Source organism: Mya arenaria, chromosome 4 (genome assembly GCF_026914265.1).
Source record: "Mya arenaria isolate MELC-2E11 chromosome 4, ASM2691426v1".
Classification (NCBI taxonomy): domain Eukaryota; kingdom Metazoa; phylum Mollusca; class Bivalvia; order Myida; family Myidae; genus Mya; species Mya arenaria.
This window is the reverse complement of record NC_069125.1, coordinates 73,549,840-74,126,555: the sequence shown is the minus strand read 5'-3', so window position 1 is coordinate 74,126,555 and position 576,716 is coordinate 73,549,840. Positions and strand designations below refer to the sequence as shown.

The 576,716-nt window shown below is 37.1% G+C and overlaps 26 protein-coding genes and 2 long non-coding RNA genes across 49 annotated transcripts; 17 read left to right on the top strand and 11 right to left on the bottom strand.

Moving 5' to 3' along the window:
- Positions 1–2,681: 2,681 nt before the first annotated feature.
- On the bottom strand, positions 2,682–10,371 carry LOC128232847 (60S acidic ribosomal protein P2-like). The gene is made up of 4 exons (XM_052946612.1): positions 10,255–10,371; positions 5,070–5,242; positions 4,759–4,854; positions 2,682–2,820 (listed from the first exon to the last, which is right to left on the bottom strand). Exons 2-4 carry the CDS (start codon positions 5,239–5,241, stop codon positions 2,750–2,752), a joined length of 339 nt encoding a protein of 112 aa, XP_052802572.1. The 5' UTR covers position 5,242; positions 10,255–10,371; the 3' UTR covers positions 2,682–2,749.
- Positions 10,372–15,296: 4,925 nt separating this feature from the next.
- Positions 15,297–30,223, top strand: LOC128230541 (E3 ubiquitin-protein ligase RNF34-like). 2 transcript variants are annotated; one of them, XM_052942895.1, is made up of 6 exons: positions 15,297–15,424; positions 19,224–19,382; positions 19,509–19,793; positions 20,065–20,217; positions 23,389–23,593; positions 24,869–30,223. In XM_052942895.1, the coding sequence occupies exons 2-6, from the start codon at positions 19,233–19,235 to the stop codon at positions 25,054–25,056; spliced, it is 981 nt and encodes a 326-aa protein (XP_052798855.1). In that variant the 5' UTR covers positions 15,297–15,424; positions 19,224–19,232; the 3' UTR covers positions 25,057–30,223. The 2 variants fall into 2 exon arrangements, with proteins under 2 accessions (XP_052798855.1, XP_052798854.1); XM_052942894.1 differs by having other exon boundaries at positions 15,301–15,617.
- Positions 30,224–34,706: 4,483 nt separating this feature from the next.
- LOC128230540 (anaphase-promoting complex subunit 7-like) lies at positions 34,707–50,439 on the top strand. The gene is made up of 16 exons (XM_052942893.1): positions 34,707–34,819; positions 37,209–37,337; positions 37,812–37,895; positions 38,221–38,304; positions 38,570–38,685; positions 39,172–39,285; positions 39,774–39,954; positions 40,449–40,537; positions 40,734–40,848; positions 41,255–41,396; positions 45,381–45,475; positions 46,680–46,724; positions 47,133–47,245; positions 48,248–48,364; positions 49,609–49,717; positions 50,018–50,439. Exons 1-16 carry the CDS (start codon positions 34,754–34,756, stop codon positions 50,069–50,071), a joined length of 1,653 nt encoding a protein of 550 aa, XP_052798853.1. The 5' UTR covers positions 34,707–34,753; the 3' UTR covers positions 50,072–50,439.
- Positions 50,440–51,900: 1,461 nt separating this feature from the next.
- LOC128230539 (mitochondrial fission process protein 1-like) lies at positions 51,901–57,614 on the top strand. Its single transcript, XM_052942892.1, has 3 exons — positions 51,901–51,980; positions 53,632–53,759; positions 54,236–57,614. The coding sequence occupies exons 1-3, from the start codon at positions 51,905–51,907 to the stop codon at positions 54,557–54,559; spliced, it is 528 nt and encodes a 175-aa protein (XP_052798852.1). The 5' UTR covers positions 51,901–51,904; the 3' UTR covers positions 54,560–57,614.
- A 3,005-nt stretch (positions 57,615–60,619) lies between these two features.
- LOC128230127 (thioredoxin-related transmembrane protein 2 homolog) lies at positions 60,620–67,620 on the bottom strand. The gene is made up of 8 exons (XM_052942155.1): positions 67,436–67,620; positions 65,037–65,097; positions 64,682–64,795; positions 63,892–63,968; positions 63,210–63,316; positions 62,754–62,819; positions 62,126–62,255; positions 60,620–61,851 (listed from the first exon to the last, which is right to left on the bottom strand). Exons 1-8 carry the CDS (start codon positions 67,610–67,612, stop codon positions 61,744–61,746), a joined length of 840 nt encoding a protein of 279 aa, XP_052798115.1. The 5' UTR covers positions 67,613–67,620; the 3' UTR covers positions 60,620–61,743.
- A 1,805-nt stretch (positions 67,621–69,425) lies between these two features.
- On the bottom strand, positions 69,426–79,046 carry LOC128231972 (cilia- and flagella-associated protein 119-like). Of its 2 annotated transcripts, XM_052945279.1 has the most exons (10): positions 78,911–79,046; positions 77,285–77,316; positions 76,910–76,975; positions 76,515–76,684; positions 75,448–75,518; positions 74,708–74,824; positions 74,269–74,329; positions 72,426–72,569; positions 70,109–70,192; positions 69,426–69,843 (listed from the first exon to the last, which is right to left on the bottom strand). In XM_052945279.1, the coding sequence occupies exons 1-10, from the start codon at positions 78,959–78,961 to the stop codon at positions 69,647–69,649; spliced, it is 993 nt and encodes a 330-aa protein (XP_052801239.1). In that variant the 5' UTR covers positions 78,962–79,046; the 3' UTR covers positions 69,426–69,646. The 2 variants fall into 2 exon arrangements, with proteins under 2 accessions (XP_052801239.1, XP_052801240.1); XM_052945280.1 differs by lacking the exon at positions 72,426–72,569.
- Positions 79,047–80,802: 1,756 nt separating this feature from the next.
- On the bottom strand, positions 80,803–99,810 carry LOC128232366 (TBC1 domain family member 10A-like). Its single transcript, XM_052945877.1, has 9 exons — positions 99,203–99,810; positions 91,025–91,124; positions 87,440–87,547; positions 85,820–85,926; positions 85,230–85,410; positions 84,884–84,958; positions 84,436–84,550; positions 84,060–84,211; positions 80,803–83,117 (listed from the first exon to the last, which is right to left on the bottom strand). The coding sequence occupies exons 1-9, from the start codon at positions 99,484–99,486 to the stop codon at positions 82,995–82,997; spliced, it is 1,245 nt and encodes a 414-aa protein (XP_052801837.1). The 5' UTR covers positions 99,487–99,810; the 3' UTR covers positions 80,803–82,994.
- Positions 99,811–102,625: 2,815 nt separating this feature from the next.
- LOC128231531 (ataxin-2-like protein) lies at positions 102,626–137,103 on the top strand. Of its 7 annotated transcripts, none has more exons than XM_052944511.1 (22): positions 102,627–102,929; positions 105,308–105,359; positions 106,628–106,681; positions 107,217–107,288; positions 110,120–110,273; positions 111,662–111,792; positions 112,023–112,111; positions 112,312–112,527; positions 114,437–114,573; positions 115,348–115,488; positions 117,744–117,793; positions 117,985–118,364; positions 119,076–119,130; positions 122,741–122,933; positions 123,181–123,308; positions 124,062–124,197; positions 124,372–124,601; positions 126,938–127,153; positions 130,135–130,279; positions 130,717–130,833; positions 132,797–132,882; positions 135,921–137,103. In XM_052944511.1, the coding sequence occupies exons 1-21, from the start codon at positions 102,841–102,843 to the stop codon at positions 132,844–132,846; spliced, it is 2,835 nt and encodes a 944-aa protein (XP_052800471.1). In that variant the 5' UTR covers positions 102,627–102,840; the 3' UTR covers positions 132,847–132,882; positions 135,921–137,103. The 7 variants fall into 7 exon arrangements, with proteins under 7 accessions (XP_052800468.1, XP_052800471.1, XP_052800470.1 ...); XM_052944510.1 differs by having other exon boundaries at positions 130,135–130,291; XM_052944508.1 differs by lacking the exon at positions 132,797–132,882 and having other exon boundaries at positions 102,626–102,929; positions 130,135–130,291.
- Positions 137,104–138,385: 1,282 nt separating this feature from the next.
- On the bottom strand, positions 138,386–153,621 carry LOC128231990 (asparagine-rich protein-like). The gene is made up of 10 exons (XM_052945307.1): positions 153,470–153,621; positions 144,372–144,439; positions 141,233–141,382; positions 140,477–140,626; positions 140,139–140,285; positions 139,656–139,885; positions 139,380–139,520; positions 139,099–139,189; positions 138,901–138,977; positions 138,386–138,757 (listed from the first exon to the last, which is right to left on the bottom strand). Exons 2-10 carry the CDS (start codon positions 144,430–144,432, stop codon positions 138,662–138,664), a joined length of 1,143 nt encoding a protein of 380 aa, XP_052801267.1. The 5' UTR covers positions 144,433–144,439; positions 153,470–153,621; the 3' UTR covers positions 138,386–138,661.
- A 1,066-nt stretch (positions 153,622–154,687) lies between these two features.
- LOC128231535 (ADP-ribosylation factor-like protein 6-interacting protein 4) lies at positions 154,688–165,953 on the bottom strand. Of its 2 annotated transcripts, none has more exons than XM_052944524.1 (5): positions 165,849–165,953; positions 158,616–158,887; positions 157,278–157,398; positions 156,526–156,595; positions 154,688–156,177 (listed from the first exon to the last, which is right to left on the bottom strand). In XM_052944524.1, exons 2-5 carry the CDS (start codon positions 158,707–158,709, stop codon positions 156,118–156,120), a joined length of 345 nt encoding a protein of 114 aa, XP_052800484.1. In that variant the 5' UTR covers positions 158,710–158,887; positions 165,849–165,953; the 3' UTR covers positions 154,688–156,117. The 2 variants fall into 2 exon arrangements, with proteins under 2 accessions (XP_052800484.1, XP_052800483.1); XM_052944523.1 differs by lacking the exon at positions 165,849–165,953 and adding an exon at positions 160,636–160,870.
- Positions 161,075–177,857, top strand: LOC128231534 (leucine-rich repeat-containing protein 43-like). 7 transcript variants are annotated; one of them, XM_052944515.1, is made up of 22 exons: positions 161,075–161,266; positions 162,867–162,948; positions 163,187–163,380; positions 164,271–164,381; positions 164,499–164,629; positions 164,907–165,027; positions 165,883–166,000; positions 166,276–166,352; positions 166,479–166,664; positions 166,998–167,076; positions 167,205–167,284; positions 167,741–167,881; positions 168,197–168,253; positions 169,752–169,766; positions 170,009–170,074; positions 171,021–171,110; positions 171,834–172,058; positions 172,301–172,354; positions 173,400–173,453; positions 176,016–176,100; positions 176,295–176,422; positions 176,655–177,857. In XM_052944515.1, the coding sequence occupies exons 1-22, from the start codon at positions 161,168–161,170 to the stop codon at positions 176,757–176,759; spliced, it is 2,298 nt and encodes a 765-aa protein (XP_052800475.1). In that variant the 5' UTR covers positions 161,075–161,167; the 3' UTR covers positions 176,760–177,857. The 7 variants fall into 7 exon arrangements, with proteins under 7 accessions (XP_052800475.1, XP_052800476.1, XP_052800477.1 ...); XM_052944516.1 differs by lacking the exon at positions 169,752–169,766; XM_052944517.1 differs by lacking the exon at positions 173,400–173,453.
- A 1,906-nt stretch (positions 177,858–179,763) lies between these two features.
- On the bottom strand, positions 179,764–185,087 carry LOC128231970 (protein ABHD11-like). Its single transcript, XM_052945277.1, has 7 exons — positions 185,030–185,087; positions 184,117–184,222; positions 183,151–183,304; positions 182,267–182,440; positions 181,919–182,113; positions 181,164–181,348; positions 179,764–180,987 (listed from the first exon to the last, which is right to left on the bottom strand). The coding sequence occupies exons 2-7, from the start codon at positions 184,194–184,196 to the stop codon at positions 180,843–180,845; spliced, it is 933 nt and encodes a 310-aa protein (XP_052801237.1). The 5' UTR covers positions 184,197–184,222; positions 185,030–185,087; the 3' UTR covers positions 179,764–180,842.
- A 1,917-nt stretch (positions 185,088–187,004) lies between these two features.
- LOC128229837 (uncharacterized) lies at positions 187,005–189,161 on the top strand. The gene is made up of 5 exons (XM_052941666.1): positions 187,005–187,159; positions 187,407–187,491; positions 187,740–187,976; positions 188,116–188,412; positions 188,594–189,161. Exons 1-5 carry the CDS (start codon positions 187,088–187,090, stop codon positions 188,941–188,943), a joined length of 1,041 nt encoding a protein of 346 aa, XP_052797626.1. The 5' UTR covers positions 187,005–187,087; the 3' UTR covers positions 188,944–189,161.
- Positions 189,162–190,937: 1,776 nt separating this feature from the next.
- Positions 190,938–218,366, top strand: LOC128230208 (BICD family-like cargo adapter 1). Its single transcript, XM_052942284.1, has 11 exons — positions 190,938–192,460; positions 195,483–195,668; positions 196,106–196,246; positions 197,972–198,118; positions 200,483–200,668; positions 200,933–201,088; positions 201,513–201,710; positions 201,910–202,080; positions 203,885–204,036; positions 204,199–204,319; positions 217,319–218,366. Exons 1-11 carry the CDS (start codon positions 192,236–192,238, stop codon positions 217,430–217,432), a joined length of 1,797 nt encoding a protein of 598 aa, XP_052798244.1. The 5' UTR covers positions 190,938–192,235; the 3' UTR covers positions 217,433–218,366.
- A 1,606-nt stretch (positions 218,367–219,972) lies between these two features.
- On the bottom strand, positions 219,973–222,024 carry LOC128230132 (uncharacterized). Its single transcript, XM_052942167.1, has 2 exons — positions 221,735–222,024; positions 219,973–220,812 (listed from the first exon to the last, which is right to left on the bottom strand). The coding sequence occupies exons 1-2, from the start codon at positions 221,870–221,872 to the stop codon at positions 220,429–220,431; spliced, it is 522 nt and encodes a 173-aa protein (XP_052798127.1). The 5' UTR covers positions 221,873–222,024; the 3' UTR covers positions 219,973–220,428.
- A 1,398-nt stretch (positions 222,025–223,422) lies between these two features.
- Positions 223,423–224,969, top strand: LOC128230075 (uncharacterized). The gene is made up of 3 exons (XR_008260157.1): positions 223,423–223,502; positions 224,380–224,516; positions 224,833–224,969. It is a non-coding gene; the product is annotated as an uncharacterized LOC128230075 (long non-coding RNA).
- A 14,839-nt stretch (positions 224,970–239,808) lies between these two features.
- LOC128229985 (mucin-5AC-like) lies at positions 239,809–265,542 on the top strand. 3 transcript variants are annotated; one of them, XM_052941947.1, is made up of 8 exons: positions 239,809–240,199; positions 240,327–240,410; positions 251,069–254,863; positions 255,316–255,508; positions 255,695–255,904; positions 256,605–256,685; positions 264,855–265,046; positions 265,492–265,542. In XM_052941947.1, the coding sequence occupies exons 2-4, from the start codon at positions 240,347–240,349 to the stop codon at positions 255,456–255,458; spliced, it is 4,002 nt and encodes a 1,333-aa protein (XP_052797907.1). In that variant the 5' UTR covers positions 239,809–240,199; positions 240,327–240,346; the 3' UTR covers positions 255,459–255,508; positions 255,695–255,904; positions 256,605–256,685; positions 264,855–265,046; positions 265,492–265,542. The 3 variants fall into 3 exon arrangements, with proteins under 3 accessions (XP_052797907.1, XP_052797906.1, XP_052797908.1); XM_052941946.1 differs by lacking the exons at positions 256,605–256,685; positions 265,492–265,542 and adding an exon at positions 256,162–256,308 and having other exon boundaries at positions 264,855–264,903; XM_052941948.1 differs by lacking the exons at positions 256,605–256,685; positions 265,492–265,542 and having other exon boundaries at positions 264,855–264,905.
- Positions 255,766–272,082, top strand: LOC128231066 (uncharacterized). Its single transcript, XM_052943487.1, has 6 exons — positions 255,766–255,904; positions 256,162–256,286; positions 265,492–265,668; positions 269,746–269,836; positions 271,266–271,345; positions 271,879–272,082. The coding sequence occupies exons 1-6, from the start codon at positions 255,766–255,768 to the stop codon at positions 271,942–271,944; spliced, it is 678 nt and encodes a 225-aa protein (XP_052799447.1). The 3' UTR covers positions 271,945–272,082.
- Positions 272,083–286,891: 14,809 nt separating this feature from the next.
- Positions 286,892–290,864, top strand: LOC128230378 (uncharacterized). Its single transcript, XR_008260206.1, has 4 exons — positions 286,892–287,006; positions 288,336–288,414; positions 288,731–288,771; positions 289,162–290,864. It is a non-coding gene; the product is annotated as an uncharacterized LOC128230378 (long non-coding RNA).
- Positions 290,865–304,107: 13,243 nt separating this feature from the next.
- On the top strand, positions 304,108–371,487 carry LOC128231065 (fibrillin-2-like). Its single transcript, XM_052943486.1, has 77 exons — positions 304,108–304,120; positions 304,297–304,434; positions 307,623–307,748; positions 317,383–317,520; positions 318,417–318,563; positions 318,730–318,861; positions 319,416–319,544; positions 319,640–319,786; positions 319,953–320,084; positions 320,639–320,767; positions 320,863–321,009; positions 321,176–321,307; positions 321,862–321,990; positions 322,086–322,232; positions 322,399–322,530; positions 323,085–323,213; positions 323,309–323,370; positions 323,623–323,755; positions 324,310–324,438; positions 324,534–324,595; positions 324,847–324,979; positions 325,532–325,660; positions 325,756–325,902; positions 326,069–326,200; positions 326,755–326,883; positions 326,979–327,125; positions 327,292–327,423; positions 327,976–328,104; positions 328,200–328,346; positions 328,512–328,643; positions 329,197–329,325; positions 329,421–329,567; positions 329,731–329,862; positions 330,415–330,543; positions 330,639–330,785; positions 330,952–331,083; positions 331,638–331,766; positions 331,862–332,008; positions 332,176–332,307; positions 332,863–332,991; positions 333,087–333,148; positions 333,400–333,532; positions 334,087–334,215; positions 334,624–334,755; positions 335,310–335,438; positions 335,534–335,680; positions 335,847–335,978; positions 336,533–336,661; positions 337,070–337,201; positions 337,758–337,886; positions 337,982–338,128; positions 338,295–338,426; positions 338,981–339,109; positions 339,518–339,649; positions 340,204–340,332; positions 340,428–340,574; positions 340,741–340,872; positions 341,427–341,555; positions 341,964–342,095; positions 342,352–342,354; positions 342,650–342,778; positions 343,187–343,318; positions 343,873–344,001; positions 344,410–344,541; positions 345,096–345,224; positions 345,633–345,764; positions 346,319–346,447; positions 346,856–346,987; positions 347,542–347,670; positions 348,079–348,210; positions 353,877–354,008; positions 356,031–356,156; positions 357,859–357,984; positions 359,378–359,554; positions 362,706–362,852; positions 370,173–370,325; positions 370,623–371,487. The coding sequence occupies exons 1-77, from the start codon at positions 304,108–304,110 to the stop codon at positions 370,799–370,801; spliced, it is 9,954 nt and encodes a 3,317-aa protein (XP_052799446.1). The 3' UTR covers positions 370,802–371,487.
- A 15,525-nt stretch (positions 371,488–387,012) lies between these two features.
- Positions 387,013–398,410, top strand: LOC128232565 (uncharacterized protein CXorf65 homolog). The gene is made up of 5 exons (XM_052946207.1): positions 387,013–387,381; positions 390,739–390,825; positions 392,443–392,559; positions 393,384–393,458; positions 397,978–398,410. Exons 1-5 carry the CDS (start codon positions 387,333–387,335, stop codon positions 398,118–398,120), a joined length of 471 nt encoding a protein of 156 aa, XP_052802167.1. The 5' UTR covers positions 387,013–387,332; the 3' UTR covers positions 398,121–398,410.
- Positions 398,411–404,142: 5,732 nt separating this feature from the next.
- On the top strand, positions 404,143–406,426 carry LOC128232651 (uncharacterized). Its single transcript, XM_052946338.1, has 4 exons — positions 404,143–404,293; positions 404,701–404,890; positions 405,038–405,199; positions 405,328–406,426. Exons 1-4 carry the CDS (start codon positions 404,288–404,290, stop codon positions 405,507–405,509), a joined length of 540 nt encoding a protein of 179 aa, XP_052802298.1. The 5' UTR covers positions 404,143–404,287; the 3' UTR covers positions 405,510–406,426.
- Positions 406,427–435,827: 29,401 nt separating this feature from the next.
- Positions 435,828–456,635, bottom strand: LOC128231609 (carbonic anhydrase 2-like). Its single transcript, XM_052944638.1, has 8 exons — positions 456,148–456,635; positions 442,298–442,327; positions 441,939–442,112; positions 440,312–440,460; positions 440,078–440,170; positions 439,698–439,761; positions 437,702–437,859; positions 435,828–437,487 (listed from the first exon to the last, which is right to left on the bottom strand). The coding sequence occupies exons 1-8, from the start codon at positions 456,212–456,214 to the stop codon at positions 437,239–437,241; spliced, it is 984 nt and encodes a 327-aa protein (XP_052800598.1). The 5' UTR covers positions 456,215–456,635; the 3' UTR covers positions 435,828–437,238.
- A 2,732-nt stretch (positions 456,636–459,367) lies between these two features.
- On the top strand, positions 459,368–483,299 carry LOC128230021 (kelch-like protein 12). The gene is made up of 8 exons (XM_052941999.1): positions 459,368–459,439; positions 465,224–465,439; positions 467,288–468,087; positions 468,289–468,479; positions 469,655–469,847; positions 478,785–478,979; positions 479,207–479,307; positions 482,485–483,299. The coding sequence occupies exons 2-8, from the start codon at positions 465,296–465,298 to the stop codon at positions 482,817–482,819; spliced, it is 1,959 nt and encodes a 652-aa protein (XP_052797959.1). The 5' UTR covers positions 459,368–459,439; positions 465,224–465,295; the 3' UTR covers positions 482,820–483,299.
- A 3,473-nt stretch (positions 483,300–486,772) lies between these two features.
- On the top strand, positions 486,773–487,633 carry LOC128231064 (uncharacterized). The gene has a single exon (XM_052943485.1). It carries the CDS (start codon positions 486,773–486,775, stop codon positions 487,631–487,633), a length of 861 nt encoding a protein of 286 aa, XP_052799445.1.
- Positions 487,634–491,674: 4,041 nt separating this feature from the next.
- Positions 491,675–509,490, bottom strand: LOC128229741 (uncharacterized). Of its 4 annotated transcripts, none has more exons than XM_052941554.1 (4): positions 509,448–509,490; positions 500,012–500,107; positions 494,428–495,113; positions 491,675–494,143 (listed from the first exon to the last, which is right to left on the bottom strand). In XM_052941554.1, exons 2-4 carry the CDS (start codon positions 500,097–500,099, stop codon positions 493,772–493,774), a joined length of 1,146 nt encoding a protein of 381 aa, XP_052797514.1. In that variant the 5' UTR covers positions 500,100–500,107; positions 509,448–509,490; the 3' UTR covers positions 491,675–493,771. The 4 variants fall into 4 exon arrangements, with proteins under 4 accessions (XP_052797514.1, XP_052797513.1, XP_052797512.1 ...); XM_052941553.1 differs by having other exon boundaries at positions 509,138–509,462; XM_052941552.1 differs by lacking the exon at positions 509,448–509,490 and adding an exon at positions 503,064–503,301.
- A 4,487-nt stretch (positions 509,491–513,977) lies between these two features.
- Positions 513,978–560,064, bottom strand: LOC128231339 (GPI ethanolamine phosphate transferase 1-like). 2 transcript variants are annotated; one of them, XM_052944015.1, is made up of 27 exons: positions 559,239–560,064; positions 555,664–555,785; positions 555,258–555,356; positions 553,063–553,166; positions 551,942–552,066; positions 550,982–551,112; positions 549,368–549,481; positions 549,066–549,166; positions 541,832–541,924; positions 541,525–541,602; positions 541,084–541,140; positions 540,587–540,666; positions 537,188–537,363; positions 536,912–536,984; positions 532,829–532,922; positions 532,161–532,253; positions 531,801–531,892; positions 531,184–531,234; positions 530,755–530,809; positions 528,952–529,060; positions 528,610–528,711; positions 527,724–527,881; positions 526,980–527,078; positions 526,709–526,764; positions 525,912–525,987; positions 522,370–522,486; positions 513,978–519,594 (listed from the first exon to the last, which is right to left on the bottom strand). In XM_052944015.1, exons 1-27 carry the CDS (start codon positions 559,463–559,465, stop codon positions 519,415–519,417), a joined length of 2,862 nt encoding a protein of 953 aa, XP_052799975.1. In that variant the 5' UTR covers positions 559,466–560,064; the 3' UTR covers positions 513,978–519,414. The 2 variants fall into 2 exon arrangements, with proteins under 2 accessions (XP_052799975.1, XP_052799974.1); XM_052944014.1 differs by lacking the exon at positions 525,912–525,987 and adding an exon at positions 523,086–523,161.
- A 2,825-nt stretch (positions 560,065–562,889) lies between these two features.
- LOC128232464 (putative nuclease HARBI1) lies at positions 562,890–570,010 on the top strand. Its single transcript, XM_052946030.1, has 2 exons — positions 562,890–563,444; positions 568,630–570,010. The coding sequence occupies exons 1-2, from the start codon at positions 563,244–563,246 to the stop codon at positions 569,098–569,100; spliced, it is 672 nt and encodes a 223-aa protein (XP_052801990.1). The 5' UTR covers positions 562,890–563,243; the 3' UTR covers positions 569,101–570,010.
- The last annotated feature ends 6,706 nt before the right edge of the window (positions 570,011–576,716 follow it).

The window sequence follows — 576,716 nt, the reverse complement described above, 5'->3', positions numbered from 1 at the left end:
GTATTAATAAATATCCCAACCTACCCTAAATCTTTAACCGAAGTTCCAAAGTCAAACAGGGGCCATAATTTGTATAAAGGATAATATGGAGTTATCCAACCTGATTTTGTGATGGCCCTGAACAACTATGTGAAGTATTGAGTGAATTGGATGAAGGGTATTGGATTTATAAGGGAAAATTTTAACTTGCCCTAAAACTTTAACCCAAGTTCCTAAGTCAATCAGGGGCCATAACTTGTATTAAGGATAATATGGAGTTATGTAACCAATTGTGTGATGGTCCTGGACAGCTGTGTGAAGTATTAAGTGAGTTGAATGAAGGGTTTTGGACTTTTAATAGAAAATCCTAACTTGCCCTAAAACTTGAACCAAAGTTCCTAAGTCAATCAGGGGCCATAACTTGTATTAAGGGTATGAGAGTTATGTAACCTCATTGTGTGATGATCCTGTACAACCTTGTGAAGTATTAAGTCAATTGAATGAAGGGTATAGAAGTTATTAATAAATATCCCAACCTACCCTAAAACTTTAACCGAAGTTTCATAGGCAATCAGGGGCCATAATGTGTATTAAGGATAATATGGGGTTATCTAACCTCATTATGTGATGGCCCTAAATAACTGTGTTAAGTATTAAGCGAATTGAATGAAGGGTATTGGACCTTTAAGTGAAAATCCCAACTTGCCCTAAAACTTGAACCGGACACAGACGCTGGGTTAAGTAGTATAGCCCTCCTTATTCTTCGAATAGTCGAGCTTAAAACCACTGCATCATTCCTCCTGATGATTTCACCCAGTAAACATCACTGTTTTTGCAAAAGATAAACCATTGTTAGACTAGTCATGCCTTGAAGAGGACTCCGTTCAGACAGAAGATGGCTGTGTAACAAGATGTTGAGTCAACGTCCCCTGCACCAACACCACCTTTGAATAACAGAGCCGGAGGGGGGAAGATCCAGAAGTGGAGCCAGGAAGAGTGCAGCACCATCTGTATTTATACCCAGTCTGCCATGTGTCGTCCTTTCTCGTAGCTAACTCTTAATAACTCGTCATATTGAGCGCATATCAGCAAAACTTGTAGAAATCTCTGTGGTTGTAGAAAGAATGTGGTACACAGATCGTACCTATGTGGCTTACACTCGAGTTTAACAGAAGAATCTTGCACTAATCTCGTTTTCACATGGAAGAGAACTTGAGCAGGTGTCCAACTGATGTACTGGGACATGCTGTCTTCTCATTTTGAACATTTGTGCAGTCATGTTTTAAATCATTCAATGCATGGCAAATTGCAGCCTTACGCTGATCAATAAGCTGAATGAAATCACTGAGGTATGTCTAAGGATAAGATCAACAAGAGATGTTTGTCAACCATTAAGCCTCCCTGAGCGCCATGTGGTCAGGATTACTTGGACAATTTAATGAAATATGCATGGATCAAAATGACAGCGGATTTATCATTGACATTGGATGCCTTTAAGGTAGTTTTAAGATTATGACCATTCAAATTTTGAGGATAGTAGGTACAGTTTTTAATCATGTTCAGATGATGACTGATATTTGCCAATATAAATGTATCCTCTTAGCAGCAGAAAATAAGTAAATATGACAAAATATTAATGATGAATATGAGTTATGACCATGACCTTTGACTATATGACCTCAAATCCATAGGGGTCATCAACAGGTCACCTCCACCCCCAAGTCAAGTTTGAGGGCCATGGGTGCCCTTGACTCGATGACGCCTAAATACTTTACGGGTCATTTACTGGTCAGGCCCAGCCTCCCTGTCAGATTTGATGATCATAGGTCCAGACTTTGTTGACCTTTGACCTAATGACACCCAAAAACAATAGGGGTCATCTTCTGGTCAGGCCCAACCTTGATGTAAAGTTTGATGACCATAGGTCCAGGAATTGTTGTTTGCCTTCAAGGTCACTGTGACCTTGACCCATAAAATCAATGGGAATCATCTACTGGTCAGGCTTAACCTCTGAGTCAAGTTTGAGGGCCATGAGTGCAGGCATAGTTGAGTCATCACTCGGACAAACTTTAATCATTCAAGGTCAATTTGAACTTGACCAGATGACCCCCAATCAATAGGAGTTATCTACTGGTCAAGCCCAACCTCCCAAGTCAAGTTTGAGGGCCATGGGTACAGGCATTGTCGAGTTATCACTCGGACAACCTTTTATCATTGGCCCTAAAAATAAATAGGGGTCATCTACTGGTCAGACCAAATCTCCAGGTCAAGTTTGAGGGCCATGGGTGCAGGCATTGTCGAATGATCACCCTAACAACCTTTAATCATTGAAGGTCAATGTGACCTTGACCTTTAGCCCGACTGGTCGACCCTACCTTCAGGTCAAGTTTGATGACCAAACGTCCAGGAATTGTCGAGATATCACTTGGTCTTGGTCTAGTGACGGACCAACCGACATGTGCAAAGCCTTTGAAGGGAGACAGAATAATGAACTGGACCAGACAAAATTCTAGAACGTGTTACCTCATGACCTACAGACCATCTTGCACAAAACCCTAGTGGGGTTGGAATCCATTGTGTAGACAGTACAGAGGGATAAAGAAGGACCACAATCGCTCACAGTGAGCTTAAACTTGAGCTTTCTATTGGTTTCTGTTTATGAAGGAGCATCGACTTGACCTACTGATATGAGATGAACAACATTTCTTTCATGGTATTTAATCTCTAACAATAACACATTATTGTGAAATGTTCAATCAGCTGTAGAGATTTAGTCGAACAGCCCGAAGCCCATGTCGTCATCCGATTCCTCGGACTCCTCTTTCTTCTCTTCCTTCTTCTCTGTAAACAAAGAAAAACATTTTCAGTCAAGCTTCTTTTCCTGAAACAATCTTTTCAGCTGCTTAGGGCGTAAAACAGATGGTTCCAACAACTCTGCCTGCATAAGCCTTAAGTGTCCAGCTTTGTGTGTTTTTTTTCATTGCAATATAGCTTTTCTGGCCCCTGATGTACACAATTCAGTTTCCAATATAGTTGATTTGGTAGTTTCTTTCTCAACTTTGATGGGTTTTTTTGTCTGACAAGTTTTAAATTCAAACCTCAACACTACACATATGTTTAATTTGAAAGAGGGGGATATGAGGTCACTCATGAGGAATGTGATAATAAAATTCAAATTTGGTTCAACTGTACAGAACGGCATCATACCTACTAGCAAAGCTAGGTTTTATTCATTGTACACTTTTGTACTCCCATAAGAGGTGTCAAAATTAGTAATCATGTGCCATTTTCAATACTTCTAAGTGCTATGCTATAATTTTCATTTTATTCTTAATACACAAAATAATTCTATTCATATGTTGAATTATAACATGCATAAGGCTGAGCCATATTGAGGCCACCTTTTAATGTCATCTGGCTGGTTAAGTTTTAGACCTTCATAACAAAAAAAGTTTAAAAAATAAAAAAAATAGCAAAGATAACTGCATCCATAAATGAGATATAAAAAAATAGTTTTTAATCAAGTTTAGAAGTAAATGATTAACAATAAAGAAAACATTAACTTATAAAAAATTTATCAGCCAGGAAGTACAAGTTGTTATTTAAATTTGTTATTGCCAGATAACTTTCTGGCACCTGATGTCCACACTCAAAGAAGTCCAATGAAGGTTAATCTGGTGGTTTTCATTGTCATCAACCACAGTACTTTTATCCGTTACACTTCATACGTACCGTGGGACAATTGACTGACAAAATCTCTTTTTTAATGAATATGCATGAAGCAGGAGAGTCAACTCTTCTTCCAATGAATTTGCATGTTACACTCAGATATTGTTCAATAACTATAAAGTCTCAGTAGCCTCTGTGGCCGTGTGGTCTTGACTACTGTCAAATATTTTTGTAGTGAGAAGGCAGACCCAGTTCAACACGGCATTTGCCAGAATATTTTTCAACCGTAAAGCATCTGGTACTTTGCGGAACCAATGAAACTGCCTCATTAATTATTCATGATTTCGAGATTTTCCTAGCCAAACTGCCCACGGTTCACAACAAAGCATAGCGTAGTGTGTATCAGGGGTATCTGACAAAGGGTGGTTTCACGCTCAACATCAATTTGTTTTCCTGGTAAGCAAGTTTTGGAATTGAAACTTCAACACTTAACATAATACCAATTTGAAAAAGCTCAATATATAGTCCAACTCATGGGGTATGTGATGATATCAACATTCAAGTTTGGTTCGACTGTGCAAAACGGCATCATACCTACTAGCAAAGCTAGGTTTTATTCATTGTACACTTTTGTACTCCCATAAGAGGTGTCAAAATTAGTAATCATGTGCCATTATACTATTATTACATAACTTATTTTCCTTAAGTTAATTATACTCAACTAAACTGAATCATTGCTAAGTGGTACAACTTTGTGCAATATCTCCAGCCATCATTCAGTGGGAAGTGAACATGTTTCATCAAAGGTTTTAAAACTAGAATGAATGAGATTTTTCTCCTTGTGCATAAAATTTACCTTATTCATGATCACAAGATAAATTTAGATCTTTATTCATGCAAAATGTAACAAAATGCACTTACTAACCCGTGTCTAAACTTTACAATGGAACTAACTTGCTGGAAGAACTACAAGTGGCTGACATACCTAATCCACTCCACACCTAATGTATATAGTATCACATAGACCAAGTGGCAATATAAAATTCACTCCATAAGTTACAGTATCATAGTATGAAAAATGTGTACTGTATTTAACAGTGGTAAACTTGCCTTCCTTGGCTGCTTCTTTACCAGCTGCAGGTGCACCGCCAGCAGCTGCCGGGGCTCCTCCACCACCAGCAGGAACCGAGGCTAGTTTCTTGGAGCCTGCAAAGGAAAAACCTCATACTATGCTTCAGTGTACTTAACATAGTCCAGTCTCTTTATTATTTGTTTAGTAAATAACCTTTCAATATTCATATTTAGTAAAATTAATAATTTATGCAATACATCTGTGATATTTTTTAATAGTTTTCATATAAACAGAATGATGTTTCACCTCAAAAGTTACCAACATTCCCAGTTAATTCCCAGTAAATTACCTTCCTCAATGACCTCTGAGAGCTTCTTTCCTTTGAGCTCAGCGATGATCTTCTTCACTTTATCAGCTTCAGCTTCAATGCCAACACTTCCCAAGATCTTCTCAATGTCGGCAGCTGATGGGGAGCCTTTTCCACCAAGAGCAGCAAGCAGGTAGGCGGCAACGTAACGCATTCTGAAATGAAAAAGATTTTAACATTCAATGTCTGTGTTTGTGAAACCGGTCTTACCTAGACTCCAGTTTTGTAAAATTTTATATGTTGCAGAAAATTAGAAATTGTAGAACAAGAGGCCAAAGAGGGCCTATACTCTACTGGCATGGCTCTTGTGGTCATTTTCAATCCAGAGAATGTATGTATGAGTAACAGGCAACAAATATATAGTTTACTTATTGTGTTTGGGTTAGCTGAAAACGCTGCACATTCAACATCTGAGGACAGAAAGTGATGTAAGCAGATTAGTTGCATGAACTATTTTAATGTGTGCCAAGTAAAGGTAATCTGAGGGTAAAAAATATTTGCTTTCAAAACTGTACTCACAAGTCGAAATGGGTGGGGCCAGCTTTTGCCCAAGGGGCATAATTTGAAATGTTTTGCTAGAGGTCATCATATGATGCTCCACAACAAATATCAGAGGTATGGGCCTTGTGGTTTGAAACAAGAAGATTTTAAAAATATTTCTTAAATAAGTCTCTAGGAAACTTGTGACCCCCGGGGCAGTGCCAGTTTTGACCCAAGGGGAATAATTTGGTGGTGGACCACTAAATTAAGCCTTGTTCAAAATAGCAAGGATCTGCATAGCTGTTTCAGACAAAAAGGTTTTTAATATTTCCCAAATTTAAGTATACCAAAGCTGTGAACCCAGGGGTGTGGCCAGTAATGACCCGAGGGGCATGATTTGAACAAACATTTACAAGCAATTGTGACTTTACATGTAAACTTGGCCAAAAAACACCCATAATCTAGGCATGCATGGGCGGATCTGGCTGGTTTTCAAAAATAACCAAGCTTTAATGGATATCTAAATGTTGTACAAGTTTCATCGAGATACAATCAAAACTGAAGACTGTATCGTGTTCACAAGCAATTGTTTACAGACACATGGATTTTTTTTGATACTTTCAAGGCCCTGAATCTAGGCATGCATGGGCGGAGTTAAAGCATTTTGGCGAGTTATAAAATAATGCTATAAATTTATATTGCATAACACTAATTTCAAAGTGCCCTTGACCCAGAGATGAAATAAATTTTACAAACTCTTTTAAAGTTCAAAACTTAGTTATTTAACAAAACCTCCCATAATTGTCTTGGTGATTCCCACTTTTGAATTCTGCACATTAATAAATTGATCCCGCACCTGTCACAAGTTTTTGTTAAATCTGTTGGCACTTGTGAAGTCATACTCCCAGAATACTAAGAATGTATGTTGACAAATCATGTAGATTTTTAGACGGTGGCGACTTCGCTATTTCAATGATTAAATCAAGTCAGATTTGCCAAAAATTACGATGATCATAGAGTGATATGCTCTGCCATTTAGAGCTGCAAGCCATGTGATGAATGCTTGTTTAATCAATTAATGTTTGTTTATTTAATTAGTATTCTATACTCTATATGAAGAGTATTCAACGCCCGAAGTGACAAGTGATTATCGTTCTGGTTCTGACCAGTATCTGTGTTCATTAGCAGCAGTCAAACTCAATGACGTAAATAGCTCCGCCCATTATGCAAATTAACGGATACCGCTTACTAGGATGGCTTCGAAAACAAAAATGCAAAATAATCAAAATTGATATTTTATTAATTTTGTTCAAATATGTTTTATTTATCAGCTAAAATTAAAAGATGCATCTTTTAAGTTTATATTTGTAACAGAAAAATATACATTTGTCACGCGCCATCTTAAAATCGCAGGAGACAGGTGCCCGTTTACTTCCTTTCAATTGTAATGAAAGTGAACGTAGAACTGTTGGACAAAATAATATCACTGTCAGTGTAAAGAACAGTCATGTTCTAATCTATATGTTTTTATTGCTTAGTCATTTATTTAAAGGCTGGGGTGCCTGACACCAAATATCCTACTGGATAGCAATTAAGCCTATAAGGCAGAGGAGGCATGGTTAATCGGGTTTATGAGGTCTGCTCTGGTCAGCAGTTTGATTGTAAACATTCACATGTCTTGTGGTATTATATCATTCAGGAGAGAGTGGTACATAAGAATTCGTCCATTGGTTTCTCACTTGAGATTAGATAAATAACGTTTCGTATACCATGACCAATACTTCTATGAATGGTGTTATGATAAGCCATTTGGTAGTATATATCAACCCAGATAATGGATGTTTTCCACCATATGGCAGTTACAACCTCATACTATGATAGTTAACCTGTAGTAAACAGGAATTGGTAGTGAAATTCAGTTGGCTGTTAGAGGGTCATGAACTTTCAAGATCTGTCGATCAACATTGCTGGGAAATTTGAATTTGACAGTTATAAAAAATATATTTGAAAGTAGTATTTATAAATGTTTGAGTATTGAAATTCACAAAATATGTTTTTGATACATTTAATGAACCATCTTGCAAATTTTAGCTTTTTTTGTTTGTTAATTATTTGTATATTTGAAAATATGTACTGGCAGTCTGTACTAGCAGACAGCTCTGTTAGGTCAAGTAAAGTGGCCATTTTTCTGACTGTCTGCCTTTTATACTATTACCCCGGCCTTTAAACATGATTATTGACCATGCAGTATACAGTTTTAAACTGAGTTTTACTGTTATTGAATTTAAGTGTTTATTAAAGCTCGCAGTATGATGTGTTATAATGGTCTCTTGCCATCTTAAATATCCATAAATAAACACAACCTCAATCACATGAGATTTAATTTTAACTAGTTTAAATCAAAACAATATATAAAGCCATGCGACTTAATTTTTTTTTTTAAAAGCAAGTAGTTTTGACAATTTAGCAAGTATGTTTTAGGTCGCTTGCTTTTTTTAGCAAGTGGCAAAAAAAAGTTGATTTTGAACCCTGTGTTCAGTGGCGTAGCTAGGCCTGGGTCTACAACTTTTTTGAAAAATGACAAAATATAAATAACCTCAAAATGCAATAAAAACTAGGAAACTCAGAAGTTGTATATAACATTATTATAACAAACCAGTCTCGTGTTTATATAAACTATGTGCTGAGTTTATTGCTTGATTTTATTGTAATCATTGCAAATATATTTAAGTTTGTGTAATGTGCATATAAAATGGATGTTATTTTGCCTTTTGTTTTTCTCCTGGAATGCTCCCAAATTGCACTATTTTGCTTCTAATTTAGAAAGAAACCTTTGGGGTGGGTATCCCCGAACTCACCCAGAACCATCGGGCCTACAAGTTGTTTTAGGCCTAGCAACACCCCTGATTTTTACATGTAAAACATAACTCATGTATTAGTTTGTTATTTATATTAATGCTGGCATATGTTAAAAACGAAATCTAGTAAATATTTACGGTCACATGCTGTTGTGCCTAGTTCAGATAAATACTACCATGCTCTTTATCACGGACCTATAAACCATGGACTGGCAACTGCCCGATATCGGTGAAACGATAAGAAATAAAAATTTACCAACAATCCTTGGCGCGCGCACGGTAAATATCGGATAATTCGCCGAATCTCCGATCGGTGATTAACAGCAATCTTTGGTTATTTCCGCCACCTCTGCTAATAATGCCTTGTTCGTTATAGATTTAATTTTAATTAATAACTGTGATTTTAATCAGATTCCATTGGACTATTATCAACTCAAATGAAAGTACCGCGCATTTGAGTCAATTTTAATGTTTTCCTACATGTATATATTCGGCCGATTTCGGACGTCTCGAAAATGACCACAAGGTAAGATTATGGAATGAAATCCCGCTGCAAGCGAGAGTTTGAGATTATGGCATTAACACAAATGAGAGTTGCCAATCCATGGTTTGTAGGTCCATGCCTTTATTAATCTTAAAAATGTACTAATGGCACCTGCTAGATAGTTAAAAAATGGCAATGCTTTGTTGACAGATCAATATGAATTTGTCTTTCATGAAACACTGAGGTGTATCAAGAACAAAGTACTGGATAAAAATAATCTATGTGTAACTTTTGTTTTTTTAATTAACAATGCAGTGTTAAATATTGTTGAGTTACAATAGAAAAATATATTTTACATTCGTATGAATCAGTCGACATGTGGCATTTAGGGAACAAAATGAAAATCAAAAGGTTGAAAAAAAGTTCCCTATAGGCTATATGCGCAAAATAGTGGCTACGTTCAGACTAGTCCAAATAATTATACGTTGACGGATTTTTTTTTAGATTTTTGATATGGCAAATCTTTCACGTACAAATTGTTTAGTATCAAAAGTGGGTAGTTGTTCCGATCAGGATTCGGGGTTAAAGCATATAGCGTCTATACAATATCATAAAAACAAGAAATAGTACCAGATAATGCTATTTTATACAATATCATAAAAACAAGAAATAGTACCAGATAATGCTATTTTATATTAGTTCCAAACACAAAAAATAATCTTATAATTATGAGTTTGATGGCTTTGCTTCATTTCATTCTGTCAAAACATAACGATACATACATGAAGGGCACCTGCAAGGCTTCAGGGCACAGTTTTAAATCGCTCGGAACATTTCGGCCATGGCCGAGTTGTTACGATTGTATAATGAGGTCTATCTAGAATCTTTGTCGGAGGAGGCCGAGTAATTACGATTGTATTGAGTTTTTCCCCTTCGTATAATTGTTGTCTGTCAGTCAACTTTCGTTTTATTGGAAAGGTAAACAACTTGATTTAATGCATTAAATGCTTGTTTAGTGCAAAATAACATTTCACTTACATGATAAAATATGAATATAACTCTTTATGATCAATTTCAACCATAAAATACTTCACTAAAAACAATTTCAATATTTTTAAAACACCCCGTTTTTTTGCACATTCCCGTTTAGACGTTAGGGATTGGAAGAATCCCGTATAACACGTCTATTATTTTAGACTACGTTCAGACTAGTTACTTAATAACAGTTTTTTCTTTCCAGCAAGTCCATGAATTATGTACATACACAATATTCAAAAATATTAATTTGTTCATTTATAACATAAAATATAGCTTTTAGACTGTAAGAAATAATAAATTGCTTTACTTTAAGTCTTTGGACACGAAACGTAGTCACACCAGTTCGCGATAAATTTCGGAAAGGAAGCACGTGGGGCGTACTCTCTATTATTTGTACGAAACGAAATAGTACCGGTGACAACATACTCCGGATGTACAGCTATATATGCTTTATTGTGAATTAAAATATTATTTTTGTATCCTAATTTTAAAAATGATCTTAATAGTGTTTACTTTAAAAAAATCTTTGTTTAGAGATGTTAAAGGTCAATGTGCAGGAAATATAAAATGCATTGTCTACGCAGTGACTTCCCCTTGCAACACAGGGGTTTATTTAAACTCTAGGATGAATTTTAGGGGAGATCATTTATATATGAAGGCTGAGCATAAAATGTTGGATTTTTTTTATTTACATGCATTATTATACCATTAAGACAAATTCCTATTTATTTACTTATGATGTTCTTTTAAGATAATATTTTACATTAACCATTTAACAGTATTTATTGTGTAGTGTTTGACATACTCTATAGTCCAAAGCACACACGATATGATCAATGATGCAAAACATTTTTAATTGTTAACAGTTATTGTATATCGTAACGTATTCTCCGAATGGGTATTACCCGATTGCGAGGGTAAATTTTAAAGCTTACCCCTCCTTTAAGTCAAATAAACTTCTACCCACGGAACTACCAGGGACAAGGACATACATATATTGTCTGCATGCGTATGAAAGCGGGTTGGCTTTTATGAGGCCAGCCTTTCCATATTTACAAAAGGTTGGCTCTGTGGGACCATCCAGATGTCATAGATCGCGGCTTCCACAGCATTATGGATACCATGTCCAATGACCACCTCGTCAAAACGCCCTATATTGCTCAAATATTCCCCACACTTTAGGCTCCACGGCTAAAAGATGGTCAAAACACTAAAATTATTAGTTGCAATTCAAAAACAAATTCTTAACACGTGTTTGTCATTACAAACTGTTCATTTAATTAAAACAATTTTTAAAAATAACTTCTCAAAAAAGCGGCTACGTTGAAAATTAGATAACTGTTGAACATGTTTCATTTACTAATTTAAAAGTATTTCGACTTTAATTCTTTTATTTTATATTCTGTAATTAAATAGCTTGAGGTAATGTCAATGCATATACGTCTGCATTAAATTATACCAAATGATGTTGAAAAAACCCAGCAGACATAAAAATGGAAGCGTTTTACTGGGACTTTTTGGCCCAATTTCAAAATGGGATTAGCGGAATTTTAACTAAAACATTTTAGCTATTCGATTAGGGAGTGCATCTTTGTTTCAAAATCACTTGTATGGCGTTGACCCAAGTTTCCTTGGGAGTAATTTTCCGTCTTTGGCATCAAATTCAACTTGTGTTTATTGATAACAAATCCGTTCAAGAACAATCAATTGATACGTTGAATGCGTGGCAACTCAGCCTTCGATGTAAGGCAGGGTATACAGGTATAACCTTCTCTGAACTTTTCTAATTTCCCTTGACTTTAGTGTTTGTGAATTACAGTCACTTCTTATATAGGTAATTTATGACATTAAATACACGTTAAAGCTGTACTCTCACAGATTGAAAGTTATGACAACTTTTTCTATTTTTTTTTGTCTTGGAACGAGCCAATTTTTGCGAAAAACCATGGAAACCAGTTAAATGAAACTGCTGACAAAAAATTAGATCTCAGATTTTTATATTCAAGTTAAAAAAATGATGCTTTATGCATTTTTCTTAAACCGTTACTAACGGTTTAAGCCATAAAACATAAATTTTCGAACGGAACTATAAAAATCTACGTTCTGATTTTTTTGTCAGCAATCTTATATCATTGATTTGCAGATATTTACGCAAAAAATGCTCTTTCCAAGACAAAAACTATAAAAAAAAGTTGTAAAATGGTAAATCTGTGAGAGTGCAGCTTTAATTAAGTTGTGATGGCACGTTATGGTTGTAGTCTAAAATAATAGACGTGTTATACGGGATTCTTCCAATCCCTAACGTCTAAACGGGAATGTGCAAAAAACGGGGGTGTTTTAAAAATATTGAAATTGTTTTAAGTGAAGTATTTTATGGTTGAAATTGATCATAAAGAGTTATATTCATATTTTACCATGTAAGTGAAATGTTATTTTGCACTAAACAAGCATTTAGTGCATTAAAACAAGTTGTTTACCTTTCCAATAAAACGAAAGCTGACTGACACAGACAACAATTATGCGAAGGGGAACAACTCGATACAATCGTAATAGCTCGGCCTTCTCCGACAAAGCTTCGAGATAGACCTCGTTATACAATCGTAACAACTCGGCCATGGCCGAAATGTTCCGAGCGATTTAAAACTGTGCCCTAAAAAGCCTTGCAGGTGCCCTTCATGTATATATATCGTTATGTTTTGACAGAATGAAATGAAAAAAAGCCGTCAAACTCATAATTATAAGTTGGATATTTATTTTTTTGCGTACGGGACTAATATAAAATAACATTATCTGGTAATATTTCTTGTTGTTATGATATTTTATAGACGCTATATGCTTTAACCCGGAATCCTGATCGGAACAACTACCCACTTTTGATACTAAACAATTTGTACGTGAAGGATTTGCCATATCAAAAATCTAAAAAAAAATCCGTCAACGTACAATTATTTGGACTAACTGGAGCGACAGCTCGCCAATTACCAACTTATGTCATTTCCAGTTGCTTTGCACTGTACTCGTTACTGCGAGAACTACCTGTAAACCGGATTTTATTCATTGTGATAGATATGTCCCAGATATTGATGCGGAAATTTACGAGCTAGATAATCCGTTGTAAAGACTTTCATTGAGGAAGGGAAGTAACTCTCATGGAAATATGTTATTAGACATGTGTAAGGCTACCTCTCTTAGCATTGTAAACGGTCGCTTTTAGGCTCGGATTTTGAGATAGGGAACTTTTAATACAAACGGAGTTAACTTAATCGACTGATTATTATTACAAGAGCTAGTTTTCTCCTTAATTTAGAGCTTTAAAATCCATGCGTTTAGCGAGTAAAGTGAATATGCAATGTTATCTTTTAATGTCAAGAGTAATACGAATGTTATGAGACCCAAATATTGAATATAATCATGGGAAAATATCTTGGAACGTTAGATGAAGAGGAACAATATAGATCGGATTTTATAGAGAAACTCCCCGGATTAAATAATTTATTATTTACATTAAATTAATCATGTTGTTAACACCTTTTTCTCAATTATACGAGATGTTGCTGATCCATTGTTCGTTAAGAAAATGAGTGCAAACAAGGGGTTTGAGAAATGTAACATAGATAGCAGCACTAAGTGGTTTGATGAAGTAAAATTCAAAGATGTTGTAAAGAAATGCCTTACATCAAATGCTCTGTCTAGGTTAAGAATATCAAGTCATATGTTAAGCATCAAAACTGGTAGATGGCATAAGCCAATGGCAAAACCTTCTGATAAACTTTTAAACTGAAATATAATTATACATACAAGAGTAGTGTAACGAAGAAGAGAATGCAGTTCAAATATAAGCGTTGTAGATACTTTAAAAAGTTGAAATCAAAGAAACAGCGTGATTTTGGGCGGTATTTTAAGAGAAATGATAGCTAATTTTTTTTATTATATTTCCTATCTGTTTTTTAAATCGCATTTTGAGACAATGTTTTCTGAGAAGATTTTTTAACCACAGCTTCACATGCACTACACATTCATTCATTTATCTGTCGGGAAGGTGAGCTTAGGCTTCACCGGTTGTCTAACACACCGACTACGATTACACATTTATTCGATAATTCGTTCGCTCTCTCGTCCGTTCGTTTGTTCGTTCGTTCGTTCGTTTTTCCGTCCGTCCGTACGTCTGTTCCATCCGTCCGCCCGTCCGTTCATTCGTCGTCCGCTCATTCGTTCGTTCGTTAGTTCGTTTATTCATTCATCCACTCATTGATTCGTCTCTCTCAGCAAGCTCCATCCCTTCCATAAAGCCCACCAACGTAACAGTACCAGGTGTGCAGACATTCCACCGCAACCTAAAACTCAACAAAGCAGGAGAGCCTGGCAAAATTCCCGCGCCTCCTAAAACTAACAGCAGAAGAATTGTCTCCTGGCCTTAGAGCATTCTTAACATAGGGCAAATTACTACCGAATGGAAGTCAGCCATCATATCACCACTATTGAAGATGGGAATTCGCTCAACACCATCCAACTAATGTCCAATTTCCCTCACTTCTATAGCTTGCAAAGTCCTTTAACGCATCGTCTTCAATAACGTTATGTCACATTTTCTTTAGAAAAACCTTCGATAGAGTACTAAATCAACGACTACTACAGAAGCTCGGCCAATACGGTGTCCGTGGCCCAACACATAACTGCATGGCTTATTAGTTACCCGATACCCCGGCCGTACTCAGCGTGTCGTCCTGGACGGCTCTTCAGCGGCCTCATCCCCAGTTACGACTAGGGTGTTCCCAGGGCAGCGTCCTGGGTCCGCTCCTTTTCCTCGCATACGTTAATCATATGCCCAACCGAGTGAAGTCAACTATCCGACTCAACTACAAGAGCATATTGGCAGCCTTTAAGCTTGGGAGCGTGACTGGAAGATGTCGTTCCAACCGGAAAGTGTGAAGACATCTACGTCATTACTATACGCAACATAATTCAAACACAGCATACGATCCATGAAAAAACTCTATCAACAACAAATTCAGCCAAATACAATGTCCTTTATCAGAAAAAAAAACATCGCGTTATGTCCACCCAAAGCAAAGGTAAACGCATACCGCGCATATGTACGTCCAACCTTAGAGTATGCGTCACCCGTCTGGTCCCCACATTCAGAATGCCTCATTAATCAACTTCATATGGTTCAATATAGGGCAGCTCGTTTTGTCACGAACCAGTAGTGATGTTGTCAGACCTAGAGTAGGAACCCCATCAAAGCCGCAGAAACGCTGCCCGGGTGACTATGCCCTATGCCTAAATATTGTGTGTTTTCCGTTTTTTTTCGGTAATTCGACGACCCACTGTATACAATACGGTGGAGGTTTTATCAACACGGAAGTGAAAAATGGCGTAGTTAGAAACGGAAAGTCGTTCGTGTTATTAGCGATTTATATTTCAGTGGGGTCTAACTTACATTGAGGGCTTTCTTAATTAAACATATCATACAAAAGGTATATCTATGATTTAATTTTGAAATGTTTTTCTAACAAACTGGTTCTTGATTTAAATATTGACAAATCATTCCACTTCTTAAAAGTTCTTGGAATTTCTTGAGAGAATTCCATGGGAAAAGCACAGAGTAAAAGCAGTCGAGGAAGAAAACCACTATACAGAAAAGACAAAGACTGTCTGAATATACCAAAGGTAAATATTTTGCAACTAGGGTTGGATACCATTACCCGATACTATAGTCTATATCGAACATTGGGCCGGACATTTACTCCAAAAAGTAGCGGTATATATACACGTACTGCTTTGAAAAAAATGGTCCCAACGTCAATATTTCCATAAAAATATATACATATTCAGTTCAAATTCATATGCAAAATATTGTTGTGAGTGAGAGTGTAATGTCGGTGATAGTCCAAATAATTGTACGTTGATGGATTTTTCTTTTCGATTTTTGATATGGCAAATCCTTCACGTACAAATTGTTTTGTACCAAAAGTGGGTAGTTATTCCGAACGGGATTCCGGGTTAACCCTTTAGCGCATGTATACGAGATAGGCCGACATAGCTCATTAGCAGATGTATACGCATCTGGCCGACCGTATCCATTACTGGATATAAACGCATGGCCCGCATATTTCGCCGTAAAATAGGTCATGTGCAAGCGTTTTGTTTGATCTAGATCTTTTTATTCATACCGGAAAATTATTTATCGGCTTTTTTTGTAAACAATTTTATGAGAGGGTAATAAAGTTAAACAGACACCCAGGACTGGATCTCTCAGCTGGATGACACCGGATATTTCTGACATATTTCTGTGTATTATACACAAGAACATAAATTGTCAGCTTTTTAATCCAGATGGGTCTTTTTTATGATAGGGGTAATAAAATTTAGATCGATCCCAGCATTTTATTACCCTTTAATTTAATGCATTATGACATTTTAAAGAAATGTTACAATTCCATCTTGGAAATATTTTCACAGATGCAATAAAATAATTTAATATTTCATCATTGACACCATTTATTAGATAATTTAATTATCTATAAAAAATGTATTCACATAAAAAAGATTTGGACACAATTATTTGGAGTAACATTGATTTTAAGGTCATACTGCTGTATTCATTTTCTCATTTTCAAATATCCTGAAAAGTACCTATACAGATAAGGACTGCTTATCAGTAAGTTGGCTATTGACTGGGAGGTGTAATCTGGCCACTTGTCTATGTGCTAAAGGGTTAAAGCAAATTGCGTCTTTGAAATATCATAAAAACAAGAAATGTTACCAGATACAGGGTTCCCGCTGATGATCGCCATTGTCGCCATTTGCGACAAAATCGCAAAATGGCGACAACTTTTCAAATTTGGCGAATTTATGGAAACAACGATTTTTTTGAAAATAGTTATTTTCTTAAAATGATGTAAGCAGTGCCCATGCGGCTTGCATGATAATCAATTCTGTCTCTGTCATAAATCAAGCGCATCTGCTGGTGTGACAACAAATCCGATAATTAGGGCAAGCAGTCACGGTCCAATCAACACCTCGCTAATTATTGCGGAATATTATTGCTTTCACGGATTAACAATGACATCCTTTAACTAGTATGTCTCTTATTAGCAAACAATTTTAAGATTTAGCTCAACAGCTTTGTTGTTGCGTAATAAACGTGTTAGTTTTAAAAATCATAGAATTTTAGGTTGTCGGAAAGACACAAGATATGCAAATTTCGTAATGACGTTTACGCACTAAAAATAGATTTGCTTTCGATTTTGTCACAATTTGTAATTGCTATAAATGCTATTGCTATAATTTTAGGGGGTTAAAAAGTGTCAAAAAGATTAACAGAAGTCATTGGGTATGCTTACAAATAAATAGAACTACATCCCATTTGATAAGGCTTTCAATAAGTTGGCTTGAGTAAATAGTAGACACTATTTTATTGAACAGGATGGCCTTAGTTTGACAATGTATATTTCTTTGAGTTTCCATTTATTTTAAATTTATCCCATAATTTCATAATTGTATTCTTTAATTCCATGACACTATTGTATGCAGGCATTAGACTGAAATCAACATATTGATGTATATGTCGCATTTTTGGCAATATTTCCACTATTTTTTTATTTATAATTGTCCATATATTTTGTCAATAGAATAACAATTTGCTAATATCTTGTGCTTCATGTACAACAATATTATATTATGTTCTGCACGACAATGTGCTAATTAAATGCAATTTAAGGCTCTCAAAATGCTTAAACCCCATGAGCTTTAAGGGCGCTGCCCTGGACCCGTAAGGGGGCCTTTCGCAGCCCCCCCACCCCCCCGAAAAGTGTGGCGACAACTTTTTAGAGCCAAGGGGGAACCCTGCAGATAATGTTATTTTATATTAGTTCTGTACACAAAAAAATAAATATCCACCAAATAATTATGAGTTTGATGGGTTTTCTTCATTTCATTCTGTCAAAACATAACGATACATACATGAAGGGCACCTGCAAGGCTACAGTTCACAGTTTTACAACAATCAGAATGCTTCGGCCACGGCAGAGTTGTTACGATTATATTTACGAGGTCTATCTCGAATCTTGTTCAGATGTGGCTGAGTTATTACGATTGGGTCGAGTTGTACCGCTTGGCATAATTGTTGTCTGTGTCAGTCAAGTTTCGTTTTATTGGAAAGGTAAATCATGTGTTTTAATGCATTTAATGCTTGTTTTGTGTAAAATAGCTTTGCACTTACATGGTAAAATATGAATATAAACCTTTATTATCCATTTCAAACATAAAATACTTCACTAAATACAATTTCAATATTTTTATCAAACTCCCCGGTTTTTTAACAAACCCGTTTAGACTTAAGGGATTGGAAGAATCCCGTATAACATGTCTATTATTTTAGACTACCAGGGTGACAATTAATACCGACACCGTCAGCGCACAAATAGTGAGAAACCTGGGAGGAAAAGTGCGTCTGGTGTGGGCTCCAACTTCAATATTTAAGAGTTATGGCCCTTTGAAACATTTTAAAGAAATACATATTTTTCATGTTTTTATAATCCCATTTACAAAATGGTACAATACATATTATAGAATCACTGCGGAGTACGGGCTAGAGGCGTTCAGTATGTTGCCCGATTAATATGTATTAAAACCCTTTGATACCCATTTGAGACCACTTCTCAATAATTTCTTATCCAATCTTGACCAAACCAATGATAGCCATGTTTATTGGCATAAATTAAATAATTATAGCCATATTTTAACATTCACTTTGGAGTGAATTCACCATGTCTGCATTGTAACTCTTCGACCATTGATTTGATCAATAAGATTTGAAATAACTTGACATAAACATCCGCCACATGAGGAGAAGAGGTTTACCGGGGCATGTTTTAACCTTCATTGTTAAAGCCACGCTTTGGGGTCATGTAGACACTGCATTGTTTGCCCAATGGCTATACCTGACCAGGATTCATTTACAATATTTGTCCGTTTTACTCTATGACAAAGCGTGCATGTCAGTTATAATTTCAATTTATTCTTTCCTTTCTGTATAGCCTTAGGGGAAAATACAGGTTTATTATCTCCAATGATAGACTTATCGTCAGTTGAATCACTTCCTGCGACTTTGGGCATTTGGACATGATTATCAAAAATTTATGCAAAAATCATTAATAAAAATGATCAATATGTTCAAGACTAGAGTATCTGTTGTTGTTTTTTCATGTAGTTCATGTTGTGTTGGTCAAATGAGTTTAAGTTCAGATGGGATTCATTTTACTGAAATTACAGGAGGGTCAAATGGGAGCAGGTGTTGTGAAGCTGGAGCAGGATGGCACACAGACCCGTTTCCACATAAACCCAGGCCGGGCTAACCAACACATGGCAACCAGTTCTGCAGGGGGGCAGTGCCAGGGATGTGATGCAGTTCTACCACAAATTGTCAAAAAGGTTGCTCTAATAAATCTTCCAATTGAAATATGCTCTACAGTTACTTTGTTTTTATAGTTCATGTTTTAAGTGTCTTAACTGTTTTATCTGTCACCTACATTGATATTTTTTATTTGCTGGTTTCAGATGGTATGTAAGGATTGTGGTCGGACATTCTGTAACAACTGTTCTTTACAACATGGACATGAGCACCAGTGCAAAAAATGCAACATTCTGCTTTGTGGACATTTTACCCGCTCTCAACTATTACAGTGGAAAGTCAAAGACTTGAAATGTTTGCTGACAAAACAAAGTGTAAATACATCAAAATGTAAAGAAAAGTCAGATCTCATTGACTTAATTTTTTCATACTTTGGGAATACATCGGATGGATATCAAAGTGATGAAAACAACACTTCCAGAAACACAGTGGTAAGGGCCATGGCTTTAACTTTTTATCTGTTTAAGAGTTCAACTTATTTAGATATCCACAAATATGGAATTCATTGTGTATCTTTATTGAATGCATTCATGTACCGGGTACATGTATTGAGGCAATAAACTGAGAATCAATATCATCTTTTGTTCTTGAAGATCTGCTGGTTTTACCATATAGCTTTTATACTGATTTTTTTCATTAGGCAAAAATAAGGTACCACTTGCTTATATTGTGTGTCATAGATCTTATTGAACTCTCCTGCAGCCTGATGTAGATGGGGGAACGTTGCCCCGTTCGACATCTTTCCCAGAGACCTCCAGCTCTGAAGTTGGGGATGGAACTTCGGTCGACACTGAAACTCCGAGACCCACCCACCAACCAGAACCAGCATCTGCAGTAAATACACCAACCACACAGGTCAGGCTATACATACACTTTGCCCATCTACTGTAAAAGATAATGGTCTTTTTAATGCGTTTCGGTAGTTTATGAATTTAATCAGCTAGATATAATCGGTTTCTAACGATTTGATACAATGAAATTACGTTTTAAGCTTGACTATTCGAAGAATAAGGAGGGCTATACAGATTGCCCCTGCATCGGTGTCAACGTAGGAGTTTGGTTAAAGTTTTAGGTCAAGTTGGGATTTTCACTTATAACTTCATTCAATTCACTTAATACCTCACACAGATGTTCAGGGCCATCACATATTGAGATTAGATAACTCAATATTATCCTTAATACAAGCTATGGCCCCTGATTGACGTAGGAACATTGGTTAAAGTTAAGGGCAGATTAAAGTTTTAGAGCAAGTTGGGATTTTCACTTATAACTCCAATACCCTTCATTCAATTCACTTAATACTTCACACAGTTGTTCAGGGCCATCACATAATGAGGTTAGATAACTCAATATCATCCTTTATAAAATTTATGGCCCCTCATCAAATAAGGAACATAGGTTTAAGTTTTAGGGCAGGTTAAAGTTTAAGGACAAGATGGGATTTTAATAAAAAAAACTTCTATACACTTCATTCATTTGACTTAATGCTTTGCACAATTAATGACAACCATCTTACAATAAGGTTACATAACTCCATTTTAACCCTTAATACAAATTATGGCCCTTGATTGACTTTGTTTTTTGACAGGCACATTTTTATATTTTTAACCAGGTTTTCAAAAGGGGAAAACAAATTATTAGAATGACTTGCGTCATTGTTTGGGCAGGCTGGTGGGAGGGCAGCGTCAAAGTCACCTCAGTATCGTTAGTAGGTTTGACATACATAGTGACCAAACTTGGTATATATGAAAAATTTATAGAGACCTTTGATAAGATTGTGTTTTGGGCCTCGACTAGGTCAAGGTCACTGTTGCTAAAAATAGAAATATGGCTACTGAATAACTTAAGTGAAGGTTGACATAGTGTGACCAAACTTGGTTTACAGGACAAGTTTATGGAGAACTTTCATTCATTTGGGCCCCCAAGAGTCAAGGTCACTGTTACTAAAAATAGATTACTGTTTGGTACTAGATAACTTTAGTTATGGTTGACATAAACTTAATATGTAGGAAGAGTTTATGGAGGACTTCCATGGGATTGTCTCGGGGCCCCTAGGATCAAGGTAACTGTTACAAAAAATAGAAGAAAGTAGTTGAAACTGAATTTTTTCTGCCAATCATTACAAACCCGGTTTTGTCACATCGCCATTCTTGTTTACTTTTTAATGTTTAATTAAGTGTACTTTTGCAATTTTATACCAGTAAACATCATTTTGAATAAGTTTTAAGCATTAAATAAATAAAATGATTGTTTTGGTGAGATATCAATTTTATTTAATTGCATGAACACTGAAACCTCACATTTTCTGGTGCTCACTCTTTCATCAATGAAATTGATATATAAATTGATATATCGTTAAAGCAAACAATTATCATCACAATATCGTGCATTTAATGGTACAAAGCCGTTGTTGTTGTTTTTTGAGTGATACTAACATTTTTAGTAGTTGACTGTTTGAAGATTATGAAGAGCTATGCTACTCATTCTAGCATCGACATGGATGTCACACCTTGGTTAATGTTTTGCATACATGTGAGCACCTTCAAGTCATTATCTCAGCAAATACATCATGTATTTCATTGAAACTTTAGACATGTGCTCCCAACTACCAAGCCTACTTACTTAAGTAAGTTAGACGACAGTATTGTAATTTGAAAATAATGCAATGATGAGTCTTTATTATAAGTCCCCTACCGGTTTCACCGGAGGGGAATTGAGGTTTACCTTATGTCCATCTTTTCATCCGACCGTCCGTCCACAAAATTTTTGGTTCAGCGATAACTTGAAAAGTATCAAAGCTAGGTTAATGAAACTTAGTATGTGGAAAGAGGGCAACATGGAGATTATGCACGCTAGTTTATTTTTTCGTCAGACAAAGTTATGCAGAGTAATGGTCCTTTACATATTAAAAAAAATAGCCAATTTGGTCCTGTGACAACTCAAAAAGTATCAAATCTAGGTTCATGAAACACAGTATGTGGATGGAGGGTAAAATGGAAATTATGCATGTTAGTGTATTTTATTTGGTCAGACAAAGTTATGCAGAGTTATGGCCCTTGACTGATTAAAAATATAGCTGTTGACGGGAAAAAAATCTCGGTCCTGGGAAAACTAAAAAAGTATCCAAGCTAGGTTAATGAAACTAAGTATGCGGAAAGAAGACAATATATGGAGATTATGCACGTTAGTTTATTATTTTCGTCAGACTAAGTTATGCAGAGTGACGGCCCTTCACTTATTAAAAATATAGCTGTTGGCTGAAAAAAAAACTCGGTCCTGGGAAAACTTAAAAGGTATCCAAGCTAGTTAATGAAACTTAGTATGTGGAAAGAGGGCAAGATGGAAATTATGCACGTTAGTTTATTTTTTTCGTCAGACAAGGTAATGCAGAGTTATTGCCCTTGACATTAAAAATATAGCCAATTTGGTCTTGTGATAAATCAAAAAGTATCAAAGCTGGTTCATGAAACTCAGTATGTGGATAGAGGGCAATACGTCAAAAGTAGACATGGGTGATCTGGTAGGTTTACGGCTAATACTGTTGCATTTTGATGGATAAAGTTTACTGTAAATGCCATTAGCTCACTATCACATGGGCTGGGGTGACTGAAACAACTTTGATTTATTGGTAGGATTTTTTCACTAAGAAATTCTGGTTAAGGTTTTGCATGTTAGCACACATAGTTTTTTATTTCACCAACTACTTGTTAAAGTGCATTGAGACTTTATACAATTGTCCTCAGTCATTCAACCTACTTAAATAACCACGTTTGATTACTCTATTTTGCATAAAATGCAAATTACATGGATGGCCATTTATTTATATTATTTGACATAGAAATTCTGGTTAAGGTTTTGCATGTATCGTTAACCATATTAAAGTCAATATCTCAGCAAATACATCATGTATGGCAGTGAAGTTTTATACAAGGGCTCCCAACCCAATCAAGTATATCAACACTATCTTGCATATAATGCAAAGAATTACAAAGAAACAAATAAATTGTGTTGTCTTATTTATTTCAGAGCAAAGACAACATCATAGATGACAATCCTAATATAAAGTTAGATCAGATACAGTCAGAGGAGGAAATTGACAGTCTAAATAACAGGGCCTTGAAACGGCTTCTAGTTAATAACTTTGTAGACTTTAAGGGCTGTCGAGAACGCTCAGAACTATTACAACGAGTAAAACGCCTTTGGAATGAGAATCAGGTCAACAAAAAGAAAGGTATGAGCTAGTACATGTTTGTCTATATCTGTTAATGCACATAAGGGTATGTTATTGAGACCTTGTCATATTCATTTATCATTGGTCTGGGTTGTCAATAAGAACCGGCCACCGACCGAAATGGATGGTTCAAATGGAGTTTGGGCCAGTTCAAATTTGGAAAAAAAAAAAATGATCGCGAGTTTTTTTGGTAATAAATGTTCCTTACCGCTAAAATCGGCCCTTTTCGCCTATAACATCTCTTTTCGCTATTTAGAGCATCGCCTTGACTGGTTTAAAAATTTCCGATAATCTCAATCATTATCTTACGATTCGGCGTATTTGTAGACGCAGTAGACGATTTTTTGTTTATCCAACATTGCCAACATTTTGACACCATGACCTGTGACGTTAGGCGCATTATAACTTGCAGCATTGTGTAAATTTCCACGAGGAAAACGAGACAGGAATGCCTACAAACCTGCGCTGTCAACGTATTACGCAGCTTTGATACCAATGACCTTATTTCGCATTTTTCCAAAATTCTTAAAATAGTTACTTAGTGTTGTTTTTTTGAGTGCTTTGTATTCATTGATGTTTATACTTCATGAAAATGAATTTATAGCAAATAAACAAGCAACAGATATGAAAATAAATGACCCTACATTACAAGTACGTAGAATTACGTATCTATGAAGCTATCGATAAAGTGTGGATCTCTGTATCTATGAAGCTATGGATAGATAAGTAAAATTGCGTATCTATGAAGTAAATGGTTTGAAATACTCCCAAAATGCCCCAGAATGCAGGAAATGAGGCGCTGAATTTTAAAATTTGGGGGGGGGGCATGCCCACGGACCCCCCCTAGCTGGCCGCCTCCTTTTCTGTTTCAGTCGGTTCAACAAAAACTTATTGACAACCCTGATTAGAATAGCATTTATATTTTCATGTACAATGTTGGTTCTTAAAATACTTTTAAATGCTATGTTTTTCAAGGTTAGGAAATTGTTTTAATCAAATGTTGTTAGCCTAGTTATGTATGCTTTGAACTTTACCAGGTTTTCAAAATAAAACAAAAACAGTCAATTAAAAGCAGGTTCTGCACTCCCAATAAAAATGTGAAAACATAAATAATGTAAAAACGTAAGCCCTCTGTCATGTCTTATTAATTCATCTGTACATACAGAAGTGTATACCTTCATATGAATCATGCAGTTTAAAAAGATCGAATATAATTCCTTACTGGACGTACATTTTTATTCATGATTACATATAGAAGTGCACAACTGTTTTCAGCTGATGGTGAGAGAGGTGGCGTGGACAATGAGTATGAAATCTGTAAGATCTGCATGGATGCAGCTATCGACTGTGTGTTATTGGAGTGTGGTCACATGGTCTCTTGCACTAAATGTGGCAAGCAGCTCTCCGAGTGCCCCATCTGCAGGCAGTTTGTTGTTAGGGCCGTCCACACATTCAGGGCTTGAAGAGAAGCTCAAATGCTGTGTAGTGTGTACAGTATTAGCAAGTATACTTACATAACTGTGCTTTCAAGCATCTTTGTTCTGGATGATATTGGAGTATGATAGCTCATGTTATCTTTTTATAAAATTATGTCATTTTTGTAACAAATCAGTACAACGTATTGACCAAGTATTGGGCTGCATTTCAAACAAAAAGTCAAACAAAAACACAAATTGTATACATGTACATACCTTGTGGTCATGCTTCAACCATGTACACCAAATCAAAACATTTACAATCATGTTCTTTTTTCACTTGTACATCATGTTAGCATTTTTTAGATCACCTGAGAACGAAGTGCTCAAGGTGAGCTATTGTGATCACCCTGTGTCCGTCGTCGTTGCCCGTCGTCAATAATTTGACTGTTAACACTCTAGAGGTCACAATTTGGGCACTATCTTAATGAAACTTGGTCAGAATGTTCCCCTGAATAAAATCTTGGATGAGTTCGATATTGGGTCATCTGGGGTTAAAAACAAGGTCACCAGGTCAAATTAAAGGAAAAGCTTGTTAACACTATAGAGGTCACATTTATGACTGTATCTTCAGGAAACTTGATCAGAATGTTAATATTAATACTCTCTAGGTCAAATTCGATTCTGGGTCATGTGCAGTCAAAAATTAGGTCACCAGGTCAAATTGAAGGAAAATCTTATTAACACTCTAGAGGTCTCATTTATGACTGTATTTTCATGAAAGTTGGTCAGAATGTTTACATTAATAATCTTAAAGTCAAGTTTAAATCTGGGTCATGTGCTGTCAAAACCTAGGTCACCAGGTCAAATCATAGGAAAAGCTTGTTAGCACTCTAGAGGTCACATTTATGACTGTATGTTCATGAAACTTAGTCAGAATGTTTCTATTAATTAGCTCTAGGCCAAGTTCGAATCTGGGTCATGTGTGGTCAAAAACTAGGTCACTAGGTCAAATTAAAGGAAAAGCTTGTTAACACTCTAGAGGTCACATTTATAAAGGTTTCTTCATGAAAGTTGGTCAGAATGTTAACATTAATTATCTCAAAGTCAAGTTAAAAACTGGGTCATATGCGGTTCAAAACTAGGTCATAAGGTCAAATCATTGGAAAAGCTTGTTAGCACTCTAGAGGTCACATTTATGACTGTATTATCGGGAATCTTGGTCAGAATGTTTATATTGATTATCTCTAGGCCAAGTTCGAATCTGGGTCATGTGCAGTCAAAAACTTGGTCACCAGGTCAAAATTAAGAAAAAGCTGGTTAACACCCCAGAGGTCACATTTATAACTGTATCTTAATGGCAGTTGGTCAGAATGTTTATATTAATAATCTCTAAGTCAAGTTTAAATCTGGGTCATGTGTGGTCAAAATCTAGGTCATTAGGTCAAATCATAGGAAAAGCTTGTAAGCACTCTAGAGGTCACGTTTATGACTGTTTGAAACTTAGTCAGAATGTTTATATTGATTAGCTCTAGGCCAAGTTTGAATATGGGTCATGTGCGGTCAAAAACTAGGTCACCAGGTCAAATAATAGGAAAAGTATTTTAACACTCTAGAGGCCACATTTACGACCATATGTTCATGGAACTTGATCAGAATGTTATTGTTGATGATCTTTATTGGAACAGGTGAGCGATTCAGGGCCTTCAGGGCCCTCTAGGCTCTTATTTGTATTTATAATCAAATTCAAATCAAAAGAGTAAACAATCACTAGGTAAAATCCTCTGGTTGAGCATTGTGAAATTTCTCGAAAAATGGATACTTATGGTGTATGCCCTGCACATACATGTAGAAATCAAATGCATATGCATAAACATTGATTTCCAACCAAAAGTTCCTCAATCACTCATGTAAGTTCCCATACTACAGTACATATCTATATTACATGTGCAACATTGTACTCATCATTCAGGTATAGTCTATTAACTCTTGGCAAAACAGTTCCATTATTTTTCATTGCTTTTCAGCGCATTTTAAATCTATGAATTTAAAAATGAAAACTTGTGCTTAACATTGTTTATTTCCAAAGCTATATGTAGTAATTATTCAGTACAATACAAGTTATCCAGTTGGAATTGGTATTCCATTGCATCCAGGCTGTACGCCTCTGAATGAATATCTGCATAGTGTACAGCACACCATGCAATGACCTGCTATTATTGTGCTTTTTGTTTTGTTCTTTAAGTTCATACAAACATGATGATTTGGTAAAATAAACTGATTAAGATATTTCATTCATCATTTGAATTGCATTGAGCTTTGTTTTTATAAACAGTGATGTTAAATTTTGATGCCTTTATGTATTGATGCTATCACTGGAAAGCGTTTTGGGTTGGTGATTTAGAGTATATGAGTTAAATATCAACAATTCTTCAATCAAATTTTGCTTTAAATGATATTGCTTACCCTATATAATTGAAGTCTAAGGAGAAATAGCCAATTTTATATTGATGCAGAGCCAAAAATTGCAGTTGTGTTTTTTGTCCTTTGCGACTTACTTTTCTGCACACATAAAGTGTTGTTTATTTAGCTCACTTGAGCATGAAGTACTCAAGGTGAGCTATTAGGATCAGTCTTTGTCAGGAGTCTGTACATTCACCATCAACAATTGCTTGAAACAATCTTCCCCAAAACCATCAGGCCAATGAAACTTCACAGGAAGCTTCCTAGGGTTAAATTCTACCAAAATAAAAGAAGACGTTGCAAGATACCATTGACAACAAAATGGCCGACTTCCAGTTTTGCTATAATAAACATCTCCTCTGGATTATGAATTTACAGAAGGCTTCCGTGGGTATCAATCTACAAAAGTACAACAAGTGGTCTTGATTGTCATTTACATTAAAAAAAAATCTATCTGAAATAACCTTTGTCAATCCATATTGTTAAAATCTTAAAGTTAACCACCTGTTCAATACAAGCATGTGAAGCAAACCTTGCTGCATTGTGTAGTTCATTATTAAGAACATTATCGGTAAATTATGCAATATCAGAAATTCAATTCAATTTCAGACTGGTTACACTCATCATAGAAATATAATTTAAGAGATATTACAAAAATCATTCGCCTCTCACGACTAATTTATGTCAGACCGCTGTCAATCTTTTGCAATGATTGTACTGGTTGCATTATAATATAAGTCACTAGCAATCCTTTATAGACTGATTCATGAACACAAAGACAACACCTGTAAATCACTACATGTCAATTGGGCGTACTACCCAGGCATGTGGTTTTCTTCACATATCTCTGGTGAGCAATTCAGGGCCATCAAGGCCAGCCATCAAGGCCCTCTTATTTTTTAAATGCTATCAACAATATAATATGGATGTTAATGTCTTACAGGACATTGTGATATTGGATGGAGTATCTCAATAGAAAGAGGAGATACAATCCTGACAATGTTATGGTTACAAAAGGCAATCCAATATATTGTGCTGTCAGTGGTGTTAAGGTACTTTTATTTCATCTTTTGTCATGTTTTTATTTTTGTTGTTTTGATTGCCGTTCACAATGTGCTTGGCACATGGAATTTTGTTCTATCTTATAGATGGCAAGAATATGTAAACTTTATATACAAGTAATCATAAGGACTTTCTCATCAATGACCATATAAACTTAAGATAAACAAATTGTACTTGATTAATTATTTTGTGTCAGACAGTTTAATGAATAACAATCAAGGTTCTACATGCGTATTAAATAAATCTATGACTGATTGAATTTGATAAAATGATTGGATTTAAAATAAGTGTTACGTAAGCCTCTTTTCAAAAATGGAAAAGATCTAACCGATATTAAGCAATCTCACATTACTAATTATTGTAAGGTTGTTGATAAGACTAGCTTTTCAAATTATCAGTATATCTGCTGAGTAATTAAACAATATTGCAAATCAAGTGATTTGCTCATCGATTTTATTTTTAAAAGACAGAACCCATCCATCATGTATGTAATAATTTGTATGTATAAATGATAGATACAACTCCTGAATACTCGAGTTGAATTCCCAACATGAAGATGACATGTGTTGTAAGATAACATATATGTTAGCTATTACTTTTGTACCTGAACTATTATTCTCTTACTGCTGAAAAGATTTATAAATGACACACAGTTGAAGATCGTCACACAAAGCTGAAGATTGCCAAACAAAGCTGAAGATCGCCACACAAAGCTGAAGATCTCCATACAAAGTTTAAAATTGCCACACAAAGCTGAAGATAGCCACAGATCTTAAATAAACTTGGCACAAATTTTTAAAACACATAAAGATGTCAACACCATACGGACAAAGCATGTTTATGCCATGTTTGTTACTTCAAGGTCACTATTCGGGACTGGATTGGCATCATTCGTGTCTGTTCCATAACCCTTCAGCTGAAAAGACTTTGAAATGAAGTTGGCGTCACTGGTCACTTTTAAGTGTTGAGACAAAAATTTATGTCCCTATCATTGACATGTTTATCTCATAGAGTATGTTGGGTGGTCATAGTGTTTCCCCTGTGTACAGTAGTTGACAAAACATAAGTATAAACTTGTAAGCATCAAAGAATGAAATTGAAAGTTATTCAATGGAAAGTTAAGAAAAATATACTGTGTATTTTTCACTTTTTATCTTTTTGATATAAATGTAACAATAGATATGGTCTGTTTTCAGGATCACGCACCTGGGGGCCGGTTCGATTAAGATCTTAGTTGAGTTGATTTTAGTTGTAAATTGAAAAAAAGCGATTCTATCATATTTTTGTTATATTGCGGAAATATATGTGAATTAACTTAACCAGTATTGAAAATGAACACAAAGTTGAGGAAATATTTTTTTTTAGAGTGTGTTGCTATTTGTGAAGTTTATACAGATTTCAGATTATTGAGGTCACAACTTAAGACCCTTTCTGAAATGCCCCCTGATTATATGGATGATTTCTTTGGAGATCATTAAAAAAAACTTGATTTGAAATGTGCTATGTGAACATTCATCATGTTTTGATGGTGATGTATGAATGCTACATGCACACAACATTGAGCTCAAACATGACCAAAACCCATACTTAACTCAGCTGATTATTTGTTTGTGTTTTACATGCAAAAAGATTTATTTTGTGAAAGTTTGTTGAAGTTATTTTTATTGTGAAAATAAAAAATGAAATTATATGGGGTATCAATGTTTCAATTTGACTTACCAGGTGAACAACATATTGCCCTATACAACACAATGTTTCTACATTTTTGCAGTCATCTTCTAAATTAGACTAAAAAGACTCAATTAAATTGCCCACATGTACCCTGAGTAAAGCTTGTCTATTGATAAGATGATGTCACATATTTGGGATGACACATTGACAGGAAAAGGTTCAAGGATCATTGATAGACCTGTTTAATATTTGGATGCAAAAAAAATCCATACAATGCATTCAAATTTTTAAAATCATAAATCTATTGGTGCTTTGTCCTTGAACAGAAGATCAACTCTAAATTCTTGTGGTCATTTCGTTATAAGCTATGAACTCTAGCTGTAACACGAAAGTTCTTGAACTGGCAAGTAGGTCCCAATTTTTATACTGATGATTCTCACAACAACCTGCGCTCAAAAAGTATATTATAGCGTGATGTAAAAATAGATTCCTGTCACATGACTATTCCATTTTTGGGCCAAACACTCCATGATAACATTTACTACATTTTTTTCTAGTTTGTATGGGATAAGGTAAATAATAGTTAACTTTAGGACCCTGTTTCAACAAAGGATCTTAGTCGTAACGTGTACAATCTTAAAACTGTAGGGAAAATAGATAGATAGATGTAAGATGACCACAATTTGATTCCCCTCATTACATTGACTTTGTTTTCAGTTTGAAATAGAAACGCTGCCAGGTTTTTAATATGGGCAATCAGAAATTATAGCCAATAAATTTCTTGTATGAGTTTGGAAAAAGAAGCAGCCTTAAGTAAGTTGGCGAAACCACTTTTCTATTTTTAATTCAAGTAAACCTTGACCCCACCAAAAAACAATCCCAACCAGCTCAATCCTCACATAACCTACCTTCACAGAAACTTTTATCACTATCCATCACTTCTAACAAGTTGTTGGACAGGAACGATTTTTCTATTTTTAGTAACAGTGATACCAACTTTCATCACTAAATCCATTAATTCTTACTAAAGTTATTGGGCGGAAACCTTTTTCTATTTTTAGTAATAGTGGCCTTGCCCCCCCCCCCCCCCCCCCCAGAAATCCCAAGCGCTAGCTCTTCTTATAACTACATACAAACCAACTTTTATCACTATCCACCAAGTATAGCTTAAGTTATTGGGCGGAAGCAAATGTTTCCGCCATTTTTCTATTTTTAGTAAAAGGAACCTGACCTTGCACCCCCGTTAAAGAAATCCCATGCTCCATGCTAGTTCTTTACATAAGCGACCTACAAACTTCCATCACTTCCATCACTATCCATCATTTCTTACTTAAGTTATTGAACGGAAACCATTTTACAAATTTTAGTAACAGTGACCGTGACCTTGACCCCACCCCCACTCAAGAGCAATCCCAAGCTAGCTCTCCACATACGCTACCTTCACACCAACTTTCGTTACTATCTATCAATGCTAGCTTAAAGACCGTCACCATTCTAAAAACCAGGTTTTTTTATTGGAAATCTGGTTAAACATGGTAAAGTTAAATTCACATTAATAATTGTCAAAAAAAGAAAATATGGCACGAAGATGATTTCACTTTATGACTAAGATCTTTATTGAAGCGGGCCGTTGGCCACTTGATAGGAAATCTGCATAACATTTTGAGATAGGTTTATATAAAAGAGTAAGGTCACGGTCATCATTTTTTTTAAACCTATAACAAGGTGATTTAAAAATCGATTTGCAGTCCGAAAGTCATGAAAAAAATGGATAAAAACTAATAAATGGTAGCATAATATTTATATTCCTGAAACTAAACAGGTTGTAACTGACCAGCACGTGACGCCTACTGATAAAGAAATCAGTACATTGGTATCTGGTAAATGTCAAGTTTATAATGTCTGCGCGCGCACATTCGCTCTATTGTGGTTTGAATTCACCCCATCCCCCGTGCATTGCTGTACCAACCGCATCTTCTGTGCCCTGTTAAAGAAGAATTTAATTAGAAGCCAAAATGGCGGGGGACTTTCAGTCAGAGTTGAACGGCCAAACTAAGAATAACAAGAGCGGTCGCAGACAGCTATATCCCCCGCCTCATGGGGGCATTTTTTTGTAACCAAAGCCAATCAATGGTAAGGTTAGTTTCTAAGGAACATAAGAAATGCGTAAAATTAAGAAAGGGCAATAACTCTTTCAAAAAAGGTCAATTGCAAAAGCCTGACTATATGCGCTGCGTCACTATATAGACATCAATCTGTGAAAGTTTGGTAGAAATTGCATGAAAAACGTAAGAGGAGTTGCGAAGAAACCAAGTTTAAATGTAAAAAAAGGGCAATTACTCTTTCAAAAATGGCCGAATCGCGAAAGCCTGACAATATGCGCTGCGTCACTATATAGTCATCAATCTGTGAAAGTTTGGTAGAAATCGCATGAAAAACGTAAGAGGAGTTGCGAAGAAACCAGTTTTAAATGTAAAATAAACAAAGGGCTATAACTCTTTCAAAAATGGTTGAATCGCAAAAGCCCGACAATATGCGCTGCTTCATTTTATGATCATCAATCTGTGAAAGTTTGGTAGAAATCGCATGAGAAATGTAAGAGGAGATGCAAAGAAATTAATGTGGGACGGACGGACGCACACACGCACGCACACACGCACGGAATCGCACCTACCATTACTATATATATATATATATATATATATATATATATATATATATATATATATATATATATATATATATCCCCTCGCCTTTTCAAGGCGGGGGATAATTAAGACCAAAAACAGTGGTTATGTTGACATTTCAAAGGCTATACAACCGAGAAAAAAAAAGTATTAAAGAGGGGCCAGTCCTGAATAAATGGAGGGCGCCGAGGCTCTGTGCTTGTCCCCTTAGCTCGGGTAACATCGTCCAACGAATCATACCCCAAGGGAGGAGCTCGTAGCTCTCAGCCTCTGGAGTATTGAGTGCATGTCATTACTAAGGGTAAATTGGCATGTAAATATTACCAACTAAATCACTAAAACTCCATCCATTTTTGCTGTTTAAATTATAACCTACATTTCTAGTCAATGAGATCGCCCACTGGCCTTCATTAAGTGATCCCGCTCAATCAATATGAAATGCAGTTCAACATCTTAACAGACATGCCATCATAAGTAAACCTTATTATCTAAGTCAGAAAATATGATATAAAATCTTTATGACTAAGAAAAGTTTAATCGCTTCACTCGCTTCACCCTTAATGGTTAAAATTTAACACATGTTCTAACTATTACCTATAGTTCAACCGACCCCTTCCTGGTGCTTCTTATTCAAAAAGCAACTCAAGATTTACAAAATGATAGCTGATTTATCCATATTTCTTAACATTTTGCCTGGGACCAATTACCATCATACAAAATGTACTCCCAGATTTTGCAGAAGATATGAGAGACTCCGCCTACTAAAATGTGGCAAATGGGACATTATGATATTGAAAATGCAAAACATTTCTTCAAAAATGACATACGGCAGCACGACCAAATTGAGTTGACACTATAATATATAATTGCAAGTTGTAACATGAGTATTAGTGAGCTTACAAGTGCATTTTTTATAGTAAAAAATCGCAAAACGCCTTTAGAACCTCACCTGATGCTATACGTAAAAGTACAGGCCATATTTCACACCACCTCTTATATAACCTGACACGAATACACCTGGTTTCAACTCCATACATCTAGTGTATATATAATATAAAAAAATCGGGGAAATAGGCTAGTGTCGCAGAAATAGGCCATTTTTAAAAACATCTTTCAAACTCACTAAAAAGGAAAAACAATCATCCTAAAATCATTTTTCTATAATGTTCCGTTAAAATAAAATTAAATATATAAATAAATCTCTGGTTTATTCAATATAGTGATATATATAGCAGGCTATTTTCATAGTCCAATGCTATTTTCGCGAAAACAGGCTAATGTCGCAGAAATAGGCTATTTTTTAAAAAAACAAAAAAAAACTTTCAAACTAACTAAAAAAAGAAATAAAAAATCATCATAAAATCATTTTTCTATACTGTACTGTAATGTTCCGGGCTATTTTCGTAGACAAATGCTATTTTCGCATGTGTGTCCTACTCTTTCCAATTAGTTTGACACTCATTGTATGCCTTTGAACTAATCCAAACAAAAACTAACCCAAAACCTTCTGTCTATAGTCCTAGAAAAAGGGTACCACCATCCAAGACCTTTTACTGCAATATAAGTTAAAAAAGGTTATATATTACGCTCAGAATGCAGTATTTCGGACTAGAAATTGTTAGAATTATCACCCCCCCCCCCCCCTCCCCCCCTTGCCAACTTAAAGCATAAATAATAAATCTCGCTTCAAAAGCTCTCACTCGCCCAGGCTACACTGATCGATTTCCCCCCTCATAAGGAAATCGGGGCGCCCAAGAAATCGAGCGTTGGCACAGTTGGGCCGGAGGCGTACGGGTTTTACTGCAATGCACCACAAAGCGCTTTAGTGATACAGAGGTTCAAAACAGAAAAATAATCTGAAAATGCAGTATTTCGACTATATTAAACAACTTCATGATCTTGAACTGTATCAGGATCTAAAACAGTTGGTTTGTAAATTTGTATAAGTTTAATTCAACGATGCAAGTTTGTTAAGCTACATGTAATCTGAATTGACATACATTTTCGCGACCTCACTAGAACATACTAACACTGACACAGAATTCATTCTAAATGCCGTCCAGGCTTTTTTTTAATGATTAAACTCATCTAAGTTTCCTTTTATGTCAATATAATCAGAGTATTAAGAGTCACCAGAAATTAAGTAAAAAAAACACACTAAATAACTTACAATATACACACTGATGATTTCCAACTAAAATGAGCTACAAATTTGCAACCACGAGTTCTACCCCTCTGAATTTCCAAATTCGAGGTTTGCCCCTGCACACCGACAACCTCATGGACATCAGTTGCTTCTACTATTAAGTATAAGATCTAGCACCATTTAAAATTTTATGAAAAAGTTTACTGTAACATACACTGAACCACTGGCTTAAGTAATGTTCTGTTTACTTAAGGCCATGATTTCTATCAGTTAACTTTCAGACAAATATTTTTGGTTCAAACTTCTTAAAGCTGCACTCTCACAGAATGAATGTATTGACAACTATTCTTATTTAATGTCTTGGAACAAGCAAATTGTGTCCAAAATCCCTAGAAATCAGATCACAGATTTTTATATTTAAATTAAAAAATTATGTTTAATGCATTTTTCTTAAACTGTTAACCCTAAGTAACGGTTTAAGCCATAAAACCATAAATTTTCGAACGGAATTTTTTAACGGCAATCTTATATCATTGGTTTGCAGATATATTTATGCAAAAATTTGCTCTTTCAAGTTTCCAAGATTAAAAAAGAGTAGTAAAAATGGTATCTATGTGAGAGTGCAGCTTTAAAACACACACTATAAATTTATCTAGCTACTAAAAAGTGATATTATTGTAGAAAGTTGAGTTTTCTACAAATATTTTAACACAAGAATGTAGAATTGTTTACCAGAACGTTATTTACTGTACAATATACAGTGCACTAGACTTTGAGACAGCCCCCAACATGTGACCCGGAATTCCCGCAATAACCCACTTTCATTTTCAATGTAAAATCAATATTTAATGTCAATATATTTTTGTGGGGTGCTAGCATCCTTTCAAGTAAATATCCATTTTTTGTTAAACCCCAAAATAACAAGTATTTACCACTTATTTACCTATTTATTTGACGTTGTTTCATCCAAAGCGCTTTTCCATTACCGGTGCGTCAGTAAAATTGTTCCATGTGCGATATTTGTAAACATGTACACAAAGGCAGTTTTGATGTGTACAAGTTCTAAAATTGTTGTAAGCATTAACAAAGCGTCAAACACAATATATATGTAAAAAAATCTTCATATGCAGATCATTCCCAGATATTTTCCCTGTGAATTTAAACGACTGATTCGGACCTACCCCTGATTCGGAATCCCTTATTAAACTGTACTAATCCACAGGGGTTTCTCTCTCGAAAAAAAAAATCTTATATATATTATATAATATATATAAGAAATTTTTTTTTCGAGAGAAACCCCTGTGTACTAATCCACCTAAATGGCTGTCAATGAGTCTTTTGACGATTTTTTTTTACTATGCCAGACTCATTACACCATCCCAGCAAAACATAGCAACAGTCCTTGCGCAGAGAATCCTCGCGGCCACAATTTTGAAATTATCTCCGTTATAAATTTCAATTTCTTCAAAAATATTATTTCCTACTATTAAACACATATTTATTTATATCATTATGCCAAAATAACTTGTTCAGATATCATAAAACACTTACATGTGTCGATTATTTATCAAGTATCCCGATAACTGTAAATCTGGGACAAATCTGACAGGTTGTGTACATGTACATGTATAAAACAGTATTAATTAGTGACCCAGAATATATTTCTGTGAAAATAACGACTGTAATGGCAAATTAAATCCAGTTTAGATCACTGTCGGGTACATATTGAACATTTGGTCATTATAATTCAACATCGATGCATAATATTACTATATATTCTTTCGCCCTGTGTTAAATGGTAGAGAGTTGTAGCGTTACAGGGATACATAAGAAATGTCATAATAATAAAAAAAAGAATCCCCAACGCTCATTTTGTTGCTGAAGATACAGCTGCCTGTGCTACAGGGTCAATGTAGTAGCTTATGGTCTAACATGGGCCTGACCAGAAATCTGAAAACAATGACAACATGTTCAATGTTTAGGATTCAGAGGCATTTAGCATCAAATAAATACGTCAATATTAATGTTATTAAGACTTTGTTTTACCCAGCATTATCTCTTTCTTCTAATACAGATCTTTTGCAAAGTTTTTTACGTTTCTTATCTGGAGCTCTGCATTTTAGTTTGCGTACATGTTTAAAATGACTGTCATAATTGTTGTTTTATTTCAGGCCTGTATTGTGATGACATTGTGTGATAGTTCTGCAGAAACTGAGGTTTTAAACTTCACACAAAAATACCAGTGTTTTGTTTACAATGCAAATGCTTTGTTTCATCTTGGAGAGTATACCAGGGCAGAGGTAGGGATAAGATATTAAAGTATTTTAAAGATGTAAATAACTATTGATTTGAATGTTGCTTAAGGGACTGTGGTATTAGAAATGGTGTTTATAATATTTTAATGGAGAGGATTTTAGAACCCAGAAAATTTTATGGGTCTTTTTTGGCGCCATCATTTCAGCGCAAATCCCCTTCTTAATGGATCTTCTTCACAATCGGGTAAAAATTACCCTTCTTGAAAACATTTGCCTCCAGAAAAAATGAATTTTATAGAGTCAATTATAAGTTCAATTGTGCTTCAATCAGGCTACACCTGGTATAATAATTGATATAACTGCAGGGCCTTTTTACCAGTTATGAGGAAGACACACTAGCCCTTTTTATGATGAAAAACATGCTGTTGTTTTTCAGTTTTTTTTTGTGGGGGGGGGGGAATCTCAGAATACTTTTTCCAACAATTTAGTTTATTATATTATTTATTTTCAATCTTTCAGGAAACCTACAAGAGAGCTTTGTTGCTAAAAAAAGTTATCAACAAGACCAAGGGAAAAACAGCTGCTCCTCCCTCTACCACAAATGTTCGTTTCATTCTTTGATACAGGGGCAGTTCTTTCAAATGAAAGTTTGATGTAAAATTGCTTCAGTATTTTTATTTATGAGCTTTGCCTAAAACAAAGTACACTTAAATTCAGTCCTATATCTAGTAGTCTAAAAAAAAACAGATGGGCATTTGTGATTGCGGACAGCGCACTTTTAGAGAAAGCCCTGTTTTGTAGTGTCAGTTGTCATGGCAATACACATTATATACATGTAGAAAATATATTATAATAAACATTGAAAAGAAAATGCTTGATATTAAAAATTAGTTAATTATTATATAAAACTTGCCAGTCCTGTTTTCAGGATTTGACATCAGATGTTGAGGTGAAGTACAAGATCTACGAGTGTTTGCTTTACTCCAAGCAGTACAAAGAGGCCATGTCTGTGGTACGATGCTTTGGAAATTTTCTCCAGTCTTCTTATTATAAATTTATTTTCCAAAAAATACCCACCACTCTTCTAAAGTTGAAGGTTACACCATTGTTATGTTCAGTTTTATAGCAGGAGGGTATACCGTTGTTATGCTCATTGTTCAATGTATTCCACTATTTCATAGCTAGAGAGTTTACTGGTATGATATACAATGTATTGAACTAATCTATAGCTCAAGGGTATACAAGTGCTATGCACAATGTATTCCACTAATTTATAGCTGGAGGGTATCAGCACCAAGCAGCGAACAGCGAAAGTGAACCTTGCTCTTGCCAAGCTCTACATTCGCTCTGGAATGGACCGCTCCGCCATCACCAGCTATAAGGAAGTCCTGAGGTAGTGGCCAATGGTGTTCTGATAAATGAATAAACCTGAATATGTTTATTTTGACTGTTTAAATATTGCTTTATTAAAGGGACAATGTAAACCATCTGACAGTGCTTGACATATTAATCATGTTCTTTTTTTGTTTTTTTGTTTTGCATGGTGCCTACAAGGCGTTATCTTTATGTATGATCTCTTTTATGGGTGTGTCTAAATACTAGTAAATGTCTTCAAGGCATCATAGTGTTTTGTTTCCTTACAGTTACACCTGTTGAGACTTAACTGTCTTATTACATTAACAATATTTAGGTAGTGTCTAAACATGTGACATTCAGCATTTTGAGACAAACCAAAATGTCTTAGGCTTGATATCTTTTTATCAATTGCCTCATTACATTAAACCTTGTCATGTTACATCTTTGAAGGGAGTTTCTTGTTTTCTGATGTTAGTGTAGTTGTGACATATGTATACTGATTGCCCAATTATCACACATTCAGAGAATGTCCGCTGGCACTGGAGGCGATCAATGGGTTGTTGAGTCTAGGGCAGAAGGGAACAGACGTCCACTCACTTATCATCAGCTCTCTACCACAGGGATTCTGCCGGGAATGGTAGGAAGGGACTTGGATTGGGTTGTGTTTGTTTTTTTGCAAAATCTGTGAATCAATATATATACAACAGATATTTTAACCCATCTGTTTTTTCAAAGAAAAAGTCTAAGTTTTGTGATTGCATTAGCATTGTCGTCATCACATTTACATAAACAAGTTAACATTAGCCATAATTCTAACTCTAAAATCTTCAGTGTATTCACACGAAACTTGATAAATGTTTTGCCATTATGAACATGTGTAGCAAGGCCCATAACTCTGCTTTTAATAATTGTTGAGTTTTGCCAGTGGCAAAAACAGAACAAAATACAGATGAGCATTAGCATTATGTGCTCTTGTTATCTAAAAATAACTAATTTTGAAAAAAAGACTTGTAGTTTGTATCAACCTCTACTTGTAGTATATGGTGCACTGAAATCTAGCATTCTTGATCATCACTTTGCATTTTTTGTACATTATCTAGTAATTCATCTGTTGATGGTGTACAGGTTGTCACAGTGGATACGGGGCCATGCCCAGGTATCAAGCAACGACTATGTGAACGCGGTGAGAACGTTCAGGCTGGATCTGACCGACTGTCTCAAGGACAATGTGTACATGGTGACCAGCATCGCCCGCGCACTCTTCCTCGATGGACACTACAAACAGGCTCTAACTGCATTTCAAAGGGTAGGAATCACACATAAACAAACCAGAACGCCTAAGGCTGAAAAACTTTAAAGTAGAAAAAGAAAATATTTATCCAAGATGGCACTCCTTCTATGAATACTGTATCTTCAGACATGTGGCGTTGGCATCCAGGTTTCTATCATACATGTGGCATTGTATGGTTCCAGGTTTCCATCCATTTCACACCAAACAAACACTTCCTCTCTAACTTTAATGTTTTAATGTTTTGTTAGAGAAATTTGAATATATTGTTTCAAACCAGTGATTGTTGCTGTAGAATAGTAGTACAGATGGCCTATTAGAATAGAACTTCACTCGTATGTGTGGCATATTTGCACAGAGGAACCTGAGCCTATAAATATTCTGAGGTACTCCTCATTTCTCTGCCAATGTAAGCACATGTTGAGCCTGAGGTATCTGTCCTGAACACCAAATCAAGTGTAAATTGAACATTTATGAAAGTAATAAAGTTTTGCTGTTTCGGTTACTTTCAGGCCCATGCTATAGACCCCCTCCATCTTGCCAACATGGACATATATGCGTACCTCTTGTATAAGGAGAGAAGAGGGCTCGTGTTACAGAGGTACTCAAATTATCTTATTTATTGTAGGTATTGTTTGACAATAAATGAATTATTGATAGATGCGAACTGAATAAAACCCAACATTTCTGAGAACTATTAAAAATATAACACCATGTGGGTTAGAACATGTAAAGAAATCTCAGTGCTTTTACATCCATGAGATGGACTATTTCTACATGATCTCCTCCTTCTGTAGACTTGCAAACCAGCTGATGTCTGCCACGGAGACCTCCCCTGAGCCCTGGGTTGCCATGGGATACCTGGCCCTTTACACCAAAAAGAATTCAAGAGCGGTCTATTATGCTCAGAAGGTTTGTTTATTGACATGTTCTGTATGCATCTTGTTAAAAAAGCAAGTGAGTTGAAACAAAACAACACTACATGCTTATATCAGTATCATTGTCCATAGGAATGATTTCCTGTTTTAGTTAATATGTATTTCACTTTTGTCACATCAGTGTTATTTTAATGTAAGAGAACAGAACTCTTATATGACATGGACCAACAAAGTACAAAATCATACCATTTAAACATATTTACATATAAAATTCAAAATGTCTCATAATAAGAAACAGATGTATGTTGTATATAAATGGAAATAAATAAGTTGTTGTGAAGGAATTAATATAATTGCGCAATAAACAATGTATATATGGTAGTTATACACAGCCTGACAAATTTGAGTTTTTGTTCGAGAGTTATTGTTTTTCCTTAAAGGCAAATACATTAGATGGTATGAATGTTGAGGGCCTGTTGTTGAAGGCGACGGCATTCCTCGAGGTAAAGCAGGTGAATGAGGCCACACTGCACTTCCAGGCTGCAATCCGCCGGGCACCACTCAGATTCGAGGCATATGCTGGTATGATTCAATCATTAGATTACAACCTGCATTTATAGCCAGTGAAATCGCCAATCAGCCCAAAATAAGCGCCATGCTTAATGTTAAGACTAGCAGTTTTACAGCTCAACAGATATAACATCATAATTTGGCTCCCCCTTCCAGGAAACATGTTATAATCTAAATAAGTTAGATTATACTGTTATATATCTTGATTCTTGATGCAAATGAATTGAAGGGTTCGCTACATTTGCTCGCTCCATACTGTATAATTGTTTTTAAAGATTTTATACAAAATGTTCTAACTATTAGTTCGAATAACTTTATTTCATTAAAGTTCCATTCAATGTGACAATTAAATATTATTTCCTATGCATTCCTATTTATATTAAATATTGAAAAATAATGTTGATACAAATAAAATGAAATCAAGTTTAACATGTACATGGGTGCTTTTCAAAATAATGAGGCAAAAGTGTGACATAGGGGTTGAAAATTCAAACCCAGTTTTCATGATTGTCACCTATTTTAAATGAAAGTAAATACTTCAAATTACACGGAAATAACTTTGGGAAAGTATCAGGAAATACAATTAAAAAAATATTTTGACCTTAAATCCAAATATTGCGAACATTTTTAACAATATGGGTGATTTATAAAAGTGTCTTATGACAAGAACCTAGCATAAATCGGATGCTTTTTCTGAATTTTATAATCAGTAATTGGTACCTGTGTGTAGTCATATGCACAATAACTCAGTTGTTTAAGAAAAATAAAAAAAATCAACACATTTTGTCTAAATTTGAAACCAAAAATAAATTGTTACCTCACAAAGTTTTTGCTGTAATTAAATAAGAATCAAATAAGGGAAAAATCTACATATACCTCACCTTATGCATCTTTATAGACCACATACCAAATTTCAAGAATGTATTGTAACTTACAATTGCCAAATTTTTCATTTCAAAATTGAGCTATTTTTCGGTGCACAGGGGACACATATTGGAAGCCAATATAATATGCATTTATATTCCCTTTTATGTTAATAAAAAATTATTTGTGATCAACTTAAGACATTTCTGTGTATATGATAGAGTGTATTCCTCAAAATTTCTTCAGTATGACATTTTTCACCACAATTTTCTCAAAATTCAACAGCATGTAATGATGCAAATGGAAAATAATGGCTAAGAGAACAACTTACAGCAAACAGTCACATATATTAAGTCCAAATATATGAAAATATCATCAATGGTAATATAAAGTACTAGAATTCATACATGTTTAGTACTTTGTTATGTAATGAAAAAGGTGCACAGGGGACAAATCATAATGCAAGTAATATTTTTAATTATGTAATTATTTTTATAACTTAACTTTTCTTGGTAAACATTTTTACAATAAGAGGAACTGTACTTTCAGTAAAGCTTGAAACAATACTGTAAATGTTTGAAAGATTACATTAGAGTCTACAAAACTAAATACCTAAACAATGGAATGAAATATGTCCACAGAGTGGAATAAAGTTTTTGGTCTCAATGCACCTGTTACCATTAAACACTTTTGTGAACATGTGATGTCTAAATTAAAAGATGTCTCTTTGCCTTTGGCATCCTACTCAATAGAATAGTATCTGTTTTATTAGGCATTATTCAAGAAATAAATTCAAGAAACTTTTGGTTTCCACAAGGGTTTAATTTCACCTGGCTTTGACATGGTTTTACTTTGGTCCATTTTTAGGCGCTCAAATTGCCAAAGACTTTTCTTGCAACTTTACATATTCTTAGCATTGCTTGTGTATACTAGCTGCCTTTTTAATTTTTTCCTGATTTAGTTGGTGTGCCTACTTTTTTTATGACTCTGACTGACAGACCTCACCAATTGTGTAATTTTCTACAACATGACTTATTTTAAGACCTTCACTTCGGTATGGCATTCTTTACCAGACGGTTAATTGTGGAGGCCCATGCCATGGAATCCCTCTGAAGGGGTTGTTTTGCATGTTGTGCCTTTTCTGAACTGATGCTGCTTAAACTGTGTGTGTTCATACCTTCTCATTTTAACCTTTCTTCTTTTATTCTGTCTGTCATTTTCTGGACTTTTATTGTTTCTTCATTTTGCTTCATTTTATTTCTTCTCTGCCTCTGCTTCTTTAGTTTCTCCTTTTCTTTTATTTGTAAATCATATAGGATCTATTTGTCCTCTTTCTTAGGGTTTGAGCAATACCTGGAAAATCCTGCTCTTTTTCTCTGAGTATCTTGATCTCGGTCATACATTTTCTGCAACTTATGATCTTTCCTAAGTCATTCTCTGCGCTTCATAGACTTCATTTTGTTAATGTTTTCAACAGTCTTTTCTTCATTTGTTTTCATATTTTCTATGTGATCTCTTTGGAAAAGGAAGCTTAACTACAAGCTTTTCCACTAGGGTACTTGTTTCCTGTACAGAATTATAATCTGGTATATGTGCTATCCATAAAAAAAAATGTCCCCTGTGCACTGAATTGAAGCATATAATACCTTGCACATATAAAAGCATTACATGAATAATTTCAATTTGATTCAATGTTTTTTAATTGTTATGATTAAATCAAAATAGAATATTTAAACAAAATATGTTATCTTATGTGCCTCAATATCGAAACTGAATTTGAATTAATTTAATAAACCTTGAAAAGTAAACATTTCATGGCTTTATAATTAAATAATAAAAAAAGTATTCATAACACACTTACCATCAAGATGCTAAACTATCAAGTGATGCCTAAATATAACATACACACTTCTCATAATGTTGAATTAGCACCATATTGGTCAATTATGACATTTTATTGAAATCTGCTAAAACAGGGTGCACAGGGGACATTGCTTTAAACCATGCAGATGCTTCAAATCTCTGTATGTGAGAGGCTGAAAACTGTTTTTGCATTTGTTGTAACTTTCTTTTCTGGGAAATACAGCAGAATATCATTTTATTGAAGAAATTATAGAAATCTGACAACTAAAAACCGAAAAGGTGCACAGGGGACATTTTGGAGTAATAAGACATGCATCTGAGTTACAGACAAAATAATGTATGAAATAATAAAACTATGTTATTTATATAAAGCTGACAGGTTAAAGTTATTAAAATAACATAGTAATTCAATATAAATAGTGCCTAAATGGAATGGTAGTGTTCTCAATGTGAATTGAATATTCTTTACTAAATGAATGGGGGTCCGTCATATGACATTAAAATTTGGTTAAGTTAATACATATTTTTTTATTTGAAGTATGTTTTTTTTTAAATGAGAAAGGGTTCAGTTGCATAAAAAACAATACCAAAATACTATATCATTCAGTTTCTAAAAATAAAACACATTTGAATAAAGGTCTTCATGTAAAATGTCACACTTTTTTGGGTGCACAGGGGTCAAATTTAGCAACATATTCTTACACAAATATTTTGCTGATTGAGCCATCCATTTGAAACTCAACAATTTTCTTAACAACATTGATTGGCCCATAATGTGCCTGAAAACACTTTCCAAAAGTGAAAGGAATAAAAGTTAGGAGAGATAAAAGAAAAAGCCTCATTATTTTGAAAAGCATCCACATAGGTACTTGCTGCATGATTCATAAACATTTGTATTAAAAGTTATATTGACTATGCAAGATTTGTCTCTTTGACAATTTTGATAAAACCTAAAAGATAATGGGAAGGGGTGACCCTAATTTAAATCTACCTTGATTTTGATTTATAACAGAATATTACTTTTATTTGTTTTTTAAAGGTGTTTATTTATATAGTCTAAATTGTCTTATAGGTAATATCAAAGTGAATGTGATTTTACATAGTTTGTCTTCACCATTACTATTTTAGCACCTTAGAATAAGCTGAACCAAATTGTTTGTGAAATTGTCTTTGATATATAATTTTTTGAAAGTTATAGAATAGTGAGTATAAGACTGATGTGAAGTCCATGTGTCTGCCTACTTGCTTGATTGTGTATGTGCTTTGAAGGTTTGACAGAGTGCTACTCAGGCAGAGTAAGGGAGGCCATCGGCTGGGCAGGCAGGGCCTTGAAAACCATCGGAGCAAATGTCAGAACACTCTGGGTATGTCTGAATGGAGATTATGTAGTGTTGGAGGGAGATTATGTAGTGTTCACTAAACCTCTGTAACATCAACAATACAATCCCCAGGGTGCAGCATTTTCCTGAAATTGAAAGAGTGCTTCCTGCATAATCTTTTGACAGAAAACAAATGTGGAACATACATGGACATGTATTTGTAGTTACTTATTTATTATTCAGGCTTGGAACCATAGTAATGAATTATAAAATATGCCCTTCTTTGGAATTCAATTACAATAATTGGTTTATGCTGATTTATTAAGGGTGTGTCTAAATACTAGGGGCTGGAGTGGTCCACCTCTCACCAAAGAGGTTGTGGGTTCGTGCCCCACCTGAGTACTTTCTCATGGCCTTTCAAAATGGACACAGTGCTGGTTTCTGCCCAGGAAACAGACTAGAGAGTGGACACAGTGCTGGTTTCTGCCCAGGAAACAGACTAGAGAGTGGACACAGTGCTGGTTTCTGCCCAGGAAACAGACTAGAGAGTGGACACAGTGCTGGTTTCTGCCCAGGAAACAGACTAGAGAGTGGACACAGGGCTGGTTTCTGCCCAGGAAACAGACTAGAGAGTGGACACAGGGCTGGTTTCTGCCCAGGAAACAGACTAGAGAGTGGACACAGTGCTGGTTTCTGCCCAGGAAACAGACTAGAGAGTGGACACAGTGCTGGTTTCTGCCCAGGAAACAGACTAGAGAGTGGACACAGGGCTGGTTTCTGCCCAGGAAACAGACTAGAGAGTGGACACAGTGCTGGTTTCTGCCCAGGAAACAGACTAGAGAGTGGACACAGTGCTGGTTTCTGCCCAGGAAACAGACTAGAGAGAGGACATAGTGCTGGTTTCTGCCCAGGAAACAGACTAGAGAGTGGACACAGTGCTGGTTTCTGCCCAGGAAACAGACTAGAGAGTGGACATAGTGCTGGTTTCTGCCCAGGAAAAGGACTACAGAGAGTACATAGTGCTGGTTTCTGCCCAGGAAACTGACTAGAGAGTGATTCAAATCAGCTTTCATCCTTCCTTACAATCGAGCTAAAAATAAATTTGTATAAACCAATTACAATATTTAATATTTTATTTGTCAATTGTACTGAAGACATGGATTTGAAGTATTCAAATCAAGCAAAAAATAATAGCCACCTCATTGTTCATATTTGAGACTGAATGTTGATACATGTACTATAATTTCAGCTATATGGAGCTATGATTGCAAAGGAACCCACTGCTGTTGCAAAGGTATGTCTCTATTTCAATGTTCACTGTTAAAATTAAGTATTATACGCTGGTTCGTATATGGCATAAGTATTGGAAAGAGTAATTTGACTTAGCATCAGCATATTTGAAAATAGATGATGCAAAGAAAAATAGGTTTGGTGTCCTGATTTGCTGTTTAAAAGGTGGGAGTTTAAGGTACCTGTATGACAGTCAAATCAAATTATGTTATGATTTTTCAGTAAGAAGTGTTTACATGTTGATTATCTTTCTAAGAATAAAAACAATCAAACATGTTTTAGTGAGTGACTGGCACTAAAGTGAAACTGCCAAATGGTAAACAAATTGGTTACACACATATGTTTGGAAGTACCTATGTATTCCTTTAACTATATACATGTATGCAGTGTATGATACATAAAGTGTTTGCAGGCAAAGCCATACCTGGAGAAGGCAATGAAGCTAGACCCGAGCAACCTGCTGCCGGTGTATGTGATGGCTGACATCCTCAAACAGGAGAAGAAGTTTGACAACGGAGTGGACCTGTGAGTAATAGTGTCACATTATTTTGTTTACATATTATATATATAAATAGTTACAGATAGCTGATAAGAGGTGAACAAAGTTTATCAGAGGTAGGCAAAATAATGGTACAGTTGACAAAAAAAGAGAACAGCCATCTGAATGTAGTTGAATTATTAAGTCATTGTACTTGGATCATTTATATATATATTTCATATCATTGGAATGGTCTAAAAAATGATACTTTGAATATATGAAAAAGTTTCTTTTTTGTCTGATGTTTGAAGAATTGTTTTTTTTCTTTTCTAAGTCAAAAGTTTGAAAAATAGAGCATTTTACTGATATGAACATTTTTAGAATCTGTTGACAAATGTGAAAGGTCAGACCAAAGTAGAACATTCTGCCGCTATGTATGTCTATCAGCAATGGTTACCTTTTGTCTCCAATAGAATGGCGATATTATCAGGAACAAACGCTTGTGACATTGCCAATCAATGTGAAACTGTCAAATGGTAAACAAATTGGTAACACACATCTGACATCAGACAGAGGACTTGTCTATGTATTCCTTTAACTATTTATGTAGTGTATGATACATGTTGACGTTGTCTGTGCATTGTAGCCATGAATGAAAAATTAACTTATGTTGTTCATAGGGTAAATTATATTATATTGTGTTCTTACACGAAACATTTCATTATGCCTTATGCGTCATGACATTTAAAAGAATGCTATCAGATAAACAAGCCAATCAGTATGTGCATGTTACCTGATTATAGCAATAACGTTACAGATATTGTGTCCCAGCCCTGTGCGGGCTGATGTTGATTTTGGTAGCAGAACAGGCTATAACTTAAGTACAGTGAAAAATATCAAATACATATTTTCCCTGTTTGAAACAATGAAAATATCAAGTTATATATCAAAGATAAATCTCTACAATTCACCAGAAAGCATTTAATAATACTTTACAGATACTGTATAAAGTAATTCTGATTATGTTTTAATGCTGTTTATTGTGACAGAGTGCGGAGTTACTTAGTTAACCAGAGTACATGCAAGCTGCACCTGCTGCTGGCTGACTTCCTGCGTCTGACCGGGGACCACCAGGAGGCCCTTGACCAGTACAGCAAGGCACTCGGGTATGTATGGGGGACATATAAACCTTTTATGGGAATGCGTTTGAGGCCCCTAGGATCAAGGTCAAGGTTACTATTAAGGCCAAAAAAAAATAATTGTTTGTTTAGGGCAACCTTCCCAAAATTTCTAGGAAAGTTAGGTAGGGATTTTTTTTGATTTTTTTATTTTTTTTTTTCAAAATCTGTCGTAAGTTCAGAGTGTTTTTTTGCACATGGCAGTCTTTCCTACATTACTGTCATTGCCTGACTTTGTTTTATCATATAAACAATAATTCTGATTAAAATATGCATTTATCTGCCCTTCGTAACTCTCTATTCGCTAACAAATATTTTTTTGGCTCAGAAACGGAAAAAAATAGTTAGGGTCGGCGCATTATTATAGGTAGGGTCGGGTTACCCGAAACAGACATATTTTTTGTTTAGGCCTAATAGAAAAAGGGTTTGGTATTAAATAACTTAAGTAAGGGTTTACATATTTTGACCAAACTTGGTATATAGGAAGAGTTTATAGAGACCTTTCCTAAGATTGTGTTTTGGGCCCCTAGAGTTATGGTCTCGGTCAAGGTCACTCTTGCTAAAAATAGAAATATGCTTAATACTGAATAACTCAAGTAAGGGTTGATATAGTGGGACCAAACTTGGTATATAGGACAAGTTTATGCAGAGCTTTCATGGATTGCCTTTCGGTCCCCTAGGGTCAAAGTCACTGTTACTAAAAATAAATTGCTGTTTCAGTTATGGTTGACATACTGTGACCAAATTTGATATGTAGGGAGAGTTTATGGAGGACTTCCATGGGATTGTGTTTGGGGCCCATGGAATTAAGGTCACTGTTACTAAAAATAAAAGAAAGCAGTTGAAACTGAATCTCTTCTGCAATCATTAAAAACCTGGTTTTGTCACATCGTGATTCTTGTTCACTTTTTGATTTGATTTTTTTATTGCTTTTGACAGACACATATTACATAGTTATTGTATTCACTTCTAAGTCAAAGCGGCGTGGTCGAGCGCGCTGTCTTACGACAGCTCTTGTTTATTTATATGGCAACAATTGTAACATTCTTTTTATCACATGACATGAATGTTGCACAAGTGTAATATATAAGAAATGCAAAGGGGTTTTATTACACTCAGAACAAGCAAAATCATGTAATCAATTTTTAAAGCAACGCAAACTTTTGGGTTAAAGAATTTTAAAGAAACATACACAAACTTTCAGTATGAACTCTATTTGTCCTCTGTTGTAGCCTTGATCCTACAAATGAGCTCGCAAGACAAGGGATTGAGCAAGTGGAGAATGGGGAGTCTGGGGCAGAGAACACATTTGATGTTGAGATGGAACACAGTGTGTCTGAGGTAAGCTACAGGCCTGGATTGTCTTTGAATAAGCATATAAGTAGATTTAGCTGATACACATTATTGTTTATATTTTGCTCATGTGTAGCAATGTATCAGTTTATACCCTTTAATGTAATACATCACACTGTGATGCTTGACTGACATGTAACCCTAATTAATTTTACAGGATCTTAGTCTTTAAAAGAACTGATAAATGAATTGAGCTTAGGGTTTGGAAACAAATATTGAATCAATTTTAATGATGTGAAGTTTTTAATCTGTTTTGGACCCATATCATTCCATTGTTGTAAATTACAGGCTGACTTTGATGGAAGTGATGTGGAAAGTACATGGTCAGATGATCTGGGATAGCTAACAAACTGGAAACAGTGTTGGCAAGAAAATATGTCATTTAGTTGAAAGACAGCTACTGTGCAATACAGGAAAAATGGTTGCTGCTATACAGATATTTTCCTGCAAGAGTGTGAGATCACTCCTATCAATTGATCTTCAGCCAAGTTCAGGACTGTTCTCAGACAGCACTAACTGTATTTATTTAATCATACCATGAGTTGTGTTGGAAATGCTTGTGATAAAACGTGTAATTATATATATGTGCTGTTTTCTTCGATATTTATACCTGTATTGATCTTATATTTTAAATGGTTCTGTCACATACTGACAGCATTCATAGATACATATTGTACAATAATATGTCTGTATAAATTTCAATAAAACTGTTTCACTTTTTTTTCGTTTTAATGCAAAGTATTTATGACTGTGATATTTGTCTGTTACTGATATCAATAATTGAGATTGTTGATCCAGCATTGAAAAGCAAGTGTTATTAGGTATTCCAATAGTTAATACATCTATGGGCATTTTGCTTTAATAGCTAGGCCAATAGTGAGATGGTATAAGTGCTGTTATACATATGAAATGACCAGTTACATTAACGTCCAGACACTGATATCTGGAAAAAAAATAGAGAATCAACTCAAACATTTTACATTGGCAACTTTTTTTAGAATTGATATTTAGATAATTTACTTACTTTAATGAACACACAGCAACTTGTTAATCCAAGTCTAAAACAAGTCTGTTATCAATAGTGCTATTAACACTTTTTGGCAAAATGGAGCATTTTATGTCACATTTTAAAACAAAAATTCAAACATTATTCATTTACAAATCAAATTTTATTTTCAGTCAGTATGACATAACAGAGAAACCATTAGCTATGAATAGTTAACCGACTAAATTTATTTGAAGTTCATACATGCCAAAAGAAAACAAGTGATCAATTAATTAGAAGAAATAATCAAAGGCAAAGAAATATAATTATTTTGGAGAAGGTAGAAATTAATAAAATTCATTCCATTCTCTTATTGTCTGAACGTCATCATAGCTGATAGTATTAAGCATAATTTTTTTAAAAGACTTTGGAGGAAGTTAAATTTAATGTACAGTATTACAGCATGACATGACAGTGTATCATAAGAATATGATAAATCATGACATAAAATAATTCTTTATAATGAAAAAGTTGAGAGGTTTTCATAGCGAAATAAAATTATGTGAATTCATTTTTTCGTACTTTTGCATCTAAATATACTTTGAAATTTCACAAATTTAAACCTGCTAAAAAATCCACCTGAATACCACCAAAATCCCCCTGAATTTTCAGCCTTCTGAACAAATCCCCCTGAATGGTCTCCAGAAAATATGGCATGTATGGAAGTTATTCTTTTAATCTTTTGATGTGATTCATGAGATTGGCATATGGTATGTGGTATTCAAAATGCGTTTAAGGTAAAAAGAAAATGTTGATAACATCATGATCGAGCAATGAAAAAGAAAACTTGAAATTAGTATTCAGTATTCAAGTGTAGGGATGTGGTATGCAGAAACTCTAAAATTTAAGAACTTTTTGTTATTTATAATTCTGATATTTCGAAACATCTTCATTTATTAATAATCAATATTATAACATGTTTCTTGTCACAAAAACTATAAGACATATACCTGGGACCAATCTTACTCCCAGCATATACGTTATAAATGAATGTACACCCTCCACCCCCTTTCCAGATATGGACTATAATTATAAATGAAGATGTTTCGATCGAACTTTCCCAGACTGATTGTCCTTATATTCAAAGTTTTGATTATCAACAAAAACTGTTGTCTGCTACCTGAGCTGATATGTCAAACCAGGGGCATGATGAAAGTGGGGAAAAACAAAAAGATCCTCTCAGAGATCCGCCTATAAGATACCTAGGCAAGTTAGAAATACAATACTCATAGCATACATAAAATATAGTAATTAAAGCAAGACGACTATTGGTCATACAAAGGTTAGTCTAATTGTATTCTCTTTCGGATAGAAAATATATTCGGACATGATTTGAAAATTGCCTCATCGCCTTGTAACTTTTCTGAATTGTGATTCATCGCCTTGTAACTTTTCTGACTTGTGATTTAAACGAGTTGTCATTTAAACTGAAAAACTTTCATGATCAATAAGATGAATGCAAGTAATACTGTATTAACAAATCATCTTTCTAGAGAGTTTGGGAAAGAACAAAACTGCCAGGTTAGCTCAGAAGAGCACCATGCTTGTTTGCAGGCTGTTGTGGTTTCAAGTATTGCACTGGTTGCAATTTTCCTCCCAGGTTGCTTAAGTATTTTAGGTCTATTCATAAGCTCAGCAATTCATACACTAGTGCTTTGCATCACAGGAATTTGACTCAGTGTTTGGTCAAAAATGATATATTAAGTCATTATATGACCAAAAACTGACAAAAAAACAACAATTTCCGACAAAAACCTGGTCACTTATACTATCAATACCCAGGTTTTTGTCCGAAATTGTTGTTTTTTGTCAGTTCTTGGTCATATAATAACTCAATATATCATTTTTGACCAAACACTGAGTCAAATTCCTGTGCTTTGCATCAAAAGCTTCAACAAGTCCTGCAATCCAGAATTTGAGCAATTTTGAAAATGACAGTGGCGGTTTGTGTAACCACAATAATAATTTTATGAATGTTCAGGGATACTTCTTACTTTTATCATGTTATTGTTATGTACCCCTGTATGTCTTCAGTCTGTCAAGTCCAAGAATCATTAAATGACTTTCATCTACATTGTAGGTGAACTTCATTTTTGTGCTAATTTCAACAACTGCTGTTCACTTGCGTGTTACACATTTTACAAATTAAAATATTAACAAATAATGTCAAATAAATATATATAAGTTTAATATATTTTACAATTTTGTGCAATAATGGTATTTAAAAGCACTTTTTAAAATGTAACATATGCTAATTATGAAAAACATAATAACAAACAAATTACAGTGCAAGGCAGAGTTTTAGTTAAAACCATTAAAATCTGATTAAGTGTTAGAAATTTTTTGTGGAAAGTTGAGCCCTAAAGGTGAAACAATGGGTCGGTTATGGATTCCAGTCCCTGATGGTTCACTGGAAGAATGGCTGTTTCTGGTATTATTTGTATGTTCGTATTATAGGATCATAGTAATGTGTTAGATGGACGAACTGTGCCTTGAGATTCTTGTTGGGGAGAGGAGATATTTCGTTAGTTTATAGATACCTTGTCATTTGTTCTTTGTTCATCATTTTTCTCTTCACAATTGTTATAGTGTCTTCATTACATATATCTTTCAACAGATCAAAACACATAAACTATCTGTTTTTTGGAAAGACTAGGGAAGAATCACTATGCAGACTCTTCAAATTGTAAAATATCTTTTGTTACACAAGATTTAAGGAAAGAAAATGGAGTATACAGTTCTCCAAAGGGAGGGTGTAACACCCTCGTACAGTTGCTGCACAAAGGTCAGGAACCAAGACTGCTTCATGGAATTACCAAATTGACAATCAAATTTGTGTTTGTGTCCACTTTTACAGGTTATGCTAATGAAGTTGGTGAGGCGTTCAGGTCACAGGTTCATGTGAATATTGTAAGAAGTAGCTATGGGGTGGCCAGTGTTTATGTTGTGGCAGATGCTATACACAAGGGGAGGGAGGCAGGAATGGTAAGGGTTTGCATTCAAGACACTGGTATATATATAAAAAAAACCTATATATATATATATATATATATATATATATATATATATATATATATATATATATATATATATATATATATATATATGAAAGGTGAGGTGTTCATTATACAAATGATTTAGTAATAGTAATTTACATAAAACAAGTATTTGTTACAGTAATAGAGAAGGTAAGTCAACTGGTGCTAGTTTAATTGAGAGGGGTGACAAGTAAAGTCAAACCAACAGAAAGTGGTAGCACTACAAAGTTGTATTACCTTTTAGGGGGATGTCACTGCATATGTAATTGTTACATGGTTAAACATCAATTAATAGCAAGATAACCTTGCCCATAATTTTAGTATGTATTGTAGCTTAAAGGTTGCTATATAGCCCGAGTCTAAAAATATGATTTTTTGATTTTCAACAGTATTATTGTGTAAGCACAGTTGTTTATATTTTAGAAAACTTGGCCATCTGAGGACATCAAGAGAATCAAGGTTGGCTGGGCAGTGGCTGACACGCTACTTTGGCAGGGTCTGGCTTCAGTGATCATTCCTGGATTTACCATCAACAGGATCTGTGCTCTCTCTACCTATCTCCTTGGAAGATCCAGGAAAATGTCACCTTCCTTTCTCAAATGGACTGTTACAGGAATAGGGCTAGCATGCATTCCATTTATAATTGAACCAATTGACAGATCTGTAGATTATATCATGGAGTCAACATTCCGAAAATTTGAAGGACCAATTATTAAAAAAATAGTTAAACATCATCGCAATGACTGATGTTTATTTTAAAATCATAATATTATAAAAATTGCAAGCAACATAATATGCAATTTCAAAAAATGTGCTTCTAGTATCTGTAATATGAAGCAGAAACATTCCTTCTTTACAACAGAGTCTTTGGATAAAGCAGCAATGCTCCAGCCAGGATTTTAAAAGGCCAGGGTGCTAGGTCAGAAAGGGCAAATTGAATAAGTCTTAATGGGGAACTTGCAAGGGCCAATGTTCAATTCTAGTTGTGTATGTGTTGTAACTGTTTTCAAAACCAATAGTTTGAAAGTCCTCTACTGGTTCCACCAGAGGGGATTTAAGGTTTACCCTTCGTCCGTCCTCCTGTCTACAAAAAAATCTCGGTCCTGCGATTACTCTAAAGGCAATATGGAAATTATGCACGTTAGTGTTTTTTTTTTGTCAGACAAAGTAATGCAGAGTTATGGCCCTTGTCTTATTAAAAATATAGCTTATTTGGTCCTGTGATAACTCAAAAAGTATCAAAGCTAGGTTTATGAAACTCAGTATGTGGATGGAGGGTAATATCGAGATTATGCACGTTAGTTTTGATTTTGTCATGCAGTTATGGCCCTTTACTTACCGGGTATTAAAAATATAGCCAATTTGGTCCTGTGATTACTCAAAAAGTATCAAAGTAAGGTTCATGAAACTCTGTATGTGGATAGAGGGTAAAATGGAGATTTTGCACATTAATGTATTTTTTTTAGGGATGGAAACCGGATACCAAATCGGTATCCGGATATTCGTATCAAGTATTCGAATACTATCCGGATACTCGTATAAAATTGTTTTCATAATAAGTAAATTTCCTATTATATGTCATCCACCTTCTCTTATTTGACATAATCGTCCACTTGATTTATAATTCGTCATATGGCAATTTCACTTTTTCATTCATTCTTTCTCAGTCTTAATAATTTATAATGTTATAATCAAAGCTAAACAACTCATTTTACGTCATAAAACTCATGATGAATACCACATAAACACCTCGCGAATTTGATAGTCACTTCGGCCGAGGTGGTAGCTTGGTTACTGCCATGTGCTTTTGAGTTTGTTATTTATCAGCAGGTTTCATGTTAAATGACGCTTTGATTATTTAATAGTCGATTGTAATTTTATTTCATTACATTGTTTGATTTAATGCCATACCTACAATTTCTGCGGTGCTTTGTAATGAAGGATATAATTGCGGAAAAGATAAGAAGACAAAAAGACGATCTGATTTTTCTTTATTTACATGCGTGTACTTTTTTATTTATCAATAAACCAAACATGTTTACATATCGTATGTTCAGATAGCAATAATTTCTTCATGCATATTCATCAAAAATACGATTGGTCATTAATAGCTTTGATTGCACGACCCTTATCTTGTGATTGGACGATCAATTCCTACGGATTAATGATCAATCCGTTTAAAATCAACTAGAGCCAATTAGTGTCAATTAAGCACATCTGAGATCATAAAACAAGACTTGTCATTGTAAACAAGGTCATAGAACTAAACAGGGTGCTTTACAAGGACACAATATCACGCCTTGTGCAAACACCCAATTAGCAGACGATTTGTATCACATACCCGCTTTGTGACAGACACTGTTGATCACCTGAAATATTTCATCTGAAAAGTTTTATGACAATTGCTATGTCTCTGCTAAGCTATTTCATTGAAATTTTAATTCTTAACGAATATTCGAATACCCATTTTGGTATCCGAATACTTGCGTGATATCCGGATATCCGGATACTCAGATATTCGCTTCCATCCCTAATTTTTTTTTCGTCAGACAAAGTTATGCAAGGTTATTGCCCTTGACTTCTTAAAAATATAGCTGTTGACTGAAAAAAAATCTTGGTCCTGGGAAAACTAAAAAAGTATCCAAGCTAGGTTAATGAAACTTGGAAAGAGGGCAAGACAAGGTAATGCAGAGTTATTGCCCTTGACATTAAAAATATAGCCAATTTGGTCCTGTGATAAATCAAAAAGTATCAAAGCTAGGTTCATGAAACTCAGTATGTGGATAGAGGGCAATACGTTCGAGGTAGACATGGGTGATCTGGAAGGTTTTGCGGCTTAACCTGTTGCATTTTGATGGATAAAGTTTACTGTAAAGGCCATTAGGATTTGTTTAAGTCACACACACGCTCATCCTTTTCACAAGGCTTTAAACTGGTAGGGGACACTTGGCGCACAATTCGCGTCATTCTTGTTATGAATACCTTATCTATTATCTTTACTTTAGTGTCATAATTACGAATATTTTATATTTTCATACTTTATTCTGAAAATGGACTCTAGTCAAACAAGAGGGCACAGCAGGGTGTAGTTAAAAGGCAGCAGGGTACTGGAAAAGGGCAGTGGGATTGCCAACCCTCCTATTTAGGCCTAGCTGGAGCAAAAGGCTTTAGGTTTTAAAGTTAAGTAATGAATTAATCTTTTCTTTCAATAACATTTGGTCATTCTAAAACATTATTAATTAAAATATTTACTTATAAGGGGAAAAAAATGATGCCAATGATAGTCTACCAATGTTTAACAATTAACAGGGCTGGAAATTATTACATTACATCTAGGGTCCATCAAGCGCATGTTGCAAATGTATTTTTTAGGACATTGAAGGTAAGCTCTTTACAAAAGGATGCCATTTTGTTTCTTCTACCTCATCAACAGAATATTATCAGGTACAGATGTTCACCATTTTACTGTTTTATCAGTTGTATAGGAATATGCCATGTCATATTGTGTTGTAGACTTTGTCCAAATACTGCCATTCAGACTGTGTGAGACGTCGAGTGACACTGCTTCAATAATAATGAAATGGTATATGCGTGTACCGAGTTTCTATAAAAAATATATTGTCATGGCTATATACTCAGCTATATACTCAGCCAAGTGGTTTGATACTTACCTCGATTGATACCGTATAAGATGTTATGGAGTTTATGTGTTTTTAAAGTGTACATATAGTTGCTTTAACACTTTTCAATTTATTTTTGTGTGTTTAGTGCAATACTGGGTGAAATAAATTTTTAATACTCATGATTTGTTCATGTCCCATTCATCCATTCCCCAGTCAGTACAAGAACTGACAATTACAACTTGAACTATCACCAGATGTGATTTATACTCCCACTTTACCACATTCTTGTAATAAGTATCACCGGGAGTGATGTATGCTCATTGAATGCCCTATGTCGGTGAGAAGGCATCCATTAAGTTTATGGTACTTCTATATAGAAATAAGGACATAACAGCTGGGAAATAAGGCATGAATTTTTATTTTTTAAAAGCAATGCAGCCTTGAATATAGTTGACCAAACACAAAAATACCGGTAATGTTTCTTTTATACAGTTGAAGTCAATACCCCCAAAAAAGACAGCTGAATTAAGATCAGTATTAACTATGCCTTTAACTTTGTATTTAATACAACAAAAGATTGCAATTATAAAAATGGGCAATAACTTAAACAAGAGGGCCCTGAAGGCCCTGTATCGCTCACCTGATCCAATTCAATAATCATGAGGTATGGAATCAAAACTTTATACCTGCTGGAATTAAAAAATATATTACTTAGATCCTTCCTAGTGACCAAGTTTTTTTTAAATATCACGGATGATTTTTTTAATATCACGGATGACCCAGTTGCAAACCTTACCTTGCTGTAATAAGTACATTCTGACCAGGTTTCATATAGATAAAGTAGAAAATATGGCCTAAACAGTGTTTTAACAATGTTTTCTATGATTTGCCTTCGTGACCTATTTTTTGAACCCAGGTTACCCAGTTTCAAACTTGACATAGACTTCATAAACACAAACATTCTGACATAGTTTCATGGTGATCAAAGAGAGTATGTAACCTCTACAGTGTTTACAAAGATTTTCTATGATTTGACCTAGTGGCCTGGTGTTTGACCTCTGATTACCCAGTTTCGAACTCTACCTAAAGATCATCAAGAATAAGATTCTGATCAAGTTCCATGAACATACGATCATAAATGTGGCCTCTGGAGTGCTAACAAGCTTTTCCTATGATTTAACCCAATGACCTAGTTTTTGCTCGCACATGACCCAAATTTAAACTTGACCTAGAGATTATTAATATTAACATTCTGACCAAGTTTCCTGAAGATACAGTCATAAATGTGACCTCTGAAGTGTTAACAAGCTTTTCCTTTAATTTGAAGGGGTGACCTAGTTTTTAACCCCAGATGACCCAATATCGAACTCGTCCAAGATTTTATTGAGGGTAACATACTGACCAAGTTTCATTAAGATTGTAACCTCTAGAGTGTTAACAGTCAAATTATTGACTACGGACACAGGGCGATCACAATAGCTCACCTCGAGCACTTCATGCTCAGGTGAGCTAAAAATACTGCATCCAGAGATATGGTTATTGTGCACTGCATATCTCCTCAATGAAATATGTTAGAATATGAAGTCAATACCTCAGACTTTTTAAGTCGTGCTCCAGACAAAATATTAGTGTGAAAATTAACCAAGGGCAATAACTCAGAAAAATATTGCAGCCAAAGTTATGGATCTTAAATAGTGCACTTCTCCTTAATGAGCTTAATCTGTTTTTAAAGTTTGAAGTAAAGACCACAAAGACTTAAGTAATGCTCCAGAAAAAAATAAGTATGAAAATTGACTTCAAAGTAATGGTTCCTGTGCACTGCACTTTAAGTTCTATCTGTATATGAAGTTTGAAGTCAAAACCTGAATACTTCTGGACAAAAAAGAGAGGTGGAGAGAAGAAAAAAAAAAGTATAAAAATAATCAAAGGGCAATAACTGTGAAAGAAACCCACAAAATTTCTTTTGCTCAGCACTTCTCAACACAGTACACTTTATTGAATATCTTGTCCGACTTCATGTGCCAAATTGAGCAATGCATATACATAAAAAAGTATACGTATAGTGTCCTTCAATTAAATATGTGAAATGGCAATGCTAATAAAGTATAAATCACAAATACATAACAATACCTGGGAATGCTCTTGAGTTCCATAAGTAAGTCTCTCCCTTGAACACATTACCCATCCCTATCAAGTGTTACTTCAAAATTTGCTTATTGGAGCAAATAAATTAAGAAAAAAATAATAAACTTTCTAACCTGATGTCAAATAAGGCGACAGTACACCATATCACATGACCAATAGCACCCACAGTCAATATTTGCGTAACGTTTGAAGTCAATATCTCAAAAACATATGGAGTAATGGAGAGGAGCACACCTTGTCCTGATGTCCCAGAAACAGAATGACAGAGATTCCTATTTACCCCCCACCACTACATGGTGAGGGTTGAATGACCGACACTGGAGTTGGTAACCTTTGTTTGGTCGAGCCTGTCGAAACCTTATACAATTTTCAAATGTGATGTGTTATGCTTAACCATTGATTATGATTGACAATTTTTTTTTCAAGAAAACCGTATGTGTTAATATCTAGTTCATCAAATCAGTGGCATAGTGGTAAAACACCCATCTACTAGTCAGAATCACTCTGCGCACAACATTTTATGATATTGTTCATGTAGTGATTCAAACTTCCAGGACTTATTGCTCAGCATCTATATATAATACAAAACATACTTTTAACCTTAATAATCAAGGTTCTTTTTGGAATATGTTGCGTTAATCAGACTACGTTAATCATGTTGAGGCCGAGCATATGTAAGACTCGAACCTCGAACTTATGCTTTGTGAACAACTTCTTCACATGGCTTCGGTATCCAATTCAACTTTGATTAATGTATGCTTCATTAACTAATGTACTGTATCACATTTAAGCCGAAACACAAAGCGATAATTGACTAATATTTAGGAGTGCCAGGTCAATACTCAGAAATAAGGTCTTCGTAGCAAATGTTTACAAGTTTCATGTAAATATTTGTTACAATTTCCGTACAGTGAATGGTCAGTGGTGAATAAAACTCCTAACTTAACTCCTAACTTAACGACAACTTTGATGATGCCAAAGAGTACGCGGTAGTATCGTGACTCTGAAAAACATACAAGAAAACAACACTTCCATTACAAAATGTTTATATTTTATTCCGGGTTGATCAATGAGATTCCATGTACATGTGTCTTACATTTCCAAAACATGCATGCATACTTGATAAAGTTGATTGCACCAAAAAGGCATATTATTTATACAGTTTATTTTCCTTTGACAAACTGAGCAAAACACATACTATTCTGTTACAAACGTATAAAAAAACATACATATAACATAGCCCCTTATAAACATGAAGTCAAAATACAGACCACAATTTACTGGTTTACATGTAGTTTATACCGTACATATTTATGTGAGCAAGATAGTGACAAAAGCTAGAAAATATATATACAGCTCAAGTCTGCTTCTTTAGGAGACAGTACTCGGCCTTTGTTAATCACAATCATCCTTATACAATTTTTCCATTTAGGTTGTAAAATCTGTGTGTTCACAACAATGTTGACTTTCAGTGGGCAGGCTTAAACTTCCTTGCTCTCTTTCCAATAGCAATTATCATGTTATTTTTAACTGGATAACTTGGATAAGGTTATTTTCTATTCAGGTGATTGCTCAATGAAACTAAAAGTTGCACAGCATTATTAGATAGGGTTTATTTAAGAGTGAGTTTGGATTAAGCAGCTGGCCACAGTTGTTCAAATGAGTATATATGTGCATACTTTTAAAGTGAACATGATCATGTATCAAGATGCATATTGCGCAGACAACATTGCTATGACAATAGTTCTAGCAGAACATCAACCTTTTTTTAATGCAAACTGGGAACACATAAATGATTACATGTATGTTTTTATATTGGACTAGAATAACCATTAGCTCACAATAGTATATCAAAATAAAATAAGAAATTCAGCCATAATTTCAGATTACAATTTCCAAAATATTATAACATTGATCCTGTTGCTATAAGTTTACAGTATAATTGATGGAATACATGCAATATCTTCCATATACAAACTTGCAGAAAAATTTAATGATAAATACTTTGAAGAAAGACCTTAAAAGACTATCATGACCACACTGTTCTTTTTATCAGTGATCCATCATAACCGAATTCAATATGCCCATTGTGAACTTTCATGCCAATTCTGTGTTTTATTTCGCTTATCATGGCACGAGTTCACACGCCTTACCCCTCCAGTATTATTGCTCTTTCTTCTCTGCTTCTGATGTTGTCTTCTTTTGTTTTGGTAAGGACTTCCTGCACTGGTTGTAAATCTCATTAATTTCAAAGTCTTTGATTATGTTTTGCTGAAATGGGAACATATACAATCCTTTTATTTCTGCCTTAGATACTTGATTCAATTAATAAGAGTATGTCATAAGAGCATGCCAAACACATATGTAGATCATGAAACAACCATTTCAAATGGTGCAAGTTTCTTCTCTCTATAACAGAGGTCATCAAAAGTGACTGGCTCTAACAGAAAGCTTGAGCTGCTTCCACAAGCCAGAGAAATCACCCAGCTTGCTTATTTTCAACTTTTGTTTGAGTTTTGACACAACAAAGTGGGTAGTCACTGACCTTGGTAAAAGAATATTTGACGACCGTTCCCTTGGCGCTTATGGCAGGTCTGCGCGTCTTCTCCTTGCCCTCCTGGAAAACCACAACGGTAGGAAGCTGCTTCGAGAATGATGATGTGCTGATACGATACCTACAGAAATACCAAACAATATACTGTACATACTCATTGTCAGATCACAAACACATTGTCATGAAGACATTTAATTAGAACATCCTTAATTCACAGCAATGTGAAAAATACTGTCAGGATTAAATGATAGCGCATAGCCATAGAACATTTCATGACCCTGCAATTAGTAAGGGTGTTCCGACTGTAACAATAAATTTCTTCAGTTAAAAACTGTTGGCATTAATATGAGATGCATGGAAACAGGGCATGACAGACTGCCATTGGATGGGATAACATAATCATTATGTTTGTGTACACATCGTTTCATGTATTTTGTTGGACAGAGAAAACTAACAAAATATCAAAATAAGAGTTCAAGTAAGCTAAAAAACTTTCAATGGTGAGGATTTTTAAGTGTTAAGCATATTGTGTCATAAACTTTGATAACATTTTCGACTTGTAAATAAGCTATTATAAATTTCCCATTGTTACTCTACAGTACTACAGTCGTATACTTACTCCTCCGCAACTTCTGGAAATTTGCTTATATCAATTTTCCCAAACTGCAGGTTTTCTAAATGATATCTGAAAAAGTGTAATCAATCAGATACAACAATCATCAATATTTATATATGAACTCTTACTCTTAATGGCATACATGTCACAAGAGTTGTTTTTTTCCCAAAACAAGTAATCCTTTAAATAAAAGAAAAAGACTCGTGAATATTGAAAATAAAAATAATTTGTGCTGGTATGTGACCTTAAGCTGTATATTATATATGGTTACCTGTAATAGTGCTTAATAAAAAGGAAAATAGGCCTAAGGGGGTTAGATGTTAACCAGCAGATATTAACACTCCAGTGAAAAAGGTCTACCTAACAGATACACAATGGATTAAATTGGTTTTGTGTCATGTAGCAATGTAGTCAATTCTCAAAAGAACCAAAAAGCTTCAAAATGAAATGAAGTCTTACTCTGCTGAAATTTCTGAAAACACAGGTGCCAGGGTCACACATGGAGGAGACCAGGCAGCATAAAAACAGATCACCCACGTCACACGCTTGTCACGTGCAATTTCGTTCTGAAAAAAAAAAAATGATGAATGATTTCAATTCTTTTGTTCACAAAAAAGATGCCTCACAGATGCCTCGAAATGCTACACTGAGCCTCATGGCAATGAAAAGTGATGTATAAAGCGACAGCAACAATAAAAATGAAACCTACATCTACATACCTATAATATAAATACAACATGATGACCTCCTGGTCGAGGCAAAATATGCTACATTGTCCTTTAATATATAGTTAGACAGGTATTATTGCTTGGACTGGGAACAATATTTACCTGGTCATCACAATACAAACTGATCTGGAGATCATCAATTCAAAATCGGTACTCCGTGTACTCAATAAGAACCGGCTGCCGGCCAAAATGGACGGTTCAAATGGCAATTGGGCCAGTTAAAATTTGGAAAAATAAATGGATTTTAAGTAGAATAAGTAGAAGTTGGTTGGTTACTTTACTATTTGAGACGGTTCAACCGAAACTTATTGAGAATCCTGGGTACTTAGTAACACTTTTTGACACGACCTTCAGATTTTTTTGTACAATTTAGTTGAAAGCTTCATAAAATTATAATCACTATCGTTATAAACCTTCAAGTGTGGACCTCGAAAGTATGTCACAAACTCTGGCCCTTTGTAGACAGGTCTCGGCAAAAATACAAAATGCACTGAAACAAAAAGAAAACTGTATGAGGAAACAAAAGTGTATGAAGATGTTAATTTAGTGCCCTCAAAGCAGAAATGTCGCCTGCTGAGAGCGCCCATCATAGTAAAACAATTGTTACCGTATGTGGCGAAAAAACACAATTTACTTTTTAATTACTTTTGAACACCTTTAAACAATTCTTTATTCAATTTTACTTTTCTGACACTAACAACACTAATAGATAAGCACATGTCATGAAATCCTCGTGCCTTTCCCGCTTCAGCTTACAGTATATTACTTACTCCGGTAGACCACTCGGAAAATTAGCAAGTGCTATCAGAAAACCATATTCTCCGGTATTGTTCTCTCAAGGTTAATCGCAACACTTCATGTTTATGCTCCGGTTGTTTTTTTCTTAAAATGTCATTTTTCTAAAACATTTTTTTTTTCAATAATTTTCTAAAACGCCTTTAATACAATGTCTGTTTGTATACGTTATATATACTATATTCGCAGTTATGCGACACCGTATATCAATTTTAATGTAAAAGCAGCAAAACTTTGCAGAAGAAGAAAACTTTATCTGAATATCATACCATTTAATCATAAGTAACCCAGCAGTAAAGGGGCATAATTATGGTTTTACTCAGTCACAAATGAACTTGACCATGACATCTTAAACACAACCATATCAAAAAAGGTATGCTTCATTCCAACAACTGAGGGCATACTTACACAAGCACATCATTGCGTAGACAAAAGCATATGGCACACTGTTCTGGTAGAACATGATGAGGTTGAGAGCTTTGGCAAACATGCACGCCACAGACACATACTCCGCCGATGACGCTGAAATATCAGCAAAAAATCCCTAAGATCTTCATGTAACAAACTGAATGTCTCATATTACTGCTGATTTGACATGATTTTCAACTGTTAAATTGATTGAAATCAAGTCAGAAAATTTGTTTCAATATAAAATATTATAAATTTACGTCATGACATAACATCATAGTATTTCTTTTAATTACAATTATTACAATAATTATTCCTGATGTCAACCAGGTTGTGTGACTACATAAATACATACCCTGCTTTCGGTTTTTCAGAACAATCACACAACCCAGAAATGTTAACCACTCCCATTGTTGCTGAAATAGATAAAAAATGTAGTTTAATAACATTTAAAAGTATATAATTATTGAATTTGTATATGTTCATAGTGGTTAAAACAAATCAGGACCAACTATAAAACTCTGAGCTCACAGCCTAATATTTTATTTACTTACAAAATATTTTTTTTGCAAGGCATAATAATACGTACATTCATTTTTTATTATTTTCAAATGTATGTGTGCAGAATACCATTTTGTAGTGCACATTTTAATAATTTCAAAGTTAATAGAAATCACTAGATACATATTAACTAATTAATAAACAGTGACTTCTGTAACTTAGAATACAGCATTTTATACAATAGGCTGCTGATTTTTAATAGTTTCTATTTTATGCCGAATGTTAACCAAACTTTATTGCAAAAGATTACTTCTTTTTCAAAATGGGTATACATCATGTCCATTAGTTTGAGAACTGCATCCAGATCTCACATTATTTCACCAGACACAATGATTAATACATTTTACCTGCAGTTGACAGTCTGTCAAAGTGATAAGATCAAGTGTTTGAAATGTTTGTGCATGACATGTACAAACAGCAAGTGTCAAAGTGCCTTTGTTTTTTAATGTTATAGAGTCACTACTGGGGTGATAACAACCCAAAAATCAAAATGCTTAATTTAAGTTTGAGCATGATGGATTCAGGCAAAGATTTAGGAACAGAGGCAACTATTCATAACATATTTCAACTGTTCTCTGTCATTTAAATAAATCTAAAAGTACTTTGTACTATTCAAGTAAAAAAAACAAACAAGTGAATTTTGTCCAACATAATGCCCCCTGGGTGACACATTGACAGAAACATGTGGAAGATTTATTAAAGGAGTTTAAAAGAAAAAGTGCATTGATTATTGGTGGTTTGTCTTTTTCGTACAACTGTTGAACTAGACCTTAAGTTAACCTTCTACACCCAAAAGAAAAGGGTCATCTGCTGGTAAAGTGCAACCCACCACTGATGTTCGTTATTCCTAGGTAAAAACCCTTCTCCAGTAAAGGTGTGAAAAGTTACGGTTAAGTTATCATATAACTGTTGACCAAAACTAGTCATGACTTGAATGTAAATCATACAAAGAAACTGACATATGGAACACTAAATTTCCATACCCCTTTAAACTCAAATATTTGAAGAGCTTTTCAAATCAATTGAAGACCTCTTGAACTGTTTTAAAGAGGTCTCTAAATATGAGCTGCTATCACTATATATTCTCTTACAAATTGAATAATAGAGCTCTTAAAATCAACAGCAATGAGCCCTAATTTAATTAATGAGGATAAAAAATGATCTTTAGAAGGCTCCAATACAAACAAATCCGTACTTATCAATAATTGATTAGAAGACAGCTCTTTTTCTATTATGGAGCTGTTCAATTTTGTTGAGAGTATTAATTCAACTTAATTGGAAACAAAACTGTGTAAAATAATGAATTGGAGATATCTCTAATTGATGATATCATAAACTTGATTGAAGACCTCTTTAATTGATTGAAAGATGTCCAAAATTATTTGAAAAGCTTTTCAACTATTTGAGTTAACATCACATTCATCGAGTTAGACCCACTTTCCATTTTCCTCAGCAGAATTTTGCTATTGCAGCCAAAACAATAACTTTTTGACTGTCCATGTTCCATGGAATTCAGATTTTTAGCCTGCGGCAGCTGATCAGCCCACCAAAGATTTACAATCCAGGATTCCCTTGGAGGTGATAAGAATCTCTGTTAAAATTAATGTTGTTTAAATGACTTAAGCTATCACAGAGAAAACACACTTGACTATAATGGCGTTGTTAAGTTAAAGGATTGCAAATTTGGTGAAACATGCATGGATCAATGTAAAGCTACATAACATAAAAAATCTTTGCCAGAATTTCTAAGTCATTAAATTAAGGTGTCAGAATTGCATAAATATGCAATAAATACTTAATAGTCATCATTATTTGATTGTATGAAGTTTCAAAGTCATACTGCACATCAAGTAATGTCAATTGATTATGATATCTGCAGTAAAAAGTGTTTTGTCTCTGCCATTTTAAATTATTTTACAGATCCACTTCTGAGAAAATTGTTGGTTATCTTTAAAACGTTTTGCACTAAGTAAGCTTACTCAAGAATAATGCAGTTGTATTTGCACATGAGCTTGATGTTTGTTCCGGTCTGACCAGACTTACCAACCATGCTTAAACATACTTGAAACAAATGGATTTTCTTGTCATTGTATAAGAAAAGTATGATACTTATATCAAGGATAGTCCAGAAACTTCTAACAAAACTTTCATCATGTTATTGTAACTTAAACTGTGAGATATTTACGGACTTACCAATGCTAGGGAGCAATCTGTAAACAGAATGTCGCAGAAAGGCGATACAGTCTTCAAAAGGAAGTAGGAAACAGAAAGAATGATATTTACATAAATATGTGGTATAAGATAGGTTTTTGATACTTCTTTTATGTATTTAACATTAAATAAAGGTCGAAATAAGCCTACGACGTCCATCTTGAAGTTGACACATATGAACCCAAAGAAAATTTAAAAGTCTGTTGCAGACAACTCTTTTCTAGTTTGTGCGCATTCGGAACTCCTCGGCCATTTTTTCAAAAACAACCTCGGATGTATATGGACGGTTTACATACTTAAAAAGTGGTACGTTTAAGTCCGCTGCAAATAGATCGCGTAGTAATCTTATTTAGTAGTTAAAATTTATGACTTAACTCATGGGAATCGTAATTATGTTTGCAATAATACACTTCACTGGCAATCAATTTAAACTGAGAGCAATGAATACAACTCTTAAACACTACATTTAATTAATGCTTTTATTCAAAAAAATACGGACTACTTCAACAGATGTACCGGCATACATCCGAGGTTGTTTTTGAAAAAATGGCCAAGGAGTTCCGAATGGTTTGTGCGCTTATATATCATGCAGCATTTACTTCCCTTGTGTTAACTAAATCATACACATGTATTGAAAATATCATGCTTAGAAATATACTTGATTCTGGATTTCCTTCTCTACCTTATCTAGACCTAAATCATATTTGATAATGTTTCCTGTTTTGAAATATCATACTGAATGGCCAATGTCAAGCGTTATGATACATGTATAATATGAAGCTCTAATAGAGACCATCAATTGGACTTGATAAAAAAACAAGATTTTTACAATTTTTCGAATAATCGATATCCTGTTTACTTTTCACAAATTCGATGCATTTGAATGCGTAATAGAACACCAGAACTCAATAGTATCTAATACAATAACGCTACTGTGTTGGCAATATTGAGCAAACCATTTTTGATTGAAGGTCACAACCACCATGACCTAATTGCCGTTCAAACTGATATGGTAATCTACTGGTTTTGATCGGTATATGGGTGTAGGATCTATTGCACAAAAATGTGTCATCTCAACTCTTAACCTTATTGTTTCTAAACATATGCATATCCTATCAAAATACATAGATATGTTGTATATGTTGAGAATTTAAAACTGTACTGATGTATATATATCTATGTGAAAAATAAATGAGAAAAAACAACAACTCTGAACTTTGACCTATTGCCCTCAACATACAAACTTATACTGGTCATGATCTAAATTGCTACATAGTTTCAAAACTGTAATTTAAAGCAATTTAGATAAATCTATATTGAGAAGAAACATTATTTTAGTAATGGTCAATCAGAACTTGGCCTAAAAAAACATTATATTTTTTTAAGTCATTGTACGTACAAATTATGTCAAGTACAACAGCCTTGCTTCAAACAAAGGTTCTGCACAATTTGCCTGGGCGAGAACATGAGACCGAAGTTTCATTAGAGTAATTTGATTTCTGTAGAATGTATGCTCACTTTAAGATTTAAGGCCTGAACCTTTTAACCTGAGGGAACTTGACATTTATCTGGAGCAGTATCAGATGTATTGGGTCTGGTCTGCATTTGTGTAAGAATACTTTTCAAATATATATCCTTCTACAGATTTAACTTCTATAAGCTTTAAGAACCATTGGATTATGCACGAGGAGTTGTCACTCAGCACACAAGAGCTCTGTGATACAGCCATCATATAACTGAAACCACATTTTAGGCATTTAAAAAAACACCACAAGTGGCAACATGACTCAATCTCACAGTTCAGTCTAGTTAACCTCTCTGCCATAAAAGCTACTAAGTCTATAAAATCAAATTTGCAGAAAATCTTAATGGAATCACTATTAGAATGTTTATATTTAAGTTTTACATCTAAGTACAGTGTCTGTGGAAACTGATATATATGAAACAAGCACTGTAAATGTAGTATATAATTTTATTGACAACAATTCATTATGAGTGTTCAACTCTTTTATGTCACTTTGGTATCTTCCATAATTCAAATACAATGTTGTCTAGACAAACATTTGATTGTAATTAACAATATAAAGCAAAACAAAACCTATTTGTAAAAGTAACTGTTCAATTTTGAAACAAAACTATCTTACAACAAAAGCGTTATCACAGACTACAAAAAAGTGTAGTTTCTTTTTTTCATCACTTTTTCTTCCCTCCTTTGGCAGAGTTCCTTCCACTTTTCTTGCCTCCACCCCCCTCAGCCACATCCAGTTTTTTATTCAACACTTCCTCTGTTGATCGCAGCTGGTCGTCAACAGAAGTCTTCATCTTCTTGATTTCCTCAGCAAGGAAGGTCTGTATCATGCCTCGTAACTCCTTTCTGGCCTCAGACTCATCTTAAACAAACAAAAATATTAATACTTTGGTAATAGTTATTATACTGACAACATGTGTTACCTGAGGAGCAAAATCGTTTAGCTGGAATGAGCCTGGATTCTACTGATTACAATCAAATAGATTTGACAGTTCAAAAATAAAAATGTCCTGATATACAACTGAAGTATACAACTTTAATCTAGGAGCGTTTCTCAAAAATCAAGCAAACAGCTCTAAGCTGTTCCCTGTATTTTGGCTAGTGTGGATGTCAATGCCTGTAGTTACCTGGTTGTGGAGACTGCGCAGGTGGCTCAGGTTCAGGCTCAGTTTCAACAGGTATCTCCTCCCCGGCTGCCTCACCCTCATCAGCTGAAACACACGCCCAATCACTTAATCAACAAACCAGTAAAGTCAGGCAAACTATTAGGTGAATTTCTACCTACAACTACATTTTGCTGAATATGTATAAAAATTATCATACGGTAATATATATGATCAATCAAAGTGTTATAGAACTCACTGTCTATAACAAAAATTAACCAAAGAAATAATATTCAATAAATTATAATTATTTAAATTTTTCCTCAAAATGCTGCAAACAAACACAATCACCATGTGAGGAGTGCTAAACCTTCCCAATTCATAAATCAATGATACATTATAAAGGAGATCTGAACTTCATGAAGAAGAAAAACTTTTGTGATAACATTATCAGATAAAATTTCCTCCCTTTTCAAAAACAATGTGTTTCTAAAACATAATGTCCTTTTTTTGTCAGATAAATGTGCCAGATTACGTAAGTGTTAAAAGGAATTATTCATATTGATTATTGTCACCAAGTGCAGTCCAGGGTCACTATGGCTACGGCTTGGAATTTGAAATATTCCTGGTCACTACAATCTAGACTTTCGAGCTACTGACCACAAATAAAATAGGATTCATCTTCTTGTCATAATAAACGAGAGCTGTCACAGAGACAGCGCGCTCGACTATTCCGCCGCTGTTCAGTGTAAGGATTGAAAAGTTTTGGCAAAACATGCATGGATCACTGTAATTTATAAGTCCAATAATAAAGGGCCAATATTTGCAAAATACAGTTATCTAACTTCGTTATTCAAGTAGGTTGGGTGGTTGAGAACAATTGTATTAAGTCTCAATGCAATACATCAAGTAGTTGCTGAGATATTATCCTATGTGTGCTAACATGCAAAACCTTAACCAGAATTTCTAAGTCACTTAATAAAGGGGCAAAAATGATATAATATGCAAGATAGAGTTATCTTACTTGATTAATTAAGAAGGTTGAATGGTTGGGAGCCTATGTATAAAGTTTCAATGCAATACATGATGTATTCGCTGAGGTATTAACTTAAAAGAGGTTACGGTACATGCAAAACCTTTACCAGAATTTCTAAGTCAAATAATAAAGGCCCATAATTTGCATCATATTCAAAAAAGTGTTATCTAACTTCATTAATTTAGTAGGTTAGATAGTTGGGAACACATATCTAAGTTTTAATGCAATACATAATGTATTTGCCAAGATATTGACTTAAATGTGGTTACATGCAAAACATTAACCAGAATTTTTAAGTCGAATAATAAAGGCCCATTATTTGCATTATATTCAAATAAGTGTTATCTGACTTCATTAATTTAGTAGGTTATATAGTTGGGAATCCATATCCAGAGTTTCAATGCAATAAATGAAGCATTTACTGAGATAATGACTTAAAGGTGCTTACATGTAAAACCTTAACCAAGGTGTGATGCCGAAACCAGCGTGAGTAGTATAGCTCTCCTTATTCTTCGAATAGTCGAGCTAAAAAATTATACTAAATCTGAGAAACATAAAATCAAGAGTCTTAGATTTTTTGAGAAAAAAGGTAATTTAATAAAGGTCACAACCCAGCAATAAGTTTTGATGTACTGACCTCAAAATCAAAAGTGGTCTTCTACTGGTCGTGAACCTATGTTAAACCAGTTCAATTATTGTTGGTACAAATGTTTCCAAAAGACGTTGGCCTTGACCTTATTCTTTGTTCCTACTAACCTCATAAACAATAGGGGTCATATACAGGTCAAAGGCAGTCCATGGATGGAGTTTTATGGTTCCAGTCTTCAAATGTTCTTGAGTTTTTGTGCCAAAATAAGTTTGCCATGACCTTTGACCTGTTGACTGCCAAAACAATGTTCCTGTTCCTTCTTATATATTATTATTACATTATAAAGAAATTACGCAAATAATTAAAAAAAACTAGCTGTGAACATTTAATCTTTCTGATCACCTAAACAATATGGGTCATGTACAAGTCAATGGCATATCCTACAACAGCAGTTTCATGGTAAAACATCCCTTAGAACAACATCCTGATATGTGCAAACTATATGCCCTATCTTCTTTAAACGGCGCATCACAAAGACAAGCAAATGAGGAAAATTTCTAAAAAATACACATTTACATAAGAAATATATGGACATTTTGTTTAGGTGTGCATAATCCTACCACTTGCAACCATGCTAATTTCAGCCCAATATAAAGCAACAGAAACATCCCTACACATGCACTGTTTCACGCCAATGCACACGGTGCGGGGATTACCAACATCCCAGAGGTCAACCGCAGAGTGTGGGCGGGGCGTGCTATCCAGGACCACGGGAGAGAACCGCAACTGGCTGTCTCCCTGCTCCAGTGACAGACCACCCTGTCCCACACATCCATCCTCTACATGTCCACCTTTCAAATCTAACAGTAAACATCGGTATGTTACTTTAGCTTGTTTATACTCAAAAACAAACTACATTTAACAGATCTAACTTTTCAAAGTTTTCCATACAATCGGCATTTTACCTTCTTTATTTCAAAATGCCAATACAAAAAAAACTATTAATTTTGTAAATTATTGTTGGCCATTACAGGATGTGACAAGGGCCCCATATAGTAGCATATATTTGGCAAAGGGAGCAATTTGAAGGCATATGATAAGTCAATCAGGATAGGCCACCAAGTAACATGTTGCTCGTACATCATAAACACTTTATACGAGATATATTGTGTTAAACAAGAGGCCCAAAAGGGCCTATGCTCCACTGGCATTGCTTTTGTGGTCATCTCAATCCAGAGCATGTATGTATGGTAAAAGGCAACAGACATATAGTTTATGTTTTGTGTTTAGGTTACCTGAAAACGTAGCACGTTCAACATCTGAGCCAAGAAAGTATTGTAAGCAGATTAGTTGCATGAACTATTTTAATATGTGCCAAGTAAAAGTCATCTGACAAAAAAAAAATGCTTTCAAAACTGTACTTTAATAGTAAAAGTTTCTGTAGTTTTAAAAGTTAAAAAAAGTTGGTCAAAAGGTCAAAGTCAAGGGCATCCTAGGACAACATTGATCAATTTGAACAAACATTCACAATCAACTGTGCTGAGATGGATGCACGAACACACAAAAAGATTTTCAAACCTTTCCAAATTTATGTTTACCAAACCTGTGAACCCTGGGTGTGGCCAGTAATGACACCAGGTGCATAACTTAAACATTCACAACCAATTTTGTTAAGATGAATGCACAAACTACAGAACTTAAAGCTAAAAAATGGCCTTTGGGCTTTCAACAAGAACAAGGCAGAGTTATTCACAAAATCAACTGCAGAAGCAAAAAGCAAATTGTCTCTCAAAATCCTAGACTTGCAAATTGTCTCCCTTAACTCTAGACTTGAATTTACATGTACATGTAAACTTGCCTAAAAATAGAATTCGCTCATGCAGACCTGGCTAAAAATTGAAAGCATTTCTTTAAAACTTACGGACGAACATACTACGTACACATTACCATCGCATAAGCTCTTCCGGCCTTTGGCCAGTAGAGCTAAAAATCAGTAAACTTTCCATGCGCAAAGATTGATCAAGGGAATTTGATTATAAATGAACTCATGTTCTTTGTATTTGTTTTTAAATTGGTCAAAAAATAATTATTATACATTTAAAGTTATTTCATTGTGCACACGTTCACATTGCCATCTTGTCCAAGCAAAACTAATATGTAGTTTTTCTTAAATAAAATAAATATAAATGGAGTTAACTTTGAGAACATACATATACTTTCAGCATACATATCAAGTTTGTAGTTGATATCTTAAATGCCTTTAAAGTCATAAAGAAAAAAACTTTAAAAAAAAAATAAACAGATAAAAGACGGACAGAATGTGTGATTACTATATAATTTCAGCATCATATAAAAAGGTTCTATTCCTAGTTTGACTACAAATTTATATATAGGACATCTATTTAAGTGTAAGAATACCAGTATAATGTTCACTGTAAAATAATCTTGCTACATGGTATATAACGGAATTAATGTGTGAAATTTCAAGAAAAACAACATAATTTCTCCAAAAACCTTGGTTCTTCAGTACATGAATGCTAAACACACAATAAGTTGTACCTTCTGTGGGTGGTGGAGTAGGTGGCATCCCGACATAATTGATGGAGAGGTCAAGTCTTACCTGAAATTAAGTGCCCATAATCAACTAAACATAGAAAGTTATCACTCACAAAATAAGTTTTTGCAGAGACACTTAATCATGTTCAATTTTTAAGTTTTACAAAAAGTAGTATTTTCAATTTAAGATTTATCTAGATAAGATGTTAACATGATCACCAGACAATCGTAAGTAGAAGTATTTAGATAAACACAAAAATTTCATTGTTTAAAAATAATTGGTCTTGACTTCTTTAAAAAACTTGAAAAGGAAAAATCTGGGACAACTCAGCAACACATTTTGTTTTTAAAATTATTACTTAAAACAAACTTGAAAACAATAAACTTACAATAATTATAAGACGTTCAAAATGTTGCTTATTGATTATGTAGACGCACTTACAAGTGGAGTGAAGGCGTACTTGTACATCTTGAAGTGACGGAAGTATGTGTTGACCGTGTACTCTGTCACAAGCCGAACCTGGTCAGCCGAGAAAAGCTCAATGCTGTGGGGAGGACGCTAGAAGGAGGGAAAAAGCATGTAAATTATAAACCACTTGTATGTGTTTTTATCAATTCTTAAAGGTGCTTGCTCATGTTTTTGTAAAGTGCACTTTTTTGTATGACGAAATAAAGTGTGACAAATCATTAGGAGTGTTAAAGCTATGATACCAAAAGCTAGAACCCTTCAGAAATTGTTGATATTTGCTCAAATATTGTCTTTGAAGACCACACTTTTAATTAGCGTTAACAACCATAATAATCACTTGATTACAGCTTTGTTGTTGCATGATTGGTTGATTGACATTATTATGTGATGTTATCAATGTATTGTTAAGACATAAAAATAACAAAAACTTTTGCTAAAGTCTTGTTGGCCTTGTGGTTAAGGCATCGGTTTTCTTATTCTTTCTTGACTCGTGCTCCACTAAAACCAAAATATTTTTTTATGCTAATACTGTATTTTTTCATGCAATATCGATATCATAGAGTAAAATAACATGAGAGAGTACCTTTAAGCAATCATTTTTTAAATACATACCGTAATGATGCATTTAAGATTTATATAAATGTACAGTAAACAATGTTATTCTATTGCTACTATAAATTCCAAGATAAAGTTATCTACATTCTAGGACATACATTCACTGCATGACACAGGACCATTTCTTTAAAGTAGGAGAAGGTCTGATCTAGATTGCCGAACGGGGTCTCTGCAAATAAGAGTTACATGTATAAAAGATTCAGTGTTACAAATACAAATTTATAAAAGAGGGAATGTATGTAAGTATAATGTAATGTAAATAAAGTGAATAAACTGATGTATAATGAGCACAGAATATAGATGGCAAGAATGACCTTGACCTTGATGATAGTGTCCCAAATTCAATCCCCACTCATGTCTTCTTTCAGTTTGAAAACTTCATGCCAAGTTTTAAAAAACATGCATAAGTAACACAAATTGAATTTGAGCATGGACCAGATTGAGTGTTTTGTCACTCTCAACTCCGATTCAGGAGGGACCTCCATGATCCCAATTTTGAGTATGTCTGAGATATACTTTCGACACCAGCTCAATCTTTACAGTGAATGCTTATAATATAATATGACATACCTTATGCATTTTTTTCTCTTCCCAAAACCTAGGTTAGCCTTAGTTGTGAACTTTTACAAGTTGTAATAAAACTGCGACCTTTTTGCTTATTTTAAACTGAGAGCAGAAATTCATACAAGTTTTTTTTCTTGTATTCTTACATATTGAGTTCTATTTGTGTCTGAATTGTGTTTTTTTACCCTTTAAGTTTATTTGAATACACTGCATAAATTTCTTTGTTGTACATTTTTCGCATAAAAAATGTAAGTAAATGCATGTTTTGTAACTTTGTAGTTAACCCTCATCCTTAAACCAAATTTTCATTTTTTTATTAAAAAATGCCAAATTTTCTATGTTTAAATGGCACCCCATTTTGAGAGCAAAATATTTACTTTTTTACAGTGCCGTAGCTCCGTCAACATCTGAGTAAGGTTTTTAAAAAGAGGACAAATGCCTGCATTTTACAGCATTGAAGGCTTTCCCTGCTAGATTTGAGGAGAGGAAAATGCCCATGTTTTATTACATTATGAGTGCACAAAAAATATAAAATGTTCAATTTTATTGAGAACTGAATCCCATGGTGAGGTAAGATATTAACAAACCAACACTTACTTACCAATACAAACTTCATGTGTTTTTTTGACAATGGAGAAGAAAGCAGATGTTTGCTCTTTGGAGAATTTATTGTCCCTGGCAAACTGCAGTGTGTAATAGTACAAGTCCATAATGATCCCTGTTTTCAGGCTGGTCTTGTGGTCATCCAGGTGGAATACATCTGCCAACACCCTGCAATCAAATACACCACCTAGTTACCAACCAGACATGCACAAAACATTGTGTACAAGGAGAGTCAACAGCCTTAAACAACAAAACAGTATTTCATTTCTTTAAGTTATTAAATCAAAGTAGAAACACACTAAGAGATGTCGAAGAATTTAACAACCAACAGTACTTAGATTCAGATATCAAGAAAATGATGCACATGCACTTCTTTGTTGGAACTGAACTTACATTTTAATGTGGTCAGCATTGAGGGACTCATTGATTCTGTCCAAGTCATCCACAGTCAAGTCAGCCCTGCAATCATAAATCTCAAATATTGTATTGAATAATATTATCATTAAAAATCTTCCTCTCTTAATAAAGACCGTAAAGTTGTATCATTTTAAATACTTTTTTAAAAATATAACAATAATAAAGTAAATGGTATTTTCTCTCTAAAAATGACATATATGACAGTTTAGGCTTGCCAAAATTAATAATAATTTGGACTTCATACTTGAGACAAATTTAAGCTTTTAAAGTAATAAATCTGAGGGAAAACCTAAATGCCAAAATCAGTCAATGATTAGTAATAAATTATTAATGTTTTAGAAATATACATACCAAACACTGACTTTTGCCTTGTGGTTTCTGGGCTGAAGTAAGAAAATGCAAGGCCATGAACTGTAGTGGCACAATATGCTTATCATAATTCAACATCAGTTTTTTAGTAAACAACTATTTATGTTTGTCATATAAATATCTCTTTTATGAACGATAAAATATTGCTTAAACCTCTGTGGAAGAGTTGGCCAATTTTAATGGCCTTCAGTTCTGTTCACGACAATGAAGTGGCCTTTATAGAAGCAGTCTCATCAAACTGGCTAAACAAAAATATGTGTGTAAAATAAAAATCTAATTTAATATCACCATTTAATTAATCATTGGTGTAGATCTTTATAAATCTAAACCTAGTCCAAATAATTGTATGTTTACGGATTTTTTAACAATTTTTGATATGGCAAATCCTTCACGTACAAATTGTTTAGTATCAAAAGTGGGTAGTTATTCCGATCGGGATTCTGGGTTAAAGCATTTAGGATCTAAAGAATATCATAAAAAACAAGAAATATTACCAGATTACGTTATTTTATATCAGTTCTATACATAAAAATTTCATATCCTATGAATAAATATGAGTTTGACATGTTTTTTTCATTTCTTGCTGTCAAAACATATCAATATATACATGACGGGCACCTGCAAGGCTTCAGGGTACAGTTTTAAAACAATCGGAATATTTCGGCCATGGCCGAGTTGTTACGTTTATTTACGAGGTCTATCTCGAAAGTTGTTTGAGGTGGCTGAGTTATTACGATTGAGTCAAGTTGTTCCGCTTGGCATAATTGTTGTCTGTGTCAGTCAACTTTCGTTTTATTGGAAAGGTAAATAATGTGTTTTAATGCATTAAATGCTTGTTTTGTGCAAAATAACTTTTCACTTACATGGTAAAATATGAATATAAACCTTAAAACCATAAAATACTTCACTTAATACAATTTCAATATTTTTCAAAACACCCCTGGTTTTTGCACATACCCGTTTAGACGTTAGGGATTGGAAGAATCCCGTATAACAAGTCTAATATTTTAGACTAATCTAAACCAAGTAAAAAAGAAGTGTTAGCCGCCTTTTCAATTTATTCTCTTACTGTCATATCTTCAATAATATAGCAATATTTTTCACACCAATGCTGGTAAAAATAACATGTGTGCTAAGTTTATTTTTAATGTGATGCTTTTGACTTACAGTGCTCCAGCCAGGATTTGAAAAGGGCAGGGTTAAAAAGGGCACTTTCAATGAGCCTTGATCGGGCACTTGCAAGGGCCAATGTTGAATTGTGTTTTTGTTGTAATTACTTTCAATCCTAATAGTTAGTTATGAATACTTTACTCCTTATCTGTTTTCTTTAATTTAGTGTCAAAACTAATTCTATTTATTATTTTCATACTTATTTCTGAAAATTGACTCTGTCAAACAAAAGGGCACAGCAGGGTGTAGTTAAGGGCAGCAGGGTGCTGGAAAAGGGCAGCAGGGTGCCCCCACCCTGCTATTTAGGCCTAGCTGGAGCACTGACTTAAATAACGATACACGTTACTTTCTTTATTAAAAGTTTGTGGGTTTTTTAAATTGAAACAAGTATTTTTATGTAAAAACAAATATTTGCAACATCGGGTATAAATGGTATACCTGAATTATCTTAGGTATTTCTTGAATCTGCGGTTCATCTGGAAGGATCATCGTTAAAATTAACAATAAAATCCTGTTAATTGAAAATTTGGCGTCAAATTGTTGTCATAGGCGCAGGAACTTCCGGTTTTATTTTGGTCACACGACAGTAACTTTTCAAAGGGTTACACACAACTATTCGAACGTTAATCTCACAAGCAGTGATCGACTTACTAACTCTACGCCTTTATATCTGAAATAACACGCGCCAATGTATGACAATATCGTCTTAAAATGTAAACAGTTGTATGACAAAAACTTTTAAATAAAATTCATCGATGTATGGTTCATATGGAACATATTTGTTTTATAGTTATTGATACATTTAAGCAGGAATGGCATGGTTCATTATCTAATAGCTCTGTTCTTGATATGTATAAGGTATCTAAAAATGCATTCCAGTATGAAGAATATCTGAATATATTACCAAGGAAATACCGCCTTATATTTGTAAATTACGATTATCTGTACATCCATTAAGGATACAAACTGAACGATTTGCCAAAAATAATATTCCGCGTAATGAACGCTACTATATGTGTTGTAACCATCTTGATATTGAAGATGAATACCATTTTGTATGTTTATGCCCATGTTATTTAGTTATTAGAAAAAAACAACATAATTATTATGTTCGCCACTCCGTGTCTAAATATCATCAACTTTTAAACTATGTTAATAGATTTGAGCTTATTAACCTCTGTAAATACGTGAGGAATCATTATGTATCCGTAACTGGATTCTTATCAATGATACATAATTTTGTTCATCCTCTTTTACAACCTGTTTATTAAGCTGTTACACTACTGCGTTTACACATTATACCTTGTAGTAGTTAATTATAATTGCATAACGCTCCTGGAACACAAATATTTGTTCAACTTTAAAACTTACCTTGTACAAACACATGACATATTTAAGTGAATTAGTATATGTGATTAGACGATGTACGTTAGTATTTGTAAGTCTTAATAAAATGTCTGTTCTGTTCTGTCTGTTCACTATGTACCTAACTGATAGATCAAATCATAGTGTTTCCGGACCATGAGCAGGCTCAATTAGCACATAATTACATTAATTAAACCTGCACAGTGTTAAAAAAACAAACACTGAGTGATCGGTAGGGTACAAAATGACCGACAGTAGGTAACAAATTGACCGAACGAAGCCGACTGGGTACAAAAGACTAGATACTGATTAATAAAACAAAAATAAAATATTTTATTATAGAAAAAATAACTAGAGATGTGATAAATACCGCTTTGTAAAAAAATAGTTAAATGCGACACAATATTTTCAAGAGCATTTTACTAAGTCAAGAGCCATAACTCTTGTTAGACTGAGTGAAATACGACGGAAGTGTGATCTCTTGGAGGAGGAAAACATTCCATGGTGACCAAAAATACCTTTGACATTTCATGACATGTGTCGGTGTTATTCTTTACGAGTTACAAGCTACACAAGATTGTGACTGGACGTGACGTGACGAACACAACTCTACTCCTATATAGTCCCCTGATGTATCCATCTGGTGGTATAATAAAAATAATTGTTGTAAAACTAATATCAACATTAAATTTTGTATGCATAAAGTCAGAGTTAATTTATTGTACCACTGGAAACATAAGCGAATATATATTTATTATATATATCTTTTGCGAATGGAACTTCAACTCGTAGTGGATATAATAATCATAAAAGTGTAGCATAACTATATTATAACAGTTGTACTATCAGCACAATCGGTAGTAAACATCTTGGTAAAAGGATTCATTAATTACATACTTTGATAGGCAGCCTAGATGTGTAGATATGGAAGTTTTATGGAAGTAACTAAGACAACAACACGTTGCTTAGTCTTCTACTCTTTAATGTGTTTTATCACAAATCATTATAAATTTACAAACTGAACACAGATAAAACAAATGAACATAATACAGGTAATAGGATTGATTTTAAATCACACTAAGGATATGAAATAATAGCAATAAAACATTTACATTTATATTGGCAAAAGAAAATGTTTGAGTAATTGAACATCTTTTATTACATATTCCTGCCATTGTAAATCCACCTTTTGCGGGGAGTGTATGATCATTTCAATGACACCTACAATACTGTTTACAAGAGCCACATAATAAATCCTCACCTTAAGGCAAGAACTCAATAACTTCTTCTATTTCTATATGCCTTTATTAAGTTATTGCACTAAGGTGATGAGATTGTGTTTTCTTGCACATATTTGAATATTTTGTTCCAAGCTATAAGAAAAAAAAATGCATTTCATACAAATTCTATATAAATAAATAATAAAAGCACTTACTTAACCATAGCTACCTCACAAAGAAGTCATTAAAGTTTGTTAATAGCTTTGTCCCTGTATAACATTTCAGCATTATGTTCCATTAAACATTAACATGAATATATATAAGCACACCATGTGTATTAAACATTGATAGATAATGTCTTGAACAGTGGTCTCAACTCCATGGATGGCAAGCAGACAAAATATCTTCAACTACTAATACACTTTTTTACCAGAAACACTACTTTTGAGATCAAAGATCAAATAAAACAATAACAGCTTTCTGTCCATAGTGTGGTCAATTTAATAAAAAATATAAATTAATTCCAACTAATGTCTTTAAATTGATTCACATTTATTATTATTATTCCTCATAGGACTTTGCTGTTGTAAGAATAGAACATATAGCCAACCCATTATAACCTTTAAAAGTTCTTATACATGAGCATGCTAATGCCTCGGTTCATATGATCTTTCTTGCCTTGCCAATATATGCTAACATCCTCATTGGGATCTAATATTTAGGTAATAAAGCCTTTTTGTACATATATATTTTTAACAAATATCGAGAAGAATCATGCCAAAGAGTTTTTCTGGGTCCATGACACTTTAAAATGAACCACCTTATCTTATGTTTTAAGTGTATGGTGCATCAACTGCAGCTGATTTCTATATACACATATAATCACATTTTTGTGCTTCCTAACTATTGGTCCACTGCTGCTCGGGGGCATGTTTCATAATTAAATGAAACACTTCTAAATGGAATCTAAATTGAATTTGCTTTCTAAATGTAAAGAACCATCGTACAAAACATTGATTACATGTTCTCAACAATATTACCGGTACATAGTATGATAACATTAAGGTCACAGATACATTCATTTCTTGCATTTTCTATGCACTACTTCTGATGTTTAGTAAAAAAATGACTTTAATCTGTAGTATTTTCTCTTACTATAGGTGAGAAATGAAAATGTTTTATGTAGGACTATATTGGCAAGCATAAAACTTGGTTATGGATTATAATTCAAGTGCTGTGCTGAACAGTGTCTTTATATACTGAGCCGTGTCAACTTGTGTTGAATTTTGCATATACTATCACTTCTAGCTTTTAGACACCTTATTCTGTTATGTACATTTGCACCATACTATTTCAGATTTGGTCCGTCCGTCTATGATTATAGTGATGAGACATGACTGGACAGACAGATTAATACAATCTTTTATAATTCACTCAACTGCATTTTAATTAATAATGGAATTGGAAACATTCATTTAATGTAAAAAAGAGAGTATTAAACATTAAATGCATATTTACATTGCAGTACCAATGTAATTACCCAGAGACGAGTCGAACAAGAATGGTTTGAACAGCAAATTATAAATGTATAATTTCCTGCCAACATAAAAATTCTTCTTAAAACATCTTCAACAACCAACTTGAAATAAAAAGCATATGAAAAAATATAATAAAAAATAAAAAGGACGATGACAAACACATTTTGTTCATTTGTTTACAAGCGGTCTGCATACAACGGTAGTCTGATGATATGAACAGTATACAAGTGAATATAGCATGAATATTTGGCTACCCTATCCCTAGTTGGTTTATAAACTTACATAGGAAATGTTTGACACGTTACAAGGCATCAAGATTTGATAGTAAGATGGGTGAATATTGACCAGCTAGTGTGTATGTACCACAAATGGAAACGAATACTAGAGAGTTTGCATGTTCTAAGACTTTTTCTTGCTTTTCCCTGAGTCCTTGCGAGGCTTTTCTTTTGCTAATTTTCTTCGCTGTATTTGTTTTTGGTGTTCCCGCTCCATGTCCCTCTCTGATATGTTCAATCGAAGTGACTGAAAATATTAGAACATTTACATCCAGCAGCCAAAATGAGTAAGAAATATTTAGAAATATATATGAATTTTACGATGATCTAAATTCACAGTTTCCAACACAATTGCATGTGGGCATAAATTATGCTTGTAGGCTGAATAAGCTCTTACATGATGCCTTAGAGGGGCAAATTGGGAGGCAACATCAAGCACTTAATGCTCAGGTAGATTTTAATGTAATAACACGAGTGCCTCAAAGAGGAGCAATATATGAATGTCAAGGTACATCAGATGGAAATCAAGTTAGACAGGCAAAAAGGTATGTCTCAACTGGTATGTATCAGGGATCCCGATGGGACACCTCCAGTTTAAATCAAGCATGCCTTCATATTGGCGTTTATATGCCTGTTTTACAAAGACTTTCATGTGAAAAGGGCATTTAAACTGTACAGTTTAGCTTTTTAAGGTTATTAATATACCGGGTATATATCAAACTGCTTTAAGTATTAATAAAATATCAAAATGCTTAGAAGCCTAATATATTTCCAAAATCATTCTGCATGTATTTAGGGTTTCTATCTAACTTTGTGCCAAAACCTTATTGTGTCCTATCGGGCAACTGACTTGGAGGTTCTATTGTCCCTCCATGACATTTGGTGTCGTCAAGACCAAGTTTATAGCAAAAATACATAGTAAGTATACAACTGTTACATACAAGTGAAGTTTCCAAGTCAAAAAATGTACAAGTGTACAGGCTGGTTAATAAACTTGTTCGAGATATGGAAACCCAAAAATGTAATTGAAACCCAAGTTTGGATAGGATCATATAAAAAATGGTTATGTTACAGAGGGGAGAACTTCAGTGGACACTGCCTGCCGCTGTGATCACATAATAAATGCAGTTAATTAAAAAGCCTTAACCCTCTTAACATCACCATAAGTGTGGCTCTTTTAGCAAAGTACCTCTCTGACAATGAAGCTCTCATCAATGTCAGCGGGAAGATGTCGTATTTTCTCCAGCGTTTCATACATGCCGGGGGAGGAGGTGAGGTGTTCCTGGGAACCAAGGGAGAGGCGAACCAGCACCATGCCCACCCGGAATACCACCTTCACACCTGAAACACAGCAATACAACACAATCATTCATGTATTAAAATATGTATGTAAAATTACATCTAAGAGAGTTATATTTTCTAATACCCAACTTAATTTTAAGGATAAGATAAGGCTTAAAAGTTTCAATTATTAAATGTATTGCTTTGAGCCAATTTAAAATGACTTAATCACATTTCATTCATGCTTTTCGGTGGTTTATTGGAAAGTATGCTAGAATACCAACCTTCACATAAAAACATGTCCCACACTCGTAACACACTGGCCCATGGTAATGTTCGACTATACACACACATAAACCACTCAGTCATATACAGAATAGGTTCCACTTTATGCTTTTTCTGAAATAGAATAACGCACAGGGTTACCTTCTACATGTACATAATAGTAGAAGAAAGATACGCAGTTTTGGCATTTAAATCTTTATAGGTATTCTTTGCCCTTCATGCAAATATACTTCATGAAAATTACATTTAGATATCTAATTATTTTATAGTTAGAACATTATTATTACGTTAAATCTTTATAGTATTTAATCTTCTTGGTACTTATTGTAAGGTGAAAGGCAATTCAATAGAACTGCTAGAAATGTAGGCTATATTCTAACTAGTGGTACAGTCTGGCGTCAGAGGTTCATGAAAGTATTTATGTTTTTTATAAGTTTGTTGACTTACTAAATGTTTGTAAATAGGTGGATTGCTCCTTTTTAACAACCCAAACAATACATCCCCATCAACTTGAACAGCTTCCTGAAATAACGAAATACAGTTGGTTTCAAAGTTCATATTAGAAACAAAGACATCAGTATTCCAGCTTATGATGAATATCTACACGAATTGGACTAAAGTAATTTGTCAACCTAGGAAAAGTGTAATTTAACATTTCTCTACAGTTATCAAGTATTAAACTAACAGTGTCATGAACTCATTCAGTTAAAATCATTGGAATGTTTGCACATGCCGTTAAACATTGTTATTTTATAATGATGCTGTATAAAATACATGTATACTGATTACCAACCAGACCAGGGCTGTAGTATCCAGGCAGGTATTTCTCACAGATGGAGACAAAGCACCAGAACGCCTCCTCTGCAGGCATGTGCATGAGCAGGACTGCCGCTATCGGGGCCTGGGCCTGGCAGTACCCGTCAGCAGGGTTGTGCACTGTGTATGCCTTTAGTAACCGGAACAGATCCTCCTGACTATCAAGCACAAACAAGTTGGGGATTACATCTACTACATTTATATTTCAAATGAACAACAAACTTCTGTTACATTGTAGCACATTTGATTGACCTAAATCCATGCACATGTACTTTAGTACCCATAGTTTTTTGTGCATTACAACATTGTCATCTACCGGTACATTATTTTTACAATTTCAGACTCCAAAAGCCACATGTTAAAAAATGCACATCTGGAGTAGCATCATGAAGGTTTGCCTGAGTATACTGTGTACAAGTATTCAGTAATATAGATAACGGCTCTCTTCAAAAATCATGTGTACTGTGGTACTTAATGATTGATTTATAAAACAAATACATGGTCAGCAAATCAACACCAACTTTAAAGACATTTAGTAGGTATTGTGAAAATAAGATTTCGATGTACCCATATCCACCCCGTGCCATGAACATCTCGTGCAGGGGAAACTGGCGATGTAGGTCCTTCTTGATATCATCAATACACTTGTGGTCACCAGGGGCCTGCAAGTACTCCTGAAAAAAACACCACACTACTATTTAATACACTCTTCACATTTTTAACAAAGGCAGAATACAATTTCCTGAATGAACAACCACAAAAGCACAATTGCACTAACTAGTGTGTGTTTCATATACTGTATAACAACAAACAAGAACTGTCACAAATGTGTTAATGTTTTTTTTATAGTTTAGGAGTTATAGTTTTTATTGTTGCCATTAAAACATAAAAATGCATCCACTTGACAGAAGAAAATTAGTTAAATGGATAAAAGTTAAAAAGTTTGAGGCTTAAGGTCCAAGCACACAGTTACACTCTAGCTATCAACCAGACAAACTTTTTGTGTTCAAGGTCACCACAACTGCTACCTTTGACTCATTGACCTCAAAATCAATAGGGGTAATCTCATGACCAACCACTCTATCAAGTTTGAGGACTAAATGCCAGACAATACCCAAGTTATCAATTAGACATGAATTTTGGCTACCCTCAAAATCAATATGGGTCACCTGCAGGCCATGTCCATCATATATACCATGAACTAAGCCCACTTTGTGTTCCAGGACATCTGTAGTGTGTCCTTTGACCTACTGACCACAAAATCAATATGGGTCATCTGCAGGTCATAACCAAGCTCCCTATCAAGGTTGAGGACATTAGATCAAAGAACTGTCTAGTTATCAGTTGGACAATGTTTGGTCTTGACATGTTGGGGCATTTGAAGGGTGGCTTAATAATGGAAATATTAAGTGATATCATAAAAATTATGACTAAACAAAGAGAGTGCAACATACTGAAAATGCGAATGATGTTTGTGCCTATCACAAAACATTTTACAGTTAAGTTGTAATTGCATTATGGTTACTTTTATAGCCTAGTCATTTTATAAAAAGAATTTTTTTTTTAAGTTGACTTAAGTTCTTAATTTTAAAAGGGAAAAGCTTGATCAAAATACCATTCTCACTTAAAAATCATGAGTAAAAAATCATCATCTTAATTCAGTTTGATTTAAAAATACATGAGTATTTCCTCAAAATTGCATTACATAATATAATGATTTAGGAGATATTCTGAAAAACCTTGGCCCTACAGTAAGTGAATCACACAATAGAGTAGACCAAGTACTTCAATAACATGCACCATCAATAACAAAACTATTTTGAATAAGGGAATAAAATTAAATCTAAGTGCTCATATACTTCTTAATGGGCTACTTATGATGTATTTGCGTTCTAAGGCAACTTAATTCTAACAACTGTGTAACAAACTAAAAAACACCTTTTGGAGAACTTTAAAAATGAGAAGGGTGATTCAGGGGTCTACCTTGAGTCATTTTTATAACTCAAATGGTTCATTTCTGTATTATATCTAAATTAAAATTACATATTATATATATAACAAGATTGGAACTATTTATTTATGGAATACAGGAGCTCACTAGTGACATAATAGGCCATCTGCATCATGAAGAAACAACTTATTGAATTTGAAATATAGAACCGATATAGTAACTGTTGAACTACTCACATCAAACTTGCCAGGGTTGTGCTCCATGAGATACTTGCTTCCACACAGGTACTGCCATGCACGGCTCCGTATCGATGGGGGAATGCCCTTCCGACAACGCTCTTTCACCTGAAAAAAAAAGGAAAATTGTGATGGCACAATGATCAAATATTATGAAATCATTGAAGATTATCGATTATTTTCATCAAACTTCAAACATTTTACATAATAACCAAAATATACAGGCCTGAATACAGTCATGTAATATCATTTGTTGATTCCTAGGCTACCATCATATATCAAAATTGAATACATAAACAATGGTTGTATTTTAAAGAAAAGATCATTCAATATGTTTAAAGCTAGTTTTGAAATATACTAGACATAGTGGTTGTTTAAATAAATATTAATGTTATATTCATACCATTTTCATATAAATGTAGTATATACACTGTCTGTTTTTCTGCTTATGGGTGCCCAATTCAATTTTAATTGTCAATTATAAAATTTGTGCGATTATCCAAAACTAGTTATCAGTATTTTGCATACAAAGATAACACCATCAAAGAAGGAATGAACACTGGCAACAGAGTAACAAATGGTAAAAAAAATGTTACAAAAAAATAAGAAAATATTTAAAAAGAAATGAAAAAAAAATACAACATCCAAAATTTCAAAAGTTATCAAAAATATTTAGTTTTATAAATATGCCTCTGGTATTGTCCATATATATTCTCATGTCAAAGCAGTAACAGCAGTGATTAATTTTACAATGCATCCTGAGAACTTTTCCACCAGTCTACAGTGCATCCCGAGTCCTATGCCACTCTACAGTGCATCCGAAGTCTAATGCCATTCGATCGTGCATCCCAAGTCTTATGCCATTTTACAGGGCATCCCAAGTCCTATGCCATTATACAGTGCATCCCAAGTCCTATGCCATTTTACAGTGCATCCAAAGTCCTATGACATTTTACAGGGCATCCCAAGTCCTATGCCATTATACAGTGCATCCCAAGTCCTATGACATTATTCAGTGCATCCAAAGTCCTATGACATTTTACAGTGCATCCCAAGTCCTATGCCATTATACAGTGCATCCCAAGTCCTATGCCATTCTACAGTGCATTCCAAGTCCTATGCCATTCTACAGTGCATTCCAAGTCCTATGACATTTTACAGTGCATCCAAAAGCCAATGACATTTTACAGTGCATCCTGAGTCCTATGCCATTTTACAGTGCATGCCAAGTCCTATGCCATTTTACAGTGCATCCCAAGTCCTATGACATTTTACAGTGAATTCCAAGTCCTATGCCATTTTTCAGTGCATCCCGAGTCCTATGACATTTTACAGTGCATCCAAAAGCCTATGGCATTTTACAGTGCATCCCAAGTCCTATGCCATTTTATAGTGCATTCCAAGTCCTATGCCATTCTACAGTGCATTCCAAGTCCTATGACATTATCCAGTGCATTCCAAGTCCTATGCCATTCTACAGTGCATTCCAAGTCCTATGCCATTCTATAGTGCATTCCAAGTCCTATGCCATTCTACAGTGCATTCCAAGTCCTATGCCATTCTACAGTGCATTCCAAGTCCTATGCCATTCTACAGTGCATTCCAAGTCCTATGCCATTTTACAGTGCATCCAAAGTCCTGTGACATTCTCTAGTGCATTCCAAGTCCTATGCCATTCTACAGCGCATTCCAAGTTTTATGCCATTTTACAGTGCATCCTGAGTCCTATGCCATTCTACAGTGCATTCCAAGCACTATGCCATTCTACAGCGCATTCCAAGTCTTATGCCATTTTACAGTGCATTCCAAGCCCTATGCCATTCTACAGCGCATCCTGAGTCTTATGCCATTTTACAGTGCATCTTGAGTCCTATGCCATTTTACAGTGCATCCTGAGTCCTATGCCATTTTACAGTGCATTCAGTGTTCTATGACATTTTACAGTGCATTCAGAGTTCTATGCCATTTTACAGTGCATCCCAAGTCCTATGACATTTTACAGTGCATTCAGAGTCCTATGCCACTCTACAGTGCATCCCAAGTCCTATGACATTTTACAGTGCATTCCAAGTCCTATGCCATTCTACAGTGCATTCCAAGTCCTATGCCATTCTTCAGTGCATTCCAAGTCCTATGCCATTTTACAGTGCATCCAAAGTCCTGTGACATTCTCTAGTGCATTCCAAGTCCTATGCCATTCTACAGCGCATTCCAAGTCTTATGCCATTTTACAGTGCATCCTGAGTCCTATGCCATTCTACAGTGCATTCCAAGCACTATGCCATTCTACAGCGCATTCCAAGTCTTATGCCATTTTACAGTGCATTCCAAGCCCTATGCCATTCTACAGCGCATCCTGAGTCTTATGCCATTTTACAGTGCATCTTGAGTCCTATGCCATTTTACAGTGCATCCTGAGTCCTATGCCATTTTACAGTGCATTCAGTGTTCTATGACATTTTACAGCGCATTCATAGTTCTATGCCATTTTACAGTGCATCCCAAGTCCTATGCCATTTTACAGTGCATTCAGAGTCCTATGCCACTCTACAGTGCATCCCAAGTCCTATGACATTTTACAGTGCATTCCGAGTCCTGTGCCACTCACAGTGCATCCCAAGTCCTATGACATTTTACAGTGCATTCAGAGTTCTATGCCATTTTACAGTGCATCCCAAGTCCTATGCCATTTTACAGTGCATTCCGAGTCCTATGCCATTCTACAGTGCATCCCAAGTCCTATGACATTTTACAGTGCATTCCGAGTCCTGTGCCATTCTACAGAGCATCCCAAGTCCTATGACATTTTACAGTGCATTCAGAGTTCTATGCCATTTTACAGTGCATCCCAAGTCCTATGCCATTTTACAGTGCATTCCGAGTCCTATGCCATTATACAGTGCATCCCAAGTCCTATGACATTTTACAGTGCATTCTGAGTCCTGTGCCATTCTACAGTGCATCCCAAGGCCTATGACATTTTACAGTGCATTCAGAGTTCTACGCATTCTACAGTGCATCCCAATTCCTATGCCATTCTACATTGCATTCCAAGTCCTGTACCATTTTACAGTGCATCCTGAATCATATGCCATTATTTTACTTGGGACCCATTATTCCTAAATTTGTGCAACCTGGGAATACACTCCTTTTAAGTAATATGTGCACAGGTTAAGTTAAAAGTAAAAAGTTAATGCAAGGAGGCTCTCAGAGTTTTGCTCTTTGCATGTTCATGTATAAATGTCTTATATAAGGGCTAAAAAAACTGCTTTCTTTTTTCCTTTATATATGTTTTTTTTATAATATATTACTATAGGAAATTTTTGTATTTATTTAATCCGAAAGCATCTATAACAATTATTTTTACACAAAGTTTTGTAAAAAGTAATATGACATACGTTTTCCCGCCAAACGACATTGTGTCGTTCTTGACTTAACGTCCGTTGTAGTTGTTATTATAACCCTGAAGAAGGCGCTTGGCGCCGAAACGTTTGTTTATAATTAAAAGTAAAGTATACGTGTTATTGTTTGTGTTACTCTGTTAATTATATAAGGGCTGAAACATGTATCAGTGGAATATGGTACCTTTTTAAATCTCTTGCTCATCCATTTCTCCCAGTTCTGGAACATATCCAGCCACTTCAACTCTCGTTTTCTCAGTACTTCTATGGGAAGTCTTCTTTCCCTGTAAGATTAACAAACAATGTCTACATTAGTTTAATTCCATTGATGAATATCAACTAATGACATCTTTTATTATTATAAGTCAACATCAATGATTGAATGGTATATATATATTGAGCAAATTAATTTCAAAATTCTAGGAAAAAGATTTTTGTTACATGTTTTCTTTAATCAATGCAATAATACAATAAAAGGGAAGCACAAATACACAAACACAGGTCAATGGCTTAGTTGACAGTATTAATTATGTTAATAATATATTGTTACATTGTATGAGACTTTCACCAATTATCAGCCAGATGCTAGAGGGTATATGGAAGAAAGAGATAGTACAACCCATAACTGATAAAACAACACTTTCTCTGAACACTTGCTGCTCCTGTCACTCACACATTAGAGCTACAATTGTGTAGCTCCACTTGTAGCATTGTAGCCCGGCCTAAACTTTGTTTTCAGAACATGTTCTTTTTTATTCTTTATTTGCCAGAAAATCCTTGTGGCTCCAGCTCTTTTATGAGCTGTGTTTAAAAAAGAGCCAATGACACTTCCGAGCTAGAGCAAAAGTACAGGTCTATGCCCCTTTCTTAGCAGCATTATGTTAACAAAGCGGTCAGTGCACTCTAAATTGCTATTTAATTGATTAACAGTAAGAGAGAAACTGTTACAAAATTTATAAGAGGGCCATATTTTGACAATTACTAATTTATTTTAATACCTACTTAATATGAGAGTAATTATTGTAGAGCAAATTGTCAATGTAAAATATGAACAGAACAGAACATAAGTTTATTTCGACTTATGCAACACAGCATCTCGTCAAACAAATATATACAATTAAACAAAATATTCATGCGTGTGATCATCGTTACAAGGTAGCCAATATCAATAACAATTCAAGATAGCTCAAGAAATATGGAGAATGTTCACATATAACAATATTGATAATAATAGATATAAGAAGCTGTTTATCTAGTTATTTAGATACATTATAGAAATGCAGATGATTAGTGGTCACGATAGTGATTGTACGATTACGACTTAAACAATATCATTGATTAATAAGTTTTTTCTATTTTTTGCCTGTACCAAAAATTTACATAAATTTACAATAGTTGTTTTGTTATTACTACTAACTAGTTGAGTAAATTTAAACATGCTGGGTTTTACATAAAAATACTTCTTAATAATTTTTTTACGTAGGTCATCGAAACAGTTACATTTTATAACAAAATGAAATTCATCCTCAATTTCCTGTGTATGGCATAATAAACATAATCTTTCATTTCTTGGCAGTCTGTTTTGTCCGTACCTGCCAGTTTCAATACGTAACCTCTGAGCTGATACACGTAATTGAGTGAGGTATTTTCTATTAGTTTTGTTATATAGTAAATTAAGATATTCAGCCATACCAAACGTACTGTGCAGATGCAAGTATAGAATATTAAGTTTCGCACTGTTTTCAATATCAGCACGCCACTTATGTAGAAAACTATCGATTAAACGTTGTTTAAAGACTTGAGCAAAGAGTTTGACATTATAATTCCCCGGATTAATCCAGATATCTAAAAACCCATTCTCCTGAAGTAAACATTTAACGTTAGATGCCCAAGTTGTAAGGCCTTCCTCCCTTAAATCAACTGATTTACGGTATAACAAATTTAATAAAATATTATTGGACTGTTGTACTTTGAACCAATATTTAATAATTAGTACTTTGCTTAACTCCTAGAAGCGATTTGCAAAATTTAAGGTGGATCCTTTCAATATTTTTCGATTTTGAAAACCCCTAGACAGAACTCGCATAGTTAAGGATCGAACCTACAAATGAGTCAAACAATCGAAGTGCAATTTTCGGAGGTACGTCATACTTGTTAATATTTTTGTTTAATACGTTTAAAACGAAAGTGCCCGTGTAGTTAAATACTGTGCCTAGATAGTTAAAGTTGTCAACTACTTCAAGTGGTACGCCACTATATACCCAAGTTTCATTAGCCCTAACCGGTCCTTATTACAACCTTAGTTTTGGCTATATTAACTTCTAAGCCCCACATTTGGCAATACTTGTAAAGATGGTCTACTAAACTTCTCTGTAAGTCTTCTACTGAGTTTCCAATTATTACCATATCGTCTGCAAAAAGTATTATCATAATACATAAATCGTATAGGCTAATACCACAGTCAACGTTCTGTTGTAGAAACAGTTCTAGATCTTCTAAGAATAATGCAAACAAAACCGGCGAATTATTTTGTCCTTGGCGTAAACCAATAGAAATATCAAAGAAATCGGAGACTGAATTGCAATTGACACACGATTTTACCACAGAATACATTGCTCTAAATATTTTAAGTAGTTTCCCATCCAACCCCATTTTAAAGAGTTTGTACCACAGAGCATTCCTATAAACAGAGTCAAATGCCTTTTTTAGGTCAACAAATGCGCATGGTAACCGTAACTTATTAAAAATGGCATTTTCGATAACATTATGTAAAACAAATATTGCATCTTCTGTGCTAGATCCCTTTCGAAAACCAAACTGGGCATCCGACAGCAAGTTATTTCCATCGAACCAATTTTCGACTCTTTTAGTGAGCACACGTGTAAATATTTCTCCTAGATTACTAACTAAGGTAATGCCTCTATAATTGTTTGGGTCATTAACGTCACCCTTCTTATGTATCAATACGACGAAACCGTATGACCAAGACAAAGGGAAATAACCTCCGTCGAGAATGATGTTAAACAAGTCCGTTAAATGACCGACTAAAATATCTATAGTATCGATAAAAAACTCATTTAGTAAATTATCAATCGGACATGAGGATTTATTACATTTAATACCTTTTACAGCAAGACGAATTTCCTCAGGAGTTATGGCAGCGTTAAGTGCAAATGTGGGATCATCGATATTAAAATCAGTATCGTTGATAAAATTATCTATTTCGTCTATTTGTGTAGAGCGTATATCATTGAACAGACCGGCATAGTATTCCTTAAATGTTTCGGTGTCAATATTGTCTGAAAAACTGGGTTTCTTAGATTTAAAGTGGTTCCAGAATTCTTTTGGTTTTTTACTTCGCAACTCGTACAATTCTTTAGCTTTACGCGTTCTATACGCTCTCTTTTTCTTTTTAACAAGCGTTTTAAATGCACACTTTTTTATCACACAAAACTGATCTATTTAATTCAGATTTATATAAGTTAAAGTTATTTAGTGCCTCTAAATACGCCTTTTTGACCGTAAAACATTCGTGGTCAAACCAGGCATTTGAGGATTTATTTATGTAACTATTACTATTGCTTTGCAATAAATACGTTTTCTTAAAATACGGGTCTGCACTTTTAAGCACGACAGACGAAAATTCTTCGACCAATTTATCAATGTCGCATGGCCGTGAAGAGTGCAAATCGTTGAATATAGTATTCATAGTATTTAGATTCGCTATCAAATCTCTTCTAAATAGGGGTTTATTGTTTTCACACCACTTATAATATGTATGACTTGTCTCAATATTAGGCCGCGGGGTAGTATCAAAATATGATCTGGCCTATCCTACTCTACAATTCCAGTCTCCGACTAGCAATACTTTCCCTTGATTTTCAAAATGATACATATCATCACTTACAATATCGAACAAATCTACATCATATACAGAGTTAATTGGTGAATCGTCTGCCCATAAATACAGACAACATAAATATATATCATCATCCAATAAAAAGTATTTTTTATCAAGTTTCAACCATACAATAGTGGCAAAATGATTCCTAACAATTGATATTCCTTTACTTATTTCATATTTTACATAAATAACTATGCCGCCACTATGTCTTTTTGCCTTTTTATGTTTATATTTTCTAAAAAATTTATAACACTTAAACCCTTCAACATTTAAACTAGAGCAAGAATTAGTCCATGATTCAGATAAAATTACAACATTATGTTTTGTAAATATCTTAAGAAAATCTTCGTCAGACAGTTTATTTTCCGTTAGACCATTACAATTCCAGACAAGTATTTTTAGTTCATTCTCCGATGTATCCTAATCAGATGTTACCGGGCTCCCATTAACGTATAGCGTGTCATACACTAGCCAGGCCCGTTTTCCGGCTTGCTTGGCCGCCTTTAGTTTAGGTAGAAGCCTCCGTCGTGCTTCCATGATTTCAGCAGGGAACTGCTCACTTATGAAGAAGGTTGTGCCTTTCAGCTGCCGACCTTGCTTTCGGGCCGTTTCAAGATCCTTGAATTCGGTGAATTTGCACACAATGTTGCGAGGACGTGGATTACCCCCATTCTGGTTATGAGCACCAATATGATGAGCATGTTCAATCTTCATTGCAGTAACCAGTTCCTGTGCCAGATTTAGTTTAGATTTTAGAAATTCACGAACCTTGACCTCTGTGTCAGCTTGTTTCTCCTCCGGACCCTCTTCTATTCCACCAAAGATCAGATTGTTTCTCATGCTTTGAGATTTTATATAAACCAACTCGTTTTTCATCATTAAATTTTGTTGTTCTAAAGCTTCTACGTTTGACTGTATTTTAGATTGCCGAAAGTCCAGATGCTCAACCTTTTCATCAATGGTATTGATTTTCTCATCAAAACGTTTATTTGAATCATGAACCAAGGTCCATAGGTTCTTCAAATCTCTATCAAAATTGTCAGCCTTTTTCTCCAAAGTATTTAGCGTTTCTAGTCTGGCTTCTACATTGTTAATTTGACCCTGAATCTTCTCCAGAACGTTCAAAATTGTCGAGATGTCCGCTTTAGAAATATCCGAAGGCGCGTTACTGGCCATCGTAGCAGTTGGGTTATTTATGATTTTATCTGAAGCGTTTGAACTTTCACAATTACTTTTGTTAAATACAGCAGAGTCATCAAAAAGTACAGAGTTTGTTTGATTCAAAATTTCACTTACTGCGATTTGACCCTCTTTATTATCTACCGGGCCTCCGATTTTGAACACTTTACCTATGTTTAACAATTCTTCATCCGTACTGCTACCCTTTTTACGTTTAGACACTTTATTCCTGCTAGATTTTCCCATAGCTCACTAAACACAGCTCCCACAAACACATATTCCCAAAATAGTTCACCTTTTTTCACTGAATAATTGCAAAAATCCATAAAACTACGCTAAAAGTCCAGAGCAAAATTTAGACGTGGCCATCTTATCACGTGATCACACTTTTTATTAATATGAATAAAACAAGCAAATTCGTTGAATTGATATTGTTGATGAAATATATATATATGAGTTTGATTGCAACTGTTTGAAATATAAAAAAAATATTGTATATAATGTAACATTTAGAATTGACCAAGAAACCTAGTTTATGACTCCATGTTACCCAGTTCCAAACTAATCTAAGATTTCATCAAGGCATACATTCTGATTAAGTTTCATGAAGATTGGTCCAGATATATTGCAAACAATACAGCCTCTAGAGTGCCCACAAGTTTGTTTTAAGATTTGACTAAGTGACCTTATTTTTGACCCCACATGACCAACTAGTTTCAAACTATTCCAAGATTTCATTGAGGCATTTTGATTAAGTTTCATGGAATTTAGAGCAGATGTATTGCCTCTAGAGTGTTCCCAAGATTTCTTTAAGATTTGACCTAGTGACCTAGTTTTTGACCCATATGACCCACTTTTAAAACGCAGTCGAAATTTAACCCAAGAAAACATTCTGACCATGTTTGAACTTCATCAGACCAATCACCACCATAAAATAGTTTCGGACAAGATTTTTTAAAGATTTGACCTAGTGACCTAATTTCTTATCACATGTGACCCAGTTTAAAATATGTCGAAGACTTCATCAAGGAAAACATTCTGATCAAGTTTAATGAATATAAGACCATACATATTGCCTCTAATGTGTTTCAAAGATTTACTATGATTTGACCTAGTGACCTAAATTTTGACCTGATGTACCCCACTTTTTTAAGTAGTCCATATTTCTTCAAGGGGTACATCATGACTAATTATGAACATAACTTGACTAATCATTACCATGATATGGTTCTGGACAAGATTTTTCTAAGATTTGACCTAGTGACCTAATTTTAGATCATATGTGACCCAGTTTATTTACGACCAAGAGTTCAACAAGGAAAACCATCTGATAAAATTTCATGAATATTTGACCATGTATAATGCCTCTAGTATGTTCAAAAGATTTTTCTAAGATGTGACCTAGTTTTTGACCCCATGTGACCCACTTTTAAAATAGGTCGAGATATGATCAAGGGGAACATTCTGACCAAGTCTGAACATTTTCTGATCAATGCCTACCAAGATATTATGGTACCAGACGGACGGACGGACGGAATGATGGACGGACAACGTCAAAACAATATCCCCCTCCCGAAATCTTTGATTCGGTGGGGGATAATAAAATGTGACTTTAAAGCTGCACTCTCACAGACTGATTGTTTTAACAATTGTTTTTATTTTTTGTTTTGGAACGAGCCAATTTTTGCGAAAATGCATCGAAACCAGTTAAAGAAGACTGCTGACAAAAAAAATAGATCGCAGATATTTAGAGTAAGTTCAAAAAATGAAGTTTATTGCATTTTTCTTAAACCGTGGTTACAATTGACTGGTGCATAAGAGTAGCATTAACACACGTTTTTTTATATTTTAACCCTTTAGCGCATGTATACAAGATAGGCCGACATAGCTCATTAGCAGATGTAAACGCATCTGGCCGACCCTATCCACTACTGGATGTATACGCATCTCCCGCATATTTCAATAGGGTCATTTCAATACTTCAATTTTGCATCTTTCTATTTGTAAACAATATCCCGGATGTTTATAAAGCTGAAGCTTAACCTTTTGTGTATTGATTTTCCCTCGATAATGTCGTCTGCTAAAACTTGAAGGTTATTATTTATACTGCCAATCATAGATGTGAGATCCCACTGTGACGTAATAAAACCTCGAGGAATGTCAGTACTGTACAGTATGGAATTTCCCCCAAAACATTGATGCGTAAATCATTGAATATATTATGTCAGTTTAATTTACCATTAAAATCAATAAAGATTATAATTATTTGTAGATAATAGTTTGTGTTACAAACAATAGAGACAATAAGTAGCTGAGAAAATGATGAGTAAATTTTCTGCTGAGCTAATCGATGGCCAGCATGGTTCCGGTTGTAAAATAGGTCTAGTAAACAACATTTGTGCAAGCGTTTGATGATTAAGATCTTTTTATTCATTACTTGGAAAACATTTATCGGCTTTCTTTTTGTAAAGAATTTTATTTGGTTTTTTTTTTCTATGTTTTATACACAAGAACATCAATTGTCGGCTTTTTAATCCAGATGGGTCTTTTTTTATGATAGGGGTAATAAAATTTAGATCGATCCCAGCGTTTTATTACCCTTTGATTTAATGCAATTATGACATTTCAAAGAAATGTTACAATTCCATCTTGGAAATGCATTCACAGATGAAATAGAATAATTTAATATTTCATCATTGACACCATTTATTAGATAATTTAATTATCTATAAAAAATGTATTCACATAAAAAAGATTTGGAAACAATTATTTGGAGTAATATTGATTTTAAGGTCATACTGCTGTATTCATTTGCTTATTTTCAAATATCCTGAAAAGTACCTATACAGATAAGGACTGCTTATCAGTAAGATGGCTATTGACTGGGAGGTGTAATCTGGCCACTTGTCTATGTGCTAAAGGGTTAAAGACAAATTCTACCACTTTGGAAAATTTCTCCAAAATTATGGATGTTTATGTACTTCAGAAGAATAATTTTAGAAGTTTAAGCCCATTTCAAAGGAGAAATATATTTTCAACCTTCCTTGAATGGAAGCCCTGGACTCATGTGGTCCTTGCTACAATGATAGTGTACTAATATGATAAATAGATCTTATAATTTAACATTCTGCCAGATCAGCTTCCAACTGGATTTCCTCTTAATTCTACTTTTTATGTACTTACACGAGTTAGACGCATTAAAGTACAGGCATATTAAGAGAAAAAAAGGTCATTTTTTACAACATTAAGGAAGAATTAAATACACTGAGAAAAACTTACTCATCAGGATTGGTAAATTCTTTTCCACCAATAAATCCATATCGATCAACTTTTGCTACAGCAGAACCATTTTGAACATTTTCAACAACATTGTCTACAGATTTCACTCCAACAGGACTGCTCTTCTTATGATTGTCTTTTTTTTGGTTATGCTCACTGTAAGCAGGACCATTCAGTTTGGAATGTGAAATGTTAATGTCATCTTCACTGTCATCACTTTTATCCGCATACAAGTCTGATTCATGCTCACTTTCACCAGGTCTAGATGATATTGCTTTGGCCATGGTAATAGTTCTTTTTAAAACAATTCACAATATTTCGTTCATTATTTCCACCCATGTAGAAGTTTGTGATGCTTGCAATTCAAATAAGACATAGCCGGATAACCGATTGAACTTAAAAATGTGTCTATGGTCTTTGCTTTTGTTATGTCAGTTTATAACTACCAGGGTGAACTGCCTACGTTTACATTCAAGTTAATAATTTCAACATTTTTATTTGTAGAATATCTGCCGTTTGATTTCACAAAAATGGTACAATACTATTACGGAGAGTAATTTGTTAAAAAACTTCACAGTAGGTGGAACAAATCTGTCAAATACCCGGAAGTAAACAAACGGAAATATCGGATGCGCAAGCGCGTAATATATTTACTCATTGTCGAATGTACTTTTAATTGTGTTATCGATCAGACATTATCACGTGAAAATCATTAAACTCTTTGCTGTACTTGTATAAAAGGACACTTCGTGTTTTTTGTGTCTTTTATTTTTATCAATAAACATCATCTTTCTACATTAAGATGTCTGGATGTAAAACCATAGAAAAAGTATTTAGTTTTAGATCGATACAAAATATCTACCATAATCAAAAGTTACTAAGTTATGCTATACTGCGTGTATAATTTCACATTTATAGGAAGATAAAACAAAGTTCACGACAGTCGAATTGCAAATTCTGGAAAGGATTTGAAAGAGCTTCAGCTGCGGAGGAGTCATTTCGTTAGATTAAAACAATCGAGGTCCCAGGTATAACAAAATTATTCCTGTGCTCATAATATAATATAATATAAATACACAATGCATGATAATACTTGTAAGCAGGTATCTTACGCCATTTAAGAGGTACCATTATGAATTATTCAGCATTGCTCCCTACATGTCATTTTATTGAAACACCAAAAAAAAAGCGAATGTACTTTCTGAGGCCCAAAATCGTGCCGTTGAGGCTCTTGTCGTCGTAGGAACAAGTACCCTGGTACAGCAGTATAGTAACATGGTGTCAGAAGCTTTCAGAATTGACGTTTTAAATTAAGAAAAAAATATGTTTACTTTGTGACGCTCTTTCTTACAAAACGTCAAGTGTTTACAATAAGCAAGTTCTACATTAGATATGAACGTGGACAACATGCGGGGGCGGACCATGGATTCGACGTTAGAAGTGGCGTAACTTTGGGTCATAACCTTTTGACTTCCGCCTCTCTCTCTCTCTCTCAGAACCAGTATATATTTGGTTTAAAATGGTGGCATGGGGATTTGTGGGTTCCCCCGCATAACATTTTAACAATTTATAGTCCGAAATGGTGCATTTTATTACTTTTTTTCTCCGATATTAACATAACAAGTAAACTTGGACGATTTTAACGGGATGCGCACCGGGTTCGCCCCAAACCATTGGAACCGCTAGTGACATGGGCCATTCGGAACTCCTCGGCCATTTTATCGAAATCAACCTCGGATGTATTTGGATGGTTTACACACTCAAAAAGTGGTACGTTTAAGTCCGCTGCAAGTAGATCGCGTAGTAATTTTATTTAGCAGTTAAACTTTGTGACTTAACTCTTGGGATTCTTCATTATGTTTGCTTTAATACAATTCAATGACAATAAATTTAAACTTAGATCAATAAATACAGCTCTAAAACACTACATTTAACTAATGATATAATTCAAAATTTTACGAACTACTTCAACAGATGTACCGTCATACATCCGAGGTTGTTTTCGATAAAATGGCCGAGGAGCTCCGAATGTGACATGGGCTTGTCATAGACATTCAATGATAAAATGATACAATCGGTCTGAAAATAACGATCACCTTGTTAAAATGCCCCAGGTTCAAATTCCAACAGACACTCAACAAAAAATCGCACAACGCAACAAGACACATCGAAAATAAACATAACATTGTTATCAATTGGTGAACAATCTTAGTACACATAGAAAAACTATACCACTAGTAGTAGTCTACAACGGTACCAGGTACACGATAGTTCCCAAATAAACATTTCAAAACACTCTGAAACAATCACGCTACACCAACCACCAACACAAACAAATACGTCCGGTTTCTATAGCAGCACCATAGCCAGGCGACAATTATTAAATAACGCCGCTCCGCCCCATCCGAATCATTTGTTATTTTATAGAATCATCTTCAATCAGAGATCAGACAGAGGCTTTTTATCGGCCAATATTTATTAAGATCTTTTATTTATCTTAAAAATCACGTGTTTTCGAGTTCGTTTTAATCTTTCGTTCTTAAGAAATAAGGTGCATAAGTGTACCAAACTTCTATTCAAAGCTAGGCAACAATTATTCAATATCCCCACCCCGCCCCTCCCGAACCGTTTGTATCGGCCAATCCTTTTTACAGTGCTACTCTGATTAATCTCATACCTCTTTTGTATTTTAGTTTGATTTAATCTTCCATCTTCAGAAATAAGATGCATAGCGTAGCGAACATTCAACTTTATTGTTCTCTTCTAAACAATATAAACTGCGAGGCAAATCAAGATTGTTAAATAGCTTCCAAATGCAGGACACATTTTTTTGCTTGAACTCATTGGATGGAAATTCTTTACTACTCTAGCAAGAAAAAATACTTATACCTAATAGAGGAAAATTGGTACCACGTATAGTATGTGTTTGTGCCAGACCTTCTTTTGTAGTTTATGCAACGGCAGCGAGTACTTCACGAATATGACAACGAATAATACGCTACGGCGTACGGGTTTTAAATATATCTACTGGATATCATCGAATCCTGTGGTAAAATAATTCGATAATTTTAAATAGCAAACCTGGAAATAAAGGTTGCCCATTTTTGCGTATTGCATTTTTTTTTTCAAATGGAGTGCTGTTATGAGATTATCATTAATTATTCCAAGGCCCTTGCATAATTTTAAAATCCACTGAAATTAAGTTTCGGCTATGATTTTTCCTTAAAAAGAAGACCCCGGAAATAGCCGATTTTCAGCCCAACAAAAACAAGTAGTTCCAAAAACTTAAAGTAGCGCTGCATTTATTTGTCGAAAGATCGTTTATAAAATTGCTGTGTCTTATTCATTCTGATTAATTTGCGTACAATGGCAGCAACATTTTGTTTAATGCATATGTATTTCAACAACCAGGCCGAATGAAATCATCGTATATATTACTACGCCCACAAGTCTACATGTCTTTTGACTGATCTGGGAATATACTTGTTTTGAAGAATTTATGTGTTAATCCTGTATTAAACAGGTGTTTTTTACTGAATGATTTTATCATAAGACTTTATTCAGAGAGGTGCACTTAACTGCATGCACTATGCTTCTGTGAAATACTTATTGACACTTGTATCAACCACTTGTCTGCCATGATGAACAGCAAAGCAAGAAACCGTGGGGGTCGGTTAAATCAAGGAGGACGATCTGACAAACGACAGATGAATTATACACAGGACAGGTAGCGATAATCGAAATTAGCATAAAAAAATACAGCATATTTTGTAGTGATTATATTGATATTGTAGGTATTTCGGTCTTATGCTAAATAACATGTCAAATGTGGCTAAAAAAAGGGCAGAAAAGTAAACATGGGTGGAAAAGTTCGTCCCTGTGGGGCTCAAACCCACAAAACCTGGAACACTGACATTGGGGCTCTAACCAATTGAGCCGACATGGCGTCTGGTTCTTAACCGACACGCGCTACACTCCACCCCAACGTTTCCTCCCAAGTTTACTTGACTGGTTCCAGGTTTGGGTTCAAATGAGTGAGTCTGTTTGAGATGATTTTGTTGGAAAATAGCTCATTGAGCTAATGTTTCTTGTGATCATATACCCAACTGTAAATAAAGAATTTCAGTGCTCTTAACTAGCCTGTTGTTTTTTTAAGGGCGGTCTGCCCGTGCCCCTTTTCTTACTGCCCTGCCCCCTTTTTGGGTAGTGCCTTTTTCACAAATGCTCTATTAGCACCATCTAACTTGTAAGTGCCCGTTTTACTATTGAAATCATCACAAAAGAGCAGCGGCTCTTTATCCGTTGTCATAATACAGACTAATTACAATATATGATAATATACTTATGAAAATAGTGTTCTCACTTGGTGTCACCATGCTGCCTCATTCATGATTGACTGCTTAAAATATGCTGTGCTGCCCTTTCATCTTCCCATGTGCCTTGTTGGTGTCATATGACAGCATATTATGTAATGAGCAGAGGACCTGTGTATTCATAATCGATCATCTTCTAATCCAATAATTAGGAAGAGCCAAATAGTAAAACATGGCACTGAATTTTGTATCTTGAATTCTGACCAAAGTAAAGAATAAAATTGGGGGGTGGGAGTGCTCCCAGTGTGGGACTTCAACCCATGACAGCTGGAACACTAGCATGACTGTCATAACTATGAGCCGACTGTCATGTTTAACAAGCATACTCTGACCAATGCAAAGAACAACCATGACATTCAGGAATACAATCTGCGCTACTATTTGTCCATTTAATCCCTAAGTGAATGTATACTAGCATTATACAGTAATACTGCAGTTGTTTGAAAACCGGCCGTCAGTCGAGAGCATGGCCTAGTCCGGACCATAATTCCTTTCTTTTCCATATAAAATCGCCAGTCCCAAATACACAAATCATACACAAAACCGTATGATTACCTTGAGGTCATAATTTCACATATTTTTTGGAAAGCATGTTCCAAATAAAGGAACAATTTGCAGGTGTTAACATTATTGCAAGTTGTAAAAATTACAATGACTAAACAGGAATTTGAAAATGTGAAAAAACATTATCACCATTTACGCATGATTGCTTATGCTTATTCTTATGTTGTTTGTTTAGAAAATGTGAAAACATAAACCTTACTATTTATTCATTTATTGGTTTTTCTTTTATATTTAATATTTAGTATAAGACAGAAAAAATTGAACATATGGGCGATTTCCACAACACAATACATAATTGGTGTCAAGGTTAACTGACGATTCTGATTTTGAAAAAAATAACATTGTAAGACATTTTATAACAGACTAAAATTGAAAATTGGCTTGTTCGAAAAATTAGATCACTCAAGGTTTTAGCTTGGGCCACCGGCATCCTCGAGCGATCACAGTTTACTGTAGGTCTTTCAAGTCCATCAATTCATACCTCCACTCTTTAAGTACAAGTGCACAGCACATTGGTGAGCCCAAATGTCACAGTGTTTGGAAAGAAGAGGGCAATTTCAGGGAGTTCTTCCAGTACACCTTGATAGACTGAGGTTCTACCAACCAAGCTAAATGGCTTGAGTTTTCAAATACTATTTCCTGTTGCAAATTACTTCTTATATGAAACAAACAAAATCTTCTTTATATCTGGGAGTATGAGTCCCAGCTTAAGATAAATTAAGATTGATAAAATGATTGAATATGATGTTAGTCTATAAATGAAAACTTCTGTGCTTATGATTTTTTTTTTCGAATCCAAGCTTTCAATTTGCAATAAATTTTGAAGATGACATATCCAACTGGTAAAGGAATAAATTTACCTCTTTACCGAAAGTTGATGTTTTTCATTTTTAATGCGTCTTCATTTTCAATGCCAGTCAATGTTTTTTTCATTACTGTCTTCATAGGTAAAGCTAACACTTTAATAACAAACTGTTATAATGAGTTTGTCATAATTGCTTCACATCAATTATCATTTAAACAATATAGAAACATAACATAACATTGAAAATTGTGTTTATTTAAAAAATTTAGGCAACATTGCATTCATGTTGACAGTAATTTGAAAGATATATAAATAAAGTGAAAACATTAAACAGTGTCTGCAGGATATTTATTTACTTTTCAGACCAATGCGAAGCAACAACCCCAGAGGTCCTGTTGGTGACAGGAACATCAGTGTAAGTTAATAATAAGTAGATATGATAATAGTATCTTGATTATAGTTCTATAAGTTTGAGAGCATGGAAAGCTTTCATACTATTAAGATCTGACTTTCATTTTCAGTTTGAGCAGTGTAGTCTTATGTGGAAGTGTATCTATTAAATGGGATACTATTATAGGAACAAGAAGTTTTGTATTTGTCCTCTTTTTTCAAAACTTGAAAGCAAGACTGTATCCAAACCATTAGAGGTGCAATGATTCGCTCGGATGCATCGAAAAACCGGTTTTAAACTCGCAGATTTGATACAGAACCCCCAAAATTTGATACGCATATTAAACATGCATGACAAAAAATGACCCGTTTTATCCGTATTCTAAACATGTCGACTTTTGTTTAGCTGCGTGCAATTGGTAAATAGTTAATCTGGCATCCAATCAATAATAGAGGTTCCTTCTTACTAGCCTAGCCTAGGTGGCGGATCCGTGGTCTAGTGGTAATACACTTGAGTATCAATCCAGGGGTTGCAGGTTTGATTCCCCGTCTCATTACTAAAAAAATACTAATTGTTTACCTGGAGGGACGTTAAATGGGGTCCCGTGTGATAGTTCCATACACTGGTGCACGTAAAAGAACCAGGGTAGCTCTAACCATGGTTACATTCTATCTGTGCACTATGCTCCAAAAAAAACCAAACATAGAATTTATCATCCAAAGTACAGCAGCCCGACTTATCTCTTGATGCAGCTTTTGAAAACGAAACACTCCATCGATGTTTTTCAAAATTTAAGTCCGTCAAATCGTAAAATTTGACATGTACAGAAAAACACCCCACATTTATAACAATAATTATCTGTGGACAAACACATGTCATGTTTTGTTATTCATTTATATATTATCAACTCCTTCTTTCTGTTAGAAGTAAGTGATATTTTTTGTCATAGTTTTTCATAATTGGAATGATTTAATAACCTTTAAATAAACTACTTAATATTTAATAGCATCAATAAGTAAAACATGAATCAAATCAAAAATAATCAAATTAATATGTTTAATATCGGAATCAAATTGAGCTTTAAGTGAATCGTTGCAGCTCTACAAACCATGTTGATAATCTTGGACCATCATAACCAACTACCTAGAATAAACAAATTAAAACATAGATAATATAAGTCTTGGCACTAAATACATGTACACTATTTATTTCTGAAAAAACTGCAGGCATAATAACAGTGATGCAAAATGATAAAAATGTATAAACAATTGACTCCTGATTATCTTATTCAGATTGATGGTGTATATAAGAACCAGAGATACACCCATGTTGTATTCTCCTTAGTGGTAAGTCATTCTGCATTTGGTTTCATGCAAAGCTGTTGGGATACATTTGTTCTTAAATTTTACACTGGAATAATTAAGGACATAATCATTTCTGCAAAAGACTGTGATATAAAAGAGGATATGATATAAAAGAGGAAAGAAAAAAACATTTCCAAATGAAATATTCATAATCATATATATGCCATGATTTTGTTGTAATAGTACCCTTTAAACTGTTAAATGATCTACCTTTTCACAGCTTAATCTGCTTGCAACTGTTTTATTTGCAGAAATACAGTTAAGCTATTTTCAGACCCTTGGTGTAATTTTCGGTCATTCATTGTTTAAGATATTCAACAAATTGCGAGAGACAATGCCCATGTGTACAGCAATACCCATAACTCTGGCTTTGATAATGGTTAAGTAATGACTCTTCTTTGACTGAATGAAAACAAAAAAAAACCTGGCATTCATTCTGCAGGGCTTTTGTTATTTCATCATGTATCTTCACAGCTATATTGTAACTTATTAAATGACTTATCCTTGATTGTTTCAGGGTTTTAATGTTCAGGTTCAAGTGAAAAATGGCAAAGTGTATGAAGGTGTCCTGAAAACCGTCTCACCAAAGGTAGGTGTAGTTTACATTTGTAATTGTCTGCCCCTAAATTTGGGGGAGTTGGGCATAGGCTAACTTAAGTTGACATTTAGCAGACTTTGTATCATGTATAGTTTTGCTGCAGCACAACCCAGTTTAATCAACCAAAGTCTTGAGTTTCCAAATGACAAATAGTCTCATTTTTCTACTAAGTTATCTCTCTTGATAATTAAAAAAGCAGACCAAATCTATTAAAAGTTTTTGTTTTGCTGTCACTCTGCTAGTCTAAAAGCGATCAGATTTTACTTTTGTAGAAAACTAGATGAAGATTTGCTCAATGAGTATATCTATATAGATGCACTGCTCATGTTGCTCAATACAGTGGCCTGAGAGACTTGACTTGGCTGCAAGTATCAATGAATGAAAAAATGCAACTTTGTGAATAGTGTGTCTTGTAACCAAGGCTTTATCCAATATTCATTTTACTTATATCCAACAAAATTAGTTTATTTCTTTCTTTCGTACCTCCCCATTGTCATCTGATACAGAAATATAACTAAGCGCCTAAACTGCAGAGGCAAAACAGTAGAAGGTTAACCCCATATCACATTGTACTATGATGTAAATGGGTATCAGTGCGGAATCACAGTGAAAATTGTTGACCACTGAAGTAAACTATATATTGTGTAAGAAATAAAAGGAGTGAGGTATTGTAAAAACAAATAGCAAATACATTTTGGGTGATTGAAAATGACTGGCCTAGTAAGAATTTCAGCCAGCTATTCCCAATGGGCTTGTTGTCTAAATAAATAAAGATGAAGACTGTCAAGAACGTAGTTATTGTTTAAAATGTGAGCAGCTAGGTAAAATAATCATAGATTGTAGTTCAATAAAAACTTTTTAAAAAGTCCTCTATTTGACCCCTTTCACCTTGTAGTAGAGCGAGAGTTAGAACCGTCCGACAGTCCTATGCCCATTGTATTTAAGTGTTGTGAAGTACGGTATTTGAATAGGGTGAGAGTAGTTTGGTGGTTTAGGTGTCTGCCTCTCACGCATGAGGTCTTGGGTTCGAGCTCCACTAGAGGTCCTTTCTCATAAGCTCTCATAATGGGACACTAGTACTGGGTTCTACCCAGGAAATTGACTTGAGAGTGTTCCTATGAGCTATCGTCTATCATCACAATCAAGCTTAAAGATATTGGTATAGACTTCAAACTTTGCTTACTGGGTTTTACTTGACAAGCCAGAGTAATGCCCCTTAGCAATTCTGGAAAAAAGACCTTTTAACTTGTGACCCTTGAACTTCTTTACTTTTGATATATTTGGAAGATTAACAACTTAGTGGTTGACGAAAACAATTTATAAAGTCAGTTTTAACTCGTTGTTTGAATGGGACTTATAGTTTGCCTGGGGTGGGCGTGTTGTCTCGTCAATAACTTTACAAACCAATCATCACTTTATCAGAATGTGTATGGGCAAGTATCTCACACAAGTTTGAGAACCAGCCATATTGCTCTAGTTTCTCAAGTGTTTTCACCTTTTAATTGTAGAATTTACCTTAAATCGGTCTTGTCTGATTGTCAAATCATCACCAAATTAGATAAGAATGTCTATGGGTATAATATCTAAGACAAGTTCTATAACCAGCTGTATTGCTTGAGTCACTTGAGAGTTAAAATCTGTCTTGTCTGATCAATAACTTTGGAAACCTTTGTACAAAAAGGTTTGATAATCAGCTATGTGACCTGCGCCACTCCAAAGTTATGACCCTTGAATTTGCAAAATCTGTATTAACAGTGTCTGCTCTCTAAACTTAAAACCACTCATCACCAAACTTGGTGTCCCAAGAAGAGTATGGGCTTATTTTGTGATAGTTGGCCATCTTGTTTTTAATAGTGGGACATCCATGAATGTCCTATGAAGTATGGACACTGTTTCATTTTATAGAGTCCTGGCTACAAGTTTGTAATATCTTGTGAGAAACTTTTATGTGTCTGTTATCCTTAGATCAATGACCTCTAAGCTTTTAATGAGATTGATGATCTTGACTAGTAACAGTCTGATGTCACTGACATATACTTATATGCAAATGATTTCGGTTACTGACCATTGTAATTACCATTTTTATGTTTAGTCATTCTGAGTAAGTTATCTATTTTTAAACCTCAATGGTTCTGAAGTCTTGTTTATTCCTTTATTCTTTGTTATATAAAATCCTTTAACTTCCTGGTTTAAATCATAGATTCCCAAATACCCAAATAGAAAGTGCACATTTGCCTTGATTACTTACAATCGATGGGAATTTTATTGACTAGATATACACTCATGAAACCTCTGTGTTTGTTGTGGAATTCAGTGTATTACGAAACACAAACCTCTCATAAGGCTGTTAAAGTGTGATTGGATATTATTAGATTAGAAACAGGATGTTGGGGAAAAACAGGCTACAGGGTATATATCAAATCCATATGGCTAGTGTCCAAATTTTAAGCCTGAAGTAAAACAATTTGATGTATTAAAGAGAACTTGTTGAAGCAATGGTTTATACTGTGGTCAGTAAATTTGTCATTCTCATAAAAAAAATCAAAAGAGGTATGCCAAGTCTTTTCACTGAAACTAATAAGGACAAATTGTTTCTTTTCGAAATCTTTTCGACCATTATCAATGGTACAAAATATGAACATTAATGCCTGAATTATGGTTCTTTGATTAAACAATGTGTTTTGTATATTTTAATTGTATTGGTGTTGGTTAAAAAAGTTAGTTATGTTTCTTTTCTTTTTTCTAAAATCCAGTTGTTATTTCCAGTTCTTATTTGAAAGTTGCCTGTTTGTGTCATTCCACTGAATGTGTTGTTCATGTAGGGTGACATAGTGTTAGAGGTGGCGCATGTTCTGGGTGAGGGAGAGGGATTAGCCACACCCAGCAAGGACCAGGTGATCCCAAAACTTATTGTAAAGCAACAGGACGTCATCATGGTTACTGCATCTAGTGTAGACCTCGACCACGCAGTGAAAGGTAGGGAGATTTAAGATACATTTAGCCTGCTACTTCTTAACTTAAGAAGAACATTTTGCTAAGCAGATGATATAGATGCCCATATGGTGTAATATATTTGATTAAAATGAGATAAAAAACTTTAATGTTTCTTAGAATTTAAGAGTGTATTTGATCTCTTTTTAAAAAGAAGAAAGTAATGTTAGCATGGAATTGTTGATGAATATTAGACAGCCAAACTTAGCAATATTGTTTCACTGGTGGCATGTAAATTCATATACAATGATGAACGGTGATGAAAGTTGGTGTTTAGGAAGCTTATGTGAAGAGTTAGCTCAAGATTATTTTTGAGGGGGTCGGGTTAAAGGTCACAGTTTCCGCCCAATAACATAAGTTAGAATTGATGGATAGTAATGACAAGTGGGGTGTAGGTAGCTTATAAATGTGAAGAGCAAGCTTGGGATTTCTGTTGTGGGGTTGGAGTCAAGGTCATTGTTGTAGTGATGAAAATCATTTGTATGTAGATTATGTTCAGAGCTAGCTTGGGAATGCTTTTGAGGGGGATGAGGTCAAGGTCACTGTTACTTAAATGTAACCGGGTATACGATGTATATAGCGAGACAGTATAAGTGCCGCTGTATACATCGTATACCCGGTTACACATGTAAATTACATAAAATTAAAAAAAAAAATGGTTTCCGTGACTAATGTTAGAATGAGGGATAGTGATGAAAGTTGGTGTGTAGGTAATTCTTGTAAAGAGCTAACTTTTGATTGCTTTTGAATAGTCAGGGTCAAGGTCAAAAATCACTGTTACTAATAAAAATAGAAAAATGGTTTCCACCTAATAACTTAAGTAAGAATTGATTGGTAGTAGTAAAAGTTGGTGTGTTGGTAGCTTTTGTGAAGAGCTAGCTTGGGATTGCTTTTGAAGGGGTTGGGGCTATGTCACTGTCACTGTTACTGAAAATGTTTTCCGCCCAACAACTTTAGTAAGAATTGATGGAAACTTAACACATATGATACTTGACTTTAGTAATTTTCGGTGTGTCATTTTTTATAAAAGTAAAGATTAAGGCTGGTACTTTTTCCTAACTCATACTAGAAATTAATTGGCTATAATTTCTGATTGCCCATATTAAAAACCTGACTGCATTTTTGCGCATCTAGTTTTTAGATTTATTATGAAAAGGAGTGGCTCAGTAATGAAAATAATGAAATCATATTTTTGTGTCATTTCTGAAAAACAAGTGCGATAAATGGTACAAATGAAACACTTGGTATTGCCTATGTATTCAAACCATTTTGTCATGTTAAAATCAATGAAAAGGTTATGTTTGTTTTTCAAAGAGGTTGTACCAATCAAATTGAACCATGGTCGATGTAGCCAGGACATGTGACTGTTTCAGATACGTTCACAGACACGGGCATCAGCAAATTTAATGGGGAGATGATGGAAAAGGATTTGCGTGAGCTGCAGCCTTGGGAATGTGAAGGGTCCGATGAGATATCGCTGGAGGGAGACGGGGACAGGTCGTCTGTGCGTACATACACAAACCAAATACATACAATGCATCTATATTATGTCACTATATATGTGCATGACATGATATAAAACTATCTGGATGTTAATTTGAACTAACTTCCTTCTTTGATACAAGACAAACCAGGATCTTGTGTGACAGCATAGAGAATTTTGTCTTTAAGTAAATCATGATGTCAGCTAATGATAAACATTAACTCAGTATTTCACTTTGTTGTCTATTTCAGAATGGCTGGGATGTCAATGATATGTTCCATACAAATGCTACACAGTTCAATGTTAAGACCTCGTATGATGAATCTATGGAGCAGTACACGTAAGCACTTTGTCTCTTGTCGTGACACAATAAGAATTAGAAATATGCACAAAAGTATTATAGTTCTAGTTGAATCTGTTCTGTTTACATTTTCTATAAAACTTTTAACAATTAAGATTGATTAGACAATCAAACCATCTCTCTATTTTCCAAAATGTTTGTTTAAAATGGCTATGTTATGTTGTTCATAATGTTGCCAGTACAAAGTTGGAGCGTGAGAATACAGAAGAGTATCGCCAGCGAGAGGAGCATGCAAGGAAAATAGCCGAGGATATCGAGCGCAACCCAAATTACCGTAAACGCCAAGAGCTCGAAAACATTAATGGAGATGACGAGGAGTCTCGTTTCAGTTCGGTTGTTCGCCCAGGAGAGGGGGAGGCCCCCACCTCTCATCCGGGCACTGGCGGGTCGGGGAAGTATGTTAAACCAAAAAACTTGCATTACCCTTGCCTAATGGTCACAGGTTCTCGAACTCTATTGTTTTGAAGGGATCAAAATGTTATTTAAGTGTTTTTTCCTAATACTGTATTCACAAAGCTTTTCTTTTGATTACAAGTAGATTAACTAATACCTCATAAAGTGAATACTCTCTAAATGTGTGAGCACTTATCAAAGTAAAATTGATGATAATAAGAAGCTTAGTCTTAAACTTATCATTATTAACCAGGTTTTCACCGAGTGAAACCTGGTTATTAGAATGGCGAATGTCGTTGTTCGGGCGGGCGGCCGGGCGGCTTCAAACTCACCTATGAAACTGAATAACATTAGTAAGGGTTGACATATCTTGACCAAACTTGGTCTATAGAAAGAGTTTATGGGTACCTTTCATGGGATTGCGTTTGGGGTCCCTAGGGTCAAGGTCAAGGTCGCTGTTACTTAAATTAGAAAAACAGTTGAAACTGAATAACTTTAGTTAGGGATGACATATCTTGACTAATCTTGGTCTATATGAAGAGTTTATGGAGACCTTTCATGGGATTGCGTTTGGGGTCCCTAGGGTCAAGGTCAATGTCTCTGTTACTAAAAATAGAAAAACGTTTGAAGCTGAATAACTTTAGTTAGGATTGACATATCTTGACCAAACTTGGTCAATAGGAAGAGTTTATGGATGCCTTTCATGGGATTGCGTTTGGGGTCCCTAGGGTCAAGGTCACTGTTACTAAACATAGAAAAACAGTTGAAACTGAATAACTTTAGTTAGGGATGACATATCTTGACTAAACTTGGTCTATAGGAAGAGTTTATGGAGACCTTTCATGGGATTGCGTTTGGGGTCCCTAGGTTCAAGGTCAAGGTGACTGTTACTAAAAATAGAAAAATGGTTGAAACTGAATAACTTTAGTAAGGGTTGGCATATTTGACCAAACTTGGTCTATAGAAAGAGTTTATGGGTACCTTTCATGGGATTGCGATTGGGGTCCCTAGGTTCAAGGTCAAGGTCACTGCTACTAAAAATAGAAAAACGGTTGAAACTAAATAACTTTAGTTCGGGATGACATATCTTGACTAAACTTGGTGTACAGGAAGAGTTTATAGATACCTTTCATGGGATTGCGTTTGGGGTCCCTAGGGTCAAGGTCAAGGTGACTGTTACTAAAAATAGAAAAACGTTTGAAACTGAATAACTTTAGTTAGGGTTGACATATCTTGACCAAACTTGGTCTGTAGGAAAAGCTTATGGATACCTTTCATGGGATTGCATTTGGGGTCCCTAGGGTCAAGGTCACTGTTACTAAAAATAGAAAAATGGTTCAAACTGAATATCTTTAGTTAGGGTTGACATTTCTTGACCAAATTTGGTCTAAAGGAAGAGTTTATGGATACTTTCATGGGATTGCGTTTTGGGGTCCCTAGATTCAAGGTCAAGTCACTGTTACTAAAAATAGAAAAAAAAACAGTTGAAACTGAATAATTTTAGTCAGGGTCTACATATCGTCCAAACCAATTATAAAGGAAGAGTTTATGGATACCTTTCATTGGATTGGGTTTGGGGTCTCTAGATTCAAGGTCAAGGTCACTGTTACTAAAAATAGAAAAATGGTTGAAACTGAATAACTTAAGTTAGGGTTGACATATCCTGACACAACTTAGTTTAAAGGAAGAGTTTATGGATACCTTTAAATGGATTGCATTTGGGGTCCCTAGGTTCAAGGTCACTGTTACTAAAAATAGAAAAACAGACACAGGCTGAAGTTCTTCTGTCAATCATTAAAAACCTGGTTTTGTCGCATTGCGGCATTTCTTGTTTAATATTAAAAGCTATTTTTGCCAATATATTTCGTACCAGAATATGTATATATTGTATAAATAAATCCTATATTGCAGGTATGTGCCTCCATACAAGCGTCAGGTATCAGGAGGCAGGCCAAATTCATCAAGGGGTGGATACAACTCGCAGGCCCCAGGTCGCCCCTCCCAGCAGACTCCACAGCTCTCTACAGAATCTGTTAATGGTACCAGTGGTGAGTGCTCTTAGTCAAGACTTCTGTCTATTAATCAGTTGTATTTACATCCTGAATCACTATATTTTTATGTATTTATATAACTAATGTGATAACTTTTGATGTGATGTCATAAATTTATAGGGTTGTAAATTGTATGCACGGCTACCATATCACAACATTTTATGTCTAAAAAGCTGTGTTTCCAAAGTAGAATAAGGTGACAAATAAATTATTACATGTTTGCAATTTTACTAAAATTGCAAAGGTTTGTTTTAATCAATATCAGGAAACTTGATCAAGCTCATTTAATTTCCTCTAGTATGGTTTAAGCTGGAGAGTTATAGATGGGTGCTGCATCCCTGTCCTTTATTGTTAGCACCCTTCTGTCCTCATGCCGATCGGCATCTGCACCCTTCTGCATTCATAGAGCGAGATGCTTAACTTAATCAAACTTTTATTATTATTATTATTTATTTTTAATTAAAACTTCTATAAATGTGATTAGAAATGCATGCACACCTTTCATCTTTGGCCTGCTGTAACTACAATTTAATAAACACAATTCCAAATGTTTTCTGTCAAATTCATAATGTTCCAAATTCTATTTAGCCAGATAAAATGTTACTTTATTGCTGTGGTACCCTGTCCCTTGGAAAACCTGGATAAAACCGTACCTCTAGTCTGTTGTTATTATGCTGATATACAACTGTAGAATGGGTACTACAATGGGTAACTGGGAAGTGTGATATCATAATGAACATGAGCAGTAATTAGGTGTATGTCTTGTTACAGAAGTGCCTGGTCGTCCGCCAGTACCTGCTTCCACAGCGGGTCCCACAGTGAAAACTAGTCAGGTGCCTAATGAGCACAGCCAATCAGCAGACAAGCAAGAACACCCCTCTCCCTCCCAAGCCAAGACCGGTGGCAGATTTAGTAAGTATACCAAAGATTGAACGTAAACTCATGTAGTGCAGGGAATACTTTGAATGTACACTCATGTAGTGTTGGGAATACCTTGAATGTACACTCATGTAGTGCTGGGAATACTTTGCCCTGCCTTGAATGTACACTCATCTAGTGCTGGGAATACCTTGCCCTGCCTTGAATGTACACTCATGTAGTGTTGGGAATACCTTGCCCTGCCTTGAATGTACACTCATGTAGTGCTGGGAATACCTTGCCCTGCCTTGAATGTACACTCATCTAGTGCTGGGAATACCTTGCCCTGCCTTGAATGTACACTCATGTAATGTTGGGAATACCTTGAATGTACACTCATCTAGTGCTGGGAATACCTTGCCCTGCCTTGAATGTACACTCATGTAGTGTTGGGAATACCTTGCCCTGCCTTGAATGTAGACTCATCTAGTGCTGGGAATACCTTGCCCTGCCTTGAATGTACACTCATGTAGTGTTGGGAATACCTTGAATGTACACTCATGTAGTTCTGGGAATACCTTGCCCTGCCTTGAATGTACACTCATCTAGTGCTGGGAATACCTTGCCCTGCCTTGAATGTACACTCATGTAGTGTTGGGAATACCTTGAATGTACACTCATCTAGTGCTGGGAATACCTTGTGTAACCGGGTATACGATGCATATAGCGGCACTTATACTGTCTGGCTATAGAGCTAGCTTTCATAGCGACGCGGTAGAGTGTCCGCCTGCAGAACGAGAGGTCGTGGGTTCGAACCCCGACAGGAGCACATAGCAATTTGTGCAGTCTGTTACATTTGGCGCCCAACAAGGGACCCGTGTTATACGATATGCCTCAAGGTCATTGCGAATTGACCTTTGACTCCGAAATTCGAGGACGAATTTCAAAATGGAGGGGGAATGTGTAACCGGGTATACGATGCATATAGCGGCACTTATACTGTCTGGCTATAGAGCTAGCTTTCATAGCGACGCGGTAGAGTGTCCGCCTGCAGAACGAGAGGTCGTGGGTTCGAACCCCGACAGGAGCACATAGCAATTTGTGCAGTCTGTTACACTTGCCCTGCCTTGAATGTACACTCATGTAGTGTTGGGAATACCTTGAATGTACACTCATCTAGTGCTGGGAATACCTTGCCCTGCCTTGAATGTACACTCATGTAGTGTTGGGAATACCTTGCCCTGCCTTGAATGTACACTCATCTAGTGCTGGGAATACCTTGAATGTACACTCATGTAGTGTTGGGAATACCTTGCCCTGCCTTGAATGTACACTCATGTAGTGTTGGGAATACCTTGAATGTACACTCATGTAGTGTTGGGAATACCTTGCCCTGCCTTGAATGTACACTCACGTAGAGCTGGGGATACCTTGCCCTGCCTTGAATGTACACTCATGTTGTGCTGGGAATACCTTGCCCTGCCTTGAATGTTCACTCATCTAGTGCTGGGAATACCTTGCCCTGCCTTGAATGTACACTCATGTAGTGTTGGGAATACCTTGAATGTACACTCATGTAGTGCTGGGAATACCTTCTTGCCCTGCCTTGAATGTACACTCATGTAGTGTTGGGAATACCTTGCCCTGCCTTGAATGTACACTCATGTAGTGTTGGGAATACCTTGCCCTGCCTTGAATGTACTCTCATCTAGTGCTGGGAATACCTTGAATGTACACTCATGTAGTGTTGGGAATACCTTGCCCTGCCTTGAATGTACTCTCATGTAGTGCAGTGAATACCTTGAATGTACACTCATGTAGTGTTGGGAATACCTGGAATGTACACTCATGTAGTGTTGGGAATACCTTGCCCTGCCTTGAATGTACACTCATCTAGTGCTGGGAATACCTTGAATGTACACTCATGTAGTGTTGGGAATACCTTGCCCTGCCTTGAATGTACACTCATGTAGTGCAGGGAATACCTTGCCCTGCCTTAAATGTACACTCATGTAGTACTGGGAATACCTTGAATGTACACTTTAGTAATGCAGGGAATACCTAACACCCATGAGATCAAATATTTGTTGTAAACACGCAAGTGGAAATATGTTTGAAGGATTATTAACTTAAAGGGTGGCTTTTTCAAGTTTTGTTTCATTAATGTCAATTTCATCAAATAATGAGCATTGTAATAAGGTAATGCAATTGTTAAGCATGAATCAAAATATTAAAGTAATATAATGGCACTCTGGAACCTTCCTTGTATTGATTCATCATGTGCTATTTAAAACATACTTGTGTTTTAGAGAGGGACAAACAGATTGAAGAGTTGAAACGGTTCAGCTCCGATTTCAAGGTGTGTACAGTTTTTACACAAGCGAAAATGTTGTTTGTTTGTTTATTTAATTTAAAATAATTTTAAAACAAATAAGCTTACATTTTGAAATAATTAAACAGTTACTTAAAAGTTTTTGTCTGGCATAGTTAATGGTGACTGATCAACAATACATAAAACATGATGAAATTAGGATCTCTGCTATGTTTAAGCTGGATGATACAAAAGATTCAATGAGGGAACGTGAGAAAGATAAGGACTCCAATGTGATAAAGGAGTCAGTGTCAGAAACAAAAGATACCAGTGTTGTCAGCACCGCCAGCCCCTGTACAACCACCAGTGTAACAGTAGTTAGTGAAGCAGACAGTTCTAACAATAGAGGCTCTAACAGAGTGTCTAGTGCAGACTCAGGCAGTAAAACTGCCGTGTCAGCCAGTAAACAGGAAGTGTCATCATCAGTCTCAACCTCATCAGCATCTCAGTCAGCTGAACAAAGAGCCGAGGGGGACAGCTCTAGTTTTAGTGTTAGTGAGACCAAGTCTACTGTGAAGGAGCCTCAAGCCATGGACACTGCCCTCTCTCAGGCAGAAAAGTAAGCTAACAGTCAATATGTAATGGAAAAGTAAGCAGACACAAACATATTGATGTTTAGAGATTTTTAGAGATTAACATTTCGAGCAATATATATTCAAAAGTAAATGCATAAGTTTCGCAAATGTTTATACGGAAAGGTGTTCAGAAGAATTGAATTGAATCAATAGCAATAAATCAGTCTAATGAGAAAGTTCAATTCAAAAAATTACTGACATTCACCGATTATTCTTTTTTTTAGGGTTTATTATTCTTCTATTTTCAAATGAAAGGGAGGTAATTTAACAATAAAGTAATTTGAATAAAATTTGATGCCGTTTTAGTTCAAATTGCTCTGGTGTTTTGACAAATTATTTTCTCAAGACAGAGATACTTCACTACATAAATGTAGCAAATACTTCACAGTTTAGAGCAAACCTTTTTATAATTGAATCTAGTACAGAGGGTTATGCTAAATATGATGTTTTTGTCAGCTCAATAGCATTAGACCAGCTTGACTTAAAACCATGATCGATCCCTGGTAGAGGGAACATGATCATATTATTTTCATTGTTTAAAAACAAGGTCATGGTTATTGTCAATGCTATTTCTTGAAACACCTGATTAAGTGCATCAAACAAATGTTTCTGACAAAGGAGCAATCGGGAGCCATAATATTTTTATTATCAAATTTCTCTTGTTTATATACATCTATCTTGTTTTTTTCTTCCAGAAAGTCTATGTTAAATGCAAACGCCAAGGAATTTGTCCCGAAGTTTTCCCTAGCAGTAAGTTAGTTTAAAATTATTCATACAATTACACTTAATAGTTAGTATGCTTAGCATGACAGACGTATAGATAGGGATCATTTTGTTTGTCTGTGGCATCACATACTCTCCAAACTTGCATGTTTTTACCAGGTTTTCACATAGTGTAACCTGGTTATTAGAATGACGAATGTTCCGGCAGGCGGCCAGGGGTCCCTAGAGTCAAGGTCAAGGTCACTGTTACTAAAAATAGAAAAATGGTTGAAACTGAATAACTTTAGTTAGGGTTGACATATCTTGACCCAACTTGGTATAAAGGAAGAGTTTATGGATACCTTTCATGGGATTGCGTTTGGGGCCCCTAGGGTCAAGGTCACTGTTACTAAAATAGAAAAACAGTTGAAACTGAATAACTTTAGTCAGGGTTCACATATCTTGACCAAACTTGGTATAAAGGAAGAGTTTATAGAGACCTTTCATAAAAATTTGTTTGCAGTCCCTAGGGTCAAGGTCACTGTGACTAAAAATGGAAAATAGACACAGGCTGAAGTTCTTCTGTCAATTATTGAAAACCTTGGTTCGCTGCATTGCGGCGTTTCTTGTTTCATAATATTTTTTTGAAGTTCCATCAGCCAAAGTTATGGCACTGATATGAAACACACTATATTCACCTTGTCAGCTCCCTTACAGACTAGGTGACAATGAATCTAGGCATACCATCTGGAGTCCTTGACAACTACCAATGAACACCCATATTGCATGATTCATCTTAAGGTTAAATTATCAAAATTTTATCAAATTCAAATTCGCTTACTTGAACATTTCTTATCCATCTTTATCAAACATGGTGCCAATGTTTATGGGTTAACATCTCATTTGCAATTGATAGAATGTCAGTTTGCTTTATTTATTCCAAGATATTGGCCTTGAAATTGTTAAAATTTGACCAAATTTACCTTGATTATGCTCTTTTTTCTGACTGAGGATTTCATATCCAATCTTTTACCAATCTTTTCCCAGCTCTGTAGCAAACGTACACCTAGACATAAGTTTCATCTACATCAGTTGATTTTCGTAGAGCTATAACTATGGTAATGAACTAAAGTTAATAAAACATAGTATGAATTGGCGCAGTTGTGTCATGGCAGGTTCCATGGATTGGGTTAGAGTTATTCCCCTTGAATTAATTGAAATGGCTTAAATTTGTTTTTGCGTGTAGGTTTCGCTTATATCAGTACAGTTACACCAGAGTTGCTGCCCATTTGTTAATTATGAAAGCTTCACAGGGCTTTTTCACCTTCTTTGCTTGGGGCCGAAATTAGGCTACTTCACAATTGGGAAAAATGGCATATTTACCCAATTTCCAGATATTTTTTCACAATTCCCAGATAATTTTCCTATAAAGGAAGATCTTACTTCAAAAATTTCCCATTTTGAGATGTTAACGCATTTAAATTTCCCAATTTACAGAATTTCACGCGTTTAAATTTCCCAAAATGAAAAGGCTAGGCCTCTTCACATTTTTTGGTGAAAAAGCCCTGCTTCAATTTGTTTGTTTTGAGTCGTTACTTATAAATAATACTATGTAACTAATATACAGAAATTGATGAAACTTGTATGAAGTGTATCTAAATGACTGCAAACCAATGATAAAAGATTGCTGACGAAAGATCAGATCGCAGATTTTTATATTTCTGTTTGAAAATTAATGTTTAATGACTTAAATCGTTACTAACTATCTAATTTTTTGTCAGCAGTCTTATATGACTGGTTTCCAAGTTTTTTTTGTGCAAAAACTGGCTCGTTCGAGACAAAAAATAAAAGAGTTGTCAAAACGTTCAATCTGTGAGAGTGCAGCTTTAATAAATGACAAAAAATTTGTTATGATACCTCTTTATCAAAACAACATTATACATTTAAAACAAAATGACGGCACATGTATGCATTCGGAAGAAAGCTATAAAAAGCATGATATAATAGCGCTGAAATTACACATATACCCAGTATCGTTTGGTTCATTTTTAGCTCTACTGGCCAAAGGTCAGAAGAGCTTATGTGATGGTAATGTTTACGTTGTATGTGTGTTCGTGAGTCCGTGGGTCTGTAAAAAAATTCTTGATAACGCGATACAGTCTTAAGTTTTGATTGTATCTTGATGAAACTTGTAAAGTATTTAGATATCAATTAGAGCTCGGTTCCTTTCGAAAACCAGCCATATCTGCTCATGCATGCCTAGATTATGGGCCTTGAATGTTTTAAAGAAATGCTGTTTTTAGCTAACCTAGTTTTAGCCAGGTCTGTATGAGTGAATTCTATTTTTAGCCAAGTTTACATGTAAAGTCAAGTCTAGGATTAAGGGAGACAATTTACTTTTTGGTTCTGCAGTTGATTTTGTGAATTTCTCTGCCTTGTTCTTGTTGAAAGCCCAAAGGCCATTTTTTAGCTCTTAGAGACTGTAGTTCAAGCATTCATCTTAACAAAATTGGTTGTGAATGTTTGCTCAAATTATGCACCTGGGGTCATTACTGGCCATGCCCAGGGTTCACAGGTTTGGTAAACTTAAATTGGGAAAGGTTTGAAAATCTTTTTGTGTGTTCGCGCATCCATCTCAGCACAATTGCTTGTAAATGTTTGTTCAAATTATGCCCCTGGGGTCATTACTGGCCATCCCCCGGGGCTCACATGTTTGGTATACTTAAATTGGGAATGTTTGAAAATCTTTTTGTCGGAACCAGCTTTGCAGACACTTGCTATTTTGAATAAGGCACCACAAGGCTAAAAATATGCCCCTGGGGCCAAAGCTGGCCCCACCCCTTTTGACCTACTTTTTTATTCTTAAAGCTTCAGCAATGATATTTAGACCATGTCTACAGTTTTGCAAATGAGCATTAATGTTGTCCTCAGATGCCCTTGACTTTGATCTTTTGACCAACTTTTTTTGTTTTTAAAACTACAGAAATTTTGACCATGAGTAGAGTTTTGAAAGCATTTTTTTTTTGTCAGATGACTTTTACTTGGCACATATTAAAATAGTTCATGCAACTAATCTGCTTACAATACTTTCTTTCCTCAGATGTTCAACGTTTTCAGGTAACCCAAACACAAAAGGTGAACTATATGTCTGTTGCCTTTTACCCATACATACATGCTCTGGATTAAAAATGACCACAAGAGCCATGCTAGTAGAGCATAGGCCCAAGGGCCTCTTGTTTAAAGAATATTATGATTTTTCGCTGCACTCTGTTGATTCTGTCAAATGATATTCAGGTTGTGTTAACCAGTAATTATATACACACTACATCATGCCAATGAATCGCTCATTTTCTGACATCTATGTTTGTAACATATGCTTGCTCAATGTCATTTTTTAACAAGGGCAAATTGTGCTCCATAGTCACCTGAAGCTGATGCCGGAGTGCATTGGCAGTAGGGTGTGAAAAAAATATGAGAATTTGCTTGTTGATAATAGTTCCAGCTTTTTCCATCAGAAAAAAACCCAGAGTCCTACAAGCAGATGACAAATTCTAGTTTAAATGTAACTAAGACTTACCTATGTCCTCTATGCATCAACTTGTCTCTTGTGAAACTCTTTCTAATGCATAAGCTCTCATTAATTACCATGTGTCCACAGTCCAGTCAGCAGATCCCTACACCACCACGGCCCCAAACTCAAAGCCCGATTGTTCATGTGGGCCCTAATGTGATGAACCCTGGGATGTACCAGCCTCAACTGTTCATGAACCCTGCTAACATCGTCATGAACTCTCAACAACCGCAGCAGCAACAGGCAATGATCGGCTTGAAAAATCATCCACCAAAAAGAGGTGTGTTTGAGTCTCTATCTACTAATACTGTGTGTAGTATTTGTTGCAAATATAGAAAGCTAAAAGGAGGAAAATCTATAAGCAGTTCTTGTTCAATAATATCATTATTAGAATGCACCTTTGGCTAGGCACTGCTTTAAGGAGATTCCTTTATTGTTCTAAAAAACTGCAAATTAATCACGGAAAGGCTTACTTTATTAAGACTTGATTGAACTAGAGTGTGATTGTGTTTTTGTTTAATCTCCAGCCGTAGTGTCAGTGAAGCCTGATTACACACAGTCGGCAGTGCAAGCAGCGACGGGTCAGCCCCTCTTGGCCAACTCCCAGCCATACATGTACATGCTCCCCCCACAGCCCACAGGCTTCCTGGGACAGGTAAAATACATGATACACCACAGATGGCTTCATAATTATAATTTCACACATATTCTAAGGGATTTGATACAGAAAAATGTTCAGATGTGTGACTGGTTATGTGCACCTATCTGACTACAGGACTGCTCATTGGCCATATTTTGGTGATAGAAAGATAAACAAAATTATCAAATGGTTATAAAAATAAAACACTAAACACATGTGCATCTCTTTCCATATTGTATTTAGAGCCGCAAGGAAAAGGTAAATCTGTGCAGTTATGTTATGGCAGAAGGCATTCCATAAAAACATGCATGATTTGGTGCTGTGCACTTATTATTTGAAAAAATACTTTTTGTGTTTACTTTTTGTGCAGAGTGCTTCTTAATGGTATTTAATGATCTATATCAATCTATCTCATGTAGTATAGAATATTATGATTTAAAAAGTCATAAGAACTGAATTTTAGGGCTCACTCAAAGATATATTTTAAGTATTCTTGTTCTTCAATATTGCTATGTTTGAACTTCGCTTCACTCAATGGTGCATATGGTAAGTGAATGTATCCAGTTTGACAATATCATTGAAGATTGAGACATAGCAATTAAATGGTAAAAAAATCAGTGTTTGGCTCATAGTTGAATTGTCATTTGTTCTGAAATGTTATTTAGGTTTAAAATCAATATACTCTCTAGTATATAAATGAATATTACCATTTTTCTCAGTTAATATACTGCTTTGTCCACATGTACACTATGAAACTATTTATGTCAGGTCATGCCAATGCCAGCTGCCCAACCATCAGGCCAGAGATTCATGACACCAACGTCTGTACAAGGGATGGTGCCCAACTCCATGCATGGGTCTGTGGACCAGGGTCCCCAAACAATGCAGTCTTTCAACATGTATGGTATGTACATGCAGCTACTTATCGAGCAAAAACTTAAAATACATGAAGGAAAATATAAAATACATGAAGGAAAATATAAACCCTTTTTTCCGCTGCAATCATTTGTATTCAATCACTTGTGTACAGCTATGCTGTCGTATGTTAGTTAATGTGACGTAAACTCCATGTGAGCAGTGAGCCAGCCTGGTCCGATGCCAGCCCACATGGCACCACATCCACAGCACCTGCCCCACGTCATCCCCAACTCCCAGCAAGGCCAGCAGATGAACCCCAGCCTGCCCTCTGGGGGTGGGCCCCACCACCAGCATCCAGCCCCCAGCCCCGTACACACCAACCCCAGTCAGCCTGGTGCCGTCAACCCCGGACAACATCCACCCTCATCTGGCACCCCACAGCCACCACAGGTAACTACATCATACATATGATAACATATTTTTAAGACTTGAGGATCTTGACAAGTTACCTAGTTACCAGCAAAAATAATTAACTTTGATAGTTATGTCTCCCCCTCTCTGGGGGAGACATATTGTTTTTGCCCTGTCCGGTAGTCCGTCAGTCCGTCCGTACGTCACACTTCGTTTCCGATCGATAACTGGAAAACCGCATGACCTAGGATCACCAAACTTGGTAGGGAGGTTGGTCGTGAGGTGTAGAGGATCCCTATTGTTTTTGGGGTCAAAGGTCAAGGTCGCGGCGACCCCCAATATAAAAACATTTCTGCTCAAAATCTTGAGAACGGTTTGACCTAGGTTCACCAAACTTGGTAGGGAGGTTGGTCATGAGGTGTAGAAGATCCCTATTGTTTTTGGGGTCACTAGGTCAAAGGTCAAGGTCGCGGCGACCCCCAATGTAAAAAACATTTCCGCTCAATATCTTGAGAATGGTTTGACCTAGGTTCACCAAACTTGGTAGGGAGGTTGATCATGAGGTTTAGAAAACTCCTATATTTTGGGGGGTCACAAGGTCAAAGGTCAACGTCGCTGTGACCTCTAATGTAAAAAAATATTTCCGTGCAATATCAGGAGAATGCTTTGATCTAGGTTCACCAAACTTTGAAGTGAGGTTGGTCATGATGTCTAGATGATCCCAATTGTTTTGGGGGTAACAAGGTCAATAGTCAAGGTCGTGGTGACCTTCCATGTAAAAATCATTTGCGTGTAATATCTTTATGTCTCCCCCATTCATGGGGAGACATATTGTTTTTGCCCTGTCCGTCAGTCAGTCCATCAGTCTGTCAGTCAGTCAGTCAGTACGTCACACTTCGTTTCCGCCCAATAACTATAGAACTCTTAGACCCAGGAACTTCATACTTGGTATGCTAGTTGGTCATGACTAGTAGATGACCCCTATTGAATTTGGGGTCACTAGGTCAAAGATCAGGGTCAACGTGACCTTGAGGTGAAGAAACGGTTTCCACTCAATAAGTAAAGATCCTTTGGGTCCAGGAACTTCATACTTGGTATGCTAGTTGTTCATGACTATTAGATGACTCCTATTGATTTTCAGATCAAAAGGTCAAAGGTCAAGGTTACCTTCAGGTAAAAAATGTTATGTTGGCAGTGACCTTAAGCTTAAAAATGGTTTCTGCTCAATAACTAAAGAAAGCTTGTACCCAGGAACTTCATAGTTGTTCATGACTAGTAGATGACTCCTATTGATTTTGAGATCAGTAGGTCAATGGTCAAGGTCACCGTGACCTTGAGGTGAAGAAACTGTTTCCGCTCAATAACTAGAGAACGCTTGCAACCAGGAATTTCATACTTGGTATGCTAGTTGGTCATGACTAGAAGATGACCCATATTGATTTTGAGATCACTAGGTCAAAGGTCAAGGTTGCCATGACCTTGAAGTGAAGAAAAAGTTTCCGCTCAATAACTAAAGATCCTTTGGTTTCAGGAACTTCATACTTGGTAAGCTAGTTGTTCATGACTAGAAGATGACCCCTATTGATTTTCAGATCAAAAGGTCAAAGGTCAAGGTTACCTTCAGGTAAAAAATGATACGTTGGCAGTGACCTTAAGCTTAAAAATGGTTTCTGCTCAATAACTTAAGAACGCTTGTACCCAGGAACTTCATTCTTGGTACGCTAGTCGGTCATGACTAGTAGATGACCCCTATTGATTTTGAGATCAGTAGGTCAAAGGTCAAGGTTGCCATGACCTTGAGTTGAAGAAATGGTTACCGCTCAGTAACTAAAGAACACTTGCACCCAAGAACTTAATACTTGGTATGCAAGTTGGTTATGTAGATGATCCCTATTGATGTTGTGATCAGTAGGTAAAAGGTCATGGTCACGATGACTGTGAGCTGAAAAATGGTTTCCGATCAATAATTGAATAACGCTTGCGCCCAGGAACTTCATACAATGCAAACTTCGTTTACATTTTCCATGATTAATCAACAACACTTTCTTCTCTTCACTATTTAATATAATCGAATAAACCAAACTTCACTGTTGGTTTGTCTCCAGTCCAAAGTTACAAATTTCATGTCCATCATTTATTTTTTCTCAGCTACGACCACACAATAGGGGAGACAAGCGCTTTTTCAAAAAAGCAATCTCTAGTTGTTGGAATAAGTTATACCATTGATTCTTGTATAAGCAGTATTTTATGTCTTTTATCGTTTTGAAAACAGTGCAAAATCAATCTGATTGACTGGTAACCATATGTTGTATGCCGTTTCCAATTTTAAAGTTTATTATTACTTGTGTGCAACTGGATTGCCATGTCTTTTTCAGGGCTACCCTGGGAATCTGCAGAATCATCCTCCCCTGCAGCCAAGCCCCCACAACCAGACATCTCCCCAGAACATGCAGAACATGCCTTACCCATTCACCTCCCACGGGGGGCACCAGATGCAGATGCAGGGCCATGGTGCTGGGGGCGGCCAAAACTTCTCCGCTCCCCAGCAGCAGCAGCCTGGTGTGCCAACCTCTACCACGTACAGTGTGCAGGTAAACTGCCTTCACTAACATTAATTATAAAGAACTACACATTGGTTTGATAAGCTGTTATAGTTATGTAAAGGGGTATATTGAGTTACCATACTGTCAGTTGGTTGTTTGATCTGTTGGCAAACATATTTGTAGTGAAATACAGCCACAGTTTGAGGTATCATGATGCTGGTACAATTTATCACCATTATGGCTAGCAGTGCCTTTCTTTAATTTTTCTTTAATTTCTGTAATTTTCTTTACCCATGGTTCATGTTGCTTTCATTGACCCAGGCCTGTGCTTTTTTGTGTAAGTGCCCTTAAACATTAGTTGAACACTTTGGCTATATATTTTTTTTAATTTATCTTGTTACCTTTGTATAACCATAAAAATCTAACATAATTGTGATTTTTAGCTCTACTGACCAAAGACCAGAAGAGCTTATGTGATGGTAATGTGTACGTAGTATGTGCAGCCGTGCGTCTGTAAACAATTGCTTGTGAACACGATACAGTCTTTAGTTTTGATTGTATCTCGATGAAACTTGTACAGTATCTAGATATCCATTAGAGCTCGGTTCCTTTCGAAAACCAGCCAGATCCGCCCATGAGTGCCTAGATTATTGGCCATGAAAGTTTTAAAGAAATGCTTTCTATTTTTAGCCAGGTCTGCATGAGCGAATTCTATTTTTAGCCAAGTTTACATGTACATGTAAATTCAAGTCTAGAGTTAAGGGAGACAATTTGCAAGTCTTGGATTTTGAGAGACAATTTGCTTTTTGCTTCTGCAGTTGATTTTGTGAATTACTCTGCCTTGTTCTTGTTGAAACCCCAAAGGCCATTTTTATGCCCCCGAAGGTGGGCATACTAAAATTGCACCATCCGTCCGTCCGTATGTCCGACTCAGTAACTCGTGTCCGGGCTGTAACTTTCCCTTGTATGGACAGATTTTAAAATAACTTGCCACATGTGCTCCACATACCAAGACGACGTGTCGCGTGCAAGACCTGTGCCCCTACCTCAAAGGTCAAGGTCACACTTAGTGTTTATTCACAATGCTGCATATAGGGACATAGAGTATAGGTTGTCGTGTCCAGGCTGTAACTTTCCCATGTATGGACAGATTTTAAAATAACTTGCCACATGTGTTCCACATACCAAGACAACGTGTCGCGTGAATGACCCGTGTCTCTACCTCTAAGGTCAAGGTCACACTTAGTGTTTATTCACAATGGAGTGCTGCATATAAGGACATAGAGTATAGGTTGTCGTGTCCGGGCTGTAATTTTCTCTTGTATGGACAGATTTTAAAATAACTTGCCACATGTGTTCCACATACCAAGACGACGTGTGGCGTGCAAGGCCCGTGTCCCTACCTCAAAGGTCAAGGTCACACTAAGTGTTTATTCACAATGGAGTGCTGCATATAAGGACATAGAGTATAGGTTGTCGTGTCAGGGCTGTAACTTTCCCTTTTATGGACAGATTTTAAAATCACTTGCCACATGTGTTCCACATACCAAGACGACGTGTCGTGTGCAAGACCCATGTCCCTACCTCTAAGATGAAAGATACACTAAGTGTTTATTCACAAGGGAATTCTGAATATAAGGACATAACAGTGTAGGTTGTCAAGTATGGGTGGTATTTTTTTATGTTCAGAGGCAATTTAAAATAACTTGCCATATGTATTTGACAGGTAAAGGCAAGATCAACTTTTCATGTACTGACCTTGTTCGTAGGTCAATGTCACATTCAGGGGGCATTCGTCACATACTGTGACAGCTCTTGTTTAACTTTTAAAACTGCAGAAATTTTTACTATGAGTACAGTTTTGAAAGCATTTTTTTTTTGTCAGATGACTTTTACTTGGCACATATTAAAATTGTTCATGCAACTAATCTGCTTACAATACTTTCTGGGCTCAGATGTTGAACGTGCTACGTTTTCAGGTAACCCAAACACAAAACATAAACTATATGTCTGTTGCCTTTTACCCATACATACATGCTCTGGATTGATATGACCACAAAAGCCATGCCAGTAGAGCATAGGCCCTTTTGGGCCTCTTGTTTCCCGATAATCTTGTGTTTAGGTGGCATGCATTTGTAGTTATCACTTCTGTGAAAGCTCAAATTATTATTGAACATTTGAAAATTAAGGAGGGCTATACTTCTCGCACAGGCGTTAGTGTTGCCATACAGTTAAAGTTTAAGGGCATTTTTACTCCAAAATTCTTCATTCAATTCCTTCCATACTTCTCACAGCTATTCAGGACCATCACTTGATAAGGTTTTATCGTGGCACCTGATTGACTTTAGGAGCTCAAGCACATTGTGTCTTGTTCAGGTTTTAGGGCAAGTTTTGATTTTCACTAATGACTTCTATTCACTTCATTCAATTGACTCGATTCTTCATACAATTCTTTATGGGCATCAAACAATTATGACCCCTGATTGACTTGGGAACTTTGATTTAAGTTTTAGTTCACATTGTCTTCGGTTTAAGTTTTAGGTTAAGTTGGGATTCTCACTAAAACTTCTATGAGTATCTTCATTCAATTGACTTTATATTTCACACTTTAATAGTTCTAACAACCATCATGAAATTTGATAGCATAACTCCAAGTTGTCCTAAGTTCAAAAGGCCATTGATCAACTTAAAAAGTGTTAGGGCAACTTGCGGTTTTATCTCATTTCTCAAATACCATACATTCAATGGACTTCATACTTCACACAGTTGTTCACGGCCATAACACATTTAGGTTACTGGTACATAAGATGATATTGACCCTATGTACAAATTATGGCACTAGATTGACTTTTTTGTTTTTACTCTTTTACTGTTACGGTAATTGATATGACAGGAAATATTACATCATTATTGCATTGATCTTAAGGACAGAGTGATGTGCAGTCTTACAGCAGTTCTTTTTTATTGTAATATTTATGTCTAGTAAATATGTGTATTATATCTTGCTAAGAGTGTTGACTATTGTACAGGGTCACCAGCACCACCACTCGAACCCCCATATGCAAGGCCAGCCCCAATTTGTGATGATGCCATCTAACCAGCACCACCCGCCATCAGGTCAGATGAACCACCATCATCCACACCTCACACAGTTCCAGGGACACCACATGTCAGGTAACTACCAACGTAAGCATGAAACTCATTGTGTAAATCAGATCTTACACTAGAGTATATTCTATTAACTCTTACCCTCTGCAATGAAATTTGGTGAAACAATACATAACAGTATATTCAGTCACAAAGAAAACAATGAGAGTAGAAATGGTGATCTTTTTGTATAACTGGTGACAACACGTATATCATACAAGAAAAAAGGATTAAGTGCTGTAATTATAAAACCTCACATGCAATCAGTTCCATAATAAATGTTACCTTCCATTTACATCATTATATCTTGTATGATTAATATACAGTTGAACACCGCTATTCCGAACACCGTTTATCCGAAAATTATTTCGAAATAAATTTTTGGAACACCGTTGGTTTCAGAATAGCGGTGTTCAACTGTAATTGAAAAATTGTATTTATATTAGTCCAACTGTTTACTGCAGGTGGTGGGAACATGCAGCCCCATCTGATGTCCCAGTCTGGTGTTCAGGGGATTCCTCAAAACCCTGGGGCACAGGGCCCCCTCGCCCAACACCAGATGCAGCATTTTATGTCCAGTGGTGAGTGAGCACCTTGTGGCCACACTTTGGCCGCTGGGAGCATGAAGGCAACACGTTCCTCATGTTTTTCAACTGCTTCCACATCCATGTATTGCTTCAGCATAGCATTAGGAAAACATTTCCCTTAGATCATATGCCAATGGGCTTACTACACAGGGCAGTGATTTATCTTGCAAAACTTCCTGTGTGTTCTGGATTTGGAAAATAAGATCATGTCAGACAAAAGATATGATTTCCAAAATGCATTTATCCCATTTGTAGATTATTGTCATACCGAAGGATCATATTATATAGATAAATTGGCAGTAAGGAACGAAATGAATCTAGGATATTTGGTGGGAAATTAAATCTCTTCTGCTGGTAGGAATGGCCTGTACTGGTAAATGGTACTAAATCTCACACACAAAAATAACATTACAGTGGTAAAGTGCCAGACGCCCAACATATTCTCTCTATGTATTACAAAATTGCATTAATGAGTAGCTTATGTTTGTTTTCATATTGTTTAATGAAGCGAATGGTTTTTGTTGGTCACTGAGTGTTTCTTTTGTACATGCATTTGATATAAAACACCAAATATTTCAAAATCCTTTTGCAAGTATTTGATACATTCTGTTGTTAGGATGTTATAACAAATTTCTTTCAACTGAAGGGAGACATATTGTTTATGGCATGGTTGTCTGTCTGTTAGGAGATATGGGCCTTTTGAAGATGAACATCTGGGGTTCTTTGTGTGGTGAAGCTCAAATATGGCAGAGTTATGTGCCTTGAGTTTATCAAAATTATTATAAAGAGGTGTGAATTGTGTGTTTTGCGCTGGTGAAATCATATTTAAATTTGTGCTTGAATAGGATATGCAGTTCCAATCTCAGCATGCATATGAGGACTTAAGCCACATGGTTATTTTATTATACAATAGTTCTGCAAACAACGGGATAATGTTAGGGGAGACATGTTTTGGTATCGAAAAACCAACATCTAGTTGTTAATGTTATTTAGTAGACAATATGAATTTAAATCTGTCCAGTAACAAAAGTATGTCCATTATCATCGAAAACATAACTGTTACCACGGATACCGCTTGGGGCATGATCCTGTCTGTCATGTTTCACCTGATCAGTTATCTCCTTACAATCAAATCTAATCCCCCTATTTAACAGCCTGCATGTAAACTCTATCCACAGCTTTGAGATAATTCTACCTGCATTAACCTTTTAGTATTGTCTTATTTTTTTATTCTGACTTGATTTATTTGAAATAACAGTATTTATGGGGTCAGTTACTACATAAATAAGTAATCAAAAATATTCATGTAATATTTTAGACAGTTATGATTCATGACAGCTGTGTAACACCATATTTTGGTAGCTGTGAGTGTTGGTTGTGATTACCGAAAAAAAACATCCAAATTAAAAAAAAGTTGGACAAAGGGTGGATGTAATGAAATATCCTCATCATTCTCAGCAAGAGAAGCAGGAGCAGTAGATTCAGTAGCGCTATCATTAATTTCATGGCAGCTAACATGTTCATTATGGATTGTAATTACGTCAATCAAGATGAAGGTAATTATGTTGATGGAGATAAACTTTACCAAACTACTTTCCATTGCACACTCCAAGCTTGTCATATACCCTTCCAATGATATCACTGCTGTCACTACCTAAACATACTGCTACCAAAATATGTTCTAACTTATGCTGTTCATTGCTTCTATTTGATAGTTAAGAAATATTAAAATATACCACAGTATGCAGGAAAGCTGACATATTACAAGCAACTGTATAATAAGGCTGCTTTTTTGCTTTTACGGTATGTGGCAGTTAAAGTCAAAATGCTGTTTTAAGTTTGCTTCCATGAAGACTGTGCATTGTGTTACACGTTTGCCTGCCTACTGAAGATATTTGTTTGTTTTCCCATGATTAACAAGAGCGGCATGCATGAGTTTGTTTATTTCTTTTGGCAGTCCAGCAATCCGGAGGTCAGCACATGGCGAGCTATCAGCCCTCCCAGTAAATCACGCCCCCAACTCTTAACATACGCTCTCATCATGTAAGTAGCGGGTCCATAAACAACAACCAATCTCTACACTGTCACATGCCAGCCTCCAATAGTTTACTGCTATGGAGATGTTACTATTTTCTTTGGCTTTCAGTGGCTATGTTAAACTAACATATTTGTGTTATATTGTATACAAAGCAGCTTTAAATCTTTTAGTTTGCATTATATTTTATTTGATCATCCATGTAGCATGGAAGAAAAGGCTGGCAGGTAACTGAGTAGAGCATACTGCAGTATTGTTGGATCACCATATTGAATGTTGGAGCACTTCATATTGAATATATTGACTGAAGTTCACTGTGGGGGAGGGAACGCAGATTGTTCCAGTGTGTGTACATGTACCCCGGGTGTCCCTAAATACGGAAGAGAATCACTTGTACCAAATAAGGATATTTGAAATTCAGAGACAAAGCTTTATCTTTGAAACTGCCAGATGTAGATTTCATGAAATGTGCTTGTCAGTCAGTTAACCAAAGCATATTCACATGATGGCTAGGACATCTACTACCTTTTCAGTGTATAACCATTGGGGTAACATTTGTAGTTTACACAGCCTAGAGGGGTCTACTACCTTAACGGTGTATTTCATTTGGGCAACATTTCTAGTGTACACAGCCTAGTGGGTAACATTTGTGGTGTACACAGCCTAGTAGGTAACATTTCTAGTGTACACAGCCTAGTGGGTAACATTTCTAGTGTACACAGCCTAGTGGGTAACATTTCTAGTGTACACAGCCTAGTGGGTAACATTTGTGGTGTACACAGCCTAGTGGGTATATTTCTAGTGTACACAGCCTAGTGGGTAACACTTCTAGTGTACACAGCCTAGTGGGTAACACTTCTAGTGTACACAGCCTAGTGGGTAACATTTGTGGTGTACACAGCCTAGTGGGTAACATTTGTAGTGTACACAGCCTAGTGGGTAACATTTCTAGTGTGCACAGCCTAGTGGGTAACATTTCTAGTGTACACAGCCTAGTGGGTAACATTTCTAGTGTACACAGCCTAGTGGGTAACATTTCTAGTGTACACAGCCTAGTGGGTAACATTTCTAGTGTACACAGCCTAGTGGGTAACATTTCTAGTGTACACAGCCTAGTGGGTAACATTTGTAGTGTACACAAGCTAGAGGGGTCTACTACCTTAACAGTGTATTCCATTGGGGTAACATTTGTAGTTTACACAGCGTAGAGGGGTCTACTACCTTAACGGTGTATTCCATTGGGGTAACATTTGTAGTTTACACAGCGTAGAGGGGTCTACTACCTTAATGGTGTATTTTATTGGGGTAACATTTGTAGTGTACACAAACTAGAGGGGTTGTTGCTCTTCATTTTTAAGCTCACTGTGGAACAGTCAACGTTCCATAGTTGTCATTGTCAGTGTTTAATATCTCATCTGCCTGTTAATTATTTTCCTTGGCTTTCTAATGATCCATTTTTTCATATACCTGTCTTGTCTATCCATCCATCCATCCATCTGAAAGTGAGTGTAATATTGATTCCTTTTAGTAGTATAAAGAATTAATGCCCAAACTTCATTTAGCATCAGTCTTCAGTATTGCAAGGTGGCCTGACATCGTTTTAAGCTCTTCTGTTTTTCTGGAAAAAAGTCTAGGTATTGTCATAGTGTTGTTTGCAAAAAATTAAATAACCTTTTCAAAACTTACAGACTGTTCAAATACAAATAATTGCAAGATGCTTTTGTGTGTTTCAAGACCCATTACTCTGGCTTTAATTAGCGATGAGTTATGCCCCTTATTTGACTGATAAAAATACAACAAAATGACAAGTGTGCAGGATAATTGTTTATTTCTCTGTTAGATCATAATATATTTCATTGAGTGAGCTCCAAAAAGCTATATTTCAGGACTGGGTAGCCATGCCTGAAATATTTACTTTGGTTTTCACGAGATGAAATATATTGCGGTCTTATACTGAAACTAAAAGTAACAGTAAACTGTATTTGATCGTAATGTCATTTTGGAAACACTGTGAACTGTGCCCTGTAAACACTGTTGTTTGATTGAGAGCGGGCTTAAATTTGAACAGTGAAAAACATCAAAATGTTCTTTCACTGCTTGAAACAGTGAAATGTATTTTTATTTTTTTAGTTTACTGATAAAACTCAATAAACCATAGAAAGTTTATGATAAATGTCAATATTTAAAAAGCAAACTTGTTTAAGTAAGAGTAAATAAGCGTGGTCCTCTAGGCCTCAAAAATATTACGGTAAGGAAGTATCTACAATGATACACTGCCTGTTTTTCTACTCAAAATGTGTTCCAGTACGTTTTATTGCTGTTTGACAGAAACAAGTTGAGTAATAGTATTTTGCTAAGATATGCTGGGACTTCCGTACACATGGTTTTTGTCGGTAATTGAGGAGTTATGATTTATTTATTTTTCCAATATCATTTATTGTACATTGACTGATGCATTTTGCATGAAATATCTGTGGAAAAAAAAACGAAAAAGATTTTTATATTTACAATTAAAAAAAGAAGCTGAATTATACATGTATTGGGAAATTCGCTACGAAAACAGATCTATTAGCAAACTTTTAAAACCTTTACATATAACCTCAAACTGTTTGCCATATGAAGTAATAATTCAGCATATTTTGATAACATTTAAACTGAAATCAAAATAATTAACCCCAAAAACCTTGGTTCCACAGTATCACTGTATGTGAAACAGCAATAAAACAAACGGTTTGCCCTAAGTAGAAAGGTTTTAGCTATAAAATAGCATATGTACAGTGTGAAGAAATCAATATGTTGTGTATTTATTAACTAAGATACTAAAGGCATGCATATTTGGGAATTTGTAGCATGTCTTTAATTTTGTTGGATATGCATGTCACACACACTGTCATTATAACAAGGCTGACATATATGACCAAATACTTCTATGTTATCTGCATTGACTGAAATAATGTAACATTTGTGACATAACTTTTGTACTGCTGATATCAATAGGCCAACTGTGATAAGAGTGGTTGTAACTGAGAGCATTGTCTGATTGCAGGTCTGGCAGCGGCTGCATTGTCAAGCGCCATCCACACGCGGCCGGAACACTTCATCGTTCAGCACATCAGAAAGTGAATGAAGCGTGCTGCACACCGTGCCTACCCTTCCCTTCTCTCATCTTCTTTGTGTCTGTCTAAAGCTCCACATTGTAACATTAATAAAACAACTCAACTCATGAGGCTGTCAAGTGGCAAACCTAGTGAAGTTTGTCATTGAATAAACTTATTTATGAATGAGAAAATGTGTAATAGAATACCTGTTAATGATGGTGTGAATTGGTCTTAATGGCATTTTGGTTCTTTAAGATGACACCCTTGAATTGATTGTTTAACTTGTTTAAAAATTGTTTTCTTTTTTATTGTTGCACAGAACCAAGCCCAACAGTAAAGGAGACGTAATCATATTATCATTTTTTGCATAATTCTTTTTCACAATTGCCATAAAGAGCATGAAGGTTTGTGTTACAGGTTGTTATAAGTACATTAAATTGAACCAGATGACTTTAATTGAAGTGCTTACATTTAGATTTGAAGGTAAAAGATAACTTTCAAAATTCTGTGAAATGTTTCCTATTATTATGTTAAAGGTCACGCCATGTCATATCCGGTTGTAATGATGGGCCGTTGTCTGAAATAGAAATGGCCATATTTCTGTATCCATGGAAAATCAACCATGTCCTATATTTTATTTTGTGTTATGTCATGAAAGGACAGAAGTCGCTACTTTGTCCATTGCCATTTAAAGTTACAACCATTTGTGATTTGTTATGTTTAAATGCAGAGTTTAAATCTGTGTGAATGCCTGTGCTTTGGAGTTCCACATTGCCTAATGAAGATGGGAGCTAGATGATGCAATACGTACATGTTTCTTGAGTTTTTATACTGAAATCATTGGGAATTAGCAGTATACTGTTGAAGAGTACTTGTTTGAATTTTAAACATGCACAATTTGTCTATGATTATGTTGGAAATGCTATTGGACAGTGATGGAGTTTTGTTACAGTAATCATGTGGTTGTCAGTGGCCTAGTACTCAAATCATGCTTAGAAAATGGCCACGTTCCCCTCGCAATCATTGAGTTTGAGAAATAAAGATTACTAAAAAATGTCTTATTCAAAATCGAAGAGAATGTAAAGAAGTTGTAGAGTCCATGCCCTGAAGAAAAATAAAAGAAAATTTGGATTGTTTTCTTGTTACTTTCTCCCAACTCCCAATAGTTATACCAAATTGGTATGGGTTTTAGGCAGTAGGCATTTGCATTTGGAGATGAACAATGAGCCATGCACTTCTGCCCGGTATACAGCAATGTTCAATGCCCATGCATTTGGAGATGAACAATGCGTCATGGACTTCTGCCCCGTATACAACAATCTTCACTGGCCATGCATTTGGAGATGAACAATGCGTCATGGACTTCTGCCCCGTATACAGCAATCTTCACTGCCCATCCATTTGGAGATGAACAATGAGTCATGGACTTCTGCCCGTATACAGCAATCTTCACTGCCCATGCATTTGGAGATGAACAATGCGTCATGGACTCCTGCCCCGTATACAGCAATTTTCACTGCTTATCCATTTGGAGATGAACAATGAGTCATGGACTTCTGCCCCGTATACAGCAATCTTCACTGCCCATGCATTTGGAGATGAACAATGCGTCATGGACTTCAGCCCCGTATACAGCAATCTTCACTGCCCATGCATTGGAGATGAACAATGCGTCATGGACTTCTGCCCCGTATACAGCAATCTTCACTGCCCATGCATTTGGAGATGAACAATGCGTCATGGACTTCTGCCCCGTATACAGCAATCTTCACTGCCCATGCATTTGGAGATGAACAATGCGTCATGGACTTCTGCCCCGTATACAGCAATCTTCACTGCCCATGCATTTGGAGATGAACAATGCGTCATGGACTTCTGCCCCGTATACAGCAATCTTCACTGCCCATGCATTTGGAGATGAACAATGCGTCATGGACTTCTGCCCCGTATACAGCAATCTTCACTGCCCATGCATTTGGAGATGAACAATGCGTCATGGACTTCAGCCCCGTATACAGCAATCTTCACTGCCCATGCATTTGGAGATGAACAATGCGTCATGGACTTCAGCCCCGTATACAGCAATCTTCACTGCCCATGCATTTGGAGATGAACAATGCGTCATGGACTTCTGCCCCGTATACAGCAATCTTCACTGCCCATGCATTTGGAGATGAACAATGCGTCATGGACTTCTGCCCCGTATACAGCAATCTTCACTGCCCATGCATTTGCAATACAATACAGATTTGCACCTGTGGGTGGGGTATGATACTCTGAACGCTAGTGAATATAGGTCCATGTTATAGAAGGTGAATATAGGTCCATGTTATAGAAGAGATTGCATCGATGGACAGTATTGCTGGTCTGTGATATGTGAACAGGAGTTTCCTCGTGTACCAACAACGCAACGTTATGTAAATATTTACTTCTAAATATGACAATAAATATATATCGCATGGCAATGAAAGTCATTAAAATGATAATGAACAATACGAACTATCAAAGACTGCATTTGGTATGTACATATACATATATTTAATCCGCACAGTCAAGTGGAGCAAGTGCGTTTGTGTAAAGTTGCACTTGTAGTGATGATGACTGACTGCAAACTGAATTAACGCGCCTCTCTTTTGCTGCCATTGATCCGCCTGTGATGTGTGACCCAGCCGGAAAGGTGCACGGGCGGCTAGGGCATGTTCATCATGCCACCGGCGTTCATTCCAGTGGCGGGGAAGCCTGCCTGGAACTGGTCGCCGTTCATGAGGCAGCGGTACACGCGCAACTGTAAGGAGAAACGCGGTAAAATACATGATCAATGTACAGAATTGTGTAATCATTACCTCTGATAAAAAAAAACGTAGTCATAAATAACACGATTTATTGCACAGCATCCGTGATTAATCCAGGTAGAGTTATGTAACTTACATCGTCAATATATCCAACAAATCCTCGGCCGTTGCAGCTTCCGATGAGCAGACCGTTGTATCTGGTGCTAACGCGACCTGCAATATCGCGCTATATTACTGCATAAACATAAACTAAGAGTTTCCGAAATTAACAATAACAGAAGTGTTTAAAAAAACAATCAACATTTCGATGGAGAGTGTGTGCGCAGACGGTTACCTTTGAGCGGCTGTGACTTGATCTCCTCGTCCACCTGTCCCGTCACCTGGTTCCCATCATACGTCAACGTCACATTCTTCCACGCCTTCTCCTGCAAAAATATTGACATCTAGAAATACCTTGTATCAACTGTAGGTGTGCAATCTATTTGCGTTTAGTACGCTGTGATTGGAATACGAACTAGTAAAAGCATTACTCGTCTTTATAACATTAATGAGCAGTTTCCAGTTCTATTCATATACAGTTTGGACCAAAGATCCCGCGCGGTCCAACCTACTTACTCTGTACGGGATGGATATCTCGACACCCTCGGGGTAGCGCCCGACCCTGGCCTCTACACGGAAGATGACCACCTTCATCTGCTGGTTAAGAGAGATCTCCACGGAACCCAGCTGCCGTCCGTAACAGTTTGATAGCAGCACCTGAATACCAAGGAGAGAAACTATACAATGATTGATTCACTGAAATTCTAGGTAGAAACAGAACATGAGTAAAGAAAACGCGTAAACCAATATACACAATATGAGAAATTGGTGTTTATTTAAGGCATATGGTACCTGCTCGTCGGAGACTCCGCCCGGAAATTCGTAGAACCTGAGGTTGACGGTGAGCTGGGTGCCCAGGTCTTGGTTGGCATACTGCCACACCGTCAGCGTGCCCGTTCCGTCGAAGCGGCCCGCATTGCTCACGTTCTTCACGTTTCCGTTATTACCCACCGATATCTGATAGCCCGCTGAATCCTCGATCTCCTGGCCGTTAAAATTGATCCACAACTCCGGCTGGCAGACTTGAATTAAATGAAATTACTCGGAAATGCAACTTAGAACCACTTGCGTCAAATAAACTGCAACTTTTATTAAATCTTTTGCGATGCGTCGGACTTAAGCCTTTTTTGTAACAGAATGGATGTTTATCCACTGCATGCGTTGGTCGAAAAGTTCAGCAAAGTAAATATAGAGTCCAACGGTGTAGCCATGAAATGCCCCCACATAAATGTAAAATTATAAAATAATATACAAATACGATACAACTGTACTTACTGTATCTCTGGTCGGGATCAAGGTCGTGGCAGGCGCAGTGCTCGGGGTTGTAAAGGGTCCCCATTGGGCACTTCCGGATCATCCAGTCAAACCCGAGAATGAACTCCTCGTACATGTGTCTGTCCACGTGTGGCCGCAACGTGCATGCTGCCACAAAAGGTAAAAGAATGATAAAGGGAAAACGGTTATGTACTTACGGCAATAATAAATCGTTTATATGAACGGCAGTATATTATTTATATATAAAGAAAAACGCTTTTATTTGTATAAAATGAAACCTTAATTTCACCTTAAAATATCACCCAGATACATGCGTGTATTGATAGATATGAACTTACGGGGTCTGGTTGTGGAGACAGGGGCGGTGAGAGGTTCCATGGCACGCGGATCCCCGGCGCCCATGGCATTCATGTCAGTTAAGCCCATTCCCATGCCCATGTCCACGCCATTCAAGGGACGCATCGCCTGCCGGGCCAGCTCGTCCGGTGCTGCAAGCGATGACAATACATATATACTTACACTCAAAATACAGCTTAATGGTGTGATATTTTAACTAAATTTAGCCATACTATTGTTTTATTTGTAACGTAGGGGAGAAATAATGGTCGGGCAACTTTTGACGCGAGGTATTTAGGAGAACTGTCATATGACAATGGTGTAATGGATGTATATTTTACAGTTGCATCAGACATGGATTCCATTTATTTCTTATATATAACTTAAAGCTTAAATCAAATATTATATAAATGCAATTCTTTAAAGGGGCTAGACACCAGATGGTCCCAGCATCGGCAAATACAGTATTTCCTCAAAACAAAGTTAAAATTGTCAATGCGAGCAAGTATAGGAGGCCGATGATACGTTAGTTTACATGGCTAGAATATTGCACACAACGACGTCAAGTTTATGTATGTTTTTGACAATTTTCTTTTTTTTCTTGCAATCGTATCAGCTGGTGTCTAGCCCCTTTGAGCAGAGCCGAAATGGTTGTCATGCAGAATCAAAATTATAAACGGTTTTATGAAGCGTGGCAATTTTAGCAAAAGTGGCATATATGTCTTTTCGGTGAGTGGTAGGCCACTGGTGTATTTTACATTTATTGATGGGGTTCTCAACCCAACCACAGCCGCACTGATTCGCGTTGAAGAGGGTGTTTTCCGGGCAGGGGAATTCCCGCTGGAACATCCCCGCCTTCACTGCGAACATCCGGGGATTTCCTTCCACAGCGCGCAGCAGGCAACCAGCTGAAATATAAAATATCGTAGCCACAATAATGTGGTCGTATCGCATTTGTTTTAAATCATAGAGACTTGTAAATAAAAGATAAAAATATTAGTTTAAATCGCTTTTTTAAATCTTTAAATGTCTGATACGATCAGGTATTGTTCTTTATTTTACATATACACCGGTGTCTTATGCATTTTTCTGGACAGGATGAAAACTTTTTGTCAGCGAAAACGAAGTGTAATATACACAATCAATAATGATGCTCCGATTTATTAATAATCAATACCAATGCAATTGTTTTTTCTAAATCGAGTAGGGGATAGGTTGTACGTGACATTAACAAAAAAAGGCAGGCTATTGTAAGTTTAGGGGGTACCAAACCCACGTCATACCGCTATTCCGAATGTCCTAAATGTCTATGGCTCAAGACCACAGTTATCTGCCCCCGTTGACTGGCTCAAGACCACAGTTATCTGCCTCCCGCTGACCTATCTGCCCCCCGTTGACATCCCCCGTTGACCGACATCCTCCGTTGACCCCTTCCCCCCCCCCCCCCCGGTTGACCAAGATCCGGATGTGAATACAGAAAAAAGAGTGCTTGTGTTCAAGTATCAATATTTTATTAAAGCTGAATGAAAGAGAAGAAACAGGTGGCCTTTTTGTATAGAGCTTAACATAATTTGACACTGTAGTGCAAAAACTGATAGTTTTCAGTGTAAAAATTGGAAAAATCATTGCCTGTGGAACTATGTAAATTGGTTGTTTGTAGCCTTATTCCGTCTTGACCTCAGGGTCATTCAATTTTGTGAGACAACGCATTGGTCAACCCTTTGGTGTTTTTTGTAATTAAATTTTGTGTCTTAGATTGTTCTACAGCAGCCAGTTACTGTGGTCTCAGGCCATATAAAGAGCCGTGTTTTCGCCTCGTTATAGGAACCGGTCGTTGATGCACGGAGCCGTTTTACCCGATCACCATGGTCATACTGCTATAGCACTTTGACGTCATCAATTGGATTTCAAATTGGGGACAAAAAAAATAATAAAAAAAATATGCATGTGCATTGATAATCGATTAACTTACCACATCAATTAAACTTGGCATACCTATACATACGTCGTACAAGAGTGACACAGGAGAAGCGATTGGAACTTCCTGGTGATCTCGAATTCGCGTAGTCAAGTTCAAAACAAACAATGTGGTTGTATTTATTTCGAAAACTAGTTACCATGTTGGGAAATGACCCTACTGATGTGGTCGGTGACCTGGAGGTTGTCAAGTATAACAGCATCAAGCGATTCAGAGATTTATCTTTATTTTAATACAACAATCATAACTAAAAGCCATAAAAGTCAGACCTATGACATGTGAACGTGCATTGTTTTAACCGGCTGGGTGTGTCTTATAACGCCTCGGTGTTTGGCTTGAATGAATATAGTCAACAGCGAGAAGACCCGACCTTAAATATTTCCTAATCTACAAATGACGGACTCCCAAGCAGCGTGTATAGCGCGCCTTAACGGGTATAAAACGCTGTATTTTTTGTCGACATCATTAATTACATTTTTTTTCTCATTTTACCAAAGCACCTCTTGAATACTCCACAAGACGAAGTACAAGGAAAAGATATTTCGCATTTACATTGTCATTTTTTCCTTCATTATCATGTTTTTCCGGCCCGGATAGATTAATTCAATCCGAGGGCCGGTAAACCGGTTTAGTTTAATCATATTGTATTGTTCCTTTCTTTAAACAGTATAAATTGCATACAATTTACATATACACCAACAATCAAATAAAACATAAAGCCGGTAACTGTAACGCGGCTTTTCGAGTTACCGGCCACGCAGCGTGTCCGGGGGCATTCGGAACACTTCGATCATTTTCCATCAAAAAATTCCTCGGACGTATATGGACGGTTAACAATGTCAGAAATCTTTACATTTAGGTAAGTACTCTCCAAATAGATCGCGCAGTCATTTCAATTTAGCAGATAAATTTAATGACATTACTCTAAGGATTGTTATTCTTTATGCAATGATACACTTCAATGGCAATCATTTTAAACTTAAATATACAAAATACTAGTGTTGGGAATCGGTTGCAATTTTACTATCGATGATCGGTTCCACTCAAGTAACCGATTATCGATAGTATAATCGTTCTTTTTAAAATACTAGATAGTACCTGAGTTGTAGTTTTATTCATGTACAGTATCAAACTCTTAATTATTATATGCATATACCTTTATGTCTATGATTGAAGTTATTACGTGTTGTTGTATAAAAAATAGTTCATTTTCTTGCTCATTGTGGCTTTCATCAGCCATTTTGTTAAATATAACATCTGAACACTTACTAATATATATAAAAAAATTTCGATAATCGATTTTAATTAAATACTATCGATTGTCGCCGATTTCAGGCCCAACCAATCGATTTTCGATTATAATCGATCATCGGAACAAATACACATTAAAACACTACAATTTATGAATACTATTATTTAAAATCTTACGAACTACTTCTACTGATGTATGGTTTAGAATCTAAGAAATCTTTACATTTAACTTCGCAGCAAGTAGATCGCGTAGTAATTTCAATTTAGCAGGTAAATTTAATGACTTTACTCTTGGAAATCGTATCATCAATGCAATAATACACTTCACTTGCAATCCTTTCAAACTTAGATTTACAAAATACACGTTTAAACACGACAATTTATTCATACTAGCATTTCAAACTTTACGAACTACTTATACTGATGTTAAACGGCCGAGGAGCTCCGAGTAGTCCGAGGGTCCTTTTTTACATAAAATAAACAGTGAGCGTCATTGCGAGTGACGCATCTGCAATATGATGTGCCAGATATAATTAACTAGCACGGCTTAATTCACCGGAAATGCCTATCCGGTGTTCAAAATTTCTAAAATTTTAATATCATGATATTTAAAAAGTTGATTTGCAATAAAATGGTCAAAACAGCTATGAGTAATAATGGGTACTTACGGCTGCCCTGCTGCGCGGCGATATGGGATACACAGGCGAGCACCGTCACAAGCCGTAACATTGCGCACCTACAACAATCATGAAACTCATCGTTTGGACAATGAAAACATACACATGACAAGCTTAACTGTCCATGAGACGACATTGTCACTTTACTAGGCATAAAGTGGTGGTGAATAACTTAACTGCCTATAAGACGGTCACCCTACTAGGCATTAAGCTATGGTGATTAGCTAAACTGTCCATGAGGCGGCTATGCATGGTCACTCTACTAGGCATTAAGCTATGGTGATTAGCTTAATTGTCCATGAGACGACTATGCAAGGTCACTTTACTAGGCATTAAGCTATGGTGATTAGCTAAACTGTCCATGAGACATCTATGCAAGGTCACTTTACTAGGCATTACACTATGGTGATTAGCTAAACTGTCCATGAGACGACTATTCAAGGTCTCTTTACTAGGCATTAAGCTATGGTGATTAGCTAAACTGTCCATGAGACGACTATTCAAGGTCACTTTACTAGGCATTACGCTATGGTTATTAGCTAAACTGTCCATGAGACGACTATTCAAGGTCACTTTACTAGGCATTATGCTATGGTTATTAGCTAAACTGTCCATGAGACGACTATGCAATGTCACTCTACTAGGCATTATGCTATGGTGATTAGCTAAACTGTCCATGAGACGACTATGCAATGTCACTCTACTAGGCATTAAGCTATGGTGATTAGCTAAACTGTCCATGAGACGACTATTCAAGGTCACTCTACTAGGCATTATGCTATGGTTATTAGCTAAACTGTCCATGAGACGACTATGCAAAGTCACTCTACTAGGCATTAAGCTATGGTGATTAGCTAAACTGTCCATGAGGCGGCTATGCAATGGTCACTCTACTAGGCATTAAGCTATGGTTATTAGCTAAACTGTCCATGAGACGACTATGCAATGTCACTCTACTAGGCATTAAGCTATGGTGATTAGCTAAACTGTCCATGAGACGACTATGCAATGTCACTCTACTAGGCATTAAGCTATGGTGATTAGCTAAACTGTCCATGAGGCGGCTATGCAATGGTCACTCTACTAGGCATTATGCTATGGTTATTAGCTAAACTGTCCATGAGACGACTATGCAATGTCACTCTACTAGGCATTAAGCTATGGTGATTAGCTAAACTGTCCATGAGACGACTATGCAATGTCACTCTACTAGGCATTAAGCTATGGTGATTAGCTAAACTGTCCATGAGGCGGCTATGCATGGTCACTCTACTAGGCATTAAGCTATGGTTATTAGCTAAACTGTACATGAGATAAGTATGAAAAAGTCACTCTACAAGCAATTGTAGGAAATGTTTTAATTGAAAATTACTAAGACCTTAAAAAGTGAGTATTTAAGCAATTCTGGACCGCTAGACATTTTTGAAACTAACAATTATTATCTATGACGAAGGGATTTTCCACACGGTTATGAACACATTATACTGAACTAATTCCCAAACCACAATCAATTTTAAATATAGCATGTTAAAACACATTTATGTTAAACAAATGTTGTTATATATGGTATACAAATTAAAAGGGACATAACAAAAATGAATACACAGGGTTGTGATTTGAACATTGACACAGCATTGAATTATCAACTATTAACAAACTTGATTTCGACGTTGAATCAACGTTGTGTGCCTGCTGAGATAGTGGGGACTTGTCACTCTATGTTTGACCAAGGCACAATCACAAGTTTACTAGGGCATCTAGTCTTGGTGACTATAGTGGGGACTAGTCACTCTATGTTTACCAAGGCACAATCTCAAGTTTACTAGGCGATCTTGTCTTGGTGACTTTAGTGGGGACTTGCCACTCCATGTTTGACGAGGCACAATCACAAGTTTACTATGGCATCTAGTCTTGGTGACTATAGTGGGGACTAGTCACTCTATGTTTACCAAGGCACAATCTCAAGTTTACTAGGCGATCTTGTCTTGGTGACTTTAGTGGGGACTTACCACTCTATGTTTACCAAGGCACAATCACAAGTTTACTAGGGCATCTAGTCTTGGTGACTATAGTGGGGACTAGTCACTCTATGTTTACCAAGGCACAATCTCAAGTTTACTAGGGCATCTAGTCTTGGTGACTATAGTGGGGTCTAGTCACTCTATGTTTACCAAGGCACAATCACTAGTTTACTAGGGCATCTAGTCTTGGTGACTATAGTGGGGTCTAGTCACTCTATGTTTACCAAGGCACAATCACAAGTTTACTAGGGCATCTAGTCTTGGTGACTATAGTGGGGACTTGTCACTCTATGTTTACCAAGGCGCAATCACAAGTTTACTAGGGCATCTAGTCTTGGTGACTATAGTGGGGACTAGTCACTCTATGTTTACCAAGGCACAATCACCAGTTTACTAGGGGATCTAGTCTTGGTGACTATAGTGGAGACTAGTCACTCTATGTTTATAAGGGCACAATCACAAGTTTACTAGGGCATCTAGTCTTGGTGACTATAGTGGGGACTTGTCACTCTATGTTTACCAAGGCACAATCACAAGTTTACTAGGGCATCTAGTCTTGGTGACTATAGTGGGGTCTAGTCCCTCTATGTTTACCAAGGCACAATCACAAGTTTACTAGGGCATCTAGTCTTGGTGACTATAGTGGAGACTAGTCACTCTATGTTTACCAAGGCACAATCTCAAGTTTACTAGGGGATCTAGTCTTGGTGACTATAGTGGGGACTTACCACTCTATGTTTACCAAGGCACAATCTCAAGTTTACTAGGGGATCTAGTCTTGGTGACTATAGTGGGGACTTACCACTCTATGTTTACCAAGGCACAATCTCAAGTTTACTAGGGGATCTAGTCTTGGTGACTATAGTAGGGACTTGTCGCTCTATGTTTACCAAGGCACAATCTCAAGTTTACTAGGGCATCTAGTCTTGGTGACTATAGTAGGGGCTTGTCGCTCTATGTTTACCAAGGCACAATCTCAAGTTTACTAGGGCATCTAGTCTTGGTGACTATAGTGGGGACTAGTCACTCTTTGTTTACCAAGGCACAATCACAAGTGTACTAGGGGATCTAGTCTTGGTGACTATAGTGGGGACTTGTCACTCTATGTTTGACGAGGCACAATCACAAGTTTACTAGGGCATCTAGTCTTAGTGACTATAGTGGCGACTAGTCACTCTATGTTCGACAAGGCACAATCACAAGTTTACTAGGGCATCTTGTCTTGGTGACTATAGTGGGGACTTGTCGCTCTATGTTTACCAAGGCACAATCACAAGTTTACTAGGGCATGTAGTCTTGGTGACTTTAGTGAGGACTTACCACTCTATGTTTACCAAGGCACAATCTCAAGTTTACTAGGGCATCTAGTCTTGGTGACTATAGTGGGGACTTGTCGCTCTATGTTTACCAAGGCACAATCACAAGTTTACTAGGGCATCTAGTCTTGGTGACTTTAGTGGGGACTTACCACTCTATGTTTACCAAGGCACAATCTCAAGTTTACTAGGGCATCTAGTCTTGGTGACTATAGTGGGGACTAGTCACTCTATGTTTACCAAGGCACATTCTCAAGTTTACTAGGGCATCTAGTCTTGGTGACTATAGTGGGGACTTGTCGCTCTATGTTTACCAAGGCACAATCACAAGTTTACTAGGGGATCTAGTCTTGGTGACTATAGTGGGGACTTGTCGCTCTATGTTTACCAAGGCACAATCACAAGTTTACTAGGGCATCTAGTCTTGGTGACTTTAGTGGGGACTTACCACTCTATGTTTACCAAGGCACAATCTCAAGTTTACTAGGGCATCTAGTCTTGGTGACTATAGTGGGGATTGTCGCTCTATGTTTACCAAGGCACAATCACAAGTTTACTAGGGGATCTAGCCTTGGTGACTATAGTGGGGACTTGTCGCTCTATGTTTACCAAGGCACAATCACAAGTTTACTAGGGCATCTAGTCTTCGTGACTTAAGTGGGGACTTACCACTCTATGTTTACCAAGGCACAATCTCAAGTTTACTAGGGCATCTAGTCTTGGTGACTATAGTGGGGACTAGTCACTCTATGTTTACCAAGGCACAATCACAAGTTTACTAGGGCATCTACTCTTAGTGACTATAGTGGGGACTAGTCACTCTATGTTTACCAAGGCACAATCTCAAGTTTACTAGGGGATCTAGTCTTGGTGACTATAGTGGGGACTTACCACTCTATGTTTACCAAGGCACAATCTCAAGTTTACTAGGGCATCTAGTCTTGGTGACTATAGTGGGGTCTAGTCACTCTATGTTTACCAAGGCACAATCTCAAGTTTACTAGGGCATCTAGTCTTGGTGACTATAGTGGGGACTAGTCACTCTATGTTTACCAAGGCACAATCTCAAGTTTACTAGGGCATCTAGTCTTGGTGACTATAGTGGGGACTTGTCACTCTATGTTTACCAAGGCACAATCACCAGTTTACTAGGCGATCTTGTCTTGGTGACTAAAGTGGGGACTAGTCACTCTATGTTGACCAAGGCACAATCACAAGTTTACTAGGCGATCTTGTCTTGGTGACTAAAGTGGGGACTAGTCACTCTATGTTGACCAAGGCACAATCACAAGTTTACTAGGCGATCTTGTCTTGGTGACTAAAGTGGGGACTAGTCACTCTATGTTGACCAAGGCACAATCACAAGATTACTAGGCGATCTTGTCTTGGTGACTATAGTGGGGACTAGTCACTCTATGTTTATAAGGGCACAATCTCAAGTTTACTAGGCGATCTTGTCTTGGTGACTTTAGTTGGGACTTGTCACTCTATGTTTACCAAGGCACAATCACAAGTTAACTAGGGCATCTAGTCTTGGTGACTAAAGTGGGGACTAGTCACTCTATGTTTATAAGGGCACAATCTCAAGTTTACTAGGCGATCTTGTCTTGGTGACTTTAGTTGGGACTTGTCACTCTATGTTTACCAAGGCACAATCACAAGTTTACTAGGGCATCTTGTCTTGGTGACTAAAGTGGGGACTAGTCACTCTATGTTTATAAGGGCACAATCTCAAGTTTACTAGGGCATCTAGTCTTGGTGACTTTAGTTGGGACTTGTCACTCTATGTTTACCAAGGCACAATCACAAGTTTACTAGGGCATCTAGTCTTGGTGACTAAAGTGGGGACTAGTCACTCTATGTTTATAAGGGCACAATCTCAAGTTTACTAGGGCATTGGTGATTATAGTGAGGACTAGTCACTTTATGTTTACCAAGACACAATCGGCATCTAGTCAGCTTGACGCCTAGGGACTAGCCATTCTATTTTTGACTAGGCAGAACCTTTTTTGCAACCTTTTATAAGGGAGAAGGATAATCATATACTTGATATAATTATATGAATATACAGGTAACAAAGCCAGGAGATAATAAATAAGACTTAAGACTGCCTGTCTGCATCAGGATTCGAAACGCACGACCTCTTGATCTGTGGTAGTTAACAACTGGTCACGGAGATGGCTTTTAAAAACCTCATATAAAAACAAATCGCATGATAACAGCGGAATTCGCCTACATTACAAAGAAAGTTGTCAACATTTGGATGTCTATGTTAGGTTTTTTGGGATATTTTTGTATGAACCATTTTTCTTGATTTTTGTTCTGTTACCAAAAAGTATAGGTTTTATGCTTCAGATCACCATGCACTAAGTATTAGCAGCGCTGGTGTTGTTAAAAGCTGAAAATGCTTCTAAGATTAAATCCAACAAATGAAGAAAACAATCTCAAAGCAATAACAACGTCTAGGGTGGGGGTGGGGGGGAGTGGGGGTGGGGTCGGGTCTAAGGGTTGGTCGGGAAACCGGAAACAAACCGTGATTTTACGCCTTATGGGATATGAAAGTTGATAACATTTAGCCGACAGTTGGTGTTGGGCAAAATTTTAGGCTACCACAAACATGCCTTAATTAACATGATTTTTGTGTTTTAATTTGTGAACTGTACTGGCGGCAAGCAATGTCAAAATCCAACATCAAAAATAGTTCCTATCCACGATTTCCCTGCCCTTTCAAAGTTATCTCACTGACAGTTCTCATCTCTAACTGGTTATTCTACGAAAACATGTTTTGCTTTAATTTTCTCCGAAATCTAATTTATCACAAAACTCGCAATTTATAATGTTATGAATAAATCATACAGGCTACCACGGAGACAACACTGACTAAATGGAAGACAACAGTGTCATCGTTAAACCAGCGAGCTGTTACAAGTGCAATGCGTCGCGTAATTTGTTTACTTTCTGGCACGTCGGATGACCAAGAGAATAGAAATGTGACAGGGACGTGTCAAAATGAAGATTTAGACGTCATTTGCGGTAATTTGCATTTTCGTGTTCAGGTTTTTGGTTGTTTTTTTTAAATAAATCACAATTTTCTGTACTTATTAATATTGTGTTATTGTGGTGGAAATTGAAGTGAGAACAACCGCAGTCATGCTGTGTCTGGAAAGACTTTTACTACTACTGAGGTTTAAAGGCTGTAATTCAAGGGATGAATGCGAAAAGGTTCTAAGTGACATTAAATAAAGAAGAAGATAGAGCCTTTTCGCTTTCACCCTCGATATGTGCACTATGTATGTGAACTGTAAGGCGTTGTGACATTTTTGAAAGGCATCAAGTGTCATTTACTGTCGATACTTGTTATACTAGTCAATTGCCGTGATTTAGATTCTTTTCTAATCATTGTTTGGCCCCAAAATAATTTCCCCGGTATTGCATCTGAAAACACTTATTTTACGATTATTTTACTCTTTGAAACCGAACTTACTGAAAAAAAATACAATTAAAGTAAAAAACCAGCAGCAACAACCTTGTTTTAGTGGGGCGAAACGTTATCCACTCGCCCACGGGCACTCATACAAAGCTGACGGAAATTAAAACCTTTATTATAAACATTCTAGCACCACATGATAATGTCAATAAACCAAATCCAAAATTGCGCACTTCAAAGACAATTTACGAATATTTATCAGCATTTGTTGAAGACTTCCAGTCGTCAGTATCTTAGTTTTAACAATTATGATTTGTAACACTTTATTTCATGATATTTTTCCCATAGAATGTGTTTTTACAAACCATGGACGAGTCCTTTTAATAGTAATTAGACTTCGTGGAAGTAGTGGGCTTTCAACGCAGTCATGTAAAGTTTTAATTGTTTTTCTTTTTATCACACCAACTGCAATGGGCATATGTATAGTGACAGTCTATAACCCATTTTAAATTGTTATTCGTCTTTAGAAACAATTTATCAGTTGTATTAAAGGCCTGTTTTAGAAAACTAAAAAAAATCTAAATGCAACGTTTGTTAAGTACTTTTAATAAAACACATTACAGAACATGCTGCATTGAAAGTAAATAATGAATATGTATAATTGTAATATGAGCGCAAATATTGCCCAAGACTATTATTCAATCAGATGGCTGGATAAACAACAAGTAAAATGTTAAATGACATGTGAATGTTAGAATTACGTGTATCGTTTTCTAACAACAGGGCCGCGAAATCGAATTTGACATAAATTTTATCGAGGCAAACAATCTGGCCAAATTTCATGTCGCCTCCTGAGTTTTAACATGATATTTTTCGAATATCGGACCTATTATATAAAGAAATGCATTACGACCAAGGTCCATAAGAGGGGTTGAAAATAAAACCTCAATAGTATCCACAGTATGTTTGTACAACATATGACCTAGTCACCTATATAAAGGTAGGCATTTCCCAAAGAATCACGACAGCTTTGAAAACTACTTTTAATGTTTAATGGTAAACCGTCAGGACATCTTTAATGAACTATAAAAAGTGAGCATTTCATGGTCAAAAATAGTTTGTAACATATGTTATTGCCATGTTCAACAAGAGTTATAATTACGGTTACAGAAGCAGATTCGCCGTGACAGATTCCGAACTTGACATCAGAAGTTTCAGGTTCTTTAGTAAAATAATATGAATAAATGAGTTGATACGTCTGGATGTACATTCATTAGCATTATATGTTTTTTAACTACCACTGTGAACAAACGACAATTCTTTTTTGAAACAACAAAACTGTTACAATGTGTCATGTTCGTTGAATTTTATGACTTGAATGTTTCCATAGTCACGCGTTTTATTACTGATAAAATAAATCCTACATATTAAATATATTTTTCTCGTAATCTACGGGTTATTCCCATATGACAGGTATAATTAGAAATTATTTTGCCCATGTCAGCCCGCGAGTGACATATATGGCCGAATTGACAACGGCGGTGCAGACTGTCATATTTCATTCAGACAAAACAGTTCAAGTTGCTTTGGATTGTGAGCAAATATGAAATATCACTGAAAACGCGTAAAACTTCCCCTTCTTTTATTAGCTATGTTGTATGATATATGATGTCCTGGTGTTATTTTAATGCTGATTGACCATTTATGTTGTAATAGTACACACACACACACACACACACACACACACACACGGACACACGCACACACACACATTTCTGAAATACCGTTTCTGTACGATGGTGTACATGCTTAACTCCAAGAAAGCCCGTAGAAAGCCAATTAAGGACGAAACAGTTTCGTGTAATTACAGAAACGTTACAGCAAACTTAAAAGCAGTTACTTTAATTACTGAAGGCAGTTGCTATAATTAACTTAAAAGCAGTTACTTAAATTACTGAAGGCAGTAACTTTAATTACCGAAAACAGTTAAGTGCAATTTTAATTCATTTTAACATGAAGAAAAGTAAATCGTGTTTGCTCTGCAGCCATTTTTTGCGAAGGACCTTGTCAAGAGTTTACAAAAATGTACACGGTCTAGTTCAAGCGATATCACACATCGTAAGGATTACATTTTGGTTCAAATAAAGCTTACCGTAGTGTATTTTACGATTTATATGCAGTTTTATCTATTTTCAATTTTCCTTGCTGGCCTCTATCTCGACAGCGTTTAAGCCAACCAGAACAACATGCAGGCGTGTATTCTATCACTATTCTATCACAAGTGTTTTAGCATCGATTTCTGAATATGATACCAAGTGTACTTACTTTTGGTTCAAGTTCTGCTAGAATCCAACAAACTAACGTATCAAGTATGTACGCTACGGTTGTAACGTTACCACGGTCGCTGTTCTTGTACGCGCCCTAACTTTCAACACGAAGTCCCGTTACGCTTGTCACTTAGTAAATCACAAAAAGGAATAAGTGTGACTTTGTGGTCATATTGTTTATGTATACGGACTATAAATATTGTAATAAGTAAGGCGTAGAATACAACAGGGGCCTTTACGTACAGTCCCACATTAACATGCGCACGGAATATTGTTTTCACGTGCGAACAGTTTGCGCTGTTGTGCAACGATTTTCATAATTTATAGTACCTTAATTTTTCATCTTACGTTTTAAATGAAATACTTTCTAAACTCATACAAGTAATGTGTACATATGAAAAGAAGTTTGCATGGACCGTTAAGTTAAAAGACTTCAATGAAGCTACCATTTCTGTTTTCGTCCGTTTATAGATAGGTCCATACGTCTAACATGGCAAATGTAAGAGTTAAATAAGGTAAATAGCAGAACTTACTCCAGACAAACACTTTGACACGTTTGGTGGATATCGTTAATGGCACATGTATATGCCAAATTCTACATAACTAGGCCTAGGCTCTCTGGCCTGGAACTGTCAAAACAAAGCCATAATGCATATCAGGGAAACGGATCCCTGTCTTGACTTTTGTAGAGTCACCTTAGAAACATTTCTGTGAAAAAATATTTTACCGTCCGGGACGATTTTTAAGTTTTCATACAGTAACCCAGAACCGACCAAAACGGCCACGCTTTTGTCGAATAGAGATCGGATGAACATCTTTGATACAGAGTCACCTTCAGGAACATTCTGGCCCTAAGCGTGAACATGACATTGAAGTTACATTGCTGGAACGTGCAGTTTGAACGTCTTCTCGAGTTGGTGAACACTTGTACCAAACAATGTTTGAATTAGCGGACACGAAGTGGGTACGGACGGACGAACACACGGACAAAGACAGCTATCTTATCGCCCATCCAGGAGCACATCAATGACTTTATAACCTTAAAGCCTGCAGTGTGACATTAGTCCTGAACATGTGTGAGGTTACATCACTACCGTTCAAAAACGATGCTCTGTGTTAAACTTGGCCATGTCGGGGAGTATATGCTTGACGACCGCACATCCATAGATTGAACTCCATAGTGGTTATGTAGTCATATATTCATTCAGATGAGAGGCTTTCTGAACACATATATTTTGCAAAACTTTAACAGTACAAGGTAATAATTAACTGAAGAATGAGGCATTAAAAGTAAAATATATGTCAATGAATTAATAATGCATTTGCATAAAAGTGTCTGCCACCACAAGTGTCAATTCTGATCACTTCCTGACAGCTTCAAGTGATTAACATCAGCAAAATTGGACCAAACAATAAATATCAATGTTAAAAAGGTTAGAGAAAATTAATAAAGACAAAGTTCATTCAGTTATGAAACTTTTAGTTCAAACTAGCACACTTCATCTGAGTAAAACATTGATGTAAATCTTTGCTTTGTAAAACAAGTAAACTTTCAAACAAAAATGTTTTAATATATGTAAAAATATTTTATCTCTGACAATAAAAGTATAGATATGGGTAGTTAATGTGTAAGGCTGCTTCAGAGTCGAATAACATATATTTATTCTTCAAGTTACTTGTAAATATGAATTTCAAAATCGTTTGTATATTTTATTAAAACAAGAGCGCCAACTATCACAAAATACTCCAGTCCTCTTTTAAGGACACCAAGTTTGATAATACATGTTTTAACGTTAAACCAAATTAGAGATCAGAGACTTTTAATAGTTTTTGCAATTTCAATGGTCATAACTCTGGAGTGACGTAGGCTGCATGGCAAAACCTGACAAAGACTTTTAAGCCTCTACACATTCTGACAAAATGTGGTGATTATGTTATGCCAATAAATATTCTGACGAAATTTGATGACGATTGGACATATGCTTCTAAAATTATTAATCGGACAAGACTGGTTTAGGTAATTTCTATAATTAAAGGGCAATAACTCTTGAGTGTCTTAAGCGATATGGTTGGTTTTCAAACAAGTTCGAGATATTATACCCATACACATTCTGCCAGAATTTGGTGATAATTGGACAAAGGCTTTTTAAGAAACTGATCGGACAACATACTGGACCCTGCCCTAACGCCTGCCTTATCCACCCACCCACCCGTAAGCCGCAGGTAAAACTATAAAATGTCCATTCTAACAGGCGTATTAAAATAATCCTTAAATATCTAATTGTTATGCATAAACTATCACTATAATATATATATATACAATATCTTGTGATTACAAAACTCGAGGAAGACTGCCTAACATACCGGTATGTGAAATAGGAACAGTCAAAAAATTACTTTGCATTTTTTCTTAATTGAGCCTAGCATAAGTGGCATGTGATAAAAGCATTTTCATCATAAGAAATCATATAATAATTTAGGTACATGTGCATAAGATTGTCAATGAACGCAAATATTTGTGAATGCTCACATTTATAGGTAAGACAACTGTTACTGCAATAAATATCTGAATCTTGTAAACAGAGCACTCATCACAAACAAGATTTAAAAGACAATGAATGCACTGTTTCTGTTTTGGTCATTGGTTCACTTGTCCAGGATTCCCATTTTCATTGCATAGAAAGTTCCATCACCGTGGGTAGCTTGCTGAAACCAATACATGACATTGAAGCATTGATAACACATTTATAAACACAGAACATGAGAACAAGATATGTCATGGCTGTATATCAATGTACCTACAAGGACTATTCTTTCAACCATTTATCTAATTAATACTAATGACAATAAAGAAAGCCTATCTTAACTAGATGATTTTGATGTCCAATACAGAACTAACAATCTGGTACATGCACAGGAAATGTAAAGCAACAGAAGTACAGAATGGTAGTTTCTTCATGTGGTGTTAAAAGCTAAACAGATAGACATGTGTGCATGGCTACCAGATATATGATACCTGTTATATAGTAGGATAATAACAAACAAAGCTGTCACCTTGTTGATGTCCCTGTGTCTGTCCTTGCTAACAATCTCCTCCAGGATTTCTCCATCACCACGCACAAGCCTGAAATAAATATGTTAGATTGTACTTAGAAACGTGTACCTGAAAATTAACACACGTGGACAGGTTTTTTTTCAAGGGCTAAGATCTACATTTGTATTTATGATTGTTTCAAGTTTATATATCATTAACATCTAACAAACACATACAACTACTAAGTTTTCAAGTTATGCTCTAGACAAGAAAAAGTGACAAAGGGCAATAACTCTTTAATAGCTAAAATATGGTAATGGTCCCATTGACCAACCACAGGGCCACTCCAATATACCCCTGCAAACTTTGTTTGACAGAGGTATAATTAAGTATCTCCTCTTTTAAAGCAATACTTTCCAAAGATTTATTCTAACAAGCTGAATTAATCATAACATTTTTACAAAATACACATCACTTTACCATGCTGTAATTCCCATATACATAATACTACTTACAATTTTGCTGTTTAAATTTATACAATCATCCTTAATTTATACTCTTGAAAGAACTAACCATTTTACACTAGTATGTCAACTAGAAGCTGTATGTTTGTTATTTATGTCGATAAATAGCTCACTGAGCTTATGTTTCTCGTTATCATATACCTGACTTATTCTTGTATCTTGTATCTAAAAAATATTTTGAAGCCATTTACTACATCTTAAGCTGGCTGACCAAAAGGCACATAGCGTTAAAATATTCTTCAGCATACCTGTTTCTACCTGTCTCCGGGTCGTACATGTGCCGGATAGTGCTCTGCTTTTTCTCCCACTCCTCCTTGGTCATTGGCCTCATCGCCTTCGCCCTAGCCTTGTTTCCCTCCCCTGGTAAGTCTGGAAAAAATCATTGGCTTACATCAGATAATTATAATTTTATTCCGTAACTACTGTTCATTAGTACAAACATGCATTCTACTGTGCGGCAGGGTTGCCTGCATTATTTTGCCTCATTTTGCATAGTGAAACATTTCTTGCAGATTTTGTTCTTAGATTGATACAACTTGATAGTCTGAACCATCAACAACCTGGAATGTTGCATAAAGGCATGGTCAAGTATAGCCCATTCAGGCATCAACTACAGTAAGATTAAAACACAAGAGGGTTTTAAAAGAAATAAAAATGGGAAAGAGGGATATAAGAAAGTGATTAAGAGTGCCAACTGTCACAAAATAGGTCCGTCCGAATTTAAGAACACCAAGTGGTTGCACGTTCTCCCAAAATTAGAGAGCAAGCACTATGAACACAGTTTTGCCAATTCAAAGGTCATAACTCTGGAGAGACTGAGGCTATATGACTGATTATCAAACCTGACCTGACCTAATTTGTTGATGACTGGACAGAGGCTTCTGAAGTTATTGATTGTACCAGACAAAGTTTATGTAATTTGTATAATTAAAGGGAATAACTCTTGAATGACTCAAATGATACAGGTGGTTATTGAAATTTGCCAAAATATATTTAGATACACATTCTGACCAAATTTGTAGATGACTGGACAAAGGTTTCTAAAATCATAGATCGCACAAGACTGATTTTAGGTAATTTTTATAGTAAGGGGGCAATAATTATCAAATGGCTCAATGTTGCTGGCTATCAAATTTGTCTGATTTGGTGATGATTGAACAAAGGCTTCTGAAGTTATAAATCGGGCAAGACTAGTTTTAGGTAATTGCTATAATTTAAGGGTGACAACACTCATATGACTAAAGCTATATGGCTGGTTATGTAGTCCAATATCTTATGCCCATACACATTCTGACTAAATTATGCCCATACACGTTCTGACTAAATTATGCCCATACACATTCTGACCAAATTAGGCCCACACACATTCTGACCAAATTAGGTGATGATTGATTAGGCTTATGATGTTATTGACCAGCCAAAAACTAGACACCGCCTACCCGCCCGTATGCTGCAGGTTTTACTATAATATGTGCCGTTATATGAACCGGTGTATTAAAAGGTCATAACCATAACACAAGAGATCTCAAAATTAATCTCAATGAATACAATACACTTAATAACCAACTACAAATGATACCTATTACCGTCTGCCTTTGGTGTTTGTGTTGAGGTTGTTGGAAGCACTGGTCCGATGTCTGACTCAGAAATCTGGATCTTCTTGTTTCTCTTCTCATTCATCTTTATTTTCTTTTTCCGCCTTTCTTTCAGTTTTTGTTTTTTCTTTCTTTTAGATTTTCTTTTTCTTTCTTCTGAAGATGATGATGATGATGATGATGATGATGACGATGATGATGATGAGGAGGAGGATGAAGATGATGAGCTGCTTGAAGATGAGGAAGAGGTTGAAGATGATCTCCTGAAAAAAACTTGCAGTGTTATAAATGTGTTATGTTTTAGTGTATTATCATGTGTTATAAAGTGATTTTTGACAGTTTTATTCAGAATATTGTGCAACTACCAATGTGACTTTGAATATATTCCTGCCACATTTCTGTGTTATACACAAGAACATCAATTGTCGGCTTTTTAATCCAGATGTGTCTTTTTTATAATAGGGGTAATACAATTTAGATCGATCCCAGCATATTATTACCCTTTGATTTAATGCAATTATGACATTTCAAAGAAATGTTACAATACCATCTTGGAAATGCATTCACAGATGAAATAAAAGAATTTTATATTTCACCATTGACACCATTTATTAGATAAATTAATTACCTATAAAAAATGTATTCACATAAAAAAGATTTGGAAACAATTATTTGGAGTAATATTGATTTTAAAGTCATACTGCTGTATTCATTTGCTCATTTTCAAATATCCTGAAAAGTACCTATACAGATAAGGACTGCTTATCAGTAAGATGGCTATTGACTGGGAGGTGTAATCTGGCCACTTGTCTATGTGCTAAAGAGATAGTATACGAATACAGATTAATTAGTCTATCTATTAGAGTAAAGTCTACAGGTTGTATAAAGAAAAAAAAAGTTGAATTTGAAAATTATACATACAGCATACAAATTTTAAAAATGTGATTTAATTTAGAACAAGAAATAATAAATTGCCAGTTGAAATTGGAAGCTGGACTTATGTTGAGTATAATAATAATAGCAAATGAGAATTTCATCATCTGTTAGTATGTAAGGAATTTTATGATATATACGAAACGCAGTATAAATAGTAAATACAGAGTAGTCTTGTTCTCAATATTGTGTAATATATATTATATCAAAACTCTTCTTGTCAACTGAAGTGTGACATGAGATTTATTTAATAAAATTGAAACTTGATAATAAATACTATTAATAAACAAATAACACGTCTATTATATTAGATGTATAGTCTAAAATAATAGACGTGTTATACGGGATTCTTTCAATCCCTAACGTATCAACAGGTTTGTGCAAAAACTGGGTGGGTTTGAAAAATATTGAAATTGTATTGAGTGAAGTGTTTTATGTTTGAAATGGATAATAAAGGTTTATATTCATATTTTACCATGTAAGTACAAAGCTATTTTGCACAAAACAAGCATTAAACACATGATCTACCTTTCCAATAAAACGAAACTTGACTGACACAGACAACAATTATGCCAAGCGGAACGACTGGACCCAATCGTAATAGCTTGGCCACCTCCGACAAGCTTCGTGATAGAACTCGTAAATACAATCGTAACAACTCGGCCATGACTGAAGTACTCGGATTGTTGTTAAACTGTGAACATCAGCCTTGCGTTATGTTTTGACAGAATGAAGTAAAGAAAACCCCATCAAACTCATAATTATTCGTTGGATATTTATTTTTTTGTGTACGGAACTAATATAAAATAACATTATCTAGTATTATTTCTTGTTTTTATGATATTTTTTTAAACGCAATATGCTTTAACCCGGAATCCCGGTCCGAACAACTACCCACTTTTGGTACATGACATTTTGTACGTGAAGGATTTGCCATATCAAAAATCGTAAAAAATATCTGGCAACGTACAATTAATTTGGACTAGATGTGTTGCTAATTCATGCCAATTTCACAGAAATTAAAGCTTCAAAATTTTAGAGGGCCAGTTCATCTTATTTAAGATTCAGTCTGTAAAACCTTCTTTTTTGATCCTTTCTATGCTTTCTCTTTTTCTTGGTACTCTCATGGCTGAAATAAGTTGATTTTTTCGATTTTCTGGAATGAGACCGATGCCTTTCTTTCGATCTGGAAGTTAGTCCAAGTGGAGACCGGGACGTACTTCGCTTGCGTTTTTTCATTGCTAAGCAAGTGAAAAAAATAACGAAGCGAAAGCAAAATAAAATATTGCTTCACTTGGGCGCCGCCATTTTGTTTGTTTACGTTTAAACCAAATTATTAAACGAATAATTATTTTTATCAAAACTTCACTTTTATAAATATGTGAAGCATAACTTTATTTTTTTTAAATAGAAAACATATTTACAACTGGCCTATTAATGATTGGTAAATTAGGCCTACTATTTTTTTTACCTTTTTCTTTTAACGTTTTTCGTTCGAAATTGCTTGGATGCAAAAGCGTCAAAATGGCGGCATAGGTTGGCAACACTAGAAAAACTAAAAGCTTCTGATGTCTCTTTCTCAATAATGAAAATTAAGGAAGTATTTCAATATGGCTGCTGATACCCAAACAACACTTGCTTTTAATGCCTTTCAAACACAGTTAAAAACTCTTTGTTTGAAAGAATTTCCTTGTGGTCCCGGAAAATGGGTGAGTTTTTTTATTTTATTTTATTTTTGACAGAGGTGAAAGCATAACGCTTTAAGCGTGACCTAATATGGCCAAGCCAATATGTGTGGTTAAAATAAAAATATAAGCATATATTTTTTATTTCATTGATAACAGTTAACTTGTTATGACAAAGTTAATTGTTTGAACCTTCAGAAATACAGGTCTTGTCTTTGAGTTAACATGAAATTCTTTGTGATAACGAAAATTGGATAAAATTAGACATGGATTCACCAATTACCATTCAAAGGCAGGTTTTTAACCACAACAGTAAAGTATTTATTTAGAATTGAAATATTGGAATTTCTTTGTATCAATTTATTACAAACATGTATTTTTATAAATTTATATACGCATAAATATTTACCAGGTTAACTCTTTCTGAGACCAATTTTGGATCATGACAGAGTCTTTAACATCTCCATATTTAAACATAAGGAAAAAATTGCTCAGACCAGTAATGGTGGGCCAATTTAAGTGATTGCGGGCTGACCGCTGACGTCTAAGTGTCAACGATTTGTGACAATTTTTTACTAGTATCGATTAATCAAATAATTGGTTACGTTAACTCAAAGGCTGATTCCACGTTGTATATCTTGCAATTTATGTTATTTTCTCTTTCTGCACAAATAACATAACAATTTATAGCGCCAAGTACAGGTGCAGGTACTTATCAAATTTAAGTAAAATCATTTCAGCAAGCATGTCAAATGTTTCACTTCTTTATTTTATATATTACGTTATGCAATAAGTGTGAATTCATTTACCAGTAACTACTAACTAGATGCTAAATGACACAAAATGTATTTCTTTTAAATTTTCTGATCATTATCGATTAATGAATTTAATCTGATTTATTAGTCAGTCTTAATATGTCTGATTAAGCAATAACGAAAATCTGCCCGATTGCCCATTACTTCTGATCAGACAATTGTTTGAGCAACATTTATCTGTTCTCATTTTTTTTTTAAATTATCTTTTACCAATCGTCAACCAAATCATAACAGTTTGTTGTTTTTGTCATGTACACATCATTTTAGCAAGATAATATAGTTGCAAACTGTACAAAAAGTTACGCACTTTCCCAGACTGTGCAAAAAAAGAGTAGTGTTTAAAAAAAAATATTTTAGGATAAACCAGTGCGGGAAATATGATGAATGAAAATACATGTTTCAATTTGGCCTTATATAGTCGAACCTTGATGAAGTTGCTTCAATAGCTTGTGACTGTTTTTGGAAGAAAAATATAAAATACAATATAGTTTAGTTTATAATTACAAATTACATTTTTCTTGATTGTGACGAAAGCTGATATCTTGTAGAGTCATGCTTGAGTCTGTTTACTGGTTAAAAACCATTACTTCTGTCCGTTTTGAGAGGCCATGAGAAAGTACTGTACCATAAAACCCTTGTTGGGGATTGTGAGTGGCAGACAGTTTTGTTGTCGTATTTTGAATCAAATTAACTTTTTGAATCAAATTAACTTTGGTAATAAATTAGAGGATCATTGTATATATGAACATGTGTTAGTATTTATTTCATTAATATGATCATTACCATTTTGATTTGTTTCTGGTCAATAGAGGGAGTCAACTACGAAAGCAGCAAAGCCAAAGAAGAAGTCTGTCAGCAAAATTGAAAGCCAATTTTCTGTCACATTAAAAGGTTGGCATAACTCTTTTTCACCGTAACTAAAAAGTTCATGTCAGAATGATATAACATAACATCACCACTCATTTTTGCATCTGCACATGAATTGATGAACGTCTGCATTTGTAAATACTATTACTCAATAATGTATGAACATTTACCTTGATATTTGTACACCTGCACAGGTAGTTAATACATATTACTCATTTTAATTATTGGATCGAAATATAATTTGTTTTTGATTCTAATTTAGACTTTGGTGCACAGCATGAAAAAACAGAGACCCTCCAGGAGTATGTTGGGTCAGCACGGTCACCATGGAGCTTGGATTATAGCTGGTCCCAGGAAGCCAAGAAGTTAAGAGAGTTGGCAGTTAAATCCCCATGGCTCATAGATGACAGCTTTGTCTTTAACTACTTTAAAACTTTGAGAATCGTGAATAAGAATGTAAGTTTTCAAAATATAAAAATATAACCATTTTTTTTCCTCATATCAAAAAGAATCATGTAGTGTTGTATTATAATGGGGTATAAACAAATGTTTATGCACAAATGTAGCTAGGTTCTAATGTCTTACATGAACTTACATATTTTTGCAGAATTGGTCAGTATTAATAGCTTGAAGTCCATACTCTCAGAATATGTTAGAACCAAGGTTTTTTTAAAATTTCACTAGTAATACAGCTGGCTGTATGACTTGACCATGCATTATAGGATTTTCAAAAAAACTTGCCATGAAGGTTTACCATGATCAGGTAGTGTGTCGCGCACAAGACTTAAGTCTGTACCTTATCACAATTAGAGGTCAAATGTTGGAATGAGCCTTGTCTGGGCTGTATCTTGACCATGCAATACAGGATTTTCAAAGAACTTGCCATGAAGGTTTACCATGAAAATGGGATGTGTCACACACAAAACTAAGGTCTAGACCTTAAAGACAAAGGTCACATTTAGAGGATAAATGTTAAAATGAGTACTTTTGGTAGAACTTGTTTGGACTAAGCCTTATCCGGGCTGTATCTTTAGCATGCATTTTATGATTTTCAAAAACTTGCCAAGGGGTTCACCATGCTGAGGCATAGTTTCACAGGTACACATATTGGTTATTTTGTGTTGAAATTGTATAGAAGAGCTTTATGTCTTATGTCTGTGACAAAGGCTCTTTCAATAGGCTCGCCATTTAGCGTAAGGTTTGTTGAAATTGTGATTGTAATGCAAGGCATTCCTTGATGGAAGGAAATATTTTCTACTGGTATTTTATTTTTAATGTTAATATTTATAGTTATTCATGTTGGTTTCTGCATGTACATTGTACATATATTTGTTGTAACCTGTCAGGTGACAGAGATAGATGCAAACCTACTGCGCTTCCACAACCTGGAGGAGCTGACTGTGAGCTGTAACCTCATCTCCTCCATCAACGCCAACAACCTACCAGCTAACCTCAAGGTCAGACATGCCTTCACTGAACTCATTTAATATATATTATGCAATGTGTTTGAGATTATCAAATCATCATAATTCACACTTTTTTGAGAAAAGTCAAGAAAACATGTTATTTTACAGGTGCTGGAAGTGTGTGCCAATGAGGTGAGTGACTTGTCATCCCTGTGTGAAAAGCCCCCACGCCTCATACACCTTGGCCTTGGCTACAACCGCATCTCTGTCATTGGAGACTATCTCACAGGACTTTACTGGTATGATGGTAAATTTCAATAGAGATTTAATGTCTTTATTTAAATGTTGATACATGTTTAGAAGATTCATTATGGATATATTTATATATTTGACCTGCAGATTAGAACTCTAAACTTAGTGTAAGAATTGATGATAAGATGAATATAGTTTGCTTAGTTATCATTAAAACTGTTAAAAGATATAAAACTTTTGTTTTTAGATGCCTTTAACGAAACTTTTGCGTAATATAAGAACTCGTGCTTGCATCAGTAACCATAATATGACATGTATGTTTAGGCCGGAGCTACTGTCACTGGATTTGAGTAACAACAACCTGAGTGACCTGCTGGACATTGTGCAGAAACTGGGCTCGCTGCCAAAACTGCGCAACCTCATCCTCCAGGGAAACCCCCTAGCTGTATGTAAATGTATTTATGGCTCATTATAATTGACTTTAACATATATGTCAGGGCCATTTCACCAGTTTTGGGGAAGATGTCCTAGCCCTTTTTTGTGGGGAAAAAGCATTTTTATGTTCATTTTTGGGGAAAATGTCAAACATTTTGGAAACAAATGGGGTAAATTATCAATAAGCAGTAAGTAAATGATTTAGAAGCATCATTTAATGAATCTAGAGAGGGAGGCTGCAAGGTATTGCAGAATATTGAAAAACAAATAGCCCTCTCTGTGAGTATTGATGAATGTCCTACGGAGATAAACGACCATCCGTTTGCACATAAGGTCATTCAATCAGGAATTTACAATCTTTGCCGATCTCTATTTTTGCTTTGTTTAGGAAAATTGAAGTAATTCGATTTTGTTTTAGGTTTGTTAAAATATATTGCTTTTTATTGCGGATTTTGTCTGAGAATCGGGAATTTTAGAGGCTATTTTGGGGGAAAAACAGTGTCCGTGACTTGATGAAGTAGCCAGCAACTGGCTAGACCAAAGAAGGGTAAAAAGGCCCTGTATGTCACTAACAATATTTGAATTGTTAGTGTGAAAAGATAAATAAACATGAAAATGACCACATCAACTATACAAATAATCTTATTGTAATTTCAATCAAGTAATCATTATTGATTATAATGGATAACAATACATACAAATAATCAGATGTTATGGAATTGACTACACATAAAGAATAAGTCATAATTATCAAATGCATTTTGATTCCTTTTGATAACATTGAACTGTCCATATAAAATAATAAGATTTAAGAATAGTAAACATACTCACTGGCTTAATGCAAGATGGTATTCCTTTTTGACAGCTAATCCCTGGTTACCGTGGCTACACAGTAGACAGCTTACGGAAGCTAAATGTCCTAGATGACATCATGATATCGGCAGACGAGAGGCATTACTTCAAGGGTCTAGCCAGGAGAAGAGGTTGGTTCCTCTTCCATATGTGCGGATAGAAAACAGTTTACATTACCCTTTTACATTGTTTGCATACAAAAATGATGTAATACACAGGGTTTTGTTACATAACAAGAGATAAGATCCATATAAATTATAATGTAAAAGAATGACACATGTGGCATTACACATTTCTTCATTACTGCTTCAATGAATACCATAATAATACTAATAAAAAAACGGTTTGCTGCAAAGAAATGTTTACTGTTTTTACAACACTTAACACGACAGCTGTTCTCTTATAGAGCACATCCTGGATGAGGCCAAGCTTCTGTTCTCAGTTTCGTACATCAAGGGGATACCTATGCCAGATGAGATTAAGGTAACATCGAGTGAATTGTTGTATTTAGTTTATGTGTAGTCTTGAGATGTTTTGGTATAATTTGTGCATTACCTTTTATATGTATCTTGCGGTACAAGTGTAGACTTTGTCAACTGTGTTTTATAGAGCCCGGAGGATCAGCCTGAGTTCCCGGTTGTAGAGAGGAAGTACTTTGTGCAGTTCATGTTCTTGGCTGACACTTCTGTGAGACCAGAGCCCGATCAGACTGCCGGCGAAGATGAACTGGCTGACATTGCAGAGCTGTCCGCCCTACAGTCAGACAGGACAGTACCTACATCAGAGCGAGAACAGGTCCACTCACTTTTCTATTTTCTAAATAGCATGCTGTTAAGGTGTATTGTACAGTACTTCTGTGAGTTTCTCTCTGAGTGTCTCTAGATCTTATTGTTTTAAAAGCAGGCACTTTGCTTACAGTAGTTGAGACAAGAAGGTTTATTGGGAGATTACACTAAAACAGTGAGATTGTTTTATCTGTAAATGAATTATTTTTTAATAAGGGTTAATAACATTTAATTAATCTCATTTATTGTACAACAATCATCAATCAAAATATTTCATTAAAAGCTCATTTATCAGTAATGGTGATTTCAATATATGTGAAATAGCCTATGAAATGTATTGCAGATGGATGCCGTGGAGCCAGTGGAGAAGAACGTGTACTTTACTGAGGCCCCTGACATCCTCCACACCATTGATCATGCTGGTATAACCACCTTCTTTCTAATTATTCTCCTAAACATAACACACAACCAAAATCTTGGTGCAGTGAAAACTAAACTGCAATGTTTCCCCAGAGGAGAGAATGATTGTGATGGCTGTTGTGTATTTCAGCTGTGAGAGAGCCGACCCCGGAGCTGCAGGAGAAACAGAAGGCTGAGGGCGATGAGGAGGAGCAGGCCAGCACAATTAAGGTCAGCATCAAAACACTGTTGTTAATGTATGAGTGCAAATACCTAATCTTAGCCATTATTCAAAAATCCTTCAAGATATTGAACTGTAACATGGTATATACATGTTGCCTGTGAAAATAAGCACATTAAAAGCAATATCCATAACTCTAAAATTAATTATTGTTGAGCGGTGCCCCTTGTTCAACTGAAAAAAAACCCACAACAGATGAGCATTAGTTTTCACTCAATGGCGCTCTTATTTAATACTTGCATACAAATACTGAAGTTTAATACAGAATAATTGCCAATCAACGGTTTGGCTGTAAATTTTTGGTAACCGTAACGTCATTTGCTATTAGCTTATACTGTTTGTCTGACACCTGATATATCTTGCCAGCTTACACTGTTGTTTGACTTAAAGTTATGTTTTCTGTACAATATTATAACAATGTTTGTAAAACTGATGGTTTGTTGCAGCTGTCGGCGGTTGATTCTGTGAAGCTGCCGTGGTCTGAGGAGGTAGAGTGTAACTGGATGTCAGCAGTTGTCAGGGATGACCTCATCGCCCTGCGAGACTTTCTAAAACAGGGCATGCAGGTCTCTGTGCTTGAGGAACTGGTATGACACCTTACAGTCTTGCATTGAACATTATGTTGCCTTTTTGCTTTACATGTAGTAGCAAAGAAGTAAGGTAAATTTATTACTTTTGATAAACTGTTGAATATTTGAATCATATTGTGCACAAAAAGATTTTTCAGATAATAGATTAATTAAATTATAAAAAAAATATTTTGCAGATAGTTAATCTATTAAACTTTATTTTTACCTGGAATTAAAGAAATGTATTGTTTACTATGTATAATAATCATTTTCTTCATTATTTATGCAACCACATATGTATTTCTAACGCATTAGTGACTGTGATGTTTTCAGACATTAGCCTATCCTATAATCCCGGAGGAGACAGCAGAGGTGGCCCAAGTGCCCAAGGTTTGCCGCTGTGCATTGTTGTTCTCACTACCAGATCTTTATCTGTAACAGGATGTTCTCATTTCATAACACACAGATTCTGGGAATCAGCAGTCTATGTCTATTTACAAAAATAGTCTTAGTTCTATAAAACTTTATAATTTTTACTACCGGTATATTAAATGATATTCAAATTTAATTTAATAAATACCTTGCTGTCTGTTCCTAGTCTTTGTTTATAACACAGTTATAACAGTTGTTAATATTAATTTAACTAATTAAACCTATTAACATGAAATACAATACATTTCTTCTGGTCTAAGGTTATCTTTCTATGAACTGTAGAAAACCTCTTTAGAAATCCAGTTGAATACCAACCCTTCGACTTTTATCCGTGCTTCTTTTACACTCAGTAGAAATTTGTGGATTTTTAGCTCACCTAACCATGAAGTGGTCAAAGGTTATTAGCTTTTGTGATCACCATTTGTCTGTCGTCCATCCACTACTGGTTTGTTTACTATCTAAATGCCACAATTTCAGACCAATGTGTCTAAAAGTTGGTCAGAATGAGTTTACTGATGAAATCTCCGACAAGTATAACTTCGACAAGTATAACTTTGGGCATTTTGGGTTAAAAAGACATTGTTTATGCAATAGAGGCTGCAATTTTCATCTTATCTATTTGAAAAGTGATAAAAATGTTTGTCTTCATGACATTTCAATCAAGTTCAAATACTGGTCCTCTACAATTAAACACTTGGTCATTGGATCAAATCTTGGTTTACACAAAAGAGGAGATATAAGCTTGCTCAGAATGATTGGCTTTAGGAAATCTAGGTCCAGTTAGAATAATGGTCATGTGGGTAGTAAACTAGATCTTCAATGCTTAGATCAATTTTGTTTACTCAATATAAGGTTTAATTTTCATGGTAGCATCAGATATGATAATGTTTATCAAATCTAGGTCAAGATTGGATATAGGTTTTGTCTGGTGAAAAAGTAGGACACTTGTGCAAATCATAAAAGTATCTATGAATGCAATAGAATGCCATGCCCTGAGAACCATATATCAGGTGAGCGAACCAGGACCCAGGGCTTTATTGTTTTTCTTTTCATTTAAAGAACATTCAAAGCTTATTTTGGAAGGAATTGATAATTAATCCAAAATATGTCATTATTTTGCAATTATGAATTAAGATAAAACAAAACCCTAGTTAATGTCACCGTATCACATATCATTTTTACAATCATATAAATTGATACTTTATTTTTGGTGAAATTCTGCAAAAAAATTTACAAGTATTAGTACAATTTACTCAAAATTTATTGTGCAATGGAAGTTGGAAATAAAATTATGAAAAAAACATGAACAAATCAAGAAAAATGGTTGAAAAAAAATACATTAATATGTATAATAGTTTCTATATAATTGAATTTTTTTATAGAACAATCAAACTTCAGCACAAACATGTCCAACAACTCCTGTTTCAGTTATTTCAGTTTTCCTGTTTTATTTTAGAGTGGGAGTGCGCAGGTACTGGGTGGCTAGATACAGTATATCTATCTATTGTGTGTGATGATAGCTTCTTAGTTTATTAAGTTATAATTCCGAATTACAGAACTACAGTTGCTATCAGTTGCTATGGATGTCTAACAATTTTCTGCAGAGAGCAATAGTCAAAATAAGATAAATTGATAATTCACATAACAAAATATAAAGAACACTCATAGTAAAAAATCATAAAAATTGTAAATATAAACAATTGCTTGTTTTAGTCTAGGCAGTCAAGTCGTATGAGCCGAGCTTCCAGGAAGTCAAAATCGTCAATGAAGAGTCAGGCGGTATGGTTGGGAACACTGGGTGCAGTGCATAGATTGGCTACACATTAAATGCTCTTGTTGCAGGAATATCTTGTTTTGAACATAACAATAATCAATATTGTATGCATTCATTGGAAAACAGAGTATACAAGATGCACACTCGCAATGGTACCACTGGATATTTGCACTGTAACTTCCGCTTAAGCATATCTTATTGTGAGGTTTTGTAAACATCAAGACAAATGGATTGGGCTACACAACATTACCTTCAGTTCATCTCAGCATTGTAAATGGTTGATGACTTGGTGCAAATACTGTTTGATTATTTTTTTCTTGGCTTTGATTAAAAAATGATTATATAAAACAAATGCACTATAGATTTCTGCAACTTCTGCACATTAGGTAATTGGTTGTTGGCGCGCCAGATGATCCACTATAGCAGGGACAAACATTGAACAAGAGATGGAACCTGCAATTCACAAAACTGGTTTTTCCCATGACTCTACAATTAAAACACCATATTTCGGCTAATGAAATTTATGTAACAGATCAAGATTCTATTGTTTTTATAGGAACATGTGTCTGTTTAAACAGTACAATGTTGGGGGAAACCAGACAGTTTATAATTCCAGGCTTCTATTATAAAATGCTTATGTTAGTGATTGTGTTTTTATTATTTTGAGAGTTTCAGTTGCAAATTGAATACATTTTTTTCTTCTCTTTTTATATTTTACTCAGAGAGTGACTAACAAGCCTAGCTATGACCTCTTACGGTTTTCAGTATAATGCTCAAGATTGCAAACATGCATGGCCAGTGTTCTGCAGTATTGTCATCTTAAGGTAGCTTGCTAGGTGACCAGAGTAGCAATCAGCATCAACATATCATGCAGGGGGAGCCTCTGATGGCTTAGCAAGAAACCTGTGACCATATATAATGTCCTTCATGTGGGTTGTGGTGACATTGTAGGTGGAGGGATTCCCCCTTGATGCCTCCACTCCGGTTGCTGGAGCCAAACCTGCAAAGAAAGATAAAAAAGAAAAAGATGAGAAGACAAAAGTAAGCTGTTAGATGTCATAGTCACAAGTTGGTAGACATTTCCAAAAACCTTTCTTTGACAATTGTTCTTAGGATTATGTCTTTAATTTTTCTGTGTCTTTGTCTGTAAAATTTTCAGCTGGAAATAGTGTCTGCATGGACAATACATCTTTCTCTTGAAAGCTTGTCTACTGTTGATCTGTCTTTACACTTTCAAAATTCTTTAGGCTATAATAGATTTCAGGTAAGGTTTATCATAGCTAAGGTTTGTGTCTTTTCCTTTATGATCTGTTTTATTTTGTAGCAGTGCTAGTTTCTATATACCGTTATTGTTAATGCTGTTCAGTTGTGTTAACATTATTTAGAAAACGGCCAGGTTAAATGTTTGTGTTGTTTTTAACAATAATCAGCTAATTTCCCCAATATGGTTGTTTTTAAAAAAGAATTAACAGTCCTTGCTGTGTAATCTTTTGATGGTGCGGATAGAGCTAACACCAACTACTAGTTGTCTTTAATGATGTAATTTTATGGAATAAATAAGAATTAAACTATAAGTTATACATAAATGTACAATCATGTGAATAAAAGTTAATGTTAGTATTGGTTCTGTAAAGTATTTGAATTATTGATGAATTAGAAATCATATCTACCAGTTAATTCATAAAATGTTCAAAACCAATTTTGTATGTGCATTTCATTGTTCAGCTTAGTTATAGGTTACAATGCATGTTTGTGTGTGTGCAGAGTGGCGGCAAGGACGGCAAGGACAAGGGGGACAAGAAGAAGAAAAAGGGTGAGCCTGAGCAGGAATTGAAGCGTAACCCCCCAACGTACACCACCCTCGCCTCCTGGCATGTGCCTCTAGCGGAGTTCCTGGAGGGGGAGTTTACGTACCAGGGTGTGTTTTCCCAGGGACACGTAGAGATAGCTTCTACCGTCAAGAGTCTTGACTTTGAAAACAGCAGAAAGGTATGGCACACTAAATGGCTGACAGTTTGGCTCATCACCTTATATTCATACTACAAGTATGTCAAAACAGGACTTTCCTGAGGTGTCTAACATATTAATTAACCTATTAAGCTGAAGAAGCTCTAAACTTAAAAAGATGAGGGTTTTTTTCACATTTAGTATTAAAAAGTATTACTGGTACTTGGCATATGATAGAAAAAGCTGATATCTTTTAAAGCCATTACCGTTTAAATAAAATGTAGAACTCCAAATCCCGTACATCCGGAAGAGGGTCTAGCAGAAATTCTAGAAAAGATGTGAGTAAAGTAGTCACGAGTTAATGCATGTAGACATCGAGTGTTACATTTATTACCGAATGAACAACAACCAGTTGTAAACAATATAATTAGTATTGTGTTTCTGCACAAGTAGGGTTTAGAAGAGTGACTCTCTTTCTAGAATGCTGCACCACACTCCTGCAAATATTTTGTACCTATCATTAGTTTTCATCTAAAAAAATTGAATTCAGTGCTACTTTTCCTTAGCCACTGTATGCACAAGTTCATGATTAGTTTTTATTTCTAGCTTTCAGTGCTAGGCCGTTTGAAAAGCTTTAGCAAGTCCTCAATGACAGGGAATTTAAAATGTCAAAGTAGAACTTCTACACAGTCATCAGCTGTAAGAAAACCGTTGTTCTTGGTTGCTCTGTCAATTTTTCCCTGATATTGTGTTGATTAGTTTTCTGAGTGAGTTATGTTATCCCTCTCCTGGTAATTTTTACATCAGTTATTTTTTGTCATAGTTTACTTTTCCATTAAAGTTTGTTTACGCACTAAAAAATGCAAATTATGTAAGTTCAGCTATTCTTATGTATGGTAATACATGTACAATCATGTAGTGTTGTGGAATTGTTTTACATAACAAACAAATCATTCGATCACATCTTGACCTTTGTGTCAATCACTAATTTGGATAGATCTGTTATTATTTCATCTCTATCTGAAAGCAGAATTTGGCATATAAATGAGTACCCGTAGCATGTGACATGAAATTACCAGCATCTTATTTAGGGTGAGTGGCATGTAGTTTGCTGTGATAGAAACATGGCTTTTACCAAGTTGCTTCATGCATGCTTTATTGTGTTAATAGTTTTACAATTTCCATATACCGTACTAGTAACTAACTAGTAACTACATATAGATTATAAGCGATATCATCATTATAACACCATTATGTTCCATTGATATGGTAGTTTAGCCTGAGATCGGAAATTAATGCCACAATTTTCATCTAGCCACTAACATCTTGTACGCTCTGTTTGTCTGCTCTGTGATATGCTTGCTTTCTGGTTTGCACATACAGGGTGCTAGTTCATCTCGTCGACCATCTCGCTCATCTCGCACGGGTCTCCTTGATGTAAGTATGCACATCCTACATCCACACCCACACTACAATGACCACTAACACATGATTATCTAATATAGGCATTTAATTGTGCCACAATTTGAAGTCTGCTTTCAAAAGCCATCTTTTTTACAAACATTCGCCCCTTGCTTGAGTGCGGTGATGTGATCTGAGTCAATTCGTCAGAGTAGCTCAATGCTCACATTTAGGCGGTACAACTCAAGGCCGCAAGAATCATAACTGGTGCCACAAAATACTGTAATATATCTAAACTCTGAAATGATTTAAACTTTGAACCTTTAATCAAGTTTCTGTTTTGTATAAAATTGAAACATATTTGTATCACAACATATTTATCGCTCTGGCTTCCTGACCAGCCCAATCATAGATACACTTTCAGAAATAACAATTCCATCCCACCTCTCGCTTGCAAATCTCAACTCTACCAAACATCATTCTTTCCTTCTGCCATTCATGAATGGAATCTTCTTCCTCCAACTGTTATCTCATAACCGTCCCTTGTAGCTTTCAAATCAGCTTCGAATCCTGTTCCACGTTTCAAATCTAACCTTTTCAATGTTGGACTGAGAAAAAATCAAATGCTTCATGCCTGGCTTCGCCTTTCCTGTAGCTCACTAAAACACGACCTCCATCGGTGTGCTCTGATCGACTCATCTGTTTGCTCATCTGGCCAATCAGAAACCGTAGCCCATTTCCTTATGTACTGTAGACACTTTGAGCAATTGCGTCTTTTTTTCTAACCTTTGATGCCACCCTCCCATCCCTTAATAACCTCCTATATGGCGAAAATCACTGAACCCATGAATCAAACAAAGATGTCATCTTAAAAGTTCACCTGTTCATCGCAAGGACACTTCATTTCTGAAAGTAACTGACCGACTCAAATAAGTGGAGGCCTCGAGTCCCCTTACGTTTTGTTTCCATACCTATTAATTATTAACGACATTAACTTCTTTCCGTCTTTATACTTTTTTTAATACTTGATTTCTTACCATTACATTTCCCCTTAATTCACTTTTTTTTTTTACTACACATTTTTTTTCCAAAATATACTTGTTTACACTTGCTTTTAATATATATAATTATTCTTTTTATTCTCACTATAACTAGAATAATATTTTTTGCATTCTAAGTTGTACCATACTTACGTAGCAATAAACTCCCTATGATTTGTTATAACAGTTATGGAGATTGTTTGAACCTTTTGTAGATGAAGAGAAAGGTAATTGTTCACAACTGGTGTTGGGATTGTGTGAAATGAACAAAAGGTAGCATGTTCAGGTGTGAGGATATGGGTCTGGGATTATGAACTGTGTGAAACATGGCACACATTGCATGTTCAGGTGTGAGGATATGGGTCTGGGATTATGAACTGTGTGAAACATGGCACACATTGCATGTTCAGGTGTGAGGATATGAGTCTGGGATTATGAACTGTGTGAAACATGGCACACATTTCATGTTCAGGTGTGAGGATATGGGTCTGGGATCATGAGCTGTGTGAAACATGGCACACATTGCATGTTCAGGTGTGAGGATATGGGTCTGGGATTATGAACTGTGTGAAACATGGCACACATTGCATGAACAGGCGTGAGTATATGGGTCTTGGATCATGAACTGTGTGAAACATGGCACACATTGCATGTTTAAGTGTGAGGATATGGGTCTGGGATTATGAACTGTGTGAAACATGGCACACATTGCATGTTCAGGTGTGTGGATATGGGTCTGGGATTTTGAATTGTGTGAAATGTGGCACACATTGCATGTTTAAGTCTGAGGATATGGGTCTTTGATCATGAACTGTGTGAAACATGGCACACATTGCATGTTGAAGTGTGAGGATATGGGTCTGGAATTATGAACTGTGTGAAACATGGCATACATTGCATGTTCTGATGTGGAGATATAGGTCTGGGATTATGAACTGTGTGAAACATGGCACACATTGCATGTTCTGATGTGGGGAATATAGGTCTGGGATTATGAACTGTGTGAAACATGGCACACATTGCATGGTCCAGTGTGGGTGTATGGGTCTGGGTTCATGAACTGTGTGAAACATAGCACACATGCTAGGATCGCTAACAGTGTTAAACATGGCTTGCATTAAATGAGAAGTTATCATAATAATCCATGCTAATGACGCTAAAAAGCCATGATTTTTTACCTGCATTTTCTGGGGTTTTGAAAGCTAGGCAAATGAAAGTTGTTAAACATTTTTCCAAGGTGACCTCACTGTTACTTTGTTTTTTTAAGAGTGTTTGCAGCAAAAAAACCCTTAAACTTCAGATCTGGTTTATTTGTGGAATTTTGTGAACTGTCGTATACACTACGATAAAGTTTTCAGATATTTAAAAACATGTATTGCTTCTTTGATTTTCTTTACTCCAGGCCATAGCTAGGAAACTTCATGATATCCGCATATAACTTCACAATTTAAACCTTATCTATGCATGGACATCCAATGATTGCAATTGCAAGCAGATCTCCTGTTCTTGTATGACATCCCTTTATTAATTATCAATATTAGCATTTACCTTTTTACAGGACAAGAAAGCAGACCCAAAAGATAAAGGCAAAAAACCAACTTCAGCTGGCAAAAAGAAAGAAGACCCAAAAGACAAGAGTAAAGGTAATCTGCTATAATACAATTTCAAGAGTATTGGTAAGCTCCTAAGGTATAATTCAAAACATTTTTATTGCTCTCAAATAAAGTAAATGTTGTAAGTTTTAAATCCAATGCACATAGGTTTGAATTATGTATAGTATTTGAAAATAAATAACATGCTATTTTACTCACTTTGAATTTTGATTGTTCTTATGTAGAGCGTAAAGGCAGTGCAGCCAAGGGTGGTAAAGCTGATACCAAGGGGGACAAGAGTGGGAAGGGCGTTAAAGGGGGAGTCGCTGCCCCTGAAGAAGAGGAGGATGCTGGACCACCACCGCCACTCGAGGTCAGACAAACATAACACTGAAAGCCAATATATTGCTGGCTTCACATTATTTAATTCAATGTAATTTTTTGTTTTGGGAAAATTTTCCCAATATAAATGTACTGGTAATGCAAGACACACTTACAGAAATGCATAAAGACCATACATTTCAACTCAAATTTGATATACAAGTCATTATTTTTACAGTAGTTCTGTTTACATATTTAGTACAACAGCCAAAGTTGACTTTCAGATCCATGTGGAAGTAAACCTGCACCACTGGAAGACAGCCATGGACCTGCTGAAGGATGAGGAGGAGAGGAACAAACCTCCAACTGAAGAGCAACAGGAAGTCTGAGGAACTTTGGGTACAAAAACCCACATTTCTGACTGAGTAGTGACTGGCATGGACTAAAGTCCTTACACAAAAATATTTTAAATTAAAACAAAACATATTTTTGTTCCTATACTAAGTTTAATTTATCAATATAATAACTGTTGAGTGTTTATTTTGATTATAAATTAACTTTTTTTGTATTGTATACTGTTACTATTTTAGATGTTTGTAAAATCTAAGTCCTTGTTTGTTTCTGGAAAGTAGGGTCATAACAAATTATAAATTTAATGGTAGCATAATGGACTTTTACAACATTGCCAAACTAGATTGGATAGTAACTTATTTAACAGCTTCAGCAAAAGACATACAAGATGAAAAGTGCTGACACTATTGAAAAGCAAAGTATATGCAGAATTATTGTGTTTCACATATTGTAAAACCAAGGTTTTTCTAATTTTTTTCAATGAAATTTGGAGTAAATGTGTTTTTGGGGATTCTGCAACAGACACTGTAAGATTTTGCTTATAAATCAAAGAAAAAAAAATTAAGGAAAAAATGGTTACTATTAAAAGATTTGTTCCATGTGAAGTCAAACATTGAAGAAAATTTTAAAAATTATTTCTTTTTGATCAAATGCATTGCCTTATTTCAGAATATCCAAACAAATACATACTTAGTTTTCAAACGTTGGGTTTGTCCATTTTGAGGAAAATTGGATTTTTAACTCAACTATTCAAAATGAAATGACCCAAACCTTTTATGGATATGTCAGATCAGATTTAACACATTTCAACCAATTTTGATTTTGAATGAAAAACAAATGTTTATCACCATAATCTTGGTTCTTGAGTAAGTAAAACTCACAATAATTGTATTACCTTGTAATATGTATAAATCATTACAATTACAAGTCGTAGAAGCCAGGAGGTTTCTGTTTTAGTTTTAACAATGTGATTATGGACACATTTACACAGGTGTTGCCTCCAGTTGTGTGATGTTTAATTGTCTGTGATATAAACTTTATCAAAATGAAATGTTTTATGTAACTTTTTTAATCATAACATTTTATACTTTGTTGCAATGAAATTTTAATGACATAAAACAGATTGTTTAAACTGGTGGTGAGCTTCTTTATTCGCAACCTTTGAACATTTATTTGTGAACCAATGTTGATCTTATACGCTACCTTAGAAATGAAATTGTGAACCGATGTTGATCTTAGACTCAACTTTAGAAATGAACTTAAGAACCAATGTTGATCTTATACGCAACCTTAGAAATATACTTGTGAACTGATGTTGAAGGATTGATCACATTTTTTCTTGAGTTTATGCTATATGAGCGCAGTAGGGCACAAAATAAACACTTACATTTACATATGAAATAAATATTCATGTTGACTATAAGCAGTATCTTCTGCAATTGAGTATTTGTTCTTAATGAAGTGTAACCGACAACATGTTTGTATAAAAGGATAGCTGATATTTGTAACGTAGTGTATTATTGGTAAAATGGTGTTGCGCTAATCCAATCAGAGTGCAAAATTGAAACAAGAGGCCCAAAAGGGCCTATGCACTACTGGCATGGCTTTTGTGGTCATATCAATCCAGAGCATGTATGAATGGGTAAAAGGCAACAGACATATAGTTTATGTTTTGTGTTTGGGTTACCTGACAACGTAGCACGTTCAACATCTGAGCCCAGAAAGTATTGTAAGCAGATTAGTTGCATGAACTATTTTAATATGTGCCAAGTAAAAGTCATCTGACAAAAAAAAAATGCTTTCAAAACTGTACTCATAGTAAAAATTTCTGTAGTTTTAAAAGTTAAAAAAAGTTGGTCAAAAGGTCAAAGTCAAGGGCATCCTAGGACAACATTGATCAATTTGAACAAACATTCACAATCAATTGTGCTGAGATGGATGCACGAACACACAAAAAGATTTTCAAACCTTTCCAGATTTATGTTTACCAAACCTGTGAACCCTGGGTGTGGCCAGTAATGACACCAGGTGCATAACTTAAACATTCACAACCAATTTTGTTAAGATGAATGCGCAAACTACAGAACTTAAAGCTAAAAAATGGCCTTTGGGCTTTCAACAAGAACAAGGCAGAGTAATTCACAAAATCAACTGCAGAAGCAAAAAGCAAATTGTCTCTCAAAATCCTAGACTTGCAAATTGTCTCCCTTAACTCTAGACTTGAATTTACATGTACATGTAAACTTGGCTAAATATAGAATTCGCTCATGCAGACCTGGCTAAAAATAGAAAGCATTTCTTTAAAACTTTCATGGCCCATAATCTAGGCATTCATGGGCGGATCTGGCTGGTTTTCGAAAGGAACCCAGCTCTAATGGATATCTAGATACAGTCCAAGTTTCATCGAGATACAATCAAAACTGAAGACTGTTTCCTGTTCACAAGCAATTGTTTACAGACGCACGAACGCACGGATGCACATACTACGTACACATTACCATCGCATAAGCTCTTCTGGCCTTTGGCCAGTAGAGCTAAAAAACAATGATGTCAATACTCCTTGCATGTTATACGATATGAACTTCATGTGTTATCTATACAAAGGACTAGGCGAATGTAAATATTGATCTATATGCCACTTTAGGAATGTACTTGTGAACTGGTGTTGATCATCTTTATACGCCACCTTCGAAATGTACTTGTGTTGTTGGTATTGCAGACCATGTCCATTGCATCCGTCCAATGGTATTTAAGGATGGAATAAAAGGGCAAAAATGGGTTTCTTCCTAAATGTTGAATTTAACCTTGAATCCGGACTAGAAAATTTGTCATATTGCACCTACATGTAAATAAGCATAACGGGAATAAAAAAAACATTTTCAGGATTAATTGGATCGTGAACAGAATGCATTTGGAAGGTGTATATCATCATACATGTACCTGACAACAATTTTTGTTTTAAGTTCCTGAATATTTTATCAGAATCCTTTCCCAACAGCATATTTTGGCTTGTCATAACTTGGGTGGATAATTTAGACAAAATGAAAATGGTAAAGTTTATTCAAATCATCTTAACGTAACAAATAAATATAAGAAGCAATTTGTCACACAGAAAAAACATTCAACATTCATTATTCCAACTCAAAAATGGGTAAATACAACTCACATTATATTGATTTTCTCGCTATGATAAATTGTAAAATAGATTGTAAATCAAATACATGTAAGCAGCCATTACAATCTGATTCAAATCCTATCCTTATAATACTAGGATCTGAAGGTGAGACATTGAAGGTCACCTTCACACAAGGTTTCTGTCAGTCAATCAGAGGCCTTATTCCACTCTGTTGAAAGTGGGCGAGACATTTAAATTCACCAATTTTTAGCTGGATTCCAAAATTGTTCCAGATATAATATGTAATATGTTTAACTCTTATGCAAACATTTTGATTCTATTAAGTGTAATAATCATAATGTCATAAAAAGAGTCTCACTAAATCCTTGATATCTCAATATTCTTTTAAAAAGTGTTGTGTGGATGCTAAATGTCTTCCTTTTTGATAGATATTTCTTTGTTATCATAATGCATGCTATACTTTACAGTGCTAAAAATATTTTTTTCAAAACATATCAATATGTGATCTTCGTGTAAGCAAGATCGAGTCCTTGAGTCAGATAAGCAGCCAAAGCAAATTGCAGTTATATATAACAAGAGTGCTGCAGAGCAAACTCTCGTCTGTTTTTTCGGTCAAAGGGGTTTAACTCAGCAACCATCAAAGCCAGAGATAGGATCCTTGCTAAAAAAATCCAATTTTCTCTCAATATGTGTACCAAGTTTCATATAAATATCTTCAACGTTTTTTTAAGTTTTGGCCAAAATTTAGGTTTTTGAATGACACTGTCCACAGACACTATGACAATACCTCTAGAGACATTTTCTTTATAACACAAATGAGCTTATAAATCAAGGGCAATTATATGACAATATAATCATGTGGAGTTTGTTTGCTTATCATGATGCTGGTTAATGTCAACAAGGTAACACATGTAGATGTAGATCTTTGACAGATCTAGGACAAGGTAACCCTACACACTTGGTCTATCCTAAAGCCAAGCCTTCATCAGACGCCAGCCTGTAGCAGGAAGTTGTTGACGGTGGAGATGAAGAGGTGTGGTTTGTCAGAGTGCACCCAGTGACCCGCCCCCTCAATATACTTTACCTCTGCTAGGGGAAACAACTCCTTGATACGAGGGACGTTCTCCTCACTGGAAACAAATGGGAAGTGCAACTGTTTAAAAATATTGCCAATTCATTAGAAAATGGTCTCGACAATAAAATTGTTTATCACATCCATTGGCAGTCTGTGAAACACATAAATGTGTTTTTGATCCTCTTTAAAAGATTAAATCATATGCAATATATGAAATAAGTAAAAACTTACGTGAGGTAATTAGAATTTGAGCCACCAATAAACAGCGTGCCACCATAATACTGCTCTTCTTCAAACTTTGGGAATGAGGCAATGTCATGGAAGTTGTTGATTATGGAGTCAAGGTTGCACTTCCAGCCAAACTTGTTATCCCGGATCACAAGGTTGGAGGCCAGGAAGTGACGCATGGCTTCATCCTGAAAAACAATAGATAATATTAAGGTAGATGATAGCAAAGTTTTCCAAAGACTCTTGACTGTGACCTTGACTTACTGACCTCAAGAACAATACGGGTCATCACGTCACTCATCTACTGATCAAGGGCAAATTGCCGGTCCAAAGTCAAACTGTTCTCCAGTTCTCAATATATTGTGCCGACCAGAATCTCCTAAGACTGTAAATTGTGACCTTAGACCAACTGATCTTATACACAAAAGGGGTCATCTACTGGTCAAGAATAACCTTCGTCTGAATTTTCATGGTTTTATGTCAAATCGTCCTTTAATTATTGTTGTGGATGTTCTCTTAAGTTTGACTTTTAACCTACTGACATCAAAAAACAATAGGGGTCAACTACTGGTCAAGGGCAACCTACTGCTGATGTGTTATTGTCCTATTTCAACTTTTCTTGTGTTATTGTGCAGACAAGACCTTGTCTATTGTTCGACCAAACTACATGCAAACCAACATGCTCCACAAGTCTTCCAATCACCATTTATATTGAGCTGAGAAAATAAACACAGTGTGCCAACATTTCTGAACATTACCTGAATGGTTTTTGCAAGCTCCGTGAACACGTGTCTGCGTACGGTGGAGATGGGTGTGTTCTCTGTGTCGCCGGTATTGGCCAGTGTTAGGAGTGGGATGCGCAGCATCGCCTCAAGGTATGATGGGTGCTTCTCAATGTTCGGGCTCACACTGGGTGCTACATCAACCACAATAAGTCCAGCTACCCGCCCTCCCTGCAAGGGTTAGAATGTAGCTGATGCAGGTAAAGATTAAAACCATCTTACTTATCTTACTTTGACCATCAAAGGCAATTCCAATTTGTTATTAAAGAAATTCCTGTTTAATTCAAGTTAACATACAAGACAGAACGAAGAGTGTAAACTTACATGTGTGAGAGCGGTGACCATGGCAGTCTTGCCCCCCATGCTGTGCCCAAGAAGTACAGCTTGCTCAATGTTCTGTGAGTCGAGGAAACGCACAACGTCCTCGCAGAACAAAGCATAGTTCATGTCTTCCACGTGAACACTGCCGCCATGGTTACGGGCATCAAGTGCCAACACCTGAAACAAGGGTCATAAATCTGGATAAGTTATCTAGCTAATATCCAACTGCCCAGAAACATTCTTATCATGTTGTGATTATAGGCTATGGTCAAGGGCTAAGGACAAGGTCAATTTAGTAGGGTCAAAGATTATAACTTTAGACTGAGCGACCAACTAAAGATAAATGAATGGAAATAAAAATTATTCAACCATACTTTATCACACCAATTAATTGTGTAAAGATTGAATAAGAACTGATAAAGTAGGAGATCAGCTAGATCAGACAACCTTTTGGACATGCATTTGTTAAAGCTGCACTCTCACAGATATACCATTTAACTTTTTTATTTTTTGTTTAGGAAAGTGCAAATTTTGCATAAATATCTGCAAACCAATGATAAAAGATTGCTGACAAAATAACAGATCGCAGATTTTCATATTTCCGTTTGAAAATTAATGTTTTATGGCTTAATCTGTTACTACTGGTTTAAGAAATATGCATATAAAACATCATATTTTTAACTTAAATATAAAAATCTGCGATCTAGTATTTTGTCAGCAGTCTTATATAACTGGTTTCCATGCATTTTCGCAAAAATTGGCTCGTTCCAAGACAAAAAATAAAAAAAGTTGTCAAAACATTCAATCTGTGAGAGTGCAGCTTTAAATAATTATATGAAAGATGTAAAACACTCAAGAAATATGAAGAAAAAATATTAACAGTAGACCTTTCTACCAGTACTGCCAAAGACCTTGGCAAGGCTTTGCCAGTTTTGTTTAGATCCCATAAGGCCGTGCATGAGGATGAGGGGCAGCTGCTGGGCATGGACCGACTCCTGGGGTTGCTTCTCGTACGCATAGTATGACAGGTCAACTGCATGACTGAAAACAACAACAGACATGGTTTTGGTATCATGGATAGCAAATATGACACAGAATTTGAATTTGGTTCAGGACAATTACTTTTTGTATTTACTGCGTTACCACTCTGTTTTGACTGTAATTAAGCATTTTTTTTAATTAATGCCACCAAACTTTTTTATGTATTCAATGTAAACACTTTCAGTTCAGAAAACCGAACAATGTGAAGTTGGGAACCATAAGTGTTTCTATGCAGTTAGGCTGTTCTGTGTATTGACTTATTGATGTTATACAGTTTTCAAATTTGACATTATAATCAGAAAAAAAGACTACTATTAATTAACTGTTTTTTTCATTTGCTTTTCTACTGTATTTAGTGTAACGCATGTATCAGGGCTTCAAGGGTCGGAAGGGTCACAGCAGCTGCTCTAATTATAATTTGACAAAATAACAACATTAAACTCTACCCAGTCCCAACGCAAAGAAAAAACCAGTGCTAGCAGTGCTTTGATTTACTTTTGTTTTCTTTCTCTTTTATAAATCAATAACTGTGATGTTTTTGTTTATAGCCTATTAACATGATGTGCGGTATTTGAAATAATGCTTATATAATAATAATAATATTAATTTATCATAATAATAATTAATAATAATTATAAACATTCTAGATGTCTTGAATCACATTAAAACACCAAATATATATTTAACTACGAGTGAAGCTTGGCAATAGGGGTGCCCATCCCTTCTTATTACTCATTTTTCCGATTAAGAATTATTACTTGAAATATATGATTTAAACTCGTACAAACCATGAAAAAGGCCTTCACAATTACCTGCTGGTGGCTGAGCATAGCTGTCTTCGCACACAGTAGGAGCAGGACTGAAAAAGTCTCCCTTGTAGTAACAGTTTCATTGATTCCACATTGAAGTTCGAAAGAACTGAAAAAAAAGGTAATGAAATGTATACACATTTACATTGACCTAAAGCATGCCAAATATTTATGCTTTACCTGGTACAGCAATGCTCTTTTGTATCAATTGAGCATAAAGAAACAAACATTTGGTTTTGGTTATCGGACCGTACCTCTCCAACAACTCTCAACCACGACATACAACCCACTTAAACACAATGCAGTAGAAAAACCTGACGGATTTAACCACCATGCATATTCTATATTGTATGTATACTTATGAAAATGAAAGGGTTCCCGGGTTTTAGCCCCCCCCCCCCCCCCCAACCCCCTACCCTAACTTCCCACCCCTCTCAAACCACCAACAACTACGGCATACAAGCCACAAACACAATAAAGTATTAAATACGGGCATAACAACCACCGCGCATACTCTATTGTATGTACTTCTGAAAATAAAAGGGGTTCCCGGGTTTTAGCCACCACCATCCCCTCCCCCTACTTTCCCACCCCCAGCAACCAACAACTACGAAGTATTTAATCCGTGCCTACAAAACAACTCGCATACTCTATTATGTATACTTATGAAAATGAAAGGGGTTTTCGGATTTTCCCAGGTTTTCGGTAATTCCACCGACCGGTTATTTTATAACACCCAGTATCCGAACTGATAACATCCGAAAAATGTTGACGTAGTAATAACTTGTTGCATAAGTTATGAGTTCAGAAAAGGCATATTTAGACATACTTATAAATCAAATAATACAAATAAAACATGCTATACTTGTTAAGACGTAGTATTTCATAAAACTATTTATCAATAAACTCATTTTACCTTGTCAGTATAGAGGATAAAAGTAGTAGCAGCAGACAACAATTTGGATTAGTGCAATAGTTAACAGTTGTTTTGTATCATTCGGCCTGTTGACCTGTACTTACGAACGTACAGAACTATACCTATAATAATATTGGTTTACATTCATATGAACTAGGTCTTCGGGGCGGGGGCTGCACGTGTTGCATCTTAAATTCGTCTATGTTAGCGTATATGACAGTATGGTAGGAGAAATACAATTCCATGTACTGTATGTGCATGTATTTATGTATGTGTACCGGCAATTAAGCACCGTCTTCGTAACGAATCTTAAAAGAACTTTAATGTAAAAAAAACACACACAAAAAAAACCCTAAAATTTAGAAATAGTTTTTTTTTTTTTTTTAGTTTAAAGATAATGTTTTCACACATTTTTTTTTAAAAAATAAGCAAGGAAATGGTCATATAATTAAATGCCTGATAAGTGATGAATTTTTTTTTATAATCATATGTATATAATTATGTATTTCAACAACTTTAAGACCGTAATATTCTATCATTTAAGTCAATTTAAACATCGTTCTGTTCATTAGCCCAATCCTAAAACTGTTATTTAGTTTCTGACTCCGAATATATTTATCACTTTGTTTTTGAGATGATGATATTACGATAAAATTGCTTGTTATCTTATCAAAATATTTACGAAACAAACCATTTAAATTCATGTATCTTTCGAACGTTTCATTAAATTAAATAACTGATTGATATTTTATAAATTGGTTGATTGCATATAGGTTATATATAGATTATGCAATCTTTAGAAATTTGCTTACCACTTGATAAGCTCCAAGTTACAGGACATTTAATCAGTTATTACATTGTATGTTACCTCTTAAAGAGTCGCACACATTAGATACAGTATATCGTATATGAATTATAAATTAATGGAAGAAATAAGTTTTGCCTGTCAGACCAATCGCAATTCTTTTTGTCTTCTATGTTTAATAACATTACTTGGGAAGCAACTTATTATATTCAAGTCAAGTCAAGTCAAGTCAATATTTATTTATTGTCGGGTACTATCATCAACAGTTTAACATAAGCTATGAATAGCTTTTGACCGACATTATAAATAAATAGCATAATTTATGTAACTAATATATCACACACATCAGTTCATGCAAATAATAATATTCAGTATGTACTCTTGAAACAAATAAATAATTCTTATAGTAAAATCACATAAACATATTTGGCAGTTGAAAGACATTAGACTATATATAGAATGTAGGTAGATTAGCATAATTTATAGCATAAGTTAATCGAAAATACGAATCACAAGGTAATACGACAATGCATTTAGCATGGGAAATAAAACAAAAGAAGTCACAATTAATTAACATGATTTAAATCAAAGACACATTGAAAGAGACCAGCTGCCTAAGCAGTCTAAGCTCGCGAGGTCCCATCCAACATATCTTTGATTAAGACATTTTACAGCATGTTATATGACAGCATTCTTATATGCAAAATGAGCATTTGCAGTTATCTCCGCTCCATGCCCGGACTAAACTCTTGAAATGATTAAAATTAGTTTCTTCCCTAAAATGTTGTGGAAGGGAGTTCCAGAGTTTAGGGGCACCGGAGCGGAAAGAATTGCACCCATATGTTGTAGTTCTTACAGTTGGGATAGCAGCCATCATCTTATATCTAAAGTTAAAGGAATGTTCTTTTATTACCACTAAGTCATGTAGATACATTGGGCCCTGCTTGTGGATAATGTTATGGGTTTCTAAAAAAGTTGTTACATGTCGGCATTAAGTAATATAAAGAAAATTAAAAAAACCCGTTACACTTTAGATATCGTATACTCTCCCTCTAACTTGTGAAACACAGTGGGTTTCCACAGGGTTTTCACGCCAGTAAAGTTTAGTAATAGAACGATTTTTCCACCAAATATTCCAATGATTCAGGTAATGTTTGGGGTAATTCCAGGCCTAGCGCAATATATACAGAATAAATGTCACTTTATACGCAGTACTCAAGTTAAATTACAAAAGGAAACGAATTTTCAGCAGAATGCCAGGGAAGACTTTGCAAATATTTGTAAAAGGGGATCAAAACGAAACGAGAACTATTCGAATTGACGAGGTAAATGTTCTTTTTTATTATTTCGATCATTTCATATTGCATGTGATTACTTCAAATTAGACAATGTTTTGACACGTGGAGATTCTAAAAATGAGATGAATTTCTTTCATGTATTTATTCTTTAAAACATCTTTTGTCTTTTTACGTGAAATGTTACCGCATGGTCAAGTATTTCTTCTGTAAATAAGACTCCAAAAATCTGACTAGACGCAGCTACTATATTAACGACTCGTGTATACATGAATAGGAAGCCAGTATCGGACAGCTCAAGGGCCTCATCCTGGAGACATTCGGGCTGGACCTAGACGATGATGTCAGGCTGCTCTACACAAGTAAGGGATACTCGGCTGTTGTATGTATATATGCATGTAGAACACATTGGATTATTACGGAGTTTTTATTTTTTATTACGTTTTTTAAATACATGCAGTAAACGTACTCTTAATAGATGATATAGGGTACAGCGCGATATATTCAAACTGTGGTCTGAATGCAACTTTTAACAGTTTATGATAAACTTGTTAAGTAAAAAAAAATACACTACTAGTATATATGTCACATAATATCAGTATTGTATTAGCCAAAGACCTGCGTGTGAAGGACCCGGACGGGAAGACGACCTACCTGAAGGACTACAATATCCACGATGAGGCGAACATCTTCCTGGTGTACCGGTTGCGCGGCGGCTCCGAGCAGACGTCCGTTCCGCCGAAGCTGTATGACGAGGAGGTGCAACTGACGGACAAACCTGATATGTTTACACTCGACGACAGCGAGGACGGACAGAGGGCCGAGATGCCCTGTGGACACGCTATAAGTAGGTATCGCTGAAACTACTCAGCAAGATATATCACTTCTCGCTAAGTGAAGATACATACAGTAACACTGTAACACTATTAAACAGCAAATAATGAAATCCCAGAACAGAATTTGATCGTTTAGTTGCGTGCTTACAGGCCCGGAGTCGCTGACGGCCTTCTGTCGCAGCCTCCTGACAGCCGGTCGATACGAGTTCCGGTGTCCCTACAAAGCGTCCGCGAGCGATCCACATTGTAATGCCGAGTGGGAGTATTTCACCGTGAAGCGCCTGGCCGTCCTCACGCCGGAAGAGCGAAAGGAGTTCGAGACGAAGATGGCCGAAAACTACCTTCGAAAGGCGGTCGGAATACAGGACTGTCCGAAATGCCTGTCCTTCTGTGAGCGCCGGAACAAGGCAGATCAGAGGGTTATATGTCCCGTCTGTACACGGAAAAGTAAGAGAAGCAATCAGTTATGCCTTATCGTTTTAATGTATAATGTATCGAATTAAATAAACACTTAACTGGATAGTATAAAGTAATTATTTATTGCTAAAGACATTACAAGCATAAATGTTCAAAACCGTGTGTACATGTGTACTATATCACCATAAAAAGCCTTGTTTTGAAATTACAGATGGAAAGCGGTACGAGTTCTGCTGGTTTTGTTTGAAGACCTGGTTGACGCAAAATTCGCACGACTGTGGTAATTACGGGTGTAATGGTGAAGACCCTCGCCTCCGCCTGATTAAAAACAGTCCCCGGAAGCAGGTGGTTGGCGTCCAGTGTCCGGCTATCCGAGCCTGTCCGACATGCGGCCTCCTGATCGAGCATAAGTCTGACTGCAAGCAAATGATTTGTCCCTGCGGTCAGCGGTTCTGCTTCATATGTCTGAAGAAAGCGGACGGCCGCGGCCGCTACCAGTGCGGCGCATGGAACTTAAAGTGCGAGGCAGCTCCCGTCCAGACTGAAATGCCCGGAAACTAATCTGACCTGCCTTGATGGCCAAGCCATTCAGCGTTTGGTTGACCTCGCATGCTTGATTGACAGTGAGAACCCTTATATCGATCTCCATGTTGAATTATTATTATGTGACCTCGTGTTATGCATATATATGCTTACATTGTATCTGAAGTTTGATAATTCTATGTTTGTAACCATCTGCTTGTGCTTCTCTTTGGTAAATACAAATGTAAAAAAACGTACATTATTGTATTTTCATCTGATAGAAACAGCACAGATGCTTTATATTAGGGTGAAAATGGAATTATTCACTGACTTGACCTGATCACAGACTCATTGTTTCTGACTGTAATGTGATATTAGATCATTTTGATAACATTAATAGCGAATATAAAAGTTCAACCGAGAACATGTAACATATGAACTGCAACAAATAGCTTCGAACCGCAAGGTAGAATTCATATATATATATATATATGATAAACATTACGACTGTTATGGATACTTGTTTCTCCCCTTCGGAAAAGATGAGAAGAAAATGCTAAACATGATGAAAGTAAGTTATTATTTTTAATTGAAGTGAATTCTACCTTGCGGTTCGAAGCTATTTGTTGCAGTTCATATGTTACATGTTCTCGGTTGAACTTTTATACTCGCTATTAATGTTATCAAAATGATATATATATGGCGCCATATATATATATATGGCGTTTAGAGGCCGTGTACATACAGTAAGTCAGTTATGTCAGCTAAACACGCTAAGAAGACATTATAATACATAGTCAATGTGAATGTGAATTTCCGCGTCTCAAAAGACCTTCTTTTATAGGATCCTTAGATGTTATGGACTACCGCAATTAACAACGCATTTTTTCGCACTTTTCGTACTTTATACATGAACTTATGCAGATAAATGGAATCAGTTATTAATCCCTATTTTCAACTTGTAACTTCTCAGCCTACCTAGCTAATGTCCATATACAGTTTAATGCTGCCTTTAATTTTTGTGTAACTGAACTTTCGTTTTCGATTTAGTATCAATATCTTAAAACTGCACTCTCAGATGGACCGTTTCGACATTTTATTTTATTTTTTGTCTTATAATGAGCCAATTGTCTGAGAACCAGTGATATAAGACTGCTGACAGAGAATCAGATCGCAGCTATTCATATTTTCGTTTGATAATTAATGTTTTATGCCGAAAAAAAATCATTTTTCGTAAAGCGTTAGTCACGCTTTTCAAAACTGCGATCTGATATTTTGTCACCAGTCTTTAATCAATAGGTTCCAGACATTTACGCAAAAAAATGGCTCATTCAAAGACGAAACAAATAAAAAAAGTTGTCAAAATGATCAATCTGTGAGAGTGCATCTTTAAAGGCAATATACATATGCATACAACCTCTAAATTGTATATATGATCCAGTTTTTGCATGTTTATATATGTATATCTGTATTTGTTCAATATGTCACTGAAAAGGGGAAATAAACAATATTAAGAGTGACAAAAGTATTGTCCACTAAACACAAGGGAACTATTTAGTTATGCATAATATGTCTGGTAAAGTACACTAAAAGGCCTAACATAGTTTCACTGACACACATCAGAACGTGTCCTTGGATATAATTAATCGCTGTAGTTTTGTTTGCAGCATGATAACATTAGTCATATCATTCCACGAGTCACATCCGTATACATGTACTATGATTTTTGGAAGAGTGTAATCATTAGCATTTAAATTACTTACACTGATTTAAACTTTCCAATCACACTTTCTGTAGACAATATCAATTAAATCAAAGGTATTTTATCAGCACACAGTTCAGCTGTTTGGACAGGTACCGTGCAGCATGGCATGTTTTGGTCGTTAAGTCTAATTGAAATACGAGAATGACACAGTTCCCTTCTGTGAAAAAATAGAAGAATTGTGCTGTCAATGTTTCGTGAAGTCCCTCATAAAGCAATATACAAACCTTCACCAAATGATCGGCATGGTGATTGGACCAGTGCAGGACGAATGGCCGAGAACATCGCCCAATTATTATTCAGATAAAAAGCATTGCTCAAGATGGCAATTTACAAGAGCTTTCCGCAACATTTGTGTTTCTGGTCAGAAAACAGAGACAACAGAAATTCGATACAAATAATATCTCGTACTGTACAGGTAAGATATGTCAGTAATTACAAAACGCTGCTAAAGGTAAAGGAAAACGGATCAATACAGGAAAGGCAAGGGATCGGGATAAAACGTAAAAGCATAACATTAGCGTCGACCAAGGCTTGAGAGGAGGAAGGATTATTGGAAAATACTGGAATACCTGAAATCTGTCATGGCGTAGATACTCGCCAGAGCATATTGTGATTCACTACGCACCTCGTTCCTTCAATTATCATAACATTAAATTCAAATGTCTACATTCTGTTCAGTGTGTTATGATTCGATGACAGCGTATTGTGTTCTTCCAAACCAGCATTGATGACCGCGATGACCACTCTGGACGGTGAAAGTGAAGCGCTTGTGGCAATGTGCGCTAATTATGACTGATGTCATACTAGTAAATATAGTAACCACTTCAAGGTGGTTGACAGTTTTACCGATAGATAATCGATATATTCAACTTTAATTAATTACTGTTTATTTTTGTGTGAGTTTACCAGTGTTTTGGTGTTGTAAAACAGACTAGAGATAAAAAAAATAATCGGATCATTATGGATATAACTTTCATAAGACACACATGTGTTCAGCGAGATTGTGAAATGGATTAAAATGTGTGTAGAAGAGAAAACTGCGGAAAGGAATCGATATCTGATAACACTAATGGAGAGTTTGTTCAATAATGAACAAACGTGTGCACTTATAGCAGCGTGAATTATGTAACTTGACTTCCATATAGAATTATGTAAATATTTGTAAGATATTTGTAGTATTTTGGGGTATTACTTTTCCTTCACTTTATTCCTGACTTGCTGTGTAAGATTTCTTTAGTTCATAGTGTATCAATTATAAAGTCACCCCAATAATACGTCGTATCCAGTAGGGCTTTTGTGTAAATGCATGTATAAAGAAGTATTGTACAGAACAGTAATTGCTCTTTGAAGAAGAACGATATTTTATTCCAAAATCAAATTAATGTATAATACTTCCAACATATATAGCAGATAAGTAAAGTCACAAATATACCCGAATGTCCATCGCCAACAAACACCTCTCCAATTTGTCTGGTACATCTGTGTAGTAAATAAATACAGAACAAAGTTACAACTGTACGTAATAAGAGCGTTCACAACGAGATTAGTAAACTTGATTGGTTAATCATGTCTGAGAGCATGTATTCGTACACGAGCGTCCCTGTGGGTGGGGACGGGGAGGCAGAAGACCCGCCTGCAGCAGATGACACGGAGGAGATGCGCGCGCAACTCGAGCAGAAAGACAAAGACCTGATGCTGGCGGCGGAGCTGGGCAAGGCGCTGCTTGAGAAAAACTCGGAACTTGAGCGGAAACTGGAACAGTCCACGGAGGAATACAACCAGCGAATCGAGGTAATCAAAGGTCCATTCAAATAATCAGTGGTCAATTCTAATGATTCACGTCGCTTCATTATATCTGATTGTTTCCCTTCTACAGAACAATTTAGAGCTGAAATTTGACACCATATGGGTGAAAACACTTTCTATGTTGTTAACTAATTGTCAGTAGGATATAATACTTATAAGCCCTAACGAGCCTTCGTTCTTTTTTCAAGCAGTCGTCACGATAATAAATTTTCAAATTCAACGAAGGCGGACCAACGAATAGTTCAGAATTACGCGACGACGTGATATGTTTGATTAACAGTTCAGGAGACTGTTTTCATCTAGCGCTGCCTTAATGTCTGGACGGAACTTTGTTTGTCACACAGCCACTACAGGCCATCCATACATGGATGCCATTTACTAGCATGGATGGCTGTTGATAGTAAAATAAATACTTTAAATCTGACATGACTGTACACAGTACTGTATTCATTTAGTATGTAAACTGATATTATCAATTTAAAATAAGTTTGCACTGTTATTATCGGCTTATGATAATGTTATTTTAGCTATGAGTAAGTAAGCGATGTGGTTATGTCGGATTTAAGCAACGTTTTGCCATATAAAAGACGGCGTTGTAATCGTCCATAATCCCAAAATAATTCCATAATTAGATCATATTGTAAAGTCTTGACTGACGGTTCCTAATCCTCACACAACTAGACGTCAGTAATCCTCTTGTCTGCGTTGGTTAATGCTGCAGGTATAATCGTATACCGATTAATTACCTTAAGCAACCAAACATCGGTCATAAGTGCATGGACCTGTTCTTTGGTTGTCACAATTCAATAATCCCGTAGCCAGTACACGGTAAATGTTGGCTGAATATCGTACAATCTGCCAAATGAGACCCTAACGTCGGTAAACAGTTAATGTTCACTGAAATACCCTGCAGTCTGTCGTATAAGGCACTAACGTTAGTAAACGGTTAATGTTCGCTGAAACACCCTTCATTCTGCCATATAAGGCTCTAACGTCAGTAAACGGTTAATGTTCACTGAAATACCTACAATCCGCCGTATAAGGCACTAACGTCAGTAAACAGTTAATATTCACTGAAATACCCTACAATCTGCCGTATAATGCACTAAGGTCAGTAAACGGTTAATGTTCGCTGAAACACTCTACAATCTGCCATATAAGGCTCTAACGTCTGTAAACGGTTATAATTCACTGAAACACCCTTCAATCTGCCATATAAGGCTCTAACGTCGGTTAACGGTTAATATTCACTGAAATACCCTAGAATCTGCCGTATAAGGCACTAAGGTCAGTAAACGGTTAATGTTGGCTGAAACACCCTACAATCTGCGGTATAAGGCACTGACGTCAGTAAACGGTTAATATTCACTGAAATACCCTACAATCTACCGTATTGGACACTAAGTCAGTTAACGGTTAATGTTCACAGAAATACCCTACAATCTGCCATATAAGGCACTGACGTCAGTAAAAGGTTAATAATCACTGAAATACCCTACAATCTTCCGTATAAGGCACTGACGTCAGTGAATGGTTAATATTCACTGAAATACCCTGCAATCTGGCATATAAGGCACTGACGTCAGTTAAACGGTTAATATTCACTGAAATACCCTACAATCTGCCGTATTAGGCACTAACGTCAGTTAAACGGTTAATATTCACTGAAATACCCTACAATCTGCCGTATAAGGCACTAACGTCGGTTAACGGTTAATATTCACTGAAATACCCTAGAATCTGCCGTATAAGGCACTAAGGTCAGTAAACGGTTAATGTTGGCTGAAACACCCTACAATCTGCCGTATAAGGCACTGACGTCAGTAAACGTTTGATATTCACTGAAATACCCTACAATCTACCGTACTGGACACTAACGTCGGTTAACGGTTAATGTTCACTGAAATACCCTACAATCTGCCATATAAGGCACTGACGTCAGTAAAAGGTTAATATTCACTGAAATACCCTACAATCTGCCGCATAAGGCATTGACGTCAGTAAACGGTTAATATTCACTTAAATACCCTACAATCTGCCGTATAATGCACTAAGGTCAGTAAACGGTTAATGTTCGCTGAAACACCCTTCAATCTGCCATATAAGGCTCTAACGTCAGTAAACGGTTAATGTTCACTGAAATACCCTACAATCTGCCGTATAATGCACTAACGTCAGTAAACGGTTAATATTCACTGAAATACCCTACAATCTGCCGCATAATGCACTAAGGTCAGTAAACGGTTAATGTTCGCTGAAACACCCTTCAATCTGCCATATAAGGCTCTAACGTCAGTAAACGGTTAATGTTCACTGAAATACCCTACAATCTGCCGTATAAGACACTAACGTCAGTAAACGGTTAATATTCACTGAAATACCCTACAGTCTGCCGTATAATGCACTAAGGTCAGTAAACGGTTAATGTTCGCTGAAACACCCTTCAATCTGCCATATAAGGCTCTAACGTCAGTAAACGGTTAATGTTCACTGAAATACCCTACAATCTGCCGTATAAGGCACTAACGTCAGTAAACGGTTAATATTCACTGAAATACCCTACAATCTGCCGTATAATGCACTAAGGTCAGTAAACGGTTAATGTTCGCTGAAACACCCTACAATCTGCCATATAAGGCTCTAACGTCTGTAAACGGTTATAATTCACTGAAATACCCTACACTCTGCCATATAAAGCAGTTACGTCTGTTAACGGTTAATAATCACTGAAATACCCTACAATCTGCCGTATAAGGCACTAACGTCGGTTAACGGTTAATATTCACTGAAATACCCTACAATCTGCCGTATAAGGCACTGACGTCAGTTAACGGTTATTGTTCGCTGAAATACCCTACAATCTGACATATAAGGCACTAACGTCAGTAAGGCTTTAATGTTCACTGAAATACTCTTCAATCTACTATTTATAATGCTTTTTCGTACAGGAGCGAGACTCCCTCGCTATCCTCACCTATACTTATATTAGGCATGATTTTCTATGCAGGAGCTGAAGCAGGAGCGGTACGGGCTGCACCTGCGGCTTGAGAACGTACAGGGCGAGTATGAAGCCGCCGTCAAGGAGCTTCAATATGACGTTACACAACTCTCTGAACAGCTGGAGCGCGCCCGCCGCCACAATAGCACGGACGAACGTGCCTCCAGTCGGAAATTGCAGACTGTTACACAGCAGGTACGTTTATCATGTAAGGCAGAAAAAGGACTTTAGAGAAACGTTGAAGCTTAAATAATAATTGAACTAAAATGGTGCAGTAGCCTACGGACAATGAAGTTATGGTTGACAGTATAATATTAAACATTGTACACATAAAAGTGTGAACGTATAAAGAAAATGTTTTATCACTTTTTGCCATTAGCTGAACTTGACTTCAGACAGAAGCAGTCTTCGACGAGGAAGAATTAAGCATTTCTTTTCCCTTTTACTTCCTTTTTATAAATATATAATTATATATCAATAGACCTGTTATCGTGGAATTATATTGTTATATGTGGTTAAATCAGGATTTTGCTTATTATTATGGTATACATTCCTTTTTACTTGAAACAACTCCAAAACGTGTTGTATTATACGTCCAATACGTGATTCAACACATGCTTGTCATGGTTTAGAGCGAGAGACTGATCGAGGAGCTGGCGGCGGCCCGGGCGCGGGAACAGGAATTGACGGCCACCGTGCATAGCCTCCGGGAGTCCACTCAGCCTGCACTCGCAGCCCGCCACGCCGCGCAGGTCGACATACTCCAGGACAAGGTAACTTAGCCCACACACTGATAAAACAATACTGTAAGCTCATTTTATATTTAAAAACAGCAAAAACAATAACTTCAGCGTTATATGTTTAAAGTGTATGCACTCTTACTCCCAAATAAGAACTACCAAAATTAAAAGAATTATTTTAATTCACCGAAAAGGATGAATATATAGCGAAAACAATGGTTCTTGTGAAAGATACCGTGTTTAATTTGAAAGAAAGGTGCAGAAAAAGCATGGTAGTTCTACCTTATGAGACGATAGTTGATTATTTAACCTTTTAGGACCCACCAGTCATTAAATAGTTGTGCATTTTCTGCTATTATATACACGGTTACACTCGTGTTATAAATTAGTAATTAATATTATCCATAAATGCACTATTTAGTAAGTAGTTAAAGGTTTATCAATCAAAATTTATGTTTGTTATACATGTGTATGTATTGATTTTTAAATATGAGTGTCACCTTAAATTTTAAGTTAACAAAGTTTATATATTGGCGTTACAGGTTTAATACGTAATGACAATTTAACGTAGTACCAGTTTATTACATTTGTATAACGGGATGCTCTTTACTCTCTTCTTTCATCATTATTTCACATTGGCAAACATAGCAGCAGTAAATACAGAAACAGTTCTATCAACTCTTACCATCAGGAAATTTAACGATGCTTAAATAAATAATTGATAGGACGGCAGTGTTGTTATGAGGATTTGAATGGCGGTTTACAGGACCAGCGACAATGAAGCCCTTTATCATATCAGCAGTGATCGTCTGATAGTACTAATCTGATCAGCTGAGTCGCGAACGTTGCCGCTGACCGTCGGTGCTTTTGGTTGATCGGCAACTGTAATGGAAGCTATAGTGTTCTGCTATGCGTTATCATGTAGTCGTCGAGGTTTCCATCTCTCATCCATGAGGTCGTTGGACCTAATCCACACACAGAAACGTCCCCTCAAAATGAGTCTAAATATCTAATTTTATGGCTTAAACAATGCTATATATATATATATATACGTTACGAAGGCATACTGGTGAATGCATACTGGTGAATGTCTACACAGCTACATGTTACGATTCCGGGGAATCTTTACTGAGGTTGATATTCTGGGAAATAATTCATTCAAAGACATCAATAACGTCTGGCCTTTGTGAATGATTCTTTTTGTAGCGGTATCTGAGTGCAGTCTGTGCGATGGTGGCATTAAAATCCATATATATATATATATATATATATATATATATATATATATATATATATATATATATATATATATATATATAAAACTGTATATACATATGTACAAGACAAGACGAAGGTTCTTCAAACACTTGTGGTGTATGGTAAAAAAACCCATACAATCCCCAAAGGATACACGAAATCGTTTCGTTGATACCCAACAAAATATGCTCAAAGGACACAAAAACAGATTTGTACTCCTACTGCTCAATGTCTGAAAACGTCAGAGTGGTCTTACCTTGGTATATGTTATTAAAGGCACTGCCTGTGATTAAAGGCACTGAGTGAACCCCGTTAAAGGTTGTGATGAAACCAATAAAGACATTTTAATATCCATTATACAATATGCAATTGAAGAAAATATGATTTTTCAAATTTTCAAAGCTACATCATATATATGATCAATCTTCCAAGTCAAACGTCAACAGACACTTTCAATGCAATACTTGTTATCTCCAGAATTTTTCGGTTATCCCACTACAGGTGTTTTCACTGACAGAGGGACGGCGGACGGCTGAGCGTCAGTTGGAGCGTGTGACGGAGGAGCGGGAGGCGGCGGTGAGCGCCCTAGAGGAGACACAGGACCGCGTCCGTGTGCTGGAAAGGCGGCGCCAGGAGTTGGAGGAGCAGGTGGGTGTCTTGCGTCTTCTTTTCCGGCAAGATTCTCGTTCCTGCTGAATAGGACGATTACTGCTAAATGTGGCGGTAATTGTGTCATAAACGATCATTGTACAGCAGTTTTTCGTACCTTTCTAAGTGCATTAAGTTGAAGGGATAAAAACGGTCATGTTGAATAAACAGCTAGTTTACAATTTCTGTTTTAAATTTTGATGTGTGAAAGAGGCCAGCCATCCCTGTTAAACACTAAACATGAATATGATGACGCCGATGAGCTGTACATCATTAAGTTAAATGCATGCTTTGTTCTGTTCTGTTCTGTTACTTTTTTCTGTTCGGATAATAGCAAAACAGTTGTTATTATTGTTAAAATGTGTGTAACTAAGTACCTAAGGTATCAAGTCTACGGCGCTAATTAATCTAGTCCAAAGAACTAAGGTATCCAGTACACATAACTAAGGATATCAAGTTAACGCAACTAAGGAATCTAGTCCACGTAACTAAGGTATCCAGTCAACATAACTAATGTATCAAGTCCACATAACTAATGCATCCAGTCCACATAATTAATGTATCCAGTTCACGCAAATTAGATATCTAGTACACGAAACTAAGATATCGGGTCCACGTAGCAAAGATAGCCAGCCCACGTTACTAAGGTATCTAGTACACGTTACGAAGGTACCTCCGCCTTACTAAGGTTTCTAGTAGACGTTAAGAAGGTAGCCCGTCCACGTTACTTAGGTATGGAGTACACGTTATGAATGTAGCCAGTCCGCGTCACTAAGGTATCTAGTACACGTTACGAAGGTAGCCAGTCCGCGTTACTAAGGTATCAAGTACACGTAACGAAGGTAGCCAGTCCGCGTTAATAAGGTATCTAGTACACGTTACGATGGTAGCCAGTCCACGTTACTAAGGTATCTAGTACACGTTACGAAGGTAACCAGTCCGCGTTAATAAGATATCTAGTACACGTTACGAAGGTAGCCAATCTACGTTACTAAGGTATCTAGTACATGTTACGAAGGTAGCCAGTCCACGTTACTTAAATAACTAGTACACGTTACGAAGGTAGCCAGTCCGCGTTACTAAGGTATCTTGTACACTTTACAAAGGTATCAAGTACACGTTACGAAGGTAGCCAGTCCACTTTACTAAGCTTAAGGTATCAAGTACACGTTACAAAGGAAGCCAGTATACATTACTTAGAAAACTAGTACACGTTACGAAAGAAGCCATTCCGCGTTACTAAGGTATCTAGTACACGTTACGAAGGTAGCCAGTCTACGTTACTAAGGTAACAAGTACACGTTACAAAGGAAGCCAGTACACGTTACGAAGGTAACCAGTCCGCGTTACTAAGTTATCTAGTACACGTTATGAAGGTAGCCAATCCACGTTACTAAGGTATCAAGTACACGTTACGAAGGTAGCCAGTCCACGTTACTAAGGTATCTAGTACATGTACGAAGGTAGCCAGTCCACGTAACTAAGGTATCTAGTACACGTTACGAAGGTGGCCAGTCCACGTTACTAAGGTATCTAGTACACGTTAAGAAGGTGGCCAGTCCACGTTACTAAGGTATCTAGTACACGTTACGAAGGTGGCCAGTCCACGTTACTAAGGTATCTAGTACATGTTACGAAGGTAGCCAATCCACGTTACTAAGGTATCAAGTACACGTTACGAAGGTAGCCAGTCCACGTTACTAAGGTATCAAGTACACGTTACGAAGGTGGCCAGTCCACGTTACTAAGGTATCTAGTACATGTTACGAAGGTAGCCAATCCACGTTACTAAGGTATCTAGTACAACTACCTAAGGTTTCTACTACACGTCACTCAGGTATCAAGTATACGTAACTAAGGTATCCAGATCACTTAACTAATTAGACAATACACGTTAGTTAGGTAATCAGTCCATGTAACTAAGGTATCTAGTTAACGTAGCTAAGGTATCCGCAGCATGTCATTTGCTAATTGTTTATTTCAATGACCATACTACTCGTGTGTGTTTGATTTTTTACTATTTTTTTATTAAACTCTGAAACTTGCTGAAAGGAAGTTTTGACAACCTAAACAATCCATTAACACCTCTAGCTTTAGTAATTTAATTATCTTAATTATCTTTTTGTGGTAACTCATGCATACAATCATAAATGTGTTGGCAGAGATTTCCAAGATTCATCCGCTATCCTCGATATACATGCTGAGAGTTATAAATTTTACTTCCATATTCAGACTAAAACTAATGAAAATAAGATCACCAACTTTGAGGTAAAAGATACATACTGCAGATCATTTTCTTTTACTTTAGAACTTTATAAAATACTACAAGACACTTTACTTAACACTGCTGTCTGTTGTTGTCAGTTGGAGCGGAAGGACGCGGAGGTGCGCGAGTTGACGGAGCGGAACGAGCACCTGCTGGGTCAGGTGGACTCCCTGACTGAGAAGGCATCCAACAGCAGCGGCCACTCCATGACGCTCTTCACGGAACTCGCACAGCTCTCGGGAAATAACGAAGTCGCCATGGCAACAGACTCGCCCATAAACCAAGTAAGCGTGTATTATGGAAGGGATGCCTTTATGATATACAGTGCAAGTTTTGAAATGAAATTATTACCATGAACAAAACGAAATAAAAAAAGAATGCGTTATAATATTTGCCCATACTCAGTGTATTTATGCTAACAAGTACCCGCACTTCTAAATCTATACTGACCATGAGGTACATTTTCAAGGGTGTTGTAATTCAAGTTGTACAAGTTTCGCCATCTGAGATGACGTCATCTTTTTACACTCTGTCTTGGGTAAATTTAGTACCCTCCAAGCATGTTCGGAGAAGACGACGTTGAATGTGACGACGACGACGTCGACTTTGTGATGACGTCACACTCACCTACACAGCACGTTGACCGGAGTTTCGGAGAAGACGCCAGGCAGCGTTATCGACCGAACCGACAGAAGGACGCAGATGTAAGTGAACAATCAGTCAACCATTGTTTGTGATAGCCCAGTAATTGCTTGTTTATTACCGAGCATAAATATTTAAAGGTTTTAAGACATTTACTGATTATTGTGGACGACTTTTATACAGCTGCGAAAGCTCCTGTGGCCAGTTGATGTCATCAAGCGCAGAATTGACGTTTAATCATAAACGGAAAGGATACTTTCAACAGACAGCAAAACCTACAACTAGGCATATTTATATTGACAACTTGTGTCCGTATTATGTACCCGACCCAGTGCTACCTGAGTGCATGAAATACCGGGACGTTATTTCGTCTATTGTCTGTTTATGTATTTTATAATGCCATGATTTTGTAGTCGTATCAAATAAAATAAAGTATGATTTTACCGAGTAACGTTTTCTATGCCCGATGTGATCATGTGAATTTAGATGGAGGCGGAGATCCTGCAGGCATACCACAAGTTGCGACATATCTGCCGGGAGATACGGCAACAGATGGGTGAGCGGTGCGGGGAGTCAGGGGAGGAGGAGGAGGTGTCCACTGGATCCGCGGACACGGACAGCTTGAATGACGTGGTGGAGGAGCTGCAGGTGACCGTCCGCGGCGCCATAGAGCGAGCCAACCAGGTATATGACTTGCCATCCATAACATGCCATTTAAAAAAGCAGGCCATTTTATAATAGTATTTGGCTGAAGAATGCTCATAATTTAAGATACTGAAAATATATTAAACCACGGCCTCTTAATGTTTCTACATCATAGTTTTAGGATGAAATTAAAATCCATATCAGATTCATAATTGTATTACCGGTATGTATTCTTCAGACGCAGGCGGGCCAGTTGGAGGAGATGGGACGGCTGCAGGGGCGCGTGGAGCAGCTCGAGGCGGACCTGACTTCCTGCCGTGCCAGTCTCGACAACATCCGCCACCAGATGGACGCCCGCGACATCCACCTGCAACAAAAAAACTTTAAAATAACCGAACTGTCTCATCAGGTAAAACTCACCTCCTCTCTTGTTTACTGCATATATACATATTCCTGGTACTCAAGTTTCGGCGTTCGAGCGGAGATGCTGTTCAAGTATATATATAATATACAGCCTTAGTAAATCACATACACGGGTTAAGATGTTGGACTTCTAAACCTGATTTAGTTTGCAGGTTTGAGCCTTACATGCGATCGATATTTTCCTTTTGTGAGATTCTTAAGAAATGGTGTTCGCAAACAAACATATACTCAGCGGTATTTTAGATCATAAAATGATGAAATGAAATCGTAAAGGATCAATGCATGTGCTCTAAAATCGGAGACTAATGTGAAGAACATTAGTAAAAGTAATTCTATATGTTCGAACCACCGAAATCCTGTAATCAGGAGGACAATATAGTACATCACCATTAGAAGTCAATACTTACGCATGCCAATGCAAACCACGGCATTATTTTATTTTGAAATAAAGTCAAAAAGGTTAACCCGGTTTACTGTTTAGAAAATCATACATTTACAAACAATGCAATGAATTGAATTGATATACTTCATATATTTTCGTCTTTTGTATATTCATGTATAACCACACAACATTCGGTGGTTATATTTAAAGAACGAAAATATTGTACTGTATTCGAAAACAATCGTGTTTTTTTTCACTCGCGTATAAATCATTTATACTTTTTATAGTTATATTGTGTTTATGGCAAAAACCTATTTTACACTTGGAAACAAAAATGGTATCAGACGTCACAAGTCGCAGTTGTCTTCAATGTTTGTATAATATTAAAATAATACTGCAAAATACAGGGAGGCAATCCAAACAGACACAATTTAGTAGGGATGCAAACGAATGGCAAAATTGATATTCGAATATTCGATAATTCTTTCGATCGAATATTCGAATATTCGATTACCAAAATGAATATTTCAGAAGTTTTAGTAAACTATAAACATTCGCTACACTTATAGCTGGCACAAGCGACGGACGCTGATTTTTCCAAAAAATATCCTCTGAAATCCCCCTTTACCGAAAATAAATCCAACAAAATATTCTGAACAAACAAAATCCAAAATTTATTTCAATTCAAAACCATTCATATTTGTAAACAATGCCATAATCGTAACTTCCCTGTTGAATGTCGTGATGCACCAACGGAAGGTCGTTCTGTAGGACGCGCATAACTATGGAAAATCCAAACCTACTCGGGAATTAGTTCCATAATAACACTAAAATAACCCTGAATTTTAACTCATATAAAACATGGACGAGAATCCATTGTACAACAATGTCATAAAACGCTATTCTATACAGTTACATTTCAAAGCACGAAAATTATAATGAAAGATGGAAAACAGTTTAGAGCACATACCTAGCACATGTAATTCATATCATTATGGCGATTTGAGCTTAATTGGCAGCCATGACACCACTTTGGTAGCTGATTCTATATATCCTTTATTTGTATGGTCATTAAAATTTACTGAATTGAAACTTATTGAAACTTGTTTGATGTTACTTGTCTAATAGCCAGTTTTTGTAAAATTACGGGTACTGCTTATAGTCCCTGACGATGTGTCCCTTATATGACGCGTGTATGTAGTCATCACGTTCACACCTCTGGCAATAGGGATCAATCGTTGTAAAAACAAGACAAGCGATTAAATACAACAACACAGGTGAAGGCAAAAACGGTTTATTTTTTTATAAAAAAACCCATCGAATATTCGAATACCGATTTTGACATTCGAATATCAAACGTTCGATCGAATATTCGTTTGCATCCCTACAATTTAGTGAATGTTTGCAGGTTACCTCCCAGCACGAGGATATCCGAGTGTTGTCGAGCCAGCGGGATCGGCTGCAGGAACTAATGGCACCGGACGCCGCTAAGCCGCAAGCGTACAGCGCCATGGCTCTCCTCCGACACGCGCGCCGCGAGAGGGACGCTGCCATTGAGAGGTGAGCTCTGCAAATGCCGTCTTATACGTAGTACTTTTGTATATACTAACTGCTTATGCCGTAATATGCATCTAAAAAACCCGGTCCTGATATATTTAGATACATTTCAGTCCACGTATTCAAAGAACTGTTTCACCTTAAACATATTTTGTTTGTGCACAGAAAGTACAGCCTAGAGAAGGAGTTACAGGCAGCTCGGTACGAGACGATTGTGCTCAACCATCAGCTGTTGGAGGCCGTCCACCAAAAGAATAAGGTATCTCAGCTCCTCGACCAGTGGCAGGTAATCACTCACCCAGTAGTGTAGTAATATAGGCGTCCACTTCTCACATTGAAGGACGTGGGTTTGGGTCCGACCTGGGGCACTTTCTAATTGCTTTTCAAAATGGTGTCTACAGACTCGTTACTAGCAAACAGGCGACCCATCCCTGACTTACACACCTGCCAAACCCTTCCAACTTCTGCACGCACACGCTTATCCAACATCCTACACTCTGCACTCGTGCAAGGCCATCCACCAAAACAGCCAACACACACGTGCACACCAATAAACAACAAAACACACATTACACACGTGCACGTCAATCCACAGCAACGGCCAATACACACGTGCATGCTAATTACCCACAACACCCAGCACACACGTGCACATCCGTCCCCCCACAACACCCAGCACACACGTGCACACCCGTCCCCCCACAACACCCAGCACACACGTGCACTCCCGCACACACACGTGCACACCCGTCCCCCCACAACAACCAGCACACACGTGCACGTCCATCCCCATTAACAACCGACACACAGGTGTAAGTCCATTCCCAACAACACCCAACACACATTTTCATGCCCATTCCCTACAACACCCAACACACGTGCACACGCATTCCCCACAATATGCAAAACACACACGTCCATCCCCCACACCACCAAACACACACTAACAGACCCATTCCCCACAACACCCAGCACACACGTGCATGCCCACCAACCATAACACCAAACACACATGCACATCCCCCAACTCAGACGTACATTCCCAGCCCATCATCACCGATACACTCGTGCTTGCCCCCCCCCCACATCATCCAACACACGTGCACATCCCCAAATACACACGTACATGCCCACACCCTGATCACCCGACACTTATGAATGCCTACCCCCTACAACACCAAACACATTCGTTCGTGCCATACCCTTGCATACCCATCCCACACACGTACACGGGCAGTTTCCTCTCAAGCGACACTCCAACATTCACGTACATTGCCATACCACATACTTACACGGGCAGTTTCCTCTCAAGCGACACTCCAACATTCACGTACATGTCCATCCCACACATGCCAGTACAGGGGCAGTTTCCTCTCAAGCGACATTCCAACATTCACGTACATGGCCATTCCACACATGCCAGTACACGGGCAGTTTCCTCTCAAGCGACATTCCAACATTCACGTACATGGCCATCCCACACACGCCAGTACACGGGCAGTTTTCTCTCAAGCGACACTCCAACATTCACGTACATGGCCATCCCACATACTTACACGGGCAGTTTCCTCTCACACGACACTCCAACATTCACGTACATGGCCATCCCACATACTTACACGGGCAGTTTCCTCTCAAGCGACACTCCAACATTCACGTACATGGCCATCCCACACACGTACACGGGCAGTTTTCTCTCAAGCGACACTCCAACATTCACGTACATGGCCATCCCACACACGTACACGGGCAGTTTCCTCTCAAGCGACACGTACATGGCAATACCACATACTTACACGGGCAGTTCCTCTCAAACGACACTCCAACATTCACGTACATGTCCATCCCACATACTTACACGGGCAGTTTCCTCTCACACGACACTCCAACATTCACGTACATGTCCATTCCACACACATCAGTACACGGGCAGTTTCCTCTCAAGCGACACTCCAACATTCACGTACATGTCCATCCCACATACTTACACGGGCAGTTTCCTCTCAAGCGACACTCCAACATTCACGTACATGACCATCCCACATACTTACACGGGCAGTTTCCTCTCAATCGATACTCCAACATTCACGTACATGTCCATCCCACATACTTATACGGGCAGTTCCCTCTCAATCGACACTCCAACATCCACGTGCATGTCCATCCCACACACGTAGACGGGCAGTTCCCTCTCAAGCGACACTCCAACATTCACGTACATGTCCATCCCACACACGCCAGTACACGGGCAGTTTTCTCTCAAGCGACACTCCAACATTCACGTACATGGCCATCCCACACACGCCAGTACACGGGCAGTTTCCTCTCAAACGACACTCCAACATTCACGTACATGTCCATCCCACATACGCCAGTACACGGGCAGTTTTCTCTCAAACGATACTCCAACATTCACGTACATGGCCATCCCACACACGCCAGTACACGGGCAGTTTTCTCTCAAGCGACACTCCAACATTCACGTACATGGCCATCCCACACACGCCAGTACACGGGCAGTTTCCTCTCAAACGACACTCCAACATTCACGTACATGTCCATCCCACATACTTAAACGGGCAGTTTCCTCTCACACGACACTCCAACATTCACGTACATGGCCATCCCACATACGCCAGTACACGGGCAGTTTTCTCTCAAGCGACACTCCAACATTCACGTACATGGCCATCCCACACACGCCAGTACACGGGCAGTTTTCTCTCAAGCGACACTCCAACATTCACGTACATGGCCATCCCACACACGCCAGTACACGGGCAGTTTTCTCTCAAGCGACACTCCAACATTCACGTACATGGCCATCCCACACACGCCAGTACACGGGCAGTTTTCTCTCAAGCGTCACTCCAACATTCACGTACATGGCCATCCCACATACGCCAGTACACGGGCAGTTTTCTCTCAAGCGACACTCCAACATTCACGTACATGGCCATCCCACACACGCCAGTACACGGGCAGTTTTCTCTCAAGCGACACTCCAACATTCACGTACATGGCCATCCCACACACGCCAGTACACGGGCAGTTTCCTCTCAAACGATACTCCAACATTCACGTACATGTCCATCCCACATACTTACACGGGCAGTTTCCTCTCAAGCGACACTCCAACATTCACGTACATGTCCATCCCACATAATTACACGGGCAGTTTCCTCTCACACGACACTCCAACATCCACGTACTAGTCCATCCCACACACGCCAGTACACGGGCAGTTTTCTCTCAAGCGACACTCCAACATTCACGTACATGGCCATCCCACACACGCCAGTACACGGGCAGTTTCCTCTCACACGACACTCCAACATTCACGTACATGTCCATCCCACACACGCCAGTACACGGGCAGTTTCCTCTCAAACGACACTCCAACATTCACGTACATGGCCATCCCACACACGCCAGTACACGGGCAGTTTTCTCTCAAGCGACACTCCAACATTCACGTACATGTCCATCCCACATACTTACACGGGCAGTTTCCTCTCACACGACACTCCAACATTCACGTACATGTCCATCCCACACACGCCAGTACACGGGCAGTTTCCTCTTACACGACACTCCAACATCCACGTACATGTCCATCCCACACACGCCAGTACACGGGCAGTTTCCTCTCACACGACACTCCAACATCCACGTACATGTCCATCCCACATACACCAGTACACGGGCAGTTTTCTCTCAAGCGACACTCCAACATTCACGTACATGGCTATCCCACACACGCCAGTACACGGGCAGTTTCCTCTCAAACGACACTCCAACATTCACGTACATGTCCATCCCACACACGCCAGTACACGTGCAGTTTCCTCTCACACGACAATCCAACATTCACGTACATGTCCATCCCACATACACCAGTACACGGGCAGTTTCCTCTCAAGCGACACTCCAACATTCACGTACATGTCCATCCCACATACTTACACGGGCAGTTTCCTCTCACACGACAATCCAACATTCACGTACATGGCCATCCCACACACGTAGACGGGCAGTTCGCTCTCAAGCGACACTCCAACATTCACGTACATGTCCATCCCACACACACCAGTACACGGGCAGTTTCCTCTCAAGCGACACTCCAACATTCACGTACATGTCCATCCCACATACTTACACGGGCAGTTTCCTCTCACACGACAATCCAACATTCACGTACATGGCCATCCCACACACGTAGACGGGCAGTTCGCTCTCAAGCGACACTCCAACATTCACGTACATGGCCATCCCACACACGTAGACGGGCAGTTCCCTCTCAAGCGACACTCCAACATTCACGTACATGGCCATCCCACACACGCCAGTACACGGGCAGTTTTCTCTCAAGCGACACTCCAACATTCACGTACATGTCCATACCACACACGCCATTACACGGGCAGTTTCCTCTCAAGCGACACTCCAACATTCACGTACATGGCCATCCCACACACGTACACGGGCAGTTTCCTCTCAAGCGACACTTCAACATTGACGTACATGTCCATCCCACATACTTACACGGGCAGTTCCCTCTCAATCGACACTCCAACATCCACGTGCATGTCCATCCCACACACGCCAGTACACGGGCAGTTTCCTCTCAAACGACACTCCAACATTCACGTACATGGCCATCCCACACACGTAGACGGGCAGTTCCCTCTCAAGCGACACTCCAACATTCACGTACATGGCCATCCCACACACGTAGACGGGCAGTTCCCTCTCAAGCGACACTCCAACATTCACGTACATGGCCATCCCACACACGCCAGTACACGGGCAGTTTTTTCTCAAGCGACACTCCAACATTCACGTACATGTCCATACCATACACGCCAGTACACGGGCAGTTTCCTCTCAAGCGACACTCCAACATTCACCTACATGGCCATCCCACACACGTACACGGGCAGTTTCCTCTCAAGCGACACTTCAACATTCACGTACATGTCCATCCCACACACGTACACGGGCAGTTTCCTCTCAAGCGACACGTACATGGCAATACCACATACTTACACGGGCAGCTCCCTCTCACACGACACTCCAACATTCACGTACATGTCCATCCCACATACTTACACGGGCAGTTTACTCTCAAACGACATTCCAACATTCACGTACATGTCCATCCCACATACTTACACGGGCAGCTCCCTCTCACACGACACTCCAACATTCACGTACATGTCCATCCCACATACTTACACGGGCAGTTTCCTCTCAATCGATACTCCAACATTCACGTACATGTCCATCCCACATAATTACACGGGCAGTTCCCTCTCAATCGACACTCCAACATCCACGTGCATGTCCATCCCACACACGCCAGTACACGGGCAGTTTCCTCTCAAACGACACTCCAACATTCACGTACATGGCCATCCCATACACGCCAGTACACGGGCAGTTTCCTCTCAAGCGTCACTCCAACATTCACGTACATGTCCATCCCACACACGCCAGTACACGGGCAGTTTCCTCTCAAGCGACACTCCAACATTCACGTACATGGCCATCCCACACACGCCAGTACACGGGCAGTTTCCTCTCAAACGACACTCCAACATTCACGTACATGGCCATCCCACACACGCCAGTACACGGGCAGTTTCCTCTCAAGCGTCACTCCAACATTCACGTACATGTCCATCCCACAAACTAACACGGGCAGTTTCCTCTCAAGCGACACTCCAACATTCACGTACATGGCCATCCCACACACACCAGTACACGGGCAATTTCCTCTCAAACGACACTCCAACATCCACGTACATGTCCATCCCACATACTTACACGGGCAGTTTCCTCTCAAGCGACACTCCAACATTCACGTACATGTCCATCCCACACACGTACACGGGCATCTTCCTCTCAAACGACACTCCAACATTCACGTACATGGCCATTCAACACACGCCAGTACACGGGCAGTTTCCTCTCAAGCGACACTCCAACATTCACGTACATGTCCATCCCACACACGCCAGTACACGGGCAGTTTCCTCTCAAGTGTCACTCCAACATTCACGTACATGTCCATCCCACAAACTAACACGGGCAGTTTCCTCTCAAGCGACACTCCAACATTCACGTACATGGCCATCCCACACACGCCAGTACACGGGCAGTTTCATCTCAAGTGTCACTCCAACATTCACGTACATGTCCATCCCACAAACTAACACGGGCAGTTTCCTCTCAAGCGACACTCCAACATTCACGTACATGGCCATCCCACACACGCCAGTACACGGGCAGTTTCCTCTCAAGTGTCACTCCAACATTCACGTACATGTCCATCCCACAAACTAACACGGGCAGTTTCCTCTCAAGCGACACTCCAACATTCACGTACATGGCCATCCCACACACGCCAGTACACGGGCAGTTTCCTCTCAATCGACACTCCAACATTCACGTACATGTCCATCCCACATACTTACACGGGCAGTTTCCTCTCAAACGACACTCCAACATCCACGTACATGTCCATCCCACATACTTACACGGGCAGTTTCCTCTCAAGCGACACTCCAACATTCACATACATGTCCATCCCACATACTTACACGGGCAGTTTCCTCTCAAGCGACACTCCAACATTCACGTACATGGCCATTCCACACATGCCAGTACACGGGCAGTTTTCTCTCAAGCGACACTCCAACATTCACGTACATGGCCATCCCACACACGCCAGTACACGGGCAGTTTCCTCTCACACGAGACTCAAACATTCACGTACATGGCCATCCCACACACGTTGACGGGCAGTTTCCTCTCAAACGACACTCCAACATTCACGTACATGTCCATCCCACATACTTATACGGGCAGTTTCCTCTCACACGACACTCCAACATCCACGTACATGTCCATCCCACATACTTACACGGGCAGTTTCCTCTCAAGCGACACTCCAACATTCACGTACATGTCCATCCCACACACGTGGACGGGCAGTTTTCTCTCAAGCGTCACTCCAACATTCACGTACATGGCCATCCCACACACGCCAGTACACGGGCAGTTTCCTCTCAAACGACACTCCAACATTCACGTACATGGCCATCCCACATACTTACACGGACAGTTCCCTCTGAATCGACACTCCAACATCCACGAACATGTCCATCCCACACACGCCAGTAAACGGGCAGTTTCCTCTCAAGCGACACTCCAACATTCACGTACATGGCCATCCCACACACGCCAGTACACGGGCAGTTTCCTCTCAAGTGTCACTCCAACATTCACGTACATGTCCATCCCACAAACTAACACGGGCAGTTTCCTCTCAAGCGACACTCCAACATTCACGTACATGGCCATCCCACACACGCCAGTACACGGGCAGTTTCCTCTCAATCGACACTCCAACATTCACGTACATGTCCATCCCACATACTTACACGGGCAGTTTCCTCTCAAACGACACTCCAACATCCACGTACATTTCCATCCCATATACTTACACGGGCAGTTTCCTCTCAAGCGACACTCCAACATTCACATACATGTCCATCCCACATACTTACACGGGCAGTTTCCTCTCAAGCGACACTCCAACATTCACGTACATGGCCATCCCACACACGCCAGTACACGGGCAGTTTCCTCTCACACGAGACTCAAACATTCACGTACATGGCCATCCCACACACGTTGACGGGCAGTTTCCTCTCAAACGACACTCCAACATTCACGTACATGTCCATCCCACATACTTATACGGGCAGTTTCCTCTCACACGACACTCCAACATCCACGTACATGTCCATCCCACATACTTAACACGGGCAGTTTCCTCTCAAGCGACACTCCAACATTCACGTACATGTCCATCCCACACACGTGGACGGGCAGTTTTCTCTCAAGCGTCACTCCAACATTCACGTACATGGCCATCCCACACACGCCAGTACACGGGCAGTTTCCTCTCAAACGACACTCCAACATTCACGTACATGGCCATCCCACATACTTACACGGACAGTTCCCTCTGAATCGACACTCCAACATCCACGTACATGTCCATCCCACACACGCCAGTAAACGGGCAGTTTCCTCTCAAGCGACACTCCAACATTCACGTACATTGCCATACCACATACTTTCATGGGCAGTTTCCTCTCAAACGACACTCCAACATCCACGTACATTGCCATACCACATACTTTCATGGGCAGTTTCCTCTCAAACGACACTCCAACATTCACGTACATGGCCATCCCACGCACGCCAGTACACGGGCAGTTTCCTCTCAAACGACACTCCAAAATTCACGTACATGGCCATCCCACTCACACCAGTACACGGGCAGTTTCCTCTCAAGCGACACTCCAACATTCACGTACATGAACATCCCACACACGTACACGGGCAGCTTCCTCTCAAACGACACTCCAACATTCACGTACATGGCCATCCCACACACACCAGTACACGGGCAATTTCCTCTCAAGCGACACTCCAACATTCACGTACATGGCCATCCCACGCACGCCAGTACACGGGCAGTTTCTTCTCAAACGACACTCCAAAATTCACGTACATGGCCATCCCACACACGCCAGTACACGGGCAGTTTTCTCTCACTCGACATTCCAACATTCACGTACATGAGCATCCCACAGACGCCAGTACACGGGCAGTTTCCTCTCAATCGACACTCCAACATTCACGTACATGGCCATCCCACACACGCCAGTACACGGGCAGTTTCCTCTCAAACGACACTCCAACATTCACGTACATGGCCATCCCACACACGCCAGTACACGGGCAGTTTCCTCTCAATCGACACTCCAACATTCACGTACATGGCCATCCCACACACGCCAGTACACGGGCAGTTTCCTCTCAAACGACACTCCAAAATTCACGTACTTGGCCATCCCACACACACCGGTACATGGACAGTTTCCTCTCAAACGACACTCCAACAGTCACGTACATGGCCATCCCACACACGCCAGTACACGGGCAGTTTTCTCTCACTCGACATTCCAACATTCACGTACATGAGCATCCCACAGACGCCAGTACACGGGCAGTTTCCTCTCAATCGACACTCCAACATTCACGTACATGGCCATCCCACACACGCCAGTACACGGGCAGTTTCCTCTCAAACGACACTCCAACATTCACGTACATGGCCATCCCACACACGCCAGTACACGGGCAGTTTCCTCTCAATCGACACTCCAACATTCACGTACATGGCCATCCCACACACGCCAGTACACGGGCAGTTTCCTCTCAAACGACACTCCAAAATTCACGTACTTGGCCATCCCACACACACCGGTACATGGACAGTTTCCTCTCAAACGACACTCCAACATTCACGTACATGGCCATCCCACACACACCGGTACATGGACAGTTTCCTCTCAAACGACACTCCAACATTCACGTACATGGCCATCCCACACACACCGGTACATGGACAGTTTCCTCTCAAACGACACTCCAACATCCACGTACATGGCCATCCCACACACACCGGTACATGGACAGTTTCCTCTCAAACGACACTCCAACATTCACGTACATGGCCATCCCACACACGCCAGTACACGGGCAGTTTCCTCTCAAGTGTCACTCCAACATTCACGTACATGTCCATCCCACAAACTAACACGGGCAGTTTCCTCTCAAGCGACACTCCAACATTCACGTACATGGCCATCCCACACACGCCAGTACACGGGCAGTTTCCTCTCAATCGACACTCCAACATTCACGTACATGTCCATCCCACATACTTACACGGGCAGTTTCCTCTCAAACGACACTCCAACATCCACGTACATTTCCATCCCATATACTTACACGGGCAGTTTCCTCTCAAGCGACACTCCAACATTCACATACATGTCCATCCCACATACTTACACGGGCAGTTTCCTCTCAAGCGACACTCCAACATTCACGTACATGGCCATCCCACACACGCCAGTACACGGGCAGTTTCCTCTCACACGAGACTCAAACATTCACGTACATGGCCATCCCACACACGTTGACGGGCAGTTTCCTCTCAAACGACACTCCAACATTCACGTACATGTCCATCCCACATACTTATACGGGCAGTTTCCTCTCACACGACACTCCAACATCCACGTACATGTCCATCCCACATACTTAACACGGGCAGTTTCCTCTCAAGCGACACTCCAACATTCACGTACATGTCCATCCCACACACGTGGACGGGCAGTTTTCTCTCAAGCGTCACTCCAACATTCACGTACATGGCCATCCCACACACGCCAGTACACGGGCAGTTTCCTCTCAAACGACACTCCAACATTCACGTACATGGCCATCCCACATACTTACACGGACAGTTCCCTCTGAATCGACACTCCAACATCCACGTACATGTCCATCCCACACACGCCAGTAAACGGGCAGTTTCCTCTCAAGCGACACTCCAACATTCACGTACATTGCCATACCACATACTTTCATGGGCAGTTTCCTCTCAAACGACACTCCAACATCCACGTACATTGCCATACCACATACTTTCATGGGCAGTTTCCTCTCAAACGACACTCCAACATTCACGTACATGGCCATCCCACGCACGCCAGTACACGGGCAGTTTCCTCTCAAACGACACTCCAAAATTCACGTACATGGCCATCCCACTCACACCAGTACACGGGCAGTTTCCTCTCAAGCGACACTCCAACATTCACGTACATGAACATCCCACACACGTACACGGGCAGCTTCCTCTCAAACGACACTCCAACATTCACGTACATGGCCATCCCACACACACCAGTACACGGGCAATTTCCTCTCAAGCGACACTCCAACATTCACGTACATGGCCATCCCACGCACGCCAGTACACGGGCAGTTTCTTCTCAAACGACACTCCAAAATTCACGTACATGGCCATCCCACACACGCCAGTACACGGGCAGTTTTCTCTCACTCGACATTCCAACATTCACGTACATGAGCATCCCACAGACGCCAGTACACGGGCAGTTTCCTCTCAATCGACACTCCAACATTCACGTACATGGCCATCCCACACACGCCAGTACACGGGCAGTTTCCTCTCAAACGACACTCCAACATTCACGTACATGGCCATCCCACACACGCCAGTACACGGGCAGTTTCCTCTCAATCGACACTCCAACATTCACGTACATGGCCATCCCACACACGCCAGTACACGGGCAGTTTCCTCTCAAACGACACTCCAAAATTCACGTACTTGGCCATCCCACACACACCGGTACATGGACAGTTTCCTCTCAAACGACACTCCAACAGTCACGTACATGGCCATCCCACACACGCCAGTACACGGGCAGTTTTCTCTCACTCGACATTCCAACATTCACGTACATGAGCATCCCACAGACGCCAGTACACGGGCAGTTTCCTCTCAATCGACACTCCAACATTCACGTACATGGCCATCCCACACACGCCAGTACACGGGCAGTTTCCTCTCAAACGACACTCCAACATTCACGTACATGGCCATCCCACACACGCCAGTACACGGGCAGTTTCCTCTCAATCGACACTCCAACATTCACGTACATGGCCATCCCACACACGCCAGTACACGGGCAGTTTCCTCTCAAACGACACTCCAAAATTCACGTACTTGGCCATCCCACACACACCGGTACATGGACAGTTTCCTCTCAAACGACACTCCAACATTCACGTACATGGCCATCCCACACACACCGGTACATGGACAGTTTCCTCTCAAACGACACTCCAACATTCACGTACATGGCCATCCCACACACACCGGTACATGGACAGTTTCCTCTCAAACGACACTCCAACATCCACGTACATGGCCATCCCACACACACCGGTACATGGACAGTTTCCTCTCAAACGACACTCCAACATTCACGTACATGGCCATCCCACACACACCGGTACATGGACAGTTTCCTCTCAAACGACACTCCAACATTCACGTACATGGCCATCCCACACACGCCAGTACACGGGCAGTTTCCTCTCAAACGACACTCCAACATCCACGTACATGGCCATCCCACACACGCCAGTACACGGGCAGTTTCCTCTCAAACGACACTCCAACATTCACGTACATGGCCATCCCACACACGCCAGTACACGGGCAGTTTCCTCTCAAACGACACTCCAACATTCACGTACATGGCCATCCCACACACACCGGTACACGGGCAGTTTCCTCTCAAACGACACTCCAACATTCACGTACATGGCCATCCCACACACGCCAGTACACGGGCAGTTTCCTCTCAAACGACACTCCAACATCCACGTACATGTCCATTCCACATACTTACACGGGCAGTTTCCTCTCAATCGACACTCCAACATTCACGTACATGGCCATCCCACACACACCGGTACATGGGCAGTTTCCTCTCAAACGACACTCCAACATTCACGTACATGGCCATCCCACACACGCCAGTACACGGGCAGTTTCCTTTCACACGACACTCCAACATTCACGTACATGGCCATCCCACACACGCCAGTACACGGGCAGTTTCCTTTCACACGACACTCCAACATTCACGTACATGTCCATCCTACACACACCGGTACATGGGCAGTTTCCTCTCAAACGACACTCCAACATTCACGTACTTGACAATCCCACACACACGCCATTACACGGGCAGTTTCCTCTCACTCGACATTCCAACATTCACGTACATGAGCATCCCACACACGCCAGTACACGGGCAGTTTCCTCTCAATCGACACTCCAACATTCACGTACTTGGCCATCCCACACACGCCAGTACACGGGCAGTTTCCTTTCACACGACATTCCAACATTCACGTACATGGCCATCCCACACACGCCAGTACACGTGCAGTTTCCTCTCAAACGACACTCCATCATTCACGTACATGACCATCCCACACACGCCAGTACACGGGCAGTTTCCTCTCAAACGACACTCCAACAGTCACGTACATGGCCAACCCATGCGCACACAGGCAATAACTATGCGACCAAAATTGCGTCCGAAATGAACATTTTGCGTTTTCCGCATCACTTGTCATATTAGAAATGGTGAAAAAACTTACTTTTTAGTTGTATTCAGTTGTAATTGTTTAACAGAACCGTTGTAACAGAGTTTATGGTTGAATTTAAATGATTTCCTTAACTAATTTATGCCATTTTTAATTGTTGAACTATAACTGTGTATAAAGTTTTGTTTTGTTTCAGTCTGATATGGCGAATCTTTTGGGAGTTAAAATGGAACTTGGGGCGCACTCCAAAGCGTTATCAGAGATAGGACTAGCCAAAAAACAAAAGGAAAAGGATGAGAACAACACCTAGACATTCTCTGTATTTGGACACCACCACAAAATGTGCTCTATCTAAATATTGTGTCACTTTGCTTTATTTTGCTGTATGTTGCAATCGTGCTCACACCACAGGCGGAAGACAAATCCGCGAGCCGCCCTGTTGTCCCGCAGTTTGATCAAGCCTCGATTGACAAACTCACCAGCCGATATGGCCATGCTGTGACTGTGTGGCTGTCGACGTCACAACAATGTGGAGATTCCAAAATACAAGCACGCATCAAACACATGACTTTCAAGACCCCCCCCCCCCAATAATCGGTCTACGACTATATAATATGATACAATTAGAAAATGTTCATCTACCGGAGTTATTCCTTCTAAAGAACTTCACTAAACCACACGTTTTAGTTTTAATGTAAACATGTTGTTGTTATCCATGTCTTGCCTTTTAGTATGTTTTGAGTTTAGGATGTGACGTTTGTCATGCTACCAGTATGATATGATACTCATGTTTTCGTAATTTCGCATGAGTACTGCGCGGATCAAAGAACTATAACACTCCTTATTTACATATCATTTTATTTAGTTGCTCAATTGTGCTGCACGCACAATCTTTTAGTCAATGAACTACAACCGGCGAAGTCTTTCAGCTATGTTTATTAGTTTATGTACGAAAAAGAAACATTGTTGGATAATGTTGGTGTTAGATCATCCAATATTTTAAGAAATAATCCGTTCAGCACTGCAGTCCAAAGCAAGGGAAGATGAACTACTCGTGTTCACGACGCGACCCGCACAAGGCAGGACAACGTTCGGTGAAAACAACGTAATCATCAAAGACCCCGGTGCTTCCTGTTAACTGGCTTATTGTTATAAGAAGTTAAATGGGATAATGATTAAAGTGTTTCTTCTTGATATTGTGTTTTTGCATGGAAATGCATGCTGCAATAAATAGATAAAACAGATCGCTTTTCAAAACTTATGGTTTGCAGTTGATAACTTAACAAAAATAATACGGTCGGAAATCAATAATAATAAAAACGTGTTTTCATTCTGTTTTGAACTGGGATGATAAGGATATGTAGAGATATTCCTGTCTGCACCGGTGAGGTACTGGAGCGGTATCCCTTGTTAGACTGCTGAGGTTAAGGAGCGGTATCCCGTGCTCGAATGATGAGGTTATGGCGAAGTATTCCTAGCTGGAATGATGAGGTTATAGAGCGGTATTCCTTGCTGGAATAAGGTTAGGTAGAGCTATTCCTTGCTGGAATTATGAGGTTATTTAGCGGTATTCTTTTCTGGACTGCTGAGGTTATTGAGCGGTATTCCAAGATGGAATGATGAATTTATTGAGCGGTATTTATTGCTGGAATGATGAGGTTATTGAGCAGTATTTATTGCTGGAATGATGAGGTTATTGAGCGATATTCCTTGCTGGAATGATGAGGTTATTGAGCGGTATTCCTTGCTGGAATGATGAGGTTATTGAGCGGTATTCCTTGCTGGAATGATGAGGTTATTGAGCGATATTTATTGCTGGAATGATGAGATTATTGAGCGGTATTCCTTGCTGGAATGATGAAGTTAATGAGCGGTATTTATCGCTGGAATGATGAGGTTAATGAGCGATATGTATTGCTGGAATGATGAGGTTCTTGAGCCGAATTCCTTGCTGGAATAAGGTTAGGTAGAGCTATTCCTTGCTGGAATTATGAGGTTATTTAGCGGTATTCTTTTCTGGACTGCTGAGGTTATTGAGCGGTATTCCAAGATGGAATGATGAATTTATTGAGCGGTATTTATTGCTGGAATGATGAGGTTATTGAGCGGTATTTATTGCTGGAATGATGAGGTTATTGAGCGGTATTCCTTGCTGGAATGATGAGGTTATTGAGCGGTATTCCTTGCTGGAATGATGAGGTTATTGAGCGGTATTCCTTGCTGGAATGATGAGGTTATTGAGCGATATTTATTGCTGGAATGATGAGATTATTGAGCGGTATTCCTTGCTGGAATGATGAGGTTAATGAGCGGTATTTATCGCTGGAATGATGAGGTTAATGAGCGATATTTATTGCTGGAATGATGAGGTTATTGAGCGGAATTCCTTGCTGGAATGATGAGGTTATTGAGCGGTATTCCTTCCTGGATTGATGAGGTTATTGAGCGGTATTCCTTCCTGGATTGATGAGGTTATTGAGCGGTATTCTTTTCTGGATTGATGAGGTTATTGAGCGGTATTCTTTTCTGGAATTATGATGTAATAGAGTGGTTACCATTTTCATATCCAGGTCACGCCAGTACCGTTAGGTTTAAGTGGTTCACTGCAGGAGAGTTCAACTGTACTTGGCATAGTTACATCCTACCAGGAGCGGTGGAGGCGCAATGCCAACAGTGGCAGAACTAATACATGATTTTTGGTTTGACTTTATCACACAGTTTTTTGCCTGATCGCGTTTTCCAAAGACAAACCTTAGAATCAAAACATTCTTTATCAAGTCCTTAACTTATGTTTGACATGGCCAAAAATTGGCTTACCGAAACAAAACTGAAGGAAAACTAAACAATCCATAAAAGTGACAATTTATTGTAAACTGTCTCATATGAAACAAATCATGTCTAACACATAATGTTAAAATATATATATATGCATATAATACTGATTTATTTGAAGGTATTTATGGCATAGAATAACAACGAAATCATGTAAAAATATTTTTCAACAAATACATTACAATAACAGGTTTAAACCTAAATCTAATGGAAGCTTAGTTTAACGAAAGAGTTCTTGCATAATATCTCTGTCTGCATCATATTGCAATTCTAAGTTGATCACTCTTGCAACAAGAATCAATGCCCTTTCTATTGTGTAAACTATTGTAGACGAGATGGTCCTCCCAGGGTTCTGTCTAGGGACCCCTATCACACGTTGCTAGTAAAAGCAGTTGTCTCGTGGTTATTTTCTTATTGCATCATTTACGTTGTAAGATTGTTCTACTTCTAAACCATCTAATATACATACATTGGTCAAACTCCTGTTTCTTTTCTATTTGTTTCAAAAAGAGCTAAGCCACGTTCGTGGTTGTATCTTGTAAACACGGAGCTATAACCAAGTTTTTTTATTTGCATGTTTAGAAAGTATCGAAACACGTCCTCGCATATATTGTTGAACTGAATCAGATTTGATGAATTGTATTCGCCTTTTTCAGTCAAGTGTTTCACATAAAATTTGATGAAAGGTTTGTGTAACTGCACGGGCAAGTCCTCGAGATTCACGTGCAGTCTGTTCCGCGTGGTCATTTTATACACGTGATAGGCACCAGGTTCATTCCGCGGGGCCTGGTCATACACTACGTATCTCTCGACGATTTTCTTGTTCACCTCGGGTCGCCCATTGCCTCCATCTTCCAGCTGAAACGAGATCGTGAAATGATCATCAGCAAGTTGTAATACAAAAAATCAACACTACAAGTGTCAAGCATCGAGTCGGCGCAAAAAACTGGAGTAAAAAACACACAAAAAAATCATCTTGATCGCTTATAAAACGTTTTTGGGTACTTTAATGATGAGTATACATGTATTTCAGACATTATTCTGCAATAAATGAATGGGAAAAATGGTTTACGTTATGAGCAAACAATCTTAAACCCTTTTTTGAAAGCCAGTGCAAAACAAACAATTAAGCATAAGGTAAGATTTTAAAAACGTCCTTTCGTTCTGCCTGCGTATGAGATTTAGAAACATTATACCATTTAATCTTTAGCGTTTCAGGGAAAAGTTGGTATTTAAAATCAATATTATCATAAAAACAATATACAGGTCCTTCAGATTTTAGATATCGTCATCAATCAAATTATACAATTTAAAACAAACCGTCCATCACATGTTTTAGTGCAAATTTGAAAGTATGAACAGCATATATCTTCTGCAATTTATGAACTGGTCCATAAGTGACTTATTTTTTGGACGATATCAAATATATTTGGGCTCCCGGGGCGCCGACTATTAATTTGAATATTTACCACTGTATCGTGACATTAGATTATGCCTTAAGATATTCAGATTATGTTCGATTTAATTCAGCACTAAACATTTTAAAGTAAGAATGATATCAATACATATCGAAAGATCAAGATGGAATTTACTGAATATCATATTAGTGACAACCTGTTTACATGAGCGTTTTGGTGTGAATGCAATGTATATCCTGATTGGTGCAACACTATACACGATTGTATGTCTGCACGACCTGTCATCGTTTCAATACGGTTGTGAAATTCTCTGTTAACAATTACGCCTTATTTGACTGAAAAGGGAGTTGTCAGAGACGTACCTCAATCTGTGGTCTGGTTGCCGTCGCGGTCCTCAAAAATCGGTCAACTTCTTTCTCCAGTCCGACATTAAACGACCCTCTCATGGTTATGTCAGTCCGACCGCTCACACAAGCTAGTCGGGAAAACACTCGCTTCATTCTATTTAATATCCGTGTATATCTTTTCAATACGTATATTGTAATATGTTTATAGTATGGCAGTCAGTACAAGCTTTGGTAAATATATCCGCATGTGTTTGGTTTCCTAATATCCTTTACATTGAATGTGTTTAAGCTAAGGTCCTGCTTTTATACAGTAGTTCGAAGATTCTGGAAAATCCATTATTGGTTACGTCAGTCTTCGTTGATTTGTTGACTTCGGTGAACTAGAACGTGGAAAATAACTCCGATAATGAAATCTGTTTACCCGATATTTGCGGTTAAGAACGTCATTCTAATTTGTGTATATAAAGTACTTAAATCCACCATTGTTCGCCGCGCCCAAAGTGTCCCAGGATTTGCTCCCACGCGTGCAGCTTTGCATGTCATATGATGCAACACAAAACATGCACGTATACTATTACTACTAATATTAATGTTAATAATTACAATAATAATGATAATAATAATAATAATAATAATAATAATAATAATAATAATAATAATAATTATTATTATTATTATTATTAATAATAATAATAATAATAATAATAATAATAATAATAATAATAATATTAAAAATAATAATAAAATAAGAATAAGAATAATAATAATAAGACATCCAGACAGACAGACAGACAGACAGACAGACAGACAGACAGACAAAAAAAAAACAGCCAGCCAGCTAGACAGGTAGACAGACAGACAGACAGACTGTTTTTTCGTAACCATGTATAAAACAGTTTTTTGACAAAACATAGTATATATGTATCAGAACATATTATATATTTATTTATATTATATATCATTGTCACAGTGATACATTAAGGAACAAGTAATATAACATCAAATCTGAAAACGGACTCAATGCAATATACATCTTATTTACAATGTAGCCGTCTATATAAAACACACAACATAAATAAAGCCTCATGAATCATTCAATGAAATCAATTCATATATACTGGAATTTGAACAATAACAAAAACATGTGTATAGTTACTGATGATATTCGGTGCCGCATGTTCAGTTAAATTTGTATATAAGTGAGTGGCAGTCATGTCAGTATCAATTCAACACACAAGCAATCGTAGGCACAATATTCTCATGATGCATATTTTGGGCAATATCCTTTTCACAAAATAATTTTTAAAAGTAAGTTTCATTATTCGAGAAAGTAACCAGATATCTTGCTTATTTACTGTTTTACCGTTTGGTATTTGCCATCCATTACAGTCGTTCAAATATTTCCGTGAGTTCTGCATAATTTCTTTTCCAGCATTAACAAAGAATTTTATCGGGTTGATGTTTTGATTTCATTAGTTTTAAGTCCGTCAGTGTTATCGGACACAACTCTCCGACTCCCTACAGTAAATAACTTGTTGAGACTACATTGGACGTGATATCGGGTTTGTTTTGCAGCGCGGGAAACCAGTCGTGTAAATTTGATAAAAAACTATTACAACCGAACATTCGAACTGTGCTTAAAATAGGACAGTTCAGCTAAGTACTTCTTTATATGTATAACATAACTCGCTAGTCTTTAAGTCCTCACATCCTCACGGTGGAGAACCCACGTGACTTATTTGGTTAAGTGCACGGCGACAAATGTCAACAAGTCTCGATTCAGGTAAGGTTTTTAAAGATAACTTTCTTAATATTTGGAGAATTTTTGTGAAATAAAGACCATAAACCCCGCATTTAAGAGCTCTATCCACAGTTATAAAGAACTTTCTCTAATATTCTAAAGTTTTCCTGAAAATCTTGACCAACTGATTTCTCAGAATTGAAATCTAAGGCAAAGTACACGGCTTTCGACAAATCTATCGCTTTACTTCATGTTAGCCGTAAATAATTCATACACAAATCTTATTTTAAGCAATTTTATGTATTTTAAAGTTTTCAGCGTGTATTGTTGAACTTCTTATAGTTATTTCAAAGGCGAAAATGAACTAAAACCAAATTGATAAAGTACACGGACATTTTAGGTTTGATAAAGTACACGGTCATTTACAACCTTCAGTGTATATACTCATTATTTCACTGACTGGTGCTAAAACGAGTTATTATAGATTTATTTATTATTTCTATTCTTCAAATTCATTATTGAACATTGCTCCATGTTTGAAAAAACGCATTGTAATGGAGTGACAATGGAAGAATGAACGCGTTTTAACAGTTAGACCGACGGAATGATGGGCTCATTTTCATGAATCATGGAAACATGTGTTATCACACTAAAAATCAGTCCCGTATTTTAACAATATATTCCAAATTGACATATAAAGGGCTTGAAGTTTTTGTAAAGGGTGTTCCACTTCTTTTTCGTATCGTATATGTAAAACGTGTTTGTATTCATTGTACATGGTAAACAGTAACACATTTACTGCTTAATAACTTTTCATTTTGTCAATTTTGAGAAAGAAAAGTGTTCTTGTACTTTTAATGTCTTCGATTGCTAGCTGCTTTGATAGACTTATGATTTTGTGACATTTGTTTCATTTCAGAATATGAAGACTCCGACTTTATGCAAAGAATGCGGAATGGCATTTCAAAAAAAAAAAAAAACACCTAGTAGACCACGATAGAAGGCATTCTGGTCAATTGCCATCGTTTTTGTGGGAAAGTGTTTACACAGACACAGGTTAGTTTTTAGCATTCTTTTTTCGCAGAGAAATAAGAATATACTAAAGTTATACTTTTATTATGACTCCCCTCGTGTAGAGGTTAAGATTTGCCGTCGTCTGACTGTGTTTTCAACGTTTTTTAGGAGTTACGTTATTCACATAATAATGTGGTCCGTGTTTCAGTGGACAGGGTCGTTTAGTTTTATGATGCTGATTACACGATCAAACACTCATTGCGTGGCAGTAATATAGTGTTTTTTTATAAATTATATTCAATTACTGACATTGCCAGCATTTCTCGCTAACTTGTGACAGTACATGTCTTTTTTATAGGTGCAGCAATCACGGCGAGACAAAGTTGCACGTTTGCAAATATTGTGGCAAAACTGCTCTTGCAAGACTTGAAAATACACGAAAGACGCGAAAGCGGCCAATTGAAGCTAACCTGTGATGTGTGTGGGTTCAAATTGGGTGACACGACCAATCTCAGTGACCAGATTTCTACTAGACACAGGGGAATGACACGTCACAAATGTCTACAGTGTCGCTCAGCATTCAAGTTCAAATCTGGACTCAGCAGGCACGTTAAGGCGAAACACACCTAATCAGGACACATTGAAAGATCACAATGGTCTAATTAGAAGTGCATTCCAGTATGTTGCCGAGTTAAAATAACGTTTTGATGAGTTTAACATTTTATTAAGATAAATAGCAAAACGTACTGTTACCAAATGGTGCTCTTTCAAAATGTTCGTTTGTCTTACAGTACTGAAAAAAATGGTGTGTAAAATTAGTATGAAAACGGATTGAGCATAAAACATTTTCACAAGGTTTAGAGATGCATTGTTGTCATTTCCCCATTGATGTCCTATAAACTCTTAACTGCACGTATCTTATATAATTCAACAAGCTTTGAAACACAATTATTTTGTAATCACATTTCACCCATTAGTCTAGAACATTCTAATGTTCCATGCTCAGCTCTTATCTAGATGTTCAAGTCTTAGTCCTAGCCTGTAAGTTGGTATATAGTGTGCTCTCATTCCTCCTTGCTGTTTCACATCTAACTCCGAGCCGCCATCTTTACAATGAGTTCCTGTCTGTATTGTTCGAACGACCGCAGTTTTACTGATGTAGATCAGATAATATGTGTTCAGACTGAACCAAATAAAAGATTCAGCGTTACCTGAAAGGTATGAACAATATGATTTAAATGTGGAAATATGTATAAACTAATTGTGATGTGCCTATTTTATTGTTTTATATTACATCAAAATAGGAACATTCATGAAATTTATAATCACCACAAACGGGCCGCTTACTACAGAGATGTTTTATTCGCCGTCAGTCCAGATTATAATTTATAAGTAAAACTATCTGATTTTTGAAGAAATGTATGTATGATTCTGTATTGATCTGCATATTTAAAAGTAATCGAACTTATAATGCAGACTTTCTCTTAAATTATCACATAGACTATCTTTCAACACCTCATTAAACATGATTGCTAAATATTTAGTTATTTAGGTGTGCGTTATATAATGCAAAATTTATTGATATAACTTAAATAAAAACTAAACACTATACATTCTGACTTCACGAATAGAAAATGCTTATATAACTATTAATTTGTAAACCGCACTCTACTTTCAAACATAAACTAAAATGACCGTGTACTTTATCATCCTAAAATGTCCGTGTACTTTATCAATTTGGTTTTAGTTCATTTTTACCTTTGAAATAACTAGAAGTTTTACAATACACGCTGAAAACTATAAAATGCATAAAATTTGCTTAAAATAAGATTTGTGTATGAATTATTTACGGCTAACATGAAGTAAAGCGATAGATTTGTCAAAAGCCGTGTACTTTGCCTTAGATTTCAACTCTGAGAAATCAGTTGGTCAAGATTTTCAGGAAAACTTTAGGATATTAGAGAAAGTTCTTTATTACCGTGGATAGAGCTCTTAAATGCGGGGTTTATGGTCTTTATTTCACAAAAATTCTCCAAATATTAAGAAAGTTATTTTTAAAAACCTTACCTGAATCGAGACTTGTTGACATTTGTCGCCGTGCACTTTACCAAATAAGTCACGTGGGTTCTCCACCGTGATCCTGCTTTCAGTATATTATTACGTATTTGTTTGATAGGGTTTTCCAGGATTTTTAAGCTCTGCTTTCGTTTTATCCGTTTCAATATATCAACCGAACAAGTTGTATAAAAACTTGGTAGTAATGGAATGTATATGCTGATAAAATATGTTTTAATTAACAAGAATTAATTCTGCCGGAATTTGCAGCGCAGTTGCACAGTAATTAATCATGCCAGAATTGGCAGCGCAGTTGCACAGTAATTAATCATGCCGGAATTGGCAGCGCAGTTTCACAGTAATTAATCCTGCCGGGATTTGCAGCGCAGTTGCCCAGTAATTTATTCTGCCGAGATTTGCAGCGCAGTTGCCCAGTAATTTATCCTGCCGAGATTTGCAGCGCAGTTGCCCAGTAATTTATCCTGCCGAGATTTACAGCGCAGTTTCACAGTAATTAATCCTGCCGGGATTTGCAGCGCAGTTTCACAGTAATTTATCCTGCCGGGATTGGCAGCGCAGTTTCACAGTAATTTATACTGCCGGAATTGGCAGCGCAGTTGAACAGTAATATATCCTGCCGGAATTTGCATCGCAGTTGCACAGTTATTAATCCTGCCGGAATTGGCAGCGCAGTTGTACAATAATGGAATGAGCTTTCATTGTATACATGACTGGGCGTTCAAATTACTATTATTGAAATCAATTTATACTACGAGATACTTTATGAAACACACGCATGCAAGCACGCTCGCACGCTCGTTTGCTCGCTCGCGCGCACGCACGCACACACGCACGCACGCGCACACAAACACACGAATAAATTTAGTAAGTATAAGTTCTACAATATATCAAAAACATAGTTGGGCAGCAGTGCAATAGTACTCAGTTGTTTTGTTCATATTTTTTTTTCTTCAGCTTGTGCGTGACCTACAGAGCTAAAGTACAAGTTAAGCACTCTGATCGAATTCCAAGATGATAAGTCGGCAGGCTAATCTACGTTAGCAATTCTCTTGAGTGGAACTATGTGTCTGATATGAAAAAAGAAGTTAACATAATTATGTCAAGTCTAAGAAAGTGGTTCTAGAAGGTAGTTTATACTCTGATAAAAGATGTAAATATATACATATTTCATAGACGTAAAATTATTAAGAAATCCTTTGAGAGAGGGGTGTTTCTTGTGTGCCCTAAAACAAAAAGCTTAAGAAATTAAATTCAAATCTCATGAAATCATTATACTTTAATTTGATTTAGTTATAAAATAATACATTTAGTTGACTGAAACTGTACGTCACACACGGCTGCTTAACGCCAGCTTAACGCCAGCTCCACCACTTATCGGTGGCGTAAAAATGTGCTGTCGACACTTCCGTGGTGCATCAGTGCCTTGTGTTTACTTCTACACACGTGATTTATATTTAATTTGATAATTGTATGAAACATTTCGAAAATCGGAGAATGTGGTACCGTGTAAGAACTCATCTACTACAGGTTGGTTACGATTCCGTTTCAATATTGTTCGAACTATGGTGACAGGAGCTAATCTCCCGAATCGGACTAGTGCACACTTCGTTACTATTAAAACACACACCGTAAGAACATTCTGGTGCAAAAAAAGGAACATGCACATAGTTATTAAAGTGGTGGAGCTGTTGCTCTTGTGATGGCCCTGTCGAGTAGTGGTGGCGCTGTCTAGTAGTGATGGTGCCTAACAATTTAGCCATAACCGTCATTATGTGAGTTGTTAGAAGGCTGCACGTGCGCACGGGCTTTTATAGAGACACTCGTTAAGCTTTGCGCGCTGAACAGTAAGAGAGTTAACATATGTTTTTCGTATTCAAAACGATAAGTCGATACCGGGCTGCGCCCTCTTGCCGACTTTATTGTTATGTAGATCAATTATAGTAAACACATAGCGGGTCTTTCGCATTGTTATATATTTCTTCGGTTTGCGAAAATAAACAAATAATCTAGCAAGGACAGAGAGTGCATATTAAAGTAAAATCAATGGAAAAATACTCATACTCAGCAAATTGTGTTCTGAAAAACCTCAGTACAGGTGAGTAAGGCACACTGACCGATTTCCCAAATAATTGCTTGGGTCGTCGACTTTACAGTACCACATTCACTTCGCCCCCCGCCACCACCACCACCACCACCACCACCACCACCACCATCATCATAATCATCATCATCATCATCATCATCATCATCATCATCATCATCGTGTCTAGACCTGAGCAACATTAACTATAGCATTCCATCTATTAATTACCATTCACAAAAAAATACGATACGCAGTTTGAAGCACATATTAAGCACATTAACTGATGCACATTAACCGAATTTTCAGTGGAATTTCGGTAAATACCTAAATACATATTAACACTTAAGGTCTACGTAGGTGTTTTAGCACGAAGCAATGCGTACTTGGCATTTTTTCTTCATATGAAGAGTGTACAAATATAACTGAAGGTGTATTTTTTGACGTTTTTGTTCTGAGCTGACAATGGTATGTCTAAACTAACAATCTCAACGCTATTTACCATTTTTTTCTCACTATATTTACATTACAAAACATGATTACAGTATTTATGGGGTCAATAACAAGTTTCATCAATCCACAATGAAAAATTATGAATCGAAAGTTATGTTATATTTGTCGTATCGATTATAAAATGCAGGAACGAATCGCTTAAACTGCTTCTGAGTTTAGACTCCATTTCAAAATTTGAGCAAATTCACATAACCCACATGTACTTATTTAAATCAACTCCTTACCTTACTAGATTTCATATATAATAATAGGTTGGGTAAATAACTCTTGCGATATCGGTCCCTGGCCGAAATTTGACCAAATTAGAGTTGCCTATTCTTGACCATTATAAAGCCAGTGCCATCTTGCTAACCATCCCCTGCAGAACAATTACTTTTTAGTCCCCTACCGGTTTCACTAGAGAGGAATTAAGGTTAACCCTCTGTCCGTCTGTCCGTCCGTCTTTCCTTCCGTCCACAAAAATCTCTGTCCAGAGATAACTCAAAAAGTATCAAAGCTAGATTAATGAAAAATAGTATGTGGAAAGAAGGCAATATGGAGATTGTGCATGTTAGTTTCTTTTCTTCGTCAGACAAAGTAATACAGATTTATGGCCCTTGACTTACTAGAAATATAGTCAAATTGGTCTAGGTTTATGAAACTCAGTATGTGGATAGAGGGTAAAATGGAGATTATGAACATTAGTTATTTTTTTCGTCAGGCAAAGTTATGCAGTGTTTTGGCCCTTGAGTTATTAAAAATACAGCTGTTGACAGAAAAAATCGGTCCTGGGATAACTCAAAAAGTATCAAAGACAGGTTAATGAAAATTAGTATGTGGAAAAAGGGCAATATGGAGATTATGCCTATCAGTTTATTTTTTTCGTCAGGCAAAGTTATGCAGAGTTATGGCCATTGACTAATTAAAAATACAGCTGTTGACTGAAAAAATATCGGCCCTGGGATAACTCAAAAAGTATCAAAGCTAGGTTCATGAAACTCAGTATGTGGATAGAGGGCAATACGTCAAAAGTAGACATGGGTGATCTGGTAGGTTTTACGGCTAAAACTGTTGCATTTTGAAGGATAAAGTTTATTGTAAATGCCATTAGTTCACTATCACATGAGCTGGGGTGACTGAAACAACTTTGATTTATGGGTAAGATTCGTTTAAGTTTTCATGGAGATTCTCTTGAGACATGCTCATCCTTTTTTACAAGGCTTTAAACCGGTAAGGGACACTTTGCGCCCACTGCGCGGCGCTCTTGTTTATACTGTCCTCTGAACAAATGTAAAAGTCATGATGTGGAAATAAAATTATTCAATGACAACAATTGACTGTTTCGTTTAGGCTTGTTTTCAGAGATTTATATATATATAGTGTCCCCATTTCATACTCCCCCCCCCCTTCAAGCCAATTGATCGCCGCTTACGTAGTCTGTCATTCATACGCCGCCTTTTTAAGAAGTTTACTATTGACTCGTGTTTAGGTTACAAAGTCAGACAGTTTAAATGAGTTTTGTAAGAATATTTATATGAAAAACTACAGTAACCAGTACAGAAGTCGAAAGTTTAAATATAAGCCCCCTTTAATGAAACAGGGTCAACGCTAAATACAAAGGTCACTAACAAGAAACATGGAACAACAACACAAAACTTCACAAAGAACACACTAAAAAATAAAGCCAATGTTTTCAAGAGCATTCAGCTATAAAAGAACGTTTGAAAAATAGAACCACCATTTCAAAGGTGAGGTACTCAGATTTGTTCAGAGGGAAATAACTACGATTGAAGGTCTTCTTAAACGTTGATATTTTTACTTATTAGTTTGCAGAAGCGAAAGGTTTTATAGCGATAAAATCAAAGTTAGCAAGTAGCCTTGAAACAATTTCAAACGCGGTTCTAAAAATACCGATCATCGCAGTTCTGCAAAAACTATTTCAGTTGATATGTGACACACGTGTTGTGCCAAATGATTGGAGAAAAACAAACATACTTTTAACCCTAAAGAGTCCTAGTTCTGAAAAAAGACGCCGTTAAATTACCGCGGGATCAGCCTTCTCTCTTGCATTAGCAAGGTATACAGCGCACTGTTGAGTAAAATACTTACTTGTTACTTTAAATAAAATAACATTCTCGCCGACGATCAAATTGGTTTAGAAAAGACCGCTCGTGTGAGGACCACGTTTCCACCCTTAACAGTTAGAATAACATCAATGTGTTTACCGCTTTTATCGACCTTATAAAGGCCTTTGATTTGTGGAAAGGGACTTGATGCTCTACAAACTATTACTTCTAAGTGTCGACGGTAACATATAAAACAGCAATGAGTCAATTTATAATCGAACGGCATCCACCATTAAAATTAACAACAAGTTGACAGAATGGCTTGTCTGCAAGTCTGGAGTAGCTCAAGGAAATAATTTGTCGCCGATATGTTTTGCCGTATTTGAAAATGACCTTGTCACTGAACACAATAACCTTGGCAATGGTGTGCAAGTTGGTGATCATTTGGTGTCCATATTACTCTATGCTGATGATATACATGTAGTGCTAACTGCCAAATCAAAAAGAAACTTACACACTATGCCCAATACTATTCACGTTTGGTGAGAGAAATGGCGAGTCCTCAAGACCACTGGTAAATCTAAATGTATGGATTTCTGGCGTCCACGAATGAGACAAACAGACGTTCGTTTCCAGATCGGTGACAACGTGCTCGAAACCGTTTCCAAATACAGATATCTTAAAATAGTCATCCTCACAGACAATTGTTACTTTTTATCTCCCGCCGAAACGCTTAGCCGAGGAGAAGGAAGAGCCATAGGTAGCCTTATTCTCAAACTATATAGCCTTAAATATTTCGGCTTTAAATCATATAAAAAGTTATACAATAGTTGTATTGTATCAATACTGGATTAACTATCAAGTATAAGGGAATTTAAACATTACCAAGCCAGTGATAATGTTCAACACAGAGCAATACGTTACTTCTTGAGTGTTTCGCTCCTACTGCTGCCATTTCCGGTGACATCTGATGGCTCCCAGCACGGTCGCGTAGACAGTTAATCATGCTCCGTTTTGGAATAGGCTCATGATAATGGATAGCAGAAGAATTGCAGAACGGGTGTTTGAAACTGAATATGATAGCCCGCACACAAACAATTGGTGCAGTGAGATAAAATCGATCATGAAAGACCTTCAGTTATCGAATCACTACAACTCCAAATCTACAGTCGACTTGATAAGCAAGGATACAATTATCTAACGCCCGAAACGCACACTGGGCCCAATCCATACAGTCGTCGCCAAAATTGCGGACAAACAGGTTCTTTAAAGACACATAAGAAGCTGAGACACTAAATATCTCAAACATGTACGCTTTACCATGGCGCAATTCCAATGCGGAATCCTCCCTTTGCGGATGGAGACTGGTCGTTACGTCAACGGGTCCGTGGGTGAAAGGAGATGCACCACGTGCGACACCGGACAAATCGAGTCAGAGATTCCCTTTCTCCTCGTCTGCCAACTTTATAATGAACTAAGACGAGAGGCTTACGGCAACTTACTATATGAAAATATGTATAGTACAACATCAACAAACGAACAATTATAACACCTTCTGAGTGAGGGCACTGGAGCACTGCAAACATTCTTAGTAGAAGCGCTTGCTATTAGGAGGAGTAGGAGATATATAGACAAAACACATGTCACGGTAATAAACGATTTACTTACTTTACTTACTTACCATTGGTATGTAACACAACCTAGGATTGGATCCCCCCTTAACACTGTTGAATAAATACAGCCTAACCGTGCAATTTCTTCTTGGTGTACAATAGTTTTGCTTATTAACTGATGAAATATGGTTTAAAAATTCATCAAATCGACATAATTATGTAAGCATATTTAATAAGGTCTACAAATTGTCACTGATGACATATTTTATATTCGATTTACTTTATAAACACAGAATTCGCATTGTTGCTGTCATATATGGACATTAAAATAATCCTCGCACAAAATTTATTCAGGGCAGGTGACACGCCTTGTCTCTTACACATGTGTTTTATTTTATCAGTTTGGGTACTTAATGTCGATAATATATTTAAGAAAAGAAGCCATTTATTTCAATTTTTTATCTATTATCTTTAGAAAACTTTGGTCCATTTAACCATATTTGGAACCTCCTACATATGTCCGTTTTTGTAATGTAAACGGCGCAGCCCCAAGCAAACTTAGACTGTAAGCGCCCTCAACCTGACTTTTATCGCTAGTGTCTGCAAGCAAAAATTTGAGGAAAATATTCTATCTGCATGGAATAGGTGTATGCGAATAATGGAACTGCTTGAATTAAGTGTGTTTTTTTAATGGAATTTCCGAGGTAAAGCAGTATGTAAACATATATGATTGCCAAAGTTGAAACTCGCCAGTAGTCACTTATAACAATAACAATATTGGCACATAGTTAATTGCAGGAGACATTCGATGGAGTATAAGTATCGAAACGTTTACAATTACTCAACCATTTTTTGTTCTAGATGTAGTTTTTTTAAACTATCGATCATAGGTTTTAATCAACATACTCTATGTGAAAAAAAATCTTTTTAAAAAGTGTAAAACCATTAACGCTTTTGTTTCTTTTGATGTTATGTGGTATAACCAGTAGGTAATCAGAATTGACTTAAGGATCTTTGTTATATTAGGGCCAATGGTAACTTTTCAGCGGATGGCGGATCAATTTTAAGCGTGAAAATTGACACCATCCGCCATGTTATGACCCTTCGTCGCATTAAAGTTGATCCTCGCTGAAAACTAATTAAGGGTGACATTCAATACAAACACAGTCATCCTATGGTCATTCTTAGTTTAGTTTGAACTGATTTATTTTACAACGATTGTGAAACAAGTTATTACAACATTGTATTAATTATCCTCGTTGGTACGATGTTACGCGAGAGTGTGGTCATGTGTTATGGGGAAACCGGAGTACCCGGAGGAAACCCACTTGTTCGGCTTGGTGACCACAAACCAAACTCACATGCACACAGGCCGGGAATCGAAGCCGTCTTGGGGAATAGCGAGTGTGCTAACATTGCGCTAACCGGACAACGTCATGGTCATTTAAGGAATATTTACACCTCAACTTCCATTCCTGAAATGAACTGCCTTTCGGCAATTGCGTTCATCAATCGATGAACGCAACATCTTCGGATATGTTCGGATCGTCATTCATTGCATAACAATATACATGAAAGCTATTGATCTTGTTATTGGTCGTATTGTGTCTGCAGGTCCCGTGAAATATAGATCAACATTTTTAAAAGTGTCAGTTTATTATATTTTAAATATATTGGTACCAGAAGTGTTTCAATTTTACGTTTTCAAGTGATTTCAAGTGGTTGATCTTTTCCCGCGTTATTGTGACGTCATTTGAAAAAAAATGTTTCCGGTTATAGTCGGGTCATTCTATTTACCGAATGGGTAAGAACGGGTTACTGTATGTATATGTTCGAACACGGTCTCAGAATTCGTGTAAAGAAGCTAGCCAGTTAGACTGCGGAAGTCAATGGACAGCCGGTATCTGGCGTTAATTTTTTGTCAGTGTTTGTGTTCCATTAAAACTAGTGTCATTGACCGTTCCGATGATTCCTTCAATTATTGATAAAGCTGTCCTAATACATTTGTCTTTTTTGTGGCGTTTGTACGTTTTTTTTGCATTTTGTTCATTGTCTTTCGGGCCCCGAAACAGGTTGTTTACTTGACGTTTAAACAAGAAGACAAAATTTATTTTTTAATGGCAATGTCGGCAATACAAAAGCCTTTGACAGTTACATAAATACGTATTAAATGAGATGTACATAAAACACAAATGTTTTAACAATGCACACAACGATTTAATATGCCCTACAACACAAATATACTTGTAGGTTTTAAACTAAGAAGAAACTGCATCAACGGAGACAAAACGCCTTAACATAGCATTGTATATGAATTTAGCCAAACATCTTACAGTGATGTTATTATTTGATGGCATTATCTTTACAATTTCATTCAGTGTTTTCAATGATCTTGAACTATTATATTGTAAATGTATGTCGGAGCAAACCGAACAGCATTTTTTAGATTCTTCCATACTTAATTTGAATATACGCTTTGTACGTAGTATACTATTATAACTTCCAACCCCGATTCCAGAGAGTATGAACACAGTAATTATCTGGATAATGCAATTCTGTATTTATCATTCACATTAATTTCGAGATATAACTCGAATTTAACATCTTTCTTGGAAAGACCAGGAAACCCTATTTGGTGGGTTGGCACCCTATCTATGCAGTCTCCGTGAGGATACAACCATATAGACAGCTACAACAGAACAGAATAGAAATTATCCCAAGGATATTCAGCCCTCGATGGATCTAACGTACGTTTTCGCATCGACACACCACTGATGTGGTTCCTCCTGTCAATGCCCATTGTTTGCTCCTTTTCGTTGTCACTAAATACGTCCTGTTGGGCGGGCCCTTCATACCCCATCGAGGGCTGAATATCCATCAGACAATGAGCGACTGTAAGGCACGTGAAAACATCAGCAACGCAAAAGTTTACCTAGTGAGACGGGGGGAAATATCTGGTCGGTTGTCCAAGCTCCTATATTTTCACTGGTTGCAGGCGGGTTTACGTCGGGTGTATCTCGAGAGCAGCTAGGACGAAGTTGAATAACACCCTCGGGGAACCCATTCTAAACCCATTGCTTGAATTCAGGGTTTCGCTTCGAAGCGAAACCTTGAATTCAAGCAATGGAGGAGCCAGTCATCCCCTTGGATATGAATGAACCTACATGGAAAATGATATGACGAAAAAGACACATTCATGCTCAACTCCAGGTCCCAGTGGTATCCCATACAGGGTTAACAAGAATGGTCAAAACTTTTACGGACACTGTTGTCTCTCTTGCGTGTAGTCTAGAGGAAAGAAACTATTTCAGAGAACTGGCAACTGGCTGGGGCTGTATAGTCCCAAAGGAGAAGAGCTCTGTAATCGTCGAGCAATTTCAAACTGCTGAGTGTGGAAGGAATATATTTCCTCCATACTTGTGAAGTACATGACAACCTATATGTTTGCAATTGGATACGTAGACACCTTTGTACAAAATGGGGGAAATCCGGAATTCTCCGGCTGCGTAGAGCACACCGCCGCACTCGCACAACTGCTACTCGAGGTAAGAATGAACCAAAAGAGCTCACAGTAGTATAGCTTGACCTAGCAAACGCATTTGGCCCCATACCCCACCAGGTGATCGAGGTGGCACAAAATCAATACATTTGTACCGCATAACAGCCAAGGCAATCTAATCAAGAGCTTCACCAACATCAACTTGAGATTCACATGTGGCAACTTCACAACAAACTGGATTCTACTCGGGAAAGGAATTATAACAGGATGCATTCTCTCTGTCATCTTATTTGTCGTGATCATGATTATCAAAACAGCAGAGAGAGAATTAAGAGGCCAACTTACAAACACTGGGATTCGGCTCCCATCCAACAGGTGTTTCATGGATGGCATGGCGGTTACCACAGAGACCCATATTCAGGCGAGATGTATCCTCAAAGCACAAGATGAAACTGTGTCATAGGCACGGATGGTGTTCAAACCAGTAAGGTCTTGTAGTAAGGAAAGGCAAGGTGATTGACAAGCTGAAGCTGCACATACAAGATGAGTCCACAAAAGGACACTCGCATCAAGACAGGCTAAAACAGCAGATTGAAGAGTGGCTTAAGAGGATAGACAACTCGGAACTCACTGGAAAGTTCAAGCTATGAATCTTTCAGCATAGTCTCTTGCTTAGACTCATCTGGCCAATAATGGTCAATGAAATACCCATCAGCACAGTCAAAAAGTTGGAGCAGTCAGTTAGCAAGCATCTGATGAGGGGGCTTGGATTTCCGCCTCCATTTACCTATATTGAACTCTGTGGCAAGTCAGCAAAATTTCAGATGCCCTTCAGCTTCCTCGTCGAGGGATACAAGGTCGCTAAACACGTCTGCTCCTAACACTCGAGACTCGAGCGATGGAAAGACTAGTGGGATAGGAATAGAAGTTAGAACGGGAAGGAAATGGTCAGTGAGCCAGGCTGTAGTACTGACTGAAATCAGTCTCAAACGCCAGGACATTGTAGGCACTAGAAACAAGATAATAGAAGGTTTTGGCATAAGACAAAAGCAGCGCTTGGAGAATTCTGATACTGTCGAGAAGAGAAGCATGGTTCAAGGAAAAGTTCTGAGCACAGAAGAAGAAGCACGATCAGCAAAGGGGGTACAACTAGGACCCGAGGAGAATTTGACAAATTGGAACTTACCCAAGAGAAAGATCACATGGGAGGAGCCACTTCAAATGAGTTTCCTTCTCCAATCCGAGTATGACATGTTACCCTCTCCAACCACTTTGAAGCATTGGAAGGTATCAGAAGATCCTACCTGCTCGCTGTGTGAGAACATAGGATCGCTGCAGCATTTACTATCTAGCTTTTGCGCAACGTCTGTTTACATGGTGTCATGACCAGGTTCTAAGAGAAATGGCAAACGCCATAGAAAATGAGAGGCGGACAAAAGTCACACAGGCCAAAAGTATATAAACTTATAAGACACGGGGAGAAACAGCCAACAACACCAACGTGAGGGGCATCTTACAAGAATCTCAAAACTGTGCAATGTTAGAAGACCTTGGGAAAAAGTTGATATTTCCTGAGGAAGCGGCGCATACTGCCCTTCGGCCAGACATATTTATTTGGCCTTGGTCTCCAAGGCTTGTTGTATTTGTAGAGCTTACAGTACCCTGGGAAGGGAGAAGTGATGAGGCGTTCGAGCTCAAAAATGGTTAATACCAAGATTTGGTAAATACATGTAAAGATAGGGGTTGGAAGACGTGGATCTTCTCAGTGGAAGTTAGATGCAGAGGCGTCCAATCATAGTCAGTTTCGAAAATGCTAGGAGCCTTGGGAATCAAGGGAGGAGTCAGAAAGACTGCGGTCCACGGTCATGGGAGCGCTGCAGAGAGAGCGTCCAGTTGGCACTGGCTACGATGCAGTGATCCAGCTTGGAAGCCAACATAGACGAGGTCATGACTGTTCACCACTACCTACTTAACATATTTAGACCAGTTATCCTTGGTATTGCTATATTGAAAAGTAGCATCATTCACTTGTTCATTTAACATGTGATTTATAAGCAAGGTTGTGAGATTTTTACCTAGCACAGATATTTAAGTGCTCTTATTTTACATCGTAGAGATAAAGGAAAACGATCTAGCTCACCCAAAACTGCTGTATTGGACTTTTGATTACGATCGTCCAGAATATGTAATACAAAACCTTTTATATCATACATTACACAAACCTCACATCCATTCTTAAGAATTGGGGCAATTATGAATCAATCAATGACAGCTTTGTCCTAACACCAATCTTCACTCTTTTGAAAATTGATAAAACGTGATTTTGTGCTTTTAAAGCTTGATCTTTCAGAGACTTCACAGGATTTGCTATACTTCCAGTATATTAAAAATATCTAAGTAGCAAAGGCTACCAACAACTTCAATAGGTTGATTTTCGATGGTCCAAATGAAACTATTTATATTTTTCGACGAAACATATTTGTATTTTAACAACATTAATTTAGTAACCCATTTGCATGACTTTCTCTGCACATCAAATATTAACATTTAACGACAGGTTGTGAATATCGCTATTGGTCAGATTATCAAAATCTACATTGTCTTAAATAGCATTTATAAACAAAATCAATAAAAGAGAGGAAAGGGAATGCTCTTGTTTCAAGGCTAGAGAAATATCGAAGATGTCTGAATATGACACACGCTGTATACAAATCGTTGACACATGCCTAAACATTTGCATATAAAGACTTTAACATATTAACACTTATGCCAGATTGGATTAATTTAATACTTTAATTTTCGAATAAGTTCACTCCTTTCACCTTCAAATGTGAATCAAGACAACATATGTATAAACATACCGACAAATTTATTCTTTCCTCCACTCGTTTTCCCATAGATTAGTTATACTAGAATGCCATCGTCACATTGTTATCATAAAGGTATTGTCGCTTGCAATGAGCACATGCTTTGATGTAAATAAAATCACCATAGCGTTCACATAATCGAGTCTAGTGCACCAAGTATAGCAAAGAAAGTTCTACAATCTGTAACGAGGCAAACTTTTGTAAATAAAAGCTACAAATATGTGAGGAAATTGCTAATACATTTTACAGTAAACATTATGTGGAACTTATATTCATCGTTTTAATCGGGTTTTTTTTATAAATAAAAGCCTTGCATTACAATGAACGGTCAAGATGATAAGATGCATTTTCCGTTGTTGACCTGTGGTCCAGGTCTCTGTGTTCGGCTTTCAATGAGAATAGTGTCAAAAAACGGACTTGTAGACAAGCTAAATAAATCAACAACATGACAACAATAAATCAAAACAAACAACACTTGAATCTAAATTGTATTACGTAGATGATGAAGCCACAAAAGAATCACGACTTGGTGCACACCTTTAAACATGTTTACGATGAAAATTAACAATTTGGTCGGGTTTTCGCAAATATATAGGATAATTGTGATGATCTTTGCCACGAGTATTTTTTTACCTTAACCAACGATTTGATTAAAATGATTACGGTGCTTTGTACCGCGTAGTGTTGGTTTATTAAAACAACACAGTTTCTTTGTTGAACCATACGGCGTATGAAAATCGTGTCTTGAGAGCCAGAACTGCCATTACGGCAGTCAAATCTGACGTTGCATGACCAAGTGTTTCATTAGCAATTCGGGCGAGGGCTAACTAATGTGACAAATTTAAAATAGCCGCGATCAGGCAGTGTAGGTTAACATCTTGGGCATCACAAATAAAACATATTGGAATTGGAAAAGAAATGAAGACATGGTATAATGAGTATATATTTTGATTTTGATAAGAACGGATAGCAGCTTTGACAGAGAGCTTGAAATGACCAGTTAAGGTTTTGCAGGCCTAAACTTGTTAAAAGGTAGGAAGCTTTATGCTCTGTAATTCTCACGATCGAACATGGAATATTGATGTTATACTGTTGTTTAAACGTGAAATACTCCCACTACTTACTGCTGTATGGCTAAGGGCGTGTATTCCTGTTTCAGCGTGATATCCCATTACAACCATGAGACTCGTGTATCCAGTGACCGCCTTCATCTGTCTGCTGCTGTCTTGCTGCTATTGTCAAGGTAGGTAACCCTTGTAACCACAAAGAATGAAATTGAGATCGATTAACTGGCGTTTACAAGACAGTTGCTCAAATATATAATAAGACATATTTTACAAAATGTAAGTTTTCAGAAAGGCCTGTTTATTATTATGGAATATAACTGTATATTTGGGTTCTATCTTTGTGCCTTTAAGCAAGGTCATAGTCATTTTCTTTCACTGCCGTGCTCGCTTTATTTTCTGTTGTATAACAGACAATAATTTAATGTAAAACTGTCCCAGTGTTATTATAATTTCTTCTAGAGACAAAATTCGGACAGTTAAGTCTGCCCAGTATTTTTTCGTTAAACCAAAATAAATGAGATAGGAATTCTCAAATCTGCCTCACATATTAAAACGCCTGTCAACTGACACTCTGTTTATTTATGTTGTTCATTTAATTAACGAGTTAAAAAACAAACAAAGTGTGAACACTTAGAAAGTTGATGAATCTTGTAATAAGCTAAGTTAAAAACAACAACGAAAAAACAACACCAGACACACTAAACAACCTTTGAACGGCTTAAATTAACTGCTTATCTAATAATTATCTTAAATTCTTAAAAGATATTATTTCAAATATTAAATAATGATTTTAATATTAGTTTACATTTACTTTTTGTTAATGTTAAGTTAAGCTGAAACATGAGATTTTACTTTAATGGTGTAACCACAGATTTAATTAATTTTGTCGAACTAGCCCTTAAAAACGCCACAACATGAAACACATATTACAGAAGGTATATTTATGTTGGTAACATCTGCAGTATTATAATATCTTAAGTAAGGTTTTATGGGTTTATGGCAGTAAATTGTTTGTCTTTGATACATAGAATACGTTCCGTTTTTGTCAATAAAATTGTTATATGACACATACAGAAGTAACACTAGCATTGAAGGAAATGTCTTGGTCTATATCTGATGTTCCCTATACCTATATATATATATATATATATATAGTACTAATATGGCTTCAGCCAAAACTCAAGTTTGTGATGAAATACTGAAACATCAAAATTGCACCATAAAACTCTTATTTGTTACAAAAGAAGTTTTATAAACAGAATAATAAAAACGTCAGTGTTATAACACAATGATGAATTATAGAGGTCACACTTTCCGATTATTTTATCATATTTCTAAAGAAATAAAACAGTATCTGCTTTGTAACAAAAAGTTGTATATGGAGCTTATGATTATGTATGAAGCAATATGATGAATACCGAGAATGAAAATTGCACACCAAGGAGGCTTATCGACAAATTCTCCAACAGACAACAACACAGCGCAAGGCAATGTAATACTAATAATAATAAGTTGGGTATATCGCCTTGGAACGGTCAGTCGAGAAATTCGCTAGGGATCGAGTCAACCTTATACTTATCTTTCTCCAATAATATTATTATTATTATTATTATTATTATTATTATTATTATTATTATTATTAATATTATTATTATTATTATTATCATTATTTGTATTATTATTATTATCATTATTTTATATTATTATTATCATTATTATTATTATTATTATTATTATTATTATTATTATTATTATTATTATTTATAAGGCTATGAGATTGCCAAACAACGGTATGCACGTCACTTGCGTATAGCCGTATAACACACATACTGAACATGCAGCGGGACATTGTCGTTCGCGTCTTCGTCGTTATCGGCGTCACACTTTCATGTCCAATCTCTAACTTCAGCACTTTTCACAGATATTTTTTATCCTTGGTTTTAATTTTATATGGTCGTAATATCCCGACCAAGTTCGATAAACAGTCAGATCGCAATATTTTCATCCTAAAATTTATACACACTGTTTTAGCTCACTCACTTGAGCATTTTCTTAAATCTACTTAACCACATGACAACGTTATGTACCCGTCATTCTCACGGCACCGTAAGCTACGTTTCCACGGATATAAACGTAGTAATCCGCACCTAAGCCGTATCTCACCGTAGTAATCCGTACCTGAGCCGTATCTCACCGTAGTAATCCGTACCTGAGCCGTATCTCAACGTAGTAATCCGTACCTGAGCCGTATCTCAACGTAGTAATCCGCACATGAGCCGTATCTCACCGTAGTAATCCGTACCTGAGCCGTATCTCACCGTAGTAATCCGCACCTGAGCCGTATCTCACCGTAATAATCCGTACCTGAGCCGTATCTCACCGTAGGAATCCATACCTGAGCCGTATCTCAAAGTAGTAATCCGTACCTGAGCCGTATCTCACGGTAGTAATCCGCACATGAGCCGTATCTCACCGTAGGAATCCGTACCTGAGCCGTATCTCACCGTAGTAATCCGCACATGAGCCGTATCTCACCGTAGTAATCCGTACCTGAGCCGTATCTCAACGTAGTAATCCATGTTATTACGTACCAGCACTTGTTCAAAACGTATTCAAGACTTATCACAAACCTGCAAGTTTCGAACATGCACACAATTTGGAGCGATCCGTGGCCATTTGGGCGTGACTTTGGTCGGTTTTGCTCAAGCTACAGAGAAATAATTCCTAACTCCTGCAATTTTTAAAAAAATACTTACTATATATTTAAGGATTAAAATTCGACATGTCGATTTTTAATACTTATATTTACATTTATTTGAATTTACATTTCTGCTAAAATAAATAAATAATTCAAGAGCATTTTCTCTTTTTTTCTTTCTCTGGAAAGCTCTGGGTAAATTAGAACAGCTATCGTAACCTAATTTTATACAACAATGAATGCGTAGATAAAATAGTTTCTTATCTAAATGTTTATTTTCTATATTTTCATTGTCAAGTTTATTATAAATACGTATTATAAATGCATTACAACTAGAAAGTAGAAAAGTACAACTAACAAGAAAACAACAAAAATATCGCCACCTACAAAGTTCTCATTATATCTCGCGATAATACACGATACTAGCATTTGTTAAGTCACGAGCGAGTTTTCAAATTGGAGAGAAATTCCAGTCAATTTACTTGTTGAGTGTTATTTTGAAGAATCAGTTGGTGTATGAATCATGTTGGAATACGGCGTTGGACAAAACAGCAAGTGCATTGTCATTTCTTTGGAAGTAAACATTCAATGAGGATGAAACGTCTCTGTGGAAACGACAGTGGCGGTGGGTGGTGTAACGTGAACTTTCGCGGAAGGAAAGCCAGAGGACGCGAAAAGACTTAGTGTTGAACTGAGCTCTTTCTTATGGACGTTGCTGGGTGCACTACAATATGTTATTGTTTCATTTCCTCGATTTCATGTTTTGTCAGATGCTTTATTTTTACGAAATGTCAAATCCAAATTTCGAAATAATTCGTCGATCATCATTGTAATTTAATATTTCTTCAAATGTTCCATACATCATGAAATCATCTACATTAAAATCAATCAAATTATCGTTGCTTATTTTGTTTTAACTGCTTAACTGCAGATTACAGTTTTGAATGTTGCCAATAATTTTACTAAAATTTCATTGAAAAAAATAGTTCCGTAGTAAATATGCCCCGGTCATAAGTATTATTGCGCCCAATGACAGGACAGAAGTATCGAACAAACGCACGCGATATCGATGGGAAATGCTATTGCATTTTATGCAGAAATAATGTGAAGTTGATAAACAACAACCATCGTTAAGGAATGAAGTGTTAAAGTAAATATTTTCGAATGTTGAACGTGACGTAACCTTTTTTTCACCCTTATCTTTTGGTTCTACGAAACATAAGCAAAACAGTAAGTATTTTCTTCAACGATATAGTTGACATAATTGCACATATTTTCCATTTTTAGTTATATGAACCGTTAAGTATACATTTTGATAAAACGAATCAAAAGTTGCTTGCCGCAGTCAAATATAATACAACGTAGTTCAACGTACCTTTCCCGTCATATATTGCCGTAGTAGAGGGCGTAAATATGTGTACTTCTCCGTGTTTCCCCACCCCACCATAGGAACAATCCCATCCGCGCTGTCAACACCCCGACATCTCCGCGTGTGTGACTGTACCATGAATGATAGTCAGTTATGATACACGTTTATTGCCGATTATGTAACCCTTAAAATGATTATCTTGACCAAACTACTTGTTCGGCATTTCTTACTCTATCACGCGGCATCGGTGTTTAAGGTTAATCATAATCACTTTGGACTTACTTGACCAAATTCGTTTTATATATTCATGTATATAATACATACAGCATTTTCGAATCATTCATTGAAGAATTGTTATGTACTGTAGCACAGTAAGTCTATCTAATGAATGTTATGATGCGTGTGATTTTGAGTAGCAGAAAAACGGTTTAAATCCTCCGTGTGTTCCTAAATGATTCATAGACTTCATAGACATGTTGGTCTAAGAAGGGAAGTTCTGTTGGGCTTTTCGATTGGACTAAAATAAGTAGGGCCCTTGGCGTAGTAAAAGTGCTGTTAAGAGCTTGGGATACATATAGCTGCATCGGTATTTCAAGTACACTCATGAAACTTCATAGGAGTGTTGGACAATTTCATTATGCACATGCTAATGTTGTTCATTTCAAAAATTACATAAAAACATGCGTGTGTCGTGGGTGCTTCAGGGGATATTTATCTCGTCTGTGACAGTTCGAGCTTAATTCGGCAGAAATTTATAAAATTGATCTAATGCTTACGTTTTGCTACGATGCTTCGAATTTAAGAACAAAACACGATATTAATTTTGACTAGTGAGTATTTGACCTTATAAGAGGTAGTATAATCAATAAGGAAACCAATGCAATTATTGATGACTGTGACCTACCGGCGGGCTATCTGTCAAGGCAAAATGCTAATTCTCCTAGCTGTGACACACATTCACCAGGTACGGCCCCCACTTTGCCTCAATTTGGCATATATCACACACAAGGAAGTTGGTGGCTTAAAAAAAGTTAAAACGTAATTTGCATGTCTTGTACTTTCTGAACCCTTCACAATATAAGTTTGACAACTGGAAATACTTCCTTATACTTGAACATGCTTGTCCGAACAAAATATATGGAAACAAGATTTTTATTGTATTGTTTAAACGTTGGTAACCTCAAACATATAATCTAGGCTCCACGTTGGAATGTTGGTTATCTCAAACATATACTCTCGGGTCGACTGTGGAATATTGGTGACCACAAATGTATAACCTAACTCGACGGTGGAATGTTGGCTATTTCAAACATATACTCTCGGGTCGACAGTGGAATGTTGGTTATCTTAAACATATACTCTCGGGTCGACTGTGGAATGTTGGTTATCTCAAACATATACTCTCGGGTCGACAGTGGAATGTTGGTTATCTCAAACATATACTCTCGGGTCGACAGTGGAATGTTGGTTATCTCAAATATATACTCTCGGGTCGACAGCGGAATGTTGGTTATCTCAAACATATACTCTCGGGTCGACAGCGGAATGTTGGTTATCTCAAACATATACTCTCGGGTCGACAGCGGAATGTTGGTTATCTCAAACATATACTCTAGGGTCGACAGCGGAATGTTGGTTATCTCAAACATATACTCTCGGGTCGACAGTGAAATGTTGGTTATCTCAAACATATACTCTCGGGTCGACAGTGGAATGTTGGTTATCTCAAACATATACTCTCGGGTCGACAGCGGAATGTTGGTTATCTCAAACATATACTCTCGGGTCGACAGCGGAATGTTGGTTATCTCAAACATATACTCTCGGGTCGACAGCGGAATGTTGGTTATCTCAAACATATAATCTAGGGTCGACAGCGGAATGTTGGTTATCTCAAACATATACTCTCGGGTCGACAGTGGAATGTTGGTTATCTCAAACATATACTCTCGGGTCGACTGTGGAATGTTGGTTATCTCAAACATATACTCTCGGGTCGACTGTGGAATATTGGTTACCACAAACGTATAACCTAACTCGACGGTGGAATGTTGGCTATTTCAAACATATACTCTCGGGTCGACAGTGGAATGTTGGTTATCTTAAACATATACTCTCGGGTCGACTGTGGAATGTTGGTTATCTCAAACATATACTCTCGGGTCGACAGTGGAATGTTGGTTATCTCAAACATATACTCTCGGGTCGACAGTGGAATGTTGGTTATCTCAAACATATACTCTCGGGTCGACAGCGGAATGTTGGTTATCTCAAACATATACTCTCGGGTCGACAGCGGAATGTTGGTTATCTCAAACATATACTCTCGGGTCGACAGCGGAATGTTGGTTATCTCAAACATATACTCTAGGGTCGACAGCGGAATGTTGGTTATCTCAAACATATACTCTCGGGTCGACAGTGAAATGTTGGTTATCTCAAACATATACTCTCGGGTCGACAGTGGAATGTTGGTTATCTCAAACATATACTCTCGGGTCGACAGCGGAATGTTGGTTATCTCAAACATATACTCTCGGGTCGACAGCGGAATGTTGGTTATCTCAAACATATACTCTCGGGTCGACAGCGGAATGTTGGTTATCTCAAACATATAATCTAGGGTCGACAGCGGAATGTTGGTTATCTCAAACATATACTCTCGGGTCGACAGTGGAATGTTGGTTATCTCAAACATATACTCTCGGGTCGACTGTGGAATGTTGGTTATCTCAAACATATACTCTCGGGTCGACTGTGGAATATTGGTTACCACAAACGTATAACCTAACTCAACGGTGGAGTGTTGGCTATCTCAAACATATACTCTCGGGTCGACAGTGGAATGTTGGTTATCTCAAACTTATAATCTTAGGTCGACAGTGGAATGTTGGTTATCTCAAACATATAATCTCTCGGGTCGACAGTGGAATGTTGGTTATCTCAAACATATACTCTCGGGCCGACAGTGGAATGTTGGTTATCTCAAACATATAATCTCTCGGGTCGACAGTGGAATGTTGGTAACCTCAAACATATAATCTCTAGGGTCGACAGTGGAATGTTGGTTATCTCAAACATATAATCTCTAGGGTCGACAGTGGAATGTTGGTTATCTCAAACATATAATCTCTCGGGTCGACAGTGGAATGTTGGTTATCTCAAACATATACTCTCGGGTCGACAGTGGAATGTTGGTTAAATCAAACATATTACTTAGGGTCGACAGTGGAATGTTGGTTATCTCAAACATATACTCCCGGGTAGACAGTGGAATGTTGGTAACCTCAAACATATACTCTCGGGTAGACAGTGGAATGTTGGTTATCTCAAACATATTACTTAGGGTCGACAGTGGAATGTTGGTTACCTCAAACATATACTCTCGGATCGACAGTGGAATGTTGATAACCTCAAACATATAATCTCGGGTCGACAGTAGAATGTTGCTTATCTCAAACATATACTCTCGGGTAGACAGTGGAATGTTGGTTACCTCAAACATATACTCTCGGATCGACAGTGGAATGTTGGTTACCTCAAACATATAATCTCGGGTCGACAGTGGAATGTTGGTTATCTCAAACATATACTCTCGGGTCGACAGTGGAATGTTGGTTATCTCAAACATATACTCTCGGGTAGACAGTGGAATGTTGGTTACCTCAAACATATACTCTCGGGTCGACAGTGGAATGTTGTTACCTCAAACATGTACTCTCGGATCGACAGTGAAATGTTGGTAACCTCAAACATATAATCTCGGGTCGACAGTGGAATGTTGGTTACCTCAAACATATACTCTCGGGTCGACAGTGGAATGTTGGTTACCTCAAACATATACTCTCGGGTAGACAGTGGAATGTTGGTTAAATCAAACATATTACTTAGGGTCGACAGTGGAATGTTGATTATCTCAAACATATACTCTCGGGTAGACAGTGGAATGTTGGTTACCTCAAACATATACTCTCGGGTAGACAGTGGAATGTTGGTTACCTCAAACATATACTCTCGGGTAGACAGTGGAATGTTGGTTAAATCAAACATATTACTTAGGGTCGACAGTGGAATGTTGGTTATCTCAAACATATACTCTCGGGTCGACAGTGGAATGTTGGTTACCTCAAACATATACTCTCGGGTAGACAGTGAAATGTTGGTTACCTCAAACATATACTCTCGGGTAGACAGTGGAATGTTGGTTAAATCAAACATATTACTTAGGGTCGACAGTGGAATGTTGGTTATCTCAAACATATACTCTCGGGTAGACTGTGGAATGTTGGTTACCTCAAACATATACTCTCGGGTTGACAGTGGAATGTTGGTTACCTCAAACATATACTCTCGGGTAGACAGTGAAATGTTGGTAACCTCAAACATATACTCTCGGGTCGACAGTGGAATGTTGGTTATCTCAAACATATACTCTCGGGTAGACTGTGGAATGTTGGTTACCTCAAACATATACTCTCGGGTCGACTGTGGAATGTTGGTTACCTCAAACATATAATCTAGGGTCGACAGTGGAATGTTGGTAACCTCAAACATATACTCTCGGGTCGACAGTGGAATGTTGGTTACCTCAAACATATACTCTCGGGTAGACAGTGAAATGTTGGTTATCTCAAACATATACTCTAGGGTAGACAGTGAAATGTTGGTTACCTCAAACATATACTCTAGGGTCGACAGTGAAATGTTGGTTACCTCAAACATATGCACCAGATACGGCGGTCCTACATAATATTTGAGACAATCATATCAAAGTTATTTAAATAGAAAATAATGAATCGCTAAAACTGAAAAAATAAGCATGAACAAACGAGGTCCATGGAGGTCGTCCATGTATTATATTGAGCTTAGGAGCCATGTGTTGATTTCAGTGCATTACATGTTTTCTCAGTATATACAACTTAAACGAAGGTTTCCTATGAAAAGGTACGAATATATATGATTACGTGAGAGGAATATATACCTTGCACTACAAATACGACCTATGTTTCTTTCATAAAACATTTGTTTTTATATGATACACCTTTATGCAAGTTTCTCTCTATGTACAGTTCAATACAACAATCAGATTTTCTTGTACAGCTGGTAAAGATTTTCCGTGTTTGAAGGTTTAAAGCACATGTAGAAACATTTTAAGGCATGTAATTAATTGTGAATGTTCGATTTTCATATAGATAACGTCTTAAGTCCTTGATCGTATGACAACACCCAATTGCTCCTGGTGAAACGCTACTCACTATTATGAGGCTGTAAATTATGTAACTAGTTTCAAATACCATTTATACTTTTTGTTACTCGTTTAACAAAGTGCTTTTCAAATACAATTGATTATAATGTAATATTGGATTTGCTCTAGATAATTCCTTTTCATCAATAATCGTATTTATGGAAGCATTATTCGCCATACACCCAAGAGGGGTAAGGTAGCTTGCTCATAAGCATCTCTGTCAAGGCGGACTCGTTACGTATTTTCTGAATATAACAAATGTAACAATAAAGAAAGGCTGTCATATCTTTCACCTTTGCCGCATTAATGATGACATTTTATTGCCATTAATTAAACAAGCTAAAATAATGAGAAATTATGCAAAGTTTGTAACATAGTTCTTATTCTTAAATATTCAAAATTAAGTCAAAAAATGTGGTGTGCCTTGAAGGAATTCGACCAATTTTCCGAACACATGTTTTACTACTCTTATGTGAAAGTAACGAACTAACATTTTACAAAGAAAGACTTCTTATCATAAACAGACTTTCAGAAAAGGTAAGAACTGAAATCAGATATATAACTGTCATTCTTTACTCCCATATATGCCACTTCGGTAATAATTAAAATGATTTAACATATAATATATCATTGTGTAACAATGAAGTCACATAAAATCAGTGATCTATCAAAAAAACAAACAGCTAAAGAATGTATAGATATTGTTTTTTATGCACAGCTTACTACAAGTGGATACATAAAAGGGAAATGCAGTACAACTTAATAAACACACGGTGGAGTGATTTTGAAAATAAAAATCATAGTGTCGTACAGATGATTTGAGCAAATTTATGCTGTAAAAGGCAACTGATTCACAAGTATCAGAGCGATCATTAAATGAATCAAGTAATCGTTTTCCGTTTATGCCCATATCAAGCTATTCGTATCTTATAGTTCAACCAAATACTGCTTTCATGAAAAAGGCATAAAGACTATCTAATATCAACTTTAGACATAAATAGAAGAACTTTTGTTCTTAGAAATGATAAATACACATGATATGGTTGAAGTAGGTCAGAATGACCATTTAACAAACAATTCAACAAAATATATTGTATACATTGCCATATGAGCGGACGTATACACTTACATGATTTATAAATTTAACAACTTAAACATATTATTAGACAAAGCACATCCACGTATGTAATATATTAAAACAATGCAAATTTACGTAAATTTGAAAAATTTTAGTACAGAGCATGTGCCTTATTCTGGACGGTGCCATAGATCCGAACACCTATAAAATATAATTACACTCAAGTATTTAATGTAAAAGGACAAGTTTGAACATATTAATGGGATTAGCAAGGACGGATCGAGCGAAGAAAACTATAATAAATTTCTTGATCTTATTATTTTGCGTACTTTTTAATTAAATAATGATTTAAATCGTAAACTCATATCTATACTTTACATACATTATTTTTGTCAGTCAATCGATCATAAATGGTAATTATACAAAATACAATGTCTGTTTCAGATCTTCCACCAATATTCGAACTACCACCTCCTCCTCCATTTCCAGTAGAGCCACCGCCCTTGGGCCAAACGGAGATCACTACGCCTACCATTGAATCTGTTGGCGGTAATCCGGCCGACGTACACATAGAGTCAAATAAAACTCACATAGAACAAAATGACACATCGTTGATTAACGATAGCGCTTTAATTGAAAGCGACACATACAATACCTCATCCAATGCCAGCATTGGACACATTGTGACTGTAAGCAGTGTTACAGATAATCCGGGGAATGACAGTATTTACGTGGATGTAAATGTGACGTTTGATGTTTTATCAAGTAATGGTACGACAAATGAAACCGTATCAGACAATTTAGTAATTTTTGATACCTCAGGGAATATATCTGACATATCTTTTGACAAAAACTTGACAGAAAATATAAACAGCAGTGGAATTTTAACAGTAAAAAATGAATCAATGCTCAGTAATGAATCGCAATCGCTTGCACTACCTGAAATTATTGTTCCACGTGCACAGCAGTTAACTCCAGAAATCCATCAAGACAACAGTAACATGACAGCCGACACTGCTGCATCGACATATAATGAAACATTTTCTCAGAACGAAACACTTATATATGATTCAGCTAATTCACAAAATGAAACAGAAAACGTGTCAATAGAAGTAACAACTACAGATTCTGGCGTCATTGAACAACCGTTACAGCTGTCGATTGACCTTCCTCCTCCGCCCATACCTGACAGTTCTTTACTTTCATTCGAAGATAAGCCTGGCGAAACAACTATAGAAATAAGTGACCAAATGATGCAGGAAATGGTAAATATAACAGACTTTAAGACAATCAATGAAATAATACCAACAACAACACCATTTTCCATTACTAAGGCAGACTTCTCACAAATCCATATGAATTCAAGCGGTACAAATGTAACAACTTACGATATAACGACTAGAGTTTACAATATTTCCGAAACACAACCGCGGGACCCTGAAAAACCATCCGTCGACTTAGTGGGGGAAGAGGTAAATATTCAAAAGGAAGGCAAACACCAAAGCAAACCAGAGCTAGACACTTCAACGAAATTAACTAAACAACCAGCTACAAGTGGTGCCGCATTCGCGCCTGACCATCCACCTCCAATTATATTTGGTAGCCCTGAGTCTTTTATTCCTGACCCCATTGACCAAGGCCCAGTCTACGCTCAAGCAACTGTAGCTCAACGTATTCAAGGACCAACTACTGAGGCTCCACCTCCTCCTATATTTCTTCCATCAACAAAACAAGATAAAGTGATCGAAATAAATATGCCAAAAGAAGAAGTACTTTCACATCTTGATATCAACTATGAAGATCCGCGATTTATGAATACGCTAGAACTGGCAGCATTTGCTCTACAAATGTCAAAAGAGCGTGGTGATAAACGGAAACCGGGTCTTCAGACCTTTATGAGAGGCATTCCAGAAGAGACGAAGCAACGGCAAACAACAACATCGACCTCAACAACAATTCCCACAACAACAAAAACAACAACAATTGCAACGTCTTCTACTACGACTTCACCGACCACCACTACTTCTTCAGCTCAACAACCGACGAAACAAGATAAACGTTTTCTGCAACAACCAATTCAGAACAGAATTATGCCCAATTTTTTAAGAAAACTGTATGAAAGTCAATTATCTCAGATTTCAACCACACCGATTACTACCACTCGAGAGCCGACGTTATCAACAGAAGGGAAAACTAATTTTTATAAGGCTAATTACCTCCTAGAACTTTATGGACTAAATCTTCCTACAACGACCATATCACCATCAATTTCACCACGGGACACATCTCTTCGGGTTAAACCAATCGCACATATGTTTTATGACGAAAAGTATCTTTTGTCTCATCTAGGCACTGGTACGACAAGTGTCGGTCCAGTAGAAAACTTGCCGCGGAAGAAAACAGTGCCTACAATTGAACAACCCGTTTCGCATATAAATAAGCCCGATGTTAAAATAACTACGGCAGGACATGCCCCACCTGCTTTTCCCCATGAACAGCTTTTAAATAATCCGAAACGAACATCTAACATTGTACTATCGAACAGAGTCCCACCACCAGCTGGTTCTTTCGCCCACGAAAGATTGAATATCAATATGATAGATCCAACTTCTCCGAAGTCATTACCTGGTGTTACGCAGCCCAATCAAGGATTATATGATAGTTCTAAACGATCCTCCTTTATGAGGTCTTTAGATACATGGTTAAAAAGCCCAGAACTGAAACAGCCTTCATTGGAACAATTTGGTCCTGAAAATCAAGCACTGATAAAAAATCAACAAAAAGGGCAGTCTGAAACGAGACCGTTGCATCCAACCCCACACCAAGTTCCACTTGTGCCATATAATATACCTACAACAATAAGTGAAAGTTCTGCAAAAACTGTACCTACGGATACCATTGTCTCTGTCAGTAATGCGGTGTACATGTTTAAGCCAAGGGGTCACGTGTATGGGGACACAAGTATAAACGATGCTAATAACGCCATTCCAGACACCTTAATGTCGTTGAAAAGTCGTTTTAATAAAAAATGGTCTCATCAAGAATCTCAAACAAGCAATGAACACATTTCAACTGACCAAGCTAGAAGTGCCCAAACCCGGGGAAGTGATGACTTATTCAATAAAATCTTCAAAATAAATGTCAATATTCCTTCACACAACTTTGAGACTATTAGACACGATGAACAACGCCAACTACAAAAGCAACAAAAACAATTAAATGAGCAAGTAAAAAGGGAAACGATTAAACAACAACAAAGGCAACACGAACAAATTCGACTGTTGGAAAAACAGCGTTTACAGGAACAAACGTTTCAAGACGAACAAAGACGACTGGAAGAAGCGTTGAGAGCACAGGAAGTTAAAGAACAGCAACGCTTGCTAGAATTTCAAAAGGTAGAGTTACAGCTGCAGCAGCGTATTGAACAGCAAAAATTCGTTGAAGCAATACAGCAAAAGCAGAATGAAAAACAAAATCGTTTAGTTCAACGTCGTCTGGCAGATTTACAAGAACGACAACAGGAACATAGTCTCTATGATCAGCAGCGCAGTATTTTCAAACCGAAGGAGCAGGTTCGTTCGATTCCAGCAAACGAGATGCCTCTTTCGGCTCGAATTGGAATTAGAGCGACGTTACCCAATTCAGAAAGACCTCACAGATCACAAGCAGAACATATGCAAGTCTCGAGCATTCAAATTTTCCAAGCACCAGGTTTTCTTAACAGACCTAGAAACCCAATACAGAAGAGCACAACAACACCTACTACTCAGAGGCCAATTGCTTACACTACACAACAGCCACATGTGCGGGAACAATGGCATGCGCATGTGGACTGGTCTGATCTGCATGGACATTTAGGAGTTCCGTACAAAGTAAAAAGACAACAGTTTACTGCAAAGACAATGTCGCCTCAAACAACACCGTTGCCCAATCAAGTGAGAGTACAACCAGAAAAATCCTCTGCAATCTTGCTGCCGATAAATACGGTATCAACAGTCCGACCTACAGCGCTACCCCCCAACACAACACCAATACCAACAACAACAACAACAACAACAACAACAACATCAACAACAACAACACAGCGAATTATTCCACCTACAGCAGACCCTAATCCACCTCCCATCTTTGACACTAAAGTTCAAATGACATTTATGCCTATGCCACAAATCGAAAAAACAACTAAACCAAGTGTAAAGAGTCCATCTGCCGGTATACAGGTTTCGCCTAATTTCGATGGTAAGTATATGCATCTATTATACCTGACTTCTATAGAACATAATAAAAATAATTATAATAAAAATGCTAGGGCAATAATTTTTATTTTCACCCTGCACTATTACCCTCTGCCGCACTGTTATCCTCGGACGTCATGAAATTGACACGCCGCCATGTTAGTTTTATATGAAAATTATAATTAATACAACTGGCATAGCAACCTTAAAAGGCACCAATTATTATACCTGACTTCTACAGAGTATATGACATTGGCTACGAATACGGGATTTACTGATAGTATTTTACTTAAAGTCATTATCACCTGAGCACTTTGTTTACCAGCCGACAATTATTGCTGAAATATATGTCGCAGATTTATGTAGATAATTATTTGCAGCGCATACTGCATTTGATTAGTATTTACAATTTCAACTCTACGTCTCTTACGTATTTACTTACGTCTTCCTTTTTAGAACGATGCATTGGCTGCGTTTTTATAAACGAACGCTGTTTGCTGCCTGATCCAGTTCACTGCAATTACTATATCGAGTGTGTAAGGCAAAAACAATGCTGCCAGGGCTTTCAATCGAGAATGCGCACTTGGGTCGTTCTTTGATAGAAAGTCTTTCCTGTGTGTTGACCCCAAAAATGCCGACTGCCCAACTGGTAAGGTATTTAAAATTTATCTGAACAGAAATCATCATAACCTAAGAAATTGAACCGAAATTTAGGCTTAGCCGTAAACGTATCGCTATAGCCGGAATAAACTTAAAACTTGTATGCAAATTTGGAAGTATGATTCCTGATAAAGATAACATTCAGCAGGGAAATATGATGCAAAGTCTGTTTCAGACCGGTGTCGAGAGGCAGATACTAAATGGTACCCGATCCACGGTCACTGTAAGCACTACTGGTCGTGTGGAATGCGAGAAGGGGGCAGTCCATTCGCACAAAGCGAGTGCTGCCCGGACATGGGAGGATTTGTGGATGGACAGGGATGCATAGAGAACAAGAATTGTACAGACTCATGCGAAAAACCGATACAGATGGATGGACCTAAAGGTAATGTTCAACACGTTATTCATCTCTTTGTAATTTATATTTTATAAGCACTTTCTCACAATCGATTCATATTATGTATGTCTTAATCTACAAGATTAAATGCAACGTTGTCGCACTAAATTTTAACATTAACCTAGTTTACAAACCTTGAAATTTATTAAATACGTATGTATGACAATCGTATAGACGCTTTCGAGTCAGTTGAAGGGTCGACGTAATCAGGCACTACTTATTTCCAATCTAACCTTCCTTATTAGGGTGCTTCCTGCGTAAAACAGAAAAACCATCCGTATATTTTGACGGAAATGCAAACATAGAGCGCCCATGCGCGCCAGGGACGCTGTTCAATGAACAAGCGTGTACATGCGTGCAAGACGTCTCCGTAGAGCGAAGCCGGCCTGGAGGTAGATACAGAATTAATGGTCTTTCAACGCTAAATCATAGGAAACAAATTGACGGCTGAAATGAAATGGTGTTTAAAACAGTCGGTTTATTTGTCTCCTGTTGGCGGTCTGAGAGTGACAGCGGATTTTACGCAGTGCGTTGCCTGTTCGTCTAAGGTTATGTTCAGGTGTGGTACTATGGTTATGTATGGGTCTTAGAGATAAATACTACACTTTGGGAAACCTTTAGTTGGGGTCTCATGCACCTGGACATAATCTGCGTGTGTTTGTTTTCACTAAACCTTACTACATTTTAGCTCAAGCAGGCATGAAATGCTCGTGTGCGAACGCCACACTTCGGTGTGACTGTAGCGATGCATGGCCGGCTTCCAAAGCAGGTATTGCCATTATTGCATTCGCTTTCCATAAATCATATTTAATGTTTCGATTTAAATACATATACTAGCAAAATCTACTGCAATGCTTATAAGCGCATTTTCATAATGTTATTTCGCATTAAGAGGCAATGATTTCACTGCTTTAAGATAGTTGTCAATTGTTGTCAATGCATATTAATCGACCGGCGCATATTGCCATGCTTGTGTTAGTTCGGTAAACATTTGTACTCTAACGCACTTGAATGTTTTTGAAATCTTATTGGCTGAATCAATTTATTTTTGAGACAGTAAATTAATGTTTATACGGTCGCAAATTTAAATTCAGTTGTATACATCCACTGCAATTTCATTTCACTGTTTTTGCCTATGTGAATATTAATACTGACACATACACATTACAGCTTTACACTCATTACGAATTTAACGTTACTAAATTTCTCGATAGTATTTGACGTATATCTTAAATATACATTCTTCTATACACGAATGAAAATGCCCAACCCTGTACATGCACCAAATTGTCTATTCCTTTCAAAATTAGAATGTTCAGTTAAAATATTCTGTCCCTATTATCTTTCATTAATAATTTCTTCTAGCGCTAAACATGATTCTTATTGATTCAAGGACGGTGATTAAAGTTGAAACGATTTTTTCAAAGACATAAACCATTCTTTAAGATAAACGTACACTATATACTTTTTTGACACATTCATCTTTTATACCAGTCAGACAAAGATAGTTCTCCAGTAGTCTCACATTGGTCAACAATCAAAATGTCCTTTCATATATACAGGAGCTTTCAATGTTGACATTTGTGATGACGTCGAATTGATGGTGCCATTTAACATTATTTATTTCCATCATCTAAAATGTATCTTTTAATTTGAAAATGCATGAAAATACATCACATTCGCAAACGTTCGTTACCTTTCTTGAATTAAAAAAATAATTTCTACACTGTCCCAGACTAATCGGCCATGGACAATCGAGTGCGTTGGAATATGATTGTAGCGCATGGTATTTTCGCCATTTGCGACGCCACCTTTATTTAAAAATAACTACCATAAATGGAAGCGCTGAGAGCTGTAGGCGCGAAAAGAGGGATATTTCTTTTTTCATAATTCTATTCACAGGCCATAAAATATAAACCAAATCATGTTTTAAGTAGCCCTAATCTGCAACCGATAATTATCTCGGTTTCTCGCCAAGATTTATATAAGATTTTTACACATACTTTCACATTCACATTTACGTTGCAATCTTATGAACGTATTTAAATAAAGTGGTCTTTTAATTCACGTTACTTAAAACCGCATAACAGCATACGTCCCATTATGTTACCCCGGCGCATTTATTCTTTAAACATGTCTTGTCAAAAAGAAGATCTAACTATATCTGAGTTGAATTTGCGGTGCTACACCCTGAAAACAGTATTGAAAATTTCAATACAATTATCACAATACTTTGCCCCAGTCTATGTGGTTGGTCAGAATGTTTATCGTAAATTGGGTTTCATTGTTTAAAGGCATATTTTAGTACATACATTTGCATTTTACTCGCATTGCTACATTTCTTTGGGCAGATGTACGTTCACGTCTGATACATACATATATGTTCACATTTGCATCGCCCCAAGTGCTGTTTTCGTGTCGTATGAATTCACATTGATAATACAATAAATCCAAATTCCATAGAATACTGTATATATTTTGTTATTTATAAGTGTATTTCCTAAAGCAGTGTAAATGTGCAGTCAAAGATCGTATGGTCCAAATTTAAGGAAAAGTAAAATAACAACTATGGTTCTTGTCTGGTCTGCTTTCCTCTGAAAATAAGAGCGAAATGTAGATATTGTCTACCAGATCAAAGGTAATTTCTCTATGCCGTGGTATGCCCTGTATTGAAGGATAGACATACAATCATGTAACAAACAATTGATTAAAGCAGCAGGTAAAGCTAATCTTTGTCTAACAAAAATAGCATTTCAAAGAAACAGCTATAAAAATATGCCTAAATATACCTTAGCTCCTAGCCGTCGGCAGAGTAATTGGTAGAAATTAGGTAATATGTTCCGAACTGCAAAACCTTGGGCACAAAATAACATTGGCATGCATGTCTATCATTTATTGTTGCTTTAACAACAGTGCCTGAAACATAGGACGAGCTTTGATTTTCAATAGAACAACTTTGATCACTCTTACACTCTCCATAAGACATCTGTACATTCAATCACTCGATCTATCTCACACTCTCCATCAGCCTTCTGTACATTCAATCACTCGATCTCTCTCACACTCTCCATCAGACATCTGTACATTCAATCACTCGATATCTCTCACACTCTCCATCAGACATCTGTACATTCAATCACTCGATATCTCTCACACTCTCCATCAGACATCTGTACATTCAATCACTCGATCTCTCTCTCACACTCTCCATCAGCTATCTGTCTATACTTTCACTCGATTCTTCTCATACTGTGCATCCGCCATCTGTCTACACAATCGCTCGATCTTTGTCACACTGGACATGAGTCATGCATCTATACAATCACTGAATTTCTCACGCACTGGACATAAGCAATCTGTCTTTACAATCACTCGATCTCTCTCACACTCGACATTAGCTAAATATCTGTAGCATTACTCTATTTCTCTCACACTGGCCGTCAACAATTTGTCACAATCACACGATCTCTTTCACACTTGACATCAGCCATCTGTCTGTAGAATCACTCGATCTCTCACACTGTACACCAGCCATCTGTCTATAAAATAACTCGATCTTTCTCACACTGTACATTAGCTATCTGTCAATAGAATCACTCGATCATTCTCATACTGTACACAAGTCATCAACCAATAGAATCACTTGATCACCCCTATACTGTTCAGCAGTCATTTGTCTATACAAACACACGATCTCTCACACATCGGCCATCAGCCATGTGTATTTACAAACACTCGATATCTCACAAACTGGATATCAGCCATCGGTCTATACAAACACTCGATCACTCCAACACTGGATATCAGTCATCTGTCCATACAAACACTCGATATTTCACACACTTGACATCAGCCATCTGTCCATACAAACACTCGATCTCCCAACCACTGGACATCAGCCATCTGCCCATACAAACACTCGATCTCTCACATACAGGACATCGGTCATCTGTCCATACTAACACTCAATATCTCACTCACTGGACATCGGTCATTTGTCTATACAAACCCTCGATCTCTCCCACACTGGACATCGGTCATCTGTCTATACAAACCCTCGATCTCTCACACACTGGACATCGGTCATCTGTCTATACAAACCCTCGATCTCTCCCACACTGGACATCAGTCATCTGTCCATACAAACTCTCAATATCTCACTCACTGGACATCGGCCATCTGTCTATACAAACTCTCGATATCTCCCACACTGGACATCAGTCATCTGTCCATACAAACTCTCAATATCTCACACACTGGACATCAGTAATCTGTCCATACAAACACTTGATCTCTCTTACACTGGACATCAGTCATCTGTCCATACAAACACTCGATCTCTCACATACAGGACATCGGTCATCTGTCCATACTAACACTCAATATCTCACTCACTGGACATCGGTCATTTGTCTATACAAACCCTCGATCTCTCCCACACTGGACATCGGTCATCTGTCTATACAAACCCTCGATCTCTCACACACTGGACATCGGTCATCTGTCTATACAAACCCTCGATCTCTCCCACACTGGACATCAGTCATCTGTCCATACAAACTCTCAATATCTCACTCACTGGACATCGGTCATCTGTCTATACAAACTCTCGATATCTCCCACACTGGACATCAGTCATCTGTCCATACAAACTCTCAATATCTCACACACTGGACATCAGTAATCTGTCCATACAAACACTTGATCTCTCTTACACTGGACATCAGTCATCTGTCCATACAAACACTCGATCTCTCACACACTGGACATCAGTCATCTGTCCATTTAAACACTCGATCTCTCACACACTGGACATCAGCCATCTGTCCATACAAACTCTCAATATCTCACACACTGGACATCAGTCATCTGTCCATACAACACTCGATCTCCAATACACTGGACATCAGTAATCTGTCCATACAAACACAAAATATCTCACACACTGGACATCAGTCATCTGTACCTACAAACACTCAATCTCCCACACACTGGACATCAGTAATCTGTCAATACAAACACTCGATCTCTCACACACCGGACTTCAGCCATCTGTCCATACAAACTCTCAATATCTCACACACTGGACATCAGTCATCTGTCAATACAAACACTCGATCTCTCACACACCGGACTTCAGCCATCTGTCCATACAAACTCTCAATATCTCACACACTGGACATCAGTCATCTGTCCATACAAACACTCGATCTCCAATACACTGGACATCAGTCATCTGTCATACAAACACAAAATATTTCACACACTGGACATCAGTCATCTGTCCATACAAACACTCAAACTCCACACACTGGACCAGTCATATGTCCATACAAACACTCATATCTCACACACTGGACATCAGTCATCTGTCCATTCAAACACTCGATATCTCCCAACCACTGGACATCAGCATATATCCGTACAAACACTCGATCTCCCAACCACTGGACATCAGCATCTGTCTATACAAACATTCAATCTCACAACCACTGGACATCAGCCATATGTCCATACAAACACTCATATCTCGCACACTGGACATCAGGCATCTGTCCATACAAGCACTCGATCTCTCAACAACAGGACATCAGTCATCGTTCCATACAAGCACTCGATATCTCACAAACTGGACATCAGTCATCTGTCCTTACAAACACTCGATCTCCAAACCACTGGACATCAGTCATCTGTCCATACAAACACTCAATATTTTGCACAGGGACATCAGCTATCTGTCCATACAAACACTCAATCTCTCCAACATAGACATCAGTCATCTGTCCCTACACCACTCGATCTCTCACACACTGGACATCAGTCATCTGTCCGATAAACACTCGATCTCCCAACCACTGGACATCAGCCATCTGTCCATACAAACACTCGATCTCCCACCACTGGACATCAGTCGTCTGTCCATACAAACACTCAATATCTCGCACACTGGACATCAGTCATCTGTCCATACAACACTTGATCTCTCACACACTGGACATCAGTCATATGTCCATACAAACACTCAATATCTTACACACTGGACATCAGCCATCTGTCCATACAAAACTCAATATCTCGCACACTGGACATCAGCCATCTGTCCATACCAACACTCACTATCTCACACAATGGACATCAGTCATTGTCCATACAAACACTCAATATATCGCACACTGAACATCAGTCATCTGTCCATACAAACACTCGATCTCCCAACCAATGGACACTCAATATCTCGCACACTGGCATCAGCAATCTGTCCATACAAACACTCAATATCGCACACACTGGACATCAGTCACCTGTCCATACACACATCAATATATCGCACACTGAACATCATCATCTGTCCATACAACTCGATCTCCCAACCAATGACACTCCATATCACAAACTCAATATCTCGCACACTGGACATCAGCAATCTGTCCATAAAACACTCAATATCGCACACACTGGACATCAGTCACCTGTCCATACAAACACTCAATATATCGCACACTGAACATCAGCCATCTGTCCATACAAACACTCAATATCGCACACTGAACATCAGAATCTGTCCATACAAACACTCGATCTCCCAACCAATGGACATCAGCCATATGACCATACAAACACTCAATATCTCGCACACTGGACATCAGCTATCTGTCCATACTAAACACTCATATCTCACTCACTGGACATCAGCCATCTGTCCATACAAACACATCAATATCTCGCACACTGGACATCAGCCATCTGTCCATACTAAAAATCATATCTCGCCCACTGGACATCAGTCATCTGTCCATACAAACACTCGATCTCCACAACCATGACATCATCATCTGTCCATACAAACACTCGATCTCTCACACTGGACATCAGTCATTTGTCCATACAAACACTCGATCTCTCACACACGGACATCATTCATCTGTCCATACAAACACTCGATCTCACACACGGACATCATTCATCTGTCCATACAAACACTTGATCTCTCACACTCTGGACATCAGCCATCTGTCCATAAAACACTCGATCTCTCACACACTGGACATCAGTCATTTGTCCATACAAACTCGATCTTCGCACACTGGACATCATTCATCTGTCCATACAAACACTCAAGATCTCACGAACAGGACATCAGTCATCTGTCCATACAAACACTCGATCTCCCACACTCTGGACATCAGCCATCTGTCCATACAAACACTGACTCTCACACTCTGGACATCAGTCCATCTGTCCATACAAACACTCGATCTCTCACACTGGACATCAGGCATTGTCCATACAAACACTCGATCTCCCAACCAATGGACAGTCATCTGTCCATACAAACACTCGATCTCGCACACTGGACATCAGCATCTGTCCTACAAACACTCACTATCTCACACACTGGACATCAGTCATCTGTCCATACAAACACTCAATATATCGCACACTGAACATCAGTCATATGTCCATACAACACTCGAACTCCCAACCAATGGACATCAGCCACTGTCATAGCAATACACTCAATATCTCTCACACTGGACATCAGCCATCTGTCCATACTAAACAATATCGCACTGAATCAGTCATCTGTCCATAAACACTCGATCTCTCACCAATGGACATCAGCCATCTGTCCATACAAACACTCGATCTCTCACACTGGACATCAGCCATCTGTCCATACAAAATCGATATCTCACCCACTGAGACATCAGCATCTGTCCATACACACTCGATCTCTCACACACTGGACATCAGTCATCTGTCCATACAAACACTCGATCTCCCAACCAATAGACATCATCATCTGTCCATACAAACACTCGATCTCTCACACACTTGACATCAGTCATCTGTCCATACAAACACTCGATCTCTCACAACTGAATCAGTCATCTGTCCATACAAACATCAATAGCTCCGAACAGGACATCAGCCATCTGTCCATACAAACACTCGATCTCCCACACTCTGGACACCAGCCATCTGTCCATATAAACACTTGATCTCTCACACTGGACATCAGCCATCTGTCCATACAAACAATCGATCTCCCACAACTCTGGACATGAGCATCTGTCCATACAAACACTCGATCTCTCACACTCTGGACATCAGCCATCTGTCCATACAAACAATCGTCTCCAACTGACATGAGTCATCTGTCCATACAAACCTCGATCTCTCACACTCTGACATCAGCCATCTGTCCATACAAACACTCGATCTCTCACACACTGGACTCAGGCATCTGTCCATACAAACACTCGATCTCAACCATACAGCAGCCATCATACATCACTCAATATCTCGCACACTGTATATCAGCAATTTGTCTATGCAATCGCTTGATCCTCAAACACTGGACATCAGCTTTTTGTCTGAACAATCACTCGATCCACTAATCTTACAGTATAATTAAAGTGAAAACGTCCTTATAGCAATATAAATATGCGTGTGACGTGACCTTCGTGTCCAAACAAGCTAATACTCAAGCAAGCTGTCCCTTTGTTTGTGTGTTTTTACCTATCTATATTTGATTTCTGGTTGATTAATATTAACCTCACCATTGCATAGATCTTAGTTGTTAAATACTACATGATAATTATACGGATAGATCTAAAAGCACTGCTTGCATAATATATGCTCTGTATCGAAACCACATATAGTATTATTATTTACTAACAAAACTAATAACCCGGAGCAATGTTGTAAATTGTAATAATGTTCATAAGAATATAACTTTAGAACCCATATATAAAGGTTTAGATAGAATTTAAGAGCACTGAATACTAATTTGATTAATAAAATCAATAATAAAACTTTAACCATTTTACTGATTAACACTACCAGCAATTACCGACATCGAAACGTTAGCATGATAGAAGCGGCGGCAGCAGACACTCGTGGTTGTCCAAACTGAAATATCCGCTGTTTTCAGCCGGCAGTTGCGCGCCTATTCTATCGATGACATTCAATGATAGCAAGATAGGGACGAGTCCAATACGAAACAACATATAGGGGTGGAAGGCGTGACAACATCTATTCAAGGCGAAGGCTTGTTTAGCGGAAGTGGAAGACTTGTCCTGTGGCGCTACGCCAACTACATGTTTCCAGTGGTCTTTGCTGTGAGGTACAGAATTAATTTTGCAATTGTGTAGCAATGTGTTAGCTGTAGCCATTATAACTCAATCAATTTAAGCAACAGTTATGTAACAATCCCATTACAAAATATGAAGGTGACTCATCGTAAGGGGCACAATATAGGTTGATGGAAATATATAGATAAATGCATTATTTTGTTTTACTCATGTTGAAAATAATAAAATAGAAAAAATATCAGCCTTTATTAATGTGTATAATGTGGCCACAAATTCCCCAGTTAAATCTGCACACAAATCATATGTTGTTGTTTTTATTTGATTATTTAAGTCAAATGAGCTAAAGATAATACTGCTTAAAATTACAAAAAAAATAATAATATGTAGATTAATTCTGCATGAACCTATATTGTGAGGCCTCATTAAAATGACAGTTGTGTAATGAAATGTTTAGGAAAATAACTATGTTGTTTGCAGACTGCGGTTCCTATCAGCCAGCACAGAACCGCGATACCAAACCGTCCTATCAACTGTGACACAAAGAGCACGCAGCAGCCGTCGTTTGAGGTGTCCATCGACACGCTGTACCACGAGGTCATATTCAAGGTCGACACCTATACAGGAGTCGCCAAGAAGTTTAAAATAATGTACAATGTAAGCACACTAGGTTAGCAAGATACAGATTCTAGTTCAGTCTAGTATGTCTGTTCTGTCTAGTTCAGGGCTGGTTAGCCGTCTAGTTCATGGCTGGGCAACCTGTCTAGTTCAGGGCTGAGCAGCTGTCTATTTCAGGGCTGTGCAGCTGTCTAGTTCAGGGCTAGGTAACCTGTCTAGTTCAGGGCTGAGCAGCTGTTTATTTCAGGGCTAGGCAGCTGTCTATTTCAGGGCTGAACAGCTGTCTAGTTCAGGGCTGGGCAACCTGTCTAGTTCAGGGCTGAGCAGCTGTCTATTTCAGGGCTGTACAACTGTCTAGTTCAGGGCTGAGCAGCTGTTTATTTCAGGGCTGAGCAGCTGTCTGGTTCAGGGCTAGTTAGCCGTCTAGTTCAGGGCTGGGCAACCTGTCTAGTTCAGGGCTGAGCAGCTGTCTAGTTCAGGGCTGTACAACTGTCTAGTTCAGGTCTGGCCAGCTGTCTAGTTTAGGACTGGGCAGCTGTCTAGTTCAGGGTTGGGCAGCCTGTCTAGTTCAGTTTTGGGCAGTCTGTCTAGTTCAGGGCTGGGCAAACTGTCTAGTTTAGGGTTGGTCAGCCTGTATAGTTCATGGTTGGGCAGCCTGTCTAGTTCAGGGTTGGACAGCTGTCTAGTTCAGGGTTGGGTAGCATGTCTATTTCAGGGTTGTACAGATCGTCTAGTTCAGGGCTATGCAGCTGTCTAGTTCAGGGTTGGGCGCCTGTTAAGTTCAGGGTTGGGCAGCCTGTTAAGTTCAGGGTTGGGCAACCTGTCTAGTTCTGAAATGTGCAACTGTTTAGTATAGGGTTGGGCAGCCTGTCTAGTTTAGGCTTGGGCAGCCTGTCTAGTTCAGGGCTGTGCAGTCCGTTTAGTTTAGGGTTGGGCAGACTGTTTAGTTCAGGGTTGAGCATCCTGTCTAGTTCAGGGCTGGGTAGCTGTCTAGTCCAGGGCTGGCCAGACTGTCTAGTTCAGGGCTGGGTAGCTGTTTAGTCCAGGGCTGGGCATCTGTGTAGTTCAGGGCTGGGCAAATATCTAGTCCAGGACTGTGCAGCCTATCTAGTTCAGGGCTGTGCAGACTGTCTAGTTCAGGGCTTGGCATCTGTCTAGTTCAGGGCTATGCAGCTGTCTAGTCCAGGACTATGCAGCCTAGCTAGTTCAGGGCTGCGCATCTGTCTAGTTCAGGGTGCGCATCTGTCTAGTTCAGGACTGGGCAGACTGTCTAGTTCAGGGCTGGGCAGCTGTCTAGTTCAGGGTAGCAGCGTCTAGTTCGGTGCTGGGCATCTTTCTAGTTCAGGCTATGCAGCTGTCTAGTTCAAGACTGGGCAGCTGTCTAGTTCAAGACATGGCCGCATATCTAGGACAAAGGTAGTGCAGTTTTCGCCTTTTGGAGATACATGGTAGAGATATTTAACACTGGCTTAATACAAGAACCCCACGAGTTAATGTCCAAGATGGAGAGATATGTGTTTGTTGCCTCGGGCAGATGGCATCTGACTCCCTTGAACATCGCGACATAACGTATCATAGCCTTCGATCACTTAACACAGGGTTACAGTAACGTGTCAGACCGTGGTTACAACGTGAGCAAGCGTCGACCAGTGTGACACAATTGCCCGAGTTCTTTACTTTCCAATCCATGATTTATATTATTTATTGCCAGACATCTTGTGATGTAAATTCACGAGCAAAGCGCCCCCTTTAGTTATATAATGTATTGATCAACGACTACTTTAAATATCGAATTTCTTTACATTGGCTGTGACTGCACGAGTTTATATTCGTATATTTCAAATAATCATAGATATCTGGGTGATGATTGGTATGTGAGAATTTGTGTTTCATGTTACTTTGGGTTTCATATATGCATGACATATGTTGTTTCAAAACTAAAAGCTCATCTGATTAATTAAAAAAAAACATGTGTTTGTTTGATAAAAGGGTTAAGCTGTATTTATGTAACATGTGAAATACATTACTATTAAGGTGACACTCTTTCAAAACGCGGAAAAAATATTATTTTTCTGCAATATTTAAGAAGTAACTAACTACAAAAAATGATTCTATTACTACTAAAAACTTAATTAAGTCACTGTCAAAACAACTAAATACTCGCAAAGCTTTTCATTTTAACTGCAAATAAACACGACTGTTTAACATAACACCTTCTTGCAATGGCAACCTGGATGCAATTAAATCGTATTATGATTATTGCTAAGTTTACCTGGTTGCTCTTAAATTGTGTGTATGCTATAGGCATAATTGCATAAATTCATTTAAAGCTGCACTCTCACAGATTTTCCATTTTTACAACGTTTTTTTTAGTCTTGGAATGAGCAAATAATTGCATAAATTTCTGCTAACCAATGATTTAAGATTGCTGACAAAAAATCAGATCGTAGATTTTGATATTCCCATTCGAAAATTAATGTTTTATGTTTAAACCAACGGTTTAAGAAAAATGCATTAAACATCATTTTTTTTAACTTAAATATAAACATCTGCGATGTAATTTTTGTCAGCAGTCTTATAAAGCTAGTTTCCATGGACTTTCGCAAAAATTGGCTCGTTCCAAGACAAAAAAAAAAAAAAGTTGTCAAACGTTCAATCTGTGAGAGTGCAACTTTAAGGTTTTTGTATATTGTATGGTTGCCTCCACTGCGGAGCATGCAACAAGTCTGGCGGTGTTATTTAATGACTCTTCTGGCCTTTGGAAAATTCAACTTTTAAAAACAAAACCGATCCATCAAACAAGCTATTACTATAATTCACGCAGAAAATGCATTACGACTATTGATATCCGAACTGCATTGACAAAACGATGCCGAGGGATGTTGTTTAATCAAAGTAGTTTTATTGGTTTGGCAAGCATTCACGTAGGCACCGTATTAATCACACATCAAATGCAGATAAAATGCAGATAGGGCTTGGTTTTGTACAATCTATGCATAATTGTTATCGATGCAAACTTCAAAACTTCCTGTTTCCAACTGGACATGCAATATCAAACACTGTGTTAAATGTCAGCTGATTAAAAAAACCCATTATCTTCCAATATAATATTTATAAATTTAACTTATACAAAAACATGTACGTTAAGTTAGCGGTGGCGGCCTAGGGTCATAGCGGTGTGAAGTTAGCGGTCTGACGGCCTAGCAGCCTATCGGCGTGAAGTGGCCTTGTGGCTAGCGGTTTTCCGTGTAGTTAGTGACCTTGCGGCCAGCAGTCTAACGGCGTGAAGTTAGTGACCTTGCGGCCAGCGGTCTATCGGCGTGAAGTTAGTGGCCTCGTGGCGTGCAGTTAGCGGTCTGTGGCCTAGCAGTCTAACGGCGTGAAGTTAGTGACCTTGCGGCCAGCGGTCTATCGGCGTGAAGTTAGTGACCTTGCGGCCAGCGGTCTATCGGCGTGAAGTTAGTGGCCTCGTGGCGTGCAGTTAGCGGTCTGTGGCCTAGCAGTCTAACGGCGTGAAGTTAGACCTTGCGGCCAGCGGTCTATCGGCGTAAAGTTAGTGGCCTCGTGGCGTGCAGTTAGCGGCTATGTTGCCTCTATTTCAAAGCAATTGTTAATGCGTTTCTTGGTGCAAACCAATTGTCTTATATAACATGTTTTTTTGTAAAATGTAATATTTTACTTATCAAGAAGAATTGTCACATGTAATTGCTGAATGCGCCAACACTGTCCACTTACTTGGTGAGCGTTTAGTGCAGGTATTGTCAAATTGTTTAAAATATTTTGTAACTGAACTTGTTAGCCTTGATGCCATTGGCCTCTGTCCCCGTCTTCTTGGCGCTCATTTGCCACCATTACTTGATAGCTCTAAGGCAAAAACAAAAAATTGTTTGTTTAGGGTAACCTTCCCAAAATTTCCAGGTAGGGTAGGTAGGGATTTTTTTTTATTTTTTTTTTTCAAAATCTGTTCAGAGTGTTTTCTTGCACATGGCAGTCTTTCTACATTACTGTCATTGCCTGACTTTGTTTTATCATATAAACAATAATTCTGATTAAAATCTGCATTTATCCGCCCACAGTTTTTTTGTGACCATAAAAACACTACATACTATATTACAGCACAACACGTGGACAGAAGTGGACGTTATATATGACGGAGAAAGAATTGTGGGCGCGGTGGACCGGCGACCGAGAAATATGTTTGCTGCAGGTGCTTTATTTTATTAAATAAATATCATTCTTATCATATTCACATAATAATTACTATTAATATTACTATTATATGGATTATGATTATGATTATGATGATTGATAATTATTATTATTATTATTATTATTATTATTATTATTATTATTATTATTATTATTATTATTATTATTATTATTATTATTGTCATCATTCTGATGATGATGATGATGATGATGATGATGATGATGATGATGATGATGATGATGATTGCTTTTGTTATTATTTATTTGTTTGTCCAGAGTTTTTTCATTGCTAACGCCATTGTTACTTTACTACTCTGAAATTTCATTGACACACTTGTGATCTGCAGTTCTTCTGAAACCTGTTTAAGCTATGTTTGAACGATTTAAATTTATCAGCAAATAATGGGAAAAAATCCCGTTTAGAAGTTTACAATGATGCCGCTACCAACAAGGTGCTAAACTACCGCCGAATGACGGCCCATGCTGCATTTCTGGAACACTGATGTTCTGATCATCCGGCCCATGCTGCATGTCTGGAACACTGATGTTCTGATCAACCGGCCCATGCTGCATGTCTGGAACACTGATGTTCTGAACAACCGGCCCATGCTGCATGCCTGAAACACTGATGTTCTGAACAACCGGCCCATGTTGCATGCCTGAAACACTGATGTTCTGATCAACCGGCCCATGCTGCATGCCTGAAACACTGATGTTCTGAACAACCGGCCCATGCTGCATGCCTGAAACACTGATGTTCTGAACAACCGGCTCATGTTGCATGCCTGAAAAACTGATGTTCTGAACAACCGGCCCATGCTACATGCATAAAACACTGATGTTCTGAACAACCGGCCCATGTTGCATGCCTGAAACACTGATGTTCTGATCGACCGGCCCATGTTGCATGCCTGAAACACTGATGTTCTGATCAACCGGCCCATGCTACATGCCTGAAACACTGATGTTCTGAACAACCGGCCCATGCTACATGCCTGAAACACTGATGTTCTGAACAACCGGCCCATGTTGCATGCCTAAAACACTGATGTTCTGAACAACCGGCCCATGTTGCATGCCTGAAACACTGATGTTCTGATCGACCGGCCCATGTTGCATGCCTGAAACACTAATGTTCTGATCAACCGGCCCATGCTACATGCCTGAAACACTGATGTTCTGAACAACCGGCCCATGCTACATGCCTGAAACACTGATGTTCTGAACAACCGGCCCATGTTGCATGTCTGAAACACTGATGTTCTGATCAACAGGCCCATGCTGCATGCCTGAAACACTGATGTTCTTAACAACATTGATGTGTTTTGCAATATCCCAATCTGGTGTTTCAAAGAAAATTTCAATATTGCCTGAAGAAGTCATATATAGCGTTCAGTAATGTATGCTATGTTTCCTTATTTTTGCAGGTGGGATCGAGACCCGTCCCTACCCCATTAGTGTCGGCTCCTGCAGTAGGTCCTCTGGCTTCAAGGGACTCATGGACGATGTAAGTAGAGTTTACATAATGACAAAATCAAACTGGCTGGGATAAGAAAATGAGAATTAATTAAAGTTTCCGTTGATGGTACAATTTATAGGCATAAATTAAAGCTCTATAGAGATTTTGAGTCGGTTAGTTTTACTTGTTTAAAGAGAGACTCGTTCAAAGGTTTTATGTTTGCGACATTGTTTTTTTTTGGAAATTATTTAAATGATAAAGGTTTTTTTCTCTCTGTTATAAACAAAGACCAACTAGCAACTTCAAGATACTCGCTGGAAACGAAATATGTAAATCCAAACCTTAAATACCATTTCGTATCATTCCTCACGTATTTTCAACATTTTTCAATAATTATTGACGTTATAGAGCTTATTTAAAATGTTGTAGATCTTTAACAATTGGTTGCATTTATCATAATCCAGACGAAATAAGAAACTAGTAATCAATGTGTGATAACACAAAACGAGAAAGTCCCACTGAGATAGGTTATATATCTGTATATCACTTACAGCTCATGAACGATCTATTATTTGTTTCAGGTTAACATGTACGAGGATTGTGTCCCTGACGAGATGTACGGCATATTCATGTCCGTCTTGGAATAGTTCCTCTCTGAATAACATACCGCTGAAATGAAGAAAACGGTTATAGGTTATATTAAACATTTCTAGCTGTTCTATACCGAGTTTAACGCTTTGTATATATTTACATGATCGCACATTATATATAACTTATTTAATAATGTAAAGAATAAAAGTATCATACTGAACTCTGTGTTAATTTTCGTCTGATAATACCAGGTGTTTTAGTGAAATTTAGCCAAATATATCGTCAGCAACTTAAATATTGAAGAACGATGGTGCTAGCTCTTAGCAAAATATTTAGCAGGCCATATGTAACTAAATGTACACTCTTTTCAACCGTACTGCATTTCAGTACATATTTTGTTGTTTTGTACGTCAAATGATACTACAAGGCAACGTCTTTTGCGATCATTAAGTCCAATACTCACTAATGAACAGTATGATACCTTTTGTAATATTCACTTTTCGAACCAACTTTTGGAAATGTTATCAGGGTTTTAGTCACTTTCGCTAAGTGATGTTAGTCGATTATTTACATTCTAAACGATACTGAGGTACCTACATTATTTAGGCAAGCCACTACCTTAGTTTTTACCATTAGTCCAGCAAATGTTTATTTTGGCTGAGCCTTGCATCGGAGTATATAGAAAATGCTTTTAGCTTTTTAAGATGTTTAGGCCCTAGTTAAGAATCCGTTTGATGGCCTCGCGCCATCCTTGGGGAAATCGAGATATCGAGATATTCAAGATGGCGGCCAAGATGGTCGCCAATTTTTACCAAAAATAACAATTGACTTATACTTTTGTGTCAATGCTTTGATTCTAGTGTAAATCATCTATACTTGCATGGTTTCTAAATATAAAACGATGAATTCTAAGATATTTCACACTATATTTATGGCGTCTAATATGGCCGCCAAAACAAAAAAAAAACTGTCTTATTTGTTTTATTTTGTTGCAAATACCATTATTTTGCATTGTTTTAATATTTACATGTGTGCAATATATATTGCAAAAAATAAAATATAGTTATATATTTAACAAGATGGCGTCTAATATGGCCGCCATAGCAATCTTGATGGCCGCCCAAATAAGCAAAATATGCAAAAACCTGTATAAAAATACTTTTTACGACACATAAGATCTTAATTAATTGATGTATAATTTCATATATTACATATTTAGCAATAACAGGACCTATATGGCGTCCAATATGGCCACGGAAATATCGTAAAATGATACAAAAACACACACACAAATAATGTATATTTGCTTTTGTTTACAGTTTTTTCAAGCGGGAAAGTTCTATGCTTTACCAATGTTTACGTATATAATTTGCTGATTTGAATTATATATCATGTAGACTGTAAGGTTTAATTCATGTCACCCAAAATTATTCACTTTGCTGCATCAAGTTCGTCTACAGGGTCTGTCAATGAAGAAAGAGATTTTGATTTAGCCTTTGAATATCCTTGTTGGTTGATGTTAGAGAATCCTTCGACTGTATGTAATACAATTGATTTCTTTGAAAAGTTTAAGGCTGAATTAGGTGTAATGCTGACCCGAAGACATATTATTGCCTCGTTCACTGAACGATTTGGTGACGATCTTCTAGTTTAAACAGCATCCGGTGTTGCAAGTTATTATAGTCGTAAGCAAACGCCCAGATATCGATAGCGATTAAGAACGTAGCACAACATATCGTTCGCGAAGGCAAAGATATAGAGGACGATAGAAAATCGTAAAACATATAATGTTTGCAGAAACAAACAGTTGAAAGTTGAGTCCAACGGTAGTGAAACTTTTCTCTCAATTATCTACGAAACTCTATGACACTCCAGCATCATATCTAATTGGTAGCAACGTGATCCGTATTTGACCAATTTTCCAACTCAACTTTTAATAGCACTTAGTGTTAAAATGCGAACTTCACCAAAGTAAACCAAAGAACAAATTAAGGGTAACCTATACCTCTGAAGAGGTATTGCCATTCAAAAAATCGCTTTATCTGAAACGCTTCATGGAATATCAGATGGCTCAGATGCATTAGTTCAGATTGTTGTGGATACATTTGATGCGGACATTTCTTTACAGAGTGGGAAATTATCAACACATTCTCTTGCATGATTGTGACACAGCCTACTTCCGAAGAAAATAATGGGTACGATAGCAACGTGATATGTCAGTGGGTGGAGATTGACCAATCACTGCACCAACCACGTGTACATCAATGTCTTCAACAACCTCAGTTGCATGGCACCACATTGTTATTGTAGCTGTATACATGTATACAGTATGTATTGGTTGTTTGTTCTTTATTTGTTCTTTCACTTATATTTACTTTTGCTCACTTTTGCACGTCGTATCTTAAAAAGGTATTTTATTATGTTTACATGTTTTAATTCTCTTTAATAAGGAGGAATAATATAAGTATCTTCCATGGCCGAGACTGTAAGATAGGTTCATCCCGACTCTGCACGAGCGGCCATGGTAGATGCTTTTTCTCCCACCTCAGTTAAAAACAAAATTAAGTAAAAGTGTATTTTTTGCTGGATTCAGATTATGTTGATAGTCAAATCGGTCTTTATATAGTTCTGAGGAGAGTTCAGCATTATTTCTTGAAAGGTGCGTGAAAACTTGTTTATGGTGACATTTGAAGTGAGAAATAATTAATTAGCATTCTAAGTATTGCCACAAGACAAGGTTTCTTTGATGCTACAGACGACAGTCTTCAACAAGGGAGGTAATTACAATTCGAAGACCATTAAAAAGGAGTTCCAAACGGGTACTTGTTTTATCTTTGTCCTTGGCTGAGATAAATAGTATATGACTGTCTTTACTGCAGTCGTTTAGGTCCTCTTACACTGAAATGCCTTTCAATATTTGTGATTCTGCCCAACAGTTAAAAATGGCAATATATATAAAAGAAATGAGCAGCTCATTGAACATTGGTCGGTCCAGGGGCATATTTCATCACCTTATTATATTCAAGTTAAACACTATGGGTAAAAACCGAAATACGGTTAATGATTGTAAAAATACTACTACTACTACTAATAATAATAATAAGAAGAAGAATATAGCAAACAAAAAGAAATGGTTTAACTCAGAGTGTTGCTAGAAAAGCATTTAAGGAGGCTCGGAATAGATTCGTAAAAAATAAACATAATATCCAGTTACTTCAGGAATACTTTAATGTTAAAAAAAACATATAACAGGATTAAACGAAAAGAAAAGAAACTCTTCCTTAAAAATGAGGGTGTTAGAATTGCTAAGCTGGCAAAAACAAAACCAAAACAGTTTTGGAAAAAATATCAAAAACCAGTACAAGAAAAATATACCCAGCTCTGAAGGTTTATCTATTGATGATTTGTATGATCATTTTAATAACCTTTTTGGTGCTACAAATAATGAACAAGATTTTAATGTGCCCTTTTTGGCCGATGAATCGCTGGATGGGATTATCTCGGAATCGGAACTCAAGAATGCTATATTTTCTCAAAAAAGCGGGAAAAGTCCCGGCAATGATATGTTAATTGCGGAAATTTTTAAGAATTCATTTGAAATTACTTCCCCATATTTGCTCAAATTGTAAAACAGAATGTTTAATAGCGCAGAATACCCGCAGTCATGGGGAGAAGGTATAATAACACCAATATTTAAAGGTGGTAACGCTAGTGAATCTAAAAATTATAGAGGCATTACGTTAAGCAATATATTAAGTAAGGTGTATTCTCAGATATTATTAAATAGGCTGACTAAATGGACAATTAACAATGAAAAAATAAGCGATTCACAATTTGGTTTCCAGAAAGGAAAATCGACTATTGATTGTATATTCGTGTTATTCTCTATCATTGCTAAAACCCTTAATGGTGGTAAAAAACTGTATTGCATTTTTGTTGATTATGAAAAGGCATATGACAAAATCGATAGAATTAAGCTTTGGACAAAGCTCATACAAGAAAATGTAAGCTCTAAAATAGTACTTTCACTTAAGGTGATGTATTCTGCGGTCAAATGTTGTGTTAGATACAAACAGTCAAGATCAGACTGGTTCGAATCTGGCACTGGCCTGAAACAAGGTTGCCCGAGTTCAAGTTTATTATTTTTATTCTTCGTGAATGACGTCACGTCTTATATGAACAGTAATCAGGAAGGAATATTTACTATAAACGACATAAAGGTAGTTCTCCTTATGTTTACGGATGACGCAGCTTTATTTTCACATAACCCAAACTCTCTACAATGCATGTTAAATGATCTCCAAGATTATTGTAACACCTGGGTGTTAAAAATTAATGCTAAAAAAACGAAAGCTATGATTTTTGAAAAGGGCCGTCACACAGCCTACCAATTTTATCTCTACGACGCAGAGATAGAAATGGTTACTTCCTTTAAATATCTTGGGACGCATTTATATAAGAACAATAACTGGAACAGAACACAAAAGCGATTAGCACAGCACGCCTCATATTCTATGCACCTACCTATAAAAGAAAAAAAAATATTTGATAGTCTAGTGACACCAGTTCTTAACTATTCGGCAGAAGTATGGGGTTTTCACGATGCCAAAGATGTTGAAATGATACATACTAAATTTTGCAGAAAATTATTATGTGTTTAACGATCAACAAATTTAGAATGTTTGTATGGTGAATTAGGAAGGGTCCCAATGAAAATTAATAGAACGATTATAATGATCAGATACTGGATTAAAATTCTTAACTCCCCGAATAATATCCTGATCAAAATAGTATAAAATATGCTACGTGATGACATTAGCAATGATACTACGTATAACGGTAATAATTGGGCTTATCATATACAATTCTTATTGAATCGCCTTGGGATGAATAACATTTGGCTTAATCAAGATACGTTATCTATTGATATAATACCTATAAGGATAATAATAATCGACAATTATAAACAGACATGGTATGGACAAATAAACAACCTACCTAAACTTTGCTCATATTCATTAATTAAACACGAGTTTGATCAGGAAACGTACCTTAGTGATATCACTGAAAATAAATTTAGAATTGCTTTAACCAAACTAAGAACTTCATCTCACGATCTACAAATAGAAATAGGCAGATATACTAATACTCGTCGGCACGAAAGATTATGTAACAATTGTAACATGAGAACTATTGAGGATGAATACCATTTCCTTCTAGTTTGCCCTAAACACAGAGAATTGCGAAAAAAGTATTTAAGCAATTTTTACTGCAGATGGCCAACATTAACAAAATTCGAAAACCTTGTTATGTTATGTATGTACGGTATACATGTGTCATACATCATTACACCTGAACTATTTAAGTACGCTGAAAGTAAATCGCGTAGTAATTTCAATTTAGGACTTAACTTAATGAATTAACTTATGGGAATCTTAATTAATAAGTTCGTCATTAACATGATTCACTTAAATATCGATGATATGTAGAAAGGCTATATATCATTTAAATACACAATGGAACGTGTCAGTCTCAATTTAAAATCGACTGATATTTTCTAACCGCTATGTGCAACTGCCTCATGCCTATCATGACAAACCATGTGCCGCCGTTGTTTACCAATAATGCTCGGTCGTTATAGTTTTACTGTATTCCGTAAAGAATTAAAATAATTAGAATTTCCGAATAAGATTATCACTCTATACTTCATGTATTTACAATATACTTTTTGTTCTCACCCTAATTTCCTAACGTATCTCCGATTCTTTTAAAGCGACAATTTCGATATGAATAATTGTTGATAATTTATCATACGATTTGATATAGATTAATAGCAGTTTATAACATGAAAGATGGGAAGTAGTTGGAAGTTGGTGATTGGGGATTCGAATATTAAACTACCTGCTAGATGCCAGTTGGGGATTCGAATATTCAACAACCAGCTACGTGTGTAGTATTGCCAGTCCGGAATTCGAAAACAAAGATTTAGATGTATATGTTTATATTGGACATATCACGTGACTTAGTTTACAGGTGAAAATGTTCCCAGGTGAAAAAAGAGTCACTTAATGGATTTAAAAGCAATTTTAAGTATTTTTTTTGCCGTGGATTTGTACCTTAATAAGTTTTCTACGTGGCTATTAAGCTTTTGAGTGCTTTATTGGATTTAAAATATGGCAAATAGTGATTTTTCTGTGCCAGTACAGAACAGGTATGGGGCTTTGTCCGAGCGGGAAAGTGGACATTCATATGGACAATCATTTCCTGGGCAAATTACAAGGCAAGACTTTATGCAGAGTTCATTAGACAATAAGATGGTGCATATGTTTGATGAGTTACGTTTTATTAAAAACGAGCAAGTGAATTGTAGTAAGGAAATAGTTTATCTTTATAAAACTGTTGTAAATGTCAATGAAAAATTGAGTCAAGTAATTTCAACAACAAATGAACAGTCGGACCTCCTAAAGACATTGGCTTATAAGTCCATTGATGTTGAAGCCAGATCTCGACGAAATAATTTGATATTTAGGGGATTTATTGAGAACAATGGAGAGAATTGCACACACATCTTGCTTGACTTTCTGAAAAACCATTTCGATATTGACCCACGTTGCATAAACATTGCCCGAGCGCACAGACTAGGGCAGAGATATCCATGGAGGCAACACCAAAACAGGCCGATCATCGCTAATTTGCGCGACTTCGGAAACGTCGAGCTTGTGATGAGTAGCGTCCGGCGACTGAGAAACACCCCGTTTTCTATTGATTTTGATTTCCCGCGTGAGATCCAGGAAGCTCGGGGGCGTCTCTGGCCAAGGTACAAGGCACTTAAAAACCAGAACACGCGATCGAGGGTGCAAATTGTGTACCCGGCCAAGCTGATCCAGGATGGTACTCTGGTGCACGATGAACTACCTGAGTGGGGCCAGTATATAGCGGCAAATATACTCTCACAATTGGTAAACCTTAAAACGGTAAAACCCCAGTATATTCGTGATGAAAAGGAACTTGATCATCAGACTAACGTTTGCATTACAAACTCACCCTCTGCAAATCCCACCCCTGGTGTTATCCAACGGGATATAGTCGGTCATAGGGGCTGTGCAGCGCCGGTAAGCGGGGACGTGACACGGACGGCATCACCGCCGTTTATCCCACCGAAAACTTCGAGTCCGCCGGTGCATATGCCAATGGAGGTGAACGTACCACTGGTTAACAGAACAGATCAGAACAGAACAGAAAGATGATTTATTTGGATTTAAGCATATTGTTTCTCATCCATACAAATAATTATAACACAAAATGATGGTAAATAAATACAAATAATACAGAAACAAAACATATTAATACAAACAAGTGTAATTAAAGGATAGTATTTATAAGCGAATTTCTTATTTCATTAGCTTTGCTTATATATGTACACAATCGATTTAACACCGATTTTTTATTTGATGAAAACAACTCAATCAATTTCCACATGCTCGTGTTTCTAGTGTAATACTTGCTTATATAACGTTTCCTAATGTCTTTGTAACAATCACATTTTAAAATAAAATGAAACTCATCTTCAATGTCTCTTAAAGCATTAACACATAATACGCATTGTCTATCTTCTCTATTGACACGTTGCGGTCCATATCGTCCAGTTTCCACACGTAATTTGTGACCAGATACACGCATCTTCGTTAAACAGCTACGCAGTGATTTGTTTGTAACAATGTCCATATATTGTTCGTATTCAAGGTTATGTTTTAAATGCTTGTACACTGTCAACACACCATTATTTTGTAGACTCTCTCGCCATTCTTGCATGAAATTGTCTATAACTGTCTGCTTAAACATAGGTATAAAGTGCTTAGTAATAACAATGTCTGGATTATTCCATACATAAATGAAACCAAATTTGTCGAGAATATTCTTAATATTGTTACACCAATTATGTTTTCCATTAACAAAGTCGATATATGATAGATCGTACAAAGATTTAATAATACAATTGTCTGTATTGACGACCTTAAGCCAGTATTTAATTAGCCGTATATATCGATTTATATGCAATGAGTATCGACCAAGTTCTCCGTAAACGCTACAGTTACTTGTGGAAAGTTTAACGTTTAGTAGTCGTTTACAAAATCTTAAATGCAGCCTCTCTACTTCCTGAGATTTCACATAACCCCAAATTTCACATGAATAATTCAATATTGAGCTAACAAATGCATCAAAAAGTTGACAACATGTTTCGGGTGTAAAGTTAAATGATTTTAAATTTGACATAAGCGTCTTCATAGCCTTAAGGCCTTTTCCCGTTAGCATATTCTGATTTAAAGCGAACGATCCACTCGAGCTGAACACCATTCCTAGATAATTGAATTCATTTACTGTATCTAAGTTTACATTGTCATATGTCCATTTTTCACATTGTCTCAAACGACCTCTCTTTTTAAAAACGATGACCTTTGTTTTGTCGGTATTGACTTGTAATCCCCATTTATCGCAATATTTTTTAAGCGCATTCAAGCTTTCCTGTAGATCTTCCGGAGATTCAGCTATCAAAGCCATACATAAGCAGAAGTAAAGTCAATTCCTTGATTAAAATTCCACTTGTAGGAAGTGTTTCAATATAAAGTTCCATATCTTCTACAAATAATGAGTAAAAATTCGGAGAACACACATCCCCCTGCTTCAAACCGACTGCTATTTCAATAAAATCGGACATCTTTTCACAATGTTTGACTTTGCACCGCACTTTGTCATACATAGACCGTACTATACGAAGCATTTCCCCAGAAACACCGAGTTTATATAGCTTATACCATAACGCAGAGTGGTTAATAGAGTCAAAAACTCGTTTCATGTCGACCATAGCTACATACAAGCGTGTGCCGTTGTTTAGCATACTCTCAATCAAGCAATTTAAACTGAAGATTGCGTCCACTGTTAAGTAACCTTTTCTAAAACCGAATTGGCTATCAGGTAGTTTTTCATGTGTATCGCCCCAGGTCATAAGTCGAGTGCTAGTAAAGAGTTTTGCCATTGAACTCATAAGGGTTATCCCTCTAAAGTTTGTGACTTGGTCCTCGTCGCCTTTCTTGTACACGGGTACTATGATAGATTCCATCCAACTGTCTGGAAAAAATCCACTATTTAATATGAGGTTAAATAAATCGGTTAAATGGCCAAGAACTATATCTCCGACTTCAATAAAATATTCATTAATAAGTCCGTCTTGAGATCCCGCTTTCGCTCGTTTTAATGATTTTATCGCTTTTGTCACTTCCGCTGAAGTAATGTCATTGTCAAGCTCCTCATATATAGGATCGTTAGGGTCTTATGGCCGTTTCGAGAACTGTTCAGCCTCAGGATTGGAGAATCCATTTAAACCGTCCGACAGCGTTTGGAAATACTCTTGAAAATCTTTAACTTGTATATTATTCCTGCGCTTTGCCTTACGCTTTGAAAAATATTTCCAGAAGTCCTTCGGTTTTTTCTTCTTTAGCCCTTCAATGTCTTTCATTTAAGTTATCGTGTGCGACCTCTTTTTATTCATAGTCAATAGTTTATATGCACGTTTGGCTTCAAATAAAAGTTGACGGTTTTCATCACTTTTTAAGGCCTTTAACCGTTTAACGGCTTCCATATAGACCCTTTTCTTTTCATAGCACTCTTTATCAAACCAGGCTGCACGTTTGATAGGTCCACACGAAGGTTAACTCTCGAACGCAGGCACAGGAGCCGCAGCACGTAATGCCAGTAAATAGCGCCAGCGGTTGGGGTAGGTCCATTACTTGTGAAAGTCCCTTATCATGGGAATTAATTAATGTGTTTAACTCACATGACATTGTATTGTTTACAGAAACATGGGCCAATAACTTTTCAGATTTACAAGTAAATGGATTTGAGTATTTTGTCTTAAATAGAACCGAACTTTTAAAGACCAATAAAAGGTCATCAGGTGGAATTATAGTATATATTAGGAATGAATATGTTTGTAAAGATACACTTGTTTTTAAATGTCACGATGATATTATATGTGTAAAAATTTCAGCATCGAAAATATGTTTAGAACATGATTTGTATATTTGCTTATGTTATGTTGTACCAGAGGGTAGCTCGCGGCAAGCGATGGTAGACAGTCATACATTTGACAGGTTACTTAATTATGTTTGTGAGCTCGATTCTAAGTGTGGCGATAATCGTAATTTAATTGTGTGTGGAGATATGAATGCACATACATCCGATTTACCAGATTATGTGCCGGATGAAAATTTAAACCATATTGATTATTTGCCCGAAGGCTATTTTATTGATACATGTATTGCTAGAAATTCCCAGGACAAAGGCCGCATTAACAATAACGGCTTAATTTTATTAGATTTTTGTAAACAGACGGGCATGCGCATTTTAAATGGGAGATTTGACGATGATAAAGAAGGCCATTTTACTTTCCTTGGTAGAGCTGGGTCTAGTTTAGTTGATTATGTTATTTCAACGCCTGATATATTTAAATGTGTTGATAAATTCTGTGTTTGTGACCCAAATATTTTATCTGACCATTGTTTGATAGATTTCACGTTTATGTTTAGCAGTTCAATTTCAGTTGCTACGAGTAACAGTGAGACTGAGGACGAAATACAGAGTATACCTCATAAATATGTTTGGAATAATGACCATAAACAAACATATAAAGAAAGATTAAGCAGTAAGAATATTATTGATAGTTTAAATACATGGAATGATGTTGTTAGTAATAGTACTTCAATGCATGATATCGGTGCTAGTATTTTACAGCTCAATGACATATTAGATACAGTTGTATCCCCTATTTTTAAACGAAAAATAAGAACTAACAATATTGATGCTAATATTGATCGCAACTCTGCTCATAAAGTTTGGTTTACTACTGAGTGTGCTGGGAAAAGAAATATATTTTAAAGACAGTTGAATATTTATAGAAATGATAAGTCGGATGAACATAGGGTTTTACTTAATGCTGCCAGGTCAGAATATAAAACATGTATAAGAAAACATAGGCTTAACTATGATAAGTTACAGACTAAAAAGCTTGAGCAAGCTAGATTTAAAAATGCTAAATTATATTGGAATATGCTGAAGCAATCTGCTGGTATTCAGAATGCAAATGTCACATTGGGTGCTTTTGAGCAGTATTTTAAAAGTGTTATCAACCCAAATAGTATGTTTTTAAGCCAGATGATGATGTAGTTTTTTTTTGGAACGATATGTAAAAAATGAATTTAGTGTAATGTTCGAAGAATTAAATATACCGATCAATGTTGAAAGTATTTCTAAAGCTATTAAGGAATTAGATACTAATAAAAGTGGCGGTCCAGATATGCACTCAAATGAATTTTTTATTCACGGTAAAGATGTACTATTACCATATTTACATACTCTTTTTAACAAGATATTTGATTCCGGTCATTTTCCAGCGTCTTGGTCTGAAGGTTTTGTTGTGCCATTACATAAGAAAGGTAGTATAAATGATGAAAATAACTATAGGGGTATAACGCTACTAAGTACTCTGGGGAAACTTTTTACACGAATTTTGAACAACAGACTATCTGAGTGGGCCGAAGGTTACTCTGTATATATTGAAGCGCAGGCTTCATATTTAGGTCGAATATGGGTACTATAGATAATATTTTTGTACTTCATGGTTTATTAACGCATGTTCTTAATCAAGGCAAGCAACTGTACTGTGTATTCATCGATTTTACTAAAGCCTTTGATTATGTTGTTAGGGATAATCTCTGGAGTAAACTTATTAAGTTAGGATTACGAGGAAATTTTTTTGGTATAATTAAATCCATGTACTCGTCAGCGAAATCCAGAGTAAAGTATTGTAACCAGTTGAGTGGAACATATGAATGTGTGATAGGTGTACGACAAGGAGAATGTTTATCGCCTTTCTTGTTCTCGATGTTTTTAAATGATTTAGAGTCAATTTTTTATGAATAGGGTATTAATGGTATCAATATTGATTCGTTTAAACTTTTTCTAATACTATATGCTGCTGATATTATTGTGTTTGCAAATAATGCTGTGGAATTGCAAGAAAGTCTGAATTTATTGTCAGAATATTGTGAACGTTGGAAATTAGTTGTGAATACTGATAAACAAAAATAATTGTTTTTAGGAAGGGAGGACGGCTCCCGACAAATATTCATTTTTATTATAATGGTAATGAAATTCAGATTGATAATAAGTTTAATTATCTGGGAACGGTTTTACTCCCAGGGGCTCATTTTCAGATGCCCAAAATACAATTGCAGGGCAAGCTTTAAAAGCAATTATTACGATGAACAAATATTTGTATAAATTTACGGACCTTACTATTAAACACAAGTTAGATTTGTTTGATGAGCTTATTTCGCCCATTCTAAATTATGGTAGTGAAGTGTGGGGCTTTGTCAAAGGTAACGCCATAGAGCGAATACATATGCAATATTGTAAAAGATTGTTGGGTGTTAAAAGAAGTACACAGAATGATTTTATTTATGGTGAGCTTGGACGTGTAAACTATCAGACAATTAAATACAGTAATATTATAAAGTATTGGGTTAAGTTATTACGTACAAGTGATAATAAGTTTAATAAGAAAATATATCTTACTTTATTGAATGACTGTGAAAGGTACCCCTTAATAAAAGTTGGTGCTCGTTATTACGAGATCTGTTGAGTTCACTCGGTTTTTATGATGTATGGCTCTTCCAAGAAGTAGGGAACGATAAATTATTTCTTGCTTATGTTAAACAGAGACTAAATGATCATTTTATCCAAAACTGGAATGGAAGATTAGAAGCCTCTAGTAGAGCTTTGTTTTATAACAATATAGCATGTTTTAAACTCCAACCTTACTTAATCTCATGCAGTATTAAAAGTTTCGATTTAGTTTATCAAGATTACGTGTATCTGCACATAGACTTATGATCGAGAGTGGAAGATGGGCGAAACCCAATCCAATACCCGTTGATGAGAGAAAATGTAATACATGTCAAGTCGAATACCACTTTGTTCTGGAATGTTGCCTATACTCTGATATAAGACGTAAATATATACCAATATTTTATAGACGTAGACCAAACATGCAAAAGTTTATCCAATAAATTACATCTGATAAAGAAGACATATTAAGAAATCTTAGTATATATGTTTACAATACATTTTTAGTTAGATCAGTTGACATGTATGCGTCCTAATTATTGCACATGTATTGTGATCTATCCGTTTATCATGTAACGTTTTGTATTGTGTAGTTAGTTGTAAATATTTACTAGTTAAACAAACATGTATGATATACTTTTACATAGAAGTACTGTTACATAAGTGAGTGTTCAGCTTTTATTATTTAGTAAAACAAATTCGAAAGTGATAGTTGCATAAATGATGTATGCAAATACTTCTGGTGAAGTATCTCTACCTGAAACAAAATAAGTACGCATGATTGCTTAAATCCGTATAAGTATTTATTAAATATAACTTTTCACTTCGACACACACTCTCTGTCTGTATTGTTACTAGACTGAATATTTGCACACAGTGTTCATGTACAATGATTCTCTAAATTTTGTTACATTTACAGTCATTATCTAATCTTACCTGATTCAGATATGACTATTACAAAAGTGAATTTTAAAGTTTAAGTGATTTCCCTTAGGCTTCCTATAGTTTCGTTTTGTATAGGTTGTCCGATATAGGGAGTTGCAGATATTTTGCAAACACAACTCTCATTATAGAACAACTATTATATATATGTACATGTATTTATTTCAACTTATCTGTGAATAAACATATAACGTTATTGACACGTTAATTTAATTAATAGATTGCATTATAACATATTTTGATTTACTGAACTTATGAAGTTGGTGTTTTTGCGTATTTGATATTTATGTTGTTGTTTTTTGTGGGTTTTTTTGTGTGTTTTTTTTGTTGTTGTCTAGTTTTGTTATTTGTATGCATGGAATCACCTGAAAACACTATGTTGTATATATATTTGTCCACATGGGCTATGGCCTTCTGGATATTCTGTAAATAAATCTTGAAATCTATTAAGCTACTCGACTATTTCCAGTTGGATATTCCGAATATTCAGAAACAGAATTTGTCTTGTTTATGGTTAAAGGGTACACATCTAAAGAAATCAAACAATTATTGTATTTTATGTATGTACACATATATATCTTTGTAACAGAAACTGTTTAAAATCACCTTCAATCGTACATTCGCCAGTCGGATATTCGACCATTTCAAGTCGATTATTTACGAATTCTCAACTACTAACCAGTCAGGAGTTGGTGATTCAGATTTTGTCTATTGATATAGTTTGAAAGGTCACATATGGAGACATCACACGTCAAATGTATGTTTATGCATGTACACTACTGGGTCTTTGTAACAAACACGGTTTTATATCACTATTATTCGTACATTCGCCAGTCTGATATTCGCGATTATTTAAATACGTACCAGTTGGTAGTTGGGGATTCAGATTTTGTCTTGTTTATGGTAAAAAAGTACACATTGAAAGAAATCAAATAGTAATTGTATTTTATTCATGTACACAGTAATAAGTATTTTATTAATTAACTATTACGTATGGTTCGACATTTTGGTTAAACTAATAACTTACCTCAAGTTTATATTGGAAGCCTGTATATCGCTTGTTCATCCATTGTGTCTGCTTTTCTAGACTTGACTTGGCTGATTTTGACATGCATCCTTAAGCGACATTGCACTTATGAATAAAGCTAGCAATAACAACGTAACGTCGTTTTTTACACTTCCCTATTCTGCACAATGCTAATACCACTCCTCACTCCAATGGATATTACTCCTGCAAACATTTATACTTACTGCCGAAAATGGTACCAAAATAATCATGAATAAATTACCTATCAACTGTAGTACGGGTTTTATCTAATTATGTGAAACAAAATAAAACGAGCAAAAAGTTTCACAAGCATTTTTTGTAATATGTCGTTTTTCTGCCGGTCTTGGGACGTTTTGACTGTCATTTTATACTTTCGATTTCGGATATTTTAAGAATTGGTTTGATTGTCAATGACTTTACAAGGATACATTGACGTCTCCTGCATCGGTGAGTATAACTTTAATGAATTATTTGGTATATTTTCTGCTTTTATTTTGACAAAAACTGAAACAGGGGATAAAACATGCTGATTTATAGGTCCAAATCGAAAGAGAACAACAATGCATCATCGACTTTCTGAAAATTCATTCATTTATCTACACAGTGATACTATCCATTTGATTCAGTAATCTGTCGCATTTTTCCGCAAGGGCTATTTATAAACACAACGTTTCTGAGAGTGGCCAAAAACAAGAACAATTTGATGACTCATAAGGCATGCAACCTTAAAAGCCGAGAGTATCCGAATTAACCAGGAAGTAATTTTTGTTTACTTTTTAAATGCCAACCTCTGTAAATAGTAATTTATTTTGAGTAAACATTGAGGTAGGTTTATGCATATCATTGTTTTATTATATTTAGAATGCTATTTATAAGGGGTTGCCAATTCTTTTGCATGAACATTGGTCAAATGTTTTATAAAATGAATAAATAAGACATTTGCAATATTGTGATTGGTTTTAATGAAATAAACAGACCGGGTTCTTTAAGGATCTGGTCACTTTCGGTTTTAAAAAATGTAAATAAACTATTGGAGAATTGGCAGTTATTTTTTATTAAGCCATTCTATATTATTGATTAAGAATCTGTCAAGCTGAAGTTTGTTATTGTTTATGCCCATGTTTCTTCAACGGGCATTGACCGACAAATTCATATTAAATAACTTAAAAGAGCTTGACAACCAAAACCCAATTAATCAAATTACAACGCCAAGTTTCCATTTAGTGTTTTATTGGTTAATAAGAAAAATGCAGGCTGGCTTATATAGGCATTTCACAATTGAAACTAAGAAAGTAAGCATTTTTTTAATCTTCTAAACAGTTAATTGGATGCCTACCAATTTTAATTGTTTATAGATCATACATTATCACCAAGTAACTAATACTTAAATAATAATTGGAAAGTTTCAAATTTCAACATATCAATGTTTTAATGTGTAAATTTCAGGAAACACTTTTATGTTCTGTATAGTTACTTGGATTATAAAATCACTCTCTGTAAAAATTATTCAACTTTTCAAACATTATTTGTCTTCAGATTTATTGGAATGCCTGTTATGATAGGATTTCAATTGCTGTCATTAATTTTCAACTCAATGTTTTGATTATTCATTTGAAATTATTTTAAACTTCACATTCCATAAATGGCTGTTCTTCCTTTTTGACTAAATATTTTGAGTATTTTTACACATTAGTATGTCTGCCAATTCATGGGTGGTCAGTTTTGTCATTTATTAGTCTTTTTTCCCTTTTTTATTTAATCTTTTCTTCCTTTCAGTGAGAAATAAAGCCATAGAATACATTCATACCACTCAAATTCAGCCAGTCAGAATGATGGGAAGGATTGCAGAACTGAGGTAACTTAGAACTATGATGCATATTTACCAGAGAATATCTCATAAACATGCCATTTGCTTAATTTTCTTTGAAATCATACCTGAAGTTATTGAGAACTCTTTATAAACTTTGACATTTTGTATGATGACATATTTTATTATTTGTAAAATAAATGCTTTTGACATTTTTTTGAGCTGTAAAGTTGAATTGATTCTTAAATTGATTCTGGTAAATACCAAACTGTGTATAGACATCAAACCTCATTACATATATATATATACATAAGTGTACATCTCTGAATAATACATAATTATCTATGTTTATGTTTACTTTCAGTTTCACTCTCACCTGACTGATGCAGATTCAGTAACCTAAGTGTATGTACTTTTTTGTCAAATTGTATTTATTTGCTCTATTAAAAATATAATGTCGACCTTTTTTGAGGAATAATTTTGAAAGGAAAAATAAATTATTATTCAGAAAAGGTAATTTGTTATGTACAAAAAGTGGACAAAAATGTTGAACAGTATGAAGTTTTAAATTAGAAAATCCTTATTTCTCTCTGTATGTATGTCAACTTTATTAAGACAATATTAAGACAATATCTGGTAATATAATGTATTCTCTTAATTAAATGTGATAAAACCTTTTTACACTGTATGTATACATGTGTATATGTATGTTGCCATATACACTGAATGCATGTAGTTTCTTTTGTGAACATGTGTATTAATTGAAATCAACACATTCCTTTGTTATATTTTCAGGCTCATGATGGTTTCTGAGAAAAAAACAGCTTGGTGTAATATGACAGTATTTTTCAGTATTTGACAGTGGTTCTATCATGCAACAGTCATACCATGAAGTGTCTCACAGATTCTCTCTCAATTCCTGCAATATCCAAGATTACAGTGTAGTGCAAAGAGGATTAAATTTCTTGCGATAAGAAGTATCTGCACTTCCAAATACCCCTGTACAGCATGAACAGTTCCTTCATTTTTTGAGTGATTATAGAGTGAAAATGTTTCCATATAAAATGTTTTCTTTTTATGTGTAAAACTTGTCATGGATGGTTACAAATACATGCATGGACATTATGATTCCAAATCTATGCACATTTTGATTCCAATAATTAAAAGTATTTTAAATTTGGTTTGAAACAGAAATATTGTCCTTATGTTTGTTTCTAAACATTATCTGGTATTATTCGTGTTTATAGTTTCCATGTCAATTTAAAAAAAAAGTCGGTTCTTTTAAAGATGCACTCTTACTCCCACATAAGATTTACCACAATTAATACTTTTGTTTTATTATTCCAAAAAGGATGAATAAATGTTGAAAACAATGGTTCTAATGAAGGATGCCTACTTCTACTTGAAGGAAATGTGCATAAAAGACAGTATTTCTACCATTTGAGATCATAGTAGATCACAGTAAATCTTTATGCATTCACCAATCATTTAATATCTTTGCTTTTTCAGCTTAAATACACGGTTACAATATTTTTATCAATACTTAATATTTTCCAAAAATGAATTATTAAGTAAGTTGTTAAAGGGTTAACAGTCAAAGTATATGTTTGTTATACATGTGTATGCATTGATACTGAATAAGAGTGTCACTTTAAACAGTTGCCATGGTAACTAGAGTCTAGTTTTCTTAAGAAACTGTAATTGTTGTCTAAAAACCTTTGTATTTTCAATGTGATACTTTTTAGCATGTCCGCTTCAGTCAATGAAATATTTCTGTTATTTGTTAATCATTTGGTCATACTTTGTATACAATTATATTTATAATTTAACCTTGAAAATTGCTGACAATCTCATACTTATATTGAAATATTCAGAATTGCTAGATGTGTTGAAGTTCACCTTTATTACAACTGTCAGGCAAATCATGGCAAGATGTACATAATTCTCCTTTTTAACAAAAAGCGATGTTTAAAGCATTTTTTGTATTTTTATTGAATGGTTACCATGGCAACTAATTTTTTGTTTGCCTTTAATCCTCCTATTTATAATACTATTAATTGTAAAAATGCAACAGTCAAGCAGTGAATGGAAGAATGTAAATGTTCTTTGTCTTTTACCTTTTTCAAGCTCATTCTTCAAAATATAAAGCAATTTTAAAATTTCTTAAAAATGGACGTTTTTTCATCATTTTTTTAAAGTAAAATAATTTGCTTAAAACTTTGTTTAGGTTCTGATATTTAGGAATGTGTATTAAATTTATAGAAAATAAACAAAATGTGTTGTTTGACATTATTTATTTCATTTAAATTCCGAAGTTTTGAATTTGACCTATTTTGGCAGAAAAATTGATAAAAATGTAAAATTAAAAGGGCCATAATTCTGTCAAAAATTGATGGATTTTGAAAAAATGTGCATATTTGAGTTTGTAATGACGTAACCTTTAAAATGATATATCACTTTAATATACTGTATTAAATTAATTTTTTACTTTGTTATTGCTAATAAAGCACTGTACAGTCTAAGGTAGCATGTCGTTTTGTTTTTATTTAGTAAATTGTTTGCCAAAACGTCAAATTTTCCACCTTCGTCGTCCATTTTGTCGATGTACAAAAACATTATACTCGTAAACCCACCAACGGGTTAAATACAACTGTAATATAAAACCGTACAAAGTAGTTAAAATATTTAATAGGGTAGTTATTCCAAACAGGTTTAAATGAATAATATAAGTCTCATATTAGGCGAGTTTCGACAGCCAATGAAAATGGCCCATTACTCAAATCAGATATTTGGCAAGTTTTGTAGCCAATCAAAACGGAGGTAACTCATATTGGCCGAGTTTGGTTGACATTGGGCGAGTTTGGTCGATATTGGCCGGGTTTTGGCATATATTGTCTTCATTTGTCTGGTATTGGTACCGCGATTGTCTTCGTATCGCGTCAAGAACGTAATAGTTGATTAATAAGTACATGTATATCTTTGGTTTGTCTGTCTTGATTTGTAAGGCTTACCAGTCACTGTGACGTTGGCAGTTGGTTTTAGTACACAAAGTGTTCATCTGTATAAATAAATGAAAGTTTCATAAGCTCTTTCCCTATTTCAGTCTGCCTATCGGGGCAATATGTCGAAGTTCAATGTTGTTTGCTCTATCATCTGGATAACGTAATATCAACCACATTTTAATCTGTGAGCTCAATGATTTAATATACTAGTAATGTATAAGTTATCGTTCTCTTACAAAAACAGACAATGCTAACCTTCCCTGCAGCATGTGAGCTCTACGCCTAAATCGTGAACTGTGTTTAAATCATGTCGTTAAGTTATACAACCGCATTGTTTTCTTATTATTCTCATGTCGATGGATCTCATAAAACAATAAGCTATAAGCCGTGAGGACTTACTTAATGCTAAAATAGATCCAATGTGCTCACGGTGTTAACAATCGCACTACTCTTTTTTATAGTTGAAATACAACAAAATGCTAATTATAGTAACGAAGGCATTGTCGAAGCCACAATTAGTTCTCTGATTCATTCGAGGAGGCAATGTTGCACATTCAACATCTCTGTGTCCGATGATGTTTAGTTGTATACAAGTTATCATCCTCTGTGCGGTATGTTGTTAATATTTTCTACTCAGTTTTGAAATAATATTTATTTGAAAGCATACACATTGTTCTATCATGTCTGCCAATTTATGTTCAGTATCTTTTGAGTTTGTTCAGTAATTTTAATTCAATATTTATGTTCAGTATCTTTTGAGTTTGTTCAGTAATTTTAATTCAATATTTATGTTCAGTATCTTTTGAGTTTGTTCAGTAATTTTAATTCAATATTTATGTTCAGTATCTTTTGAGTTTGTTCAGTAATTTTAATTCAATATTTATGTTCAGTATCTTTTGAGTTTGTTCAGTAATTTTAATTCAATATTTATGTTCAGTATCTTTTGAGTTTGTTCAGTAATTTTAATTCAATATTTATGTTCAGTATCTTTTGATTTTGTTCAGTAATTTTAATTCAATATTTATGTTCAGTATCTTTTGATTTTGTTCAGTAATTTTAATTCAATATTTATGTTCAGTATTTTTGTTCAATATTTTTGTAAGTATTTGGTTCAGTATTTTTTTTAGTATAAGAGCTTTTTATAGTGATGTCGTACTGAATAAAATCCATTCGGATAAGCGTCTGGTCGCTCTTCACTTAAAGCTGCACTCTCACAGATTTACCATTTTTATAACTTTTTTATGATTTGTCTTTGAAAGAGCAATTTTTTTGCGTAAATATCTGCAAACAAGTGATATAAGACTGCTGACAAAAAATCAGATCGTAGATTTTCATATTTCCATTCGAAAATTAATGTTTCATGGCTTAAAACGTTACTAACGGTTTAAGAAAAATGCATAAAACGTTCATTTTTGAACTTAAATATAAAAATCTGCGATCTGATCTTTTGTCAGCAGTCTTATATCACTGGTTTCCATGGATTTTCCCAAAAAATGGCCCGTTCAAAGACAAAAAAATAAAAAAAGGTTGTCAAAACGTCCAGTCTGTGAGAGTGCAGCTTTAAAAGAACATGCATTGATTATCATCCATCTTTGTTTGGGTGTAGAAAGAAGAGAAAAGACACGAAACATCAGTCAGCTTGAACACGTTGTCTTTGGTTGATTTGACTACGCGCGCAAAACGGTTTACAGCCGATGCAGTATCGAATGAAAGCAGTAATATTGAAAACAGGAGTGCCTTTACAAAATCATCATTACTTTATAATTTACAATTTATACGCCGATAAAAAAACGATACCTTATGCCTTTTGTTTGATCTTAAGCTTTATCATAACAACTCGTTGTTTGTCGGGTTTCGGCGAGTTTAAAATAAGCCGTTAATGGTAATTCGGAAACAATGACCGCATACACTTCCAGAGCAGGTTTGTAGTTAAACGGTTTTTTTTTTGGTTTTTTTTGCGACAACTTATTACGACATTGTATTAATTACTGTCGTTGGCACGATGTTACGCAAGATTGAAGTCATATGTCGAGGTCGAGACCGGAGTACTCGAAGAAAACCAATTTTTTTCATGAGCCCCAGATATTTATTATTTTAATTAAAACCATAAAATACAGCAGCTAATCGTAAAACACTGTAGTAAGTTTGATTCATTAAAATGATTGGATTGATTTGTATTATTATATATTTAATATTTTAGACATGCGACCATAGGAGTCCCTCATTTCTCCAGAAAATATGTTGTTTTTTTGCTCTCTCTCGATAAAATCATATCGGTGTTAAACAAATAAATATTCTTAATTCATTGAAATAAAAAAAACGTGGCAACTATTTGCTACAGTGCTTGTATGCACTATAAAGGGTGATTCGTTCGAATTATAAGCAGCTTAAAGTTTTGTTTCGATTTCATCCATGCTCATAAACGGCCAACTGTTATAATTCTTTTTACTTGACGCAAAAACTGTAATTCTTTCCCTAAATAAACCACCGAAATCTTAATTAAAACTAATGTTTACGCTCATGTGTCAGTCGCTCAGTATAATGTTTACGCTCATGTGTCAGTCGCTCAGTATAATGTTTACGCTCATGTGTCAGTCGCTCAGTATAATGTTTACGCTCATGTGTCAGTCGCTCAGTATAATGTTTACGCTCATGTGTCAGTCGCTCAGTATAATGTTTACGCTCATGTGTCAGTCGCTCGGTATAATGTTTACGCTCATGTGTCAGTCGCTCAGTATAGACTATTTAGACAATATTGAGAAGACCTTAAATATTCCAGAAATGTAGGACCCATTTTTAGTCTATTTTTGTCTAGCATATGAAGACAAAAATAACGTACAATTCCTTGTTCATTTCTATCTTAAGTCGATATAATTCAACCAGTAGTTTAAGTTTTGACTTCACTCGCGAAATAAGGCATTTGGTGCTCACTCATTGAACTATATGACAAGCTTACACTGGAACAAACAAGTATCACCTATATTTCATTATAAATGCAGAATTCACATTAACATCTCGGAAATGACCATTGTTTGTAGGGCAAATTGCACCGATAAGGAGGTGATTACTCAGAGTTACATGCTGTTTTTTTAACACATGCAACCAAATCAAAGTGTGGTCAAAGTCAAAGCCGGATGGGGAGAGCTATGTCAAATTACCACAAAATATCAAGTTTTACCGCAATCCATATAAGAATTATGACATTTAAAAACGTTTCTACCATTCAAATATTAATTTTTATGGCTTTTGAAAATTTTGGTAAAAGCTATGGAAGCCGACGAGGGTCACCATGGACACCAAACTGATTTCTTGCCGATTTTTATATATATTAATATTATATGTGTCTTTTAACGACATTTCTATACAGCTTGATTATGTCGGAAAAGACAGAAAAAAGGAGTGAAAAACTTATCCATTTTTTTTCTTTCGCAAAAAACGAATGTTGTCTATATTAGAAAAGCTGTAAATTCTGTATTTTATGAAAAAGAACTTTAACTTATCTTGTTTTCACTTGGTAATGTTTAACTAATGTAAATAATGAAGTTTTATGAACAAGACGAAAACACACCAATGCCACTGAACATGCAACTTTATCAATGTTCTAACTGAATTAGATTTTCACCCGGCTGGGAAATTTATAATGCAGTCATGTCCCCCTCCCCAAAACCGTATATTTATACACAACCTCTGTTAATTTTTCTTAATCTTATTGCTTAATTGTCTTATCAGATCTCCTATCTAAGTATCCTGCTGTGCAGTTTGGGATGTTTGATTATGAAAATGGACCCTAAATGGCCCTGTCAGCCAATAAACGAATACACAGGACCGTACTGTGACACCAGTGCAATTAGCAGTAGATGCACAGCAGGGGATTATCATGCCAAACATTCATTAAACTAGGCCTTTAAATTAATGCCGATTTAATAGTAAGATCAAGGTTAATTATCAAAATAGCTCCCTTTGAATTAAAAAAGAGCAATGTTTTTCTCCCACCTCAGATAAGTAGATAAAAAATGGCCATGCTGGAAATTCTTTTAAGTAGATTCAAAAATTTAATCATGCTCGAAATTCTTATCTTGCCCACGGGCAAAGATAAAACAAATAGCCGTATGGACCTCCTTTCTAATTGTCATCACACAATTACCTTCCTTGTTGAGGACCGTCGTCTGTAGCATTATGGAAACCTTGTCTGGTGGCAATATTTAGAATGCTTTTGAATTATTTCTCGCTTCAATAACACCATAAAACAGTTTTCACGCACCTTTCAAGAAATAATGTTTCACTCACCTCAAAACTATTCAAAGACCGATTTGACTCTTAACATAATCTGAATCACTGCGCGCATATCCATGATCTCCAATTATCACATATCGCATTTTTATTCACTACGCAAAAAGGAGTTCCAATTATAAATACATTTTTACTTTATTTTGTTTAACTGAGGTGGGAGAAAAACTTCTACCATAGCCACTGGTATAAGATAGGTTAAACGCAAACCTCGCGGGTCGGGATGAACTTATCTTACACTCTCGACCATGGAAGATACTTATAATCTTGCAAACGGGCAACGATAAAACAAGTACTTGTATGGAATTCCCTTTTATTAATGTCACGCAATTACCTCCCTTGTTGCAGACCGTCGTCTATAGCATCTAGGAAACATTGTCTCGTGGCAATATTTAAAATTCTAATGACTTATTTTCGCTTCAATTGGCACCATAAAAAAGGTTTCACAATGTTTACTAGAAATAATGCTGCAATCTTCTCAGAACTATTTTAATGGCGATTTCACTATTTACATAATCTGAATAACTGCGCGCATATCCATGACAACCACGAGTGATCACATATTATTTTCACTACGCACACAGGAGTTCCAGCGAAAAAAATACAATTTAACTTTATTTTGTTCAACTGAGAAGGAAGAAAAAGCATCTGCCATGGCCGAGAGTGTAAGAACCCTCGCACATGTTGTTCTGCGGAAACTCTGTAAACCTCGTTTCCGCAAAACACCCTACATTCGGGTTGGGATGTAACTATCTTACACTTTCGGCTATGAACGATACTTATAATCTTACACTCTCGGCCATAAAAGATACGTATACTTTATGTTGTAGTAATTACTTGCTGTTTGTAATCGCTATACAATACAGGTTGTTGTTATTGTTGTTGTTGTTGTGTTTTTTCTTCTAAACAAAATTATTTGAATTTATAATGGTACCAGGCACATCGAGATATATTGATCATTTGGGCCGTGGAGGGGGTAACCCTTACCTTCCAGCCAGATTTTTTTTAAATCATCTCTTATACACTTAATTTGCAGCACTTTTTACGGAGGTTTAAAAGGGTTTCATATGAAACAGTAGGCGAGGTCAGCTGCCTGAAGAGAAGTACATTATTAGAAAAGTTAAGGGTCAAGAAAAATAACTTATCATAACGGTAAATAATTGGTTCCGCGTTAGACCAGGAAAACAACGAGTTACCGTACAACTAACTGAACAACAAATGTTAGTGTGGTGTTGTCGCTAAGAAGAAATGAATTCTTCAAAGCAGTGCCTGCATCACCAAATTGTGGGAGTCGTACCTGACAATAGAATACTTTCATTCTTGATCAAGGGGTCCAACGTATTTTGTGTTTGCCGAAACTAAAGTGATGGAAGTGTAGGATGCCGAAAGGATTTAACTGTTTGGGGAGGATATTTTCACCTCGTAAGCGAGTTATATATTATATATTTCTCGCAACATAAATACGCCTACCCGGAGGCCACTAGTGTAAGCTCCTCTCAGTTTTTTAACTTTTGTTTCTAGAGGCCTTAACAAAATAGTTATTGAATGTATAAGTGAACGATTGGTTGTTTACAAAGTGATAATATAAATTGCGTGAATTGTGTTTTTAGTCAAAATGTACCTTCTTGTACCTTTTTAGCTTGATACACTTGCATACTATTTTAGTTATTCATATATGTGCTTATTAAATTATTACTCTTTATATTAATGTAAGAACTCTTGATGTAACACGAACGTCTCGCAATACGTCAAAAAATGAATGCAAAAATATTAGTCTGATACTATTTTACTACGAAAATCAAGAAAATACGTTTAAATCAATTGAAGTCCCCCCCCCCCCCACACACACTTACTCACCAGGTCAAAATATCTCTCAAAATCCTTTCCAAAATGTCATTATGATCCGCATCCAATATTTTCCTCACTCTTAAGGTTTCGGCAAACGCGAATTATCCCCTGTTTGATGACTAAATTCGGCAACTCATATCACATCATATTTTATTAATAGATATAGTAGTAGTTTTATTCGTGCATTATGTCAATAACAGTACATTTTACATCAATATAGGATATATCACATATTGTATTTGCATGCTATTTAGAAAAAATACCAAAGCAACTATATAAAAATTGTGCGTATTCTTAGAAAGCGCACTTATATTCATCTAAAATTTATGAATACAAAAAGACAAACTTTTCAAACAGATAACAGAAAATGCATTCGACGCTTTGGAAATATCAGGCAATCGCTTAAGTTTCTTTGCAATAGCACCTTTTAGATATACGTAGATTACTATTGTAAAAATTTAACTAATTACTCTTTATGGATCCATATATCAAGTAGGACATCTAATTCCACCTCTACCTGTGTTAACGTTTTTTCTTATTTTCGTTGTAGGTAATACCAAATTCCATAAACGGGATTTGGCCGTCGTTTTTTGATGATTCGAAAGAATATGACGAAATCTCCAGGGATAAGAGAGGTTCCATGCGGGACGACGACTACATAGACTCAGACAGCGACGATTCATCGGACGTTACCCCCGAGAGCGACAACCCTGATCAGACATGCAAGTGGTGCTTCAGATCCATCTGCCATGATCTACCGGCCCCCTTTGATAAGGCTTGTGACATCAAAGAAGGTACTCATTGTCCCCTTTGATAAGGCTTGTGATATTAAGGCTTGTGGTATTATAGAAGATACTCATGACCCCCCTTTGAAAAGGCTTGTGATATTAAAAGAGGTACTCATGTGCCCCTTTGATAAGGTTTGTGATATAAAAAAGGTACTCATTGATATTAAAAGTGGTACCTATGGGCCCCCTTTGATAAGGCTTGTGATCGTAAAGAAAGTACTCATTGTCCCTTTGATAAGGCTTGTTATAAAAGGAAGGAATTCATTGCCCCTTTGATTAGGCTTGCGATATTAAAGAAGGTACTGCTTGCCCCCTTTGTAAAGGCTTGTGATATTAGAAAGGTATTCATTGTCCCCTTTGATCAGACTTGTGATATTTAAGAAGGTACTTATTGCCCCCTTTGTCGATTGTTTAACTCCCTGACTACGCTCTTAGAAAAATATGTCTTTTGAAATATTTATATTTCAAAGATCGCATTTTTGAACTGTTTTCTGTTTTATCTTGTGACTTTGTGCCCTTTTATCAGGGTTCCCGTTAATATAGATTAATAATGATTTGTTGGGCAATGTTCATCTTATAAGGCGTAACGATTTATCTGGTGAGCCGTATCTAACACGTGTTGGAAAGTTCCATGGTTAGCCTTAAATTGTGACACGAACATTTAAAATGTATATTTTTATGTCCGCTTGTTGTTTGAGTAATTGATTTTAGAATACACATGGATCGAACATATTTTTCTTTGAAGATCAACATTCACATTAATTCATCCAATAAATTCCCAGGCCTGTATCTCCACCATTTACTTTGACTATTTGTGTGTAGCGGTTGGTCCCGGTGCCGTCTGCAATAAGAAGTTGCCGGTGAGCTGCATGGGTGATTCGGTGTGCCAGACCATGGGATGCACGGACATGTGTGTCTGCCGACCCGGTTACGCATTTTCGAACATCAGCGGATGTATCACCTGCCAGGAAAGTATGTCATATCTTAATATTTGCAAATCAATGACTTTAAAGAACTGATACTACAGTACAACTGCAACACCTTTTTAAACAATCTTGTTAAATTCACTTTTCTGAATGAAAAACTTTTGACTATTACTAAAGCCAGGTTTAGATTTAAAAAAGATCAACGCTTATACGTCTCCTAATAACAGAAATTACTAATTTACCGTTTAATGAGGTAAAATTCCAAAACAAGTCTATTGCTTTACTTTCCTTATATCTTTGGCCATGCTCCTATGCTAGCCATGTTTATGCTAGCCATGTCAAATATTAGTATGCTAGCGATGTCTCTTATGATAGCCATTCCTCATATGCTAGCTATGCCTCTAAAACAAGCCATGCCTCCAATACTAGCCATGCCTCCTATGCAGCCATGCCTCTTATACTATCCATGCATCCCATACTAGTCATGCCTCATATGCTGGCCATGCCTCATATGCTGGCCATAACTCTAATACTAGCCATATATCCAATACTAGCCATGCCTCATATGCTGGCCATAACTCTAATACTAGCCATATATCCAATACTAGCTATGCCTCCTATGCTAGCCACGCCTCTTATACAAGCCATGCATCCCATTCTAGCCATGCCTCATATGCTAGCCAATTCTATTATGCCAGCCATGCCTAAAATACTAGCGCTGCCTCATATGCTAGCCATGCCGCTTATACTAGCCATGCATCCCATACTAGCCATGCATCCCATACTAGCCATGCCTCCTATGCTAGCCATATCCGCTATGCTAGCTATTCCTCTTATGCTAGCCATGCCTCCTATACTAGGCATACCTCCTATGCTAGCCATGCCTCCAAAACTAGAAATGCCTCTTATGCTAGCAATGCCTTATATGCTAGCCAGGCCTCCAATGCTAGCCATGCTTCCAAAACCAAAACTAGCCATGATTCCTATGCTATCCATGCCTTTTATGATAGCCATACATCCAAAACTAGCCATGCCTCATATGCTTGCCATATCTGCTATGCTAGCCATTCCTCTTATGCTAACAATGCCTTATATGCTAGCCAGGCCTCCCATGCTAGCCATGCTTCCAAAACCAAAACTAGCCATGATTCCTATGCTATCCATGCCTTTTATGATAGCCATACATCCAAAACTTGCCATTCCTCTTTTGCTAGCCGTGCCAACTTTGCTAGCCAGGCCAAATATGCTTCCCATGGCTCCTATGCTAGCCAAGCCTCCTATGCTAGCCATGCCTCCTATGCTAGACATGCCTCATATGGTAAGCATGCCTCCTATGCTAGCCATGGCTACTATGCTAGTTGACTCTTATGCTAGCCATGCCTACAACACAAACCATGCCTCCTATGCTAGCAATGCCTTCTATGTTAGATGCCTCTTATGCTAGCCATGCCTACAACACATGCCATGAATTATATGCTAGCCATGCCTTCTTTGCGAGTCATGCCTCCCATGCTACCCATGCCTCCTATGCTAGCCATGCCCCCAAAACTAGACATGCTTCCTATGCTAGCCATGCCTCATATGCTAGCCATGCCTCCTATGCTGTCCATGCCTCTTATGTGATAGCCATGTATTTAAAGCTAGCCATGCCTCCCATGCCTCCTTTGTAGCATGCCTCATATGCTAGCAATGCCTCCAATGCTAGCCATGCCTCCTATTCTAGCCATGCCTTATATGATAGCCATGCATTCAAAAATAGCCATGCCTCTTTTGTTAGCCATGCCAACTATGCTTGCCATGCCAACTATGCTACTCATGGCTCTTTTGCCAGCCAAGCCTGCTATGCTAGCCATGCCTCCTATGCTAGCCATGCGGCCTATGCTAGCCATGTCTCTAATTCAAGCCTCTTATGCTTACCATGCCTCCTATGCTTGATATGCCTTCAATACAAGCCATGCCTCATATGCTATCCATGTCTCCTATCTAGCTATACCTCCTGTGCGAGCCATATCTCCTATCTATCCATGCCTAGTATGCTAGCCATGCCTCCTATGCTACCCTTGCATCCTGTGCTTGCCATGCCTTCTTTGCTAGCCATGCCTCCAAAACGAGATATGCCTCTTATGCTAGCCATGCCTCCTATGCTAGCCATGTCTCATATGCTTGCCCTGCCTCCAAAACTAGTCATGCCTCTTATGCTAGCCATGCCTCCTATGATAGCCAAATCCGCTATGCTAACCATTCCTCTTATGTTAGCCATCCCTCATATGCTAGCTATGCCTCTTATACTAGGCATGCCTCCTATGTTAGCCATGCCCTCCTTTGCAAGCCATGCCTCCTATGCTTGATAAGCCTCCTATGCTAGCCATCCCTCATATGCTAGCCATGCCTTCTTTGCGAGTCATGCCTCCAAAACTAGCACCGCCTTTTATGCTAGCCATGCCTCCTATGCTAGATGCCTCCTATGTTAGCCATGCCTCATATGCTAGCCATTCCTCCTATGATCACCATGCCTCCTATGCTAGCCATGCCTCAAAAACGAGACATGCTTCCTATGCTAGCCATGCATCCTATGCTGACCATGCCTCCACGGCTATCCATGCCTCTCAGCTAGCCATGCTTCATATGCTAACCATGTCTGTAATGCTAGCCATGCCTCCCATGCCTCATATGCTAGCATGTCTCATATGCTAGCAATGCCTCCAATGATAGCCATGCCTTCTATGCTAGCCATGCCTTATATGATAGCCATGCATCCAAAACTAGCCATGCCTCCTATGCTAATCATGCCTCCTATGCTAGCCATGCCTCCTATGCTAGCCATTCCTCTTATGCTAACCATGCCTCCTATGCTTTACATGCCTACAATACGAACCATGCCTCATATGCTATCCATGTCTCCTATCTAGCCATACCTCATGTGTGAGCCATATCTCCTATCTATCCATGCCTTCTATGCTAGCCATGCCTCATATGCTACCCTTGCCTCCTGGGCTGGCCATGCCCTCTTTGCTAGCCATGCATTTTGGGCTAGCCATGCCTCATATGCTTGCCCTGCCTCCATAACTAGCCATGCCTCCTATACTAGCCATATCCGCTATGCTAGCCATTCCTCTTATGCTAACCATGTCCTCGAAATTAGCCATGTCTCCATCGCTAGCCTTGTCTTATATGCTAGCCATGCCTCCAAAACTAGCCATAATTCTTATGCCTGCCATGCCATTATTGCTAGCCATGCCTTCAGAAGAAACCATATCTCCTATGCTAGATGCTTTCTATGCTAGCCATGCCTCCTATGCTTGATGCCTCCTATCCTTGCCATGCCCCTAAAACTAGCAATGCCTCTTATGCTAGATGCCTTCTTTGCTAGCCATGCCTCCTATGCTAGCCATGCCTCCAAAACTAGCCATGCCTCTTATGCTAGTCATGCCTCTTATGCTAGTCATGCCTCTTATGCTAGACTTGCCTCATATGCTAGCCATGCCCCCAGAACTAGCCATGTCTCCTATGCTAGCCATGCCTCCAGAACTAGTCATGTCTCCTATGCTAGCAATGCCTCCATAACTAGCCATGTCTCCTATGCTGCCCATGTCTGCATAACTAGCCATGTATCCTATGTCAGTCATGCCTCCAGAACTAGCCATGCCTCATTTGATAGTCATGCCTCCAGAAATAGCCATGCCTCATATGCTAGCCCTGCCTGCATAACTAGCCATTATCCTATGTCAGTCATGCCTCCAGAACTAGCCATGCCTCATTTGATAGTCATGCCTCCAGAAATAGCCATGCCTCATATGCTAGCCCTGCCTGCATAACTAGCCATGTATCCTATGTTAGCCATGCCTCCAGAACTAGCCATGCCTCCTATGCTAGACATGCCTCATATGCTAGCCATGCCTCCAGAACTAGCCATGTTCCCAGAACAAGCCATGTCTCCATTGTTAGGTGCCTCCAAAGCTGGCCATGCCTTTTATGCTAACCATGCCTCATAAGCTAGCCACACCTTTAAAACTAGCCATGTCTCCTATGCTAGATGCCTCTCCTATTGTAGATGTCTCCTATGCTAGACGCCCCAGTGTGCTAGATACCGCCTATGCTAGCCCAGCCTACTTTGCTAGCAAAGCTTAGCCATATTTTGTTGTAGACGACCATGACCTGAACGGGAGTTGTCCGGACCAGGCATGGTGCCAGCAGGCCAACTCCTCGTGTGTGAACAACACATGCGTCTGTCAGGAGAAGTACTACGTGGAGCTCGATCAATCTGGGCGGAAAACATGTGGTAATTTATTAATACCGCCTTTCTGCGTACTTCTGCATTTTCACAGAAATTATTTCTAAACTGCGACAAATTATACCTGTGTAGCTATGATTATACATCAAAATGGATCGAAAGGAATCCCGCATATCTAGGTATATGTAAAACATCTGTTGTGATATTTTCAACAGAACTGCGGTCTATGACCTGTTGTAATATTTCAGTACTTCCTCTGGGAGCGGACTGTGGCGTCGGGGATAAGTGTGGAGGAGACAACACGAGATGTTTCAATAAAAAATGCGCATGCTTGCCAGCTTATTTTCTCGACAGTCAAGGACAGTGCCAGCCGTGTAAGTAACTATTGTTAACTAAAGCGGCATACTGTTGGCAAACAATTACGAAGGTCCTTGTGTAATGGCACAGTGCTAAGTCTCAACCGCCACTTAAGCATAAGGGTAAAGACACAACTTTAGAAAATAGACAGACCGACCCCACGTGTATCAAAATAATTATATTCATTGATAAATGTTGTGATAACCGTCTTGGTGCCGTCAGCGAATGAAAGTGGAGCCTTGGGCTTTGACTAGTTTAGGTGCGTAGAGCCTCATACGTGTAACAAAGAGTGTACATGTACGATGAGGACATCAGGTATAGAACAAAAATAGGTATAGATGTTACACGCTGTCTTATGATCATTATTGGGGTAACGTTGTCCAGTTGTTACTTATAAAGCTATGCTCCACATTAATAGTTTTAATAAAAGTAAGGCATGCATTTTATAGGATTTGAAACCTTAATGGACTTTAGTCACTTATGGATTTCAGACCGAGATATAGGTGAAGCGTGTGGGACGAGGAACGAATGTGCTGACGAGTATACTGTTTGTGAACTCGGAGTGTGCACGTGCAATGGCTCCTTCAGCTATGAGTACACGGAAGGAGCAGAACGCTTTTGTGTTATTTGTATGTATTTTATTCTACAATATTAAGTTATTAACGTAAATTATTACTTCCGTGGACAAGGAATTTCTTATTCGGTGTGTGAAACATATAAAAAGGCCCGAATCTCTTTCTAGCAGTAGCAATTTATCAAAAGATAATCGCTTACTTTCAGAGAGTTAAACGCGCATCTGTTATTGGTAGGTATTACAAATGTCATGCTTTGTCCGAAAATGTCCCATGAACAAAAAGACTTAGTGATATGGTCAAAAGGTCCAGTTGGTGTGCGAGCACTTCGTAGCATAATGAAGCATTTTCTACAGTGACATGCTTGTCGATGTTCTACAAGCAGACGTATCTAGAGATCGTATGACTTACAGTGATTTGTTTTGGGCGCCAGCTCCTTCCCTGTTCATCTTTTGCTCTCAATTATAAAATAATGAGTTCTTGTACTCTACGTTGCATAAAATGAACAAAAAATATACATTTGTTCGTATATTTTTACATGTTTTTTTCATACAACTTTCATAATTCACAAGTTATGAAGATTCGCAGATTTCGGGTTGAGAAGTATGTAAGTATTCGAGCCCCAATCTCGAAGATTTATTTAATAAAACAACTGCATACGTGGCATTTATGTGTAGTATGAAGGTTCATAGCTCAACAAGCAAAACTAGTCGTATTTTTACAAGTTTCTTCAACAAAACTGGCTAAAAAAACAATATATTTACCGACTCAGATCTTTTGAGCTAATTGTGTGCATTCACACTAGCTCGTCGTAGCCGGACCTGGCATGCACTCTATAACTGTATACACCAACAGGAACCAGTCACGAAGTTAACAACGCCGTTTATTTTTTCTTTAAATTTTCCTGGTGCCATCAGAGAACCAAGAGATCGGCCTCAAATCCAATAGCTTCCTTCGCAGTTGCAAGTAAAAAACATATTTTGAAGTGATCTTTTCAAAGTCAACAACTTTACTTTGTTAGCTTTCGGGCTATAGAAGATCCTATTGTTTATAGTTCGATTCACGGACTTGGCACGTGTAAATTTGGTTTGTGGTCACTAAGTCTGGCTAGTGGGTTGCCTCCGGTTTCCCCAACAACTCAATACTATACTCTCTGGTAACATCGTGGTATCTTAAATGTTGTAATAACTTGTTTCACTATTACCAGCTATTAATTATAAAATAGCTGTTGTTATCGAGAATAATCAACCCGTTTCATCATCTTGATGTTTACGTTTGCAATACACATCTAATCATTCAACAGATCCGCTTGAGGGCGCCTTACAGTAAATACGTAATCAAAAGATTCCCGCGCCCGCCAATTTCATTAAAGCATTTCATTGGTTAAAACTTAAAAAAGTGATTCAGCGCATGCGCTAAATCGAGCGCGTTACTACACCGCTTCACTTTCGTTCAGGCAGTCGAACCGAAAGGTCAGTTTTTTAAGAGCTAGGATTGCTATTTAAGAAAAATTCCCTCCCTCCCACCCAATTGCCGTGCCTTTTGCTGCTTAGCTCTTGATTAGTTTACAGTTATGTTCACGAATTGCGGCATGTGTTGCATTTGTCTGCGCCCGTTTTGCATATCTGTTTTCAGCAGAGCTAAAACATCCATGGTCGTGTAAAGCCACCACGACGAACTTGCAAAGTCGCTGACCACTACGCAAGTTTTAACTAATGAAATGCTTTAATGAAATGGCGGGCGCGGGTTAAAACTTGCGTAGTGGTCAGCGACTTTGCAAGTTCGTCGTGGTGGCTTTACACGACCATGGATGTTTTAGCTCTGCTGAAAACAGATATGCAAAACGGGCGCAGACAAATGCAACACATGCCGCAATTCGTGAACATAACTGTAAACTAATCAAGAGCTAAGCAGCAAAAGGCACGGCAATTGGGTGGGAGGGAGGGAATTTTTCTTAAATAGCAATCCTAGCTCTTAAAAAACTGACCTTTCGGTTCGACTGCCTGAACGAAAGTGAAGCGGTGTAGTAACGCGCTCGATTTAGCGCATGCGCTGAATCACTTTTTTAAGTTTTAACCAATGAAATGCTTTAATGAAATTGGCGGGCGCGGGAATCTTTTGATTACGTATTTACTGTAAGGCGCCCTCAAGCGGATCTGTTGAATGATTAGATGTGTATTGCAAACGTAAACATCAAGATGATAAAACGGGTTGATTATTCTCGATAACAACAGCTATTTTATAATTAATAGCTGGTATTATCGATAAATCCTCAACTTACATGAACGATTAGAGCGCTTAGCTTCTCTTACTCGAAGTTCAACCATAACCATAACTCTCTTTCCCATATACAATAAAACAACAGAACAAATAACTTGTCAATATTTTATTTTGTTTTATTTACATTTAAAGTTTGGATTCAATGGCGAGGCTCCATGTTATTTACACAAGCACGAATTCACCAGCATAAACAGCGAACGAAGCAATCTGGTCACCTGCCAACTTGGCGTATTACTGGCGACCGCCCCAAAGGGCAAAGCAGCAGTTTTTCATAGCCCCCAGTGGGCTTTACGAGTTAAATAATGAAATAAACTTAAGTATATGAACGTGAATTCCGTCAAGGTGTGCTATGGCCGGAACTCACAAGTTAGCATTTTAACTTTAAATCTACTGTCCGTATTTATATAATTCAAATAGCTTAATACTTGTTTCACTATCGATGTAATATATACTAGTAAGCTAAAACTAAATATGGTTTTCTTGTTTATTTTGTTTTCTTTCCGACTCACCATTTTCCCCTGCTATGATCCTTTTTTTCTCTCGGCTTCCCTTTTCCAAGATTTATCAAAATTTTCCTTGGACGAATTCTTTTTTTCTGATCTGTGATGATTCCTTAAAATTAAAGTGGTATTTTCTGTGTCGATTTCTGGCAATTAAAGGGAAGACACTTAGTAAATGATCCCTGCTCCAAAAATATAACCAAGGGGAAGAACAACTTATAAAAACATTAAAGGTGATTTCCCTTAAATAAAACAGTAGTAACCCTAACATTATTTCGGCAAAATAAGCTGTTTAATCGACAAATAATCTGCAATGATGTATCTCTTCGATTCAATAACAAAACAAGTACTTTACAGGACACCATCTTTCTCGTCTCCTCCGCTTTGTATATTAATATGGATATGGAACCAAATCATACACAATATATTTGTCTGTAAATCAATCTGTTTTCTTTTCTCTTGCAGACGAAAATGTCCTGAACAGAAGTTGTAATATTGCAGCACAGATGTGTGTTGGTCTCAATGTCGTCTGCAGTCCCGAGGGAACATGCGTTTGTGCGGATGGTGCCGAGGAGAGGGACGGAATCTGCTGTAAGTACCATCTAGTCTCTATGTATTCGATCGTTTCAAGAGGCGGCGGAGGATTCTCCTCGTGGCGCATGTACGTGAAGTTAGCGGTCTAACGGCCTAGCGCCCTAGCGGCGTGAAGTTAGCGGCCTAGCGGCCTGGTGGCCTAGCGGATTGAAGTTGGCGGCCTAGCGGCCTACCGGCCTGGCGGCCTAATTGTTTTCTCTATTTCCAAGCAATTGTTGATGCTTTTTTTTATTCATACAGTTACATAGCAACCTTAAATTGTTTTCTATTCAGAACATTTTTCTATACGTTTTAATTTAAAACAATTATAATTAACTGTTTTATGCACATGTTATCACTCTGAAGCGTTTTTAACTTTTTTTCAAAAAAATCGATCAAGCACTTCAGCGGCCTAGCGGCGTGAAATTAGCGGCCTAGCGGCCTAAAATTGAATCCTATTTCAAAGCATGTAAACAAAAGTCGATCGAACACTTTAGCGGCTTAGCGGCGTGAAGTTAGCGGCCTGGAAAAAAATGTTGATAATCGCCTCAGAGTGATAGTCTGTGCATAAAAACAGTTAATATATCATTGTTTTAGAAAAAATGCATGTATACATGCTTTGAAATAGGATAGCATTTAAGGCCGCCAGGCCGCTAATCCGCTAGGCCGCTAACTTCCCGCCGCTAGGTGCTCGATCTACTTTTTTTTTTTAAAGTTGAAAAACGCTTCAGAGTGATAATTTGTGCATAAAAACAGTAAATATATCATTGTTTTAGAAGATCAGGCATGTTTAATGCTTTGAAATAGCTGACTGCTTAATCGACTTTTTTGAAAAAATATGTTGATTATCGCTAATAGCTTCAAAGTGTTAATTTGTGCAATCAAACAGTTAATATGCCATTGTTTTAGAAGAAAATGCATGTATACATGCTTGAAATAGGAAACCATTTTATGCCGCTAGGCCACTAACTTCACGCCGCTAGGCCGCTAGGCCGCTGAAGTGGTCGATCGACTTTTTTGGAAAAAAGTTGAAAAAACGCTTCAGAGTGATAATTTGTGCAGTAACAGTAAATACATCATTGTTTTAGAAGAACAGGCATGTTTAATGCTTTGAATTAGCTGACTGCTTTAACGACGTTTTTGAAAAAAACAAAACATGTTGATAATCGCTTCAGTGTGTTTATGTGTGCATAAAAACAGTTAATATGTCATTGTTTTAGAAGAAAATGCATGTATACATGCTTTGAAATAGGATTTAATTTAGGCCGCTAGGCCGCCAGGCCGCTCATTTCACGCCGCTAGGCCGCTAGGTCGCTGAAGTGCTTGATCGATTTTTTTTTTTTAAAAGTTGAAAAACGCTTCAGAGTGATAATTTGTGCATAAAACAGTCAATTTAAAATTGTTTTAGAATAAAAGGTAATGAAAAATGTTCTGAATAGAAAACAATTTAAGGCCGCTATGTAACTATATGAATAAAAATCTTTGATTTATCATGGTTTTTTAAAAAAAACGCATTAACACTTGCTTGGAAATAGAAAAAAATAATTAGGCCGCCAGACCGCTATGCCGCTAGGCCGCCAACTTCACGCACTAGGCCGCTAGGCCGCCAGGCCGCTAACTTCACGCCGCTAGGCCGCTAGGCCGCTAACTTCACGCCGCTAGGCCGCTAACTTTACGTACATTCGTGGCGCTTGGACAACCCAGATATGTATTTCGGGAAATGTTATTATACACATGCTATTGACTCTTATGTTTTATTTTACGATATTTCGTAAAAAAAAACACTTTTATGGCATAATAAATGTACCGCCTCTAGAATGAGGCGATAGACCGCTTATAAGTATCAAGCGTACCGCCGCTTGGAATTAGGCGATAAGCCACTGATACATATCAAGCGTAACGCCACTAGGAATTAGGCGATAGACCGCTAATACATTACAAGCGTACCGCCGCTAGAAATTAGTCGATAAGCCGCTGATACATATCAAGCGTACCGCTGCTAGGAATTAGTCGATAAGCTGCTGATACATATCAAGCGTACCGCCACTAGGAATTAGGCGATAGACCGCTGATACATTACAAGCGTACGGCCGCTAGGAATAAGTCGATAAGCCGCTGATACATATCAAGCGTACCGCTGCTAGGAATTAGTCGATAAGCTGCTGATACATATCAAGCGTACCGCCACTAGGAATTAGGCGATAGACTGCTGATACATTACAAGCGTACCGCCGCTAGGAATAAGTCGATAAGCCGCTGATACATTACAAGCGTACCGTCGCTAGGAATTAGGCGATAAACCGCTGATACATAACAAGCGTACCGCCGCTAGGAATTAGTCGATAAGCCGCTGATACATTACAAGCGTACCGCCGCTAGGAATTAGTCGATAAGCCGCTGATACATTACAAGCGTACCGCCGCTAGGAATAAGTCGATAAGCCGCTGATACATAATCAAGTCAAGTCAAGTCAAGTCAAACAACGTTTATTCTCTCATACCATATACTATGGCAAATGAGGTATATAAAATGAACATAAATGACATGGCGGCAGATGCATGTTTAAATGAAGAATATGATACCCAACATGGGTATCGGAGAGTAATGAATTTGAACACACACAAACATACACACATTACATATATTATATTTTTTGAATTGAAGCAGCAATTTCTAACAAAAAGTCACTTGTGGAGTAAAGTACTATATTTTCTATTCCTATATGCATTCATTTGTATCGTATCACATACACATAGACGTAACTCGTTGATTAAATCACGATACAAATAAGCTGTACATTTAGTATATGCTAAGCTGTACAATACAATTAAAAGAATAATACAACCATATGAAAATCATGAAAATCAGTATAGTTAAAAATGACTCAAAATTACCACCAACCAACTACCTAATCTTTGAAAAAATAGTAGTTATTAATCTAAACAAATTTGTTTGCGTTTGCTTGTTGCTTGAATTCATTAATATTTCTAACTTATATGTATTAGGGTGTCTATAGAAGTATGGTTTGAGAAACTGTTTTCGTTCGTCATTAAAAAGGTTACAATCAAACAAATAGTGAAATTCATCACCAACTTTATTAACGCAATGATTACATACTCGTTCATTTAGTGGTATTCTAAGCCAGTTGCCAATTTCAATAGGCATCCTGTGATTTCTTGTTCTAAATTTTATAAATGAAAATAATTGCTTGTTTGGCGTTTTACTAAGGTTTTTTTTCAAGGCCAAATTCTTTTTTGAAAATTCTGTAAAAAATACTATTACTTGCATTTGCTATATTCGACGCCCAGTCATTTAAAAATAGATCATTTAACTTTTGCTTTACATTGTTTCTTAACCACGTAGGATTTATAATCTCTTGACTAATTTTATAAGGATAGTTTTAATGAAGTATATCCAAGGAATTTTTTTCTTTAAAATGATATCATCTAAAGGCGATGCTATATTGTATATTACTCTATTTATCAGGGATGAGAGCTTTTCATGAGTGTTATTGTTAGGATAAAGTAATCTCCCCAAAAATGCTATACTTTTTTCTTCTATATTAATCGATACCGGTTTCATTCCTGTTTCGCCGTATATCATGTAGTTTGGCGTTGAGCGTTTCAATTTGAGTATATATTTTAAATATTTAAGTCCAACTCTTTCCAATATTTCATTGTTTCCAAAACCCCAGATTTCTGAACCATACAGCAAAATAGGTTTGATTGTTTTATCAAAAAGTTATATGCGAAGGTCAATGGGTAAAGATAAACGATTGGAATTTCGGATCAGACTATACATTGCTCGGGTGGCCTGAGCAGCTATATGCTTTTTGCGGCTAGCAAATGAACCGGTTCTACTAAAATAGATCCCGATGTATTTATATTCATTAACAACCTCTAGAGTGTTATCTTTGAATTTGAAATTATATAACTTTTGTCGGCCTTTACTGAAAACAACTATATTTGATTTTGATGTGTTGACTGTTAATTTCCATATATCACAGTAGTTGTAGTATGTGTTTAGAGCGTTTTGTAACCCATTTTCAGTTTCTGACATGATTATTGTACCATCGGCATACAGCAATATAAATAGTTTTAGAAAAGTGTGCATACTGTCATTATGAACATTATCTTGAATGTCAACACCATCATTTATTATATTTTGAGCAAAATAGGAGTGTAAATCGTTTAGAAATAGTGAAAAAAGAAGCGGAGAAAGATTTTCACCTTGGCGGACACCCATATTACTTGGGAAGAAGTTTGAACATTCTGAGTTGTTCGATACACATGACTTAATATTTTTATTCTGAATCAATTTCAGACTTTTTCCATTTATATTTGTATTAATCATTTTTTTCCACAGCCCAGATCTCCAGACTGTATCAAATGCTTGTTGTCCGTAGTGGAATAACCTTTTCTAAAACCGGCCTGACTACGATCAATAAGGTTATTAGATTCAACGTATTTATCAATTCGGTTATTCAGTATGCAAGTAAACAATTTACCAAGGCAACTTAACAATGTAATAGATCGATAATTTTCTGGACGACTGGGATCTCCTTTATTCTTATATATAAGATTAATAATACCAGTTGTCCAGCACAGGGGAATATCTCCTTTGTCTAGAATTAAATTGAATAATTTTTACGTATATATCCTTAAATATGTTAAATGTGCTTTCGATATGTTCATTTTTAACTTGATCAATCCCACACGCTTTATTATTTTTTAATGTTTTAATTGCTTTTTCAATCTCGTCAGCAGTAATTCTTGAATTTATTTCTTCATGGATTTCATTATTTCTTTAAGTTTCGCAAGTTTCTTATATTTTCGTTTTTTTTCTCTATTTTTAAATACGGTCATTGTGGACTTGTATATTTTACTTTTACTTTTTAGATTTTCCTTGTTTTCTATATTTCTACGTAGTTTATACATATATTTAGCCCGATGAAAATCCCTGCGAGCTTTTTTACATTTATTTCCAAACCATTTTGGAACATTCGTAGTGTTCTGATCGTTTGATTTATTGCGGTCTATATATCCAAATGTACTTTCACATGATGATTTGAATACGGTATTTATAGACTCTACTATGTCATCTGCTATTTGTTGAGTAAACACGTTTGTTTCAGAACAACTTCTGAGACGTTCAAGTATAATTGAGACTTCTTGCTGATCAACTTTTTCGACGAAATTATTACATTTTTTATTTTCCCATAGTTTCAGTTTGTCTCCCTTGCATACAGCATTATGTCTGTCATTGTGTATTTTAAAAGTGTAGCTCAAACTAACCGGAGTGTGTGCATCAGATAGCATTGAACAAAAGTCCATAACATTAAGACAATTTATGTACTTATCTAGCGTACCGCCGCTAGGAATTAGGCGATAGACCACTGATACATATCAAGCGTACCGCCGCTAGGAATTAGGCGATAGACCACTGATACATATCAAGCGTACCGCCGCTAGGAATTAGGCGATAGACCACTGATACATATCAAGCGTACCGCGCTAGGAATTAGTCGATAAGCCGCTGATACATATCAAGCGTACCGCCGATAGGAATTAGGCGATAGACCGCTGATACATTACAAACGTACCGCCGCTAGAATAAGGCGATAAGCCACCGATGCATATCAAGCGTGCCGCTGGTAGGAATTAGGAAATATACCGCTGGTATATCGCCTCACAGCGATGTGATATAAAAATTATTAGTATCGCCTTTAATTTCACTACAATTAAATAATCAATATGGCAATAGCCAATATACACAATAAAAGGTGTAGTGTGGGGTATGAAAATGGGAAAGATACCAACATTTTACATATTAAAAGTAATTAATATTTAACTAAACATAACAGATTGTTTATTCAATTTAAGCATATATAGCTCATCGTTATAAACACAGAAATTAATACACATATTAAATATTGCATGCATGATAGGAAAACATGAATGGTTTTGCATTCTATTATTTACAATCAAGTTATACAACACCGCGAGAAAAAAAGCAAACTTGACAATAATAATTTAGCAGTAGTGAATATGAGGAGGTCTTAAAGGGTGATTTATACATTCAAGTCTCTTATTTTAAAAGCTTTGGTACAAAAAATAGCTAATCGTACTAACAGAGATTTATTGTCAGAATTGAGTAATGATGTAAATTTTACCATACTAGGATGTCTGACATTATATCTAGGAATATACTTCTGCCTTATATCATTATACATTTGACAAACTAATACAAAATGAAATTCATCTTCAATATCGTTTAAATTACACAGTATACATTTCCTATCTTGTCTATGAATATTGTTATTTCTTCCAAGTTCAATGTTTTGATTATGGGAGGATAATCGGAGCTTAGCTAAAATATTTCTATATTTGAAATTTTCCAGTAAAACAATGTAATTTGATATTTTAAACGTTTCCTTGATTTCCTTAAACAAATACAATAATGAAAGTGTTTCCATGGTAACATAACTAATTGTAACCTAACATGGTTTTAAGGGACAAATCGGGAAGTTAAAACTATTTTTTTTTTATTCAGATTAAAGGTACACTATTTGCAAGAAACAATAGATCATATTTTTACACTTGTCTTTGGTGTGTAAAGGAGTTGAGCAAATTCTAATGGCTTAGGTTTGGCTTATCCCTGTAATTTTTAATGATATTGTTTAAATGCCGCTATCACTTCTAGCGATATGAATATGTTTTGTGTCAAAGTATTCCATATTATTCAATCGTCAATATAGTGTGGTATAATGACGTTATCTTTCCACACAACACAGATATAAAACAAAAATGTGACTAATTTTCTTCTTCGTTACAATATAAGTTAAAATCTTTTTTTAAATAAGAAGAAATAAAAAGGTCAAAATACATTATTTGTTGGATGATTACAAAGAGTTTGGTACATAAGTCTATTCCCATATTTTTGTATAACATTTAAACACCCAAAACTATGTTAATAAAAAACCCGGCCCAGAAATAAGTTAATAATTAACCCGACCAGCAAATATGTGAGTAATTAATCCGACCTGCAAATATGTGAATACTTAACCCGATCAGCAGATATGTGAAAATTAACCCGACCAGCATATATGTGAAAAATTAACCCGACCAGCATATATGTGAAAAATTAACCCGACCAGCAAATATCTGAATAATTAACCCGACCAGCAAATATTTGAATTATTAACCTGACCAGCAAATATGTGAATTATTAACCCGAGCCACACATATGTGAATAAGGAACCCGACCCGCACGTATGTGAATAAGAAACCGGACCCACACATATGTGAATAAGAAACCGGACCCACAATATGTAAATACGGAACCCGACCTATACATATGGGAATAAGAAACCTGACCCACACATATGTGAATAAGGAACGCGATCTACACATATGTGAATACGAAACGCGACCTACACCTATGTGAATAAGGAACGCGACCTACACATATGTGAATAAGGAGTCCCACCAATACATATGTGAATAAAAAAACAGTCCTATACATATTTGAATAAGAACACAGACTTTTATATACGTGAATAAGGAATCCGACCCACGCATATGTGAATAAGAAATCAGGCCCATCATTTTTTGGATATTTGAAACCCGAATCACACATATGTGAATAGGGAACCTGACCAACAAATATGTGAATAAGAAACTCGACCGACACATATCCGAATACTTAACCCGACCCACACATATGCGATAAAATAACCAGACTCAGAATATATTTTATTATATTGATATCATTTGAAAGGTTTTCGTGTGTATATAACTAAAAATAATATTACAGATACAAATGACCTTTCAAAGATTGCAAATAAGTAATTTACGTCAGATTTCACTTACAATCATAGCAAATATACAAACTGTAATACATTTATGTATAATCATGGAACTGTAGAAATTGATACTTAAAAAACATTGAACTTGTACGTTTGAAAGGATAAAGTCTACATTTTGCACACCTTTTGCAAGTTCATTTATGTTTTGTCGAGCCCGCTTGTGAGTTTCAGTACAACCATGTTCATTTTTATACTTTCTGGTATTGTGATTGTGAAGAAAATTATGTTATAGCTAACTTTTTTAAACCAAAGAGAATACCAAATCAAAACAGAAAACAGGCGACTGTACAGTTCATAAGCAGGTTTGATACCGTTATTTGCAGGTTTGATATCGCTATTAGCAGGTTTGATATCGCTATTAGCAGGTTTGATACCGTTTATTAGCAGGTTTGATACCGTTTATTAGCAGGTTTGATACCGCTATTAACAGGTTTGATACCGCTTTTAACAGGTTTGATACCGCTATTAGCAGGTTTGATACCGTTTATTAGCAGGTTGGATACCGCTCTTTGCAGGTTTGATATCGCTAATTTACAAGTTTGATACTGCTATAAGCAGGTTTGATACCGGTTATTAGCAGGTTTGATACCGCTATTAACAGGTTTATAAGCAGGCTTTATACCGCTATAAGCAGGTTTTATACCGCTATTAACAGGTTTGATACCACTACAAGAAGGTTTGATACCGCTATCAGCAGGTTTGATACCACTATAAGCAGGTTTGATACCGCTATTAACAGGTTTGATACCGCTATTAGCAGGTTTGATACCGTTTATTAGCAGGTTTGATACCGCTATTAGCAGGCTTGATACCGCTATAAGCAGGTTTGATACCGCTGTAAGCAGGTTTGATACCACTATAAGAAGGTTTGATACCGCTATTAACAGGCTTGATACCACTATAAGAAGGTTTGATACCGCTATTAGCAGGTTTGATACCTTTTATTAGCAGGTATGATACCGTTTATTAGCAGGTTTGATACCGCTATTAGCAGGTTTGATACTGCTATTAGCAGGTTTGATACCACTATAAGAAGGTTTGATACCGCTATCAACAGGTTTGATACCGCTGTAAGCAGGTTTGATACCACTATAAGAAGGTTTGATACCGCTATTAGCAGGTTTGATACCTTTTATTAGCAGGTTTGATACCGTTTATTAGCAGGTTTGATACCGCTATTAGCAGGTTTGATACTGCTATTAGCAGGTTTGATACCACTATAAGAAGGTTTGATACCGCTATTAACAGGTTTGATACTGCTATTAGCAGGTTTGATACCACTATAAGAAGGTTTGATACCACTATAAGCAGGTTTGATACCGCTGTAAGCAGGTTTGATACCACTATAAGAAGGTTTGATACCGCTATTAGCAGGTTTGATACCGCTATTAGCAGGTTTGATACCGTTTATTAGCAGGTTTGAAACCGTTTATTAGCAGGTTTGATACCGTTTATTAGCAGGTTTGATACCGTTTATTAGCAGGTTTGAAACCGTTTATTAGCAGGTTTGATACCGTTTATAAGCAGGTTTGAAACCGTTTATTAGCAGGTTTGATACCGCTATTAGCAGGTTTGAAACCGTTTATTAGCAGGTTTGATACCGTTTATTAGCAGGTTTGATACCGCTATTAGCAGGTTTGAAACCGTTTATTAGCAGGTTTGATACCGTTTATTAGCAGGTTTGATTCCGTTTATTAGCAGGTTTGAAACCGTTTATTAGCTCTAATAGATGTTCAGATATAAGGAAGGCACGAACGTGAAATAATGCAATATGCTAAACTGTAGATACTTCCGAACTTGGGGACCCGTGCACGAAGACCGGCGGTTCCACGTGTAAGACGGAAGGCGCCGAGTGTAGCACTGTTGGGAATGCGGGACTTGTGTGTAACTGTGGACTACTCATTGCGGTGGAGGGAGAATGCTGTAAGTAGTCACATCTGTCACCGTACACGCTCATTGAAAATCTGAAACAGTGTTGTTTGTTGTTTTCAAATGCAAATAGAGACACATATCTGTGCCTTTGTCAAATAAACCAGATGCAATCAAACTCAGCCTCAACAGTATTTCTTCTATCGGAAGCCCGAAGGTTGTTCAATGTCAGGTCATAAAATATATTGGTGTCCTTTATGCACACGAAGCATAAACTGCATCTGATTTTCGATATATCAAATACTATGACTTTTTTCCAGTTTAATATAATCATCCCGTAATTTTTGCATTAAAAATGTGTAATACAGCATTGTATTTGAATGTCATATGCATTTATGTGTGTGTATTTGTATTTGCTCCATGTTTCATAGTGTTTGTTCAGAAAATCTGTAGTCCATTAAACGAAACTACAAAACAACGCTGTCAAGCTCGCGCATATGACATCAATCGTTCGCTTTCCTCAACAATGTTGATCTCAACCCATTTTTGATAAGTGCTTTTAGTATTTTCTAAAACCAAAAACACACGATAAATAGAATAATGAAATAATATCGGTATCAAATATCAATGCATGTATATGCAACTGCAGTTGAACGATGAATAAAGCTAAGTCTTATTTTTAGATGGCTCGGATTTTAATGATCCTTGCGTTCCTTTCGCTGACACATGTTCTTACACAAATGGGAAATGCCATTCGTCAGAGGCCTCTCCGAGCTTATTCCGGTGCGGGTGTCAAGATGGACTCCAATACCTTCATGAAGAAGGTGGATGTTGTAAGTATTACTATACAAAAAGTGTTACGACCTTGCTTGCTTGTTTAGATAAATTTTGATAATCCTTCCTCAGGTATTGATGAATCTACTATTGTTAATATGTGTCTTCTATTGCAGATGGCGACGATGTTTGTGAGACCTGCACTAATGGTTCCATTAACACATGTTCTGGCGATAGGGTAGAGTGCTTGTTGGACAAAGAAAACTCAATATTCCGCTGTTCATGTCCTCCTGAGTTTGCTATACTAGTAGCTGGCAACTGTTGTAAGTTTTGAATATCAATAATCTTAGGTATAACGCATATTTAAGGTATTGACATTGGAAATAAATGTTGCATCCATATTAAACATTTTCCACATGTGATGCATAATTATCTTTCGGAAACAGGTTTAACTGGTATTGATTAGTACGCCTTGTATCTAATATACAGATGGAACGAACTATAGTGATCCATGCCCACCCGATTCTTCGAACGCCGATATCTGCACGTATGCTAACGCGCAGTGCATCAACGGGACTTGCGGTTGTGTGGAAGGTCTGGACTATGATGGCACTGGTTGTTGTGAGTTTCAATTATTATTTCTTTATTGTATACACCTAAAATTCAAAACGATTTTGTTTTTAGTTTCTCGTTTAGTACCGTTCGAGAGAAGTCGCTAGAATCGGTACCATACCTATGATGAGATATAGAGTATCACTAGATGATAAGAACATGTACTGTTTCATTTTTCGAACACATCATTGCTTTGAATACCGTTCATTTTAGCCATTGCAGTGGTCATTATTTCAAAAGTAACACTCCTTTCTTTATATTTTAGATGGTAACGATCTATGTGATCCTTGCAACAATGATACTCTGAATTCTTGCATTGGTGAAAGATCTGAGTGTCTCTTAGACTCGATCGATAATAAATTCCGTTGTTCATGTCCAGAAGACCTACCGGCTATTGTTTACGGAAACTGCTGTAAGTATAACATTAGTTACTGTTTTCAGAGACGCACTTATATATGTTTAACGTAGATTAATAGTACTTTCTATGTTTTGTAGTAATGATTGGGATTTTGAAAATTAATGAGAAAACAAGTTCATATTGAACAAGACTGTTTCAATTGCAGATGGCACTAACTACAGCGATCCGTGTCCGCTTGATCCAAGCGTGAATACGTGTTCATATGATAATGCGAAATGCATCAATGGGACTTGCGGATGTGAAGAGGGGTTACAGTTTGAAGGCGACGGTTGTTGTGAGTTAAATTACAATATCTAGTGAATAATGCTATGTTTCCTCATTTGTTCATGAATCGGTATTGATCTATTTTTGTGTTTAAATATTTTGCAGATGGCGACGATGTTTGTGAGACCTGCACTAATGGTTCCATTAACACATGTTCTGGCGATAGGGTAGAGTGCTTGTTGGACAAAGAAAACTCAATATTCCGCTGTTCATGTCCTCCTGAGTTTGCTGTACTAGTAGCTGGCAACTGTTGTAAGTTTTGAATATTAATAATCTTAGGTATAACGCATATTTAAGGTATTGACATTGGAAATAAATGTTGCATCAATATTAAACATTTTCCACATGTGATGCCTAATTATTTTTCGGAAACAGGTTTAACTGGTATTGATTAGTACGCCTTGTATCTAATCTACAGATGGAACGAACTATAGTGATCCATGCCCACCCGATTCTTCGAACGCCGATATCTGCACGTATGCTAACGCGCAGTGCATCAACGGGACTTGCGGTTGTGTGGAAGGTCTGGACTATGATGGCACTGGTTGTTGTGAGTTTCAATTATTATTTCTTTATTGTATACACCTAAAATTCAAAACGATTTTGTTTTTAGTTTCTCGTTTAGTACCGTTCGAGAGAAGTCGCTAGAATCGGTACCATACCTATGATGAGATATAGAGTATCACTAGATGATAAGAACATGTACTGTTTCATTTTTCGAACACATCATTGCTTTGAATACCGTTCATTTTAGCCTTTGCAGTGGTCATTATTTCAAAAGTAACACTCCTTTCTTTATATTTTAGATGGTAACGATCTATGTGATCCTTGCAACAATGATACTCTGAATTCTTGCATTGGCGATAGATCTGAGTGTCTCTTAGACTCGATCGATAATAAATTCCGTTGTTCATGTCCAGAAGACCTACCGGCTATTGTTTACGGAAACTGCTGTAAGTATAACATTAGTTACTGTTTTCAGAGACGCACTTATATATGTTTAACGTAGATTAATAGTACTTTCTATGTTTTGTAGTAATGATTGGGATTTTGAAAATTAATGAGAAAACAAGTTCATATTGAACAAGACTGTTTCAATTGCAGATGGCACTAACTACAGCGATCCGTGTCCGCTTGATCCAAGCGTGAATACGTGTTCATATGATAATGCGAAATGCATCAATGGGACTTGCGGATGTGAAGAGGGGTTACAGTTTGAAGGCGACGGTTGTTGTGAGTTAAATTACAATATCTAGTGAATAATGCTATGTTTCCTCATTTGTTCATGAATCGGTATTGATCTATTTTTGTGTTTAAATATTTTGCAGATGGCGACGATGTTTGTGAGACCTGCACTAATGGTTCCATTAACACATGTTCTGGCGATAGGGTAGAGTGCTTGTTGGACAAAGAAAACTCAATATTCCGCTGTTCATGTCCTCCTGAGTTTGCTGTACTAGTAGCTGGCAACTGTTGTAAGTTTTGAATATTAATAATCTTAGGTATAACGCATATTTAAGGTATTGACATTGGAAATAAATGTTGCATCAATATTAAACATTTTCCACATGTGATGCCTAATTATTTTTCGGAAACAGGTTTAACTGGTATTGATTAGTACGCCTTGTATCTAATATACAGATGGAACGAACTATAGTGATCCATGCCCACCCGATTCTTCGAACGCCGATATCTGCACGTATGCTAACGCGCAGTGCATCAACGGGACTTGCGGTTGTGTGGAAGGTCTGGACTCTGATGACACTGGTTGTTGTGAGTTTCAATTATTATTTCTTTATTGTATACACCTAAAATTCAAAACGATTTTGTTTTTAGTTTCTCGTTTAGTACCGTTCGAGAGAAGTCGCTAGAATCGGTACCATACCTATGATGAGATATAGAGTATCACTAGATGATAAGAACATGTACTGTTTCATTTTTCGAACACATCATTGCTTTGAATACCGTTTATTTTAGCCATTGCAGTGGTCATTATTTCAAAAGTAACACTCCTTTCTTTATATTTTAGATGGTAACGATCTATGTGATCCTTGCAACAATGATACTCTGAATTCTTGCATTGGCGATAGATCTGAGTGTCTCTTAGACTCGATCGATAATAAATTCCGTTGTTCATGTCCAGAAGACCTACCGGCTATTGTTTACGGAAACTGCTGTAAGTATAACATTAGTTACTGTTTTCAGAGACGCACTTATATATGTTTAACGTAGATTAATAGTACTTTCTATGTTTTGTAGTAATGATTGGGATTTTGAAAATTAATGAGAAAACAAGTTCATATTGAACAAGACTGTTTCAATTGCAGATGGCACTAACTACAGCGATCCGTGTCCGCTTGATCCAAGCGTGAATACGTGTTCATATGATAATGCGAAATGCATCAATGGGACTTGCGGATGTGAAGAAGGGTTACAGTTTGAAGGCGACGGTTGTTGTGAGTTAAATTACAATATCTAGTGAATAATGCTATGTTTCCTCATTTGTTCATGAATCGGTATTGATCTATTTTTGTGTTTAAATATTTTGCAGATGGCGACGATGTTTGTGAGACCTGCACTAATGGTTCCATTAACACATGTTCTGGCGATAGGGTAGAGTGCTTGTTGGACAAAGAAAACTCAATATTCCGCTGTTCATGTCCTCCTGAGTTTGCTGTACTAGTAGCTGGCAACTGTTGTAAGTTTTGAATATTAATAATCTTAGGTATAACGCATATTTAAGGTATTGACATTGGAAATAAATGTTGCATCAATATTAAACATTTTCCACATGTGATGCCTAATTATTTTTCGGAAACAGGTTTAACTGGTATTGATTAGTACGCCTTGTATCTAATATACAGATGGAACGAACTATAGTGATCCATGCCCACCCGATTCTTCGAACGCCGATATCTGCACGTATGCTAACGCGCAGTGCATCAACGGGACTTGCGGTTGTGTGGAAGGTCTGGACTATGATGGCACTGGTTGTTGTGAGTTTCAATTATTATTTCTTTATTGTATACACCTAAAATTCAAAACGATTTTGTTTTTAGTTTCTCGTTTAGTACCGTTCGAGAGAAGTCGCTAGAATCGGTACCATACCTATGATGAGATATAGAGTATCACTAGATGATAAGAACATGTACTGTTTCATTTTTCGAACACATCATTGCTTTGAATACCGTTCATTTTAGCCATTGCAGTGGTCATTATTTCAAAAGTAACACTCCTTTCTTTATATTTTAGATGGTAACGATCTATGTGATCCTTGCAACAATGATACTCTGAATTCTTGCATTGGCGATAGATCTGAGTGTCTCTTAGACTCGATCGATAATAAATTCCGTTGTTCATGTCCAGAAGACCTACCGGCTATTGTTTACGGAAACTGCTGTAAGTATAACATTAGTTACTGTTTTCAGAGACGCACTTATATATGTTTAACGTAGATTAATAGTACTTTCTATGTTTTGTAGTAATGATTGGGATTTTGAAAATTAATGAGAAAACAAGTTCATATTGAACAAGACTGTTTCAATTGCAGATGGCACTAACTACAGCGATCCGTGTCCGCTTGATCCAAGCGTGAATACGTGTTCATATGATAATGCGAAATGCATCAATGGGACTTGCGGATGTGAAGAGGGGTTACAGTTTGAAGGCGACGGTTGTTGTGAGTTAAATTACAATATCTAGTGAATAATGCTATGTTTCCTCATTTGTTCATGAATCGGTATTGATCTATTTTTGTGTTTAAATATTTTGCAGATGGCGACGATGTTTGTGAGACCTGCACTAATGGTTCCATTAACACATGTTCTGGCGATAGGGTAGAGTGCTTGTTGGACAAAGAAAACTCAATATTCCGCTGTTCATGTCCTCCTGAGTTTGCTGTACTAGTAGCTGGCAACTGTTGTAAGTTTTGAATATTAATAATCTTAGGTATAACGCATATTTAAGGTATTGACATTGGAAAATAAATGTTGCATCAATATTAAACATTTTCCACATGTGATGCCTAATTATCTTTCGGAAACAGGTTTAACTGGTATTGATTAGTACGCCTTGTATCTAATATACAGATGGAACGAACTATAGTGAACCATGCCCCACCCGATTTTTCGAACGCCGATATCTGCACGTATGCTAACGCGCAGTGCATCAACGGGACTTGCGGTTGTGTGGAAGGTCTGGACTATGATGGCACTGGTTGTTGTGAGTTTCAATTATTATTTCTTTATTGTATACACCTAAAATTCAAAACGATTTTGTTTTTAGTTTCTCGTTTAGTACCGTTCGAGAGAAGTCGCTAGAATCGGTACCATACCTATGATGAGATATAGAGTATCACTAGATGATAAGAACATGTACTGTTTCATTTTTCGAACACATCATTGCTTTGAATACCGTTCATTTTAGCCTTTGCAGTGGTCATTATTTCAAAAGTAACACTCCTTTCTTTATATTTTAGATGGTAACGATCTATGTGATCCTTGCAACAATGATACTCTGAATTCTTGCATTGGCGATAGATCTGAGTGTCTCTTAGACTCGATCGATAATAAATTCCGTTGTTCATGTCCAGAAGACCTACCGGCTATTGTTTACGGAAACTGCTGTAAGTATAACATTAGTTACTGTTTTCAGAGACGCACTTATATATGTTTAACGTAGATTAATAGTACTTTCTATGTTTTGTAGTAATGATTGGGATTTTGAAAATTAATGAGAAAACAAGTTCATATTGAACAAGACTGTTTCAATTGCAGATGGCACTAACTACAGCGATCCGTGTCCGCTTGATCCAAGCGTGAATACGTGTTCATATGATAATGCGAAATGCATCAATGGGACTTGCGGATGTGAAGAGGGGTTACAGTTTGAAGGCGACGGTTGTTGTGAGTTAAATTACAATATCTAGTGAATAATGCTATGTTTCCTCATTTGTTCATGAATCGGTATTGATCTATTTTTGTGTTTAAATATTTTGCAGATGGCGACGATGTTTGTGAGACCTGCACTAATGGTTCCATTAACACATGTTCTGGCGATAGGGTAGAGTGCTTGTTGGACAAAGAAAACTCAATATTCCGCTGTTCATGTCCTCCTGAGTTTGCTGTACTAGTAGCTGGCAACTGTTGTAAGTTTTGAATATTAATAATCTTAGGTATAACGCATATTTAAGGTATTGACATTGGAAATAAATGTTGCATCAATATTCAACATTTTCCACATGTGATGCCTAATTATCTTTCGGAAACAGGTTTAACTGGTATTGATTAGTACGCCTTGTATCTAATATACAGATGGAACGAAACTATAGTGAACCATGCCCACCCGATTTTTCGAACGCCGATATCTGCACGTATGCTAACGCGCAGTGCATCAACGGGACTTGCGGTTGTGTGGAAGGTCTGGACTATGATGGCACTGGTTGTTGTGAGTTTCAATTATTATTTCTTTATTGTATACACCTAAAATTCAAAACGATTTTGTTTTTAGTTTCTCGTTTAGTACCGTTCGAGAGAAGTCGCTAGAATCGGTACCATACCTATGATGAGATATAGAGTATCACTAGATGATAAGAACATGTACTGTTTCATTTTTCGAACACATCATTGCTTGAATACCGTTCATTTTAGCCATTGCAGTGGTCATTATTTCAAAAGTAACACTCCTTTCTTTATATTTTAGATGGTAACGATCTATGTGATCCTTGCAACAATGATACTCTGAATTCTTGCATTGGCGATAGATCTGAGTGTCTCTTAGACTCGATCGATAATAAATTCCGTTGTTCATGTCCAGAAGACCTACCGGCTATTGTTTACGGAAACTGCTGTAAGTATAACATTAGTTACTGTTTCAGAGACGCACTTATATATGTTTAACGTAGATTAATAGTACTTTCTATGTTTTGTAGTAATGATTGGGATTTTGAAAATTAATGAGAAAACAAGTTCATATTGAACAAGACTGTTTCAATTGCAGATGGCACTAACTACAGCGATCCGTGTCCGCTTGATCCAAGCGTGAATACGTGTTCATATGATAATGCGAAATGCATCAATGGGACTTGCGGATGTGAAGAGGGGTTACAGTTTGAAGGCGACGGTTGTTGTGAGTTAAATTACAATATCTAGTGAATAATGCTATGTTTCCTCATTTGTTCATGAATCGGTATTGATCTATTTTTGTGTTTAAATATTTTGCAGATGGCGACGATGTTTGTGAGACCTGCACTAATGGTTCCATTAACACATGTTCTGGCGATAGGGTAGAGTGCTTGTTGGACAAAGAAAACTCAATATTCCGCTGTTCATGTCCTCCTGAGTTTGCTGTACTAGTAGCTGGCAACTGTTGTAAGTTTTGAATATTAATAATCTTAGGTATAACGCATATTTAAGGTATTGACATTGGAAATAAATGTTGCATCAATATTAAACATTTTCCACATGTGATGCCTAATTATCTTTCGGAAACAGGTTTAACTGGTATTGATTAGTACGCCTTGTATCTAATATACAGATGGAACGAACTATAGTGATCCATGCCCACCCGATTCTTCGAACGCCGATATCTGCACGTATGCTAACGCGCAGTGCATCAACGGGACTTGCGGTTGTGTGGAAGGTCTGGACTATGATGGCACTGGTTGTTGTGAGTTTCAATTATTATTTCTTTATTGTATACACCTAAAATTCAAAACGATTTTGTTTTTAGTTTCTCGTTTAGTACCGTTCGAGAGAAGTCGCTAGAATCGGTACCATACCTATGATGAGATATAGAGTATCACCAGATGATAAGAACATGTACTGTTTCATTTTTCGAACACATCATTGCTTTGAATACCGTTCATTTTAGCCATTGCAGTGGTCATTATTTCAAAAGTAACACTCCTTTCTTTATATTTTAGATGGTAACGATCTATGTGATCCTTGCAACAATGATACTCTGAATTCTTGCATTGGCGATAGATCTGAGTGTCTCTTAGACTCGATCGATAATAAATTCCGTTGTTCATGTCCAGAAGACCTACCGGCTATTGTTTACGGAAACTGCTGTAAGTATAACATTAGTTACTGTTTTCAGAGACGCACTTATATATGTTTAACGTAGATTAATAGTACTTTCTATGTTTTGTAGTAATGATTGGGATTTTGAAAATTAATGAGAAAACAAGTTCATATTGAACAAGACTGTTTCAATTGCAGATGGCACTAACTACAGCGATCCGTGTCCGCTTGATCCAAGCGTGAATACGTGTTCATATGATAATGCGAAATGCATCAATGGGACTTGCGGATGTGAAGAGGGGTTACAGTTTGAAGGCGACGGTTGTTGTGAGTTAAATTACAATATCTAGTGAATAATGCTATGTTTCCTCATTTGTTCATGAATCGGTATTGATCTATTTTTGTGTTTAAATATTTTGCAGATGGCGACGATGTTTGTGAGACCTGCACTAATGGTTCCATTAACACATGTTCTGGCGATAGGGTAGAGTGCTTGTTGGACAAAGAAAACTCAATATTCCGCTGTTCATGTCCTCCTGAGTTTGCTGTACTAGTAGCTGGCAACTGTTGTAAGTTTTGAATATTAATAATCTTAGGTATAACGCATATTTAAGGTATTGACATTGGAAATAAATGTTGCATCAATATTAAACATTTTCCACATGTGATGCCTAATTATCTTTCGGAAACAGGTTTAACTGGTATTGATTAGTACGCCTTGTATCTAATATACAGATGGAACGAACTATAGTGATCCATGCCCACCCGATTCTTCGAACGCCGATATCTGCACGTATGCTAACGCGCAGTGCATCAACGGGACTTGCGGTTGTGTGGAAGGTCTGGACTATGATGGCACTGGTTGTTGTGAGTTTCAATTATTATTTCTTTATTGTATACACCTAAAATTCAAAACGATTTTGTTTTTAGTTTCTCGTTTAGTACCGTTCGAGAGAAGTCGCTAGAATCGGTACCATACCTATGATGAGATATAGAGTATCACCAGATGATAAGAACATGTACTGTTTCATTTTTCGAACACATCATTGCTTGAATACCGTTCATTTTAGCCATTGCAGTGGTCATTATTTCAAAAGTAACACTCCTTTCTTTATATTTTAGATGGTAACGATCTATGTGATCCTTGCAACAATGATACTCTGAATTCTTGCATTGGCGATAGATCTGAGTGTCTCTTAGACTCGATCGATAATAAATTCCGTTGTTCATGTCCAGAAGACCTACCGGCTATTGTTTACGGAAACTGCTGTAAGTATAACATTAGTTACTGTTTTCAGAGACGCACTTATATATGTTTAACGTAGATTAATAGTACTTTCTATGTTTTGTAGTAATGATTGGGATTTTGAAATTAATGAGAAAACAAGTTCATATTGAACAAGACTGTTTCAATTGCAGATGGCACTAACTACAGCGATCCGTGTCCGCTTGATCCAAGCGTGAATACGTGTTCATATGATAATGCGAAATGCATCAATGGGACTTGCGGATGTGAAGAGGGGTTACAGTTTGAAGGCGACGGTTGTTGTGAGTTAAATTACAATATCTAGTGAATAATGCTATGTTTCCTCATTTGTTCATGAATCGGTATTGATCTATTTTTGTGTTTAAATATTTTGCAGATGGCGACGATGTTTGTGAGACCTGCACTAATGGTTCCATTAACACATGTTCTGGCGATAGGGTAGAGTGCTTGTTGGACAAAGAAAACTCAATATTCCGCTGTTCATGTCCTCCTGAGTTTGCTGTACTAGTAGCTGGCAACTGTTGTAAGTTTTGAATATAATAATCTTAGGTATAACGCATATTTAAGGTATTGACATTGGAAATAAATGTTGCATCAATATTAAACATTTTCCACATGTGATGCCTAATTATCTTTCGGAAACAGGTTTAACTGGTATTGATTAGTACGCCTTGTATCTAATATACAGATGGAACGAACTATAGTGATCCATGCCCACCCGATTCTTCGAACGCCGATATCTGCACGTATGCTAACGCGCAGTGCATCAACGGGACTTGCGGTTGTGTGGAAGGTCTGGACTATGATGGCACTGGTTGTTGTGAGTTTCAATTATTATTTCTTTATTGTATACACCTAAAATTCAAAACGATTTTGTTTTTAGTTTCTCGTTTAGTACCGTTCGAGAGAAGTCGCTAGAATCGGTACCATACCTATGATGAGATATAGAGTATCACAGATGATAAGAACATGTACTGTTTCATTTTTCGAACACATCATTGCTTTGAATACCGTTCATTTTAGCCATTGCAGTGGTCATTATTTCAAAAGTAACACTCCTTTCTTTATATTTTAGATGGTAACGATCTATGTGATCCTTGCAACAATGATACTCTGAATTCTTGCATTGGCGATAGATCTGAGTGTCTCTTAGACTCGATCGATAATAAATTCCGTTGTTCATGTCCAGAAGACCTACCGGCTATTGTTTACGGAAACTGCTGTAAGTATAACATTAGTTACTGTTTTCAGAGACGCACTTATATATGTTTAACGTAGATTAATAGTACTTTCTATGTTTTGTAGTAATGATTGGGATTTTGAAAATTAATGAGAAAACAAGTTCATATTGAACAAGACTGTTTCAATTGCAGATGGCACTAACTACAGCGATCCGTGTCCGCTTGATCCAAGCGTGAATACGTGTTCATATGATAATGCGAAATGCATCAATGGGACTTGCGGATGTGAAGAGGGGTTACAGTTTGAAGGCGACGGTTGTTGTGAGTTAAATTACAATATCTAGTGAATAATGCTATGTTTCCTCATTTGTTCATGAATCGGTATTGATCTATTTTTGTGTTTAAATATTTTGCAGATGGCGACGATGTTTGTGAGACCTGCACTAATGGTTCCATTAACACATGTTCTGGCGATAGGGTAGAGTGCTTGTTGGACAAAGAAAACTCAATATTCCGCTGTTCATGTCCTCCTGAGTTTGCTGTACTAGTAGCTGGCAACTGTTGTAAGTTTTGAATATTAATAATCTTAGGTATAACGCATATTTAAGGTATTGACATTGGAAATAAATGTTGCATCAATATTAAACATTTTCCACATGTGATGCCTAATTATTCGGAAACAGGTTTAACTGGTATTGATTAGTACGCCTTGTATCTAATATACAGATGGAACGAACTATAGTGATCCATGCCCACCCGATTCTTCGAACGCCGATATCTGCACGTATGCTAACGCGCAGTGCATCAACGGGACTTGCGGTTGTGTGGAAGGTCTGGACTATGATGGCACTGGTTGTTGTGAGTTTCAATTATTATTTCTTTATTGTATACACCTAAAATTCAAAACGATTTGTTTTTAGTTTCTCGTTTAGTACCGTTCGAGAGAAGTCGCTAGAATCGGTACCATACCTATGATGAGATATAGAGTATCACCAGATGATAAGAACATGTACTGTTTCATTTTTCGAACACATCATTGCTTTGAATACCGTTCATTTTAGCCATTGCAGTGGTCATTATTTCAAAAGTAACACTCCTTTCTTTATATTTTAGATGGTAACGATCTATGTGATCCTTGCAACAATGATACTCTGAATTCTTGCATTGGCGATAGATCTGAGTGTCTCTTAGACTCGATCGATAATAAATTCCGTTGTTCATGTCCAGAAGACCTACGGCTATTGTTTACGGAAACTGCTGTAAGTATAACATTAGTTACTGTTTTCAGAGACGCACTTATATATGTTTAACGTAGATTAATAGTACTTTCTATGTTTTGTAGTAATGATTGGGATTTTGAAAATTAATGAGAAAACAAGTTCATATTGAACAAGACTGTTTCAATTGCAGATGGCACTAACTACAGCGATCCGTGTCCGCTTGATCCAAGCGTGAATACGTGTTCATATGATAATGCGAAATGCATCAATGGGACTTGCGGATGTGAAGAGGGGTTACAGTTTGAAGGCGACGGTTGTTGTGAGTTAAATTACAATATCTAGTGAATAATGCTATGTTTCCTCATTTGTTCATGAATCGGTATTGATCTATTTTTGTGTTTAAATATTTTGCAGATGGCGACGATGTTTGTGAGACCTGCACTAATGGTTCCATTAACACATGTTCTGGCGATAGGGTAGAGTGCTTGTTGGACAAAGAAAACTCAATATTCCGCTGTTCATGTCCTCCTGAGTTTGCTGTACTAGTAGCTGGCAACTGTTGTAAGTTTTGAATATTAATAATCTTAGGTATAACGCATATTTAAGGTATTGACATTGGAAATAAATGTTGCATCAATATTAAACATTTTCCACATGTGATGCCTAATTATCTTTCGGAAACAGGTTTAACTGGTATTGATTAGTACGCCTTGTATCTAATATACAGATGGAACGAACTATAGTGATCCATGCCCACCCGATTCTTCGAACGCCGATATCTGCACGTATGCTAACGCGCAGTGCATCAACGGGACTTGCGGTTGTGTGGAAGGTCTGGACTATGATGGCACTGGTTGTTGTGAGTTTCAATTATTATTTCTTTATTGTATACACCTAAAATTCAAAACGATTTTGTTTTTAGTTTCTCGTTTAGTACCGTTCGAGAGAAGTCGCTAGAATCGGTACCATACCTATGATGAGATATAGAGTATCACCAGATGATAAGAACATGTACTGTTTCATTTTTCGAACACATCATTGCTTTGAATACCGTTCATTTTAGCCATTGCAGTGGTCATTATTTCAAAAGTAACACTCCTTTCTTTATATTTTAGATGGTAACGATCTATGTGATCCTTGCAACAATGATACTCTGAATTCTTGCATTGGCGATAGATCTGAGTGTCTCTTAGACTCGATCGATAATAAATTCCGTTGTTCATGTCCAGAAGACCTACCGGCTATTGTTTACGGAAACTGCTGTAAGTATAACATTAGTTACTGTTTTCAGAGACGCACTTATATATGTTTAACGTAGATTAATAGTACTTTCTATGTTTTGTAGTAATGATTGGGATTTTGAAAATTAATGAGAAAACAAGTTCATATTGAACAAGACTGTTTCAATTGCAGATGGCACTAACTACAGCGATCCGTGTCCGCTTGATCCAAGCGTGAATACGTGTTCATATGATAATGCGAAATGCATCAATGGGACTTGCGGATGTGAAGAGGGGTTACAGTTTGAAGGCGACGGTTGTTGTGAGTTAAATTACAATATCTAGTGAATAATGCTATGTTTCCTCATTTGTTCATGAATCGGTATTGATCTATTTTTGTGTTTAAATATTTTGCAGATGGCGACGATGTTTGTGAGACCTGCACTAATGGTTCCATTAACACATGTTCTGGCGATAGGGTAGAGTGCTTGTTGGACAAAGAAAACTCAATATTCCGCTGTTCATGTCCTCCTGAGTTTGCTGTACTAGTAGCTGGCAACTGTTGTAAGTTTTTGAATATTAATAATCTTAGGTATAACGCATATTTAAGGTATTGACATTGGAAATAAATGTTGCATCAATATTAAACATTTTCCACATGTGATGCCTAATTATCTTTCGGAAACAGGTTTAACTGGTATTGATTAGTACGCCTTGTATCTAATATACAGATGGAACGAACTATAGTGATCCATGCCCACCCGATTCTTCGAACGCCGATATCTGCACGTATGCTAACGCGCAGTGCATCAACGGGACTTGCGGTTGTGTGGAAGGTCTGGACTATGATGGCACTGGTTGTTGTGAGTTTCAATTATTATTTCTTTATTGTATACACCTAAAATTCAAAACGATTTTGTTTTTAGTTTCTCGTTTAGTACCGTTCGAGAGAAGTCGCTAGAATCGGTACCATACCTATGATGAGATATAGAGTATCACCAGATGATAAGAACATGTACTGTTTCATTTTTCGAACACATCATTGCTTTGAATACCGTTCATTTTAGCCATTGCAGTGGTCATTATTTCAAAAGTAACACTCCTTTCTTTATATTTTAGATGGTAACGATCTATGTGATCCTTGCAACAATGATACTCTGAATTCTTGCATTGGCGATAGATCTGAGTGTCTCTTAGACTCGATCGATAATAAATTCCGTTGTTCATGTCCAGAAGACCTACCGGCTATTGTTTACGGAAAACTGCTGTAAGTATAACATTAGTTACTGTTTTCAGAGACGCACTTATATATGTTTAACGTAGATTAATAGTACTTTCTATGTTTTGTAGTAATGATTGGGATTTTGAAAATTAATGAGAAAACAAGTTCATATTGAACAAGACTGTTTCAATTGCAGATGGCACTAACTACAGCGATCCGTGTCCGCTTGATCCAAGCGTGAATACGTGTTCATATGATAATGCGAAATGCATCAATGGGACTTGCGGATGTGAAGAGGGGTTACAGTTTGAAGGCGACGGTTGTTGTGAGTTAAATTACAATATCTAGTGAATAATGCTATGTTTCCTCATTTGTTCATGAATCGGTATTGATCTATTTTTGTGTTTAAATATTTTGCAGATGGCGACGATGTTTGTGAGACCTGCACTAATGGTTCCATTAACACATGTTCTGGCGATAGGGTAGAGTGCTTGTTGGACAAAGAAAACTCAATATTCCGCTGTTCATGTCCTCCTGAGTTTGCTGTACTAGTAGCTGGCAACTGTTGTAAGTTTTGAATATTAATAATCTTAGGTATAACGCATATTTAAGGTATTGACATTGGAAATAAATGTTGCATCAATATTAAACATTTTCCACATGTGATGCCTAATTATCTTTCGGAAACAGGTTTAACTGGTATTGATTAGTACGCCTTGTATCTAATATACAGATGGAACGAACTATAGTGATCCATGCCCACCCGATTCTTCGAACGCCGATATCTGCACGTATGCTAACGCGCAGTGCATCAACGGGACTTGCGGTTGTGTGGAAGGTCTGGGACTATGATGGCACTGGTTGTTGTGAGTTTCAATTATTATTTCTTTATTGTATACACCTAAAATTCAAAACGATTTTGTTTTTAGTTTCTCGTTTAGTACCGTTCGAGAGAAGTCGCTAGAATCGGTACCATACCTATGATGAGATATAGAGTATCACCAGATGATAAGAACATGTACTGTCTCATTTTTCGAACACATCATTGCTTTGAATACCGTTCATTTTAGCCATTGCAGTGGTCATTATTTCAAAAGTAACACTCCTTTCTTTATATTTTAGATGGTAACGATCTATGTGATCCTTGCAACAATGATACTCTGAATTCTTGCATTGGTGAAAGATCTGAGTGTCTCTTAGACTCGATCGATAATAAATTCCGTTGTTCATGTCCAGAAGACCTACCGGCTATTGTTTACGGAAACTGCTGTAAGTATAACATTAGTTACTGTTTTCAGAGACGCACTTATATATGTTTAACGTAGATTAATAGTACTTTCTATGTTTTGTAGTAATGATTGGGATTTTGAAAATTAATGAGAAAACAAGTTCATATTGAACAAGACTGTTTCAATTGCAGATGGCACTAACTACAGCGATCCGTGTCCGCTTGATCCAAGCGTGAATACGTGTTCATATGATAATGCGAAATGCATCAATGGGACTTGCGGATGTGAAGAGGGGTTACAGTTTGAAGGCGACGGTTGTTGTGAGTTAAATTACAATATCTAGTGAATAATGCTATGTTTCCTCATTTGTTCATGAATCGGTATTGATCTATTTTTGTGTTTAAATATTTTGCAGATGGCGACGATGTTTGTGAGACCTGCACTAATGGTTCCATTAACACATGTTCTGGCGATAGGGTAGAGTGCTTGTTGGACAAAGAAAACTCAATATTCCGCTGTTCATGTCCTCCTGAGTTTGCTATACTAGTAGCTGGCAACTGTTGTAAGTTTTGAATATTAATAATCTTAGGTATAACGCATATTTAAGGTATTGACATTGGAAATAAATGTTGCATCAATATTAAACATTTTCCACATGTGATGCCTAATTATCTTTCGGAAACAGGTTTAACTGGTATTGATTAGTACGCCTTGTATCTAATATACAGATGGAACGAACTATAGTGATCCATGCCCACCCGATTCTTCGAACGCCGATATCTGCACGTATGCTAACGCGCAGTGCATCAACGGGACTTGCGGTTGTGTGGAAGGTCTGGACTATGATGGCACTGGTTGTTGTGAGTTTCAATTATTATTTCTTTATTGTATACACCTAAAATTCAAAACGATTTTGTTTTTAGTTTCTCGTTTAGTACCGTTCGAGAGAAGTCGCTAGAATCGGTACCATACCTATGATGAGATATAGAGTATCAGCAGATGATAAGAACATGTACTGTTTCATTTTTCGAACACATCATTGCTTTGAATACCGTTCATTTTAGCCTTTGCAGTGGTCATTATTTCAAAAGTAACACTCCTTTCTTTATATTTTAGATGGTAACGATCTATGTGATCCTTGCAACAATGATACTCTGAATTCTTGCATTGGCGATAGATCTGAGTGTCTCTTAGACTCGATCGATAATAAATTCCGTTGTTCATGTCCAGAAGACCTACCGGCTATTGTTTACGGAAACTGCTGTAAGTATAACATTAGTTACTGTTTTCAGAGACGCACTTATATATGTTTAACGTAGATTAATAGTACTTTCTATGTTTTGTAGTAATGATTGGGATTTTGAAAATTAATGAGAAAACAAGTTCATATTGAACAAGACTGTTTCAATTGCAGATGGCACTAACTACAGCGATCCGTGTCCGCTTGATCCAAGCGTGAATACGTGTTCATATGATAATGCGAAATGCATCAATGGGACTTGCGGATGTGAAGAGGGGTTACAGTTTGAAGGCGACGGTTGTTGTGAGTTAAATTACAATATCTAGTGAATAATGCTATGTTTCCTCATTTGTTCATGAATCGGTATTGATCTATTTTTGTGTTTAAATATTTTGCAGATGGCGACGATGTTTGTGAGACCTGCACTAATGGTTCCATTAACACATGTTCTGGCGATAGGGTCGAGTGCTTGTTGGACAAAGAAAACTCAATATTCCGCTGTTCATGTCCTCCTGAGTTTGCTATACTAGTAGCTGGCAACTGTTGTAAGTTTTGAATATTAATAATCTTAGGTATAACGCATATTTAAGGTATTGACATTGGAAATAAATGTTGCATCAATATTAAACATTTTCCACATGTGATGCCTAATTATCTTTCGGAAACAGGTTTAACTGGTATTGATTAGTACGCCTTGTATCTAATATACAGATGGAACGAACTATAGTGATCCATGCCCACCCGATTCTTCGAACGCCGATATCTGCACGTATGCTAACGCGCAGTGCATCAACGGGACTTGCGGTTGTGTGGAAGGTCTGGACTATGATGGCACTGGTTGTTGTGAGTTTCAATTATTATTTCTTTATTGTATACACCTAAAATTCAAAACGATTTTGTTTTTAGTTTCTCGTTTAGTACCGTTCGAGAGAAGTCGCTAGAATCGGTACCATACCTATGATGAGATATGGAGTATCACCAGATGATAAGAACATGTACTGTTTCATTTTTCGAACACATCATTACTTTAAAAACCTTTCATTTTAGCCATTGCAGTGGTCATTATTTCAAAAGTAACACTCCTTTCTTTATATTTTAGATGGTAACGATCTATGTGATCCTTGCAACAATGATACTCTGAATTCTTGCATTGGTGAAAGATCTGAGTGTCTCTTAGACTCGATCGATAATAAATTCCGTTGTTCTTGTCCAGAAGACCTACCGGCTATTGTTTACGGAAACTGCTGTAAGTATAACATTAGTTACTGTTTTCAGAGACGAACTTATATATGTTTAACGTAGATTAATAGTACTTTCTATGTTTTGTAGTAATGATTGGGATTTTGAAAATTAATGAGAAAACAAGTTCATATTGAACAAGACTGTTTCAATTGCAGATGGCACTAACTACAGCGATCCGTGTCCGCTTGATCCAAGCGTGAATACGTGTTCATATGATAATGCGAAATGCATCAATGGGACTTGCGGATGTGAAGAGGGGTTACAGTTTGAAGGCGACGGTTGTTGTGAGTTAAATTACAATATCTAGTGAATAATGCTATGTTTCCTCATTTGTTCATGAATCGGTATTGATCTATTTTTGTGTTTAAATATTTTGCAGATGGCGACGATGTTTGTGAGACCTGCACTAATGGTTCCATTAACACATGTTCTGGCGATAGGGTAGAGTGCTTGTTGGACAAAGAAAACTCAATATTCCGCTGTTCATGTCCTCCTGAGTTTTCTGTACTAGTAGCTGGCAACTGTTGTAAGTTTTGAATATTAATAATCTTAGGTATAACGCATATTTAAGGTATTGACATTGGAAATAAATGTTGCATCAATATTAAACATTTTCCACATGTGATGCCTAATTATCTTTCGGAAACAGGTTTAACTGGTATTGATTAGTACGCCTTGTATCTAATATACAGATGGAACGAACTATAGTGATCCATGCCCACCCGATTCTTCGAACGCCGATATCTGCACGTATGCTAACGCGCAGTGCATCAACGGGACTTGCGGTTGTGTGGAAGGTCTGGACTATGATGGCACTGGTTGTTGTGAGTTTCAATTATTATTTCTTTATTGTATACACCTAAAATTCAAAACGATTTTGTTTTTAGTTTCTCGTTTAGTACCGTTCGAGAGAAGTCGCTAGAATCGGTACCATACCTATGATGAGATATAGAGTATCACTAGATGATAAGAACATGTACTGTTTCATTTTTTCGAACACATCATTGCTTTGAATACCGTTCATTTTAGCCATTGCAGTGGTCATTATTTCAAAAGTAACACTCCTTTCTTTATATTTTAGATGGTAACGATCTATGTGATCCTTGCAACAATGATACTCTGAATTCTTGCATTGGCGATAGATCTGAGTGTCTCTTAGACTCGATCGATAATAAATTCCGTTGTTCATGTCCAGAAGACCTACCGGCTATTGTTTACGGAAACTGCTGTAAGTATAACATTAGTTTACTGTTTTCAGAGACGCACTTATATATGTTTAACGTAGATTAATAGTACTTTCTATGTTTTGTAGTAATGATTGGGATTTTGAAAATTAATGAGAAAACAAGTTCATATTGAACAAGACTGTTTCAATTGCAGATGGCACTAACTACAGCGATCCGTGTCCGCTTGATCCAAGCGTGAATACGTGTTCATATGATAATGCGAAATGCATCAATGGGACTTGCGGATGTGAAGAGGGGTTACAGTTTGAAGGCGACGGTTGTTGTGAGTTAAATTACAATATCTAGTGAATAATGCTATGTTTCCTCATTTGTTCATGAATCGGTATTGATCTATTTTTGTGTTTAAATATTTTGCAGATGGCGACGATGTTTGTGAGACCTGCACTAATGGTTCCATTAACACATGTTCTGGCGATAGGGTCGAGTGCTTGTTGGACAAAGAAAACTCAATATTCCGCTGTTCATGTCCTCCTGAGTTTGCTATACTAGTAGCTGGCAACTGTTGTAAGTTTTGAATATCAATAATCTTAGGTATAACGCATATCTAAGGTATTGACATTGGAAATAAATGTTGCATCAATATTAAACATTTTCCACATGTGATGCCTAATTATCTTTCGGAAACAGGTTTAACTGGTATTGATTAGTACGCCTTGTATCTAATATACAGATGGAACGAACTATAGTGATCCATGCCCACCCGATTCTTTGAACGCCGATATCTGCACGTATGCTAACGCGCAGTGCATCAACGGGACTTGCGGTTGTGTGGAAGGTCTGGACTATGATGGCACTGGTTGTTGTGAGTTTCAGTTATTATTTCTTTATTGTATACACCTAAAATTCAAAACGATTTTGTTTTTAGTTTCTCGTTTAGTACCGTTCGAGAGAAGTCGCTAGAATCGGTACCATACCTATGATGAGATATAGAGTATCACTAGATGTTAAGAACATGTACTGTTTCATTTTTCGAACACATCATTGCTTTGAATACCGTTCATTTTAGCCTTTGCAGTGGTCATTATTTCAAAAGTAACACTCCTTTCTTTATATTTTAGATGGTAACGATCTATGTGATCCTTGCAACAATGATACTCTGAATTCTTGCATTGGTGAAAGATCTGAGTGTCTCTTAGACTCGATCGATAATAAATTCCGTTGTTCATGTCCAGAAGACCTACCGGCTATTGTTTACGGAAACTGCTGTAAGTATAACATTAGTTACTGTTTTCAGAGACGCACTTATATATGTTTAACGTAGATTAATAGTACTTTCTATGTTTTGTAGTAATGATTGGGATTTTGAAAATTAATGAGAAAACAAGTTCATATTGAACAAGACTGTTTCAATTGCAGATGGCACTAACTACAGCGATCCGTGTCCGCTTGATCCAAGCGTGAATACGTGTTCATATGATAATGCGAAATGCATCAATGGGACTTGCGGATGTGAAGAGGGGTTACAGTTTGAAGGCGACGGTTGTTGTGAGTTAAATTACAATATCTAGTGAATAATGCTATGTTTCCTCATTTGTTCATGAATCGGTATTGATCTATTTTTGTGTTTAAATATTTTGCAGATGGCGACGATGTTTGTGAGACCTGCACTAATGGTTCCATTAACACATGTTCTGGCGATAGGGTAGAGTGCTTGTTGGACAAAGAAAACTCAATATTCCGCTGTTCATGTCCTCCTGAGTTTGCTATACTAGTAGCTGGCAACTGTTGTAAGTTTTGAATATCAATAATCTTAGGTATAACGCATATTTAAGGTATTGACATTGGAAATAAATGTTGCATCAATATTAAACATTTTCCACATGTGATGCCTAATTATCTTTCGGAAACAGGTTTAACTGGTATTGATTAGTACGCCTTGTATCTAATATACAGATGGAACGAACTATAGTGATCCATGCCCACCCGATTCTTCGAACGCCGATATCTGCACGTATGCTAACGCGCAGTGCATCAACGGGACTTGCGGTTGTGTGGAAGGTCTGGACTTTGATGGCACTGGTTGTTGTGAGTTTCAATTATTATTTCTTTATTGTATACACCTAAAATTCAAAACGATTTTGTTTTTAGTTTCTCGTTTAGTACCGTTCGAGAGAAGTCGCTAGAATCGGTACCATACCTATGATGAGATATAGAGTATCACCAGATGATAAGAACATGTACTGTTTCATTTTTCGAACACATCATTGCTTTGAATACCGTTCATTTTAGCCATTGCAGTGGTCATTATTTCAAAAGTAACACTCCTTTCTTTATATTTTAGATGGTAACGATCTATGTGATCCTTGCAACAATGATACTCTGAATTCTTGCATTGGCGATAGATCTGAGTGTCTCTTAGACTCGATCGATAATAAATTCCGTTGTTCATGTCCAGAAGACCTACCGGCTATTGTTTACGGAAACTGCTGTAAGTATAACATTAGTTACTGTTTTCAGAGACGCACTTATATATGTTTAACGTAGATTTATAGTACTTTCTATGTTTTGTAGTAATGATTGTGATTTTGAAAATTAATGAGAAAACAAGTTCATATTGAACAAGACTGTTTCAATTGCAGATGGCACTAACTACAGCGATCCGTGTCCGCTTGATCCAAGCGTGAATACGTGTTCATATGATAATGCGAAATGCATCAATGGGACTTGCGGATGTGAAGAGGGGTTACAGTTTGAAGGCGACGGTTGTTGTGAGTTAAATTACAATATCTAGTGAATAATGCTATGTCTCCTCATTTGTTCATGAATCGGTATTGATCAATTTTTGTGTTTAAATATTTTGCAGATGGCGACGATGTTTGTGAGACCTGCACTAATGGTTCCATTAACACATGTTCTGGCGATAGGGTAGAGTGCTTGTTGGACAAAGAAAACTCAATATTCCGCTGTTCATGTCCTCCTGAGTTTGCTGTACTAGTAGCTGGCAACTGTTGTAAGTTTTGAATATCAATAATCTTAGGTATAACGCATATTTAAGGTATTGACATTGGAAATAAATGTTGCATCAATATTTAACATTTTCCACATGTGATGCCTAATTATCTTTCGGAAACAGGTTTAACTGGTATTGATTAGTACGCCTTGTATCTAATATACAGATGGAACGAACTATAGTGATCCATGCCCACCCGATTCTTCGAACGCCGATATCTGCACGTATGCTAACGCGCAGTGCATCAACGGGACTTGCGGTTGTGTGGAAGGTCTGGACTATGATGGCACTGGTTGTTGTGAGTTTCAATTATTATTTCTTTATTGTATACACCTAAAATTCAAAACGATTTTGTTTTTAGTTTCTCGTTTAGTACCGTTTGAGAGAAGTCGCTAGAATCGGTACCATACCTATGATGAGATATAGAGTATCACCAGATGATAAGAACATGTACTGTTTCATTTTTCGAACACATCATTACCTTGAATACCTTTCATTTTAGCCATTGCAGTGGTCATTATTTCAAAAGTAACACTCCTTTCTTTATATTTTAGATGGTAACGATCTATGTGATCCTTGCAACAATGATACTCTGAATTCTTGCATTGGCGATAGATCTGAGTGTCTCTTAGACTCGATCGATAATAAATTCCGTTGTTCATGTCCAGAAGACCTACCGGCTATTGTTTACGGAAACTGCTGTAAGTATAACATTAGTTACTGTTTTCAGAGACGCACTTATATATGTTTAACGTAGATTAATAGTACTTTCTATGTTTTGTAGTAATGATTGGGATTTTGAAAATTAATGAGAAAACAAGTTCATATTGAACAAGACTGTTTCAATTGCAGATGGCACTAACTACAGCGATCCGTGTCCGCTTGATCCAAGCGTGAATACGTGTTCATATGATAATGCGAAATGCATCAATGGGACTTGCGGATGTGAAGAGGGGTTACAGTTTGAAGGCGACGGTTGTTGTGAGTTAAATTACAATATCTAGTGAATAATGCTATGTCTCCTCATTTGTTCATGAATCGGTATTGATCTATTTTTGTGTTTAAATATTTTGCAGATGGCGACGATGTTTGTGAGACCTGCACTAATGGTTCCATTAACACATGTTCTGGCGATAGGGTAGAGTGCTTGTTGGACAAAGAAAACTCAATATTCCGCTGTTCATGTCCTCCTGAGTTTGCTATACTAGTAGCTGGCAACTGTTGTAAGTTTTGAATATCAATAATCTTAGGTATAACGCATATTTAAGGTATTGACATTGGAAATAAATGTTGCATCAATATTAAACATTTTCCACATGTGATGCCTAATTATCTTTCGGAAACAGGTTTAACTGGTATTGATTAGTACGCCTTGTATCTAATATACAGATGGAACTAACTATAGTGATCCATGCCCACCCGATTCTTCGAACGCCGATATCTGCACGTATGCTAACGCGCAGTGCATCAACGGGACTTGCGGTTGTGTGGAAGGTCTGGACTATGATGGCACTGGTTGTTGTGAGTTTCAATTATTATTTCTTTATTGTATACACCTAAAATTCAAAACGATTTTGTTTTTAGTTTCTCGTTTAGTACCGTTCGAGAGAAGTCGCTAGAATCGGTACCATACCTATGATGAGATATAGAGTATCACCAGATGATAAGAACATGTACTGTTTCATTTTTCGAACACATCATTGCTTTGAATACCGTTCATTTTAGCCATTGCAGTGGTCATTAATTCAAAAGTAACACTCCTTTCTTTATATTTTAGATGGTAACGATCTATGTGATCCTTGCAACAATGATACTCTGAATTCTTGCATTGGCGATAGATCTGAGTGTCTCTTAGACTCGATCGATAATAGATTCCGTTGTTCATGTCCAGAAGACCTACCGGCTATTGTTTACGGAAACTGCTGTAAGTATAACATTAGTTACTGTTTTTAGAGACGCACTTATATATGTTTAACGTAGATTAATAGTACTTTCTATGTTTTGTAGTAATGATTGGGATTTTGAACATTAATGAGAAAACAAGTTCATATTGAACAAGACTGTTTCAATTGCAGATGGCACTAACTACAGCGATCCGTGTCCGCTTGATCCAAGCGTGAATACGTGTTCATATGATAATGCGAAATGCATCAATGGGACTTGCGGATGTGAAGAGGGGTTACAGTTTGAAGGCGACGGTTGTTGTGAGTTAAATTACAATATCTAGTGAATAATGCTATGTTTCCTCATTTGTTCATGAATCGGTATTGATCTATTTTTGTGTTTAAATATTTTGCAGATGGCGACGATGTTTGTGAGACCTGCACTAATGGTTCCATTAACACATGTTCTGGCGATAGGGTAGAGTGCTTGTTGGACAAAGAAAACTCAATATTCCGCTGTTCATGTCCTCCTGAGTTTGCTATACTAGTAGCTGGCAACTGTTGTAAGTTTTGAATATCAATAATCTTAGGTATAACGCATATTTAAGGTATTGACATTGGAAATAAATGTTGCATCAATATTAAACATTTTCCACATGTGATGCCTAATTATCTTTCGGAAACAGGTTTAACTGGTATTGATTAGTACGCCTTGTATCTAATATACAGATGGAACGAACTATAGTGATCCATGCCCACCCGATTCTTCGAACGCCGATATCTGCACGTATGCTAACGCGCAGTGCATCAACGGGACTTGCGGTTGTGTGGAAGGTCTGGACTATGATGGCACTGGTTGTTGTGAGTTTCAATTATTATTTCTTTATTGTATACACCTAAAATTCAAGACGATTTTGTTTTTAGTTTCTCGTTTAGTACCGTTCGAGAGAAGTCGCTAGAATCGGTACCATACCTATGATGAGATATAGAGTATCAGCAGATGATAATAACATGTACTGTTTCATTTTTCGAACACATCATTGCTTTGAATACCGTTTATTTTAGCCATTGCAGTGGTCATTATTTCAAAAGTAACACTCCTTTCTTTATATTTTAGACGGTAACGATCTATGTGATCCTTGCAACAATGATACTCTGAATTCTTGCATTGGCGATAGATCTGAGTGTCTCTTAGACTCGATCGATAATAAATTCCGTTGTTCATGTCCAGAAGACCTACCGGCAATTGTTTACGGAAACTGCTGTAAGTATTACATTTGTTACTGTTTTTAGAGACGCACTTATATATGTTTAACGTAGATTAATAGTACTTTCTATGTTTTGTAGTAATGATTGGGATTTTGAAAATTAATGAGAAAACAAGTTCATATTGAACAAGACTGTTTCAATTGCAGATGGCACTAACTACAGCGATCCGTGTCCGCTTGATCCAAGCGTGAATACGTGTTCATATGATAATGCGAAATGCATCAATGGGACTTGCGGATGTGAAGAGGGGTTACAGTTTGAAGGCGACGGTTGTTGTGAGTTAAATTACAATATCTAGTGAATAATGCTATGTTTCCTCATTTGTTCATGAATCGGTATTGATCTATTTTTGTGTTTAAATATTTTGCAGATGGCGACGATGTTTGTGAGACCTGCACTAATGGTTCCATTAACACATGTTCTGGCGATAGGGTAGAGTGCTTGTTGGACAAAGAAAACTCAATATTCCGCTGTTCATGTCCTCCTGAGTTTGCTATACTAGTAGCTGGCAACTGTTGTAAGTTTTGAATATCAATAATCTTAGGTATAACGCATATTTAAGGTATTGACATTGGAAATAGATGTTGCATCAATATTAAACATTTTCCACATGTGATGCCTAGTTATCTTTCGGAAACAGGTTTAACTGGTATTGATTAGTACGCCTTGTATCTAATATACAGATGGAACGAACTATAGTGATCCATGCCCACCCGATTCTTCGAACGCCGATATCTGCACGTATGCTAACGCGCAGTGCATCAACGGGACTTGCGGTTGTGTGGAAGGTCTGGACTATGATGGCACTGGTTGTTGTGAGTTTCAATTATTATTTCTTTATTGTATACACCTAAAATTCAAAACGATTTTGTTTTTAGTTTCTCGTTTAGTACCGTTCGAGAGAAGTCGCTAGAATCGGTACCATACCTATGATGAGATATAGAGTATCACCAGATGATAAGAACATGTACTGTTTCATTTTTCGAACACATCATTGCTTTGAATACCGTTCATTTTAGCCATTGCAGTGGTCATTATTTCAAAAGTAACACTCCTTTCTTTATATTTTAGATGGTAACGATCTATGTGATCCTTGCAACAATGATACTCTGAATTCTTGCATTGGCGATAGATCTGAGTGTCTCTTAGACTCGATCGATAATAAATTCCGTTGTTCATGTCCAGAAGACCTACCGGCTATTGTTTACGGAAACTGCTGTAAGTATAACATTAGTTACTGTTTTTAGAGACGCACTTATATATGTTTAACGTAGATTAATAGTACTTTCTATGTTTTGTAGTAATGATTGGGATTTTGAACATTAATGAGAAAACAAGTTCATATTGAACAAGACTGTTTCAATTGCAGATGGCACTAACTACAGCGATCCGTGTCCGCTTGATCCAAGCGTGAATACGTGTTCATATGATAATGCGAAATGCATCAATGGGACTTGCGGATGTGAAGAGGGGTTACAGTTTGAAGGCGACGGTTGTTGTGAGTTAAATTACAATATCTAGTGAATAATGCTATGTTTCCTCATTTGTTCATGAATCGGTATTGATCTATTTTTGTGTTTAAATATTTTGCAGATGGCGACGATGTTTGTGAGACCTGCACTAATGGTTCCATTAACACATGTTCTGGCGATAGGGTAGAGTGCTTGTTGGACAAAGAAAACTCAATATTCCGCTGTTCATGTCCTCCTGAGTTTGCTATACTAGTAGCTGGCAACTGTTGTAAGTTTTGAATATCAATAATCTTAGGTATAACGCATATTTAAGGTATTGACATTGGAAATAAATGTTGCATCAATATTAAACATTTTCCACATGTGATGCCTAATTATCTTTCGGAAACAGGTTTAACTGGTATTGATTAGTACGCCTTGTATCTAATATACAGATGGAACGAACTATAGTGATCCATGCCCACCCGATTCTTCGAACGCCGATATCTGCACGTATGCTAACGCGCAGTGCATCAACGGGACTTGCGGTTGTGTGGAAGGTCTGGACTATGATGGCACTGGTTGTTGTGAGTTTCAATTATTATTTCTTTATTGTATACACCTAAAATTCAAGACGATTTTGTTTTTAGTTTCTCGTTTAGTACCGTTCGAGAGAAGTCGCTAGAATCGGTACCATACCTATGATGAGATATAGAGTATCAGCAGATGATAATAACATGTACTGTTTCATTTTTCGAACACATCATTGCTTTGAATACCGTTTATTTTAGCCATTGCAGTGGTCATTATTTCAAAAGTAACACTCCTTTCTTTATATTTTAGACGGTAACGATCTATGTGATCCTTGCAACAATGATACTCTGAATTCTTGCATTGGCGATAGATCTGAGTGTCTCTTAGACTCGATCGATAATAAATTCCGTTGTTCATGTCCAGAAGACCTACCGGCTATTGTTTACGGAAACTGCTGTAAGTATTACATTTGTTACTGTTTTTAGAGACGCACTTATATATGTTTAACGTAGATTAATAGTACTTTCTATGTTTTGTAGTAATGATTGGGATTTTGAAAATTAATGAGAAAACAAGTTCATATTGAACAAGACTGTTTCAATTGCAGATGGCACTAACTACAGCGATCCGTGTCCGCTTGATCCAAGCGTGAATACGTGTTCATATGATAATGCGAAATGCATCAATGGGACTTGCGGATGTGAAGAGGGGTTACAGTTTGAAGGCGACGGTTGTTGTGAGTTAAATTACAATATCTAGTGAATAATGCTATGTTTCCTCATTTGTTCATGAATCGGTATTGATCTATTTTTGTGTTTAAATATTTTGCAGATGGCGACGATGTTTGTGAGACCTGCACTAATGGTTCCATTAACACATGTTCTGGCGATAGGGTAGAGTGCTTGTTGGACAAAGAAAACTCAATATTCCGCTGTTCATGTCCTCCTGAGTTTGCTATACTAGTAGCTGGCAACTGTTGTAAGTTTTGAATATCAATAATCTTAGGTATAACGCATATTTAAGGTATTGACATTGGAAATAAATGTTGCATCAATATTAAACATTTTCCACATGTGATGCCTAATTATCTTTCGGAAACAGGTTTAACTGGTATTGATTAGTACGCCTTGTATCTAATATACAGATGGAACGAACTATAGTGATCCATGCCCACCCGATTCTTCGAACGCCGATATCTGCACGTATGCTAACGCGCAGTGCATCAACGGGACTTGCGGTTGTGTGGAAGGTCTGGACTATGATGGCACTGGTTGTTGTGAGTTTCAATTATTATTTCTTTATTGTATACACCTAAAATTCAAAACGATTTTGTTTTTAGTTTCTCGTTTAGTACCGTTCGAGAGAAGTCGCTAGAATCGGTACCATACCTATGATGAGATATAGAGTATCAGCAGATGATAAGAACATGCACTGTTTCATTTTTCGAAAACATCATTGCTTTGAATACCGTTCATTTTAGCCATTGCAGTGGTCATTATTTCAAAAGTAACACTCCTTTCTTTATATTTTAGATGGTAACGATCTATGTGATCCTTGCAACAATGATACTCTGAATTCTTGCATTGGCGATAGATCTGAGTGTCTCTTAGACTCGATCGATAATAAATTCCGTTGTTCATGTCCAGAAGACCTACCGGCTATTGTTTACGGAAACTGCTGTAAGTATAACATTAGTTACTGTTTTCAGAGACGCACTTATATATGTTTAACGTAGATTAATAGTACTTTCTATGTTTTGTAGTAATGATTGGGATTTTGAAAATTAATGAGAAAACAAGTTCATATTGAACAAGACTGTTTCAATTGCAGATGGCACTAACTACAGCGATCCGTGTCCGCTTGATCCAAGCGTGAATACGTGTTCATATGATAATGCGAAATGCATCAATGGGACTTGCGGATGTGAAGAGGGGTTACAGTTTGAAGGCGACGGTTGTTGTGAGTTAAATTACAATATCTAGTGAATAATGCTATGTCTCCTCATTTGTTCATGAATCGGTATTGATCTATTTTTGTGTTTAAATATTTTGCAGATGGCGACGATGTTTGTGAGACCTGCACTAATGGTTCCATTAACACATGTTCTGGCGATAGGGTAGAGTGCTTGTTGGACAAAGAAAACTCAATATTCCGCTGTTCATGTCCTCCTGAGTTTGCTATACTAGTAGCTGGCAACTGTTGTAAGTTTTGAATATCAATAATCTTAGGTATAACGCATATTTAAGGTATTGACATTGGAAATAAATGTTGCATCAATATTAAACATTTTCCACATGTGATGCCTAATTATCTTTCGGAAACAGGTTTAACTGGTATTGATTAGTACGCCTTGTATCTAATATACAGATGGAACGAACTATAGTGATCCATGCCCACCCGATTCTTCGAACGCCGATATCTGCACGTATGCTAACGCGCAGTGCATCAACGGGACTTGCGGTTGTGTGGAAGGTCTGGACTATGATGGCACTGGTTGTTGTGAGTTTCAATTATTATTTCTTTATTGTATACACCTAAAATTCAAAACGATTTTGTTTTTAGTTTCTCGTTTAGTACCGTTCGAGAGAAGTCGCTAGAATCGGTACCATACCTATGATGAGATATAGAGTATCAGCAGATGATAAGAACATGCACTGTTTCATTTTTCGAAAACATCATTGCTTTGAATACCGTTCATTTTAGCCATTGCAGTGGTCATTATTTCAAAAGTAACACTCCTTTCTTTATATTTTAGATGGTAACGATCTATGTGATCCTTGCAACAATGATACTCTGAATTCTTGCATTGGCGATAGATCTGAGTGTCTCTTAGACTCGATCGATAATAAATTCCGTTGTTCATGTCCAGAAGACCTACCGGCTATTGTTTACGGAAACTGCTGTAAGTATTACATTTGTTACTGTTTTCAGAGACGCACTTATACATGTTTAATGTAGATTAATAGTACTTTCTATGTTTTGTAGTTATTATTGGGATTTTAAAACTTAAATTAGGAAACAGGTTTATATCAAACATCAGAAGTTCTGTTGCAGACCGTGTTCCGTGTTTTTTTAACCAAACATGAACATGTGTTCATATGATAATCATTTGATGGGTTTTTGTAAGAGATGCATTTAAAACTGTTGTACCTTATCTATTCTGCGCGCTGCGTATATCAATTAAAGTGTTGGGAGACGTAACATATTTTTTTAATATAAATATATTCTACTATCACGAGTGTGTGTATACCACGAGATTAATTACGGCATAAATGCAACAAGAAGTATTCCTTAAAATTGTGATAAAACATAGGCAGTATTTTCTTCAATTGAGTAATTGTTTCACAAGAAGTTTAACAGAAAAGATACATTTGTATAAAGGGAATATTATGTTAGTCTGTTGATCCGTGGTGTTGTATCACAACACCAAGGTTTGGTCTCGTGTGATACGGATTATTCCACAAGCAACTCGAAGTGATACAACACCATGGTTCCTTTCATTATATACTTTTAAACTCTTTCTGAATAAAAACAACAAACGACATTGTGTAACGTCACTTATGAATTGACTAAATCAAAAGTAAACGCGCGACATTTTTAAAAGTAAACGATTGTCGAGTTGAACTGTTGAACTTGTAAATGTGAGTTTTATTCAGGGAACTAATAACTTTACGGGTACTCAATCACTGTCACGATCGATAACACGAATCCGTCTACGTTTGTTTTTTTCTGTGGCGATCTGTCATATTGGTTGATAGTGATTTAACAGTTGAGTAGGCGAGCATTTTGAAGTGTTTGTGGAAATTTCTTCGGACATGTGGTTTGCGATACTGAATTGGATTTGAGTGGAGATATCAGCCGATCGAGCCGGTACTGCAAACGTTTTATTGCTTAACATTTCTTTACTTTATTAAGAATTGCTGTCATATACAACTGAACAATAATACTATTTTAACGATTTGTAAAGTAAACCCGGTCAATTTAAAAATAGAATCGGAATGGCAGAAATTACCGAACATGTACGATTAAAAAAGAAGTCCCGGTCTAGTGTGTGATACGGAAGCAGAAAACAACAGAGTGTGATACGGGATTTTTTGTCCGATCATTTGTATTTTTCAGTTAAAAATGCATTTTTTTAAAGGAATATTTATAGGCATATAATAAAAAGGAATTGCTTTTTGTACCGTCGTATATAATTGATTATATGATGTCGCACTTATCCGATTGGAGCAATTTTGATATAAACAATGCCGTCATAATACCTTGAGTGTAAGATAGGTTCATCCCGACCCGAGCGTATGGTCGTTTGCGGAAACGAGATTTATCGAGTTTTCCACAAAACACCCTGCGCGAGGGTTGGAATGAACCTATCTTACACGATCGGCTATAGTAGATGCTTTTTCTCCCACCCCAGTTAAACAAAATTAAGTTAAAATGTATTTTTGGTTATGTCGACTTTTTCGGGACCTAGTGAAAAAAGTCGAGATAACGAAAAGTCGACTCATCCAAATTACAAAAAATTATCACCAATCCCAACACTTTTGAGTTGGATTTCCGATGTTTTACATCCACAATTGAACGGTCTAGTTAAATATTTTCGTCGTGAAAACAGCAAACTTATTATTGAAAAATAAAGTGAAACAAAAGAAGAATTATTTGTGTCAAATTCATTTCTTTTGCGTTTATGGATCACACAAAACACATATAAAACCACAATTGCATATATTTGTACATTGTAAGATTTTATACCGGGTCCTTCTCTGAATTGGTCGACCAGAGCAGTGGAACTAACATTTGACATTTTGAAGTTATTCTTTCTGATCCCATTCGGGATTGATATCTAATCAATAAAATGTTCATGTTTTATACAATACCAAAGAGCTTGAGCAATAAATGTCTCTTTAATTAAATACATAAACAAACAACTTTAATTAATCGCACTTACCAATTACATTTTGTATCCCTCAATTATGACAGTTTGTTATATTGACACGCACGGTATCTTGCGACATGCCGCAAACCGTCATGAATATTTTCACACCTACGTCTCAATCTACAGTTTGATATAAAGAGCATAGGAAATGTGTGAAATTCGACCACTGGGACTAAAAAACGAGGTCGACATAGCGAAAAAGTCGAGATAAAAAAATCGACACAAACAGATTTATTTTATATAGAATAAGAAGGAATAAATTCGGGACCGGAAAAAAGTCGACATAACCGGAAAGTCGACTTATCCGACGTCGACATAGCGAGGTTCGACTGTAGTCAAATCGGTCTTTAAATAGTTCTGAAGAGAATGAAGCATTATATCTTAAAAGGTGCGTGAAAACTTTATTATGGCGACATTTAAAGCGAGAAATAATTAATAAGCATTCTAAATATTTCCACAAGACAAGGTTTCTATGATGTTACAGACGACAGTCTTCAACAAGGGAGGTAATTACAATTTGATGACCATTTAAAAGGAGTTCCATACTTGTTTTATTTCGCCCGTGGGCAAGATAAGAATTTCTAGCACGGTTAAATTTTTAGATCAACCTATCTGAGGTGGGAGAAAGAATTTTCCAGCACGGCTGAATTTACCAAAATAATAATAATTGTCATGTGTTTCCGGTCCGGATAGAAAAATGTGACCCGAGGGCACCTGCGTTGCCAGGTTACGACGCTTGCCGAATTACTGGCTACGCAGCGTGCTCGACGGACGGATTTTTCTATCCAGACCGGACACAAACGATTGATATATTTTCTAGCATACCTTAAATTACATGTTTGTGTAATATATTAAATAGAAAAGCGCATTTTGTACATTTCACCAAAAAGCGCTTGGGAGGATGTTTACGTACGTCATCACGCGCAGTTATTTTTATTCACTGCATACGTCAAAAAGTTCCTCCAGTATCAGTTTTTTAAAGGGTTATTTTGTTTTGTTTTGAAGGTATGTTTTTTGCAAAGTTAATATTTATGGAGCTCAACTATGGAAATCACATAATTATGGTTATTAAGGTGTAAAATAAACGAAATAAAAAGTATAACGTCACAGCGCGTGACTCATCTGGCATGGGGGGCCAGAAATAATTTTCCAGCACGGTTGAAATCACCGGAAATGCCTATCCGGTGTGCTAGAAATGCCTATCCGGTGTGCTAGAAATACCAATCCGGTGTGCTAGAAAGTTTTTCTTTACAAAAGACTAAGCGAATGTAAATATTATCATTTGATGGACCATAACTTAAATATATTTTTAGCATTTCGTGTTTCATTCCTCACTTGTTGCTTAACATTCCTGTTAAGTTTCATCACAATGTTCAATGTGATTTTTACAAACGATATTGTGGCCTACGCATGGGATGATAGACGAACGGACCTGCGGACGGACGGGTGGACGGAAAATGTGACAGCTGTATATGTGGGTACATTAATACGATCATGTCGAAAACCAGAAGGCTAAGAGCTTATTTATTCGTTAAATTGCATTGCATCAACCCTTTAAGAGCCTTACACCGTATGCAAATGAGTGCGGAAAGCCTTACACCGTATACAAGTGAGTGCGGAAAGCCTTACACCGTATACAAATGGGTGCGGAAAGCCTTACACCGTATACAAATGGGTGCGGAAAGCCTTACACCGTATACAAATGGGTGCGGAAAGCCTTACACCGTATACAAGTGAGTGCGGAAAGCCTTACACCGTATACAAGTGAGTGCGGAAAGCCTTACACCGTATACAAATGAGTGCGGAAAGCCTTACACCGTATACAAATGAGTGCGGAAAGCCTTACACCGTATACAAGTGAGTGCGGAAAGCCTTACACCGTATACAAGTGAGTGCGGAAAGCCTTACACCGTATACAAGTGAGTGCGGAAAGCCTTACACCGTATACAAGTGAGTGCGGAAAGCCAAAAGTTATAGTGTTAAATTGTGTTGTAGCTACAATAATGAGCGATCAGGGATACTTTTTTTTTACATTTCTTATGTATCCACAAGTCTGCCATAATAAAAAATCGTCAAAAGACTCGTTGACGGCCATTTAGGTGGACTAAAATGTGTTGGTGATAAAGTAATGTGTTATGACAAAACAAAAGTCGACCTAATCAACAATGAATTGTGGTTTCTGGAAGAAAGCTGAATTAATAATAACTTCCTAATTTATTTCTTTAAGTAGAAGAATTCAACGCGAATCCACAAAACCAATGTTAATTCGGAAGTCTGAAATATTTTGGCGCCAACACATATTCATTTTGTAGATAAATGCAAATCGTTTTATCCTTGAGTCCTTATTACATCCTGTTGCAAAGGGTGTATGCATTATGCTTGCTAAATATTGAAACTAAAAACTAAATAAAAATGAAGTATTAAAACAGTGTATGTGTTTGTTCTTAAACCAACCTTTGCACTGTGATTGCCCGGATGTATACAACATTCGACAACATAAACCAACCTTTGCACTGTGATTGCCCGGATGTATACAACATTCGACAACATAAACCAACCTTTGCACTGTGATTGCCCGGATGTATACAACATTCGACAACATAAACCAACCTTTGCACTGTGATTGCCCGGATGTATACAACATTCGACAACATAAACCAACCTTTGCACTGTGATTGCCCGGATGTATACAACATTCGACAACATAAACCAACCTTTGCACTGTGATTGCCCGGATGTATACAACATTCGACAACATAAACCAACCTTTGCACTGTGATTGCCCGGATGTATACAACATTCGACAACATAAACCAACCTTTGCACTGTGATTGCCCGGATATATACAACATTCGACAACATAAACCAACCTTTGCACTGTGATTGCCCGGATATATACAACATTCGACAACATAAACTTGTATATATACAAGTTGTATATATATTTCGCTTTGTCAGTTTTAGCAATGTCAGTTCTAGAGGCATCCTTACAAAAAGCCCAAGTCCAAGTCTAATCTCAGACACAAAAAGCACTTTTACTAAATAAGTTTCATATAAATAAATGTGTTTCAATAGTAAAACAATGAGTACAATTCATCATCAAAACTCAACTAGAAGAAAGAAACATTGAAATTTGCAGTTTTGCCACTTGAGTCTGAACTTAGACTTGAGACTGTTCGTTATCAGGGCCTCCTGACCCCTGTACACCACACATGAAGTATCAATGTTGTAGATGGTACTATGTACTTGGACGCGTGCCCACCGGATGAGAGTGGGGTGGACACGTGCACATATGCAAATGGCGAGTGCGTTAACGGGACCTGCCTTTGTGAGGTGGACCTCGAGTTTATGGGCGATGGCTGTTGTGAGTACATAGATGCTAACATATAGTACATGTGTCATAGAATAGTGTGTTTACATAAATGCTGTAAAAGTGTGTTATTCTATTCCATTTCACTATTCATTTTATCAAACCCAGGAATAAGGTTTATAATCAACACACTAACTAAGCCGATTAGTAATTCTTGTGGTGGTCTCGATAATATTGATTAACGATTCATGAGGTGGTGTTGATAATGTTTATTATTGTGTCGAGTGATGTGTTGCTTATAGTCATTAATAGACAAAGTAATCACCATAATGAACACCACCAACCGACATGTTACACGGGTACTTATGATTATATCGTGAATTGACAGTGCTTGCAAATAAATTATAGCCGAAAGTTCGCGGAATGACATAAAGAGTAAAGCGTAATAGAATTCAGAACGAAGCATATTGCACTTGTCACTTTAAATGATCAAAGGAATATCACTCATATCAGTTGAAATAGCGACACATTTTAGAAAACATAAATAACAGTAGTATCAAATAAAGTTTACCAAATCGGTAAATGGAGTTCAAATATAAATTGCATGTATGAGAAATATTGGTTTTCTTAAATGTGCTTAAAATGGCAAAATAAGATGTAACAACAAACAGTAAATATTATAATAAAGGCGTGATTGTCTGGCATATAGCAAATAAAAAGACAGTTTTCGCACAAAGAAATGGCCAACGATCATTACATACACTGGAATGGAATATTTACCCTTTTAGCCTTCCATATTGGTCTGGTATTTAGAAGCTTAAAGTGTTTCTCATTTGTGCCAAATAACGGTTACAGAAGAAAACACGGCAAAATACTTTCGATGTACCTAAGAATGTTCACTAGTCATGGTGGCATCAACAACCTGCTCATAAATACGATCAGCTCTTCTTTCCATCTCATTTAAATTTTAAAAAAAATGATTGAACGGAGAATTCGGGTAGCAAGGACATTGTTAATTCACTGCGGACCACCAATACTGCATGGCTATCTTAGCTGAAACAAAACAGGTTGTTTTTCAAAAGATAGACCCTTGGGATTAGAACGAACTGCATATTTGGTTGCCTTCATCCAACCCAAGGAATTACCCATAGTCCCTGGCCTTGAAGATGTTCCCACCAGGATCAGAGCGTTGGTATAGTAAAGCTTGCTGTCATAGCACTATCAGAGATTACATGTGTCATGTCTTGACATTGAATTATTCCATAAAAATATTTACTCTTCTTAACGATTAAAATTCATGGATAAATCTCTAAATAGAGTGTTTACAGTAATATGTCCCATATAAAAGCATCACGTAAAACCCGTACACTAGTGTCCGTATTGCAATGAACCAAGCAATCACTACTTATAATAATAGCGTTGAAAGCGGAGAAAGGCTGTAGGCGGTGTGATTGGGCTGGTGTGTGGAGTCCACGCGTATACTTTGACCAGCCCAATTGCGTTCATATCCCCGATAATGACATCAATACCGCAATTCATTCCTCATACATGTACTTACACCAATAGTTCATTATTTCATTCAAGAATTGTTAAAAATCTCTTTATTTCATTTAAGGAAAACTTTCAGTAATCCTTTCTTACCCATTCTGTAAATAGATCGACCCGACTGTAACCGGAAACAGTTTATCAAATGACGTTACAATAACGCGAAAAAAAAATAACCACTTGAAATCACTTTTAAACGTAAAATTGAAACACTTATGGCAACAATACATTTAACATATGATAAATTAACACTTTCTAAAATGTTGATTTATATTTTACGGGACCCGCAGACACAATTCAAACAATAACAAGATCAACAATGCCCATGTATATTGTTATGCGATGAATTGCGATCCGAACATATCCGAAGATGCTGCGTTCATCGAATGATAAGCCCAATTGCCGAAAGGCAGTTCATATAAGGAATGGAAGAGGTGTAAATATATTTATTATAATAATTCTAATGTTTTATAACGTACCTCATCATCTGGTTAACAGAAAGAAAATTGATGATTTCTTTACACTTTGCAGTCGGCTCGGAGATCTACGAGGTGTGTCGGGCAGTGCCAGACTCCTGCGATAGTTCTCTGGATCTTGTCTGCGTTAATGGAACGTGCCTCTGTGCGTATCCGCTCACCGAGGTCAACTACATTTGTGGTAAGACTCGTGAATTTCTTCGAAGCTTTACTTTCTTGTGAATGTGGTCTTTAATATACTAAAGAATGCACTAAAATTAAAGATAATTAAATGTGCTATACTGATCATGTAAGGAAGACAATAAACATAGCTTTTGTTATATCGACTGGTTACATTACATATGAGCATGGTCATTTGCTTGTGTTTATTGAATATTCGGCATCCAGTATAATATTGATGACCATGTTACTGTGTCAAAACGTCTCAACATGGTGGGTCTGGTAAAGGTAAGAACGGCGGAATTTGCGGATAATATCATGACGTAAGGAAAACACGTTATAAAATTTGTATGAACAAAATGTTAAAAGCTAAATGTTAATACTTCGAACTTTGGATATGAATACGCATGCATAGCGATTTTAACACGAACCAAAAGGGAAGTGGCCTTTATTCCATCATTTTTCAGCGTGTAAAACACAAACACCACTATAACGTGTTATTATAAGGTTTAAGCTTCAAACTCGAGCCTTTTCAATGTTCAGGGTTTTGCTAAATTAACCTTGTCGACTTCTTTACGTTACAATTTTTCTTCCTACTCTTACAAAAAGTTGCAACAGTATTTATGTGACTCCATCGTGAATGCAATTCAATGAGCAGCTTGATCATATCAGTAGCTTTCGAGTTTTGAATCTTTTCCAATTGATATAACCTTGCCACATTTCAAATTCACTCCTTACCTTATTTGACTATAGTATTTCGGTTCCTGTTTCAAGTGGCCAATATAATGGTAATATAATAGCGAAAATTTGTGCACATAAACTGGTTTAACCCCCCAGTAAATTTACATTTTACTGACCGTTCCAAGGCGGTACCTAGCAATTCTTGATAAACATACCTATTTATATATATATATATATATATATATATATATATATATATATATATATATATATATATATATATATATATATATATATATATATATATAGTATGTATGCACTGTGATGTTTGTGGAGTTTTTTGCTGTTCTGTGTTTCTTGTTTGTGATTTTGTGTTCTATCTTTAGCGTTTGCCCAGTTTATGTTAAAAAAAATACTATTGGGCTTGTTTCTGTAGCTTTTTGCATATGTATTACAATGGAACTTCAAGGACATATCCTGTAGCCAAACAATTACAAACACCTTGTTTAAAGGCACAGTGCTATGGTGAAACATATACTGTACTAGAGACAAACAACGTACAGAACAATGACAAAATGTTTTTTATCGTTAATTGTTTGGGTCACCGGCTTGGCGAAAAGGGAGTTCACTGGGACTATAAACTACAGTTGGGTTATGTCCCTTTGTCAAATTTTTAACAAATAAGCGGTTCTTGACCATTTTGTACATTTAACTTGTTTATATAATTTCATAGTTGTTGAGGATGAAATGCAATGTTCTTTGTGCGCTTGTTAGTACTATACCGTCTTCCCAATCTGCCTCTCCATGTGTCATGAAAAAGTACAGCCTCATTATGCCAATAGTGGCCTGCAGTACTCTCAGTACTTTGATTTATATCATTTGAGCATATCATTCAAATATAAACAAGAAATAATGGACAACAGTCAAAAAGAAATACTATTGTTATATAACTATTTCATGAAAGATATTCGGTGTTTTTTTCGCATCAACAAAAGTTTTGTGAGTCTTAAATGCACTCTCACATAAATTTGAACATTTTTCAGTGGAAGGTATACTGGACGACATATGTGACGTCAATCCCGACACGTGCACGACGCTGTTCTCGGAGTGCGCGGTGAACGGCACGTGTCAGTGTAAGGACAACTACGTGCGGGAAGACGGTATTTGCAGTAAGTATACACTGCCACATTTTGTCTCTACAATCCTCGGCTTTATCGATTAAAATGTATTTCATAACATAATATATTATTTTGTTATTTGAGGCAACTCACCAAGAATACATTTAACACAGTTTAAGTATTAATGTATAGTATATATATTATTAAAAAACCCACGATACAAAAAGTGAGAGATATATGGTATATATATATATATATATATATATATATATATATATATATATATATATATATATATATATATATATATATATATATATATATATATATATATATGTCTATCAGTATTAAAAAAACAACAAAAACGTATTTCAATTTTCAAATTATCTGATTAACTTAAATCCAGGGAAACTGAAAGTTAATTACACGTATTTTAAATGCACTTTTCCATTCAAGAGTTAGCAATGTCAATCTTAATCTTTTTTAACATTTAATTTGGACTGGTGTATTGGAATACGCGATATTGGTTTATGGCCCCTCCAGATGTGCAAATTATGTAATAGTTGTCCATCGTTTATGATGTACGAGAGGACATTGAGCGGGATACACTTGTGGTCCTTACATTTATTGCTTGGACCAATTCTAGGGAGTTTCAGAAGTTAATATGCTTGATTTATAATTTGACGACTCTCCCGTTATTTACTTTTAAAACCAAATATGTATTTCCTGAAATTGAACTTGATTGGCTATTCTAAATATCAAAATATATATTTGGTGCAAGCGACCATTAGTGGTATTGCGAAAGTAGATTTACATACGGGCACTTAGCTTTTATGTGATACAGTGTATAATAAGAACTGGATAATAAGGATGGCCACACATGGGTTTTTAATCATATGCTTTTCTAGATGGAAATGTACCAGCTATGAAATAAAAAGGGACTATTATGTTGGTCGATCGATCGGTGGTATTGTATCACTTCGAATTCCATGTGACACGAGGATGTCGAGTACGATGTATATCTACGCAAGCAAAGGGAGCTGTTAAAAAACAAACAACAGCATATTACCCTAGTTCTTTATTCCAATATTTTGTTTTAATATAAATAGCATATGTTTCTTTAAAAAGTTTAAAATTCAAACCTCTATCCTCTTTCTTTTCGCGGCTAGGCCGCTTTTGTTGATTGAAGTTATGCGGAAGTTTATTTGCGTATATGCATTACGACATTGCGTGATACGGAATCAGAAAGTACAGTGTGTAAAACGAACGTTATGTATAGACTATTTTTTGATAAACTCCTGCAGTAGTTAGTTTAGCCAGAATGTGTACAGGTATAAAGCTAAGAAATATGTCAGGAATACCCAGGAGACCGTTTTTGCGAGGTAGGATAGTATACTACTGGTTAGTAGTGAATGTATCACTACGTATGACATTTTACTCGCAGGGCCGATACTTGGAGCGGATTGTGACCCGGTGCTTAACGGGACGGACCAGTGCGCAGACCCTAACGCAGCGTGTGGCGTGCTGTCGGAACAGAAAGAGTTCTGCAATAACGTGTGCTGGTGCACAGACGGCTTCGTTATCGACATCCAGGACAATTGCGGTGGAACATGTGTACCACGTAAGTAGTTCACCGAATGTATGCCGGAACATGTGTTCCACATAAGTAGTCCACCGATGTATGCCGGAACATGTGTACTGGAACATGTGTACCACGTATGTAGTCCACCAATGTATGCCGGAACAGGTGTACCACGTATGAAGTCCACCAATGTATGTCGGAACATGTACCACGTATGAGGTTCACCAATGTATGTCGGAACAGGTGTACCACGTATGAAGTCCACCAATGTATGTTGGAACAGGTGCACCACGTATGAAGTCCACCAATGTATGTCGGAACATGTGTACCACGTATGAAGTCCACCAATGTATGTCGGAACATGTGTACCACGTATGTAGTCCACCAATGTATGTCGGAACATGTGTACCACGTATATAGTCCACCAATGTATGTCGGAACAGGTGTACCACGTATGTAGTCCACCAATGTATGTCGGAACAGGTGTACTGGAACATGTGTACCACGTATGAGGTTCACCAATGTATGTCGGAACATGTGTACCACGTATGAAGTCCACCAATGTATGTAGCAACAGGTGTACCACGTTTGTAGTCCACCAATGTATGTCGGAACAGGTGTACTGGAACATGTGTACCACGTATGAGGTTCACCAATGTATGTCGGAACATGTGTACCACGTATGAAGTCCACCAATGTATGTCGCAACAGGTGTACCACGTATGAAGTCCACCAATGTATGCCGGAACATGTGTACTGGAACATGTGTACCACGTAGGTTCACCAATGTATGTCGGAATAGGTGTACCACGTATGTAGTTCACCAATGTATGCCGGAACAGGTGTACCACGTATGAAGTCCACTAATGTATGTCGGAACAGGTGTACCACGTATGAAGTCCACCAATGTATGTCGGAACAGGTGTACCACGTATGAAGTCCACCAATGTATGTCGGAACAGGTGTACCACGTATGAAGTCCACCAATGTATGTCGGAACAGGTGTACCGCGTATATAGTCCACCAATGTATGTCGGAACATGTGTACCGCGTATGTAGTCCACCAATGTATGTCGGAACAGGTGTACCGCGTATGTAGTCCACCAATGTATGTCGGAACAGGTGTACCATGTATGTAGTCCACCAATGTATGTCGGAACATATGTACCGCGTATGTAGTCCACCATTGTATGCCGGAACAGGTGTACCGCGTATGTAGTCCACCATTGTATGTCGTAAAAGGTGTACACCTGTTCCGCGTATGTAGTCCACCAATGTATGCCGGAACACGTGTACCGCGTATGTAGTCCACCAATGTATGTCGGAACTGGTGTACCACGTATGAAGTCCACCAATGTATGTCGGAACAGGTGTACCACGTATGTAGTCCACCAATGTATGTCGGAACAGGTGTACCACGTATGTAGTCCACCAATGTATGTCGGAACATATGTACCGCGTATGTAGTCCACCATTGTATGCCGGAACAGGTGTACCGCGTATGTAGTCCACCATTGTATGTCGGAACAGGTGTACACCTGTTCCGCGTATGTAGTCCACCAATGTATGCCGGAACACGTGTACCGCGTATGTAGTCCACCAATGTATGTCGGAACTGGTGTACCACGTATGAAGTCCACCAATGTATGTCGGAACATGTGTACCATGTATGAGGTCCACCAATGTATGTCGGAACAGGTGCACCACGTATGAAGTCCACCAATGTATGTTGGAACAGGTGCACCACGTATAAAGTCCACCAATGTATGTTGGAACAGCTGCACCACGTATGAGGTTCACCAATGTATGTCGGAACAGGTGCACCACGTATGAGGTTCACCAATGTATGTCGGAACAGGTGCACCGCGTATGAAGTTCACCAATGTATGTCGGAACAGGTGTACCACGTATGAGGTTCACCAATGTATGTCGGAACAGGTGTACCACGTTTGAGGTTCACCAATGTATGTCGTAACAGGTGTACCACGTATGAGGTTCACCAATGTATGTCGGAACAGGTGTACCACGTATGAAGTCCACCAATGTATGTCGGAACAGGTGTACCACGTATGTAGTTCACCAATGTATGTCGGAACAGGTGTACCACGTATGAGGTTCACCATTGTATGTCGTAACAGGTGTACCACGTATGAGGTTCACCATTGTATGTCGTAACAGGTGTACCACGTATGAGGTTCACCGAATGTATGTCGGAACAGGTGTACCACGTATGAGGTTCACCAATGTATGTCGGAACAGGTGTACCACGTATGAGGTTCACCATTGTATGTCGGAACAGGTGTACCACGTATGAGGTTCACCATTGTATGTCGTAACAGGTGTACCACGTATTTAGTCCACCAATGTATGTCGGAACATGTGTACCACGTATGAGGTCCACCAATGTATGTCGGAACAGGTGTACCACGTATGAGGTCCACCAATGTATGTCGGAACAGGTGTACCACGTATGAAGTCCACCAATGTATGTCGGAACATGTGTACCACGTATGTAGTTCACCAATGTATGTCGGAACAGGTGTACCACGTATGAAGTCCACCAATGTATGTCGGAACAGGTGTACCACGTATGAGGTTCACCAATGTATGTCGGAACAGGTGCACCACGTATGAAATCCACCAATGTATGTCGGAACAGGTGTACCACGTATGAAGTCCAACAATGTATGTCGGAACATGTACCACGTATGAGGTTCACCAATGTATGTCGGAACAGGTGTACCACGTTTGTAGTCCACCAATGTATGTCGGAACATGTACTACGTATGCAGTCCAGCATTGTATGTCGGAACACTTGAACATGTCTGGCTTGACCAGCGGATTTGTTTATATTTGATATATAAGATTGTTTTTCATCAAAATCTTACGTAGTATAAAATGTAAACTGTTATTTTGAATGAAGACAAGTTCACAAAAGAATAGACAGGCGACTTACAAATATTCTGAAAAAAGTCAGCTTTAATAATACTAATTTATATGAAGTAGTATATGTAATAATGGGCAATAATGATCCTCCAACATATATATTGCAAATGGAGTCGGTGGGCGGAATATTCGTAGTCACTGTAAATTGTACATGGTAAAATATTCGGTGGTTTCACATATGGAGATTGAAAACAAGAGCGCTGTGTTGTGACATCTAGGTAGCAGTCAATACTTTATTTTCCAGAGAAGACGTACAGTGAGGTGTGTGATCCGTCTATCAGAGACATTTGTGCCCCCGTGGATACGCTCGAGTGCTCGGTTAACGGCACGGAGTTCGTCTGCGACTGTCTGACTGGCTTCGTCTACAACGGGACAGAATGTGTCAGACCAGGTAAGGGTAATATACGGTACTATAGAGGCAGTGTGTGACCAGGTACAGGTAATATACAGAACTATAGAGGCAGTGTGAGACGAGGTACGGGTAATATACGTCAATAGAGGCAGTGTCAGACCAGGTACGGGTAATATACGGTACTGAAGAGGCAGTGTGAGACCAGGTACGGGTAATAAACGGTACTATAGAGGCAGTGTGAGACCAGGTACGGGTAATATACGGTACTATAGAGGCAGTGTGAGACCAGGTACGAGTAATATACGGTACTATAGAGGCAGTGTGAGGCCAGGTACGGGTAATATATGTCAAAAGAGGCAGTGTCAGACCAGGTACAGGTAATATACGGTACTGCAGAGGCAGTGTGAGACCAGGTACGGGTAATATATGGTACTATGGAGGCAGTGTGAGACCAGGTACGGGTAATAAACGTCAATAGAGGCAGTGTCAGACCAGGTACGGGTAATATACGGTACTGAAGACGCAGTGTGAGACCAGGTACGGGTAATATACGGTACTATAGAGGCAGTGTGAGGCCAGGTACGGGTAATATACGTCAATAGAGGCAGTGTCAGACCAGGTACGGGTAATATACGGTACTGAAGACGCAGTGTGAGACCAGGTACGGGTAATATACGGTACTATAGAGGCAGTGTGAGACCAGGTACGGGTAATATACGGTACTATAGAGGCAGTGTGAGACCAGGTACGGGTAATAAACGGTACTATAAAGGCAGTGTGAGGCCAGGTACGGGTAATATATGTCAATAGAGGCAGTGTCAGACCAGGTACGGGTAATATACGGTACTATGGAGGTAGTGTGAGACCAGGTATGGGTAATATACGGTACTATGGAGGTAGTGTGAGACCAGGTATGGGTAATAAACGATACTATAGAGGCAGTGAAATACTTATAGTGCTTGAATTTATATATGTAGCTACCCGAACCAGAAGAAGTTTCAGTTTGTCTTAAAGATTCTTCACGATGCGAAAATGGGTTTGAAGGTCAAAACACAAATTATTTCAAACATTTAACTTTTATGTCTTTTTAAGGTTGAGTCTTTTGCAAGTATAATGCGGGCTTGAAGACAAACGCGAAGCGTTTGTCTGTACACGCCCTCTTACGGTTTGTACGTAAATGCAACGGACTACTTCTTTTTGCCGGAGTGATAGGTATGAAAAGATTTGGGCACCACTGAACCATGAAAATGAGAACCAGAAAAGCTTGTCATACATTGTTCATATAAAGCGCGTGCACGCCGGCAGGCAAATTGTACATGTTTTGGGCGGGGTTTGACCTCCGTAAACCAATGAAAATTCATTACGAAAACAACCGAGGTACATGTGCTTTTTAGATCGGAACTTCCATATATGGATATGAGTTAAAAATAGTACTTCATTTAATAGGAAAGCGTGTTTACTTATACGCAATACAGTATGAAGCAAAAAAAAATGTCATTGAAGCAGTTATTACATCCGACAAAATCACTTAGTATCGCTGAAACTAAATGTTTATAGAATCAAAGTTGAATATATTAATCCGCATTTCACGCTGCACTGAATTTGATGAAGATTTCAAGCGAGCATTGGACGCCATTTTGTTTATAGGGAACAACAACAACAACAAATGAAGCCGTTACAAATCCTACTCCCAGTTTGGAAGCAGACCAAATATAGCTGATTTAATTATTAAGGTGAGTTTATCTGAGATGCATGTTTTTATTTTTTTATTGAATTACTTATTTTGAAAACTGTTCACGTTTTATCTATCTTCGCGTTGCTCTTATAAATTTCAGGTTTTTGACTTATCCCTCAATACTTCTTAATACATTTCAACATTCTGTAAAAGCACAAATGTATTGGTTCTTTTTTATAGCCACCTGGTTGCTGAACCTCTAGAGGACCTTTATGGAATCCTGTTCAAGATAGTTCTGTCTGGAATTCCATACCACCTCCAGAGAATGGAAAATGTCTTCAAGTAAGAAGAGATTCTAAGCAAGTGCATTTCTGACTCCTACAAAATGCTTCTTTGTAGTCAATTACCTTGGAGTTGTTATATACTCATTGCAAAATATTCAAACATTATATATTTCATCTATTTTGTCTTGATCTTTGAATCCGTCAAATTACACTATGACTATGTGACTATATCAAATTTATGACTACATATAGAATTGTGTATGCCTCAAATGATTGTTAACTGGTATACCTTCACAGTAGTAGTTAGTACTTTTATTCTGTTAAAAACATTGCATTTATGTTATTTGCAGATTCTGATGTGCCAGCAGCCTGAAGTGGTCAAACAATTTGAAACTTGATGCAGCACAGAATCCCATATTTCAAGAGAATGCAGATGTTAGTCACCCCTGTCTAACTTGTTTGTGTGTAAATAATACAAAATGTGACATTTACAGCAAATATGTAATAATTGAGCAACGTATAGACAATTGCAAGACTCTGTTCTGTTAATTTTGTGCCATATTTAGCATTTAAAACCAGATACTTTCAGTTTTTGCTGGTTTGTTCGGTTTCTTTTATTCATGATTTTTTCAAGAAGAAATCAGTTCGGTGTAAGTTTAATATGGTGTTTAAACTGTCAATGAATCCAAGATCACTGTATGTTGTTGAACTGATATGTATGTTAAACATTGAAGATCCAGCTGTCAGTACAGAAAACATTGATTGTGCTTTTGAGAACACTGAATTTTATCAACATAATTTGACACTGTACATATTGCAAGCATTTTTTCAGATAAATCTATACAAGTATTAATTAATTGTAGATAACTGTAGCCTTAATTTGTGCATATTAACATATGTGAATAATTTAATAGCCTCATGATATCATTCTGTATAAATTATGTAATATAATCATTTTAATTGTTTTCATATATAAATGGTTTTGGAACTGAAATTTGGTCTTGCTCTATTGGCTGGTACACTCAACAAATATAAAAATTATATGAAATAGTGCTTAGTGAGCTCATCTGACAGTTTTCAATGGGTTGTTATTTGGGTGTGTTCCAACAATATCACTGACTTGATTACTTTTATTGTATATTCTATATAGGTGCTAAATTTAGAATATATTTTCAGCTCTGTTGAATGTTGATTGTAATTGCAATTTATCATTTCTTTTTAGATCACCCTTTGGGTTAAACATTATGTGAGGGTTAGAAGTAATTTGTTTGTAATTACACCTTGATAAGTTTAAACTTTAATATACTTGGTCTTTAAGAAAGTCCCATGATATGAACAATTGGTTTTGACTATTTTCATGCTTGATTTAGAATATACCTCATAAGAGGTCATAACATATTTGACCTTTAAAAGTCTAGAAATTTTTAACATTAATTTATTCATACAATTTTATTTCCCACCAGATGTAAAAAAACAACAACCTTTTTATCAAAAAGGTCATTGTTGGTGATCTGTAAAAAATACATGTGTTGCTACATATTTAACTGTCACAGGTCTTTTAGTTTATACCTGATTTTAGCAAAGCTGTTTACAATATTCATTAATTGAAATTTAGATAATTTTGATCATTAGACATGATGTTTGTCAGATTTGTCATTGCAAACACAAATTATTTTAAAGTTTAAAGTGGGGTAAATGTTTTTGTAACAAACAAATAAGAATATAATCTGTATTCTCACTGAGATATTTTGCAGACAATTTGCCAGAGCTTCTTGGCTACATTGTTCATATACAATCATAATTATTAGTAATTAATTGAATGTTTTGCCATGTTTTACCATCATATTTAAATAGATTTTTGCCCATTCAATTCTAGTTAAAATTATAATTACCCCTGCTTGTAATATACTTCAGTGCAACATTATTGGTATGTGATCATTTTTAGCTCGACTATTCGAAGAATAAGGATAGCTATCCTAGTCACCCGAGCGTCGGCGTCAGCGTCAGCATAACCACTTATGTTTAAGTTTGTGTACCACTTCAAATATTTTCAAAGTCCATTGACATATGGTTTTGAAACTTTGCACACTTGTTCACCATCATGCCCCCAACCTGTACACAGAAGGAGGTAACTCTATCAAGCATTTTGACAAAATTATGCCTCTTTTTCTACTTAGAATTTACGTTAAAGTTTGCGTACCACCTCAAATATTTTCAAAGTCCATTGACATATGGCTTTGAAACCTTGCACACTGGTTCACCATCATGCCCCCAACCTGTACACAGGAGGAGGTAACTCTATCAAGCATTTTGACAAAATTATGCCCCCTTTTCGACTTAGAATTTACGTTAAAGTTTGTGTACCACCTCAAATATTTTCAAAGTCCATTGCCATCTGGCTTTAAAACTTAGCACGCTTGTTCACCATCATGCCCCCAACCTGTACACAGGAGGAGGTAACTCTATCAAACATTTTGACAGAATAAGGCCCCTTTTTCGACTTAGAATTTACGTTGAAGTTTGCGTACCACCTCAAATATTTTCAAAGTCCATTGACATCTGGCTTTGAAACTTCGCATGCTTGTTCATCATCATGCCGCCAACCTGTACACAGGAGGAAGTCACTGTATCGAGCATTTTGACATAATTATGCCCTTTTTTTACTTAGAATTTACGTTAAAGTTTGCGTACCACCTCAAATATTTTCAAATTCAATTTATGTTAATATCTCAGCACATCATGTTTTGCATTGGTATCTAATATAACAGTGATCAATGCATGTTTCGCCAAAACTTTTCAGTCCATACACCGAAAAGTGGCGGAATAGTCGAGCGCGCTGTCTCTGTGACAGCTCTTGTTTTTATATATTTTCTGTTTGTAACATATTCCTCAAATGCGTTTGTGTACTTGATCTCAAATGCATAGTAGCTTTATTTAAGTTGAAGAATAACTCTAAACTTCATATAAAATATATAGTAATGCATTATATATAATGTATACACTATTATTGAAGATTGTTGCGTATATACTAAATAAATTGCTAACAGCAACAGAACTGCTGTTATTTAAAAAGTTTTATTAACATATACAAAAAAACGTTTCCATTTTACTCTTAGTATGTTTCACTTACTCATGTAGTAAACTTAAAGTGTCCAGCAATAACACTTCAAGCCCGTAGAGGCAGCGCCTTAGTTCATATTACTTACATTTTTCAAACAAGGACAGGTATTTTAAAGAGCTTTGGATTTTTTTTCTAGAAATTTAGCCGAGAATTTGCATTTGCATTTTTAGCTCGACTATTCGAAGAATAGGTGGGCTATACTAATCGCCCCAGCGTCGGCGTCGGCGTCGGCGTCGGCGTCCGGTTAAAGTTTTAGGGCAAGTTGGGATTTTCACTTATAAGTCCAATACCCTACATTCAATTGACTTAATACTTTACGCAGTTGTTCAGGGCCATCACATGATGAGGTTAGATAACTCCATATTATTCTTTACACAGATTATGGCCCTTGATTGACTATGGAACTTGGGTTAAAGTTTTAGGGCAAGTTGGAGTATTTATTAATAACTTCTATATCCTTTGTTCAATTAACTTAATACTTCACACATTTGTTCAGGACCATCCCACAATGAGGTTACATAACTCCATATTATCCTAAATACAAGTTACGGCCCCTGATTGACTTAGGTTAAAGTTTGAGGGCAGGTTAAAATTTATGGGCAAGTTGGGATTTTCACTTAAAACTCCAATACCATTCATTCAATTGACTTAATACTTCACACAGATGTTCAGAGCCATCACATAATGAGGTTAGATAACTCCATATTATCTTTTTATACAAATTATGGCCCCTGATTGACTATGGAACTTAGGTTAAAGTTTTAGGGCAGGTTGGGATATTGTTTAATAACTTCTATACCCTTCATTCAATTGACTTAATACTTCACACAATTGTTCAGGACCATCACCCAGTGAGGTTACATAACTCCATACCCTTAATACAAGTTATGGCCCCTGAGTTTTGGGCAAGTAAAAGTTTAGGGCAAGTTGGGATTTTAATAAAAAAAACTTCTATACCGTTCATTAAATGCACTTAATAAAATTCAAAATTATATACGACCATCTTACAACAAGAAACATAACTCCGTTTTAAGCCTAAATACAAGTTATGGCCCTTGATTTTTTTTTTTTTTTTAATTTCCTTTGAAAGGCATATTTGTATATTCTTAACCACATTTTCATAATGGGAAATCGAGTTATTTGAATGACTTGTGTCATTGTTTGGGCGGGCTGGTGGGAGGGCAGCATCAAAGTCACCTTATGTATCAAATAATTTTAGTTAGGTTTGACATAAAGAGACCAAACTTGGTATTATTATATATCGTTATTGTATTCTAAGTCAAAGCGGCGTAGTCGAGCGCGCTGTCTTACGACGGCTCTTGTTATTCAAAAGTGTTACAAAATTAGAAATGGCTCTAGGTGCCAAAATTGCTCTTCCCGGTTAACAATGTCTTGTGTCTGTGTGGTGATTGCTTCTATTTTTGCGTTTTAGTAACCAGGAAGTGAATTGTAGACACCTTTTTCAATATTTTATTGAAATTCTTTCTTATCTGAAATGACATCATCATGAAGCCACAAGACTTTGTTGATACTATGGAACATTTAAACATAAAACATATTCACATTGCCGAAATACCTTTCTGGAAATAAGCAAACGGATGTTCGACAATTATCTGAAAAAGTATTCCTTCGTCGAATGTGTACAATTCATTATTGCAACAAAACATGTTGCAAAATATGCATTTAATTTACACTCGGAAAGAATCGTACCTCAAAACTATATCATAATGAAATTTTGAATGTCTTTTTATTTATTTTTTGACTTTCCCACCCACTTTAGTATTTTAAGAAAACCATTAAAGGTCGGTTTTGAAGCCTATTACGTTTATCTCGAGAATTTTTGTCACTAACGTTCGTCAAGCACGAGCCGAGACAGACTTGTATGATGTACATCACTTATTTACATATGCCCTTGATACCGTTCCAAAGTATACATAATTTAATGACGTACTCGTAGTACTCAAAAAGTAGATCCCTAGTACACGTATACGTACGAATAGAGTCTATCAATTTTTCTGCTTTGTTCGACATGATCGAGACGTTACTGTAGATACATTACATTTAATGTCTGTGTGTGCTTACGTTTTAAAACGAAGTCATAGAAATGTTATGCTTTTTTTAGCAATAATAACAACATTAGACTGTATTCACCTGCTTAGTGTTCATGTGTGATAAGCAATGTTTTCCACTCAAAGAATTGATCGCAAGTCGGTATGCAAATAAGTTCCATATCCTCGACGAATGTAAATATTAACTCGAAAAGCATGCCTGTACTGCAGACCTGTATTACAACGACACATGCACGTGCGAGGATATCTGCCTGCCGCCTGAAACTGTCGTCTGCAACTCTACCACCGGAAAGTGTGACTGTCGTGAAGGTTTTATCTACAACGCAACTAGCGGTCAGTGCGAGCGGCCACCGGGTGACGGAAGTAAGTTAATGTATTTTACTATTGCTAATCAGTGTAGTTAAACAAAAAATCAACGTATAGCGAACGGTTTTTCTTCTTTATAAAAATATGTATTTCCAGTTTGTTATATAAAACAAATCTAATGAATTATGTGACAAACGAATATAGAAAGTTGCTTAACATTAAGTGATTGGCGTGAATGCGTTATATTCAAGCTTTTGACTGTTGCAATAGAAACTATGAAATTTCAAAAAAGGTAATAAACACAATACAAATATAGCAGATGAGTGTGTATAAAAATCACCCATATCCATTCAGTTGACCTTGGTGATCCGTGCTTAGCGGCAGTGTCGTGTGGCCAGTACCCAAACGTGAAGTGCGAGTTTCCGGATACACAGGGTACAGGCAAAAAAAATAAGGTGTGTCAGTGTGACGACGACAAGGACTTCTGTGAGGTGGACGGCGTCTGTGTACTCAGCGCGTCGCCCTGCCCTTAATCCGCACTGCCGACCCGCCAGTGGCCAAGTCACTTCAGACTTGCTCGACCTACCACCAAATCAATGTACTTTACATTGGCTGAACATCGAGTGTTATATCATGTATCTTTTTCATAAACAGTTTACGACAACCTAGTGTCTACTATCAAGGACCAAAAAATGTTTGATATCTAATATTTGTATTGTTTATCTATTATCAGCAGACTTGCCTGACCCAAATGGCTTCATCGCCGTGATTAATACTTAATGCGGTTCCAATTATCAACCTTAGTTTCGTGACACAGTCTTCAATGATACTTGCAACTCTTTTTCGATCCCTTATTCCGAACGTTGTTCTAAAACTGTGATACCATAGGTTTTATTTAAACCAAGAAACAACTTGACTTCATATTTCATTTCTCATTTTATTTTAGGCAAATGACATTTAAACGGTTTGGAATATTTATCATGACTCTATTCTAAGTTTAAGTCCATTCATTTGGACACAGTAATCAATTGGTTGCAAAATAGCAAATTATCACAGAGTGATATAATATGATGATCAAAAAGCAAGATCACAAAGCGATATACAATGTTGGACGTGCATAATAATTCTGGAAAGAAAAATATTCGATTAGTATTGACCCGATAAAGGCCGTTTGGTCAACTGCCACATGTTGGCGTCTTCCATGGCGACCAACCCTAAAGGGTTGAGTAATATGCAATGTCAATAATTGCAACAATAAAGCAATTTATTTCCCAATATTACATGAAATAGTGCTGCCGAACGCCAATTTTAAGTCATTTTATTTCATTTTCAAAAATATAATATGGTTGATAAAATGGTTAAAGTTGTTCCCAGATAGTTAGCCTACCTTGATAAAAATTGAAAAAAACTTGTACCCAGATAGTTTCGCTTAAGTTGACAATGGAATGGCCAACTGGGGAGAATGCATGAATGGAATGGCCAACTGGGGAGAATGCATGTATGGAATGGCCAACTGGGGAGAATGCATGTATGGAATGGCCAACTGGGGAGAATGCATGTATGGAATGGCCAACTGGGGAGAATGCATGTATGGAATGGCCAACTGGGGAGAATGCATGTATGGAATGGCCAACTGGGGAGAATGCATGTATGGAATGGCCAACTGGGGAGAATGCATGTATGGAATGGCCAACTGGGGAGAATGCATGTATGGAATGGCCAACTGGGGAGAATGCATGTTTTGTTGTTGTTAAGGGCTTAGCAAAGTTTTCATTGAATTTAGTTTAAAGGGCAATTTCATCCAAACACGCGCAATATAATAAATAATTTGCTACAAAATAGAAATATATTTAGGTATCAAAATGCTCGACTTGATTCAATCAACAAACAATTGTGGCATTGTGATATTTGATTTTTTGGTAACAGGGAAGCTTATTATTTTATTTTATTATTTAAGTCACTGTTTTTCATTAGCTTTTTAATAAGTTAAATTAGATATCAAGAAGCCAAAAGCTTTGTTTCAAGTTTTACCATCTAAACCCATGTCACATGACAAACAGAACTGTAGAACATATATATCATATACATATTGAAGAATTGCAAACGTATTTTATTTACTAAACATAAGTATTCATTTAATATATTTATATGATCAGTTTTAAACATTAGTATGTGCTACATTTAGAATGTTACATACACACAGTTAAGTACCTAGGGGGTCACTTATCAAACTATATTTATAAACAACATACTTCAATTATACTCTTTGTCAGCGTAGCATATGCCATGTCTCATCTATTTTTTTATGCATTTTATCTAATTAGAGGAGCAGAATTAATATAAGTTATTTCTTGTTTTCTAATCCTCGATCATATTGTGATGTATTCCATTTCTATACATATAACGTATGAATGTATGTATGTGTGTGTGTGTGTGTGTGTGTGTGTGCGTGCGTGCGTGCGTGCGTGCGTGCGTGCGTGCGTGTATGTATGCTGTTTGTCGAATAAATAAAGTTTAAACTAACATACTTCAGGAATTTACATAATCTTATGACATTTGACACTATGATCATCTGGTTTAACCTTCGAATTTTAAAACATTTAGAGACCGTGATTGTCTGTCTACAAATATACTTACTATATCCAGCTTTAGAAGTTTAAATCCAAATAAACTATTCTATTCTTAAAACTTAAAAATATTAAATGATTGGTGAGTGCTAAAAGATTAAGTGCGATCTACTATCGTCTCATGAGGTAGAAATACCGTGTTTTATGCTCATTTCTTTCAAATAAAACTCGGGTTCCTTCATAAGAACCATTGTTTTCGACATCTTTCATCTTTCTGGTTGGTATATTTAAACAATTGTATTAATTGTGGTAAATCTTATTTTGTAGTAAGAGAGCATCTTTAAGAACCTCTTTCGGGACATTTAACTCTTTCTTAAATACTTACTATATGTTTTCACTCTTATACTGTTACACTTTCCTCGTTGTGTTATTTGTTCGGGTTTATATTATATATGTCGCCATGACACTGTTTGAAATGGTCATAAGCCGATGATGCATAGGCCGCGTTTGCCAATGAACTTTAAACTTCTATCAGGGTTACCGTGTGACAAGCAGAGGGACAGATAATCACAACAACGTCTGCGTCCCTTCCTGGAACATCAAATGTACTTGTTGAACATGTTGTTGATTGAACATGTTAATGTTTATTTGTTATTAATCTATTAAGTGCAAAAATACGACCCTTAATGGTCTGTAAGGTGTGCAACTGGCCGTACACCGTGAACAGTAATGACTATAGGTGCGACCATCACAATGGCATTAAACAAAACGGTGTGTACTAACCTAAGAAACTTATTGATGAAATACCGTGAATATTGTCATAGCAATTGTGATTGTCATAACTATTAACGCACATTCTGCGATATTGCTAATAGTTTGTCATCACCATATTGTCCACTTCACAACCCCTGAAAGCGTGTGCTGCCGCTGCCAGGCACTGACGAATCGCGTGAATCGTCTGCCACCAGCCCGCGCACTAACCCGGCCACCAATTGGCCAAAGGCTGCTCTACATCCGCCGATATAAGGCGCACGCCGCGACACCGCTCCACAACACTGGAAAAGGCGTGGATATCAATATTTTGGACAGCACACGCATCCAAAAAAAAGGTATTTCATTGTTGTAAGTGCATGATGATTTCGCAAATATGAGTTGAATTTCTTAAAATACACATTAACTACTGTACAGTGAATTTATGTATGCCTGTTAGTTCCAGCTTTTACATGTTCTTATTAGGATTTTTTCTCTTAATATACGCATTACTACGAGGGTTGCCGGATAGTTTTAATACTAAGAATACAAATGAAACCACAAAATTACAGCACCTTAAAAGTACATCTTTAGTATAATATGCATCAAAGTGTGAGTTGAGTACTACACCCAAGGATCGGTTAACGGCGCAGTTTCTTTAACAAAGACATTACATCACCCATTTATATGCAAAAATAGTCAGCAAAAAATACATCTTGCCTTCTGACGTGTCCATCTATCTTGATTGTATTGTAAACTCGTTGTTTAAGCAACAATGATAGCTTCGGGAACGTTCCTTCGAGTATCTCTGTATGTCCATGTGACATTCATCATTTGCATGTATATTTATTTGAATGTATTTGTTTTATGAACAATAAGCCGGTCAATTATCATTATTTATCTTAGTTTATACATAAAATAATGCTTATTACCCGTTAGGTAGTTATCTCATAACTCTTCAAATACTGTATTGAATAACAATGTCAGCATGCCGCACACCCACTTGTTGTTATTTTAAGAGCATTCCATGACGCGTTCAATGTCGGTATTTTAAAATGATCTTATTTAGTTTAATTTCCGTAATTCTTCCATCATCATCATCATCATCATCATCATCATCATCATCATCATCATCATCATCATCATCATCATCATCATCATCAATCAACAACAACACCACCACCACCACCACCACCATCATCATCATTGCGCATGTTATTAAAATCAGCAATAAAGAATTTACAGCATAAGATACTAAAGGAATTCTGCCCTAAATTCAGCTAGTTCTCTGATTGATCCATTTACCTTAATGTTAAAGTGTGGTGCCTTCTGACCTGGTATGTTCTTGCTCACTAATCCATTTACCTTAATGTTAAAGTGTGGTGCCTTCTGACCTGGTATGTTCTTGCTCATTTATCCATTTACCTTAATGTTAAAGTGTGGTGCCTTCTGACCTGGTATGTTCTTGCTCATTAATCCATTTACCTTAATGTTAAAGTGTGGTGCCTTCTGACCTGGTATGTTCTTGCTCATTAATCCATTTACCTTAATATTAAAGTGTGGTGCCTTCTGACCTGGTATGTTCTTGCTCATTACTTATACGAAAAATAAATGAACAAGTGACCTAAAGTTATAACATTTTGAAACTTTGCTCACTAACTAAAATGACGTATAGTTTATGCAATATTTGATGTGTTAAAACATATTAATGTCATCATTTTTGTTAACTGCCTATATTATCTGTACACAATACCCTTTCTAGTGATACCAATACTTGTGGACCGTATACCTTAATTGAATGTTGATATACGCTTATGCAAAGGCTAAGTCTTAAAACAATACTGACAACACCCGTGTAACCCCCTGACAACGTACGCAATGCGTCATCTTACATGTATACGTTTTATTTACTGAACCTGCTTTTATTACTTACGATCTGATCGACAATAGCAGGTTCTAATTTGTTGTTTAAGTGTTTTTTAAATTTCAAAATGAAATTATAAACTTATGTTTCGAAATAGTTCATGTTCACCTATTCAATGTATAACTTAATCAACAGGGATAACTCGAACAAAACAAAATTAAAAACCACATGCATCTATAATCCACACCCATAAATAATATGAACAGGAGCATCGTCTGCTGTTTCTCAACACACTGTGGAATAACAACATAAGTACTTTATGTAGCCATCTTCACAATTATTCTAAAATGTTCAGTAAATCGATAATGCAGTAAGGATCTATTAATACACAGAATAAGGCAATGCAACATGACAGTGAAAGCACTGTTCCATGTTGTCGGAAGATAAAGCCAAGCTCCCTAATCCAGACAGACACTCTTGACATTTTTCACACGTCTAAAACTGAACGCCTACAAACATTGGATGTTTCCTTGCCTATCCAAGCTGTTTGGTTAAAAAGATACTCGGACGCAAATAATAAATATCTTTTTTTTTTAAAAAGTGTCAGGAGATAGCACTTTCTTGAATGACGTTCTGGAATCATGGAACAAACAGGCTTTAGACTCACATAAACTAAAACTAGCCAAAACAGTTATATTTAACAATACAAGCGTTCGTAATACAGGAAACTTTATGATCTATAAAACAACTATCCCAGTGAAAATGATGATGCAGCTGATTAAAGATGGAATAAACCCCATAATAACATATAAATCCATGAAGGAATATGAAATAAACCGCATGGTAACATAACAATCCATGAAGGAATAGGAAATAAACCGCCTGGTAACATAACAGTCCATGAAGGAATATGAAATAAACCCCATAATAACATAACAGTCCATGAAGGAATATGAAATAAACCGCATGGTAACATAACAGTTCATGGAGGAATATGAAATAAACCCCATAATAACATAACAGTCCATGAAGGAATATGAAATAAACCCCATAATAACATAACAATCCATGGAGGAATATGAAATAAACCTCATGGTAACATAACAATCCATGGAGGAATATGAAATAAACCCCATAATAACATAACAGTCCATGGAGGAATATGAATAAACCCCATAATAACATAACAGTCCATGGAGGAATATGAAATAAACCCCAAAATAACATAACAGTCCATGGAGGAATATGAAATAAACCCCATAATAACATAACAATCCATGGAGGAATATGAAATAAACCCCATAATAACATAACAGTCCATGGAGGAATATGAAATAAACCCCATAATAACATAACAGTCCATGGAGGAATATGAAATAAACCCCATAATAACATAACAATCCATGGAGGAATATGAAATAAACCCCATAATAACATAACAGTCCATGGAGGAATATGAAATAAACCCCATAATAACATAACAGTCCATGGAGGAATATGAAATAAACCGCATGGTAACATAACAATCCATGAAGGAATATGAAATAAACCGCATGGTAACATAACAATCCATTAAGGAATATGAAATAAACCCCATAATAACATAACAATCCATGGAGGAATATGAAATAAACCCCATAATAACATAACAGTCCATGGAGGAATATGAAATAAACCGCATAATAACATAACAGTCCATGGAGGAATATGGAATAAACCGCATAATAACATAACAGTCCATGGAGGAATATGAATAAACCGCATAATAACATAACAGTCCATGGAGGAATATGAAATAAACCGCATAATAACATAACAATCCATGGAGGAATATGAATAAACCGCATAATAACAACAGTCCATGGAGGAATAGGAAATTGTAAAATCGAAACGATGTAACACCGTTATGGCTGAATAAAAGTTTATATATCATTGACACCATCTTCGGAATAAAATGGGCCGAAACCACATCAGGCGATCGAACAACTGGAATAGTAATATGTACAAATCAACAATAGACACCTTGCGCAGTTTTTATTCAAATTTCCTTTTGAAAATTATAATTACTTAAAAATTACTTTTTATGTTCAAACTTGTCGATTGTACTTTTTTGTAAATTCTGTAATTCAGGAGTTAAATACATGTGTGCCTCTTCGTTGCAAAAAGCCATTGTGATGCGTTTTATTCACCGATTCACGAGAATGCTTTGCTAAGTTTATTTCCAAACAGTACTTTAGAGGGAAATAACTTGGCCTGGTTTCCCTTTACAATTCAAGCCACATTACAGACTAAGCTAGGATTATTTCTGTTTAATTGGATTTAAAGTGTTCAGGTTATTGTTTTATAAACCGGCTACAGTCTTCCCCTTTAAGACGACACAACTGTGTACCCAGTTTTTTTAGAAATAAGCGTTGTTGTCAATATCAATCAGACATGGTGAAAAAACAAGTGTTCGTATTCTCTGACTGCCACCTATGAGCTGAACAGTTACTTGACCAAACTTTTATAAATAACCATTCGAAAATTGAAAAGATATCGGTCAACAGTATGCAATAATTTCCACAACATGGCAGCGAATTTATAATTGAAAACAAACAAAATAGCAAAAAAATGAACAATGTCCTTGTTCTTACCCGAAAAAAACAACAACAAAAAATGCACTTTGTTAGTTAAATTTTAAATTTCATATTGCGAAAGAGCCATGTTCTTATATCTAATTCAGATACTTTTAATCCTGACATTGGCAAGTTCTATGTTTGCTATATTTCAGGCCGCCATGCCTCCACGTGGCCTCTGCTGTGCGACGGTCCTACTGGGTAAGTGACTCATTATCATCGTGCTTCTACTTATTTACTTACGTTACACACTTTATTAGTTTTTGCCTTTTAGCTACTTGTACTTTTGGTATCATTTTAACGCGTTCATTTTGTATGACTATGGTGGTGTAAGTAGTTTATACACCGTGTCCCGGTGTGAGCTCATTGAAGGGTCCCAGAGTGACAGTTCAACCACCGCACACCTATCCTGGGCAGACTATCAGGCGGTTAACCAGTACTAGGTGCCTTCACATCTGCAAGGAACTGACAACTTCTGTACATGCCAGGGGCAGTGGTACAGTGCCAATGGTCGTAGAAAGGATTTTATAACCAATCACAGCAGAAGTGACCTGGTCCGCCCGGGAATAGAACCCGGGTTTTCCGATTCACAGTCCAACGCTCTACTAATTGAGCTAACCGGGCGGACTTTTGTATGACTATTTATATATTGTACACTTATAAGGAGATGGCTGAATAGTCTGGATGGTTTACAGAGATCACATGAGAAGTCAAGTGACCTGATAAGCCCGCGTGCCTTAACAAATCTCCTGATTGGCTGATCGCGGTCAGCTGACTGATAAAGGCACTGCTAATGAAATATTCGTTGCACAATGACATAAAGAATTTTATATGTGCATAAAATACTATAAACATAAAGTAAAGGTCTCTTTTCAAGACAAACTGTTTACAGGATGGTTGTTTGTCTTGAACACATGCACACGAGGCTCTTCACGTTCATCAGCAGGGAGAAACCAAAATATGCGCCTCGTGTTTTAAATTGCAAAGCATTACGTTAATTTATGTACATATTCTCAATCATCAAACATAACCCTTTCGCTCCAAAATTTTAATTTGGGGGTTGGGGTGCATTCATACAAAAATAAAATTGTAGCTTATTTGTGGACAAACTATTGATAAACTAGTGGACGAAGGCATAACATTACCATGAGCTGGGCTATCACATAACAGAGTTATATATATTAAAGCTGCACTCTTACAGATTGAACGTTTTGACAACTTTTTTTATTATTTGTCTTGGAACGAGCAAATTTTTGCGAAAATGTATGGAAACCAGTCATCTAAGACTGCTGACAAAATATTTTTATATTTAAGTTCAAAACTGATGTCTTATGCATTTTTCTTAAACCGTTCGTAATGGTTAAAACGTTCGTAACGGTTTAAGCCATAAAACATTAATTTTCGAACGGAAATATGAAAATCTGCGATCTGGTCTTTTGTCAGCCGTCTTATATCATTGGTTTGCAAATATTTACGCAAAATTTTGCTCTTTCCAAGACAAAAAAAAAGTTGTCAAAACGTTCAATCTATGAGAGTGCAGCAAAAAAATTGAATTATCAAAACTCGCGTACAGTTTGGCCGGTCTAAAATCGTAACATCCTGTTACACATCACCGCAAAAACAGTGGAATATTATTTCTCCCACATTAGATAAGTATAGATCCAATAATTAAACCGTGCTAGATATTATTATCTTGCCCACGGGCGAAGATAAAAAGCCCGTATGGAACTCCTTTTTAATGGACGCCAAATTGTAATTACCTCCCTTGTTGAAGACTGTCGTCTGTAACATCATGGAAACCTTGTCTTGTAGAAATGTTTAGAACGCTAACTAATTATTTATCGTTTCAAAATTTGAATGTCACCATAAAGCAGTTTTCACGCACCTTTTAAGAAATAATGCTTTACTCTCCTTAGAACTTTTTATAAAGACCGATTTGACTATTAACATAATCTGAATCACTCCGTGCATATCCATGACAACAGCGAATTATCACATATCCATACGCAATTATTTTTACTAAGCACAAAAGAGTTCCAGCAAAACAAATACATTTTTACTTAATTTTGTTCAACTGAGGTGGGAGTAAAGCATCTACCATAGCCGCTCGTGTATGATAGTTTCCTCCCGACCCTCGCGCAGGGTGTTTTGCAAAAACCCGGTAAACCTCGTTTCCACAAAACCGTACGCTCGGGTCGGAATGAACCTATCTTACACTCTAGGCCATGGAAGATACTTATAATCCGATGTGCAAGAAAAGAGTGTCGTGTATTTTTAGTTTACTCATACTTTATCTGTCAACAGAATGAATAACATACAATTTACACCTACACCTACAAATAAATCAAGTAAAAAGAGTCTATGGAATAAGCTGGAAGTTATGACAACATTAGTTCCAGCTCTTCTAAGGCATTCATGTAACGTCAATGTCGTTATAACCTTTGATTTAACGTAACAAGAAATAGTATAATATGTTAGAAGTGCCGTGTATACGTCTATGATACACAAGTGTCCCCTGGGGAAAAGGCAATGATGGCTCAGACCTCTAGACAACTTAGCTTGTCCCCGTAGTTTCCATTGCTTATATATATGTACTAGAAATGCAGTTATATATAACACACACAAAACAAAGTTTATGAATGCAATTATTGGAACAACTTTGACCCATGACGTGTCTGTCAAGAAAGTCTTTGCGACGGACGACGGTGATTTTGCGGCTTAGATCTGTCAACACAAGCAGTTTGTAAACAAGGACACTCTTGCGATTTGTCAATGATAATCTTAATCAAATATAACAATAGGGACAAGCCGGGTGGATCAGGTCTATTAATGACATTTATCCATTTAGTGCATCACATTCAAATTAAAACAACATATTAATCATTCGTCTTGTTGCTAAGCAAATGAGAAAAAATAGAGTTTTTACGAAACGCTTAATTAATCTTTTCAACAGTTGACCATCAGAACAAAGCATATTCCTTATATGTGCAGATTAAATTCAAAACTCTTTATAAAACAACGACCATTCTCAAAATAAAGTGATTCGGTGTCGTATAAAAAATGTGTGAAAGTTATTTAATCTTAGGTTTAAAAACATTTGCAACAATTAACGTTTTGTGAATAGTTCAAAGGCTTTTGATTGTTGTTGCTTGATTTGCTTCAAATTTCATAACAGTATAGTCGTACGTGTCATAAATACCCTTCCGTATCGTTTAGAACACAAACTAAGTTCGGCAAACGTATTGTTATAGCTCTGACGTATTTATGGGTATTATCGAAGACGTAAACAACACTTATTTTCTCATATTCCTTGATGAGGTTTGGTCGGCTGCATGTCCCCTTCAATGTCAAATACCAATGTAGTACAAGAGATGGATATCTTCAACCGTTCCCTGTCAAGGAGCAGTCAAGTCTAAAACATATGCTTTCCCTGGTCCTAATATTTACATATAAATTCCATCTGAATTGCTAATAAAGTCCGTCTTTCATTTGCTTGATAGTTGAATCAATGCAAAACGCGCAGGAGTCTTAATTTGTTTTTTTTTCTTCAGCGAAGTGATGTTGTCTCATTCTGCCTAGTATTCTACAGAAAACAAACAAGATGACATTTTGTGGTTATATCAACCAGAGTAATCAGTGATGGCGTACGAGGGGTGTTTCAAATGCACTATTTACAGATAGATGGCATTGAAGGGTTGTTTCATATGTCGTATCTTGTAGGAAAATGGCTTATGGGAGTATTTCATGTGTACTTCTTGTAGAGAGATGGCGTGCGAGGGGTGTTTCACGTGTATTTCTTTTAGAGATATCTCCGGGACGGACTCTTTAAGCGACATAGACTGCCCTTTGTTGCATTTAAAATGATGAAAAAAAAGAAAATTAACTTTGTTTAATGTCTTGATTCGAAGCAAAATATTGTCTTCCGACGTAGCATTTATGACGTTATTTATCATTTTATTTATCATATATTTGATATTACTTATGAATTATTCAAACTAAGGGACCAGTTCATAAATTGCAGAACAATGCTTTCAATATTTTACACGTTGCATGATAAAATGTGAAGTTTAGTGTGTTTTATAAAAAATTATCTTTAATTGATAATGAAACCTTAAATTATAATTGCCCTGCTTATCATTTTGATAATTTTGATTTTAAATACCAACTCAATCATAACAACTCGGCCATCTCCGGCAAGCTTCGAGATAGATACTGGCCGAGGTGTTCCGATTTATACCAACTTCCCCCCCCCCACCACCCCAACCCCACACCCCCCCCCAAAAAAAAAAAAATAGATGAAGGTTACACTGTACTATTACAATATCCTTATGTTTCTAAACCTCCTACGCAGTAATCTCCCTTGGCGACAGCAAAAAGGAGAGTTTTGAAAAATTAACATTGAGCTTAATTGTTTATTTTGAAAATTTCATTCAAAAGAATGAACTCCAGATAATTCTCTCTCAATGTATATTATTTGTATCCCCGTTCTATTTACTCATAAGAGTAAAATGTGTTCACAAAAACATATAAATATATAAAGCCAGGAATTCACATAACATGCCGGTACAATTAAAAGGTTACCTTCATGCTATTGAAATCCATGTATTAGACCATTGACTCTTTTTCTTCCGAAGAAACGTGTGTATATTTTTGGTATAATTTAGTTTGTACCGGAGCTTAAACTATTGTAACAATATTAGCAATCATAATCTCCTTCGAACATATGTATATCCAACATATCATCATTGAAATAATAACCATTTTTTGTTATCTACATGCACGTTTTTCTTCTAATTGTATTGCGCCGACTTGTTCTTTGTGACTTCATACCGTATTGAATGGTATAGCTTAATTTCCCCCTTTGGGCTTCTTACGCAGTGAGTCAAGCCATAATGCAGCCAATAGGCGCATGCAGACCTTAATAACTCTAAATACCTCCTGATGATAATTCCTCTGTTTCAGGAATGTGTATAGCTGCACAAGAGCTCATCAACGTCCCAAACCACGGTGACGACGTTAACCCGTCTCCAAAAGCAAAAACAAATGAACTGTTAACAGAAGGCCCACGAACACGTGAACGCTTGGGAGATCTAGGTAAATCTATAAACTCACTCATCCAGGAGCAGAAACGGTTTGGAGTAATTCTTGGCAGAGGGATGTCTTTCGGGAAGAGAACGCAAGACAAACTTTTCAAGGAAAACGCAGATATTACATTCGTAGAACCCAGCCGTGATGATGCCAGAAGCGGAGGATACGAAATAGATTCTGACATTAACACGGTTGATCTTGATGGCCCAACCGATGATAAAAGAATGGCTATGCAAAGTAAGTACGGTATAAGGTATCCGGTTGCTGAAAGATCAAAGAGGTCCGCTTTTCCCATGGAATCACGAAATAGACGCTGGTATTTTGGCAGCGTGCTGGGACGCGGGTTCGCTATGGGCAAACGGATTTCTAATACCGAACCGACTGAAACCATGTTTGAACAGTTTGAACCTTATTATCTGAAAAATGACAATCCTGACGACAGGGAGCCTCCTCCATATGATGGTGATATAGAAAATGAGTTATTTTACGTCGGAATCCCAGGGATAGGTATGTTAGGCAAGAAACCTATGAATTTCGTCCGTGGTTATGGCAAAAAAATACCGCCTTGGAGCTCTGTAAGACGTGATGGATATGAAAATGATGAAACAAACAATAACTTATCTTCAGATGATTTGGATGCTGAGCCATCTGTTATTTCGACACCTGAAAAAGAGATACATTCAATTGATCGAGAAGAGAAAGGATTAATGTCGAAAAGGTATTTCCACAGCAGTCCCGGATATCGTTTCCTCTTTGGCAATCGCGATAAGCGGTATGGCTTTCTTCTTGGCAGGGGACTGTTTTCCAGTGGAATAAAACGTTTCCATGGTGATTCTCAAAACGATCATCAGTACGGTCATATGCTTGGAAGTGGTTATAGCTTTGGGAAAAGAAGTTTCGGTGGGTATAATGAAATCGATGAAAATATGTCCAATCACAAAGAAGTTGATAAACGAGGGTCGTCCATGGTGCTGGGGAGGGGATTTCTGATGGGCAAACGAGGAATGAAGAGGTTTGGATGGGTGCTAGGAAACGGCCTTAAATTTGGCAAGAGGTCAGAGGAAGAATTAAACAATCCAGAGTATGATAGTGACGTTTATGTCTTTATCGACGATGATGGTAATACCTTCAAATTTAACGACGATATGGCTTACATGAATAGAAATGAATCTAACGACATTCAAGTTGGCGATGATATTCAAGAAGCAGGGACTTTCCCCTCAGATGAACCCGAGAATCGACCCGAAAAACGATTTGGTTTTATACTGGGCCGGGGGATGGGGTTTGGAAAACGAGGATCCTGGAGGGGCTTTGGCCACATTATTGGCAATGGTTTCGCGTTTGGAAAGTAAAAGTACCATACTACAGTTCATTTTTCCAACTTAACAGGAATAGGATATTGTTGCATAAATATATCTACGTATGCTTGGGGCTGATTGTTTAGATACGATTTTGTTATTGTAATTTATTCTTAATAATGCATTATTATTTTTATTGATGTAAAAAGAGAAGCAAATTTATGAAATGAAAGAGAAGATTCTCAATTTAGGAATGTCGAGTCATTGGAAGATAGGAATGTCGAGTTATTGGAAGATAGGAATGTCGAGTTATTGGAAGATAGGAATGTCGAGGAATGTCGAGTTATTGGAAGATAGGAATGTCGAGTTATTGGAAGATAGGAATGTCGAGTCATTGGAAGAATGGTAAAACAATGAAGCAGCTTATCATAAAAATGTTAACGCCTAATGCTCATCTCTTTGCATATACTCACGTGTTATCATTGTGCTGAAAAGCCAACAATGAAGCAGCTTATCATAAAAATGTTAACGCCTAATGCTCATCTCTTTGCATATACTCACGTGTTATCATTGTGCTGAAAAGCCTAGAGTCACAATTACCCGATAAAAAATTAACAAGCATAACTTCCTTATGTATAGAGAAATATGGTAGTGCAGTTTTTTAACCACTTCATAAGATTTGAAATTCAAATGCTTTAGTGCAAAACCCACACAACATGACATACAGGTTGATTGAAAACTAATGTCATAAAACAACATCTAGTTTGTGAATGTGTGTATATATGCTAGTCGTTTTCGTGTTGAATTGTAATTATTATGTTTGATTCTGATGTTGCAATAAAACTACATGAAAGCAAACGTCTTCTATGACAACCAGGAGTATGGCCGATAAGATGCGTCACTTTAAGCATATTTGCACAAAACAAAATTGTTTGAAAAACATATTTTTCTTTCGAAAACTTTCATGGCTCTTAGTTTACATAGTTTTACTCAGTTGTACTTAAAGACATAGCGTAAAGCCTTTCAGACCCCCCCACCCCAACCCCGCTCCGCTTTTAATTCAACATTATTACATGCATTCATTTTTACCTGTTACAATGGTTTAAAAATAAATGTATACTGTGAACTTCTTTGAACTAAGTGAGACACCACATTGCAAATGCATAAGTCAATATTTAACCAAAATAGGAGTCAAACGTCCAATTAAAAACAGTCTCAAAACATTGTCATATACTTGAAAAGGTGTTGAAATGCCAATTGTATTATGCTCTAAATTTGAATTTTGGTTATGGAATACGGATTCTCCATATAATTGTTTGCAGTAAATTGTATTAGTTTTTAATTAAACAATCCATATATTTCATTTGGGACTTGTTTTCTGCTTATGAAATGCCAGAATGCCCCTGTAGGGCGGAAGGACTAATCACGCCCGCCTATAGTGGAATGTATTGGTGAAGATTATTCTGTTAAGCCGACTTATGTTATAGTCAAGGAAAACAATAAACACTGTAAAAGTGCAAATTGTTTGATACTGACTGATCAATATAATTTTGAAAGAATGATCCCAACACTTTTTGATGATCACCTGCGACCAGTTGAACTATCAAGAACCTAATCGATATAAAATATCGTCATAAATAAAAAGGGTAACGTTTTAAGTACATTTAAGTCGATATTGAAGTAAAGCGAATACGTTGTAAATATTAAAGTGTCATTTGTGCACATAAGGGGCGTAGCTTGATAAAAATAAATGTGTAGACCACTTTCTTTGGTGGTCTACCCCTCCCAATTTTTATTTTAGCTAGGTTGTCGTAGGTGCGTTTTGTTGTAAAAAATATTAATGAAAACAACAATATCACTGTGTTTTACCTTGAATTAAATCTATATTAAGGCGCATTTGTCGGGATTTCAAATTAACGACTCTAACCCCACATGCCTTTAGTTTTTATTGCAGATATGGCATTTTTATTATTTCGTTTTCTGTGCAAAATGTGTAGGCCGTGGCTAACACGGCCTAAAGGAAGCTACGCCCCTGCACATCCTCGCGGATCATATCTTTGGCGAGGTCTTTGTATGAGATGCTATGCGCGTGCATCACATGGGAAATGACATGTATTCTGCTCTCGTACTGTTCAAACGTGCTTTGATCATATGCAAAGAGTTTGTCACTTTTATTACAATTGATCGACTCACAGCGATTTCCCTCCACAAAATCAATGTATTATCAAAGATATGACCAAATCCATAATCCAAACCACTGGCGACCTGAGTATAATACAGATATAAATGTCCTGTGGGCCGCAAATGTACTTGGATCTGTTTGAAAAGGGAATCACAATAACATGCAGGGAGGATTGTTGCATCGGTTTCATAGAAAGCCATTTTTAGGAATTTAATCGTAATATGTTTGTTTGTTAATCGTACTATTGTAATAAATGCCGTTCGGGTAGGCTTTAACTATGGTATTTATTTGGATTGTTATAGATTATAAAAGGTTTTATCAACAGTTTTGGTCTAAGCTATTTGTAATAGGAATTAAAGTTTATTGTGACAAAATACATAAATTACAGATAGAATCAAACTAAGCTCCGTAGTCTATTTAACGTTGTGGATTTAGGCTTCTGATTTATTACTTGAATAGCTTGGTTCATAGTGCAAAATTATAATCGTGTATCGATGTATCGATTGAATGGCAGAAAATGGCTTTGAATTAGACTTTCAAGCATTTAAAAAGCAATTTTGTCTTAAAATTGTCTTTACAATCCACGCATTTAATTTAATGTCGATGCGGGTTTAAGTTAAAGACACTTCATTATTCAGTTATATTTAGTTTAAATATATTGTGGAGTTAACGTTTGTGGAAGTGTTGGGGAAGTGCAAGAATGACGGGGTCGGAGGGCGAAAAGTCCTTCATAATCGTCAAATACGGAGGTGAGTAAAAAACTGTCTTTATATTTGCTGTAGATATCTCATGGAAATGGCTTATTTATAAATTCAATGAATTTTCGATCCATTTTTATTCTGTGTCGTACTAAAGTTTATAAAATGATTAACTACTGTTAATAAAACATGTAATTACAAAACTATTGTAGGTTTTTGGAATTAAAATAAATGAACAAATGTTGCACACGATATCAGGGACTAGTGGGATAGTGTGTGTATAATATCTGGGTTATGTCAACGATATGATGGTACATATATACAGAACAGAACATTTGTTTTAATATATAATTTCTACAGCCGACCAGTCATGTTGTTCACAGTTTTATTCTGCCTTTAACCACGTCTGTATGGGCATCTGCCTGACAGTGATTAATTCATCACTTTAGCCTAGACCTACCTTCCTAAGAGTGCATTGTCTCCATTACATTACTTGTGAACGGTTAGCGACATTTCATCGTCAGATCTCTGAACTGTTTTGTGCGCCAAATATTAGCTCCACGTTATAACAAACCATATTCTTTTCGTTCGGATATAATAAATATACTTTCTAATGTTTCTCCTTCCAAATGAATATAAGAGAACAAAAGTCTTATTTTAACACTTATACACGCGCGTGCGTATTTTATCAGTTATTGGTTGCATTTCGAATGCTTTTCGGGGAGTGGAGACGTTAAAGCTACAGAGCGATCGCCAGAAGACTATAAAGCATTGTACAATGTACTAACCGGCATAATGGATAATGACATATTTTATACAAACACTTCTGCTTGTGGTGGCCTTGTTCAATCATTCAAGTGGACCATTGTTGGAGAAAACAGCTATGTAATTGAAATAATTGGATTAGTTTTAAGTATTTCTGCATTGCGATCTTTAACGTCTATAAAACGGATTCAATTTGAGAGAAAAATTGTTATGTACCAGGTACTGTTTTTGGTCATGGAGTTTTACTTAATTATCACTTCATCTTTATCTATATAATAAAACAATTATAAGAACACGTCAGTAGGCCCGTGTACTATCCCGTGCCCCTGTCTCCCAGAACAATAGGCCCGTATACTATCCCGTGCCCCAGTCTCCCAGAACAATAGGCCCGTATACTATCCCTTGTCCCAGTCTCCCAGAACAATAGGCCCGTTTACTATCCCTTGTCCCAGTCTCCCAGAACAATAGGCCCGTATACTATCCCGTGCCCCAGTCTCCCAGAACAATAGGCCCGTATACTATCCCTTGTCCCAGTCTCCCAGAACAATAGGCCCGTATACTCTCCTTTGCCGCAGTCTCCCAGAACAATAGGCCCGTATACTATCCCTTGTCCCAGTCTCCCAGAACAATAGGCCCGTGTACTATCCCTTGTCCCAGTCTCCCAGAAAAATAGGCCCGTGTACTATCCCTTGTCCCAGTCTCCCAGAACAATAGGCCCGTGTACTATCCCTTGTCCCAGTCTCCCAGAACAATAGGCCCGTGTACTATCCCTTGTCCCAGTCTCCCAGAAAAATAGGCCCGTGTACTATCCCTTGTCCCAGTCTCCCAGATCAATAGGCCCGTGTACTATCCCTTGTCCCAGTCTCCCAGAACAATAGGCCCGTGTACTATCCCTTGTCCCAGTCTCCCAGAACAATAGGCCCGTGTACTATCCCTTGTCCCAGTCTCCCAGAACAATAGGCCCGTATACTATCCCTTGGCCCAGTCTCCCAGAACAACAGGCCCGTATACTCTCCCTTGTCCCAGTCTCCCAGAACAATAGGCCCGTATACTCTCCCTTGCCCCAGTCTCCCAGAACAATAGGCCCGTATACTCTCCCTTGCCCCAGTCTCCCAGAACAATAGGCCCGTATACTCTCCCTTGTATCAGTCTCCCAGAACAATAGGCCCGTATACTATCCCTTGTCTCAGTCTCCCAGAACAATAGGCCCGTATACTATCCCTTGTCCCTGTCTCCCAGAACAATAGGCCCGTATACTATCCCTTGTCCCAGTCTCCCAGAACAATAGGCCCGTATACTATCCCTGTTCCCAGTCTCCCAGAACAATAGGCCCGTATACTATCCCTTGTCCCAGTCTCCCAGAACAATAGGCCCGTATACTATCCCTTGTCCCAGTCTCCCAGAACAATAGGCCCGTATACTATCCCTTGTCCCAGTCTCCCAGAACAACAGGCCCGTATACTATCCCTTGTCCCAGTCTCCCAGAACAACAGGCCCGTATACTATCCCGTGCCCCAGTCTCCCAGAACAATAGGCCCGTATACTTTCCCGTGCCCCAGTCTCCCAGAACAATAGGCCCGTATACTATCCCGTGCCCAGTGTCCCAGAACAATAGGCCCGTGTACTATCCCTTGTCCCAGTCTCCCAGAACAATAGGCCCGTGTACTATCCCTTGTCCCAGTCTCCCAGAACAACAGGCCCGTATACTCTCCCTTGTCCCAGTCTCCCAGAACAATAGGCCCGTATACTATCCCTTGTCCCAGTCTCCCAGAACAATAGGCCCGTATACTATCCCGTGCCCCAGTCTCCCAGAACAATAAGCCCGTATACTCTCCTTTGCCCCAGTCTCCCAGAACAATGCTTTCCTATGAATCAGACTGTATTTCACATGGTACACGCTGATGTGAGTAGGAGATCTTTATTAAGACCCTAGAACAACAAAGGAAATTGGTTAACGATTTATTTCTACATATTTTGTCAACGATTTGCAAATAATTGTCGTCGTACAAGGCCCTAATTTCTGTACAAATTGATGTACGATATTCCACAGAGAGCACAAGACGTTCAACTCCTGTCGTTCTCAAGATTCTCATCTTTCATTCAGCGCCACGAACGTATTACCTTTAAACAAGGCATTCGTGGATATTTTGGGGTACTGGGCTTGAAAAATTGAAAAGCGAGAAATACCATTTAAACTTATATTAGACAAATACTATTGTTAGCAAATACACTTTGTAGAATGTGTTTGTCAATCAGTTAAACAAATCCGATCGCAGTCCCATCTTGCACCGGTGAACTATTCAAAGCATTACATAAGTCGTTTTTGTGAGCGTAATTTAACACTACGAATGACTTCATCGGGTGCAATGGAACCAATGCAAACTGCACATGTATAGACGCCTTGCGGAGTAATAAGTTCATATATTCAGCAGTTAGTTCCCCTTGCAACGTAAAATGATACGACAAATCGCGGACGGAGGCAGACGGGATTTTTTGATGTGTGAAGTCAATTAACTGGCCAGATATGTTGAACTTGGTGGTTTGGGGCGAGGGAAAAGCAATGATCATGCAATGCTTCAAATGCTTCAGGCCGGAGCGGAGACGTGAGCGTAAACAAATGTAATAATGTGTTTGTTGTTTCAGAGAATGAGGAGGCGCTGTTTAACCCTTGGTGCACAAGCTATACCCTTATGGAGTGGATCAGGAAAAAATGCAACTGTGATGAAGAAAGTCAGTAGTCTACTTTCATTATTTAACATATCTACGTTAATGATTTCTTCATAATTTTATGATTATAACGCGACAGAACGATGAATATAACGCGACAGTAGGATTATGAAAACGCGATAGTAAGCTGTTGATAACGGGATAGTATGGTGATGATAACGCGATAGTATGATGATGATGATAACGCGACAGTACGATAATTAAGACGCGACAGAACGCTGATTATAACGCGACAGTTTAATTATGAAAACGCGACAGTACGCTGGTGATAACGAGATAGAACGATGATGATTACGCGACAAAACGATGATGATAACGCGACAGTAACATGATGAAAACGCGACAGAACATTGATGCAAACGCGACAGTACGCTGATGCGAACGCGACAGTACGCTGATGAAAACGCGACAGTACGCTGATGAAAATGAGATAGAACGATGATGATTACGCGACAGAACGATGATGAAAACGCGACAGTATATTGATGAAATCGTGACAGTTCGCTGTTGATCCAGGCGATAGTACGATAATGAAGACGCGATAGTACGGTTATGATAACGCAACAGTACGATGATGAAAAAGAGATACTTTCAGTGTGCTATGTTGAAATGACGTCATTAAACAAAACAGTGCGTCATTAAAATGACTTGAATTGTAAACATATGTGTATGTGAGTGATTTAACCAGTAATGTATATAATAAAAGGATTAAAAGTACTTCGTTTCATTTGAAATGTCGTATTCGACTCGGGTGGATTTTTGCAGATTATGATTTCACTCAGCTTGCGCCTCGTAAAATCTGAATCTGCAAAAATCCACTCGAGTCGAATACAACCTCCCGGTCCAAAACTCAGTAAGTACTTATAACCAGATTTTATATCTGTCCCGCAGTAACGCTGTATTTGTCTCATAGTAATGATGCATTCTTCTGTCCGACAGTAACCTTGTTTATATCTGTCCCCAGTAAAGTTGTTAATTTCTGCCCCGCAGTAACGCTGTATATATTTGAACTTTGTCCCGCTGTTTATCTATCCACGCAATAAACGCTGTGTGTATCTTGTTCGCAGTTCTTCCTTACCAAACTCCACGCAGCGGTTACTTCCCTTTGCTGTACATATTACCTACCGTCACACATACCACATTATGAAGACAACATTCACTAACTGTTATATATGCAACTTAACAGTACGGTAAAGATATTTCTATTTGTGGGACAGAGATAACAGCTCGTCAAGGGAGATCCCTGCATAGGTGATTGCTACTTAACAGTATGGTAAAGATATTTCTATTTATGGGACAGAGATGACAGCTCGTAAAAGGAGACCCTGCATAGGTGATTGCTACTTAACAGTACGGTAAAGATATTTCTATTTGTGGGACAGAGATAACAGCTCGTCAAGGAAGATTCCTGCATAGGTGATTGCTACTTAACAGTATGGTAAAGATATTTCTATTTGTGGGACAGAGATGACAGCTCGTAAAGGGAGATCCCTGCATAGGTGATTGCTACTTAACAGTATGGTAAAGATATTTCTATTTGTGGGACAGAGATAACAGCTCGTCAAGGGAGATCCCTGTATAGGCGATTGCTACTTAACGTTGTTTATATCTCTCCCACAGTAACCATCGACCTGGTGGATCTGGACGGTCAGGTGACCAACCTGTCGGGGCGGGCTAAGGACTACGCACACGAGCTGGTCACTCCGAGGGGCATCTACATTCTCATACGCGTAGACCGTGAGTACTACACACACACGTTCTAAAATAAAACATGAGTATTTGTATCGCGTGAATTCAACATTAACAGCTTATGGTTTGAAGGCGGCATGGTTTATGATAACAACGCAATTGAATACAAATAATATGTATTTTAATTATAACAAATTCAAGTAGCAAGGTCATGTCAGTTTGCAAAATCGCATTTTCTAGACTGATTGGTTACTAATAGCATGTTTTAAAACTGGGGTCCACTTTTTCCAAATTTAAATTAATTGCAAAACAACAACTGCATATGTGCCTATTTTATTTGTTAAATTATGAACGCCAATTATTGCAATGTTAATATTTGACTTTGCTGGGCTTCAGTTTGACCATCTTGTGTCTATATTGGTATAAACTTATTGAATTATACTATTTAACTGATATAAAACTGCAGTTATTGCTATATATAGATATAGTCCGTCAAAAAGTAAACACATAAGAGGCAACGAAATATTGGTCAAACATAAATTCAATTATGATTCCGTTTTAAGCTTGTAAACATATATAATTCGCCAGATGGAATTTATTAAAAATGTCTTAGGTCAATTTCGATTCCGAACGTTTATAAGTTAAAGAATTAAATTGTTATTCGCGTAAAATGCATATCGGGCATTTACCTTATACATATGTACTAAACCACATGTACTAAACAAATACATTCATTCGACTGCTGGTTAAAACGAAAGTGAATTGTCAAAACATTCAAAAAGGTCTTGTAAATTGTAAAATTTGTATATATTGCACTGAATTAAAATCATTTTCTAAAATTAAATAATATTATTGAACACATAACATTACAGGGTTACCTGATAACGGCCAGTTCCACTACACTTCCCTGCTTAACAACCTGGAGGAGACCAACCCCGAACTCATGGGTTAGTAGCGAACAGGTTGCCTGTAGTGTGCCATGTACCGAGTATGTAGCGTAAAGAGTGGGTCAGTATCTATTTTGTAGCGTGTGGAGTGGGTCAGTATCTATTTTGTAGCGTGTAGAGTGGGTCAGTATCTATTTTGTAGAGTGTAAAGTGGGTTAGTACCGAACATGTTGCCTGTAGTGTGCCATTTGCCGAGTATGTAGCGTGTAGAGTGGGTCAGTATCTATTTTGTAGCATGTAGAGTGGGTCAGTACCGAACATGTTGCCTGTAGTGTGCCATGTACAGAGTATGTAGCGTGTAAAGTGGGCCAGTACCGAACGTGTTGCCTGTAGTGTGCCATGTACAGAGTATGTAGCGTGTAAAGTGGGTCAGTGCCTAGCATGTTGCCTGTAGTGTGCCATATATAGAGTATGTAGCATGAAGAGTGGGTCAGTACCGAGTATGTAGCGTATAGAGTGGATTAGAATTAAGATTGTATAATGGGTCAGTACCGATTGTGCAGCTTGTAGAGTGGGTCAGTAGCTAGAGTGGGTCAGTAGCGATCGTGTTGCCTGTAAATGTGCCATGTGCCGAGTATGTAGTGTGTAGAGTGAGTCAGACATGTTGCCTATACGTACCGAGCATGTTGCGTCTAGGATGGGTCATTACCGAGTATGTAGTTAGTAAAGTGGATCAGCACAGAACATGCAGTTAGTATAGTGGGTCAGTGGCGAATTTGTAGCTTGTAGAGTGGGTCAGTACAGAAGATTTAGTTGGTATTGTGGGTGAATAGCGAACATTTAGCATGTATAGGGGTCAGTTCAGAATATGTAGTTAGAAAAGTGGATAAGAAGCGAACATGAAGCGTGTAGATTGGGTCGATACAGAACATGTAGTTGGTAATAGGGGTTAGTAACGAACACGTAGCTTTTATAGTTGGTCAGTACTGAGCATGAATCGTGTAAATAGATTGTCAGTACCAAGCTCGTACCGGATTGAGTTGGTCACTACCAAGCAAGTAGCGTGTATAATTGGCCAGTACCAAGCATGTAGAGTGTATAGAACATGCAGTTAGGAAAGTGAGTAAGTAGCGAACATGTAGGGTGTAGAAGTGGTCATAACCAGGCATGTAACATGTAAATAGTTTGTAAGTACCAAGCTTGTAGCGTATTTAGTTGGTCAGTACCAAGCAAGTAGCGTGTCTAATTGGCCAACACCAAGCATGTAGAGTGTAAAGTGGTCAGTTAAGAACATGCAGCTGGGAAAGTGAGTAAGTAGCGAACATGTAGCGTGTAGAGTGGGTCAATTCAGAACATGTAGTATAGTGGGCCAGTACCGAGTATGAAGTTAGTATAGTGGGCCAGTACCGAGTATGTAGTTAGTATAGTGGGCCAGTACCGAGTATGTAGTTAGTATAGTGGGCCAGTACCGAGTATGTAGTTAGTATAGTGGGCCAGTACCGAGTATGTAGTTAGTATAGTGGGCCAGTACCGAGTATGTAGTTAGTATAGTGGGCCAGTACCGAGTATGTAGTTAGTATAGTGGGCCAGTACCGAGTATGTAGTTAGTATAGTGGGCCAGTACCGAGTATGAAGTTAGTATAGTGGGCCAGTACCGAGTATGTAGTTAGTATAGTGGGCCAGTACCGAGTATGAAGTCAGTATAGTGGGCCAGTACCGAGTATGTAGTTAGTATAGTGGGCCAGTACCGAGTATGAAGTTAGTATAGTGGGCCAGTACCGAGTATGTAGTTAGTATAGTGGGCCAGTACCGAGTATGTAGTTAGTATAGTGGGCAAGTACCGAGTATGTAGTTAGTATAGTAAGCCAGTACCGAGTATGTAGTTAGTATAGTAAGCCAGTACCGAGTATGTAGTTAGTATAGTAAGCCAGTACCGAGTATGTAGTTAGTATAGTGGGCCAGTACCGAGTATGAAGTTAGTATAGTGGGCCAGTACCGAGTATGTAGTTAGTATAGTGGGCCAGTACCGAGTATGAAGTTAGTATAGTAAGCCAGTACCGAGTATGAAGTTAGTATAGTGGGCCAGTACCGAGTATGAAGTTAGTATAGTGGGCCAGTACCGAGTATGAAGTTAGTATAGTGGGCCAGTACCGAGTATGTAGTTAGTATAGTGGGCCAGTACCGAGTATGAAGTTAGTATAGTGGGCCAGTACCGAGTATGTAGTTAGTATAGTGGGCCAGTACCGAGTATGTAGTTAGTATAGTGGGCCAGTACCTAGTATGTAGTTAGTATAGTGGGCCAGTACCGAGTATGTAGTTAGTATAGTGGGCCAGTACCGAGTATGTAGTTAGTATAGTGGGCCAGTACCGAGTATGAAGTTAGTATAGTGGGCCAGTACCGAGTATGTAGTTAGTATAGTGGGCCAGTACCGAGTATGAAGTTAGTATAGTGGGCCAGTACCGAGTATGTAGTTAGTATAGTCGGCCAGTACCGAGTATGTAGTTAGTATAGTGGGCCAGTAACGAGTATGTAGTTAGAATAGTGGGTCACTACAGAACATGTAGCGTGTAGAGTGGGTCAGTACCGAATATTTAGTTTGTACAGTGCGTCGGTAACGTGTAGCGTGAAAAGTGGGTCAGTCCCAAACGTGTAGCATGTAAAGTTGATCAGTACCCAATAGGTAGCGTGTCAAGTCGGTAAGTATCGAGCTTGTAGCGTGTTCCAAGCATGTAGCGTGTATAGTTACTCAATAACAAACATGTAGCGAGTAAAGTAGGTCAGTAACGAACATGAAGCGTGTAAAGTTGGACAGTACCAAACATCTAGCGTATTTAGTGCCTGTGTCAGTACCGAGGATGTTACGTGTGTTATGTGTCAGTAGCGAGCATGTAGCGTATATATGCTGTGTAAATAAATTGTGGATATGTAGCGTGTAGTTGGTCGGTGGTAAACACAAAGCGTAATATAGTTGGTCGGTAACGAGAATACAGCATGCATATTGTGTCAGTACCGAGCATGTACCTTGTATGTTGTGTCAGTAACGTATATAGTAGGTAATATCCGAGCATGTAGCTTGTTAATACGGTCAGTATGGAGCATGTTATGTGAAAAGTTGGTAAGTGCCTAGAATGTAGCGTGCCTAGTGGACCAGTATAGAGCTTTTAGTGTATTTTCTGGATATGTTGTAGATATGAAGCATGTGTAGTGGTTCAGTACCGAACATGAAGCGTGTACAGTGTGTCTGTGAAGAGCATGTAATGCGTAAAGTTGGTTAAGTACCAAGCATGTAGCGTGTATGGTGTGTCACTACGGAGCATGTAGCGTGCACAGTGGGTCAGTACCGAGAATGAAGCCTGTGTAGTTGGTCAGTACTGACCATTTACCGTTTACAGTGGGTCAGTACGGAACGTGTAGCGTGTAAACTTGGTCAATACCGAGAATGGAGCGTGTGTAGTGGGTAAGGACGGAACGTGTGGCGTGTAAACTTGGTCAATACCGAGAATGGAGCGTGTGTAGTGGGTAAGGACGGAACGTATGGCGTGTAAACTTGGTCAATACCGAGAATGTAGCGTGTGTAGTGGGTCAGTACAGAACATGAAGCGTGTATAGTGAGTCGATACGGAGCATGTAGTATGTATAGTGGGTCAGATCCGATCAAGTAGGGCGTATAGTTAGTAAGTACAAGTACTGAATATGTATACTTAAAGTGTGCTAATGCCGAGCATGTAGCGTGTATAGTGGACCTGAACGGAGCATATAGCATGGATCGTCGGTCATAACCAAGCATATTACTTGTAACATCTTTGTCAGTTCCAATCATATAGCGTGTATAGTTGGTCAGTACCAAGCAGTTAGCGTGTATAATTGGCCAGTACCAAGTATGTTACATGTAAACAGTTTGTCAGTACCAAGCATGAAGTGTGTGTACATGTAGTTGGTCAGTACCAATCATGTAGCTTGTATAGTTAGTCAGTACCAAGCATGTGGCGTGTAGAGATGGTCAGTACCGAACATGTATCTTGTAAAGTTGGTCATAAACAAGCATGAAGCGTGTGTTGTTGGTCAGTACCAAGCATGTAGCGTGTACAAATGGTCATAACCAAGCATGTAGCGTGTAAAATGGTCATAACCAAGCATGTAGCGTGTAAATATGGCCATTACCAAGCATGTAGCGTGTAAAGATGGTCATTATCAAGCACGTAACGTGTAAAGCTGGGCATCACCAAGCCTGAAGCGTATAAAGATGGTCATAATCAAGCATGAAGCGTCTGAAGATGGTTATAACTAAAGCATGTAGCGTGTAAAGTTGGTCAGTACCAAGCATGTAAAAAGTAAAGATGGATATAACCAAGCAGAAAACGTGTAAATATGGTCTTAACCACGTATGTGGCGTGTAAAGATTGTCATAACCAAGCAAGTAGCGTGTAAGCTTGGGGTAGATCAATACGTTAATTGTTAGTAGGTATAGTCGTGATCTTCAATCTTATTTGATACAAATAAAGTGTCTTCTTTGCATTGCTGTTTTAATTAAAGATTGTGAAGTTGTATTTGCTAAGCCGCATTATTTTATCTTTGTAGTGAAATTAAACAGTTTATCGCGGCCGACAACACGTGCCAGAAATGTGAAACAAAAGGGAGGTAAAAAGACCCAGTCACAGAAACTACGACAGGAGTCGGCTAACCGGAGGCCGGGCAGCAGCGAGAGAAAGAAGGGGAAATGATGCCAGTGTTGGGGAGGACTTTGTGAAACCCCAAGGTCGTGGCCAGTGTACGTGGGATAGGGACAGCTGGTGACCAATGTATGTGGGGTGGAGACTGTTAGGGGCATGGCTTAATACACTGCTGCTGACATGTACAGGCGCCACTCTGCTGAACATAGTTACATTCTGACAGCCCATGTTAATTAATGTTTGTAAATAGCTTTATGTTATTTTGTTCATTAGCATTGTTAAATCAAATTATATTTTACGTATTTACTTAAAGCAATAAAATTAATGTTTAAACTTTAAAACTAGTTTTGTTTCATTATATATCATACCGATCTATATGCAAATACATTTGTATCGGACAAAGGCAATATTTATATATTCAAGGCATAGTATGGTGCATTGTGTGATCTTTTAATCAAACAATAGATGTAACTAAACACTGATAGCTTTTTACCTTACACACACATACATATATATATATAAGCAGCCAGTATTCAAGTGGGCTGGTATTCAATATTAGTTTTAAATGGATCTAAGAACGATGTAGCTGATCGGACTACTTGTTATTAATAAATGACCAATATAATGAATGAAGTCAATGATGTATGACCATAAGATTAACTTAAATTGAATTTTGAATACCAGCTCAGGTTAAGTCTTTGGTTTGGTAAAAGTTGGCCAATTTTGTATTGATTGGTCAATATTTGTCCAACAATCACTTTTGACCAATCAACGTTCTTTCTGTTACGATTAGACTAGTCGAATAATAACCCGTCTGAACTTGTTCAGTTATATACCATTGGCCGCAGATGAATAAGGCTGAAACGAAACACATGTATTTGAATGGTGCAAATACATAACATTTGTTTTTGTATTTAATCGTGTAATAGAACAATTGTAAGCTTAACTAGTTTTAAGTCAAACCAACTGAGATACAATCAAACCCAGTAACTATACAACAACTCAATGCGTTCACACAGAGCTGTAAATGATAAAATCTGTTTAACCCCAACAATAACATGTTGTAAGCCTTAATGACAAAGCGACACTGAAAGTAACTGAAGCAAAGCACAGACAAAATCCAATATTGCAGTCAATGGAATATTATACAAGTCAGCCAGAGAGACAGACACTTCATTATATTGTTAGCCCTGGACACTAAGGTATTTGTTTTGTCACAACTTAATAAAATTCACTATTCTAGTATATGACCAAATCTGGCGAAACACCAATATCTGTCACAGAAACACCAATATCTGTCACAGAAAAATGGTGTAATGGTAGTGTTATGGAGTGTTGAATTTATCATAATTAATAAAACTGTCGAAACTATTATTATCTTTATATTACTTTACATATTGTCAAAATCTAGTTCGCCCACTAACATCACCATAGGTAAATACTGTAGTGTCAGGTGTTGTTGTCAATAGAAGTGATTGTAGGTTTCAGCCAATATGCACTAACCAATCAATTTAAAGGAGCACAATATAGGTGGATTTCTTTTTTTTATTTTTAATCCAAAATGCGTGTGATTTATGTAAAGACAAAAACATATTAGCGATGTTTTGGCGCGTTTACTGGGGAATATGTGACCACGTAGCTATTAATTTTAAAAAGCTAATACTTTTACCTGTACCTCAATCATATGTGTTTTTATCGCTAAAATCAAATACTTATAACAAAAAAATGCATCCACCTTTATTGTGCGCCTATAGTCATCCATATGTCCACCTACATTGTATACCTGACAACATGTCCACCTACACTGTATACCTGACAACATGTTCACCTACACTGTCTTCCTGACAACATGTCCACCTACACTGTATACCTGACAACATGTTCACCTACACTGTCTTCCTGACAACATGTCCACCTACACTGTATACCTGACAACATGTTCACTTACACTGTATTCCTGACAACATGTCCACCTACACTGTATACCTGACAACATGTTCACCTACACTGTATTCCTGACAACATGTTCACCTACACTGTATTCCTGACAACATGTCCACCTACACTGTATTCCTGACAACATGTTCACCTACACTGTATTCCTGACAACATGTCCACCTACACTGTATACCTGACAGCATGTTCACCTACACTGTATACCTGACAACATGTTCACCTACACTGTCTTCCTGACAACATGTCCACCTACACTGTATACCTGACAACATGTCCACCTACACTGTATACCTGACAACATGTTCACCTACACTGTCTTCCTGACAACATGTCCACCTACACTGTATACCTGACAACATGTTCACCTACACTGTATACCTGACAACATGTCCACCTACACTGTATACCTGACAACATGTCCACCTACACTGTATACCTGACAACATGTTCACCTACACTGTATACCTGACAACATGTTCACCTACACTGTATACCTGACTACATGTCCACCTACACTGTATACCTGACAACTTATCAATCAGATTTAATATGTGCTTAAATTAACAGTTTTTGTAGTTATACTTTTAATACATCTACAGGTAAATCCCCATTCTTTTTGTTAATCCCTTTTTCTATTGTTATGACGAAATGATGGTTTATTTCATGTTTTTCGATGACCTGTGGAGTAGAATCAATACAAACAATAACATATTTTCACTGCATTCTAAGGAGTGAAAATATCAACTTCAAGAACTTCTTTTAAAATCAAGTGTAGTAACTTCCCCTTCATCAAAATCAAACACATCATTTTAAAACCGGTAAATGTTGCCAAAAATATTAATCAGATATTAAAAAAGGTTGCATGTTATAGATATTTCTGGAAAAAAACATGAGTTACCGTTTATTAGCGAAATCGTAATCCTGAAGTTTTTTTTCCTTTTTTAAACTTAGAGGCTGAATAATTGAAATATCGATTTTCTTTTGTTTTAGATATATAGATATAGATGATCGGTACCAACGCATGACTTTGTTGTTATTCCGCCCCGAGCTCTACCTCCCAAACACATTATCACAATATTAATTAAGTCACTCATATAGTACTGTGATGATGACGCTACATTATACAAACATAAAACTAATCAACCAAGGATTTTACAGTAGATGTACAGAATAGAGGCATATAATTGATGCATACTATTGATGTACGAAATAGATGTACGGAGTATATGTACATACATGAGGACGGACATGTACAGAAAAGATGGGTTTTATGATCCATAACCAATCAAAGAGTGCCACAGAAATAAGTGGCAATTTTTCAGTAAGACCAGAGAGGTTTGTAAAAAGTTATTTACGAGTAATATTACTGATCCATTCGTTTTGATGATTGCATTGGTCGCGAACGAAACTAACATCATGCTTCATGCCGTTGAACAAACACGTACAAGCATTCAACTTGAAACATTGGATATATACATATAAAGCATTATTCATCAATACCATAATGAATAGAACAGTCGATTGAGAGTGGTAGCCACGACCGGACCTGTTACGATGTGGAGGCAGTCCGAGATGTCGATGAATACACAACCCTCGCTCTCGTCGCCAAAACATGAGCGATTCTCTTTAAAAGGCAATAAGATTTGATGGTCAATATTCAAATTTTCAAATATTTCTTGTTGACCATGAAGGCTCTTGTACAGTAAAGGAATTGTCAGGAAATTAAAATACCATATTTAAATAATGTTAAAGTAGAAACCATTGCCAAAAATGTTCTTTTTTGAGCTTAAACGTCCTTAAAAATATCAAATTCTTGCTTCCAGCATTTGTAAACAACAGACTGGTCGAAGATTTTCCTTCGATAACTTTTTTATTCCGTAACCTAGAAGCATGAAATAAAAAGCCGAGGGAGGCATGGTAATTGTAGAGCCGAATGCGCGTCATGATATTTTGAAAATATATACTTTTTACTACTTACCAGGCGAAAACAGGTTCCGAAAATCCTAATTTATCATTGTTTTGGCGCCATCTTGTATATCAGACTCCAAATCCTCACTAAAACCGTTGCAGATTCGGAATACGTGTACCCCCTGGATGTCTTTACTTTCTTTTCAATGTTCTTGTTGTGTTTAAAAATAATGCATCATTTCACCTTAACATAAACGATATATGATTAAATATATCAGTTATATATAAGTTTTATTATCAACTCGGCCCTCCAGATGCAACCCCTGAAAAGCATTCCATAAGACAATTAATTAAGCGAGTGCCAATAATGATTTTTGGATACTTCATGATTGTCTAAGCTTGGGACTTGTGTTCATAATTATATAGCTTTTTGAAAAGAGTAACAACAACTGAAACGATTGCCGGTTTTAAATAAGCAGGTAGATATTGATGGTCATAATATGTGGCTAACGCTCAAATAAGTAGCATATAATCTGATCTCCAACTAAACTGTTTACGCACTTGATATATCAGTGTAGTAAATCTGTTGGAGCTATAAACAACATTGATGAAACAGCAATGAAACAGAGGTTAATAGTGAAAAAGAGTTGAACAGTGATAAAACATAGATAAAACCGTGAGAAACAGAGATGAAACAGTGATAAAACATAGATAAAACCGTGAGAAACAGAGATGAAACAGTGAGAAACAAAGATGAGACAGTGAGAAACAGAGATAAAACAGTGAGAAACAGACATGAAACAGTGAGAAGCAGAGGTGAAACAGTGAGAAACAGAGATGTAAAGGTGTGATGAACCAGTGAGAGACCGAGGTGAAACAATGAGAAACCGAGATGTCACAGTAAGAAACAGAGATGAAACAGTGAGAAACGGAGGTGAAACAGTGAGAAACCGAGATGTAACCGTAAGAAACGGAGATGAACCAGTGAGAGACAGAGATAAACCAGTGAGAAACAGAGATGAATCAGTGAGAAACAGAGGTGAAACAGTGAGAAACCGGGATGCAACAGTGAGAAACAGAGATGAAACAGTGAGAAACAGAGTTAAATAAGTGAGAAACAGAGATGAACCAGTGAGAGACAGAGATAAACTAGTGAGAAACAGAGATGAACCGTGAGAAATAGAGATGTAACAGTGAGGAACAGATATGAACTGTATTTGAGTAAAGTATGCCCGAGAACTTAAACACGAAACCGTGATGCAACAGAAATAAACCAGAGATGAAAAAGTGATGAAACCGAGATGAAACAGTGATGACAGATGAAACAGTGACAAAACACAGATGAAACTATTATGCAAACAGGTATTAAACAGTGATAAAACAAAGATGTAGCAGAAATGAAACAGATAGAGAAAAAGATGAAGTGCATTTGAATAAGATATACGAGGAACTAGAACATGTGAGTCCACTGCATTTTTACAGAGTTACCAAGTTGTGTAACTCACACATAAAATAGAATTGTGTTGGGAATCAATACCAGAAATTCTACAATGAATAAAGGCTTGATATGGTGCGTAATGCTGACCAAGATATACTTTATGAAATAGGACCTGTATAAGTTTGTAAGACTTTGTCTTGATAGACTTGTGAATAAAACGTTTGTTTTCATTGTAATGCTGAGTTTCTTGTTATCTCCTTACGATTGTTTCCTAAGAGAGTTTAATGGGGATTGTTTGGTTTCGTTCCTTTGTTTGGATCCCATATGCATATACTGAAAGATTGATGGACCAGACATTTAACTATTTTAATTTTCATTAAAAAACGTCTACTTCATTTTCGACATCTTTTCATTTTCGGTTTGAAATACATGTACAACTATGAAACCAGCACATTAAAACACATATAGCATAAAAGCAAGACCATAAAAAGGAATCAAATGATATGTCATCATGCGTACCTCGAGTTTCAATAGCAAAGAAAGCAACCTTACAGGAAATAGAAATCTGAGCAATCGTATTGCACAATATATCTTTAGCGCCATGTATGCAACTATATTTTTATGCAAATTATGAACAAGACTTGAATTTGTTTTTATTTATCAAGTTGCATGGCAAAACGTATATGAATTGGTAGATGCTTTCACAGGGTGTGAAAGCCAATCAGGTGTAAACTTTCAATCAGAAGTCTGTGTGGGTGGTGGATAAAAGTATACAAACATTTATACGTCTCCTCGATGCCATGTTTAACATAAGCATGGATCAATACTTCCATCTTATGAACGTTAAATGAAAGAGATATACATAAATTGGTCATATACTTAAACAAAACTATTAAGTCGTGAATAAGGATTTACAATGACGGTAATACATTATTATTATTTATCTTTCTAATTTATTTTGAAAATGATTTCAAGTTAATCATATGCTTGCTGAAATAAAAAAAACATGGTCGTATTCCTCCAAAAGAATTTATCCTACATTAAATCGAAACAATAGTATTTTATTTGTATGAGCATTGTGAACTATTTCTTATACTATTAATATTAATCATACTAATAGATTCAAAACAGATGGCATGGCTACGTTATTTACCTATCTGTGTTGCTGTTACCGGGGAAAATATGGGAATTATGAAACTTTCAGATTTTATAAACGTCATAACTGCAATGCGATTATGTTTAAAGTGATGACATGTTAAGGATTTATGGTATGTCGGTACTCTAGTGAAGTCTTTCTTTATAATGAATGTTGTCACGATCTACCTCTAGCTTAACGTGGTTCTTTGTGTGGCGAACGTGCTGATGGTGGTTGCGGTCGTCATGGAGATCCTGTGTATCGGGTTGCCGTATTGGGCGTGGTTAGAGCCTGGGGGTGGGGCAAGTAGGATGTGGTACGGGCTTTGGGAGATCTGCGCAAGCGTCAACAACGACGTATACGTGTGTAGAACGTACAACGCAGGTAAATAGGGGGTCGGGCAATAACATTCTTGTCAAAACAGAACATATACATAACAGACTGATTTCCATTCATGTGATTTATTGACCGTGTAAGGATCTGCAGTAGTTGCCAATTATCGAGTATAAGAGGAAGAGTTAAATTTTGCAGCCTCTTTGACGCATGAGGACTGGCTGGTGGCGGTCGGAGCGCTCGAGATCCTTGCGTTGATCGTGATGGCAGTGGCCCTGGTGTGCGGGTTGCTCGCCCACTGCTGCCTCCCTCACAGCCCTCTGCTCTTCATAATCGCGTTCGCCCTCGCACTGTTCGGCGGTAGGTCACAGAGCGACTATTTCACCACATTCGATAAGTTTTGAGAAAGTTAATGAAATAGTATGAATTGGTGATTACTTACCGGTACTTGAAACGAAATGATCAGTGTCGTATGCTGTCTGTTTCAGCCGCCGTTGACCTGATAGCGGTGATCGTGTACGGGGCAGAGTTTGGTTCCGGGAACGCCCTGGACGGCAGCAATCTACACGCAAGCTTCTATCTGGCACTGTTCGCTGTCGTGGTTGCCCTCGTGGCGGCCATTCTGTACGTCGTTTCCAAACCCGCCCGCACCATGAAACGTTTACGTTGAGCGACGGTATCGGACTAATTTAATGGTTGTTACCGCATCCACACAAATGTTACACATACCAGCTGCTTTCTTAACGCTGAATTATTGCTTATAGTGGCATAGTAAGAATTAACTCTGTTGCAGTCAAAATTATACACACTTTAGAACACAATGCGAAAAAAACATAAACTCTCTGAAGATACAATTGATTACTGGTATTTTAGATAGAAATTGCGGAATGTAGATAACATTCAAATGCATCGCATGAGTATTTGCGCTTGATTGACGCATGGTTCTTTTTTACTTGCATTTCAAACAATGTGGGGGTTTAAATAAAGTATGTGGTTCCCGCACGTACCTGTGTATCCGCTTTTCTACAGCGCGTACTGGATGTTGGATATTTGCTCGAGAAGACGATGTGCGCCAGATGAGTGGGGTCCACCGCCACATCCCCTGTCCGGATGTCGATAGGCGACATCTTCACACCACCTCAGTGCGAATAGTCCATATGCCAATGGTCTGGACCTACAGACATAAACACACACGTACGGACGGTCAACACCTGACGTGCACATTACACAGCATGCACGTGTGTGGTATCGAAAAATAATGTTGCAATGGAGTTAATATTGAAAGACGAATGACAATGTGATATATTCGTGTAGTTGTGTGTTTAAAGTGTTCCCGCGTTATTATTTCTTGTATTTAAAACTTTTCCCTCGAAACTCTATATATGTCCATACATTTCATACAAAATAATTATAATATTCATGCTTATGAAATATTCTAGCAGTATCGTAATCATTGGAACTGTTTGAATGTTTTTATTTTAAAAAGGGTATGTAATGCACTGCTTCGCACAAGCTTGCTTCGGGTCCCCCCCCCCCCCACAACAAACGCATATCGATGCCGTATATAATAAATGATGTTATAACGATGATTGTGTTTTCGTTTGTTTCATCCTTGTATAAAATGACTCTTGGCTCAATAGAAATATACAAAAAGTCCGTGTAGTGACAAAAGGCTTATCAAAACCATCCAATGTCATTTGTTTATGTTTATTATTAACATTTTATTTCTTTACACATAGAACCCTTTCACATAGTGCCCACATACTACAGGTCCACATCGGATACCTCAAGCGCGGGTATTAAATAGTACCCACATAATATAGGTTCACATCGGATACCTCAAAGGCGGGTATTAAATAGTACCCACATAATACAGGCCTACATCGGATACCTCAAAGGCGGGTATTAAATATTACCCTCATAGTACAGGTCCACATCGGATACCTTAAAGGCGGGTATTAAATATTACCCTCATAATACAGGTCCACATCGGATACCTCAAGTGCGGGTATTTAATAGTACCCACATAATACATGTCTACATCGGATACTTCAAGTGCGGGTATTATATAGTACCCACATAATACAGGCCTACATCGGACACCTCAAGTGCGGGTATTAAATAGTACCCACATAATACAGGCCTACATCGGATACCTCAAGTGCTGGTATTAAATAGTACCCTCATAATACAGGCCTACATCGGATACTTCAAGTGCGGGTATTATATAGTACCCACATAATACAGGCCTACATCGGACACCTCAAGTGCGGGTATTAAATAGTACCCACATAATACAGGCCTACATCGGATACCTCAAGTGCGGGTATTAAATAGTACCCACATAATACAGGCCTACATCGGATACCTCAAGTGCGGGTATTATATAGTACCCACATAATACAGGCCTACATCGGACACCTCAAGTGCGGGTATTAAATAGTACCCACATAATACAGGCCTACATCGGATACCTCAAGTGCGGGTATTAAATAGTACCCTCATAATACAGGCCTACATCGGATACTTCAAGTGCGGGTATTATATAGTACCCACATAATACAGGCCTACATCGGACACCTCAAGTGCGGGTATTAAATAGTACCCTCATAATACAGGCCTACATCGGATACCTCAAGTGCGGGTATTAAATAGTACCCACATAATACAGGCCTACATCGGATACCTCAAGTGCGGGTATTATATAGTACCCACATAATACAGGCCTACATCGGACACCTCAAGTGCGGGTATTAAATAGTACCCACATAATACAGGCCTACATCGGATACCTCAAGTGCGGGTATTAAATAGTACCCTCATAATACAGGCCTACATCGGATACTTCAAGTGCGGGTATTATATAGTACCCACATAATACAGGCCTACATCGGACACCTCAAGTGCGGGTATTAAATAGTACCCACATAATACAGGCCTACATCGGACACCTCAAGTGCGGGTATTAAATAGTACCCAAATAATACAGGCCTACATCGGATACCTCAAGTGCGGGTATTATATAGTACCCACATAATACAGGCCTACATCGGACACCTCAAGTGCGGGTATTAAATAGTACCCACATAATACAGGCCTACATCGGATACCTCAAGTGCGGGTATTAAATAGTACCCACATAATACAGGCCTACATCGGATACCTCAAGTGCGGGTATTATATAGTACCCACATAATACAGGCCTACATCGGACACCTCAAGTGCGGGTATTAAATAGTACCCACATAATACAGGCCTACATCGGATACCTCAAGTGCGGGTATTAAATAGTACCCACATAATACAGGCCTACATCGGATACCTCAAGTGCGGGTATTAAATAGTACCCACATACTACAGGCCCACATCGGATACCTCAAGTGCGGGTATTAAATAATACCCACATAGTACCGTCCCACTTCGAATACCTAAAGTGCGGGTGTTAAATAGTACCCACATAATACAGGCCTACATCGGATACCTCAAGTGCAGGTAATAAATAGTACCCACATAATACAGGTCCACATCGGATACCTCAAGTGCGGGTATTAAATAGTACCCACATAGTACAGGTCCACATCGGATACCTCAAAGGCGGGTATTAAATAGTACCCTAATAATACATGTCCACATCGGATACTTCAAGTGCAGGTATTAAATATTACCCACATAGTACAGGTCCACATCGGATACCTCTAGTGCGGGTATTAAACAGTACCCACATAGTACAGGTCCACATCGGATACCTCAAGTGCGGGTATTAAATAATACCCACATAACACATGTCCACATCGGATACCTCAAAGGCATGTATTAAATAGTACCCACATAGTACAGGTCCACATCGGATACCTCAAAGGCGGGTATTAAATAGTACCCACATAGTACAGGTCCACATCGGATACCTCAAGTGCGGGTATTAAATAGTACCCACATAACACATGTCCACATCGGATACCTCAAAGGCGGGTATTAAATAGTACCCACATAGTACCGGCCCACATCGGATACCTCAAAGTGCGGGTATTAAATAGTACCCTCATAATACAGGTCCACATTGATACCTCAAGTGCGGGTATTAAATAGTACACACATAGTACAGGTCCACATCGGATACCTCAAGTGCGGGTATTAAACAGTACCCATATAGTACAGGTCCACATCGGATACCTCAAGTGCGGGTATTAAATAGTACCCACATAATACATGTCCACATCGGATACCTCAAAGGTGGGCATTAACTAGTACCCACATAGTACAGGTCCACATCGGATACCTCAAGTGCGGGTATTAAATAGTACCCACATAGTACCGTCCCACTTCGAATACCTAAAGTGCGGGTATTAAATAGTACCCACATAGTACAGGTCCACATTGATACCTCAAGTGCGGGTATTAAATAGTACCCACATAGTACAGGTCCACATCGGATACCTCAAGTGCGAGTATTAACTAGTACCCACATAGTATAGGTCCACATCGGATACCTCAAGTGCGGGTATTAAATAGTACCCACATAGTACAGACCCACATCGGATACCTCAAGTGCGGGTATTAAATAGTACCCACATAGTACAGGCCCACATCGGATACCTCAAGTGCGGGTATTAAATATTACCCTCATCATACAGGTCCACATCGGATACCTCAAGTGCGGGTATTAAATTGTAACCACATAGTACAGGCCCACATCGGATACCTCAAGTGCGGGTATTAAATATAATCCACATAATACAGGCCCACATCGGATACCTCAAGTGCGGGTATTAAATATAATCCACATAATACAGGCCCACATCGGATACCGCAAGTGCGGGTATTAAATAGTACCCACATACTACAGGCCCACATCGGATACCTCAAGTGCGGGTATTAAATATAATCCACATAATACAGGCCCACATCGGATTCCTCAAGTGCGGGTATTAAATAGTACCCACATAATACAGGTCCAAATCGGATACTTCAAGTTAGGGTATTAAATAGTACCCACATAATACATGCCCATATCGGATACCTCAAAAACGGGTATTAAATAGTACCCACATAATACAGGCCCACATCGGATACCGCAAGTGCGGGTATTAAATAGTACCCACATAATACAGGCCCACATCGGATACCGCAAGTGCGGGTATTAAATAGTACCCACATAATACAAGCCAACATCGATACCTAAAGTGCGGGCATTAAATAGTACCCTCATAATACAGGTCCACATCGGATACTTCAAGTTAGGGTATTAAATAGTACCCACATAATACATGCCCATATCGGATACCTCAAAAACGGGTATTAAATAGTACCCTCAAAATACAGGTCCACTTCGGATACCTCAAGTGCGGGGATTAAATAGTATCCACATAATACAGGCCCACATCGGATACCCTAAAGGCGGGTATTAATAAGTACCCATATTTTAAAGGTCCACATCGGATACCTCAAATGCGGGTATTAAATAGTACCCACAAAGTACAGGTCTACATCGGATACCTCAAGTGCGGGTATTAAATAGTACCCACATAAAACAGGCCCACATCGATACCTCAAAGGCGGGTATTAAATAGTACCCCCATAGTACAGGTCCACATCGGATACCTCAAGTGCGGGTATTCAATAGTACCCATATAGTACAGGCCTACATCGGATACCTAAAGTTCGGGTATTAAATAGTACCCACATAATACAGGCCCAAATCGGATACCTCAAAGGCGGGTATTAAATAGTACCCACATAATACATCCCACATCGATACCTCAAGTGCGGGTATTAAATAGTACCCACATAATACAGGCCTATATCGAATACCTAAAGTTCGGGTATTAAATAGTACCCACTTATTACAGGCCCATACCGATACCTCAATGGCGGGTATTAAATAGTACCCACATAGTACAAGCCCACATCAGATACCTCAAGTGCGGGTATTTAATAGTACCCACAAAGTAAAGGCCCACATCGAATACTTTAAAGGCGGGTTTTAATTAGTACCCATATTTTACATGTCCACATCGGATATCTCAAGTGCGGGTATTAAATAGTACCCACATAATACAGGTCCATATCGATACCTCAAGTGCGGGTATTAAATAGTAACCACATAATACAGTCCCACATCGGATACCTCAAAAGCGGGTATTAAATAGTACCCACATAATACAGGCCTATATCGAATACCTCAAGGGCTTGTATTAAATAGAACCCACATAATACAGGCCCACATCGGATACCTAAAGTGCGGGTATTAAATAGTAACCACATATTACAGGCCCATATCGATACCTCAATGGCGGGTATTAAATAGTACCCACATAGTACAAGCCCACATCAGATACCTCAAGTGCGGGTATTTAATTGTACCCACAAAGTAAAGGCCCACATCGAATACCTCAAAGACGGGTATTAAATAGTACACACATAATACAGGTCCTAAACGAATATCTCAAATGCGGTTTTAAATAATACCCACAAAATACAGGTCCACATCGGATACCTCAAGTGCGGGTATTAAATAGTACCCACATAATACAGGCCCACATCGGATACCTCAAGTGCGGGTATTAAATAGTACCCATATAGTACAGGCCCACATCGGATACCTTAAGTGCGGGTATTAAATAGTACCCACATAATACAGGCCCACATCGGATACCTCAAGTGCGGGTATTAAATAGTACCCACATAATACAGGCCCACATCGATACCTCAAGTGCGGGTATTAAATAGTACCCACATAGTACAAGCCCACATCGGTTACCTCAAGTGAGGGTATTTAATAGAACTCATATAGAACAGGCCCACATCTGATACCTCAAGTGCGGGTATTAAACAGTACCCAAATAGTACAGGTCCACATCGGATACCTCAAAGGCGGGTATTAAATAGTACCCACATATTAAAGGCCCACATTGATACCCCAAGGGCGGGTCTTAAATAGAACCCTTATAGTACAATCCCACATCGGATACCTTAAGTGCGGGTATTAAATAGTACCCACATAGTACAGGCCCACATCTGATACCTCAAGTGCGGGTATTAAGCAGTACCCACATATTTCAGGCCCACATCGATACCTCAAAGGCGGGTATTCAATAGTACCCATATAATACATGTCCACATCGTATACCTCAAAGGCGGGTATTAAATTTCACCCACATAGTACCGGTCCACATGGGATACCTCTAAGGCGGGTATTAAATAGTAACCACATAGTACAGGTTCACATCGGATACCTCAAAGGCGAGGGTTAAATTGCTACCATATAGTACAGGTCCACATCGGATACCTCAAGTGCGGGTATTAAATAGTACACACATAATACAGGTCCACATCGGATACCTCAAGTGCGGTTATTAAATAGTACCCACATAGTACAGGCCCACATCGATACCTCAAGGGCTTGTATTAAATAGAACCCACATAATACAGGCCCACATCGGATACCTAAAGTGCGGGTATTAAATAGTAACCACATAATACAGGCCCACATCGGATACCTCAAAGGCGGGTATTGAATAGTACCCATATAATACATGTCCACATCGTATACCTCAAAGGCGGGTATTAAATTTCACCCACATAGTACCGGTCCACATGGGATACCTCTAAGGCGGGTATTAAATAGTAACCACATAGTACAGGTTCACATCGGATACCTCAAAGGCGAGGGTTAAATTGCTACCATATAGTACAGGTCCACATCGGATACCTCAAGTGCGGGTATTAAATAGTACACACATAATACAGGTCCACATCGGATACCTCAAGTGCGGTTATTAAATAGTACCCACATAGTACAGGCCCACATCGATACCTCAAGGGCTTGTATTAAATAGAACCCACATAATACAGGCCCACATCGGATACCTAAAGTGCGGGTATTAAATAGTAACCACATAATACAGGCCCAAAACGGATATCTCAAGTGCGTGTATTAAATAATACCCACATAATACATGTCTACATCGGATGCCTCAAAGGCGGGTATTAAATAGTAACCACATAATACATGTCTACATCGGATACCTCAAAGGTGGGTATTAAATAATACCCACATAATACAGGTCTACATCGGATACCTCAATTGTGGGTATTAAATAGTACCCACATAGTACAGGCCCACATCTGATACCTCAAGTGTGGGTATTAAACATTACCCACATAGTACAGGCCCACATCGGATACCTCAAAGGCGGGTATTAAATAGTACCCATATAGTACAGGTCCACAACGGATACCTCAAAGGCGGGTATTAAATAGTACCCATATAGTACAGGTCCACATCGGATACCTCAAAGGCGGGTATTAAATAGTACCCACATAATACAAGCCCACATCGGATACCTCAAAGGCGGGTATTAAATAGTACCCACATAGTACAGGTCCACATCGGATACCTCAAGTGCGGGTATTAAATAGTACCCATATAGTACATGTCCACATCGAATACCTCAAAGGCGGGTATTAAATAGTACCCATATAGTACATGTCCACATCGGATACCTCAAAGGCGGTTATTAAATAGTACCCATATAGTACAGGCCCACTTCGGATACCTCAAAGGCGGGTTTTAAATAGTACCCACATAATACAGGCCCACATTGGATACCTCAAAAGCGGGTATTAAATAGTACCCACATAGTACAGGTCCACATCGGATACCTCAAGTGCGGCTATTATCCAACAACAGATAACTCAAGTGCGGGTATTATCCAACAGCAGTTACCTCAAGTGCGGCTATTATCCTTCATGGGATACTCAAGTGTGGCTATTATCCTACATCGGATACATCAAGTGAGGCTATTATCCGTTCGGTTGTAAACACTTGATGCAACAAAAACGTTTGCAGTCATTGACACAAACATCTCCGTACATGATACTTATTTTTGTCAACATGAAGTGTCTGTACTCAGTTGGAGTTAAATTGATTTTGAAATATAACAGTGGTTGGTGTTGGTGTTGTTTTTATGTTGTTGTTTTTGTTGTGATTGTTGTGTTTGTTGCTGTGTATGTTGTTGTGATTGTTGTGTTTGTTGCTGTGTATGTTGTTGTGATTTTGTGTTTGTTGCTGTGTATGTTGTTGTGATTGTTGTGTTTGTTGCTGTGTATGTTGTTGTGGTTGTTGTGTTTGTTGCTGTGTATGTTGTTGTGGTTGTTGTGTTTGTTGCTGTGTATGTTGTTGTGATTGTTGTGTTTGTTGCTGTGTATGTAGTTTTGATTGTTGTGTTTGTTGCTGTGTATGTTGTTGTATTTGTTGCTGTGTATGTTGTTGTGATTGTTGTGTTTGTTGCTGTGTATGTTGTTGTGATTGTTGTGTTTGTTGCTGTGTATGTTGTTGTGATTGTTGTGATTGTTGTGTTTGTTGATGTGTATGTTGTTGTGATTGTTGTGTTTGTTGCTGTGTATGTTGTTGTGATTGTTGTGTTTGTTGCTGTGTATGTTGTTGTGTTTGTTGCTGTGTATGTTGTTGTGATTGTTGTGTTTGTTGCTGTGTATGTTGTTGTGATTGTTGTGTTGGATGCTGTGTATATTGTTGTGATTGTTGTGTTTGTTGCTGTGTATGTTGTTGTGTTTGTTGTGTTTGTTGCTGTGTATGTTGTTGTGTTTGTTGCTGTGTATTTTGTTGTGATTGTTGTGTTTGTTGCTGTGTATGTTGTTGTAATTGTTGTGTTTGTTGATGTGTATGTTGTTGTGTTTGTTGTTGTGTATGTTGTTGTGATTGTTGTGTATGTTGCTGTGTATGTTGTTGTGTTTGTTGCTGTGTATGTTGTTGTGATTGTTGTGTTTGTTGCTGTGTATGTTGTTGTGATTGTTGTGTTTGTTGCTGTGTATGTTGTTGTGTTTGTTGTTGTGTATGTTGTTGTGTTTCTTGCTGTGTATGTTGTTGTGTTTGTTGCTGTGTATGTTGTTGTGATTGTTGTGTATGTTGCTGTGTATGTTGTTGTGTTTGTTGCTGTGTATGTTGTTGTGATTGTTGTGTTTGTTGCTGTGTACGTTGTTGTGTTTGTTTCTGTGTATGTTGTTGTGATTGTTGTGTTTGTTGCTGTGGATGTTGTTGTGATTGTTGTGTTTGTTGCTGTGTATGTTGTTGTGATTGTTGTGTTTGTTGCTGTGTATGTTGTTGTGAGTGTTGTGTTTGTTGCTGTGTATGTTGTTGTGATTGTTGTGTTTGTTGCTGTGTATGTTGTTGTGTTTGTTGTTGTGTATGTTGTTGTGATTGTTGTGTTTCTTGCTGTGTATGTTGTTGTGTTTGTTGCTGTGTATGTTGTTGTGATTGTTGTGTATGTTGCTGTGTATGTTGTTGTGTTTGTTGCTGTGTATGTTGTTGTGATTGTTGTGTTTGTTGCTGTGTATGTTGTTGTGTTTGTTTCTGTGTATGTTGTTGTGATTGTTGTGTTTGTTGCTGTGGATGTTGTTGTGATTGTTGTGTTTGTTGCTGTGTATGTTGTTGTGATTGTTGTGTTTGTTGCTGTGTATGTTGTTGTGATTGTTGTGTTTGTTGCTGTGTATGTTGTTGTGATTGTTGTGTTTGGTGCTGTGTATGTTGTTGTGTTTGTTGCTGTGTATGTTGTTGTGATTGTTGTGTTTGTTGCTGTGTATGTTGTTGTGTTTGTTGCTGTGTATGTTGTTGTGATTGTTGTGGTTGTTGCTGTGTATGTTGTTGTGATTGTTGTGTTTGTTGCTGTGTATGTTGTTGTGATTGTTGTGTTTGTTGCTGTGTATGTTGTTGTGATTTTTGTGTTTGTTGCTGTGTATGTTGTTGTGATTGTTGTGTTTGGTGCTGTGTATGTTGTTGTGTTTGTTGCTGTGTATGTTATTGTGATTGTTGTGTTTGTTGCTGTGTATGTTGTTGTGTTTGTTGCTGTGTATGTTGTTGTGATTGTTGTGGTTGTTGCTGTGTATGTTGTTGTGATTGTTGTGTTTGTTGCTGTGTATGTTGTTGTTATTGTTGTGTTTGTTGCTGTGTATGTTGTAGTTATAAGCAATTTCATTCAACATAATCTGCTTTATTATGTGTACAAAATGACATCCTCCGCTCACTTGATCAGAATGAGGCTACGGTGCTAGTCATGTTGGACTTATCTGCTGCTTTTGATACGATTGACCACAGCACCCTGCTTTGCCGACTTGAACAACACTTTGGCATAGTAGGCAAACCTCTACAATGGATGAAATCGTATCTATCCGAGCGTCATCAAACAGTCTGTATCGATGGAGAATTGTCAAAACCTGTATGTTTGACATTTTCTGTGCCACAAGGGTCTGTTCTTGGCCCCAAGAATTACATCATGTACACCAAACCTGTGGGTGCGATTTGTCGGAAGCATGAACTTCAATATCATTTCTACGCTGACGATTCGCAATTGTACATGGCGTTTAAACCAAAGGAAGCTGTTTCACGCAATGAGACTCTGCAACGGATTGAATCGTGCCTAAATGACATCGTACTGTGGATGAACAATAACTTTCTAAAACTCAATGCTGACAAAACTGAAATGATTGTCTTTGTACCAAAACGTAGTAAAGTTGAAGACCTTACTATACGAGTAGGTGATTCTGTTATAAAACCATCGACAACAGTTCGAAACCTTGGTGCCGTACTAGACTCCCACTTAGACATGGAACAACATGTAAACTCTGTCTCTCGTTCATGCTTCATGCAAATTCGACAAATAGGTCAAATCCGGAAATACCTGACCGTTGACTCAACCAGAACCCTGATAAACACGTTAGTGACATCAAGGCTGGATTATTGTAATTCGCTGCTTTGTGGATCTCCAAAGTACGTTCTCAATAAACTCCAAAATGTTCAAAATACGGCTGCTCGGGTTATCACCAGGACACCACGTAACAGCCACATAACCCCTGTGTTAAAGGAACTACATTGGCTTCCGGTGCACATCCGAGTTGAGTACAAAATCCTCACTACTGTGTTTAAAGCGCTTCACGGACAGGCCCCTACTTACATACGCAAAATGCTAGACATTTATATCCCATCCAGACAACTTAGGTCCCAAAATGATTGTTTAACACTGGTTGTACCGCGTAGTAGGACTGTGACTTATGGTGATCGTGCATTCATGACGGCAGCCCCTAAACTCTGGAATGCCCTACCTAGAACACTAAGAAGCTGTGAAACTCTGCCAGTGTTTAAAAGAGCACTTAAAACTCACTTTTTTAAGAAGTTTTATCTGGACTAATTACTTTGATAACCTTGTCGCTTTAGAGTCTTGAGTCTTATCTGTATCTTATTTTTATGTGTGTCTTTTTAACTCTTATTTTACATTTGAATTAATTCTGTGACTTGAGTAATATTGATGTTTTAATTTATTTATTTTTAAATATTTTTATTTTTTATCTTTTTAAATATTGTAACATTCTAGTAATTCTGTACAGTACTTTTGAACGTGTTAATGTACATGAAAAAAGTGCTTGAGAAGTCTGGTAAATAATAATAATAATAATAATAATAATAATAATAGTGTTTGTTGTGTTTGTTGCTGTGTATGTTGTTGTGATTGTTGTGGTTGTTGCTGTGTATGTTGTTGTGATTGTTGTGTTTGTTGCTGTGTATGTTGTTGTGTTTGTTGTGTTTGTTGCTGTGTATGTTGTTGTGTTTGTTGTGTTTGTTGCTGTGTATGTTGTTGTGTTTGTTGCTGTGTATGTTGTTGTGATTGTTGTGTTTGTTGTGTTTGTTGCTGTGTATGTTGTTGTGTTTGTTGCTGTGTATGTTGTTGTGATTGTTGTGATTGTTGTGTTTGTTGCTGTGTATGTTGTTGTGTTTGTTGTGTTTGTTGCTGTGTATGTTGTTGTGTTTGTTGTGTTTGTTGCTGTGTATGTTGTTGTGTTTGTTGCTGTGTATGTTGTTGTGATTGTTGTGTTTGTTGCTGTGTATGTTGTTGTGGTTGTTATTGTGGTTATTGAAGTTTTAGAGATAGGGAGACACTGCGATATCAACTGAATGTATCATAATTGCGAACAATAATACCAACGACTTAATCACGCATCAAGAGATAACACTGTATACCGGACCAAAGTCCTGTTATCGTATCATTTCGAAAGGATGTGCGGAATATCAAAGATGGAGTCCTTTGAGACGTCTGAGATTATTTAACCACTTCTTAAGTAAATAAGTACCATCAGAATTATTTCTATGATCTTGAAGAAAATTTAGCATTTACAACAGACGTCCGCTGACGTGGCGCTATCGAGATGGACATCTTTAATTGGAAAATCAAGTACCATAAACCAACCTCAACAACCTACCAAAGACAGTTATCTTCTTCATTTTTGTAATAAATTTTACTGTAGACAATCACTTTAATTACATTTTGAGCAAGTCTTAAACAACCTTCAAAATGTATTTCAGTAACTCATGGCTCATGGTTAACCCTGTAAACCCTAAAAACTGAATTGTTTATTAAATAAGTTCAATTCCAACAAGAATCAATTTTAACTAACAAAAAGGGTTGGCAAATGTTCGCTTACTGATCAAAGGGGATAACAAGAAAAAAATACCAGCCGTATCGCTGTTTATAAACTCTTATCTGATAAGCACGCTTCATATGCTATGTTTTATTCAGAAATACATGTAGACATACTGTCCATGTGTATACATTTGAGAAAATAATATATAAGTTGTCAAGTGATCAATGCAATATTTATAATATATAGAACATACTATATGACATCGCATAGAGTACAAAACTTAAAACTATTGTATACATGTAGAGTAAAATCAATACATGACAATATATGACAGCGAGAGATCAGTGTGAAATAACGTTTATATAGGCTATCACTAGTTATAATGATGCTACAACGCCAATTATTTGCAATAATTTACTTGTAGCATTTTAGTCACTGAATTTTATTTTATAAGAATACATATATATTTTGCAATATTCAAATGTACATTGCATATTAATTTTACAATGTTCTTTTGTTCGTTACGTATCCACCACGTTACAAGTACATGCTTTAGATATTTATCTTTAATGCATATCGCCCTAAGCGCATTTTGTTGTTAAAACGTCTTATTTCTAAATGCGGCGGTCCAGCATGGAAAAAAGTTATGTAATATTAACTTATTAATAGCCTTGTGACAGTCACGTGGTAGATACTGACCAAAAGATACTGATAAAACATAATTATGGTTTTGACAAGCGTCGAGGATACACCTCTGTTAGGATTTCCTATCAAAATTACAAAATATATGAACATTTTAAACTAGTGAAAAGGAATTGTTACCACTGTTATTCATTATTATCACAATCAAATAAAACACTTAAAACTTGTATGCTGTTTTACTTGGATACTTTCGAAGTGAGCGTTGGACAACTAATAGTTATAACAACATTGATTCATAGTCGACTAAGACTTCGTGACTAACCGTGTATTCCGGACATTACTTTTACTACTACTACTTTTAAAACCCGTGACACGACCAGTTTTTCATTCTGTCATCAATGATAATGATACTTGTTTCTTAAACTAAATGCATAATTAACATACATGGCTAAATTTCTATTCACTTTAACATTTTCGGATTGCATTAATTCAACAAATTTTGGTACGTTTGGTCTATTTCGATAATACTTAGTGATATATGACTTTCGTAATTGGTTATAGAACAGAACAGAACAGAACAGATAATTTATTGAGACTTGTACAAAGTACATCATCTTCTTAACCATATACATATGATAATTGAACACATGGTGAGAACACAGGTAATACAATAATGAGTAAATTAGAATACAGATGTATGGACATATTCAAATTAGGTGAGAATGAACAAAAATATAACAAAAAATGAATCATTGTTATAATTCAATATTAAGATTTGTTCGTCTTATACATAACGCTTCTTTGACAAATGACGATAGTTTTATAAGTTCTTGTCTATTTGTTGAATTTAACAGTTCAATAAATTTTAGTACAGACGGACGTATATAATAATTACGTTTGATGTATTTCTTTTTAATAAGATTAAAACATGGACAAATAAAAATAAAATGGAACTCGTCTTCTATATCTCTTCTATTACAACATAAACAATATCTTTCATCACGTTGAATTCGATTACAGTTATATCTACCCGTTTGAATTCTTAAAGGGTGAACAGAAAGTCTAAGTCTACAAAAGAATAGGCGTAAGCTTTTAGGTAAAATGTCTAAATTATGTTCATAACCAAAAGTGGTTTTAAAGTCTTTATACAAAAACAAGACTGGGCTATCAAGAGAGCGATACCACTCTTGCCTAAAACAATCAATTATTCTAGTTTTTAACTCACACAAAAAATACTTTTCATTTGGAACACTGGCATTATCAAATACATATCCAAAGCCAAACTCGCTCAAAAGCTTTCTAACATTTGATACCCAATTATTCTTTCCTATTACACAGTCTGATAATGCATACTTATATACAGTGCGCATTAGCGCATTATGATATTATCACTTCTTACAACCTTAAACCAATATTGTATAATTCTAACAAATCTATGTACATAAAGAGGATATCTGCCAAGCTCACCGTAAACACTTGCTGTACATGTATTTTTTCTAACATTTAATAGACTTTTACAAAATTTTAAATGAATTCTTTCAATTTCTTTAGACTTGGTATAACCCCATATTTCCGAAGCATAATTTAGAACAGGAGCTACAAAAGCATCAAATAGTTGACAAAGAATCTTTGGTTTCAGGTCATATTCCCTACATTTACATAATAATACATTTAGTGCTTTTAAAGCATTACCAGTTAAATGTTCTTGGTTTAAAGCATAATTATATTAGTTGAAAACAGTTCCTAAGTAATTAAAATCATTCACAACTTCAATAGACTGGCCATTGTAGGTCCAATGTTCTGATGGCAATAGCCCTCCCCTTTTACGAAAAACCATAATTTTTGTTTTAAGTATATTTACAGATAAACCCCAGTTATTACAGTATTATAAAAGTCTATCCAAATGTTGTTGTATTTCTTCAGATGATTTTCCTACGATAGCCATGTCATCTGCAAATAACAACAATATAAGGACAATATCATCAATTAGAAGTCCAGAATCTACATCATTCTGTAAAAATAATTCTAAGTCTTCAACAAAGAGAGAAAATACTAAAGGAGACATAACTTCCCCTTGACGCAGGCCTACAGCATATATATATATAATAGTCGAAGTAATCAGAATATGTAAAACATGATTTAACACAAGATTTAACTTTTTGATACATATCTCGTACTATTCTAAATAGTTTTCCTTGAATACCGCATTTGTACAGTTTCAACCATAAAGCATTTCTATAAATAGAATCAAAACATTTCATCATATCAACATAAACAACATAAAGTATTTTATTGTCATTCAAATATTTTTGCACTAATGACGTAAGAATAAAAATAGCATCTACAGTTGATCACCCTTTCCGAAATCCGAACTGAGCGCCCGAAATTATCTTATGTTCATTACAAAATGTATCAATGCGTTTATTAAGTACAGTTGTAAAAAGCTTAGACAGGCAACTAACGAGTGTAATTCCCCTATAATTATTAACGTCATCTAAATTTCCCTTTTTATGCAATGGCATAACAACACCTTCCATCCACTTATCGGGAAAAAATCCTGAGTTTAAAATACCGTTAAAATATCACATACATGCGAAGGCAAAATATCGAACGTCTCTATAAAGTATTCATTCATCAGAATGTCACTCCCAGAAGATTTATTACGCTTCAATGATTTAATAGCAATATGTATTTCATTGACAGTTATAGGCTGATCTAATTCGGAAAATGAAACATCAACATTATCAAAATCATGCGTGTTGCAAAAAATTTCAGACTCTTCGTTAAAACATTCAAAGACACTACTACCAAATGCTGAAAAATATTCCCTAAATGTTTCATTTGGTATACTGTCAGCCGTTGGTTTGGATTTTGGTTTAAAATATTTCCAAAAATCTCTAGGCTTACTTTTTTAATTGTTCTATTTATTGCATTTTTAATATGTATGCATTATTTTTCTTTCTACTAACAATATTTTTATACAGAGGACATTCAAGAATAAAATGAAATTCATCTTCCAATACCTCACACAAAATACATTTTCTATTTTCAAAAGATATTGGTTCAGGTCTGTGCCATCTCCCTGCTTCTATTTCTAATCTATGAGATGATACTCTTAATTTACATATATCTTTTCTAAATTTATATATATTAACATTCGTCAAATAAGGTTGCAACATAAAATTACAAAACATTGTATAAGTTCTTGCACGTGACGAGTTATAAGTTCTGACCTCCAGTTTTGGATAAATGTATCATTAAGTCTAGACTTCAACAAAGACATAAACATATTTTCATCACCAACACCTTGATTCAAACAAGCATAATGAAATCCAAGAGATTGTAACAAAGTACATACAGATTTTGCCCAAGACTTACAGTTTGGCTGTGTTCCTAGGTAACTACACATTTGAGTGTAAACACCTTTAGTATATTTATGATCTTCTAATTTAACAACTGTTAACCAATATCTTATTACATTAACAGCTCTTCTGCTTAACAATGAAGTTTCTACCAAGCTCTCCATAGATGAAATTATTCTGAGTTTGAATTTTAACACCAAAGACTTTTTTACAAAAATATAAATAAACGCTTTCTAGAACAAGGCCATAAGTCCCATTCGTGCGCTTGCTCGTATTAAGGGTTTCGCACCATTTTAGTTGTATATTTGGTAAATAGGCTTTAGGAGTCATTTTCATTTCCCTATCCCGCATAACCTGCCTAAATCTTAGGTTATTCACATAAACCATCATCTGGGGAAAGGTCTCGTCTACTCAGTAACGTAAGTAACTACGGTCCCCGTGCTCGTTTAAAGGTTTCCGCACAATAACAATGCCAGAATATGAGCAAATAGACATAGGGAGCCTTTTCTATGCTCCTTTCCTGCATAGCCTGCCTACAATCCTAGGTTATTCATTCGTACTATCACCTAGGACTAGGTCTCGGCTACATGGTGACATAGGTCGCTATGGTCCCGTTTCTAGTTTTAAGGTTTCTGCACCATAACATACATATGAGGCAAATAGACATTGGAAGCCTTTTCCATGTCCCTATTTCGCATAGCCTGCCTTCAACCCTAGGTTATTCATTGGAACTATCACCTAGGACTAGGTTCCGGTTACATGGTGACATATGTCGGTATGGTCCCCTTGCTCGTTTTAATGTTTCCTTGCCATAACCAGTTAATGACTATGCGGCAAAATAGACATTTTGGGCCTATTCCATGTTCCTCTTCCGCCAAGCCTGCCTAAAATCCTAGGTTATTCACATATACTATTACCTAGGCCTAGTCCTCAGCTACACGATGACATAGGTGTCATATGGTCTCCTTGCTCATTTTGAGGTTTCCGCACCATAGTTATATCATTTCATGCGATAAATATTTGGAGCCTATTTCATGTCCTTATTCCGCCTATTCAGCCTGAAATCCTAGGATATTCACATGTTCTATCACCTATGGCCATATCTTGGCTACACGGTGACATAGATCACTATGGTCCCATCGCTCATTTTAAGGTTTCCCCTGTATATGTGTTACTGACTATGTGGCAAATAGCCATTATGTGCTTATTCTCATATACGGCATAGCCGGCCTGAAATCCTAGGTTATTCGCATGTACCTTTTACCTATGGCTAGGTCTTGCCCCCCCCCCCCCATAGTGTAATAGGTGTAATATCCAAGAATAAGAGACTCTTAATACTAGTAGTATACTGATATGACAATATTATGGAGATACGATGCTAGCACCGCATCACCGCGGTGACATGGTGATACGGTGCTACGGAGCTTACTTCACGCACATTCTTATGGGTGACTTTTAAAACTAACGCCACTTAAAATTATGCATTTTCGAAAATATTGATGTAGATCAAACGTATTTAGTAAGGAAACAATTATGGCGAAAATTTCGCCTTGACGAACACCAATGGAGCACGAAAAGTAGCTTTAACGTTTGTCGTTTTCAGAAACACACGATTTTGCATGATTATACATATATTTTATAATGTCTATGAACCGACCATTGATATTGTATGGCAACAGCTTAGACCATAGAAAGGGTCTATTTATAGTATCAAATGCAAGGTCTATAAACGAACAAAATAAAAACAAATTATGCTTTGCATAAATTAAATTATACAATTCAACACACACATGTTAAGGACAGTAGAATAACCTTTAACCCTTAATGTGGTTGAAGATTTGTGATCATCGTACAATTATGTAATGCCAGTGCTCTGGGTGTTTGAGTTGTCAACTTTGTACCGTCTACAATTATCAATGTTGTTGGAAAGCCATTCCTATAGTCTTTTGGCATGTGTGTTTGTTTTTATAACTGTGTCCTTTTGTGGCCAAATAGAAAGCTGACCAAGCTCCAAATACATCATATCAATCCATGCTTTTAATACTACACTGGTTGTTTTAAGTCGAAATCGTGTTTCCAAATATTTTAACCCGAAATCATGTTGCAGTCTGCATTATGTTAAAACAGTGCATCTTTTGGTTCAACCCCATTCAATTCTCTTCTGCAAGACTCATACATTACCTCAAAACCTTCAGGTTTTATAAATAACAATAACGCTAATAACGTGTTTATATAATTATCGTGTAATAATTAAACAACTTGCTCAATTTTGATTCTTTGAGCAAAACGTTCGACATTTAAAGATTTAATTTTTCTACATTTGGATAAAAGTGCAGATTGTAATTTTTCAACTTTAGCTTCTTTTTGTGACAACTACAAAGCGACACTCTTATTTAAAATCAATACACACACATGTCTAACAAACATACAAATTGAGTGATAAACCTTTAACTACTTACTAAATTATGCCTTAATGAAAATATTAATGACTGATATCAAAATTGTAACTGCTAAAAATACACAAATATTAAATGACTGATTCAATTCAATGTCTTTATTTCCTCCTTGTAGGAGATATGCAAATGTTGTGTTTTCTGCACCCTTCTTTTAAATTAAACACAGTATACAACCATCGTTTTCGAAATGTATTTATCCTTTTCAGTAAAATAAAACAATTGTATTAATTGTGGTATTGCTTTTTTGGGAGTATGAGTGCCTATTTAAGCGAAGCATTTCCAGCGCTAGCAAACATATTCAATGGCGATTTCACTGGCAAATATATGGCAAATTATTTATTTTTGTATTCCAGACAAAAGTTTTGAAGCAGAGGCCTTCCACTACTCAACATTGTGTACATGATTTTGTATATATTTTTTATCTGTACAAAATAATATTTTTTTGTTTTGATGGTTCACTGTGTGTACGTGTTTGCCAAGCGTCATAAACTGTCTGCATGCGTGCGTCAATCGTCATTTACTGTGTGTACGTCTATGCGAAGCGTCATGAATTGTTTTCAAGTCGGTTGAACGGTTGAGGATCGTTGTATAAAGTTTCATTGCAATGCATCAAGTAGCTGCTGAGATATTAACCACTGTGTGCTTACATGAAATATCTTACCCGGAATTTAAATCTAGAATAATAAAGGTTATCCAACCTGATGAATTAAGTAGGTTGGATAGTTGGGATCACATGTCTACAGTTTCGATACAAGATGTATTTGCTGAGCTATTGACTTAAATGTGGTAACATGCAAAACCTTAACCAGAATTTTTAAGTTGAAAAGGGGGCATTTTTAGAATAATATGCAGATAAGAGTTATCTAACTTGGTTATTTAATTAGGTTGGATGGTTTAGTACCGTTGTATAAAGTCAATAGTTGTATAACTATATATGTTTACATGCAAAACCTTAACCAGAATTTCCTGGTCGAATTATAAAGTGCAACAATTTTAATTATATTCCAGATAGAGTTATTTAACTTGATTAATTAAGTTAGCTGGGTAGATGGGAAAACATGTCTACCGTTCCAATGCAATACGTGATAAACTTGCTGAGATATTGACTTACATGTGGTTATATTCAAAACCTTAACCAGGACGTCTAAGTCGAATAATAAAGCGCCATACTTTGCATTTGAAGCAAAATAGGTTGGTTGATTGAATACAATTGTATTAAGTATCAATGCAATACATCAAGTATTTGCTGAGATATAAACAAATTTGCGCTATCAGGTCAATCCTTTGCCAGAATTTGAAGTCGAAGAATAAAGGTCCATTATTTGCATTATATTCAAATAAGTGTAATCTAACTTCATTAGTTAAATAGATCTGATAGTTAGAGATACATATCTCAAGTTTTAATGCAATACATGATATATTTGCTGAGATGATGACTTGAACGTGCTTTCATGCAAAACCTAAACCAAGATGTGATGCCGACGCATACGCCGACGCTAGTGTGAGTAGTATAGCTCTCCTTATTTAATGACAAACCGTCGAGTATTTAGTCTGTAAAAATAAGCCCGACAATTAGCGTTTCATAGGGTCTTACTGTTGGACAAAATTATCCAGGCATAATTCCTATAGTGATCTTTTACCTGCACTTCCACTCACTGAGGAAATCTGCGCTCCCAAGATGCAGCAAAGTACGCCCCATACTTCCATGTTGCCTGCGATGTCCAAGTGTAAGTTAAAACTCAGAGGTCGAGAGTCCGCATAATACTTCAGTGTTTCCGAGTATAGGATATTCCGCTGGTCTCAAAAAGTGCATAGCGTATTTTTCACGAGCTAACAATAACTGCATATAAATATTTAAATAAACTGATGTTGTATCACCAAGCCCTTCCCCCGATCCCGAGCATTGCCCAGTCGCCGAGAAGTAAGTAACCACCGCAGAACTGACCAGTCCTTTACACCCCGACTCCGTCAAGCGGCAGTAAAATTTGTAAGTTGAAACTGCAGACCACCTATAACACCATACAGTTTCACGCGCTCATTTTGTATTTTGTGTTAAGTAATCATCGGCAAATAATAATTTGCGTCTATCTATTTTTCCATCTGAAAAAGCTCTGGTTACACTACTTCGGGCATGCATTCGAAACAGACGATCGCCGTAAATGCATCGATATAATATGATAATTATTAAGGTCCAAGTTGATAAGATGATCTTTTTTTTCTTTATTAAAAACATTAAAAAGTGTTTAAGATTCATTTACGCTAACATATGACGTGTACTTCAAACCTTTAACATGGATGTCTTTACCATCTATTGGTACATAATTCATGTCAGTTTTGATATGCACGTAGTGTGACCACAACAAAAGATAAAAACGAAACTAGAATTCCGCGTAAGTGCACGTGTCGCCTGTTGGAGCGCACATCATAGTCGAACCAAATAGAATACCAATGGTCAGGTAAAAGGATCAAATATCGTAACAAAGTGAGACAATACCAAACTGTATTTTAATGATAGAGTAAGCATTACGCTGGTGTTGCTTGAGATATTTACCCACGATCGAATTTTACCTAGACATTATGGTAGGGATGTTTCGATGATCGATTATAATCGGAAGTTAATTGGCTGGGCCTAAAATTGGCGACAATCTATAACAACCTCTAATGTATGCCGGTATAAAGGTTGAAGTAGTTCGTAAAAAATTAAATAATAGTGTTGATTAATAGTAGTGTTTTAACGTGTGTTTTATATAACTAAGTTCAAATTGATTGCCAGTAAAGAGTATAATTGCAAATATAATTAAGATTCCAAAGAGTAAAGTTATAAAGTTTACTGCTAAAATGAAATTACTACGCGATCTACTTGCAGCGATGATAAAATGTATAGATTAACCGTCGTTAACATTCGGAGTTGTTTTCGATGGAAAATGGCCGAGGAGCTCCGAATGTTCGGCGGTCAGTTGTTATCGTTAACAATATGGCCGAAAGAAAAATAAAACACAAAATAACTTCAAACATACACATAACGTAAGCATTTGTAAGGATTACAATTACTGTACAAGAATAAAACTACTATTAACGTTTTGTCAAAAAACGATTGTACTTTCGATTATCAGTTACTTAAGTGGAACCAATGATCGATAGTCAAACTGAAACCGATTCCCAACACTACATTATGCCCACAAAAACTGCCACCGAGTTTCAACATAATTATTGTCTGAACAAGTAATAATCCAAATATTATTAATGTAAAAGGGCATAGCTCTGGAGTTGCTACGGCTATTTATCCAACGATTAAAACTCGACCAAGACCTTATGTCGACATACACTGTCACCAATTTTCATAATGATTTGAAAATAAATACTTAGGTAATTGTTTTAACAAACAATAAGCCGACTATTTTTATATAATAAGGGGCTTAACTCTCGAGTTACTGGGGTGATTTAACCCATAATCGATCTGAACTAAGACATCATGTCTACATTCAATATCAACAGGTTTCGTTTCGATTGGATATTTAAGACTTAAGTAATAGTCTGAACAAGGTTTTGCTGTCACCGTCGACGCCGATAGTAATATATATAGGCCATACAAGCCAATTTCAGGCGTCACACACACACACACACACACACACGCACACACACACACACGCACACGCACACGCACACGCACACACACACACACACACCTATAGTTTCAACAAGTCTATTCGGGAAAGAAGTCAAATACTATGTGTACTGGAAAAAATATAAATATATACATTCTCATAACGAATAAATTCACATAGTAAGTATGGCCCGATGACGTCAGGTCCCACCCATAGCACATTTCAACATAACACTTTTTAAAGGCCTTTACCGGCGATACAATAAGTATACTTACGTAATTACAAAATGCCCCTTTATGGAAATCTGCATGTTCATTACATGATAGAAAACGTCTTACTATTTCTGAAACTGCTATTGGATACCCTATGCTCCTTCGTGAACCCTACAAAGAGTCACAGTGCTGTTCATGTAGAAAGTTATAAAGAATGCTACAAGATAAATATAAACACAGTTATCACTCGAAACATATGCATAAACGGACATAAAAGTTATACCTTTGCAGATTTTTATACGCGTACATAATGGGCCAGTATCGAGCATGCCACGTACATAGTGGGCCATTATCGATCGTGTTACGTACATAGTGGGCCATTATCGATAAATCCTCAACTTACAAGAACGATTGGAGCGCTTAGCTTCTCTTACTCTAAGTTCAACCATAACCATACGTTTTTGCTATATAAGAACAACAGAGCAAATAACTTGTCAAAAGTTTATTTTGTTTTATTTACATTTAAAGTTTGGATTTAATGGCGAGGCTCCATGTTATTTACACAAGCACGAATTCACAAGCATGAACAGCGAACGAAGCAATCTGGTCACCTGCCAACTTGGCGTATTACTGGCGACCGCCCCAAAGGGCAAAGCAGCAGTTTTGAATAGCCCCCACTGGGCTTTACGAGTTTGATTATGAAATAAACTTAAGTATTTGAACGTGAATTCCGTCAAGGTGTACTATGGCCGGAACTCACAAATTAGCATTTTAACTTTAAGTATACTGTCTGTATTTATATAATTCCAATAGCTTAATAAATATCATAATTTAAGTGCTGCCGAACGCTAATCACAACTCATAAAGCATTATATACATGACAAACACAAAATATCACGATTTTAATAGGAGCCACGCCGCTGGTAAATTCACGAGTTGTCCATCCGATGAGAGTTTAGGTCCCACGCGTGAAGAATATGCACCCGTGTTTGCGTAGTGGTCAGCGACTTTTCAAATTCGTCGTGGTGGCTTTATACGACCATGGATGTTTCTGCTATGCTGAAAACAGATATGCAAAACGGGCGCAGACAAATGCAACACATGCCGCTATTTATGAACATAACTTTAAACTAATCAAGAGCTAAGAAGCAAAAGGCACGGCAATTGGGTGGGTGGGAGGGATTTTTTCTTAAATAGCAATCCTAGCTCTTATAAAATCTGACCTTTCGGTTCGACTGCCTGGACGAAAGTGAATCGGTGGGGTTGCGCGCTCGATTTAGCGCATGCGCTGAATCTCTTTTTAAGTTTTAACCAATGAAATGCTTTAACGAAATGGCGGGCGCGGGAATCTTTTGATTACGTAATACTGTAAGGCGCCCTCAAGCGGATCTGTTGAATGATTAGATGTGTATTGCTAACGTAAACATAAAGGTGATGAAACGGGTTGATTATTCTCGATAACAACAGCTATTTTATAGTTAATAGCTGGTATTATCGATAAATCCTCAACTTACAAGAACGATTGGAGCGCTTAGCTTCTCTTACTCTAAGTTCAACCATAACCATACGTTTTTGCTATATAAGAACAACAGAGCAAATAACTTGTCAAAAGTTTATTTTGTTTTATTTACATTTAAAGTTTGGATTTAATGGCGAGGCTCCATGTTATTTACACAAGCACGAATTCACAAGCATGAACAGCGAACGAAGCAATCTGGTCACCTGCCAACTTGGCGTATTACTGGCGACCGCCCCTAAGGGCAAAGCAGCAGTTTTGAATAGCCCCCACTGGGCTTTACGAGTTTGATTATGAAATAAACTTAAGTATTTGAACGTGAATTCCGTCAAGGTGTACTATGGCCGGAACTCACAAATTAGCATTTTAACTTTAAGTATACTGTCTGTATTTATATAATTCCAATAGCTTAATAAATATCATAATTTAAGTGCTGCCGAACGCCAATGTGAGATTCTAGGTACTAGAAGCGAACTCGCCAAAATATAAGCATAAAGAAATAACACGCATCACAACCCGAAACAGAACTGGGTTTATTATCGTATAAAACAATTCATACTTTAAGGAAATTTTGGCTCGGCAGCAAGAAAGCAACAAGGAAAGGAGCCTCGCATTACTCAGCAGCAAACTTGAATGAACGGTAAAGCATACCGTAAACGTGTATTAGCGTATCATAAAGCGTCGCTGGACAAACCTGATGATATTTATTTCAATGATTTACCAAACTGCACACGCAGGACTTAAAGTCGCGAATCAAAAGCGCATTGCCCTGCTCGTTCAAGTGGACACCGTCGGACTTCAATTGTTCAGGCGTTATACTATGAGAAATGAAGGAACCCCCAATACCTAATATGGTTTTTTTACAAAGCCATTTAATCGGCGCCTTACATTTCCCATTGCACGCTTATTACTCGAATAGCGCCATGTTGTTCGAGGCGTTATCTGCGATACTGCGAGAGTGGTTGATGGGAATAAATCTTTAAGCGCTCTTATTACTTTAGCAAAAATTGCCATTAACACTTTAGTAGGATATTGGCCAATGTCATTTCCCCCAATGTGAATAATCATGACATGAGGTAGTCCATCTTCATTAATATGTTTCAAAAACGTGACTTTCCTTACAAGCGCTTTAAAGCTTAGACCTCCATAGCCCTGCCACCAAAAGGCACTATTGGAAATTCCCAGGTTCGCGTCGTGCGATCGGGCGTAGCAAAAGGCATGCCTAATAATTGAAGAACCGACGACCCACACGCGCGTCGTTCTATCTAAATAAGCAAAAAAAAAAATAATAATATGTAATATGATGTGATGAACCAAACCTAAAGTAAATTTGGGACCAAATGTATATTTTCATTCCGAACGTAACGTTTGTACGCGTCTGACGTCCACCTACCGGCCTCTTTTATCTGTTCCGTGGTGCGACCCACCATAGCGGCGGTTGTGGCTGCCCCAATGCGAAATGAATGTGTGTTGTACTTTGCAAATTCGAGGTTCATAACAGATAAACATTTTTTAATACAGAAGAAAACTGTGTGCGTGTAAGAGGAGTACCATCCATATGACACAGCAACGGACCGTTAATCTTTGGCCTGCGTGCCAGAAAAATATTTAAACTGTGTACAGGGCAAACACTTTTACCGGTTTTATTGATCTGCATAATATAACCCTTTGACTCTTTATCCGTCTTTGAATTGCGAAGTGTAAGCAATAAATTGCCGTCGCTCGTATATCTTACATCACTAAATGCTAACGTGTGATTTACAACAGACTGTCGTGTTACGGCTAATTCTCCTACGCGGAAGAACCCAAAGAAAGCCAAAGTGTATGCCGCTGTAAATAGGGCACTTTCGTACATATTTATAACATGGATGGGAGTGTTTCAACAATAAGGCATAATAATTGTGCCGTTATTGGAAGTCGCGTTGTATGTGCGCGTGTATTCCTTGACATGCCTGTTATAATTTTAGTGATTATATAATTTTCGGTGGTATCCGCGAACCCAAAAAGCTTGCATTGGGCAGAGAACCGGTTTAAACCGACTTGATACGACTGTAATGTATTGCCGGACATAGAACAGCCAATTAGTCGTCGAGCCTCATTTCGTAAATCATGCTCTGAAAAAGTGGTGGAATTGGTGCCCTTTCTGCCAAGTCGGGTACCAGCTGGCGAAGGCGCGCCCACTGCTTTCGTGAAATAGAATCAGCGATATTATTAGGTTTTGTTCGCATATAGACAGTCTTAAACAAAATATTATGGCGCATGCATCTTAACACAAAATGTCTGAGAATGTGCATAACGCGTTTGGATTTCGCAGACTGTTTATTGATTATGGCAACTAAAGCCTCGTTATCGATTCGTAAAATTATCTTTTTATTTTTTAGTTCGGGACCCCAAAGGTACAAGCTAACAGCACAGGGACCATTTCTAAAAACGTTATGTCTTTCATGACTTCATGTTTGCTCCAGTCAAGAGGCCATGGAAAAAATGCCCAATTGCCGTTTAAGTAACAGCCGCCGCCAAGGTCGGCTCTACCCGCACTGTCGGTAAAAAGTTGTAAATGTTCGTTTTCCAACCAAGCATTTTCGGGAATGTAACCTACTCCATTGAAACTTGTTAAGAAAAACAGCCACATGCGGAAGTCCTCGCGCATTCCTTCTGTTATCCTTATTTTATGAAATTCATGTTTTATACCGGACATTGCATCATAAAATCGTCGCAACAAAGCTCTGCTTGAACGAATTGCCTGGCCGAAAAAGCAAAATTTACCAGCGAGTGACTGAAGGTCTCGCAACGTTATTTTCTTCCTAGTTATATAGAGCAAAATTAGGGACTTCAACTCTGCGATTTTGTGCTGGGGTATTCTAATAAGCATTTGTGAAGAATCAATTTCCAAACCCAGAAAAACTATTACAGTGGAAGGGTCCGTGCTTTTTCCATCGTTAATTGGTACACCCAACTGTACACATACTTGATGGAAAGTGGAAAGTAAATGTTGGCAGTTGCCAGTTCCATGTGCCCCGCAAAATATGAAATCGTCCAGATAATGATCAAGTGATGAAATTTTTGAAATGTATTTTACCAGCCAATGGATAAAGGTCGAAAATGCCTCGAAATAATATGGTGCACAACTGGCGCCAAAAGGTAAATTTAAGTTTACATAAATTTTGCCATCAAATTTAATGCCTAATAATTCGAAGTCTTTAGGTGATATTGGAAGTAGCCGGAATGCAGATTTTATATCACGCTTTGCCATTAACGTTGATCTTCCCAATTTAAATATCATGTCTGCCACTGTGTCAAATTTTGTGTACGATACTGATTTTAATTGACTAACTATGCCGTCATTAACACTACCGCCAGCCCGTGGATAGCTTAAATGAGTGATAAGGCGCCAACCGCCATCAGACTTCGGTACCAAGCCTATGGGAGAAATTCGAAAAATTTTAAACGGTGGACTAAAGAACGGCCCGGCCATTCGGCCCTCCAATATTTCTTTTTCCAATTTATCGAAAACTACGCTTGGTCGGAGTTTAGCCGATCGCAATTTTTTTGCATCGATGGGTTCGCGCGACCCTTCAAATCCTAAACTAAAACCAAATCGGAAACCATTCTTTAACAACGTTGCATGGACCTTACATCGGGATATCGCTGTAAAAATGCGTCTAAATTTGATGTGTTTATGAGGCTTTTTGGCAGCTAGCCGGATGTCACGGCCATATTTTAATAATTCCTGAGTCCTGCCCGGATGAGCAGCCAAAAAATTGGACATGTAGACTAAGAAAGCATCTGTCCACGAACTGATGTCGTTAACTTTTTGTTGTGCGGACTTGTCAATAATTAGCCGACCGTCCTGGCCTATCATTAACGATTTATTTGACTCCTCGACACCTGATTTAGAATCAATCAAAGAAGAGAATTCTACAAATGCACCAGACACAATTTTATTCTTAATCTGATGCGAGATGTTGCACCCAACATTTGAAAAGACACTTAGCATCTGATTCACTGTGTTATCAATAACCGTTAAAGGCAACGGATCAGAAAAGAAATGTTCTGTACCTGCACCTTGTTCACCGTTCGCGACCGATACATGCGGAATGCTGATGGGCCCATTCAATGGCTGGATGCCTTCCAGGGCGGCGGTTTGTAACCTGCGACCTGAGGTTTGGGTACCCTCCCCGTATTAGCCAAGTCTATGGGCGCTATAGGACCATCATCTGCAAGAGCCACAGTACCGGTAGTCAGCGCCACAGATGCATCAGCTGTAGCCGCGGCAATACCGGAATTCACCGTCGAGGCTGATGCGGGGACTGCTGCGATTGTGTTTGATTTGGGCGTCTGGCCTGTCTGTACTGGAGGGGTCCTCCTTGCCCGCTTAGCGGCCCGAAACTCTTCCACAATATCTCGAAGCGGGAATGCCATCCGGAAAAAGACAGCAAAATCAATAACCGTCGTCTGACGTATAACTATTTACAATTTATATATAAATATGTATGTGCGTGTTTTAAAACCTCATTCCTCGACAAATTGATCGAGTTCTTGATAAAGTAGACAAAACAAAGTAAAATAGAAACATTTATTTAATGATTTGAATGTATATGTAATGTTATGTACTATAATTCATCAACTAACTAACCATTTTTTTCTTAAATAGCAATCCTAGCTCTTATAAAATCTGACCTTTCGGTTCGACTGCCTGGACGAAAGTGAATCGGTGGGGTTGCGCGCTCGATTTAGCGCATGCGCTGAATCTCTTTTTAAGTTTTAACCAATGAAATGCTTTAACGAAATGGCGGGCGCGGGAATCTTTTGATTACGTAATACTGTAAGGCGCCCTCAAGCGGATCTGTTGAATGATTAGATGTGTATTGCTAACGTAAACATAAAGGTGATGAAACGGGTTGATTATTCTCGATAACAACAGCTATTTTATAGTTAATAGCTGGTATTATCGATCATGTCACGTACATAGTGGGCCAGTATCGATCAGGTCACGTACATAGTGGGCCATTATCGATCGTGTTACGTACATAGTGGGCCATTATCGATCATGTCACGTACATAGTGGGCCAGTATCGATCAGGTCACGTACATAGTGGGTCATTATCGATCATGTCACGTACATAGTGGGTTATTATCGATCATGTCACGTACATAGTGGGTCATTATCGATCATGTCACGTACATAGTGGGCCAGTATCGATCAGGTCACGTACATAGTGGGTCATTATCGATCATGTCACGTACATAGTGGGCCATTATCGATCGTGTTACGTACATAGTGGTTCATTATCGATCATGTCACGTACATAGTGGGCCAGTATCGATCAGGTCACGTACATAGTGGGTCATTATCGATCATGTCACGTTCATAGTGGGTCATTATCGATCATGTCACGTACATAGTGGGTCATTATCGATCATGTCACGTACATAGTGGGTCATTATCGATCATGTCACGTTCATAGTGGGTCATTATCGATCATGTCACGTACATAGTGGGTCATTATCGATCGTAATAGTGTGTTAGTACCGGGTATGAAACGTTCATGTTTCTAAATTGTTATTGAATATCATTATCATTGAAATATCAAATTATATTTTACGTATGTATGTCTTAAAACAAACATTGTTTAAATCTTTAAAACTTGTTTGGTTATCTTATAAGTTATACCGATGTATGTATGTATGGTATGGAACAAGAGCGGCTTGCATATTCAAGGCAAAGTGTAGTTCTTTGCGAGATGTTTTAATCCGAAAATGCATGTAACTGAAGTAACGTTTATTTCAAAAAATGAAAATAAACTCCGGTTATATTTTACAGTATACATACATGTAAGAAACAGATGGATAAGGCTGACAATTAAAGACACATGTAAAAGTATTGGTCCAAAAATTAACAAAGTATTTGGTTTTTGTAGTCAATGGTGAAATAAAACAATTGTTAGCTTAAGTACTATGAAGTCAAAACAACTAAGATTCGAATTCATACAATAAAACCCAGTTACTAAACAACAAATCAAATGTCTTCATATAAAGCTGTAAATCATAAACTCTCCATAATCCCAACAATAACAAGGTGTAAGTTTTAATGACAAAACAACAGTGAAAACCACTGAGGCAAAGCACACACATATATAAATCCTATAGTGCAGTGAATCGAAGAAACATACAGGTCAGACAGAGAGACAGACCATTAAATATCTAACTTGGACACTTAAAAAGATGTTTGTTTTGTCACAAATTAATGAAATTTACAATTCTAAATCCATATGACCAAATATTGCGTAATACCAAATGGAGTCAGAAAAAAAGTGCTCTGGTAATAAAATAACACTACCACAATATAAAATCACAAATAAACTTGATTACGAAGCTGCATTTACAAACTGTACACTGATAAACATACTTTTTCCGAATAAATGTACATAAAAAGATGGGGTTTATGATGAAAGAAACAGACGGAGAGTGCCACAGTTATGATAAGTTTGTTGTAATTCATTCTGTATTTCCACACAGGTTTGAAAGTATTTATTCACGAGTAATATTAGTGATTCGCTAGATTTGAAGATGGCATTAGTCGCGAACGATACTGATGTTTCATTTCATTGAACACACACGTACAAGCATTAGATATACCTTAATATAAAAGAACATAAGTAATTAGATCTAACATCTGTTAATATGTTAAACACCCTGAACACTTGTTGCAGGCTGATGCAGTGTAATTTCAAATAATTGAGTTGATCATTTCCGTATATGTAGAATGATATTGCCATTCACATGTCGTATCTTATTGTATAAACTGCTGCAGCTATTAGTTTGTCAATCAATGTTCATTAGTAGATATGAAGATGTGGGATAAAAAATACCACGTACACAATCATACATACCACGTACACAATCATACATAGCATGCACGTACACAATCATACATAGCATGCACGTACACAATCATAGATAGCATGCACGTACACAATCATACATACCACGTACACAATCATACATACCACGTACACAATCATTCCAATATCTATAAGTATACGGTTCGAAGCACTTAACAATGCATTTCGCATCTGCCGTTAAACTAATCACTCTCGTCATCACAAATATAGTTTTCTGAGATACATGCATTAACATCCTTATGACATTCTTCTTTGAAATATTACATAATATACTTATAGAGCAATATTCATCAACACCATAATGAATAGAATAGTCGATACAAGGCTTGTAATTGCGTTAGCGGTGGACGGGTTGTCATCCAGGGTGGCGACAGGGCCGGATACGAAGTGGAGGGACGTGTGGCTGGCGTACACTCGGCGCCGGTGGAGGCACTGTACGGGCCGGTAGTCGTCCGAGATGTCGATGGATACCCCACCCTCGCTTTCGTCGTTTTCAAAAATTGTTGTCCGGAACGCCTGAAGCTGCAAGCAAGGAGATAAAGCTTCATATAACCCACACGTCATGATTTTTCTTCTTCTAAGCAAATACGAACCTTTATAGAATGACTACGAGTTTTAGTAGTATCAACCTAAAAGTAAAACTCGGCGTTAACCATCGTTGAAAATAAGCATTATTCTGGTTCATTAGTTAAATGATTAATACATCCATAGATCGGTGTTTCAGCAGTATGCAGACCTGTTCTTCAGCAATCTCTATGGTCTCGTTGAAGAGTGTCCACGTGACACTCTCGTAGCAGGGAGGCGTGGTAAGAGATCCCTGATACCGGAAGTAGTTGAACAGGCGCGCCGGGATCAGCTCCATCAGCGGTATCGAGTGGATCGGCACGTTCTCGTCTGTAACACGTGAAAGGGCCGGGTTACAGAAAGGACATGTAACAGGACACAACCATTTAATTAATGTTCGCAAATTGCTATTAGCTTATCAACGTCCAATCAAAGCAGTTTATTTGAATGGGGTTACTTCAAGTGAACAGAGATGAAACAGGGATGAACCAAGTGAAGAAACCTAGATGAAACAGGGATGAACCCAGTGAAGAAACAGTGATGAAACAGGGATGAACCAAGTGAAGAAACCTAGATGAAACAGGGATGAACCAAGTGAAGAAACCTAGATGAAACAGGGATGAACCCAGTGAACAAACAGAGATGAAACAGGGGTGAACCAAGTGAAGAAACATAGATGAAACAGGGATGAACCAAGTGAAGAAACAGAGATTAAACAGGGATGAAACAAGTGAAGAAACAGAGATGAAACAGGGATGAAACAAGTGAAGAAACAGAGATGAAACAGGGATGAAACAAGTTAGGAAACAGAGATTAAACAGGGATAAAACCAAGTGAAGAAACAGAGATTAAACAGGGATGAAACAAGTGAAGAAACCTAGATGAAACAGGGATGAACCCAGTGAAGAAACCTAGATGAAACAGGGATGAACCAAGTGAAGAAACCTAGATGAAACAGGGATGAACCCAGTGAACAAACAGAGATGAAACAGGGGTGAACCAAGTGAAGAAACATAGATGAAACAGGGATGAAACAAGTGAAGAAACCTAGATGAAACAGGGATGAACCAAGTGAAGAAACATAGATGAAACAGGGATGAAACAAGTGAAGAAACAGAGATGAAACAGGGATGAACCAAGTGAAGAAACAGAGATGAAACAGGGATGAACCAAGTGAAGAAACATAGATGAAACAGGGATGGAACAAGTAAAGAAACCTATATGAAACAGGGATGAACCAAGTGAAGAAACAGAGATGAAACAGGGATGAAACAAGTGAAGAAACATAGATGAAACAGGGATGAACCAAGTGAAGAAACAGAGATGAAACAGAGATGAACCAAGTGAAGAAACAGAGATTAAACAGGGATGAAACAAGTGAACAAACAGAGATTAAATAGGGATAAACCAAGTGAAGAAACAGAGATGAAACAGGGGTGAACCAAGTGAAGAAACAGAGATTAAACAGGGATAAACCAAGTGAACAAACTTAGATGAAACAGAGATGAGACAATAATGAAAATGAAAAAGACCAGATGAAATTGATGAAACATAGACAAAAACGAGATGAAACAGGGGTGAAACAGTGACGAAACAGTGATAACACGATGGTGACATGGTGATGAGACAATGATTTAAACAGTGAGACACAGAGATGAAACCGTGGTGAAACTTAGATTGAACAGTGGAAAACAGAGTTGAAAAAGATATGAAACCGATGTGTAACAGTGAGAAACAGAGATATAACACAGATGGAACAATAAGACACAGAGATGAAACAGAGATTCAACATTTGGAAACAGTGAGAAAATGCGAGAAACAATGAGAAACGGAGACAGATCAAAGTTGAAACAGTGAGAACAGAGCAGATATATGACGCATATGAATCAGTGAGACACATAGACGAAATGGTGGTAAAACAGTGAGAAACGGAGATGAAACAGAGATGAAATATTGATGAAGCGGACATTTAAAAATGAGAAACGGAAAAGAAACAGTGAGAAACACAGATGAAACAAATATATAGCATAGGTGAGTCAGTGAGAAACAGAGACGAAATGGAAATAAAACACATTGTCCCGGGAACACACACATTCTTATGGATATTATATGTATTGAAGGTATTTTAAAATTGACATCGTGTTTTATAATTTATGAAAACGTCTTACTTTTGTATTTTATTTCTTTAAAGTGGTGGATGATTTGTTCAAAGTGGACGTTAAATCTTCCAATCTGAAAAAAAGATGAAGAAAAAAGCTGTCCATGACTTAGAACTAACAGGTCGTTAAAGCTATTGGTCACTGTTTTGATCGTGAATCATGGCTGGCGTTTGTGTTCTTTTCTCATGTAATGAATAATTAAGAGCCTAGCATGTTGCATTAAGATATTTACATATTGATAGAACCAACGTTTTATATACTACTTATAGCATAAACCGTGTATTTCATGATGAGCCACAGAACGTCAACGAAACAGTCAGATCATTAATTTTAATATTTTCCAGACGTAATTAGTGAATGAGTTACAGAACAATTTCTTGTTTCATCACCTCGAAGAAGAATCCCAGGACTGCGAGACCGTCCTCCTTGTCCATGGCGGTCGTCAGGTTCCCGTACCGCCGGTTGTAGTGGACGATGTGCATCTGCAAGATTGGGTGAAAATATCAATACATGTACATATTTATACTTGAACTGTATCGTAACCTAAATATCCAAATGGTCCTACAAAGACACATAAATACACTAACGTGCTACTGGCATGACCGATATGACCCGTTCAATACCTCCATTGGGTAGTGGCGGCCATTTATGGAGTGCTCGGAGCCACGCGTGTCCGCGGCGCCCCAGTGGAAGTGGAACTGCTCGGCGACAAAGGTGGATCCCAGGCCGCCTTCGCTTATCAACATCTTTTGATCGTTTAGGTCCACTTGAACTGTAATATACAGCGAAATGTAATATCAGATATAGTGCTTACTTATTGCAAGAGTCTATTAGACTGTTTCTCTTTGAGACCGTAACAAATCGTATAATGTCTATTATTTCCGGCAATTTTCTTACGATAAACATATTCAAAGGTTAACTTTAATGATAGTCTCCATTGGCATTGGCAGTAAAATGTAGTGGAGAAAAAATGATTTGTTCAGATAAATGGAGTATTATCGTAAAATCCACAAGAACATTCCTTAATTATGTTCAACACTGTAGGTTGGAGTTTCAAAGGGTAATCCCTAAAGTCTTATTTTCTCTCCAGCATGTTATCCATAGAGTATAAAGACCAGTACAAAGATAACACAGCTATTATAAATGGGGTTGGTTGAACTCTGCTTGCTTAAAAAACTTGAGGCAGAATTAGTTTTGATTCTATGGTGGCATATAACTGCCGTAAGATAACCTGTTAACGTTCGCGAATTGTTTCGTGTTAATCACTTAATTTTCTCGATAATTATCTTGCTATCTAGTTATTATTCGCGTTACCTTTTTGGTAAGATAAATATCATAAGACTTAAAACAACTGAGCTTGAAAGTGCCCAGAAATGCCACCTATTACCTTTTTTAACTGCCACCTATTACCTTTTTTAACTGCCAACTATTACCTTTTTTAACTGCCACCTATTACCTTTTTTTACTGTACAACACTAACAGGTTGACTAGTTATGGTTTGCGAATTCCACTAAATAAGTACCATACTAACTGGTTAACGTAATAAGATTTCTGTTCACGCATGAAGATCAGATCGCAGGTTTTTATATTTATGATAAAAAACGATGTTTTATGATTTTTTCTTAAAGCGTTAGTAACGGTTTTAACCTTTAATCATTAATGTTTGAACGTAAATATGAAGAACTGCGATCTGATCTTATGTCAGCAGTCCTATTTCACTTAGTTTCTTATATTTACGCAAAATTGGTTCACTTCAACACAAAAAAAAATTTAAAAAAAAGTTGTCAAAACGGTAAATCTGTGAGAGTGCATCTTTAATGACCTACATACAGTATTATGTATGGCTCATTGTCATGGGCGGCAGCAGCCTATACGCTAGCTTCCACGTGGCAAGAATTGAAGAATGTCTCCAATCACGCCCGAACTACGAAACGCTTCCTCTGAGCGACCGTGTCGGACTGATTTAATAATTGCTATTTCATCAAAATAGATATGAATAATCTACAACTGCTTCCTCAACAGTGCTCTGTTTATGGTATAATTGACGGATGTATTTTACAGACACTTATTGTTTCACTCATTTTTATAAGACTAAATAGATACGAATGTAACATATTTACAGATTGAGTGGAACACACAATTGTAAACAGGCATATTTTAAGGAAGTTACGGAATGTATAAGGCATTCAAATGTACTGCATGACAGACGACATTGTATTATCTGCGCTAGATTATCCGCGAATCACGTACCTGTGTGCCCGTTGTTCTCGAGCGTGTACTGGATGTTGGACACCTGGTCGTAGCCGGAGAAGACGATCGGCGCCAGATGAGTGGGGTCCACCACCACTTCCCCCGTCCGGATGTCGATAGGCGACTGTTTCACGCCACCGCAGTGCGGGTAGTCCATGTGCCAATGGTCTGGACCTACAGACACAAACACACACGTACGGACGGTCAACACCTGACGTGCACATTACAAACCTTGCACGTGTAAACGTTGCTAAATATTTATATCAAAAGAAAATCAAGGGAGATCATATTGAATGACAATGTGCTAGTTGAGTTGTTTTTCTTGTTTGTATTTGTTGTATAAATGAAATTGAACTTACCCATCGAACCTCTGTACGTCCATGCATTTCCTAAAATGTATAATGTTCATGTTTAGGACACATTCTAACAGTATCGTAATCATGGGAACTATTTGGATGTATTTATGAAAACTGTGTTTCGCACGGGTTTGATTTTGGTTCACAATGGATTGCATTTTCGCCAGTTTCATCCCTGTATAAAAATGACTCTTGACTCAATAAAAATATAGAAAGTGAGTATAGGCTTATCTAAAACCACGAAATGTAAGGAATCCAGTGTACAAATACGTTTGTGATTGACAGTGATGTGAAATGGTGATGTCTGGTGACATCATGTCATTCGTATAAAATATAAATAAAGTTACTGAACATGGTATTTTTCGTTCGTTATTCAATTGAAATTCCGCCACCTATTACGTTCAAGGCCCAAACTGCGAATTTGTTGTATTTTAGGGGAATGTTTGTTTTTTACATTTTGTTTCTTCACTCAAAAAACCCTTTCAAATAAGTGATGAATTCTCTCATCGAATACCTCAAGTGCAGATATTATCGCACATCGGATACCTCAAGTTCAGATATTATCCCACATCGGACACCTGAAGTTCGGCTATTATCCCACATCGGATACCCCAAGTGAAGATATTATCCCACATCGGATACCCCAAGTGAAGATATTATCCCACATCAGATACCCCAAGTGAAGATATTATCCCACATCGGATACCCCAAGTGAAGATATTATCCCACATCAGATACCCCAAGTGAAGATATTATCCCACATCGGATACCTCAAGTGCAGATATTATCCCACATCGGATACCTCAAGTTCAGATATTATCCCACATCGGATACCCAAAGTGAAGATATTATCCCACATCAGATACCCCAAGTGAAGATATTATCCCACATCGGATACCCCAAGTGAAGATATTATCCCACATCAGATACCCCAAGTGAAGATATTATCCCACATCGGATACCCCAAGTGAAGATATTATCCCACATCAGATACCTCAAGTGCAGATATTATCCCACATCGGATACCTCAAGTTCAGATATTATCCCACATCGGATACCTCAAGTTCGGCTATTATCCCACATCGGATACCTGAAGTTCGGCTATTATCCCACATCGGATACCCCAAGTGAAGATATTATCCCACATCGGATACCTCAAGTGCAGATATTATCGCACATCGGATACCTCAAGTTCAGATATTATCCCACATCGGACACCTGAAGTTCGGCTATTATCCCACATCGGATACCCCAAGTGAAGATATTATCCCACATCAGATACCCCAAGTGAAGATATTATCCCACATCGGATACCCCAAGTGAAGATATTATCCCACATCAGATACCCCAAGTGAAGATATTATCCCACATCGGATACCCCAAGTGAAGATATTATCCCACATCAGATACCCCAAGTGAAGATATTATCCCACATCGGATACCCCAAGTGAAGATATTATCCCACATCAGATACCTCAAGTGCAGATATTATCCCACATCGGATACCTCAAGTTCAGATATTATCCCACATCGGATACCTCAAGTTCGGCTATTATCCCACATCGGACACCTGAAGTTCGGCTATTATCCCACATCGGATACCCCAAGTGAAGATATTATCCCACATCGGATACCCCAAGTGAAGATATTATCCCACATCAGATACCTCAAGTGCAGATATTATCCCACATCGGATACCTCAAGTTCAGATATTATCCCACATCGGACACCTGAAGTTCGGCTATTATCCCACATCGGACACCTGAAGTTCGGCTATTATCCCACATCGGATACCCCAAGTGAAGATATTATCCCACATCGGATACCTCAAGTTCAGATATTATCCCACATCGGATACCTCAAGTGCAGATATTATCCCACATCGGACACCCCAAGTGAAGATATTATCCCACATCAGATACCCCAAGTGAAGATATTATCCCACATCGGATACCTCAAGTGAAGATATTATCCCACATCAGATACCCCAAGTGAAGATATTATCCCACATCAGATACCCCAAGTGCAGATATTATCCCACATCAGATACCCAAAGTGAAGATATTATCCCACATCGGATACCCCAAGTGAAGATATTATCCCACATCGGATACCTCAAGTTCGGCTATTATCCCACATCGGATACCTCAAGTGCAGATATTATCCCACATCGGATACCTCAAGTTCAGATATTATCCCACATCGGATACCTCAAGTGCAGATATTATCCCACATCAGATACCTCAAGTGCAGATATTATCCCACATCAGATACCCCAAGTGAAGATATTATCCCACATCAGATACCCCAAGTGCAGATATTATCCCACATCAGATACCCCAAGTGAAGATATTATCCCACATCAGATACCCCAAGTGAAGATATTATCCTACATCAGATACCTCAAGTGAAGATATTATCCCACATCAGATACCTCAAGTGAAGATATTATCCCACATCGGATACCTCAAGTGCAGATATTATCCCACATCGGATACCTCAAGTTCAGATATTATCCCACATCGGATACCTCAAGTGCAGATATTATCCCACATCAGATACCTCAAGTGAAGATATTATCCCACATCAGATACCCCAAGTGAAGATATTATCCCACATCAGATACCCCAAGTGCAGATATTATCCCACATCAGATACCCCAAGTGAAGATATTATCCCACATCAGATACCCCAAGTGAAGATATTATCCCACATCAGATACCTCAAGTGAAGATATTATCCCACATCAGATACCTCAAGTGAAGATATTATCCCACATCAGATACCCCAAGTGAAGATATTATCCCACATCAGATACCCCAAGTGAAGATATTATCCCACATCAGATACCTCAAGTGGGCTATTTAAAAAAAAATGGTTAGAAAAGTTGAAAAATGGTCAAAATTTAAATCATAATTAAATACAAGGCTGTATGCCTAGTTTTGATGAACAATCTTTGTAGTGTACAAAATAGGTTTTGAATGGAGAAAACAACTCATATTAACATTTTTATCAAACTTTTATCTAACTAAACATGGAATAAAAACACCAAATACATGAACACCTTTAATGTCATTTTTTCTTGAAATAACCTGAGTTAACATGTCTCCCAATTATTATTTTAGTAGCTCTAATGTCAACATACATTAATAGAATGTTGGATTTACTCAGTCGCTCCAATTTTCTGAAAAAAATGATTTTTTGTACTTTTTTTACCAATGAAACGGGATATTCAAAGGTATTTTTTTATTTTATTTTCAAATTGTGCAATTAAATTTAAAAAAGTACATGTTCATAGAATTTAAACAATTAACAAGTAACATTAACAAAAACATCATAGGAGGCATTATGATTTCACTTCACAGAAGAAAAATAAAAACAGGAACAATATTTTAAGAAATTGTTACACTCCTGACATATGGTGATTACAACCATTAAATAGATTTCACTTAAAATGTCTCAGTATTAATCAAAGGAAATGCAATTACAAAGTAATTGATAGCCAGTGAAACATTATAAAACAAATTTGGCAATGACAAATTGAGATTTTACATAATTTGAGAAAGGTTTTTCAAAACCATACAAAAAGTCTACTGGTACTTAAGTCTTGCTCAACTTGTAAAAAATTGCAGAAGTTATTTGAAATAACAGTTAAGTGCTACAACAGTAACACTTTTATTTAATTTAACTAATGGTGTAAGTAACTAAATACAACTGTTTCGAATTGTTACACTCCTGACGAAATATTTCAAGTTCAAGTTACTATGTATCAAATTTCAATTTTAACCCCAAACAGAGACATAAGTGTTGGCAGTGATGGTTTCTTAGTATATCATTCTTGAGATGGCCATGATATATCATCTGCATTTGATCACATGTACATAAAATATCTGTCCTTCTATCATATATGATGAATAATATACCCGGTAATAATATAAATTTATTGCACATCTACCGTTGAATATTTATTTTACCTTTGCTACGTAAAGAGACTTACACTAATACAGTGGCACTAACATGACACTTGATATATATTGTGGCCAAAACTTAGTAAATTATATGATCAACTTAGTAACTTGATGCCACAACTTAGTAACTTGATGCCACAACTTAGTAACTTGATGCCACAACTTAGTAACTTAATTGAGGCAGCAGCTTATTAAAACGTGGCAACAATTTAGTTGCTTGTGACCACAACTAAGTAATAATTATTAATTACTATGTTGTGCCCACGATTTAATAAGTCATGGCCACAACGAAGTAACTAAGTTGTGCCCTCAAGTTACTAAGATGTGGCCACAATATCAATAAAGCGATGTCACCTCTGTGTCACTGTGGAGACCTCTCCTTTCTGCATACTGTTGAATAATTAGCCACAAAATGATCCGGTACAAATTGAAAGAAATGGCTCATACAGATTATGAATATAGTCCACACCCCAGTTCTCACAGTCACAGGTGTAGTGTCAAAAGGACATTATCATTCTGATATGTCAGACAGCTCTCTATGGTCAGTGAATTTGCCTGGGCTGCCTTTTTCAATTCATTTATCTGCTGTTCTAGACTTCAGTTTTGAACTTAGTAATTGGCATTTAGGTACTGGTACATGACTTCCATTTATACGCAAGGTGTCTTTTTTGTTGGGCATGATTCTGGAATTGCTTTCAAGAAAAAAACTGTACAGCTTATCTTCCCAAACTACTTTATATGCTTTTGGTTTTGACAGTGTACTTTCAATTGAGTATCTTTCCTCCTCATGTATCTATTTAGACATGACTTACTTCTGGCCTAACTATTTTTCTTGTTTGCAGATGCCAACTTACTTTTGACATTTTTGTTCTCATACTTTTGGACGGCTTACTTTGCTTATTTCAAGGGTTTCCTCCACAACTTCATGGTCATCTTTGTCAACCACTTTGATCGTCTGTTAGCAGTTTTATTCAATAAAAGCTTTATTGTTTTGGCCCAAGCTCTGGGGTTTTCTAAAAGATTTTTCATAACACAGCTATTTTTCTGATTTTTGCTTGCTTCTCGTGTTTCCTGTGTTTTCTTTTTCTTTTTCATTTTTTAAAACTAATTTTGAACATTGTCATTTTGAAGATTTTCTCTGTATTTTTTAATTCTTTTCTCTGATGTAGTTCTAGTGACTTTCTTCCTTGTATTTAAACTTTTCTTGTTTCTTATTGCCCCTTTAAAACCTGGAAGGCTTACAATTAATTTGTCCCTATTTCCTATGATATTTCCTCTGTAATAGAATAGTATTCACTCTCATAACCAAATTTTGGTCAGGAGTGTAACATTAAAGGACATGTCAACAGTCATGCTGGAAATTAAAGTCACATAGTTTTAAATGAATTAAATTATAGAACAGGGTCATCAGTTTGCCTCATTGTAGCAAAAAAATACCATTTGTTGATTGTCTGTCACTGTATGATTTTTCTATTAGTTGCATAGTAATTAAGTTGCTTAAAATTCAAACATTTTTGATAACATCTATAGGCATTAATGGTTTAAACCTACCTTATTTACATCATATTGACAAAATGTATCCTTCACTTCTCATTTGAAATCTTAACATATGTACAAATATACTGCAATACTTCTGAAAATGATGATATAATAATATGCCAAAAATTCGCAAAAAAATGTTACACTCCTGACGGGCACGTATCATCTACATGCTCAGTAACCAATCACTATCTTCACTTATGATCATTTCTTATTATCACTCCATAACATACACTTCCAGGAAACACCCTTATTAGTTCATTTTTTAACTGTTCCCAAACACTGTGTTTCATTTTACATCAAATGTTACACTCCTGACATTTTTAGGTCAGCTTCTTTCTAGAAAGCTAAACAACAGCATGAGTAATAACACACACAAAATAGTGTACCCATGTAATAATGATATATTATCCTGAACTTTAAATAAATAAATTGTAAGTTATATCATAATTCATCCAAGTTATACTTTAAAAAGAGCATTTTTAAGAAAAAAAATGTGGAAAAAATTCAAACACACATTATCAGTATCAGTAATATTTCATGCATAAATATTAGAATATTGCTTAAATATTTATATCACCTTGAGGTCAACATATGTGTTTTTTTGGTAAATAAAGTTATTACATTGTCAATCGCCAATGTTGTTAACAGTAATGCTTTAAATTGAGTGCTTTTTGTAAAGTGTCACGCTCCTGACAATTTTGGCCTGTTTTTTGTGCATAACTTTTTTCCGCTGAAGCTAATTTAGTCAAACTTCCCAGACTTTTAGATGATACAGAAATACAAGATATGGGAAAGAAGAAATGATGATAATTTGAATATTATTCATTTTATTTAGGACTTAAACTAGCCATTTTTTTAAATAGCCCAAGTGCGGCTATTATCCTACATCGGATACCCCAAATGCAGACATTATCCCAAATCGGATACCTCAAGTGCAGATATTATCCCACATCGGATACCTCAAGTGCGGCTATTACTCCACATCGGATACCTCAAGTGAAGATATTATCCCACATCGGATACCTCAAGTGCGGCTATTACTCCACATCGGATACCTCAAGTGAAGATATTATCCCACATCGGATACCTCAAGTGCGGCTATTACTCTACATCGGATACCTCAAGTGAAGATATTATCCCACATCAGATACCTCAAGTGAAGATATTATCCCACATCAGATACCTCAAGTGCAGCTATTACTCCACATCGGACACCTCAAGTGAAGATATTATCCCACATCGGATACCTCAAGTGAAGATATTATCCCACATCGGATACCTCAAGTGCGGCTATTACTCCACATCGGATACCTCAAGTGCAGATATTATCCCACATCAGATACCTCAAGTGAAGATATTATCCCACATCGGATACCCCAAGTGCGGCTATTACTCCACATCGGATACCTCAAGTGAAGATATTATCCCACATCAGATACCTCAAGTGAAGATATTATCCCACATCGGATACCTCAAGTGCGGCTATTACTCCACATCGGATACCTCAAGTGAAGATATTATCCCACATCGGATACCTCAAGTGCGGCTATTACTCCACATCGGATACCTCAAGTGAAGATATTATCCCACATCAGATACCTCAAGTGAAGATATTATCCCACATCAGATACCTCAAGTGAGGCTATTACTCCACATCGGACACCTCAAGTGAAGATATTATCCCACATCAGATACCTCAAGTGAAGATATTATCCCACATCGGATACCTCAAGTGCGGCTATTACTCCACATCGGATACCTCAAGTGAAGATATTATCCCACATCAGATACCTCAAGTGAAGATATTATCCCACATCGGATACCTTAAGTGCAGATATTATCCCTATCGGATACCTCAAGTGCAGATATTATCCCACATCGGATACCTTAAGGGCGGCTATTACTCCACAGCGGATACCTCAGGTGCGGCTATTGTCCTACATCGAATACATTAAGTGCGGCAATTATCCTTCATCGGATTATTCAAGTGCGGCTATTATCCTACACCGGATACCTCAAGTGCGGCAATTATCCTTCACCGGATACCTTAAGTGCGGCTTTAATCCTACATCGGATACCTCAAGTGCGGCTATTATCCTACATCGGATACCTCAAGTACGGTAATTATCCTACGTCGGATACCTTAAGTGCGAGTATTATCCTACAGCAGATTCCTCAAGTGCGGTAATTATCCTACATCGGATACCTCAATTGCGAGTTTTATCTTACGTCGGATACCGCAAGGGCGAGTGTTATCCTACGTCGGATACCTCAAGTGCGAGTGTTAACCTACGTCGGATACCTCAAGTGCGAGTGTTATCCTGCAGTTATTGGCAATAACATCTTTGCACATGAAACTTGGTTTTGTCAATATTGAGTATGTTGTTTTTGTTGTTGTTGTTCTTGGTGGTGGTGTTGGTGGTGGTGGTAGTGGTGTTGTTGTTGTTGTTGTTGTTGTTGTTGTTGTTGTTGTTGTATAATATATATCGTAAATGAGAACAATAATAGCAGCATCAATAACACTGGATACTGGACCAAAGTCCTGTTATTTTGCCATTTCGGAGGGTGTATGTAATACCAAAGCTGGTGTCAAATGAGGCGTCTGAGATTATTTAACCACTTCTAAATTAAATAAGTACCATCTGAATCATTTCTCTGATCTTGAAGAGAATTTAGCATTTACAACAGCCTTCCGCTGACGTGGTGCTATCGAGATGGACATCTGTTATTGGACCATCAAGTACCATAAACCAACCTCACCGAGCCACCAAAGACACTTATCTTCTTCATTTGAGTAATAAATTTTACTGTAGTCAATCAACTTTTATACAAATTGAGCGAGGTTTAAAAGAAAAGCTTCAAAACGCCTTTTAAGAGCTCCTATCTCACGGTCGTAAAAACTTATATTTTGATAAAAAAAGAAGAGTTCAACTCCAACTTGAAAAAAAGGAAACACAGTGCGAGTCGTAACGCTGCTTCGCTGTACATATCTGATAAGCTGTTTCAGTTAATTATTGGCACGTGAACGCCGGACGTGGTTATTGAGGAATGAGCATGTGAATAGATACGCATTTAGTTGAATGTTGCTTTTTCGCAGTTGGTCGTTAACTTCACTGAACAGGCCTCTCTGATATGAACATTTATTATCAGCAAGTAAATGCATGCAAAATGTTTGTTCTAGATTTTGTGCCCATGTGCAACGTGGTTTGATGTCTAATGTTGCGTGTATATGCCGAACCTTTGCGCATGGGGCTATTTTGCCCCGAGTTATTTTTTGTATGCGTTTATATGATAATTGAGAAAAAATGAATATATAATTATGTGATTAAATCACATTAGTCTGTGCTGAAACGTACCTTAAAACGATGAGGCTAGTATTACTAACGTATGGTATCATCTGTATTGAGAACCACTCCTGTTTACCAAGCGATATTGTAATTTCGAGAAAGTAAGAAGTAGAGAGTAAAATTATTGTTATGCTGTCAGAGAACATTTAAACCGTACATGTTCATGTTTGTTTCATTCTAAAAATTAATAAAAAATCTTCCAACTGAAAAAGATGAGTTTTTAATTAAATGTATTTAAAGGTCACGGACTCCTTCATTACACCATTTGAGTCGCAAGGAAAGACACGATATCCAAACTTGAAAACAAAGTAGTTCAATCATACATAAACATGGCATTTCAAACATTCCAGTCCTTTATAGGAACGGTCTTCCAAGAACATTTAAACAAATTGATATAATAAATAAAGTTGTGTTTTTTATAAAAAGAATCTTTTTTTTATAATGTTTTATTTGTCAACTGATTGTAAAACTCTTCCGCAACCAAAATGGCTCCATTGAAATGACAGGAAGAACCCACATGGGGAAATTTTCCCGATCTCAAGACTTGGAAAAATATTTACCCCCGGGGTTGAATTTACGTGTATATGCACATATTGCAACGGGGAAAATTTGTCCTCGAGGTTAAATCTCGTCATATAGACGGCGTAAACTATTTCAGTATGAATAAAGGAAATCCGCTTTCGATTGTTAGAAATAAGATGTTGTTATTGTCACTCATTCTCGTCGAAACAGAGTATATATGTGTGCAAACGTGCAGAGGCGCTATGACTCATTTATATATGCCATTATGTTTTATGTTTGTTGTTTCTTTATCATGAATTTTAACTTGTTTAGTGATAAATGAGTGTGAAAAAACAAGACATTTGTCCGAATCTCGGGACAAGTAAAAAAGACGTTTCGAATGCTTTAAAATCAGCCCTACGTCATACGAGTAATGAAACGGCTTGCATGCAATTCACGTGCGAACATTTCTGGTATATCGAACACTCCCCAAATAGTCACGGTTGCTAAAGTACCACGAAATAAAGGACAGGATTTTATCTGATGCATGTTTATTTATTTATTTAAATATCCACAAAATATGTAGATACACGCCCGAGGTAACAACGTATATCGTGGGGATGACGTCAGAGATCGCTATCTTCTACAACGAAGACAACCCAACAAAGTAGTCAGGTGTCATGTTATCATTGCAAATGCCAATGATTTTATACAAAATAATGTTGATATCTTAATAATCTTAAAAGTCGGATAGCCATTTGTTCTGTTTAGAGACGGGCCTCGGTGCATGGAAAATGCTGGACAATCAATTCACCATGGTTAGCCGAAGATATGGACCTGCCAGTTGGGAGTTTGCAATCTGAAGTCATAAGAGTGTCCGGATATTTTAGCATAACTACTTCGTTTTTTTTTTGTTAAACAGGGATCACATAAACCAAGAAGATGAAAAGTGTACCTAACATAAAAAAAACTTTCAAATGACAATTCCAAGAAGTATTAGCATCCCATACTCTTTGATAGCTCAGAAGGATTTCTGATTAAGATAGATTTTACTTCGTCGTGTTTCAAGAACATTTTGTATTCTGCCACGACTGCGGTGTTCAAACTACAGTGCCACCGTCTGTTTAATACATGACCCTCTCACACCAAATACAGGTATAATCCACTAAATGAGCTCTTTATGCCTTCGAGTTATGAAAACGCATGTGCCATGACAACGTAATCTATATGGAAATTGTACCAACAAGTAACGAGAAAATAATTCAGTGTGGAACTACCCCTTGCCGAGCTAACCTTTTCAAAAACTAATGAACGTTCAACTCCGACATTAACAAGACCACCGAAGGAGAAATTTTAGCTAACTTATTAAAAGAATTAAATACAGTATTAAATTGACATTAACTGTGTTCATGTGTTCGCAAAGTGACATCAAATGTGTACATGTTTTCGCAAAGTGACTTTTACTGTGTGCAGGTGTACGCAAAGCGTCATTTATTGTGTGCACGTGTTCGCCATGCGTCATTTAATGTCTCCATGTGTACGCAAAGCATCATTTATTGTGTGCACGTGTACGCAAAACGTCATTTACTGTGTGCACGTGTTCGCCATGCATCATTTACTGCGTGCACGTGTACGTCAAGTGACATTCACTGTGTGCACGTGTACGCAAAGCGTCATTTACTGTGTGCACGTATACGCAAGACGTCATTTAGTGTGTGCACGTGTACGCAAGACGTCATTTACTGTGTGCACGTGTACGCAAGACGTCATTTACTGTGTGCACGTGTACGCAAAACGTTATTTACTGTATGCACCTTAACGCCAAGCGTCATTTAGTGTTTGCACCTTAACGCCAAGCGTTATTTACTGTATGCACGATTACGCCAAGCGTCATTAACTGTATGCACATGAACGCCAAGCGTCCTTAACTGTATGCAAATGTACGCCAAGCGTCATTAACTGTATACACATGTACGCAAAGCGTTATAAACTGTATGCACATGTACGCCAAGCGTCATTCGCTATGTGCACATGTACGTCAAGCGTCATTTACTGTGTGTACATGTACGCCAAGCGTCATTCGCTGTGTGCACATGTACGTCAAGCGGCATTAACTGTATGCACATGAACGTCAAGCGTCATTCGCTGTGTGCACATGTACGCCAAGTGTCATTCGCGTTGTGCATATGTACGCCAAGCGTCATTCGCTGTGTGCATGTGTACGCCAAGTGGCATTCGCAGTGTGCATGTGTACGCCAAGCGTCATTCGCTGTGTGCATGTGTACGCCAAGTGGCATTCGCTGTGTGCATGTGTACGCCAAGCGTCATTCGCTGTTTGCATGTGTACGCCAAGCGTTATTAACTGTATGTACATGTACGCCAAGCGTCATTAACTGTATGCAGATGTACGTCAAGCGTCATTCGCTGTGTGCATGTGTACGCCAAGCGTCATTAACTGTATGTACATGTACGTCAAGCGCCATTCGCTGTATGCACGTGCACGCAAAGCGTCATTAACTGTATGTACATGTACGTCAAGCGTCATTCGCTGTGTGCACATGAACGCCAAGCGTCATTAACTGTATGCACATGTACGCCAAGCGTCATTCGCTGTGTGCATGTGTACGCCAAGCGTCATTCATTGTGTGCACGTGCACGCCAAGTGGCATTTATTGTGTGCACGTGTACGACATTGTTGAAAGTTAGAACTAACCGCTTGTCCCTTGCCATAAAAAAATATGTTTACAGCTCATAAATGTTGCATTTGTGTTTATTAGTGCGACAAACAATAAATCATAGCTAGCAAATGTTGCACAGCGATAACATAAAAGTGACAAATGCGCATAAAAAATAGTTCGCTGCAGTTGTCTGATTGCTTTAATTTAGATGCTTTGATAATTGATAGTGTTATTGATGCAAAACACAATGACGTGACATAATTATATGTCATGTTAAAATGTAAGTGACACGCAAAGTTTAAAATCACTAAAGCAGTAGGTATTTGTTTTGCTCGTTATAATTAAAAGTGTAAAACAATCAATATCTATGTGTAAAAAGCACCTAAAAACACCGGCAGGGATCTGGGTAAGACGTGATATATCCATACAGACGTGTATGTGAACTGTGCATATAGACGTGTATGTGTGATATGTTCATACAGACGTGTATGTGTGATATGTTCATACAGACGTGTATGTGAAATGTGCACACAGACGTGTTTGTCATATATGCATACAGACGTGTATGTGAAATGTGCATGCAGACGTGTATGTGATATGTTCATACAGACGTGTATGTGAACTGTTCCGCTACAGACGTGTATGTGATATGTTCATACAGACGTGTATGTGAAATGTGCATACATATGTGTATGTGAACTGTGCATACAGACGTGTATGTGTGATATGTTCATACAGACGTGTATGTGTGATATGTTCATACAGACGTGTATGTGAAATGTGCATACAGACGTGTATGTGAAATGTGCATACATACGTGTATGTGAAATGTGCAAACAGATGTGTATGTGATGTGTGCATACAGACGTGTATGTGATATGTTCATATATACATATATATGAGATATGTATGTTATATGTCCATACATACGTGAATGTGATATGTCCATACAGACGTGTATGTGATATGTGTATAACGACATGTATGTGATATTTGTATACATACATGTGTGTGCTATGCGTATACAGAAACGTATGTGATATTTGCATACATACGTGTATGTGATATGTGCATATATACATGTGGCGCATTCTCCCACCACTGATCCTCATACATAATCCTGTAACAAACCCAAAATAATGATTATTTGATAAATAAATCTATATGTGAATGTGGTCTTATCATACTTCTTATCGCGTATCATTGGACATTAAAATATAATTCTGAAATAGCGCGGTCATGGCGGTGTTGGGATATGTCTTATTCAGAAAGGGAAACACGGATTACCAGGCCCGATAATATACGGTAACGCATCTATGTTATGCAAGAATATATGAGGAAAAACCTCGGGCCTTGCAAGGGCTATAGCAACCATTATATAGCGGTACTAAACAGTGAATTTATTAGACTAAATGTGTTCCTGATTATATCATGATAAAAACGAGCCAATGTCCTGCTCCCGTTTTAAAGTTGTATTTGTTTAGTTCGTTTTTTATCTTAACGTATCGTACTTTCATTCTGCTACAATGAGAATAAACCTTTTATGAGCCATATCCTAGCTAGCAATAACCGCAACATAACGAAGTATTTCAAAAAGATTCACGAACATATATCGTACCACTACGCGTTGTTTAATAACAATTAATTCTAACGAAAGTCCAGAAAATTAAAATAATCGTAGTAGACCAAGGACAATGATAAATCGATAAGTGAGAAGTCCGTAGACATTTAAATAAGCTTGACAATAATTGTTTGACAGGAACTTGTCGTTAAACAAATGTTGTCATGCATAATTCCTATAGGCAGTGATATTTTACCTGCACTTCCACTCACTGAGGAAATCTGCGCTCCCAAGATGCAGCAAAGTACGCCCCATACCTCCATGTTGCCTGCGATGTCCAAGTGTAAGTGAATAACCGAAAGTCGAGAGTCCACACAATACTTCACTGTTTCCGAGTATACGATAATTGGCTTATAAACTCAGTAGGTTCTCAACAAGTTAACAACGTATGTTTCAAGAGCTAACAATACTGCTTATAAACACTTTAATTGAGATGATGAGTTACCACCAATCATTTCCCCCGAGCTCATGCTCGGAATGACCACCGCCGCAGAGCTGACCAGTCCTTTGTACTCCACCCCGGTCAAGCGGCCGTAAATTTTCAAAGGTGAAACTGCTGACAACCTATAACATCAAACAGTTTAACACACTCACTTTCTCTTTTGTGTTAAGTAATATTATGAAATTTAAACTAACAGTAATTTGCGTCTATCTATTATACCATCTGAAAAAGCTCTAGCGATACATTACCGCGGGCATGAATTCGAAACAGACGCTCGCCGTTATACATTTCGATAGAGATAATAAAGATGCATTAATGTTTCCATATATTAAGGTCGACATTGATAAGAGGATCAAATCAAAAGTGTTTAGCCAACTGTTTTTCATGTAAAAGGGAACAGCTCTGGAGTTTCTATTTATCCAACTATTAAACCCGACCAAGACCTTAAGGCGGCATACACTGTCACCAAGTTACATTTTGATCTGAAAATAAATACTTAAGTAATTGTAATTATAAACTGTATTCGTACTATATTTTTTAGTATAAAAAGGGGCATAACTCTCGAATAATTGACGCGATTACCCCCATAATCGAACAGAACTTAGATATTATGCCTACAATCAATGCTATTAAGTATCATTGGATATTTGATACTTCAGTAATTGTCTGCACGAGTTTTTCTGACACCACCGAGTCGCTGAAAGTAATACCTAAGCGAAACAAGTTAATTACTACGGAATGCCGTTAGGGCCATCGCCTGTGAATGTGTTGATCCGAAACGCTACACTCCATAGTATGATGATGAAAACCGAAATCACGAAAACGAAAACGCGATAATACGGCAGTACGATGATGATAATGCGGTATACTATCGTGTTTTCAACATCGTATTGTCGCGTTTTCACCATCGTAATATCGTGGATTCGCGTTTTCGTTATCGTGGTATCGTACTGTCGCCTTTTCATTATCGTACTGTCGTGTTTACATCATCGTGCTGTCGTGTTTTCATCATCGTACTATCCCGCTTTCACCATCGTACTATCGCGTTTTCATCATCGAACTGTCGCGTTTTCATAATTGTACTATCGCGTTTTCACCATCGTACTGTCCCGTTTTCATCATCGTGCTATCCCGTTTACATCATCGTGCTATCCCGTTTTCATCATCGAGCTGTCGCGTTTTCATCGCGTTTTCAACATCGTACTGTTGTGTTTTCACCATCATACTATCGCGTTTTCATTATCGTACTGTCGTGTTTTCATCATCGTACTATCGTGTTTTCATCATCGTACTATCGCGTTTTCACCATCATACTATCGCGTTTTCATCATCTAACCGTCGCGTTTTCGTCATCGTAATATCGCGCTTTCAACATCGTACTGTCGTGTTTTCATCATCGCATTATCGCGTTTTCGTTATCGTAGTGTCGCATTTCCATCACCGAACTGTCTCGTTTTCATCATCGTACTATCACGTTTTCATCATCGTACTGTCGTGTTTTCAACATCGTAGTGTCCCTTTTTCATCATCGTACTGTTGTGTTTTCATCATCATACTATCACGTTTTCACCATCGTACTGTCGTGTTTTTATCATCGTATTATCGCGTTTCCATCGTAGTTTCGTGATTTCGCGTTTTCATCATCTTACTATCGAGCATCGCGTTTCAGATCAACATATCCATATGCGATGGCCCTAACGGCATTCCGTAAAGGCTCCACATACCACACAAACCTATCATTGCAAAACAAACTGTCATTATCAACAAGTACATTCGGGAAAAGACGTGTTCAAATACTGTAAGTACCGGAAATAATGCATTCATATACAGATATACTTTTATTTCCTCCAATAATGAAGAGCAGAACGTATTTACAACACATATTTCAATGATAAATAAAGCATTTAGCATTAGAGTGTGCATGTCATAGAAATAACGTACATGCAACTGAATTAATATTTTATCAACAAGCTCATGTATATACTGCAGTGAAACAGAACAATAGCTGCAATAATTAATGCTCAGTAGACATTACATACACAATGTCAATTTTTTTTTATTTAAGCTATAACACACTCGCCACGTTTCTATTTAATGCTTGTTTCAGGAAATATGCCACCCTGACATTATTTAATTTTTCACCATCGTTCTCAGTCGCTAGTTTAAATATGCGAACACACTGTTCCTCAATTGGATACCTTATTAGTTCAGTAAAGGCATCAATGGTACACGAATCCAGCACAGACTCACACAGTTTCACTTGGTTTGCCTCATTCTCATGACATATGAACATTAAATGCACATTAAGGTTTTCGACATAAAGTGATTATTTTTTGCAAATCTGTCGGTATTGTCTTGAGAGTACAGAAGCAAAATATCTTAAAAGTTGTGCACATACATTTATTAATTTTGGAGTGTTCCTGCATATAATCCATAAATTTGAGCAGTCGTCAATTCGCAGAATATCTCTTGTCACATCACCATGTTTGTCTCTAATATGATCCATTATTTTAGTCTTCTCCATTTTTATCACATTTGTATTCAGAATTATTTTCCAACTTAATTTTGATGGGAAAATTCCAGACGCCAAGTATTCAATAAGAATATGTTCCAGTGAATATTTCCTTAACAACCGAAATATATCTGGAATAAATCCCACTATCTGTCCGTCATAAAATTGAAACTTCGTAAGTCTATGGCCATTTTGACATATTTCATTATGTTTATTGATTTAGTTTATTTTTGCTTTAAAATAACATAATTATTTAGATGAACGTTCCCGTTTTTTCTTCTTCAAGTGCTAACATATAATTGCACGGAAATAGATGTATGTTCTGTTCTATAGTATTTTCAGAACATAGTTTCATGTGAAACTTCATTCAAAGGAGGATAACTGTATTATCATAAGTGCCAAAATATAGTGGGATGTAACCCTCATTAAATACCTTCATATTTTCTTTCGGTACATTCCTTGCAAAAATTCTTCAAATAGGAGAACTACCTCAGCCTGCTGTCAAACATTTTTATAACAGCATTGTCAAAATCTGTGAGTGAACCAATCTGTGATACACATTTTTTTCGACGAATTTAAGGCTTGTTATGGGATTTGTCTTCAAATAAGTAATTCATCTGTGCAACGTAAATGCATTCTAAAGTCAACTCTTTGAACTTTCCTAGTCATTCTAAAATGCCGTCCAGGCTTTTTTTTTTAATGATGGTTAGCCTGGAACTAACCATCATTAAAAAAAAGCCTGGACGGCATTTTAGAATGACTATGAACTTTCCTTGCAATTGCATCTACAGGTACAGATATAGATGTACACAGTTGTAAAGTATTTTTTTGAACGCACGGGCCACCTAGGGTTGTTAAGGGGTTAAATCCATTATGATTAGGAGTTCTCTGTATCGTTCTGTTACGTAGAAGGGCCATTTCTGGCATTTATCTACGGGGGGAGGGGTTCTAGTAGCGCTGTGGGAGAGCTTTTTTTAAGCCCTCGACTGTAGATGCGCACACAACACTGTCTTCCAGGTGGTTCCAATTTACAAGTGTTTCCACAAAAAATAAATGTTTATACTGTTCAGTGTGAGCAAATGGAATGTTATATGAAATGTGTTGTTTGGTCTATCTATTATATTAGAAGTTAAATAATCTGTGTATGCCTTTACTTTAATGCAGCGCTTATTTGATTGTTTAGTCGGGTAAAGATCAGGGTCCACTGCTGGCACCATACCCCCTGCTATCTTGTAGAGCATCACCAGTCTGTTGGATACACGGCGGTCCTGTAGGTTCCAGTGTGTTAAGCATTTCTGTCACACAACCTTCTTCCTAAGTCTTATAGTTGTTTAGGATGAAGCGTGCTCCTAGGCGTTAAATTTTTTCTAGTTTATCAATATCTTTCTTCAGGTATAGGTCCCATATAATTGAGCCATATTCTAATTGAGATCTTACGAGTGCAATAAAGGCAGTTTTCCAGCATTCTAGTGGACAATGTTTCAAGTTACGGCGAAGGAATCCAAGTGTAGAGTTTGCCTTTTTGCAGATGATTGCTATGTGGTTAGAACATGTTAAGTCATTTGAAATAAGTAATCCAAGGTATTAAATGGTTAGAGTCCACGTGTTTCAGTATAGTATTGTCGAGTTCATAAAAGTGGGATGATTTACTTTTGACACTTAGAATATAGCACTTTTTAGCATTAAATTTCATGCCCCATGTGGAGGCCCACTTTTCTAGTTCCGATATATCTTTCTGGAGTTTAATGTGGTCTGAAGTGTTCTTTATCTGCCGATACAAGAAACAATCATCCGCAAAGAGTAGAACCTGTGATTTGACGCTCAAAGGCAGGTCATTTATATGGCAGAGAAACATCAGCGGTCCTAGGTCTGTTCCTTGTGGTACTCCTGAGTCTACGTGTATGCTCCTTGAGTTTTCACCTTCCACCACTACATTCATGGACAGGTCTTTCAAGAAAGATGACAACCACGCCAGGAGATGGCCTTTTACCCCGTAATGCGACCTCTTCTGCAGTAGGCAATCATGGGGCACAGTATCGAATGCCTTACTAAAATCGAGTATAGCTATGTCCATTTGATGTTGTTTTTTTCAAAAGAATTCAGGAGGTCATGTAAGGTGCTCACTAACTGAGTTTCAGTAGAGAATCCAGATCTAAAGCCATGGTTTAGTGATATTAATACATTATGTTTTTCAAAGTGATTCAGTAAGTGGCTACAGATAATATGTTCTAATATTTTGCATGTTACTGATGTAAGGCTCACTGGTTCGAAGCTGTATGTTTGTCGCCCTTCTTGAACACAGGGGTTATGTTTGCGTTTCTCCAGTCCAGGGGAAGCTCGCCGCTGTTTAAAGAGTGTTGAAATATCATGCTCAAGCCTGTTGACAGTTCATTTGCACAGTTCTTTAATACTATATTTGGTATGTTGTCTGGTCCTACTGCTTTTGTGTATTAATATTTTCAAGTTGTTTCTTTACTCCTTTCGATGTAATCAAGAGGTGAGACACGTTGGGGTAGGAGTTTCTATTTAAAAGTTTGGGTGAAGCTGTTTCATTGCTTTTAGTGAATACTGATTGGAACTGATCAATTAAAATTTCTGCCTTCCCTTTGGCGTCGGATAACAAGCTACCTTTCTTTTTCAGAGGGGCTACACCAATGTTGTCTTGTTTCTTTGACTTAATATAATTCCAGAATGGTTTTGAGTTATGCTTATCCATTCCTTCTTGGATGGTCTTATTCACATGATCCCATTCAGCCCTGCGCAACTCGCGCTTGCATTCCTTTTGATACTGTCTAAACCTGCTCCATGATCCAGTCTTCTTGGCTTGTTTGTATAATCTGGCCTTGTTTTTTAAGGATCTTTTAATATTTTGGTTAAGCCATGGTAAGTTCTTTTTATATTTATGTAATTTAGATGGTACATGTTTTTCAACACTTGAAGAGTTTATTTGGTTATGTTTTCTGCTAAAAACATGTCAAGATACACGTTTTATGCGAACTCTGTTTTAGGGGCTAATTTAAAAGAAGGAAAGACCACATTAACAAGAAATGTTAATATGTCCTTACTAAAGTGTGTGTGTGTGTGTGTGTGTGTGTGCGTGCGTTCGTGTGTGCGTGTGTGGCTAAGAACCAGCCGTCTGATTAGCTGAGTTGAGCTGAGCCATGCTAGTGTTACAGCTGTCATGGGTTGTAGCCTCACACCAGACACACTTTTCCTCCCGGGTTTACTTTATTACTGACAAATGTCACTAATAAATTTCTGTTTTTAGCTCGACTATTCCAAGAATAAGGAGAGCTATACTACTCACCCTGGCGTCGGTGGTGGCGTTGGCGTCACACCTTGGTTAAGGTTTTGCATGTAAGCACCTTTAAGTCATTATCTCAGTAAATACATCAGTTATTGCATTGAAACTTTGGATATGTATTCCCAACTATCTAACATACTAAATTAATGAAGTTAGATAACAATTATTTGAATATAAATGCAAATAATAGGCCTTTAGTATTCGACTTAGAAATTCTGGTTAAGGTTTTGCGTGTAAGCACACATAGGTTAATATCTCAGCAACTACTTGAGGTATTGCATTGATACTTGATACATTGGTACTCAACCATCCAACCTACTAAATAACCAAGGAAGATAACTCTAGTTTGCATTTAATGCAAATAATTGCCCTTTATTATTCGACTTAGAAATTCTGGTTAAGGTTTTGCGTGTAAGCACACATAGGTTAATATCTCAGCAACTACTTGAGGTATTGCATTGATACTTGATACAATGGTACTCAACCATCCAACCTACTAAATAACCAAGGAAGATAACTCTAGTTTGCATTTAATGCAAATAATTGCCCTTTATTATTCGACTTAGAAATTCTGGTTAAGGTTTTGCGTGTAAGCACACATAGGTTAATATATCAGCAACTACTTGAGGTATTGCATTGATACTTGATACAATGATACTTAACCATCCAACCTACTAAATTAACCAAATAAGATAACTCTAGTTTGCATTTAATGCAAATAATTGCCCTTTATTATTCAACTTAGAAATTCTGGTTAAGGTTTTGCGTGTAAGCACACTTAGGTTAATATCTCAGCAACTACTTGAGGTATTGCATTGAGACTTTATACAATGGTAGTCAACCATCCAACCTACTTAATTAACCAAGTTAGATAACTCTAGTTTGCATTTAATGCAAAATAATTGCCCTTTATTATTCTACTTAGAAATTCTGGTTAAGGTTTTGCATGTTACTACATTTAAGTCAATATCTCAGCAAATATATCATGTATTGCATTGAAACATTAAATATGTATTCCTAGATAACACTTTTTTGAATATAATGCAAATAATGGGCCTTTATTATTTGACTTAGAAATTCTGGTTAAGGTTTTGCATGTAAGCACACATAGGTTAATATCTCAGCAATTACTTGATGGATTGCATTGAGACTTTATACAATGGTACTCAACCGTCTACTTAAATAACCAAGTAAGATAACTCCAGTTTGCATTAAATTAAAATAATGGCCCCTTTTTTATTCGACATAGAAATTCTGGTTAAGGTTTTGCATGTAACCACTTTTAAGTCAATACCTCAGCGAATACATCATGTATTGCATTGAAAATTTACACACAGGCTCCCATCTATTTAACCTTATTTAATCAAGTAAGATAACTCTATCTTTTATATTATATAATTTTTGCCCCTTTATTATGCACTTAGAAATTCTGGTTAAGGTCTTGCATGTTAGCACACATAGAATAATATCTCAGCAACTATTGATGTATTGCATTAAGACTTTATACAATGGTATTCAACCACCCAACTTAATTGAATAACCAAGTTAGATAACTGTATTTTGCAAATAATGGCCCTTTATTATTAGACTTAGAAATTCTCGTCAATATTTTGCATGGAAACACATTTATGTTAATATCTCAGCACACCATGTATTGCATTGAAATCTAATCTAACAGTGATCCATGCATGTTTCGCCAAAACTTTTCAATCCTTACATTGAAAAGCGGCGGAATAGTCGAGCGCACTGTCTCTGTGACAGCTCATGTTTTTAAGGTAACAATTTGCAGCATTCACTGCCATTGAAGATTAGCTTTAGTAAAAATGGTACCCTTTTTTGGTCATGTCTCTGATGCATGTAGACAATAATTATTGCTTTGACAAATTTTAGGTATGTTTTGGGATTTCATGAAATTCATCTTCAAAATTAATGACTTGAGATTGAATTTATCTTTGATACTTAAAACAAATGTAAATATAAACTTGTCAGTTAAGTCTGGGACCAATAATACATGTAATCTTACTCCCAGGTTAAGTGAAAATAAAATGATAACAGCTAAAGATAAGATAACTTTTATTCTGAGTCTGCAAGATATAAACAATACAACATAAGCAGATGCGAGCTTTTGAACCGACTATTTATAAACATATTGTATAATTATGGTATAACAAGTATATAAAAGCTAAAAAGACAATGATACAACATGTATATACTGTATGATACAACATGTATATACTGTATGATACAACATGTATATACTGTATGATACAACATGTATATACTGTATGATACAACATGTATATACTGTATAGTGGCATATCATTTAAGTTGTTATACAGTTATAGATAATACATAATAACTTGGTTTATAAAGTTAATTAAGACGTTCTCTAACATAGAGACAGGGACTAAAGCTAAAGACACTTAAACAGTAAAAGTAGCTTTTGAGTCTAAGACAGAAGCTCTTTGAAACTCAACACATTCAAGACACATTTCTAGTCATGCTGGCAAATTTAGTATACAGTATGTTTTCATAAGAATTGACAAAAGCATATTCACTGGAAAGAAAAATCTTCAATCTAGGCACGCAGTACAAAATCTTCATTAAAACCAGTCAAACTGTTAAATGACTGTTTACCAGACAATTTAAACAATAGTCAACTGACTATGACATCCATTTTGATTGTTTTGCATGTAGTATTTTTTTGAGAGATGATGTCATGACTATAAAAGGCAACCACTCAGGTTATAAATAGTCATCTCAGTTGTGTTTTTCATGATTTGGTTAGGAAGCAATTTTACAATGTTTTGGTCTGCCACTATTTTAATACCTTCAATCTTTAACCCTATTGGGAAACCTAACCCTAACAATTATTCATTCAAGAATCCAAAATGCTTGTTATAGAGAAAATATAAAGAAAATTATCAAAATCTTATGCCATTTTGTATTTCACATAGATTAAACTTACCATCGCCGTATAAAGAACATTGATTTTATGAAATAGCTGTTTTCAGTATTGCAGTGGATGGTCTTGGGCATCTCGGCGGTGAACATGGATTCTCGAGATCAGGCTAGTGTTCTATGATATGCAGCTGAAGCAGGCAAGACTAAAACAGTTGATAAGGGAGTTGCTTGCCTTACAAGTTGGAGGCTGTTGTGGAAGGATGGCGGAGGGACTCGACAGCAACACCACTAGCTGTAACGAATCACAACTCTCTCAGTTATCACAGGTAAAAATGCATACACCAAAAAGTTATATATAGATGACAAATTTTACTGTCGTTAACCAACCTTTTATTTGAATAATTAAGCTGTAACCACTTAAAGAGTGTATTATTGTTAACATAGGTATGAGTATGTGTGAGTGTAAACATGGTGACTGAGTGTGTATAAGTGTAAACATGGTGACTGAGTGTGTATTAGTGTAAACATGGTGACTGAGTGTGTATTAGTGTAAACATGGTGACTGAGTGTGTATTAGTGTAAACATGGTGACAGAGTGTGTATTAGTGTAAACATGGTGACTGAGTGTGTATTAGTGTAAACATGGTGACTGAGTGTGTATTAGTGTAAACATTGTGACAGAGTGTGTATTAGTGTAAACATGGTGACAGAGTGTGTATTAGTGTTAACATGGTGACTGAGTGTGTATTAGTGTAAACATTGTGACAGAGTGTGTATTAGTGTAAACATGGTGACTGAGTGTGTGTATTTGTGTAAACATAGTGACTGAGTGTGTATTAGTGTAAACATGGTGACTGAGTGTGTGTGCTACTGTTAACATGGTGACTGAGTGTGTATTAGTGTAAACATTGTGACTGAGTGTGTATTAGTGTCAACATGGTGACTGAGTGTGTATTAGTGTCAACATGGTGACTGAGTGTGTATTAGTGTCAACATTGTGACTGAGTGTGTATTAGTGTCAACATTGTGACTGAGTGTGTATTAGTGTAAACATTGTGACTGAGTGTGTATTAGTGTAAACATGGTGACTGAGTGTGTATTAGTGTAAACATGGTGACTGAGTGTGTATTAGTGTAAACATTGTGACTGAGTGTGTATTAGTGTAAACATGGTGACTGAGTGTGTATTAGTGTAAACATTGTCACTGAGTGTGTATTAGTGTAAACATGGTGACTGAGTGTGTATTAGTGTAAACATGGTGACAGAGTGTGTATTAGTGTAAACATGGTGACTGAGTGTGTATTAGTGTAAACATGGTGACTGAGTGTGTATTAGTGTTAACATTGTGACTGAGTGTGTATTAGTGTAAACATTGTGACTGAGTGTGTATTAGTGTAAACATGGTGACTGAGTGTGTATTAGTGTAAACATTGTGACTGAGTGTGTATAAGTGTAAACATGGTGACTGAGTGTGTATTAGTGTAAACATGGTGACTGAGTGTGTATTAGTGTAAACATGGTGACAGAGTGTGTATTAGTGTAAACATGGTGACAGAGTGTGTATAAGTGTAAACATGGTGACTGAGTGTGTATTTGTGTAAACATGGTGACTGAGTGTGTTTAAGTGTAAACATCGTGTATGAGTTTGTGTTTAGTGTTAACATGGTGACTGAGTGTGTTTAAGTGTAAACATCATGTATGAGTTTGTGTGTAGTGTTAACATGGTGACTGAGTGTGTATTAGTGTAAACATTGTGACTGAGTGTGTTTAAGTGTAAACATCATGTATGAGTTTGTGTTAGTGTTAACATGGTGACTGAGTGTGTTTAAGTGTAAACATCATGTATGAGTTTGTGTTAGTGTTAACATGGTGACTGAGTGTGTATTAGTGTAAACATGGTGACTGAGTGTGTATTAGTGTAAACATGGTGACTGAGTGTGTATTAGTGTAAACATGGTGACTGAGTGTGTGTGCTACTGTTAACATGGTATCTTAGTGTGTATTAGTGTAAACATGTGACTGAGTGTGTATTAGATTAATCAAGGTGCATGAATGTGTGTGAGTTAGTGTTACAATTGTTGATGAGAGTGCTAGTGATTTATATGCCTTGTTGGTGTATTGGCTATTTTGTGCAAATTAAATGTAGCCATTAGTTCTTTCCTCTCATATTCCAGATAACAGAGCATGGATCACTTGAAAAGTCGACTGAGAACAAGTTTATCGATCATGAATGGGGAACCAATCTTCTTCACGGGTTCTCTAAGCTATACAAGGACAAGGAGTTTGTGGATGTCACATTGGTTGTGGACGGCAGAGAGTTTAACTGCCACAGAAATGTTCTTGCAATCTCCAGCCCCTTCTTCATGGCCCTATTTTCTACTCCTATGTCTGAAAATGGTCAAGATAAAATTACACTACGAGAAATAGACAAACTGACAATGGAGCTTGTTCTTGATTACATATACACGGGGGAGGTAATTATGTCAGAGGAGACCGTGCAGGATCTGCTCTCCGCAGCCAACAGGTTCCAGCTACTCCCATTACGAACTGGCTGCGCAGACTTCATGAGAAAACATATAACAGTATCGAACTGCATTGGAGTTTACTTTTTTGCCAAGGCTCATGAATGCAATGTCTTAGCAGTGAAAGCTAAAGAAATCATAAGCAAACAATTTACATCATTATGCCAGCAACAAGAGTTTCTATCACTGCCAGCTGATAAACTAATAGAAATAGCAAGTGATGACAACATAGAGGTGACGCAGGAAGAAATTGTATATGAAGCCTGCTTGAACTGGGTGAAGGCAGAGCTGGATGAGAGAAAGAAGTGTTTGGGGGAAGTGATGGACTGTGTTCGCTTTGCTAACATAAACTCGTATTATTTTTGTGATCGTATAGACAGTAACCAATTGTTAAAGGAATATGAATCTCTGTCCAGCAAGCTAGATGATGTGAAATATTTCCATATGTTAAGGTATTACCAGTAACTTGCTTTTCTAGACAAATGTTTTACTCTAATTCAGAAGGTACATTAAGCAATACATTGAAGAATGTTTAAAAAAAATTGGAAATGATTAAAATTCATCTTAATCTTAGCTCAAGTAATTTAAACTAACATGTAATTCATTTGAGAAAATGCTGTCCCCCTTTCAAGTAAGTATCATTTTATTGACAGGGACCGCCATGAAGAAATGGACTTGAACCTGACCCCTCGGCAGGGTATGCAGCATGAGCGGGCAGTAATGATCATCGCCAACCCATACACGGAGGACACCCTGAAGAAATACAACAGTGTGGAGGTCCTGCTGCCCCGCTCTGGGGAAGTCATCTTCCTCTGCAAGCTCCCACAGAGTCTTTACACACCAGGTACAACAACAACAACATTCGTAACACCGTAACATACATGTGCTACATTTGTAACATGCATGTGCTGCATAGTCTTGACACCCATTGTCTGTACACACTCCTTATACACATGTGCCATAAAGTCTTAAGAAACTGGTTACACATATTTGCTGCATAGTCTTCACAAATAAGGTACACACATTTACATTTAAATGGCAGCATTAATGTCACATCCTGAAATTGAATAAAATGGAAATGATTTTTTTTTTTAGCTCACTCAAGATAATTGGGACTAAAGTGAAACAAAACCTGTTGTTTGATGTAATATATTTTGAAAATATGCCCAAGTGTGGTCGTTGAGCTATAAATAGACCAAGACCTGCCTGTTTGTGGAATCATTCTTTTAAGATAGATAAGAGAATAGAGTAACAAATGAATAATATCATCACTTTAATTTACTTTTTTGGCAACAAGTGAAACATGGAAATGGTATTCAATCTCTTTGTTTTATTATACGTGTATGGGAAACACACACTTTGTCGGGTCAGTCGGTCAATCTGTCCTGTTTTTGTCTGGTCAATATCTTTCTCATTCAGGATTGGATAAAAAAAAAATTCTCATTCATTATTGGATTAAAAAATCTTGGGCAGAAGTGACCACCATAGCATGAGAATGTGTCGTGCACAAGATAGGGTTAGGTTTAGCTTCACCCTAACCTTTTCCCTTACCTTAAAAGTCAAGGTCATATCACCCTTCTGAAATTAGTATTTGTAGGTTGGTTGGTCCTATTTTGTCTGGTTCATTTCTTTCTCATTCAAAGTCGGATTTTAAAATTATTTGGTAGGATTGAAAACCATACCATGAGGATGTGATGTGCACAAGGGCAGTATTCCCCGATTTATGGTCAATCTCACAGCAACCCTCTGAACTTAGAATATTATAAGCCTTACTGATGATAGTTTGTGTCCAAACTATATCCTTCTCATTTATGTTCTGATTTTAAAATTATTTGGCAGAAGTGACCACCATTACACAAGGATAAGTTATGTACAAGACTGGTGGCCCTACCTTCAAGGTCAAGGTCACAGCAACCTTCTGAGCTTAGTTGACTTATATAAGTCTAACTGATAATAGTTTGTGTCACATCCATATCTTGAATCAGTCATATCATTATGACATATATATTACATTTTCAGGGTGTGCAATAACAGGGGACAACCAGATATACCTGGCAGGAGGGTCCATCCGGAAGATAAACTACCGGGGCTCCATTTCCATAGAGGGTGTGTCCAATATGTTCTTTGTGTTTGACCATACATCCTTGTCCTGGGTCCAGAAGGCCAAGATGCAGATCCCTAGATGCATGTTTGACCTAACCATTGTTGATGGGTAAACATTTTTCTTTTAATATTTAATAGCCATTATCTAGAAATCCCTGATTGAATTGTCTGGTGGGATACATTTACATATACTAAACATATTAACATTATTCTAGAAAGAAGAAACTAACGTTTATTTGGAAGAGCTGCTTGACATTATTAAATTGATTACATTGTGCGACGTCAAACAATGTTATGGACTGTGTTATGGACTGTGTTATGGACAGTGTTATGGACTGTGTTATGGACTGTGTTGTGGACTGTGGTGGACTGTGTTATGGACAGTGTTATGGACTGTGTTGTGGACAATGTTATGGACTGTGTTATGGACTGTGTTATGGACAGTGTTATGGACTGTGTTGTTGACTGTGTTATGGACTGTGTTATGGACTGTGTTATGGACAGTGTTATGGACTGTGTTATGGACAGTGTTGTGGACTGTGTTGTGGACAATGGTATGGACTGTGTAATGGACTGTGTTATGGACAGTGTTATGGACTGTGGTGGACAGTGTTATGGACTGTGGTGAACTGTGTTATGGACAGTGGTGGACAGTGGTGGACTATGGTGGACTGTGTTATGGACTTTGGTGGACTGTGATGGACTGTGTTATGGACTGTGATGGACTGTGGTATGGACTGTGGTGGACAGTGTTATGGACTGTGGTGAACTGTGTTATGGACAGTGGTGGACTGTGTTATGGACTGTGATGGACAGTGTAATGGACTGTGATGAACTGTGTTATGGACTGTGATGGACAGTGTTATGGACTGTGATGAACTGTGTTATGGACTGTGGTGGACTGTGTTATGGACTGTGGTGGACTGTGTTATGGACTGTGATGGACTGTGTTATGGACTGTGTTATGGACTTTGATGGACTGTGGTGGACTGTGGTATGGAATGTGGTGGACTGTGGTGGACAGTGTTATGGACTGTGTTATGGACTGTGGTGGACTGTGTTATGGACTGTGATGGACAGTGTTATGGACTTTGATGAACTGTGTTATGGACTGTGATGGACAGTGTTATGGACTGTGATGAACTGTGTTATGGACTGTGGTGGACTGTGTTATGGACTGTGGTGGACTGTGTTATGGACTGTGATGGACTGTGTTATGGACTGTGGTGGACTGTGGTATGGACTGTGGTGGACAGTGTTATGGACTGTGATGGACTGTGTTATGGACTGTGGTGGACAGTGTTATGGACTGTGGTGAACTGTGTTATGGACAGTGGTGGACTATGGTGGACTGTGTTATGGACTTTGGTGGACTGTGTTATGGACTGTGATGGACTGTGGTATGGACTGTGGTGGACAGTGTTATGGACTGTGGTGAACTGTGTTATGGACAGTGGTGGACTGTGTTATGGACTGTGATGGACAGTGATGAACTGTGTTATGGACTGTGATGGACAGTGTTATGGACTGTGATGAACTGTGTTATGGACTGTGGTGGACTGTGTTATGGACTGTGGTGGACTGTGTTATGGACTGTGATGGACTGTGTTATGGACTGTGTTATGGACTTTGATGGACTGTGGTGGACTGTGGTATGGACTGTGGTGGACTGTGGTGGACAGTGTTATGGACTGTGTTATGGACTGTGGTGGACTGTGTTATGGACTGTGATGGACAGTGTTATGGACTTTGATGAACTGTGTTATGGACTGTGATGGACAGTGTTATGGACTGTGATGAACTGTGTTATGGACTGTGGTGGACTGTGTTATGGACTGTGGTGGACTGTGTTATGGACTGTGATGGACTGTGTTATGGACTGTGTTATGGACTGTGGTGGACTGTGGTGGACAGTGTTATGGACTGTGGTGAACTGTGTTATGGACTGTGGTGGACTGTGTTATGGACTGTGGTGGACAGTGTTATGGACTGTGTTATGGACAGTGGTGGACAGTGGTGAACTGTGGTGGACAGTGTTATGGACTGTGGTGGACTCTGGTATGGACTGTGTTATGGATTGTGGTGGACTGTGGTATGGACTGTGGTGGACAGTGTTGTGGACTGTGTTATGGACTGTGGTGGACTGTGTTATGGACTGTGGTGGACTGTGTTATGGACCGTGGTGGACTGTGTTATGGATTGTGTTGTCTGTGGTATGGACTGTGGTGGACTGTTTTATGGACTGTGGTTGACAGTGTTATGGACAGTGGTGGACAGTGGTGGACAGTGTTATGGACTGTGGTGGACTGTGTTATGGACTGTGGTGAACTGTGGTTTGGACAGTGGTGGACAGTGTTATGGACTGTGGTGGACTCTGGTATGGACTGTGTTATGGATTGTGGTGGACTGTGGTATGGACTGTGGTGGACAGTGTTATGGACTGTGTTATGGACTGTGGTGGACTGTGTTATGGACTGTGGTGGACTGTGTTATGGACCGTGGTGGACTGTGTTATGGATTGTGTTGTCTGTGGTATGGACCGTGGTGGACTGTTTTATGGACTGTGGTTGACAGTGTTATGGACAGTGGTGGACAGTGGTGGACAGTGTTATGGACTGTGGTGGACTGTGTTATGGACTGTGGTGAACTGTGGTTTGGACAGTGGTGGACAGTGTTATGGACTGTGGTGGACAGTGTTATGGACTGTGGTGAACTGTGTTTAGGACTGTGGTGGACTGTGTTATGGACTGTGGTCGACTGTGGTATGGACTGTGTTGCTGTGGTGGACTGTGGTATGGACTGTGGTGGACTGTGGTATGGACTGTGGTGGACAGTGGTATGGACTGTGGTGGACAGTGGTGGACTGTGGTATGGACTGTGGTATGGACTGTGGTGAACTGTGTTAAGGACTGTGGTGGACAGTGTTATGGACTGTGGTGGACAGTGTTAAGGACTGTGGTGGACTGTGGTATGGACTGTGGTGGACAGTGTTATGGACTGTGGTGAACTGTGTTAAGGACTGTGGTGGACGGTGTTATGGACTGTGGTGGACTGTGGTATGGACTGTGGTGGACTGTGGTATGGACTGTGGTATGGACAGTGGTGGACAGTGTTATGGACTGTGGTGGACAGTGTTATGGACTGTGGTGAACTATGTTAAGGACTGTGGTGGACTGTGTTATGGACCGTGGTGGACTGTGGTATGGACTGTGGTGGACTGTGTTATGGACTGTGGTGGACAGTGTTATGGATTGGGGTGCATATTGTCAATTAGTTCAAAGGTCGAGATGTTTTGATTAGCTTTTGTAAAAACTTGTGCAGCCATTGAAGCTGCACTCTCACAGAATGAATGTTTTGACAACTTTTTTATTTTTTTGTCTTGGAACGAGCAGTTTTTTGAATAAATATCTGAAAACCATTGATAAAAGACTGATGACAAAAGATCTGATCGCAGATTTTTCAAATTTCCTCTAATTGATGTTTTATGCATTTTCTTAAACCGTTAGTAATGGTTTAAGCCATAAAACATTAAATTTGGAATGGAAATATGATTATCTGTAATCTGATCTTTTGTCAACAATCGTTTATCATTTGTTTGCAGATACTTATGCAAAAATTTGATAATTCCTAGAAAAAAACATCTTTGAGAGTGCAGCTTTAAATCAATGAATTTTTAGCTCTACTGGCTATTATAGCCATAAGAGCTTATGCCATGGTAATGTGTACATAGTATGTGCTTCTGTGCTTCTGTAAACAGTTGCTTGTGAACACGATACAGTCTCCAGTTTTGATTGTATCTCAATGAAACTTGTACAGTAGTTAGATATCCATTAGAGCTTGGTTCCTTTGGAAAACCAGCCAGATCCGCCCATGCATGCTTAGATTATGGGCCTTGAAAGTATGAAAAATCAGTGCGTCTGTAAACAATTGCTTGTGAACACAATACAGTCATCAGTTTTGATTGTATCTCAATGAAACTTGTACAGTATTTAGACATCCATTAAAGCTCAGTTTCTTTTGAAAACCAGCCAGATCCGCCCATGCATGCCTAGATTATGGGCCTTGATAGTATAAAAAAAATGTTATTGGGTAAACAATTGCTTGTGAACACGATACAGTCTTCAGTTTTGATTGTATCTTGATAAAACTTGTACAGTATTTAGATATCCATTAGCGCTCGGTTCCTTTGTAAAACCAGCCAGATCTGCCCATGCATGCCTAGATTATGGGCCTTGAAAGTGTAAAAAAATATGTGCGTCTGTAAACATTTGCTTGTGAATATGATACAGTCTTCAGTTTTGATTGTATCTCGATGAAACTTGTACAGTATTAAGATATCCATTAAAGCTCAGTTCCTTTTGAAAACCAGCCAGATCCGCCCATGCATGCCTAGATTATGGGTTTTGAAAGGATAAAAATATGTTATTTTTAGCTAAGTCAATTTTTAGCCAAGAATACATGAGTGAAGTCTATTTTTAGCCAAGTTAACATGTAAAGTTACAATTGCTTGTGAATATTTGTTTAAAATATTCCCCTGGGGTCATTACTGGCCACGCCCCCGGATTCACAGCTTTGGTATACTTAAATTGTGAGATGTTAAAAACCTTTTTGTCTGAAACAGCTATGCAGATCCTTGCTATTTTGAACAAGGCTTAATTTAGTGGTCCACTACCATGGTTTTTCAAATTATGCCCCTTGGGTCAAAACTGGCACTGCCCCGGAGGTCACAAGTTTCCTAGGGACTTATTTAAGAAATATTTTCAAAATCTTCTTGTTTTAAACCACAAGGCCTTGATATTTGATGTGGAGTATCATAATTTTATGATGACCCTCTAGCAAAACTTTTGAAATTATGCCCCTTGGGCAAAAGCTGGCCCCACCCCTTTTGACTTACTTTTTAATTTTTAAAGCTACATCAATGTAATTCTGATCATGCGTACAGTTTTGCAAACAAGCATCAATGTTGTCCTCAGATGTCCTTGACTTTGACCTTTTGACCAACTTTTTATGCCCCTGAAGGTGGGCATATTAAAATCGCACCATCCGTCCGTCCGTCCGTCCGTCCGTCCGTCCGTCCGTGTGTCCGGCTCAATAACTCGTGTCCAGGCTGTAACTTTCCCTTGTATGGACAGATTTTAAAATAACTTGCCACATGTGTTCGGCATACCAAGACGACGTGTCGCGTGCAAGAACCATGTCTCTACCTCTAAGGTCAAGGTCACACTTAGGTGTTTATTCATAATTAAATGCTGCATATAAGGACATAGAGCATAGGTTGTCGTGTCCGGACTGTAACTTTCCCTTCTATGGACAGATTTTAAAATAACTTGCCACATGTGTTCCGCATACCAAGACGACGTGTCGCGTGCAGGACCCGTGTCCCTACCTCTAAGGTCAAGGTCACACTTAGTGTTTATTCACAATGGAATGCTGCATATAAGGACATAGAGTATAGGTTGTCGTGTCCGGGCTGTAACTTTCCCTTGTATGGACAGATTTTAAAATAACTTGCCACATGTGTTCGGCATACCAAGACGACGTGTCGCGTGCAAGAACCGTGTCCCTACCTCTAAGGTCAAGGTCACACTTAGGTGTTTATTCACAATGGAATGCTGCATATAAGGACATAGAGTATAGGTTGTCGTGTCCGGGCTGTAACATTCCCTTGTATGGACAGATTTGAAAATAACTTGCCACATGTGTTCGGCATACCAAGACGACGTGTTGCGTACAAAACTCGTGTCCCTACCTCTTAGGTCAAGGTCACACTTAGTGTTTATTCACAATGGAATGCTGCATATAAGGACGTAGAGTATAGGTTGTCGTGTCCGGGGTGTTACTTTCCCTCGTATGGACAGATTTTAAAATAACTTGCCACATGTGTTCGACATACAAAGACGATGTGTCGCGTGCAAGACCCGTGTCCCTACCTCTTAGGTCAAGGTCACACTTAGTGTTTATTCACAATGGAATGCTGCATATAATGACATAGAGTATAGATTATCGTGTCCGGGCTGTAACTTTCCCTTGTATGACCAGATTTTTAAATAACTTGCCACATGTGTTCGGCATACCAAGACGACGTGTCGCATGCAAGACCCGTGTCCCTATTTCTTAGGTCAAGGTCACACTTAGTGTTTATTCACAATGGAATGCTGCATATAACGACATAGAGTAAAGGTTGTCGTGTCTGGGCTGTAACTTTCCCTTGTATAGACAGATAATAAAATAACTTGCCACATGTGTTTGACATACCAAGATGATGTGTCGCGTGCAAGACCCGTGTCCCTACCTCTTAGGTCAAGGTCACACTTAGTGTTTATTCACAATGGAATGCTGCATATAAGGACATAGAGTATAGGTTGTCGTGTCCGGGCTGTTACTTTCCCTTGTATGGACAGATTTTAAAATAACTTGCCACATGTGTTCGACATACAAAGACGATGTGTCGCGTGCAAGACCCGTGTCCCTATTTCTTAGGTCAAGGTCACACTTAGTGTTTATTCACAATGGAATGCTGCATATAAGGACGTAGAGTATAGGTTGTCGTGTCCGGGGTGTTACTTTCCCTCGTATGGACAGATTTTAAAATAACTTGCCACATGTGTTCGACATACAAAGACGATGTGTCGCGTGCAAGACCCGTGTCCCTACCTCTTAGGTCAAGGTCACACTTAGTGTTTATTCACAATGGAATGCTGCATATAATGACATAGAGTATAGATTATCGTGTCCGGGCTGTAACTTTCCCTTGTATGACCAGATTTTAAAATAACTTGCCACATGTGTTCGGCATACCAAGACGACGTGTCGCATGCAAGACCCGTGTCCCTATTTCTTAGGTCAAGGTCACACTTAGTGTTTATTCACAATGGAATGCTGCATATAACGACATAGAGTAAAGGTTGTCGTGTCTGGGCTGTAACTTTCCCTTGTATAGACAGATAATAAAATAACTTGCCACATGTGTTTGACATACCAAGATGATGTGTCGCGTGCAAGACCCGTGTCCCTACCTCTTAGGTCAAGGTCACACTTAGTGTTTATTCACAATGGAATGCTGCATATAAGGACATAGAGTATAGGTTGTCGTGTCCGGGCTGTTACTTTCCCTTGTATGGACAGATTTTAAAATAACTTGCCACATGTGTTCGACATACAAAGACGATGTGTCGCGTGCAAGACCCGTGTCCCTACCTCTTAGGTCAAGGTCACACTTAGTGTTTATTCACAATGGAATGCTGCATATAACGACATAGAGTAAAGGTTGTCGTATCTGGGCTGTAACTTTCCCTTGTATAGACAGATAATAAAATAACTTGCCACATGTGTTTGACATACCAAGATGATGTGTCGCGTGCAAGACCCGTGTCCCTACCTCTTAGGTCAAGGTCACACTTAGTGTTTATTCACAATGGAATGCTGCATACCGTAATTCACCTAAGAGTTCGGACACCTTAAATTAATTATTTTTTTCGCTGTCCGAAAACATAGAAAATTACCATTTTTACATTTTATTTACATGTTTGTTTAACCTGTCTTTTTTCTTCATGTTTGCATTTTACCACTTATTAATTTATCCGTAGTAATCAATGGTCATAAACTTATTTATTACGCCTATAAGCGTAAATCCTTCATCAAGTTAATTAAACACCATTTTATACATGCATTGAACTGAATAAACACATTCTATCGGCTTCAGATCAAAGTCACACTGTGTGACGTCACATAACTTACAGTTAACCTGTTATACCCACGAGGATCTCGTGGAGAGCATGGACATTGCTATGCAGGATTAATGTATAACTGTACGATTATTGATTCTTACAGTCAAGTTTGAAAGTTTATTGGCAGATCGTTTTACAAACATGTCATGTCTATGTTTTCTTAATCCCTTGATTGCCCTTGTTGTTTCTTTAATCCCCCAATAAATATATCACACTTCCTTTTTAACAGGCAATAAATCATTTAGGATGGGTAGTAACTAATTAAATTGTCACAGTGGTGTATACGGTTAGGTAATCTAGCCAGGCATAGTAAAGATAAAAATCAATAATCTTCGTCTGTGAAACTTGGTATCTGTGAAAGTTATGATTGATGTCCTTTGGGTGTCCGAAAATTAGGTACGCAAAATAAATTATTTTGGAAAATAATTATGGGTGTCCGAATATTTAGAGTGTCCGAACTCTTAGGTGAATTACGGTATAAGGACATAAGAGTATAGGTTGTCGTATCCGGGCTGTAACATTCCCTTGTATGGACAGAATTTAAAATAACTTGCCACATGTGTTTGATATACCAAGACGACGTGTCGCATGCAAGAACCGTGTCCCTACCTCTAAGTTCAAGGTCACACTTAGGTGTTTATTCACAATGGAGTGCTGCATATAAGGATACAGAGTATTGGTTGTTATGTCCGGGCTGTAACTTTTTCTTGTATGGACAGATTTTAAAATAACTTGCCACATGTGTTTGACATACCAAGACGACGTGTCACGTGCAAGACCCATGTCCCTACCTCTAAGGTGAAAGATACATTTAGTGTTTATTCACAATGGAATGCTGAATATAAGGACATAAGAATGTAGGTTGTCAAGTATGGGTGGTATTTTTTTATGTTTAGAGGCAATTTAAAATAACTTGCCATATGTATTTGTTTGATCTTTAACTTTTCATGTACTGACCTTGTTCATAGGTCAATGTCACATTCGGGGGCATTCGTCACATACTGTGACAGCTCTTGTTTATTTTTAAAGCTACAGAAATGAAATTTTGACCAGGAGTACAGTTTTGAAAGCAAATATTAGTTGCCTATAACTCATAATGTACATGCTCTGGATTGAAAATGACCAAAGAGCCATGCCAGTAGAGCATATAGGCCCTCTTGGGCCTCTTGTTTCTTAAATCACCTTGAATCAATTTTCTGCATGTTTCTTACAAAGACGTGCTCAGGGAGCATTGTTTGTGAACCATCTCTATCGAGTAAGTTCATACTGTTGTAAATACAATTATTTTATATAAAGCCTACCTTTCCATTGGTTTTTAGGTATGGGTATGCAGTTGGGGGTATGGATGGAACAGTTCTGAGCTCAGTAGAGCGTTATGACCCCTGCTCTAATACTTGGTCCCTACTGGCTCCTCTGCCCCAGCCTCTCCGCTTCACCACCTCTGTCAGCCTGAAAGGCAAACTGTATGTGTTCGGGGGAGAGAACTCGGAAACAATCGTCAACACTGCATACAGGTACACATGGAGCATGCTTCTGTCAGATACTAGCATACATGCCATTTAGCCGAACACAATGTGCCTCATTACATTGATCTCAATTGCCTTTTGCCTCTATTTACTTGAACGTTCTAAACACTGGTCCATGTGGTTCCAGCTGATTTTTGAAATGCTGTATGAACCTTTGTACAGTTCAATGTATCAATTATATACATATATTAATTATATTTACAATTCTATTTCAGATATGACCCTTGTTCAGATACATGGACAGAGCTGGTTGCTATGGCCACAGGAAGGGTGCTTGCAGGGAGTGTGGTTCACCATGGAAAAATCTATGTTATAGGTAGGCAGAATAGTATACTTCAGTACATTTTTCTGCAAAGTTACATCACTTGTGAAAATAACGATGTTGCTGTATGTCATCGATTAAAATATTCTGAAACTCAGGTTGACAACTCCCACTTCTCTTCTTAAACAACTTGATGGTTATGCGTCCTAATTAATCAAGAGATTGGAAAATGCAAGAATGGGCACACATTAGCCTTGTTTCTTTCTATTTTATTGCTCAGTAATGCTTATTACACCCACAACTCAGTTATTAAATTTATACATGAGCGCTTCAAACAAGTGTTTAATTTGAATCACGAGGGTAGTTGAAAAGGTATCTGTTTTGAACCATGAAGTGATGGACAGTGTTCAGTAGCTAGCATTGGTATTAATGAATAGCATTTTAATTTATCAGCACAATTGTTAGTGCACAGTTAAGCTCCCCCACTTGTTGGAGTATACACAAAAAAACATCATAAATCATAGTATAAATATGTGTAATATTTGTAGTAAATAGTACTATAAGTATTTGTTGTAGAACATGAAACAGTAGCTAGTAATTACAGGTGTGTAGTCATGTATGTATGCATCAGTGTATTCTTTGTTTACTAAAAAGCATTATGTTTGAAGGATGTTGGTGTCGCTTACTGTCACTTAACATTCATATTAATGGTAAAAGGTCTTACATGTGCACAAGTTTTGGTATTGATCCTTTTGATAACTAACTAACTTAGTCCTTTTAAAATGGTTTCATATTTGCATCACTACTAAGTAGCTTTGTTTATTATTTAGCTTGTTGAATACATGTAGTATTACTAACTTATAATACCCTCAAGTAACATTGAATTGAAAATGAGTAAACTGTTCTTGTTTTTTATTTTTTATTGATCCTTATCTTACAAAATTACACCAAAACATTTTCAAAAGGCAGGCACCTTAAGCTGGCATGTTAAAATTTAGCAATAAGCGCTTTTTGATTTTATGCAAACAGTAAAATTTCGCTCCCAAAGTTGCTTCACATTGCAGCATGTACTCCAGACCGTAAGATTTTATTAAAATGTACATTTATAATTGGGGTAGACGGGTCTTGAGATTTGTTAAAATATGCAAAATAAGAGAAATTCAGTTTAGCTTACTTTTTTTTAGATTTCTTAAATATTATTTTCTTTGCTTTGATGGAATTGTGAATGAAAAATTTATTTACATTCTGATGTTGGAGTTTCTGGTTTTGACTTTTTCTCTTTTTTACTTTTATCAATGTACTAAGTTATTGATTGAGGTTTCAACACTTTTTAACCAGATTTTCAAATAGTGAAACCTGGTTATTAGAATAGCAAACGTCGTTGTTCGGGCGGGCGGCGTCAAACTCACCTATGTAACTGAATAACTTTAGTAAGGGTTGACATATCTTGACCAAACTTGGTCTATAGAAAGAGTTTATGGGTACCTTTCATGGGATTGTGTTTGGGGTCCCCAGGGTCAAGGTCAAGGTCACTGTTAATAAACATAGAAAAACGGTTGAAACTGAATAACTTTAGTTAGGGATGACATATCTTGACTAAACTTGGTCTATAGGAAGAGTTTATGCAGACCTTTCATGGGATTGCGTTTGGGGTCCCTAGGTTCAAGGTCAAGGCCACTGTTACTAAAAATAGAAAAACGGTTGAAACTGAATAACTTTAGTAAAGGGATGACATATCTTGACTAAACTTGGTCTATAGGAAGAGTTTATGGAGACCTTTCATGGGATTGCGTTTGGGGTCCCTAGGGTCAAAGTCAAGGTCAATGATACTAAAAATAGAAAAATGGTTGAAACTGAATAACTTGAGTTAGGGATGACATATCTTGACTAAACTTGGTCTATAGGAAGAGTTTATGCAGACCTTTCATGGGATTGCGTTTGGGGTCCCTAGGGTCAAGGTCACTGTTACTAACAATAGAAAAACGGTTGAAACTGAATAACTTTAGTTAGGGATGGCATATCTTGACTAAACTTGGTCTATAGGAAGAGTTTATGCCGACCTTTCATGGGATTGCGTTTGGGGTCCCTAGGTTCAAGGTCAAGGTCACTGTTACTAAAAATAGAAAAACAGTTGAAACTGAATAACTTTAGTTAGGATTGACATATCTTGACCAAACTTGGTCTATAGGAAGAGTTTATGGATACCTTTCATGGGATTGCATTTGGGGTCCCTAGGTTCAAGGTCAAGGTGACTGTTACTAAAAATAGAAAAACGGTTGAAACTTTATAACTTTAGTTAGGGTTGACATATCTTGACCAAACTTGGTCTATAGGAAGAGTTTATGGATACCTTTCATGGGATTGCATTTGGGGTCCCTAGGGTCAAGGTCACTGTTACTTAAAAAGAAAAATGGTTCAAACTGAATACCTTTAATTAGGGTTTACATTTCTTGACCAAACTTGGTCTATAGGAAGAGTTTATGGATACTTTCATGGGATTGTGTTTTGGGGTCCCTAGATTCAAGGTCAAGGTCACTGTTACTAAAAATAGAAAAATGGTTGAAACTGAATAACTTAAAAGTTAGGGTTGACATATCCTGACACAACTTGGTATAAAGGAAGAGTTTATGGATACCTTTCAATGGATTGCATTTGGGGTCCCTAGGTTCAAGGTCACTATTATTAAAAATACAAAAACAGACACAGGCTGAAGTTTTAAAAATAGCGTCATTTTAATAAAAAAAAGTTGTTTCCAGGTCAACATTGCACGGGTACATTCATTAATTTAACATTTACTTAACATTCTTGTTTTACTTTTATTGTTGTATCTTTTCCCATAAATCTTAACTGATTTATAATGTTATTATTCTTTAGTTTGTTAACATTTTTGTTGAAAAAAAAACGCAACAGTTTAGGTGGATTGGACGGCTGTAGGGGAGAATAAGGCTGATGAAATCATGTTTAAGGATTGAGAATTTGCCTGTTAATTATGATTTGGTCAATGAAAGGTCAAGAATGTTTAAAAAAAAATTGTGAAAGTCCCCACTATTCCCCAGACATGGGGGGAGGGGTGCAATTGACTGGTGCATTTGTATTAAAACCACCTATTTACATCTATTATAAAATACATTCTTTATTTACAGTTGACAAGTATAATTTTGTAGTAAATACCACTTTAGGAGTATGTAAACATGTACACTTCTTATTGTAAATCCTCGATCATTGTTTCAGGGGGCAATGGGAAGGTTAGTGACAAGTGGAAGCGCGAGTACCTGCCGGAGTACTGTGTGAGCTCAGTGGAAATATATGACCCAGACAGCAATTCCTGGAGCCCTGGGCCTGAACTGCCAAATGCTCTTTGTGGGGCAGGGGTGGTGAAGTTTGGAGGCACGATACTGATTGTGGGGGGTGAGGATGACAAGAGCTGGATGGCAGGTCTGTGCTGGCTGAAAGAAGAGAGGGGCAGACAACTCTGGGTGGAGGGACAGGAGCTCCCCACTGTCATGAGCACCTTTGGCTGTGCTGTCGCCAACATCCAGAGGGAAGCTTTGAAACAGCAGACATAGATATCAAACATTTTCTACCCATTAATGTTTTATATCAAATTATTATGGTGGTGTCGGCGGTGCCAGCATCAGCAAAACCTTGTGCAGAAAGCTACTATGTTTCATTATCAAATTATGATGAAGCTTTGTGAACCACTAACCGAAATAGAACCAGAGTTATAGCCTTTTTACATTTCAAAGTAAAAGGGTTATATCTAGTGCAGATAATAATAGTGTGGGCATACAAGCAATTAGATGAATTATGAACTTATTTGAAAATTTATTTCATGCACCAACATTTTTATCATTTCTTTGTTTAATGCTAAGCTGAAATTATTACGAAAGCTGAATTGTATGTACATTTTTGTGCATTTACCTGTATATGTAGTCTTCATTTCATTTGTATTTACAATAACTTAATTTTGTGGATTTGACAACCATCAATATTTCTCTGTCTTTCTATGTCTGATGATGCTGCTTTAAAATAAACATAGATATGAAGCTGTATGTTTAATGCATGTTTTGCTGCATCACATACATTAAGACACATGTGACGTATATGTAACCGGCTGTGAACTCTCAACAGTCTGGGCGATGTACCTCTAATAGACCTGCTTGTCTTGGACTCAAGACTCCATGCGACTTACACGTGGTACCTGATCATGCGACTTACACGTGGTACCTGATCATGCGACTTACACGTGGTACCTGATCATACAGCGATAACCGAAGTACTTCGAATCGTACATTAGCTGCATCAGTATCCATAAGTTATAGGATAGACAAATAACACGTATGCTGATCATTAATATTACTTCCATTTTAATTATTTGTTAAATTATATGTTCGCTATGGAACGATTACAACAGCTGGTTTAGCACCCTCTGATGGGCAGCATTCAATTCAGAAAAGGTAGCGAGACACATGGTTGGTGCCGGTGAGGGTTTACACGGTAGACATGTAGCAGGTTTAAATGCCTTACAATACAATCTCGTTGTAAACGGACAATCTGACGCAAGGAGTGTGTATCGGATGAGTGGCAGTAGATGGACCTTTAAACACCCGCGAAAGTTGAAATTCTTATTGATTATGCCTTGGACTTAAGTATTGCCTATCTGCAATTTTATTGGCTGCAAATGTAGGTTGTATTTTAAATACTATCGTAATGCATGACTGCATACATGTACATGTATATGGATATTGGATGGGAGTACGTACTGCGTGCGTGTATATTTCAAGAGAACACATTTTATCGGTGCCGATTTCTGCGATGTTGACGTTCATTCCAAATGCACATCCTACCGGCAGGCTGGCCATCCTCTCCCGGCAGTCAGAAATACTGCTATTGCCCAACAGAGTCCGCAACAGCACGAGCAACGGTACGCCTCTTCAAATATTGTTCTACGATCGCCTTACCTCTCTGATCATTGAAGAACTTTCGGTACATTTTCACGTCATCCGAGAAATTAAGATACTCCTTTATGGAACCTAAAGTAAAAACAATACAACTACTAACGCCTAATTAACTCATGTGTTAAACTGAGCCGCATGTTTGGCAAAGTTCTGAAATTGACATGTGTAAAAGGTTCACATTTACCTTTAGATGTGCGCCCAATAATGTTCCCCACGTCATAATTGCTCGAGGCTTTAATGTACAAAACTGGCAGAAATTCCAAGCTCATTTTTTACATTGAAATTTATACTTTGCAGGCTACAGTTTATTTAGTATATTTATTGACACACATATGTCTCAAATCTAGTGTTTGGACATAACAAGTCTTATCGGCTCGCAATGTATTCGTTGGACCATAAGAAGTCTTAGCAACCCGCAAATGTCTTCGTCTCGGTGACCTTAGTTTTATTTACTTGTACCCTATAACATTTTGAAGTGATTTAAAATCATGGTCAAAATAATAACTCTGGAATGTACCAATTATTACATCCAAACAGTTTTCTACATATTTACATTGCATGAAATAGTGATCGAAATCTCATTGCACACTAAACACGTTGGATTATAATTATGTGCCTTTTGTTTGTGGATGTTGTTCTATGAATTAATTTGAGCTTATATTTTTTTTCGATTACCAACTATAATTGTACTCAATACAAGATAAAACCGAATTCCACTCAATATATTGAACAAGTTTCCCATGACGTTTGTACGTATGGGTTTGTTAATTTCTTGCAATTTAATAGTGCTGTTCATTACCTTAACTTGGTTGAGTACTGTTACTTTCGAACATTGTAGAGTCCAAGCCTGGCGCATAAGATAAAAAAGATAAAGCCTCTAAGGAAAACTACCTCGTAAACATAATCGTCAACAATTTGCTATAAAGGTTATTGAAGAGAATCGTTATATTGCCCCAAATGAGCACTTGAACGGTCCAGGGCACAAACGGAACGAACTATTTAGTGACCCTTTTTCCAAAGGAGGACTCTTCGTATCCGTCAACTTCGTACTATTATCACCTACTTTCAGCACTGTTGTCAAATAGAATCGCACTACCCGAAAATCCAAAAGTTTATAGTCTAACTCAAGTAAGGCGCATCTGTAGACATGCAAGCTTAACATATTGTAATCATAAAATAAAGTCATGGTTGCTGGGGAAGGGGATGGTTAATAGGGAAGCTAGGTAAAGTCACGGTAGGCATTGATTACTAAACTGTGGTTGGTAAGGAACTTTAAGGTTGCTAGGGAGGTCCATGTGTTATAAACTACGAAAGCAAGTTGTTGCCAACGAAGCCTTTCTATACTATGACGAAAGATGGTTGTTCAAGTGGTCATGGTTGTTAAGCGAAGAGATGGTTGCTAAGGAACCACGCTGCTGCTAAGGAAGGTATAGGTTGCTAGAAAATAACGTTATCAACGAAATTCGCGGTCGCTGATATGGGCGGTGGTTGATACGGAACGTGATGGTTTGTAGGGATATAAGGTTGTGAAGAAAGTTGGTAAGGACCACCAGACAAGGCTACAAAACATTCGAAGCTCCTCGGCCATATTTATCGAAAACAACCTCGGATCTATGCCGGCACATCAGTTAAAGAAGTTCATTTTTTTTTTAATTATATCATGAATTAAATGTAATGTTTAAGCTTGTATTTATTGATCTAAGTTTAAATTGATTGCCAGTGAAGTGTGTTATTGCAAAAATAATTAAGATTCCCAAGAGTTAAGTCTCATTAAGTTTTACTGCTAAATTTAATTACTACGCGATCTTCTTGCTACGGACTAAAACATACCGATTTCTAAGTATCATTAACCGTCCATATACATCCGAGGTTGTCTTCGATAAAAATGGCCGAGGAGTTCCGAATGAGCTACAAAATAGCTCAGCTCTGGTCATTACAGTAGACTGTTATAGAGAAATCTTAGATATATTCCTAAAATAAGTCTATGTAAAACACGTGACTCTAGCCTAGGAACACAATTTCAACAGTACCACAGAACAATCCTGTATGCCAAATATCTCAGCTCTAAACATATTGCTGTTTTGGCAAGGATTTTCCTAATGTAAAAAAAATTCACGCCCGGATTTTAACCCCAGGGGCATAATTTTAACAAACTTGGTAGACAACCACTAGACAATGTTTACACACCAAATATCTGATCTAGGCCTTGTTGTAATATGATATCGGCTACCTGCGAGTGGCCAGGCTTATCAGCAGTCTGTAGTTAGCTAGCGTCGAATAAACATCGTAAACTACATAGTAGTCTTTATCTATCATCCCTATACTTAATAAATAATACGACATGGTGGCAGCGCGGTATTAAACTCAACAATAATATTGGAACTATTTGCACTAGTGTTAATAAACAAAATGGCAACTTTTAATTTCCAACATCCGGATAAATTTGACTTCCAAAAGCAGGAACAGTGGGAAAAGTGGTTAAACGGTTTGAGAGATTTAGGCTTGCGTCAGGATTAGGAGAAAAAGACGAAGAAGTGCAAGTTAACACTTTAATTTATTCAATGGGACCAGAAGCAGAAGAAATTATGTCATCGTTCAATCTTTCGAATGAAAACAGCAAGAAATTTGACACTGTAGTAGAAAAACTAAATCAGCATTTCATTCCTAAAAAGAACGTTATCTTCGAGAGAGCCAAATTCAACCAACGATCACAAATGGCTGGTGAAAGCGTGGACAGTTTCATCACAGAACTGTACCATTTGGCAGAAAATTGTGAGTTTAGGGACTTACATGATAGTTTAATTCGCGACAGGATTGTGGTTGGAATCAGGGACCACAAATTGTCCGAAAGACTGCAGCTTGACCCAACACTGTCGCTAGAAAAGGCGGTGACTGAGGCCAAACAACGAGAGTCGTTTCGAGCCCAACAAGCGGTAGTAAGAGGCGAACCGTCATCTACAGTTGAGGCAGTGACAAGACGGCAACACAAGACTCAGGGGCACCGGAACTGGAAGCCAGACAAAAAACCGGTCCCATCGACGCCAGCAAGCAGGGATTGTCAGCGTTGTGGCAACACGCCGGGGCACCCTCGAAACAAGTGCCCGGCAAAAGATGCGATGTGCCGTAAATGTCAAAAAGTAGGACACTTCCAAAAGAAATGCCGCTCAACCGTTGGAGCCGTGAACGAGGCTAGCAACACCGAGCATTCCGACGAAGACGAGTCTTTTCTTGGTACAGTACGGGCATCAACGACCACGGACCCGTGGAAAGTGACACTAACCGTAAATGATGAAGCGGACGTGACGTTCAAAATCGACACCGGGGCAGACGTAACAGTTATCCCAGAAAAACTGTTTAAACACATGTTTGGAGTGAAAATACAGAAAACTAACAGATCATTATTTGGCACAGGCAATTCTTAATTATCAGTTCTGGGTAAATTCCAAACCACAATTGAATCTTCATCAAAAATGTGTGTTACAGAAGTGTTTGTTGTAAAAAGTTTGGAATTTCCTCTCCTTTGCCGACCTGCTATTGAGGCTTTACAAATTGTTCAGGTAAATGATTTTAAATACATTTCATCCGTCAAAGCATCGTATGAACAAGTATATGAGAAATTCCCCATTGTCTTTAGCGACAAATTAGGTAAAACTGATTGGGAATACAAAATCACATTATGTGAAAACTCAAAGCCGTACTCACTGTCTACACCGCGTCGAGTACCATTGCCTCTAATGAAAAAAGTCAAAGCCGAGCTAGAGCAAATGGAGAGATCGGGGGTTATTTCAAAAGTATCAGAGCCGACTGAGTACTGTTCGCCAATGGTAGTAGCTCCTAAACCAAATGGTCAAATTAGGATATGTGTAGATCTGTCAAAATTGAATCAGTCAGTAAAACGAGAGCGTTTTCAATTACCATCCGTAGACGAGTCACTTGCAAAGCTCGCTGGAGGACGTTTCTTTTCGAATGCTATGCCAGAATTCTTTCAGAGAAAAATGTCAGCATTTTTAGGAGTACCGGGCGTAGTTTGCAAAATGGACGACGTCCTCATATTCGGTGAGAATAAAGATGAACATGATCAGCGTTTATTTCGCGTGTTAGGGCTCATTTCTGAGGCTGGCATCACACTGAACAAAGAAAAATGCCAGTTTGGTAAACACAGTTTGACATTTCTAGGTCATGATGTAGGTCAGGGCACAATTGGGGCCGACCCAGTCAAAGTGAAAGCAATTATTGACATGCCAACCCGCAGAATATTTCAGATATCCGGAGATTTCTTGGAATGTGCAATCAATTAGCAAAGTTCACGCCAAACTTAGCACAAATGTCTAAACCGTTGCGAGACCTTTTAAAGGACAAAAACTCTTGGTTCTGGGGTCCAGATCAAGAATCGTCCTTCCAGAAATTGAAAGAGGAGTTAAGTTCTCCCAAGGTTTTGGCCCAGTATGATCCTAATAAGGAAACAATGGTCTCAGTAGACTCTTCTTCATTTGGCATGGGGGGAGTTGTTAGGCAAAAGCAGGGAAGTACATGGAAACCAATAGCGTTTGCTTCTCGTTCGCTTACTGAAGCAGAACAAAGGTATGCTCAAAATAGAGAAAGAATGCCTTGCATTAACATGGGTTTGCGAAAATTTTAAAAACTTTTTAATAGGATCCAAGTTTGTCTTAGAAACGGATCATAAACCGTTAGTTCCTTTATTAAGTACGAAAGACTTGACCGATTTACCTGCTAGAATCCAGAGGTTTCGCATGCGCCTTATGCGTTACGATTTTAGCATTGTTTACATAAGCGGATGTAAACTGGTTACACCCGACTGTCTATCAAGGGCACCTCTGTGTACGTTAATTGATAAAAGAATCCGAAAGTCTGCAGTCCGCGAGTGACGCATATGTTCAAATGATTTTCAATGACATCCCAGCGACCGCTAATCGACTGGAACAAATTAAGTCCCTTTACAAAGAGGATAATATCTGTACACAGCTTTTGTTGTATTGTAAACAAGGGTGGCCAGATAAGTCAGCACTTCCTGAATACATGAAACCATACTGGTGTTATAGGGGTGAGATAACTGTTCAAAGAGGTCAATTGTTCAAAGGAACGCGACTAGTAATACCAAACACATTACAGTCAGAAATGATTGATAGACTTCACGGTGAAGCCCGTCAGGGAAATTCGAAATGTAGGGAGCGGGCAAAACAATCTGTTTTGTAGATTGGTTTGAGCTCGGCTCTAGAAAAGGTTGTAAAGTCATGCCATAAATGCATTGAAAATGGTTGCGATAGAGCAGAACCGCTTATGCCGTTCGAATTTCCAGAACGCCCTTGGCAACGCGTAGCAACAGACTTATTTGAACTAAAAGGTCACAAATATTTGTAAGTAGTGGACTATTTCTCGCGTTATATTGAGCTGGCAAAACTTTCAAATGCTACAGCAGCGTGCGTAGTAAATCACATGAAGTCCATTTTCGCGCGACACGGTATACCAGAAATAGTATTTAGTGACAACGGGCCGTGTTACAACGCAGCGACTTTTAAAAAGTTTGCACGTGAGTATGGATTTGCACACCATACTTCTAGCCCAAAAATGCCTCAAAGTAATGGTCTTGCGGAACGGTCTGTAAGAACTATTAAAGAGATGCTGAAGAAATCAGACGACCCGTATTTGGCACTGTTGTCATATCGTGCAACGCCATTGCACAATGGATTCAGTCCGTCAGAATTATTAATGGGCAGAAAATTAAATACGTCAATACCGGTTAAACCCGAAACTTTAAATCCAAAGTGGCCAAATTTAAAAATTGTCTGAAATCGGGAAAATAAGATTAAAGGTCAACAAAAAAGAAATTTCGATACAAGACACAAGGCAAAAACTTTGCCTTGCCTGAAAAATCGCGACCGAGTTCTTGTAAAAGATCAAAACAAGTATGGGGTAATTAAATCACAATCTGTATTCCCACGTTCATACAATGTTTAGACGGATGAAGGTATTATCCGCCGGAATAGGCGCCATCTTATAGAAACTCCCAGGCGGCCGATGGTCAGCAGGATGGTCAAGGAGAACAGATGGTTTAGATTAATGAGAGTGATAGTGAAAATTCTTTATTTTCATGGGAAAGTAAGGAGGAGACCGTGGAACCAGGGAATGGTTACGTAACAAGATCAGGAAGATTGTCAAGAAACCCAGAAAGACTAATCGAATCGTGTAAGTTAAAATATATTATATGTTTCATATACAAATGTTATATTTGTTTCAGAAGTAAACACCTCTAAATGATACATTCATTAAATTACTTATTAATTTGAAAGGGAGGTGCTGTAATATGATATCGGCTACCTGCGAGTGGCCAGGCTTATCAGCAGTCTGTAGTTAGCTAGCGTCGAATATCATCGTAAACTACATAGTAGTCTTTATCTATCATCCCTATACTTAATAAATAATACGACAGGCCTCAAGGTTTGTATCAAGAATAGCTTTGTCGTTTTTCCTCTAGGTTGCCATGCATTGCATGAATTCATGTCTTTAAAAAATTGAAAGAGCACCAAGGAGCATCCCTATAAAGTTTCATCAAAAATGTCCGGGCGGTTTAGGAGATGATCTTGTTTAGCAATTGTTGACGCTGAACGATGGACGCCGGACATAGACCGATCACACTAGAAATGTGTCCATAGGACACGGATGCCCCCACTTCGATTTTTTTGTCACAGAAAATAAGCCATAATGATTATTCAGGATAATCTGCACATATAGGATAAGTTGAGTTGAGTTGGGTTTTACGGCATCGCAAGACTGTATAGGTTATATGGCGCCATTCAGGCAGGAAAAAACTTGTTGGATCCACATCTCATTTACATCGAGATGATATTTTTTAAGTATTGTTGGGAAATAAAGGGCCCTAACTCCTAAATGATTAAAGCGATTTCCATGGCTATCGAACTTGATCAAGATATTATGGTCACAATCATGTATGTAAAGTTTGGTGAGGATTGGACACATACTTTTCAAGAATTAGATTGGAAACATATATTATTGAAGTATTTTTGGCAAAAAAGGGCCGTAACTCCTAAATGACTAAAGCGATTTCCATGACTATCGAACTTGATCAAGATATTATGGTCACAAACATGTGTTTAAAGTTTGGTGAGGATTGGACAAACGGTTTTCAAGAATTAGATCGGAAACAATCTTCGGGACGTACGTACGTACAGACAGACAGACGTACGTACGGACAAGGGCAACCCTATATGCCGCCACTTTGTGGGGGCATAAAAAGCTCACATTGAGCACTTTGTGAGCTAAAAAAGAAAGGGACAAATCTGACCTATTTTGGCCACCAAGGAAATCACATGCAAGTAATATAATAATTAATGCCACATCAGCCAGTTAATTAAAACAACATGAAATAAGCGTCGAAAGAGGACCTTCATTATAATCAGATTGAAAACAAACAATTCAAATTTTGTATTTTGAAAGGGTTTACTAAAGCAAGTAATACGATATTTAAGATATAAAGCCCCGTAATCAAACTTGTATGTTGACTGTGCAATGTGTTTCAAGGATAAAAAGGTAAAGCTAAATTTAATTACATTTATGCCAAAGTCCCACTTAAACATGGCAACTTAACACCAGCTCAACCACTTATCGGTGGTGTAAAAATGAGCTGTCGACACTTCCGTGGTGCAGCTGTGCCTTGTGCTACAAACGTGAGTATGATTTATTTTTTATTTGATAATTTTATTCAACGGACATATTTTGAAAATCGGAGAATGTACTGTGCAAGATCACGTTTACTGCAGGTCGGTTACGGTTTCGTTTCAATATTGTGCGAACTTTGGTGCCTGAGGAGCTTTTCTCCCGATTCGGACTTGTGCATATTTTGAGATCTGCTAGCAGTTAAAGAACACTTCGTTGTTTACACACACCGTAAGAATGTTCTGGAGGATGTCAAATATGACTGCATAGTACATACGCCGGAACACTATACAACTAAATCACTCCTTAGAAACGGAAAATGCACATACATGTATTTATAAAAGTGGTGGCGCTGTTGCTCTAGTGGTGGCGCTGTCGAGTTGTGGTGATACTGTCGAGTATGTTTTGCGCCCGAAGTAACAAAGATTTAACGCTTTTGAAATGAATACAAACTAAAGGTGGCTATGTTTATCATACAATTGTTACATCAGTTGAAGTAGTTCGTAAATTTTTAAATTATATCATTAATTAAATGAAGTGTTTTAGAGTTGTATTTATTGATCTAAGTTTAAATTGATTGCCAGTGGAGTGTATTATTGCAAAAATAATTAAGATTCCCAAGAGTTAAGTCATAAAGTTTAACTGCTACTGTATATAAAATTACTACGCGATCTACTTGCAGCGGAATTAAACGTACCACTTTTCGGTCCTACTAAACACTGCAAAGCCTAGCAAAGTCAAGCAAAGCCTAGCAAAGCCAAGCAAAGTCAAGCAAAGTCAGTTGTATTTTAATTTATTTGTATTTATTTGTATGTGTTTTATATATTTAGTTGGAAAAAAATATAATTTATTGCAAATATTGTGTTAAATTTGAGTATGTAAACCGTCCAAATACATCCGAGGTTTCCTTTGCAAAACCGATAAGTGGTGGAGCTGGTGGGTTTAATTATACATTGTGAAAATATTCAAGTTGAAAATACATGCACTTTTTTTTTTATAAATGTTATAGTGTCACAAACAATATAAGAATTGAAACAAGAAAATGCTGTCCTGATAAATTATTGCACAAAAACTGACAAGTGCTTGAAATCACAGGATCTTTATCTTTACGCGAAACATTTTAAATTTTAAAACATTATCGCCAACATGAACAAGAGATGTTAGTGAAACATTTATGCCCCCTTGGGAGCCAAATTGTTAGTAGGATTTGGACACTTAAATAAAATATGGACAATCAGAAAACCTTTTTTCAGCTTACAGTCACACTGACCTTGACCTTTGACCCACTGACCTCAAAATCAATAGGGTTCATCTGCTGGTCATGACCAATAAGCCTACCTAGTATGAGGTCCCTGGGTCAAAGCGTTCTCAAGTTATTGATCGGAAACCGTTTTTCATGTTAAGGTCACACTGACCTTGACCTTTGACCCACTGACCTCAAAATCAATAGGGTTCATCTGCTGGTCATGACCAATACACCTACCAAGTATGAGGTTCCTGGGTCAAAGCGTTCTCAAGTTATTGATCGGAAACCGTTTTTCATGTAAAGGTCACACTGACCTTGACCTTTGACCCACTGACCTCAAAATCAATAGGGTTCATCTGCTGGTGATGACCAATACACATACCAAGTATGAGGTCCCTCGGTCAAAGCGTTCTCAAGTTATTGATCGGAAACCATTTGGTATTCCGACCGACCGACAGACAGACCGACCGACCGACCGACATGTGCAAAACAATATACCCCACTTTTTTCAAAAGGGGGCATAATAAATATAAAAAGGAATCTATAATACCCGTGCTATACCGTTTAAAATGGTGTCAAAATAAACGACACAGAATTATATAACGGTCCTAATGCGTAATCATTACGTGATAAAGGGCAACGAGGCTAGTGGCAGGGAGTGTCGTGGGTTTGCACGATAAACATGAAGAACGCGATTGCTGATGTCAAATATGGCTGTGGCGGAGGTCGAGCCATCTTTGTACGAGTGTTTCTCGCTGTGAGTCAGGTATATTGGCGTCCTTTCCGATTTGTCGTCCCCGAGGATAGTGCGCACATCATCTACGCCTGCCACCGGCACTTCCTTCGTCATTTCCTCTACCCTTTCATACCGGATTCTCGACCCAGCAACGACAGGGGCCTGCATATCTTCCCGGGGGCGACGATAATGATTTTGGTGGTGATAGAAGCCGTCTACCCAATCATGCGCCCAGTGAACATCCGTGGAACTCCCGTTCTTAAAGTTGAAAAAAGCTTCGAATGTTTTTTACATACAAAGATAATGTATGCGGTTGTTCTCGTTATTCAAGTGGGTTTTACTACTGAGGTTAACGTAGAATTTCTTAAGTTAATAATGTTAAAATTTAAGTTATGTTACAAATTGTACACTTAATTAAGTGATGTACGTGATTTCAGCCCCCCCCCCCCCCCCCCCCCCCCCCAACAAAGTCATTTTTATAAATATCAGCATTTCCAAATTGTATCAAAACCATGACAATGCAAAATAGAGCCACATCTTACTTTGTCGGAGTAGACTTCCACTGAACACATCTTGTCTGTGTTAATCTCGGCAATATTGATGTTCATTCCGAATCCACATCCGACTGGTCTACTGGCCATCATTTCCACGCATGCGCTGATGCTATCACATGTTAATAGGTTCCGAACCACAATTTGCAAAGGGACTCCGCGGACGTTCGCCTGAGTGGGTGCAAGACTGTTCAATGTTAACACGAGGTGTTTATTCATTCCAAAAGTAAGGCCGGATAAATAGCCAGGAAATACGTAAGACAGGAACTGCTCCATTGGTTTGGTTTCCTCGTGTCCCGTGATAGTCACATGGACAATACCAACGCGTGACGAGACTTCAAACGCCCAGTCCTCATTATGCCCGATGACACGACATGACTGCCTGTTAACGAGGACATCTGTGCACCCTTTAGGTGTACTGTGTGAGTCCGCTTCACTTGGAAACAATACATCATAGTGACACATGCTGATCTCAGAGGCTAACTGCAGCATGAAGATGTCAACAAAGCTCTCCCCAGATCCATCCGCGATGCCGCGTATCTCAGACATGATGTCAGGATGATATTTTTCCGACGTCTCTAAGTATTGCTCAACGATTGGCTTGCCCCTTGGATCATTGAAGAACTTACGGTACATTTTAACCTCTTTGGAGTCAGACATGTAGTCGTTTATAAAACCTGCAGAAAAATAAAACATCGCTTTAACGAATTTTCAAAACAGAATCAGATAAGGATTTGTAAAACAAGAGGGCCACAATGGCCCTAAATCGCTCACCTGGGGGTGTTGTAAGTTTTAAACCTGTGTTTTTATGACAATGAATGAGTTTGATGGTTAATGGTATTGCACTTTGTTATTTATATCAAACTAAAATGTAAAATTTCTACCTTCTGCAAAAATCATACATTCTTCTGCTAAATCCTAAAATCCAAAATCATACATTCTGTACAGTACTATAATAGTTATATATTTCACAATGATATTATTGACTGTTATCTTCTATGGTCAAAATACCACAAGTCTTTTTATCTGACAATTTAGCTTATATTGCAAATAAATACAACAAACATAGTATTGCAATGTCTGCTTGTATTTGACTGCATTCTTTTTGCCTGCACCCTGACATGACTTTTTGCCTGCACCCTGACAGGACTTCTTGCCTGCACCTTGACATGACATTTTGCCTGCACCTTGACAGGACTTCTTGCCTGCACCTTGACAGGACTTCTTGCCTGCACCCTGACGTGACTTTTTGCCTGTACCCTGACAGGACTTCTTGCCTGCACCTTGACATGACATTTTGCCTGCACCCTGACAGGACTTCTTGCCTGCACCTTGACAGGACTTCTTGCCTGCACCTTGACATGACTTTTTGCCTGTACCCTGACAGGACTTCTTGCCTGCACCTTGACATTACATTTTGCCTGCACCCTGACAGGACTTCTTGCCTGCACCTTGACAGGACTTCTTGCCTGCACCTTGACATGACTTTTTGCCTGTACCCTGACAGGACTTCTTGCCTGCACCTTGACATGACTTTTTGCCTGCACCCTGACAGGACTTCTTGCCTGCACCTTGACAGGACTTCTTGCCTGCACCTTGACATGACTTTTTGCCTGTACCCTGACATGACTTCTTGCCTGTACCCTGACAGGACTTCTTGCCTGCACCTTGACATGACATTTTGCCTGTACCCTGACGGGACTTCTTGCCTGCACACTGACAGGACTTCTTGCCTGCACCTTGACATGACATTTTGCCTGCACCCTGACAGGACTTCTTGCCTGCACCTTGACAGGACTTCTTGCCTGCACCTTGACATAACATTTTGCCTGCACCCTGACGGGACTTCTTGCCTGCACCTTGACAGGACTTCTTGTCTGCACCCTGACAGGACTTCTTGCCTGCATCTTGACATGACTTTTTGCCTGTACCCTGACAGGACTTCTTGCCTGCCCCTTGACATGACTTTTTGCCTACACCCTGACAGATCTTCTTGCCTGCACCTTGACATGACCTTTGCCTGCTCCCTGCCAGGACTTCTTGCCTGCACCTTGACATTACTTCTTGCCTGCACCTTGACAGGACTTCTTGCCTGCACCTTGACAGGACTTTTTGCCTGTACCCTGACAGGACTTCTTGCCTGCACCTTGACATGACTTTTTGCCTGTACCCTGACAGGACTTCTTGCCTGCACCTTGACATGACTTTTTGCCTGCACCCTGACAGGACTTCTTGCCTGCACCTTGACATGACTTTTTGCCTGTACCCTGAAAGGACTTCTTGCCTGCACCTTGACATGACTTTCTGCCTACACCCTGACAGATCTTCCTGCCTGCACCTTGACATGACTTTTTGCCTGCACCCTGACAGGACTTCTTGCCTGCACCTTGACATGACTTTTTGCCTGCACCATGATAGGACTTCTTGCCTGCACCTTGACATGACTTTTTGCCTGTACCCTGACAGGACGTTTTGCCTGCACCTTGACATGACTTTTTGCCTGTACCCTGACAGGACTTCTTGCCTGCACCTTGACATGACTTTTTGCCTGCACCCTGACAGGACTTCTTGCCGGCACCTTGACATGACTTTTTGCCTGTACCCTGACAGGACTTCTTGCCTGCACCTTGACATGACTTTTTGCCTACACCCTGACAGATCTTCTTGCCTGCACCTTGACATGACCTTTGCCTGCTCCCTGCCAGGACTTCTTGCCTGCACTTTGACATGACTTTTTGCCTGTACCCTGACAGGACTTCTTGCCTGCACTTTGACATGACTTTTTGCCTGTACCCTGACAGGACTTCTTGCCTGCACCTTGACATGACTTTTTGCCTACACCCTGACAGATCTTCTTGCCTGCACCTTGACATGACCTTTTGCCTGCTCCCTGCCAGGACTTCTTGCCTGCACCTTGACATGACTTCTAACAGGACTTCTTGCTTGCACACTGGCGTTGTCAGAACGATGAAAACCTTTTTGCATGCATAGTCACTGATAGGACTTGATACAGTTGCCTGCATACTGACAGGACTTTATACAGTTGCCTGCACACTGACAGGACTTGATACTGTTGCCTGAACACTGACAAGACTTGATATGGTTGCCTGCACACAGACAGGACTTGATACATTTGCTTGCACACTGATAGGATTTGATACAGTTGCCTGCACTGAGACAGGACTTGATACAGTTGCCTGCATACTGACAGGACTTGATACGGTTGCCTTCACGCTGACAGGACTTGATACAGTTGCCTGCACAATGACAGGACTTGATATGGTTGCCTACACATTGACAGGACTTGATACAGTTGCCTGCACACTGACAGGACTTGATATAGTTCCCTGCACACTGACATGATTCGATACAGTTGCCTGCACTGAGACAGGACTTGATAAATTGCCTGCACACTGACATGATTCGATACAGTTGCCTGCACTGAGACAATACTTGATACAGTTGCCTGCACACTGACATGATTCGATACAGTTGCCTGCACTGAGACAGGACTTGATAAATTGCCTGCACACTGACAGGACTTGATACAGTTGCCTGCACACTGACAGGACTTGATACAGTTGCCTGCACACTGACAGGACTTGATACGGTTATCTACATACAGACAGCATTTGATATAGATGCCACTATAATTGAAGCTCTTGATAAAGTTGCCTGCATACTGACAGGACTTGAGACAGTTGTCTGCACACAGACAGGACTTGATACAGTTACTTGCCCACTGATCAGACTTGATTCAGTTGCCTGCACACAGACAGAACTTGATACAGTTGCTTGCAAAATGACAGGACTTGATATGGTTGCCTGCACACAGACAGGACTTGATACAGTTGCCTGCACACTGACAGAACTTGATACAGTTGCTTGCAAAATGACAGGACTTGATATGGTTGCCTGCACACTGATATGACATGATACAGTTGCCTGCACTTAGATAGGACTTGATAAAGTTGCCTAAATACAGACCACATTTGATAAGGTTGCCTGCACACTGACAGGACTTGATCCATCTGCCTGTACACAGACAAGAATTGATAAGTTGCCTGCACTCTGACAGGACTTGATACAGTTGCTTGCACACTGACAGGACTTGATACAGTTGCCTGCACACTGACAGGACTTGATACGGTTGCCTTCACGCTGACAGGACTTGATACAGTTGCCTGCACACAGACAGGACTTGATACAGTTGCCTAAATAGTAAATACAGACCACACTTGATAAGGTTGCCTGTTCACTGACAGGACTTGATCCAGCTGTCTGTACACAGACAAGAATTGATAAGTTGCCTGCACACTGACAGGATTTGATACCGTTGCTTGCACACTGACAGGACTTGATACAGTTGCCTGCACACTGACAGGACTTGATCAGCTGCCTGCACACTGATATGACTTGATTAGTTACCTGCATACTGATAGGACTTGATACAGTTGCCTGCACACTGACTGGACTTGATATGGTTACCTGCTTGCAGACAGCATTTGATATAGATGCCAGCACAATGACAGCCTTTGATACAGTTGCCTGCATACGGACAGGACTTGATACATTTGTCTGCACACTGACAGGACTTGATAAGTTGTCTGCATATTGACAGCATTTAATATAGATCCCAGCACAATGACAGCACTTTGTGCAGCTGCCTGTCCACAGACTAGACTTTGTTCATTTATCTGCAAACTAGAGAACTTCAATTGCCTTCACACTGACAATACTTTCTTCAGTTGCCTGTACAATGACCATATTTTTTACAGATGCCTGCACATTGACAAGACATGATACAGTTGCCTGCACTGTCACACTGACATAACTTGAAGCATGTGGATGCCACCACCGAGTTTGAATTTCGTTGATGTGTAAGAATTGGTAATCCGTGGGGTGGGGCCAGTTTTTATCCCTGGGTCAGGCCAGTTTTGATCCAGGAGGAAAATTTAAATAAACTTGGTCGACAACCACTAGACAATGTTCCACACCAAATATCTAAGCTCTAGGCCTATGGTTTTTGTCAAGAAGATTATTGAAGTCTTTCCTTTTGGTGGCCTAGGCAACCCGAGAGGTCTGCATGGTGTGTGGTTTTTGTCAAGAAGATTTTTGAAGTCTTTCCTTTTGGTGGCCTAGGCAACCCGAGAGGTCTGCATGGTGTGTGGTTTTTGTCAAGAAGATTTTTGAAGTCTTTCCTTTTGGTGGCCTGGGCAACCAGAGGTCTGCATGAAATTCGTTTCTTTGAACAATTTGAAAGGGCACCCCCAAGGAACATCCTTGTGAAGTTTTATCAAAATTGTCTAGGCGGTTAAGGAGGAGATGATGTTTATGAGCAATTGTTCATTGCCAGACCCTTAGATGAAAGACAAAGAGCATAGACCTATCACAGTAACTCATCTTGAGCACTTTTTGCTCAGGTGAGTTAAAAACATGAGATGCCAACGAAACGTGAAAAATGCTCCCGGAAGGCATTTACTCTTCAGAGGCATCCATCAGAGTACATTAACATTAAAAAATAGTTCAATTGTTGAATAATAATAATTATTTAGAAGAACTAGAAGTACCACACCTTTAAACGTTTTCCCAACGGCTTGTCCCACATCGAATTGGTTTGAAGCCTTAATATACAGCACCGGTAAAGACTGCACACTGCTCATTGTCCGGTCTGAAAAAACATGAAACTATGTTTAATTTATGTAACAATAAATTGATTCATGAAATTACCAAACACCTAAAACACTTAACCAATAACCAATAACCAAAGTGATGGGGGGTTATCAATCACACTCAAATCATTTATTTGATAAAAGTCACTGGCCCAAAACAATCATTATGGACTAGCATACAGAAATTAAATAATAACAGGTGAATGATGAACACAAATTATATGTCAAATATATTCAACAGACAAAATATGGTGGAGGCACTTATAAATTATCAAAATAATTTATTAACAAATTAATAGCCTAAATTGCCTAATTTGAACAAGAAATATCTGAGCCCCTGGTAAACCAGCTAGATGACTAGTGTTTGAATGGTTTGACTGTTCGATATGTAACAGAGATTGTTCTTGGTTCAATTGTTTTTTGGTAATTCCCAAGTCAGAACAACTTTTTGAAAGGAATGCACAGTATAACAGAGTGTTCACAATTGCAATGTTTCACTAAACACATGTTATTTTCAATACAGAATTATTTTCACCCCTACAAAGGTAACAAAAGGCCATGTGCTGTCTTATTAGATTGATAGTAGAGCTGCTAAGGCATCAATATATAAAACCCAATAGCAGATTTAGAGGGGGATGCACCTCTAGCATGGCCCCTCACCCATAGAATTGCCCAAGCTTACTTTAAATGTGAATGTTGCAGGAAAGTTATAAAATAAGCATCGAGGGCAATGTCAAAAGGTTGTGCCACTTTCAAGCTACACAAGGTCAATTTCTGAATCCGCCCATGTGGTGAACAGGAACTTGGCTCGTTTAGGCTATACTGATTGAACTGGTGGTAAGCCTGTTTGCTGACTTGCAAATATATAAATACATATGTAAAATCAACTTTAATAAAATATCATTATAAAATTCATATTTAACAAACTGATAGTGCAGTTCTGGTTGTGAATTACATTGCATAATAATTATATAATTAAGACATTAAAGGGGAAATAACTCAAGACATACAATACAATATTTATTTCAATGTGGTTTTATCCCTTCTCCACTGTTCTAGCAGTAAAGTTAACTTAATGGACAAAATATACGGTACCCCGGCTGAGTAGCATTGTTGGTAAGATGGAAGAACATAATATATCCTGTATCATTATGATAATTATATACCTGTCCTCATGTTTTGCAAACATATATTCGCATTCGTACTCCAACTTCTTGGTAAGCCAGGTGTTAATCATTCTTATTTTTATACAGCATCGCTACGGATAATTGGCCGGCTAAATATGTTATTTATTTGTAATACTCTCTCTGTTGCTATGCTTGGAATAGGTACAGTAGTATCTACACTACAATTGTGCTCACATTCCCTTGAAATTGAAGTTTGGAGGCAAAATAGAATAACACACTAGTACACATGTATGGTTACATTTGGTGGTGGTGGTGATGGTTGTGGTGGTGGTGGTGGCGATGATGATGATGATGATGATGATGATTTAACTTTTAAACAAGCAGAGATCTAGAGAGTTTGTTTCTAATATTCCTATTTTTTTGACTAAGTATTATAATTATATTTTACAATGACCAATGATTTTTTTTATATTAAGTGTATAATGACCAATGCAAAGCTTCATTTTATTTAGTTCATTTTGTGAATTTTACAGGAAGTCAGGGTGATTTCAGATGGCACAAGCCGAAAAATAGTCATTTTTGAAAGTGTATTATGTTTACAACTTTATGCAGGGCGATCCGATTTGAATGTGTTCTGGAATCATAATTAAAAAATTAATTGCATCACCTACACCTTTTACATTAAATAATGACCCTTTCAGTTTGTAAATTTACCCTTTGAGGGTCTTTATCAACATTGAAAATTGAGCCTGACTACTTTTCAACATTAAATTTTGATCACAACAGCCGTTAAAAAATGATCACCATTTCAATTTTGATCAGTTGCGGAGTCATTTTTTAACGGTTAGTTTAATTGAAGATAAATGTTAGAGATTGACTGTCCGTATAAGATGAACACTAAAGAAACAGTGACCTCTATTGATTCTTTACAGAGAATCATGTGTGACCTCATTGTCGAAAAAGACCGATCCATCAACTAATTACCTGTCAGGGTGGCTTTCATCAAGACTCCATTAGTGCCATAATGGTACAAGAATGTATTTGATATATATATATGGAAGAAATAATTGTTTAAAAAGTCACATATAATAAAACCTACATTTCTTGCAAAAAGAAAGTGACAATAGGCAAACATGATTAGGGACATATCCAATAATTGTTGTTTGGGTGTGTTGAGACACAGTTAATGAATGAATGAATTTCATATGGTGACACCTTATATGAGGGCTCAGCAGACACAGTGTACGAATTTCGGATTTGATTCCACTAGCCCATTCGGGCTACCAGATAGGAAATTTTACTAGCCCAAAACCAATTTCACTAGCCCAAACTTAAATATTATAAAGTATCACTTGTTCATAATAATTTTTGGAAGTTTAAATACGATTCCACAACGATTCTGATCATCTAATCAAGCACATTCATACAGTTTCCATAAATGTTCCCCAATCTGAACAATGCGTCAATAATAAATTATAGTCATACATATATTAGTGTTGTCATCCAAAGTTTAGTAACTAATAAAGTTTTCATAAAGGTGATAGAAAGAGAAAAATATTTTCTGAACATATCATTTATTAGTTTCTGAACATATCATTTATTAAATGGAAAGAATTATGCATGTACTTTGTTATCCAATGCATCCTTGTCAAATCCGATATCCACCAGCAATTGTGCAATGACATTTTTCTCTTTTCAACTTTCAGTTTCACTTTGAAGTTTCGGAAGAAAATACAAAAATATATCGATGTTTATATTGCCAATATTTCTATAATTGTTCTTTAAAATAAATGGCAAAGCAATTCAAAGGTATAAAATAGAACCTTACTGTACTGTACACTGACAACGAGTACTATATCCGACAGTTTTCCTTTCACTTTGATTAAATTTGTCAGGAAGTAAACGGGCACCTGTTTTCTGTGCATTTAAGACGATGTTTATAGAATGGTTATTTTGTGTTCTCATTAAAAACTTAAAAATCTTTCTTTTTATTTCAGCAAATAAATAAAATATATTTAAACGAAATAAATAAAATATCAATGTTGATATTGCTATTTTAGCATTGTTGATTTGCATTGTCATCAAAGTTGTCGAAACTGCCGATGTTATCCGTTAATTTACATAATGGGCGGAGTTATGACGTCATAGAGTTTGACTGCGGCTATAAATAGACACACTTACTGGTTAGAAACTGATCGATAATAACTTGTCACTTCAGGCGTTAATTAATTTTGACATGTGTTTATATTCATTGATTAAATAAACAAACATTCAGCACATGGCTTGAGCCCTGAATCGCAGAGCAATAAGCTTTTTGATCATCGTAAATTTCGGCGAATCAGACTTCGCCGTTGTCAAGGCGACTTAGTCGTTCCAGTCGCCCTGAAGAACGCATTCTTAAATAATAAGGTTTTGCGTATTAAAAATACGATGTGTTACGCGTTTAATTGGTATGTGTTTTTTTTTAATCACATTAGGAAAAAACGGTAGCCCGGTCGGGCTAGTTTCTGTGGAAAATCGGTAGCCCCAGCTGAAATTTGGTAGCCTCGGGCTATCGGGCTACCGCGAATTTCGAACACTGCTGAGACAGCCTTTGGCCTTTCAACAAGAACAAGGCAGAGTAATTCACAAAATCAACTGCAAAACCAAAAAGCAAGGTGTCTCTCTTTAATCCTAGACTTGACTTGACATGTAAACTTGGCTAAAAATAGAATTCGCTCATGCAGACTTGGCTAACACTAGGTTAGCTAAAATGGGAGCAGGACTTTTCAACCCCAAGACATTTCAACCCCTTCTCAAAACGAAGACTTTTCAACCTCATTTCAAAGACTTTTCAACCCCTACCTGTTTGGACTTTTCAACCCCTAAATCAAAGACTTTTCAACCCCTAGTTGAAATATTTTGATAGCCATATTGAAGACTTTTCAACCCCTAAATCAAAGACTTTTCAACCCCTATTATTTTTGTCAGCCAGATGTTGTCTTTTTCATTGTTTTTGCAAGAAACTCAACCAGTTGTTATTGAAATACAATTAGAGATTTGTGTGGCTTATTTGTTACACTTTTCTCCAAAGTATTGGATGAAGTTTACAAAGGCTTTGCCTTAATTTACTAAGCACTGGTGATGGTTAGGTTTTTTCAAAATAATATTCCGAACATTAACAATGGTACGGTAAAGTAAGATTTTGGTGCCTGGTTACTCCGAACATGCAATTGTTGTATTATTCTGAAGGATATTACATATCTCATATATTATGTACAATGTTATTACCATAATTGTGTTCTTTAAATAACAAATTTGAATAATTGCAAAAGAAAATGAATGCAAAGAAGAATTTACGGAACATTCTCCCTTGTGCCTGTAGAATGCCAATAAAAACCTGAACTTGAACATTTATAAAACTTTCATTGCTTTTAAAAAAGGTCAACAGTGGAAAGTTTTTTTGTAGTACCAGATTGCTATTTCAGTACAGTTTGATTTTAATTCTTGATAATGTATTATCTAAAAATTCAGAGTTTGCGGGTATAAATAAATAAAATATATTTTTTGTTTGATTTTAAATCCTGAAAATTATACACAAAATGTATCAAGATGGCCATAGTTTGGAATGATGGCTATGATATTAGAACCTTAATTTAAAACTGTCACTTCAAGTTACTATAACCTCAATTAAAGGTGTTATGAAGCCCCTTAATCCCTTAGGAATTTATGACCATGTCACACATGTTGCCCATTAATGAATGTGCGACCTTCATTCCATTCTTTAACTGCATATATGAAAAGACAATACAATGCTTATAGCATTTTTTTACATTACCACTTTATAATAGAATGTCCTTATTTTTTTTAAACTGAGAAATAAAAAATGTTAATAAAATCTTGTATTCCCCTTATGGTGATAATTAAAGAAGTCCAACTTCAACACATGTAACTTATGTAATTTGAAAGCATAAATTGGAACTCAATCTATAATACATTTTTATCATCTTTGAACTCAATGTATACTTTTGTATTTCTTAAACATTGTCTGCTAAATCATGATATTTTGAAATATTATGAAGAATTTTATTTTAAAGTTCAACTCATTTTATTGTCTTTTTTATTGATGACAAAATGTTTTTAAAAAGTGTTTAAAAAAAACTAAAAGAAAAACAAAAGCTTTTTCAATTAATTGATGGAGCAGTACTATGTACATAATGTATTGTATGAGGATATCCTCAGGGAGATAAGGAAGATTTATGGCTAAATGACTCAATAGCTAAATGGACAGTCGAGCATTTTTAATTTTACTTATTTCAATGAAAATATTTAATGAATTATTGTATTATCATGTGTTTTAAGTATGTATATTTTGTATGTATTACATATTTTTTGTTTGTTATATTTTTAGTCTTAATATATTCTTGATTTTTAAAATAAATTTCAAAATAAATTGTTTACTGTTGTAGTTATTTTCTTAAAAAGGTGAGAAATTAAGGGGTTGAAAAGTCTTCGTTTATTAGGGGTTGAAAAGTCTTTGTTTAAGGTGGGGTTGAAAAGTCTTAGCACTTTTAGGGGTTGAAATGACAAAGGGGTTGAAAAGTCTTTGATTTCACAAATGACAAAGGGGTTGAAAAGTCTTGGGGTTGAAAAGTCTGACAGCCGCTAAAATAGCGTTTTTTTAAACTTTCAAGGCCCATTTTTTAGGCATACATGGGCAGATCTGGCTGGTTTTTGAAAGGAACCAAGCTCTGATGGATATCTAATTACTGTACAAGTTTTATCGAGATACAATCAAAACTGAAGACTGTATTGTGTTCACAAGCAATTGTTTACGGACGCACGCACGGACGAACATACAACATACACATTACCATCGCCTTTGGCCAGTAGAGCTAAAAATCTATTCTCTTGTTTATAAAAATAGACTATAATTTCAAAAAGTAAGCTCCAACAGCAAGGGAGACAATATAGCATGACTAGCTGCCCTTGCTTCATGGATAAACTTTACTTAACTATCAGATTATAACTGTGTTAATAGTAATTTGTAACCGCCAGGGTGGGGCCAGTTTTGACCCCAGCGCCACCTTTTGAACAAACTTGATAGAGGACCACTATATGATGATACACACAAAATATCAAGGGTCTAAACCTTATGGTTTCAGATAAGAAGATTTTCAAAGATTTCACTATTTTAGTATGTAAGAAATTTGCGATCCCCGGGGCGGGCCAGTTTCGATCCCAGGGGCATAATTTGAACAAACTTGGTACACAACCACTAGGTAATGTTACACAACAAATATCTAAGCTCTAGGCTTCATGGTTTTTGTCAAGAAGAGTTTTGTAGTGTTTATTTTCCATTAGGTTACCATGGCAACCAGAGTCCATAGATCTGCATTGAATTCATTTGTTTGAACAATTTTAAAAGAGTACCACCCAATGAACATCTCTATAGAGTTTCATCAAAATTGTCCAGGCGGTTTAGGACAAGATGTTTATAAGCAATTGTTGACGCTGGACCCCAGACAGCGGAAGCTGGACATAGTCCAATCACAATAGCTCACCTTGAGCACCTTTTGCTCAAGTGAGCTAAAAACAAACAAGAGCTGTCGTAAGACAGCGCGCTCGACTACGCCGCTTTGACTTAAAAGTGAATACAATGACGATGTATTATTACCAAGTTTGGTCTCTTTATGTCAAACCCAACTAAAATTATTCGATACATAAGGTGACTTTGATGCTGCCCTCCCACCAGCCCGCCTGAACAATGACACAAGTCATTCAAATAACTTGATTTCCCATAATGAAAATGTGGTTAAGAATATACAAATATGCCTTTCAAAAGAAATTTAAAAAAATATCAAAAAATCAAGGGCCATAATTTGTATTTAGGGTAAAATAGAGTTATGTTTCTTGTTGTAAGATGGTCGTAAATAATTAAGATTTTTATTAAGTGCATTGAATGAACGGTATAGAAGTTTTTTTATTAAAATCCCAACTTGCCCTTAACTTTTACTTGCCTAAAACTTTAACCTAAGTCAATCAGGGGCCATAACTTGTATTAAGGATATGGAGTTATGTAACCTCATTGGGTAACGGTCCTGAACAAATTAAGTGAAGTATTAAGTCAATTGATTGAAGGGTATAGAAGTAATTAATAAATATCCCAACCTGCCCTAAAACTTTAACCTAAGTTCCTTAGTCAATCAGGGGCCATACTTTGTATAAAAGATAATATGGAGTTATCTAACCTCATTATGTGATGGCTCTGAACAACTGTGTGAAGTATTAAGTCAATTGAATGAATGGTATTGGAGTTTTAAGTGAAAATCCCAACTTGCCCTAAAACTTTAACCTGCCCTAAAACTTTAACCTAAGTCAATCAGGGGCCATAACTTGTATTAAGGATAATATGGGGTTATGTAACCTCATTGTGTGATAGTCCTGAACAACTGTGTGAAGTATTAAGTCAATTGAACAAAGGGTATAGAAGTTATTAATAAATATCTCAACCTGCCCTAAAACTTTAACTCTGTAAGTTCCATAGTCAATCATGGGCCATAATCTGTGTAAAGAATAATATGGAGTTATCTAACCTCATCATGTGATGGCCATGAACAACTGTGTGAGTATTAAGTCAATTGATTGAAGGGTATTGGACTTATAAGTGAAAATCCCAACTTGCCCTAAAACTTTAACCGGACACCGACGCGGGGGCGAGTAGTATAGCCCACCTATTCTTCGAATAGTGGAGCTAACAGGATTAATTATTGCACACACAATATACCATAATGTCATAGTAAACATCCCCAACTTGCTTTGGTGTTTTGACTTGACTTAAAACAAAACAAAAACTACCAAACATTTTTAAGACCGTTGCCCTAATCTCAGATTTTATTTTTTAGGCCTTACCCATAAATACACGTAACAGCCATTAATATGTCCCTGTCATGCAAAGGTGGGTGACACTTTGATTAATCTGGCAGGATATGCTCCCTTAAATATTTGACATACTGGTATAGCCTCACCAAACTTAATGGTGAACATGTCAGCAAATGATACTAAATCAGCAGCAAAAGTTAAATTTAACAGTGGTGGTCAAATTTCAACGTTAAAAAATGATCAGTCATCCATTGAAAAAAGACCGATGGCGTCCATTTTCATAAAGGATTTACCTTAAAAAATCGTAAAAAGAAATGTTAAAGTACAATTCTTTGGACTAGTGCCAGTAGTGGGCAATGATGCGGTACACACTCAGCATACATACATTACAAGCACTCCAGATTACTAGTCCACCTAAATGGCCGTCAACGAGTCTTTTGACAATTTTTTTAATATGGCAGACTCGTGACGTCCACCATCCCAGCAAAAAGTAGCAAGCGGTCCTTGCGCAGAGAATCCTCGCGGCCACAATTTTGAAATTATCTCCGTTATAAATTCAAATTTCTTCGAAAATATTATTGCCTACAATTAAACACGTATTAAGTTATGTCAGTATGCCCAAAAAACATGTCAAGTTATCATAAAACACTTACAAGTGTCGATTGTTTATCGAGTATCCCAATATCGGTAAATCTGGGACAAATCTGACTGGTTGTATACATGTACATGTATAACGGTATTCGTGACCCATAATATATTAATGTGAAAATAACAACTCTAATGACAAATTAAATCCAGTTCAGATCACTGTCGGATAAAAATTGAACAACTTTGTCATTATTTTTCAACATCAATGCATATTATTTCAGTATATCATTTCGCCTGTTGTTAAATGGTAGAGAGTTGTAGCGTTACAGGGATACATAAGAAATGTCAAAATAATAAAAAAAAAGTATTCCTGATCGCTCATTATTGTAGCTACTGATTACCTAACAATACGTGTCACGCCCGTATTCAATCCCGCTAAAAAAATATACATACTTTCAGACAAAGATAAATAACGCAGGTTCCTTTTTACTTGTCCTCTGTAGAAATAGTTCGCTCTTCGTATCATATACTGCATCCAGAATCTTATAAATTCCTGTAAGCAACTCCAACCCGGGCTTGGACGTTATAACTTAACTGTATAATGTACTGAATAATTAATTTCCACAATAATACTGTAATAGAACGAAATCATAAACGGAAAACATCAGCTTTCTTTGTTAAATTGACACGCGCCTAAATAAGTCCAAAACACACTTGAAAAATGTATTTAATTTTGAATAAAGAATATGTTTCAAAACTTGACCTTTTTAAATAGAAGGCTGGGAACCAGATAAAACCAGATGAAACGGCTAGATTCTAGTATACTAAACTCGTGATACCCTCTGCAGAGGTTACTTCCCTAGATGCAGATCAAATTACACCGAACTTCTTGGCTATGGTGGCAGATATATATTCCCAGATAACTTCTCGAAACCCTTATCTTAAAGCGTAACCTGGGGCCAACATCAATAATCTTACATCCAGGCAAAAATATCCCAATTCTGATACTGCTATGTATACCATTTTTTCTCGGGCACAAGTTCATCTCCTAAATGACACTCTCCCGTGGTTTCTCGACTCCAGGTGATTTTTTTTTAGTTTTGAGCGACACAAACTTATCAAGTTAAGGAAAGACGGACACACGGATGGACAACATTTGGCGATTCTATATGCCCCCACGTACTCTATTTAAGTGGGGTCATAAAAAAAAACAATTATCCTTGCTTTGTGAACTCATTGGAGTATGAAGTGCTGCAAACATGAAGCTTTTTCCACTCTTATAAAACATATAATATAACTGTCACTACCATTAAATGCAAGGACCATAATTTGGAAATGCCAATTTGTGCTAATTAAAGGGCCGTAACTCAGTCCTAACTATGTTGAGCTTAAAAAAAAACTTATTCAGCCAAACAGTATCACCCTAAGGTTTCAAGACTTTAGGTCATAAAGTTTTTGAGTTTTTCATGACACAAGTATGAAAATGCCAAGTTCTGGTAACTAAGGGGCCATAACTCTCCCCTTATTATGTGTAGCTGTGCTGCAAACGAAGTCCACAACTTAAACAACATTTCAAGACTCTACGTAAAAAATAATTTGAAGTTAAAAATACACAAGTTATCATTATACAGATGGAAGGACAACAGACGCACACGGGCAAATCTCTATCCAACAATAAGTGAAGGCTTAAAAATGTAATTATACATGGTTTCACCTGTATATTGCAAAAAGTTAAAATACCCCTCTTAGTACTTAATTCAATGAAAAATGAGTTCTTTAAACTCAACTCTACACACGTACTGTATGCGAGAACGTCCAATTTGTCTACATCCAATTTGTGTATAACTGTAATTACACGGACGATTAAAACCATGACCTACAAAATGAATTGTAATCGAGAAAAAAAATATGCATACAATGCGAACAGTCAAATTGCGAGATTTTTAAGATCTAAAATAGCGGCAAGGGTAAGGTAATAGCCTTTGAAAAACTGCTTTTATCTCCGCCGTTATATACTTAAAAGAACGTTTGTTTGATCACTTGTCCAAGAACATAAGAATTTCACTTTACTTATAGCTGACCAGTTCAATCCATTTTAGTTCTTTGAATGCCATCAGAGAAAACACTAGAAACGCCATTATTGTAATGTGTTTTTTACAGCGCTTTTTTAAATACAAGTTCTATGACCATTTGAATTTGACCTACTGACATGAGTCTTGCACATCGAGTCAACCAATATATGGCCAAATTACAAACTTGACAAGGCAAAAGCAATCATGGAATAATGACAATAACTCTCAGTGTGAACTTGACCTTTGACCTTCTTTCACACATGTGTGCCAAATAAATAAAACTATCCCCAAGTGCATGGCAAGTTACAGCTCAATTGCCCAAGTAAATTGGGGGCAATTATCAACCAAAATTAAGCCATGGTCAACCATGTATTATTCTATAAATAACCTATTACATACAGATATGGGGATTGCACTTGGCACACTATCTTTGAAATGTATTCGTGCGTGTCAAGCTGCGTTAGATATGTCCCCTACACCTCCGACTGGTTCCCAGTATGCCAGGGAAGTCGACAGGGCGGGAAAAGTTCCCCGATTCTCTATCTCCTCTATATAAACCAGCTTATCATTCTACTAGAGAATAGTGGCTACGGCATTTGTGTTTTCAATAACACACTTAGCTCCCCAACGGTGGCCCATGACATGCTCCTCATCTCATACTCAGCAAACGGACTTCAAGCTATGTTGGACATTTGCAACGGATAGTCAAAGCGCTGGCGATACGAATATAATGCTAACAAGAGATGTTAGTGAAACATTTATGCCCCCTTGGGAGCCAAATTGTTAGTAGGATTTGGACACTTAAATAAAATATGGACAATCAGAAAACCTTTTTTCAGCTTACAGTCACACTGACCTTGACCTTTGACCCACTGACCTCAAAATCAATAGGGTTCATCTGCTGGTCATGACCAATAAGCCTACCTAGTATGAGGTCCCTGGGTCAAAGCGTTCTCAAGTTATTGATCGGAAACCGTTTTTCATGTTAAGGTCACACTGACCTTGACCTTTGACCCACTGACCTCAAAATCAATAGGGTTCATCTGCTGGTCATGACCAATACACCTACCAAGTATGAGGTCCCTCGGTCAAAGCGTTCTCAAGTTATTGATCGGAAACCGTTTTTCATGTAAAGGTCACACTGACCTTGACCTTTGACCCACTGACCTCAAAATCAATAGGGTTCATCTGCTGGTGATGACCAATACACATACCAAGTATGAGGTCCCTCGGTCAAAGCGTTCTCAAGTTATTGATCGGAAACCGTTTTTCATGTAAAGGTCACACTGACCTTGACCTTTGACCCACTGACCTCAAAATCAATAGGGTTCATCTGCTGGTCATGACCAATACACCTACCAAGTATGAGGTCCCTCGGTCAAAGCGTTCTCAAGTTATTGATCGGAAACCGTTTTTCATGTAAAGGTCACACTGACCTTGACCTTTGACCCACTGACCTCAAAATCAATAGGGTTCATCTGCTGGTGATGACCAATACACATACCAAGTATGAGGTCCCTCGGTCAAAGCGTTCTCAAGTTATTGATCGGAAACCATTTGGTATTCCGACCGACCGACAGACAGACCGACCGACCGACATGTGCAAAACAATATACCCCACTTTTTTCAAAAGGGGGCATAATAAATGTTCTATATTAGTTTTCAATGATATAAACGTAAACCATGACGATATACGAATATTCAACCTTGGGAATGAAATTGTATACATCGCGAAACAATATGTTCACCTTGGATTAAAGCGTGACTCTTTCTTGTCGTGTTCTGCGAATGTTGACGACGCTTGTGTAAAAATGCGGGACACCTTTTTAAACATATGCAATAGCGGGTTATACCCTGGTAAACTCAAACCGTTGACATCGTCGACTATACACAATTCCACTGTTATTCAAAAAGTATGTATCGCTGTGGATTTTGGACAATGTCAACAACCGACTTATTAAAAATTGAAAAGTCCCATAGATTCTGTATCAAAATAATTCAGGGCCTAAACAAATCTACAAATACAGACTTCGCATTAGGTGCACATGGTACTGTATCTGCTGAAACATTAATAGACGTGAAGAAGCTTCAGTTATTTGGGTAACTGTGTCGGCTGTCAAACAAATACATGGCTAGACATGTTTTAACTACAGACTTGTGAGCTATTACAATTTAGATAACCAGTCAATGGGGCTTGTGCCCGATATACATAGAATCTTAACAAAAATACAGACTTCAGGACATACTGTGGGACTATATCCACAACGGAAATTCTCCACCGAAATGCATGTGAAAGAAAATTATTGAACTCAAAGTTATTAATCCAACATGTAGACAGCAATTTCAACGATTGTCCTACAAGGAGTGCATACCTGCGCATCTACTAGGGGAAAATACTGCCTCAGAGCTGTGGATGGCGGCGAGAAAAAATCCCAGATTACTATCCCTGAATAGACATTTACTACGCCCAATTGATGCACTCGGGCGAACGATCCCTCAATTATGTGACATATGCAATTCTCACCATAAAAATACATCATACATAAACTCTTGCTTTTGTCCAAATTTGGTCGAACTTAGAGAAAAGCTATGGGACCAAATAATTATGCAAAAAGGATATCTAAGTTTCATCGATCTGTCAGAGCAAACTTTGAAAAGCCAATGCAAAAACATATTAGGTATAGCCACGGCTACAAATGAAAATTATGAAATGGAAAGTATATATATATATATATATATATATATATATATATATATATATATATATATATATATATATATATATATATATATATATATATATATATATATATGTGTTGCAAAAATAATATGTAGATTGTTCCATGTCACGAAGTGTAGCACTTTTATTGCTATTATGTTGTAAGTGTATAATTACCTATATAGTGGAACACGCCTTGGTTATCTAGGTGTTCGTTTTCGAGCTAGGTAAACTACAAGAAGTGTGTGTGTTTTGCCTTATCACCCGTTTACAGATTAAATTCTTTTAAAAAGGGTTTTTAATATTGTATCGGGTTTGTCAAATAGAGCTATTCTTGATATGTCTAATAATAGTATTATGTTTTAGACATATACATTTTCTGCACATTTAGTATTAGACTGTGTGTGCACTTGCATGCATGTACATTATATAAATCATAACTATGTAAATTTATGTTTAACTCTTCATGTATTGGAGGAAATAAAGATTCAATTCAACAACATATTGTTCAATATTTATTACAAATCAATAAAAATAATACAATAAATACATTATGTAAATAATAAATTTTCACTTAAGAATTTACTAACAATGCTTTTTTCCTCACATACAGCTGTACATTGTTTCAGTTTCAACACTCTGGGCACCCAAGCATATTCACAACATGATATCATATACATTATGAATACGCTGGGGGTGCTGAGGATGAGTTTCAACCAAAAATCAACACAAATTATATTTAACTGATTCTTCGATAATAAATAGAAACACAGTGGATCTTCAAGTATCTTTCTTAAAAATGATATAACGTTCACATTAAACATATACTCATGAAATAAGAAATATATGAAATGTGAAAGATGATGACTAACAAATTCATTTAGAGCTCCAGAAAAGCGTTCAAATAGAAGTACAATATGTAGTTATGCCAATGTTAAAACAATTAGCTCCTTTTCAGAATGCTCTGTAAATATGTGTAGTTTGAACATGTATATTGTTGCAAATGGTCTTTGCATACATAATTACATGGTGCTAATATCATTTAAGCATACATTTTCTTTAAGGCAGCATAACCATTTATCGAGTGGTTAAATTATGTTTAAGTAGTACAGGTTTAAAGTTGTTTACATTTCAGTCAAACTTGTGTTGTTATTTTCCCAAACATTCAGGAATTAATAACACGTGCCTATCTTGAGGTCTGATAGTACAATAATGATTATATATCAATAGGGTGAAACAAAACGACACAGCAAACTGGCTGAGACAACATATGGATGAATGCAAAGGCAATAATTCTGAGTATCATAGCAATGTAAAATTAACAATCATTATTGGGAAAAACATGAAAACAATGCAATATAACCATCCATTAATAGCCAAATAAAACAGATAGGTAAGCCGTTCAAAACTTCTTCTCAAGTAGAACATCAGTCAGTTCATGAGTACCTGGTATAACAAATTTAAAGTTTGACACTATGCATGAATGACAAAAATATATTGTAAAGCCTCAGAAAAGTTTGATATTTAAAACAAAGAACCATAAAACATTCAAACAATGTGTACACACTTCAAACACCAGGAAAGTGGTTAAATACTTACGATTTGTAATAAAAAGACAATATTATATTAATAAAAAGACAATATTATATCTAACCTCAAAATGATAGCAGTCCTGGTTTAAAAGTTGAGAGCATATTATCAATAACTTGTCTAATTAATATTAAACATAATCGTTCTATATTAAGCAATACTAATAACATATAAATATAATATCTTATTTAACTGATTTAAAACAGTTTTGAATGAAACAGTCTAAATATCTTGGAAATAGAATGATTTATTATTATTATTGTTCATGATTGGAAAGCATGCTGTTTGAAACACCCTCCCTGAATTGAATTGTAATATACCTAGAAAGTTACACAAAAATACAATTTATACATAATTATCATAAAATAAAAATTTTAATATTTTACATTTGTAATAAAATATATACTAGTGTTTTCATAATTAATTCTTATATATCACAACAAAAAACATACACTGTATAAACTTTACTATAAAACTGTATAATAGTAATAAAACCCAGAGATGTATTTTTAACATTTATATCAAGGTCCAAAGGATCAGATGTCCTAAATGGCCAATCACATCCAACCTTTGTAATAAATCTACAAACTGAATAATATAAATGTATCCTTTGTCCTCAGCTGTACCAAAAGTGGTCAACATAGAAATTTCTTAAATACTAAAGATACACTCTTTAATAACTCCCAGATAGGATTTACCACCATTATTAATATTGTTTTAATATTCCAAAAAAGATGAATGAATGTCGAAAACAATGGTTCTTATGAAGGATACCCAGTTTAAATTGAAAGAAATGAGCATAAAACACGGTATTTCTACCTTATGAGACTAAAGAAGATTACTGTAAATCTTTTAGCATTCACCAATCATTTAATATTTTTGCGTTTTCAGCTATTGAATACAGTAACACCGTTATAAAGTTGTTATCAGCAATTCATATTTTCCATTAATGCATCATTTAGTAAGTATTTAAAGGTTTATCAGTCGAAAATGATGTTAGTTATACATGTGTATGTATTGATTTTGAATAAGGGTGTCACTTTAACATCACAGAAGATATTTACAGTCATAGTCATATGTGGAGCAACTATGAACTAGACATCATTACAAGAAGTTCTGCAAAATAGGCGTTATCATGGCCATGTGCACGAAAATCACTTTCACCCAAGCCTACTTTGAACAAGGTTTACTTGTAGAAGAAGAAAGATTAACAATTCACCCAAAAGCTGTTCAAATTTAAAGAATTTCCATGAAGGAAAAATGCACCCGGAAAAAAATGATGACTTAAGAACTTAGACAACTTTGGGACCTAGACAACTCTAGATCTTTGTTCATTAGTTAATATAGGTGAAAATAAAATGCAAACATTGATATAAACACTTGCAACACAAACATTCCACACTGTCAAAGAACACATCATTGGACAATTTTCAATTATGTAAATTTCCTGTGTGAATTTTATATTCTTTCATACGAGTACTACCAAATTACTAGAATGACTGCCAATTCTAATGAAGTATGAGGCACAACAATTGCATTGATGGAGATTAAATTAAAGTGTAAAGTAGAGGTAAATCATTAATAAGGCAAATAAAATAACACTTAACTGAGCAAATCATGGAACAACCACTAATAAATGGAACAACTATGTGCATTAGTGTGTAATAAATTAACAACATATAATAATACTATGTGTACACCAAGGCTGGTCAATGCTCTAATGACATACAAGTGCATGCAAGTACAACATTAGGTTGGCACAGTGGTTAGTGCACTCGCTTCTCACCTTGGCGACCTGGGTTTGATTCCCGGCTTGGGTGCATGTGAGTTTGGTTTGTGGTCACCAAGGCGGACAATTGGGTTTACTCCGGGTACTCCGGTTCCCCCACAACACAAAACCACACTCTCGTGCAACATCTGGCCAAAGAGTGTGATTAACGTCAATTGCAATAACTTGTTTCACAAACATTGTAAAAATAAATACACTTAAACTTAAAGTACAACATTTGAACCACTTTAACCTTTAGTTACAGATAGAAAACAATAGTTGCAGGATATATACTCATATTCTATAATTAAAAAAAAAAGAAAAAAGTAAGGCATCATTCAAATCACATCAACCCATAGTTACAGACAGAATTCATTATTTGCACAAACGTAATGGTTTTGTTCAGTTAATATCAAAGTAGTGAAGACCACTGTACATGTACCTGTGACAAAATATCACCAGGACACCAAATTTTAGAAAGGGCCATAACTCTGTCAGAAATCGGTAGTTTGTAAACAAAGTAATAATTCAAATGTATTTAATGGTGTTAACATGTGTACTAAAAATATTTATTCCGTCCTATTCACCTTTTTTGCAAATGTTGAAAATATGAAAAGGTACACAACTCCTTAGAAAATTGGTGGTTTCAAACCAAAAACAAACTTCACATGAATTTTATCATGATTAACATGTGTACCAAACATTATTTAAATCTGGCAACACTTTATTATTTAAAATTATTATTTGGACACCGTATAAAGTTGGAAATGAGACAGAACTAGCATAATTATGGCATTAGTTACAAAAAAATGGAGAACTACATTTGAATATCATCAACTGCATTGTCCATATACACATATCATCAACTACACTGTCCCTGGAAGTACACATAGCATCAAATACATTGTCCCTGGAAGTACACATAGCATCAACTACATTGTAGCTGGAAGGACACATAGCATCAACTACATTGCCCCTGGAAGGACACATAGCATCAACTACATTGCCCCTAGAAGGACACATAGCATCAACTACATTGCCCCTAGAAGAACACATAGCATCAACTACATTGTCCCTAGAAGGACACATAGCATCAACTACATTGTTCCTGGAAGGACACATAGCATCAACTACATTGCCCCTAGAAGGACACATAGCATCAACTACATTGTCCCTCAAAGGACACATAGCATTAACTACATTGTTCCTGGAAGGACACATAGCATCAACTACATTATCCCTGGAATAACACATAGCATCAACTACATTGTCCCTGGAAGGACACATGCATACATAAGCTTCATTGTAAATAAATAACAAGCATATCATGGAATGTAAAACAAATACACGAGATATAGGTATGATTATCAAACAGAAATAAACTGTGTTGTATAACTTGTGCATAACTAAAGTAATGCTTATTTTAGCATAATATGTTATATGTTTTGTACAAAAAAGAACATGTTTAATTTCCCAAATTGGAAAAGTTACATTAAGAATAAATGCTCATACATTTAGAGACAATATAAGGATGCTAAAAGGCACATAAAGGCTGACAGACAAACAATTTGCATCTAGAGATAAGTGTTACTACAGTAGACACAGCAAGGTACAAAAGAGAAGTTAAAAACTCAAATATTAACATTCAATGGTAACATAAGAAAGCATTAAGACCCATCTTAACCTTAGATTAGGTCATTAGGTCATGTTTATTACATAATAAGTAAGTTAAGGGCATGTTTTTAATATACATAAGTAAGTAAATATAGGCCATGTTAGCATTGGCAGCTATAGATTATTTTTTGGAAAACACTAAATTTATTAAAACAATGATGACAATATTAAACAGGGGAACAAAGAATGACTTGGAGCTGAGGTCTGCATTATTGAGTTTGCAATACAGTAAGAAGTAAAGGTGGTCAATACATGACTGTCATCACAAAACAGGAAGGTTACATATTATAACATCTTCATCTACAATGTACATGTAACAAGATGGTTTTGCTGTCTTTACAATGCATGTACAGATATCATAATAGCAAAAAATGGTCAGTTTGGAATGTATAACCATACATTATAATGGTGGTAGTGTAATTAAGTGCAAGACACTTTCAAGGCCAACTTTTTTTAAAGTTAACAAAGTGGTTAACAGCATTGTGGTTCACTTTTAAAGGTGATTTTTTTTATTATGTGCTGATATACGAGCTATTACCTGAAACAAATAAGCATAGTAGTCTCAACATTTGTAAGAATTACTGCAGTTCAAATGTACATGAAACTTACAGAGTAGATTTGAAAGATTACAAGGATGAAGTTAACAACATTACCGTATATGGATGATGAATGTTACGATAAAACATAGAAAACATATGGCTTTAAGTAACACCCTGGAAACATCTCAAATATGAGTCACCCTTCCATGAGAATGTATCTGCTCTCAGAGCTGTCTCCCACTTGACTGAATGTACAGCTGAAGTATAAGTGATTGCTGGTTAAATAGATGGTCACTGTGTCCCAGTGATCACGTGCGCTGCCTGGTCGGTACCAGTGATCACGTGCGCTGGCTGGTCTGCACAAGTGATCACGTGCGCTGGCTGGTCTGTCGCTGGTTGAAGCAGCAGATGCTGCAGGATGTTAGGAGATAGGAGAAGCCGTAAAAGATCATGAGCACCATGTGGATGATCTGGAAGATAACGTAGTGTGACACTGTTGCCCCTACATGGTCCCACGGGCCCTCGTCCGTCACAAACATAAAGAATTGCTGAAATACACACAGGGAAACAATCAATTAATCAAAATATCAGTTTTGAATGTATATAGTGTTTGAAAATGGGACTCCAATTGCTATCTTTTATAACTCAACGAAACAACATAACAACACAACAAATACTAATAATTGCACATTAATTGCAAAATGATGCACACCGCATCAAGTAAGTTATCTTAGCATTTTATCCATGTAAAAGCATATTAAATATTTGTGAACATTCAATAAACTGTTATATTGAAAATTTCATTAGAAAATCTTAATTTGGTAAAACTTTCATAAAAAAGTAAATTAATGAATTACTAACGATGCTAAAAAAGGTTTTAAAAACATAATTCATCCAGCCGGGATCACCCGTAAGACCAGACCCACTACACCATAGAGACAGGTTATAGAAGAAGGTTTTATGATTTATATAAAAAACAATTAAAAACAATTTGTGATTTGTGGAGAGTTTTTACATGCACCGTATTTGTGTAAGAGAGTGACCTCTCACGTTAAAATGACTTCAACGAAAATTTACCGGAAATTTTTTTTGACATTAATTGGACATTTACCACAACAAAAAATACGTAGTTACCGGAAGTAGCATTAGCGACATCGATTTTGGGCAACCACTATCGATTGCCGCCGACATAGCATTGTCAGCGACGATTAATCGATTGTACTCGATTATCGTTTCATCACTAATTGTATATATATATATTGATATAAAGTTGAAGCTCAGCAGTTAGTATGTAAACATCTGTAATGTTGCAAACCGCAAAGACATTGACATAATACATCGCATGATTTGAATTTATGTTTACATTAGTACAAACTAGAGCTATCACTGAAGGTGATTAATACCCCCGTACACCGCCTCTCAATATGATTTATCATTGTATGAAGTTTAATGCTATTCCATCTAGTAGTTTTCAAGTTACTGTCCGGGCAAAAGTTTGACAAAAAAAAAACCCACAGAAAAAGGCAATAACTCTGTAATTTGCTAAAAAAAGTGTAGTGATTAATGTAATGTAAACTGAACACCTTCTCATTGTGCTGTACCATTGTGTAAAGTTTTATAACATTCCATCCGGTAGTTTTCAAGTTATGCTCCGGACAAGAAAAAAGTAACAAAGAGCAATAACTTTGTAATTGGCAGAAATAGAATTGCTGTTCCTATACACTACACTTCCTCTCAATATGATCTATCACTGTATGAAGATATATTAAATACCATCCAATAGTTTTCAAGTTATGCTCCAGACAAGAAAAAGTAATAAAGGGCAGTTACTCTGTACTTAGCTGAAATAGAATTGCGGTTCCTGTACACTGCACTCCCTCTCATTATGATCTATCACTGTATGAAGTTTGATTAAATTCCATCCAATACTTTTCAAGTTATGCTCCGGACAAGAAAAAAGTAACAAAGGGCAGTAACTCTGCAATTAGCTGAAATGGAATTGCTGTTCCTGTACGCTGCACTCCCTCTCATTATGATCTATCACTGTATGAAGTTTATTAAATTCTATCCAATAGTTTTCAAGTTATGCTCCGGACAAGAAAAAGTAACAAAGGGCAGTTACTCTGTAATTAGCTGTAATAGAATTGCGGTTCCTGTACACTGCACTCCCTCTCATTATGATCTATCACTGTATGAAGTTTTATTAAATTCCATCCAATACTTTTCAAGTTATGCTCCGGACAAGAAAAAGTAACAAAGGGCAGTAACTCTGTAATTAGCTGAAATAGAATTGCGGTTCCTGTACACTACACTTCCTCTCATTATGATCTATCACTGTATGAAGATTTATTAAATTCCATCCAATAGTTTCAAGTGATGCTCCCGAAAAGAAAAAAGTAACAAAGGGCAGTAACTCTGTAATTAGCTGAAAGAGAATTGCAGTTCCTGTACACTGCACTCCCTTTCATTATGATCTATCAATGTATGAAGTTTTATTAAATTCCATCCAATAGCATTCAAGTTATGATCCGGACAAGAAAAAAGTAACAAAGGGCAGTAACTCTGTAATAAGCTGAAATTGAGTTATGGTTCTTGTGCACTGCACTTCCTCTCATTGTGCTTTACCTTTGTATGAAGTTGTAATAAATTCCATCTAGTAGTTTGCAAGTTAATGTCTGGAAAAAAAATTGACAGCAAAAAAACAAATAAAGGGCAATAACTCAGTAATAAGCTGAAGTAGAGTTATGGTTCTTAAATACTGCACTTCCTCTCACTGTACTTTACTATTGTATGAAGTTTCAATGAATTCCATCCAGTACTTTTCAAGTTATACTCCGGACAAAAAAAAGTAACAATGAGCAATAACTCAGTAATAAGCAAGAATAGAGTTATGGTTATTGTACACTGCACTTCCTCTCATTATGCTCTATCATTGTATGAAGTTTAATCCAATTCCATTCAGTAGTTTTTAAGTTATGCTCCGGACAAGGAAATTGCAACGGACCAACCAACAAACCGACGGACCGACCAACAAACCGACGGACCGACCACAGGGTGACACCAATATACCCCCTTCAAACTTCATTTGTCAGGGGTATAATCATGTCTAGCACTGGACTTGCTTTCAGTATGCATTAAAAAAGATTGTGTAATTTGCAAAAAAATATAAAATACAGCACCAATGAAGATAAATAAACCAAAACTTATCTTATTTGTGAAATTGGTAGAGTTTACATTTTTCTTGTGTTAAAATCTGCATAAAATAAATGAATGATTGAGTTAGTTGGTCAAATATTTCTTAATACAATTGTTGACGATCTTACCATGGCTATGAAGTCGCCCATGAGAAGGAAAAGGAGACTGTATGACTTCATGGGAACTCGGGTGACCAGCCCCACCGTCACCATAGCACACATCACGTAGATGAAAGGCGTCGCTATCTATAGCACCATAAAGCAGTAAACATATCAGTTAACATCTGTCATGGCGAGTACAATCAATGTATTAATAGAAATTGAAAAAGATATTTGAAATTAAAGTTTAATGTAAAATTAGAAATACTGCTACTGCAATAATATTACGCTGTGATACTAAGACTATACAAGATGATCTATATACATTGACCTTGCAAATATACAGTATAATTATATTATCAAAAGCACATTGCAGACTATGATTAAAAATTTACATATATTATGACCATCAAACGCGGCATACACTGGTAGATTTAGTCTCTTTTTAGTCAATACTTTTTTTGCAAGCAGTAATTTTATACACAAGCTACTATGCCCTGGTGCAGTTTAAGCAGAACAAGTCAATACAATATTAATGTAAAAAATAGTGTGCATTAACATAATACGACATAAGACATTGTTTAACTTGTTAAAAAAAAGCCACACAAAATTTCAATAATAAAGAATGGCAAATGCATGAGTACTCCAGTCACTGCATGCTTTATTTGACAATACTCTGTCGGATGCAATTGTTGTCCATATCAGTTTGAGGCCTAAGCCGGAGCACATTATTACAAGTGACCTACCTTGAGAACAATGAAAATCCCCATAGTTGGAGGGTCAGAAATAGTTAGGAAGCAGAAAACAGCTGCGGGGTCAAAACTGAAAAACATAGGGCGTGCACAGTCTTGTTAGTACATAGATAAAGATTACATGGTTGTGCTTGTGTCTCAATGTAGTGTTCTCCAGACAGACCAACACCTTCCATGCAATAGAACACAAACTAGCACTGTATTTTCTGCAAAACAATCCTCCAATATTATTTTAACTGTTTGAGTATACATCTGTCTGTAGAAAAATGAGTGCATGAGCCGTTTTTTTAATCTTAATAATATATATCATTGCATGCAACATGTTTGAAACTTAATGGAGATCACTATATTTCTTACAACACAAATGCTGAACATATGTGAATGTGTACGCAAATTATACTAACTAAACTGAACTAAAAACTAGCCAGCAAAGCTATTTATAAACAATATGAAAAGTAAACTTAAACCACTGAACCCTGGTTAATAGGGAGTTTTGAACTTTACATTTACTTATTGCAGTTGGTAAAGTTATGCAATGCAATGCTTTATGCGGAAAAAAGCATACTGTTTTGCCATCTCCTAATATACACTCTTGAGTATACATTCTTAAACAGATAAATTATGATCTGAGCTTTTAGATCATTTCCTGCAAATATGAAATTATCATAGCCTTACAAAAGAATGGTGAGTACTAATTACTGACTGTTTATAAATGTGACGCTACCACATATATCTGTGGATAATAGAAAAACAAACAAAATGCTATAACAAAAATGGCATTGATTCCATTCGTGCCTGATATACAGAATTGATTCGCTTTATTTAAATGCCAGTAAGCAGAAAACTCATGTCAATGACATTCTCATTTATGATATTGAACCCTCACCATACAATAGAATGTTTAAAAGGAAAGGCCTTGTCATGTTAATAGCTGTATAAATAATTGATGCAGAATTGATTATACTTTCCACTAAGAAATATGGGCAATTCAATGTCTATTCCATAAGATATGATATACCGGGGTACACTTTCAACTTAAATAAATTCAACAGAACTCAGTTGTGGAAGTTAATTATATTTCCCTATAAACGTACAGTTCATGATTCTTGAACCATGCAGACAAGTTCTAGAATGGCCATGTTCATGATATGTGAACCAAGCAGGCCAGTTCTAGAATGGCCCAGTTCATGATGTATGCACCATTCAGACCAGTTCTAGAATGACCCAGTTCATGATAAGTGAACTACTCAGACCAGTTCTAGAATGGCCCAGTTCATGATATGTGAACCAAGCAGGTCAGTTCTAGAATGGCCCAGTTTATGATAAATGAGCTACATAGACCAGTTCTAGAATGGCCCAGTTCATGAAACATGCACCACCATACCAGTACTAGAATGGCCTAGTTCATGATTAGAAAACCAAGTTCATGATACATGTACCTTTCAGACAGGATCTAGAATGAAACGTTCATGAAACATGCACCATGTCTACCAGTTCTAGAATGGCCCAGATTCATGAAATCTGCACCACTATACCAGCTCTAGAATGGCCCAGTTCATGAAATCTGCACCACTATACCAGTTCTAGAATGGCCCAGTTCATGAAATCTGCACCACTATACCAGCTCTAGAATGGCCCAGTTCATGAAATCTGCACCACTATACCAGTTCTAGAATGGCCCAGATTCATGAAATCTGCACCACTATACCAGTTCTAGAATGGCCAAGTTCATGATATATGTGTCATGCAGACCAGTACTTGAATGGCCCAGTTCATGATATATGTGTCATGCAGACCAGTTCATAAATGGCCCAGTTCATGATATATGTGTCATGCAGACCAGTTCATGAATGGCCAAGTTCATGATACATGCAATTTGCAGACCAGTTATTGAATGGCCCAGTTCACGATGTCATGCAGACAAGTTCTTAAATGGCCTACTTCATGATATATGTTTCATGCAGACCAGTTTATGAATAGCCTAGTTCATGATATATGTGTCATGCAGACCAGTTCTAGAATGGCCAAGTTCATGATATGTGTGTCATGCAGACGATTTCTTGAATGGCCAAGTTCAAAATATATGCAATATGCAGACCAGTTCTAGAATGGCCCAGTTCATGATACAAGAAATATGCAGACGAGTTCTTGAATGGCCCAGATTCCTGCTTAGTTAATGCAATAAGAGGTGAAATATGCATAATTGAAGACTAACACATTTTACAACATGAGAATCTGTCCACCTACAATTTTGACAAACCTTCAATTAAACTCTATTAGACAAGAAAATGTCAATTGTATTGAATGAAACCATGATGTGATCAATGTCATATTGATGGTCTCACTTCCAAATGCCAAAGCTACATAATCCCATGTTTTCAGTAGCAACATTTTAAGTATTTAATCTACTGTAGGAAATTTGATCGCACAGTTTTTTTACAAAATGCCAAAATTACAATTTTTGTAGTAACAATTTCTGTAGGTCTGGCATTTCTGCTTCTCTGTGTGATGTCCAATTATTGCTCACCTTTTGATCACAAGATACAACACCATATTCTCATTGGATTAATTACTTGGCATTTTGCAATTAGATGCAGCTTGCCATTATGATTTTAGCGAAGTAAAAACCCCTGAACAGAAGAAAATGCAGCTTCAGCATTTTGAAGTGAGGCCATTGATATGATATATTGTAGTATGATGTATTGTTGCAAAGAAAATTTTATTGATATGTTCAGGAAGGTTTTATCAGATTGTAGTCAGACATGACAGTGAGCGTCACGTGAAAATGAATCTAAAACTTGTATGATATATCCTGTCTACCTTTATCCCAATAAACATGCCCTCATATGCTGGCATTTCATGAGTTAAAAAACAGAATGTTTCGTTGGGGTCAAAACTGAAAAAGACAAAGCTGATATTATCTGGAATGGTGAACGCTTGTTTTGATTACAGGGGAATTCATCTGGAATATAATTATATAAGCCCTTCTTTCCCCCATAATAAACACACACAGGTCATGCACTTTTTCTTTTCTTATCACCTGTCCAGGCTACACCAAGTCACAGAAATGTTTGTTTTATTTAAAACTTATATAAAAAAATATAAAGAAAAGCTTTACACTTTGTGTCACCAGTTGTGACCAATGGTAAAATTATTACCCGTTACTGTTCTAAACAAATGTTATCTCTTGTATTGAGTATTTCCTGAATGTAAAATTATTGAAAGGATTATAACAGGGGTATACAGCCTTTTTTTAGGGAAGTACATAAATGACTAAATAAGATAAAAACTATGACATTTCATATGCACGGGTACAGAGCCTTATTTCTAAGGGAAGTATATAAATCATCTAACTAGATTAAACAATAAAGCAAACAATGACAATTCAAACAAATAAGATGGAACCAGAGCACTGTAAGCCTCTCACTCAGAATTCCAACACTGGGTCTTGTTTCCCAGATGATCAAGAGGCAAATGACAGGTAAAGGCAGTGGTTCACAGTTTCTACAGTCCTTTTCTATAGCACAATGAGAAATCTTGTAAACCTTGATCATAACAGTAATTAAAAAATTACAGATCAAAACATTACTGCAAATGAAATCAAAGCAGCCTCTAACCTGTTAACGCTGGTTACATTTCCTGTTCCATAAAGGCTGAGAATGATCAGATTTATCTGGGAATGGGGGTCAAGGACAGTAATGTAATGTATGTAAAATTACAGTGATTAACAAAGGTCAAAGGTATTAAAAACTATTTTCTACAGGGATGAATAAGCTTAAACAAAATGATGACATGTTTTCATATAAATTCACTTTTTGAAATAAACTTCAAATGATCTTTTCTCTCATATACTAAGGATGTCTGACCATATGTTATAACTAAGGATACAGCATAAAAGACTCGGCGCAGGTCTGCACGGACCATTCCCTGTAAACTCTTCCCATTGGTACTCTCATTGTACAGCATCACAAAGTCCACGCTCTCCAACTGTAAATGTAAACACCGCTCAAGTTTATAAACACATAAACATCATTTAATTATGAAGTTCTGAGCCTCCATTTGGGTTGATAAGTTGCAGTGAGAAACATTTAAACATTGTGATGTGCACAGAGCCTGGCCAGCCTCTTATAAACATGGCTGGCTCCTCTTTCTTTTTTCTTTTTTTTGTGTGGAATATTAATGAGTTGAATATGGCATTCATCATTGTTCCACAACCACTTATTCGTCTAAATGACTCTCTTTGGCTTACATCTCATCCCCTAATGCGGGTAACTTCCCCCTTCAGGCTTCTAAATTCCTTCTTAGGACCACATGAGGAACGTTTTTATCTCAGACCCACCTTTAATTTTTATATCAACATCATAAAAAACCTTGTTATCAAACTGAAACACAACATTTGATAATTTAACTTAAATAATGAAGTCCAAAAATACCAAAAGTTAGTTGAAATCTGAATTTAATAATGACAACGCTATGTCACATAATGATGCAAGACCAAAATTAAAAACATTCCAAGCAATTTATATGGATCTTATTTTATAATCATTTATATATGTGTAACACAGTATGTGTATATGAATGATTGCAGTTACCCTCATACATTGCAATCATAAACAGCCACAATTTACTCACAATTTTGGCTGGGTTATCTGGTGTTGCCTTGCTGCTGGCTGCCTTGCTGGTGTCTGCAGCAGTAGGTAGCTCCATGTAGGATGTGGCAAGTCTGGCCTCCACCAGCATCCAGATGTATAGATTCCAGCACATTATTACCATGAATATCACCTCATATGTGGACATAGCAGTTAAAGAAAACATATCACATTACCATCATAAATATTTCCTCAATAATGTGAACCTATCATAAAAGAAAAGGTGTCAACTCTTTAAGTTGACTGAATTTATTAATCCAAGTTGACATTTCATTTAACAATGGGACGTTTTTGTATTTAAACAAGAACTGTTGCAGGAATGCAAAAAATGGCCTTGAAAGGCCTAGTTATAGGCAAATAACAATTAGTATTTGGGCCTGTATTGACAGATAGCCTTCGGTATGTAATATATTTGCATGACGACCTGCACATGCGCATGGCAGTAAATATTGATAGATAAAAAATTAAAAGAGCTAAGTACGACTACAAAGATGGTAAGTCCCTGCAAGATGGGAGTGGATGTTAACTGGTGTCTGTTGTACTTTTAAATGAGATTGTTGAGCATCATTGAACATATATGTATGTGAACACCTTCCATAATGTTAGAGCAATTTTTTCAAGGATTGAAATTTCTAATAATACCCTAGAATAGAAAAAACGATTTCCAAAATTAAACTGGTAAAGAGAATAAAGAAAAAAATAGCTAACACTCTATAATAGTCTCTATTAAGTGAATGATGCCGGGTACCGGTATATCAAATATCTATCAACAATCAAAATAGAACAAAAGTCTACTGGCAAATTTATTTGACCAAGTTTCTTTTTCTGGACGCACCGCTACTGGTATAGTGTATTGAAAAAAGGATATGAGATGCCGAGAAGGATGTATGGCCCCATCCAAGCGAGGGCCACAGCGAACAGGCGGCACCGGATGTCTGTCGTCACCAGGAACGGCTCAACAATTGCCAGAACTGAACACACACATACACAGGTAAATACATGACCATTTCAGGGAGAAAACACTTATTACTATTAAATTATAAGAAGTTACATAACTTGTAATAATCAATCTCCAATGATAATAACATTAGCTATAAAACAATAATCAACCACTGACAAGAACAGTATAAACAATTATTGATAAATAGACAAAGAAACTTTAGAAACCATGTTTATGGAAATTGATAAAAGATAAAATACTATTAACTTACTAAAAATAATCCAACTTAATATTTGACTGACAAGAGGTGTTCTCTTGTCATTGGCAGCTAACGCGGCTGTGTGTCGCATTATAAATATAGCTAATGCCATCATTAATATCTGAAAGAGAATAAACATTCAATTTAATTGTAGTTGTATATATATATATATCTAAATCTGAATAGGTTGCTTATAAACTAAAACCAGATTATAATTACATCTCCATGTAAAACTATGTTCTTTTCTTTAACAATAGGTCCACATATTCCTCTGAACATTCAGGGATTAAAGCATTTTATGGCTTGCAATTTGTTTGAAAATCTTTTCAAAATGTGGATTACGCATACCTAGCTTGATCTTGATTTCATAACAAGAGCTGTCACAGAGACAGCGCATTCGACTATTCCGCTGCTTTTCGGTGTATGGATTGAAAAGTTTTGGCAAACATGCATGGATCACTGTTAGATTAGATTTCAATGCAATACATGATGTGCTGAGATATTTACATAAATTGAATTGAAAATATTTGAGATGGTACGCAAACTTTAATGTAAATTCTAAGTCGAAAAAGGGGCATAATGCTGTCAAAATGCTCGATACAGTGACCTCCTCCTGTGTATAGGTTGGGGGCATGATGGTGAACAAGTGTGTGAAGTTTCAAAGCCAGATGCCAATGGACTTTAAAATATTTGAGGTGGTACGCAAACTTTAAACGTAAATTCTAAGTCGAAAAAGGGGCATAATTTTGTCAAAATACTTGATACAGTTACCTCCTCTTCTGTACAGGTCGGGGGCATGATGGTGAACAAGTGTGCAAAGTTTCAAAGCCATATGTCAATGGACATTGAAAATATTTGAGGTGGTACGCAAACTTTAACATAAGTGGTTACGCCGACGCTCGGGTGAGTAGGATAGCTCTCCTTATTCTTCGAATAGTGGAGCTAAAAACATTCATTTTAATCAAAGTTCAATGATTTTTTATCAACATTGAAGCCCCTGAAGTGTTAAGGTTTTGTTTTCATGTAGCAAAGTGACCTAGTTTGTGGTGAATGCACCTGACCCAGAAACATAGTTGATTCAGATTTAATGAAGATGAACATTCTGACCTAGCATGTGATCAGGTGAATTAAAACAAGCAAAGTCTTGCTTAGTCTAAGCTAGTATTTTCTCAATGAAGTCTAGGCCCTAACCTTAGTAAATATATTACAAAACTGTTTTACAATCTAGAACAAGTAATCTCCCAACAACATAAAAATACTTGTCTTCCAATCCATTCAAAAACATTTTATATTGGTTTTTGTACATTGTGCATTCAAATTTGTATTTCATTGAACTGAATATATGACCTAGTAACCTAACCAAGTTTAAAAAAATATAAAATATTTCATCAAGGCAAACATTCTGATGAAGTTTCATGAAGATTGGACCAAAAATATTGCAAATAAATATAAAGCCTCTAGAGTGTTCACAAGGTTTTTACATAAGCTTTGACATAGTGACCTAGTTTTTGACCCCATGTGACTTTGTTTCAACCTAATCCAAGATTTTATCGAGGCAAATATTCCAACTTTTAAAGTCTACTGAGGTTACATTAATGGGAACTTTCTGACCACAGTTTGAACAATGTCTGACCAATCAATACCAACATTTTGTTTCAGACATGACCCAAAATTTAGCCTAGTGACCTAGTTTTTGACCCAATATCCCCCTCACGAAACCTTTGTTTCAGCAAGGGATAAAAAATAATAACAGGATATCACAATTCTGTGAATCCATAAAGTAACAATGTTATTATGAATGCATAGAACACATACTTGGAAGCCATATATCAAAAACTGTTTTCTTCTTGCCAACTGCCTGTTTGCAAAACTGAAATAAAAAAATCTTATTCCTTATTATGCTTTATCATGTGCAAATATAAATGTCACGCTAAGCATTTCAAGGATTAAACCATTCAAGCAAGCATACAACAAATTATTGTGTCACTTCAGCATAATTATGGTATTATTCTTAACATAGCAAAATTAAATTAGCTTTTCAAATAGGCATTTTACACAGCGGTACAGCCAAGAATTTGATGCAAAAAGTCGTAAAATTGCAATGTGACTTTCAGTATTGTTACAAGTCTTGTATTTTGAATCGTCTTGCAAGCATTTTACCAGAGCCAGTTTTGTGATTTAAATGCAGTCAAAATATTTGGACCACTGTTCACACTATAGACATAAATGCTGGTGTTCACTTACCTTCTCATGACATAGAAGGCTACTATAATTGCTAAAACACCACCAATAACTCTGAAAAGGAAGAATGCAGGTTCAAACTTACTGTATTCATTTTTGAGAGAAAAAAATCCCACTCATCTAGAACTCAGATTTTTGATAGAAACTAGAATTCTTCAAACTGAATAAGTCACCTATTGGGAGCTCACATATTTTTCTAGTAAAATGGTGACTGACCTTTTAAACTTTGCCCTCAAATTAAACAGCGGTCACCAATGTGCATACCAAATTTAAAGACTCTAAACATTATTGATCAGAAATGAAAGTGCCTGTATTCTTTTAGAAATGGTCACCATGACCTCGACCTATTGACCATATTGGAATGACCACCAAGGTATAAGTCTCTACACCAAGTCCTTCAAAAGAAATTGTTTGGAAACGATGTTTGATGTGGCTGCCACTGGACAAAGCAATCCCTATGCCATGCACAAAAGGATCACAATTTTTAATGAGCATGATGCACATATATCAAATGCCATTGTTTATATGTATTAGATCAATCTAGTTTTCCAGTAATTGTATACAAAAGCAAGGACTTAAAAGATCATTTCAAGTGCAGTAAAAGAAAAGGAAGAACTTACACAAGGTTGAACTGGAGTTCCCGAGTTCCAGTGGGGATGAGGGCGAACACGCCCATAGCAACACATGAAGCGCTCCACTGTATCATGATGCCCTGCAAGAGGAAGGTCATTGTGATGGGGAGAAAGCAATTCATTTAATACATCATTCTGCTATCAGACAGTAAACAAAATACTGCTAAGGCATTTTATAGTTGCTCATGATAATGTATATAATTTACTTTTATTATGAACCTACAGACACAAGTATCAGAAAAAATAATTATCATTTTACAATTATACGAACTGAAAAATGTATTACCGTATGTAAAGATTATTTTTTGCCAATAAATTCTATTCTTTCAATTACTGAAAAAAGCTCACCTTATCCAACAGATCTTGTTTTGAGAGCCAGGGCCATGCAGCAAAGCACAGTATGGGTAATACCATCAACTGCTTGTAGTAGAACCCCATCACCTGGAATACAAACAGTGCGGTCCATCTCTGGTTTCTGTCACTTTATAACATGAATTCATCATATCTACCTTCAAACAAGACAATAATTAAAATGTATCATAACTGCAGTTAAACTAGTATATAAGCAGTGGTAATGTTATCACCAGCCCAGCCCTGTGCAGGTAAACTTTCCTGACATGCTCATTTTCTTCATTTTATACAGATGCTGGTGCCAAGCGCTAGTGTAAGAATTCTGGCTTGTTTATTATTAAGTGATGACGGTTGAAGGACATGTGAACAACCTGAATTTAGAATCTCACCTCAAACATTTTATACATTTAACTTGAACTATGCATTTTATGATTTTTTTCAAATTATTGGGTAATATGAATAGCATGGCAGCAAAACTTCTGAGACTTACAACATCGCAAAACCTCTAAAATCACTCTTACAGCCTCCGGAAAACATTATCAGTAACATTAACAGTAACTGCCTAATTTGTCTTGCTTCGAGCCCAGCTTATATGACAATGTGGTAGATTTCGAGCCCAGCTTATATGACAATGTGGTAGATAAAATCCTCTGCAGAGTACTCACCCCTGCTTGCAGCCCGAGGAAAGTGAGGGCAATGTATGGCAGGAGAGGCTTCAGTGACCCAGAAAACACCAACATCTGTCGATAAACATCAAACCTGCAAAATATATACATCAGTTAATGAAACCACAGTCTGAAAAACTACGGTTGTAATAAGATACTCGTAGGAAACACTTGCTTAGAACGCGTGATGAGCAAACCAGACTTTCATATTATTGTGGTTTAACAAACTGACATGCCAATTCTTGTCTGTTTTTCTTTCAGACTAACAATGGGCATAACTTAAATCTGATATCCAATATCATACTCCAAGGTGCAGCCTGGGTCCAATGTCATACTCCCAGGTGCAGCCTGGGACCAATATCATACACCCAGGTGCAGCCTGGGACCAATATCTTACTCCCAGGTGCAGCCTGGAACCAATATCATACACCCAGGTGCAGCCCGGGACCAATATCTTACTCCCAGGTGCAGCCTGGGACCAATGCCATACTAGGTGCAGCCTGGGATCAATATCTTACTCCCAGGTGCAGCCTGGGACCAATGCCATACTAGGTGCAGCCTGGGACCAATGCCACACTAGGTGCAGCCTGGGGGACCAATATCTTACTCCCAGGTGCAGCCTGGGATCAATGCCATACTAGGTGCAGCCTGGGACCAATGCCATACTAGGTGCAACCTGGGACCAATATCTTACTCCCAGGTGCAGCCTGGGACCAATGCCATACTAGGTGCAGCCTGGGACCAATATCCTACTCCCAGGTGCAGCCTGGGACCAATGTCATACTAGGTGCAGCCTGGGACCAATATCCTACTCCCAGGTGCAGCCTGGGACCAATGTTATACTAGGTGCAGCCTGGGACCAATGTCATACTGGGTGCAGCTTGGGACCAATGTCATACTAGGTGCAGCCTGGGACCAATGTCATACTAGGTGCAGCCTGGGACCAATGTCATACTAGGTGCAACCTGGGACCAATGTCATACTAGGTGCAGCCTGGGACCAATATCCTACTCCCAGGTGCAGCCTGGGACCAATGTCATACTAGGTGCAGCCTGGGACCAATGTCATACTAGGTGCAGCCTGGGACCAATGTCATACTAGGTGCAGCCTGGGACCAATGCCATACTAGGTGCAGCCTGGGACCAATGTCATACTAGGTGCAGCCTGGGACCAATGTCATACTAGATGCAGCTTTGGACCAATGTCATACTAGGTGCAGCCTGGGACCAATGCCATACTAGGTGCAGCTTGGGACCAATGTCATACTAGGTGCAGCCTGGGACCAATGCCATACTAGGTGCAGCCTGGGACCAATGTCACACTAGGTGCAGCCTGGGGGACCAATATCTTACTCCCAGGTGCAGCCTGGGATCAATGCCATACTAGGTGCAGCCTGGGACCAATGCCATACTAGATGCAGCCTGGGACAAATATCCTACTCCCAGGTGCAGCCTGGGACCAATGTCATACTAGGTGCAGCCTGGGACCAATATCTTACTCCCAGGTGCAGCCTGGGACCTAATGTTATACTAGGTGCAGCCTGGGACCAATGTCATACTAGGTGCAGCTTGGGACCAATGTCATACTAGGTGCAGCCTGGGACCAATGTCATACTAGGTGCAGCCTGGGACCAATGTCATACTAGGTGCAACCTGGGACCAATGTCATACTAGGTGCAGCCTGGGACCATTATCCTACTCCCAGGTGCAGCCTGGGACCAATGTCATACTAGGTGCAGCCTGGGACCAATGTCATACTAGGTGCAGTCTGGGACCAATGTCATACTAGGTGCAGCCTGGGACCAATGCCATACTAGGTGCAGCCTGGGACCAATGTCATACTAGGTGCAGCCTGGGACCAATGCCATACTAGGTGCAGCCTGAGACCAATGTCATACTAGGTGCAGCTTGGGACAAATGTCATACTAGGTGCAGCCTGGGACCAATGCCATACTAGGTGCAGCTTGGGACCAATGTCATACTAGGTGCAGCCTGGGACCAATGCCATACTAGGTGCAGCCTGGGACCAATGTCATACTAGGTGCAGCCTGGGACCAATGCCATACTAGGTGCAGCCTGGGATCAATGTCATTCTAGGTGCAGCCTGGGACCAATGCCATACTAGGTGCAGCCTGGGACCAATGTCATACTAGGTGCAGCCTGGGACCAATGCCATACTAGGTGCAGCCTGGGACCAATGTCATACTAGGTGCAGCCTGGGACCAATGCCATACTAGGTGCAGCCTGGGACCAATATCATACTCCCAGGTGCAGCCTGGGACCAATGTCATACTAGGTGCAGCCTGGGGGACCACTATCATACTGGTAACGCCCAGGTGCAGCCAACAACACTGGCACCAAAGCTATGACAATACCATAATTCTTTCATCACAAATCAGAGAAAATTAGAGATTGCTTTTTTGAAAAAGCGCATGTCTCCCCCATTGTGTGGTCGTAGGTGAGAAATAATCAATGATGGACATGAAATTTGTACTTCCTCCCTACCAAGTTTGGTGAACCTAGGTCAAACCATTCTCAAGATATTGAGCGGAAATGTTTTTTACATTGGGGGTCGCCGCGACCTTGACCTTTGACCTAGTGACCCCAAAAACAATAGGGATCTTCTACACCTCATGACCAACCTCCCTACCAAGTTTGGTGAACCTAGGTCAAACCATTCTCAAGATTTTGAGCAGAAATGTTTTTTATATTGGGGGTCGCCGCGACCTTGACCTTTGACCTAGTGACCCCAAAAACAATTGGGATCCTCTACACCTCACGACCAACCTCCCTACCAAGTTTGGTGAACCTAGGTCAAACCGTTCTCAAGATTTTGAGCAGAAATGTTTTTTATATTGGGGGTCGCCGCGACCTTGACCTTTGACCTAGTGACCCCAAAAACAATTGGGATCCTCTACACCTCACGACCAACCTCCCTACCAAGTTTGGTGAACCTAGGTCAAACCGTTCTCAAGATTTTGAGCAGAAATGTTTTTTATATTGGGGGTCGCCGCGACCTTGACCTTTGACCTAGTGACCCCAAAAACAATAGGGATCCTCTACACCTCACGACCAACCTCCCTACCAAGTTTGGTGATCCTAGGTCATGCGGTTTTCAAGTTATCGATCGGAAACGAACAAAGCATTCTCCTGATATTGCACGGAAATACTTTTTTTACATTAGAGGTCACAGCGAGGTTGACCTTTGACCTTGTGACCCCCCAAAATATAGGAGTTTTCTAAACCTCATGATCAACCTCCCTACCAAGTTTGGTGAACCTAGGTCAAACCATTCTCAAGATATTGAGCGGAAATGTTTTTTACATTGGGGGTCGCCGCAACCTTGACCTTTGACCTAGTGACCCCAAAAACAATAGGGATCTTCTACACCTCATGACCAACCTCCCTACCAAGTTTGGTGAACCTAGGTCAAACCGTTCTCAAGATTTTGAGCAGAAATGTTTTTTATATTGGGGGTCGCCGCGACCTTGACCTTTGACCTAGTGACCCCAAAAACAATAGGGATCCTCTACACCTCATGACCAACCTCCCTACCAAGTTTGGTGAACCTAGGTCAAACCATTCTCAAGATATTGAGCGGAAATGTTTTTTACATTGGGGGTCGCCGCGACCTTGACCTTTGACCTAGTGACCCCAAAAACAATAGGGATCTTCTACACCTCATGACCAACCTCCCAACCAAGTTTGGTGAACCTAGGTCAAACCGTTCTCAAGATTTTGAGCAGAAATGTTTTTTATATTGGGGGTCGCCGCGACCTTGACCTTTGACCTAGTGACCCCAAAAACAATAGGGATCCTCTACACCTCACGACCAACCTCCCTACCAAGTTTGGTGATCCTAGGTCATGCGGTTTTCCAGTTATCGATCGGAAAAGAAGTGTGACGTACGGACTGACGGACTACCGGACTGACGGACAGGGCAAAAACAATATGTCTCCCCCAGAGAGGGGGAGACATAATTATAAAATCAATGTATAATTCAGAACATTTCTAAATTCATGTTTGTATTAAACTGCCGTAGTAAGTTACATAAGAGTTTATCAGAACTTGATCTAGAACTTGCCTTAGACACACTGCCAGCCATATTGGGTATGGCAGAAGAACATAGATGTACTGGGTCCATACTGTATGCTGCACTGTAATACAACATCAACTCTTTCAAAATAGTAGTGGCATTAACAGGTTAACTTCTACAAACATACTTTGGAACACCATGAAGTGAACATACATGGAAACATGTTAAAATCTATATATATACATAAACATAAACAAGTACCTTTTATTTGGCAATACAAACCAGTGTTATCTGAAAGTTATGGTTTCACTATGCTTGACTAACCGAAGAGGACAACAAAAGTGATGACTGCCAGGAGAAGGAAGAAAAATATGATGCCAGCCTTGTAGCGACGAGACAGTTGGGCAGGGTATGGCATTGATGCTGAAACATCATTCTCCTCAAACATCAGTGACACCAGATACACCATCCATCCTACATATCCACTCACAACTGCGAACCTGTAGAGGTTTTATCATGAAATTAGGCATAAATAAACAAAATTAGGTAAAGCCTTTAATGCATGGTAACAGTATGGAAGGTATTGAGATAATGACACAACTGGCAGCTTTACACAGAGATATCATGACACAGAGATAGCTTTATACAGAGATATCATGACACAGACATAGTGTTACACAGAGATATCATGACAAAACTGGTAGCTTTACACAGAGATATCATGACAAAAAGATAGCTTTACACAGAGATAGCTTTAAACAGAGATATCATGACAGAGAGATAGCTTTACACAGAGATAGCTTTACTCAAAGATAGCTTTAGACAGAGATAGCTTTACACAGAGATAGCTTTACACAGAGATAGCTTTAGACAGAGATAGCTTTACTCAAAGATAGCTTTACACAGAGATAGCTTTACTCAAAGATAGCTTTAGACAGAGATAGCTTTACTCAAAGATAGCTTTACACAGAGATAGCTTTACTCAATGATAGCTTTACACAGAGATAGCTTTACTCAAAGATAGCTTTACACAGAGATAGCTTTACTCAAAGATAGCTTTACACAGAGATAGCTTTACTCAAAGATAGCTTTACACAGAGATAGCTTTACTCAATGATAGCTTTAGACAGAGATAGCTTTACACAGAGATATCATGACACAAAGAAAGCTTTACACAGAAGTATCATGACACAGAGATAGCATAATACAGAGATAGAATGAAAAGAGATCCCCACAAGCAGATGCAAACACTCCCTGTAGTTTATTTTTCTCTAAAAAGGGCATCACTCAGCAATTATTAAAGTGAGAGATATTGGCCCTGCAATGAGTGCTTATATTGGCACACATGTGTACACAGTTTCATGTAAATGTCTTGAATGGCTATTAAAGCTGCACTCTTACAGATATACCAAACTTACAACTTTTTTTTGTCTTGGAAAGGGCAAATTTTTGCATAATTATCTGCAAACCAATGATAAAAGATGGCTGACAAAAGATCAGACTGCAGATTTTCATATTTCTGTTCGAAAATTAATGTTTTATGGCTTAAACCATTACTAATGGTTTAAGAAAAATGCATAAAACATCAATTTTTGAACTTGAATGTAAAAATCTGCGATCTTAATTATTGTCAGCAGTCTTATATAACTGGTTTCCATGCATTTTCATACAAATTGGCTCGTTCCAAGACAAAAAATAAAAAAGTTGTCAAAACGTTCAATTTGTGAGAGTGCAGCTTTAAGCATATAAATGACTTGAATGGCTATTAAGCATGTAAATGACTTGAATGGCTATTAAGCATGTAAATGACTTGAATGGCTATTAAACATGTAAATGACTTGAATGGCTATTAAGCATGTAAAAGTATTGAATGGCTATTAAGCATGTAAATGTCTTGAATGGCTATTAAGCATGTAAATGACTTGAATGGCTATTAAGCATGCAGGGATAATTCTAGTAAGCGATTTCCGCGATTTCTCGCATAAAAATCGCTCAAATCGCATCCAAATCATATAAATGCGAGATATTCTCGCGCTTGATCGCAGTTTGTGTATTTTGCATCTTTTCCCTTTTGTTGTTTTTCAAAATAAAGCATCGTAATCGCTGATGGCTTTTTGTTTATATTAATTGAATTACGGACGAATTGCCTCCCCTACATTGAACGCATTTGTGTTATCGAATGTTTTAATCGATATCGTCCACGCACTTGTTTTTGCGACCCGGAATAATTTTGTTTACATGGGTTACCACTGCATTTTAAAGGCGTCTACAATATCGGAAGCGTCAAAATGTCAAATCAGAAAACGTTGTTTGCATTCCTTGAAAAAAGTCTCTGGACCAAAATAAAATACCAGCTTCAGATGAAAACAAAAATGGAAAGCCTTCATCTCCCCCCAAAAAAGTCAATGCACCTATCAGCTAAAATGGCTAAATCCTATTTTTTGCTCAAGTATGATGAGTATGAATGTTCATGATGTCGGAACTGTTAACAAGTGTTTTCTTCTAGTCAAACAAATGTATATATCATATCTATATATCTATATATTGTAAATTTGTAAATATACCGTATTGATATTTATGAATAAAGTTACTGTTATGCATTAATTTTTCACTGCGTTATCCATGTATTATAAAAATCTCACTGAAATTAAAATTCTCTCACCAATTTTGGACAAATGGGAGCAATTCTCTCATTTAAAATCTTACATAGAATTATCCCTGAGCATGTGAATGTCTTGAATGGCTATTAAGCATGTAAATGACTTGAATGGCTATTAAGCATGTGAATGACATGAATGGCTATTAAAAATGTGAATGACTTGAATGGCTATTAAGATGTGAATGTCTTGAATGGCTGTTAAGCATGTGAATGTCTTGAATGGCTATTAAGCATGTGAATGACATGAATGGCTATTAAGCATGTGAATGACTTGAATGGCTATTAAGCATGTTAATGACTTGAATTGCTATTAAGCATGTGAATGTCTTGAATGACTATTAAGCATGAAAATGACTTGAATGGCTATTAAGCATGTGAATGACATGAATGGCTATTAAGCATGTGAATGACTTGAATGGCTATTAAGCATGTGAATGACATGAACGGCTATTAAGCATGTGAATGACTTGAATGGCTATTAAGCATGTGAATGTCTTGAATGGCTATTAAGCATGTGAATGTCTTGAATGGCTATTAAGCATGTAAATGACTTGAATGGCTATTTGAAGCATGTGAATGACTTCAATGGCTATTAAGCATGTAAATGACTTGAATGGCTATTTGAAGCATGTGAATGACTTCAATGGCTATTAAGCATGTATACGTCTTGAATGGCTATTAAGCATGTAAATTATTTGAATGGCTATCTGAAGCATGTAAATGTCTTGAATGGCTATTTAAAGCATTTAAATGTCTTGAATGGCTATTTGAAGCATGTAAATGACTTGAATGTTTTTTATAGGCAACGATCAATTTTGGGACACAGACGCTGACTTCAAAGTTTTTTCAATACCTCTACCTTTTTCTGCGAAATGACAACTTAAAAATTACACTTGCTTAAATTTAAAAAATCATCTGCTTGATACATTTTTAGTCAGACATTGGCAGAAGCAATTAGTTTCAAACATGTTTAATTAATACAGGTAAAAAAAATATACTTGCTATTAAAAATTTAATATTCAATATCTTGGCTAGTAAGTACTCCTTTCTGATGGACAACTCACCACAAATGGTTTCGGTCATATGTTGTGTAGTATCGGATGCCTCTCAGAGCCAGGCTGATGCTTTGTTGGCACTCCTGTATCTACAAGCAAACAAAACACCACTCACACACCTGATACTCCTGTCAACCAATACCACATTATCATGTCAGGCGCTTGCTTGTGATATTGAAAGTGTTCACATTCATTTAATGGTAAAGGAGAGATCAAAAAAATTGCCATAGAGATACTGTTAACTTAAAATCAATATTGTTTTTCTTGGAACATTCTGGGTTTTTCCTGAGAAGCACTTTAATGCTATCTGAGCAAAATGTTAATTATCTTTAATCATCTGTAATGTGTACTAAAATACAGTACTGTTTTCTCAAAATAATGAACTAATAATGCCTCCAGATTTATTATTGACATACTTATTATATATAAGGTGTCTATATAATACCTTACATGTTTTTCATTTGGTTAATTGTGAAACAAAACCAAGATGACAATTGTGAACTTACTGCTTCCTTGAACTGCTTACTGGCAAGCTGTCGAGATATCCTGTCTTTAATATCTTCCTGAAAACAAACACCATTATCTTTACAACAACAGTTTATAGCTTAATAACATTATTGCTTCTATAAAGTAAAACTCCTTCATACAATAAAAATACACATATAACACAGGCTGGATATACCCATAAGGCTTATGATTTGTTCAATGTTAAGGCTTTTACAATAAAGTTTCAATTATATAAACAGGCCTCTTATTAAATTGAGGTTCCATACCCCGGCCAACCAGGATTCAGTTTCACTTATTTCTTTCGCTTGTGACCAAATCTGATAGATTTGTAGCTTATGAAATCAACCCTGGTTTCACTGTTTCCTGAAGTGGATAGAAACAGGTATTTGTGAGACCATTTGCATTCAACCCATGACTTTTAGTGTGCAAGGCAGGCTTACCAGAGTTCCGGCGGAGAGGGGCTGGAAGGGAGTGAAGGCAAACTTGATGGACCTCGTCTCACGCTCCTCACGCATGCCCTATATAATTTATAAAGATAACATGCTCATTTAACAAGACTCATGAAAAGTAACATAGAGTTCTGTATGTTACATTACGTTTGTTTAAAATATAATGCTAGCATTATTACTCATAGCAATTCAAATACATAGCACAACCATTCAATGCCAATACCACCTACTGTTTTAGTAAGACATTACTTGGTGAAACAAATTACTGTGTGATATGATTCAGTAAGTGAGCACATACCTGAACCTGGGCCAGGAGCTGCTGGAGGTTAGCATACAACATCTGAGCCATCTCTTCATCACTCACATCAAACACATTGTCTGGCATGGGCAACTGTAACGAACATATACTGAAGTCAAAATACATAACATTCAATCTGTTAGCTCTTCAATTTTAAAAACTGGCATACTTATCAATCTTACAGTGACATTCATTCAAGGACATTGCTTAAGCCACTGCACAAGAAACCACACATTGAAGGGCGATAGTCCTAAACATGGGACTTATTAATATATTAAGCGTTCTCATCTGCACAGCCATTAAGAACCAGTAAAATCCTAAAAAATAAGTATGTTTTAGAAAAGAAAAGAAAATACACAGTGACAGTACTGTTTTATAACATTGATGTATATTGTTTTGTATCATGTAATGGTTTGATTCCACAAATGTGACAGTGTGATCAAAACACACATGACAGTAATTGTCTGTTGTTGCTTTTTTAAATGAAGTGAAATTGATTTACTGCATGTAACAAAGAGATAACTGCTGGTGGAAACACAGCACATGATGTTTACAGATAACAATAATGATGTAGGAGAAATTGCCACAGTTCATTCTCCCTCGGGCTCATTATCGCCCGGCTACAATCATCATGATCATTATAGGTAAGGCTTTAACAGTGACTATAACTATACTTGTCAAGCGCGCTCCTAGTCTAGTTATATAAGTCACCTCATCTACGTTAAAAAAACATTTACAAGAAGAGTCTATTCCCAGCAAAATGCCTGGCAATGGTGTTTGATAATCAATTCCTAGACAGACAGAGAATAATTTAATGTCATCAAGTCTTATTTGTGTTAAAATGACTTCACTTGAAAGATAATTAGCGTCACATGGCCAATGACGTGATAGTCATAAAACAAGATGACAGTGATGAAGTTAAAGCATGTGATATTGTTGACAAAGCAATTTGAAATGCCTCCTATGGGCATATGTTTAAATCTGTATTTCCTAGCTGTCAAAGAATCAGATTTTCCATTTTTTTTATAAAAACAACAATATAATATTTATTAAACAATTGGTCACACAAAGTTTAACTTCAGAATAACTATGACGTTCTCCTGTGAAATACCGCAGACAACCTGTTGGTTGATATAAGTCAAATACACAATGGACATCAACAAACTTCTACAATGACTTAGGTCGCAAGAAAATAAAAATAATACAAACATACAAAGTTAAGGAAACAGACCAGAATTTTACCATTACAACGATTTTTCTTGTGGTCTCCAGTTTAATTCAATTGATTCAAGCCTGAAACTGTCCAAGAATACTGGGAAGTGTTTATCCTTACTTCTGCTGTCTTAATTATTGGCAATCAATTCAAGTTGATTCTTATTACATTTAAGTATCAGATCTGGTTCCTTATAATGTCATGATTACACGGCCGGGGGACAATAAGATCTCCATTACACATGACTTATTTTCAGCATTCATAGAAACAGGTCTTAAATATAATACATGTATCTGTAGCACTCTCAATATCATATGTCAATGATACCGAAATAAAGAAAATGAATACAGCTTGAAAAATCTACTCCACTCAAATTGGAAAACCCTAACCAATTTTATCACAATTCAGAAAGCCACAAGCAAAGATAATGGTCTCGAGTTAACTAACTGAGGGGAGGATAATTTGCCCATCATGAGCATCAACAATGGCAGACTTTGTGCATTTACTCCACAGTCACAATTTAATATGTGACATAATGTCATGTCAGTATCATATTGGCCTTTAAAGCCTGCTTAAAAGCACACAATAAAGATTGATGCCAAAACTTTTTTGTTTTTGTTTTAATTTTAATGCATTGTCTTGCTTTTATCATTTGACTTTAATGATAACAAATATAAAGCCTCTCAATCTCAGACTCAAGATGTTCTTGAATACAGAGCCAGCACATCATTGTGAATATTTTACTTGTCATTTAAGGGATATCCAATTTCATAAGCACTGATACAGTTATCGCCAAGATAACATACCGACCAAATGAAGAGCATTAACGTGCCCATTTTTTGTTGGCGCAATCTTTAAATACAGGATAAGTGATCAAAGCAAATACGCTAATATTAAAATTAATTCTTTAGTTCAGAAAGGAGGCATCTTTAGAAAAGAGAACATTCATTTCATGTAAAAAATAAATATCCTATTAAATCTTTAACTATCTGCAAGCTGTAATAGCATAAATGTACTTTTCAAACATTTCAATGTAAGATTATCATGTTTTAGACAGAACAAGTGTTTGATTTTATTCAACGTTCACTCACACATTAAATACAACTAGCTCTAGTTTAGCATGAAACAACATGTTCTTCTGTATAAAAGCTGGATCTTAAAATAATGTTTAAACATGAGCCTGCATCAAACATTTGTTTTTGTATTATATTCTTAATAAAGGTTACACTTTAATGTACAGCTCAGTAAATCATAGACAAAACAAAACATGACACTCTTACACAAGAGTTTATTACAGGTATTACTGAAAATATTATTACATTGTACTATAGTTCATTTAACAAGAGCTGTCACATAGACAGCGCGCTCGACTATTCCGCCGCTTTTCATTGTAAGGATTGAAAAGTTTTGGCGAAACATGGATCACTGTAAAATTAGATTAGATTTCAATGCAATACATGATGTATTTGCTAAGATATTAACATAAATGTTGTTACATACAAAATTTTAACCTGAAATAAAGGGCCATTATGTGCAAAATACAGTTATCTAACTTGGTTATTCAAGTAGGTTGGGTGGTTGAGTACCATTGTATAAAGTCTCATTGCAATACATGAAGTAGTTGCTGAGATATTAACCTATGTGTGCTTACATGCAAAACCTTAACCAGAACTTCCAAGTCAAATAATAAAGGCTCATAATTTGCATTATATTTACAAAGGGTTATCTTACTTCATTAATTTAGTAGGTTAGATAGTTAGGAATACATATCTAAAGTTTCAATGCAATGCATGATGTATTTGCTGAGATATTGACTAAAATGTGGTTACATGCAAAATCTTAACAAGAATTTCTATGTTGAATAACAAAGGGCATTTATTTTGCATTAAATGCAAACTAGAGTTATCTAACTTGGTTAATTAAGTAGGTTGGATGGTTATGTACCATTGTATAAAGTCTCATTGCAATACATCAAGTAGTTGCTGAGATATAAACCTATGTGTGCTAACATGCAAAACCTTAACCAGAATTTCTAAGTCGAATAATAAAGGGCAATTATTTGCATTAAATGCAAACAAGTGTTATCTAACTTGGTTAATTAAGTAGGTTGGATGGTTGAGTACCATTGTATAAAGTCTTAATGCAATACATTAAGTAGTTGCTGAAATATTAACGTATGTGTGCTTATACATACAAAACCTTAACCAGAATTTCTAAGTCAAATAATAAAGGCTCATTATTTGCATTAAATTCAAATAAGTGTTATCTAACTTCATTAATTTAGTAGGTTAGATAGTTGGGAATGGATATCTAAAGTTTCAATGCAATACATGATGTATTTACTGAGATTATGACTTAAAGGTGCTTACATGCAAAACCTTAACCAAGGTGTGACCCTTGGGTGAGAAGTATAGCTCTCCTTATTCTTCGAATAGTCGAGCCAAAAAAATGATTATATTTCACAAATACCATAGATCACTGACTCAATCTCTTCATTATAAATTATGAATATGCTGATATATAATTGTTTGAAGGGTTTGAAGGGTAACTTGGTTTTGGTATCCATATAAATATGTTATACATTAAATACTTTTGAAAAGGTAACACCCACTGATGCTGTTTATTAAAATGTTGATGTGTATGTACCAATGTCTGCTCTTAATGTCCCTTTTTAAAATAACAAAAAATATTTTTGGGACCAATCGAATAATATTTCCCAGCAAATGGGACGTTGATGTCTGCCCAACTTTATAGGCTTTTAACATTCACTATACGGTTAAATGATAACCATTTAAATCACATTAATAAATCTTGCGGTGAACTTAAACCAGCCCTTTTCAATCCAGTACTTATTTAGTTTGTTTTGTCTCATAAATGATGTTTGGAATTGGTAGAGAAGAAGTATAAACTTCGGTAAGATTCAGAATAAATTAGAATAAAAATACAATGTTCACTCTAAATGTTACAACTCGATCATCCTTATGACACAAGGTGATGGAATAAGGGGTAAAATCCTCATGATTAAAAGGTCTGAGGAGTGAATGAAGTGAATTTAACCCTTTTTGTTCTTAACATAGATAAGATCGTGCTCTCAGCGATAAGATATCATCTTACCCCAATTCTTAAGTATTAAACATGAGGTATGTATTGTGGGTCAACTGGTTATATTGTAAATATTGTTAAAGCACTTTATCAGAACAATTTTACGCTTGGCTAAGGATGTCAACCTTCCCTAACAATCCACTAAGTAAGCAGTTATAAGACAACATATTTGAGATATTTTTTTTAAATCACTGTCTTTTCATTTGAAAAATAAATAAAAAAATGTTTGCAGGATTAAATTACACCACAACAGACATTGGCAAGCAATACAGTCAGGCTGTACTGACATTGGCAAGCAATACGGTCAGGCTGTACTGACATTGGCAAGCAATACACTCATGCTGTACTGACATTGGCAAGCAATACACTCATGCTGTACTACATTGGCAAGCAATACAGTCAGGCTGTACTGACATTGGCAAGCAATACACTCATGCTGAACTGACATTGGCAAGCAATACAGTCATGCTGTACTGACAGTGGCAAGCAATACACTCATGCTGTACTGACATTGGCAAGCAATACACCCATGCTGTACTGACATTGGCAAGCAATACACTCATGCTGTACTACATTGGCAAGCAATACACTCATGCTGTACTGACATTGGCAAGCAATACAGTCATGCTGTACAACATTGGCAAACAATACACTAATGCTGTACTACATTGGCAAGCAATACACTCATGCTGTACTGACATTGGCAAGCAATACACTCATGCAGTACTACATTGGCAAGCAATACAGTCGTGCTGTACTGACATTGGCAAGCAATACACTCATGCTGTACTGACATTGGCAAGCAATACACTCATGCTGTACTGACATTGGCAAGCAACACAGTCATGCTGTACTACATTGGCAAGCAACACACTCATGTTGTACTACATTGGCAAGCAATACACTCATGCTGTACTACATTGGCAAACAATACACTCATGCAGTACTACATTGGCAAGCAATACACTCATGCTGTACCGACATTGGCAAGCAATACACTCATGCTGTACTGACATTGGCAAGCAATACAGTCATGCTGTACAACATTGGCAAGCAATACACTCATGTTGCACTACATTGGCAAGCAATACACTCATGTTGTACTGACATTGGCAAGCAATACACTCATGCTGTACTACATTGGCAAGCAATACACTCATGCTGTACTACATTGGCAAGCAATACATTCATGCTGTACTACATTGGCAAGCAATACGTACACTCATGCTGTACTACATTGGCAAGCAATACACTCATGCTGTACTACATTGGCAAGCAATACACTCATGCTGTACTACATTGGCAAGCAATACACTAATGCTGTACTACATTGGCAAGCAATACACTCATGCTGTACTGACAGTGGCAAGCAATACAGTCATGCTGTGCTGACATTGACAAGCAATACAGTCATGGTGTACTGACATTGGCAAGCAATTACTGGAGTTTACATATTATCATAATGTCTGGTTTGCAGAACATTACTGTAACCGGCAGGGTAAGTTCATATAAAAACATGTAATTAAGAAACCACAAGCTGTATTCATAAAGCATCTTAATGAAAGAATTCAACTAAGTGAAAAAATGGCTTAATTTCAAGTCAAATTCTATGAAAACTAAGAATGGAATTAAACCAAAAATATGAAAATAGCAAGCATAAAATCCAAATAAAAAACGCATATGAATAAAAAATACTGTTATGAAAAATAGAGGGGATTAAAAGTATTCTGTGTTACAAATTTGAAAATGTCAGTAAGTAAGAAGCTTATGTGTTTTATAATCTTATTAAAGTATTTATATCTATGTCTTTATTCAGATGTATAATTAGAACAATAATTAGAACAATAATTAGAACAATACGAGGGATGAATGCGAAAAGGTTCTTAGTGACATTAAATATAAAGTAGATGATTGAACCTTTTCGCTTTCATCCCTCAAATTGACATCAGAGCCATCAGTGCCAATTGTCTCAGCGCATTAAATAATGTGACGGCCCCGGATGTAGGCTTCCAAACAAACTGACTGTTCCCATTCTCAAACCCAGTCACAGTTTGCCGTCACTGCCATGACAAACCCGTAAACAGTCCTCCCTTTATTATGAAGCAAATGCTATATATAAATAACCTAAACATGCTTCTTTCCGTTCAATAAAATATATTGATCTGAAAGATAGTGTTATAATTTTGATTGTAAGCTACTTTTTGTGATCAAGGAAATAAAAAGTTATTTGTCACACATTTCTATCTGTTTTGATGAAGTATTTAAATGTATTTGAAAACTATTCAGGTAATGGCAAAGTTTTGCAAATACATCAAAATGTAGAGAAAAATGTATCAAAACTCTACATGAAAGACGTAATATAATATTACCTATCTGCTAGATAAATTGATACCATAAGAAAGTTACTGCCTCAGTGGCTGTCAATGTCTCCAAAAAGCAAACTTATACAACAGGTTTAAATTTGTAAACAGTCTTGTGTGACTGTACTACATTGAAGCCTAGCTTATGTGCACTAAAACAGTTTGGCCCATAGTGAAGACTGATTTAATTTTGTTGGGTAGAATACAACACTCAGTAAGCAACCCAAGCATACACTGCAAGCGGGGAACCAAACAGCAAACGTTCACCGCAAACAACTGAACACACTGCTGTACTTAAGTGTATAGTTTAAAGGGCCTTTTGAAAGAGCCCCATGTCTTCTTCTGAACAGAAACAAATCCACAATGGAATGAATTGAACGCCTTATTGTTATGTTCTTAATTGTTTAACCATGACACTACCATATCATTCCAGTTTCCCAGCATATTATGATACAGCATGGCCCCACTTTGACACATTAAGTTGGCCAGTTGCAGTATGGGGTTATGGTGAAGCATGGTCCCACTTGTAGACATAAAGGTTTAGAATTAGGAAACTCACCACTGCATTTTTGGGAAAGGGAATACCAACAAGTGCTGCCAGCAGGCCGGCCATGCTCGCCTGGTTAATATCTGTACGCCTGATATCCTGCAAACCCCAGGCTGAAAATCACAAAACACATTTTTTAAAACTGGATGATATTAATTAAGGTGGTCTAGCCATAAAAGTCAGTTTTGTCATTAGCTCTTAAATTAATATATGACAAAGACATTAAGTTTGCCAAATTTTTGAATTTCATACATTATCTTACATATTAGTTAAAAAAACAATAATCAAGGCATACTACAAATATATGTTTTTACCTTCTGAGAGCCCGTCAGCATACTTGGTAGTTTCAGTGGAAGGTTTTCTGAGACCAGGGCCCCAAACAATGAGTGGGGTAAGGGTTTCATCTGCAGTTCCATCCCCATGGGCTCCTGCAAAAATATGCACATCTTCATATAACAATGACCAGAGGTCTGTTTCTTATAATGATCTTTGTGGTAACTTCAATAGTCTCAAAACTGTACTTGTAAATGTATCAACTGTTTTGAGGTAGAACGTAGTCTTGTGGTATAGAAGTTCACCTCTTACCCTAAGTGTGGGTTCCATCCCCACCACAGTACTGGTTTATGCACAGGAAATAGACACTTAAGTGATTATATAATATCTAACAATTATACAATTGACTAATTATGCAGGCTTTCAAATGACCAATAACAAAAAAGTAGGGATATATATATAGGTGGGGTTTTTTTTAAAAGTAAGGTAAAATAGGGATATTAAGAGCAAAAAGTACGGATAGTAGGGCTGTTTTACTTATTCAAAGTGTGAGGATAGTAGGTATAGTTTTTAATCATGTTTAAATGATGACTGATATTTGCAGATAAAAACGTATACTCTTATCAGCAGGGAATAAGTAAATATGTCAAAATTTTAATGATGAATATGAGTTATGACCATGACCTTTGACTCTATGACCTCAAAATCCATAAGAGTCTTCAACTGTTCACCCAAAACCTAAATGTCAAGTTTGATGACCATACCTCAAGGAATTATTGAGTTATCACTCGGACAAGCTTTGGTCTACCGACGGACCGGCAGACAGACCGACCTACCGACTGACTGACCGACATGTGCAAAGCAATATACCGTCTTCTTCAAAGGGGGGCATAAAAATACTAGAAATAGCTTTTTATTAATACCAAGATTTAGATTATTTCAATCAATGCATTTAGTGGAAACTTTTCTATTATTTCTCGAACAATTTACACAAAAAAGTAGGGATAGTAGGGCTTTTTAAAGAAAAAATAGGAGCCTAACAAAAAAGTAGGGAAAAGTAGAAAAAGAAGGGCCCCTTGAAAGTCTGAATTATGACTAAGACAAACACCATGGAAATAATAGTCATTTGAAGTCCTTCCAACAAAAATCATACAACAATAATATTCTGGCATCTAGGCCAACAATTTGATTCATTTCAATAATCCTCTTCCATTCAAGAAAATATTTAGCAATATCACATTGGGTCATTAAGTATGACAATGAACTTAATCTGTACAAATATCAGCCCCTGGCTTGTATACAATTACACACTGACAAAAAATCAAACCATTATGAGTAATCTCGTATTTCATAGTTCAAAAAGTAGTACAGAACACTGAATTGAAATAAACCCACAATAACACATTATTGAAGCAATACAGCATTAAGTTTAATGAACTTTTAAACATTACAATAAATATTTGGTACATCGAATGTACATTCCCGGACAGCAATGGAATAAAACCATGTGTAAACTCATCTTGTTTACTTGCAAATGTCACTTTAATACATACCCTGCGTAAATAGTGTTTTACAATGCAACTTCAAACCATGCTATATTTACTGGTCAAAACTTTCTTATTCATGAATGTGAACACTTATTAACTGCTCCTCACCCCAATCTGTCATGCCGTGATCAGAAGTAAAGACGTAGGCAGTCTTGCCGTCACTGCCGTAGTGCTGCTCCATTGTTGAGACCAACTTTTGTACCCCATCATCAACAAACCGGATGTGCTCCAGATAAGACCTGAATATATTACCGTACACACCATATCACTATGGGACTGGTCAGAGAGATTACACACCGTACCTCTAAAGGACTGGTCAGGGAGATTACACACCATATCACTATGGGACTGGTCAGCGAGAATTTCTTACTAACATGGGCTGTTTAAACATATTACTATTTTAAAGAGTGTGCATGTTTATTTCTTATATATATACTACATTAGAATGCTTTCTTAGAAAATTAATTTTCATATCAGAATCATGACCAGAAGTACCATAAAAATAACTAATAAGTAAGGTTTGGACAACAGTTAAGTTCATACTCAATGCTCATGAATGGAATATACGTTTAAAAGAATATAACTAATTACTTGCGCTATTAAACTGTGTATAATTTCAATAATTCATGTGTTAAGTGCAGTAACTTTTACTTCATACTTTGTTGACTTAAGCTCTTATCTATTTACTTCAGTTTAAAGCAGATTTCTTAACTTCTTCTGATTTACTGCTTATATAATTTCCTCTAGATAGTGTGTTTACCCTTTTCTGATTTACTGCGTGTGTATTTTTTCCTGTAGAGTTCCACATTATAACTCAGTCAACAAACTTAAGGTGATTGCTAATCAATCAATACTGGCTTTCGGATATAAAGAACAATTATTTCATTCATTCTGCTCAAAAAATGCAAACCTTGTCTTATGTCTTCTATATACAATTTTACACATTGTGTTTAAATATTGAAACACAACTTGCTAGTAATATGTTTCAAGTTACAAATATTAAAGCAGCAGTCATTTTAAAACATGACATTGTTGGCCATTAATGCAGCCCAACTGTGAGGTACTGACGGTGACGAAGGTCGGACAATGTAGCCGCTGTGGTCAAGGCCTCCCAGATGGAGAAAGAACAGGATTCTCTCATTTGACAGCTTGCTCTGCAGAGTAGTGTCCTCCTTTGCTTCTAGGAACAGCTTCTGCAATTGCAGAATGGTCATTTAGAATATGCATGTTTGTCCTTGGCTCCCATGTTTAACTATATATACATGTACAAACTTTTTCTGGCCAGATTTTTAGAATGACCCCCCCCCCCCCCAAAAAAAAAAAAAAAATTGCCTACAAAAATCACCTACTTTTTCGTTGTTATTCATTAAGTTAACCATAATGCCACTAATTATTATGACTTTATACAATATTAGATGCCAGGAAATTAATAAATAAAACTAGGCCAATTTTTCCTTAATGTTCATGAGAACAGAAAAAAAATAAACAAAACTTTTGCCTATCATTAACATGGGCGTAGCTAGCAATACAGAAATATGCAGATGCATTACATCCGCTACAAAAGAAAAAAGCAAAAACTGCAAAATGGGTTAAAACTGGGAGGCAATAGGCCATTGACACTGAACATAGGTTTAACATTTATAACAGTCTAACTACACTCCTGTCAGATTATATTGATTTTTTTTATTTATAATCATTAAACCAGTGTAGGTCTTTATTCCTTAAACATGTGAATTCAATGTGCTAAAGTTGAGTTGAATAATGGCAATATTTTAAATAAATTTTTAGCCCTCCTTCCCACCCTCTTCAAAAAGGTGCTTATTCTCTCCATCAGATGTGCTCAATTGGATCAATGAGTCTAGCTCAGGTCTCCAATAGGAATTGTAAGAGCCAATCTACCTGGATTGATTATCTTATAAAAATCATCACTAATCAATAAACCCCGGGTACAGCAATGTCTAAAACCTCGTTAAATATTCTGTTTCCATCAGGAATGTCAACTACCAATGAGAGGCCCTATTAAGCTTCCATTATATTTACAAAAGTGTCATGCAATGCTGCAAACAGTATCCCAAAAATAAAATAATTCCGAAAAATTGTTGAAGTAATTGATCCAACACATTTTTGCAAGCTTGAACACATTCCAATTTCTATTTAATTTGTTTCGCAGTTTGTCAATGTAATTGTACCTGAAACTCATCAAAGACCCAGGTGTCCATGTCCTTAGCATTGATGCCAGCAAGGTACTTCATGTGGCCTGGGTACTTATCTGAGAACATCCGGTCCTGGTTCCCTGAAATACACACACAATACTTCACTAGCAGTTGGTCAGGAGAAAATTATTTAATGTCACAGGGGTGGGGTTTGGGTGTGGGGAGATGGCTAATTGAAATATGTTAATTTGATTGTACTTTCTTTACATTTAAAACATTTGTTATTCAATCTTTAGAAAAGGTCCAATAGCATCAATTCAACTGTTCTGCACTCAAAACAGAATGGCTGCAGAAGGAATACTGCTGTTTTTGGACAACAAAAAGGACTTTTCCTTTTAATCTTTTCTGCACAATGATGGGGAAAGGTACCACATTAACTTTTGGGAAGGAATGGGAAAAACTAAAAGAAATTAAGACCAGTGGCTTAATATAGTTCAGGGCTTTTTCTGTACATTTTGGAAAATTTTGCGTCGTAAAAATGACGAAATTGGGAAATTTTACAGTTAAAAGAAAAAGCTGTCTAGTCTCCTGCGAATTAGGAAATGATTTAATATTAGTTTATTTTCCATATAAAAGGCACAAAAATATCAATCTTTGGGGTGTAAATATCTATTGCAATAAATCATGACAGATAATATTACATACAGATCTCTGAATGTGATGAAAATCAATGATTTCCGAGTTCAATTATCAAAGAAACTTTACATCACATAATTTATTAGGATGTTGAAAATGAACCAGTACAGGAAAAGACTTTCTAAAAAAAAATAAAAAAATATTGTGATTTTTTTCTGAAGATTGGGAAAAATATCTTATATTTTACTTTGGGAATGGATCCGATGGTCGGACCCGTGAGTACTATAGAAAAAGCCCTGTAGTTACAGCAATTTTTTTTTTAATTCAGACTACCGGTACATATCTCAAATATGTTTGACAACTTCATGTAGTTATAATATTTTAGTCATTCATTTGCAGCATGTATAAGAGTATTTCATTAAAATGAAGCATTTAGGACTAGACCAACATCAGAAATGCACTGTCACAAATGTTTGTCCAACATTCCACCTCATGACCGGCCTCATGACCTTTACATGACAATGGGGGTAAATTGTTAAACAATAACAGCTAGTAAATGTCACCGACCGTTGCAACCATTCATCTAAGTGAGGACTATGATAATATTAATAATAAATAATGATGACAGTTTATCACATACCAGCAGTCTCTCATGATAATCTTCCAGTGTTTGCATCTGTATTAAATGACTTGTACCCTACAATATCCTTTTAATAGGGTTATCTAGTAAAGATAACAAAAAAAAAACTGCCATTTTGAAATGTTGAATATGAAATAGCACATGGCTATATTGACCCAGCTTTTGTTAGCCTGGAGACATCCTTGTTGCTCTGATAATTGAATAAATACTTTTAAGTTTTAATACTAATCATTTTTTCAACACTATAAAAATTTCAAACATTTTTGAAGATAGAAACTATTATGTAAATATTCTGTTACAGCATAAATAAACTCTGACATTGAAAACACAATTTAAGGCCCTGCTTCACTCTTTAATACATAGAATATACAAATGTCAGATACAAAATATCCATTTTCATTTTAATCACTTTAAAAAAAAAACACTTTTGTAGGAAATTGACCCTTTCACAGGCAGCAATCCAATATGTGATAGATATCAGACTGATATATTTCAAACATCGGATAGATATTTTAATGATATCTCTCCGATATCGGCTTGCCCATGGATACCAGTCAGTCCGATCTTTTATCGGGCCGACATAACTAGTCATCTGTCTGTCATTTGAGCATCATCAGTTCAACCTTCTTTCATTCTTTCAGATATGATGTGGCGTCAGATAAATATTATATTTCGACCAACTTTTTTTTTATTTAGCAACATATAACAATTTAACATTTTTGTCACCACTGTTACCACAGTGGACTTGACACAATGTTCCATACACACATTGATTTCAACATTATATGTTATACACTGATAAATTTATAAAAGGTATATTTCGAAATTGAGTAAAAAAAGAAGAGCTTTTTATGCTTACCTTTAAGATAAAATCATTCCCTCAACCTTTTGAATAAAGTACAGATTTGCTTAATATCATATGGAAACAACAATCCAGCTGAGTATAATAACATACCACCGGTGACCTTGGCGAGGAACTTGGGCGTATCCCAGGACCACGTGTACTGGCTCTCATTGAACACTGTGTCAAACACAACTTCCTTCCCCTGCAGGTCTGCAATCACACACATACATTTTCATGGAGTCCGGGCATTGCAATTATAGGTGCACAAAAATATATATATATTAGCCAGATTTCCCTAGGAATATAATTTTTATTTAAATATGTGGATTTGTCATGGTTCAAAAAAAAAGAAAAAAAAAGTTACATGGGCAATTTTATTTGCCTGTTTGTTATTGTTAATTGCCCCAAAGAGCATGAAGCGAAACCAGTTGGCAAAAATTATTAGATGAAACCCATGTTATGTTATTTATTTATATCATATATATATATATATAGACACATATAAAGAAGTCCCTACCTTTGGCCACAGAGGTGGGGTCCTCATAAAAGCCCGCTGTAAGGGCAACATGGCCAGGTCTGGTTGCTGTGGGAACAGCTGCATGTGAGATGCCCCATCCACCCTTCTCTTGAATAATTTTTCTGAAACAAGTGTCATGATTCAGTGGTCGAAATTAGCACAAGCCCGCAAGCCCTGCACTGGTAAAATGTCTTCTTGGCTTGCTCAAATTCTGAATTTTATATAGCAGAGCTTGTTCAAAAATATGATTCCATGCAATAGTATAAGAATTTGAGCTTGTTCATCTGAAAGTCTAATTTCAATGACTGATGATTGCATATGCATTGAAACCAAAGATTATTAAATATTTATGTAAATAACTTCTTGCAAACATTGACTTCATTTAAATAAAAAGTTTATCAAAACTCATCAATATATGGGTATTCAATTATATCATATTTGCCAAATAGTATTTCCTATTTATACTACTGTTTAAAGGTGCACGGCAATCAGTTAAACAAAGCACGATCACAATACTATTAAGAGACAGTCTCATTGTACCCTCTCAACAGAGGCTTTGGTTGGTCAACTCTTTAGTGTTTCATTCATCGCTCTTCAGAGCATAATTAATATAAGCTGTGATTTATTTGGCCAGATGAGGTGAATTTATTCACCATTTTAGAAATATGTCAACAACACCCATCCCAGCAATTTCGATGTTACTGTGAACACTATTGACATTAATGAATTGGTTTGTGACTTCACAGTTGATGATATATTTAAAAATATTTCAATTCTGAAATGCAATAAAAGTTATATATTTCTTATGTTGTTGCTTTTTTTTTCAGTTTCCAATGAACTCATTACTCTGTATATATTCAGGGTTCTCAATATGTTTCGGTTGAACCGTCTCAAATAGAAAAATAACCAAACAGCTACTACTTATTCTACTAAATAAAATTAATTTATTTTTCCAGATTTGAATCGGCCCAATTGCCATTTGAACCGTCCATTTTGGCCGGCAGCCCGTTCTTATTGAGAACACTGTATACATATTTGACAAAATATTTAATTATATTTTTCAGAATGGTGTCTATGCTTAGGCATGGTGTAAAGGGGCTCTAGTCCCTTTTTACAAAAAAAGGAGATTGTTCAGATCCTTCAAATTATTGAGGAATAATTTGATGTCAGTAGAGAGAGATTGTTTTTACCAAAAATAGCTATATATATAAAATTAATATATGTTTATAGTGCTATGAAATTAAGACAAGAAAAGCTAAAAGTTAAGCTACTTCTGTGGGAAGTAATAAAATTGGTTTTATTTTCTTGTATAATAATAGGATATTGCTTTTGTAAATAGATATATATATATAATTATATGTGAAAACAGTTTTTGTCATTATCTACAATGTATGTTATAAATATCATTATACTTTTGTGTCCAATAAACGCTGAAACTCTGATCATTTCAATTCTTCAAAACAATGATAAACAAAGTTCATTTGCAACAATTTAGTAATTAGCATATTATATATCAGTGTCTTTTGGGGGAATTAATTTTACCGCCTGTGCCTTGCACTTCAGGTAAAAATATCAGCTTTGGAGAAATACAAAATATGCTGTAAAAGAGCTTGTCTTGTCAAGATTTTGTTCATTATTTAAGAAAGAAATACATTGCATCTTTATTCATTAATGGAATCGGTATTTGGGAAAATATGAATGAACTTTTGGGAAAAATGAACACTTTTTCGCAAGGGGGAAATGCCTTAAGAAGACAGAAAAGTAAACAAAGAAAAATAATGTTATATTGTATAAATAGCAAAAAACTATGTTTTATTTAATAAATAAATGTACTTTTTCACACTTGCACAGGAAATTTCTCAATTATTTCAAAATGTTTGGTGACTCAGTTAAACGTGATCACTAACAATGGTGCCATTATTTCCCTTTGTAGCTGACTGCTTTGACTAGCATACCTTATAAAAATATACAGTGCTAGTAGGCAATCAATATTTTCTTTTGATTCAGGTTAAATCATTCAAACTGAAATGAAGTCTTTAAAGGGACTCATTCCGCTTTTACACTGTCAGACATCAATTTTATATAGTTTAAAGTGTGCAATGTGAGCCATATGCTTGTAAGACTGATAAAACATCTACAAAAGTTGAAATTAGCTATATTGTTAATTTAATAGTTATTGAAAAATGTTGCAGAATATTTTCTATCTTGCCAAGGAGTCACACTAGTAAAAATTAAATCATTTAAGGATTGTATTTACTATATTCTATATGCCTATCTACCAGTTGCTGGTTGGTCATTGTTCATAAAAGGAATGAATTAACCTCAATTTAAGCAACTTCAATGAAATAAAACGTTGCTAACATAAATCTCTTGTCGAGTAATTAAAATAATTTCGCATAAAAAATGATTAACCAGTTGCAAAAATAAGTCAGGGGTGAATCCAGTATTTGACGTTAACAGGGGCATAACTTAGGGGCATAACTATTTGACTAATTGCACCCGAAGAAATGTATTTGGTTTAAAATGTATGCAGGGGTTCTCCCCCATTTTTTTTTAACAATTTCTAATCCCAAATGATGCATATTGGGCATAATTTTTTACCTTTTTTCTTTTAAATTTAAATAAAAACTAAACTTGGGCGTTATTCTGGGGTGACCCCCCCCCCCCTCCTCCCCCCGCTATAAAAATTCAGAATTTGAGCAAGCCCAGAAGACATTTTACCAGTGCAGGGCTTGCGGGCTTGTGCTTATTTCGACCACTGTTAGTCTGATAAAGTTGCACTGAATATGGTTATGAAAATAAAAATACATGACTTTGAATAAACTGACTTTATAACTGCAATTAGATACATAAAGTATTCATACAGGTCTGTCCCTGTTTTATGGCTGATAATCAGTATCGGTATGGCCATGGATACCATTTCAACTGCAACATCAGGTATATATGGGTAAACATACTTCATATTTTCCATACCATAAACATAAAGTTTTAATGCTTCTTAAGTTCTTACCAGCACAGAATGGTTGTTGCTCGATACTGGAATGATTGGGTGTCTTAAGGTCTTTATAAGTTCACTGATGGTTTGGGTTTGATGTATTGGAAATGTAAAAATTTGTCTTTTAAAGAAAAAAAATGTTTGAAAGATTAATACAGTATAGTTTGTATATTAACGCTATAACACATTGGAGTTCATTTATGGGACAAGAAACACTGAACAGCTATCCGATATATATATATATAAATTATACATATAAATAGTTATTTTTTATAGGAATGTCTGCTTTATTAAAGTGAAAATACATATAATTATATAAGCATTTTGATTGTTAAGGTATCAATTAGTTTAGAAATTAGGTGTTTTTATTGCCAACATGTGGGCACGGGCCCTTGTGCCCTGCTAGACTCCCCCCCCTACTACTTTGGAATTAATGAACAGACAGACAGGAATTCAAAATAATTATAAAGTAAATATATAAAGTAAATATATATATTATATATATGTAAAGCAGACTTTATATCAAAACTGCTCGAGAACTGGAAAATATATGAAAGTGTATTAACCAAAAAATATTTACCTCAGAAACGGTGCTGCAGATTTTCCATCGGGCTGAATTTGTAATATTTTGTCGGCCCTTAAACCGTCGGCAACAATGAAAACCAGCCTTTTGGCTGGAGGCGGCAGCGGCGACTTGTGAGGAGTCAAATCGGTGACTAGGGGTGTGGCAAAAAACACTTCAAACACGGAGAAAAAGAACACCAGATGAATTAATAATCCTACTGCAACTATCACCCACAACTTCATGGTTACAACACTTTCACGATATTAAATCCAAGTCAAGATCGTCCCTTTTTCTATCCAATATACATGAATCTATGTTATAATCTAGGACTCAGTTGCGGTTAATGCTATATGACTCTGTTTACGGTCGTTACTTTCTAAATATATATGGTGTGCCTACCTGGATTATTGACCAGGTGACTCGACCCGTAAACAACCGCTCTATTCAAGCGTCTTAGATATATGCATGTACAATCGTGTCTGATTGACCACAATGACGAATTAGTGCCCGTTGTAATTGGTCTATTCGTACAGTATGTAATACCTTTATGGATGATCAATAGATTGAAACGTGTCACAACCTCAATAATCCGTGATCGAAAACTATTTCACGTTGTTAATGTCTATAACCATGTTATTTTTCTGCTTACTTAATCGGAGTATCATCATCACATGATATGAATTTACATGTACAAGTTAACAGTGACCCGACCGTAACTATTTTCACATAGAGATAAACTGTCGAATACCTGTTAACTGACGGCCATTTATTATATTCCATCACGATCGATATAAAAAGGTTGAAACAACTTCTAATGTGGCAGTGCTTGAATGACACCACTCACTGATGATTGCACTGCATCCAGTTCACAACCAACCGACAATCTCAGAGTGTGTACCACGTGCCGATAAATTGCGTCATAAATACTACGTCATTAAGAAAGTAATCACCTGAGCCTAATCGAACTCTGGTAATAAAACTAAGGTTGGTCTCTGTAATCGACATAGATTTGCCCTTTGTTTCATTCAAAAAAATTAATATCAAGAAAAAAAAAATCAGTGTTCATTTTAAGAAAAATGTGGCCTTCCGACGAAGCATATATGACGTAATTTATCACGAGTCATACACACACTGAACCTGCTTGCTGCGTCCATCTTTCTTTTCATGAAGTCGCTAATGGCGATTGGGGCGAATAAAGCGGGTACCCGTTATAAAAGTCATGATCGATGCTATAAATTATGTAAAATGGGCGCGATCAGTTGTCATACGTGACCACCAATGTCAGCCAATTTCATACCTAGAACATGAAGCAACATTTTGTTCGTTATTTTATTGAATGTTATGTTTTCGCCAAAATTTACTTACCAGTCCATCAACTAGACCTCTAACTGCAGGTAATTATTGCCCACTTCTTTTTTGCACAAATTTACGTTTACAAATGACTTGCAGGGGCGTAGCTGGGCCTATTTAGAAGTCTTGTGTTTCAGAGTGAACATTGTTACAAAATATAGATAAATGATAAAAAAGAGTTCGGGAAATCTTAACTTCACACCAAAACATAAGAGCTCTGTCTTTACATTGAACCAGTATGTATTGTCCAAGGTCACGGCTACATATTAGATAAGATATATTTTATTTCCAATCATGGGTCATGTTATATGACATGTTTATCACAGTTTACATAATGTAGAAAATAAATTTAAACAAGAGGGTAACATATTTAGTAATTTATACATATTTTGTAGTATGTACAGGCATAGTCGAACTAGTATGGATTGAAGGAAAACTAACATAGGTTGAATGAAAAACGGGCATATATATACATGTATTTAAAATGCAATAAAAGTTGTTATGTCACAACGAAGATATTTTTGAAGTTTTCCGAACATATATTCGGAAGCGACCCAGTTCGCACAGCACATGGCTCCGCGTTCGAGGTCTGCTGACGGACACCTTTAATAATTACAATGTCAATCTCATAAAAAAGCGTAGATGGCTGTACCCTTGCCTGGTGCTCCGATGGGTGGTTGTACCCTTGTTTTGTGCTCCGATGGGTGGCTGTACTCTTGCCTGGTGCTCCGATGGGTGGCTGTACCCTTGCCTGGTGCTCCGATGGGTGGCTGTACCCTTGCCTGGTGCTCCGATGGGTGGCTGTACCCTTGCCTGGTGCTCCGATGGGTGGCTGTACCCTTGCCTGGTGCTCCGATGGGTGGCTGTACCCTTGCCTGGTGCTCCGATGGGTGGCTGTACCCTTGCTTGGTGCTCCGATGGGTGGCTGTACCCTTGCCTGGTGCTCCGATGGGTGGCTGTACCCTTTGCCTGGTGCTCCGATGGGTGGCTGTACCCTTGCCTGGTGCTCCGATGGGTGGCTGTACCCTTGCTTGGTGCTCCGATGGGTGGCTGTACCCTTTGCCTGGTGCTCCGATGGGTGGCTGTACCCTTTGCCTGGTGCTCCGATGGGTGGCTGTACCCTTGCCTGGTGCTCCGATGGGTGGCTGTACCCTTGCCTGGTGCTCCGATGGGTGGCTGTATCCTTGCCTGGTGCTCCGATGGGTGGCTGTACCCTTGCCTGGTGCTCCGATGGGTGGCTGTACCCTTGCTTGGTGCTCCGATGGGTGGCTGTACCCTTGCCTGGTGCTCCGATGGGTGGCTGTACCCTTGCCTGGTGCTCCGAAGACAGAACACGGGAATTTTGAGTTTACTACCTCTTACACCGGTCACGTAAAACAACCAAGGAATATAAAGAGCTAGGGTTTTCCCATTCATTTGCTTCAACAACAAGTCGTTTAAACGAGACACGTAAGTACAAAAAATACGTATCTCATATGAATCACCCTAAAGAAAATGAATAACATCGTTTGTATGTTCATACAACAAGGGTGATATATTAAGGGATTGGACCACGGGTTTTTCCAACATCAGTTACGACCCTTTCCCAAAAACGCCACACGAAAACTTGGGGGACACTGAATGCGACGTTATAAACTGGGTTATGAAAACAATTGCGATATTTCGCATATGGGCAAATGTATCAGGGGAGGATCTAGGAATTGACCTTGGGAGAGGGGTTTAACTTAGGTGCGTTAGCTTTTGTCTTGCGCCCCTCCCTAAGAACCGAAATTTACTTGGTTTACAGTGTTCGCAGTTGGCTTTGGGGTATACCCTCAAGAAACTTTTAACACATCCGAAATTATGCATTTTTAGCGTATTAAATTACTTTTTTTCTTCTATTATATTATCATAACAAGTAAACTTTGACGTTTTTTTTTTTGGGGGGGGGGGAGCGGGGCAGGGTCCGCCTTTGTGCATGGTATTGATTATAATGTTTATATAACTTTGAGAACAGTGCTTTGAATGTTTACAAAACTTGCAAATAAAAGATGTGTTAATTAAGCAAACACTAATTTAACCTTAAAATTAGTGATGTAGTATGGTGGTTCGTCATACTTTTCTGAGATTGACAATGATGTTTATTAAGTTTTAGTTTTATTGTTAGTGTTCATGTTATCAAATAACATCCATCACCATCTATCATCATTTTATGATGACAAGCTAATGCGAATTGGTAGAATGGTCCACTATCGTGAAAATGAGTAAAATAACGTTTACAATGTTAATATTTATAATGTCATTCGCCATTGATCACTAGTCTAGAGTCTCGACAAATCCGGAAGTGATTCTTTTGTACTTAATAACTTTTATTATGTATATTAGTGTCAGAGATTAAATATAATCACATTTATTTTCCTAATTATATTATCCGCAACACCATAGACTTGTAGGCTACTGAGGTTGCTGATGGTGTTAAGGGGCGCCTCCCTTGAATCCAGCTTGGATGGTGTTAAGGGGCGCCTCCCTTGGATCCAGCTTGGATGGTGTGCAGGGGCGCCTCCCTTGGATCCAGCTTGGATGGTGTTAAGGGGCGCCTCCCTTAGATCCAGCTTGGATGGTGTTAAGGGGCGCCTCCCTTGGATCCAGCTTGGATGGTGTTAAGGGGCGCCTCCCTTGGATCCAGCTTGGATGGTGTGCAGGGGCGACTGCCGTGGATCCAGCTTGGTTGGTGTGCAGGGGCGACTCCTGAGGATCCAGCATGGTTGGTGTGCAGGGGAGACTCCCGTGGATTCAGCTTGGATGGTGTGCAGTGGCGACTCCCGAGGATCCATCTTGGATGGTGTGCAGGGGCGACTCCCGTGGATCTTGTCACTTGAAATGTCAAAATTGGTAAAATTCATATTTACTAATATTATCACGTATACAAACGCGTACACACACACGTGCGCGTGCCCACACGCACGCACACGCATGCGCGCACACACACATACACTTTTTATTTTGTCACGGTAATATATCGTTACAACATACATGTTATAACACATACAGACAATGTGTTCAACAACATGATTGAAATACAAATTGAGGTAATTTACCACCGGGTACAGTGAAAACACACACACACACACACTAGTTTCGTTATAAAGGGAATCAATGTAATATACAGCTTTACACAGAAGTTTTCATGTATAAAAATACTTTTAATTTGCTTACATATTTGTAATAAATACAAGTTCCTAAAGTTGGTAATTTATCAATGGAAAGTTGTCGCATTTTATTGGCAGGTAGTAAAACAGGACCAATAAAGAATTAATCCTACTTCAAAATAGTATGTAGCATTTACTAGTTATGGACAAGACCAATATACATACAAATCCCAGGTGCTGTAATACTAACAATTATGAACTTAAGGTTTTATGTTTTAAGTTACGAATTAAGTGTGACACAAGCTTAATTAAAAGGGAATTTTATTCTTTTCCAGTTTCTACGGGGTATGATAATAAAACCTAAGCTGGTATTAATAAAACATCTTAAGTTATTTGTTAATTTTACTTGTCGATTTGCTTAAATGTTCATGGTCAAATTAAGAAAAAAAACTACAGGTACAAGTTTTTAACATAATATAACGTGTAGTACATTTAATTAATGAGATATTATTAAGTTATCAAATCATATAACCAGTGAAATACTAACCTAAGAAAATGACTTAGGTTAGGAAATGGCTTAAGATGTTTAATGAATACCAGCCCAGGATTATACATAAGAAAGAAATTGAAAGTAATTATAACAAGTTTAATGGTATTTATTATTAAAAATGAACGATTATGATATTTAAAATAAAGTTCAAATCATTGTATACTAGACATTTAGCAAGAATACAATGGTCTAAATTAAGAAACTGTACTGTATTTAAAGGAATGATATAAGTATAATTTTAAGCATCTTAAGCAAATTTTAATATTTTCAATTAATTAGAAAACAAGAGGGCCATGATGGCCCTAAAACGCTCACCCAAGCAAAGGGTCATAACTCTGTGATAAAGTATTAATACAAATGTTGCAATTTAAACATATCTTTACTGATGACGATGCCTTGTTGTATTTTTGTAGAGGGTCATGCAATGAAGCTTCCTGTAATGTATCAGTGAATTTGGCCTGGTAGTTTTAGAGGAGATGTTTTTTATTTAAAGCAAAATAGGAAGGTGGCCAGATTTTTGTTGCTGTTGATGAATCGCGACCCCTTGTTGTATTTTTGTTGAAGGTTACCCAAGGAAGCTTCCTGTAAAGTTTCATTGAATTTGGACTAATAGTTTCAGAGGAGTTGTTTTTTAAAGCAAAACAGAAAGTCGGCCAAATTGTTGATGCTGTTGTTGTTGTTCATCAATCGTGATTCTTGTTGTAATTGTGTAGAGGGTCACCGAAGGAAGCTTCCTGTAAAGTTTCATTAAATTTGGAGTGGTTGTTTCAGAGGAGATGTTTTTTAAAGCAGAACAGAAAGTCAGCCATTTTGTTGTTGTTGTTGCTGTGGTTGTTGTTGTTGTTGATCAATCGTGACCCCTTGTTATATATCTGTAGAGGGTCCCCAAGGAAGCTTCCTGTAAAGTTTCATTGAATTTGGACTGGTAGTTCAGAGGAGATGTTTTTTAAGCAATTGTTGACGGACGGATGGACGGACTGACGGGGACTGACTGACGGACTGCCGGACGGACGCCGGATAAAAACCGATCACAGTAGATCACCTTGAGCACTTCGTGCTCTGGTGAGCTAAAAATGATATATTTCCAAAATCATATTAAAACTGCTTTAATGTAATGCATGCAATAAGTAATAGACTGAGTGTGTAGAAAATGTATAGGTCTAAAACATAATGTTTTTATTAAACATATCAAGAATAGCATTATTTGACAGACCCTATACAATATAAAAAAAAAACTAATTAAAAGAATTTAATCTGTAAACGGGTGATAAGGCAAAACATACACACTTTTGTAGTTAACCTAGCTCGAAAACGAACACCTAGATAACCAAGGCGTGTTCCACAATATTGGTAATTATACACTTACAATATAATAGCAATAGAACTGCTTCACTTGGAGCAATTTATATATTATTATTGCAACATATATACTTTCCATTTCACAATTTTCATTTGTAGCCGTGGCTATACCTAATATGTTTTTGCACTGGCTTTTCAAAGTTTGCTCTGACAGATCGATAAAACGTAGATATCCTTTTTGCATAATTATTTGGTCCAATGGCCTTTCTCTAAGTTCGACCAAATTTGGACAAAAGCAGAGTTTATGTAAGATGTAATTTTCATGGTGATAATTGCATATGTCACATAATTGAGGGAACGTTTGCCCGAGTGTATCAATTGAGCGAAGTAAATGTCTATTCAGGGATAGTAATCGGGGATTTTTCTCGCCGCCTTCCACAGCTCTGAGGCAGTATTTTCCCCTAGTAGATGCGCAGGTATGTAATCCTTGTAGAACAATCGTTGAAATTGCTGTCTACGTGTTGGATAAATAACTTTGAGTTCAATAATTTTCTTCCACATGCATTTCGGTGGAGAATTTCCGTTGTGGACATAGTCCACAGTATGTCCTGAAGTCTGTATTTTTTTTAAGATTCTATGTATATCTGGCACAAGCCCCATTGACTGGTTATCTAAATTGTAAAAGCTCACAAGTCTGTAGTTAAAATATGTCTAGCCATGTATTTGTTTGGCAAGCGACACAGTTGCCCAAAGAACTGGAGCTTCTTCACGTCTATTAATGTTTCAGCAGAAACAGTACCATGTGCACCTAATGCGAAGTCTGTATTTGTAGATTTGTTTAGACCCTGAATTATTTTGATTCATAATCTATGGGACTTTTCAATTTTTAATAAGTCAGTTGTTGACATTGTCCAAAATCCACAGCCATACAGACGTTTTGGAATAACAATGGAATGGGATATAGTCAACGATGTCAACGGGTTGAGTTTACAAAGGGTATAACCCGCTATTGCATATGTTTAAAAAGGTGTTCCGCATTTTTACACAAGCGTCGTGAACATTCGCAGAACACGAAAGGAAAGAGTCACACTTTAATCCAAGGTGAACATATTCTTTTGCGATGTGTACAATTTCATTCCCAAGGTTGAATCTGCGTATATCGTCATGGTTTTCGTTATCATCGAAAACTAAGATAGAACATTTATTAGCGTTATATTCGTATCGCCAGCGCTTTGAATATCCGTTGCAAATGTCCAACATAGCTTGTAGTCTATTTGCTAAGTATAAGATGAGGAGCATGTCATGGACCACCGCTGGGGAGCTAAGTGTGTTATTGAAAAAAACCAAATGCCGTAGCCACTATTCTCTAGTAGACTGAAAAGCTGGTTTATATAGAGGAGATAGAGAATCGGGGAACCTTTCCCGCCCTGTCGATTTCCCTGGCATACTTGAAAACAGTCGGAGGTGTAGGGGCCATATCTAACGCAGCTTGACACGCACGAATACATTTTAGCAAATGCTAGGAGCGAAGTAGGATCCAGCGAGCATTCTGTGGATAGTTTGTACCGGAGGCCACACCTTATCAAATGCTTTTCCGACAGTCGAGAAATGCCACGTACACTTTGGAGCCATGTTCATGTGCAAAGAAAATACTCTCTCTGATGATAAATGATGTCATATTACACCCCAGACCGTCCCTGTTGTTTATTAATATTTCTCAAAATGTTGTCACGGGTGCGCGTCAATAATACGTGATCGTTGATATTAGTGTGATGGCCCTGTAATTGTCTTTTCTTTTGTTACACACTTTATGCAATGTTATTATAATACCGCGTTTCATTGATGGAGGTATGTAGCCTTGGCTTAACATCTGCGTAAATAAGTTTGCAAGAATCGGTGACAATAATGCTTTTGCGCATTTCAAATTGAATTCGATCGTCACCAGCAGCCTTACCCGTAGGGGCGTCGCCTATGGCTGTAGCAACACACTCCATTGAAACTGTTGCTAAGAGATCAGGTTGTACTTTCATTAATGTCATGTACACTTGATTCAACAGTCTATTTCCAAGTATCATCGAATCGTCCGTCTGTCACCGGTGTGTATAAGTCCTAAATGTATTCAGCCCACTTGCCAGTCATGACGCTTGGGTCCCTAAAAAAGGCACTGTCAAAGTTCAGCCCCGCCCCCACAAGATTCTTCGTAGAGCTTCTCCGCCTCTTCACAAGGCTCCAAAAATCTTTCGAATTTACCTCGGTCTTCCGATCTAATTCCTGATCAAGCTTAATTAAGTACTGGTTAACGCTATTTCTATGCAGTCGTCTAAATTCACGTTTAGTATTTTTATAGTTTACGTAGGACACACACGACGCCTGCCATGGCCGTCCGTCCGCACACCACACATTTTTCAAGAATTTTAGATTTTTATGCGCGGTTTTCAGATTATCATCCCAGTATGGTTTCAAAAAATTTGCAAATTTTCTTTGTGGCAAACATGTTGTGGAAAATTCAGAAATACAGGTTTTTTATCAAGTCATATGCATTCTCAATCTCTATACGATCTAGGCTCACCGATTTTAATGAGACCAGGGGTAAGTATCTCGTAGCTCTCGTTAGCATAACGACTATCGTAAACCTTTCGTAAAGGTTTACACCGTTATCTCGAAGCGTTCGTTATTAACGAATAATCGTTAACTTGCCCATTATTTAACGACTGCCTGGAGGGTGTCCTAGAGCTCTCGTTACCATCATTATGTAACAAAATCAAGCACGCTTTTCATCACGTTTCCTTAAACAAACGCAGGAAAAGGTGTTGTTACATAAATATAACAAAAGCTAAATGTAAGCTGTCACTATTTAATATCGTGGTTGGAATTTTAATCCTTGAGGTAAATTAATAACATTGAACCATTCATTAATTTATGCTGATGATGAAGACAACGACGACGACGATGATGATGATGATGATGATGATGATGATGATGATGATAACTATTATTATTTCGGTCGCAGATAACATCAAACTCCTTACTTAATACTTTATGGTTAAATCAGTTATATTAGAATTTCTTCTCTTTTCAGATGGCACTTGTATTTCTGGGAGGTGACGGTAACAGAAGGCGCCATAATATTCCAAGGGTATTTAGAGATAGAATGAATCCCCTCGACGTAATGAACGATCATGAAATTATTAAGAAATATCGGTTGGACAGAGATGCAATTCTTGAAATATGTGCACAAACTCAACAACATCTAGTAAGGCCAACAAGTCGCAGTCAGTCACTTCCGGTTTGCCTGCAGGTACTTGTTGCATTGCGATATTACGCTACCGGAAGTTTCCAGTCAGTACTCGCGGATGGGCATGGGATATCTATTCGCTCGGTTTCAAGAAGCATTCACGCGGTATCTAAAGCCCTAACGAGACAAGTGCCCCGGCAAATAAAATTTACAACTACACGTGCAGAACTTACAAGAACGAAGCAACTATTTCATGATATAAGCGGCTTTCCCAATGTAATTGGTGCCGTTGATGGCACGTATGTCTCCGACTGAAGATGAACATTTGTATGTGACTGTCTAGAAAGGGATTTCATGCAATAAATGGTCAGGGTATATGTAGTGCTGACAATTTATTCATAAATATAGTTGTTCGTTGGCCAGGGTCAACACATGACTCTTTCATATGGAATAGCTGTGAATGTGTACGTATGATGTGTACGAAGAATTGGATTTACAGAATGCATGGCTTTTGGGCGATAGTGCGTACCTGTTGAGGAAATACCTCCTAACACCATTACCTACTGCAAACACAGAGGCTGAACGAAGATAAAACGTCGCTCACAAACGTACACGGTGTGTGATTGAACGTACTTTCGGGATTTGGAAAATGAGATTCCGATGTTTCCACAAGTCCGGTGGGTACATGACGTACACGCCAGTCAAGTGTGCCAAGATTTATCTGCGGTGGCGGTTCTTCACAACATTTGTGTTTCGAGAAATCTGCCTTTCATCGATGACAATGATGACCGTGTTGACGACAATGATAATGACAACAATGGCGATGACAACGACGGAAATGATGGGGAAAAGAACAATAACGAAGATGGTAGACAGACACGCAATAACCTTATTCGCGAGACGTTTTCACGCTAATTAAATCTAGAACATGTACTCGTAACGTCTACAATCATAAATGTTTGCTATGAAATTGGCGTTTTGATGATCACAACCATGGTTTAATGTACATTAAGCAAGTTTATAGATATATGTCACTGTGTGGCGGGGAACGTCCCATTAATGATTACAGTTGCAGTAAGAAATATTGTTATTTCAATGTGGAACTGTATTGCTCTGTAAAACTAGAACAAAACATGTTATGTTCTGTTTCCGTTCTGTTCCTAAAGTGTTTAGAAAAACACACAAGGAAATATGTCCATTCATGCTTTACTTATGGTTATACTTTTCTGAGATTTTGTGGATTGAAAGGAGATTTTGTTATAAATGTACTTAGACAGTACATGTATTGATTATATAGATATTAATACGCACTGCACTGTTACGTTTATTACGGAAATATATATAACGAGATTTTGACAGTCAAATGTCCCATGGTTCGTATGAAGTGTAACGGAAGAAAGTACCGTGGTTGTCGGCGATGGCCATGACATTGACATTCCCTTTAATCGATAACCCCTGTCCACGCACAACTTTTAATACCTTAACCAAGTTTGTGATACCATATTTGGTAAAGTTGGACAAATAAGGGTGAACGAGATCCAAATTTGAGAAATTTGTTTTAATCTTGTCAGGACGAAAAACCACTTTCTCTTCTTGGGGTAAGGCACTTTTTTAATTTAGCGGGGTTATGTATTGGGTCAAGGTCGAAGGAAAGTTACCTAAATCAAAGCTCATACCCGTCGCGTATACCCGGGGGTTGATTATTTAACCAAGATTTTGTGAATTGAACTGGGATTAGTGCGGATTTTTTCGTTGTTAAACCTAAGTCGCAATCCCGCTAAGGTTAAGGGCCAACGCCCTACCAAGTTATTCGAAATAATATTGTCTTGCTTTAGATCAATCAAAATGAAATAAAACATAGCATTGTGTTTTGACATAGAAAAACAGATTTTATATTGCATTTCTAAGTTTACAATGTTAAAATGTCATCACAGCTTTTCACTATAATGTTCATTACATTCGATATTGTGACCAGTTGTACTGCAGCATTCTACTTGGAATAATGCCAATCATGTTGATGTGGAATCGCATTGTTCCATAATATTTGTTAAAGATTTCTGCCCAAATTTCAATTTATGTAGTGTTCATCTCCACATGTACGTCTGTAATATGTGGAAGCCTTTTCTTAATGTACAAAAAGTCACATGGTTTTAGAGGTTCACACCCAAACAATTGCAAAGATTTTACGTTCCTGAGAAAATATGCTAGAAATGTTTGGATTTCAGTAGTGAAATAAAGGCTCCGACATATTAAAGTGAAGACAGACGTAAGGGAACGTTTTACACAATGCGCTAATGTTTTTAAATCGTGCGGTCTCCCTGCATACATTTCGAGGGACTTTAGATGTTGCATATGTGAAAGAATATCGAAGTTTTCTATCAAATCACAGTTCAGAGTAAGACGTCTCAGGTTGGACATCTTCATGAGTGCTGAGTCGTAGTTGGTCACAGACTTGCAAGTCAGGCTTGCATAGCGGAAATGCCATCAAATTAATCCAGACTCAACCACACGTCTCCATGCTTTGCAGACGCAGGGCACCGTTAACATAATTTCGTCAACGGACAAATAGCGAAATACCAATTCCAGCAATATGTCGTTCTGAAAATATACAAAATTACATTAATATTTAATGCGCTTGAACTTCCACACTCACTTATAAAGCGTGTATATAATTACTTAAAATTTGCTGATTCCATTAAATCGTATATGAGCGTTGTTCACAAGTAGCTGGTTACACTCGGAAACAATATACAGCTTATGTAAGCCATACACGTTGAATATATACATATAATTTTGGAAAGGTCTGTCGTCATTACGTATACATGTATAGCTCTTCATCACATTAAACACGTATATATGTTTCTGTCCTTTATGTTAGAAGTATACCTACATTCTTCTACTGTCGCTATATTCTGAACAATGTCCCAGCGTTACCTAGCCCCGGATACTGTCCCGGAAGTTGAGAAGCAGTTTGGTCAGAATATCTCCTTTTACTAAGTAAAGTGTTTAAAATGTCTGACTCAACTTGAAGTCGTTGCTGCTCGATCTGCAGTCGCTGCTGTTCAATATCCAGTCGTTTTTCTTCAATTTCTAGTCTGGCAGTTTCAATATTAAGTTTTTCCCTCTCAATTGAAATGACATCATTTTCATAAGAACTTGCAACTGATTCAGCAGCAGCAAGTTTTCTCTTTTTTAGGGGAACCGTTTTCATTGGTTTAGAAGCACACTCAATATTGTCTAAACAGTTTGGGGCTTCCCTGCAAACTAAGTCCATGCCGCTGGACGACGGACCGGATGCTGTCGGGAATTCATGTTCCGGTTTAGCCTTATTATATGGGGATGAATCGCACTCGCCTTCGCCCCGGAAAAGTCTTCTTCTTCAGCAACACGAGCCGTATCTATTCCACCTTTAAATCCACTAACGGCAGTCTCTCCTAGAATGGAAACTACGAGTTCCTCTATTTCAGTCAATGGTTTCGTATCCGGCTGCCCGCTACCAGTCTTATTGGGTGATTGCTTACGTTTTGCTGCCTTTCCTTTGGTAACACTAGACCAGTCATTCCATTTTTTTCTAAGATCATCCGCCGTTCGTACAGTCTGTGAGACAGCGTTTATACGTATGGTCATTTCTGACCATGTCTTTTGCTTTTTCTCCATTGACAATACATCACTGAATTTACCAAAGAGAATATGTTTATTTACCTCTTGTGCTAACAATTGTAATTCGTCTGTTGAATACCTCGGTTTTCGTTGTTTTGACTCATAAACACACAAAAAGCGCGGAAAACGATTACACAGGTCAATCGTTAATAACTAACCAGTGAGGAACGAACGATTGCCTAAAGAACGCTTTCGAGATACCCGCGCAAGTCTCTAGTAAACCAACCTTACAACAGTCGTTAACGCATTCGTTAACGCTTAACTAACGATAGTGTCGAGATGCTCACCCCAGGTCTGTGTCATTCATAAGCAAATTTCCGTACAGGCGGGCTACATCTGCAGCCTTAACTTTGTTCCAATTAATATTTGTAAAATTATTTGAGACATTATCATCAACAATAACTTTACATATATCGGCCTGTGACGCGATCTTCATCAAGAATATCACAATTTGCAACACAGTCAAATATTTCAAATGGCAAACAAATATAGTCTAAAACGGAATGAAATAGACCATCATATGAAACAAATGAAGACTTTGAACCTTCACATAAAGGAGTACAGTTAGTCGACACAAGGTTGCAATCCTTAACAAAGTTTGTAAGTTGCATACCTCGAGTATGAAGGTTTACATTGCTGTTACAGTATTTAGCATTGAAATCCCCCAGAAAAATATGTAACGGTCCGCTGTAGGCGGCGGATGTGCATTGATAGTATAACATTCCGTTATATACGGAAGTACGTTCATAGTACGTATGTTAACTTGGTTGGTAATATGCAAATTCACAAAGCATAGGTTCTGTATTGATTGAGAATTAACTGTATATAAAGACCGGCGGACCCCTTCAGGATCGAGCATGCTTTTCTGTGAAAAGTCATAAACAGAAAATATGAATATATAAGTATCATTGCAATCATGTATCAATAGATATATTCAAAATCATTTAAGTATCGCAGATGCTCGAAACTATTTCCATACCTCGTAATTTCCATAAAATGACTCGTGCAGTTTTGTGATAGCAAGCACACTAGCGTTGTCAATAAACTGTTCTAGTCTATCAAGTCGGTGTTCAAGTGCTTTGTTTCCTACTTCTAGGGGCTCAATGAGCGTGCGCACTTCACCTATTAAACACACCAGTCTTAAGGTTGGCGACATTTTGTTTATCCAGCTTAGTTTCATGCGATTGTCTTTTATCGTTCGTGAAAAGATTCTGCTTTAAATTCAAGACTTCAGTCTGTAAACTAATAAGCGTATCCTTTAAAATTGCTACCTCAGCAGCATGCGTGCAATGTCCACTTCCGGAGTCCGTTATCTGCTTTCTGTACGGTGTTTGTGACATTGAGCGTTTACTGGTACTTATGAGGTCCTTCATAGCGGAGAAATCCTCACCCTCCATTACAGATACGAGAACGTGGATATCGTTCGCAAGTTTTACCGACAGTTTTTCAGCTCTACGCGTCGCCATTCGTCGCTTCAGTTCCGAGCACTCGGAGAATGGGAAGTCATCGTATGACTTAAGTGCTTCAAAGCAACCTCACATATCATTTATGTTTAAAGTGCCAAGCCCAGTATCTTTTAGTAATGTTAACTTATCGAAATGTGTGTACTGGGTAAGCACCAAAATCGTAACAGTACCTTAATATGGAACACCCGTTATATTTACGAGTTTAATCAATATATAATTATATATGCACTTGTCTTAGATACAAGTTCCTAAGAACACGATACTCCGGTAAGTATTTCAAATGCTGCTAGCACTATTCTTCAAAGTTTTTCATATTCAATGTCAGTGTAAAAGAGAAGGACAATGAATGATACCTACGTAGGGAACGTGTAAGAAGAAGAATAACCTTTTTTTTCATTTTTTTTCATGGACATTTCATTTATTCAAACATTAAGTACAAAATATATACAGATCAAGCAAAAGTAACATGTATACGTAAACACTTGCTTCAAACAGTAAGTACAAAGTATATACAGATCAAGCAAAGTAACATGTACACGTAAACACTTGCTTCAAACAGTAAGTACAAATTATATACAGATCAAGCAAAGTAACATGTATACGTAAACACTTGCTTCAAACAGTAAGTACGAAATATATACAGATCAAGCAAAGTAACATGTACACGTAAACACTTGCTTCAAACAGTAAGTACAAAGTATATACAGATCAAGCAAAGTAACATGTACACGTAAACACTTGCTTCAAACAGTAAGTACAAAGTATATACAGATCAAGCAAAGTAACATGTACACGTAAACACTTGCTTCAAACAGTAAGTACAAAGTATATACAGATCAAGCAAAGTAACATGTACACGTAAACACTTGCTTCAAACAGTAAGTACAAAGTATATACAGATCAAGCAAAGTAACATGTACACGTAAACACTTGCTTCAAACAGTAAGTACAAAGTATATACAGATCAAGCAAAGTAACATGTACACGTAAACACTTGCTTCAAACAGTAAGTACAAACTATATACAGGTCAAGCAAAAGTAGCATGTACACGTAAACACTTGCTTCAAACAGTAAGTACAAAATATATACAGATCAAGCAAAAGTAGCATGTACACGTAAACATTTGCTTCAAACAGTAAGTACAAAGTATATACAGATCAAGCAAAAGTAACATGTACACGTAAACACTTGCTTCAAACAGTAAGTACAAACTATATACATGTCAAGCAAAAGTAACATGTACACGTAAACACTTGCTTCAAACAGTAAGTACAAAGTATATACAGATCAAGCAAAAGTAACATGTACACGTAAACACTTGCTTCAAACAGTAAGTACAAAGTATATACAGATCAAGCAAAGTAACATGTACACGTAAACACTTGCTTCAAACAGTAAGTACAAAGTATATACAGATCAAGCAAAGTAACATGTATACGAAAACACTTGCTTCAAACAGTAAGTACAAAGTATATACAGATCAAGCAAAGTAACATGTACACGTAAACACTTGCTTCAAACAGTAAGTACAAACTATATACAGGTCAAGCAAAAGTAACATGTACACGTAAACACTTGCTTCAAACAGTAAGTACAAAGTATATACAGATCAAGCAAAAGTAACATGTACACGTAAACACTTGCTTCAAACAGTAAGTACAAACTATATACAGATCAAGCAAAGTAACATGTACACGTAAACACTTGCTTCAAACAGTAAGTACAAAGTATATACAGATCAAGCAAAGTAACATGTACACGTAAACACTTGCTTCAAACAGTAAGTACAAAGTATATACAGATCAAGCAAAGTAACATGTACACGTAAACACTTGCTTCAAACAGTAAGTACAAAGTATATACAGATCAAGCAAAGTAACATGTATACGTAAACACTTGCTTCAAACAGTAAGTACAAACTATATACAGGTAAAGCAAAAGTAACATGTACACGTAAACACTTGCTTCAAACAGTAAGTACAAAGTATATACAGATCAAGCAAAGTAACATGTATACGTAAACACTTGCTTCAAACAGTAAGTACAAAGTATATACAGATCAAGCAAAAGTAACATGTACACGTAAACACTTGCTTCAAACAGTAAGTACAAAGTATATACAGATCAAGCAAAGTAACATGTACACGTAAACACTTGCTTCAAACAGTAAGTACAAAGTATATACAGATCAAGCAAAGTAACATGTATACGTAAACACTTGCTTCAAACAGTAAGTACAAACTATATACAGGTCAAGCAAAAGTAACATGTATACGTAAACACTTGCTTCAAACAGTAAGTACAAAGTATATACAGATCAAGCAAAGTAACATGTATACGTAAACACTTGCTTCAAACAGTAAGTACAAAGTATATACAGATCAAGCAAAAGTAACATGTACACGTAAACACTTGCTTCAAACAGTAAGTACAAAGTATATACAGATCAAGCAAAAGTAACATGTACACGTAAACACTTGCTTCAAACAGTAAGTACAAAGTATATACAGATCAAGCAAAGTAACATGTACACGTAAACACTTGCTTCAAACAGTAAGTACAAACTATATACAGGTCAAGCAAAAGTAACATGTACACGTAAACACTTGCTTCAAACAGTAAGTACAAAATATATACAGATCAAGCAAAAGTAGCATGTACACGTAAACATTTGCTTCAAACAGTAAGTACAAAATATATACAGATCAAGCAAAAGTAACATGTACACGTAAACACTTGATTCAAACAGTAAGTACAAAATATATACAGATCAAGAAAAAGTAGCATGTACACGTAAACACTTG

Excerpts from the sequence above, each read along its gene's own strand:
- LOC128231339 (XM_052944015.1), bottom strand. The coding sequence starts at position 559,465 with ATGAAGTTGTGGGTGATAGTTGCAGTAGGATTATTAATTCATCTGGTG. Across the intron at positions 541,141-541,524 it reads CCCTCTCCGCCGGAACTCTG|GAAGATATTAAAGACAGGAT; the intron begins GTAAGCCTGCCT and ends GTTTGTTTTCAG. Across the intron at positions 519,595-522,369 it reads TGGGCGACTTCATAGCCATG|CAATTCTTTATGTTTGTGAC; the intron begins GTAAGATCGTCA and ends TGTGTATTTCAG.
- LOC128232651 (XM_052946338.1), top strand. Across the intron at positions 404,891-405,037 it reads GTGTAGAACGTACAACGCAG|CCTCTTTGACGCATGAGGAC; the intron begins GTAAATAGGGGG and ends TAAATTTTGCAG. Across the intron at positions 405,200-405,327 it reads CGCCCTCGCACTGTTCGGCG|CCGCCGTTGACCTGATAGCG; the intron begins GTAGGTCACAGA and ends TGTCTGTTTCAG.
- LOC128230208 (XM_052942284.1), top strand. The coding sequence starts at position 192,236 with ATGTCTGAGAGCATGTATTCGTACACGAGCGTCCCTGTGGGTGGGGAC. Across the intron at positions 201,089-201,512 it reads ACCGACAGAAGGACGCAGAT|ATGGAGGCGGAGATCCTGCA; the intron begins GTAAGTGAACAA and ends ATGTGAATTTAG. Across the intron at positions 204,320-217,318 it reads AGCTCCTCGACCAGTGGCAG|TCTGATATGGCGAATCTTTT; the intron begins GTAATCACTCAC and ends GTTTTGTTTCAG.
- LOC128231534 (XM_052944515.1), top strand. The coding sequence starts at position 161,168 with ATGGCTGCTGATACCCAAACAACACTTGCTTTTAATGCCTTTCAAACA. Across the intron at positions 164,382-164,498 it reads ACCTACCAGCTAACCTCAAG|GTGCTGGAAGTGTGTGCCAA; the intron begins GTCAGACATGCC and ends GTTATTTTACAG. Across the intron at positions 166,353-166,478 it reads CTATGCCAGATGAGATTAAG|AGCCCGGAGGATCAGCCTGA; the intron begins GTAACATCGAGT and ends TGTGTTTTATAG.
- LOC128232464 (XM_052946030.1), top strand. The coding sequence starts at position 563,244 with ATGGTGTGCAGGGGCGACTGCCGTGGATCCAGCTTGGTTGGTGTGCAG. Across the intron at positions 563,445-568,629 it reads CACTTGAAATGTCAAAATTG|ATGGCACTTGTATTTCTGGG; the intron begins GTAAAATTCATA and ends TTCTCTTTTCAG.
- LOC128231065 (XM_052943486.1), top strand. Across the intron at positions 329,326-329,420 it reads GTTTGAAGGCGACGGTTGTT|ATGGCGACGATGTTTGTGAG; the intron begins GTGAGTTAAATT and ends AATATTTTGCAG. Across the intron at positions 331,084-331,637 it reads CTATGATGGCACTGGTTGTT|ATGGCACTAACTACAGCGAT; the intron begins GTGAGTTTCAAT and ends TTTCAATTGCAG.
- LOC128231535 (XM_052944523.1), bottom strand. The coding sequence starts at position 160,796 with ATGAAAAAACGCAAGCGAAGTACGTCCCGGTCTCCACTTGGACTAACT. Across the intron at positions 158,888-160,635 it reads AGAAAGGATCAAAAAAGAAG|GAGATCATCTTCAACCTCTT; the intron begins GTTTTACAGACT and ends AGTTTTTTTCAG. Across the intron at positions 156,596-157,277 it reads CCGGAGACAGGTAGAAACAG|GCTTGTGCGTGGTGATGGAG; the intron begins GTATGCTGAAGA and ends TATTTATTTCAG.
- LOC128231609 (XM_052944638.1), bottom strand. The coding sequence starts at position 456,214 with ATGGAGGTATGGGGCGTACTTTGCTGCATCTTGGGAGCGCAGATTTCC. Across the intron at positions 442,113-442,297 it reads GACGTACAGAGGTTCGATGG|GTCCAGACCATTGGCACATG; the intron begins GTAAGTTCAATT and ends TTGTGTCTGTAG. Across the intron at positions 437,488-437,701 it reads TAGAGATTGCTGAAGAACAG|CTTCAGGCGTTCCGGACAAC; the intron begins GTCTGCATACTG and ends CCTTGCTTGCAG.
- LOC128231990 (XM_052945307.1), bottom strand. The coding sequence starts at position 144,432 with ATGTTACGGCTTGTGACGGTGCTCGCCTGTGTATCCCATATCGCCGCG. Across the intron at positions 139,886-140,138 it reads TGATCCCGACCAGAGATACA|TCTGCCAGCCGGAGTTGTGG; the intron begins GTAAGTACAGTT and ends ATTTAATTCAAG. Across the intron at positions 139,521-139,655 it reads GCGGAGTCTCCGACGAGCAG|GTGCTGCTATCAAACTGTTA; the intron begins GTACCATATGCC and ends CTTGGTATTCAG.
- LOC128230127 (XM_052942155.1), bottom strand. The coding sequence starts at position 67,612 with ATGGACGTCGTAGGCTTATTTCGACCTTTATTTAATGTTAAATACATA. Across the intron at positions 63,969-64,681 it reads CTACGCAATGATGTGCTTGT|TGCATTTTGTATTTTTGCCG; the intron begins GTAAGTATGCCC and ends TTTTTGTTTCAG. Across the intron at positions 62,256-62,753 it reads TTTCCAGAAGTTGCGGAGGA|GTATCGTATCAGCACATCAT; the intron begins GTAAGTATACGA and ends GTATTTCTGTAG.
- LOC128230539 (XM_052942892.1), top strand. The coding sequence starts at position 51,905 with ATGTCAAACCAGGGGCATGATGAAAGTGGGGAAAAACAAAAAGATCCT. Across the intron at positions 51,981-53,631 it reads TCCGCCTATAAGATACCTAG|GTTATGCTAATGAAGTTGGT; the intron begins GCAAGTTAGAAA and ends CCACTTTTACAG. Across the intron at positions 53,760-54,235 it reads AGGGGAGGGAGGCAGGAATG|AAAACTTGGCCATCTGAGGA; the intron begins GTAAGGGTTTGC and ends TTTATATTTTAG.
- LOC128231064 (XM_052943485.1), top strand. The coding sequence starts at position 486,773 with ATGGGACCAGAAGCAGAAGAAATTATGTCATCGTTCAATCTTTCGAAT.
- LOC128232847 (XM_052946612.1), bottom strand. The coding sequence starts at position 5,241 with ATGCGTTACGTTGCCGCCTACCTGCTTGCTGCTCTTGGTGGAAAAGGC. Across the intron at positions 4,855-5,069 it reads CTCAGAGGTCATTGAGGAAG|GCTCCAAGAAACTAGCCTCG; the intron begins GTAATTTACTGG and ends TTTCCTTTGCAG. Across the intron at positions 2,821-4,758 it reads TAAAGAAGCAGCCAAGGAAG|AGAAGAAGGAAGAGAAGAAA; the intron begins GCAAGTTTACCA and ends CTTTGTTTACAG.
- LOC128229837 (XM_052941666.1), top strand. The coding sequence starts at position 187,088 with ATGCCAGGGAAGACTTTGCAAATATTTGTAAAAGGGGATCAAAACGAA. Across the intron at positions 187,977-188,115 it reads GCCCTGTGGACACGCTATAA|GCCCGGAGTCGCTGACGGCC; the intron begins GTAGGTATCGCT and ends GCGTGCTTACAG. Across the intron at positions 188,413-188,593 it reads TCCCGTCTGTACACGGAAAA|ATGGAAAGCGGTACGAGTTC; the intron begins GTAAGAGAAGCA and ends TTGAAATTACAG.
- LOC128231970 (XM_052945277.1), bottom strand. The coding sequence starts at position 184,196 with ATGAAACTGTTACTACAAGGGAGACTTTTTCAGTCCTGCTCCTACTGT. Across the intron at positions 182,441-183,150 it reads TTGGCAGTACTGGTAGAAAG|GTGTTGGCACTTGATGCCCG; the intron begins GTCTACTGTTAA and ends CCCTTGTTTCAG. Across the intron at positions 181,349-181,918 it reads AGCTTGCAAAAACCATTCAG|GATGAAGCCATGCGTCACTT; the intron begins GTAATGTTCAGA and ends ATTGTTTTTCAG.
- LOC128231531 (XM_052944508.1), top strand. The coding sequence starts at position 102,841 with ATGATGAACAGCAAAGCAAGAAACCGTGGGGGTCGGTTAAATCAAGGA. Across the intron at positions 111,793-112,022 it reads GAGACGGGGACAGGTCGTCT|AATGGCTGGGATGTCAATGA; the intron begins GTGCGTACATAC and ends TGTCTATTTCAG. Across the intron at positions 112,112-112,311 it reads GAATCTATGGAGCAGTACAC|TACAAAGTTGGAGCGTGAGA; the intron begins GTAAGCACTTTG and ends TAATGTTGCCAG.
- LOC128232565 (XM_052946207.1), top strand. The coding sequence starts at position 387,333 with ATGACGGGGTCGGAGGGCGAAAAGTCCTTCATAATCGTCAAATACGGA. Across the intron at positions 390,826-392,442 it reads ATGCAACTGTGATGAAGAAA|TAACCATCGACCTGGTGGAT; the intron begins GTCAGTAGTCTA and ends TCTCTCCCACAG. Across the intron at positions 392,560-393,383 it reads CATTCTCATACGCGTAGACC|GGTTACCTGATAACGGCCAG; the intron begins GTGAGTACTACA and ends ATAACATTACAG.
- LOC128231972 (XM_052945279.1), bottom strand. The coding sequence starts at position 78,961 with ATGATCCTTCCAGATGAACCGCAGATTCAAGAAATACCTAAGATAATT. Across the intron at positions 76,976-77,284 it reads AAGGCAAAAGTCAGTGTTTG|GGCTGACTTGACTGTGGATG; the intron begins GTATGTATATTT and ends TTATGATTGCAG. Across the intron at positions 74,330-74,707 it reads AGTACGCCTTCACTCCACTT|GTAAGACTTGACCTCTCCAT; the intron begins GTAAGTGCGTCT and ends ACTTAATTTCAG.
- LOC128231066 (XM_052943487.1), top strand. The coding sequence starts at position 255,766 with ATGCGAGAAGGGGGCAGTCCATTCGCACAAAGCGAGTGCTGCCCGGAC. Across the intron at positions 255,905-256,161 it reads ACAGATGGATGGACCTAAAG|GGTGCTTCCTGCGTAAAACA; the intron begins GTAATGTTCAAC and ends CTTCCTTATTAG. Across the intron at positions 269,837-271,265 it reads GAGAAATATGTTTGCTGCAG|GTGGGATCGAGACCCGTCCC; the intron begins GTGCTTTATTTT and ends TTATTTTTGCAG.
- LOC128230021 (XM_052941999.1), top strand. The coding sequence starts at position 465,296 with ATGCAGCTGAAGCAGGCAAGACTAAAACAGTTGATAAGGGAGTTGCTT. Across the intron at positions 469,848-478,784 it reads GACCTAACCATTGTTGATGG|GTATGGGTATGCAGTTGGGG; the intron begins GTAAACATTTTT and ends ATTGGTTTTTAG. Across the intron at positions 478,980-479,206 it reads ATCGTCAACACTGCATACAG|ATATGACCCTTGTTCAGATA; the intron begins GTACACATGGAG and ends ATTCTATTTCAG.
- LOC128230132 (XM_052942167.1), bottom strand. The coding sequence starts at position 221,872 with ATGAAGCGAGTGTTTTCCCGACTAGCTTGTGTGAGCGGTCGGACTGAC. Across the intron at positions 220,813-221,734 it reads CAACCAGACCACAGATTGAG|CTGGAAGATGGAGGCAATGG; the intron begins GTACGTCTCTGA and ends ATCTCGTTTCAG.
- LOC128232366 (XM_052945877.1), bottom strand. The coding sequence starts at position 99,486 with ATGGCCAAAGCAATATCATCTAGACCTGGTGAAAGTGAGCATGAATCA. Across the intron at positions 85,927-87,439 it reads ACAACCCTGGCAAGTTTGAT|GAGTACTTGCAGGCCCCTGG; the intron begins GTGAGTAGTTCA and ends TGTTTTTTTCAG. Across the intron at positions 85,411-85,819 it reads ATGGCACGGGGTGGATATGG|TCAGGAGGATCTGTTCCGGT; the intron begins GTACATCGAAAT and ends TGTGCTTGATAG.
- LOC128230541 (XM_052942894.1), top strand. The coding sequence starts at position 15,537 with ATGGGAAAAGCACAGAGTAAAAGCAGTCGAGGAAGAAAACCACTATAC. Across the intron at positions 19,794-20,064 it reads ACACTTCCAGAAACACAGTG|CCTGATGTAGATGGGGGAAC; the intron begins GTAAGGGCCATG and ends ACTCTCCTGCAG. Across the intron at positions 20,218-23,388 it reads TAAATACACCAACCACACAG|AGCAAAGACAACATCATAGA; the intron begins GTCAGGCTATAC and ends TATTTATTTCAG.
- LOC128229741 (XM_052941552.1), bottom strand. The coding sequence starts at position 503,160 with ATGCACAGAAAACAGGTGCCCGTTTACTTCCTGACAAATTTAATCAAA. Across the intron at positions 495,114-500,011 it reads CGTTGGGAAAACGTTTAAAG|GTTTTATAAACGACTACATG; the intron begins GTGTGGTACTTC and ends ATTTTTCTGCAG. Across the intron at positions 494,144-494,427 it reads TGGAAGTCTACTCCGACAAA|AACGGGAGTTCCACGGATGT; the intron begins GTAAGATGTGGC and ends TTCAACTTTAAG.
- LOC128230540 (XM_052942893.1), top strand. The coding sequence starts at position 34,754 with ATGCAGTATTTCGACTATATTAAACAACTTCATGATCTTGAACTGTAT. Across the intron at positions 34,820-37,208 it reads ATCAGGATCTAAAACAGTTG|GCCTGTATTGTGATGACATT; the intron begins GTTTGTAAATTT and ends GTTTTATTTCAG. Across the intron at positions 40,849-41,254 it reads CGGTCTATTATGCTCAGAAG|GCAAATACATTAGATGGTAT; the intron begins GTTTGTTTATTG and ends TTTTCCTTAAAG.
- LOC128229985 (XM_052941947.1), top strand. The coding sequence starts at position 240,347 with ATGAGACTCGTGTATCCAGTGACCGCCTTCATCTGTCTGCTGCTGTCT. Across the intron at positions 240,411-251,068 it reads GTCTTGCTGCTATTGTCAAG|ATCTTCCACCAATATTCGAA; the intron begins GTAGGTAACCCT and ends TGTCTGTTTCAG. Across the intron at positions 254,864-255,315 it reads GGTTTCGCCTAATTTCGATG|AACGATGCATTGGCTGCGTT; the intron begins GTAAGTATATGC and ends CTTCCTTTTTAG.